Source organism: Xyrauchen texanus, chromosome 31 (assembly GCF_025860055.1).
Source record: "Xyrauchen texanus isolate HMW12.3.18 chromosome 31, RBS_HiC_50CHRs, whole genome shotgun sequence".
Taxonomy (NCBI): domain Eukaryota; kingdom Metazoa; phylum Chordata; class Actinopteri; order Cypriniformes; family Catostomidae; genus Xyrauchen; species Xyrauchen texanus.
In genome coordinates this window covers 12,067,771-12,644,486 of record NC_068306.1, presented here as the reverse complement: position 1 = coordinate 12,644,486, position 576,716 = coordinate 12,067,771, and the positions used below count along the sequence as shown (strand labels likewise).

At 38.4% G+C, this 576,716-nt stretch overlaps 10 protein-coding genes across 22 annotated transcripts; 9 read left to right on the top strand and 1 right to left on the bottom strand.

The window, feature by feature from the left end:
* The first annotated feature begins 14,574 nt into the window (after positions 1–14,574).
* LOC127624765 (matrix metalloproteinase-17-like) lies at positions 14,575–106,234 on the top strand. The gene is made up of 10 exons (XM_052099633.1): positions 14,575–15,128; positions 67,183–67,315; positions 68,108–68,243; positions 82,912–83,198; positions 92,207–92,383; positions 95,534–95,636; positions 96,637–96,719; positions 98,896–99,048; positions 99,565–99,822; positions 104,080–106,234. Exons 1-10 carry the CDS (start codon positions 14,982–14,984, stop codon positions 104,400–104,402), a joined length of 1,800 nt encoding a protein of 599 aa, XP_051955593.1. The 5' UTR covers positions 14,575–14,981; the 3' UTR covers positions 104,403–106,234.
* Positions 106,235–112,573: 6,339 nt separating this feature from the next.
* On the top strand, positions 112,574–141,231 carry LOC127625204 (serine/threonine-protein kinase ULK1-like). Its single transcript, XM_052100339.1, has 28 exons — positions 112,574–113,153; positions 113,623–113,715; positions 113,818–113,859; positions 117,813–117,845; positions 118,648–118,684; positions 119,562–119,735; positions 120,438–120,511; positions 120,598–120,699; positions 121,243–121,301; positions 121,392–121,474; positions 121,696–121,746; positions 122,044–122,132; positions 123,701–123,869; positions 124,019–124,079; positions 126,232–126,321; positions 127,197–127,337; positions 127,499–127,650; positions 127,760–127,837; positions 128,708–128,940; positions 129,063–129,169; positions 129,288–129,403; positions 132,062–132,184; positions 132,316–132,479; positions 132,652–132,830; positions 135,994–136,112; positions 137,468–137,625; positions 137,871–138,006; positions 138,133–141,231. Exons 1-28 carry the CDS (start codon positions 113,064–113,066, stop codon positions 138,186–138,188), a joined length of 3,009 nt encoding a protein of 1,002 aa, XP_051956299.1. The 5' UTR covers positions 112,574–113,063; the 3' UTR covers positions 138,189–141,231.
* A 397-nt stretch (positions 141,232–141,628) lies between these two features.
* On the top strand, positions 141,629–145,535 carry LOC127625305 (pseudouridylate synthase 1 homolog). Of its 2 annotated transcripts, none has more exons than XM_052100513.1 (6): positions 141,629–141,918; positions 142,001–142,233; positions 142,331–142,468; positions 142,538–142,640; positions 143,870–144,555; positions 144,802–145,535. In XM_052100513.1, the coding sequence occupies exons 1-6, from the start codon at positions 141,849–141,851 to the stop codon at positions 144,832–144,834; spliced, it is 1,263 nt and encodes a 420-aa protein (XP_051956473.1). In that variant the 5' UTR covers positions 141,629–141,848; the 3' UTR covers positions 144,835–145,535. The 2 variants fall into 2 exon arrangements, with proteins under 2 accessions (XP_051956473.1, XP_051956474.1); XM_052100514.1 differs by having other exon boundaries at positions 141,983–142,233.
* A 23,999-nt stretch (positions 145,536–169,534) lies between these two features.
* LOC127625229 (glutamine synthetase-like) lies at positions 169,535–177,218 on the top strand. Of its 2 annotated transcripts, XM_052100387.1 has the most exons (8): positions 169,535–169,596; positions 172,127–172,181; positions 172,977–173,174; positions 173,267–173,428; positions 174,556–174,702; positions 174,967–175,094; positions 175,177–175,376; positions 176,811–177,218. In XM_052100387.1, exons 3-8 carry the CDS (start codon positions 173,006–173,008, stop codon positions 177,118–177,120), a joined length of 1,116 nt encoding a protein of 371 aa, XP_051956347.1. In that variant the 5' UTR covers positions 169,535–169,596; positions 172,127–172,181; positions 172,977–173,005; the 3' UTR covers positions 177,121–177,218. The 2 variants fall into 2 exon arrangements, with proteins under 2 accessions (XP_051956347.1, XP_051956348.1); XM_052100388.1 differs by lacking the exon at positions 169,535–169,596 and having other exon boundaries at positions 172,112–172,181.
* An 18,298-nt stretch (positions 177,219–195,516) lies between these two features.
* Positions 195,517–248,488, top strand: LOC127625164 (arrestin domain-containing protein 1-like). 2 transcript variants are annotated; one of them, XM_052100257.1, is made up of 8 exons: positions 195,517–195,738; positions 233,657–233,767; positions 239,680–239,730; positions 240,456–240,610; positions 240,792–240,974; positions 241,095–241,271; positions 243,277–243,745; positions 245,749–248,487. In XM_052100257.1, the coding sequence occupies exons 1-8, from the start codon at positions 195,621–195,623 to the stop codon at positions 245,814–245,816; spliced, it is 1,332 nt and encodes a 443-aa protein (XP_051956217.1). In that variant the 5' UTR covers positions 195,517–195,620; the 3' UTR covers positions 245,817–248,487. The 2 variants fall into 2 exon arrangements, with proteins under 2 accessions (XP_051956217.1, XP_051956218.1); XM_052100258.1 differs by lacking the exon at positions 195,517–195,738 and adding an exon at positions 231,240–231,570 and having other exon boundaries at positions 245,749–248,488.
* Positions 248,489–249,294: 806 nt separating this feature from the next.
* Positions 249,295–292,607, top strand: LOC127625195 (histone-lysine N-methyltransferase EHMT1-like). 8 transcript variants are annotated; one of them, XM_052100322.1, is made up of 28 exons: positions 270,081–270,271; positions 271,461–271,520; positions 272,225–272,312; positions 274,493–274,971; positions 275,193–275,355; positions 276,440–276,576; positions 276,795–276,956; positions 277,119–277,193; positions 277,344–277,476; positions 277,729–277,866; positions 278,488–278,624; positions 278,911–279,054; positions 279,206–279,432; positions 279,531–279,725; positions 279,857–279,939; positions 280,021–280,127; positions 281,282–281,404; positions 281,564–281,665; positions 283,996–284,100; positions 284,356–284,510; positions 285,971–286,138; positions 286,253–286,397; positions 286,602–286,679; positions 288,035–288,150; positions 288,401–288,487; positions 288,654–288,732; positions 288,977–289,152; positions 290,989–292,607. In XM_052100322.1, the coding sequence occupies exons 3-28, from the start codon at positions 272,267–272,269 to the stop codon at positions 291,170–291,172; spliced, it is 3,744 nt and encodes a 1,247-aa protein (XP_051956282.1). In that variant the 5' UTR covers positions 270,081–270,271; positions 271,461–271,520; positions 272,225–272,266; the 3' UTR covers positions 291,173–292,607. The 8 variants fall into 8 exon arrangements, with proteins under 8 accessions (XP_051956276.1, XP_051956280.1, XP_051956277.1 ...); XM_052100316.1 differs by lacking the exons at positions 270,081–270,271; positions 271,461–271,520 and adding an exon at positions 249,295–249,331 and having other exon boundaries at positions 276,443–276,576; XM_052100320.1 differs by lacking the exons at positions 270,081–270,271; positions 271,461–271,520 and adding an exon at positions 249,295–249,331 and having other exon boundaries at positions 276,798–276,956; positions 277,359–277,476.
* Positions 292,608–297,086: 4,479 nt separating this feature from the next.
* Positions 297,087–449,805, top strand: LOC127624941 (probable voltage-dependent N-type calcium channel subunit alpha-1B). The gene is made up of 51 exons (XM_052099873.1): positions 297,087–297,349; positions 300,453–300,558; positions 303,153–303,292; positions 352,917–353,008; positions 353,139–353,291; positions 356,485–356,672; positions 367,767–367,870; positions 379,140–379,255; positions 380,424–380,513; positions 382,356–382,445; positions 383,118–383,336; positions 383,496–383,608; positions 384,663–384,775; positions 385,075–385,206; positions 389,070–389,142; positions 389,257–389,374; positions 390,887–390,954; positions 391,206–391,312; positions 392,491–392,553; positions 394,867–395,551; positions 396,298–396,472; positions 398,728–398,854; positions 399,150–399,279; positions 403,644–403,703; positions 403,837–403,943; positions 406,896–406,907; positions 407,766–407,786; positions 411,490–411,586; positions 413,611–413,771; positions 415,160–415,300; positions 416,823–417,024; positions 418,037–418,201; positions 419,999–420,109; positions 421,919–422,002; positions 422,668–422,670; positions 425,526–425,642; positions 425,906–425,971; positions 429,230–429,321; positions 429,512–429,662; positions 430,990–431,117; positions 432,279–432,375; positions 435,146–435,251; positions 436,805–436,912; positions 437,186–437,295; positions 438,060–438,217; positions 438,398–438,527; positions 439,279–439,389; positions 440,331–440,369; positions 443,044–443,299; positions 444,752–444,969; positions 445,728–449,805. Exons 1-51 carry the CDS (start codon positions 297,087–297,089, stop codon positions 446,274–446,276), a joined length of 7,065 nt encoding a protein of 2,354 aa, XP_051955833.1. The 3' UTR covers positions 446,277–449,805.
* LOC127624942 (GTPase IMAP family member 8-like) lies at positions 371,684–375,524 on the bottom strand. The gene is made up of 7 exons (XM_052099874.1): positions 375,486–375,524; positions 375,178–375,269; positions 374,328–375,035; positions 373,409–374,119; positions 373,199–373,311; positions 372,410–373,061; positions 371,684–372,187 (listed from the first exon to the last, which is right to left on the bottom strand). The coding sequence occupies exons 2-7, from the start codon at positions 375,233–375,235 to the stop codon at positions 371,967–371,969; spliced, it is 2,463 nt and encodes an 820-aa protein (XP_051955834.1). The 5' UTR covers positions 375,236–375,269; positions 375,486–375,524; the 3' UTR covers positions 371,684–371,966.
* Positions 449,806–478,460: 28,655 nt separating the features above from the next.
* On the top strand, positions 478,461–535,147 carry LOC127624544 (collagen alpha-1(I) chain-like). The gene is made up of 67 exons (XM_052099319.1): positions 478,461–478,639; positions 479,861–480,019; positions 481,076–481,271; positions 482,662–482,793; positions 483,021–483,101; positions 492,824–493,474; positions 494,789–494,833; positions 496,809–496,928; positions 500,435–500,455; positions 502,109–502,162; positions 502,311–502,364; positions 507,010–507,117; positions 507,319–507,372; positions 507,834–507,887; positions 508,112–508,156; positions 508,366–508,419; positions 508,609–508,653; positions 508,820–508,873; positions 508,992–509,036; positions 509,244–509,297; positions 509,491–509,535; positions 509,706–509,759; positions 510,026–510,070; positions 510,154–510,207; positions 510,301–510,408; positions 511,811–511,864; positions 511,991–512,044; positions 512,500–512,544; positions 512,665–512,718; positions 513,262–513,306; positions 513,809–513,862; positions 515,575–515,628; positions 515,723–515,776; positions 515,881–515,934; positions 516,085–516,138; positions 516,364–516,408; positions 516,578–516,622; positions 516,713–516,820; positions 516,928–516,981; positions 517,076–517,129; positions 520,007–520,060; positions 520,191–520,298; positions 520,421–520,474; positions 520,581–520,688; positions 520,896–520,949; positions 521,075–521,128; positions 521,213–521,266; positions 521,438–521,491; positions 521,716–521,823; positions 521,936–521,989; positions 522,138–522,191; positions 524,599–524,652; positions 524,831–524,884; positions 525,066–525,119; positions 525,222–525,275; positions 525,368–525,421; positions 525,524–525,577; positions 525,695–525,748; positions 526,567–526,620; positions 526,897–526,914; positions 527,067–527,120; positions 527,271–527,327; positions 528,818–528,983; positions 529,703–529,812; positions 529,985–530,065; positions 532,097–532,279; positions 533,223–535,147. The coding sequence occupies exons 1-67, from the start codon at positions 478,461–478,463 to the stop codon at positions 533,364–533,366; spliced, it is 5,340 nt and encodes a 1,779-aa protein (XP_051955279.1). The 3' UTR covers positions 533,367–535,147.
* Positions 535,148–537,965: 2,818 nt separating this feature from the next.
* LOC127624593 (endoplasmic reticulum mannosyl-oligosaccharide 1,2-alpha-mannosidase-like) lies at positions 537,966–564,153 on the top strand. Of its 3 annotated transcripts, none has more exons than XM_052099378.1 (14): positions 537,966–538,278; positions 539,691–539,814; positions 544,859–544,967; positions 545,717–545,907; positions 546,207–546,343; positions 548,045–548,154; positions 548,470–548,661; positions 548,866–549,014; positions 554,572–554,760; positions 555,000–555,190; positions 557,269–557,389; positions 557,927–558,121; positions 560,132–560,263; positions 560,362–564,153. In XM_052099378.1, the coding sequence occupies exons 2-14, from the start codon at positions 539,719–539,721 to the stop codon at positions 560,566–560,568; spliced, it is 2,019 nt and encodes a 672-aa protein (XP_051955338.1). In that variant the 5' UTR covers positions 537,966–538,278; positions 539,691–539,718; the 3' UTR covers positions 560,569–564,153. The 3 variants fall into 3 exon arrangements, with proteins under 3 accessions (XP_051955338.1, XP_051955340.1, XP_051955339.1); XM_052099379.1 differs by lacking the exon at positions 537,966–538,278 and adding an exon at positions 539,408–539,481; XM_052099380.1 differs by lacking the exons at positions 560,132–560,263; positions 560,362–564,153 and adding an exon at positions 559,691–559,843.
* Positions 564,154–576,716: the final 12,563 nt, after the last annotated feature.

The following is a 576,716-nucleotide window of genomic DNA, read 5'->3' as shown; positions in this document are numbered from 1 at the left end:
ATATATATACACATATGTACCTATATAAGTAGACATATATGTACCTATATGTGCATATATGTACATATAATATAGGACACCGGCCAATTTTATATATGTCACATATATTCTAAACCTATATTAAAACTTATATGTTTATATAGGTTCTATCCACACTCAAAAAAATGATATGTTGGACTAACTCAACTTTTTTATGTCAACAGGATGCACACAACTGGGTTATGTTGCATTTAAGTAACATTATTTATTTCAGTAAACGTAAGTGAATTACTTTAGGTAAATGCAATTTTGTTTAGTTGAATCAACTTAACAGTCTTGGTTTTGTTTTAAACAATAAAGTTCATTAACTACAATTATCCTAAAATTTATATTTTTAAATTCATCCAAAATAAATAATCAATTTTCATTCTGTTCCAGTTTTTTATTGAATCCATTCAATAACAATTCTGAAAATCTGTAATCTCAAAAGACTAACTTTTCTTTTCAAAATGAAAAGAATCTGCTTATTACAAGAAAATAAAAATAAATAAAAGCAAGCTTTTAATTAAAGGATTTATAAAATATTCACATACAAGTGTTATACTTAAAAAATAATAGCGGTCTTCTTTTGCTTCGTGTGCCTCCTTTTAATTGCACAAGAAAAAAAAAACAAAAAAAAAACCGACTCTGTTACTAACGTAACCTCGGTTCCCTGAGAGGAGGGAACGAGTATTGCGTAAGTAGCTTACGCTATGGGAAAACTCCGTTTCTCGAGAAATATTGAAGTCTTTATGTAAAACGCATTGCAGCTGCGTAGCAGACAGCAATGAGCGAGGCAGCTCGGTCATTGGCTGTGCTGCGGCAACTTGCTCAAACCAATGACGGGGCGACTCTGAACGCGCGACCAATGAGCGCTAGCGCCAGCGCTCAGAGCCAGCCAAGATTAGTATGGCTAAGGCTATATATTAGGCGCCCGTCATGAGAGTTCTTTAGGTTCAATCGACTGAAGCGAACTGACCAAGCACAAGCACGGCAGCTTACGCAATACTCGTTCCCTCCTCTCAGGGAACCGAGGTTACGTTAGTAACCGAGTCGTTCCCTATCGAGAGGTCTCTCCTATTAGCGTAAGTAGCTTACGCTATGGGAACACCATGTAAAGCGCCGTGCGTGCTGACTTCAGCTCTATAAAGCCAGAGGCAGATGCCTGAGCCTTAAAGCAAAGTGATTATTCCACGAGCCGACCAACGGCGAGCTACATAATGGGATAGTATAGAGCCCTTCCAAGGTGGTCCATGGTGGGCGCTCATAGTACAAACACAAGCACATATCTTATGTACTGAGTTTTCTATGTACTGATATGCATAAAAATCCTCTAAGTCAGTCAGAGACGGACCTTGTAAGGGAGGAGATAATGCTCAGCATATACATACTCCAGTCCATTCTACAGTCAGGCTGATAGAATGTTGGAATGCATTTTTCTATGTACTGATATGCATAAAAAATCCTCTAAGTCAGTCAGAGACGGACCTTGTAAGGGAGGAGATAATGCTCAGCATATACATTCTCCAGTCCATTCTACAGTCAGGCTGATAGAATGTTGGAATGCAATGAGGGGACCTGTAGGTTATAAAACCTGATAAATGTCGAAGGCGAGGCCCAGCCCGCCACCACACAAATATCTTCAATGGGTATCCCACTCGACCACGCCCACGAGGAGGCCATGCTCCTCGTAGAGTGAGCTCTGACGCCTAAGGGGCATTGAAGGCCCTTGGCTTCATAAGCTAGCACTATAGCATCCACTATCCAGCGCGATATTCTTTGCTTTGAGACTGCGAGACCTTTAGTGCGGCCGCCAAAGCATACGAATAATTGTTCCGTCTGTCTGAACAGGGCAGAACGTTCCAAATATACTCTGAGCGCCCTGACCGGGCAGAGTAAATTAGCGTCGCTTTCGTCTGCTGGGGACGATAAGCTGCCAGAGATATCACCTGTACTCTGAAGGGTGTGGAGAGCACTTTAGGAATATACCCGTGCTTTGGCCTAAGGACAACTCTGCAGTCATTAGGTCCAAATTCCAGGCAAGCAGCGCTTGATGACAGCGCGTGCAGGTCGCCCACTATCTTGACTGAGGCGGCGCCAGCAAGAGCGCAGTTTTGGCGAGAGCTGTTTAAGGTGCACGGTTCGGAGAGGTTTGAGCGGGGCACTCTTGAGTGCGTCCAGGACCGTGGCCAGGTCCCAGATCGGCACCGAGAGGGCGAGGAGGGTTTATCCTCCTAAGCCTCTTAGGAAACGAATGATTAGGTCGTTTTTCCTAATGAGCGTCCTTTATCAGGATTGTGTGGCGCCGCTATGGCAGCCACATAGACTTTGAGCGTGGAGGGTGTGCGGCCCGCCTCCAGCAGCTCTTGCAAAAAGCGAGTACACTTGGTATCTCGCGCGATTTGGGGTTCAAGCTCTTGGTATCACACCAGTCACTGAACACTTTCCACTTTTGGGCATATAAGCGCCTCGTAGAGGGCGCTCGCGCCTCAGTGATGGTTCTCAAAACTCCACTGGGGAGGTTCTCGGGAACCCGTTGAGGGGCCATGCATGGAGGGCCCACAGATCGGGGCGGGGATGAAGAATCATCCCGTTGGCCTGCCTGAGGAGGTCTAGCCTCAACAGAATCGGCCATGGGGCAGATTGCATCATCTGCATCAGTTCTGGAAACCACTTCTGGTTCTTCCAGAGTGGGGCTACCAGGAGCACTGCACATTTCACCTCCCTGATCCGACTGATGACCTGAGGTAGCATCGCGATCGGGAGAAAAGCATACAAGGGACGGCTCGGCCAGACTTGGGCGAGCGCGTCCGTGCTCTTTGAGAAGAAAAGAGGGCAGTGTGCGTTTTCTCTGGAGGTGAAGAGGTCGACCTCTGCCTCGCCAAAGGTTTGCCATAACCACTGAACCGTCAGGGGGTGGAGAGACCATTCTCCTGGGAGAACCTTGTCTCTGGACAGCATGTCCGCTCCCTGGTTCAGGGCGCCTGGCACATGCGCTGCTCTCAGCAAGCGCAGGTGGTGTTGTGACCATAAGATGAGCCCCCTGGCCATAGAGTGCAGGGAGCTCGACCTGAGTCCACCCTGGCGATTTATATACGAAACTACCGTCATGTTGTCCGTTCGGACCAGGACGTGTTAGTTTTTCAGGTACGGAAGCAGGGCTCTGAGAGCCAAGGCGACCGCTTTCATTTCCAGACAGTTTATATGTAGGCGCTTTTCTGGGTTTGACCAAAAGCCGGAGACAGGCCTGCCCTCGTAAAGGGCCCCCCATCCTATTTTGGAGGCATCTGTCGTGATAATTTTTCTCCGTGTTTTCACGCCCAGACTCACGCCGGTTTGATACCAGGCTTTTATACAGCCGTGATTCGCTCTGATTAAAAAGTGGCCCGAGCGCCACGCGTGAGTGGGGACACGGCTCTTGAGCCAGCGCTGGAGAGGACGCATGTGCAACAATCCTAGCTGGAGTACCGCCGATGCCGAGGCCATGAGACCGAGCATTCTTTGAAATCGTTTGACGGGGGCGTGTGCACCCGTTCTGAATGATGTTGCAAGGCGTCGAATAGAGAGCGCGCACTCTGATGAGAGGCGCGCTGTCATCTGCACTGAGTCTAGCACTATTCCCAGAAAAGAGATATTCTGGCTGGGGGATAGCACGCTCTTTGCAAAATTGATTCTCAGACCCAGGCATTCTAGATGGCTGATAATCCATGATCTGTGCGTCGTTAACTGACCCTCTGATTGTGCTATGATTAGCCAATCGTCGAGGTAATTCAGTATTCGCACTCCCCGCTGTCTCAGGGGAAAGTGCCGCGTCCATACATTTCGTGAATGTACGGGGGGCCAATGATACGCCGAATGGTAGTACTGTGTACTGGTATGACTGTCCCTCGAAAGCGAATCTCAGAAAAGGCCTGTGATGAGGCGCTATCGGAATGTGAAAGTGTCTTTCAAATCCACTGATAGAAACCAATCCCCGGGGCGAACTTGCGCGAGCATATGTTTGGTTGTTAACATTCTGAACGAGCGAATCATTAAAGCTTTGTTCAGATGTCTGAGATCTAGGATGGGGCGGAGGCCACCGTCCTTTTTCGGGATGAGAAAATAGCGGCTGTAAAAACCCGCCTCGCTCATAGAGGGAGGAACAGTTTCTATAACGCCCTTCTCTATCAGTTTGAGCACCTCGGTGCGTAGAACATGTGACACATCTTTCCTCACTTTCATCTCGACCACCGCTGAAAAGCGGGGTGGTCTGCGAGCGAATTGAAGTGAGAAACTGTGTTTTATATGTTCAAAACCCATTTCGGCATGTCGGGAATTTTTTCCCAGGATTTTGCTCGCACAGATATGGGCTGAATGCTGGCTGGGGCGTGTCGCAGTGGCGTATGGGCCCCACCGGCAAATTGCCTTGTGCTAACACTGAGTTTACAGCTCTCAGAGGCGCAGGTGCGCGCTGAGCAGCCGTGTTGAGTGCCGAGTGCAGGGGTGCGTGTGAGAGTACAGGCACGCGCTATCTCGAAATGCTTGCAGCATGAGTCGGAGAAATGCTTGAAACTGTATGGACAGAGTTTTCGGGTGGGGGTGCATACATCGTAATAGGCACGCGCGCCACATTCATAAAGCTTCCAGCTCTTAGCGGGGAGTCTCTTGGCTCGCGCATCACATCTGTGATGTTTGCGGCATGAAACAGAGAACTGTTTGAAACTGTATGGGCAGCGCTTATGGGTGGGGGTGCATATACTGTAGTAGGCACGCGTGCCACTTTCATAAAGTCTTCCGCTCGCGGCTGGGGTTTTTTTGGCTATGCATACAGTGTTTGTGTGTAGGGGTGCATGCATGGCAGCAGGCACGCGCGCTACTTTTATAGTATTTCCCGCTTTTACTGGGGAAGTGTTTATGACTGTGGGAACAGTGCTTGTGTGTAGTGGTGCATACATGACAATAGGCACACAATCTACATTTATGGAGCGTCCAGCTGAGCTGGGGAAGTATTCAGCACTGTTTGGACAGTATTGACATGTGGGAATGCGCACTTTAGTGTGGACATGTGACCCCTTAGTGACACAGGCAGAAAATGTGCTAACACTGAGCTTACAGCTCTCAGAGGCGCGGGCGCGCGCTGAGCAGCTGTGTTGAGTGCCGAGTGCAGGGGTGCGTGTGAAATCACAGGCACGCGCGCTATCTCCGTAATGCTCGCAGCATGAGCTGGAGAAATGTTTGAAAACTATATAGACAGTGTTTACGGGTGGGGGTGCATACATTGTAATAGGCACGCGCGCCACTTTCATAAAGCTTCCCACTCTTAGCGGGGAGTTTCTTGGCTCGCGCGTCGCATCTGTGATGCTCGTGGCATGAGCTAGAGAACTGTCTGGAACTGTATGGGCAGTGCTTATGGGTGGGGGTGCATATACTGTAGTAGGCACGCGCGCCACTTTCATAAAGCCTCCCGCTCGTGGCGGGGTTTTTGGCCATGCATACAGTGTTTGTGTGTAGGGGTGCATGCATCACAGCAGGCACGCTCAAACCTTTATAGTATTTCCCGCTTTTACTGGGGAAGTGTGTATAACTGTGGGAACAGTGCTTGTGTGTAGTGGTGCATACATGACAATAATAATAATAATAATAATAATAAATTTTATTTGTAATGCACTTTACACATGAAGGAACATATATCAAAGTGCTACAGGTGCACAGGTAAAAAACAAACAATAAAAATAGATTAAAACACTTAATAACAAAATTAAGAACAATTGGTGACAACAAAACAGGATATGTTTTAAGAAAAAGCATTTAAAAATAAGTGGGTCTTTAATTTATTTTTAAAAACCTCTATAGACTGTGGCGCCCTCAGGTGATTAGGGAGAGCATTCCACATACGAGGCACAGCTACCTGGAAGGCCCTATCTCCCATAGTACGGAGTTTGGACTTAGGAACCTGGAGTTTGTGGCTGTCAGAAGAGCGGAGATGTCGGTGTGGATTATGCAAAGTAATGAGTTCTTTAAGGTACACTGGTGCACTACCGTAGACACACTGATAGGTCAGGAGACAGATCTTATAATCAATCCCGAGTCTAACAGGGAGCCAGTGAAGTTTTTGGAGGATGGGTGTGATGTGCTCAATTTTGCGAACCCCCATCAGGACCCTGGCAGCGCAGTTCTGAATGTACTGCAATCTTTGTATGCTCCTGCCAGGGATCCCAACAAGTAGTGAATTGCAGTAGTCAAGCCTGGAGGAGACAAAGGCATGCACCAGCATCTCTGCATCAGAAAAAGAGAGGGAGGGGCGGAGTTTGGAAATGTTCGGAGATGAAAAAGTGCAGTTTTACAGGTGTGTTGGATGTGAGTGTTAAATGATAGGTGGGCGTCAAATCGAACCCCCAAGTTTATTATAGAGGACGTCAAAGAAATATCATGGCCAGCAAATGAGTAGACTGTCAGGGGGGAAGATCAGAGTTGGTGTGGGGTCCCAATGAGGAGACCTTCAGTTTTGGTGCTGTTTAACTGGAGGAAGTTATCCGTCATCCATGCCCTTGTCTCCTCCAGGCAGGCATTTAAAGTGGAGAGTGAAGGTGTAGATGATATGGGATCCAGCTTGACATAGAGCTGAGTATCATCAGCATAGCAATGGAAGGCAACGCCATGATTGCTGATGATGTGGCCCAGTGGGAGCATATAAATGGAAAAGAGAGTAGGGCCGAGAACAGAGCCCTGGGGCACTCCACAAGTAACTGTGTAGGGCCTCGACCTGGCTCCCCCCAGGGTCACATACTCAACTCTATCAGTCAGGTAGGATCGAAACCATTGAAGTGCTGTATGTGAGATGCCAATGAAGTGTTGCAGACGATGGAGTAAGATGGTGTGGTCAACAGTGTCAAAGGCGGCTGTGAGGTCCAAGAGAATAAGGAGAGATGGAGAGCCCTGGTCAGCAGCCACAAGAAGATCATTTGTGACTCTGACCAGGGCTGACTCTACGCTGTGGCCGGAGCGGAAACCAGACTGAAATTTTTCATAGAGACTATATGAATGAAGATGATTATGAATTTGAGTTGAAACAACTTTTTCAATGACTTTGGAGAGAAAAGGAAGGTTGGAAATGGGCCGATAATTTGAGAAGATATCCGGATCGAGGGATGATTTCTTAAGCCGAGGGTTGATAAGCGCAGTTTTAAGCGAGATTGGAAAATGACCCGATTGCAAGGAAGAGTTAATGATAGTAGTGATGAGAGGACTTAAAGAATTAGTATTTGATTTGATCATGGCAGTGGGAAAAGGGTCCAATGAACACGTTGAGGGTCTCATACTGTGTATGAGAGTCTCAACCTGTCCATGTGTAGGAAGAGTGAAATGAGAGAGTATTGGTACAGAGGTTGGGGTGATGGATGGAATGACATTGCGTTGTATTAGGTTAGCGCGGATGGTAGTTATTTTTGTGGTGAAAAAATCAAGGAATTTGTTACACTGGTCGTCAGTATTGTTTTTATGCATCAGGGCAGGTGGACTGAGAAGATAATTTATTGTTTTAAAGAGCTGTTTTGGATTTCTTGGATTATTGTTAATGATATTGGAATAATATTGTGACCGTGCCTGACTGAGTAATTTGGAATATGATCTTTGGTGCTCTCTATAAGCGATTTTATGCAATAGGCACACGATCTACATTTATGGGGCGTCCAGCTCGAGCTGGGGAAGTATTTGGCACTGTTTGGACAGTATTGATATGTGGGAATGCACACTTTAGTGTGGACACGTGACCCCTTAGTGACACAGGCAGAAAATTTGATTTCTGTGTGTTGCCGTTAAAACGGCGTTTGATTGCAGGTGAGCGAGTTCTGTGACTGGCCCATTGACTGCTGTACAGACATTTCCAGCCACCTGTAACAACGCCTTGAAAAATTACTCTTTTACTCAATCAAAAAGCATCGCAGAGGCGAGCGCTTGCAGTAAAAGGATATAGCGATGCGCGCCGGATGGCGTAGCAGAAGGCTTCGAAGGCGGCTGAAGGCGCCGGCGTCCTCTTAGCGGTCCTGCTGTAGGCTTTTCGACGGCGGGCGAAAGACTCCAACAATCCAGAGGATCCAGCGAAGAGAAGGTCTTTGCTGAAGGAGATTAAATCTAAAGAACTCTCATGACGGGCGCCTAATATATAGCCTTAGCCATGCTAATCTTGGCTGGCTCTGAGCGCTGGCTGGCTAGGCTCATTGGTCGCTGCGTTCAGAGTCGCCCCGTCATTGGTTCGAGCAAGTTGCCGCAGCACAGCCAATGACCGAGCTGCCTCGCTCAATGCTGTCTGCTGTGCAGCTGCAATGCGTTTTACATAAAGACTTCAATATTTCTCGAGAAACTGAGTTTTCCCATAGCGTAAGCTACTTACGCAATAGGAGAGACCTCTCAATAGGGAAACAGTATTATGTACATAAATATATGTACTGCAACAGCCAAACAACAGTGCAACATTATGGAGAAAACATAAGTCCTGGCTCTTGGTCCTGACCTCAAGTTACAGCGTTTCTGAAAGGAGTTTATTTTTCAGGACCTGGACCTTGTTTGACAGCTTGTATGGATCTAGCTCCATAAAAATCTTTTTAAATACTTCAAAAGTGTACTTCAGGTCTTGTGGGTAAGCCAAGTTTAAAGTGTAAATTAGACCAAGCATCACAGAACAAGCATTTGCCACATTGTTCAGGTCTTCAAGTATTTGGACGCCTTCAATGATAATGCCAACATCTTCGTAAGGGTCTGTAGCATCTGCCCCTTCATGTACGACAACATAAATGCCTAGGGTGGTGTTTCGCATTGAAGTTTGGCCTTCATCATGTTCAACGTCCTAAAAAAGTAAAATACAAATAGAAACAATTAATAACAGATCAGGGGTGAAAGTGGGGGTTGGTTTTAAAGAAACATACAATAGGTTTTAAAAAATAATAAGTAAATAATAAATAACTTACCAAGTACTCCTTCATAAGGTTTGAGGGGTCTTCATTCATGTAAACAGTAAGGGCTTTCAAGATGCATTCACGTTTTTTTCGATGGTGTCATTCTGAAAAAGTTGAAATGAGCATTAGTTAGCACTTTGCTTTTTAGACTTGTTACTGTACCTCTAACATTTTATGTAGCATTATACAGATTATCCCACTGTGTTGTTTTCATTCAAGTCAAGATTGTCATTCTTGTGATAACATGAAGAAACAGAAAAACTGAGAAAGATTAAATCCAGAAAAACTGCATCAACATTTCCAAGACACCTGAAGAAACCTTCCTGCAAAGCTACCTGAAAAACTATGCGCAAGTGTACCTGCACCAGGGTTTCCGTTGTCCGGTAATTACCGGACATTGGCCGGTAAAAAAATTAAATGTCCGACAAAATTAAATCTCTCCGGTCAAATTGTCCGATTAAAATTGCCTAATAATCCCGTCCCCCTAACACAATCTGAATTTGAGAATAAGCCTAAAATGTATAAAGCAAAAATACACCGATCTTTTGCTATGTTATAAAGGAACAGGCTCTATCATTTGAAAGTTATGAAACAACATCGCATGCTGCATTTCAAATAAAGCGCACGCCTAAAACGGCTGCAATATAGACCTAAACAACGAACGATTGAGTGAGACATTTCAAATATGGCCAGGCCCAGGCAGACTAGCTTTAAAAGCTTTTTTCAGAGGCCAGACGATGGTGAATCAGGAACATCTCATTATAGATAGCTAGATCAGTGCTTCTAATCCGCGCATACGTGCAGTTTTTTTTCTCTATCATCAAAACTGAATAGCCTATGTTCATCAGTGCATGGTTACAGTCTATATCAAGCAGGGACACGTTTGTGTGCATTTTATTTTGTGATTTCACCGGAATTAATAGAGATTCTCCGCAATGGCGATAGATTGAAACGCGCGTCCTAGTGAAGATTGCACAACTCGCGCAGCGCGTCGTCCATGCAACTGATAGCAGCGGACACGAGCGCTCAGCTTGATTTCAAAAACAACAGATTTTAGCGCTAGATCTCTTATTTAATAACGGACTAAATGAATGATCTGCTAGTTAACTGGAGATGTTTTATTTATTTGTATTAGGTACATCCGTGCCTCAATGTTTCAAAAAGTGAATGTGTGTGAAACCACAGTAAAAAACAATTGGCGTTGATTGACGCCAATCGGACGTTCATGTTTTTTTTTTCGTCTATTTGAAAGTTAAGCTAATAATAATGTGTTGCATTCTATACGGCCTGATTATGTCATTTTTTAAGTTACATAGACTGCCTCCAGTTTTCCTCAACTTGACTAATTAAGAGGCGATATATTTGACCGGCATATCATCAAAATGTCCGTAAAACGAAACCTCTGCCGGTCACTTTGACTGGCACCATTTTTTTCTAGCGGAAACTCTGACCTGCACAAAAGCTTTTTTAAATGCAAAGGCTGGTCACACAGAGTATTGATTTTATGTAGTTAATAGAAGTAAATAAAATCTATTTATGGCATTGTGTTTTAAAGCAGTACAAAAAGTAGCCTACTGTAGCTTCGCAGGAAGGTTTCTTCAGGTGTCTTGGAGATGTTGACGCAGTTCTTCTGGATTTAATCTTTCTCAGTTTTTCTGTTTCTTCATGTAATCACAGACAGACTTGATGATGATGAGATCCAATCTCTGTGTGGATCATACTGGCTATTGTCAGACTCCTTGTGCATATAAAAATGTCACTGGATTATTACAATTAATGGCAAAACAAATGTTTGGAAATGTAAACCGATATTTCGTACTGACACACTGCAGTAAAAGATTTAAATAACTGGCTTAAAACCATTTTTTTGGGTGAAAATATTAACATGCCTAAGACTTTTGCACAGTACTGTATATACCAGACTTTAAAGGGACACTTAACCCAAAAATTAACCCCCTCGATAACATGAGGCTATACATAATGACTGAATTTCCATCTTTGGGTTAAATATTCTTTTAATCTATTATTAATTATTGTCAGATTTAAAATTATGATGAATTTAGAGAACATACCTGATCCATAACTGACAGGATGTTTGTCATCTTCTGTGTTGCCGTTCCTCCTTTCTTTCTGAAGATTCTGAGGAGCTGGGTTGAGAAATGATCCAGCTGACCCATAAATTTGGACACCAAAGGGATAGTTGTAATCCTACTGAATTCTGCAGATACCTAATACAATTTTGAAAGGAAAAATCATGTTGGCTGATAAACTGAAAATGTTTTCGCCTCTTATGTGAATTGAATGTGCTATACACATTTGATTTAAACGAGCAGTCCTTAAAAATACAACTTACTGTCTCATGACTGCACAAATGCTTATTTATGTGGAGAAAGTAATCATTTACTGAAGGAATGTCAGTAACATCACAAACATGACAATTTAGCTTTGTACTTTCGCTAGAATTTTGCTTTTGAGGTTGTTGCTCACTACCATGTGATCTGCATAAGTGGGACCGCAGTGCATTCCAGGTTTTAAAAGCGCAGTGGACAGTAAGAATATGCGCATGGATATGCTTGTCTGCGGCCATAGTGTCCATGTACCAACCTGAAGTATTTTAAAAGCTTTGATCTTGATATGTGAGACGAGCCACAATCTCTGCACAGCCACATGTAGGACTCAGGAACTCCAAAACTCTGTGAGAAAAAAAAGATGTAAGTCACCAAAGAATAATAATAATATAAACAACACTGTAACACTTTATAATAACGTTCAGTTATAAGTGACTTACAGTGAGGAAAATAAGTATTTGAACACCCTGCTATTTTGCAAGTTCTCCCACTTAGAAATCATGGAGGGGTCTGAAATTGTCATCGTAGGTGCATGTCCACTGTGAGAGACATAATCTAAAAAAAAAAATCCAGAAATCACAATGTATGATTTTTTAACTATTTATTTGTATGCTACAAATTTTTATTGTTTTGTTAATTCAGATATAAGTCATTTATAAATTATTAGTTAATAGGTTCATAAATTATTAATAAGTAGTATGCTATACAGTAAAAATCTGTATATATCCATGATAAATAGTTTACACTTTAGATTAGGCCTAACCGCCAAGCTTACATTACTTAGCTAACATCAATGCCATCTTATTCATGTGTCAAATGTGTTTATAGCTGTTATTTGGGTCTTCCAAAGTTTGAGTGTTAACATTTGATATTACATAAAAATGCTCAACACCATTATTTGAGACAGTTATTAAAACTGATAACATTACTAAAATCTGAAAAAGTGCTTCGCTTTATACAGTAACATTACACACAACAATCCGTTAACACATAAATGGAGAAACTCTTTTTAACTCGCAATTTAATAAGTAATTTGTGTCTTTGTGTGGAGAAATTCACATCAAAGTTCAACAAGTAGGCCTATATAAAGATCGAAACACACGAATGTAACGTTACAGGCCTAACTAACAAAAATGCGAAAACCACACGAGGAATGCGGCAACTTCATTAAAATACCATACAAAACACGATATCCGCGATAAACCATCTACTGACAGCCTCTAGCCTATATAAATGCATAAAAAGTAAAATACCTCACCTCTGTGTCCACAAAGACAAAACGTTGGTTGTGAAATGTTTGGCTGCACAAAATGGCGATGAGGGACTTTGAGTGAGCTGAAGGATCAAAGTTGATCGTTGGCTGTGCTTTCCATCTGCGCATGTGCAGATATAGCTCCATCTGCTGACCAAAGTGCGGTACTGCAGAAGCAACACAACTGCATTTCATTCATTTAACACAAGTGAGCTGTGTAAATGGGAAATATCACATTTTCTAATTTTGTCAACACAACTGTTTTAATTTTAATACACAAACGTAAGACCATTATTTAATTTAAACATAATTACATTCTTTGGACCAACAACAACCAATTTTCATTTTTTTGAGTTGGGGCTTATCAGTATAAATAACGTTAAGGAAATAAGACGCAGAGACATTGACATTATCTTCAAATTCATTAACCACAGTGAAATGCTCAGATAGATGTGGGATGATGATGATGATTACTTGAATGTATGTTCTATGCAATTTTTTTTTTTTTTTTTTTTTGCTACATTTAGACTGTAATGACCTTTCAGCCATATTCTTCTAGAAACTGCATTAAGACAATACAGAAAACATTGCATTTTGCATTGCATTTGGTGGATGTAATGGTGAATGTGTGGATGTGTATGAGCTGTAATGTGAATCTGGAAGTGACTTGAAATTGGAAAAAAGGCTTGATTGACAAAATAATAAAAACGACAAACCATTTTATTATTTCCTTCTTTTCCACTATCTTCATACAAGAAAGAACTGACCTTGTAAATGTTTCAGGAAAACATGTAGACATCATAGCTTTCCATCTCCTCTCATTTAATTGCCATAGTTAAATTCCATAACATGCCAATTACATGTGATACCAATTTCATGTGTTCGCATATACATAAGTTCTTGCATAATTTTTTTTTTTAGTTAGTTCTTAGTTATTGCCTTGATAATAGAAAATATGAGCTAGGCATCATGTATGACAATTGCCAAAGTGAGATATGAGCTACAAAATGACCAGATCCTGCCATGAGCTATATAGGAGACATATCTTGTATGCACATATAGGGCTTATATGTGGATATAAAGAAGCAATACAGGAGACCTATATGGCCTGTATATGCACATATATGCACCTCAATGTTGCCTATATGTGGCATATATACGCATATATGCAGCATATATATTATCATATATGTGCATATATGCTATATATGCAGCATGTGCATATAAACTGCATATAGGTTTCATATATGCGCATATATCCTCATATGTTCTTTCCATGTGGGCAGACCTCTAAATCTGCCTAATAAATATAATATCATGTTCCACTGTGTTTTTCTTCTTGCGAAAAAAACAACACCACCACACCGTTCAGTTCTGGTGACTTTGACGTATTTGTTTATTTTTTCACGTATGAGTAGCATTCATGTAACTATTGGCTAATGTATTTCTTCCAGTAAGCCCGTTTGGCCAATTCACTGAAAATAACCGACTCAAAATAATTTTAAAAGCATTGTTAGTTCTTTTAAACAGCCAACAGAAATATGGGGCACATTTCATTATTGGGGAAATATTCTGAGAGTAATAGATCAGTCAGAGCTCTCATGCTGCGCACAGTGCGTAGCCTACGGCCGTACAGCTGCAGGCACCCAACAACCCCTGTTTGGTTGCCACAACATTACTTTAGTCACATTTAGGCAATATTTTGTGACAATTACGTTTTTATTAATTATTTAATGTATTAATTTATTTGTTACCTAAAAACTTGAACTTTAATTTGCACATTGTTGGGTTACCTTAATTTTTGTTATACGAGGGATAGGCTATTCATTGAAGATTCAACAAATATTCAACAAAGAATTAACATTTTCCCAATCAAACCTAGGGGGGTGGAAAGGGCTAGTTATTAATTGTGTGGCAGTCAGTTGTTTTTGAACTGGACGACAGTGCTCCCGCTGCCCCTCCTCCCGTCTGAGAACTATACAAGTTCTCCTCGCGCTTGCCGCGCTTTCAGTCCGTTGTATTCGGCGCGAGGCGCGCGGCAGGTTTTCTCTGACAGCAGACACTCTGATATCAAAGGGGGTTGATTTACCACAGTATGTGATCCTTTTACAACTCAGAACTGAACGCAGACGTTTGAGTTTGGGTCTTTGGAAGTGTATACCACAACGACTCCTCATCAGTCGGAGAGCTTTCAGTTTGGTAAATCGTATTGACCACAATGACTGTCATACTGGACGATGACAGGGATTCCTGAGGATATTTATCGCTCGGTTTTGTCAGCCTTGATATATGTGGCTCAATGTGATATGTGTTTCACGTGTTTGCGCACAACAGTGAGGTAGTTTGACTTTCGAGCTTTCTCGTGGACCGTTAAACGCCCGGGATCTATACGGTGGATGCGGCGGAAGGAAAGAAACCGGGAGCGATGAAAATATGAAGTCTCTCAGTACTCGAAAGTGGAATTGCATCCGGAGCGTTTGGATTATTTACCCAGAGATGATTCTTGTTCCAATTCTCTGGTTTCTATCCCAAACTCGGGCGGCCCCTTCTATTACAGCCGAGCAGATGGATATGGGGGTGGTAGGTGCTCTTTCAAAACCCGTCTTCCGACTAATTTTCGTTTAAGCGGCAATGATGAAAAGACGTGAAAGAAATACCCTTGGCCTGTGGATATAGATAATTATACATATTAGACACGTCTACGAAATCGGAAATTCAGTCACACTTCAAATCCCACACGCCTGAATAGATTCGCATAGGGATTTAGTTCATTTCTGTCTTCGCATATAGATAATTCAACTTTACCCTGTATCAATTCTGTGACTATCAGAAAACCCAAATCGAAAGTCTTAATTATCCAGTCGCTCGGTTATTTTTTACATGCCTTGAACAATTATAAAGTGAATTACATAAACATCTTATCTCATTTACACATGCGTTACACTGATGACCTTCGATATGGGTCGGTTTTCAGACGTGTGGACTGTATTTCTGCAAAACGTATATTGTATGTCCCGTCACGCAGTAAAAATAGGATAATGAGGGAATGTTAAACTTCAGGATCCTAGATAAGGCTGTAGCGCGCATAATACTTTATTTTTGTGTTTGTCTGTATTTAGTCACACTCAACCACTTCTTGGATGCTTTGGTTCTTCATAAAAGTACTTTCATGCTGCGCACGCTCTTGGACATTATCGCGTATATGACATTTTCACGCGCACTGAATTTTGGAGAAAGCACTGTATGACTGCACATCTGTCCCTTTGGGGAGGAAGTGTGTTGGTAGTGAAGAAAGAGAAATTGACCACATGAAATCGTGTTTTTATTGAAATAGATTTTTTGGCTGATAAGCTTGTCAGTTGTTCTGACACTGTACAAAAGTGTCAGCTTTTTTCTTTTTTTTTTTTTTTTGCATTCTTCACAGAAATGGTTAAATGAGGGCAGCAGCAATGAGGTAAGGGTAAAAAAAAAAGCACTGGTGCATTTAATGCATTATACAACTATTTTAAAGTAAACATTACTTTGCATCTTGCTGTCTTAAGAAATAGTTCACCCAAAAATGATAATGCTCTCATTATTTACGCACCTGCATTTCATCCCAGATGTGCATGACTTTTTTTTCTTCAGCTGAACACAAACAAATATTTTTAGAAAACTATCTCTACTATTTAGTTCCATAAAATACAAATCAATGGTGGCCAGATCAAAGCTCCAAATAGCATTTAAAGGCATGGGTGCCAAACAGATCAATATATAAGTCCTTTTACTGTAAATAGCCACTTTTACATTCTTCTTTAGTTTTTGGCAATTCACATTCTGCATGCTTATCACCACCTACTGGACAGGACGGAGAATTTATATAAAAAAAAAAAATACTTAAATATTCATCTGTTCGTCACTCACACCTATCATATCACTTCAGAAGACATGGATTAAACCACTAGAGTCACATGGATTATTTTCATCACTGCCTTTATATCCTTTTTGGAGCTTAAAAGTTCTGGTCACCTTTCACTTGCATTATATGGACCTACAGAGCTGAGATTTTTTATTTTTTTAAATATTAGTTTGTGTTCAGCAGAAGAAAGAAAGTCATACACATCTGGGATGGCATGAGGATGAATAAATGATGAGAAGATTTTAATTTTTGGGTGAACTGATTTTTAAGGCTTTTGGGGGAGGTTTTGTTTAAATATTATAAAGAAAGAAAGTGTTACTTACTTGGTTTATAGTTGCTTTCAAACATAACCTGAGCTATTGTTCTGTAAACCTCAGATTATCATGGAATTGCGTCAGCAAAAGAACCAAATCAATTAATGAAGGCCTCCAGTAATCATTCTGTCATTCTGCAACAGTCATTCTGATTTTTTTCTCCTCAATGAAATTACTTTGTCTAATCAATATCCTTTTATTGTTTGTATCCAATAACCTTCTAAAAAGTATTCATAAAGTATCAGTATTGATCACTAGTCAGATTTTTCTCATAATTCATATCTTGTCCAACCTTGCAAAGCTACACACAAAAACTTAAAATAAGTTTTTGTTTTAGACTTGCAAACAAATGAGAATGATTTGAAGGGCCCTTTAAGAACCACCTTTGGTAATGAAACTCACAAATCTTGTCTGACACTACTGAGCAGTTGGCCCCCACATATAATGAGATACTCTGAATAGGATCTCCACTATGTTACTCTGATGGGTTAGGCAGCCCTCGGTAACAGCAGCTGATACTCGACACTTACATCAAGACACTTCTTTCACAACACATATCTCACAGTGTAGTGTCCGGGCACTCACCCCACCCTTTCTTTATGTGACAAAACCTCAACCAGAAGCACTTTACTGTTATTAGCTTAGTGGCCCATACTACTCATGTTTAAATGAAAGCCTAGGGAGTCCACATTCAGGGGGGCTGGGCTGTTGGCACAGCAGCCCCTGATAGGCGCAAACAATGCTTTTAGAAAGTAAAATCCATGAGTGATGGGACAGATGGCGAGATATCATTGGGCTTGGGTTGACTGGTGTTAAGTAAGGGGAACGTGATCGAGAAGATGGGTGAGTGACATGCTGATTGGGTATAAGGCTGTTGCTTTAACTGCACAGAATGGGCCAAGTCAGGGCAGTAGTAGGTAGTACCAATTATTTTTGTTGTTGTACACAACCAGCAGGTACAGTACATATAAAAAGAAAGATTTGTTGTCTGTTTATTGTCTTTGCATTATTTTGTGACACCCCTTTGTTGTCATCACATTCAATCCAGACAAACTCACAACTCGGCTGAAACAATTTCTTAAGTTATGGAATTGTAGATTTAGAAGTGACAAGAAACAGTGTTTTACAGTATTTTAGTGTGGTCTTCTGTCTGCACTGGTAAGAGAATGCCTAACCCTAGGCAATAGTGCCTACAAGGCTCTGGGATGCAGTGAACCTCTCATTGCATCCAACATAGTTTCATGACAACCCGTAATTATTTGTATGATATGGCGAAATCGCAAGCTAGCATATGACTTGACTTGCCAGAAAATAAACTTTTATTCCCACAGAGACAAACCAATCAACAAACAGAATTTCACATTGATACAATACAGGCATCAAATATTAGGTAGCCTCCTATCCAACATTTAATTTTCAGAAAAGAAATGCCTGTGAATAAATCTGCTTACTCTTTCATATTTATGTAGTATTTATTTGTATCATATAAATAACAGATGTATGTTAATAATGTGTAGTATGCTTCCCTTTCTTGTTCCAAACCCCAATATTGCTCTTTTTCTGTGGTGCACAACAGTCATTTTCCTCTTAAATTCATTGTAAAGTTTAGGTTTTGGGTATAAGGTTAGACTTTATGGTTAGGTTTGGGTTAGGGGTTAAAATTGTGGAAAAGTGGGAAAGCACTGGATATTGTTTTGAAATCTTTGTATTCTTGCAATTTTACATTCTTTTACTATTATAAATTGTCATGGACCAGGTTTGTTACATCTTTCCCCTTGAACCATGCAGCTCAGTAAAACACCAGGAGCCTCAACAGTCATTGAAAAAAGTTCTAATTAGGTGTATGTAGTAAAAAAATAATAAAGGGTAGGCTATACCATAGACTAGTGCTATTATCATTATGATAATTTTGCAACATTCAAATGGAGGCTAAAATTAAACTAGTTCACGAACCATTTCTGGGACTGCACTGGATTATGTACATTAATTATACATGACAATTAATCTGTAGTCCCAATGCCATTGCAAGTTATTGCATATTTAACATTGTAGCGCACGTTGGCGCCAAAGCGCAAATGAACCTCTGAACAAAAAAGCAAACCAGACACGCGCTTTGCCTGTATTTCTTTAGTCTGTTCTTCAGAATATAATCAGGTGTGCATCTTTGTATCTTGTGGTATTTCTTGTCGACAGCCAAGTCAAGTCAAGTCAAGTCAAGTGGTTTTTATTGTCGTTTCAACCATATACAGTTAGTATAGTACACAGCAAAACGAGACAACGTTCCTCCAGGACCATGGTGCTACATAAAAACAACAAAGGACCAACATAGGACCACATGAGACTACACAACGAAATAAAATACCTATATAAACTACCTATATATACCTATATAAAGTGCACGTGCAAACATGTGCAAAAAGTACAGGACAGTACAACAAATTACTGACAATGAACAGGACAATAGACAGTGCAGCGCCGACCAGTACTCAGTAGTGCAAAAAGATGACAGTTTCTAAAAATGTAAACATAACATACTATGAGATAATGTTCTATGCACATAGCAGTTATTGAGGTAGCAGACAGTTATAAAGTGACAGTAATTAAAGTGCAACTCAGGACACGTGTGTGTCAAACCAGTCTCTGAGTATTGAGGAGTCTGATGGCTTGGGGAAGAAGCTGTTACACAGTCTGGCCGTGAGGGCCCGAATGCTTCGGTACCTCTTGCCAGAGGGAGGAGGGTAAAGAGTTTGTGTGAGGGGTGTGTGGGGTCGTCCACAATGCTGGTTGCTTCTATGGATACAGTGTTTTTTGTAAATGTCTTTGATGGAGGGAAGAGAGACCCCAATGATCTTCTCAGCTGTCCTCACTATCCTCTGCAGGGCTTTGCGGTCCGAAACGGTGCAAGTCCCAAACCAGGCAGTGATGCAGCTGCTCAGGATGCTCTCAATAGTCCCTCTATAGAATGTAGTGAGGATGGGGGTTGGGAGATGTGCTTGGATTGATCCAAGATGGCGGCGCGGTAGCACGCAGCGGCCACTCCGGATCCACAATGGTGCTATTTTTGTTAATAAAGCCCGACTTTTGCAACACATGGACATCGGAGCAACCGGTGTTCGTGTCTACCATCACCAGACACTACTGAAATATAAGACTCATGCAAAAACCAAGCTGCATGTTGACCTGCAGGAGGCGCTACGCGTACTTAGCTTGCTGCGGAGACCAGGCCTCCAGCCCTCGGCGTCGCCTGATGCCGGTGGCCGGGGGAGAGGACGTCGTAAGCGGTGTCGCGAAAGCGAAGCGGAAAGAGGGCAGGGGTCCATGCTAGGCTAAAAACAAACCCTAGCCGGCCGGCTCTCCCGTCTATCCTGCTCTCAAATGTTTGCTCCCTGGACAATAAACTGGACTATATCCGACTCCAGCAGGCTACGCAGCGTGAGTTTAGAGACTGCTGCGTCTTTGTTTTCACGGAGACGTGGCTCAGCGACAGAGTTCCGGATGCCGCCATTCAGCTACACGGGCTCGCCTCGTTTCGTGCCGACAGAAATACAGCTCTCTGCGGTAAGACTCGCGGTGGTGGCTTGTGTGTTTACATCAACACGGAATGGTGCAAGAACTCTATGCTAGTCTCTAGTTACTGTTCATCGCTGTTGGAGCTTGTGACTGTTAGATGCAGACCTTTTTATCTACCACGGGAATTCACCACTGTTTGCATAACCGGAGTTTACATTCCCCCCAGTGCTAACGCTAAGGAAGCGCTCTGTGAACTGTATGGGGCTATGAGCGAACTGCAGAACGCTCACCCCGACGGACTGTTTATTGTCGCCGGAGATTTCAACCATGCAAATCTCAAGACAGTGCTCCCTAAATTCCATCAGTATGTGGACTTTGCAACGAGAGGGCTGAACGCGCTTGATCTTGTTTACACAAACATCCCAGGCGCTGCGGGCGGAGCCCCGCCCCACCTCGGCTACTCAGACCACATCTCTGTTATGTTATTTCCAGCATACAGACCGCTCGTCAGGCGCACAAAACCGCTTCAGAAGCAGGTGAAAACCTGGCCAGCAGGAGCCATCTCTGCTCTTCAGGACTGTTTTGAGTGTACTGACTGGCACATGTTCAGGGAGGCTGCAACATATGGCGATTCTACCAACTTGGAGGAATACACAGCATCAGTGACCAGCTACATCAGCAAGTGCATTGATGATGTCACTTTCTCCAAGACCATCACCACACGCTCCAACCAGAAGCCGTGGATGACTGCGGAGGTGCGCACGCTGCTGAGGTCACGAGACTCCGCCTTCAGAGCAGGCAATAAGGCAGCCCTAAGAACAGCTAGGGCCAAACTGTCACGGGCAATCAGAGAGGCAAAGCGCGCACACGCCCAGAGAATCCACAATCACTTCCAGGACAGCGGTGACACGCGGCGCATGTGGCAGGGCATCCAGGCCATCACCAACTACAGGACAACATCAGTTGCCTGTGACAAAGATGCCTCCCTTCCAGATGCGCTGAACGACTTCTACGCTCGGTTTGAAGTGCAGAACGACGTGATGGCGAGGAAGTCCACCCCTCCTCCCAACGACCAGGTGCTCTGTCTTACCACGGCAGATGTGAGGAAAACTCTACGTAGAGTCAACCCACGGAAGGCTGCTGGACCAGACAACATTCCTGGCAGAGTGCTCAGAGGATGTGCAGACCAGCTAGCAGATGTTCTTACCGACATCTTCAACATCTCTCTGAGCAGCGCCGTTGTTCCAACATGCTTCAAGGCCACCACCATCATCCCCATGCCAAAGAAGTCTTCAGTGTCCTGCCTCAACGACTACCGTCCCGTCGCACTTACACCCATCATCATGAAGTGCTTCGAGAGGCTTGTCATGAGGCAGATTAAGACCCAGCTGCCCCCCTCACTAGACCCACTGCAGTTTGCGTATCGTTCAAACCGTTCAACGGATGATGCCATCACCACAACCCTCCATCTGGCCCTCACCCACCAAGACAATAAGGACTCATACGTTCGAACGCTGTTCATAGATTTCAGCTCAGCATTCAACTCAATCATTCCCCAGCACCTGATTGGAAAGCTGAACCTGCTGGGCCTGGACACCTCCCTCTGCAACTGGATCCTGGACTTCCTGACTGGGAGACCTCAGTCAGTCCGGATCGGGAACAGCATCTCCACCACCACCACACTGAGCACTGGGGCCCCCCAGGGCTGTGTGCTCAGTCCACTGCTGTTCACTCTGCTGACTCACAACTGTGCAGCAATGCACAGCTCGAATCACATCATCAAGTTCGCCGATGACACGACCGTGGTGGGTCTCATCAGCAAGAACAACGAGTCAGCATACAGAGAGGAGGTTCAGCGGCTGACGAACTGGTGTAGAGCCAACAACCTGTCCCTGAATGTCAACAAAACAAAAGAGATGGTTGTTGACTTTAGGAGAGCACAAGGTGAACACACTCCGCTGAACATCGACGGCTCCTCTGTGGAGATCGTCAAGAGCACCAAATTCCTTGGTGTTCACCTGGCGGAGAACCTCACCTGGTCCCTCAACACCAGCTCTATCACCAAGAAAGCCCAGCAGCGTCTCTACTTTCTTCGAAGGCTGAGGAAAGCACATCTTTCGCAAAATTTGCAAAATTACCCACCACTGCGCAACATGTCATTTAATAAACCTTTTTACAACTAAATTATTTATTAAAGCAGTGTCAGACATAATCTGCAGAATTACTTCTGACAAATATATACTCTCCAAAACACCTCTCAAATAAAATATTGGATTATGCATAATAATAAGATGAGGATTTTGACATCTGATACTTAACAAACGGTGCTTTGATGGCTGCAACGGCTGTGCATTAAAGGACTAAACATTAAGAATTAAAGACACAAAACTTCTCAGAGAGAAGACCTGTTATGTGGAATTATGCACAAATAGCTTCCTATATTAATCATTGTAGCATTAATATAAATGTTTTATTTTTTTATTATTAACTAAAAAAATTGATTTTTCGTCAGGGAGACAACTTTAAAATTTGGCTCAAGAATTGAGATTTGTAACAGAATAAAAAAAAATTCCTAGCCGTATTATTTAGGCAACTCATCTTTTTCAGTAACATTTTAATTAGTGTGCTTATAATTGCTTTTTACTTCTTTTTATTAGTTTGCAGCAAATGAGCTTTGCCTGTCCTTTTTTGCCAGGGCAATAATGGGGCATTGTCTGCTTTCTTCCTTGAAATCCTGGGAGTTAACATGCTGCAATGTCTTTAGTAAGAGCACCAGCTGGACCTGTCAACAGATGCATGCAGCAATATTTCCTCACAGGTGCCATACTCATTACAGTACATACCACACATTAGCACACAATCCCAGAGTGACACATCTTCGCCAGATCCAAAAAGAGCCAGCATCATGTGCTGTCACGAGCCTGTCCATCATCCAAAATGTCAATTTCACCATTGTACTCACTCACTGGCTCTCAATTCTAATTACCCAGAAAGACTTCAGCGTGAGTTGGGCAGGCTTGCGATTGACATTTGAATGGAGGTAGCCAAGAGCCAGCGCGGGCCCTGAGCAGAGTAATCAAGAGAAAGGGATAAGTAAAAGAGAATAGCAAAAAAATAAAAAGAAGGCCGTCGCCATTTTGAGAACTGGTATGAAATCAATAGCATTTTTTTTTGGCCAGGATAGATCGGTCTGTTTGGAGTAATGTATGTTGCAGCTTCAGCAGATCAAGGGATTTTTCTTCTTTTTTTTTATATCCCATTAATTGTGCCAGACGGTTTGCACTCCCTTGTGCATTTTCTCACTGGTAAGAGAAGAGACATAACCATTTAGCAGGATGTGGTAACTGTTCTAGTGCTGGGTGGGCATATATAGTTTCTGTTGCCATTCTGGATTCTTGTGACCTCCAGTCCATTGACAGACATCTTGGGGTTGTGGATTTAGGATGAGGAGATTATTTCAGGAACAGGGTCTGTGGAGAGGTGGCATTGGTGTGAATGAGAATAGATTTGGCACAGTGAGGATTAATGTACCCACATAATGTTTGTTCTTGCTGAGCATATTCTGTTTCTATTCGGCAGACCTTTGGCAACCTAAGCAGAAACATCCAATGTATCAGTGCAGTGTTTGCTATTACCAAAATACAGAAAGTCAGATTTTTTGTAATCAAATTGTTTATTATGTTTCCAGGAGTGTAGGTTATTCATGTTTTTGAAATGTCAGCATCATCCAGTCACTGCCAACCATGTTAAAATAAAATGTAGTATTATTATTCTGAATCTATGTACTGATTACATTGTACCATGTCTGCAAATCATGCTGAGTGGTCCAAACATTGTCTTCAGCCGGATACTGAACTTTTGATCGGAAGTTTGGAGTGAACGCACATGGCTGCATTGCAAAGCTATAGGATGCTCCCTTGCTCCCTATTTAGTGAATGACGTAACCACCAGTTTGCTGTCTCTCTGCACTGGTCTCAGAACAGTTCAAAATGCATCTTATTTTCATCCTAACTGCATAAAAAGCCTCTGAAAGCAATATTTTGGAGGCTTTGGATGAACCCATTGATTCTCAATGTGATAATGCATATTGAACATAGGATTTCTAAAAAAATAGCCCTATAGTCCACGAACGTGGTCATTGGTCATTGTGCATGCCATTTTGCGATAAATCGATTACGTTTTCAAAATGACATATCAGATGAAACTAGAGACTCAAGTCTTTTGACTCAAACAGGTTTCAATGTAATAACTACATGAGATTCCATGCTAGATGTAGTATTTCTTGGCATTTCTAACAAAGACAAACTTGTGCACAAAGTGTGTCAAAAGTTTAACCTTTTAATGACAGCTCAGAATGTCCTGAACTGAGATAGTTTAAATAAAATTGTGCTTAGTGTTTAGCGAAGACAAAAAACACAGTCCAAGCAAGAGGACAGGGGGTCGTATGGTTAAAAAAATAATAATTAAAGGCATTCTAACATTTTGGTATATTACTAGTTATTGTTAGGTTTTGCATAGGCCATGCATCAATGTTCTGTCATAATAACGAGTGAAAAAATCAAGATAACTTGTTTTGTCAAGATACGTTTTTATGATGTTGCGAAAACAAGGCAGAAAAATAATAATGCATGATCTCTGTGGGCTTCCATGTGTCAGTATGTTTTGTAATTCCAAGTGCTTCTATGAACTTGAACTGTGAGCTCTATAAAATCTCTGTACTGTCCTAAGATTGTTTTATTTAAAAAAAAAAAAAAAAAATTTCATTTGGATTTTGATGGTCATTGCAGCATATTTTTGTAAGAAATTAGTTTTCTTACACCATCGATTAAATGTGTAAAATAAATGGATTCCAGTTGAAACAATGCCCATTCATTAACTTTTGCACATTGCAATTGTTTTTATCTGTGTGGGAGCAACATTCTAAGTGTATGACTACACTTATATAGCTTTGAGTGAACAATGGTGTGAGATGTGTAGAAATATGCACCTGTTTAAACCTGCATTATAAGATTTTTGTGGTTCAGCAGCCTAAACTGAAATTATTTTGAATGCCCTACTACCCATCTCATTGCCTGCGGAATTAAGCAAACATCTGGTTTAAATTTTGGGTGATGAAGGAGCTGTCCAACAACAACTACTGTAAATCATGAGCTTTTGATGCTGTTTCAGGGAAGGATCCGATTCTCGACATCTTATTGGCACCCAGAGAAGCTCCCAGAGGCCAATACCTTGCAGGGCATCTTATTTATCCTGAACCATTAGCTTATCTAGATAACATCAGCAGCAACTTGGTGCATAATCATTACTGATATCTGACTGAGAGAATGCATGAGGTGTATTTCACAAGATAAGTGCTCTGGATTGAGAACCATTCAATGTGGCTTCCATACCTAATACAGATTGTTTTAACATCCCAACCAGTAAAACATAGCAAAATTAGCTCAACCAATGGCGTGAGAAAGTCCCTTTTAAGCATGTCAGTCCTCTCAGTGGCCATTTTGGGAATGCTTATGTTTACAAGTGGAAGAAAAGTACAGCTTCTACCTACTTGAATGTGGAAAGACTGAAATCTTGAATGTGGAAGATTGAAAAAAAAAACAAATGGTCAAGATTATGATCAAAAAACATATTTCAAATCAGCTGAAAAATCTGACAGCAGGGGTCTTAAAATTCTGCTTCTTTAGGCCAGATCAGGCTAAAAACATTTTTCAGGCTGGTCCAAACAGCCATATTGGGTGTTCCAGTTATTCTTATTAAATTTAAAAGGTGTTAGCCACAGTTTGGGTAGTCTCTGGTTTGGGGCATAGTCTTCTGTTTGCTGACCAATGGAAGTTGGGTGGAATATTCAGAAAACCTGTATTAAAACAGTAATTTAGTTTGCAATTCCATTTGGTGGTGCAGAAATTAAACACTTCACCTAAAGTAGATGTAACATAATAGATGAATGGTATGTAGATTACATAATTTACATGTAATAGGAAGTAGATGAAACATGCAGTAGACAGTTTACACCTACAATCTTTACAACACTTGAGCACTTACATATGTTGTATCTATATTGAAGTAACACTGTGCTAGCATTTTGTTTAACATGTACGTTGGCAAAAAAAAAAAAAAAAACACATAGTTAGTTCTCTTTGCACATGATATTTTAATGATAATTATATTTTTGGGAGGCCCTACTTGGTCAGAACATTGCAGACCAAGGTAGTGATTATGCTGTAAACCTCAATGGATAAACCTCAGGAAAACAGTGCCCTGTAATAAGTAAAATGCTTGGGGGAATGAAAAGAGAGGGTCCCTATGCCAGCAGCTAGTTCGCTAGTAGTAACAGATCAAACTGTGTGGTTAAGGAATCAAGAACGTTGTCTCTCCACACTGTAGCTGCATGCAATATTACATGATTTCCATTGGATCACACTGATTTCAGCATTTTTGAACCAATGTTGATCCAGTCCAAGTCCCTCCACAGAAAAGCCCAAATCAACTCCATGTGCACCCTTAGTCTTATTTTAGCTGACGGGTACCCCTGTCCTCCCCAGGCAGCCTGAGATCAAGGGCATCTTTACCATGGCTTGTCCAAACGACCAACAGACTCTTATAATAACTGTGGTTTTGGAATTGGGTTGGTGTGTTCCTTTGCAGCTCAAAATAACTAATGAGGAAAAGAGTATATCTTGTAACAGACAACCATAAAGCACTGCCAAAGAAACCAAAAAAGCAACAACAGAGCTTCTCTTAAATTGCTTTCAAAATTGTTTAAACAGTGGCAGTAAAGTGCATAAGAGAGCTGTTTTCTTTATTTTCTTTATGTCAGCTACCATCACTTTTGTAAATATATCAGCAACAGGCCAAGTGATTTTAAAAACCGCCCTGTAGATTTTGTTGACAACCCCATAATGGCCTCTTATAAGTTCATTTTCTAGGTCTTATAGCAGCACACAGCAGGTGCTTCCATAGTTTGACTCTCATTTGCATTTATCAATTTCTAACAAGATGACAGAGCGAGTCAATGAGAGATTCAAGAAAACCCTTCTTAGATGCAAGGAGTGCCAGATAAATCATTTTGCAGAGTGAAGGTTTTTGATGTGCAGAAAAAATATATTCAAGACTGTAAGTTTAAATGACATGGCTCCTTTTACCATCTGGTCCCTGTGAGAATGGAAGAGAGATGGAAAGGCATGTTTTTAGCAGTGTTGCAATGTTTTCTCTAAAGCATATTTGCTCAATATATTCAGATTTCTAAGTAAAAACTACAGATTTAGACTGAAGGTAATCTCTCCTTTTGACAACAAACTGATGACTTTCAAACTCCGAGTAAATAGGTCCAATATGGATTGATGGCACACTCTGCGTGGAAAACTGCACTGTTTTGTTTATCTTTAAGCAGTGTTTTTCATCCTAAGAAATGAAATGTCAATGTTGGTTGTAATAAATCCCCTTTCACTGAAATTATTTATGTTTCATGGTGAAACTGAGTTAGTTGCTTTTTCTTTGATTAAAAATGTTCTCTTGAGTAAAACTTTTTAACTAAACACAACCCAATGAGTACAATTCAAATAGTCAAAATACTATAATTATCAAATATTAAAATATTTTTTGTCTCGACATGCATCTTACACTTCACGGCCTGTCTTGCACACAACCAATGGGCATGGTGTGTAAAAAGAGAACTACATAAACTGTTTGAAAATAATCTATTGCCATACCTTGAAGTATTGATATGGTGTTTCTTTAATACAAGACAGTTTGGCATTGTATTGGTTTTAAATAGATTTCTCAATTTAAAGAGAGCCAGTCAAATCGATAGGGCAAATTAAGCTCTATTATTTAAACATAACTAGATTTAGTTAAATGTATTACTGGGGTGGCCAGATACCTGCTTGTTGAAAACGTCTAGGTTATTGTTGTAACCTCTGTTCCCTGATGGAGGGAACGAGACTTTGTGTCGAATGAAGCGACAGTAGGGGACTTCTTTGAAGGCCTTGGTTACCTCTGAACTTGAGAAAAGGCCAATGAGAAATTGGCAGACAGAATTTGCATGACTCTCCCCTGGACATACAGGTATAAAAGGAGGGAATCATGCGTCTGTCAATTCATGTTTTGCATGAGGAGCCGAGAATAAGGTTTGGCCATAACAGTGGTTATGGCCAAACCATAACGGTTCAGTGTCGTGGCTGGGGGGACACAACGTCTTATTCCCTCCATCAGGGAACGGAGGTTATAACAGTAACTTAGACATTCCCCGTCTATCGGTCACTTTGACGTGTCGAATTAAGCAACACTAGGGGTCCCACTATGGGAATGGCGCAGTGATAGATCCTACCTGCTGCAAGGGAGGAGTTTCTACAAAAGCGGTGACCGGGGGGCAGGGACTGCCCAAGGGAGACGCGGGTCCGCCGACAGGAGGACCGTATCGTGGAAAATACATCACAGGAAGTTGCCTGAAGAGGGAATTAGGCCTGTGGAGCCCTACTCCAGTACAGATTGTTGAATCTCGCAAAGGTATTGGGTGTTGCCCAGCCCGCTGCTCTGCAGATGTCTGCCAGGGAGGTGCAGTTGGCCAGTGCCCACGAGGATGCCACACTTCTCGTCAAGTGTGCTTGAACCCGCAAGGGGGCGGGCACGGCCTGGGTCTGGTAGGCCAGGGAGATAGCGTCAACGACCCAATGAGCTAACCTCTGTTTGGAGACGGCGTTCCCTTTCCGCCATCCGCCGAAGCAGACAAAGAGCTGCTCAGAACAACTAAAGCTCTGCGTGCGGTACAAATAGATATGCAAAGCACGTACCGGACACAGCAATGGAAAGGTTGGGTCTGCCTCCTCCCGGGCAGCATTTGCAGGTTCACAACCTGGTCCCTGAAGGGGGTCGTAGAAACCTTGGGCACGTAGCAAGGTCGCGGTCTTAGGATGACGTGAGTATCTGCCGGACCGAACTCCAGGCAAGTGTCACTGACAGAGAACGCTTGCAGGTCCCCAACCCTCTTGATGGAAGCTAGCGCTATCAGTGGGGCCATCTTCAAGGAGAGGGCTTTGAGCTCATCTGAGTCAAGTGGCTCGAAGGGGGTCGCTGAGGGTCCGAGAGGACCACTGGAGGGGAACAGGAGGGGAACTTTCCGGGGAGGATTCAGACTCTGGGCACCTCTAAGGAATCTGATAATCAATTCGTGCTTACCCAAGGACTTTCCGTCCACTGCGTCGTGGTGGGCCGCGATAGCGGCTACATACACCTTCAAGGTGGAGGGGGACAGCCTCCCCGCATACCTCTCTTGCAGGGATGAAAGCACTGACCAAACTGCGCATCTCTGCGGGTCTTCCGATCCTGCAGCACATCAGGATCAGGACTACCCAAGTGCAGATCTTTAAGTGCCTTGGCCTGGTGGATTTGCAGGGGGGCCATGGCATGCAGGGCGGAGACAGCTTGGAGCCACTCCGCTAGTGATAGCGGAGAAGCCAGTTTTGGGCAGTAAAAGGTGCCCTCTATGGTTTCGTGAACTCGTCATGCACCTCTGGGAAGAAATCGACCGCATCCAGGAACTACACAGGGGCGGAAGGGCATCTTTAGAAAGACGCGTCCTGAAAAGGACGTTCAACGGCAACTGTCAGCTTTCAGCAGCGCTGTCGAAGCGCCCAGGGGCAAAGCTGCACTGCCGTTCAGAGAAGGAGAAAGCCGCTGATATGCGCCATAGATCCAACAGCGTAGGCTCTGCAGAGGTGAGTGGAACAGTAAGTGATCTCAGCTCGCTGATCGCACAACCACTCGGCTCTGAAGAAGAAATCTGAATGGACAGAAGCATGATTCCCTCCTTTTATACCCGTATGTTTGGGGGAGAGACATGCAAATTCTGTCTGCCAATTTCTCATTGGTCTTTTCTCAAATTCAGAGGTAACCGAGGCCTTCAAAGAAGTCCCCTTGTGTCTCTTCATTGGACACAACGTCGAAGTGAGCGACAGACGGGGAACGGGACAGCACCCTTAGCAAAAATGTAATTGATGTATCCTTACCTAGGCGCAGATCAATGTGAAGTAGAGGGTGCATCCTCATTTGTAACTGTTGTCACCTTGTACTTTTCGCTGGCTGAAATTTTTCTGTGTGCACTTGTCTTTCAAAAGTTTATCGTAAAATGCAGAGCAGTCCAGTCCAAAATTAAAACATACGAAAAGCATTGCCTTCATGACTGTTACACTGTTATATTCATATTGGCATCTTTGCTTTTCTGAGATTGTAATACAGACTGTATTTTCACCATCAAGAGGTTTCAGGCTATTTTCAGGTAAATGGCTGCTACAAAGATCATCTGGAAACATTGCTGAAAAGATAGAATCAGCATATGTCCAAAAGCATTGCTGATGCCCACATCACAGTTGCATCTCCACCTTGATGGTGTTCTGCTGCTGGATAAAGAGACAATACAGAGAAGACAACAAAGATTCAGGAGACCCACTATGTCTGACCCCACTAACCCAAGCTGCGCTTCCATCATACATAATAAAATTGCATGTCTCAGAAGGAATTGTACAACTGCCGAAGTGTTCATCAGTGAACATAAAAATGGAAGGTGGGGTTTCTGAATTTTTTAGACTATCCATATTTGTCATGTTAATTTCTTATATTTACTTAAAAAGGGTATTTTTCTTAATCTTTTCACATGTTAAACACTGATATTAGGGAGACTTTTAGTACTTTTTTTTCTTTACACACTTTCTATGATGAATAGTTGGGCCAGTGACTATTTCTGGTTACTGTTATACAGTAAATATGCTTTTATGCTAATTACTGTTTTAAGCTGCTATGCAGGGAGATTAAGTATAAAGGACCAAATCAAAATGTATGTTAACAGCAGTCAATTCCAAGGTAAATATTTTACCTCCTTGTCTTCTCTATATCTTTCCTCTATCCCTAAGGTTCCAAACATACTTCATACAAATACGCAGATGTACATAAATTATGCGCACTCTTGCATTGCTCTGGCGGTTATAAACCTTGAACCAGAGGGGGAGAGTTTAGGCAACACGAATCCGGATGTGGTGGAGTCAACATGTTGAGGAGTGTGTTCTGTTGTATTTGCTGAAAAGAGGACAGAAAATATGTTTGTATAATCTAACTTGTTGGACAAGACTCTCTTCAAATTGCTGCTCTGTCTTGACAGTTGTTGACTGAAAAAAGGAAATCCGCAATGTTGAGAATACAGCGCATACTTGCATTAGGTTATGACACATTTCATAATGCAACGATGCGTGAAATCGTGCTTGCATAGCAAGATGCATCTGTGTTCATGTACTTACATAGAGTATGTTTGGGCCTTAACTGTAAATGCTTAAATGGGAAATAAGCACGTATTATATACTGTGGTAAGTCAATAAAACCTTAATGGCTCATTCAGTAACTGTTATAAGCTGCATCATCGGTACCTTCCATTTTTTACCATTATTATTTTCAATGTCCAACTTTGATTTGATAGATAGACTTATCACAGTGGACCAGAGAAATGTACCATTTAATAGAATCCATTAACGGTAGGGTGACTTTCCAACAAGTGCAGGAAGTGATGTCACTGCTTTAAGGACATACTATTAAATGCAACTGTAAGTGCTCTAAGAGTCTTGGGCTGGGAGGACAACCTCTCAAGCCAATATTGTTTCCTTCCTATTGTTTGTGTATGTTTACCTAGGAGATACATACATGTGCCGTTGTAACAGTGAAACCATACATTTAATCATCTCTAGCCGTCTCTTTGAACATGACACATATGATCCATAGGGCTGTTGCACTGTCCTCAGTGCTAGTCAGACTGTGCTCCGGGCCTAATAACAATATGCTTCATAACATTAAGATAATTGGTAGGAAGTACCTTATTCTATTCTGTTATCAACTTACCAGGTTAACATATTCTTTTAAAATAACATTCTTCATTCAAAATCCTGTATGCCTCACATGCCTTCTTATCTCAAAACAATAATATATTAATAAGATTCTGCTGTGATAAAATGTCTCAGTTTCAGTAAATTGGCAATATGCAGTGCAATACATAAAAAAGCTGGGAGATATCCAAAAGCCTCATAGAGCATTTTAGGAAATTAAAATAAGCCCTGCATTATTTATTGATTTTTTGTGTTTATTCCAAATGGTTCTTGTGCTTGTTTTTGTTTTATTGGTCAAAAGTATTTTGATTTAAAGCAATTCATGCCATGATTCGTCAGTATTAAATCACCAAAACTTTATTTGGTTGAACTTCATTAGAATATAGTGCTACAATAATACTCATAATAGAGAAATCATTTTGACTATGCTTCAAGAGTGGGCCATGGTCATATTGATTCCATGCCGAGGCAATATCAAAGTGTGTCAGAAGGGGTCTAATCAATGCTTCAGCAGATAGCATCTCTTCTATTCATATATTTTCACTTTGAAGGTCAGAAATCTTCTGCAAGCATTGTGTGGTCAGCGCTCAATGACAGTTCTATTGCTTTTTGTGCCCATTCGGCTTCAGAGATAAGCCTTTGCTTTGTTGATAATTATCGAAGAAAATTGAAGGATATGTCAATGCCGCAATGAGATATAATCTGAACCTGAAGACACAAATTTATACCAGGCCACAAAACGATCAAATTTATTTGAGCTCTTTTCCTTGTTTTGTAGATGCTAATGTATTTTTTTGACATTTAAATGTTGAAATGTTAAATCACAAGCTCCTTCCTCAGTGGTCTGCTCATTTTTTCATTACCAATCAGGACCTTTTGTGGGCTCTTCGTAATTTCACAAAATGATATTTTATTGTATAGTTGACCTTATCTGGTCTAAGCTCATTTGGTTACCAAAAGCAACATAAGAGAGCCTGTAAGAGCCATAAATTACGTGTTTCTTTATATAGATGTGGAACAAATAATTGTGTGCATTAAGCATTGTTAAGTAATTATAAGTAAATAATTTTATATGTGTAATACAATATTTCTAAGCAACAATGACGTCATGTCCGGCAATGACGTTTAATTTTTTGTGATGCAATATGGAAGCGACACAGTTTTTTGACCGTGTAACATTTTTCCAGTTCATTTTGTTATTAAACTATATCTAAAAGAAGTTACTGGACTATTGAATGTTATTCAAGTTCAAATCACGCTCACACAGTAAGTTTGGACGGATTGCTATCACAGAGCCTGTTACATTCTTGTTTGGTTTTCTCATCTGTCACCTCTGATCTGGATATTTGTCTATTTATTGCTTCAAAGAGAGCATCTGTGGTTAGGCTTTTTTGAAGTGTCCTGCAGCATGACCCAATGTTTACATCATAGGACTCTTGAAGCTTCAGAAAAGATGGGATATTTTGAGCTAATTAGCTGCTAATGTGCTGGCCCCGGGATCAATTTAAAATACGAGGAGGGTCGAAACCTTATTGTGGGCTTTATAATTATATAACAGACCTTCCCTGATCACAACAGGCCCATCCAAATGAGTCTTATATGCACTATACAGTGGAAATAGACATATAGTTTAGTCTGAGTAGAAAGAGTTTAATTTTACAAGAGTTGTAATATTTGTGCGTACACCTGGGAATCTACACTTATATTTTAACCAATATTAAGGCCTGAAAAAACACTATATGCAAATATGTGAACATAAATTAAAGCTCCATTTAATGCGTAATTGCATTTCGAAACGTGCCAGGACTCTGGGCGCACTTCATAATGCAACTCAAGTTTGTTCTGCATTCTCAGTGTTGCCACAGGGGACACTGTATAGAGAGCATTAGCAGAAACTTTTTATATGGTCAGATGTTCAGGTCAACTACCGTATACATTGCGTGGTTTGAGGCATAGCTTTTGTTAAACTGTCAACATGTATAGCAATCTACCTAAATAACTCATCAGCTTTAATGACACAGACATTTTGAAGGTAACCATATTGCCCCTTGAGTACTGGAGGTTTGTATGTCTGTACAGTATAATGAGATGGTGTGCTTGCAAAGCGTTTGGCCAAGTATTTAACCAAGCGTTTGTGTACATGGGTAGAAGAGGGACACTTTAATCTATGTCCCAAGCTAATCTTTTCCCATTTTGATTCTCTGGAGCTTTATTAGGAGTGTATTGTAGAGTCTGTCAAGAGAAGGTGTGTGTGTCTCTATGACTTTTACGCTCACTGTGCTTTGAATGTAACATAATAAATATCCCAGTAGGGGCTCTGTTCCAGATGTTTGCTATGCTATCTTTCTGTTCGTGGGGTTTGGATAACTGCCATGTTACACCTGTGGCCAAAAGCGATGCAACTTTAAGTGATTATGGAGGTTAGGGCTCAGTACAGCAGTTAAATTTAACTGCTGTAATAGAAAATTGTTCCTGACGTCAGGACTTGTTTATTTAAAACCTGTGCTGGCTCTTGTTTACCATTCTGGCTTCCCAGTGGGAAAAGCCCCAACCTGAGCACATGAAAAGTGACTGAACTGCTTTGATGTAGGATTTCATCATTCCATTCTGACTAAATATTTGATTGCAAATATGTTCATTTGAAACTCTGTATGCAGGGGATGGAAATACCTTCTTGGTAAATGGTGCCAACAGTAGCACAATGATCAAATGCTATTAAAGTCAGCAGGGATTTTAGCTGGGAAGTCTTGAAACATCTTAGTGAATGTGAGGTGCCCAGGCTTTGTTGAACAGTGAGAGAGGAATCTCACTCACTCTCTCACTCAAAAACAAGGAACAGGAATTAGAGGGAACATTTCAAGAGACTGAGGCAGAACCCATGGTGCAGAATACCAAGGAAAATAAGCCTGGCTCATTTAAATGTTGCTATTCTATTCTGAATGCACCTGGTACTCCGTTGGATATGAATAGTTTTTTTTTCTCACCATACGTGTCTTCATAATGGCATTGTGCTTGATGCACCATTTGAGAAAATTTAAAACCTTTTATGCTGCCATCACGTGCTGTCAGAAGTATCGTAAATGTGAGTGTCCCATTTGGAAGTTGCACATGAATGACCTCTCAAGTTGTAAGTAGGCCTGGGAAACTTAGATCATTTTGATACCTGAGTGTTCGAGTTGCGAGGATATTTAAACTTTCAACATGACGGAGGAGAGTACGGTTTCTGTTGTGAATGATTGGTTCTATACATTCTTCTAAATACAGCTAATTGTTAAAGCTTGGCGTTTCAATCATATTCATGTATGTATATCAGCAACAATTTGATGCACCATTTGATGGAATTTGACCAAAATTCCATTATCGTCAGCAAGCTAACTGGAAAATGTGTATTATGATGTCAAAATTCTGAAGTTCCTCAAGAAATATGTATGAATGAATCTGGTGTCAGCAATGTTTCCTGTTCTTTCCAACAACGAAGCACTCGAACACACTGACTGTATTGGTAGATACCACTTCTTTGGAAGCAGGATAATTCCGAAGGCAGCATTACTTCTTCTATTCTGTTTGGAGTCAAGGCCCTTTTATTAGCTCAAATATTACAATTAGAATAATATTTTAATAATAATAATTTTTGTAAACAAAATTTGTTAACTTAACAAAATGCTTCAGGTTTTCTGATTGGTGTACACTCCTGCCACAGTGTACAACTTTATTTCATAATTGTATTTATATTATTTTTATTATTGTTGTTTTATTTATTTATTATTATAATTTTTTTTGTGCTGGGTTTGACTGACCCCAAACAGACACAATGTTACTAGAAGTGTATCAGTCACATTTCTGAAAAGTGCATCTGTAACTTGTGATACAACAGAGGGTTAGAGCTTCAGTAATATCAGTTTTGAGAAGGTCAGAGGATCATATTAAAGGACTGCTTCAGGGTTTAATACAAGTTAAGCTAAATCAACAGCATTTGTGGTATAATTGTGATTTCCACAAAAATAAATATTGACTTGTCCCTCCTTTTCTTAAAAAAAAAAAAAGCAAAATTCTGGGTTACACTTTGGGCACTAAACCCTGATTTACTAAACACAACTTTCTGTCTAACATCTTTTTGTGTTCCACAGAAGAAAGAACGTCACCCTGGTTTGGAATTACACAAGGGTGCGTAAAAGATGACAGATTTGTCATTTTTGGGTGAACTTTCTGTTTAATTTAAAAATTAGTATAATTGTACATATACATCATTGGGGTCTCTGTGACACTGAACATAAAAACAGTAACATACATTTTAACATAAAGAGGGTTTATTTAGTGTAAAGCCAAAGCTTTGAAACTCCGTTATGCAATTACCTCTGGTGGCCACAGTTTATTGCTGATGACAGACGGTTCTGCTTCCTCAGTTGTAGCACCTCGGCCCGGCAGATCCTGTCTTTGACGTCCTCTCTTGTTCCTATGTAGATTGACCCCTATTGTGCTGCAGGCAGATAAAATTAACACCGGAGGTTAGCCTGACACAGAAGGTGCCTGTTTGAAGGATCTGGCATATTGATCCCCTCAACAGGTTTAATGAATCCGCTTGCATGTGTCCATCAGTGGTTTCCACTCAAATTTAATGGAGTGTGATGGCCATTAGCCTTTGTTCACTGATGATTCACCCTCTTTCATTCATTCTTTCTTTCTTTCTTTCTCTCAGTTCTGTCTCTTTGTTCTCAAATTGTTTGTTTTTCAACCCTCTAACCCTAGATATGTGTGTTATGGACACGAATGATAACTCGTATTACTTGTTGAGAAGAGTTGTGCTAATTAAATTCCAATGACTTGGACTTGGATGGAGGGACCTGATCCGTATCTAGCATTGGCAGGCCATGCATTTAAAGTCTAGGCCTTCAGTGTGATTCATGCCATTAAGAAAACACAGTTTCACAATGAATAAGACACCCTATGTCTTTGGGCATCATATGTTATGTCGCAGCTAACTAATAATACCAATTGACATATAATACCTGGAAAAATCCACAGTAGCTAATAATATTTGTGATTTAAATGTTGCTTGCAATAAATTTCATTTCGTCAGGGTACACGGTTATGCTGCATTCCATTCAAGTTGGATGAGGGATATTCCTACTTGATATCTACGACCATAAATGCATTACATTCCCCGATATTCGGAAGATGACTTTTAAGGAAACAAAACTGCAATGCTCCCTTTTAGCTTAGCAGGGGTTTGACTCTCATTAGAGATGTCTCCTAGCAACCCAACTTATATGCAATGCTGCAGCGCTAGCATTTGTGCTTAAGGAGTATGATTATCAAAAAAGATTATAATGTTTTATACACCTGTTCTGCAGGCATTTGTTAAACAAGTTTTAATATCATGTAGGAAATTAACAAATTTATCGATATTACTTAATAAAGTGAGTGTTTATTACTTTGTATATCTCCCTTAGTGGCGATATATTTGTGTGACATCATGCCCCTGCATCTTGGTGAAATCGGAGTTGAGAATTTCTGCATGAGCCTTCAAGTTGTAATTCTGACTTAAAGATGCATTCAATTGCACTTTTCCCGAGTTGAATGGAACACAGCGCTACTTTTCAAAATTGACACTGAATGCTCAAGCGGCCTAATTTACACATAGAAAACTCCTGATGTTGCTATAACAATGCAAAAAAACACGTACATTTTCTTGAAGTGAAAATCAGTCCTCCTTTCCTGTTTAATAAATTAAGAATCACAGTCATGCAGAACGTCTTGTGTTTTTAAATCCATAAGGATCACTTTCTCAACGGCAATACCAGCAGTGATGACAGCCGACTCGTCAGACAGATCTCACGCTCTTCGCTTTCAAATTACGTACATCACTTAAAGCGTGATTGCATCACTCAAGAAGCTAGAAGGTCTCGATTGGGACATATCCTAAAGATCACACCCACCAATAACAAATGAAAGCAATCTGATTGGCTGATGATTCTGACAATCTGACATTAGATGCCTGTTCACTTGCACTTTTGAGGGATTCTGTAGAAATGCCTAAGGCCTGAGGGGGTGGAGCTCAGACTCAAGTGCTGCTTCGGGCATGCGATTTGTGAAACAGTTGTCATGGTTTGCTTGTAAGCATCAAGGAATAAATTCTGACTGGATAAACTTTTCGTTTTTCACTATTTGTTTGTAGATAAATTAAGAGTGGAAAGTGAATAAAGATACATAGGCAAAAAGGTGATTGAGTATGAAAGGATGAAAAATTATAATATTTGAATAAAATGTATTTATTTGGCATGTTAGGCTTGCAGAGAAGGCTTTGCTGGCCCTGAGAATTCGCCACTGATATCTAGTGTCTTTTGACTTAGCCCATTACGTAAACACCTTGCAACAACCCAGAACACCCTAATGCCCTAGCAATGAGTCAGAACACCCTAGCAACCACATAACAATGCCCTGGCAACCACTCACATCACCCTAGCGGTGACAAGTTTTGCACAGGGAAGCACCCGCTCACATTTTCTTTAGAAAATGTAAAAATCTAGCATTAATCCTTCTGCTGTAAGTATTTGTGACAGACAGTTTCTTTTTTAATCTCAGAGGGGAGGTAGAGAGATACACCCTGTATCTGTACACCCACAGCAAAGCAACGAGTGAAGAATGGGTGTTCAGTTGCAGACAGATATGCTTGCAAATCTCTTGATCTTAAACATTGCAAATATAGATGATTAATATAAGACCTATCAGACTGGCTTAAAATCATATGTGCATATACTATATATGTGTGTGGTACAGATTATCAAAGTCAGAATCTACTGTAAGAGATGTATAGGTTCCTCTATGTTTTCTAAAATAAATCTACCATACATTCACCACTCTCTGCTACACATATAATATAGATGAAGCAAAGAAAAAGAGCACTCATACGGAATCAGTTCTACAACATTTGGACCCCATTTGACCAAACACTAAGAGATATAAACTAGTAACACGCATGACTTTGCTTTCTGTGGAGGCTAAATCAAATGTTTTTGATATGCAGGGTTACCAGTGCACCCCATTAGTCCAACACCTGTGTAATATTGATCAGCTTAAAACCCTCAGACAAAGCAGAAACCCTGCGCATCTGAGCCTTTATACTTTCCGACTAGCCATTTAATTCTCTAAGAGTGTCGTTCAGGCCGCTAAAAAGGTGTCTAACATGTAAATAGTTTGAGATATGGGGCCCTATTGCTAGGGTTAATTGCAGAACTATACCGTAAGTCATACACACAAAGTCAATGGGCATTGCCATGCGTTTTGGTATTTTCAACAAGGTACACCAGTACTTACATTTTTAAAAGCTAAATTCAATCACTTTAAGGACCTTGTGCGAACCCTGTAAATAGTGAAGATAAAAGTGCAGTATGGATAGAAAGATCCATGTTCGACTGGTCATTTCAGGTATGATCACATGGACAGAAAACGTCTCGGTTACTAACGTAACCTCCGTTCCCTGATGGAGGGAACGAGACGTTGTGTCGATGAGTTGACACTAGGGGTCGCTCCTGCGGAGCCCGGACATCTCTGATTTTGAGAAAAGGCCAATGAGAATTGGCATGTGGAATTTGCATGCCACTCCCCCGGACATACGGGTATAAAAGGAGTGACGCTGCAAATACACATCAGGTATCGCACTGAGGAGCCGAGCCAAAGTTCAGTATTGTGGCTGGCGGGACACAACGTCTCGTTCCCTCCATCAGGGAACGGAGGTTACGTCAGTAACCGAGATGTTCCCCGTCTGTCACTCACTCGACGTTGTGTCGATGAGTTGACACTAGGGGTCCCCATGGAAAACGCCACAGAGCTGAACCGAGTTACGCAGACTGGCGGTGCAAGATGGGCAAACCTCTGTGTGCCTTGTAGCCAAGGAAGACGCAGTTTACCGGGAAACCATTTTGTCCGTCCGGAGCAACACATGCTTGTCCCGGATCAATGGCAAAAGCCTCCTCAGAGCAAGTAGTACTGCCAGCAACTCGAGGCAGTTGATGTGCCAATGCAGTCGCGGGCCAGTCCAAGGGCCGGCGACTGAGTGCCCACTGCATACGCCGCCCCAACCCCGTTGGGAGGAATCTGTCATGACCACGACGTGCCTGGAGACCTGGCCTAGGGGAACTCCTGCCCGTAAGAACTCACTGTTCGCTGACTGTGCGCGCTCGCTGGTGAGACGCACCAACATTGAGACTGAGTCCAACTCCATACCAAGAAAAGAGATGCTCTGAACTGGGACGAGCTTGCTCTTTTCCCAGTTGACCCGAAGCCCCAAGCGGCTGAGGTGCCTGAGCACCAGGTCCCTGTGAGCACACAACATGTCTCGTGAGTGAGCTAAGATTAGCCAGTCATCGAGATAGTTGAGGATGCAGATGCCTGCTTCCCTCAGTGGGGCAAGGGCTGCCTCTGCGACCTTCGTGAAGGCGCGAGGGGACAGGAACAGGCCGAAGGGGAGGACTTTGTACTGATATGCCTGACCCTCGAAGGCAAACCAGAGAAAGGGTCTGTGCCGAGGAAGGATCGAGACAGGTCTACAGCCGCGAACCAATCCAGATGCCGGACGCTCGCTAGAATGGGTCGCTGCATGAGCATCTTGAACGGGAGTCTGTGTAGAGCCCGGTACAGAACTTGCAGATCGAGGATTGGCCGCAACACTTTTTTGGTTTCATCGACACAACATCGAGTGAGTGACAGACGGGGAACAATGTTGCAAATTTCTTAATATCAAGTTTGTGCCTTGATATGGTTCGCCATTTTAATTTTTTGGTTTTTCGAATTGTCCCATCCCTAGCTTGCCATTGTGGCCATCTCATTAACACAAGGCTGCCACCATGCCATCAAACCCTTACAAAAAGTTACATTGTACTTTGGAAAGTTTCTTGGGATTAAATGACCATATTCATATAGCCATAATTTAGAGATTGTACTCATGCAGTAGGTACTTCAAAGTACTTTTTTGTGAGAGAATCTTTTGGAGACAGCTCACAATCTTACCAGTCTCAGGTTTTCTTTCTCCTGGTATCTGAAACAGTCTGTGCCAACCAGATGGTGGCAGCTGGTTGCAGTCTTAGGGGAATGTGCAGAACATTCTTTGAGTAATGTGGGATTGGAATTAGGGCCTTAGATTTCTCATCAACACTTTCTGTCATTCAGTCAGAGCATCTGCACACTTGTGCTATCTCATAGGTTCCATTCATTCAAGAGTTGCTCCTGGCCTGAGATGAACGTTGCTCAAAATGCATGGAGGTTGTCTGTAAACATTGTTATAGAGGTTTTTTTTCTGTTTATGTTCACATCTAGAATGTTTCAGTTAGAGAAGGATGCATGTTATTGAATGTAATCTTTGCAAACAGTTTTGAGATTTCCATCTTTCCTCATTCAGGTAGATCTGAGCGGTACGTGCATGACTATAAAATAGCTTTTACCAAGATGCACATATGGAGGCCTAGTTAATTATTCAGATGGACAATTTATTTTAATCTACCAATTACACTGAAGGATTTGAAATAAAATTGATAACATACAGTGTGTTTTTATGTGGTGCATGCTTATGTGGTGCATGCATTTTTTCGGATTTCCAGAGGGCCAAATTTTGCCCCTTAATTAATAAAAAATTAAAGGAGTATTCAAGGTTTAAAACAAGTTAAGTGAATGGGGCAACTTTTGGAAGGTTTAAAAGCCGAAATGTGAAGTTTTTTAATTTAGTAAAAACAATTTAGTTAATTGTTCTGATAAAACCTGTGTTATTTAAGCTTTAAAGTTGTTTAAAACATAATTTTTGCATGATTATTGGTTTTACAGTGTTATGTCGTCATGCAACAAAGTTGTAAAATTGGACATAACTTTACACAGAAAAAGGTTTGTAAGCAATTTTATCACACTGAAATCATGTTAACACACATATTGTTTACATCTTGTGGCCATATAAAAAAACTATGAGTATTTAACATTTGGCCCCCTTTACTTCCTTAGTTTCACTATGTCTCAAATTTATTTTTTCAAATTTTTTAAAGAAAGGAGGGACAAGTCTAAACTCTGCTGTTTGTTGAAACTTTGTTGAAACGCAAATTGTTGAACCCAGAGTATTCCTTTAATTTTTCTCATTCTATCACACTACGCTTAAAATGTCACAAAAATGTCAAAATATTGCTTCCCACACAACTTGAGTCACAGTATATGCAGGATATTGTGACACTCAGCAAATCTCAATCCAAGGGGAAAATATTGAGCCTATTGTGCATACACCTCCTGTTATCCACAAATGCAATACAAATGCTTTTATTTTAAAAATTTTTCCCGGATTGGATATTTATGGATACATTGTGCTGTAGAGATAGTAACACAGGTAGGCTAATAAAGTTTGACATTGTAAAGGGTGTTAATCCATCCTTGCTGCGCTCAAACGAATATATAAGCAACATGGCAGGTTATTGGCACCTGCATGTTTGTGTTCTAGGTGGGCCGTGTCAAAGAGATGATTGATCACCGGTCTGTTGATTGTGTATTAGCACATTTCTGTTCTGAATGCTTTAAGTTGTTACTGTATCGATTTGCATGGCTTGTTTGTTTTGATAGGCCACTGGGCTTCCACTTTAAATATGGATGACCAGGGAAGACTCGACAGCTCAGCTTTATCTCCCTGCCTTTTAATGCCTGTATCTTTCAATCACTTTCTATCTTTCCTAATCGTTCACCTTCTACTTTCCAGCTCATGAAATCAAATGCAGCAAACAGTTCTACAGCCAAGTACAAATTTCTTATCTGGTAAAGCTGTTGTGTCCTTATGTTGTGAAAAACAGCTCATAAGGAGTTTGCATCTACATACTAATTTAAGTAGATAACACCAGCTCAGTACAGAATTCTATGCTTTCTGATGCAATTTCTCTCTCTCTTTTTCTATTCTTCTTGTTTAAAATCTCACCTTCCTCTCTTGGTAGATTGAGCTTGGCAGATTTTGTTTGCTGGATGACTGCATTTCCACTCTCTGCTTCACTTGTGACGATTTCTAAATCCATCCTGAACCCTAACCCTCCAGATTAGAGACTCTCCCTGGTGGTCACCTCATAAATTACATGGTGGTGGGAATTCACTTAACAGTGAATAGTATTTGCGTTGTTGTCAGACAGACAGATGGACAGTCGGACGATTGGTTGGTTAAATGATTGATTGATGTCTGCTGTGGAAAAAACATAAGTCCCATCAGTTAGAGAAGACATAGCACACTATTTCAGAAAAGTCTGAAGGTCTTTTCAGAGTTTGGTCATTTTTAATTGTGTAGTGCTTTTCACAACAAGCAGCGTTTCAAAGCAGCTTTACAGAAAATCGTGAATTAACAGAAAATTAAACTGTAATATCTATAAACTCTTAGAGTCATCATTGTGCAATTGTAAATTGTGTATAAGAATAAATAAAAATTGCATTTAGAACCCCAGTGAGCAAGCCAATGGCGACTGTGGCAAGGAACACAAAACTCCATAAAATGATGGTCAATGGAGAAAAATAACCTTGGAAGAAATCAGACTCACTGTGGGGGCCAGTTCCCTCTGGCTAACAGCATGAATATAATGCCAATATTACTTATTTATTTGCAGTGCAAGTCATGGTTTAAAATGAGAAAACTAAGTAAGTGTAAAGGACCAGTGTTTAAACAAAGATTTTGCATGAACTGTAAGATTAATGACTAATCTCTTTGAAGTGCATTCTGGATTAACTTCAGTAATTTTACATAGATGCATTCTCCTTTGTTTGTTGGCTTATGAAGGCTTTTGTTTGCAATTAATTGATAGTCTATGTATTCCATTTTAGGAGTGTAGTCCATGATTAGATCAAGGTGACTCTGGCTGTGATGTCTGGCTGGCACTGGCAGCATTTAGTCATCATCACTCAGAGACACGTAACAGTAGAGTCTGACACCAAGCAGGAATGGAGCTGGATCTGGCCGGTTCTGGTGACATCAGGATAGGAATCCCAAGGTTGAGACAGGGATACAAATAGAATAACTTTAACGTTGATGCCATTACATTTTTTGCAGAGTTCTAGATCATGATAAATGTTTCTGGTTCTGGCATACCTAACTAAAGCAGCTTATGAGTTGATGGATAAATTAGGTGTATATCTGGCTAAATAGATGATTCTTTAGTCTAGACTTAAACTCTGTCTGAATCCCGAACCGTGTTAAAAGGATCTACTTCCAGGCCAGGATTTTGCGATCGTAATGAATGTGATGGAATATAGCATGGTAGAAGGTCACTTAAGTACTGCAGAGCTAGACCATTCAAAGCTTTGTATGTAGTTAACAAAATCTAAAAATTAATCTGAAATAGGTAGCCAATGTAACGAAGACAAAATGGGGATAATATGATCATATTTCTTGGTTCTAGTCAGTACTCTGACTGCTGCATTTTGAAACAATTGAAGATCATTTATTGAACTTGCTGGACATTCCCCCAGTAATGCATTACAATAATCTAGTCTTGAGGTCATGAACACATTAATAATTTTTTCGGCATCAGCAGCAGAGAGCATGTGTCGTAACTTAGTAATACTTCTGTGTTGGTAGAATGCTGTTCTTCAAACAGTGTAAATGTGATTTTCAATGGACAGATTGGTATCAAATATAAAACCTAAGTTCTTCGCTGTAGAAGACAATGTAACACTACATCCATCAAGAGTCAAATTATATTTTAGCGGCTTATTTTTAGAGGTTTTTGGTCCAATAATTAGTACCTCTGTTTTGTTGGAATTGAGAATTGAAGGAAAATTCTGGCCATCCAATCTTTGATTGTACAATTTTGTCAGGTTTGAAGAAATATAAAGTTGGGTATCGTCGCAAAACAGTGGAATCTTATTCCATGATTCCTGATATCATCTCCCAGGGGAAGCATATATAAGGAGAAAAGCAGAGGGCCTAAAACTGATCCCTGTAGCACTCCATACTTAACTTGTTTGATTTAGCAATTCCTTGTTTACATAGACAAAGTGGTAGTGGTCTGCTAAATAGGACTGAAACCATTCTAATGCAAGTCCACAAATGCCAACATAATTCTCAAGCCTATTCAAGAGAATGTCATGATCTATATGTGATGAGGAGGAGGGCGTGGCCGGGCCTTAACGATGGATGCCTGGCATTGAATCAGTCCAATTAGCGGGAGAGGGATAAAGAGGAGCCGGAGAGGCTAGTTTGAGAGAGAGAGATGCACGTGTTGTGCATCTTTGTTTTATTTATTTTGGAAAGCAGTTTATGTTATGTTTAAGCTCCTTTGTGGCATTGAAAGTTTATGTTGATTGTTCAGCCATTCCCGCCTCCTCCTTGCCAATCCTGTGAATATGTTACATAGATCTATAAGGTAAAAATATCCAGTTATCTCCAGGATCAAGCTGTGGATTCTTAATAAGCAGTTTGATGACTGTCATTTTAAAGTATCTTGGGACATGTCCTAAGGAGTTAATAATATTAAGAAGAGATTCTGAGATTACATGGAATACCTATTTTTAGTGTTGAAACGGTACCACAATTTCAGTAGTCAGTACCGATACAAGTTAAATTTCACTGTTCTCGATACTAATTTTGGTACCACAGCATAAATATGCTAATATTACAATGTGCTATTGAACACACCTGTTTAGCCTATTTAAAAAGTTACTTGTCAATGTAAATAATAAATTAAAAGAAATATAACTTTTCAACATGTAATGGCATTTTTTATGCCAAACTTTTATTCAACAGCTGTCTTGCTTGTGATATATTGCTGTATTATTATTATTATTATTATTATTATCATTAGAGTGAATTTTACATTTTACTATACATTTGTAATATATTTATGTTACAATTTCTTCAATTTCATGGCTCTAGCTTATGAAACATGCTTTTATTTTGATGTGTATTTTTTGCCAGAATCTTCACTTTCCAGATAAACAGTTTGTGACAAAGACTTTTAAGTCCCATCTAAAATCTTACACTGGCCTTTGAGTCTGAAAAATTAAATGTGCTACATAGTTTTTTAGTGTTTGTATTTGAGATTATTGGTGTTTGTGTAAGTGGTGATTTTGAAATGTTATGTTTTAAATGTTATTACTGTGAAGCACTTTGGTAAACTCCTATTTAAATGTGATAAAAATAAAGCTGAGCTGAGATTAAAGTGCAAATGGTGTGATTTTGAAATATATAAATATATATTTTACATGCGCTGCATGATTCACAATGGATAACTGCTTTGCTATCATCTGATACAACGTGAATGATTCTTAATGTCTGGAATTTTTAGTGGATGAGCTGTTGGATTTATTTAAAGTATGCAGCTCATCCACAGTAAGATTGCAGCCTTTAGCGGTTTAATAACTCACACTAAGACATGTCACAATTTTAACTTGATTAATTTTACATTTTAGTGTACAAGGAGTATCATAGCACATGTTCATAATAAGCCAATGAGCATATAAAGCTGTGTTTCAGTCATACTGCTCGCTGGTAGACTCGATACTACCAGCACTGCAGAAACACTGGTATCATTACATCTTTTTTTATTTTAGTATTGACTTGGTACAGAAGTACCGGTACTTTTGACAACACTACCTCGTTTAAGAGCTTAGCTGATATTGGATCAAACATACATGTTGTGATTTTTGATGTTTCGGTAAGTTTTGTTAGCTCTTCATGACCTATGACATTGAAGGACTGAAAACGATGAGACACTGTTTTCTGGTACTCTGAAAGATGATTGCATAATTCCAATTTTATTTCTAATTATTTCAATTTTATCAGCAAAGAAATTCATGAAGTTATTACTATTGTGCTGCAACAGAATATCTGGTTCAGTTGAGGCTTTTATTCCTAACCAATTTAGCCACATTACTGAATAAACATCTAGGATTGTTGTGGTTATTTTCTATGAGTTCGCTAAAATATGCTGACCTGGCAGCTCTTAGTGCCTCTCTGTAGCTACAGACACTATCCTTCCACGCACCGCAAAATACCTCTAATTTTGTATTCTTCCACTTTCACTCAATTTTCCATGCTGCTGTCTTGAGAGCATGTGTGTGATCATTGTGCCATGGTGCAGGGCTTTTTTCTTTAATTTTCTTTAATTGAAGGGTGCGACACTATCAAGATTACTAGAGAAGACAGTATTTACATTTTCTGTTATTACATCAAGTTCTTCTAGACTTTGTGGCTTACTGAGTATATGAGATAGATCTGGAAGTGTATTAGTGATGCTATCTTTAGTGGTATAAAGAATAATTCTACCTGAATGATAGCGTGGTGTAGATTGAGTAACATTAGCTGACAGCAACATAGAAGAGACAAGGTAATGATCTGAGATGTCATCGCTATGCAGCAGAATTTCTATAGTATCAACATCAACTCCATATTACAGAATTAAATCTAGCATATGATTATGGCGATGAGTTGGTCCTGTCACATTTTGTCTGACTTCAAGTGATTTGAGAATATTGATAAATGCTAATCCCAATCTGGAAAGTGGTGTTGCTTTGCTGAGCGAGTATGTCACTGACACGTCACCCAAACGCCCTGCTGCAGGGGCTCTACAGCTGGAACCAAAATGTGTGTGTTGCTTGCCGTATTACCCACATAATGCCTGACTAATTCCTTAATTTTATCACATGGAAATGCCTCACTGCTGATTGAAGAAGCTATAGTAAACATGTGGCATGTAATAGGAAATAAGAACATGAGATCGATGCAATGATCCATGTAACACAGAGGAGAAAATGGGTGCGCATGGTAAAATGCACATAGTTTAATAGCGATAAATGTAGCGATAAAAATAGAAAGTGGATGGACACAGTTGAATCACGATAAGAGAATAATGCGGGGGGAAAACCTGATGCGTGCTGAAAAATGGCAGATATTAAAGATTAAAAGCTGAAAACAGATAGATAAGCGATGCTAAAAAAGCTAGCAGGCTACAAACACAGACTCGAGCTAGGTGCCAGAACCAACAGGAACAGGAAGTCTGTTGTTTGGTGGACTTAATTTAAAAGCTTTACGAGTTAAAGTCAGAAATTTTGGTAATAGTTTTGGGATTTTAGAAAAATAATCAGCTCAAATTGTACAACGGTTGGTTGAATTTTATACCAACACATGGAGAATCTTGTTCAACTGAACTGCGGGTGGTTAGTGAAGAAGACGCAGGTTTTCGCAGTTTATCTGGATTGAGAACAGCTGACAAATCTTCTATTGTGGTTGTCATTGTTGAACCACTTCCCACATCACAGCACATTGCCTCCAAATTGTTCTTATTTGCCATTTAGCAGATGCTTTTTGTCCAAAGTAGGACTCAATACACTAATTGTGCTGCCAAGCTATCTGTCTGGAGCAAAGTGAGGTTAAGTGCCTTGAATTGTGATTGAACAGAAAAGGGGTATCAGAAACTCTCTAGTTCTTGGATGAGCTCTTCTTGGAATTGAACCTCTAACCTTGATGGTAACAGACCACATACCACAAGACTGCCACAACCCTTCTTACCCTTACAAAAAAGCCATGGTGATAACATTGTGCTTCTTTGTAAGTGGATGTTTTGCCAGCAGTTCACAATCTCTCCTCTTGGCATTCAAAATAATCTCTGCCAACCAGATGGTGTCAGCTGGATGGCAGTCATTGGGGATTCTGGCCTTCCTTGAGTAATTTTAGATTTAGATTTTTCTTAGAACTACACTTTCAATAAATTTGTGAATTTGTTTTAGCAGAGAAATTAAGCTGAAATGTAGATAACATTTCCACAAGGATTGGTTCTCACTTTATGATTTTATAATCCTAACTAAATCATATACAGAAAAACAATGGGCCCAGAGAAAAGCAATGTGTCAGCACTCTGTCTCCTATGCATCTGAAAAGCAAACCCAGCCCTCTGAAATCCCTGTATTTTTATAGTTACACATCACTTGGACAGATTTTGTTAATGATTATCTGAACATAAAATTGTTTAGGTCTTTGCACATCTCAAAACCCTATTTTTGATGATTAAATTGAGACTTTTCAGTCTGAAGACTTTGAAAGGGAGTTAACTTAAAAGCTTGATGAGAAACTTAATCTTTGAACTATGAAAGCATTTGAAGCTCTTTAGCAAGACCATGAATCACTATATTTCTGATGAGCTCCCCTTAAGGTATAGGCCATATTTGCTTGTGTGTGTGTGTGTGTGTGTGTGTGTGTGTGTGTGTGTGTGTGTGTGTGTGTGTGTGTTTATGTGGTTTACAAGGACAATTTTTGGAAAAGTCCTCATAATGGTAGGTAGATGTCTATGGAAAGTCCTCATAATGGTAGGTAGACCAACGTGTGTGTGTGTGTGTGTGTGTGTGTGTGTGTGTGTGTGTGTGTGTGTGTGTGTGTGTGTGTGTGTGTGTGTGTGTGTGTGTGAGCGTGTATTTATCACTTTGTGGGGACCAAATGTCCCCATAAGGATAGTAAAACCCGACATTTTTGACCTTGTGGGGACATTTTGTCGGTCCCCATGAGGAAAACAGCTTATAAATCACACTAAATTATGTTTTTTGAAAATGTAAGAATGCAGAATGTTTTCTGTAAGGGTTAGGTTTAGGGGTAGGGTTAGGTTTAGGGGATAGAATATAAAGTTTGTATAGTATAAAAACCATTATGTCTATGGAAAGTCCCCATAAAACATGGAAACACAACAAGTGTGTGTGTGTGTGTGTGTGTGTGTGTGTGTGTGTGTGTGAGCGTGTATTTATCACTTTGTGGGGACCAAATGACCCCATAAGGATAGTAAAACCCGAAATTTTTGACCTTGTGGGGACATTTTGTCGGTCCCCATGAGGAAAACAGCTTATAAATCATACTAAATTATGTTTTTTGAAAATGTAAAAATGCAGAAAGCTTTCTGTGAGGGTTAGGTTTAGGGGTAGGGTTAGGTTTAGGGGATAGAATATAAAGTTTGTACAGTATAAAAACCATTATGTCTATGGAAAGTCCCCATAAAACATGGAAACACTACGTGTGTGTGTGTGTGTGTGTGTGTGTGTGTGTGTGTGTGTGTGTGTGTGTGTGTGTGTGTGTGTGTGTGTGTGTGTGTGTGTGTGAGACTATGTACCATATTTATGCAGTATATAGCTGCTCAAATAGGCAGCATTTAAGGCATCATAGGCATGCTCCCAAAACTGCTTTTCCAAATGGTGAGCATCATAAAGATGCATTCTTCTAAACTAAGAAAAACTCATATGGCAGACGAAGTGAGAAAACTTTTGATTTTTTTTATACAGTATATACTTAAAATTCTCACTTATGAGGATCCATTTAAATTAGGGTGCTGCCTTGAAAGAGGGCACATAAGGCATAGATAAAGTGGGAAGTACAAACATACGTTACGCCTCTATATTATGTGCACAGCAGAACTTTTGTAGGTGTGTTTGTGTGTGTGTGTGTGTGTGTGTGTGTGTGTGTGTGTGTGTGTGTGTGTGTGTGTGTGTGTGTGTGTGTGTGTGTGCGCGTGTGTGGATACAGTGCTCACTGTGATGGAAAGATTCTATATTGAATATGTGGTTCATCATCCACTTTCCCTGACTTTTAGATCTGTAAACAACTTTAATTCTCTTCAACCATGAGTGGACACGACTATAAGCCTGACAGGGATCTCAGTGTTTGGGGAGACCCCATTAATGACTCACTTCCTCTCTGAAAGTGAGATGAAGGGGCTTTGTCAGATGGGTCTGTTGACTGGACACAACAGAATGGGGTGGGCTGCTGTTGTTCTGATGCTGCCAATCAGACAGAGACAATCAGACTCTTCTTAGGAGAGACACAGCTGACTGAACGGTCTGACTCTCTACGGTGGTAACAGAGAGGACAAGGGAAGTGTCCTGCCATTTGACTTTTCTGCTTGACCTTTTGGAGCTCTGTATGAAAGAACCCCCTGTGATGACAGCTCTAACAAATTTAATAATAGATGTCACTCACATCATGATGTGAGTATTTTAACCAGACGTAACAGAGATCGAAAACAGAGCTTCAGTCAGTGTGTTTCTCTCTCTCTCTCTCTCTCTCTCTCTCTCTCTCTCTCTCTATTTCTCTGTTAAATTTTTAATTCAAAGTGCACTTCAAAAATTCAATTTCAATTTTAAAGTGCTTCATTGCATAGCATCAATACAAACAACAAGAACAGGGACAGAAAAAGGTGCCAGTAGTCATAGAAATAAAATTTATTTTAATATATATTTAAAGTTATTAAAATATAAAATATATGTATTAAAATAAAATATAAACTTTCAACAAGAGATTAGAGAACAGCAGGAGTATTCGACAACGCTCTATCAATTTCTCTGTTTTGCTACTGTCTACATCCATATGAATGATGACATCACTGCCGTTTATTAGAGCGTGCTGATTCACATGAAATGTGTGCCCAAAATGCACAGCTGTAAAAGAGCAAAATATCAATCTTTTTTGTTTTTAATTAGTGTTGGTTACTGACGCACGCATCACTATTACTATTGCACTATTACCTTTCAAAACACTGCCTTAATAATACTATTTATATCTTGTAGCTATTCTTTTAAAACAGTGAGTATTTAATGTTTACGGATTGCCCCCATGCACTTTCATTGCAAATGCCTCTCTGTAACCTTTTTTTTGTGGTAATTAACACTATGCCACAAATGCTGTTGATTGAGCTTAACTTGTATTAAACCTGGAATATTCCTTCATGTTAAATGCACTTTTTCATTTAAATACATTTTAACTATGGAACATTAAAATCTAGTAGAAATTACAGAATTTATTGTGACAAGCTTAATTCACAGAAACCAAGATTTTGCTGTAACATAATGATGAAATTTATTTTTACTGTGCAGAATAACGGAATAGCAATCCGCTTGAAATACTCAGAACACCTCAGAACATCTCTGCAACCACCCACAATACCCTAGTATCATGGCAGCAAGTTCTGGAAGTCTGGCAAAAACAACTCACTTTTTTTTATTATTTGTAAACATTTAAAATAGCTTGTTCATTCTACCACTTTCTCTCCATCTCCCTGACTTTCTCCACTTTGTTGTTTTCAATGTACCATGCTTAGTTGCTGTTTTCTGACAATTCAGATTAGAACAGTTTAGATTAGGTTTGTGAAGGAATGAGAGCCAAAATGTTAGCATCCAAATGAAGAAACTTACACACAGTAGAAAAAAGATTTTGTGAACATTGAGGTCATGTCGACTCATGGGTTTAGAGACTATATAGAGAACAATGTTGGCATAAAGATATAGGGATTACAGTATGGATTATTTCGGTTTGATCTGCCCTCTGCTTCTATTCTATTCTACTACAAATGTAACTTTAGGGGTTAAGTCCCATGGCAATCACATCTGTCCAGCACGAGATCAGCCCTTGACCTGTGACCTTTGCCTTCATATGGTTTGATCTGCTGAGGCACAGTAAGAGGATTGGTTGTTCAGTTTAGACTCATGTGCTTCCTTCCTGTGCAGATAAGATTCAAGAGCAGGGATACGTGTTGTACACCAAAGCCATTTAGTTTTTTCTGCCTCTTTAACCTAAACTCTTAACAGAAATTTACCAAATGATCACAATGCAATGACAGAGTTGACATGTTGAATCTGTGACTGCAGAGACATCAGCACACATTAGTTTGTTTAAAATATATAAACAATATGCAACTTACTAGACCATGTGTCCTACTGTTGCATTCACCATGAACAGGAAGTGGGAAAGGGGTATTCAGTGTTATAGCTGACCCTAACATTGTCTGATTTATTCAGGATTATAAAAAAAAAATTGTTGACTCAAAGTGAGGACACTTTTTGATAGGTAGTTTTTCATGTAAAATATTTATACTAAAATACTAATTTATATAATACTAATACTGTGTAAAAGTTTACTTTACTATATGTATTATTTCATATCTTATAAATCCCTACCTTTCATTTTATATTTATGAATTTGTTGTATTTTTCCCCAAAAGAATTTGCCAGTTTAACATTGTGACCTCTTGCTGAGGATAGGTTAAATTACAGTGGAGCATGCTTTGAAAAATTTTTTTAATTATATTATTTAAAAAATATGAGTAACGAATAGGGATGCACCGATACCATACCACTTTTTCTCTTCCGATCTGATATCGGAAATCTCAGTATCGGCCAATCCCGATCCGATACCAGTGTTGTTTTTTTTGCATAATCAGTTTAGAATATCTTTACATAATTGTGAGGAACTAATTGGGTGTACTCTTTAACATGTAAAGAAACACAAACCTTTAACTACACATTATTTCAATATAAATGTATAGCTTATTAAGAAAAACTTTATTGTTAACTCGTATACTGGATAATGGAGCAACAAATTAACAGTAATTCCAGTATAAGTCATAATTTATTTATTTTTTTTGCAAAAATTTTTCAACTTGTATCTGGACTTTTTTGTTCAGTTTAGATTTAAGATATCAGCTCAGTTTTCATTCACACAGTTATTTTTTGGAACCCATTCAACTTAAATATTATTATAATTTGTAAACAAAATTATAATAATTTGTAAACAAATTATAATAATGATAATAATATTATATTATAATAGTAATATTTAAGTAAGATCACACTCACAATCGTTTGAAATGGCCCTACATTAGCACTGCTGTGATTCGGCCCCAGGTAATCATAATAGGTAATCACAGCAGTGCTGATTTAGAGCCATGTCGCATGATTGCGAGTGTGATATTGCTTATATACAACAGTTCAATGAACAAGTACATTTAAAATAAAATAAAATGTAAAAACGCATTTGTGCATGGAACTACTTTCTTACGCGATGTATCAAAATATGCCGTTGCTGGTATAAACTAAATGATGCGTCTATTAAGTAATTCAAAAATGTCACTTCAGAAATAGTGTCACTGCTTGTGCTGTTTCAAACAAGTTATTGGATAAACAAGGATGGGTGTGTGTGTGTGTGTGTGTGTGTGTGTGAGTGTGTGTGTGTGTGTGTGTGTGTGTGTGTGAGTGGGAGAGAGAGAGAGAGAGAGAGAGAGATGGAGTGTGTGTGATCACCTGTTGCCACACCCAAGATGCTGTCAGCTTTCTGAAGATCAGCTTTATCATTGGAAAAATAGCAGTCCAAGCGGGGGTATTCCTCTCTATTTCGCAGTTGCTGGTGCGCAACAGTCGATCACTATAGAAACGTCAATGTCCTCCGCCATTTTAAACGGCACCCATTGTGTAATTAATCAGTCTGTTGTGTCTCTCAGCTGTGATGAGCCTTAATGCTGAAGTTGTTTGTTTAAAGCTATTTCCTAGCAATAGTAATGTAGTATTAATACAAGCAATCACGAAGTGCTGTTGTATTTAAAACACTGGCTGATGCGGATTCACTTCACGTCACCTAACTGGCTCATATTACACAAATTATCTTTTGCCACCACCTGCTTTCTAACATAGAGTGCATCCGGAAAGTATTCAATGCGCTTCACTTTTTCCACATTTTGTTATGTTACAGCCTTATTCCAAAATTGATTTAATTAATTATTTTCCTCAAAATTCTACAAACAATACCCCATAATGACAACGTGAAAGAAGTTTGTTTGAAATCTTTACAAATTTATTAAAATAAAAAAATTAATAAATAAAAATCACATGTACTTTGTCTTGACACTCAAAATTGAACTCAGGTGCATCCTCTTTCCACTGATCATCCTTGAGTTTTTCTAAAAAGAAGCATAAGAAACATTCACACTGCCTGTTTCCTGCATCTTGTTACCCACTGAAGCTAAGCAGGGTTGAGCCTGGCTAGTACCTGGATTGAAGACCTCCTGGGGAAAACTATGGCTGCTAGTGTTAGGGAGGCCAGCAGGGGGTGGTTACTCTGCGGTCTGTGTGCTAATAATGGTGCACAAGATGACTAATTCTAATTCCTTACATTTATATTGTAGTTTTCAGGCTTTATACTGTGCTCTAATCATCCAGGTGGATGCTGCACACTGGTGGTGGTTGAGAAGATTCCCTCAATGTAAAGCACTTTGAGTGCCTAGAAAGGTGTAATATAAATGTAAAGAATTAAAATTAATAATCTTTCAGAAAGATCCAGCAACAAAGCTGACAAAGAAGCAGACAGCCTTAAAGTCAGCATGAAACGAAAGTTGCGACCGACTTCCATATTATGATGTATTTCAGAGTGTAAATGCTCATCGAATAAGAAAAAAATGTAGGCTTGGGATTTGAGTTTATCTATCAGTTGTTGATTGGAATGTGAAAAGTGGTGTTGCATAGCGGAACGGAGGCAGATCTGAATGCGAGTTTGCAGTGGGCACACACACACACCTACCACCGTGCTGCTTGATTTAGAGCCGGTTATCTGTGAAATTGAGCAGTGATCTCAGCACATTTATGATCAAACTGACAAACGCATGAACACATTGTGGTCTTTGCTTACAAAGAGGCTGTAGCCATTGAAAAATTTGTGAGTAAAAGGTAAACATATTTTAACATTTTGAATTACAATACACTAAATATAAAGTAAAAAACACTTACTCATGCTGTGCATCCCAAGATAACTGCATTCAGAAATATAAATAAATATCAGAAGCATCTGAACCGTTGTATTCAGTAGTGATAACCACAGCAATTCAGGCGTGGTCATGTGTCGGTCTGCGGGAGAGAGAGAGCGGTAAGGCTTGTCACCTGGTTTGTAATTCTCTCCACCCCCTGTGTCTTGTGTTTCCTCCCATTCCCCTCACTCCCGCCCAATTCCGGCTCCTCGGAGGTGGGGAGGCCCACCCAGACCACGCCCCCCATGCCACAGTCAGCATAAAAGTAATCCATAATACTACAGTGGTTAAATCAATGTCCTCAGAAACATGATATGATAACTCATAACAAATGATAGGTGTGGGTGAGAAACAGATCACTTTCAGGGATAGTTCACTTTCACATTCTTTTTCTTGTGTTTTTTATGATTCAAACTCTTCATGCATATCTCCCGCTACTGGGCAGGGAGAAGAATTTCTAGCAAAAAATTGCTTAAATAATGATCTGTTTCTCACCCACACCTATCATATCACTTTTGAAGATATGGAATTAAACCAGTCGTTTGGATTACTTTTATGATGCCTTTACTGTATATGCTTTTTGGAATGTTATCATTTTGGCACCCATTTACTTGCATTGTATAGCCCTACAGAAATCATAATTTATGTTCTGCAAAAGAAAGAAAATCATACACATCTGAGATGGAAAGAGGGTTTTCATATTTGGGTGAACTATCCCTTTTAAGACCATGAGGAGAAAACAAGAGAACAAGAGAAAGAGTCATCCTTTAGCATCCTTCGCATTCTTTCCTCTAGTGGCTTTATTTTTCATCATGTATCCTAACGCTTCTCTGACAGATGTCAAAATATGGAAGAAGACAAATAAGTTTCTTGTTTCAGAAATTCCTCAAAGGTCAGATTTACTTACAAAAATAAGTCACAAAGGTGCTCTTACTGTTCCAAGCCTTTAACCACTCAACGAAATCTCTCTATGTAGGGAGCACTTTCATGCATATTGCCATTAATTGATGTCCCAGAATATTAGCCTCTGTACAGCACATTAGTTTGTTAACCTTTCTCTGTGCGGCATAATGATCCGTGACAGGACATAGGGGATGAGGAGGAACATAGAGCGAGAATTGACTGTTAGAACACTTGGGAGAATTATCAGAGTTTAACACAGTCATGTCAGGACTATAAATCTATGTAGGAAACCTCCACTGCATGATCAAGTGGCTCTAACTGTCTTTTGTACACACACACACACACACACACACACACACACACACACACAAAGCTGGGTCTCACTCATTGCGTACGCACTGTTCAAAGCATAAACATCTGTGGTGGCGTTTATTAGGGTCCAAGCACTGAAAGTGTTTGAAAGTGTGTAGCACCCCCTTTTCCACCTACAGTCACCAAACTTGGTAAATATATTGTTCTCATCAAGCTGGACAACTTTCATAAATACAGTCATTAGCTCCACCCAACAGGAAGTCGGCCATTTACATTTTTTTTCAAAATTACAAGCCCTGAACTTTTAAATTCTCCTCCCAGGGAATTTATGTGACTATTACCAAATTTAGACAACATTATGCCAAGACATTGAAGATGCTAAATTGCAAACATATTTTTGATATATTGAATTGTGTTTCCACGGCGAGGCAATAAATGAATGGCAAAAACTGGGAAACAGGAAGTGTCTCATATCTTCTATGTGCATTTTCTGATTTAGATCAAATTTGAGCAGTATGTTTGGTAATTGAGGCTAATCACATGGATGTGGCTATTGTGGGTCACGATCATAGCGCCACCAACTGGCAGCAGACTTTGAAATAGTCCTGTTATTTTTATTTGAAATGCTTCTTGATATCTTACATGCTATTTTCATAGCCACAAGTCAAATAACAATATTCTTTTTTAGACTGTCCAAGGGTATTCAAACACTTGCCAAAATTACACATTTATTGCATTTGCCACACATATTTCAAGGTGATTAATCATTATGCCTGAGCATAAGGTAAGACATGGTATCTTATCTTGTTTAGTCGACCAAAAACATGTGTCCTTCATGCATTGTTTTCATAATGCCACCGGGTGGAAATTGACCTATGGTGCTTGGGCCCATCATCGCTGCTTGCAGCTACTTTTGTGTGTGTGTGTGTTGTTGGTATTCATGGGGTCTATCAGTTCTTTGCTCATATGCTATGAAAGTTTAATATCGCTTTGACTATTCTCATCTCGCTATGCTAAACAAGGAGGCTTTTGGATATTATGTGTAGTAAAGCCTCCACTAACATTTCCACTAGAAACCGCTTCATAGTACAACAGAAATGCTTGAGGATTCCAGGCACTGCTAAGCACTGAACTTGCCCACCAAATACACTCACTTATCATTATCTTTGTACCATCAGGGCTGGTTCTTCTTTTTTGGCCACTTTGGAGAGAGTGAACGTGATGTACTTGAACAAAGTCAGTGACCCTGGCTGAGTTGTTCTTTTGGAAAATAATAGCCTGAAATGGTACAGTCTGTGACATCAATTGAGGTCACCCGTTAAGGTTTTTAAGATGATGGATTTCTTTCAAATTGAGAGCTTTGTTGGACTGACAGATAGTGGACATGCTCCGACACCTTGTGAGGTTGACCTAAGTTTGAATTTTGCTTGTCAGTGCCCCAAACCCATTTTTATCATCTCCTGTCATCTGATCAATACAGAAAGCTCATAAATAAAATGTCATAATGAGGTTACGGCTTACTGTACTATCAGATGATTTTGGCATGAAGATAAAAAGACAATGTGAGTGAAATATGAAAACAAAACTCACAACCACATGCTAGGGTGTTGTGGGTGGTTGCCAGAGTGTTGCTATGCGGTTGCAAGGGTTTTGTGGGCACTTGCGTACTGGACCCAAAAAAGCCCAGCCCAAAGTCTATTTTATAGTCTGGCCCTTAGATCTGGCTCGGGTCACTCCTTCAAAATAACAACAGTCAAAAGTTGCAAGTCTGAAATTAAATACGTAAGGTTAGGGATTTGTTTAAATCTGTAATCCCAAGTATGAGCAATTATGATTTATATTTACTGATGTAAACACCACTAATGATGTAAATTTCTGATAATACAAATGGTAAAATTATGCTTATGTTGTGGGTAGTAGTTACAGTAATCTAATCTTTTTTTATTCAACAGAAGTGTAATATGTTACTTTTAAAATTCTTGTAATCAGATTACAGTTACAGGCTTTCAATTAAGTTAGTACATTTTCAGTATATTACTTGGGTTACACATATTTTTTAAATAACGAGAATATTGTGAGAAACAATATTGTTTACATGCACATTCTTACACTGATTATTCCTGTGTGGTAATGTAAATGCAATGAATGGCATTCCTTTATCGTGTAAGGACATAAACAACGTAAGAATAAACCAATCGACACTGGTAGATTTTCCGCCGATTTAAACTCCACATACGCAGCGGCGGGTCCAGTGGGGGGTGCAATATCGTGAAAAAAGTTTACAAAATTAAAATGTGTTAGAGCGCCACCTATATTTCAGACTTAAGATTTATGACAAGTTTTTTGCAATTAGTCCACAATATGTGTAAATGGTGAGCTTTTAAATTGGAGGCGGCAGCACAAAAATGCATCAGAGTTTAACGAGTTAACCAGCGTTCAGCATTTGTGGAGCTCATGCCTCTTCACGGTTTGACGTCTAAAGCAGAAAATCACCCGATTATTTGAAATATCATGTAAATGCGGATTTCTTGCTTTGTCTGATTTTTGAAATAAGCTGATTTTTGGGAGAAATCAGCATATTGGCGTGCATACAGAACTGCTCATTGTAAGGGAGAAAGGAGCAAATATGACTTGCATGTGACAATAAATAAGGAAATGGGTATTATTTTGAATACATTTTGAAAATAAACTTTTCTGTGAAAAGTGGAGTAGAAAGTAACTTAAAGTAATTAGTAATGTGATCAGAGAAGTAATCAGTTAATTAATTTGATAAAAAAAAATATAAAATAAAATAAAGAAAATTAGAGATACAGTTAGTAACAGGTTGAGTGTTAGAGCAAGTTATTTGTTGTGTGTGTGTGTGTGTGTGTGTGTGTGTGTGTATGTGAGAGTGTGAGTGTGAGCGTGTGTGTCTGTGTGCGTGCGTGTGTGTGTTTGTGCAGATTAGGAGATATGAGATTCTGGGTACACCATGACTATATACCAAGAGAATAATTATTTTCTCCACACGATTACACTGTTGGACTGTTTGCCAACACACACACACACACACACGATGTCAGCGGAATCTCAGAAGGCTGCAGTCAACACAGCATAGCAACACATAGCCACGGTTTATCAACCCACATATCCTGAGTCTATACTGTTTTAATATATTGTTTTGTGCAACATCCGAGTCTGTGAAAAATTGTTTCCTGTCCAATTTTCTAATACTTTTTACAATTAGATTAGCTTTTGCCATGACTTTTGTGAAGCCATCCTTTTCAAGATATAATTGCCATACAGGTTTTTGTACACTTGAGCTTCACTCAAGTGCTTCTGCATCCATCCTCCATCTTTTTGAGTCACTTTGACCTAGAAATACATTTTGAGATTTATTCTCTAAAGTAAAAAGGCAAGATTCATCTTTCTAATAATTGTTCTATTTCTAACCTTTGTATAATCATTGCAATCTCAATTCCTTTCCTTTTTAAATACTCACAATGTGTTTCAGGGTCAAAGTGACTTAAAGGATGGAGCATGTCTCATTATGTCTAGGAAGAATTTGTTCAAATTTTAAAACTTTAAAACACAGAATACAAATGTGAAATTTGGTGTGAGTTTTTTTTTTCTCAATAGACAAAAAAAGCAGAAGACTACAGCAGAAGTCTACATTTGCCCTCTTTTTTTCTCTCGAGTTGAAGCAGATACCAAAGATTCTAAAGAGATTGGGATTTTTCTTTCCTGTGTGAGTGTAGTGTTATTCTTTAAAGGTTAGATCTTTTGAGTACTGGTCTATGTTATAGACCCCTCATGTATGTCCCTTGCATGTCTCTTGTCCCTTAGACACTTACACTTTCCTGCATCATTCAGCTGCAAAGAATATACCACAAGTGCACAGCATGCTTTTACTCTTAACTATATCTCTTTTTTTGTTCCTTCATACTCCAGTGCTGTGTGGCAAAGTTTAGTATCAAGATGTAATCATTTTAACTTTTTAGTTGTTTCGGATTCAAAGTAGGGGTAAATATGCAATACTGATTTACATTTATGCATTTGGCAGACGCTTTTATCCAAAGCGACTTACAGTGCACTTATTACAGGGACAATCCCCCAGAACAACCTGGAGTTGCCTTGCTGAAGGACACAATGGTGGTGGCTGTGTTGTTCGAACCAGGGTCCATTTGATTACCAGATTACCAGCTATGTGCTTTAGCCCACTACACCACCACCACAATCGACATAGGCCTTTTGAGTGCAAAATTTTGATCTTGGCAAATCTGAGTACAATTTAAATTGAGACTGTTGAGATCTCCCCTGAAGCTTTACATTCTTTAAATGATAAACATTATAGGGAATATTTCTCTTGCGATTTGAAAATCTGAGTGAAAGTCTTAATTTGCTCTCCTTTCAATCTTATTGCTGTCTAGGAGGAACAATTAAATGATCAATGATCTTATTTGTTCATTTTCTTCAACTGAAGGTTGTACAAGCCCACTTGACTCTTCTGCAAGTGTATACCACAAGTGCAGAGTTGAGATTGAGATCGAAGCTTCACAATTCTGTACACTTACCTTCTCCTCCACTATTACGAATGTCTCTTTAACCTTGTTTTTTGGAAGTGAGGTCGAAGTCCCGCACCAACCGTGGCAAAGTTTAGTCTCAAAAATAACTTTTCAATTCTTCAGTTTTCTGATTCAAAAACAAGGCATGATGTTCAAGTTTGCTATTCTTTTTCGATTTTTCACTTTGATGTATTTTGCTTGTCAGACATTGCATTTCTTATACTGAAGTAAAGAGGTTTGCTTGTGCACCCCTGTATGGCAAGACCATGTCGTTCTGCAAGTGGGCATGTCAAAGTCCTGCTGAACAGAGCCACAACCTCACTCTTAAATTGGCATTCAAAGGAAATGCAAATGTCATCATAATGCCTTAAGTCAGCCAGTTTTGTCATTTTCAAATCACTCGCTTCTGCACATCTACTTAATGAAGATATTGCTGAGAGGTCGTTGATTTTTAGATGGTGAAGGTGGCATGATTAATCAACCGAGACCCTTTCAAAGATCATATACATTTTAATGAACCAAATGACTGTGGCGTTGTGCTTAGGCACAATTGTTTATGTAATTAAATCAAGACGCAAATTGTTTGCCTGCAGGCCTATGCCGAAGTTTAGATGGGACGACTATGTGCTCTGTAGAAAATGCTGTGTAAGTGCAAAAAACTAATGGAATTTTTGGGAGATTGTCCCGGTTATCGATTGGTCTTATTCATCACACGTGCCATTTGATCAAAACACCATTTAAATTCAACATGGCCTTGCTTAATGCACATCAATGGAAAAAAAGAAGTCTTGAGTGTCTCAGGATCTGAAGTATCTCGCTGAATTTCCAACTGAAATCAATGGCTTGTTCTTTGTCATTCAACGCACTCTGAATAGTCATTGATGTCAAGTGGATGTGCCGCATGTTTGAGTCAGCAAGTGGGTGTTAGTAAGAGCTGATGATTTTCCTCTCGTGGTGGTGGTGGTGGAGATTTCATGAGGCAAATGAGACTAGTGATAGACTGAGATATATTGGCCAAAATTTAATTAAGTGATGTTCCTTCCATTTGAACAATTCAAGCTTGATGTACCACCTTGATGCAGTAGGGGCAGTGTTCCCACGCATCCTGGAAATCCTGGAAAACCTGGAATTTTGCAACGCAGTTTTCCAGTCATGGAAAGTCATGGAAAATTTAAAAAAAATCCCAAAATGTCCTGGAAAATTATTTGTATTGGAAAATATTTTTCTGTAGTGTTAACTACAAAAACATTTGAGTTGTAAACTAAAGACTAAGATGAGGGTTGGTCTGCAATTTGTTTTTTATATACATATATATTTTAATCACCATCCAAGGTATGTAAATACATCTTTCAATAATTCAATGATTGTAGTCCACTTATACCATCATTACCACATGTAGGGCCCTATGATTTCTGCAATGCGGAAAACACTGATGGAAGCACTGAATCTAATCATAAAAGTTGCTTTAGCTATAAAATGTGGAATGTCATGGAATTTGACATATTTGGGATGAAAATATGTGTTTGTATGCTCAAAATATGTTCAAGTGTGATTATTAAACATCAAAATGCTACGATTTAATAAAAGAAATTATAATAATCTGCATGTGTTGCGTATTTCAGAATGAATGTGTGAAGCCAGCTGCTTATGAACTGAAAACACCTCATAATAATACGTCTGTGTAGTAGATGACAGTGAGCAGAACACTTTGAAGCATGCAGCACATACAGACTATACAGTATATTTATTTTAATTACATCACAGTTTTTTTGGAGTTTAATAATCACTCTGGGCCATGTGAAAAATATGCTTACCTGGAGGTGGGAAACTGCCCTCAAAAACAGACAGAAACACCTAAATAAAAGCTTGTTTTAAATAGATGCGTGAAATGGGAAAAATATAATGTTTCATGTCATTAAATTATAATAATAATGTATTAAAGCAATATCTCACTTCTGTGATTTTCTGTTGTTCAACACTTTATTTGACAAAGATATCTCCAGTGTTGTTGCAGATTGTGCATTGATGATATTGTATAAAAGCAATTCATGTGATAAAAATAATGCAATGTTATGATGAAAAATGTAATTAATTAAAATAATTATATTTTCATTTGATTAAAGTTTTAAATTAATTTAATTAGACACCACTTTGATGGTGAAATTAAATTAAACTCTCGAATACAGAATTTTGAAAAAATTACCCTCCAGTTAACCACAATTTTAATGACATCTCATTTGCTTAAATATTACAACCGTATGGCACATGAAATGTCCTGGAAATGACCTGGAAAATTGTGACTTGAAAAGAGTGGCAACCCTGAGGGGGTAGTCAGCACTCCAGCTGCACAAGCAGCACTCCTCGTCTGCAGCAAACCGGCAGCTACAGCCATCCACTGGTGACATCTGGACTCAACACAACAGAATGCAGGCATCTCATGATGGGTTTTTCAAAGTTTCAAACTATGTTTAAATTGACACAGCATCCTATAAACAGTGCTTATGACAAGACGCTGAAAACTAGTGAGAGGCAACCAACGTGAGATGCTCTAAAAGTGACCACCTGACGCATGAGTACATAGACCAACAATTAAAAATAGAGCAGTGGGAAGAAAGTCAATAATTTTGTTGTTCCACAATTAAACAAACAATAATTTCACTTTTAAAGATACTTTTTGAATTGTCTAATGGACCCAAAGTGAGACGCTCCAAAATCGTCCGGCTCACGCATGAACACATAGAGCAATTAAAAATGGAGCAGGTGGAAGAAGGCCAATAATAGGGTTGTGTTCAATGATATGAAAGTAAAACAAGCAATTAAGCAAAAACATTTTTCATTGTCTAAATTCTTTACTTGTCTTTTGTAACAATGTATATATGATGTAATGTATTTACATTACATCATATACTGTATACCCAGCTGCCAGCTGCCCCCCTCACTAGACCCACTGCAGTTTGCGTATCGTTCAAACCGTTCAACGGACGATGCCATCACCACAACCCTCCATCTGGCCCTCACCCACCTAGACAATAAGGACTCATACATTCGAATGCTGTTCATAGATTTCAGCTCAGCATTCAACACAATCATTCCCCAGCACCTGATTGGAAAGCTGAACCTGCTGGGCCTGGACACCTCCCTCTGCAACTGGATCCTGGACTTCCTGACTGGGAGACCTCAGTCAGTCCGGATCGGGAACAGCATCTCCACCACCACCACACTGAGCACTGGGGCCCCCAGGGCTGTGTGCTCAGCCCACTGCTGTTCACTCTGCTGACTCACGACTGTGCAGCAATGCACAGCTCGAATCACATCATCAAGTTCGCCGATGACACGACCGTGGTGGGTCTCATCAGCAAGAACAACGAGTCAGCATACAGAGAGGAGGTGCAGCGGCTGACGAAATGGTGTAGAGCCAACAACCTGTCCCTGAATGTCGACAAAACAAAAGAGATGGTTGTTGACTTTAGGAGAGCACAAGGTGAACACACTCCGCTGAACATCGACGGCTCCTCTGTGGAGATCGTCTAAAGCACCAAATTCCTTGGTGTTCACTTGGCGGAGAACCTCACCTGGTCCCTCAACACCAGCTCTATCACCAAGAAAGCCCGGCAGCGTCTCTACTTTCTTCGAAGGCTGAGGAAAGCACATCTCCCAACCCCCATCCTCACTACATTCTATAGAGGGACTATTGAGAGCATCCTGAGCAGCTGCATCACTGCCTGGTTTGGGACTTGCACCGCTTGGACCGCAAAGCCCTGCAGAGGATAGTGAGGACAGCTGAGAAGATCATTGGGGTCTCTCTTCCCTCCATCAAAGACATTTACAAAAAACACTGTATCCATAAAGCAACCAGCATTGTGGACTGACCCCACACACCCCTCACACAAACTCTTTACCCTCCTCCCGTCTGGCAAGAGGTACCGAAGCATTCGGGCCCTCACGGCCAGACTGTGTAACAGCTTCTTCCCCAAGCCATCAGACTCCTCAATACTCAGAGACTGGTTTGACACACACGTGTCCTGAGTTGCACTTTAATTACTGTCACTTTATAACTGTCTGCTACCTCAATAACTGCTATGTGCATAGAATATTATCTCATAGTATGTTATGTTTACATTTTTAGAAACTGTCATCTTTTTGCACTACTGAGTACTGGTCGGCGCTGCACTGTGTATTGTCCTGTTCATTGTCAGTAATTTGTTGTACTGTCCTGTACTTTTTGCACATGTTTGCACGTGCACTTTATATAGGTATATGTAGGTTTTTTTTTTTGTTTGTTTTTTTTATATAGGTATTTTATTTCGTTGTGTTGTCTCATGTGGTCCTGTGTTGGTCCTTTGTTGTTTTTATGTAGCACCATGGTCCTGGAGGAACGTTGTCTCGTTTTGCTGTGTACTGTACTAACTGTATATGGTTGAAACGACAATAAAAACCACTTGACTTGACACTTGACTTATATGAATTATAATATGTGTTATATATTACAGTACATTATAGGCCTATTTATAATTATTTTAATTACAATATACATCAACTACATCTTAGGTGAGAATCGGCTTGACCATATAAATAACAGTTTAATTAAGAAATAAACCAAAAGACACAAACACACACATAGGACGGACAGCTTGCCCGTAAACGTTCTCTCTCTGTCGCACCACCGTCCGCAGTCGGCCTTTATCCCTCTTTGTGGCTTGATTAGCCTGATAAGGGGCTGGGTGTGTAAGCCCAGCCCTGCCATCCGCCCGGTCATATTCCTCCCTCGTTCTCTCAGGCCGGGGAGCCCCTGGCATGATGTAACCCCCCCCCTTTCCCTGGGGGAGGGCGTGCCTTTCGCCACGTCTGCCGGCGTGCGCCTTCCTGAATTTGGGAGGGGACAGGGGGAGGGAAACAATAATGAAAAATAGGGGGGTACTCCGTGTAACATTGCAGTAACCCCCCGATACACCATAGCTTGGTCCTCGGCCACTCCTCCACCCTCTAACAGACGGATTGGAGGCAGTCCTCCAGCCCCTTGCGGACAGACTGCCCCCGCCGCTTTCTCGGGAACAAAAGGGGTCTCCCCCGCCCCTGGCATTGGCCCTGACAGCTCCAGGCAGTCGGCAGTGAGCCCCTTATCCCCTCGCGGTCGGCGGCCGTTCCTTTGCTTCCAGATGGCCGGGATCCTCCGTCAACCGGCAGATGGCCGCGGCTGCTCCGTTGGGGTGGATGGTAGCAGCGAGAACTCACCTACGTCATAACCCTCCTCCTTCCCGGGTCTTCGGCACCAGTGTAAAGCAGTTCAATGGAAAAGAGGAGGCGAGAACCGGCTTGACAATATAAATAATAGTTTAATGAAGAAATAAACCAAAAGACACCAACAGACACATAGGACGGACAGCTGACCGTAAACATTCTCCCTCTGTCACACCACCGTCCACTGTCGGCCTTTATCTCTCTCGGAGGATTGATCACGACTCGGCCCCGCCCTCCACTCGGTCACAGGGGCCTTTCTCACAAAATATTAATATGCAATTAATTGTGATTAATTGGATTTATTAATCAGCACATCATGTAATTAATTTGATTACAATTAATAAGTTGACAGCCCTTTATATGTATAGTATATACATATAGTATATTGTTCAATCTCTATCCGCGACTCTACTAACTTTGTTGAAATGGACTTTTCTGTGAAAACATTTATGTCATCTTATCTGATTAATCTACAAATGAGAGAATGCTCTACAACAACAGCTGTTGTTTTCTACCACAGGACTGGCTTAGCAAATTTGGATATCTCCCACCCCCTGATCCTGTAAATGGGCAGCTGCAGACTAAAGAAGCACTGACCAAGGCCATCAAAGCCATGCAGAGATTTGGAGGCCTTGAAGAATCTGGAGTTCTTGGTGAGTAGATGGTTTTACTTGAGAAACTAACTTGCGAAGCTAAGTTCTAAATAAACGTTCGAGTGGAGCGTGTTCATTTAATCCTCTCAATCACAACGCAAGGGTATTTAAACAGCCTATGTCTTCCAGTATCCCTCCACCCCAAACCCACTTTATTTCTATTCACTTCTATTATGTTTTTATTATTAAAAGCTGAGCTATGTAATTTTTGCACCACCAAATGGAGTTGCAAAAATAAGCATTGTTTTTAACAGCTTTCCTTAATACTCCCTCCATCTGTCTTTGGTCGAACAAACAGATAGTCCCATCCCCAAACTTCCCCAGGATTTTTGGGATGCTCAAACAAACAGAGCAACAAAGCCACATTGTTTTACACTTCATGAGGTAATCCATCTATGAACACTTTACTTCTGTCTGTTTACTACTATTGCTGTCTCTGCATATTAAGCTTGGATAAGAGAAAGTATTTTAACATTGAAAAAATGACACACAAACTTTTAGTTGTCCGTTGGCCCAAGCCCTCCACCATGCAGAAACTTTGATATTTTTAACTTTATCTCTCTAAATGATTATATGAAAATGTGAACTTGTGAAATAATACTCTGGTCCTTGTTGTCCTTGCATTTTGAGAGATGCTGACTTAATTAAGGCCATTTTATTCTCATGTCCATGTTGTTCACTGCAGCTGGTGGGTTTTCTTTTGCAGTCGATAGGACCAGAAAGGCATTGGCCTATCTGAATTCTACATATGTGTCTGGATCTGTATTTATGCATGTATGTGCTTCTCTGCAGACCAAGCAACCTTGGACTTAATGAAGACTCCACGGTGCTCGCTGCCAGACATGTCAGAACCAGAGATGTCTGCAGGCAGAAGAAAGCGAGCATTGGCCCCTCAAACCAAATGGAACAAGAGGCACCTTTCCTGGAGGTACAGATAGGGCTCTCTCTAGGACTGGGCAGTATTATGCTATATACCATGCAATGAATGAAATGTGTCAACTAGAGAGATTTTGCTATAACATTTTAGGGCTGAAACGATTAGTCAACGTTATCGACAACTTCGACAATATAACATTTTAGAATAGTCATTTGATCTCATTTAACGTAACATGAGATCACATTAAACTGTAATGATGACGCGCGAGAGCAGCACTGCAGTTCGCGCCTGACTGAGGAGAGGAAGAATTACACAGCTCACAGTCCAGATGCACTCCAAACCTTCCAAACAGCTTAAGGGGATGTAGATGGCAAATTATGTGAGAATTACAATTCAAAAATACAAAATAATTTAATACAGAAGCACTCTCATTGTGGAATAAGCGAAGCCAGAGCTGTTATAGCTTTAATAAAGTTCAAATAATACGGAAGGAGGTCATGTAAATAACTACAAACTCTGAAACTGGCATTTCTCTGTGCGGTCAGTGCCACTTCGACGAGTTGCGCAAATGTCCCGATCTGAGGGGAGAGATTGAAACTGCACTTGTGTCTATACTTTTGAAAAGGTGTGTATTTTAATGTTTATGTTCTGGTCCCATTCACTTCCATTGTAAACACAACATTGTAAAATCAATTTAAAAAAATAAAATAAAAACAGGAACAAGTTAAAAATAGTTTCTGTGGGAACAAATGCTGTAGATTGAGCTTAACTTGCATTGAACCCAAAACGTTCCTTGAAGGGATTTTAATAGGCCTAATGCAAATTTTGTTATTTATGGTTGTCAAGCAAACATGTAGCATTAAAGGAGTAGTTTACCTATATGACTTTCTTTCTAATGCGGAACACAATAAAATGTTTTAATGAACATCTCAATACAATGGAAGAAGACAACAGGATCTCACTTTAAAGTTTAAAAAAGGATCCAAATGTATCCTAAAAGTAGTCCATTGCCCCTTTTCCACCAACATGGTTCTGGGCCGGTGCCCATTCTCCTCCTTAGAAAAGGCAGTTGAAAGCCACAACATGGTTCTGCACCCACCCCAAAAGCTTGCTGGTCTGTAACCAATAAAAACGTTATCTTGTGAACTTGTACCACTGTGAACAAGCTTATCTCATGCACTCATAAACAAATATTCTATGTTGTCTCTTAAATAATATGATTTTATAAAAAAAATCCCTAAATAATAATTATACAACAATTGGAAAAATAACTCTTTTCTAAATTATAGCATGTCACACAGTAAGATGCCCCTATCTTTCACCATGTTTTGGGACCAAGTTAGTGACTGAGGGGATCCCTTTCATACAGCTGTGCCCATCAGAGATGTATCTGATACATTTGCGACTGGAATTAAAGCCTCAGTGTTGGTAAGGGCTGATGAAAAGAAACAGGACATTGGGTTTTATCCCAATCTTACAGCTCCGAGCAACAAATAGAAAAGACAACATCTCACAATGCAACTTTTGCTTTAGTTGTACATAAACCTCAGTGTAGCAGGATTGTCAGAGAGCACTGAGCTTTTGCCATTTTCATAATAAAAACATTCCTCAACACCAGTGGTTTGGATCTGAGGCTGTCAGTGCTGAAGAGAGATTGACAATGAAATAGGCAGTGACTGTATCTGTTCTTGAAGTGTGTCTACATGTTGTATGTATGTGTCAATATGAGGTCTGTAATATCAGGTTTTGTTTACATACACTTGTCACAAATATCATACCATGTTTCTCATTACAGAAGCTTGCTGTGATCTCACATTCTCTATGCTGCCAATCATCCCACTCTTACCTAAAGTGTGAAATACACTTGTGCTACTATGTGTTTGTCCTCACACATGCATTGATTGATAAGAATTCAATGTTTACCCATCTCTGTTAGGTGGAAGAAAGAAAATCACACAGGTTTGGGATGACAAGTGGGTACAAAAATGATGACACACTTGGCGTGTGGTCCATTCCCCATCACGCTCTGCTTTTCGATTGCTTTTCTGTTAGCGTAATTTTCACCTGAACCCACCCTCTCTGTGTTAATGAGTTTGGCCAGACCTTGGCAGGTGACCACTGCAGAGCCAGCCAGTGCTGGCTGGGTGAAATTACTTATATAACCGAGCAGTGAGAACTCTATCAGGCTCATACAATCCATGTCAGGCGCTTTGCACCTCAGGCTCAGCTATAATGGCCAAGGTGTGCCAGCACGCTGGGTGAGGTGCCAGCACACTGGATGAGAGGCCAGTTGCTGTAATAAATCTCATAATGGCTTGTTTTAGGAGCAGTGATAAAAAGCCTTGCTTGTGACCAAGGCAATAGAGAAGGGGTGTACCCCCAGGAGGGGGAGGAGAGGAAGGATTAGAGGGAGACAATGATGGATTCTGAGTGATTATAGCAATGCACCATGATCAAGGTTCCTATGAGAAAAGATCTTTTAAAATGGAGTTGGGAAGAGGGAAAAATCAATATACCAACAGTGTAAACACTGAGCTTTGATCAACACAAGCTGACAGTTTGTTGGCTCTTTTTATACACATCAAAATCCTTCAGGGAAGCCACTATTTCTGGTTAAAGGGATAGTTCACCCAAAAATGAAATATCTGCCTTTCTCTCATCAGTGGATCATAAAGAATATGTCAGCCTCAGTCACCATTCACTTTCTTTAAAATTTTTTTCCACACCATGAAAGTGACATCCCTAAACATCCCATTCTGCCCAACATCCCTAAATATGTAAATATGGCCGCCTAGTGGACGCTGATTAATAAATGATTGATTGACCAATGAGAACGCAGCTTTATGAGTCCAGCTTTCTTACAAATGTATTAAGAGCACATGGACCATCAGTCAAAAGGCAAGACAGGCCCTCATCATGACTTCATCAGACCCTCAACACACTCGAGGATCCACTGCCTGCTTGTCATTAATTACCCAAATAGATTGGGAGTGATTGCTTTGAAGACAATGTGTTTTTTTCCCCCCACATTCTTTTGTATTCCACGGAAGAAGGAAAGTCATATGGGATTGGAGGGTGAGTAAATGATGACAGAATTTTCATTTCTATCAGAAAGACACCAGGCTTGAGTGAGGTCATCTTAAAATCCACGATCCCGGATCCGGGATTTAAAATTACGTCAGTAATAATGTACTTCCAATTTTAAATGTATGCGGAGGAGTTATAAGCTCATATCTGGTACCATTTGAAAGCTTAGAATGTCTACTTTCTTGAGATATGCATCACTTTGGCATTTGTTTTACACTAAGTAACTTATTTACAATAAATTACATAGTTCCACCCATCAAAAGTCGTGTCATAATTATGTGCGTTTTTGAATACGCATATTTCTCATATCAGCTCAAATATGACCGTACATGTACAAACCATGTATCAAATGAAAGCTCTCATTGCCAGTAAGAAGTTCCAATAAGTCTTTTTATTGAGGTATAATCACATATCTAATACACTTCGAATGAATCATGAAGTATACAATCAACATTTGTAAACATACAAGTGAAATTATTGAATATTTGCCGTGCTACTCGCACTAGACAGCACAGTTAGCCACAAATGCTACATAATATTTTACCTTAGGTTATTCTCTGCAAAATGAGCCGTTTTTCAGTGTTTTCTGTGGTTGTGTGCCCAAGTAATCCCTCGAGTGCAGAAACACCACAAAGTAATGTTATATGATATTCAACAATCCAGGAAAATATGTAAACATCCGATCCGGATAAAGCATATATTGCCGTAAAGCTTAGACCCTCTGCTTTCCGGCAATGTCTCTCAAGATCAAATAGACCAATCAGGGGCTGTGATATTGTATCCAGACTAGGTAGGTTAGGTGCGCAAAACACACAGACGCGTCTCACCAGACACCAGAGCGCATATTTACCACTTTCAACAGTGTTTTATGTAATGACAAAGGGTTTTCTGTAAAATTACACTGGGATTTTGCATTTATAGCACTGTATATGGGTATGGGAAGACTTTAGATTTGGGTAGGCGGAAAGTACACCAAAAAAAGGTAATATTCCTCCCTTCAAATAAATTGAAATAGATATTAAATAAAACATGATACAGACAAAATTCCTTTTTCAGGTATTTGCTGACATCTAGTGGAAACAGCCAAAACTGTCTGCTTGCTGCTAGGGTTTACAGGGCTTGAGTTATACACTTTCAAAAATGAATTTATATAAAAAAAATCAAAAAGCGCCTCTTTTTTTAGGAGGGTTATTACTGTTCAGACAACATATTTTTAATTTTTTTTTATTTTTAGCAGTGTTTTATGCAACTTCAAAGGGTTTCCTGTAAAATGACACCAAAACTGTGTATTTAGGCCAAAGTATGTGGGAATGGGAAGCTTTTTAATTTGGGTAGGCCAAATCCAGGCGGAAATCCCCAAAAATGGCAAGGATCTTAATTAAGATGCCATTTATTTGATGAATGTAAAACAGAAAAGTTATGTCTCTCTTTGGAGTAGGCCCCGTCTGGCGGTCCGAGGGAGTTGTACTTGGAACCATATCCTGATGAGATAGGAGGCAGGGGCGAGGAGCCTACCCCCGTGCGGGACAGGGCTCAACTGGTGGAGGTGGGGTGGTGGAGGTTGCCGCGTTAGCACACTGAAACAGCAATGTGATAGATTGTGAGCAGACTTATAAAGCAATGGCTTACATGTGATTGGCTGGGAATTACCCAGCTAATGATGTACAGCTGCTAGTCTTCCCCCTAGAACTACACTGCGCTTCCATTTCTGGGTGAACTATCCCTTTAAGGTTACTTGATTATTTCATTGCATTACTGTCAGATTGGCATTTTTATCAACTAATTGCAAGTAGACATTTGCTGATATTCAATAATAAGGTATACCATTATAGTTACATTCACAATATTGTTATCATGCGCACTTTAAAATACTGTGAAATTTTCTAGAGTTTTCTGAATGCACTGTAGCATTTCCATCAATAAATCATCATTCTGACAGTAATAGGAAAAAATACCAAATTTCTAGGAAACTCTAAAATTCATGTTTCTTTTTCAATTAAATGTTTCCCTCAAAATGTTGCCATAGTTGTTACTTGTTCATTTGCAATGAAAATAATCAGTAATACATTAGAAAGAACTAAATGAAAAATAGAAGCATTGGACTGAGACTTTTGAAAGCCACCATGTCTCTTTAAATATGATATGCTTTCTTTGTGATCTTTTAATTAAAAATGTATAAAACAAGCAGCTAAATCTTGTAATTAAGAACAAGAAAGTTTATTTATCTTTCAAACCATTTTGTATTTCAATAGACCATGATAAATCCTTCAGCAATTATCATGATATGACAATTTGATACCATCACATCTTTAATTGCAAGAATAAAATGCAGACCTTGGTAGCTCAGTGGTAAAGATTCTGGCTACCATGCTGGAATTCGCTAGTTCAAATCCCAGGGCTTGCAAAGTGACTCCAGCTAGGTCTCCTAAGCAACCAAATTGGCCCGGTAACTAGGGAGGGTAGAGTCACATGGGTTAACCTCCTCATGGTCACTATAATGTGATTCGTTCTCAATGGGGCACGTGGTGATGCCGCGGAGGATGCCGTGAAGTCTACTGACATTAAAGGATTCCAGTGGTCATGGAAAACATTGAAATATCAGGGAATTTTACATTTTTCAAAGGATTTTTTTATGCTTTCCAGACCTGAAAATGACATGGAAGTTTCCATAGAGAATATGTATTTTTCTAGTCTTTCTCTGCTACAAAATATTTCATGAGCTATTGTCCAAAACAGTATAGTATATTCAATTAAATTCAATATATTGATTTATCGATTATCAAATTATCAATTATATATTTACTTATTTAAAGTAAAACTTGCTCTTAAATCACTGTGATGTCCAGTTTGTCCATGAATTGTTTTTTTGAGTCAGTTCTTATCAGAGAATTAGTCAAAACGGTTCACAAATGATTCACTTTCAAATCTGTCCGATTCAAAATTATATATTAATCACAGATGCCTGGAAAGGTCATGGAAATTCATTGGTCAAGAAGGGTTGGGACCCTGACATTAAGATTAGAAAGTGGGACCTACATCTCAAATAAATTAAATCCATTATGAATCAATATATTGATCAGCTAATGAGTCACTGATACCATGATGAAATCATGTTCATTATGCATTTTAAAGATTATTTTTTCTGATTCAGTCATACAATGACAATCCTGTATTTTTGTCTGTGGAACACAAAGGAAAAGTTTGCCCCAAAAATTACAATTATTTCATTGTTTACTCACCCTCATTCCATCCATGATTTTCTTTCATCTGCTGAACTCAAATGCAGATTTTTAGAACAATTTCTTAGGTCTTTTGGACCAAACAATGCTGCCAAATTTTGAAGCTCCAAAAATCATATAAGTCAACATAAAAGTAATCCATGAAACTCCAGTGGTTAAATCCATATCTTCAGAAGTGATATGATAGGTGTGAGTGAGAAACAGATCACTTTTACATTCCTCTTCTTGTGTTTTTGGTGATTCTTATTTTTCATGCATTGTCACTTACTGGGCAGAGAGACGAATTTCAAGAAGGACTTAATTATTGATCTGTTTCTCACCCACACCTATCATATCACTTCTGAAAATATGGATTAAAACACTGGAGACTTTTATGATGCATTTATGTGCTTTTTGGAGCGTAAACATTTTGTCACCCATTCAATTGCATTGTATGGACTTACAGAGCTGAAATATTCTTCTAAAACTCATCATTTGTGTTCTGCAGAAGAAAGAAAGTCATACACATCTAGGATGGCATGAGGGTGAGTAAATGATGAGAGAATTTAAATTTTTTGATGAACTATCCCTTTAAGCAAATATTGTATTAAGTGATGTCACACTAGGCATTTAGCATGCAACATTGTTTCGTACAACGCAACGGACCAGGATATGATATCACGGCAGGACTTCTGGTGTAAGTAAATAATAGAAATCACAAAAAACAAATAATATTAGATTCAAAATGTTAAAGTATATACTTTCCTGCAACAATACATTTTGCAGCTTTGAAATAAGTATAATTTGAATTGAGCCAAGAGGTGTGTGAAGATTCAGTCTCCTATTGGTCGTGCATCCTCTTGTACAAATTCACGGTTTGGAGTTCACCAAGCTTAAACTTTGGTATGCAGCATAGTATGACATTTCTTCACATCAGCTTGCGTTTCTGCTCTGTTGCATCCGGATACATTTGAATGGGAGTAAATGGAGCACGAAGTGTAGTGTGAACGCCACTTTAGGCAGAATGACGGTAACTTTCAATGTATGAAAAAAAAGCAGCGAAAATGAATGGTGACCGAGGCTGTTACTCTTAACATCTTTTGTGTGTGTGTGTGTGTGTGTGTGTGTGTGTTCCACAGAAAAAAAAGTCACATTGGTTTGGAACAACATGATGATGATTAAATAATTGCAGAATTTCTTTCTTTCTTTTTTTCTTGTGAAGTATGTTTTAAAGTTTCCTTTCAAAGACATCAAAACTTTAGACAACAGAAAAAGATATTGGTCATCCTGTTACAGTTGCCCCCAGCTTTTTTTTCTTTCTTTTTTGGTTGACAAAGTTTACTTCTGCTACAGACAGTAGAATGGCCGCCTAGTGGACGCTGATTAATAAATGATTGATTGACCAATGAGAACGCAGCTTTATGAGTCCAGCTTTCTTACAAATGTATTAAGAGCACATGGACCATAAGTCAAAAGCCAAGACAGGCCCTCATCATGACTTCATCAGACCCTCAACACACTCGAGGGCCACCGCCTGCTTGTTAACAGACTCATTAATTACCCAAATAGATTGGGAGTGATTGCTTTGAAGACAATGTGTTTTTCCCCCAGACTCGCATTGTGTGTTTATGGGGTTGATTTTCCAAGCTACTTATCATGGAGTGGATTGAAATGGCTTATGATAAGCATCTCTTCCTTACCACCCTCCATTACCCCTATCACATGTACGTCTATCAAACCCCATTGACACGCTTAATTCTTTCCGTGCTGCTGGAAAATGGGAACATCTCTCACTTTGGTGGAATACGCTCCAGGCGAGACCCAATGGAAGTGTGTGAAGGAGCTGTTGTGTGATTTCGGTATGGTGGGTATGTGTCTGCTTGAGCATCAAGCCTAAATTTCACTACACAATAGGCATAGAGGTTGTAAATCATCATGCTGTAGTTTAGCCACACAGTCCTATCCATGTCCAAAGGACTGAAATGACGATAATCCGTCATGATTGGATTTCTTTTCATCCCTCACGGCTTGCCTTATTTCATTAGAAGAGATAGTAACTAAGAACCATATGAATGATTGGAGGGACTCAGCTGAGGGATTCATGTTATTGTTATTAAAGGGATAGTTCAGCTACAAAAAGATAATTTTATCATCATTTCCTCACCCTCATGTCTTTCCAAACCCATATAACTTTTTTTTCTTCCATGGAACACAAAAGGAGATATGAAGCAGAATGTTAGGCATTGATAGCTTCAGTCACCATTAGCTTTCATTGTATGAAAAAAACAATGCAATTAAAGTGAATGGTGACTGAGCCACCTAACATTTCCTTTTGTGTCCACCCGTTTTGATCCGTGATCGAATAGCTGAAATTCATACCCCTTATTCTTTCCTTCCTAAAATTTCCCATATGACCTCACATTAGGTCATCAGGCTTTGGGCTCGGGGGTCTGAAACTTGTTTTGACAAGAAATGTCAGTGGTACCAAATAGAAAGCATGAGAAAATAGAAGAACTGCAATAAACAGACCTATTGGAAAAGGCAAGAGCTGTCAAGATGTAATGAAGCTAAATCAGCAATACTGTTGTGGGACACCAACAAAAGTCTAGCCAGTTGTGCCCTCTAAGACACCCTTTGTGAGGAGATTCTCTGGTCATCTTAAATGCATAGTTACACTAGTCTGCATAGGGCACCAACTCCCTAGGGGGGCACCATCTTACCCTAGGAGGGCACCAGAAAGTCCACCGGCTGCCCATACTCGCACGTTATACATTATTCAAGGACCCGAAAGCAGTTGCGGAACACAGATGATTGCTTCATGCTCATGTCACATGAAAATTTATAAATGACTCCATTTAATCAATATATCGAATTATTCTTTACATTTATTGTAGGGATTATGGTGGTGATTCTTGGGGAGTCTTGTGTGTGTCTGATGTAATTAAGTGTAAGGGGACCCCTCATGAGCCTGGACTCAATTCTAACACTGGCTTTGATTAGAACAATATGAGAGATAGTAATGACAGAACCTTCATTTTTGGTTGCACTATCCCTTTTAAATGAAAAATTCATCATTATTTAATCACCCACATCTACTCGTATGACTTTCTAGCTTCAGTGGAACACAAAAAAGGTCTTTAGTCACCATTCACGGCATCTTTTTTCCATACAATGAAAGTAAATGATGACTGAGGCTGTCATTCTTTCTAATATCTTCTTATGTGTTCCACGGAAGAAGTAAGTCTGATACAGTATTGAAACAACATGAGGGTGAATAAAGGATGACACAATTTTAATTTTTGACTGAACTTTCCCTATTAACCACCAGACTGGCTATTTGTCACTCTCAGCATCTAGTTGTGAGTGTTTAGGATTGATATGATGTGCAAATTACACCATACAGTAAATGTCCTATCCGGGCCACTGAGCTGCAGGGGAGAGAATTAGGACGGAAAAGAGGTAATGAGTTCTTTTGATCTTGTTCCACTGATTTCTATTTGACATTTTCTCTCTTTTCATCTTTTTTTGTCTTGCCTGTCTAATCAGTCTTGTATCACATGGAGACAATGGAAGGAGATTGTGAGTGAAAATTAAACCTCAACATTTAAGCTTTTATCTGCTGCTGGGATGGCCAGTCTCTCCAGAGGCACTTTGTCTGGCTTTCAGGTTAGCAGCCACTGCTAGTGCCTGTGTAATAGCCAGACGAGACAGGGAGAGAAAAAACAGCCTTGATTATTCGCCAATTTAGAATGGCGGTCTGTAGAAACCCTGCCAAGGGCACATTATGGGGAAAAACTGATGTAAAATTGGGCTGAAATTCATACCCCTTATTCCTTCCTTAGTAAAATTTCCCATATGACCTCACATTAGGTCATCAGGCTTTGAGCTCGGGGGTCTGAACTTAGTGCTTGCAAACATTTCTGACAAGACATATCAGTAGTACCAAATAGAAAGCATAAGAAAATAGAAGAACTGCAATAAACAGACCTATTGGAAAAGGCAAGAGCTGTCAAACAGCAAAATCAGCAATACTGTTGTGGGACACCAACAAAAGTCTAGCCAGTTGTGCCCACTCAGACACTCTTTGTGAGGAGATTCTCTGGTCCTCTTAAATGCATAGTTACACAAAAATAAAAAATTATGTTATTTACTCACCCTCATGTTGTTCCAAACCTGAATTACTTTCTTGGATATGTTTGGCAGAATGGCATCAAAACAACTTATTTGACTCTTGAGCTGTGCTTTCCTTTTTTTAGCGTCGCGCACAAGAAATTTAAGGGATAGTACTTTTTTTCTTCAGAACACAAACAAAGATTTTTAGAAGAATATTTCAGCTCTGTAGATCCATTCAATGCAAGTGAATGGTGGCCAAAACTTTGATGGTCCAAAAAGCACATTAAGGCAGTAATAATGAAACTCCAGTGTTTTAAACTATTCAGAAGGGACATGATAGGTGTTGTAAGAAACAGATTGATATTTTAATTATTTATTTGTTTTTTGTAAATCTCCATTTTCACATTCTTCTTCTTTTGTTTTTGGTGATTGGTATTCTTGGTGCGTATCACCGCCTACTGGGCAGGGAGGAGAATTTATAGTAAAAGAGGACTCAAATATTGATCTGTTTCTCACAATTATCATATCCCTTCAGAAGACATCCATTAAACCAGTAGAGTTGTATGGATTACTATTATGCTGCCTTTATATACTTTTTGGAGCTTTAAATTTCTGGCCACCATTCACTTACACTGAATGGACCTACAGAGCTGAGATGTATTTCTAAAAATCTTTGTGTATGGCAGAAGAAGGAAAGTCATGAACATCTGGGATGGCATGGGGGTGAGTAAATGATTAGAGAATTTTCATTTTTGCGTGAACTATCCCTTTAAAAGAACGTAAACTTTTACAAATTCATTCTGTTCTACTCATGGCGCTACATATAGGTTTTTTAGCGTAACGATACATTTGGTGTGAACAGCCCCTTTGACAAGTACAGGTAATTTTAAAGTCTGTTACACCTCACAATCATGGTAATTCCTTCCTTCAAGGGCAATTTTTGCCCTCTTTCCAAATACAGAGACAGGTCGATGAGAAATTAATTTCAGAGTGCCTGCTCTATAAGTGCCCAGTAAGAAGTGTGCACTCTGTGCAGAATACACTTAGGCTATCTGTTCTGCTCTAGCACCAGGCACAGGCGTTCCATTACATTTTTACAGCATTGACTCTCCCAATGGAGTTATTAGGACACTTTGGTTCTGGTAGCATAGCAACCTACGGTGTGTTCACTGGTTGCTCAAGGTCATTGTGTAAATTCAGTCCAGTTCTATTGCAGTGAGGGAGACAAAAGCTGGAATTGAGAGGAGTTTACAGTGAGCCGGTGTGAATTGAAAGGCATGATATGCAGAATCGCTTGCCAAGGTCAACCCTGCCCCCAGCTGCATTTCAAATGAGTTAAGTGACCTCTTTGTGTGCTAACATACTTCCTGAGATGTGCTACATGGTTTGTACAAAAAAAAACAAAATCTATTAACTATTTTTATTGATTCACATATATTAGTGCCTCATAATGCAAAACATATATACATAGAATCAAACTTAACCCCAACGATTACCCCTCTCAATCTCACCCTAAACCCAACAACATAACAGTGGTCCCAAATGACATGCACACACACATGCACACAAAAAAACAAAATAAATAGATAAATAAACAAATACAAAAACACAACAACAATAATCACACATTCACAAATGTCAAATAACCACCCCATTTCTCCACGAACACTTTATACCTCCCCATTCCTCTGAATGCTACTTCCTCAAAGGCCGCTACCCTTCCCATCTCCGAGCACCACTCATGAAAACCCACTTGTGCTCCAGCCAACCTCCAGCCCCTTAAAATGATCTGCCTGGTGATCATGGCACTGGTTAAGACCCAACTCTTTATGTATCTACTTTCAATGTCAATGACCATCCCATCACCCAAGATACAGTGTCTGGGGCAAAATGATACCTGAATACATTGCACACCAGACTCTTTGCACCTTTCACCAAAATGTTGTATTTCAACACACACCCAAAAGACATGGGTTAAATCTCTGTCCTCTGATTGGCATCGCCAAGCAGGTGGGTGTGTCTTTAAAACCAAGCCTCTACAATTGAGAGGGAGTCCATTATAACCGATGTAAAGTCTTGAATTGTATAGGGTGCACCCTTGCAAATCTAGATGCATTTTTTTATGTTTTTTAAATCCTAGCCCATTCTCCCTCCTCCAATTCCAAGTTTAAAACTTTCTCCCATAGTCTCTTGAGAGTGGTTGAGACTCCGTCCCCCAGACTATGAATTAATAAGGAGTAATACACTGATGCCTCATGGCCTTTTCCAAAAGCAGAAATCAACTCTCCTAGAGTATCTGCTGCTTTAGGGGCGTGTATGCTATTTCCAAAAATAGTACAGAGCAAGTGGCGTAACTGAAGATACCTAAAAAACTGAGATCTGGTGATCCCAAAATATTTAACCAAATTTTCAAAGGATCTCATCGCACCACCGAGTGTATTAACCCCCCTCGCAATCCACTCTGACCAACAAAAAGGGGACTTATTAATGCAAATGTGACAGGGCAGAGGGCGGGGCCGGGTCGTGATTATACACACCCGGTCCCTTATCAGGCTAATTTAGCCTCTGAGAGGGATAAAGGCCGATTGCGAACGGTGGTGCGACAAGAGAGAGATCGTTTACGCGCATGTTCGTCATGTGTGTGTTTGTCTTTTGTTTAAGTTAATCATTAAAATATTGTTTATATCGCCAGGCCGGTTCTCGCCTCCTCATTTCCATTGAACTGCTTTACAGCATAGTTTGGGGTTTAGCCATAGGCTTGAGGCAACATTTAGATAAATATCTGAATGAAACACTCTGGACACTTTTGTCCATACTGAGAGCAAATGTGAAATAACGGGGTGTGATTTTTCTTCTCTGGTTAGATTTACAGAAATGCTTTGCAATGGTGATATAGAGGGAAGAACTTTTAATTCTAGTTCAGTTCAATGAGGAACCAGGGAGAGGCTCTTTCAGGTGGAAGCGACCAATGAACCAAACACTTAATGCCCTGTTTGGGTACGTGGTTTGTACATTAATTCATTTTACCTAATGGCCCTTTTGCTTGTCTTGTCAGATATGAAGTAAAAAATATAAGTATGACACACAGTGCAATATGAACTTTGAAACACAAAAGGTACCATTTAGCCCTGAATGTCATGGTTTCTAACATGAATATAGCCTCTAACACACAAAAGCAAAGATTCAAGTAGAAATTGAGGGTGAAATTGTGCTCATGTTGACAGTGTTGCCTAGTTGGTAAAGAACTGGACTATTCATTGAAATGTTGCAGGTTTAAACGCTACGAGAAGTGATCATCGCTTATGAATTCTCAAACTAGGAGAGCGTTGCTGATTGGTTAAAACTAGAAATGTCACAAAATATTGATTATTGATCGGCACAGTATTTTCTCAATTATTTGAAGGCATTGATATGTTAAAGGTACACACTGTAATTTTTTGAAAAATGTCGAAGTGGCTTACTATACATTGGCTTGCACTGACATCTAGTGTCCTGGATGCTGCATCATTCAAACACAGTCATTTTCGGTTACCAATGCCATTGTAGAAATTCACTATACACAGGAAGCCAGGATTAATTTAATCCATTAATGAAAGTGTCCAATAACAGGGTAGTTACTGAGATGATGCGAGTAGTATTCAGCTGGTCATGTGATGCTAAAATGGCTGCCCCCATGAGGGCACCCCTGCCCCATGTAGTATAAAAAAGCTTTTATAAGGTTACTGATATGACTGAACTCTTCGTCTCACAGTGGTCATGATTTTATACATATGTTTCAAAATTACTATTAAATTATTTAGAAGTAAAACTTTTATATGAGGGAAAAAATTACTCAGTGAACCTTTAACATTAGCCGACATTTCAATTAGAAGTCTAATTTGTGAGCTTTCCAATTCACAGTCTGTTGGCCTTCCATTTAATGTAGTTTGCATAATAGCTTTGGGGAGACCACAAGGGGGTGATGCCGGTCACAGGTACAAGACACAGGTATCACACACAGGACTCGTCTATGCAGTACAGGTGGCAGTCCAAAGTTGTGATTCTAGTCACCAAACACACAGAAGTTACCAAGAAGAATGAACAAAGTGACACTGATCATCATGAGTGTGGTTTGAACTTGGTTTTGTTCTCCTAGGTTGCTTTAGTTTTAAAAAGGTTTTGCTTCTTCTACTGAATAAATCCTCAGTCACCATTCACTTTCCTTGTATGAAGAAAAAAATGCAATGAAAGTGCAAGTGCATGTTTGTTTATTTTAATTAAGGCAATGTAATCACATATTATATTGTTACTGTTTTTTTCAGGGTACGGACGTTTCCAAAGGAGTCAGCTCTTCTGGGCCGGGACACAGTGCGGGCACTCATGTACTACGCCTTAAAGGTGTGGAGTGACATCGCTCCACTCAACTTTCATGAGGTGGCTGGTAATGAGGCAGACATCCAGATTGATTTCACCAAAGCGGACCACAATGACGGCTACCCCTTTGATGGACCTGGTGGCACTGTGGCTCATGCCTTTTTTCCAGGAGAGCGTTTCACAGCTGGTGACACACACTTTGATGATGATGAAGCCTGGACATTCAGGTCGCCAGGTGAGTGCGTGAATGAGTGAGTTGTTGTTGCATTAATTGTCATCGTCTGGTGTATCTATCTGATGTGGTGTATCTCAACCAGTCCACCAGACATACTGTCTGAAAGCAGCATATGCAGTTGCTCATTCTTCTCTCTTGGGCCATAGCCTGTCTTGAACATCTTTAAGATGCACATCCTTGCAATTTAGAGGTGCAACCGTATGCAGAAGGCCACAAGGGTGATAATTAGCCTCGGGGCAAGTGGGGTCCCATTACACAAACCTGCCCAGCCATTGAACTCCTGTACCACCCAACTTCCCTCTCTTGTGGCTGTGGGCCATATGCTTATGGACAGCAGCTGAGTCTGACCCAATTAGCCCCCCCCCATCATCATACAAGCATCTGTTCACATAGGCCTTTGGCAGGTGCGTGTTTAAAATGAGGGATTGGAGAAAGAGAGAAAGCTGGAGGGTAAAGACCCTCTTGAATATTATGAGCCTTTCACCATCGACTTTGTATTGTTTTGTCCATTGACCGGGAAATGCTATTGCATAGTAACTGTCCCCTGTGAGAAACAAAGGTGTCTTTCTCAAGGAGGCATTTACCAGCCTTTAAAGCTGAGAACTCCATTGGGCTGGTCAAGTCATTTCTTGTCTTACTGGAGACATTTGTTCACAGAAAAAAAAAATCTTTTTGAATATATGAATTCCTAAGATTGGTTTCTGAGATTAAACTGCATTCCGCCCTTGCAATCTTTAGAAGTTGATTAAATAAAATCCCCTAAACTATAATCACAAACAACTGTGACTGGTCCATTTCAGTCCATCTTTGCCAGGGTTGAGAGATGTAACATGTGGCACATGACCTCATACTATGTATTTACATAAGCAGAAATTACCATGTAATTTCAAATTAAATACTTCAAGTAGAGGGAACCTAACTGAATCAAGTAAACCCAACACAATTTGGCATGTCATAATAACTCAAACAAAACCAATTATGCTGTGATATGCTAGCTAGTGACAGTAGATGTTATCATGCTAAATACATGCTGCTTGGAAGCACTTCTGACTGCAACTTGGTCATCATGCTATGGTTAGTTCAGCAATTGCTCAATGAACAAAACTACATATAGTCTACTCAGAATGGATTGGTCCTCAACATAGGCTCAAACTCCATTCTTCAACATGATGTTAATCCAAAACTACAATGTAACAGAAAATTATTGTAAATCTCAACATAACAAATTATTTAACACTAACAAGTTTCCCCTTTATATTTGTCACATAAAATAACTCTTCATTTTAACATTTACTCTCCTCGTCAAGTTCCATGCAAAGCATGCTGGGAACAAGAAATCCTCTGCCCAGTTTCAGTTAACCAAACAAAAAAATATTCGTATTGTCCGAACACAAATCAGTTAAGTAAATCTGACAAGAGACTTTTTTAGGTTAATAAACTCAGTTAATATAAGTAATATGAACAAGGGAGGATTGAGTAAAACCGATGAGGTGTATGTTAAAATTAACACTAACAATAAATGCTGTAAAAGTATTTTTCATTGTTAGTTTATTTTAAATAATCTAGCCACAGCTGAGCATCACAACCCCTCTTTCCTCTTTCAATATTGATGAAGGCTATGGCCTCTTTGTGGTCATCTGACCCTCCGCCATAACACGTCCATTTCCATGTTTTCACTTCATTAACTCTAATGAACACACCATCTGCACCTGGCCCTCCTATATGGCCGCCAAGTGCTCCCCACTCATCATCACCAGCCATTTTTTATTATGGCCCATTGTAACTGGCCCAATACCTTTACATCTGCCATAAATGTCCTTGTCCTGATTCATTCACCTGTTATTGTTGGCTTATCTCCTGTTTTCTCAGATTCCTTCAGGTATTCTGAGACAAATACAGGTGGCATATTTATTTTTCACTGCATACCACTGTAAGAATCTAGGGCTGGATGACATGGCTATATTTACTGTACACTGTGACAGTAGAAGTGTGGTAACCTGTTTAAATTTTGTCAGATCTTTTATGCTACGGTAACTATTTACCCAACTTTCACTGGGCTGGACTGCTTTATGTTACTTAAAGCATATAAAGTGCATGGACTGTTTTGAGAGAAAAAAAATGAGAGGGACAATGACACCTTTATTAAAAGGTGGTTGTGGCAGGGTGGAGGGCGGGGCCGGGTCGTGATCCTACACACCCGGTCCCGTATTAGGCTAATCAAGCCTCCCGAGAGAGATAAAGGTCTACTGCAGAGGATCGTGCGGGAGAGAGAGATCATTAACGGACATGTCCGTCATGTGTGTTTGTGTCCTTGTTTTAAGTTTATCATTAAAACTATTATTTATATCATTAAGCCGGTTCTCGCCTCCTCCTTTCCATTGATCTCTTTAAAGTGGTGTTTGTCACAATGCAGAGTTTAGTAGTTTGACGCATAAATATAGAACGTAATTTATGTTAAAGTAGTGTTAAACTAGATGTTAATGTGCATGAGTCTACTGTACTACAACATTGGCATATCCACAAATTTAGAGTTGTAACTATTTGTTTTAAAACATTCGTTTTACAAGATTTAGTCTTCGGTTTTTAACGGATTACAAAAAAACTGTTAATCTTGCAAGCCACCAAACATTGTGCGTTCAACAGTGTTGATTTTACATTCATCACCATTTTAATTATTAGCTGTTTGTTGCTCGTACCATCCATTTGAGAGCTCGTCCAATCACCATATAGAGAAGCCAGGCTACCAGGCAGGACAAAAATACAGTGAAAGTCCAATAAGCAATCCAGATCAAATGCAATTAGCATTCACAAAGCTTCCATAACCTCCCAGAGGATCTGGGAGGTTATGGAAAAATCTTCAAATGCACAATTAATATGTCATTTATATAGGTTATTTATACATATATTAAACAAGTCATTGCCACATTTATGATATGCCATTACTATGGTATAGAATTACGCATATCGTGAGTAATACTCCTCTTCTAGTTCTGACCCCTGCACGTTAAAACCTTCTTATGATACACTGTCTTTCAGCCAGCTGATAGACTCCAAGGAAGTTGTAAGGTCACAGGGAAAATGCAAACCTTTAAGGCTCAGCACATTTCTCAGTCCTTAATCTACTTAAAATAGAGAGCCCTTATCATGCAAACAAGCGGGTCAATAATTGCATTTTCATTTTCCTCATCTCCTCCTCTCTCCATCCAGCTCAGTCAGGAGAACTGTAAGCATAAAGGACCTTCCCTGTGAAGGAACAGTAAAAAAGAGGAAAAATAAAGTTCTGCGATGTGTACAGTAGATCAACCCTTAATTGAGAGAAGATAGAATCCAAAATGCCTTGTCTGAGATTGTGGGCATCCTTGCGCTTGTTGTGTGGCAGCAGGGGCGTTCCGCATCCCCGTGGGTCAGGTTAGCAGTATTGGAGGTGTGTCTGTGTTGTTATGACAGTGGGCAGATTGCTTTTATTAATTATGCCTCTGTTGGCTGCTTACTAATGCAGATTGATTATTGCGGCCAAAACAAAAGGCTCATTAAGCAGGTGCTTTTCTGATAAACGTTTGCAATTTGGAATTAGCCTGCAATTCGCTGTTGTTTTTTAATATATGTGTCTGTGTGAGACCACTTGTTAGTGTGTATGACAAAATGAGAGTGGAGTGAAAAAAAAAATCATCCTGTTCCATTATCGGCCATTTTTCTGAGCCAAAGGTCATTAGCAATGACTTGCTTTCTCATAACCTTGCAGGAGAGAGTTCTCTCCACTTTCATAAAGAAGGCCATTTTAAGAAATCATCAAATTCATGTCTATGCCTAACTGATGTTAATGTCATTCAGATCTGATAAGCCAAAAAACACAGCTGCCACCCTCACTGGAGCAATCTTTTGAAATCTGAAAAACAGACCGTAAGCATGGACGGACTAAATTATGGTCTTAAACATAGTTTAAACCAGGGTTATTGTTTTTGAATGTATTATTTTATTCCATATTATTTTCATAGTGTCCGTTTCAATTTAGTTTATTTCCAATTTTTGACTTGAATTATGAATTCATTATAAATTATGAATAAAAGTTATTTTATCTTTTACTCACCCTCATGCCATCCCAGATGAGAATGACATTCTTTCTTCAGCAGAAAAATATCTCAGATCTTTAGGTCCATACAATCCAAATGAATGGTGACCAGAATTCACATAAAGGAAACATAAACGTTCATCAGCGATATAATAGGTGTGTGTGAAACAGAACAATATTTAAGTCCTTTTGATGCTAAATCTCCACTTTCAATTTCAGTTGTAAAAGTGAAACTAAACATGCACCACATGACTTTTAGATGTAAAAATGAAAGTTAAAGTGGAGATTTAGAATTAAAAAAGGACATACATTTTTATCTGTTTCTAACCCACACCTATGATATCGCTTCTAACAGTATGGATGAGGCATGAGTGTGAGAAAATGATGAGAAATTTCATCTTTAAGGGAACTATCCCTTTAATTAGCTGTAGATTTTATTTAGTTTTTTGTATAAGAGTCTATTTTGGAGTTGATTTTCCTTTTTTTTCCTTATTTCATGTAGTTTTTCAGTAATGAAAATAACACTGGTTTACACTTATTTACTTAGCTAGGATCTTTGACGGACACCTTCAGTTTGCTGCTTTAGGCCGCTCTGTGCACCATATGTTTTGCAGAGTGTAAAGTCTTAATCAGATTGCTTCAGATCCATCTGTCATCTGCCGTGTCTCCTCCTCTGAACCCTGAGCAGCAGCTCATCTGGATGAATCGCCTGTGCTAAACAAATCAGCCTTTAGCAATTAGAGGCAGTGGTTGCACACCAGGCGCATGGTAAAAACCGAAGCATCTCATCAGTTATGTGTGTCTTCCAAAGAATGTACGTTTTATAGGAGCAGTTCCTTCAAGAGTGAAAATTGTCATCGTACACTCACCCTTACATCATTCCTTGTTGACTTTCTTTCTTCTGTGAAACAAAAAAATAGGTGGCCTGGTGAGACACATCATTGTTTACACCTGATCGCTTAAATGTCTGTTATTTTAGTGGATTCCTTGTATTAACCTGAGCTGCAGATGGTCATGCTTCTCATAAGTGTCCCCCCTGCATGTTGATATCAGACACACTGAAGACGATCCATTACGTTTTTGTATTTGTGTATGTATTAGGGATGTGTACGGTTACTGTTTTAACATTCGGTTAACCGCAAGGTTTCATAAACGATTAATTGGTTTTTCGTCGGACGCAGGAATAAAGAATGTTTATTGCAATGAAATTTCCTTAAGCACTCAAAATAGCAGCAAATAAAGTGCACAGTGAGCTATGAGCCTAAATAGCAAAATACGTAGATCTTCAAATGATAACTCACATTAAACTTAAACAAAAGTAATCAAATTGTCAGTGCATGAAGTAGCCTAAGTGCGCTCTGCCCAGGCAGGCTGACATTTCCGTGAGGCAGTGAACGCAAGTGCGTGGAGTTAACACTGTTGCAGCTTTGATTTTAAGTGGTTTAAACTCAAATGAACTTGTCTAATTATTGTATGTAAATATACACAATAGAGAAAAAGGGAAAGCACTGACTTACCGTTTATAAAGCGCTGAAGCTTTCCTTGGTGAAAAACAACCTAGAATCATGCATATATACACACTGAAAATTTATAAACAACAAAAGTTTGGAATAATGTACAGATTTTGCTGTTTCGGAAGAAAATTGGTACTTTAATTCACCAAGTGTTATTCAACTGATCACAAAGTATAGTCAGGATATTACTGATGTAAAAATCAGCACCATCACTATTTGGAAATTCCTTGAGTAATCATGCTAAATTGCTAATTTGGTACTAGAAAATCACTTGCCATTATATAAAACACAGCTGAAAGCTATTTGGTTCATAAAATGAAGCTTCACATTGTGTTTGATTTTGAGTTGCCACAGTATTGCAATAGACTGGCATGTCTTAAGGTCAAGAATAGGTCAAAAATGGCAAAAACATAAACAGCTTTCTGTAGAATCTCATCAGTCTTGTTTTGAGGAATAAAGGCTATACAATACTTGAAGATTTCATACAAAAGTGTACACGACAGTCTTCAAAGACAAAGAATATCTGACTATAACGAGGACGGAAAGAGATGTGGAAGACCAGATGTACAACTTAACAAGAGGTTAAGTACATCAGAGACTCTAGTTTGAGAAATAGAAGCTTCACATGTCCTCAGCTGACAGCTTCATTGAATTCTACCCGCTCAACACCAGTTTCATGTACAACAGTTAAGAGAAGACTCAGGGGTGCAGGACTTATGGGAAGAATTGCAAAGAAAAAGCAACTTCTGAAACAGAAAAACAAAAAGAAAAGGTTAGAGTGGGAAAAGAAACACAGACTTTGGACAACAGATAATTGGAAAAGAGTGTTATGGATCTTAAACCATTTGAGCTTTTGTGCAGTCAGCTCGACTGTAAGGTGTGTGAGAAGTACCCGACAAGACAGTCACATCTATGGCAAGTGCTACAGGATCTGGACAAACTGACAGCTAGAATGACAAGGATCTGCAAAGCTGTCATTGCTGCATGTGGAGGATTTTTTTTATGAGAACTCTTTGAAGTAGTTTAAGAAGTTCTGAAAAATACATTCAAATTGTAATAGTAATTTTCACGTTATTAATGTCCTGACTATACAATGTGATCAGTTGAATGCCGCTTTGGTGAATAAAAGTACCAATTTCTTTCCATAAGATCAAAATCTGTACATTATTCCAAACTTTTGGCCACCAGTGTATACAGTCACATCAAGTCCTTTTTGCAACCTGAACTTTTTTAGAAAGCAGCATAGCACAACGATTGAAACAACTCAGGTTTTTTATGATACGTTTAGAAATAATAAAATAATTTTTAACTTTACTTGGTGTCTAAAAATGTGGCGATCCTGCACGAGACACTGAAAGAGAAAACAGTGAGATTCGGGGCAACAAAGCCAATACACTATTGGTATTCGAATAGTAGTGTGTCGAGCAGTTAATTGAATGCCAACAATCCGTGCACATTCCTAGTATTTATCCACTTATTTTCATTTTCCGATCGGATGATTATTTCCTTTCAAAGTCACTCATAACCAGCAGTTTACACTCTGTAAGTGTAAGGCGTGGTGCTTTGCTTTTGTCCTTAACGCATTCAGGATGGATTAGTGTTTACACATCAGTTGTAATGCAGTCATATGCATTTTGACCACATTTGTATGTGGTTTTTGTGATCTGATCATAAAATGCTTTAGACCCCATTAAGGCCTGTATTTAGCGTTGACCACATGTGATCGAATCACCAAAAATGTATCTTAATACCAGGAGTAAACAGGGTCATATTGACCAGAGGTTTTCCAAAAAGGACAGAAAAGCACCTCAAAAGATCCAAATCTTCTGAACCCATACACTGAACTTTGTAAGGGACAGACCATAATGCAAGTCACATTTACATATAATCTTATTTACAAGTTCCGCAGTAGATCTCAATGCCATTCTCATTTCCTTGTATTTATTTCCACTTATTTCTGAATTGCGATTGTTCATTTGTCTTGCTAACCCAATAAAAAAAAAATGTGAAAGAACTTAAACTTTTACTAACACACCTCGAGACTTCTGCTTTCGGTTTTGAATGGTGAACAAACTTTTTAAACGCAAGGCATAATTGACGTCAAACCCGCAACGACATGTCTTCACGTGGCATATTTGAACACAAATGAGATGTGAGAGCTGTGGCAGAGGCGAATACATTTTTGCCTTTTCTTCACACAAAGCTATCTTATGGTTTAAGAAGACTTGGAATATTACGCACAAGCGGGATAGATTGCTTTTATGGTAATTTAATTGTTTTTCTTTTTGTTTGTATTGCATGCTTTCGTTTTATGGAAAATCATACTTTAAACATTCTGCAGAATTCTCCTTTTGCATTCCACAAGGGAAAAAATGTCTTAAAGGTTTGGAAGAACACGACAACTCTATCCCTGTAAGATTACAACCTGCATTGTGCCCCTGAAAGCTTGCATGACTGTCTTCACCAAGTGAAAATCCATGAGGTTCTGTGTCTGTTGTTTTCCAATATCTTCAAAGTGCATTATGCTAATGCTAAAGCAGGTACCCACATGGAGGTGCCGAGGCTCCATTAGTGATGCACAGCTCATTTCGAGTCTTAATCTTAATCAACAAGTCACAGGTTTAATCCTCTGTCCTGCTCAGGAGAGCTTGACTAACTGTATTCTGCTTATTCAAACCTGCAGAGCAAGGGAGCTGTCAAGGTTTTGACTTTTATTCACAGCTTCATAGCCTCTATCTACCTCTCTATTTCAGTCTATCTATCTATAGATCTCTCTATCTGTCCCTTTATCTCTATCTATCTCTCTCTCTCTCTCTCTCTCTCTCTCTCTCTCCATTCCAACGATTCCAGTGACACTTTCCTGGCTCTGACTACATTTATGTTGCCATCTCTCTGGGTCATTTAACAGAAAAGTGTGAATGTATTTTTGGCTGGTTGCATCACTCTGTCCATGTACTAAAACGAGTGCAGAGATAATGAAAGATGTAACATTTATCTCACAGTCCTCCTCATCAATCACTAGCTCATTGTGTTTAAAATGACAGTGTAGCTGGACATCTTGAACTATTCCCAATTTAATCACCATGATTTAGAGGACATAATTGCACTAGATGTCTTCACACCGTATGTTAAGCTAGAAAAAAACACAAAAGAGTTTTTCCTAGATAGCGTGGAGAGCAAATGGGGACTTGTGCTGATGTTTCCAAATTCTCAGATTGTTCTCTTGAGAAAAAGACCCCAGTAATCTCAAGTGTTTCCTCCAGAGTTTCAAAACAGAGCTCAACAATGCCTCAAACTAAAATTCAGGGATTTCAATATGAACTCTTGAACATTTATCAAGTTCTCTGAGCTATGAAAGACTCAACATTCTTTGGGAAACATTCTTTTTTCAGATTTTAATTCTTTGTTCAATCCTCTTTCTTCAGATTCCCATGGGATGGATCTGTTCGCAGTGGCAGTGCATGAATTCGGCCATGCCATAGGGCTCGCTCACGCCTCTGCCATTGAGTCCATCATGCGGCCTTACTACCAGGGGCCAGTGGGCGACCCGCTCAAGTACAACCTCCCATATGAGGACAAAGTTCGTGTCTGGCAGCTTTATGGTAAGAACAGCTGCCTTTTGTCACGTCTTGCTTCTTTCCTTCTTTCTTTCTTTCTCTCTTCCTCTGCCCTCATCTCAGTCCTCCCAAACCTCCCCCTCTCCATCAGCCGAAAAAACACACAGTGTCAGACTGACAGACTGTGTGAGCAGAGATCCTCAATCAAATACTGACACCCTGATATCTTGTTGTGAATCTTAGATGACTTGGCATAGTTGCTGAAGAAGCTGGAAGTGACAAGTAGGGACAAATTGAAGGCACAGTTTGCAAGACAAAACAGATTGATGCTGTAATCTGTCAACAGTAAACAGACGGGGACATTCACTAAACAATGGTGGCACTTAAGCGCATAGTATTTCAGAGCAGAAAAGGTCTTATTTGCTAACTACACATAATCCAATTTATGCACTGATATATTACTGCACCAAAGTGTATATGATAGAAGTCAGTGTGATTATTTTCAGCAAAAAACACACCTTGTTTCTATTCAAGGGAATCTAAATATAAAATGCTGTAATTAAAGGCCACGCCCACAAAACTATCAGGTTGGGGAGTAACGAAATACAAGTAACGGGAATACGTATTTAAAATACAAAATATAAGTAACTGTATTCCACTAAAGTTAAAATGTAAATCATTAAAGTGCATTTGAACAGCGGTGAAACACTTTCTTATGATGTGTTACATTCATACGAGCAGACAGAGAAGTAAGTTTGAAGTAAGTTTGGAGCAGAAGAAATATAAATAATCCTTGTGTAAATTGTCATCTTTACACTAAGCTATAATGCTATTTCAAGCCATTTTACATGCACATGTTACCAGACACAATCATATTTTTTATCAAGAAAATTCACGTTTTGGATCATCATTTATTTTTTCTAGTAAGACCTTTGATATTAGGGCAAAAATCTTATTCTTGATAATAATTTTTGTATACTTTTACCTGTAGAAATATCAAAAAAATCCTTAAAACAAGATCAATTTTATTTAACTTGTTTTAGAAACAGCACCGTATAAGATATTTAGGTTTTTCAGAGAATGTATTTTTAACATGTATATTTTGTCTTATAGTCAAAACAAGTGAAAAAATGTACCAGTGCTGAAGAAGTAATCCAAAGTATTAAGAATACGTCACTGAACTTGAGTAATGAGTAATGAAATATGTTACAAATTACATTTTACAGCGTGTATTCTGTAATCTGTATTGGAATACATTTCAAAAGTAACCCCCCAACCCTGACTATGTTTTGGTTTGAAAATGCATTTATTATTCTGCATTTAGGGGCGAGGAGCCTACCCCTGTTCAGGACCGGACTCAACTGGTGGTGGTGGGGTGGTGGAGGTTGCCGTGTTAGCACACTGAAACAGCAATGTGATAGATTGTGAGCAGACTTATAAAACAATGGCTTACATGTGATTGGCTAGGAGTTACCCAGCTAATGGTGCAATGATGTACAGCTGCTAGTCTTCCCACTAGAACTATGCTGCGCATACATTACCTGGACATTTTAGGACGGAATGGCCCTAGCCCTCCCCTCCGATCCAACAGGTCCCAGATGAGCTCAATGGGATTGAGATCCGGGCTATTCACTGTCCATGGCAGAACACTGACATACCTGTGTTACAGGAAATCATGCACAATCATGCATGGCTGGTGGCATTGTCATGCTGGAGGGTCATGTTAATACACAGCATTGAGATTGCCTGCAATGACAAAAAGCTCAGTCCGATAATGCTGTGAAACACCTCCCCAGACCATGACGGACCCTCCACCTCCAAACTGATCCTGCTCCAGAGTACAGTCCTCGGTGTAACGCTCATTTCTTAAACAATAAATGCGAGTCCGACCATCACCACTGGTGAGACAAAACTGTGGCTTGTCAGTGAAGAGCACATTTTACCAGTGCTGTCTGGTCCAGCAAAGGTGGGATTGTGCCCATAGACGACTTTGTTGCCAGTGATGTCTAGTAAAGTCCTGCCTTACAACAGGTCTACAAGCCCTCAGTCCAACCTCTCTCAGCCTATTGCAGACAGTCTGAGCACTGATGGAGGGATTGTGCATTCCTGGTGTAACTTGGGCAGTTGTTGTTGCCATCCTGTACCAGTCCTGCAGGTGTGATATTCGGATGTACCAACCCTGAGCAGGTGTTGTTACATGTGGTCTGCCACTGCGAGGATGATCAGCTGTCCTTCCTGTCTCCCTGTAGCGCTGTCTTAGGAGTCTCACAGTAAGGATGTTGCAATTTATTGCCTTGGCCACATCTGCAGTCCTCATGCCTCCATGCAGCATGCCTAAAGCACCTTTACACAGATGAGCAGGGACCCTGGGCATCTTTCTTCTCTTTAGTGTCCTAAGTTTTTATAACTGTGACATTAATTGCCTACCATCTGTAAGCTGCTAGTGTCTTATGACCGTTCCACAAGTGCATGTTCATTCATTGTTTATGGTTCATTGATCATGCATGGAAAACTTTGTTTAAACCCTTTACAATAAAGATCTGTAAAGTTATTTAGATTTTTGTGTAAAAATACTGAAAAAGGGACATTTCTTTTTTGCTGAGTTTATTTAGGCCTTGTTCAAACAAATAGGTTATCAATTGAAAATGTATTTACAAATTGCATCCACACTGGACCAGTGTTTTCCTCTACCAGAAACGAAATGCTTCAAAAACAATCTCCAGTACCGCAGACTTTGGAAAACGATGACATAAGGAGAATGGAAAATTAGTTTCAACCAAAAACTAATTATTGCTGATGTGGCCTCTCACCTACGCTTAGATTATTTAGATAACAGATATAAAACGGACAAAAAACTTTGAAGCTATTTTTCTCAGTATTCTAGTATTGGCATATTCACTGTGTTTTGCCTATGTATAGGTCAGCATATTTTTTGAGACTTTGGGGTGGGCCTTTTAGACTTGGGCTAGTAAGCAACCACCCAGAACACTCTGTACTAGTTTCGCAAAACTCGTTTTATGAGACCTCGTCATTATCTATCCATCTTTGAGTTATTTCTGGAGTGTAAAAGGGTTTGTCCAAAAGTCAAGATTTTAAAGAGTCTACTTTGTGTGTGTTCCTTGAACCTGATGACCTGATGTTTATGCAAACGTGGTTTTGTGCAAGTTCAACTGGACCCTTATTGTGTTTTGCCAGGTGTTCGGGACTCAGTATCGCACACAGCGCAGCCAGACAACCCCTCTCAAACAGCCGAACCTCCTGTCCTGCTCGACCTACCAGAAAACAGATCCACAGTCCCGTGAGTGAATAATCTCACACCCGCAAAACACACATTCCTCTGGTCAGCGTGTCCTGAATATTGTGAATAGGAGAGGTAGTGATCCATCACTCAAAAAACTTCATAATGTACCCACAACCACACTCAGCCTTTCTGAGGCAAATGCCGGAATTACACAAACTATAGACTTAATTCTTGATTAAGCAAGAATTTATCTGCATCCGAGAGCACCCCACACCTCTCCACTCTCATCTCTTTCCGTCTTCTCAGTGTACATGTGAGACAGGTAGATTTAGTTTGACTTGAGTCAGTAATACAGTATATGCCTCGCCAAGAACTCGGCTAATAAACTGTGAATGAAGATCTTTGTTAATAAAGTGTCAGGGGACTTCCCACTCACAAAAGAAGCTCTGTCGCTGTAATTGCTTCATCATTAGCAACCCAGCCACGTCAAAGTGCCAAGTCAGTCATTAGCCGAGGGGATAATGCATTCAGAAAGACTTCTATTGCAGGAAGGTGATAACATCTCCCTTAATTTGCCTAGTCTTTGAACAGACTGGTTGCACAAATATAGCATGCTAAAAATAATGATACACAGATTTATACCAAGATATACCAAAAAGAATATAGCTCCATATACTTACTGCAAATTTTTACGTGTATATTTTCGAGTTGGGAGTGACATCTGTATTACATTGCATTTGGTTTTATACACACTATGTGAATTTAATGAAAATAGCTTGTTAATTCCTGAATTTTTGGGGAGTTTAGTTGTAGAATGCGGTTGTCACTCCCGTATATACCTATTCTGTGTGTACTGAACTGGATTAAATACTCAGAAGAGGAGGGACAACTATATTTAGCTGCAGTGTGTATGTGGCCAATGATTCACTTGCACAGTGACACAAACACTTAACCATTCTAGTGGTAAAAATACTTTGCTTTACCATCACACTGACTACAAATCCATTCCTTCAATGTTTATTCCTTTGATTTGTATTTTCTTTCTTCTTTCTGTCAGACCAGCCCGTGATGCCCCTGACCGCTGCACTAGCCACTTTGATGCTGTTGCTCAGATTCGCGGGGAGGCCTTCTTTTTCAAAGGTAAGAACACCCAGAAGTACATGGTTGAATCAGTAATTATCCTCAAACTAAAACTCATGTCGAAGGGCATGCTTTTCAATGCCAAATATGATGATTCCCTTGTGAGAGGCCCCCTTCCTGAAATATAAAGGTAGCTAGAGTATATACTGATTTTGATGTATAAAGACCCATTTATACTGCATGAGAAAAATAGTATGCGTGATAAAAATATAAAAATTCTCGCCTTTTCTTCCCAATTTGGGATTCCCAATGCACTCTAAGTCCTCGTGGTGGCGTAGTGACTCACCCTAATCCGGGTGGTGGAGGATGAGCATCTGAAACTGTCAATCCTTGCATCTTATCATTGTTATAATTGGCTTGTTGAGCACGTTACCGCAGAGACATAGCACGTGTGGAGGCCCATGCTTTTGTCTGTGGCATCCACGTACAACTCACCATACCCCCCACCGAGAGCGAGAACCACACATTATAGCAACCACGAGGAGGTTACCCCATGTGACACTACCCTCCCTAGCAACTGGGCCAATTTTGATTCTTAGGAGACCTGGTTGAAGTCACTCAGCATGCCCTGGATTCGAATTTGCGACTCCGGTGGTGATAGTCAGCGTCTTTTATCGCTGAGCTACCCAGGCCCCCGCTCTATGCGTGATATTATTAAAAAAATTAAAGGAACATTCCGGATTCAATACAAGTTAAGCTCAATCGACAGCATTTGTGGCATAATATTGATTACCACAAAAATGTATTTTGGCTCATCCCTCCTTGTCTTTAAAACAAAAACATTTGAATCTGGGTTCCAGTGAGGCACTTACAATGGAATTGAATGTGGGCCAATTTATGAATGTTAAAATACTCACTTTTACAAAATTATAGCCACTAGATATAAACAATATGTGTGTAAACATGATTTAAGTGTGATAAAATGACATACTAACCTTTTCTGTGTAAAGTTATAGCCAATTTTACAACATCGTTGCCATGACGATGTAATGTCAATGAACCTTATGACTGTGAAATTGACAATTTCTACAACTTAAAAGCTCAAATAATACATGAGTTTTAACAGAACAATTCATGTAAGTGCTTTTATAAAATTATAAGATTCACATTTCTGCCTTTAAACCCTCCAAAAATTGGCCCCATTCACTTGCATTGTAAGTGCCATTTTCACTTTTTGAAAGAAAAGGAGGCACAAGTTTTTATTTATTTTTGTTGTAATCAACAGTATGATACAAATGCTTTTGATTAAGCTTATCTTGTATTGAACCTGTAATATTCATTTAAATGCTTTTATTTTGTCATTGTACTAAAGCAAAAACAAATTATACAAATATTATTAGGAAAATGATTAGTTTGTATTAAGTTGACAGCATATATTTTTCTACCCATTATAAACCTGAAGCTAAATATTTTCAGTCAAATTCAAATTAATTTGTATAGCACTTTTTACAATAAATATTGTTCCAAAACTATTTTAGAGAATAATGCCATAAAAACCCCAGTAAGCAATCTAAAGGCAATAATGATGAGGATAAAGTCCTCAGAGAGAAACAACAAAAGAACAAACTATTCTTGAAAGTATGTATGTTGCAAATACTTTTTTCACAAACATATGTAGATTTTGTTCAATTAATTATTACTGTCAAAAGTAATTGTGATTATTGAAATGATGAACTAGTTATCTAGTATTTAGACATAAAACAATTATGTAAAATTTGGTAAATGTCACTTTTTTTCTCTGAAATTTTCAAAAAAGAAAACCCTTGCACCTTTTTGGGAGTCCCTGGGCTCCACTTCTACCCTTGGCAGAAGTGATACGTCTCTCAGCATCTACTTGGATGCAATGAAAGATGGTGTTGAGGGGTCTTGAAACTTGGACTGTTGTGCAATGTTTTCTTTTCCTGCTGTGTCTCTGATGTGAATTACACCACTGTCTGCATTTTGATGCATTCTAAGATCCGGAGTAGAAATACAAATGCTGTGCTGTATATGCTTGGCTGGTTCTGCCAGCTGGGCACTCTGCTACTCACTGCCCATGGGCATGCACACATTCCTCGCTCGTTAAATATTTTTCTCCTATACAACGTATCATGCACTTAAATATATACAGAGGTACACCATATATTACATAAACACACATATACTCACGCAATCTTTCTCTGAATCCTCTCGCCAGGGAAGTATTTCTGGCGTCTAACACGTGAGAAGCACCTGGTGTCATTAAGGCCAGCACAGATTCATCGTTTCTGGAGGGGTCTTCCTGTCAACCTGGACAGTGTGGATGCTGTATACGAGAGGCCTGGAGACCACAAGATAGTGTTCTTTAAAGGTATTTATATATTGCTTCAGAAAAAGTGAAACTTTGTTTTACATTGTTGTCATGGTTACAATCGCACTTGGTAATTTGGGTTAATTATACAGCTAAAGAGATCTAGAACAGCTTTAAAAGGCTCTTATAAGATTTTGTTTGATATTTCAAAAAGACTGTTTGTTTAAAAAAAAAAAATTTTAAGCACAATTCTCCCTGGAGCATAAACATTCTCTTGTAGGAAACGTCTTAAAATGATTAGAATTGAATGCCCTCAAGATATGTAAATGCCATTTTTAGTGTAGACTATAATGCACAAATTGTTCCTGGAAGATATAATGCGAGAGTGTTTGATGTCCTCAAATCCAAATGCACCTCAAAAGCATGAAGGTAAAAAGACTGTGTAATATATTTTAAAGTAGTTAAATGTATTTCTCAGCAGGTGCTTTTTCTAATAAGCTCTCTATTTAGCTGGTAAAAAAGGCTTTAGGGTTGTACGACTTTATAGTAAGAGGTTGAAATGTTTCTCCTCATCAGGAGGGAAATATTGGGTGTTCAAGGACAATAATGTTGAGGAGGGCTACCCACGACCCGTCAGTGACTTTGGCTTGCCCATGGAAGGGGTGGATGCAGTATTTGTCTGGCTGCACAATGAGAAGACCTACTTCTTCAAGGACAGCCGTTACTGGCGCTATGACGACCACCTGCGACGCATGGACCTCGGTTACCCGAAAGACACGGCGCTATGGAAAGGAATCCCACCTCAATTAGATGATGCCATGCGGTGGTCTGACAGTAAGTATTGTAAATCCTGTTACGTTCTTTTATTAACTTGAAATTGTAGTAGCACTCGTAAATGTTATATTTTAGAGGGTTTCCAGTATCCTGTCACTCCTTTTGGAGATAAGTCAGAAGCAAGCCACATCAGAATCATTCATACTTTAGAAATGCACCATAATATCTTTAAACCCAATGTGTGGAGGGATATGCAATAGTGCAACACCATCAGCCGTGGAAGAAATGAAAGGTGATTTTATTTAGATGGAGTGGGTGTTAGCCGATCAGGTGTTTTGATTGGATGGTTGTCATAGCAGCAGTTGTCAGGTCTATGTGAGAGGAATGGAGAAAGGGGCATAATGCCCTGTCATGATTCATGCAGAGCATTGTATCTAATGCACAATGTGGTTCTCGAATTCTCACTCTTAAGAATGAAGAGTAGGCATTTGAAAAGTTGTGTCAAATAGAATCAAAACTGTGCTACAAACTGGGACTAGATTTTAATCAGCCTTTCAACAATGGACTTCTCAGTACTCGAAGGGGCCTCGACGGGGCTTCAAAGGAACCATCATCAATCAAACAGCCATTGTTGCCAAGTAGATTCTAAGTGTTTAATGTAAGAATTAAATCTAGATCAAAATAATCGATGCATGTTTTCCACACTGTACTGTATATCAGGAAGTACACAGTTGGGGGCGGCTGTGGCTCAGGTGGTAGAGCGGGTTGGCCACTAATTGCAGGCTTGGCGGTTCGATTCCTGGCCAACATGACTCCACATGCCGAAGTGTCCTTGGGCAAGACACTGAACCCCATGTTGCCCCCAATGTCAGGCTAGCGCCTTGCATGGCAGCTCTGCCACCATTGGTGTATGAGTGTGAGTGTGTGATTGGGTGAATGGGACACTGTGTACAGCGATTTGGTAACCACTAATATTATTTAAGTGCAGATAATTTACACTGTATTTGACAAAATTTACATGTTGTACAAGACTGAACACAGTATTTAATCCTTTTCTTTTATAGGCTTCAAAACAGCAATAGCCTACTCTAGTACCGTAATAAACAGCGATATTTACCTACATATATGTTTTCTAAAACATTTTAGTATATGAAACATGCTACACAGAGGCTTCCTTGAACATTTTTTGATCAGTGACACCAACGATTTGCTGAAACTAACAGTTTGAGCTGACCAATGGAAATACAGTCGAATTTACCTAATTTTACTGTGTCTTTGCTATAGTTTAAATCAGAGACAATATTAAAACATCTCTGGGTTCAATAGAAGTTAAGCTCGATCTAAAGCCTTTGAGGCATAATGTTGATTTCCACTAAAATGTATTTCGACTCATCCCTCCATTTCTCCAAAAAAAGCAAATAATTGCGGCACTTACAATGGAAGTGAATGGGGCCAATTTTTGGAGAGTTCAAGGCAGAAATGTGGTGCTTACAATTTTATAAAAGCTCTTACATTAATTCTTCTGTTAAAACTCATGTTTTGTTTGAGCTGTAAAGTTAAAGTTAAATCATTGTTTACCGGGATTACATGGTTAAATGTGTTGCATCGTCATGGCAACCAAATAGTAATCTTTTGATATAACTTCACACAGAAAGATTTAGTAAGTGATATTATCATACTTAAATCATGTAAACAATCATATTGTTTACATCTTGTGGCTATAGTTTTGAAACAGTGAGTATTTAAACGTTTACAGATTGGCCCCATTCACTTCCATTGGCACATTGTAACCCAGATTTATGCATTTTAAAGATTGAAAAGGAGGAAATTATTTTTGTTGTAATCAACATCATGCCATAAATGCTGTAAATTAATCTTGATTTGTATCAAACCTGGAATAATCCTTCAGGGCTCATGATCACAACTTTAAGTAACATGTCTTAGTTAATATGATGAACTACACTTTTGGTAGTCTGCTAGGACACCTCTGTGAACTTGGGGGGAACTGACTGCATGCTGCATCAACCAAGAATCCTTGGTGGACCAGTTGGATAATCGTAATTGAAAAATGAAGAAAATCAAGTTCTATCAGGAAGACTCGCAGACTTGAGTGAAATTGAAGATGTCATTTATTTGATGAATATAAAAACAGAAAAGTAATGTCTCTCTTTGGCGAAGGCCCCGTCTGGCGCTCCGAAGTTGTAGTACTCGGAACCGTCATATCCTGCCGGAGATAGGAGGCAGGGGTGAGGAGCCTACCCCCGTGCAGGACGGGACTCAACTGGTGGTGGTGGGGTGGTGGAGGTTGCCGTGTTAGCACACTGTAACAGCAATGTGATAGATTGTGAGCAGACTTATAAAGCAATGGCTTACATGTGATTGGCTGGGAATTACCCAGCTAATGGTGCGATGATGTACAGCTGCTAGTCTTCCCGCTAGAACTACGCTGCACTTCCATTTCTGAAAAAAAATCTAGCATAATTTCTTTTGCAGAATCCACTTGCTTTGATTTTTGTGTATTTAATGCAAAAACACAAGAAATTTGGAGCCACTGTATAGCTTAAAGCATTCATCTAAAAACACAGCTTCACTCTACATTTCTTTTATTCTATGTTGGGAATCTCTCTCTCTCTCTCTCTCTCTCTCTCTCTCTCTCTCTCTCTCTCTCTCTCTCTCTGGTATACACACACACTAACGTAGTTTGACACAGATCTTTTTCCCTGCAGTGGTGTCTCTGTAGGCAGAGAACATCAGCTCATCAAGTGACGTCCTCTGTGGCTTTGCCAACCCCACAGGTTCTGCTCGTAGCTGTTTGAACTGAGAGCAGAAACAGGTCAAACTGTAAAGTGGAAGTCCCTGGCCTCCACAGGGAGGAAGAATTATCTCTGGGGGTTTGGCAACTGGATCCTGTTCAAAAAGACCAATTTCATCCACCAAGAGAAAGAGATTGATAATGGTGCTCGTTCAGATAAAAGCAAGTTTTAGACTGAACAAAAGGAATAGATCTCCTTCAAGTGTCAAAACATGGTGGTCTCCAAAGGTGATTTTAGACCCTCCAACCCCCTAAAAGTCTGTCACCCCTTTTCCATTGAAATGGCGCGGTGCCTTGTATCAGTGCCTGGCCGGGAATCTGTCGATTTTTCACAGAACTGATACAATTTTACACTGACTTCAGAGCCAAACAGTGACCAAATGAGAACAATACTACCTTAGCTGCACTCAAACAAACGTGTTGCATCACAGCTTTTGTGTAGAAGTCTTACACTTTGTTTTAAAGCATATTCTACCACTCAAAGTAATTTAATTCAGCGAGTAATTTAAAGTTCACAGCAATCAAACCACATTTGTAAATAAAATAATGTTATTTTGGAGGAATGCTTCAAAAATCTATTGATTAAAATAAAACCGGCTGTATGTCAACTGAAAGAGTGCCACATTTCAGTACAACTTTCAGTTAAATCACAAAATAAAATATGTATTTTTTTTATTGTTTTATTAAAATTTTTAAGTTATTTGGAAAAGTTTTATTATGGCTTTCAATCATTTTTTATTAATTATTTGATATGCAGATTAATTAATAAAATTAATTGCAACTAATTGCATGTACTAATATTGAAAAAGCCCCAAAACTATTATTGCATAATTATGGTAGACGAGTAAAGCACTGAATAGGAATTACAAACAGTGACTTTAAGGTCTGTTCAAACCAAGTGTGGTTTTGCTTATTTCTGCACTGTTTTTCAATGGTTTTTGTAGGTAAACATGCACTAGATGGACATCTTTTACCATTTTTCTGCATCTTGCACTGGAGCGGCAGATTTTTTAGGTGGCATGTGAAGTTATAAAGAACTGTTAAAAACATGTATCGAGACTCCTGCATTCTGCTGTCTTTGCGATGTTGCATGTAGATTTTTTAGCGTAAGGACATGTTCGAAATGAACTGCAATTTAGTAGTCAATATTTTTTCTATTTTCATATCTTAACATAAACAAGCACAAAAATAAAATGTAATCCGAAACAGTTGCGATTTTGATAGGTTTATTAGAAACAAATAAAAAGTTACCTGGGTGAGTTTTAAACCTGCAACCTTTCATACCCAAAGCAATAACAACAACACATCCTGCAATATTATTGGAGATGAACGGCTGAAATCTAGAATCGCCCCCGGCAACTTAAAACAGGAATTGGAGCTGACAAAAATTTCCCCAGAAGGGAAAAGTGAAACTTTGGTGATGTTTATGACAGATGAAAGCAGGTCAGTACATTTTTTCTGCGTGTCAACGTATTTTATTTCCTTTTTCCATTCTTTCTGTCCAGGTGCGTCATATTTCTTCAAGGGAAAGGAGTACTGGCGGGTGGCGGGTAGCGATATGGAGGTTGAAGCAGGTTATCCACGGCCCATCGGCAAAGACTGGCTTGTGTGCTCAGAAATGCAGTCGGACTCCCCGGAGACGCAGAACAACTCAAACACAAGATTTCACGGGCAGCGCCATGCGGATCATGCAGAGAATGGCTATGAGGTGTGTTCCTGCACTTCGGACTCAGCCTCGCCGTTGGGGACGCGACTCACCCTCTCGCCAGCCTGGGTGTTAGCACCGCTCTGGACACTCGCTCTCACGCTCTCCTCTGCTCCTCTATGATAAGGGCAGAGCCACAGGCCTGTATACTAACAGACTCCAGGACGGGAACCTACAGCAGCCTGTGGATGGAGCAAGCATTGAGATTGAAATCCTTTCACCAGCTGATACTGATGGAAAATCCTCAGAACTTCAATCAATGAAGGGATTGGCTTACATGTTCTTTTTGTTGAACTGGAAATGTTATGTTGTTGTTATTATTATTATTAGAATTATTAGGGCTGTCAATAGCCAATAATCATATATATCAATATTTGATCAGAAAGGCCCCCAAAGGAAGATATTGCAAAGATATTGCATTGTTGTGGCAGACGAGTAAAGCAGTTAGATGCCAATACAAAAAGTTTCTTTATAAGTCAATTTATTTTTAGTTTTTTCGATATCATTAAACTTATGTCAGTCACTAGCCTATAGTCCACAGCAATTCAATAAATGTTTTACTGTGCATGGACTTCATTGGCCAGTGCATCACATGCCATGAACAATGATTTTACTTTTTTTAAGAAACCATGTACTGTTAAAAGTAGTTTAACTTTCAGGAAAAGCATGTGTTGATACCAATGCTTCTCATTTAGATCATTTTTATAGCTTGAATTGCTCTTATGGTGTCACGAAATGTATGGATAGGCGAGGGAAAAAGATAAAGGCCACACTAATCCATTTACGTTTAAAAACATTTTCAGTTTCCAAAGTTTGCATTTATGGAGAGAGGTTTTGAAAATCTTACTTTTGGTGGAGGAAAACGCCATTCCAGTGTGGATGAGAGGTGTAAATGTAGCAAAATCAATGCGTTTTCAAAGGAAAACAAATGGACAAGTGGACATGGCCTAGATGTGTTAAAAAATAAAATTAGGGCATTTAGAAAGAAATGATTGTACTACATTAACATGTAAAATTGACAGCCCTAATTATTATTATTATTACTTGCAACATTTAGATTCATTATTTGCATTTTTAAGTTCATTTAAAAAAAATTATGTGCAAGTTAGTTAACCAACATTTCTAGGCATTCCCATAGATTAAAGACCTAGTAAGAATAATGATCTAAGTAATTAGTAATATCTCTAAAGGGAAGTTGGCAGAAATCTCTTAAATTGAGTTTCCTTCTGGCTGAAGTTTATAGGCATCATGGGATACCATGAGTCACAACTTTAATCTTTCCACACTCCAAGTGCTTTAAGAATCCAGTCACTCGCTTATTATAAGCACTTTTTGGATCTTGTCTTACAGAAAGCATAATCCTTTACTCATTCTACAGTTTTCTCATTGTAACTGTTCTTCCTCGTTCTGATCCAAGTTTATAAAACTTAAATTGATTGTATTGTAAAACAGCCTGCAAGCTGGGGAATTGCTGCGTTCAAATTGCACCCATGACTTATTTTGTTGCCATCGTTACCTGACTTAATTTTTTGTGAATTCTCCCCTTAGTGTCTTTTTCTTGCTCTGCCTTGTTCTAAGCATTTATACTTACTCACCTTCAATACTGTCTGTACTTTGTAATAAACACCACATATGTCACAATTTGTGATACAACAAATGTAATCAAACTCAAAGCAATGTCAGTTATGGCAGTTCAACTGACTGTATTTTTGTTATTATCATCACTGCTAATGAGTTTGTAAAGGGCATGCATGATGCTGGAATCACCACAGCTAAAAACATTTTACAGCTTATTTTTTTCTATATTTTATCTCTTGTTACTGTCTTTCCAACTCATATTATTCACAGTCAGAGAGCAGAGGACATTTTGACAAACACTTCAACATACTGGGAGGATGTTTGACTCATATTCTGGACTGCTGAGGGTGCACTCAATTCATATATGAAAAAATGCCTATATACTATATATATACAAATATAAACATATATATATATATATATATATATATATATATATATATATATATATTTAAATTCAAATCTTCTATAGCAGTTGCAAAAAAATCTATGTAAATTCTGAGCTGTCTTTTATAAGGTGAAATATTTTTGTAGAAAAATAAAGAGGAGTGAGCAAGCCTGCGTGATGAGTACAGTAATTTCATGTCGCACTGAGACCAAATGCGAGCTCCATGAAGCTTTTCCCCAAAGACATGACAGCTGCTGTCAGACACCAGCAGGCATCGTATTCGCACCACTGTTTTTGTACCAGGCTCTCCCACCAATGCCAAAATAATGTGATGTCACCAATCAGAATTGTCTTCCCACCCCAGAACTGTTAGTATCATGTTCCTGTTTGTTTGTGTGGAAACACACGTGTTCTGCCTATAAATCACTATAAATCAAGGACGGGCTTCATATAATACTGGAACACTGAGCCCACACTGAATACATATCTTACAATAGGTATGGAAAGTATCTGTCGCCTTGGTAATATGCCCACTCTGCACTGTGTAGGGAAAATGCAGACATGAGCGAGATGTAGGTACTGTTTGTGTGTGGGTGCAGGTAGAAGATTAGAACAATTGTTGAGAGCAAAACCAATGACTCTGAATGATGTGTCAGATATCTTGCAGCAGTGATAACCAAAGTGCCTTAAGCAGGGCTACTAATTACCATGCATGGCTGCCTGAAGACAGACTGTGCCCGTAGGTAAGCAGAGTGGCCATGTTCCAGTGACTGAAAATACATTTATTGAGCCAAGAGACTATATGCAGGAAAACTCTGAACTACAGCCTAGTTTTTGCTTTTTCTTCAAAGTGCTTCCTTTGAAGGCAAAAACATGGCCAAATTGATTGTACGTCCATGCTCGAGGAAACTTAAGTGGGTGGAACTGGTTCTAGTCGTTCTACCTGGTTTTAGCAAGTGGTGGTGCTGGTGGTGAGCAAGTGGTGGTGGTGTAGTGGTCTAAAGCACATAACTGGTAATCTGGTAATCAGAAGGATGCTGGTTCGAGCCCCACAGCCACCACCATTGTGTCCTTGAGCAAGGCACTTAACTCCAGGTTGCTCCGGGGGGATTGTCCCTGTAATAAGTGCACTGTAAGTCGCTTTGGATAAAAGCGTCTGCCAAATGCATAAATGTAAATGTAGCAACAGTAGACTGTTTTTTATCAGTGGCAGGATTTTATCATGTTGTCTGTGTCGCTTATACCACATGTTCTGTCTGGGATCTTAGAGACCCCTGCAAGGCCCTTAATAAGGGATGGTTCACCCACAAATTTTAATTCTCTCATTTACTCACCTTCATGTTATCATATATGTGACTTACTTTCTTCTGCTGAACACAAAGTAAGATTTGTAGAAGAATATCTCATCTATGTTGGTCCGTCCAATGCAAGTGAATGGTGTCCAGAACTTTGAAGCTCCAAAGCACATAAAGGCAGTATAAAAGCAATCTCTTAGACTCCAGAGATTAAATCCATGTCTTCAGGAGTGATATGATAGGTGTGGGTGAGAAACATCAATATTTGAAGTCTTTTTTACTACGAATCTCCACTTTCTCTTCCACATTCATTGTTTTTGATCGTATCGCTTCAGAAGACATGGATTAAACTACTAGTCATATGGATTACTTTCATGCTGACTTTATATGTCCTTTTTGGAGCTTCAAAGTTCTGGCCACCATTCACTTGCATTGTATGGGCCTACAGAGCTGAGATATTCTTCTAAATATCTTCTTTTGTGTTCAGCAGAAGATAGAAATTCATACACATATGGGATGGCATGAGGGTGAGAAAATGATGAGAGAATTATTTTTTGGGGGGTGAACCATTCCTTTAATATCTTAAAAAAACAAAATTTTCATTGAAGCGTAATGTTGACAACTTTTTCTAATCTTATTAAAAATATTCAACAATGAAAATGAAAATAACATTGAAAAATAAAACAAATTCCATTGAACTTCATAAAATATTTCAAAAAGTCCTCTAAATTAAAAATGTTGCATAATGTCCCATTAATAAAATGAACACATTTCCCCATGCTAATATTGTCTGAATTGCTGTTATTATTTTTTTCACATAGATCATTGGGGTGTCTGGGATGCCAGAAATAGAACAGAACATGAGGAGTAGAGGTGAAGTGTGTAATTTCTGGGCCATTAGCGCCACAGAACATAAATGTAAGGGCAGCATAGTTCTAGTGGGAAGACTAGCAGCTGTACATCATCGCACCATTAGCTGGGTAATTCCTAGCCAATCACCATGTAAGCCATTGCTTTATAAGTCTGCTCACAGTCTATCACATTGCTGTTTCAGTGTGCTAACACAGCAACCTCCACCACCCCACCACCACCAGTTGAGTCCTGTCCTGTACGGGGGTAGGCTCCTCACCCTGCCTCCTATCTCCGGCAGGATATGACTGTTCCGAGTACAACTTCTTCGGACAGCCAGCGGGGCCTACGCCAAGGAGAGACATTACTTTCCTGTTTTATATTCATAAAATAAATGTCATCTTAAATTTCACTCAAGTCTGCAAGTCTTACTGATAGAACTGCATTTCCCGGTCCTGTCCCAAACTCACACCATTGGGTGAGCCAATGTTGTTTTGGGATTCTCAAAAAAAAAACAGATGATAAAATTATGAAAAAATGTACACACTTCACTTTTAACATCGCAAATAAAATGTACTCTGCCAAAACAGCACCAAAACCCTCTGTTTCTGCGGCTAGTGGTTGTAAGCATAGGTTCCTGCTGTTTTGAACACACTGTATAACAGTTATGAGCAACGAAAGTGTAATTCCTCCTTCGCTGATGCTGAAGGGTTTTGAAACAAGCCACAGCAGGGAATCCACCAGATGGTTCAAGCTGAACCAATCCATTCCCTTCTGGGCCATCTCATTTCAGCTCACATCTGCCAAGCTAAACGTACACAGAGCCTAGGGTCTGTGCTGGTATTGATAGTGCTGATTAAGAAGATGGTCTTCAGAGCACCCCACCTGGACCTTTCACTGTCCAACTGGCAGCTTCTGATAACCTTTACCTTTAATACATATGAGGAACAGTTCAGCTCAGTGGCTGTGTGAGTGATGGTTTGTTTGTCATGCGTTAAGCTGGTATGCAGTTCCATTTGAAAAGCTGACAGGTGACTCATGTGAACACCAGGGATTAGCCAGGCAGACCACTTTCAAGTTAGCACACCTTTCCACAACTGTGAAGCAGCAACACTTTGATCTCTATTTTACATCAGTGACATTGCTTCACGCTCTTGCAGCTGTGCACTGCACCCAGGTTAGCTGGCCCCTTTGGTAAAGGTGGTACCTGCATGAGGGTAATTGACAAATTAGGTTGTCTGAGGTGATTAAAAATTAGAAATATTTTAGAAATCTATTTTGAAACACATATTTCAAGTTCCAAATCTCCAAATTGTCTTTTATTTTTTTTTTATTTTGTAAGACATCTTATCATTGTGCGTGTGTGAGTGTGAGTGTGTGTGTGTGTGTGTGCGTGTGTGAGTGTGAGTGTGAGTGTGTGTGTGTGTGTGTGTGTGTGTGTGTGTGTGTGTGTGTGCCCGTATGTTTTTTATGATCTTTTCATTTATTTTTTTGGTCACATAACAACAGAATGGACATCTGCATGTTTGTTACACCACCTGAATTTGGTGGGAAAAGTTTTTCAAATATTAATTATAAATGTAAACAATTATAATAATAATAACAATAATAAAATATTGTTAAATGCATATGACAAATACTTATGTGAGCCTGGAGAATGTCTCACGAGAGTCGCATAAGAAATTCATATATTGTAGGCAATATTGTGTTCATTTGGAGTCCCACGGAAGCCATACACCTACCCCTGAACCCTAACCTAACCTTAGTAACAATGAATTTGACTAGGCCACAAAACTTTCTCTGCCTGACATTTCTCTTGTAGACATAACTACATATCTACTGACTAAGGCCATTACTTTTTTAAAGGTGCACTCAGTAATTTTTTCCTTATTTTAAAAACATATTTGTAATTTTGAAACATAGGCCCTATGTATAGAATCATAAGCACTCATAAGAAATGAAGACATCATTCATATCAATAAACTTATTAAAAGCTGTTTTATTTTACATAGAGAGGGTCCCCTCATGGTAGCTGCCATGTTAGAATCACATGACCAGCCGAATACAACTCACTTAATCTAAGTAACCCATCCTGTTATTACTCAATTTTGATATAGGGTTTAAATTAATCTTGGCTGACAGCGAATAGTTCATTTCTACAATTGAATCCGTAACTAAAAAACTATTGAGTTTTAATGATGCTGCATCCAAGCCCCTAGGTGTCAGTGTAAGTTAAAAACAAATACTGACTGCACCTTTAAAGGGGTCATGAATTGGAAAATCAAGCTTACCATGATATCTTGAAATATAAGAGTTCATAGCACAGTTCATAGCATAGCTCATTTGAGGCATTTTCCTCAGCAGAAAAAGTGACTGATCATGAAAGACCTTAACGTTGAGGCCAACTTTGAATGGACTGGATCCCTCGGGCTGAAGAGAGGGTTGACATCATAAGCTTGAGAGCAGACTTTGAGCAGTAAAAGAGCGAAAAGAGACAGTTTCTGCCATCATAGGTCCTGCCAACACCTGCCTTCACACCCCACTCAGTGGAAGAGGCATGCATATCAGATGCATGTGATGAAAGAATTTTAAGGAACCTTGTTATAGGAAAGAATGGATCATAATACAGGATGCTAAATGCTCTCAGCAGGAGCTTCCAAATGCCTTTTCCCCTGACCAATTTCAGCTGCCAAAATACACTCATGCATCAGAGATGCTGAGTTCGTCAAGGCGCGGGTTCTTTTTTAATCCTGCAGTGCCCTCTTGTGGTAGTTCAAGAAAGTATTTTAAAGACTAATCTTTCTAATCTTGACTACCCTTCAGATGTTGGCATTATACAATGTAACTCGAGTACATTTTCCCAGAAATAAATAGCTGTAAGTGCTATAACAGAGTGCATTCTTTACATCAGATCCACAATATATGCAAGATCATTGTCGATCCCTAATATTTTGCTCTTTTCTCCTCTTTCACCTGGTTTCACAACGGTTCAGGGTCAGAAATTAATCCTTTTACTTTGGGTCAATATTTGCCCCCTGGATCTGATTTTAAGGGCTTTTTTTTATTAATTTAGTTTGTAGTTTGTTGATATAAATTCCAAATTAATTCATTAAGGTTGTTGTCTATCATTTAAATTGGCATTAAATCATAGTTTGTGATTATATGTATTAGGCTTTGAATAAAATGTTAGAAAAAAAATATCGGATGTTAAAGAAGGAATTCATAATGGGGGCATTTTTTTTTTTTTTTTTTTTTTTGCCCCTTCATTTTGCATATCTGAAGTATTTTTGTCACTTTCAGTGGCATTTTTCCCCCCAAGGAAAAATTTTCCCCTCATTCATTTCTGACCCTGGTTCACATATGTTTTGGGTCTGGAAGGGAACCCTAAAAAGTTACCGTGGCGGTAAAATACTGTCATTTTGCTCATAGTAAGAGTGGAATGATGGATCTTTCATTTTGAAGGCTTTTTAAAGGGATCCACAATTAAGAAATGAGCCTTCTGACGAGGCAGATATGAAAAAGCTGATCATTTTAAGAATGTAAAATGCTTCTTTGCCGACATTAGTGTATAACTTGATACCACTGCACCTTGCTTTTGACTATACTGTTATGTCAGCTATGATGTATCTGTACAGAGGCAAAAACCTATATGTTCAGTTCCTTTCTTTATGTTAAATAAATATCTGCCTATCTATCTATCTATCTATCTATCTATCTATCTATCTATCTATCTGTCTGTCTGTCTGTCTGTCTGTCTGTCTGTCTGTCTGTCTATCTATCTATCTATCTATCTATCTATCATATTGCTATTCCAGGCTGTTCCGCAAGATGGCACTTCACATATCCTTCAGAATACTTGTTGCAATCCAAAACATTTTCAGAGCACTTGCACTTTGAAAAATATTTATTAGTAATAATTTGAGTAAAGTTTAAAATTAGTTTTCCACATTAATATACACATAATCCTATTATAAACAGCCTACACGTTGTGCTGGTATCAGCTTGTTTCTTTCTATTTACAGAGGGAGAAAAAATATTAATACGAAATTCTTTCCAACGTTTTAAAAATGATTGCTTCGTGTCCTTTAATATTTTCTATTATCTGTGTCAATGAGTGTGACGTGCTCGCAACAGAGTTCCCCTGACGTCAAACACGGAGCTTACAGGAAACAGTTGCGCGCATGCGCACCGCTGCAGCCCTAGGTTTAAATTGAGGTCTTTGTTGAGACCAATAGACAAATATTGCTCAAGCTTTTCATACACAGGAGAATATAATAAAAAGAAAAAATTACGTTGGATACAGTCGAGACACTGCAAGACTAATGCAACGGCATAAGTAGAGCTGACAACATCGGATGTACACAAACAAACCCAGCGTTCTCGGTTTAAGGAGGTATTGTTTTTGCTTTTAAGCGTAGGTTGCTTTTATTCCGAAATCGCTATAAGTGGTTGATCGACATGGGGAAATATCATATTTAAAAAGAAAATCATGAAAGAGCATAGGGATATTTCTGTGGAAAGGTTGCCCATGGCACACAGAACAAGTGGGGTTCAACTCTCTAGCTGCCTCGTCCAAACAGAGGAGAAGGGGGAACCTAAGAGAAGATACCTGTGGGCCATCTCTATCCCTCATATTTCACATAAATAGTCAACATTTGGGGATCGTGACAGAGGATGGAGACTGTAGGGAAATTCGAGTTCAGCAGAAAGGATCTTGTAGGACATGGTGCCTTCGCAGTGGTGTTCAAAGGCAGGCATCGAGAGGTGAGAATAATATAATTTGACAACTTAAAACGAATCATTTTCATCTATATGCACTTGCTTTATCGTGTATTATTACAACTTGTGATGTTCTTTGCGCACTCAACCGACATACCACCTTAAATATACTGTAGGCCCTGAGCGCAACAGAAAGGCGAGAATAAGAGCTTTAACGCATATTACTATACACAAATTTACGATTTACAATTTTAAGAGAGATGTTGGTTGCATCTGAAGCTCATTACATTTAGACATTTTCCCCCCTGATGTAAACAAGCTTCCCGGTTTACAGCTTTGGGGTGCAAAATCGATTATTTACAATTATTCCGTTAAATATTACACCGCTCCATATAATCATGGGCATGCATGGACATGTTACACTGTAGCCTACATGTACTCACAAACATCATCTATATACAATTGCGCTCAAATGACTAAAATTGGCATTATTTGCATTGCATTTTCTGGACAGAAGCACGATTGGGAGGTTGCAGTCAAATGCATAAACAAGAAGAATTTGGCCAAATCTCAGACTCTCCTCGGGAAAGAAATCAAGATATTGAAGGTAATGCATGGTTGTCTTAGCAATGCAGAACTTGACAGCATTTCCTAAAAACCTAAATACGTGCAATCGCATTCAAATAATGTATTCTTTGTTTTTCTATAGGAACTCAAACATGAAAACATCGTTGCATTACATGACTTCCAGGTAGGTTAAACACGAAATGTAGCAATGGACACTGAGCAATGCCCCAGTTTTTAAGTGCAATGTTTTTAGGAAAGCGATTTTGTTAACCCTCGCTAGTCTAAATGATCTTATACAAATATTTTAACTGTCTTTTTCATACAAGTCGTCAGAGCAAAACTAAAAAAAGGCTCAAAATGAATGTTTCACCTCCCCCAGGGTCTTTAACGGGATTTCCTTTGCTTTGATTGGCTCAAATAGTCACGTGTTCCTGTGTTGACATGACATGTGCGCTTTGGTTTTAATGGTTAACCTGCAGGATCGATGCATTATGGGTATTGAAGTTATGTGTGCCTATTTATCTCCTTATTAAAAATAGACTAATAGAATTATAATACATTTATAAAATATAAACATATAAAAATATATATTATTGTATGTGCATGCTGAGATCATGGGAAAAAATTATGTTTTTTCACTTGAAAACATGGAGAGTCTACAGATATCTCTTTTAATCTATTGTGTGCTAATTCGATTCTGTATTCTGAGTTCATTGGCACTCTGTGAAAGCATATCTTGCAACAGTGCGAGTGAAGCCTGTGTGTCCAGACTGTTGAAATGATTTAATTTTTCTGTCTTGATGCGTTCTTCAAACAGTTTGGTTCTTGCTATTTGCTCTGCCCTCTGGGTCATCAACAGGTTAATGTTTCAGGCATGTGTTTTAATGATGTAGTTTAAAGCCAGTAGAATTACGAAAGACATGTTCAGCACCTGGTTCCTCTAACCAGTCGTAAATCCTTTAATACTTATCTTTTGTTGCAATATGTTTGTTGCTGACTGTGAAACTCGTAGTCATAGAGCTAGATAATCCCCATGTTTCCCTTTCAAAACAAGAAGTGAAAGACCATTATATCTGGAAGGCTGATGAATCTACTAACAGCATTGTCAATAGATAATAGACTCAATTCTTATATTATTTGATTATTGCTGTTTTCAAATTTTTATCAGCACATTTTAAGTAAGTATTGTATGAAATAACTGTTTTCTTTAACTATTGGCAATGCAATTATATTAGCCAATGATACGTATTGGCCGACCCCCACTTAAAAATACTGTGGTGGTACCTTTAACAATGATAGTATCAGAGGGATATACCAAAGTTCTTTGATATTTACACATTGTACCCCAAGATCGCTCAAAGAACACTATGGTACATATCCAAAATCTCATGGTAGTACCATGGTACATTTTTGTATGTGTTTAAGGTTTGGTGTTGCTTTAGTTTCCTTTGTATTCATGAGAGTTTTGCTAGAGAAGGTTCACACTACTCGAAAGACTGACACTCTGGTGTGTGTTTGAAGAGCTACAGCTCAAGTGTCTCAGCACATTTCATCCCCAAGCTTCACTGGTCTGACCTGTTCTCTTCTCACATCTCCTAGAGAGTCACACCACTTTCTGCAGTTTTGTTGACTGTCTGCAAATTGAATGTCATTTGAATGCCTCTGCTTGCTCTCCCCCTGAGGGGAAAGTCTGCATTTGAGCTACTTGGCTTCTTGCCACACATGGCAAACTTGTGTTTTTGTGTGAATGTGAGAAGTAGCCCAGGTTAAGTAAGTGTTTATTTTGGGATCTCTTCCCAAGCAGAGAGATGCCATTTTAAACAGAACTGTATACGCTTACATTTTTGAGAGCACCAAAGCCACTATATCTGAATGCATACTTGAAACTGGAAGATATCCATGGACATAGACATCCTGCTGTCAAGTTTAGAGCATGGATAGTGGGAATAAAGGATGATGGTGTAGATTTGGGATTCTCTACTCCAGATAGCCATTAGTCATTGCTTGTATTGGTTTTCATCCTAAATTAGTCTTGGGTTTCAATAATATTTCACAGGTAAACTCGAGAATGCGTTGCATATAACAAGTGTGAGGCAACCATACTGTAAAGGCCCAAAATGTTGAAAAGATTGCAATACAATTTTTGAATTGAAATGGACTACGCAGGATTTGTGGTTTTCTGTTTTATTACACTTTCTGTTAATACCTCAGACCAGTGTCATATTTTGAGAATCAGATATTAGAACGGAAAAGTTGTCAGATCATTGATTGTGTATTTCTGGCTTCACCACTGGAATATAATAGTTGTGTTAGAAACCGGATGAGCTGCGACAATCTGTTGTTTTGATTAACATAAGTCCAATGCACTTGATGGCAGAACCGGTTTAGTAGGGCCTCTGCTGAGACTGTGGTTATTTGCCCTGCTGTGTTCATAAGCAAAGCTTACTTTATCACTCGGATGAACATCAGTCATCTAGGCACCACACAGTCTGCATGGTCCATGTTGGGTTTTCCCAGCTGAAATCTGCAAGCTCTTTGCTGCTTTATCAAGACTAGTTATTTTCATTTTCTGATTAGTTGTATCAAGCACCACTAATTCAATTTCTTTGAGATAATGTTTTTGAACCTATTGATCTTTGTACAGACAACAATTCTAATGGTAAAAGCAGTAATGTTAGTCTATGGGCTCTAAGGAAATAATTATCATATACTGTATTAACATGTAGACTAACTATTGCTTTGTAGAGAATTGTTCTTGGATTATGTGGATAAAATGAAGAAAACATCGAATGCATGATATCTTCTCTGAAGCATCATAGTGCCTGATTGGCTTCCCTGAAATTCTCAAATTATTATGTATTCAACTATCCACATAATCACTATCAGTCAGTGCAATAGGCCCTGACACATTGTGTTCTGTGAAGGTTGTTTTTACTATCAAGTCAGCTTTTACAACACCATAATCCTGTTATTTTCCAAGCCCAAGGCCGACGGCTCTAAAATAAAAAGGGGGTAGCCCACTTAAAACAACCTTATCACTTAGCAACAGCTGTCCCCCTGCAACCAATCAGCTGAGCCAGATCCACTGATCCGTAATTGCCATATGCTGCTGACTCAGCATTGCCTAACTTTGGCTTTCTGCTATAGTGGAGATAGATCAGTCAGCCATCTGCTCTGTAATTTTTGATGAACCAGTCAGCCTGAAACTTGGGCAAACATTGTGTATTGCTGTTTTTAGTGGTGCATGCTAGGGCAAAAGTCTGGTTCTGGAAGTAAAAATCACATTATTTGATTCCATAGGGGAATGGCTTTTTAAGAATAACTTGTAAACCTTTAAAAACAGACCTATGCATTTTATAGCATAATTCATGCTGAACTACACTACCCATGATCCTGAAGAGAAAGATCCATCAATCAGAGAATCGCAGCTAAGCACACCAAAAGAGCTATGCAGTGACCGGCAACAGTCCCATGCATTGTGAATGACGTCGATCTCCATTTACTCTCAAACTACTTACTGTATATATTTGTATATGTCCTCGTGTTTTGTAAATATTGAAATATATAGGAAATATTTGATTCAGATGTGTTCTACAAATAATGATCCTGTGGTGTAGACCCCCCAATTCACAATTTTATTCAGAAAATGAAAATAAATGTATTTGTTTTATTTTCTGCCATACTTTCTCTGTATCAGCTAAATCAGTAATCCCTTGTTTCATTGAGTTACACTGGTAGGTGCCATGGCTGCTTTGAATATTATCTTGTCATACAACTTCACGGTTCACACATTGAACTATGAAAACAATGAGAATGTTAACGAAGCCTTTGACCTTTGCCCTCCCCTTTTTACTAGCCCATTATGACCCTGTGCAGAGAAAATGCACTCCTCACGCCATATGTGATGCAATCTAAACCAGCCACAGTCAACCAGGATTTTTCAATACACACAAATAAGCTGTTAAAACTGGGTCCAATATCCACTTTAAAGATATCCTCGCAGCGTTCCAACAGTCTCAAACTGATTAATGTGTCATGCACATATTTTTAAAATTGTATTAAAGAAATTATGTACAAATCATGTTGGTCACTGTTTATCCCACTTTTTTGAATCTCATCGCTCATGTTTCTTTCTAGGAAACAGCAAGCTCTGTGTACCTAGTAATGGAGGTAAGGCAGCATGTTTTTCCAGTGTCTTTTGTTGTTTATCTTGTCTGTCTTGTACCTGGTAATGCCTGCAATTAGCCTTGCCCTGGGGTCTGTGGCAGGCAGCTACCAGTGGTTAATAGCACGACACAGTTAGACAGATAATTGTGTAACTTCAGGGTATTTTGTACAATAAGGCTGCACAATTAATCGAAAAAATTATCATGGTTTCAGCTGCCGTGATTAAAGGGATAGTTCGACCAAAAGTGAAAATGCTGTAATCATTTACCCACCATGTTGTTTCAAATCTTTATGATTTTCTTTCCTCTCTGGAACACAAAAGGAGATGTTAGCCAGAATGCTAGCCAAATGTAAATCATATTAACATAAATTAAAATGTGCAATTACAATATGAAGGAAAATAATCAGCATTTTAGTTAACAATTAATATTTCTTCATTTTGTCATAATCATGCAGCCTTGTTAAACAATATGGAGAGGGTTCTTCAAGCATTGTCAATTGCTTTAAATTTTCCTGCAGAGGCCCTGCCAGAATGTCAGTTCCTAGAATAGCCTTTTTGAGTCAAAAAAAGGCAATGGGGCAACAGGGAAGCTTATCCAGCAGTGCACAAAGGGAAATAATGGCCCATCCTTTGTTTTAATATGCATGTGAATCCTCTTTCCACATGCAGTGAGCTAATGCCATTCAGATGCAGGTTTTGTCATACAGCATTGTTAAAATCTAAAAAGGTTTGTTGTGCGAAGAACAAAAAAGTGATTAATGCTCATCCTTTAATGTTCACTGTTCCTTCTTTATTGACCTTTAGTACTGCAATGGAGGAGACCTGGCTGACTACTTGCACTGTAAGTGGGATATCTCATATGCCAAACATGACCTGATTTGTTTCAATATGTAAGTCATTTGTGCATTGATTTTCCCCAAAAAGTATAAACACTGGCTTTCTGGCGCCATCAAAACATTACTTTGGGCATCCTCTGACCAGCCCAACATAGCAATATTTTGTTCAACCAATGGTGTGAGTTTTGGGTGGGACTGTCTGTGGGTGCTCTTGCCTGTTTGAAAACAGTGATTATTTCGTAATCCAACTTGGTGCCACTAGTTGCAAAGAAATTACGCACTTCACCTTTAATAATAACTCTTGAAATGTATTATCTCAGGAACATTTATTAGGGCTGATTCTTACTCTAACATGAATTAATTGCTGTAATTAGTCTCTTTTCAGATTATATTTTGTATTATAAAAGAAATGATACCATTGTATTTCAAAAGCATGCAAAGCCAAACTCGGGAAGTTAGCCCAGAAGGGGAAGTGTGTGTGTGTGTGTGTGTGTGTGTGTGTGTGTGTGTGTGTGTGTGCGTCAGATCTGAGGAAGCACAGCATAACTGTTGAGACTGCACAGTGTGAGCATGTTTTCATAGGAAGCCATTCCACTGAAAACACCAGTAACAAAATTGTTAGTTGCTATGGAATCGTGAAATTTCATTTTGCTCTAGCTTAGGTCAAGTTGCTGACAGAGAGTTTGAAAAAGATAATACAAATGGGTGAATCATGAATTCATAGTGTATTGCTTGTATGTGCAAGGTGTAGAACATGCATTTGCATACATTTTGACCATCAGATTTGTAATGTAACCAGTGGCATTTTGTTAAATGCACTGTGTATATAGTATAAACTTTGAAGTATGAAAATGACTCATCTTTAGTCCAATGCACTTTCAGCTAAGGGCACTTTAAGTGAAGACACCATCCGAGTATTTCTGCAGCAGATAGCAGGGGCCATGAGGGTTCTTCAGGCCAAAGGCATCATCCACAGAGACCTGAAACCCCAGAACATCCTGCTTTCCCACCCTGCAGGCCGCAAGTCCCATTCCAACAACACCTGCATCAAGATAGGTGCGTCATCAAGTGTCTGGTGTATTGGATTTACATTCCCAACTATAAAAGCATTAGAAACCATAGATACCATAACCAATTGTGTATTAGAAAATCTGGCTTTTACAGAGTGAGACTTATCAGTTTGTTTGTAAATTGCTTTTTTATGCTTGAAGACATGAACATGCCTTGCTGCTTGCTATTGCTATTCAGAGGTAGTTTATTGGGTTTGCTATATGGGGAGGGACATTTGCATTCTAGAGAGCATTTTATTGGGAAAAACTAGTGGGTGCAAGATCATCGGTATATTTGGTACATTTTTGCCTATTCAGCACATTGTCTTTAAAATGAATGCACCATTTATCAGACTTTTATGAAATCTAGATGAAAATCAATAGTATAGAGTGTCCCTAGTGTGAGAGCTCTGTACAGTCTTAATATTGTGTGATTTCTGTTAAGTTGAGGCATGTAAAATCTAGTGGAAACTCTCCATGGGCTCATTTTATTAGATAATAAAAGACTTCTCCAAAGATTTGCTGCTCACACTCTCATTACACATGCATCGTTTTCTTTTAAATAGAATTTAAATCCACTTTAAATCAACTTTAAAGATAAAGCATGTTCTTAAATCAATGTACTAAGTCATCGATATAAGTGGTTTGAGGGTTTTTTCCCAGAACGCAGTGCTTCACCAAAATGACTAAGATCTTTCTGTCTCTTCAGCTGACTTTGGCTTTGCACGGCACCTTCAGAATAACATGATGGCCGCCACACTCTGTGGGTCCCCCATGTACATGGTATGTATTATGTGTTTTCTTCCAATTGGACTTTGCATAACACCTTTGTGATTTATTACTCTGTAATGCTTTCATATGTTGAACAGGCACCTGAGGTGATTATGTCGCAGAACTATGATGCAAAGGCTGACCTGTGGAGTATAGGCACCATTGTGTTTCAGTGCCTGACTGGGAAGGCTCCGTTTCAGGTGTGCACTTTCTATCAGAGCTGAATCCCCACATTTACCATATCATATGATGCTGAAAATAGTAGCTGTCAGAGGTGTCCAGATTGCATATTATTACATACATAAACTTCACCAGTGCAGTATATACGTTTCATATTTTTCATGCTAATTGTAGTTGAACCCTAGAGTTAACTATAGACAGTGCAGAAGAACACATCACATTGTGCTTTCTCACATCATCGTTTCTCATGTCTCCATATACTTGCGTTTGCTGTACTTGAATCTAGTAATTATACCTACTGTACTTAGATACTTGCATCTAGTCTGAGTAATAACAGCCAGTAATATGCACGAGGGATATTGATTTGTAAGAAATGCGTTAGTAGTTTTCATATGCCCATATTTATAAAATATCTATTTCCTGGGCTCTCAGCCATTTAAAAAGAATATTTGGAATGCTTTTGCATTTCAAATGTTCGGTCCAGTGTACCATATCAGACTTTTTTTTATATGAGTTACAGTAAAGGCATGCTATTAAGTCTGTTTTGTTTTTCTGTCCAACAGGCCAGCAGTCCGCAGGACCTCCGCTTGTTTTATGAGAAAAATAAAACTCTCTGCCCAAAGTAAGTGTGGCCTTATGCATCTCTGATTGAAATGTGTATGGATGTTCTGCAAAGCCATGTAGAAACCTGTCTTCCCTTCATTTTCTAAAGCATTCCTAGAGAAACTTCCAGCCATCTCAGACACCTGCTGCTCGGCCTCCTGCAGAGGAACCATAAGGACCGGATGGACTTCGGTTAGTGTTCTAAATATCAATTTTCCATATAGTCCATATGACCAACACATACTGGTAAATGAACGCATTAATCTGATTCACCCAGAATGTCCTGAGCTTTTAAAACCAATAGTTTTAATTTATAGATGATTTTGTATTTTTCCTTTTCCAAGTGTAGATTGGGCACTGGCCAAGTCTTTTTCATTGTCTTCCTTTACTGATCATAAAACCTTTTTCTATAGATGAATTTTTCAAACACCCTTTCTTGGAAGCAAGCTCCTCTATGAAGAAGTGTGAGTTACTACCCTTTTACTTTAAATGATGTATCTAGCCTCTCTCAGTTAGATTTAAAGATGATGTGTATAATTTCCATGACTTTAGTGGTAGCAAACGGAATCACACAAATCATTTCTTCCATTTGGTGCCGCTAGTGGTGTGGAAATAACTTACAAACAAACTCTCAAAGAAGTCTTATAAGGTTTTCCTGGCAATCAAGTAGCACTTATTCTATTATATATATATATATATATATATATATATATAAATAATCTTAGGATGTTAATTGTGTGTGTCTGTGTGTGTGTTCACAGCTGCTCCAGTTGCTGTGACATGCTTTCCCAGCTCAGCTTCTGCCAGCTCATGCAGTAGCTCGTCCACTTCACACCTGGCCTCTCCTCCTGTAAGTCTGCGTCTCTGTATTTTAAGTAATATATTTGTAAAACCTTTGAACAAAGTCTTTGTTTCATTTACACTGATAAGTCCTGCTTTGGGTTCCTGCTCCTGCACCCCACTGTCTCATCCAACAAAGACACAATTTCACAACTATATCATAATGTTTTCTAGTGGCTTGTTAGACCAATCTTGGCATCAGAATTCTGTGTTGAGGTCTGTGCTCTAAAAACAAGGAAAGGTGAACAGCCACATCTGTAATCTTGAGCTTTATAAATGGTCAGTGTGATTTAATATTGTGTTAAAGAGTGTCATTAAAGGGATAGTTCCCCCAAAAATGTAAATTCTCTCATCATTTACTCACCCTCATGCCATCCCGGATGTGGATGACTTCCTTTCTTCTGCAGAACACAAACAAAGATTTTAAGAAGAAAATCTCAGCTCTGTTGGTCCATACAATACAAGTGAATGGTGATCAGACCTTTGTAGCTCCAAATATCATGTATAGGAAAGTAATCCATATGACTCCAGTGGTAAAATCCATATCTTCAGAATATGATAGGAGTGGGTGAGAAACATATCAATATTTAAATCCTTTTTTATTCCAAATCTCACTTTCACTTTTACATCTGAAAATCACATGTGATGCCTGTTTAGTTTCACTTTCACATCTGAAAGTGAATGTGAATGTTGAGATTTAGAGTAAAAAAGGACTTAAATATTGATCTGTTTCTCACCCATTCCTATCATATCGCTTCAGAAGTCATGGATTTTACCACTGGAAGCATATGGATTACTTTTATTTTTCCTTTATGTGATTTTTGGAGCTACAAATGTCTGATCATTTTTCACTTGCATTGTAAGGACCTACAGAGCTGGGATATTCTTCTAAAAAAATCTTCATTTGTGTTCTGCAGAAGAAAAAGTTATACACATCTGGGATGGAATGAGGGTGAGTAAATGAGAAAATTGTCATTTTTGGGGGAACTATCCCTTTAGCCAAGCACGGAAATTTGCCGGCCCACCCCGTATAGTGAAATGTCTGCACAATGCAACACAATCGTCAGCAATTAGAAACAAATATTTGTTTTTTAAGATACAGTTTTCTGAAGTGGAATTTGGACCAATGAGATTTCACTGTGGGCATCGCCACTCTGCATGACACCACAGATGTAGAAACTATGTGATAGTCCTGTTGCTTGTCACAAATGTGACCGGCTAGGACAAAAACTTTTATGCTTTTATGACTTGCCGCTTTACCGAGGCATGCCTGGTTAGGTCAAGTCTATACATTTAGAACATGGAAAACCTTGAAATATGAGGGAATTTTGACATTCCGATTCCCACGTGTGGAAAAATCATGGAAATTAAAGACAATCTTAGTTATGGAAAACAGTTCTGGAATAAAATGAAAAATTATTCTTATCCACGAACGACTGAAAAAAATCTTGGAAAAGTCATGGAATTCACAGGTCAAAAGGTGTTGGAACCCTGCTTTTGAAAGAATTCAGAAGAAAGGGTACACCTTCATATGAGCAGTTGTCATAACATGATCTCATCCTCTACCAAATATGGCAGCAATCCCTTGCGGAGATCCAACAGGTCCGTGCAAAGGTGTTAGCCTCCCCGACACAAGACTCTCCAGGCTTCCTGCTGAAGGACTCAGGTGGTGGCGGTGGCGGCAGCAGTAGCAAGAACTCGTCCTGTGACACAGATGACTTTGTCATGGTTCCTGCTCATTTCTCTAGTAAGCCAGCATTTCTCCTGAGAGAACTTCATTTCTTTTCCCTCTGTCTTACTCAGAGAATGATCTGACTTAACTGTAAAAGTTGGATTCAGGGTTTGTTCCCGCACTCGTCCTGTCAATCCTTTATCTCTTTCTGTCTCCTTCTATAGGTGAGCTTACCTGTGAAAGTCCTACAGGAAAGGTTCTCCAGGACAGTCTGATGTATAGTGGGTAAGAACTCCCTTAGAGAGAATATGTTTTCTATGCGTCACCAACAAAGTTGGTCATATACACTTTTTTCAGGGTAATGTGACTCCCATAACACAACAATGTGAATTAATATAACCTACAGTAAACTGCCAGTATGTCAACACAGTGTGTTGAAGCCATTGCCTAGCGGTTAAAGGAATAGATCACCCAAAAATGATAAGTCTCTCATCATTTACTCACCCTTATGCCATCCCAGATGTGTATGACTTTCTTTCATCTGCTGAACTCTAAAGATTTTTTGAAGAATTTCTCAGCTGTTCAATTGAATGGGTGGCAAAATTTTGAAACTCCAAAGTTCAAATAAGTCAGCATAAAAGTAATCCATATGACGCCAGTGTGGTGAGAAACAGATCAACATTTAAGTCCTTTTGTTTTTTTTTCTTTCCTGCTCAGTCAATCTCCACTTTAACTTTTAACTTTCACATTCTTCTTATGCATATCGCCCCCTACTGGGCAATTTCTGGCAAAAAATGACTTTATATTGTTCTGTTTCTCACCCACACATATCATCTCACGTCTGAAGATATGGATTAAAACACTCTTGAGCTCAGAGCTGAGATATTCTTCTAAAAATCTTCATTTGTGTTTTGCTGAATAAAGTCAGTCATACACATCTGGGATGGCATGATGGTGAGTAAATGATGTTTTTCATATTTGGGTGAATATACCTTTTTAACGCTCCTACTGCAACTTATTGGGGCTTATTAATGAAATGCAAACAGAATGAATTTCTGTGAAAAATTATCTTAGGTCTGGGTGAAAAAATAGATTTTCCGATGCATTGCAATCATTTCACTCACCAGTGATTGTGTAATTTAGGGGTGAAGAAGTTTAGCAGCTAGATCTTTTCACTGTGTGCTGAGAGTAAATGTTTGGTTTGTCTCTTTCCTTGTAGTGTGTCTAAAGACGAGATCCACGCAATCCATTTGTCAATAAATAATGTATTTTTTAAAATCCTTTCAGTTCTTTAAAGTCAGTTTTTAATCAAAAACAACAACAAAAAATTAATTGGGTCACTTTATATTAGGTGTTTTTAACTACTATTCATTTAGTATTTGATAAAATGTACTTATGATGTACATACGTGTTGTTGTATTGTACTTGCATTTAAAGTACTTGCATTTCAAAGTTATACTGTGAACCTTACCCCTAAACCTAACTCAACCCTCACCTTAAACGCTAACCCTAACCCCTTATCCTACTCCTAAACCTAACTGCACCTCAACCTCAGTAGCAGCATATGTGAATCTTGTAAGAATTTTGCAGAACAATATGTAGTTACACAATCAATACATTGTATTTTATGTATTTTAAAGTTAGCACATAATAGTTAAAGACACCTAATATAAAGTGTGACCAAAATAAACATTTACTGTAATTCAAATCACACACAGCACGGAAGCTTTCGAGTCATCTATGGTTAACATGCGCTCATATACAGATGCTCTTTACAGAACATTTTGGTTTTTATTTTTTAAAAGCTAAAATTGTATCAAAAGAATAGAAAATAAGATATCATGAGTAAAAACTAATCAAATATAATTAGTAAAATAATTGTTTTCACAATGTACCCCGTTAGAAGGTCCTCTGTATAATAAAACGAATTACCTGGATATTTTTTATATCTAAGCAAAATGGACATTTTAACTGAACTTCACCTGTATGAATTGAAATCTAAATAAATCGAGAGCTTGTGAATCGGAGTCGATTGGAACTGCGAAATCTGTGTTTATACACCTTCGAAAAATCCTCAAGAATGGTTTTACGAGCAATTTACACTGAAATTTATTTTGCTTGTGTTTCATGAATGAGGCCGATTGAGCATTGGTGCATTTAACACTTCCGATGCAAGTTTCAGTCTGGCTTGCAACAAAAGTGGCAAAAAGGGGAAAAGTGATAAACAATAGGGCACAGCCGGGTTTCTCTTGGGCATTGTAGTAAAGCTGATTCTATGTAGAAAACAATCTCAAAGCAGTTGTGTAGACAATATGCAAAATTAATTTCCAGTTTGGTAAGATAAAATTGAATTAAGTTCTCTGCCGCACTGGCATATCTAGAGTGAGGTTTGAGCTTGACTCTACTGCTAATGTTCTCAACCTCTGCCCTGCATTAGGAGTTCCCTTCTGGCTTCTGGAGGTCAATGCAGTCAAGGCAAGACTCCTCCACGCTCCCCCTCCTACAGCAGCTCTCCTGGACCCAGCGGGTAAGAACAAAGCAGGTTGGACACACCGTTGAGAAGCACTGGAGTATGATGTTGGCTTGCATGATGATTATTTCATGTGTGTTTGCTGCAAGCAAGTCTGTTATGAGCAGGAGCTGTGGGTCATTTAAGAGTAGTACATTTTAACATTTATCAGCCAAGACAGAGAATGATATCTTCCTGGTTGATAGTGGCTGCTCCTGTCACTCTTTGGTTTTTGGGTCATTGAAAATGGATCAGGGCCTGGTGCTTTCAGACCTACAGGGGACATTAGTCCAGTGTTGGCTGGAGGATTGCATCTTTGATTGGCTCAGATCGTCCTGTTACCTTCCATTATTAAACACAGCCCTTGAAACCAAAAGTCACGCACAAAACTTAATGAAGACAAGAGCTGCTGATTCAAAAACATGTTCATAAACTGAACTAAAATCATTAACGCAAAGTAAATTAAAAGCTAAAAGCAGATAGAAAATTATTGAAATTAAAACAACAAAAATAACTAGTCATTTTTGTAATTATTGGGTCATCTGACATGTATCTGTGTAGGATAAAATATCTCTTGCCTGTAGAAACATCAACTGGATCATTTTACTGTATATTAAAACAAATTAGGAGAAGCGAAACTATAAAACCATTGGCACAAAAGACACTGACAGAACTCCGACCGTTTTACTGTTTTGCTGTGAAAAGAGTTCTGCGTCTCCAAACATTTCCGATGAGATTTTAATTTTTTAAATTTTATTGATCAGGAACTTGAACATAAACTAATGTCCGTTCTAATCTGTGTTGGCATTTTTGTCTCCCTATCGCTCTCTCTTGTTCTATCATTTTGTTACTCTGGATCTCCCACTCCCACTTTATTTCCGGCTCATTCTCAGCGGGCCGAATGAGTTCTCTGGGAGTATCAATAGCAGTTATGGGCAGTCTGTACCCATTCCAGTCCCCACACAGATACGCAACTACCAGCGCATGGAGCAGAACCTCCATTTCCCGGGTCAAGAGGGCTCTCCATCTCCACGGTGGGTTAATCCACACGCTTGCATTCTTGCACTCCCTTATATAGAGATACATTAGGAATCTGACGAGTTTACGTCTTACTGTATATTGCTCCGTGGAACTTACTCTCTCTCTCTCTCTCTCTCTCTCTCTCTCTCTCTCTCTCTCTCTCTCTCTCTCTCAGGTCTGGCACAGTCCAAAGGTGCGGTAGTGGGAGTTCTCTGACCTGTGGACGAACAGGGCCCTCCCCTCCTCAGCTTGGAGGGCCTGGTTCTGCCCTCACTCCCTGTAGACTGTCTACGGGGGGTGCTAAACACTTCCAGCTCTCTCCACAGTGTGAGTGGCACTTTGGCTTACTAAATTCGTATCTCTGTAGCTAAAAATAATTTGGCAACTGTTTCTGAAAGAACTGGTTTTTTTTCTCCTCCTCCCCTCGTCTTATAAGTTGGCACCATTCCGGAGTTACCAGGCCAAATGTGCACAGCAGGTGCAGAAATGGGTCACAGGGGCTCTCGAGGTGGAGGTAAAAGCACCCTTCCTCTGTTGCCATACTCTTTTGTTGTTTTTTAAAAGGATATCAGCGTTACATAGTGCAATTACTTTCCCTTGTCTTTCTTGGAAGTCAATGAAGTTAATGAAGGGAACTGTTGCTAATCAAATCAATTACTTCCATTTCTGCTCAGAATTTGAATTTTATAAATTAATGGGATATTTCACAGAAAATTTAAAATTCTCTATCATTTACTCACCCTCATGCCATCCCAGATGTGGATGACTTTCTTTCTTCAACAGAACACAGAGTTTTGGAAAAACATCTCCACTCTGTAGGTCCATACAATGCAAGTTAATGGTGACCAGACCTTTGATGGTCCAAAAATCGCATAAAGGAAACCTAAAAGTAATATAATTCCAGTGTTTAAATCCATATTTCAGAAGTAATATAATAGGTGTGGGTGAGAAATGGAACAATATTTAAGTCCTTTTTTTACTCTAAATCTCCAATTAACTTTCACTTTCAGATGTAAAAGTGAAAGTGGAGATTTAAGAGTAAAAAAGGAATTAAGTTTTGATCAGTATCTCACACACACCTATTATATCGCTTCTGAAGATATTGTTTAACCACTGGAGTCTTATGGATTACTTTTTCAGCTACAAAGGTCTGGTCACCATTCACTTGCATTGTGTGGACTTCCAGAGCTGAAATGTTCTTTTAAGAATCTCCATTTGTGTTCTGCATATGAAAGAATGTCATACATGTTTGTGATGAGGGGGGAGTAAATTATGAGGGAATGATGTGAATTGGTGTAGTTGAGGTGATTAGTAAAGGTATGTTCCACTGAATTATTTGCTTTAATATGACATGCCTTGCAACATTCTGGCTGCACATGTTTAGAAACGAAGGCTCGGACCCAGCAGCCACAGAGCCTTGTCACACGGCTCAACAGCGCCCCTTGTTTGCTTGAGGCGACAGGGGGGTGCAGGCAGAAGATCAGAAAGCAGCATTCAGACCCGGTGGTAGTCCCTCAGGGAAATGTGATGCCCTTTAGGACCCTGCACTCCTCTCCCAGGCTTAGTGAACTTATGCAACGCAGCCCCCTGCCAACCATCCTGGGTTCACCTTCCAGAGTAAGATTGAATTCTACCTGTTTGTGTGTACACTATCAAATGACCTCAGTATGCACATGTACTGATTGAATTATAAATGTAAGCAAATAATAATAATATTGAAAAACCTTGATTTTATTTAGTCTCAGGCTATGCCCTCATTTGAGTTTCCCAAGCCCCCCAGTTCCCCAAACATGGTCACGTTTTTGGCCCAGCAGGGACTCAGGCCAGCTCAGGGAGGCTTTGGAAGGTAAAAGCAAAAGCTAGAATATATCGTTCCATTAGGAACTCGTAAATCAAGATAAAATTTAGCTCCCACCACCTGCTTTTCTTCATACCTTATTGTTTCCTTTCCATTGTTGTGGCAGGTCTCAGAGTGCTGGCCGCCTGTCTGATGTGCTACTGATGGCAGCGTTTGGAGGACAGATAGGAGATAGAGACAGCATGGAGAATCTCAATTTTGACAGAGCCATGGACATCACAGGTGAGCTCTTTGATAAGCATGTTAACAAACACATGATTTTCCAATTAAGGTCCATAATCTGTTTAACCCTGATTATGACAAAGATGCTCCTTTCACGATTATGAAATTTGGATGATGATTAATTGTCTGTTTTAGGCTTATGTCAATTAATTGTCTCTTTTAGGGCTTTCACGATTAATTCTCATATAAACGTTCATATTTCTTAAGGTGCATGTGTCCATCATACACTTTAAGGAGTCATTTTGCATATTTATCATCAAATATATAAATCAAATAATATAATAGGGAGACAGTGTAAGATTTCCTTTTAAGGCTTTAAAACTTATGAATGAAAAATAATGTTTTTTAATATCTCTAAATATATTATATTATTATTTCTAAATACTTGTACAGTGTCTCTCTTTTGGTAAACTTTTAGTTTTGGTAAATTATACATTTATACTGTTTTTGATTTGGAACTCATTTATTTTATATTAAAAATGTTTGTATAGAAAAATAAAATATATAGTTATTATATTTACATTATATTATGGAATAGTAAAATATTTCTGTACTGATTTCTTCTATTTTGCACAGAATTTAATGCTCTTTGATTAAACACATGAGCCCTTATTCCTCATGAAGCAAAACCTTTGAGATTTCGTTTCATAATTTTATCTCTACACAGAAATAGAGAAAGCGTATGTCTCTGTGTCACTGCATGTCATTAACACTGCGTGTATGAACCTGCTATGATCGGGAACATTTGCCATTACACGATATCTCTTGGGATCACTATCCCAGAGATATATGATTTGTTACTTGGGTGCTTAGATGAGCTCACTTGGTTGCTAGGCAGTTTCCACTGCAGTGATACTTACAAGGCTGCTCACTGACCTGAGTCATACAAGCCAACAATGAGATCTTCATGATATTCTGATCCGGAGATATTCATTTAATGGGGCTTTTCCACTGCACGGTACAACTTGACTCGACTCTGCTCGCTTTTTAGGGGTTTTCCACTGTGGATGGTACCTGGTACTTTTTTTTTGTATCACCTCGGTCGAGGATCCAAGCGAGCCGAGCTGATACAATATGTGACATCAAAACACTGCAGATCAGTGATTGGTCAGAGAGAATCGTCACTACCAGCGTCACTGGATTTGCGACACAGGACATCAACCCGCAAGTTTTAAAGTTAGCTACAGCGATAGCAGTATCATTTGTTCACACGACTTTCGAATTGTAAAAATAAATGGCTGTGCGCAAAACCACGCGTTCCGCTCGTTATCAACAAGCAAAACGGAAAAGTCTTACAGGAAGTGTCTCGGCTGTTGGCCACACACGGCTACCACCGGACCTACCAACAGTGTAGGGAAAAGTAAAAAAAAAAACGTATGAGTGACTACAGAACCATCAAGGAAAAGTGGAAGTGGTTCAACCAAATGGACACTTTCTACACCGGCAAGCAATGGGAGGGCTATATCATTGGAGGGCACTGGTGGATTCAGAGAAGCTACAACATTTTATTGTAGTCTATACCGTTCCGGAGTTATTAGCAAAAACACAAATTAGCTAATTATAGCGCCATCATGTGGTTGATTGTCACAAACTTTGATATGCTGCTTCGAGTTGACACCCTGCTTGGGTATAGTAATTTCCATAACCCTCACCAATTCCCAATATGATTTATAAGGTGCTGAAATTTGATTTCCTTTGGACTTTTTTGTTAATTCGTCTAATTTTTTTAAGAACATGTTAGCATTTGAACTAAAGAAGATGCATATATTTTCAAAACTTTGTAACTCAAACTGCTGCTAAGTTATAACTTTTGTTTTGTAGCGCCCCCTTGGGCAGAATTGTACTAAACTTTGCTGACATCTAAATGTCCTGTTGACTATGTATATCGAGTTTGGTTATGTTTGGAGTTTGCATGAGTAAATATGGATCAATTACTCAAATCACTTTAAACCGAAGGAATTTTATCGTTAATATCTTTGGAACGAATTGAGGTATCAAAATTATTTTGATACGTTTTTGTTAGAGGGGTCTGTAGATGATGTATACCAAAGTTTGAAAAAGTAGGTTTTTAAAACAATTCCAAATGGCGCAAAAAAATTATAGATGGAAATATAATCAGAGATGTCATGGGCTGACTCAAGGATTCAGAGGAAAGGGGACTTTTGATACAAGCCCTTACAGCTGCAGAGTTGTGGCCCAAAACGTGTTTGCCTTTGTTATAGTGCCACCTATTGGCCCATTGGGGTAAGAACATGTGTATGTCTAAGTTGTGTGAATACTAACATTCCTTAAAGTTTCATGTCTCTAGGCCTTATGGTTTGGTCTACATGATCAGTTTAATGGGAGAATAATAATAATAAATATAGCTGCAAGCAGCAATTATCAGGGAGTCTATCCTCTACCTGTGTGCAAAATTTCATAACTTTCCCCCGAATGGTTCTATGAGCTGCCATAGGAAACTTATACAGAAGAAGAATAATAATAAAAAGAACACTAACAGAAACAATAGCACCTACAGAGCTTGGCCCCTAATAAAAATCCTGCCAAATACAATAGGGTTTGAGCGCTTTGGGCTTGAACCCCTAATAAACAAATTCTGTAAACTAGTTTTTTGCATTCTTCTGAAACTTCTCACATTCTCCCTTCTCTGCTTCACAGCACCCCATGGTAGTGGAGCTTTTTTAGTGGGTTCAGGTAGCCCAGCTCGAGCGGTGTTCACCGTGGGTTCTCCACCCAATGGAGGGACACCTCCACAGAGTTCTCGCATAAGAAAGTACTCCGGTAGAGAATTTTCTCCTTTTTACTTATTATTCTTCATTGATTTATCTGTATTTGTGATGCCTTAATTTAACATGAAACCCTCAGGGTAGTACTGACCTGACCTCTGGCCTGACCTCCTCTGTGTCTCACAGTAGGATCTTCAAGTTCCATTAGTCCGGTGGGGTCCCTCACCAATCGCTACCCACAATGCATGGACGGCTACGAGGGGCCCTCCAGTCCACGCTATGGTTTCACTGACCCCATCTCAGCTGTTACTTTTGAAGCCCCTGAACTACCAGAAGAGACCCTAATGGAGGTAAGCACCAAATTGACTGTTTTTCTATTTTAATCCATACCGTGTCCTGTACAGCACAATCCAATAAAATCACACTAGCAAGCTTGCAGTTGTATGTTTGTAGTGCATGTTTTTGAGAATTATTTGGGTACATGGTGCACATCTGGTACATGGTATCTCTCTACATTTGCAGCAGGAACACACAGAAATTGTGCATAGGCTCCGGTTCATGCTGGACTTTGCTCGCTGTATATTGGAGGTGGCAGAATCTAGGGGTGGAGAGGCTGCCCAGGCAGAACAGTCCTCCATTGGCCTACTACGGCAGCAGAGCCTGGTCGCCGATCAGATCAGCTCTCTGAGCCGAGAGTGGAGGTGAGGAGATTGTGCTGTGTTATTACGGTTATTTACACCAAACATTTCCTAAAAAATTTTTTTAATACATTTAATTAACATTTAACACATTTAATGAACTGCTCAATTGGCAGCCTTTGTGGCATAATGTTGATTACCACAAAAATTATTGCAACTCGCTCCTCATTTTCTTTGAAAAAAAGCACAAATTTTGATCACAGTGATGTACTTACAATGGAAGTGAATGGGGTCAATATTTGGAAGGTTTAAAGGTGCACTCAGCGATTCCTGAGAAACACTGTTGACATTTGAACTCAACTGCCAAAACAAACTATAGATGTCCCAATCGATCGGCCGCCTATCAAATTCAGCCGATTTTCGTCTTAAATCCGTGATCGGCCAATTGTGCCTAGATTTAGGGCCGATCTTTTTTGCTGCATGCAGGCAATCACACATACACTGTTCCTCTAATTAATGAGTGGTTTCTCAGCCCTTGAAGCATGACAGAATGTTGAATTCAGAATGAGACGAATAAGACAGTTTGTTTTTAAAAATGTGTAAGAATTACATATGTACGAATATTAATTTGCCCATTTTCTAGCGTCGTTACGGTAGTTATTCGGACTCGTTGCACGGTGAACAGGAAGAGGATATAGAGGCTGCTAACAGGTTAAAAAACAAATTAAACAACAAATAAACATGCAAATTCATGACATACATTGTGACAATCAGACATTGTGTTGAGTGATAGAGACTTTTGAGCAATCATGAGCACTTTTAGCTTTACTCTTTTTAACATGAGTGCAAGTGTAATTATATATACCACTTTTAAGTGGAATTGCAAAATTTTGAATGAGTTTTTATAGAATACATTTTTTGTTGTGACTATTCAAGTCAAGCTGTTTACAGAATTTGTAAGTGTATGTAAGATTTCTATTCATCCATACAGAACTCTGTGGATTTGTGATTTATTTTTGTACCTGAATATTAAAATTAAAATAATCTATTACACCATTCTTAGTAGAAGTTGATTTTATATGTGAGTTTTATTAAAATGCTTTTAAATGCAGTTAAATGCATTAAGCTGAAGACATCTTTTAGTTACTTTTTTACTTAGTTATTTTTGTAAACAAACAAAAAAAAGTCTGCAGCTCTATTATCTAGCCAAATACATGTATCGGATCAGGACTCGGTATGGGCAGATATATAATATTTAAATATCGGATCGGGGGCCAAAAAAGCTGATCGGGACATCCCTAAAACAAACATACACCTCCCTTCAGTGCTCCTTTGGAAGCTCCGCCCCCAAATTAATGCACATGAGACGGTTTTACACACACCAGCTCCAGACACTCACAACTCTCCTGCTACTAAATCTAACATCACATCAACAGCATATATAGTTTTGTGAAACATAACAAAATTTATGTTACCCACCTATCGAGAAGAAAAAGGGCAACTTGTTCATCCGTCTTCAAGCCTTTTACCTCTCGGAGGTCTGTCCACTGCTGAAAAGCCTTGCCGATGTTGACGTGGCTCCTAGCCCTTGACTTATCATAATCCTCATTTTTTTCATTTATATTCGTCTGATCTTTTTCTCTTGGTCTGTTTCTCAGCCATTTGTCCTCCTTGGAGTTTAGAAAGTTTGCATCAGCCAGATTTGCCATCGATCTTCTAATGAATTTCCCTCTCACTCTGCTCCCATCCTGTGCATGTGCAAGAACATCCCCCTGTTACTGATTGGCTGGAGTAGTGTTGTAGGATTGGTCTGTTCCACTTGTCCCATTTACAGAGCCAGGGCTGTGTACAAATACTAGATTTTTTTTTTTTCAGCCCACCCACAGAACTGACAGTCTGTAAAGGCAGAAATGTGAAGCTTATAATTTTATAAAAGCACTTAAATTAATTCTTCTGTTAAAATGTGTGTATTATTTGAACTGCAAGGTTGTTTAAATCGTTTTTTTAGGGTTTACAGCCTTACGTCATCACGATGCATACACAGAAAAGATTAGTAAGCGATTTTATCACACTAAAATCATGTTAAAGAGATGGTTCATCCAAAAATGAAAATTCTGTCATTATTTACTCACCCTCATGCCATCCCAGAAGAAAATGAATTTCTTTCTTCAGCAGAACACAAAGATTTATAGAAGAATATCTCAGCTTTGTAGGTATATACAATATAAGTGAATGGTGATCAGACCTTTGTAGCTCCAAAAATCACATAAAGGAAACATAAGTAATCCATAAGATTACTTGGTTTAATATATATCTTCAGAAGCAATATAATAGGTGTGGGTGAAAAACAGATCAAAATGTTAGTACATTTGTATTTATTTTTTCACTTTTACATATGAAAGTCACATGTGGTGTCTGTTTAGTTTCACTTTCACTTTCAATGGAGATTTAGAGTAAAACCAAGGACTTAAATATTGTTCTGTTTCTCACCCACATCTATTATATTACTTCTGAAGATATTATGTTTCCTTTATGAGATTCGTGGAGCTACAAAGTTCTGATCACCATTCACTTGCATTGTATGGACCTAAAGAGCTGAGATATTTTTCTAAAAATCTTTTTCCTTCAGCAGAACACAAACATACACATCTGGGATGGCATGACGGTTAGTAAATGATAAGAGAATTTACATTTTTAGGTGAACTATACCTTTTACATGCACATTGTTTACATCTTCTGACTATATATTTTAAACTGAGTATTTTAACGTTTACGGATTGGCCCCATTCACTTCCATTGTAAGTGCATCTCTGTAACCCAGATTTTTGCTTTTTTAAAGAAAAGTCCATATACATTTTTGTGATAATCAACATTATGCCACAAATGGTGTGGACTTAGCTTCACTTGTGTTGAACCCAGAATATTCCTTTAACATGGTATCTAAAAAGGCAGCGCTCCTGCTAAAGATGCTTATAAAACTGCAAGACCTGGTGCAGCAATCCAAGATGTCCATTTAGCGTGCATTTACATGGGTGAAAATTACAAAACCTCTCAAATGGATGCAAAAACGGTCCATTAGGATATATACAATTTGAAATCTGTTTCTAAACACAATTGTTTATTTCTGTACAAATAGATCAATTCATATACTTACTGTAGATCTAGAATCAAATGCTACATAGATTGGTATTGTAAATGTTAAATGTGATTGTTTGTGTTCTGTCAGTTATGCAGAGCAGTTGGTGCTTTTCATGAAGATGGCAGAGCTTCTGTCATCTTCACTACACACAGCCATGGAAGGAATCAAACTGGGGAAGCTCTATCCCTCTACTACGGTCAAACAAGGTCAGCAGTCTAGAAAATCTCTCTTTTCGTCATGACCGTACTCCTTACTTGAAAATGTATGTTGGCTCCAATTACTAAGCAATTACCAAATTTACAACAGCAACTTTAGCTTTCCTGTCAAGTAGATGAGGTTTTGTGTGAATTAGGCATACCGTAATTTCCGGACTATTGAGCTCACCTGAATATAAGCCGCACCCACTGATTTTTAAATAAAATATTATTTTGAACATAAATAAGCCGCACCTGTCTATAAGCCGCAGGTGCCTACCGGTACATTGAAACAAATTAACTTTACTCAGGCTTTAACGAAACACGGTGTGGCAGCGGGGGCGTGGTCAAGCGCCCGTCCGGGAGAGAAAAGCTGTAAGGGCGCTTATACCTGCGCTAAATTATGTCTAACACCGGTGTCTAATTTCAAGTGCCCTGCTTCACGTGTCCTTCTTGGGAAAACTGTCACATGGGCACCAGTATGACAGTTTTCAGCAGGGCACTTGACGTTCCAGGTAAGGCTTTTAATGGCCACAGCAATGTTTACAATCAATTTTATAAAGTTTCTCAATTCTTCTATGCGCCAACACTAGACTGACGTGTGTCACTCTCTCAGCTCTGTGGCTGCTGCCTTTTTATGCCGCTCTCCCCATGCTTACTGAAATTAGACACCGGTGTTAGACATAATTTAGCTCAGGTGTAAGCGCCCTTACCGCTTTTCTCTCCCGGACGGGCGCTTGACCACGCCCCCGCTGCCACACACGGCTTGTAACAAAACATTTGCAGTAAACAGTAGCCTACCAAGAAAGTCACTGGTCACTATCTTCCTCGTCCTGTGCACTGAAACCACTGAAGTCATCTCCTTCGGTGTCGGAGTTGAATAGCCTCAGCTTAGTTGTCTTTTTGCACTGAGTCAATTCATCACGCTGCTGTTTCCAACATCTCCCATGCAGCAGCTCTATTTACTTTTCCAACAGCCAGATCAATCGCCTTCAACTTGAAAGCAGCATCATATGCGTTTCTCCATGTCTTTGCCATGGTGAGGGTGACAAAATTACTACCGTAATCAGAATGATGGGAAGTTTGAGCGCGCTCGATTTAATCTAAACAGTAAACAAAAAAAGTTGTTTTGACCTTAACCCGTTCGGCAATTTCATTGGTCTAATGAAAGCTTCACGCCACCAAAGAACTGAGCACGTCACAGAATGTTTTTTTTTTTATTTTTGATAAAATTTGAAAGCGGGAAAAATCCATATATTAGCCGCGTCATTGTATAAGCCGCGAGTTTCAAAGCGTGGGGAAAAAAGTTGCGGCTTATAGTCCGGAAATTACGGTAATACTGAGTATTTTCACTTGTTATTTTTCAGTGGTCAGAAGGCTGAATGACCTGTATAAGTCCAGTGTCATGTCCTGTCGTTCTCTGAGTGCTCAGCTGGAGCGATTCTTCTCTCGTAAACACAGACTCATGGACCACATCAACAGCATCACAGCTGAAAGGCTCCTCTTCAGCCACACTGTACAGATGGTACAAACTAGTGTTGACTCCAACGTTTCTCTTTCCTTTTCTCTCAGGCATAGAAGCAATGTTATTCTCTAAATATGTTTGTGAGCATAGTTCTCCATTTCTCTTGCCCTTTTATTATTGCTTTTGCAACCATTTGGTGCTTGCATTCCAGTTGTTTGCTGTTAAAGAGATTCATTTTGATGTTACTGTTGTTTGTCAGGTGTATGTATATACAGTAAGAAGCTTTGTATGCGCTGGTGTTATAGGTACAGACCGCTGCTCTGGATGAGATGTTTCATCAGGGATCAGCATCAGTTCAGCGCTACTATAAGGCCTTGCTGCTTATGGAGGGGCTCTCTCTCCTACTAACAGAACAGGCCGATATCCTCAGCATTAGCAAGTGTGAGTAGAAGCACACATTCAAACTACTGAAAGACTCCTGAATGTGTTTTATAGTGTATGTATTGAGAAGTGGAAATCTTTGATCTTGAAGATAATGTCCATAACAATTGTGGTGTTTCCCCACAGGTAAGCAATGCATCGAACGCCGTCTCACCGCCTTGCAATCAGGCATCTGTGTGTAAAGTCTCTCAACCAAGCTGCTGTTAAATGGCCAAGATTCCCATTCTGCCCCCTGCAACTGTTGTATCCATCTTTGTCTAAGTGCTTTAGGGGAGGGAACAGTCCTTGGACTAAGTTAATATGACTGAAAGCTGATGTCATAATACTTGATGGTGGAGAGACTTTAAAAGTTGGCAGTGTTCACCTGGTGCCCCTTTATATCGTCACAGAGCCAGAATGACAGATTGATCCCTTTGTATATTGTCAAGAGGATAGATTTTTCTGTCACTGAGTGGTCACGTCTCCACAGCTTGGTAATCCACCATGTACAAGTGTGTACATACCAATCGCCAGTCAAGTGTGTACTACAAGATGACAAGCCTTGTCACGTGTCCCATGCTTTGTGATCCGTTGGTTCAAACAGGGGTTGAGAATGTGGTTGCGTGTTATAAAATGGGTTGTGCAATTTTAGTTGATTGACAAAGTTTACCCACCCCAATATCCTTATTTTCTCCTTAGTTTGTATTTAATTATCTGCCCATTCACTACATGTTAACTTCCAGAGAGAAGTTATCAAATCATTTTAAGAGAATTATTAGTACATTTGACCTATAGGGGATGCTTCTTGTGTGTGCGAGCATGTCTGTATGTTTTTGTTTCGCTTTGCTTTGTGTTTTTTGGTTTGGTTTTGTTTGAAGTCATTTTGTTTGGTTGGTTTAATTCCAAGTGTCTAGTCAGATGAAGACATAATGACTGGATGAATGTTTTCAGACAAGCAAAATGGCAATTTTGTTCACCATGTGAATTTTATTAGATTTACCAAGGCCCAACTTCGTCTATCCCTCGCTGGAGAATAAGCATCATCCTTACATTAAATTAGTGACCATTATTATAAATTGGCTGACCAAGTAACAGGCTGTTCATGAAACAAATTAGTATGCCAATTACGTAAAAGACATTCCCATTGTTTCACAGAAGGAAATGGTGCAAAGCCAGCAAAAACATTTGTAGCACTTAAGTGAATGTTTACTAAGAACATGGCAAATTCCATTTCCTCTTTAAAATGTCTTAAATGAATGTAGTGTTTGGATAACTCTTATGGCCTGATTGCATTTTCCTTCTTTAAAAAAAAAGCTATTACTCTGTTTTGTCTTTGGCAATCATTTGTATGAATGTAGCTTTACTTTTTAAGTCCATGTGTTGGAACAGATTCAGAACCTAAACTGATTGAGGGGCTAACACAAGTAAAGAGGTCAAACGAAAGAGTCCTAAATTTGTGCATCGTTAATATAATATTAGTTGTTTAAGAGGAATTTTAGTCATGTAGCTGTTAGTAACGCTGCTCTGTAAGATATGCTTTATTTACGGAACGATTCTGTGTTTTCTAGTTAGATAATGGTGGTATTAACAGTGGCAGGATTATTTTTGCCAGTTCAATATTAGGTTTAATTTATTGTTTGCATCAAAGCAGGGCAGAATTAATAAGAAACTCTCGATTTTACCTTTTATTACAATCCTATGTGTTCTTTGGTGATCAGTGCTGGTCCTGATTTCCACAAAGATTCAATTGGGACATTTTAAATACCCATTTTAGTGTTTTGTTTGAGAACAGAATGTACTACTTCTGGGTTGTGCATGCATAGAGATGTGTTGTTATTGTTGTTGATGTGGGCTGTGTATTATCTGAAGCAGGTATTTCAAGGACAGGTCTTAAGATGACAGTCTATTCGAGTTTGCTGCACTGTTTGAGGGCTCTGTTGTAATATTAGCAAAAAGACATTCAAAAGTAACCAGAACATTTGGTTGAATGTCACAACAACATGTCCAGGTCATATTTCATCCTAAATCCAGGAGAAGGAAAAAAAAAACATTAAAAAAAATAATTAAAATGAAGCCTATTTTAAGCCATTTCCCACCAAATTTTTTATCTTCAATCTTTATGGTCTCAGAAATAGATGTATAAGCTATAATTTAGTTTTCTTTATTTTGAATTTGGGGTGATCGATGACCTGGACATGTTCCTGAAAGGTTTCATGAGCTTCACCAATTTAGTAGAAACGCCACCATTTACCACTTTCATCGTAAAGTTCAGAGTCACTGCTCTTTTGCCTTTTATTTCAAATGTGGTATGTTTGTTTGTGTCTGTTGAAGCTATTTAAAACAAATTTAAAAATGTGCCTTTGAAGATAGAGAAAAAAAAAATACTGAAAAATATATTTCTCTAGAGCTTTTTTTTTTTAAATTTTTTTTTTACATATTGTTAGTTAATCTGCAGTGCATTGTTGTTTTTAATTGGTTCAATTTGACCATGCTGTGATGCGGTGAAATGGACATTAGATTTAGATTTACTTCTAGCTAGTGTGTGTGTGTTATAAGAATCATGTGTGCATACTGTACATAGTTTTCTTTGAATAAACTGAAGTGTAGTGTCATTAAGTGGGACATAAGCAGTTAATGTTAGTTCCAAAGGCCAGAGAAACTGTTTCTCTCTCTCTCTCTCTCTCTCTGAATAACATGAGGATCATGCAGCATTAAGATGTGCTTTCCAATAAAGTGTATTTATATTGTGCTTTTAAAATACATCAAATTAATAACACCCGTTTAAGCTCATCCATCAAATGTAAATGTGCGCCAAAATGGACATTGATGCATATTAGCGTTTTCAGTCACTATGAACAGGATGAAGCATTTGTCAGGATGTAGCTGAGGTCATATCTGTTATTGACTGATGTACAGACACTAAAACTTGTTTCTGCATCACTACACTGATGTCCGACAGTCTCTTTCCACTCTACAATAATAATGACATGCATCTGTTTTATTCTCTACTCTTGGTATCAAGTGTAAATGTGGATTATAAATGATTGCTTTAAACTTGTACGCATGAGGATTTGCTTTCTGTTACCATCTCCCCACCAAAGAAAAAATATGAAAGTTTCCAATTTTGACTGTTGATAAACATTTACTTTTGTCTGTTGTGTAAGGAATAAAAGGACCTATACACACCGTTTCATGTCTATAAGTTGTAACTTTCTTTTTGCTTTAAAAAGTACAGCACCAATAAAAGAGGAAAATTTAAAAGATGTCTTGATTGTTTATAGACTAAACTGAATGATGGCCCACCATGTAGACATATAGCCTATAATAATAAATATAGGCTTATACCATAATAAAGGGCTATACAATACAACATACATATAAAGCTAAAAAAAAAAAAATAAGTACATACACTGGGATATAAAACATAAACAGTCTCAGAACAATAGTGAAATGCTTCCATTTTTTAATGTTGAAATTAATCATTTGTAATATAAATTTCTAAGTATTTGCAATGTACTATTTACAGTGTTTTCGTTACATAATATGACGATTTGCGATCATTTTTTGTTAAAAATTTAAACGTTTAATTAAAGTTAATCTGGCAACCCACCTTAGTTCACGCGATATTCGGCGAGATGTTAAAGGTCAATCACTCCACGTGTGTCCATACAGGATTCAGTGGACGTAAATAAGCTATTGCGTTGGAATATATAGTATTACTGAGTTTACGTTGCAATTTTATTTATTTTTTTATTAAAAAATGTCGCCACTTATCGAGTAAAACCAGTGAACGTAATGCACGCAATCGCGCCAGTTTTGCTCAAAAACAGCTGTGATATCCTCATTGAGGAGTTGGTCATGACATGCTGAAATTGTGTCGGATCGTTAATGTTTTATCACGTCAAAAAATTATTCCAGCTCTCAAAAATAAAGGTGAGTTCTATAAACATACGTTATATTATGATGTCATTCCCTAATGTTCATCTAACGTACACAGAGCTGTGACGTTTTTCAGGGTGGCCAGAACCCAAATCGAAGAGTCGTAGATTTAGCATATCCTGCAAAATGAACGAGGATTCAAATAACGCCGAAACCAAAGCTTTGAAAAGACCAGCGGATGATGCACTGATTGACAGTAAGCACGAAGACAAGAAGCTTAAAGCAGAGCAGAATGGTGACAAGAAGTTCCCCAAGAAAAAGGTCGCTTTGCTGATGGCATACTCTGGCAAGGGGTATTATGGGATGCAGGTGAGTTTTCATTGTGTATTTTAGTGATTAACATTGTTGGTACAGTATATTCAAGACATTTAAATCATAGGTTATGTGTGTTTTCTTGTTCCTCTAGAGAAATGCTAAGAACTCTCAGTTCAGGACCATTGAGGATGAACTGGTTACAGCCCTTATCGCAGCAGGTTGTATTCCAGAGGGCCATGGAGATGACATGAAGAAGATGTCTTTTCAGCGATGTGCACGAACTGATAAGGTGGATATTTGATTTTTTTCTTTGAAGGTAGTAGCTCATGCTGATCTCTATTTATTTTTGCTTTAACAGGGTGTTTCTGCTGTGGGTCAAGTTGTCTCGCTGAAATTGTGGATGATTGAAAACGTCCTGGACAAAATAAACGGCCATTTGCCACCACACATTAGAATTTTAGGTATGGCAGACCTTGAGCTTTGCTATGTGAGTAGTTGGTGTTAATTGGATTTTTTTTTAATCAAAATCTGCATTTAAGGTGAACAATAAAACAAGTTAAAAGTACGTCAGTTAAAGTGTTCGGTCCTGTAACTGGTCACCCTTACTGCTATTGGAATAATTTACCCAAAAATGAACATTCTGTCATATATACTCTCCCTCATGTTGTTCGAAACCCATATGGTGTTCTCTTCTGAGGAACACAAAAGGAGAAATTCTGAAGAATGTATTGGTCGCTCTTTTCCTTGCAATTACAATAAATGGGGATTGAAGCTTTAAAGCTTCAGAGAGGACAAAAAAAAGCACCATTAAAATCCCAAAAGTGGCCTATGGATCGAGTGCTACATTCCAAGTTTTCTGAAGACATACTATTGCTTTGTGTGAGATCAAATTTAAAGGGATAGTTCACCCTACAATGACAATGAAGGGATAGTTCTTCATTTACTCAACCTCATGGCATACCTGATGTGTATGACTTTCTATCGCTAAACTTACACACAAAAAATATGTTTCAGCTCTGTAGGTCCTCAAAATGCAAGTGAATGGGTACCAAAATTTTGAAGCTTGAAAATGCACATAAAGGCAGCATAAAGTAATCCGCAAGACTCCAGTGGTTAAATCCATATCTTCAGAAGTGATATTATAGGTGTGGGTGAGGGAAAAGATCAATGTTTAAGTGCTTTTTTTACTATAAATTCTCCTCCTCTCCCAGTAGGTGATGGTATGCATGAAGAATGCAAATCACCAAAAACAAAAGAAGAAAAATGTTCAGGTGAAAGTGGAGATTGATAGTAAAAAAGGACTTAAATATTGATTTGTTTCTCATCCACACTTATCATATGAATTCAGAAGACGTGGATTAAACCACTGGAGTCGTATGGATTACATTTATGCTGCCTTTATGTCCATTTTGGATCTTTACATTTAGGTACCCATTTACTTGCATTGTGAGGACCCAAAGAGCTGAGATATTCTTCTAAAAATCTTTGTGTGCGACAGAAGAACAAGTAATACAGGTTTGGAATGACACAAGGGTGAGTAAAATGATGGCAGAATTTTAATTTTGGGTGACTTATTCCTATTCAACTATATATATATTTGTTTAAAATATTTTAATTGGAGTACAGTCTGGGGTGATGTGTTGAATGACGGAAATCTGTACATCACATAAAAATCTCCTCAAACTTGCAGGTTACAAGAGAGTCACGGGTGGCTTCAATGCCAAAAACAACTGTGATGCCAGAACGTATTCCTACATGCTTCCAACCATGGCGTTTTCCCCAAAAGACAATAATCAGGAGGACATGTCTTTCCGTGTGAGTTCAGAGACCCTTCAGAAGGTCAACTTTTTGTTCAACTTGTACAAAGGCACCCACAACTTCCACAATTTTACCTCACAAAAGGGTCCACGGGACCCTAGCGCCAAGCGCTATATCACTCACATGTCTTGCGGTGAGCCCTTTGTAAAACGGGAAGCTGAGTTTGCTGTCATCACAGTTAGAGGCCAGAGCTTCATGATGCACCAGATCCGGAAGATGATCGGTCTGGTGATCGCTGTGGTTAAAGGTTATGTGGTTGAGGGTGTGATGGAGAGGAGCTGGGGAGAGGATAAAGTTGATGTTCCTAAGGCACCAGGTCTTGGATTAGTGCTGGAGAGAGTGCACTTTGACCGATACAACAAACGTTTTGGAGGAGATGGCATCCATGAGACTCTGGAATGGACTGAGGAGGAGGAGGCTATCTCTGCTTTTAAGGATAAGCACATTTATCCGAGCATTATGGAGACGGAGCTAGTTGAGAAGTCCATGGTGAACTGGATGGCTACTCTATACATCCATGATTTTGAAGCCACCGCAACAGGCAACCAAGAACGCAAAGTTGGTATTGTTTAGCTGATGGATTTTTAGTTATCACATGTTTTTCTTTTAATGAAGCGGTATCAAGCCACCAGTAATGAGCAGATCTGAGTGAATGTAGTGTTTTGAAGTTTGTTTAAACATTTACGTTCTGTACTGATGTATATTTAATCATTAATATTTGTTTTATCATGGATATTATTATATTAACATAAGCAAAAATATTTAAAAAAGCATATTTAAATTTACAATTATCTTGTTTTTCAGGAGGATGAGGACGATGGAAATGCATCTGACTGAATCACCGTTAGAGTTTTTGTTGTTTTTTTTACTGATCCTATAACATTTTGTTCTGAAGTTTCTGAAAAATAAAAAATCTGAAAGAAACTTTTCTTTTATTAAGGCATGTTTTTATTCTCCTTTTGAGTGCTGTTAAACGGTATAAAAATGTAACTCCGTAATTATTTTGTTTGTCATCTTGAACTGATACTGACACCTTGGGGGATGGATGCAGCACTATTCAAACAGATTTCAGTTTCTGACACTATTGTAGAAATGCAGTCACTGTCGGCCATGATTCATTTAATCCATGAGTAAACATGTCCAATAATGGTGGATTACTGGGATTAATTGTGTGTTCTCATATTGTCCTAATTATGAGATGGCAACTGAAGGATCTACTCCGAGCTCAAGTCTTCAGCCCTTTCTATGCCAATATTTATAATGGCAAAATGGCTTTGTTGTTGATAACAGCAAAATGTTTATCACTACATTTATTCACCTCTATATTTTCTTATTTTTTACATGATGTCACGATTGTCAAGTTGGAGCTTTCATTGAATTCTGAGTTTACAACTTGTAATTACCAGTTCTACAAAGACGTGAATGCTTTTTCATGTCGGAATCTCATAATTATGGTAAATACGACATGGGATGAACGCGCCTTATGCTAGTAGTTCGGCTGGTCGTGTGAGTTTAACATGGCAGCCCCCATGAGAGGACCCTCTCCATGTAGAATAAAAAAGCTTTTATAAGGTTGCTGTTGTGACTGGAGTCTTCATCTCATATGAGTGCTCATTGTTTTTAACATGTTTCAAATGTACTATTCCTTTCTTTAGGGGTAAAACCTTTTTAATTCGGAAAATTGCTGAGTGCACCTTTAAAGGTGCCTTATGTAAAATTGACAACAAGCGTTTGATATGGGAACTGCAGTCTAAATTCAAAATATTGGAGTTGTCCGCCCCGCCCCATACTCGAAGCTTATGCGGGTTGCTAGAATGTTGACATGCAAATTAGCCAACTCGGAATCCGTTTTAAAGTCAAACTGGGCTTTAAACTGTCTCCATCTTCCAAAGGCATCTCTGTCATGGTGGTTTTTATACGGATGGCGAGGCTTTTTAGGTCGGGTGGAATCTGTTATCTCTGGTCCAGTTCGTTTGCTGGTTTCCATGGCTGCAGCACGCAGTGTTATTTGCCAGCAATCTTGTTCATATCTGGCAACCCGCTGGTGTCAAAATGTGATTGGTGAGGGGGCAGTGGGCGGGATCACACACGCCCACTGCCGAATGGAAACTTCAAAATAGTAGCATTGTTATCGGATAGTATTTCAGCTTAGTATCCTAATTCTCTGACATTATAGTCATTGTATGATTTAGTACAGTAAAATATTTCATATAGCACCTTAAATGACAAAGATGTAATATTATTGCACAACTTTGGCTTTTTGTGAATCACTCTGGAAAAGAGCTGCTGCTAAATGCTTTAAATGTACAGGATAGATGGTATTTCACTTATGTTAATAGAATGCCTTTGGTTGGCAAATGTGACTAGCTAATAACAAGTTTCCTGTAAGACAGAAATTTGTCTCGGTGAGCTGAATTTGAGTAGCATTCAAATCTGAAGGCGTTTTGTCTCACCTGAGACATTTGTGTGGTTAAAAAAGAAAGTATAATATTTTAATTCTAATAAATGCAATGATTGGTACCTGAAATATAAATCGAAATCCGACTTGTAATCTTTGAAAAATTATTAATAAAGTGCTTTACCCGGTAATTGCAACCGACTGTGATTAGGCCAGCATGACATCGCGGAGAAAAGTAACAGGTTCCGCATGACAGTGGCGTCAGTACTGTATGTTTAGTATCAGTCAATAGCTGGACATTTAAATAAAGGATAAATTCAAATAAAATAAATAGCTAAATAAACATCAGTACTGTATGTTTAGTATCAGTCAATAGCTGGACATTTAAATAAAAGATACATTCAAATAAAATAAATAGCTAAATAAACATCAGTACGGTATGTTTAGTATCAGTCAAATGCTGACCATTAAAATAAAGACACCTCTCAAATCCGGCAGTTAACTCCGCCCTGTCTGCTGAGCCACCATCAGTTCAGAGTCAGCTCTGTAAACAATGGAGTCGGAGCGCGCTCTGCTGGACAAACTACGTAATGACACCAATTCTAAAGCATTGTTTTCTGCATTATATGTTCTGAAAAAAAGTTTTCATATCTTCGCATATCGGTAAACATATAAGCAGAAACCGATATATCGGTGAAAGTCTAATATCGGTATATCGATATATCTGTCGGACACTAGTACACACTTTATATACTGAATGCAGTTATCATTACAAAATGTATTTACCCTGTGGATTAATGACATTCCAGGAATACTGTAAGGCTTAACTTACAGTAATGTAAGTTTTTCAAAAATTTATTTTCCTGGGATCATGCAATGCTAAGAATTTATTTCAATTTTGTTCAAAAAAAAAAAAAATCAGTCTCAAACAATTGAGGTTCAATATACTGTACATTTAATTTACCACAAACTATGAACTATGAAAGCTTCAAAATTCAAATTTTTTATATTTTCCACCAGATGGTGCCATTTTTCTCATGTTTAGCCTATGGAGCAAATACTTTTCATATTTTCTGTTTGCTGTATTATAGAGCACTGCAGGCCAGTTGAATAAATGATGCTGCTAAAATTGTGTGGGTGTGTTGTATGGATGTCAGAGTGTGTTTTGTATGTGTATTGAGAAATGTTTGTGCGTGTGTGTAAAAAACAACAGTGGCATTTAAAGAGTTGTGAAATTCCTGAAAGTCCTGATATTAATGAATATTTGGTAGTTATGATCAGGTCTGATCACTGGTCACTGATGGGATTGTTATTATGTTATAATAACATATTTACTATTTATATTATCTCTCCAGGAGATTTCCCTCTGTGCACTAATAAAGTTTGCTGCCGCAGAAGGCAAAAACCCGCTCCAAAATCTGGACTGGAGAGATCACTACAATTTTCCCAGTGAGCGCATACTGGTTGGTCTTCTTTATAATAATAGACAATTGCCTTTTCTGATTACTGATCACATATGTGAATGAGAAGTTCTCATTGGGGCATCTTGTCTCAGAGAAAGAGGACATGTCCCCCTGATCATCTCCAGGTTTCAGGAGTTCCTTGAGATGGATGACGTGTCATGTCTACTATGTCATGAGCTCAGTATGGGACAATGTAACCAGAGTCATGGACAGAAAGAAAGGGGTGTGTGAAACTGACTAGAAAGAATATATTTTCCATATTTCAGTCCCACCATTCTGTATTTACCTGATAACAGGCTGATTTTACAATACACTGATTTAGTATGTTTCTGCTGTTTGCAGGCTGTGATTCCAGTTTATCAGAACAATGTTTTTATCCTCCTCTCAACCATCAACATACACAGCCAATCAGCAGAAATGACTAGCTTCCTTGTCAGACAAGAGAGTAAGCATGCACTTTAAATGTTGTGTCTCTACAAAGGTAATTTAGATTATAAAGAGGTTTTAAAAGGACATTTTCCTCTTCAAATTAATAGCTAAACAGCGAAGACTGGAAAGCAGCTAGATTAAAGGTAGTCCCGGCTCCTATTGCCTATTATAATTGCGTGCATCTGTATTTCTGACTTCCACAGCTATGAAACATCTCTTCATTTCGCACCCATCATGTTTTATAGGAGCATAAACATGCATTTGAGCAAATGTGGCTGGTGTTTATTAAGGACAAGGTAAAACAACCTCTCTTTTTGTAGAATCTGATAATAGGCTGTTTGTGTATGAAAACATTTCCGTTCATTTAACTGGGTTGTGTGTACTGCAGTTAACTGGCAGCATGTACAAGAAGATCCTGGTCATCCTTCATGAATCCATTCTGCCACAGATGAGTGATCCCACTCTGATGATTGACTTTCTGACCGCTGCATGTGACATTGGTGAATCCAGGGTTTACAAAGGGATCAATGCTTGTACGTAAAGGGATATTTCACCCAAAAATGGTAATTCTCTCATCATTTACTCACCCTCATGCCATCTCAATGTTGAGAATTGTTTTCATGTACTACAGTTGTGTCATTTTGTAACACCGTTCTTTCCAAATTTGAATCAGGTGGAGCAATCAGTTTGCTAGCTCTAAATGTCTTGTTTGTCCGCATACATGAGCATCATTTGTAAGTATTAAACCCTTCATTTACAGTTAATTATGGTTATAACTAAATATCCTATTAAAATGTATATTTTTATATAAATTATAGTATGAATTTACAATAAATTGTGTGTCAAAAATAAGATTATAAAGACTACGTTCACAACATTAGTGCAACAATCAAACCCTGAACCAAACAAACAGAAAAAAGAGTGCACAAAAAAGAAAATGTGCGCATTATCCCCACACACGACAGCGCCAACCTGCGTCAATCCATCTAAACTCAGAAGGTACATGTACACATTTGAAAGTCCTCATGCCATTTTTTTGCCATTGGATTGCTCAAGTCCCAGTGCTTCTGCTCAAATTTTGTAAGGCAAAATTACATAACAGAAAATACTTTTTAAAACAAATCCCAGTCAATAGGCAGAGTAAAGAAAAAGTATGTGTAGATTCATTCACAGAACTGTCTCAAAGGTGCGATCCTCCACAAAACAAATTCCAACAGATATAAAGCCGTTCAGTTTCCTCGGACAGACAAACAAGTGTTCAGTGAGCCGACTGTTTATGAGTGAAGCAGATGACGTAATCATTCCAATGTCCTGCAAATATACTCCACAAAAAAAAACTCCAGCCAACAGGAGGCATAAGCACAAGGAACAAACAGATTCACCCACAACTGTCCTGAAGCAGTGCCATTCCACAAATCAAATTCCAGCCACCAGATGGAACCAGCACAAAAAGAAACAAAACATGCGTCCATTCTCAATCTGGCCGGGAACCCCAGTGCAAAAGCGATCCTCCGTCAATGCAAAAATGTCTTGAAGGAGAAGAGTTATTCCTCAAAACAAACTCCAGCTGCTAGTCGGAACCAACACAAACAGAAACAAAAATGGCACCCAGCTTCCTCAGACAGTCGAGTGTATGTTCAGCGAGTCAATCCACTCACATAAGAATCCCCAAATGGCTTACTCACTCCAATGTATTTATGAAGGAATGTGCCTGTTTGGGACACGTAAATACTTTGCAGCCATCCTTCATTTCTATTCTCCATTTGGATGGAAACATCAGTGTAAAAGCGATCTTCTGTTGATGCAAGAGTTTCTTACACTCCTTGAATTGCGTTTCTCTCTTTTAGAGTTCTGGGAGAAGAAAATATTGCGATTCTCCCAAGAAAGCTTTCCTTTGATCCTTGCTTCGCACAACACAAGATCTTTATCGGATGATCTCAGAAATTTGGCCAGAATTGATCGGGGCCTGTCTCCCTCAGCAGATCTGCGAGCAGGGGCTCTGTGAGCTCGCTCAATTTCCTTCTTATGGCCTGTTATGTCATTGCCTTCTTCATGCTCAGGAATTCGAACAATCCATACATTATTTATTCGGCTCCTATATTGGAGATTTTCCAGTTTTTCCAAAATGTTTCCCAGGTATATTTTGATCGCAAATAGAATAATTCCCTTTCTGATGACTCCAAATAATCAATCAATATCTCACCATCTGCCACTCTTGTAACCAACTCAGAGAATTTGGTTTCCATCACCGTAGTCAATCGACAGATTACAGCGAGATCCTCCAAGTCAGCAACAACCTTCGTCAGCATCACAAACATGTTGGACAGTTGACATTGAATTTCCCCGGCCACGCTATCCAAATCGAGTCCCCGGTCAGGCCCATCAGAGGTTTCAGCTTGAGCACGTAAGTGTCTTTTAGGAGGCTTTCACACTAGCACTTTTGGTGCGCACCCCGGTTCGAATGACGTCAGAGTTCAGTTCGTTTGGATGATGTGAACGCTGTCTTCCGAACTCGGGTGCGCACCCGCGAACCGTACTCGGGTCCGCTTAAAAAGGTGGTCTGGGGTACGGTTCATGTGAACTCCAGTACGGTTCGCTGCTGATATGAACGCAATCGAACCAAACCGCGGAAGTGAACCGCTATTGATGACGTATAATGTGGTCGTCAGTCTCACACGCGTCACTTTCAAAATGAGCGGAAAGAGTTTACTTTCATGCGTGCGTGCGTGCGTGTGTGTGTGTGTGCGTGTATACACCTTGACGAAAAGCGGGATTGACGCACACGCACACGCACTGCAAGCAGAGAGATGATTTCTGCTTGCCTTCGCAAAAATTGTCTTCGGCGGACAGCCCGCTGTCTTTTGAACGATGTACACATCTTTTCAAGTGTACACAATTTAATAAATATTCAAGCTGTTTACATGTTTTCCCTATGTATGATTTATTAGCAAAGCACATTATAGCTCTGTGTATGGCCATAAGTCTGGCTGAAGTGTTCAAAACTTTTTGGAGCTACTGTATTGTATAACCAAATAAGATTGTTCAAATTTATCTGACAAATTTAAGCCTTGTTCATTTAATAGATTTGTCCTAATGTCTCCTTGTTTTCTCTCCCTATCTCTCTTGCTGTTATTTAGCTGTTTTTTGAATCCATGCACTCTGGTTTTGATGGTCAGCTGGATTTGGATAATGAGGCATATGTGTCAGGGTCATGTTCTCTGCCCACTATGTGTTTATCTGAGAGTCAGGCTTGTGGTTGCACCAGTTCTAGAGACAGAAAAGGGTGAGGGAAATGGAGAAAACTTAGGGAGCTTCTCCAAAATTTGAATGCAAGAAATTTAGGTTTAAGATTGATTGATTTCCTCATATCATTTTTGAATATTCCAAGAATGTGTTTGTGTAGCCTCTTTTGAGTGAATGGTACATGGTTTATTACTGCCAGGGCTCTACATGCTGGCCCACAGTGATATAAATGTCCTTCTCCAGGGCAGTGTGATGACCTTGACGTCTCCTTTACGCCGTGGTTTGAGTCAAACTGAATGTGTACACTTCTTGTATCATTCAGGTGGAGATAACCAAGGCAAGAGAACAATATTGTACACCATTATTTATTACAAAGCTCTCTGGAGTACTGGATTGTGATTGGATGATCACAGCATTATGTGGTCAAATATTCTTTATTAATGACAGTTGTCCCATACAACTAATTTCCTGAATATCTGTGCTTGTGTGTCTCTTGTACCACTCTGCGGTGTCATTCTTCTCACTTAATAAAGTAATATTAACTCAGTTTCTCAAAAAAAATAAAAATACTTCAGAGTGAAACAATCTGCTTCACATCCTGATCACCATGTCATGGTTTATTTTGCGATAATGACTGGCTGACTGTGCATTATCCTTTACAAACTGTTAATTGGCAAACATACACCATATTCCCACTCTGGCATGGGGACTGGCAAGTGAGTGGCACATTATAAAGTATGTCACAATATGCTGCCCTAACTTAAAGTTCTGCCCTTATTATGCACAGTAAGAAAGGGCAAAGCTTATGAAATGAAACATATTCGGTTACCTTACAATGCTTAAATGATCGAATCAACGATTATGTGTAAAATTATGTCTGATTTCAAAGAAACTGATGGCAACATTTTGGAAGAAACCGTACAGCACCTAAAAACATCAACCTGCGCCCTTGATGCACTTCCCACATCTTTTTTCAAAAGTGTGTTCAACTGTTTAGAAGCAGATCTCCTAGAAGTGATAAACTCCTCACTTCTCTCTGGGAGTTTTCCAAACTCCCTGAAAACTGCAGTTGTCAAGCCCCTCTTGAAAAAGACCAATCTGGATAAGACCATATTAAGCAACTATAGACCGATCTCAAATCTTCCTTTCATAGGCAAGATCATTGAAAAAGTTGTCTTCAATCAGCTGAACAAATTCTTGAACTCAAATGGATACTTTGACAATTTTCAATCTGGTTTCCGATCGCATCACAGCACTGAGACAGCGCTCATAAAGATAATAAACGATATTCGCTTAAATACTGATACAGGCAAATTATCAGTACTGGTACTACTCGACCTCAGTGCTGCATTTGACACTGTCGATCACAACATACTTCTTGACAGGCTGGAAAACTGGGTGGGGCTTTCTGGGATGGTCCTAAAATGGTTCAAGTCATAATTAGAAGGGAGAGGTTATTATGTGAGTATAGGAGACCATAAGTCTGAGTGGACGTCCATGACATGCGGAGTCCCTCAAGGCTCAATTCTTGCACCACTCCTGTTCAACCTGTATATGCTCCCAATGAGCCAAATAATGAGAAAGAACCAAATTGCTTACCACAGCTATGCAGACGACACACAGATCTACTTAGCCCTATCACCTAACGATTACAGCCCCATTGACTCCCTGTGCCAGTGCATTGATGAAGTAAACAGTTGGATGTGCCAAAACATTCTTCAGTTAAACAAAGACAAAACTGAAGTCATTGTGTTTGGAAACAAAGATGACGTTCTCAAGGTGAATGCATACCTTGACGCTAGGGGTCAAACAACTAAAAATCAAGTCAGGAATCTTGGTGAGTCTCTACAGTCAGACCTTAGTTTCAGTAGTCATGTCAAAGCAATCACTAAATCAGCATACTATCATCTGAAAAATATTGCAAGAATTAGATGCTTTGTTTCCAGTCAAGACCTAGAGACACTTGTGCATGCTTTCATCACCAGCAGGGTGGATTATTGTAATGGACTCCTCACTGGCCTTCCCAAAAAGTCCATAAGACAGTTGCAGCTCATACAGAACGCTGCTGCCAGGATTCTGAGCAGAACCAGAAAACATGAACATATCACACCAGTCCTCAGGTCTTTACACTGGCTCCCAGTTACATTTAGGATTGATTTTAAAGTATTATTACTGGTATATAAATCACTCAATGGGCTTGGACCTCAATATATTGCAGATATGCTCACTGAATATAAACCCAACAGATCACTCAGATCATTAGGATCACATCAGCTAGAAATACCAAGGGTTCACTCTAAGCAAGGAGAGTCTGCTTTTAGCTATTATGCCAGCCGCAGCTGGAACCAGCTTCCAGAAGAGATCAGATGTGCTCCTACAGTAGTCACATTCAAATCCAGACTCAAAACACATCTGTTTAGCTGTGCATTTACTGAATGAGCACTGTGCCACTGTGTGTCCGACTGTTTGTACTGTATTTTATTTTATTCTAAACTGTTTCAATTATTCATATATATATATATTTTTATTCTTATTTTAATCTCTTCTATGTAAAGCACTTTGAATTACTATTGTGTATGAAATGTGCTATATAAATAAACTTGCCTTGCCTTGCCTATGTTTATGCTACATTTTGAGGTGAAAGGAAGAAGGGGGCAAAGAGAGTTTTATTGTCATTGATGACATCACCTACTCAAATAACAGCTGTCCCACAACAGGTTTGTATTATGACAGCCAAGTCATATTTTTAAATGAAAATTACAAGTTCACTAAATCGACAGCATTTGTGTTATAATACTGATAACCACAAAAATGTCTTTCGGATCATTCCTCCTTTTCTTTAAAACAAAAAAGTAAATATTGAGGTTGCAGTGAGACACTTACAATTGGAAGTGAATGGGGACAATTTTTGGAGGGTTTAAAGGCAGAAATGTGAAGCTTATAATTATATAAAATCACTTACATTAATTCTTGTTATACTACAGGGCTGTTGAATGCTTGATTCTGATTGGTTGAGAACGTTCTAAGGTGTGCAATTATTTTCAGGGAAACGCACGGCTAAAGTAGTTCCAGGCAGGTCTTGACCGCATTACAGTTCCATATCACTTCGCGTAGTCAACTGTAATAACGGAAAATAGGATACAATTCATAACAAGAAGTGACAGCGACAAATCCACTTCAACTTCAAGAGGAAAAAAAATTACAGACTATTTTGATTTTCCGGAAGTAAATTTTAATATTTATGGTGAACATAAACATTTTAACAACTGGGCGACCGCAGTATTGGATAGCTCAGATGAAAAAACAAATAAACGGAAGAGGACATCAAAGGCAGCCGGCAACAACAAAAGACATAAAACAATCAGCTAAGAACAGCTAGACCGACTCGAGGGCGAAAAACATGAAGAAAACACCAAAAAAACAACAGCTTGGGCTGTCAATGTGTTTAACGTGCAGTTTAATTTTAATAAATAAATTCGTTCGAATTAACGAATGAATTATAACGTATGAATTAATAAATAAATTAAATAATATGACGCACATGATTTTCTGTCTCATTATTGCAACCTCTGTCTCTCTAATAACTACACTAATAACTGCATTAGTCTGCTGTCAGTGGCTCAAACCTCCGTTACTAACTCTAAAATGACGTTTTGGAATTAGCAACGGAGGCATGGGATTAGATGCGTAAGAAATTAGTCCTACATACAAGAGCGTTTTAATGACAAAAACTTGACAAACGTCTAGAATCACATCATCTGAACAATGTTTCGAGGTGTGGTAACTGTAGTATAAGTGGAATAATTGACTCCGGGCCGTTGAATTATTAGAAAAATAATGCACACCCGAGGTGCAGCATTACCACCCCGGGTGTGCATTATTTTTCTAATAATTCAACGGCCCGTCGTCAATTATTCCTTACTTAAAACACATGTATTGTTTGAGCTGTAAAGTTGTATAAATAGTCATTTTTACAGTCATTTTAGGGTTTTAGAGTTTGTTGACATTTCATCATCATGGCAAAGAAGTTGTAAAATTGGCTATAAATTTACACAGAAACATTTATTAAGGATTTTATCACACTTCAATAATGTTTACACACATAGGTTTTATTGTGGCTATATTTTTGAAAAAGTGAGTATTTTAAAGGTAAACATATTGGCCTCTATTCACTTCCATTGTAAGTGCCTCACTGTCACCTTGATTTTTGCTTTTTTAAAGAAAAGGAGGGGCAAGTCAAAATTTATATTTGTTGTATTCAACATTACGCCACAAATGCTGTCGATTGAGCCAGAGATTATTTAGCAGAGATGGGCCACTTCTATTAAATGAATGAGAGAAATTGGTATGCTCAACCAAAGAGCTCTTAGCTCTAACGGTCAACGGATGAAGAAAACAACTCCCGCCTTACAGTTAAACGTGCCAATCACCTTTTAGATACAGACATAACCTGTCAATCAATCCTACAACAAGCATGCACATTAGCTATATAAACTGGGAAAACTGTTTTTTTAATGTAATCTGAGGTAAAGAATCTAAATTTATGATACATGTATTGTCAGATTTTATTGCTGATTTGAAGTATGTTCTTTGATTGTAATCTTGGCCAACCATTTTTGAGACTTTCTCTATTCAAGTAGATAGCACTGGCTTGACTGAAAATAGCCTCTCGAGAGCGTTCCAAAGATGGCCAACAGTGGACTGACTTGCTAGAAAGACTTTGATTGAGCTGAACTTGTATTGAACCAGATATATTTATTTATTTAAGATAAAGTGGTCATAAAATCAAAATTGTCCCTATTTTCTTTCTTAAGAATTGTTCTTGGTCTTGTTGTGCTATATTCATTTTTGTATGTTAAACCAAAGGCACAAAATGTGTGTCTTTGTAATCTCTTATAAGAATGTAACAACTTGCTCTGCCTCTGAAATGTCTTTCAGCAAGCTCTCTTCTTTTTAAATCTTCCCTTCCATCAACCTGTCATATAGAAACCACTTTTCACCATCCAATCAATTCCAATGGATAAAATCAAGTCCAGCCCAACATTTTTTCTTGAACTTTTTTTATTATCCTGTTTCATGTGTGCTTCAGATAGCATCTGTGATCTAGAGAGAGGACTGTGTGGATGGTCCAACACTCAGAAACCATCACTAGACTGGTTAGACTGTGACCTGACCAGTGCACAAGCTGAGACGTTCTACAGCACACCACCCAATGACAACACACTGCACACAGAGGAAGGAGATTTATGTGCTTAAATAGGCTTACCAATACTGTATGTAAAACTAAGCTGTTAGTAATAATCTAGACCTTCATTCTCAATCACTTTAAACATGAAGAATAATATATAGTCAGAGAAAGTGTTTAATTTTGTCCTTTTTTTGACTATAGGTCATTTCCTGTTTCTTCCTAGCTCTGAGCGTGACACTGTTACCCAGAATGCCTTGCTACTGAGCCCTCACCTGGCACCAACCAAGAAACCTGCCTGATCTTTTGTGTTTATCAGCCAACCCTGCGTACGACCACATATATATCATTGAACAATCTGTTTTAGTTGTCTGTCACCTCAATTATTGAGACCCGCTAAAACCAATTTAGTATGTCCCATCTCATTATATCAAATTAGTATTACTTGTCAGGTCCGAGTGCAGATCAAATGCTTCAGGTTAAACTAGTTTTAAAAGTAGATGGCTGATGGTTATCCAGAAAGACATTATAGTAAGACAAATTGCAATCTTGATGTATGGATAAAGTTCAAACTTAAAGCAGATTAAAGCCTGTTGTGGTTTTGTTTGCAAATACAATTTTTGACACTTGGAATTTGAATTCCAAGTTTCAATGCTGTTTGAACTTCCATTTGTGTAAGTCAATGGCATTTTTCTGATATTTGATCGTTCACTGAGCGAAAACCGTAAATTTGATCAGTGAGAAAATAAATAACATTGTATTCCTGAACAGTCTGACGGTCTGTGCTGAGTTTGGTGGATGTAGCTTGAAAGGTCTAGAAGTTCGTTTTTTTAATTTTGCTCTTGGTATACGGATTTTAAAAAAAAAAACCTAAACCAAGTTGGTAGAAAAACAGTATGTTGGCTGTTTGGAGGGTTCAAACATGAATTGCTGACAATGGATGAAGGGGGTGAAGGCTGGAAATATTTCCGTGTCAATATCACCTCAGAAACAGAGTACCAGGTTTATATTTAAACCTACTGTATTCAACATTCTTACAGATAGTGCATGAAGTTTGGTGTGTGATTATACTGATTGTGTGTGATTTAATGAGATGCAGATTGCATTGGAGGGATTTAAAGAACAGAAGTGTGTTCTTGTCCTGGAGGACATCAATTATATGGTTGGAGTGAACGGTTGGATGTGTTAGAATGTGCCAGGTTAATTAGTTAGAATCCAAAAACTTTAGATTTTAGTGTAGTTATTTTATGATTTGTTTTTTTATTGCAAATTATATTGTTAGCATAAAAAAGTATAATGTCTGAAATGTACCCCTCGACATCCCAAATAGTGCACTCGAACAGCATGAACAAACTGGCATGGATGTTGTGTTAAACCTGATGCTTTTAAATCTACTTATTTGATGAGTAATCTAGAAATAGTGCAGAATCTTAAAATGTTTTCTCTTAAGGATTCATTTTACAGAATGTTTCTTGCCTTGGTTTTAAAATTCTATAAATGTGTGAGAACATTTTACGAAGTTACTCACAACAAACCATGAAAATCTTACCAAAACCCAGTTTTAATAACATATTCTTTATATTCTCAGCAATTGTGGCCTTTGTCATGCTTGTCATTCTGCTCTTGATTGTTCTCTCTGCTTTGCTGGTATTCTACCTGACAACTAAAGAAAGGTCCAATGCTTTAGTACAGGACACATCTAATGTAGCCTGCAGTGGCTTCGGCAATGACCTCTATATATCCGAAAGTACTGTAAGTTACCTGTGTGTAACGTATTCAATGGAAAGGAGGAGGTGAGAACCGGCTTGATGATATTAATAATATTTTAATGAGAAACTTAAAAGACACAAACACACACATGACGGACATGTCCGTAAACGATCTCTCTCTCCTCGCACCACCTTCTGTCATCAGCCTTTATCCCTCTCGGAGGCTTAATTTGCCTGATAAGGGACCGGGTGTGTATGATCACGACCCGGCCCCGCCCTCCACCCTGCCACACTGTGCATCTCTTGTTTTGTGTTACCTGCGCATCTCTTGTTTTGTGTTACCTGCGCATCTCTTGTTTTGTGTTACCTGCGCATCTCTTGTTTTGTCTTACCTGCGCATCTCTTGTTTTGTCTTACCTGCGCATCTCTTGTTTTGTGTTACCTGCGCATCTCTTGTTTTGTGTTACCTGCGCATCTCTTGTTTTGTGTTACCTGCGCATCTCTTGTTTTGTGTTACCTGCGCATCTCTTGTTTTGTCTTACCTGCGCATCTCTTGTTTTGTGTTACCTGCGCATCTCTTGTTTTGTGTTACCTGCGCATCTCTTGTTTTGTGTTACCTGCGCATCTCTTGTTTTGTCTTACCTGCGCATCTCTTGTTTTGTGTTACCAGCGCATCTCTTGTTTTGTCTTACCTGCGCATCTCTTGTTTTGTGTTACCTACGCATCTCTTGTTTTGTCTTACCTACGCATCTCTTGTTTTGTGTTACCTCGCGATCTCTTGTTTTGTGTTACCTGCGCATCTCTTTGTTTTGTCTTACCTGCGCATCTCTTGTTTTGTGTTACCAGCGCATCTCTTGTTTTGTCTTACCTGCGCATCTCTTGTTTTGTGTTACCTGCGCATCTCTTGTTTTGTGTTACCTGCGCATCTCTTGTTTTGTGTTACCTGCGCATCTCTTGTTTTGTCTTACCTGCGCATCTCTTGTTTTGTGTTACCTGCGCATCTCTTGTTTTGTGTTACCTGTGCATCTCTTGTTTTGTGACCTTTCCTTTTTGGAGCACTTTATTACAAAACCTGAATGTTCTGTTGCATGCCTGAACTACACCCATTTTACAGTTTCCCTCAAGTACATAAGGGAAACTAGTACCTGTTCTGCTGCTCTGTCATATTTCAATTTGAATTTTATTCACTATTTTGGTTTGTTTGTAGGAACATGTGGCAGACATGAATGACAATATGAAGTCTGCCTCTCAAGATAATTAATTTGATTGAACTGATGGTATAGTTACTGGATGTTCTGTCACCACCGGATGATTCCTTACAACCATTAAGGAATCTGAGAATCTCAACTCATGAACTGCATTCCAGACAAGCACAGATCCATTTAAGTTGTCCAATCTTAGGCAGTGTTATTAAATGTATATATTGTATACAATGAACAGAACAGCAAAGTACAGGTACTAAGAACGCATACAATTAACAGGCCCTTTTGATGTTAGATGTTATTAACATATATTAGAGGTTACACGTGTTCTAAAGCTTCTTTGTGTGGTCTCAGCGCATGGTTTGAATACTGTAACATGGTGTAAACGATGGCAGTCATTAAGATGGATTTGGCAAGTGAATGGTTGGCCAAATCTTTTGACTGTCTTTATGGATTCACTCTTTTACAGAATAACAGGGGTTCCAGACAGAATGAACCAACAGCACTAAATTGTCATTTTAGGTTTGAAGCAGTGAATGGACAAATCAATCCTGTTGTTCAAGAGATTAAATTATATACTGTATTCCTACTCTGCATATATGAAATGTAAATAAAATTGAGCACATTTTAAGAAAAAAGTTAGTCATTTTTGTTTTAAATAACAGAACTACACATGCAAATATGCAAATGTCAAGCTTAATCTTAATTTTAATAAACACACTGTAAGATTTGATAACCTGCTATTGTTACCATAAAGAGCTATTTCTACCTGATCTAACCCTTAAAATTAGTTTTATTAGTGTATAATGTTTTCAGTTTGATTCAGGGATGTTAAATAATTTTTAGTTGAATAAAAGCAGTTAAGTTAGATGTGACCACATAAAGAATATTTAACATTTTTACAGTGTCTTGTAAATATGTAATGTTTTTAATACACAATAATAATAATAATAATAATAACAACAATAATAATAGTGCGCACAGACGTTTAAATGTTTAAATAGAGGTCTCTTAGCAACGTCGAAGTCTCCACGGCAACAGCATCACGACACGTTTGTCTGCCAGCTCAAAAGGATAATTCGGGCAAAACAATTCTCCGGCAACGTCAGTAGTATAAGATTAATTTAATTTTGTGAGTCAGAATTGAAGCAACCATAACGTTATCAAAGGCGGGAGAAAAAAATATGGTTAAAATATTATTTTCGAATTGCGAGACTGATGAAGAAGGGACTCGTGAAGGGAAAACAGACATGTGCGCGTGAGTGACATGCATTGCTGTGCAAACAAACATGACAAACAGCGAATAGTTGTTCTACTGTCACCGGCAATATGGACCCCGGTGTGCTTATATTTTTACTATACCTCATGATAGCGCACGAGCTGGTGTGTGGACTGATGCAGTACAGAAGAGAAGCAGCTAAGCCACATAAACGCCTGATGCGGTGCACCAGGTAAGATTTAGCCTAGTCAGGTAAGATGTGTATTTGTGTGTAGATAACGTATGTAACCTCGGTTCCCTGCAATGAAGGGAACCTGACAGTTTATGGGAGTATCCTTCTAAGGCAAGCCGTTTTAACTTTTATTCATTTCCAGGATATGAATTCTTGATATCAACAATTCAATTTTCACTAGTTAAAATGATAATTATTGATATCAGGAATTCGATATCTACTAGTAACAATGGCAGTTTTTGATATCAGATATTAAATTTCCACTAGTAACAATGCTAATTCTTGATATCAACAATTACATTTTTACTAGTGAAATGTCACCATAGGCTGCCATTCAAAATCAATTGTTGATATCAAGAATTGATTTCTTACTTGTTGAAATTCCAATTTCACATATCAGAAATACAATCGTACTAGTAAAACCTTTATTTTTGATATCAAGAATTCAATTGTCACTAGTTGAAATGTCTCTTCTTGATATCAACAATTGAATTGCTACTAGTAACAATGTTCATTTTTGATCTCAATAATTCCATTTTCACTAGTGACAATGTTCATTTCTGATATCATGAATGTGATTGTTACTAGTAAGAAAGCCATTTTAGATATCTGAAATTATATTGATATCAGAAATACATTTTCAGATATCAAAAATTAACATTTTTACTAGTAGCAATTCAATTGTTGATATCAAGAATTCACATTTTTACTAGTAACAATGTAATTATTGATATCAAAAATGATATAAATACAAAGCTGATATGTGTATTCGGAATTATAACTAGTAAGAAATCAATTCTTGATATCAACAATTTATTTTGAATGGCAGCCTATGGTGACATTTCACTAGTGAAAATACAATTACAGATATCAAGAATTATAGTTTTTACTAGTTGAAATACAATTCTTGATATCTAGAATAAGCATTTAACTAGTAAAAATGTAATTGTTGATATCAAGAATTAGCATTGTTACTAGTGGAAATTTAATATCTGATATCAAAAATTTCCATTGTTACTAGTAGATATCGAATTCCTGATATCAATAACTATCATTTTAACTAGTGAAAATTGAATTGTTGATATCAAGAATTCATATCCTGGAAATGAATAAAAGTTAAATCGGCTTGCCATAATCCTTCTACACTATGGTTGTGTCTCGTTTCGAAAGCTGTGTGCTAGGTCGGACATGTCCTTTGAAGGCTGGAGTATACCGAGTGTTTCCTTTAAACAAGCCTCGTTTAAACGAGACAGCCTTCGTTGGACAAACGTAACATGGTTGCTATGACAGCACGCCCTCTTTAATGAGCGGGAGCGCTTTGAGTGAGAAGGGAACAAAGTGAATGCATGAGGGACATTTTAGGAGAGTTATAATGATGTAAAGAGAAAAGAAAATAGATTTTACAGGTGTACTTTTAGTCTAATACATTATTTTAATTATATATTAATATATAATTATACATATTATATACTCTGCACCCATCTACTGAGGAACTTCAACTTGGGAATTAACATTCCTTGCGTTTGAACATTATATTTATGGGCAAATTGGCATATATTTTTTTTATATTTCCATTGAAGCAAAGAATTGTGGGTTGTAAGTGACCACGAAGGATACACCTCATGCATCCTCCAAATTCTTGTGAAAGAAGGTTGCATTTGAAGGCTGCATTCAAATTTTCTGAAACGAGACAGCCTCGATGACGAATGCGGCCGACAAATGCGAGCTCCAGAGGACGCAGCCTTCCAAACGAGACACAACCTATGTCCTAGTTGAAACCCTTCTTCAATAATGCAAATTCTAAGTTTGGCTATGGTGTTTAAGCCCCGCCCATTTATGTGCAAATCTGTCAGTTATAAAAGCAGCACACAAACACCATTCTTAAAAATTTTCTGACTGAGGGACAAGAGCGCATTACTCACACCTCAAAAAAGTCTGTAGTGCGGCCAGATTATGCAATATCTCGTTCCTTTCATCGCAGGGAACCGAGGTTACAAATGTAACCGAGAAGTTTCCTTATGATTCAGTTCACTTGCTGACGTTTATGGGAAACAGTACCATCTTGCTGTACTACGTGACATAATCCTCCCAGAGAGGAAACATTACACTGCAGTCCTGCTGGATAGCGACCGTCATGAGTATGCCGCAAGTGAATGACCCTTGTGGTGAGCCAGGAGGGGAACACTCAAAATGGATATATGAACTATAGTCATATAGGCTGGGTTTTATTTATTATGAAAGTGCTTGTGACTTTTGTGAAATACAACAGTCTGGATGCAGGCGGTTGTGTAAAATGACAGGGAGCCTGTAGTTAAAAAGAGGGGCATAAGTATATGTTTGGCAAATGAAATGGGAAGCGCTTGACTTTTTTTCCCCCAATTTGGAATGCCCAATTACCACTACTTACTAGGTCCTCGTGGTGGCACGGTTACTCACCTCCATCCAGGTGGCGGAGGACAAGTTTCAGTTGCCTCCGCTTCTGAGACCGTCAATCTGCGCATCTTATCACGTGACTTGCTGTTCATGACACCACGGAGACTCACAACATGTGGAGGCTCATGCTACACTCCGCGATCCACACACAACGTATCATGCGCCCCATTGAGAGCGAGAACCACTTAATCTTGACCATGAGGAAGTTACCCCATGTGACTCTATACTCCCTAGCAACCAGGCCAATTTGGTTGGCTTCACTCAGCACACCCTGGATTCGAACTCGCGACTCCAGGGTGGTAGTCAGCATCAATACTCGTTGAGCTACCCAGGCCCCATGGCAAGCGCTCTAGACAGAGAGGACTTGTGATGAGAGAGATGTTAAGTCTAAGTTGTAAAACCTGGCGAATGTGTCTTGAGAAGAACATCCTGCTGCAAAACATGTGTCTTGTAAGGACACAGCATTCATCCATTTAGTTGAGTTGAGTTATGCTTTAACACCAATTGGGCAATTCGCATCCTGCAACTCGTAAACCAGGGCGATTGCATCAATGATCCAGTGAGAAAGTCTTTGCTCGGAGATGGACGATCCTTTCATGCATCCTGCATAGCACACAAGCCCTTTGTGGGCTTGACAATCTGGAACAACCTCTATTGCGTTCTTTGCAAGATGATTGTGTATTTTGGCTCGTCTTTGGATGGAACCGTAGAAGACGGTTGAAACGGTGCAGCCGACGTGCGTATGACCATGTTCGATAATTTTTAGCTGTTGGAAATGCCTGTAAGGACTCGCCACGCACCCGCGTAATGGGACAGAGGGCAATTTTGTTTGTTCTTCTTATGATATAATGTGCTGCTCACCATTGGGATGTGGTTGTGCATAAAGTGTGGGTTTTGTATACAGTATATATATATATATATATATATATATACAGTGAGGAAAATAAGTATTTGAACACCCTGCTATTTTGCAAGTTCTCCCACTTGGAAATCATGGAGGGGTCTGAAATTGTCACCGTAGGTGCATGTCCACTGTGAGAGACATAATCTAAAAAAAAAAATCCAGAAATCACAATGTATGATTTTTTAACTATTTATTTGTATGATACAGCTGCAAATAAGTATTTGAACACCTGAGAAAATCAATGTTAATATTTGGTACAGTAGCCTTTGTTTGCAATTACAGAGGTCAAACGTTTGCACACACTGCAGGAGGGATTTTGGCCCACTCCTCCACACAGATCTTTTCTAGATCAGTCAGGTTTCTGGGCTGTCGCTGAGAAACACGGAGTTTGAGCTGCCTCCAAAGATTCTCTATTGGGTTTAGGTCTGGAGACTGGCTAGGCCACGCCAGAACCTTGATATGCTTCTTACAGAGCCACTCCTTGGTTATCCTGGCTGTGTGCTTCCGGTCATTGTCATGTTGGAAGACCCAGCCTCGACCCATCTTCAATGCTCTAACTGAGGGAAGGAGGTTGTTCCCCAAAATCTCGCAATACATGGCCCCGGTCATCCTCTCCTTAATACAGTGCAGTCGCCCTGTCCCATGTGCAGAAAAACACCCCCAAAGCATGATGCTACCACCCCCATGCTTCACAGTAGGGATGGTGTTCTTGGGATGGTACTCATCATTCTTCTTCCTCCAAACACGGTTAGTGGAATTATGACCAAAAAGTTCTATTTTGGTCTCATCTGACCACATGACTTTCTCCCATGACTCCTCTGGATCATCCAAATGGTCATTGGCAAACTTAAGACGGGCCTTGACATGTGCTGGTTTAAGCAGGGGAACCTTCCGTGCCATGCATGATTTCAAACCATGACGTCTTAGTGTATTACCAACAGTAACCTTGGAAACGGTGGTCCCAGCTCTTTTCAGGTCATTGACCAGCTCCTCCCGTGTAGTTCTGGGCTGATTTCTCACCTTTCTTAGGATCATTGAGACCCCACGAGGTGAGATCTTGCATGGAGCCCCAGTCCGAGGGAGACTGACAGTCATGTTTAGCTTCTTCCATTTTCTAATGATTGCTCCAACAGTTGACCTTTTTTCACCAAGCTGCTTGGCAATTTCCCCGTAGCCCTTTCCAGCCTTGTGGAGGTGTACAATTTTGTCTCTAGTGTCTTTGGACAGCTCTTTGGTCTTGGCCATGTTAGTAGTTGGATTCTTACTGATTGTATGGGGTGGACAGGTGTCTTTATGCAGCTAACGACCTCAAACAGGTGCATCTAATTTAGGATAATAAATGGAGTGGAGGTGGACATTTTAAAGGCAGACTAACAGGTCTTTGAGGGTCAGAATTCTAGCTGATAGACAGGTGTTCAAATACTTATTTGCAGCTCTATCATACAAATAAATAGTTAAAAAATCATACATTGTGATTTCTGGATTTTGTTTTTTAGATTATGTCTCTCACAGTGGACATGCACCTACGATGACAATTTCAGACCCTCCATGATTTCTAAGTGGAAGAACTTGCAAAATAGCAGGGTGTTCAAATACTTATTTTCCTCACTGTATATATATATATATATATATATATATATATATATACACACAAAATATAGCAATAGCAATAAAGAATACTCAGGCCGAAGTTCTGCGTGGAGTAGGTGTGTCGCTGAAGAGAGGACCCGTTCACCAACAAAGCGTCAACGGTGAGGTGTAGAATGTCCGGTGTAGAATGTCCACCAGAACATTGCAGAGAGTCTTCTAAGCTTGTGAAGATTCCGTCCGCTGGCTCGTGTATTTCAATGCAGGCGAAGGTAGAGGGCTTCTAAGACAAGAGATGAATCACTGTCTTGAAGGAAGAAAATTCTGAGAAATGGTGTTTGCGTGCCCGCTTTTATACTGGATAGCTTTGCGCCTAAAAGGGTGGAGCTTAAACACTGTAGCCAATTTTAGAATTGCTGTTATTGTGGAAGGGTTTCAATTAGGTCATGTAGAAGGACACTCCCACAACCATTAGCTTACTGACGCAATGTCAATTAAACTGAATCGTAAGGGAACTAGCTAGTTAGTTTCCAGAAGTTTGCTAAGTCTGACAAACAAAGATATGTACTTATTTGGTATATACATATATAAGGCAACTTTTTGCTTTAAAAAAATATTAAGATATATATATATATATACACATATATATATATATATATATATATATATATATATATACACACACACACACACACACACACACACACACACACACGTAATATAATCAACAAAAAATTTTATAGGCAAAAAGGTCTTTATTTAAATATTTTGGTTCTATCTGGTAGCTTGATGATTTAAAACAAATATAAGGACACATACAACTAAAAACCTTAAAGATCGTGAGACACAAATTCAGTAAAGTGTCCAAACTTTTGGTAGTATGTTTGGTTGCCTTCATAACAGTGTGGACTTCACTCTCACCACCAGTGCCCATGTCTGTCATGGAACATGGAGAGTCAGTAGCCAGCCGGTGAGGAACAAAAGACGAGACTTGAAGAAAAGTGGACGTATCATCCGGAAAGCATGACAAGCAGCTGTCGGAGATAATTATTGACCTTGAATTTCTCAATCATCCTTCCAGCACTGTGACAACACACTGAAGCTACTGTATGCTGTGCCACTGCCTCTCACACATGAACTTTAATCAATGCTGGTCCTTCCTATTGACCATTTCAAGGACTGTTCATTGGTTATGTCACGTGGTGTCATTTTTGTTCCATGAACATTTCCTGCTTGTCAAAACAGAGACTATTTAGCAGAGACGGTCCACTTCTATTAAAATAAATGGGAGAAATTGGAATGCCCAACGGCAACAGCAGCCAAGGGTCAACAAATTTAGAAAAGGAAATCCCACCATACAGGTAAAATAGCCAATCACCTTTTAGATACAGACATCACGTGTCAATCAATCGAGAACATGCATGCACATTAGGTGTACAAGACGGCACTCCTCTTCTCGGGAGACCGGTCTCTACCTGCTGGCGTCTTCGCAGGTCCTGGAACGAGTGAGTGTCCGGTGTGAGTTAGATGAATTGCCGGACCAGCACCCCGGCGCGAGTTAGATGCGATGCCGGGATTAGAGCATGCATCACAACCGATGGGCCAGGATGCCGAGCCTCTATTACCATCAAGTGCCAAGGCCCAGGGAAGTTGGGTTGCTTGAGTGAAGCTGCTGCTCCACACGCCTCAGACAAAGGCGTGGAGCGCGTTGCGGATCCAGGACCCCATCCACTATCACATGGACCTTCCCCTGTCTTCTCTACTCTTCCTTCACATAGCCCTTTCCACTGCGAAGGCCCCAGGTTGCCCTTTGTTTTGGGCATTTTAAATAAACACCTCTCCTAGGCCTGTTTTAATATTTTTTTTATCTGCCTTTTAGTCTTGATTTACTCTTGATCATTGTTTAATTGTTCCATTGTTTACAAAAACTTTAACATTACTAGTCTGTAAACTTATCCTATCATTACTTTGCACTGTTACTGTGTTAGGCCATTTTAAATGAAGTGTAAATTGTTGTTGTTTTTGTTTTACATCTGCCTTCTCAAGTTCATCAGTAAGATTAGCAGCACAAGCGCAGAAAACAGTAATGTACAGCTAGTTAAAGCAGGTCCCAGTAAGAGTGCAGAGTGGCCTTATGTTCCTTTTCCTTTTATTAATTGATTAATTAAACTCTGCCAGAACAGTAAGACAAAATACACATGTTAAAAATACATTCTTTGAAAAACCTAAATATCTTATGCAGTGTTGTTTCTAAAACAAGGTTTTAAAAGTTGGCATACAGTGTTCATTATAATGGGGCATAGGTTTTGCAACTCAGTACTCAATACTCACTACTCATGAGTACTTTTAAATGAGCTAATCTTTTACTCTTACTTGAGTAGATTTTGGGACAGTTACTTTTACTCTACTCACACTACATTTGTTGAACTGTGATCAATCTTTTACTCTTACTTGAGTAGATTTTGGGACAGTTACTTGTACTCTACTCACACTATATTTTTTGAACTGTGATCACACAGTTACTTAGTTATCACTGTGCACTTGTACATGGTATTTATTGAATGCTTAAAGTGAATTTAATCTATGCCATATTACTTTGCAAGAAAAGCTTTATCACAATAATGACAAATTACATTTGCAAGATTATTTAATTTTATTTATTTATTTATAATTGTTCAATGTGGTTTTGTATTAATATTTCTGCCTTTTGTTAACGTTTTGTAAAATAATTGCAGTTACTTCTTGTTTTGTATGTTTCAAGTGTGTATGATTTTCATTAAACATGCATTTCATAGACTACTATTGTGTGGTTTGATGTTTTTGGAGCAGAGGTATGTCTCATCTAAGACTGATAACAACATTTTGGAGTTTCATAGTTCAGCAAGCAGTTTCGTGTTCATTTTTGGGCTTGTCTGATCAGAAAGGTTTGACGTCTGTAGTCATTCTTTTAAACGTAAATACCATGTAGGCTAAAAATACAGTACACCTTTTTGGGTGTTCTATTTTACTTTCATTTTTTGTCTCAGAAAACAGATAAGATTTCTCATACCTTCTTATCATAGTATCAAGATAGTACAGCAGTGCAGATGGGTTTGTAGAACTGGTTGCATTTAAAACATTTTATGTTGCATTTCTTCATGTTACTGTTGATCATATTTTCCTTTATTCTGTGCCAGGAAAGGTTGGTTACAATGCCACAGCAATGAAGACAGATTGGAAGAACAGGTTATATGACACTGCATGCCTTTGTGAATATTATCGTTTTTCATTGTATTATAACTCTCTTTATGGTAAGTGGTGACGTGTCAGGTAAGATGCAAACATGCAATTTCTATTTAAGGAATTAAGACTGTGTTTGTTCATTGGATTTTTGCAGTGGCCCGTATATTAATCAGCTTTAGTAATCAGGTAATTTACTGGCTTGTTATGCCCTGTTCAGCAGGTCTCCAACAGAAGACTTGGCTCATCAGATATGAATCGGACTGTAAAGATTCTGGTCCTCTGCGCCTTCTTTGTGCTGATGTTTCTCTTTACAGTGGAAAACAAAATCCTCACATTAACCATAGTGTATACTCTTGTGAGTATGGGAACTGAGGTGAGAAGGATTTATTTGTCATCGAAAAGACTGAACATATTCAAAATCAGCATATTAAATGGATAATTTTCCCAAAAATGAAAATTCTGTCATCATTTACTCTTCTTAATATTGTTCCAAATCTGTATGATTTTTTTTTTTTCACAGAACAGAAAATAATGTTAGGCAGAATGTTAGCCTCAGTCACTATTCACATCTATTTTAAGGAGAGATGCAATGAAAGTGACTGGAGACAGGCTAGCATTCTGCTGAACATTTCCTGTTATATGTCGCATGGCTTTAATTGTATCCCTCTCTATGATCGCACTTCTGTTATTAGAACGGTTGTGCCAAACAAACCAATCATACAAAATTGCCACAACAATGCAGAGTGTTTAGTTGAACAGTCGATTTGGATGTACAGTTGAAGCCAGAAGTTTACATACACCTTAGCCAAATACATTTACAGTCAGTTTTTCACAATTCCTGACAATAAATTGTAGAAAACATTCCCTGCTTTAGGTCAGTTAGGATCACTACTTTATTTTAAGAATGTGAAATGTCCGAATAATAGTAGAGAGATGCTTTATTTCAGCTTTTATATCTTTCATCACATTCCCAGTGGGTCAGAAGTTTACATACAATTTGTTAGTATTTGGTAGAATTTTCTTTAAATTGTTTAACTTGGGTCAAAGTTATTTTGTAGCCTTCCACAAGCATCTCACAATAAGTTGCTGGAATTTTGTCCCGTTCCTCCTGACAGAACTGGTGTAACTGGAGTAACTGGAGTTTGTTCGCACATGCTTTTTCTGTTCTGCCCACATATTTTCTATCGTATTGAGGTCTGGGCTTTGTAATGGCCACACTTTGTTGTCCTTAAGTCATTTTCCCACAACTTTGGAGGTATGCTTTGATTTGGAAGACCCAATTGTGACAGAGCTTTAACCTAATGGCTGATGTCTTGAGATGTTGCTTCTATATATCCACATAATTTTGCCACCCCCATGCTTCAGAGTTCGGATGGGGATCTTCAGATTGCAAGCCTCACCCTTTTTCCTCCAAACATAATGATGGTCATTATGGCCAAAAAGTTTAATTTTTGTTTCATCAGATCAAAAGATCTTTGTCCCCATGTGCACTTGCAAACTGTAGTCTGACTTTTGTATGGCGGTTTTAGAGCATTGGCTTCCATGCTGAGCAATCTTTCAGGTTATGTCGATATGGGACTCGTTTTACTGTAGATATAGATACTCGTCTACCTGTTTCCTCCAGCATCTTCACAAGGTTCTTTGCTATTGTTCTGGGATTCATTTTCACTTTTCACACCAAACTACATTCTACATACAGAATGCTTCTCGTTCCTGAGCGGTATGATGGCTGTGATCCCATGGTGTTTATACTTGCGTACTATTGTTTGTACAGATAAACGTGGTACATTCAGGCATTTGGAAATTGATCCCAAGGATGAACCAGATTTGTGGATGTCCACAAGGGTTTTTTTTCTGAGGTCTTGGCTGATTTCTTTAGATTTTTCCGTGATGTCAAGCATTGAGACACTGAGTTTGAAGGTAGGTCTTAAAATACATCCACAGGTACACCACAAATTCGCACTGGCATTTTTAACACCGAACCTAACGATACAAAGCCAAAGGCATCAGGAAAAAATCACAACCTGAATGGACAGCTTTTATGACGTATATTTTTTACGGAACTTGCCTATCATTCAAAACAATGCTGGCTGCTGGGTGAAATGCGCTCGTGATATTTATGTATATATGGTGGTATTTTTACAAACGAAGACCCAATAAAATGTGTAAATGAGTCAAAACAGCAGCAGGAATTCCTCCGTTGCACACACAAATGAAGATATGTTGCAAGGACGGTGGACAGCGCCTGTTCCGAACTGTAATGGGCAACATAGCTCCTATGATGAGAAGAACGAGGTATGCTTTAGGTCAGAATTAGGCAAATTACTTCTTCAAATTAATTAGTTTTTAGTCTGTTTAGACGTCTTTGGTCCATGTTGCGTTCATATATCAATTGAACCGCACCAGAGTTTGTTTGGAAGCGGATCGATACCCACTTTCAGGCGGTCTCAGTCCGCTTGTTTGGTGCGCACCAAGGTTCGAGTGACAGCATTCACACTTGTTCAAATGAACCGCACTAACAGAGCAATGGCACCAGAGTTCATTTTAATCGAACCAAACCTGCCAAGTGTGAACACACCTTTAGTGAATGTAAACATCTGACCCACTGGAATTGTAATAAAGTCAATGAAATGTGAAACAATCTTTCTGTAAACAATTGTTTGAAAATGTACTTTTGTCATGCCAAAATATAGTTTGCTAATATGAAATTAGTTTTAATAACCAATCTAAGTGTACGTAAACGTCAGACTTCATCTGTATATGACTCAGATGTGGAAGTAATGACAGTTTTGTCACCCAAGGGTGCAATTAGGGTTGGACATCATTCATCAGGCATATTTTACGTCACACGCCACATAAGCATGATTACAGGCTGCTTTTATCTTGACTGATTCATCAAGCAGGTTTCAGTCTTCTTATGAAGTGGAGCCAAGTACAACATCATATAAACTTCTCTGAGTAAGTATTCCTTGTATTAATTGATTTATACTTTACTTTAATACTTTATTCACATTTATACTTTATATACTATACTTTAATTGATTTTTAACATTACTGAACACACATTTAATAATTAAAGCATGACAATTAATACTCTAATGCTATCACTACATCAATACACTATAACTCTTTGAATAGTTTAATATATATATATATATATATATATATATATATATATATATATATATATATATATATATGTCTATTTTTTTATTGTGTAAACTCTAAAAAGTTCACTCTAACCGTTTTCTCTAACAATTGCTGATGGTTGTTTTGTCACTTTAGACTAGAACATTCATTTTCCCTTTCTGTTTCAGGAATGCACAACAAAAGTGCGCCTCTAATTCAGAAATGCAAATTTGCATATAAATAAAAAACAGCATTAAATATTTGAATATCAGATCTAAGCTTGTAATTCCTTGTAAAATTACACCGCAAAAAGTGTTTTATCATTATGTCATAACAACAATCCATTTAATTTATGATAATAATCTCTGAAGAGGTTTCAGAGTTTTTATAAAAGTTTGATAATTAAAATTTAGTTATTTCTGTAAATTTAAAAGTGGTTGAAAAGTCAGTGAACTTAACCACAGGTTGTAACTTTGACAAGATTTTAATTTTACTTTTCTTTAATTGTTTTGTAAAACAAAGACCATAATCAAAGAGAAAAACATCCAATGATTTTTTCATAGATAAGCTATCAGAAGAACACATCATAATTTGGTTTTCATCTTTTTTGTTTCATTTTCCCAGATTTATTGTTTACTGTAAACTGGTCCAGCATGTCTTGCGTATCTGACAGCTCTGGTCTCAACAAGGCCCTGCGCCAGCAATACCTCAATCTGCCTCAGCGAGGCTTCTGTCAGGTCACTTATATCTGGATCGATGGCTCAGGAGAGGGTCTGCGTAATAAGACTCGAACCATGGATTCTGAACCAAAGAGTATCGCTGGTATAGTTTAATCTTGAGTTGACCATTTCATTTCCTCCAGCTGAAATATCTCCAATATGTTGCTTATGCTGGTTTTGCCTGTCCTTTGGCAGATCTGCCAGAATGGAACTTTGATGGTTCCAGCACAGGGCAGGCTAAAGGATCCAACAGCGACATGCTTCTGATTCCAGTCAGCATGTTCAGGGACCCCTTCCTTTTGGACCCTAACAAACTAGTCCTGTGTGAGGTGCTCAAGCACACCCGAGAACCGGCAGGTACTGTATAACAGATATTTGTTTCTGTAGTTCAACTGGTAGAGCATGCACTAACAATAGCAGGTCATGGGTTCCAAACACAGGGTACACATAAAGATAAAATGTACCTTATATGCATTGTAAGTCACTTTGAATAAAAGCCTTTGCCAAATGCATAAATTAATGTATGTATGTAATGTAATTGTGAACATGAATGGATATGGTTTAAGAAACTACTAAAGAAAGGAAAATACATCATATTACTCATGGTGCAGAATATATATATATATATATTTGTTTTTTAAATCCATTCATCAGAGTAGATTTTCAGTATAGACACACACCTAAAAGTCACTATGACAAAAAGTTGCAGAATATTTCTACCATTATTGTTATGGGGAAAAAAAGACATGGTTAAGTGAACAAATGCTGACCTACAGTGAGGTATGTTGTCATACTGTACGGAATAAGTTGTGCCAACTGGAGATTTACTTTTATTTGCATTGATCTAAGAAGAATACCTTTTTTAAAAAATGAAATACTATAAGTAAGAGTCAATCCTCAGTCAGCCGGTCATTATCACAAAATAAACCCAGACAGGGTGATCAGGATGCCGACAGCACTTATAACATGGCTACATGACGGCTACTATGAAATAATTAATTAAATTAACATGGAATAATGATTAGAGTTGAAAGTTATTATGTGAGAAGGAGACTATGTTGCAAAAATGACTGTCTGCCTGCTCATTAAAGACTATTTCCCAAATAAATAAATGAATGGACATTGATTTGGGTTTAATTATTTTAATAGCTTACTTGTAAGGATTTGCAGAGTGATCCGAAAAGTACATTTACATTTTACTTTATCCCCGGATGTGGGGTCAATATTCAGAATTATCAGACCTTTAGAAGACACAAAAAATAATCTTTCGGTTAAAATCTACCTTCATGTGATAGTTGACCCTTCCTTTAATGTATGCCAGTGTGGTTTTACTAATTTCTTTAGTACAATGAAAAAATTGTGTAGGTTGAACTTTGAGTGCCATGATATTGAACAAATCCAATTAGAGAAATCTGTAGCTGTAATGATTTTATAGCAGCAAAACTGCTGAAGATCTCAAGCCTTGTATTTTTTTTTCCTCCTAGAATCAAACCATCGTAACTACTGTAACAAGATCATGGAGAAGGTCAAAGACCTCCACCCTTGGTTTGGCATGGAACAAGAGTATACTCTTTTTGGAGTGGATGGACACCCTTACGGCTGGCCCAGACTTGGCTACCCCAAGCCACAAGGTTAAAGAGAATGTGAATGTTATCATGAGTGGACATTTGTTTTATATTTATTTACCACTTTTTTTTTTTTAATAATGTTAGTCAATGTGTTTTTATTCAACAAAAACAGTTGATGTACATAATGATGATTTTCCACTCTCTTTCTAACTCTTAAATCAGAATTAAACCAGCTGTATTTTGCTCCCTAAGTTTATTTATATTTTATTTTCCTGACATCTGGGACTTTTCAATTCCTTTCTGAATTCTATGTCTCTCTTCTTTCAGGTCCATATTACTGCAGTGTTGGTGCTGAATGGGCCTTTGGCAGAGATATTGTGGAGTGCCATTATAAAGCCTGTCTTTATGCTGGAATCAAAATCTGTGGCACTAATGCAGAGGTCATGCCCTCTCAGGTAACTGCCATTAAGTTAAAATGATCTTGTTGGTATCTCCATGTTCTGGATGCTCAGTCTGAATAGTTTGATCTCTATGCAGTGGGAGTTCCAGGTGGGGCCATGTGAAGGTATTGAGATGGGCGATCAACTGTGGATTGCCCGTTTCCTGCTAAACAGGGTGTGTGAAGATTTTGGGGTGGTGGCCAGTCTGGATCCAAAACCCATGAAAGGAGATTGGAATGGAGCTGGTTGCCACACCAATGTGAGCACTGTGCACACCAGAGAGCAAGGAGGAATTGAGTATGTACTGATGAGCCATGCACACACATATATCAGTGAGATTAGAGAAATTTAAGACATTTTAGCTTAAATGAAACTTTTCACAAGATGTCATTTAAATCTTTGGTGTCCCCAGAATGTGTCCAGCCCTGTATCCAGAATAGGGTAGAGTTTTGACATCTTTACTTCGGATAACTAGACATCATAAGCAATATGACTGACAGCTAAAATAGTGGTGTTTAGCCCTATATGTTTGAACTGGAGTCAGACACTGATGAGGGAGAGACTCCGTCAGAAGTAACAACTTTGAGAATGAACCAGGATGTTTCCGAATGTTTATTTGAATAATTTATTTATTGTAGAGTTTTTTTCAGCAGTTTTACAACGATTGATAAGCAACACACACACACACACACACAAATACTGTTCAGTGTTTGCTATAATGAAACACACACAACAAATATGTTGTATATGTTGCGTAATGTTCACTTATTAATTGGCGTACAGGTGCGGCAGTGTCCGTCAACAGTCGTGGGCAGGGCCTATAAAAAGTGACATCACTTTGCACAGAATTTGTGAATGGCTTGTTCTGAGACAGTGCTTATGATTAATGGGTATTAAAAAAAAAAGGACTGGGTGGATTTTTATCATTATAGGGTGGTTGTGTACACACACTGCCAACACACGTTTATGTTCAAACACTATATAAAAGTTAATTTAGCATAATAGGTCCCCTTTAAGAATTACAATTAGGGCTGTCGATTTAACACAGTGATTAATTATATACTGTATATGAATAGACACGTTAAAAACACAATTAATTATTCCCCCGGACCGTAATAAGAAATGTTCCTACCATTGGCGCAGTTCAAGCTTGAAGTACCACATTTGTGTTTTCAGCAGGGGGCAGTAAGCGCAAATCAGCTATGCAGGCAACAAACCACACCTACTGACAGTAGACAGTACAAGATGAAAATGCGTTCTTGTGTTCAAATACTGCTGGACAGAGCGCAACTCAAAATACAGGTGTCTTGATGTGTGCTGCTCTAAATTTAAAACTAAATTTAATTGACACAGTGTCCAAAAACTCTGTATATATGATGCAACGTAACCAAAGTCAGACAACGTTCCAAAAGCATGCGTAGGACGCATGTGTATATAGATGCGTCCTTAGAAAAGCCATTATAATAAGTCTACCTGGGCTGATTAACAAATTCAATTGCAAAATGGATTGCTGTGAACTGCAAGCCAATGATAGGATTATGTACAATTGTATGGAAAAAATATATATTGCCTTCTACAACACCTTTTTAGTATTGCTTAATCAATGCTGTTCCATGCACAATAATGTAATGTATTTTATTTGTATTAATTATTATATTTATAAATATTGAAAGTGAGATTATTATTGTGCTTTGTCCCCATCTGACCCCATAATCCTTCCCTCTACATTAGACATATCGATAAAGCCATCGAGAAACTGAGAAAGCGCCATGCAGACCACATTCGTGTTTATGACCCACACAATGGTGAGGATAACAAGCGCCGCCTCACAGGTCTCCATGAGACCGCCAGCATCCATGAATTCTCCGCAGGTGTTGCCAACCGAGGGGCCAGCATCCGTATTCCCCGCCAGGTGGGTCAGGACAAATGTGGTTACTTTGAGGATCGCCGTCCTGCTGCCAACTGTGACCCATATGCCGTGACCGGCGCAATCGCTCGCACCTGCATGCTGGAAGAGGAAGATGTCCATGAATTGGAATAATACTTTCTACATTATAAACAGCAATTATTTTAGTATGTCAGGTTGAGAGCAATAAATTATATCTTTTACATTACCCCATTTTTTTGAGGTTTGCATTTTCTGTAAAACATACACTACACAAAATATTAAAATCTTAATTTGAATACCTATTTAATATATCTATATTTTATAAATATTAGGCAAGGCAAGTTTATTTATATAGCACATTTCATACACAATGGTAATTCAAAGTGCTTTACATAGAAGAGATTAAAATAAGAATTAAAAAAAATAAGAATAATTGAAACAGTTTAGAATATAAAATAAAATACAGTACAAACAGTCGGACACACAGTGGCACAGTGCTCATTCAGTAAATGCACAGCTAAACAGATGTGTTTTGAGTCTGGATTTGAATGTGACTACTGTAGGAGCACATCTGATCTCTTCTGGAAGCTGGTTCCAGCTGCGGCTGGCATAAAAGCTAAAAGCAGACTCTCCTTGCTTAGAGTGAACCCTTGGTATTTCTAGCTGATGTGATCCTAATGATCTGAGTGATCTGTTGGGTTTATATTCAGTGAGCATATCTGCAATATATTGAGGTCCTAGCCCATTGAGTGATTTATATACCAGTAATAATACTTTAAAATCAATCCTAAATGTAACTGGGAGCCAGTGTAAAGACCTGAGGACTGGTGTGATATGTTCATATTTTCTGGTTCTGCTCAGAATCCTGGCAGCAGCGTTCTGTATGAGCTGCAACTGTCTTATGGTCTTTTGGGAAGGCCAGTGAGGAGTCCATTACAATAATCCACCCTGCTGGTGATGAAAGCATGCACAAGTGTCTCTAGGTCTTGACTGGAAACAAAGCATCTAATTCTTGCAATATTTTTCAGATGATAGTATGCTGATTTAGTGATTGCTTTGACATGACTACTGAAACTAAGGTCTGACTGTAGAGACACACCAAGATTCCTGACTTGATTTTTAGTTGTTTGACCCTAAGCGTCAAGGTATGCATTCACCTTGAGAACGTCATCTTTGTTTCCAAACACAATGACTTCAGTTTTGTCTTTGTTTAACTGAAGAAAGTTTTGGCACATCCAACTGTTAACTTCATCAGTGCATTGGCACAGGGAGTCAGTGGGGCTGTAATCGTTAGGTGATAGGGCTAAGTAGATCTGTGTGTCGTCTGCATAGCTGTGGTAAGCAATTTGGTTCTTTCTCATTATTTGGCTCATTGGGAGCATATACAGGTTGAACAGGAGTGGTGCAAGAATTGAGCCTTGAGGGACTCCGCATGTCATGGACGTCCACTCAGACTTATGGTCTCCTATACTCACATAATAACCTCTCCCTTCTAAGTATGACCTGAACCATTTTAGGACCATCCCAGAAAGCCCCACCCAGTTTTCCAGCCTGTCAAGAAGTATGTTGTGATCGACAGTGTCAAATGCAGCACTGAGGTCGAGTAGTACCAGTACTGATAATTTGCCTGTATCAGTATTTAAGCTGAATATCGTTTATTATCTTTATGAGCGCTGTCTCTGTGCTGTGATGCGATCGGAAACCATATTGAAAATTGTCAAAGTATCCATTTGAGTTCAAGAATTTGTTCAGCTGATTGAAGACAACTTTTTCAATGATCTTGCCTATGAAAGGAAGATTTGAGATCGGTCTATAGTTGCTTAATATGGTCTTATCCAGATTGGTCTTTTTCAAGAGGGGCTTGACAACTGCAGTTTTCAGGGAGTTTGGAAAACTCCCAGAGAGAAGTGAGGAGTTTATCACTTCTAGGAGATCTGCTTCTAAACAGTTGAACACACTTTTGAAAAAAGATGTGGGAAGTGCATCAAGGGCGCAGGTTGATGTTTTAAGGTGCTGTACGGTTTCTTCCAAAATTTTTCCATCAATTTCTTTGAAATCAGACATAGTAACTACTTTCTCAGGTTGTGGTTTGATTTGTTTGACCCCAGCACAACTCAAGGATGTGCTGATCACCTTTCTGATATTATTGATTTTTTCAGAGAAGAAAGAAGCAAACTCATTGCACTTGCTGTCTGAGAGCAATTCACTTGGAATCTGGCTTGGGGGGGTTGTCAGTCTCTCTACAGTCGCAAAAAGAGTGCGTGTGTTGTTTAAGTTGCTGTTTATAATATTCGAGAAGAAAGTCTGTCTAGCTTTGCCTAGTTCCATATTAAAAGCATGGATGCTGTCTTTGTAGATGTTATAATGGACTACAAGTTTTGTCTTCCGCCACATGCGCTCTGCTTTTCTGCATTGTCTTTTCATATTTATTAGGAATTCAAAATGACATGTTCTTTCGACCGTTAGCAACTCAGTTTACCAACCTGTTGTCTACGCTTGAAAAATTAATGGTTTGGTTGACAGCTTTTGGCAAGCCTAAATATTTAAAAAGTAAAGAATCACCATGTGGTTTTTTTGTATGAATATGATACTCATTTGTCTTGTAATTAACAAAGAAATAGATATTTTATGATATTAAACTTAGATATTAAATAATAAAACATACAATTTATAGAAGTGGAAATATATATGGCAACACTATTACATATGTTACATAGGGTCACTAAAGTCTCTATACTCTTTTGGCACACTTTTTCTAACAATTAATATTTCTTAATAAATAATTAATAAAGTTTGGGATAAATGTACAGATTTTGCTCTTATGGAAAGAAATTAGTTATTCTCCAAAGTGGCATTCAACTGATCACATTGTATAGTCAGGACATTAACAACATGAAAAATTATTATTACAATTGAAAACAATTCTCAAGAACTTCTTAAACTACTTAGAGTTCTTATTAAAAAAAATCCTCCACATGCAGCAAAGCCAGCTTTGCAGATCCTTATCATTCTAGCTGTCAGTTTGTCCAAATACTCAGGTGATTCCACGTTCACTCCACGCTTCCTGTTGCACTTGTCAGAGATGTGTCTTGTCGGGCACTTCTCACACATCTTACAGTTGAGCTGATAACACAAACCTCAATGGGGTTAAGATCCATAACACTCTTTTCCAATTATCTGTTGTCAAATGTCTGTTTATTTGCCCACTCTAACCTTTTCTTTTTGTTTTTCTGATTAAAAAAAAATATGTTATTTTTCTTTGCAATTCTTCCCATAAGGCAAGGATGATTGTCATTGGCAGCTTTTGAGATATATATATATATATATATATAATTTAAAAAAAATCTAAAAGTTACACCAGCTGCATTAAGTACTGCAGTGCATCTCCTCATGGACTGCACCAGATTTACCAGTTCTTGCTGTGTAGATGTTACCCCACTAATCCACCAAGGCTCTTGCAAGTTCCCAGACATTTCTAGGGGGAATGGCCCTAGTCCTCAACCTCCGATACAACAGGTCCCAGACGTGCTCAATGGGATTGAGATCAGGGCTCTTCACTGGCCATGGCAGAACACTGACATTCCTGTCTTGCAGGGAATTATGCACAAAATGAACAGTGTGGCTGGTGGCATTGTCATGCTGGAGGGTCATGTCAGGAAGGGTACCACATAAGGGTGGAGGATAATGCACAGCGTTCAGATTGCCTGCAGTGGCAACAAGCTCAAGACGATAATGCTGTGACACACCGCCCCAGACCATGATGGACCCTCCACCTCCAATTCGATCCCGCGCCACAATACAGGCCTCGGTGTAACGCTCATTCCTTCAGCGATAAACGGGAGTCTGACCATCCCCCCTGGTGAGACAAAACCGTGACTTATCAGTGAAGAGCACTTTTTGTCAGTCCTGGCTTGTTCAGCTAAGGTGGACCAGTTTGTGACCATAGGTGACGTTGTTGCCGGTGATGTCTGGTAAGGGCCTGTTGTAAAGAGGCCAAACAGTTGGGGTGATAAAAGGAAATGACGTGCTGCACAAAACGTTGATGCATAATCCAAAAATGGTGTTTAATTGGAAGGTGCAAAAATATTTACAGTGCAGGAGGAAACAAAAATAAAGAAAACTGTACAAAAAGAAAACAAAAACAGCAACAATGAGATAATTTGGCTAAACCGAATGGCCCAAGTTTGCAACGCTGCTCAATCCACAATCAGAGCTGAATGCGTTCAGCCAGCAAGCCTATTTATAGGCTAAAGTCCCACCTACAGGGCATACCAATTTAACAGAAACAAACTAAAAAGTTTGCAACACTCAAATAAAATAACTTCCCCAAACAGGTAATACCACAACCATTAACAGAAGAATGTTTCTACCCTAAATTCTCCCATGTGACATCACACCAAAATGGTAGCTTCCACAGGAAGTGATGTGGCTGATGCTTTAAAAAGCAGTTTGACCCAGATTATGGGTTTGGTTGTACAGAGTGTGAACTGGGAAGTTTAACTGCTACCAGGTTTGTGGAACGTTTGTGGGAAAATAAAGGTAATTGTCAAATGAATTATTGTATGTTCTGGCATTTTGTTATTTTAGAAAAATAGTGACAAACTTTAAGAAAACAAACTATTAAGAGTTGAAAACTCAACAGTAACAAACTTTAGACTGAACAAAATAATAACTTCATAACACCTCCCTGATGTACACAGATGTTAATTTTGCAGGCAATGTACAGTACAAGTGATATGGGTGTAAGTCCAAGTTTATACAGTCAACAGGTTAACATGTGACACCTGCCTTACAACAGGCCTACAAGCCCTCAGTCCAGCCTCTCTCAGCCTATTGCGGACAGTCTGAGCACTGATGGAGGGATTGTGCAGTCCTGGTGTAACTCTGGTAGTTGTTGTTGTCATCCTGTACCTGTCCCGCAGGTGTGATATTTGGATGTACCGATCCTGTGCAGGTGTTACATGTGGTCTGCCACTGCGAGGATGATCAGCTGTCCTGCCTGTCTCCCTGTAGCGCTGTCTTGGGTGTCTCACAGTATGGACATTGCAATTTATTGACTTGGCCACATCTGCAGTCCTCATGCATAATGCATGTTCACGCAGATGAGCAGGGACCCTGGGCATCTTTCTTTTGGTGTTTTTCAGAGTCAGTAGAAAGGTCTCTTTAGTGTCCTACGTTTTTATAACTATAATATTGCCTACCGTCTGTAACTGTTAGTGTCTTAATGACCGTTCCACAAGTGCATGTGCATTAATTGTTTATGGTTCATTGAACAAGCATGGAAAACATTGTTTAAACCCTTTACAATAAAGATCTGTAAAGTTATTTGGATTGTTACAAAATTTTCTTTAAAATACAGTGTCCTGAAAAAGAGACATTTCTTTTTAGCTTACATCCAAGATGGTTGCCACAAAAATGTATGTTGTCTCAGTCGCCATTCATGGCATTCAATGTAGAAATAGATTGTTTTAAGCATCTATTGATTTATTGCAGCATTCATTGGTCTCCTTTTGTTAGATAATTTTGTCATTCAATGTCTTTAATTTCTTTTTCTTTATCCGCAATCCCCGTCTCGATGCGGCTCAGCTGAGGGAAGAAAGAAATGACACCGAGACCCAATGCTTTCAAATTCTTTAACGTTTATTGTACAGCACTTAATTATATGGTCCAGCAAACCACATTCCATTGGACCCACCAATGAAATAGTTGTTTACCCTATATGGGTGTAACATATATGTTTGAGCTATGTATGGTGCGCGAGAGTACAGTGACAGGAAACGCATTCCTATAGACACATCCTTTGAAAAGGGAACAGCTGCAGCTACACCAACAAAAGAAGTTTAAATGAGACCTTTATTATTCCACACCTTTGTACACGGGAGTGGTTAACATAAAAAAACACAATAAAACAAGCAATAAACAAACAACAACAACAGTAACACCAATAACAACAGCAGCAGCAGTTGGAACAACCATACAGTTTTGATGACAACAGCAATCCAGTGGTGGCAAATAGAATTCGAGGCCTACAGGTGGCAACAAATAATACTGAAGAGGTTCTGTTTTGTCACACAGGGATTGATTTGGGTGTCTCCCACCATGGGATATGGAGAAGCACAGTCTTTCAAACAAAGTCACTAGACATAACATACTAACATATTGGCTTTATTGTTGTTTTGTTTTTTCAGAGTTATGATCTGGTCCAGTGTGTCCTATTTATCTGACAGCTCAATTCTTAGCATGGTCCTGCACCAGCAATACCTCCGTTTTCTAGTGTTTTGACCATCTTTAATGTACTGTAGGACAATATTATGTAGATTCTCTAAATAATGCTTTGAAGATTTTATTATGCTTTGAATTTGGAGTTGGTTGTTGCTAATATGGTTCCCTGTTATTTTTTATTTTTTATTGTTTTGATGGTAGATATGCTAGAACATAATTACTACATATTACCTACTGGCTCCTGACTGCATGTTGTGTGTGTGTGTGTGCGCGCGTGTGTGCGCGTGCGTGCTTGCGAGTGTACGCGCGTGTTCTGCATTGAGGATTTGTTATAGTCCTTACGGGTCTGTGTGTGTGTTCTGCTTTGTTGGCGATTGATTGTTTTTTGTTTGACAAAATAAAAATAAAAAATGCTCTGTTATAGTCTCACACATAAATTTCTTTGTGTGTGCGTGGTTACATGTGTATGTATGTGTGTATGTTCTGCATTGTGGATGTTTTACAGTCTCAGCCCTTCATTTATGTGTGTGTATTTTATGCATTCTGACCTTTTTATTTATTTTTATTTGCCAATTTTAAAATGTGCTCTGTATATAGGCTCGCCAATTTATTTCCTATAGCGTGTTAAATTTGACCTGAACAGGGGACTGTTTGCTAAAACCACCAAGACTCAGAATCTAGTCCGGTTTGTGTGTGTGTGTGTGTGTGTGTGTGTGTTTTCGTGTTTTCAGGTGGTAAATTAAGGAAAATTCACCAAGCTTTGAACCGCTCAGATTAAGGAAACCTATGGTTACACACACACACACACACACACACACACACACACACACACACACACACACACACACACACACACACACACACACACACACACACACACACACACACACACACACACACACACACACACACACACACACACACACACACACACACACACACACACACACACACACACACACAAATGTAACACGCTATAGGAAATAAATTGGTGAGACTATATAACACAGAGCACATTTTAAAATTGTCAAATAAAAATAAATAAAACAGACACAGTGGGTGTGCGTTCAAAGCCTCCGAGACAATATCCAAAAATGAATATGAAAATGTCCAAAAGAGCATATTTTATCCGCCACTCCGGCTCGTCATCGTCGCCCCGCCTCTTAGCCAGGCTCAAGGCGGGAGAGCGAGAAGAGGTGCATAATTAATAAGCCTCGTTTAGTCAGCGGTGAATGAAGCACATCTGATGGGGGCTTCGTTACCGCTGTCTTTAAAACGCAGAGCGCACCCCTTTTCGGGGAACAGGTGTTGGTTTCAAATCTCCATGTGAGCACACACACTGACATCCTCGCACGCCCAGGACCAGAGCTGGGAGGGTTCGGAGATGATGTATCGCCGTGGGAGAATTGCTCACGTTGCAGCCTACGGGCTAGATGCCGGGCCGCCTTCCCCTCACGTTTTCTGCGGACCTGGGAAGACAGGCCGCTAGTGATGCCGCCACCCGTCGCACCGTGGACCTTCGATGGGAGCGTGAGCGGCCGACTGACCCAGCCCGTGCCTGGGCTGTCCTACTGTACACCATGGAGCCCCTTTCCCTGCAAGACTGCCAGATTCCCTCTTGATTATGAACACTATTCCCCCTTGGACACTTTATTACCCCTTTTGGACATTTTTACGTTTGTTATTGTTTCCAATAAATGCCTATACAAGGCTTTGGCGCACACCCACTGTGTCTGTCTCTTGCTCACCCTGCCACATTATATACAGTACTGCACAATTTTTAGGCACTTGTGAAAAATGTTGCATAGTGAGGATGCCCTCAGAAATAATGCCATCAATAGTTTTCAATTAATGTAGCCTACAAAGTCCACAAAAACAGTAAAAATCTAAATCAATGTTTGTTGTGACATCCTCTGCCTTCAAAACAGCACCAATTCTTATAGGTACACCTGATCACATTTTCTTTCTTGGTTGTTGGCAGATGGGATGTGCCAAGCATCTTGGAGAACTTTCCAAAGTTCTTCTATCTATTTCGGCTGTCTCAATTGTTTCTGTCTCCATGTAATGATGTTGAGATCTGGGCTCTGTTGGGACCATACCATCTGTTGTAGGACTATTTTATTTGCAAAAAGGAATGTTTGGAAGTCTAAAATGTGTATTTCCTATTAACACATAAATATGTTTTTGTGAAACTTCTTATGTGCCCAGAGATTGTCCCTTATAAGTGCACTGTAAGTCATTTTGGATAAAAGTGTCTGCCAAATGCATAAAATGTAAGTGTTAAACTTTGGAAAAATTGGCCCGATTCACTTGCATTGTAAATGGTGTGCCATCAAGAATAAGAGATGAGTCACACTGATAACTTTTTGCTTTGCCCCACCACCTCTTAAACAGTTTGTAACATATGCTACTACTGCTTCTCTTCTAGAATCAGAATAAGCTTTATTGCCAAGTGTTCTCACGTACACAATGAAGTTTAAGTTTTTTTTTAATTTTGGTGATAGGAGAACCAAGGTCACACAGAACATTCTAGAGTTGACTGATACATTAAATATAGATCAACAAAATTCTTTGTTTTCAGTTAAAGCAGTAGAATATTGGAATTCTCTTCCGAGAATTATTAGAGAGTGTAGCACATTAAAAGTGTTTAAATTAGGTGTTAAAAAATTGCTGAAAGTCATGTGTTCACGAAATAGAGTCGGTATGATTTTTGAGTTGTTGATTTTTTTATTTATGTTGTTTAAATTATGTTGTAGATGTTTTGTTTCTCATTTTAATTTTTGTTTGTCACTAATTCATCACTAATGAGACATTTTTATTCTCATTTTATTTTTTAAAGAATGTTTGTAATTGGATAGGGTGATTATTGTTATTTTTGATTTATTTGTGAATACACACTGCTTTCTAGCGCAGTATGTATTCAGTATGTATGCAGTATATATGGAGTGGTGGTGGTCGTTTAGTGGTCTAAGCACATAACTGGTAATCTGGTAATCAGAAGGATGCTGGTTTGAGCCCCACTACCATTGTGTCCTTGAGCAAGGCACTTAACTCCAGGTTGCTCTGGGGGGATTGTCCCTGTAATAAGGGCTCTGTAAGTCGCTTTGGATAAAAGCATCTGCCAAATGCATAAATGTAAATTTAGGCACGAGCTGCCATATCACCCTGCAGCTCGTGCCTAGTTGCCCACTATAGCTAAGCAGGGTTGAGCCTGGCCAGTACCTGGATGGGAGACCTCCTGGGGGAAACCAAGGTTGCTGTTGGAAGTGGTATTTGGGAGGCCAGCAGGGGGTGCTCACCCTGTGGTCTGTGTGGGTCCTAATGCCCCTGTATAGTGATGGGGACACTATACTGTAAAAAAAGCACTGTCTTTTGGATGAGACGTTAAACTGAGGTCCTGACTCTCTGTGGTCATTAAAAATCCTAGGGCACTTCTCGTAAAGAGTAGGGGTGTAATCCTGGTGTCCTAGCCAAATTCCCCCCCATTGGCCCCTATATATCATGGCCTCCTAATAATCTCCATCCCTGAATTGGCTACATCAATCTACCATCTCCTCTCTGCCAATAGCTAGCAGGTCATGTTTGTAAATGAGAAGTGGTTCTCAAACAGTTTACCTGGATAAATAAAGGTTAAAAAAATAAATAAATAAAATATGTACTGTAACTACCACCCAGGGACTATTGGGACTTTAAGCCAATACTGTTAAAATATATACAGTATATTGTGAATTATCCCTGAACAAATAAACCTATAACTAATAAAAATCATTATGCAATATTCAGGAGTGAGTCAAAAAATTAATGGCAGAATGTGGCAGAAGAAAATATGGCTCTGATTATATTATCCTACATTATTATATCATCCGATAGTAATAGGAAAGGCTGTAATGTTGGGGGGAAAAAGTGTGTTTAAAAAATATTGCCCACCTTACAGTCTTCAACGTAGTTCACTACATTATGTTAGCAGCTTGATTTCAGTGCAGCTATCTAACTACTTTTTCAAATTAGTACCTTGGCTCTAGTTATACAACATTTGGGCAGCTTATAAATGGTCAAACTTCAGTTTCAAAGTAGCATCTCCAACTCTGCTTTTAGCCTATGCCATACAACGTGACCCCCGTTATCCTCCCCTCTACACCAGGCACAGTGAGAGAGCCATCAAGAAACTGAGAAAGTGACATGAGGAGCATATTCGTAACTTTGTAATGCAGCACTTTTTCGTACCACTGATGAATCACTTCTGATGTATTATCCCTCTTTTGTAAGTCGCTTTGGATAAAAGCATCTGCCAAATGATTAAATGTAAATGTAAGTGTAGAATATTAGAATGAGTCCATGTTTGTTAGAGAAACCCTTTTAGGGGGCAATGTGCAGAGCACATAAAACGTTGGCCTTCTTATCCATTAAGAAGTAGCCAACGATATAGGCTACAGCACAAAGCCTAATTCTCATATTTCTTTAAATTACAAAGTAAACTGCAGGTTACAGTGTTGCCATTCTCCTTATGTTGGCATGAATTGGTATAACTGTTGAGTGTCATAAACATTCAAAGCACTGATTTGCTTTGCTTTGCATTGGCTGCTGTGCTTCTGACTATCCACAGGGGTGAGCCACAAGCAAGCGTTAGAGCTCTGGTCACCCTATGAATAAGTATTTCGATGAGGTTCCTCAGAAAATGGTTTAAAAAAATGGTTCATTAGAAGACTTCCAAGCAAGTGCTTTTAAATTGTAACTACATTCAAATTATGTTTGTTATCACTTTTTTTCTTTTACTGAAAATGTGCATATGGGAAAACTGCACCAAATTGCTTGTTCTATGCATTCATCACTAAATGTATTATTTCTTATTTTCTAGCAGACATTTTTGCAGTATATATGAGTCTTATATCTACGTGAGATGCTGATGTAGACTTTAAAATCGAATTAGTTGACCTTGCAGATTTTTTAAGGCAATCGGTTTGCATGCTTTTCCCCCAGTAAACATACTTATTTGACTCAAGTTAACTGAACTGATTTTTTTTAAGTAATGTTAACAATAAACGTAATTAATCTGTGATGAGTATCATTGTTTTTATTTAAATTGAGTTATATCACGTCTTATACAGTATAAGGGATATTATGACTGGAATCTAGCTGTGGCACATTTAATTCTACTCAGTACTTCTTAGTGCATATAAATTTGCACCTTTGGAAAGTACAATTGAGTAAAGCAGAATGGCTTAAAATTAACAAGGATCCAAGTTTACCAGAAGTAACTAATTACCCTAAAGGTGATGCACAACTATCAACCTACAATAGTCATAAGAAATAAAACTTTATACATTTTTAAAGAACAATGATTATTTTTTGACACAATTTCCCTTGTTTTGATCAAACATACAAAATGTATTGAAGCACAAGGGCTTGTGGGTATTCCACACAGCCACAATTTTGTACTTGATAATTTTAGTGACTCGAACCCAAAGTTTATAGAACGTGTGTCTATTTGAGTTATGATTCCAAAATGTGACATTTTAAGTGCTGTTTAATTAGGACCACTTAAATGTTTTTATGATAACATTAGGGTTTAAAAAATTAAAGGTGCACTAAGTAATTTTTTCACATAAAAAATTGTACTCCTAAAGCTAAAGAAATTAATTGTAATTTTGAAACATATATATAAAATCACGAGCACTCACATGAGATGAGGACTCTAGTCATATCAGTAACCTTATAAAAGCTGTTTTATTCTACATGGGCAGGGGTGCCCTCATGGGGGCTGCCATTTTAGAATCACATGACCAGCTGAATACTACTCGCTTAATCTCAGTATCATCTTGTTATTGGACACTTTCATGCTTAGATTAAATTAATCATGGCAGATTGTGAATTGTGAATTTCTACAATTGCATCTGTAATTGAAAACCATTGATTTTGAATTATGCTAAATCCACACCACTAGGTGTCACTGAAAGTCCAAGATGACACAAACAGAAAGTTACTGTGTGCACCTTTAAAACTAGTAATAGTAACAAATTAAGGTTAAGCTGAGTAAGTTTGAGTAACCATCTCTCCACACACACACATTGGACAGTTTTAAAATGTACAAGAACAAATGCCCATTTGACATTATTAATTTACAGCTTGTGAATTACTTTATTAAATTTGTTATTTTCCTCCACTGGGCATAAATTGAATCTGGACTACACAAAGCAGACCTCTCAGAACATGACAAAGTGCTGATGTCAGCATGCACAGGAGATGGGGAGGGCTTGAATTGAAAGGCTTCTATGACACAGATGAGTGATGTGTGCTGAACACTGGGTTCCTGTGTCTCCAGACCAGGTTCTGAAAAAAGCCAGAAAAAAAAAACAAGCTATAAAAGTAGATATTTACTCAAAATATGTGGGGGCTAAAATTGTCATTGTAATTAAAGCCTTTTTATTATTATTATTATTATTATTATTATTATTATTATTGTTATTTGTAACATTTGATGTATTTCTTAAAATTCTTTAAGGCTTAGTTCATTATTCTTAATATTCAGATGGAGAATTTATTTCAAGTGACTGCTTAAATTGAAGTATTTGTCACAGAAGGGTGACACACTGTGTGGTTTTATATGCTAGAATAAACATGTGTCTTATGAATGTAAAAAAAACCCCCATAAAAATACAATTACGAATTTTGCAACATAAAAAAATTATTTCTGCCACTACTCCAGAAAGACATGGACTTTCATTTCTGCTGTTTGCTCATTTATATGACAAAAATGTGTTTTGCCATAATTGCATGAAATACTGTAGGCCTACAGTCAAGTCCAAAAGAATGAAACCATGTTGAAAATATGAGACCCCCTTAAACCTGGAAATAAACAGACATTTTGGGAATTCTGAGCATTCTAAAACACAGAAACGCTACGATGAAAAACGAGGCCACATAGCTGAAGAAATATCTATTATTTCGAGATCACAAACACATGCAAATTTGTGACAGACCACGTTACCTAATTTTTTACAAGTGCAGGATTTGCATTCTTCCATTAAAGCACACAAGATAATCTTCTGACTTTCTCAGATTATGCTGGGATAACATGGATCATCAGGTTTTGCACAAACTGTGGAGTCCAAGCCTGATCAGTGTTTGCTCTCAGTAAGGCAGAGGACATCCCAAATGCACCAATATATATATATATATATATATATATATATTTTTTTTTCCCAGTTCAACTTTTATCTAAAACTGTAATGCTGATAAGAATATTTAGAAGAAAAATCAAATAAATAAAAAATTTGAATAATGCAATACAGAAGCATTTTCTATAGCGGGTTTAGACACGATAAGTGTTAGGGGGAGAGTGGGGTGATTTGTGCCGGGGGGGAAGTAGATCCACCCCTTGTTTCTGGAAAACCATAGAAGAAATTGGTCATGTGACCACATAATTTTGAAAAGCCATCCATTTTACTCATCCTCCAAAGAAGAAAGACACATGACATGAGAGGTAAGCACATTTTAGCTCAAAAAACTGTTTTTTTTCCTTTCAAAGTAAAATTTTCTATGATTAAGGTTTTTTGATTGTAGCGTCTGAACAATTATAGACAAGTCTGAAAACATTTTACACATGTTTTAGTGCTTTATCAGGCTACAAAATGAGTCTATAGAGTTAGCATGATGTTAGCTCTTAACTGCTGGATCATGCTAGTTTTTACAATTTGTGGGTCTGGGGTGATTTGTGCCAAAGGGCCTGGGTTAAGTTGTGCCAGTGGCCCCCACTTATGATTATTTACCCATACAACAAGGATATCTTCCCAAATGAAGATTATGCCCCATCAGTGGTAACAGACAGGCCAAACCCAGAAGAGCCCTCCACCATTGCTGCTGCTGACCTGCCTGGACAATCACATGAGGAGCCAACCCATGCCACAGGTCCTGAAGCAGGTCCAGACTCAGGGGAGCCACCTGCCACTCTTCCGGAACCAAATCCTGAGCACTCATCAAGTGATGAAACTGGTTCTGGTGCCCATGGGAGTTATGTGTCTCCAAAAGTCATACTTCCCTTGCCAAAAGCCACAGCAAGAAGGCCCAGAATGATGAGAAAGAAAGTAAAAACAAGAATCGTGACCGACACACCTGAGAAGATGGAGCTGGAAAAGGCACACAAAGATAAACAAGATAAAAAGGTTGAAAAGGAAAAGAAAAAGAATGAAAGGCAGAAGAAATGGGCTCTGAAAGGCTCAAATCAAACCAAAATCATAAAGAAAAAGGTTGTGCACAGTAGCTCAGAAGAAAGCACCATGGGCCTTCCACTTGATGACACCACTGACGATGAAGCAGAAGATGACCTGGAGAACACACACAACAAAGAAAATAAAAGGGCTGAAAAACAGAAAATGAATGAAAATAAGAAGAGTGGGGCTCTGAAAATGTCCAAACCAACCAAACCCAAAAAGAAAGTGACAGTCAAAAGTAGCTCAGAAGAGAGTGACATCTCCATTCCACTTAACGACACCACTGATTATGATAGTTCAGATGTCCAGAATGATGATGATGATGATGATGGTGACAAGGATCTGTCTTCTGGTGACTTTGTCATTGTGAGCTTTGCTGGTAAAAACCAAATCCTATAACTACGTTGGATTGGTGGAGAAGGTTGAGGGTGCAGACATCAGTGCAAAGTTTCTAAGGCAAAGTTGTAAGAAGTCTGTGGATGGAAAGCCCATCTTTACATTTAAAGAAAATGATGAAGGAGTCATCCCTAGAGGTGATGTGCTCAAGAAATTACCCACACCCCAAAAACTTGGTGGTACAGCCAGAAGGAAGCAGAAGTTTATATTCCCCTGCAGCATTGGCAAGTGGGATGTTAAGTAGTAGGCCAGATCCAGACCACCTAGACTTACATACTCACTGGGAATAATCTGGAGAAGTGAGGAGATGAGCATGCCTCATCAGTGTTTGACTTAGGCCTACCTGCCATTTGTTTAATTTAGCTAACACTGATTTCAGTTTTGAGTTTGCACTATCAAATCAAATCAAATCAATCAAATCAAATCACTTTATTGTCACACTACCATGTACACAAGTGCAACAGTAGGTGAAATTCTTGTGTGCAGTTCCGAGCAACATAGCAGTCATGACAGTGACGAGACATATAACAATTACAATAAACAACATACTTACACAAAACAATTTACATATCAAATGTACACATACTTACACAAAACAATTTACAAATCAGATGTACACATACTTACACAACACAATAATTATATACAATGCAGAATATAGAACAGAATATACAATACAATACAATAAGTGGGAGTATATGAAATATATATGTGTATATATATATATATAGCAGTTGTATTGAGGAGAATATGTTGACAGTCCAGTGTGAGATTATAGATTAATAAAGTGCAGTGCTAATTATTGATCCTGATAGATCAAGAGTTCAACAGTCTGATTGCTTGGGGAAAAAGCTATCATGTAGTCGGCTGGTGCGGGTCCTGATGCTGCGATACCGCCTGCCTGATGGTAGCAGTGAGAACAGCCCATGACTTGGGTGACTGGAGTCTCTGATGATCCTCCGAGCTTTTTCACACACCGCCTGGTGTATATGTCCTGGAGGGAGGGAAGCTCACCTCCGATGATGTTCCTGGCAGTTCGCACCACCCTTTGCAGGGCTTTGCAGTTGTACGCGGTGCTATTGCCGTACCAGGCGGTGATGCAGCCAGTCAGGATGCTCTCTACAGTGCTGGTGTAGAACCGTGTGAGGATGTGGTGGTTCATTCCAAACTTCCTCAGCCGTCTCAGGAAGAAGAGGCGCTGGTGAGCCTTCTTCACAACGGCCTCAGTGTGGACGGACCATGTGAGTTCCTCAGTAATGTGGACACCGAGGAACTTGAAGCTGCTGACTCTCTCCACCGGTGCTCCATTGATGGTGATGGGGCTGTGTTCTCCGTCTTTCTTCCTGAAGTCCACAACAAGCTCCTTGGTTTTACTGACGTTGAGGGAGAGGTTGTGCTCCTGACACCAGCGTGTCAGAGTGTGCACCTCCTCTCTGTAGGCTCTTTCATCATTGTCAGTGATCAGACCTACCACCGTCGTATCGTCAGCAAACTTAATGATGGCATTGGAGCTATGTGTTGCCACACAGTCATGTGTGTACAGGGAATACAGGAGTGGGCTGAGAACACAGCCCTGCGGGGCTCCAGTGTTGAGGGTCAGTGATGAGGAGGTGTTGCTGCCCATTCTAACCACCTGACGTCTGCCTGACAGGAAATCCAGGATCCAGCTGCACAGCGAGCTGTTTAAGCCCAGAGCCCGGAGTTTCTCATCAAGCTTGGAGGGCACTATGGTGTTGAATGCTGAGCTGTAGTCTACAAACAGCATTCTCACATATGTGTTCCTTTTTCCAGGTGGGAGAGAGCAGTGTGTATTGTAGATGCAATGGCATCATCAGTGGAGCGGTTGTTGCGGTAGGCAAACTGCAATGGGTCCAAAGAGGGGGGCAGAACAGAGCAGATGTGATCTCTGATTAACCTCTCGAAGCATTTGCTGATGATGGGGGTCAGAGCAACAGGACGCCAGTCATTTAAGCATGTGATTATAGCTTGCTTCGGTACAGGCACAATGGTTGATGTTTTGAAGCATGTGGGGACTACAGACAGGGAGAGGGACAGATTGAAAATGTCTGTTATTAAACTAAAATAACTATGTTATTAAAGAGAAGTTTTATTGAGTTTTTAAGAGGCCTAAGTCACAATAGGTTGTTTAGAAATTAGCCTAGTCATTTTATTCTTATATGTTAGATAATTGACAGACAGCGTCTATTGCCAAAGCCTTTTTGCCTGAAATGATTCACAACTATCATATAGGCTATTGTTTATTTTGTTTTCCCAAAAATTACAAAATATGACTTATTCCAACAGTTTAATAGGGTGAAAATGTCTAAATAAACCTTAAATGAGTAATTTTGTATTGAATTTATCTTGCTTTCATATAGCATTACAGCTCATAACATTAAAATGTTCTGTTTTACTTGAGAAATCACTGGCACAATTTACCCCAATGTATTCCCCTAAAGGCACAACTTACCCCGCACCAGGGTCAAGTTGTGCCACGAGACAATTTTTTTTCCCAAAAGCTATATTTCTGAAACACTTTATTTCAGATCCAAAGTTATTGTTCTCAGGGATGCACAACATCCTGAAATAGATGTACATCCTTAAGTTGAAGGCATTACTGTCATGGCCTCACTTTAAAGTCACTTTGAGTAAAAACTGGCACAACTCACCCCACTTTCCCCCTACTGTTTTTTTTGAATTGCTAAAACACATTTCTTAAAACCTTCACCCATTTTCTCACAACTTTAAGCACAAATCCAAATCTTCAAACTACATTCACAAAACCCTTGACTCTTCAAGCAAAATCAAACAATCATACAATCGCCTCAAAACCATTTTATCTGTGCTCAAAATCAAACAATGCTTTCAGATCATACACACAGCAAGTCACTACAAACTATGAACACTACAGAGCGTTCATTAGAAAATTAGACTACATCAGAAAATGGGGAACACAGCGTCCAGGGCATGTAGTTACAGATTTATTTTTTAAATTGTATATAGTTAGCGCATTTTGCAATTACTGTCAAAAAAAGAATAGTACACATCACAACTTACAGTAGTACAGTGAATATATTGTATACTGTAAGTACTGCAAGTAATACAGTATTGAATATCTGCATATGCAACACTTGCATACTGTAAAAATGCAGTAGCCTAATCCACTAACATGCTAAAAGAAAAGCACATTACAGTAAACTCAAAAATTGTGTAAAACATGCTAAATGAAAGTCAATGAGAGATTAATTCTGCCTCAGCATCACGTTTTCACATCACTAGAAACAAGCGTGAACTTATTGTCGAAAGAGTCGTTGTGTGTAAACGATCACAACTGTGTTGTAGTTGTGTTTAACTTTTGATGCCCGTGTTTACCGTTTAGCAACACAAGTGCTCACAGTGTGAAATGTGTTTTAGTGAGAGCCAATGTGTTAAGAGTTTTGCAAAAAAAAAGTGAGACTGATTCGACAAACGGGGTTAGGCCACTGATCACATGGTTCAGAGAATGGGGTTTAGTGTTTTAGCAATTCAGAAAACTGAAATTTCACGAACTCGTGCAATTTTTTTTGTTGCATACTTTTGCATTAAGTCTTGATAGCTAATTAAAATCCAATTAAAAATTAAAAAATTTAATTATATCCAATGCTAACATTATTTCATATGATAATTTGAAACGACCTCGAAGCGCCTTCCCGGATGACGTCAGCGCTCGTTGATGGGTGGAGAGATGCGAGCCTCAGGTGGCACGTGAAACTGGCTGGATTTTGCCCGTTACTTCATAGCGACGACCTCGTCCGCGTTGGAGCGCGTGAGTGGTGCTTTTTGACAGACATGGGGAAGCTTCAGGAATTCGAAATTACTTTCACCAATAACAAAGTGGTCTACAATCCAGGCGAATCCGTATCAGGAACTGTGAGAATTAAAACAAGCCACTCCTTACAGTTGAAAGGTAAGCTGCTCTTTATAGTCTTTTATATAGACTATTACATAAGGTTAGGCTACAATAGGGGGAAATGTTTGCATGGAGTGTAGCACGGCTGTTTAAGCCGCAGGGTTTCTCCCCGTTTAATGTCATATGATGATGGTAGTGCAATGGATATCAACGTGTTCTGCGCACGATGGGCACGTCCCCACATGACTGCGTTGAATGTTGACATTCAGCATTCAATGCCGCGGTTTTTTAAATTGAATGCACTATTGCTTCAATTACCAATAATAATAAAAAACAGGACGCGGGATAACAGGGCAGTGTTACGTTGTCAACCACAATACTTCGACGACTGGACTTCTGTTGTCATGAATGTCAATACACATCCTGTTCCTCATGTGCTTCTTGTTTCTGTTCCGATTGCCCAATCAATCCGAACCGTTTCTCTTTGCACCCGCTATACGTAAGTAACAACTTAGCCTAGTTGTCACAATTTAGTTAGTTAGTTAATTTGTTCCAGTAGGGAAAATGGGTTTGCAGCATAATCACACAGACATCAGAAATCACGATTGGCATAAACAACATACATGGTGTTTGTGTGTGTATGCATGTGTAATATATATATATATATATATAAGAATAATGAATGGAATGAATGAATGACCAGACCAGCTGGTCATCAGTTAACAACTATTAAATGAATAATTTAAAAATGTAATTGCTTGAGGGATAAAAGATCATTTGGACCTGTTTTTCATACAACGGGGAACACAATACCGTTGGCCAGATGGCAGCAATTCAAAAGCCAAGGCCAAAGGATGCCTCTTGTCACTCACAATATTATTTGCCTTATTTAACACTCTCTCTTTATAAATACTTTCTATACTCTGTAACGTAATCCCTAACAATTTACTTGCCATATATACCACTTTCCTTACTGATTTCTTCTGTACCTCGGTAGCATTACCATACCAACACATAATACATATAATAATGTCGTAACACTATAAAAGCACCATAAAACATCAAAAACATTCTGTTGTGGAGATTAAAGGAGAGTAATTTCTTTAGGAAATACATACTCTGTTGTGTCTTCTTTCTTACATAATCAGTCCACATGTTTCATTTAAGCTTGTGGTCAAGCACTACTCTGAGGTATTTATAATTTGTAACTGCTACAAGTTATTTTGCGCGACAGGCAGCAATCATTTCAACATATAGTGTGATGTTGACATTTACATTCGTTTACATTTACGAGAGACAAAAAAAAAATACTTTTTAGCGGCTCTTCAGCATCTAACTGTGCAGTTTTCAGGGTGCGTTGGCCGGGTTCAAGTTTCAACACGTTCAAATATATATATATATATATATATATATGATATTAAAATTAATAAATGTCTATTTTTCCTGCCTATTGTATTAGTATTTGTTTATCACCCCTTACGTATTTTAGATACGTTCCTATAGATTGTTATTTACACAGGGCAAATATACTATTTATCAAATCTATTTTATTACGTATCGTATTTTAATGGGGGATATAATTTATTACATCTGACAGTTGTGTGACCAAACAAGGTTTGAATATCAACCGTAACAAAATCAAACTGATTTTCAACACTTCTGTGTACACATTTGAAGGCTATTATTGGATCAATATGGGTAAACATCATATTACGCGACTACGCATCACTTAACGGAGAGCTTACGACCTAATTGTTCTTGCATTAAGAACAGGTAGTACAACCAAATTAAGCACTGACTTAGTCACAAACTAACTAGTAGGTACTAAGACCTTAGTGTGAACTTTACATCCCAACTTACGTGAGACTTTACAACGTGCAACCCTACCATGGTTCATCAAAGAACGTTGTCTTTAGATCTCCTCGTTGTCGCTATAATGTGGTTCTTGCTCTCGGGGCACGTGGTGAGTTGTGTGTGGATGCCGCTGAGCATAGTGTGAAGTCACCACAATTGCTATGTCTCCGTGGTAACGTGCTCAACAAGCCACGTGATAAGATGCGCGGATTGACAGTCTCAGACGCAGAGGCAACTGAGATTCATCCTCCGCCACCCGGATTGAGGCGAGTCACTACACGACAACGAGGAATTAGAGCGCATTGGAAATTGGGCATTACAAATTGGGGAGAAAAGGGGGGAAAAAACTAATCAAACATGGCACTAGCATGAATAAGGTCTTTAAAAAGGTTTAGTATCCGTCAAGCATTCTGATGTTTGTTATTGTTACCAACTAACATCCTCCAAGAAGTGCAGCACGTGCTTTAACGTTCACTCAGCATGCCTTCATGTGTCTAAAACATATAGAAAGATGCAATGGAATGGTTTAGAGACATATTTTTCAAAGATGAACTACTTGTACAGTATATTTTCCTATTAGATGTACATATCTAATAAGTAGGGCAGTTTTTTTCAGTGGGGCATTTCCAGTGAAAGTGAAGAGGGCCAGTCCATAAACGCATAAGTGCATTACGGACAGGGCCAACAGCATCAGTGCCCAGGGGGGCCCTGGGCTGCAAGGTCTCACAGCCCATCCACTTAAAAAAAAAAGAAACAAATATTTATATACACTTAAATATGTGGGCCCCAATGCCTAGACAAGGCCTGTTCACAAGGGCCCTGTGACTGTGAGGGCCCCAAGACGTCTTATAGGGCTGCTTTGCCTCCCTGTTTCTAATTAACATTTGCACTCAAATCAATGCACTGGATGTCTACTGCCTACTGGTGAAAGTTCCCGTGCTCTTCTGGAAGTAGAAGACCTTGTAATTTCATTTCCAAAATTTCTGCCTTGTGTGTGTGATAAACTTATTGTTTTTGACCTGAAATCTTTTCTGATTTTGATAGAGTAAAAGTAACAATAATGTTAATATTGCTACTGATATTTCGAATTGAGTGTTTACTGAAATGAAACAACGTGCGCTAGCTTTTTTTGTAATAGAAAAATCGTGTCGAAAATGTGTGTTTAAAATGTGATACAACTAGGGCTGCCCCGACCACAGATTTTCCTAGTCGACTAGTAGTCGTTAGTTTATGCCATTAGTCGACTAGTTGTTGGACGTTTATGATATTAATTTAATTACTTAAATTTAGATTGTTTGGTGGGCATCAGAAAACAGTTTGATTAAGTAAGTAATAATTCAGATGAGTAGGAACGGATATAGCAGCGTGAGCCAGAACTGCCTGAACTCTTTGCAGAGTTTGTTGGATGTAGCTTAAAAACGTTAATGTAAGTAATATACAGTTCCATCAAATACCCTTTAAACATAAACACCAAAGCAGCATGAATATTTGAAAGAATTTGATTAGTAGTTTTTTATTTTGATACAACGGTATAATCCATTTATAGTGGTTATGATGGGTATTTTTAAATTAGTTGGCACTGTTACATTTACAATCAATATTTTTAAATGTGTACACTGCATTGCAATACTCTATAGATACATGATTGGAGATCATTTTAATCACATTTTAGCTTTTTAAAAATTTATAAATTCTTAATTCTAGCAATAATATGATGTCAGAAAATTGCTTATGGTATCAAAATGATGCCAATGTGTAAAATAACATGTCAGCTACAGATTTTCAACATAATATTCACAAGACTGGAACCTAAATATGAAAACAGAATTACACATCTAATGATGAAAAAACTGCCTAAGATCATGTCCATTGTGACCTGCATGGTTTACCTCAGTTGGCGTAAAAACACAATTATTACTATTTTATACTAATTCTAGGTTAACATTAGGTTTATGGAGCAGGGCTCTGCATGGGTTTCACCAAACCATCCAATGCTGTAGGAACCTATTTGTAAAATTCTTGATGAACAGCGCCTGCTCAGTGTTTCAGTTGAGCAGTTTTTTTCTTTTACCACATCTGCCCAGTGTGTGATTAGAATTCAGCTGACTGTAAATAACAGAGTATAAAAAGAGACTTAAACCAATTAAAGTGGATTGTGTGGATCTCAACTTTAAAAGATAATTCAATCTTAAAGATAATTGATGTGGGGGGGGCCCTAAAGGTAAATTGGCCCCAGGGCCCTCACTAGTCATAATCCACCCCTGCATAAATATTCAAATACACACAGTTTAAAAAGTATAGTCACAAGGTGTAAATATTAAGCTGTACATGTTAACAAGATTTTAGTATCAGTTGAGCTTAACATGTAGAACCTGAATCATTCCTTTAAAACGCTATGCTCATGATGATGCTAGGTGCTACACAGCGGCCCAAAACAAACAATTAAAAGAATAGTTCACCCAAATATTAAAATTCTCACATAATTTAGTCACTCTCATGCCATCCCAGATGTGCATGAAAGATATCCCAAGATATTTAGAACAATATCTCTGCTCTGTTGGTTCATTCAATGCAAGTTATCAGGGTCCAAATCTTTGAAGCTCAAAAATCATATAAAGGCATCATAAAATTAATCCATACGACTCCAGTGGTTTAATCTATGTCTTCAGAAGTGATATGATAGGTGTGGGTGAGAAACAAATCAATATTTATTTATTTTTTTAGCCCTCCGAAGCACTCTTCTCTATTAAGAGTTCTTCATTTTTTTGGTGATTCGCATTCTTCGTGCATATCACCACCTGGGCAGGAGGAGAATTTATAGTTCTCATTAAAATAGCACAGACCGAATGCAAATACATGTCCTGTGTGAACGACCCCTTCACTGTTTTTAGAGTGTGCTGAAAAAAGTTAAACTAGTTTAGGCCAGTGGTTTGTCCATACTGATGAACATCGGAAAACAAGACACTGTCACTGTGTGTGAAAGGAATCCAATCAAGTTTTAATGAAGTGGCCTAAACACACGTCACTGGGTAAAGAGATAAGAAAGTAGGTTAGACAACGTGCTTTTCAGACTGAGTGAGTGGACACAAAAAATGTATTGTAAGTGTTTTGACAGAACTATCTGTTTATGGTGTGTGGTTGAGTGAGACATACTGACAGACAAACTTGAGAAAGAAAGAGACTACTCTAAAATGCCTCATTGCATTTATATTGTTTTATGGTTTGCATACACAAATGAGACTAACGATGGTGAGGCACTGCTACCCCACTCGAGGACCCTACCCTTATTCTGACACTTTAATGAAAAATGATTTATGTTCCGTTCTGTGACTCTGTTGTTCCGGTCAATAATGAGAAGGGTCTCTTTGCATTTGACAGCACATTTGTGACCTTAACGTGCTGTGAGTTGGCACGCAGCTTTCGCCTGCTGTAATGCTTATCAGTGGATTGCGGGACTGGTGGTGATGCCACTGTTCTAGGGGAGGATGAGTTCATGTGGCTGGTGTGATTATTCATTCTCTGCTGGCACTTTAATTCATTAAGTCTTCCTGCATTTCCCATATTAGTACTTTGTGGATTGGCTTGGGGTGCCATTCACCTTAAATTAATGTGGAAAAAGCTCCTCTAATGCATCTTTGTGGCATTCCCTCCAGCAGACATTGTGCATTAGAAAAACATTGAATTTTCATTTGTGGGAGAGCTTATTAAAACAGCCTAAAAGAACAGCCTTTTAATTTACCTATAAGTACAGCCAGTTCGACAATTTCTATCAAATTTGTTTCATCTGTTATTATAAAACTTTCGTCCACAAAAACCTTGTAGTGCTTACATTTATTGTACTGTAGGAAAATTTTGTGGACAACAGGATGTCTTTGTTCATGGGCCTCAGTTTAGATGCCTTGCTGTTGAAGTGTCTGGAAATGCTCGGAATTGGCAGGTCCAAGTATCCATCACAAAATATGTTCTCTCTGCTATTGTTAAAACTTTTAAAGCTCATTTCTGTTTGGTTACTACTGTAGTTTTACATTTTCTTGAGAGAGGTGTCTTTAAAACGCTCCTGTTACAATGAGTGTCTCGAATAGCAAATGTACTGGATATTGTCTTATTTAACCTCAGACAGCCATCAGTGTGTGTTAGATGACAGGGAGTCATTTCTCTTTTGATGCTGATTAAGTGCACAGCAGCAGCGATCATTCTTGACTGGCTGGCCGCAGGCCCCAAACACCACAAGAGTGTAAAAAAGAAGAATCTGGCAGAATCAATTTCCTCCGCTGTTGTTAATCTGCTTGTAAGTGCTGTGCCTGATGTGCTTACGAACATTATTTTTAGGTTAACATTGCTGTCAGTTTAGATTAAGCTCACACTTGTTTAGCTATACCTTAGGAATAGTTAACTTAAACTAATTCTGCCATCGTTTACTCACCCTATAGTCTTTCTAAACCCGTATGACTTTCTTTCTTTGGAACACAAAAGCAGGTATTTCATTCCTTAAAATAAATGTTAAGGGTGACAATGGCTGTCAAACTTGATTTTCACTGAATAATGACTTAAATTTCCATCAGTTCCTGACTGATCTCACAGTGAAATCGTAAAATGTAGGTTGACTTTTCTTTATCTAAAATAGGTCTGTGCTTACTGAAATTTGAAACATTGCCCCCTGTGGCCAAAGTGGTAAGTGTCCATTTACCGGGTGTAATGTTCATTGAGAGGCACCAAAAGCAATTTGTGAAGCGATTTGTTTTCCGCTGTAAAGCTGTAATACAGTGAAGAATGCATATTTTAATAATTGTACCCCCAACCCAAACCTCAATAGCATTAGTGGAGAAAAAAATGTAATGTTAGAGGGGAAAATTGCAATGTCCGAATCGCGCTTGTGACTGACTATGGAAACGCAATTACTTCCTGGTTTCAATTAGGTCTCCCACACTGCTGATGCAATGCACTTCCGGTCGCACCACAAGGGAAGGTAAACATGTTGGAACCAATGCAAAAATGTTTGACAGGAGATGGTGCTTGTCAGCGTGTCGGCATAATGTGGGCGATCCTACTGGAACTCTCAGAAGCAACATGTCGACTTCCCAAAATATAAAGCATGTTAGTCATATGTTATGCTGCTTTTTTTCCTTTTTGGAACTTGACAACTCCTGGTCCCCATTCACATTCATTTTATGGAAGAACACAGTTTGGAGTTGCTGCAGAACTCTCTTCTCTTTATGTGATCCATGAGAAAAAATACAGGTCATACAGGTTCTGTACTGCATAAGGGTGAGTAAATGATAACATCATTTTAATTTTTATCTGAATTATCCCTTTAATAGAATTGATTACAAAATATCTTAATGCCTGCTTACTGTTTTTTACAAATGATGCTGCCCAACTTAGATCTGGATTTGCCTCAGCGTCTAACTGCAAACAGAATGACATGATGTTGTTAGGCTTAACCAGAGAACAGCTGTTCTCTTTTCAATACACGTTGCTCTGTTGAGGACGTTTTATTAAAAAGCAGCTGACTCATGCTTTGACTATCTTATCAGTCTTTTTTTAAGTCTGGGCGCTTTGATAAAGAGTCCTGTCATGGAGTGGATGGGCATGAGAGACAATTGCATATTGTTTTTTTGTTCAGCTCTGGATTACAGAACTAATTAGACAGAAATGAAGAGCGTGAATGAATATTAAAGTGTGTGTTTCTCCACAGTTTCAGTGCAGTGACACAGCTTTGTTGAAAGAAAGCCTTTTATTTACATCATACCCGTTATTCAGTGCAGAGTTACCCAACAATGTTGGTCTACTGAATGAAGATGACCAGACAGTCTTGGCTTTGGCAGAAGACATTTTTAATCCCTCTTAACTTTAAAAGGGGCTTTAGTTTGTTTTTAATCAGTCAGTTACAGAAATTCCAAAGAAGACATGATTACTTTTATCTCAAATGGTTAGAAACTCTACAGTACTAGTGTCTGGTAACAGTCTAGTCAGTTATTGAGCATAGTTTGTTTCAAACCGGACACACATGAAAAAACGCAACCTAGTCTTATAGAATGAATGTTACTATAACTACATTTTTGCAAACTGACTTTTACGTGCCACGTTCTATGTTTTGCCACAGTTTCCTGGTGAAATTGACTACAATTACAGTGGATTTTATTCACTTGCACACAAATCATGAGTACAATGGCTGATTATGACTTTATAAACATGTTTTTTCGCACTTTTACACACACACACACACTGCTATATTGTAATATTGAAACTCTTTAACTCTAATGCATCATTCGAAAATGCATTTTAACGCTTGTATTACAGACCCACCTACATTTACACACTTATTCCAATGTGATTAGTTTATTGCTCACAGGTGCATATAAATGATCTAATTAAATGCTGTCTTGAATTAGAATGTCCTTTACTACTATTATCAAAAGCCACTGACTTGTAGTGGAAAGTAGCATATCATGGTGATGTAAACTCAAAGCTGTTGGCTGCAAGCCCTTAAATATGTCCTGCCCCAACTTCCTGTTTCAATAGGAAATGCATCAATCCAAAACAAATAATTGTTTGTCAAAATATTTCCTGGGGTCTTGAACAACCTCTCCAGATGAAATTCATAATCTATTTAATAACATATTCTTAAACCTGCAAAGAAATTTTTTTTGTAAGAGAAACACAAATATTGTTATTGGAGTATGATAGCATGTTAATTGCATCAAATTAATTTGATTGTGATAAGCTTGTCTGTAATGCTCTGTAGCATTTCGACTGTGCATCGCAAGAGGCACTCACATAGTCAAGCCCCTCTATTCATTAGCACTGGACATGGGTTGTGTAAGGCAACACCACTGTTACTGAAGCCGGGATCAACATGATGCCATTCAAACTGCTTACACTTTTGGAATAGACTCGCTCTTTATCCCATCATCATATAAGATACATCCACCACTTTTACTTTCAATGTGGCATCTACGCCCTTGTGTGTGTTATGTTTGTGTTAAACATACGTTTAGCCTGAGGCTGTTTGTCCCTCTCCTAACCGGAATCACAGACCTGAAATGAATTATTAATGGAGCAGAGTTTATTTTGGAGGAAGGTAGGTGAGTATTCAGTCAATATAACACCTTAATAGTGTTCCACAGTTTCAAGGATGGGTTTAGAGCATTCACAGGTCAGTTATTGAGCATAAAAGCACATTAGAACCGTCCACAGACAAACGGCTTAATCTGAATCAGAATCAGAATGAACTTAATTGCCAAGTGTTTTGGTGATAGGAGAAACAAGTGCACACAGAACATTACAGTGAGACAAAGAATATAAAACAAGGTAAGAGTATAAATTGACATACAGATAATAGGATTTATAACAGAATGACTTATGTACATGTGCAAGTGGTAATGTATGTGCAAGGTAGGGGTATGTACAATTATTGAATTAAATATGTGAATTTACATATACATGAGATATTTACATTATTACACTATGGGGAGTTCTGAGGCAGTTTATTTGTTGAGGAAAATGGCCCGAGGGAAAAAAAATTATTTTGATTGGATGTCCTGGCACGGGGGGGCTTGTAGCAAATTATACTTCAGTAGCTTGACAGTGGAGGTCTTTTGCAGTGCAGTCATTCATGTACAGGAAGAAGAGCAGTGGAGAGAGAACGCATCCTTTAGGAGCACCAGTGCTAATAGTGAGGGTCACAGATGTGAGTTAACGCAGTCTCACTAGCTGCTGCAATCTGTCAGAAACCTGGTGATCCATCGACAGATTGGGATGGACATGGAGAGCTGGGTCAGTTTGTTTGAGAGAAGATCAGGCATGATGGTATTGAAGGCTGAAGTGAAGTCCACAAATAGGATCCTTGCAAAAGTCCGAAGTCTGTCGAGGTGTTGCAGGAAATCATCCACAGACCTGTTTGCTCAGTAAACAAACTAAAGTGGTCCAACAGGGGTCCAGTGAAGTCCTTCAGTTAGGCCAAAACCAGTCTCTCAAACGACTTCATGACCAAAGACATGAGAGCGACAGGTCTGTAGTCATTATGTCCTGTGATTTTGGGTTCTTTGTGAACCAGAATGATGGTGGAGCGTCTGAAGCAGCAGGGAACTTCACACTGCTCCAGTGATCTATTGAAGATCTGTGTGAAGATGGGGGCCAGTTGGTCATGCAGACTTTCAGACAAGAAGGTAAAACACCATCTGGGCCTGAAGCTTTCTAAGTCTTTTGTTTCCGAAAGACCCGGCACACATCCTCCTCACAGATCATAAGTGCAGATTGAGTAATAGGAGGGGGGGTTCCAAGAGGTGTTGGGGGGTGTGTGTGTGTGTGAAGATCAGATTGGGGAGGGGTGTGAGACTGGGCTTTTCAAACCTGGAGTAAAACTCATTCAGTTCATCAGCCATTAGTTGATTCTGCCAAATATTCAGCAGTTCATCCCTTGTGATTTTGATAGGGAAATAGTGACAAAAAACGTGACAAACAAACAAAAGTAACAAAAGCGCTAGATAGCTCCACAACGAAGCAACCATCTGCTGCGCCATCTTGTATAACCTGTGGCCTAGTTACCTGAAGTTCGGCTAAAGTTAAAGGAAAATTTGTATAAAGGCTGTCAAGGTCCAAAAAGAACAAAAAAAAGCACCACAAATGTAGTGCATAAGATTGGGTGGCGCAAGGGGTTATGGTTAGTCGTTACTCACATGTGCCCATATGCCCAACAACACCTACTGCTTTGAAAAATGGGGGCAGAGTTTCACATTTCGGTATTCACAGATTCTGAATTCAGTGTAAGATCAGTCTGATTGTACACAATGTGCGTTGAACTATGGAAAGTTGAAGGGGACAAAATAGTGTTAGTTTAAATTATATTTTTAAGGACACGTATAATGATAGTTTAAACCTTTTTTATTTTCAGTAATATTTAAAGATTTACTATATACATGACACCTTACAGATGTAACATTAAAACTTCTATTATAAGGTGTAAAATATTCCAATATTTCATCAAAGGATGGTCCCATACGCATCCACAGAGGTCTGGGCTAAGCCCTGAATATCTTTTGACCCAAGAACAGTCCCTGAGCTATTCGATATTCGATATGTTTTTGTATGGAACAGTCATTATTCAGTTTAAGGTAAGGGTTTGGAGTCTGGACTTGTAAGCCATTAATTTGAATAATTTTTTAGGGGTAGCTCATGGTTAGGGTAAAGGGAAGTATAGGGGTAAGGTAATGACAACGGTTCTTTAATATGAATGCTCTTCCAGACCTATCAAAATATGCTGACACAGGAACATGCCAAACTTGCCAGTCACAATATTTATGAATATTTGATTAAATATACAATCTTGTAATTCATCCTGTCTATTCAGCGAGCTTCAATTTCACTTTCAAAATTGATAAGCCTGTTGTTCAACCAAGCCCTTTGTTGACTCATTTTTGATTTTGATCCTTTGAATCCCACTTGTTTGCACTTTAGTGAACAAGCCGCCTAGTGCTCCACACCTGCTTTTCCAGCTGTAAATAGCAAATGCACTGAGTCACAGTGAAACTTGTTCCTTTTGGCATGTGTCTAAAGTTGGGGCATGGTTTTTTAAATAGAATTACCATTTGATTAACACTTTGTACATTTCAATCTTGATGTAATCATGGACAGGAATGTAGTGTCCTTTTGAAAGTATCTTGTTTTGGCCTTCATAAAGAAAGTCGCCTGAATGTTGTTTGGTATTTTTTTTTAAAGACAAAGATGCTGAATTAAATTACTAACATTTTAGATGGAAAACGGGTATATGAGTATAAGCTTGTCTATTGCCTGAAAACTGGACCCTAGAGATATGCTTCTAATAAAGACCTTTCAGTGTTTGTTATAGTAAGATGTCTGGATTGTTGGCCCACTGATGCCAACGGCACCCTTGTTGGTACCTTTAACCTTGCTTTGACTTCTTGATGCCTCCCTGCAGTCCTAACATACCAGCTGCACTTGGTAGGGCATTTTATCACAGCTCCCCAGGCCCAATGAAATGCTCTCTCTCCTCTTTATATCCATATATCTCTTCTCTATCACTTCCTGTCTCTTTCTTGCTCTCTAAAGGCTTCCAGGGCAAGGAAGAGTGAAGATGCCTATTTCTGGCTTGAGATAAGACACATTTGTCCACACTGTCTCGCTGAATGAGGGATGCAGCTGTAGTGTTTGAAGCACAGCTAAGGACAAAAGATGCTGGGACAAATTTACACTCTTTTATGTTTGCAACTAATGACACTCTCAACTCCTCTAATGATTATTTTGAAGTGTACTCTTTCAGATCACTCGTAAGCAGTAATGACTAATGTAGGGCATGCAGTACATCTTGCCTCAAATTCGCTGAATAAATCTGAAATTTTAGAGCATCTGCATTGTCTTATTAGTCTCAAAGGGAACCGACGAATCCTCGTTTTCCATAACGGGGATATTTTGAGTAAATGATCACATGTGAGAACAAAAGCTACGGATATGTCAGCATCCCTTTTTTGTCCAAGTTCCTACTGTTTATATTTCCCCATCTCAGATTTCATATCTCACAATTACATTTTCAGTGTTCCTCTTCATATAATGAATATCAAAGCTCAGAAGAGGTCCCAGAGATGAACATGTCATAGATTTGGGTATGGAAGGTAAAGTCCCTACCAAAGTTACAAGTTTTGTATATTTCTATGTCATGTATTCATTTGTAAAAATGAAAGCATTTTATTTCCCTACATTTACATTTACGTTTATGCATTTGGCAGACGCTTTTATCCAAAGCGACTTACAGTGCACTTATTACAGGGACAATCCCCCCGGAACAACCTGGAGTTAAGTGCCTTACTCAAGGACACAATGGTGGTGGCCGTGGGGTTCGAACCAGCGACCATCTGATTAACAGCCCTGTGCTTTAGCCACTAAAAAGTAAATGAAAATGTACAATTAGGAATAGATAAAAAGTAAATGTACAATTACTGTTTAATATTTGACTGTGCTGCGTTATGCCTGGAACAAACCACCGCAAATGACATGTGCACCTTTTAAAGAACCTGGAGCCACATTCACAAAATGTTCTTAAAAATAAAATATTAGCTTAAAAAAATAAAATAAAATGATAAATATGAATATGAAAAAAACCTTTTTTAAAGTTTGTAGCTAGGTACATTCTCACAAACTTCTTCATAATTGTTTTTAGATCTTTTCGAATCTGGTCCCATGAATCTTTTTAAATAATTAAACCTTCTTTTAAAACAAGAACAACTGATCAGTTTTTGGCCTTGAGGAATCATTTTCACACTGTAGGTGTAAACAAGGTGTGATTCTACAGTATGTTTTTAGTTTTTATTTGACTATAAAACATCCATATGCATGTTAAAACCAAACCTACGTCCCTGCCCCCAGGACATTGAAAAGAATGTTGTCCGATTCTTTTACAGTAAAGACTTGCGGAAATGTCATGCTTAACCTGGATGGCCTTTCTTTGTTCTGCTCTGTTCTTCTTAAAGGTCCTTGACTCAGATGACTGTAAAAGAGAGACCAGATCATGATTCACTCTGTGTGTCGGATGAAGGCCTGATTAATGGCCTTGGTTGAAAGGGGGCTTTGAGGCTGGAATGTAACTCATTCCTCACAGACAGTGTTAAGAGTCTCCTCAAATATTTTTGATCTGGATCCAGTGGTTCAATCAGGTAATCAAATGCCTTTAAGGTGGGCTTTGGAATTTTGGAATTCGTCATTGATTGTTTATTTTCCTTTGAGTGTGTGTATTGTAATAAGTGTCTAAATTTAGAGGAGAGGTTAGCATTTCCCTGGCAGGGAAGGTTTATGGCTGTTACTAGGACTATCTTGTTGGAATGCGGTTGCTATGCCACCTGCATTCAGAAGTCTTGGTCCCAGGAGTAGTATTGGGTTTCCTTACCCCAATGTCCTTTTGTGTGTTGGTGCCCTCTCCCATTCACACTCCCTCAGAGGACAAAGACGCTTTTACCCTCCGAACCAGAGCCAGCTAGATTGATTTTGCAGGAGCTTGAGATAGTCTTGAGAGGACGGTGCATGTACGCAGTTAAATTATTTCTGTGAATAGATAGAGCAGTATTTCTGAATCAGGTGAGTGCAAATTTTAAAAGTGCAAAAAATGAAACTGTGAAGTTTATCATTGTGTTTGTGGGTTTTAAGAGATCAGTTAATTAAATCCCTGTCACATAACCCAAAGTAAATATAATACAATTCAATCACTTTGTAAGAAAAAATAACATTCATGTTTTAAGTAAAGGAATATTTCAGGTTAGATATTAAGACAATATTAAAGTTACAGACAAAACAATGCATTTACAGTATGTGTGTGGGACAACCACACAACAGTTGCTCTATAGACTTCCACTTTAAGTACATTTCAGTCCACCCTTTTTTGATGAACAAGTAAAAATGTATTTTGTGGTAATCGTCAGTGTGCTGTCAATAGAGCTTAACTTATAATTTACCCAGAATGTTTCTTTGAGGATTTATCCATTGTTTTTCTGTCTTACTAGTTTGAAATGAATGATTGATAACTAGTGAAAGTTTTTTTGTCAAGGAAAAGGTAATTTCAGTTGAGATGACTGAAGTTAGAGAACTGTGGTTTGTCTGATGTCATTTCAGTAATACACCCGTATTCAAAACATCTGCATTATTTTAACATGCTGAGACACGCGGTCTCTGTGAAAACTACCAAAACTGTGTGCTAATCTCTTAGGCCCCAAGTAATTTAGTCACACTGCAAAAATGTCTGTTTATTTGATGTTGTGTGAAGTAGTCATTAGACACTTTTATGAGGTGAAAAGATTATTGAAATTAAAGTGGTAAAAGGTATTAAAGGATAAAGCTTCTAAAATCTGATTTTCTGCTGCTGGGAGATGGATATCAATAATAATAATCTAGAGCTACAGTTACTACTAACTCTCTTCATTTATATGTACAACCTTGTAGTAGCTCTGAACACCTGCTAAAGTTCCAGCCTATCTTGAATATCTCAGCTCACCATGTGCAAACGGGTATTATTAAGGAATGTTACCTGTCCTCCCAGCCTTGATGATAAGCGTTATTTGTCATTGTCACTGAGAATTTAATTACAGAATTTAATTACAACCTGCTTCCCATTTTCTCATCTTTCTGCAAACACAGATCACAAGTTTTTCAGTTATCTGTGAGAAAAATTGAAGAGGACTACATGGCCAAATACTGGAGAATACTGAAATGCCCTTTCCTATTGAAATCATGTGTTCCTGAGACAAAACAAGGTTCCAGTGACTGTATAATATACCACAAATATAATTGACAGATGTTTAATGCATGTTACAGACATTGCCAGGCAGGTTGCTGACACAATACGTATTAGTCATTGTAGCGGCAGTTCATTAAAACCTCAAAGGAAGAGGTGTTCTTCCTCTCTTTGTACTGTGTCTACTTGGAAAAAGCGTGGGTGAGATGATTCAGTTATCACACAAGACTGGCTACTAGGCAGAATTGACCCTTTAAAAGGATAGTTCACTCAAAAATGAAAATTCTCTCATCATTTACTCACCCTCGTGTCATCCCAGATGTGTACGACTTTCTTTCTTCTGCAAGAACACAAATGAAGATTTTAGAAGTATATCTCTGCTCTGTTGGTCCATACAATGCAAGTGAATGGTGATCAGAGCTCAGAAGGTACAGAAGGAGGCTTAGAAGTAATCCACGTGACTCCAGTGTTTAAATCCATTTCTTTAGAACTGTTGTGATAGGTGAGAGCGAGAAACAAATCAATATTTTATCCTTTTTTTATTATCAATCTCACCTTTGACCAGCCCCAATCAGTAGGTGGCTGAATGTGAAAGTTAAAGTAAATTCCACACCAGGTTGTGAAAGTGAAACTATAGATTTACAGTTAAAAAAAGGACTCGAATCAGTTCAGAAGATATGGATTTAACCACTGGATCTGCTTTTATACTGCCTTTTGGGCTTTCAAAGTTCTGGTCACCATTCAATTGCATTGTGAGACCAACAGAGCTGAAATGTTCTTTTAAAAACCTTTGTGTTTTGCAGAAGAAAGTAGTACACATCTGAGATGGCATTAGGGTGAGTAAATGATGAACGTTTCCTTTAAATCTGGTTCTCACTGGTTTTGTTTCATGATGCAGATTTTATATTGGATACCAACCAAAAATCATCAACAAAAATGTCAAAATATTGAAATGTTTTAATACATTTACATTTATGCATTTGGCAGACGCTTTTTATCCAAAGTGACTTACAGTGCAATTATTACAGGGACAATCAACCCAGAACAACCTGGAGTTAAGTGCCTTACTCAAGGACACCATGGTTAACAGCCCTGTGCTTTAGCCACTACGCCACCACCACTCCACACCACTTAATGTTATGCTTTTAGAGAATGAAAGTGTGTCTTGCAAACTATCCATGTTGGCATCTGACTCATTTTGCTTAATGTATAACTAGTGACACCAAACTACTGTAGAATTTGATTGTATGCCTTGCCTTTGACAACAAAAGTTATGGGAAGTGTTTTCATATGGCATCATTATCATATGATGCCATCCTACTGCAACAGTACTGTTTTGTAATGGATAGGTATATTGCTGTTGCTTTACATTTTTGTTCTTGCTTTATAATTGTTCAATATGTCACAAATATTGAAATATTTCGTTTTTATATATAACACTTTTCTTTTTTTGACAGCCTAAATTATGGGAAATGATGCCTAAAATTAGGTGGGATCATATCACGGAACTAAACATCTCTGTCATTGAATGAGTGGCTGATGTCGTCTTTGGCCTTGAGGACTCAAAGCCTCGTCAGTTTGCTTAGACTGGCAGAAAAAATGTCTAGGTGTATTTCTGTGAAAAGAAACATTGCAGAGAAGGAAGGCTACGATTGAAGATGCCTCCCTTCTCTGCAATGTTTCTTTTTCACAGAAATACACCCGAAGCTAACAGATACTGATTCATGTGATTCATTCCTGAACTTCCCGATATGCTTCATGCCAAGGAATAAAAATATGGATTACTGATTTCTTTGTCATTTATCTGTCCCTCCCTCTTTTGTTCAGTAGCTCTGTTCCGAAACCTAGTAAGCTGTAGGGATGGGACAGTATATTGAATTTCGATATATCGTGAACCAAAAAAATGACAAACCATATCGAGGCAAAACTAGATATTTCTCGATTTGAAACATTGTTTTTCTGTCCATGTGATCATAAATGAAATGACTCGTCAATCATCATAATCTTTCATCGCATGATTTTACCCCTACTGCACTGTTTTTCTACACTGTATTTAGAGTTCACAGTTCACACAAAGTCCTTGAAGTGCTTAAAGTACCTGAATTTATCTTTTGGAAATTTAAGCACTGGAATACCTGGAAAATCGCCTTTTGTTGAAATGTGCTTGAGAATAAAACAGAGAATTTCATCAATGTAATATGCATCCATCAAAGATGAGATCCCGAACTCCACTTTCATTGAATAATGTGTATTACAATATCCTTTCTCTTCTTTACTGTCAGATAAAAAAGTAAAAAGAAATATACATTTTAACAACAAATAGCACGGATGCACTAAAAAATAATAATGAATATGTTAATAAATGAGCTACAACACCTGTGCGAGTTTGTAAGATGTGGGTTAAACTCTTAAAGTGACAGTACCATTATAGTGCTGGCAATACAAATGAATGTAAACTTAAAGGTGCACTCAGTAATTTTGTACTCATTAAAAATGTTATCTCAAAGACATGAATTGTATTTTTGCAATATATGTTGGAAATCATGACCACTCACATTACAGTGAAGACTCCAATCCTATCAGTAACCTTATAAAAGCAAATTAATTCTACATGGAGAGGGTCCTCACATGGGGGCTGCCATGTTAGAATCACATGACCAGCCAAATACTACTCACTTAATCTCAGTAATAGTCCTGTTATTTCACTACTTAACTTATTAAAGTTATCATGGCTGACTGTAAATACAAAATTTCTACAATGTCTGAAACTGAAAACTACTGATTACATCCAAGCCATTAAGTATCAGTATAAGTACAAGATGACACAAAAGTTACCGAGTGCACCTTTAATGTTATTACTTGTAAATTGTAATTTTTTTTTCAAACATTGACAGCTCATATCATTATTGTATATTAGAGCTGCATGATTCTATATCAATTGAAAAATCACGATTTTTCGAATTATGATTCTCTCATGATTCTGGAAAGAAAAAGATGCTTATTTTAGTGATTTACAAAACCTGGACTTAAGGGTACTAGGGATGTCAACTGGGCTTCAAATAACATTCCTGGCTGTTAAAATAAGAGCATTCCATTTTCAACTAATGTACATAAAAAATAATTAAATGAAAAGTGCAGTGCTTGGCACAAATCCAAAAATGTAATACACAGTTTTATCATTCGAATGTGCATTTTAATTTGACAGCCCTAAAGGGTACTAAACATGTAACTTACTAGAGGTTCTGACAATATGTTCAATCTATGCAAAAATGCAATAAATATATATATATATTCAGTATTTAAATAATAATAAAGCTGTTAAAAAGTGCATAGAAAATACATGAAAATATTTAACCTGCTTCTCACATGCCAAGTAAAAGCAAGACGAGAAGAAAAAAGCTTCATTAACAGTTCTATGTTAACAGTTTTGCAAAAATGCAACGAAACACTGTTATTTTACAAATTAAAACAATGAGGCCTTCTGTGTCTCTTGTAAAAATTGCTTCAAGCTTTTAAATGAATTATTCAAGAGACAGTAATTAAATAGAGAACAGCGTAAATATTGCTTTTTGTTTTTCAGCAATTAAACATTTACAACAACAACAACAACAAGTTACATTTATATAGCGCTTTTCTCAAACTCAAAGCGCTTTACATAGTATAGGGGGAATCTCCTCAACCACCACCAGTGTGCAGCATCCACCTGGATGATGCGACGGCAGCCATAGTGCGCCAGAACGCCCACCACACACCAGCTATTGGTGGAGAGGAGATGGTAGAGTGATGTAGCCAATTCAGGGATTTAAAAATATATAATATAAAAACATAAAGATTATTAGATATATATATTAATACTGATTTTATTAAGAATGCCTAAATGCCTATAACAGACAACATGCAGCTTATATACATTTATGCATCGCACGGATTTAAAAAAAAAAAAAATTCTCCCCTTTTCTCCCCAATTTGGAATGCCCAATTCCCAGTGCGCTTTAGGTCCTCATGGTGGCCTAGGGACTCGCCTCAAACCGGGTGGCGCAGGATGAATCTCAGACAGTTGCCTCCGTGTCTGAGACCATAGCGCGTGTTGAGACTTCACACTATTCTCCTCGGCATCCACGCACAACTCGCCAACCGCCGCACCGAGAGCGAGAACTACATTATAGCGACCACGAGGAGGTTACCCCATGTGACTCTACCCTCCCTAGCAACCGGGCCAATTTGGTTGCTTAGGGGACCTGGCTGGAATCACTCAGCACACCCTGGATACATCGCACAGATTTAAAATTGTAAGAATTTGTCCCGTCTGGTAATACATTAATGGCTGTGCTTGCTTTAATATCTCGTCAAGACAACGCAGATTTAATCCTGTCTGTTTACACACTCATAATTCATTACCAGCGGAGTACTTTGATGTAAAACGACGCAAAGTCCAATATTTCTGAAGGCTTATTAGTTTGTGAAAATTTTCTCAAACTGAAAGGTATATGAGAAACTATTATTCAAATTTTAGCATTCAAATTGTTTATAAAGAACTTTATTTTGATGAGAAATTATGTGTATTTTGCGCAAGCATTTTTCAAAATATTAAACATTTTCTGCCATACTTTGTCATTTTAGTGTTCTCATATTAAATTAAGATAATATCGAATCGTGAACCTCATATTATATATCGAACTGAATCGTGAGATAACCATATCGTCCCATCCCTAGTGAGCTGCCTTGCTGCCTACTGCCTACATAGGCAACTTCTTTCTAAGGCAACATCCTAACAGAGATGGAACCTCTCATTGAATGTGTGGTGATGCTTCATTGAAGATTTCATTGTCCAATTCTGAGAGAACCAACTCAAAGTAAATGTTTATTCTGGCTGTTGGGTTTTGTTTTAGTAAGGTAAGTAAAGCTCACTGAGATGTACAGCACATGATTGAGCAGAGGATCATGGGACAGACTGACCCTGTGCAGTAATTGGTGGGAACGTTTGGGGACAGTGAGATGAGGTAGTGTGTGAGCATAACATGGGCTGAATGTCCACAGCATGTTGCGTAATGCGGCTTGGATAAGCTCCTTATATATAAACACACTGAATAGATATATAAATAATTTCAATCCAGTCTTTTATCTATTTTATATGAATAATTCAATCATTTATGTTCAGAACATTAACAAACATTATAACATTACTGTGTATAATGCTTAAGCACTAGTTAATGTGCATTCAAATATAATTTAAATTCAATGTTTGGAATATATATTTGTTATATACACATACAGTATATACATTTATGTATCTGTATGTGTATATAACAAATATATATATATAAACGGCTCCAAGCGGAATCCCAGAAATAATTTTAGTTGTAGTTGTAGGTCTGACCTTTATTGATCAGTACTGTGAATGGCTGTATTATATGCTGTCTCGTGGGCCACGAAATGAGCTCTAATGATCTATGGTGCCAGTGGACTACATGGTGTAATAAGCTCATAAAAGAAGTCATGATGTAGCCAGGAGTGAGGTGAGAGTGAAGAGGGAGAGCACGTGGATCTAATTGGTCTTGAAATTTTAATGAGGACATGGGAGATGAGTTACTTCAGAGTCTGGAACTTCAAGGATGAGGAGTCTCTTATGTCGACTTTTTTACTTAAGAGAGAAGCTTCAATATTCAGTATGTTGAATTGATTATTGCAAAGGTAAACTGTGTAGTATTACTAAAGTTATACTTGAAGGGATTGTTCTTTTTAAAGGTGATAAGATCACCCAAAACTTTAAGTTCTGTCATTATTATTATTATTTACTAACCCTCATGCCCTCGTTCCAACCGTATGATTTTCCCTCGGTGGAAAACAAGCCATTTTATATTTGTTATAGTGCTTTTTAATTGTTGTGTGTGGTTAAAACAAAGATCAAGAAAAATATATATTTTCAGGCCAGGCAATGTTATATAAGGCAGAGATATGTAATTATTATCTCTTGGGGATGGGACCGTTGCTTGCACCCACGTCTGTGTTGACACTTTGTGTCATTTCAATTGACACAGAGTTTCACAAAGTTGTCCATTGTGTTTGTCAGGAATGTGGAGGATGATGAGGCTCAGGACCCAAGCGAGTTTAAAAATAAAGGAATTTATTAATACAAAAACAAAGGCAAAAACCAACACAAACAAACTTAAACACTCCCGTAGGGGAAAAAGGTAATTCAGGCTGGGGCAGATGTAGGGATGAGGAGAACTGGACCGACCGGACCGAGTGTAGAGAATCAAAGACAGGACCAACATGAACTGACCAACAAACAGACCAACTGAAAACACTCTAGCACTGGCACAAACAAAGCAACATGCTCTCACAAGACAACAATACGCCACAATGGCATGAGTGCACATCACTAAGACAATAAGGCAATATATGCAATGCCAAACAAAGCGATGTCTCGCATTCTCAAATTAAATGAAACCTGAGCGTACATCGTGAGGCAAACGCCATTTGATGCCAGGGTTGGAAGGGTTACTTTTTAAAATTATTCCCCTACAGAAAACATGCTGTAAAATGTAATTTGTAACGCATTCCATTAGATTACTCAAACTACAGTCAGTAACCTAATCTAAATACTTTGGATTACTTTTTCAGTACTGGCAGATTTCTTATCGTGAAGATACATAGAATTGAATATTGGCAATACGCAGCTTTATTAATATATAATAAGAGAGAGTTTGTTTTTTGTGAGTTAAAGATGGATTGAAGTGAACAGGAAGGTGAGAGAGGGTAGACTTCTCCCCATGATACACTGCAACAAAATATGTTTATGATTTGTTTTGGCTTGTTTTCCAATACAAATATATAAAACTCATTTAAAAATATGTACCTTTACTTTAGAAACTATAAAACAGAAGAATTGTTTTTGTCTGAGAATGTTGAATATAATATAAAATATCTAAAAATGCATTCACCTGAGAAGCAGCATATAAGATATTCAGACTTGCTTTTAAAGAATAGATCTTGAATATAGTAGTGTATTACTGCACTCGCAGAAGTATAACTATAGTAAAAAATACACTTATGTACAAAATACACTTACTGTATAAGATACAATCCCTTAACTCTTTCCCCGCCAAACACGGAATTTTCCGGGTTTTATGAAAAAACGCTTCCCCGCCAAACACGGAATTTTCTGGGTATCCGTGTTTTAGGTGGTATACTGATAAGGAAGACCCAGACGCATGTTTTGAAAGAGTACGCAACTCTTTGATCAAAGAAACAGACTGCGATTGTCTCAAACGTGAAGTGGAACATCATACTAATACTAAAGCACTTGTTTGATAAAAATGCCTTTTCTCAGCTTTTTGTCCGAAATGTTGTTTTTGACAAAACCTACCTCTGTTCAAGTGGCAATAAAAAAGAACAAATGAAGATAAAATAAAATAGTTTTTTTTTGCCTAAAAGCAGAGGCTCAGATCTTTATTTTGATATATAGCATCTTCATATATTCATGGAAGAAAATATTCTGCGGGCCATTAAAGTTTAGCGAAAATCGTCAAAAACCCTGGCGGTGGCTGGCAACTTTTTTAAAAAACGCTGGCGGGGAAAGAGTTAAAGCAAGTCTAAATATCTTATATGTTGCTTCTCTAGTAAATGTTTCTTGTTTTAAGGATTTTTAGACTATTTTTAATGGAAAACAAGACAAACACTTGATAACAATATATATATATATTTTGCAGTGACTTTCTTTACTGAATTAAACGTAATAAAAAGTACTTTTTCCCTTTAATTCAGTGAATGTCATTTAGAGGTATTTTTAAAAGATGATTTTGTCCTCTTTATTGTTAGTAAGCATGTTTAATACAACCTTTTAAGTCGGGGCACAAGCTGAATAATCGGTTAAGAGCTAACGATTAATCGTTGCAATAATCGCCCGAATAGTCGAATGATCATTCTGATAATTGTTAGATTAATCGATTATCAAAATAATCGTTAATTGCAGCCCTATTCTATATATACTTTATATTCTATAAACATTTGATTATTTATATTTTAATGACATTTTTTTTAATAATTTTTTAATATTAGTTATGTCTTGTTGCTGTTTTGCATTGTTGTACACTGGAAGCTCCTGTCAGCAAGACCAAATTCCTTGTATGTGTAAAGCATACTTGGCAATAAAGCTGATTCTGATAATATCACAAGTTTGCTCCAATGTGAATTTATGGCTCATAGAATACATTATAAAATATAATCGAGTCTGGTAAGAGATGCATGTAAAGGCAAGAATTAGCATTTCATCAAACTTCAAAGCCCAACAGAGTGTACACAACTACGTTCTTTTTCTGATCGTATGTGGATTCTGTTCCTAGAATGAGGCAGAAAATGCAGTATATTATTTGTAGCTTTCTATATGATGTTAAAGGCTATATTAGTTAGCAATTCCTCTAAAAATACCATAACTGCATAAAAAATGTGGACAAGGCATGTAATTGTGTATTTACTGGTTTTATGTTTCATCTGTCAAAGCGTTTCTAACTGGGTTTTTTTCAAGCTGTAGAAACATCGTGTAGCTATTCTATTGAACTATTAAGAGAAAGTTCCTCAATGATGTCATGTTTCCCTCACAACAGATTGCATTAGATGTATATGTATAATTGCATAATGTATATGTATAATTAGATTGTATAATGTATATGTATAATTGTTTTACAACTCAATAGTCTAAATATTAAATGAAACAAATGACAATAAAATGCTAAATTTTCTCTTCAGTAATCTATTCTGATCACCAACCATTTAAATTGTAACATTAGTGGAATAAAGTTACTCAAATTTCGTTACTCCACAACCCTGCGTGATGCATGTAACTGGTGACAAAAACAAGACAGGTCACCTGTGCGACACCTGTGCCACACACACACACACACCCAACACCTTAGACCGAAGTGACAAATCTCAGCACAACATGAAGACAGCTCGCGTCACAGGCCAGACAAAATATTAACGCGAGTGCATACTGCCAAGATGACATAAGTACGATGCACCCACGTCAGTAACAGACAGACATGGAGCATGAGTGTCTGGATCCCGACACAGACAGAAACCAAACCAGACAGGAAGTCAGGATCTAGATAGACACCGTGCTCCCGGCATGAAACAAGACTGACCGAAAACACAAGACAGACATTGGACGATAAAGCCACAGTCCTGTCAGACAAAAACCCAGACTGACAGAGTGACAGGACCATGACAGTGTTTGCATGCAGTTGTTGTAGTAAGTGTATATAGCACAATATCTCATGTGAGATAAAGTAGGTCATTGTTCACACTTTGCTGCTAACCTTTGGTTGAAACAAAATAATTACCAAGTCTGAACTCAAACAGTCTTTTGAAGGGTTACATTTGTAGCGAAGTCATAGAAACACTGTGCTAATGTGCACTGCGTCTTCTCTCTGCTAAAGAAAGCACTTTTAATACCCCATTAAATTGAATTGTTTTTAGTCAATTTTTATATATTTTTAGGTCATTTAAATCCTTGTCATGGACTAAGTGTTTTTTTTTTTTGTTTTTTTACAAATTTACAGTCTTCTCTTCAGGGAAAATTTACCAAAAAATGTATGATGACACCTTGCACTATGAAGATTTTGTCCAATCCAATGTGCTCTAGAATGAGAGTGTCCCTCCTCCTGAAACCACCTGCAACCGACTAGCAAGTAGCAAATCATGGTTCATTGCTGTAACGTAACTAAAATAAATGGGCTATTATAAAACAAAGGGACAATCCCTTCGATATGTCTTGCCCAAACGTCCTCTTCTAATATGTCAACACAGGACAGAAAACTCCTCAAGCGGTTTCATGGTATCTTTTAAAGGAACATTCATCTCTCTACCAATTCTTTCATTGATTTTATCTCATTAATAATAGGCTACTCTTCACAGGTGGAAACTTAACCACAGTCTCTGCTGTGGTACAGTCATCCTTTTGTGTGTTTGACCTAGGGATCAAGAATTTCTTCTGTTTGCATTGTAAAGATTAAACCCTGATAAACACTAGCTCTTTTGTATGTCTCTATACAAGCTGAACTGTATCTAGCACTCCAGTAAACAAGGAAAGATCAGTCTCTCCTCAAAACTCAGCTGTCCATTTCTATGTCAGTGCAGTCAGGCCCTTAATGCGTGCTGACTCATTGTTGCATCGCCATGATGTCACAGAGTTAAATTCTCTCTGAATGGCATAAAAGTTCAGAGCTGATTAATTGTAAGGCTGGCAGTTACTGAGAAGATTTTTGGAGTTCCTTGGAAATGTACATTCAGAATTTATGCCTCATAGACTTTTGAGGCCCTATGGAGCTACCAAAACCATAGGGCCCAGAATATCATTGAGACCGGGTGGGGGAACACCTTTGTGTTTGGCATGGTTTTGCATTGGCAAGCACCACTCACATTTTCTTCAGAACTTCTTATGCATTCTTATTAAATTTTCAGTTTTAATGTATTGTTAATCCGTGTTTTACGTTAAAATAGGGAAACATAACAACAGTTCAACAAAGAATCCCCTATGGTTGCCTTGTAGCAAAAGCTTTTTGGTGTTCTTAAAAGGGTTCATGAAATGAGGAATCAAACTTTCCTCGATCTTTTGACATATAAGAGTTTCAGAACTGAAAACTTCCTCCTTAATAGAAAAAGAGCATTGAAGAGCACAGGCTATTGAAACGGCTTGTTTGGAAGTTGTGGAACTTGTGACGTCACATAAATGACTGCCTCTTCAGCAAGACATCAATTCCTATTTTTCATCATTGCACTCTTGGCCCCGCCCACTGGCGCTCAGTCAGTCACAGGTGAAGAGGAGAGAGGGCCTGTCATGGGAAATTAATCTACACTTTACAAAAGACACCTTCATGCACCTATCTGGATTTAAATGTTTTTCTACCTAAATATGCACTAGATGAATGTCTTTGACTGCTATTGTGCTTCTCGTGCAGCTTTTAAAAGACTAGTTAGAACAGCTGAGCTGTTTCTTGCTGTTTTGAAGGCATCCTGGACCATTTTTGCACCCATCTGTACTTTTTATTTGTTAGTCTTTTGTAAACATGCACTAGATGGAAGTTTTTGATCATTTTGATGCGTTTCCAAAACGGTACAAACGCAACTTTTAAAACGTGTCTCATTTTGCTGCTCCCACTGACTGGGAGAAACACATGCTGTTCTGTGTGTAACACAGAAGATGTGAGATGTGAAGACTGGCATCTCTGCTTTGGCCTGTTGCAGCCAGTTGAAGCACCCAACATCACCATGGATTGCATTACGTTTGCGTTTTCAGAACATTTCAGTGTGGATTGCATGCGTTTTCGACTGATATCAGCATGGATTGCTTGTGAACAAGTTAATAGATTATTTAAGCTTTAAATTAACTGTTATTGAATGAGCATTGTTAAAGATGGGGCAATTAAAAACTCTATTAGACCTCTATTGGAATTGCAAGTATTTATTTGCAATTTTATTTGCAATTGCAAGAATTACAGTAGATAATAAACCTTTCTGTTAGACCTAAGAATTTTAGGAGAAATCCTTTTGTTAAAGATTTAATAGAATCTTAACAGTATCAGGTTCATGTTTAGAACAGGATGTAATTGAACACTGTTGGTTTTATTTACAAATCAGTCTTTTATGTTGTACCCTTGGGCCCCATTTACATCTGGCATAAAAATTCGGAGTTTGTCAGGGAAGGATTCTGACTACATTCAAATAAGGTGGAAAGAGGTATCTATACTTGGTAACTTCAAGCATTTTTCCTGATCTGATTGCTATCCGATTGAAAAAGCACTTTCCATTTACACTTTCAGATGAGAAGCATATTTACTGCTCACATATCGCAGAACGTGAGATGAATATCACAACATTTTATTTGGTGACCCGAAACTTTGCCTCGGCGACCACCAAATTTTTTTCATTGCAGGAAAAACCCTGAACTGTCGAAGTGAATTAATTATCCATGAGTGTTTTTTACATTTGCTGAGAGATTGTAACTGTCATTGGATCTCTACCTGATCAGACATATTTAACTCCAAGGTGTAAATGCAATCTTAGATGTCAACTCATTGATAATAGATGGGACTGGAGTTTCTCACAGTTATCTGGCAACAGTGTTGCTTACGCTGTATGTGTTAGGAAGCAGGTCCAGCCCACGCAGTCTTCCCATGTGGAAGGGTTGTGATAATCACAGAAGACGCTCTGGACGCCCACTGCGGTGTTTCTCTGACACGTGTGATGTACCATGTAGGCAGCCAAGAGGCCTGGACCAATGCCATTCTCCCCTCTGTGGAATCAGATCCCAGCATACACTCAAAACATGCATTCGCTGTCCCGCACTCTGAAGATCTGAAAAGTGCAGTCCTGTGTTGACGTTTTCTATTGAAACAGGAAGTTTAGTTGGGACATTTCAGAGTTTCAAACCAATAATAGCCAAACAATATTGATTCTATTTTAAAACCAATACAGATAGATCATTTATTGGTAAAGAAAAGTAAAAAAAAAAATAAGAATCTGTAAAACCGGTCGATCTAAAAAATTTTAAATGTGTATGTCTGCTAAAAGTACATTTTGGTTAATTTCTAGGAATACACTAGCATTCAGATGGCTTCAAAACTAATAGACATGGACTAACAACTACAAAAAAATGTCATTTTGATTTTAGGTGGTTTTAAAAAAACTCAGTTAGTTCTTAATTTTGGGAAAACATATTGACTTGGGTTCTCCACAACAATTCTTTGACAAACATTCACACCACTGATGCTTTGGGAGAGGGTGGAGAACTGTCCTCCCTGATGGTAAAATTAGCATCATGTTGATGACAGAGTGCTTGTGAAATGTCAATTGCCCTACAGGGCTGCTGAGTTCAGTCCAGAATGTCCAGAATCACTGCATGACATGGAGACGAAATATACAGCATGGATGTTAACAGCACACACACATGCTGCAATCTCACTTTATAATCACTCACTATCTGTGTGGCTTGAATCTATTTCATGAAAGGTTCATTTCCATTTTGCTCTTTTGTCTGTATGGAGTGGCGAGGCCCACAATGGAGCCAGCTGGCCGCACCATATTGCACAAGCTTTTTTATTTTATTTTACTGTCAGTGTGACTGTTTACCATACACTTCGAAAGAGAAGTGTATACTTTTACCTGTAGTGCTACAATAACCAGTCTCTACATCCTTTTTTTTATTTTATTTCCCTCAATAGCTGAGTGTTTCAATCATGGCTAATATAGTAAGTCAAGTCAGGTCATTTTTATTTGTATAGCGCCTTTCACAACACGCATTGTTTCAAAGCAGCTTTACAGAAGATCATGCATTAACAGAAGATACAAATATAATATCTATAATGTCTTAGAGTCATCATTGTGTAGTTTGATAAAATATGATTGTGAATTGTGTTTAAAAATAAGTAATTAAATAATAATTGTATTTATAACCCCAGTGAGCAAGCTGAAGGCGACTGTGGCAAGGAACACAAAACTCCATAAGATGTTGTTTAATGGAGAAAAATAGCCTTGGGAGAAACCAGGCTCACTGTGGGGGCCAGTTCCCCTCTGGCTAACATCATGAATATCATGCCATTATTACTTATGTATGCAATTCTTAGTTTAAAATGATTAAACAAAGTAAGTGTTAAGGGTCAGTGTTTAAACAAAGATTTTTTATGAACTGTAAGATTAATGACTAATGTCATTGAAGTTCATCCTAGAATAACTGCAGAAGTTCACATAGATGCAATTGTCCTTGTTGGTTGGCTGATGAAGGGTAACTCTTGTCATATTGTGTAAGTAAGCAAATCCTTGCTCTATACCTTCAATATCTCCCTCCCCCAGTTTTATAAGAACTTAAAATCCCATTTGTTACAAAAAAACAGCAAAAACTTATGAACTGTAATTATAGATTTAAATATTCTCACTGGACAGATCTCTATTCTAAAGGATCTATATATTAACACTTTATTTAATAATGTACAATATAATGTACAGTAAGCCTGTTACAGTATATTGCAAAATAAACCCCAGATTAGGGTGAATGTGTATAATCTAGGGATGCGCCGAAATTTCGGCCGCTGAAAATTTTCGGCTGAAAATGGCCGAAAGAGAAAAAAGGCCGAAAATATGAGCCGAAAATACCTCCTCGCCCCGCCCCTCAGTGCGCAGATTTCACTCTGGATCGATCTAGCCCTTATCACGGCGCTACCAAGCAAAGGCCGATCATGTCAGCGGTGTGGAAATTCTTCAAAGTTTCTGATAAGGACATCAAATTTGCGATCTGCAGTGTTTATTCAGCAGAAATGTCAAGATATATATAAATATACAGAGTACAGCAAGAGATTCTACAGGAAAGTGTCACAACTAGCGCAGCTACACCACAACTTGAGACGTATCTAGCTGAACTACCAGAAGCGACAATCCCCTTGACTACGGGCGCATAAACAAAGACGGCTTTCCATTGCTTGCGCGGATTGCGCACAGGTATTTATCTGCCCAAGCACCAGCACAGAGAGTGAGAGACTGTTCAGTGCAGCATCTCATGTTCTTGATGAGCTTTCTGACAATAGAGACTGTCAGAAAGTTTAGCAATTTTTGTTCTTGAAGAGAATCCTGTCACTTGTACTTAAATAGAAAGCGGTCCAATTTGATGTGCATAGCAATTACATTACTCTTGTTCTTCACTTGAGGATACATCTGTCTTTTACAGTTGCCTTTGGATTTAGTTCAATTACTGCTGTTTTGCACTGTTGTTTTGCACAATAATGTTCACTTAAAGTGTGTATACGTTTACATAAACAGAATAGAGCACTGATCTATATATATAATTATATATTATAGTTATATATAGATCAGTGGAATAGAGACCATTCTGTGTTCTGCCTGTTGTTTTAATTAAAATTACTGTTGCATATTTAAACTTTTTGAAAGATGCTAGCTAAATTCATTTCTTGACTCTTGTTTTTCATATAATAGTTTTCTAAAACTTTACATTATTTGGATAATTGTTAATAAAATCTGTAAAATTAGATTTTTACAGAACTGAAAGAAGAATAATATTTAATATAGTTTTAATATATTTTTTGTCCAATTTTGGTGTGCTACTTTCAATAAGTGTGATTTATTTTATTGGTTTGTAGTTTTTCAATTCAGATTCATTAAATTCATGAAATTAATGAAAAAGTATAAAATTAATTCAATTATACACACCATTTTTTTTTTCTTTTTTTCGGTTTCGGTTTTCGGCCAAGTGCATCCTGGATTTTCGGTTTCGGCCCAGAATTTTCATTTCGGTGCATCCCTAGTATAATCCCATTAATTACACTAGTCTCTGGAACAGTGGATTCTGATTGACCAATGGCACCATCTAGCGGACTGATATTTCCGAGTAACAACCGCACATCTGGGGATTAATACATATCAGACTGGTCATCCTGGTATTACGAGTCATCTTCCTACTTCTCAGATACAAGTAAGCTAATAAAATAATTTCAAATGTATTTCAAATAAATAATTTATGTTCATGTATTTATTTATTTGGTTAGTAGCTGTGTAATAAGTGGTATAATGTACAGTCATCCGATTGCTTTTGCAAAATAAACCCATGCAGGGTGATGCAAGACCTCTCCGCATCGCATTGTGGTCCTAATATTAACTTTATTTTGCGTTACATAACCGTCTGTGTATGGCCACACAACAAGCTTGACAACAAACAAATCCCTGCCTGTGTGATACACCTGCTCAAAACCCCTGAAAATTGAAATTGGCTTGTCTTTTTCAGTGAAAGTGATGCCCTGTACCCTCTGCTTTTCATCTCAAAGGTTTTCATACAGACATGATTCTTATAACATGTCCAAAAATGGCCCTCCATTTCCATGATGGGTGTACCGGGGCCTTTCTTGCCCCTAAGTGTTATGAACCCTGAGAACGCCTCCCCCTCCAGTCATCGGAGATCCGATTCACCGGAGTTTTGACCGCTTAGACTACATTTCCCATAAGCCCGCATACCTAGGTCTGATTACACCACAGCTGTTCCCTGTTTCCCACGCTCTATTTATATCCATTCACTCTTTCATTCATTGCGAAGTCTTGTTTGCTCCGGCGACTCTACTAAGCAAGTGTATTCCCAGTTTATATTCCAGTCTCTCTGTGTACCGATCCAGCCTGTTGTTTAGACTCTGTTAGTTTGCTGCCTGCCTTATTTACCCCTTGCCTGCCCAAGTTCTTCGATTGTTTGCTGCCTGCCCTGACCTCTGCCTGCTCTTGTTATTCTTCTGCCTGCCTACTACATTCTCTGTTTGCCTGCCATTTACCCTGCCTGTACGACTTGAGTGCTGTGTTTCAATAAATACCGCAGATGGATCCCAACTTGCCTGTGGCTTCATTACAGAAGACTTCGCCACACCATGATCCAGCGGTGATTTCACGCATGACGGAGGAACTCACAGCCCAAGCGAATCAGCTGTCAGCGCAACAACAACAACTCGTCCGGCTTACGGCAGCCGTTGAAGAGATGATGCGCTCCATGCAGGTACTTCTTCAGCCGGCACCCGCACCGGCGCCCGCTGTAACTCAAGCCAGCTCGGCGGCCACGCCCCCCCCGTAGTAACCTCCGCGAGCCCGTGGCTCGCGCGCTGCCCGAGAAGTTTGACGGCTCTCCGTCGAAATGCAAGGGGTTCGTCATGCAATGTTCTTTGTTCCTCTCTCAGCAGCCAGCACTTTACCCCACAGATGAAAGCAAAATTCTGCTTATGAACTCTGTTCTCACAGGCAGAGCGCTCGATTGGGCAACCGCATTGTGGACCAACCACGGTTTCGCCCAATTTACCTTTGAATCCTTCCGACAGAGTCTGATTGATGTCTTTGATCACCCTGAGGGCGGCAAGGACGCTGGTGAACAACTTCTGGCTCTCCGCCAAGGAACACGGACGGCCGCAGATTACGCACTCTCCTTTCGAACCCTCGCAGCCCAAACGGGCTGGCTCGAATCCACCCACAAACTTCTCTTCCGGCAGGGCCTCGATGCAGATCTCCAGTCCGAGCTAGCTTGCCGTGACGAAGGTATTTCTCTTGAACAGTTCATCACCTTGGCAATCCGCATAGACAACCTCATTCGTTCCAGACGTCCAGCTCGTTGGTCGACCCCTCTCTCTGCTGTAGTGCCCAAACCCCCCAACACTTCCGAACCTATGCAGGTCGACCGGTTGCACATCTCACCCGAGGAACGGGAGCGCCGTTACGCCAACCGCCTCTGCCTCTACTGCGGTCAGGCTGGACATCAACGCGTCAGCTGCCCGACGCGCCCATCACAAGCTTCACACCCAGGGGTGAGTCTGCTCGTTTCCTCTACCTTGCCTGGGACCAGTCTAGAGGTACCCATTAAAATAACCTTCCGGTCAACCATCTTTGACACCCAAGCCTTGATTGATTCTGGGGCGGCGGGGAGTTTTATCGATGAATCGTTCTGTAAACAGTATCAAATTCCCCTGATGGCGTGTAATCCTCCTTTGACAGTGGCGGCGCTAGATGGTCGTCCCCTGGGATCCGGTAAAGTGCGTTACACCACCTGTGACCTCCTCCTGCAGGTGGGAGCACTGCACACAGAAACCCTTTGCTTCTACGTCACCCAATCTCCTCGCAATCCAGTTCTCCTTGGCTTTCCCTGGCTCCGACTGCACGACCCACAAATTTCCTGGCGGAACAATCAACTTACTCAGTGGGGCCCCACTTGCTTTAAGAAATGCCTACGTTCCATTCGTGCTGTCTCCGTGGGGGCCGCCCACGTCACAAAAGACTCCGACACCGTTCCTGACATTCCCCCGGCATACGCTGATCTCAGTGAGGCCTTCAGCAAGGCCAAAGCGTCGCAACTCCCACCACATCGTTCCAGCGACTGCGCTATCGAGCTCCTTCCCGGAGCCTCACCGCCCCGTGGCAGAATCTACCCCCTGTCAGAACCTGAATCTCTCGCCATGAAATCCTACATAGAGGAGGAGCTAGCCAAGGGTTTCATCAGACACTCCACCTCTCCAGCCGCAGCCGGCTTCTTCTTCGTGGGTAAAAAGGATGGCTCGTTACGCCCCTGCATCGACTACCGTGGTCTTAACGACATCACAGTAAAGTTCCGATACCCATTGCCCCTGGTTCCCTCTGCTCTGGAGCAACTACGGTCAGCCAAGTTCTACACTAAACTGGATCTCCGAAGTGCCTATAATCTGATCCGCGATCCGGAGGGGGACGAGTGGAAGACTGCCTTCTCTACCACCAGCGGCCACTATGAATACCGGGTCATGCCGTTCGGCCTGTCCAATAGCCCTTCTGTTTTCCAGTCCTACGTCAACGATGTCTTCAGGGACATGCTTAATAGGTGCCTGATCGTTTACATCGACGACATCTTGATTTACTCCGATTCCCTCGAGGAGCACATCTCCCAGGTGAGAGCGGTTCTGAAGCGACTGATCCTGCACCAGTTATATGCCAAGGCCGAGAAATGTGAGTTTCACCTAAGATCGGTAGCCTTCCTGGGATACATCATTAGCCCCGAGGGAGTGGCCATGGACGACAACAAGGTCCAAGCCATACTGAACTGGCCCCAACCTACCACGGTGAAAGAACTCCAACGCTTTCTGGGATTTTCTAACTTCTACCGTAGATTCATCAGAAACTTCAGCACTGTCGCCTCACCTCTCACTAACTTGATCAAGGAGGGTCAACACAAGCTCCACTGGACCCCGACTCCCTCCGGCCTTCGGCTCAACTAAAGGAGCGCTTCACCTCGGCACCCATTCTGCACCACCCAGACCCTGATATACCGTTTGTCGTGGAGGTGGACGCCTCGAACACGGGCATTGGAGCGATCCTCTCCCAACGTCAAGGTAACCCCCCTAAGCTGTTTCCCTGCGCCTTCTACTCATGCAAACTCTCTTCAGCCGAGCGGAATTATGACGTCGGCAACCGTGAACTCCTGGCTATGAAAGCCGCGCTGGAGGAGTGGCGACACTGGTTGGAGGGGTCCAGACATCCATTCCAAGTTTTCACGGATCATCGCAATCTTGAGTACCTTCGCTCTGCCAAGAGACTCAACCCCAGACAAGCCAGATGGGCTCTATTCTTTACTCGCTTTGATTTCACCATTTCCTACCTTCCCGGGTCCAAGAATGTCAAGGCCGATTCCCTATCTCGACAACACGAAGCCACACCTCCACGTTGCAGCTCCGAACCTATAGTTCCGTCCGAGTTGTTTCTGGCTCCCATCCAGTGGGACCTCATGGCAGACATCACCCAGGCCCATGCCTCAACGGCATCACCACCAGAATGTCCACCCGACCGGACCTTTGTACCTCCCAGTCTGCGGGACAGGACCATGCGCTGGGTACATGATGCACTGCACTCCGGTCATCCGGGCATCACAGCCACCACCCGTCTGCTACGGAACCGCTTCTGGTGGGAGACACTGTCGGACGACGTGGCGGATTTCGTCAACAAGTGCCAAGCCTGTAATGTCGCCAAAACCCCCAAGCAACTGCCAGCCGGCCTGCTTCAACCACTTCCCATACCCCGATGTCCTTGGTCGCACATCGCTGTGGACTTTATCACAGACCTTCCCAACTCTCAACACCATACCACCATTCTTACAGTAATTGACCGTTTCTCCAAGGCCTGCCGTCTCATCCCGCTGCCCAAACTGCCCTCTGCCCTGGAAACCGCCGAACACTTGTTCCAATATGTCTTTCGGTACTACGGCCTTCCTGAGGACATCGTCTCCGACCGGGGCCCACAATTCACGTCCCGGGTATGGAGAGCTTTCTTCCAACGTCTGAACATCAACGTCAGCCTCACTTCTGGGTATCATCCACAGTCCAATGGTCAGACGGAACGCCTGAACCAAGAAATAACAAGATTCCTTCGAACATACTGCCACCACAATCAGGCGGATTGGAGTCGCTACCTTCCGTGGGCCGAGTATGCCCAGAACTCCCTCCTCAAACCCTCGACCAACCTGACCCCATTCCAGTGCATCCTGGGTTATCAACCCCCTCTCTTCCCATGGTCCGGTGAACCCTCCGAAGTCCCCGCAGTCAACGACTGGCTGCAACGCAGTGAGGCAGTGTGGGACCAGGCCCACGTCCACCTTCAACGGGCAGTTGATCACTCCAGGGAACAAGCCAACCGGCACCGTCGTCCCAGCCCCAGTTTCTTTCCTGGCCAGTGGGTTTGGCTCTCAACTCGGGACATCCGCATGCGTCTACCATGCAAAAACTCAGTCCTAGGTATGTGGGCCCCTTCAAAATTCTTAGACAGATCAATCCAGTTTCTTTCCGTTTGCAACTCCCTACTAATTACCGTATTTCCCCTACTTTTCATGTCTCCCTGCTCAAACCGGCTGATGCTCCGAGGACTGAGGAGGGGGCGCCTCCCGGGCCCCTCCCCATGATTGTGGGCGGTGAGGAAGCCTTCCTGGTGCGCACCCTGCTCCACTCCCAGCGTCACCGAGGTCAGATCCAGTACCTGGTGGATTGGGAGGGGTACGGCCCGGAAGAAAGATCCTGGGTCAACACCAATGACATCCTGGACCCCAACCTCATTACGGAGTTCCACCAGATCTACCCGGAAAGACCGGCCCCTCGACCTCGGGGGAGACCTCGACGCAGGTCGCATCCTCGCGTCCGGAGCCGCTCACAGGGGGGGGGCTCTGTTATGAACCCTGAGAACGCCTCCCCCTCCAGTCATCGGAGATCCGATTCACCGGAGTTTTGACCGCTTAGACTACATTTCCCATAAGCCCGCATACCTAGGTCTGATTACACCACAGCTGTTCCCTGTTTCCCACGCTCTATTTATATCCATTCACTCTTTCATTCATTGCGAAGTCTTGTTTGCTCCGGCGACTCTACTAAGCAAGTGTATTCCCAGTTTATATTCCAGTCTCTCTGTGTACTGATCCAGCCTGTTGTTTAGACTCTGTTAGTTTGCTGCCTGCCTTATTTACCCCTTGCCTGCCCAAGTTCTTCGATTGTTTGCTGCCTGCCCTGACCTCTGCCTGCTCTTGTTATTCTTCTGCCTGCCTACTACATTCTCTGTTTGCCTGCCATTTACCCTGCCTGTACGTCTTGAGTGCTGTGTTTCAATAAATACCGCAGATGGATCCCAACTTGCCTGTGGCTTCATTACACTAAGCAGTTTATCATTCTGGGATGCTGAGCTCTTTGTCTTGCATACTAAAAAGTGTCACTGACATCTGTTAATTTTTTTTAATCTCCTGCATCACGCTCTGCCTTAACGCTCTCTCTCTCTCTCTCTCTCTCTCTCTCTCTCTCTCTCGCCAGTTTCTTTCTATTGCTTTTTAAATGCAAAACAGGTTTACAATCATACACGTACAATATAAATGTAAGCAACATCTTGAATATTGCAATGATTCTAATTCACTTTTAAGTTGTCCAGGAAGACCATAGACTCATTTTGCTATCCCTGATTTTGCAATCACACTTTTAAGCAGTTTTAGAGCAAATGCATAAATATAAAAATATACATTGAATATTAATATTTTAATCCGATATTTATATCAATATCGGATTAAAATATCTAGCTTTTTTTTTTTTTTATACCACCCAGCCCTAGTTCTGTACAGATTGTTTAAATGTTGAGTGAAGATTGCTTCCTGCCATTGTGTGAGACCAATGAATTTGATGTCATCCAGAGAGTGAAGCCATAATGATTGAGTTTTCTCTGCCCTGCTGTTTTGGGTCAATCCAATTGAGATTCTTTGGGCTTTACCAACCACTGGTCCATTACATAAGCAGATCAGCATGTGGTCACATGGCTTAAATTCAGATTTAAGCAAACAGCTTGAAATGGTCATGTAAATTGTCACACAAGTTATTTGTGTTTGTCTGACTCTGAGCTTTAATCTTGACCTGAGGCTGCTCAAAGCCCTGCTCACATATTAAAGGTATGTTCCAGGTTCAAAACCAGTTAAGCTCAATCAACAGAAAACATTATTTCAGCTCGTCCCTCCTTTTCTTTAAAAAAGCAAAAATTGAGGGTACAATGGAAGTGAATGGAACCCATTTTTGGAGGGTTTAAAGGCATAAATGTGACTGCAAGTCTAAATAAACTTATGCCACAAACTTGTTTTGAACCCGGAACATACCTTTTTAAGTGTGTAAATGTACTGGAACTGGTACGCTTTTAGTGACACTACAATGACACATGCCTTTTAGCGGTAACATCTCAGTATTTTGATTACATTTACGCTTCAGACCCCACCCAAATGTTGTCAAACATGTTGCTAAAGTATGCCTGTTTCTGTTAGATGCACCAGACAAAAGGGCAGCGTTTCTGTCTGAGTGAACCTTTAATTCGTACGGATTGTCTGTTCCATGGTTCGATAGAAATTGGACCGGTTGTTCGAAGAAAATTATTTGAATTCAACGTGTCCTTTTATACTCAACCATCAAGAATATGAGATCAGATCTGTTTATTATGGAAAAAAGTGATAACCAGTCATTCTCAAGTTACCTTTATTTTGCTTATTAGACCTGTGCTTATGCCACATCTTTTCTTGACTGGTGGCGTGTGGTGTTAAAAAACCTAATGTATGTTTGTTTGGATAGTGGTTTTCCAACATTGCAAACAGTTTTATTGGAAGTCAAACAGGTATGATGAGGTGGCAGAAAGATAAATATAGTTTGCCTCCTATGGTTTTGTTTCATCAGAAATAAAACCTCTTTGTGAAAATTTTTTATTTGCACATGACATACAGTTTATAGAATACCCATTACATCATTTTAGGAAATACAAAGAAAAAAGAAGAATTCTAAGAAGTGCTCTGGATTTTGAAGAAGCTGAAATGTAATTGTTGTGTCTCTGACTCTTTTGTAGCCATCAAAGTGAACTGCGTTGGGTCTTGTGGCATTTCCTCCAAGCTGAATGATGCATCATGGATGTTGGAGGAGCGATACTTGAGCAGCACACTGTCTGTGGCCGACAAAGGTAAGAAGGTCAACATCTATTCATCAGCTCACTCAATTTCAGGTTTACTTAACCCTTAAATCCATGGGAATTTCACCCAACACTCTTCACACTTCACCTAGCACATATATTTATCACAAATGGATCTACAAAATGCCCAGATAGGGTAAAATGACCAAAATATTGCAAGAAATTTAGAAAATAATAGAATAAAATATATTGTGATATACTCTGTTTATTTCATATATCATGAAATGATATCATGCCATATATCAATTATATATATAGTGCATTCAGAAAGTATTCAGACCCCTTATGTTTGCCTTGTGTAAAATGTAATATTACAGTGACATAATTATTCAGACCCTTTGCTATGACACTTGATATTTAACTCAGGTGCATCCCCATTTTTCTGGATCATCTTTGAGATATTTCTACACTTTGATTGGAATCCACCTGTGGCAAATTCAATTGATTGGACATGATTTGGAAAGGCACACACCTGTCTATATAATGTCTCATAGCTGAAAATGCATATCAGAGCAAAAACCAAGCCATGAGGTCAAAGGAACGGCCTGCAGAGCTCAGAGACAGGATTGTGTTGAGGCACATATCTGGGAAAGGGTACAAAAACATTTGGCTGCATTGAAGGTTCCCAAGAGCACAGTGGCCTCCATAATTCTTAAATGGAAGACGTTTGGATCAACCAGGACTCTTCTTAGAGCTGGCCGCCCGGCCAAACTGAGTAATCGGGGGAGAAGGGCCTTGGTAAGAGAGGTGACCAAAAACCCGATGGTCACACTGGTTGAGCTCCAGAGATCATGTGTGGAAATGGGAGAAACTTGCAGAAGGACTACCATCACTGAAACACTCCACCATTTTGGGCTTCATAGCAGAGTGGCCAAATGGAAGCATCTCCTCAGTGCAAGACACATGAAAGCCAGCTTGGATTTTGCAAAAAAGCACCTAAAGTACTCTTGGACTGTGAGAAACAAAATTCTCTGGTCTGATGAACTGAAGATTGAACATTTGGCCTCAGTTCCAAGCGCCATGTCTGGAGGAAACCAGGCACCGCTTATCACCTTAGCAATACCATTCCAACAGTGAAGCATGGTGATGGTAGCATCAAGCTGTAAGAGTGTTTTTCAGAGGCAGGGACTGTGGGTCTGGTCAGGGTTGAAAGAAAATCTGAATACAGCAAAATACAGAGATATCCTTAAATAAAACCAGGTCCAGAGCACTCAGGACCTCAGACTGGGCAGAATGTTCATCTTCCAACAGGACAACAATGCTAAGCACACAGCCAAGACAACACAAGAGTGGCCTAGGGACAACTCTGTGAATGTCCTTGAGTGGCCCAGCCAGAGCCCAGACTTGAACCCTATCAAAATTCTCTGGAGAGACCTGAAAATGGCTGTCCACCGACAGTCCCCATCAATCCTGACAGAGCTTGAGAGGATCTGCAGAGAAGAATGGCAGAAAATCCCCAAATACAGGTGTGCAAAGCTTGTAGTATCTTACACAAAAAGACTTGGGCTGTAATTGCTGCCAAAGGTGCTTCAACTTAGTACTGAGTTAACGGTCTGAATACTCGTGTCAATGTGATATTTCAGTTTTTCTTTTTAATAAATTAGCTAATTTATTAAAAAATCTGGTTTTTGCTTTGATATTATAAGGTATAGAGTGTAGATTGATGTGAACAAAATAATAATTTAAAGCATTTTAGCATAAGGCTGCAACATAACAAAATGTGGGAAAAAATGAAGGTGTCTGAATACTTTCTGAACACTTATATACCTAGGATCTCTAATGACCCTATACACTTTTGTTACTTAAGCCATTAAGTTAAAATAAAAAATAATCATAATTGTTGCACTTTTTGCCATTTTTTTTATGTGTTACACAATTTATAAGAGAAAGATTGAGAATACTAAAGAGGTGAGGGCGCAACTCCAAAAAAATTGATGCAGTTCAGGGGTTGGAATGAGGTCCTGGGTCACTAAAGACACACTGTATGCATATAAGAGTTAAAGGGATAGTTCATTCAAAAATACATTTCTGTCATCATTTACTCACCCATCTGTCGGAACACAAAAGGATACTTTGGTGCAACACAAGGATGAGTAAATGATGACCGATGACTGTTTTGGGTGAATTATCCCTTTCGCTTCAATGGCTGTACCCTAAAACAAAAATCTTGCTCACTTAGCTGGCTTTGTTGTGTTCCTTCTTTAATTCATATTGCTCAGTCAGCTGTTTGTGTCTGAGAGATTTCCTGTTCTGAGTACATGTCTCACTGTTCGTTTTCTTCCTGTCTGTCTGAATGTGTCAGATATCACATAACCTTTTAAGTAGGTAAGATTTGAGTTTTCCCGTTAAACAAGAAACCTCTCATTTGTTTAATTTTATAGTCCATAATGAAGAATGTGGTAAAAATGTGTGTGTGTGTGTGCATAAAAATAAATGTTAAATAGCATGTGTGGGCTGTTATTTCTGATGAAACGGATGGTTGTGATGTCAAAACAGTGTCAAAATGGTACCAATTAAATTGTACAATTCTCAAAACTTTCAAAACCACTGTAAAAATAGCTAATATGCAATAGGCTCCTTTATTTAAATATTTACATAAAAAAATAATGGCATGTTGCCTTAGTGTTCATCAGTTGTTAAAATTATAATGTATAAAAAGTTAAGTATAAAATGCTGTTTTTTTATACATGTGGTGCAAAAATTACATGCATACCTTTGAGAAAATAGTAATTATTAATTACTGGAATTTCTCCTACAAGTTATTGTATTCTCAGAATTTAAGTTCAGGGGAAAATGTGATTCTATTGTTTGTGCCATTTTGTAAGAAACAATAAAGTCTCACAAATTTTAATCCATGATTTCATTTAGCCAAAGTTCTGCAATGTTCCGTGAATTCTGTTGACAGGTATCTCTATAAAAAGAGGCTGAATTTAAAGAATTTTGACTTTTAGAATTTTCTCTCCCCTTCTCTCTACAGTATCGCTGTCTCTCTCTCGCTCTCTCTCTCTCTCGCTCTCCCTTTCCCCCTTGTTCAGGTGACACAGTCATTGTGTTCTGCCTTGAGGTGAAGTGTGAGCTCATGGCAAATGTGTCCTGGCTGATCTTTCCCTGTCAGAGTGCTTGTTCACATGCTCAGTCTTGTCTTACGACCCTTTCCCCCTAAGAACCTTTCAGCGGCCCGGCCATCTGAATCAACAGAGGCACGAATGTGCTGGGTAACCATTCTCATCCTAGCCCACAGGGCAACAGACACTGAACGACTCTCTCTGCTCACTGCCAAAAGCTAATGCTGTCTGCCCATTAAGAGTTCGAGTTCCGCTCTTCAAAGCTCAGCAATCCTGATGCACAGTGTTGTGGCGGTATAGATTTAGATGCTTCTAATACTCCAGATATTGAAAATTGGGCGTTGTAATGTGTGTGTGAGGTCACTGTGTTTTAAAGTAAATAATATAATAGTTGAATGCGTTTCATAGCATTCTAATTAGGGCATGTGAGAACTGCCACACTGGCAAGGTGCAGTTCTGGGAAATGTAACAGGGTTCTTTCTTTGTATGATTCTGCTTCATTGCATCTATTATGTACACACAGTTTACCACAGCCTTAAAAGTTGTTAACACTTTGATTTCCAAGCAATGAAATGGAGAGTCTGAGTGGTTGAACAGTAATGTGGTATATCAGCACTTGGGCTGATGCTGCCACAATTGAGTGTTCTGATTGGACTGTGACCCCCTATTCAAAGAGTTTACATTTGCACCAGTGCCAGAACAGATGATTATTTTTTGAATTTTAGGGGCTGTATTATCCACCTGGGGTAAAGGAGGGTAATATGAAATATTTTGTAATTTTTATATTATATATATTATTACCAAAATATATTACACAATTATTTTGCAATTATTTTTATTGCATTTTTGTGCATAAAAAAGCACAAATGCATTTTTATGACCGTACTCCATTTTTCAAAATTTTTTAAGATGTACCTATTCATTGGACTGTTGTATATAAGCAATATCACACTCACAATCGTGTATATGGCCCTAAATTAAAACTGCTGTGATTTGGCTGCATATATGTATATATACATATACATATAATGTAATATTGTAAAGATAATATATATTATTACAAAATATATTTTCATAAATCATGTCATATATAAATAATAATATATTAAATAAATGTATTTATTAAATACAATTACACATGTGTTTAAATCATTTTGTATACTTTATATATTATATAAGATTATATTTTATATATTATTAAATACACACATTTATTTATATATATATATATTTTGAAAATATTCACATATATATAATATTTTGAATATATATAATACATTAAATAAATGATAAATCTATCAATTATGGCTGTTACTTAAAATTATTCAATACAAATGTTTTTGTAAATAATTCACAAGATCATTCTTGGGCCTAGAATAAAATATCTAAAATATCTGGTTCACTTTTGTCATTTTTGGTGACATTTTTGCCCTGGGTCCTGGTAATTTCTGACTCTAATTGCACCCATTCCTGTCCATTTAGTTCCCCCATTTCTATTCGCTCTTTTCTAAAACGATTTAGTGCCCACAGCTCTTCAGGTCAAGTTAAGCAGATCATCATAGCGATACTGATCATCTCCACCTCCTCCAATTCAGTTTGACAGCATGCACTTAATGAAAGATCTCCAGCAGTAAAACATTACCCCATGTGATCTCCTCTGCTGATGACACTGAGATCTCTATCTCTGGAGCTCTGTTAACAATATGAAGACATATTGAAGTGTTTGCACAATCTGTCTGATGTGTTGTAGACACAAGACTGTCATGTCTCTTCACACCCGACTGGTCAAACACATTAATTTGACTTGTCACAAACATTCAAGGCTTGTTTTAGAAATATATCAGGACTAGGGATGCACCGATACCGGTATCTGGTATCGGCCTCGATACCACATTTTCTAAAGTACTCGTACTCGTTAAAAGTCCCCCGATACCGGGGACCGATACCACGGTGTTGTCCAAAGCAGCAGAGTTTACAACAAACTGAAAAAAATACTTGAGTTGCACTGTTACTGTTTACATTTTTTTTAATAATTATTTATTCTGTAATATGTTGCATACAACATGCTTTTCATTTTAAATAAATGTTCTTAATTCCAAACTAGTCCCTTGTTTTTTTGTTAAATTATATGACTAAAGCTGTTACCTGTAAATTTAAATCATGTTTTTTTTATTAAGCACTCGGTATCGGTATCGGCGAGTACTGAAATGCAAGTACTCGTACTCGTACTTGTTTTCCAAAAAAGTGGTATCGGTGCATCCCTAATCAGGACTGGTTAATATATATCAGGTATGTGTCAATATCCATAAATTACTGTAGGTGAAGTGGCTTTTAGATATTACAAATAGAATAAGGGAAAATAGAATAATGCAAGAATCAACCATTGAAAACCCCAAATTGGTTGACTATCTATTTTCTTGTGTTTACAACCCTGGTTAGTCCTATAGTAATGAGATTTCTTCAACCACACCGGTTTATAGATATATAGATAACTCTTTTATAGTGGTGTTGTAACAACCAAATCAATTCACTCAAGGATTGTTAACTGATCAAACAAAAGGTGGCAAGTTTGAAAGGTTTGCAAAGTTAAGTCATTTTTCTTTGGAACATTGAGACACGTTGAGCCGAGTTTTCATATAGACCAAACGGATTCGAGTGTGACTGGCAATATTTCCCACACTTGTTTCCCTCTTCTCCCCCCATCATTTCTTGTCCTTTTTCTTCTATACTATGAAAAAGTCCTGAATAATATGTTAAACGGCAAGAAAATGCCTGCTAAGCACATAGGTTTTAATGTAAATGAAAAGACAAATGACATTTTTCTCTCTGCCACTGCAGGTACTCTGCCATCTGGTGAGCACAGCTTTCCCTTTCAGTTTCTCATTCCAGGTGATTCTCTTTCATTCTAAGTTTAGCATTTAAATACCATTTTCACTGTGAAAAACTTAATGTTAGCCATTAACTGAGGACACTTTCACTTTAGACCTCAGAGTGGTTAAGCAGAGTGCACTCGGGTGTGAGGTTAAACTATGCCGTGTGTTTTTGAAGTGTGATGATAGGGCATAAGAAGTTTAATTTTAACTTTCATCTTTCAGCAGCTGTATAAAGTCTTTTTGTTGCTACCCCACCTCTTCCAGCATAAACACATGCCTCATCATGTGATATTAAGATAGATGTGACAGTAAAATTCCTGACCGCTTAATTAATGCAGTCCTGCAGCTTGCAGCTGCGCCCCCTGCTGGTGGATTGTATTAACAGCTGTCCATTTAGGGATTTTGCTGTCCAATTTTCAGGATTGCTTTGGGCATTATTCACCATGCAAATACTGATAGGTGCTGAGAGGGATATAAGTGATAAAAATGTAATGTTTTTTTTTTTTTTCATTTTGGTTTGAATTTTGCAGCAGATGCTTTTAATTTTAATACAATAGCAGAACTCTGTATATATTATATTGAATAATTTGAGGCCTAATGCCATGATATCAGACATTCTGGTCCTTGAACAATATTCATACTATGCAAAATACATATTTGTTGTTATTATTGCTTCTTGCATAGGAAAGCTTTTGACCACTTCCAAAATAACTTACTCTTCTCAATTTATATCCTCTTTAGTATCTGTTCCAACCTCGTTTGAAGGCCCGTTTGGGAAAATTCTGTACAAAATTAGGGCTTTAATTGACACACCACGTTTCTCAAAGGACTACAAGACACAGCGACCCTTCTACCTGCTTAATGTACTCAACCTCAATGAGTTGCCAGATATAGAGGTTAGAATCCACTATCATTTATTGATGGTAAAGGATCGTGCCAGTCTAACTTAATTTCTTAATTTTTTTCATAAAAAAATGGATGATTGTGTTTTTTTAGTTATGGTACCACATTATCCTGCCACAATTTGGTGCCATTACTAACAATTACAATTCCTAATATCCTCCCTTCTTTCCCCAGCAACCCAGCTGTGCTGTGACAACAAAAAAGTTTAACTACTTCCTGGTAAAAACAGGCACGCTTTTGCTGAGGGCTTGGAGTGATCTGAGAGGATACACTCCTGGTCAGGTCATCAAACTGTCTGCTGAGATCCACAACAAGTCTGGTAAAGACACTGGCTGTGTGCTGGCTAGCCTCATACAGGTGAGTAGACAATAAAAGTATGACCCCCTACTAGTTTACTCTAGTTTTTTCAAAATAAATGAATGAAAGTGAAAGATTTATCTGTTGAATAACTGTCTTTCTCCTTACTTCCCTGTGCAGAGAGTGACGTATAGGACAAAGCGGCCAGTGTTTGACCTACGGCCCATAGCGGAGGTCGAGGGTGCCGGGGTGAAGGCGGGCAGACATGCAGAGTGGAGAGAACAGATCATTGTCCCTCCTCTTCCCCAGTCAGGCCTCACTGGCTGCAGCCTCATAAGCACAGAGTATTTTATCCAGGTATGGGACACTATTTTGGGACCAAATGAAATTTAGGAACTTTCTTTTTTTAAACTTGCTGGAGAAAAAATATATGCTGATTATCAACATTGTTTTGATTTCTTCAGAAATTAATCAAAGGTGTTGAGTAAAAAAGCTGTTATCTCTTAAGAGGATAGCATCCTATGTTTTTACCAACCTGATCTCATAGAATTACATTAAACTTTTACGTGGATTGTTGTACGTATCAAAGACATTTAATAGTAAAATAAACACTAGAAGCACTACAACAGCTACTTTTATTCAGTTTCATAAAAATTAGGAGTACAATGGAAGATCATCTGTTCATAAACACTTTTTATCCTGTTTGTTACACAATGCTATCTTCAAGACATCAAAACACTTTTAATATAGTGCATGACTTAAGCGATACATTTGAATGCTTGCATTACAAAAGAACAGCACACATGTAGACATATGAGCTGAAAGTGTCATGGAAGCACCACAAAATGGCATGATTGCATCCTGAGGTTACCAGAGCCAGCACCCGTCCTGCCTGATGTCCAAATCCCAGTGCTACATGTCTCTGAGTGATGACGGCTATCTGCAGCCTGTGCCAGCCAGACTTCACGTCAGTCTACTATGATGGACTTCACAGAGGATGAACTGATGCCAACTCCAAAATATGGGATACTTTATGTGCCATTGCCTGAACCTTGGACTCAGGATGGACAGGATGGACTTGGGGGTACTGGCCTTCAATGTGAGCCTTGATGCTCCCAGGGTTGATTTCTCCAATAACCAACATCTTTTTTGTTGGCTTGCTCACTTGAGGGTCCAAAAACAAATATTATTTACGTATTAAAGCACAATCGACAATCACATGTTTTTTTTAATTATTTGATTTAAAACTAGATTGAGCATTAATCTTAAAAAATCTCATTTGTTTGGGAGAACATTTAAAGGAATAGTTCACCAAAAAATGATAATTGTCTCATGATTTACTCACCCTCCTGGCATAGCAGATGCGTATGATTTTCTTTATTCTGCAGAACACAAATAAAGATTTTTAGAAGAATATCTCAGCTCTTGAGGTCAATACAATGCAAGTGAATGGGTGGCAAAACTTTGAAGCTCCACAATCCACACAAAGGGAGCATAAAAGTAATCTATATGACTCCAGTGGTTAAATCCATGTTTTCCAACATGATATGATAAAAGTATAAATAATATAAATATTATACATTTTGATCTGGTTCTCATCCACACCTATCATATTGCTTCAGAAGACAATGGTTTAAACAACAGAGTCATCTGGAGAACTTTTATGTTGGATTTTGGAGCTTACAATTTTTGGCACCCATTCACTTGCATTTAATGGCCCTAAAGAGCTGAAATATTAATCTAAAAATCTACGTTTGTGTTCAGCAGGTGAAAGAATGTCAGACACAACTGGGATAGCATAAGGATGAGTTATGAGGAGAGAATTTAAATTTTTGGGTGAACTAACCCTTTAACTCTCTGTTTCTGCCACGCATTCACCTCGGAATTGCCATGATGCATGTAATGAACCAAGTGATGTCATTTTGCAAAAATGTTGCTAAACTCAAGTAATTTTCATGAGATCAGACTGGTTATCAATAAAATGTTGCTTTCAAGTGTCACTTTTCAATCAGGGGGGAAAATAACACCCTCCACCAGCCAAATCAGAGTTATTTTTTGGTAACTGGTGACTAATATTGCCTTATCGATCAGCCACTGTGGCAGGCGAATTAGAAAACACGTATTTCCCTTTGACAAAAAAATAGACCAAAAGATCCAATCCCACTTTTAAGGCCAGGAACAAATGGAAATATGAAAAGAAAAAGTTAATTTCCCATCCTGGCCAAGATGGATTAAGGTTCATTTGAATACTCTAATTGAAGTATTTCAATTGAAGGTTTATCTAAAAAGAGACTGTCAATCAGTGTCTTTTCATGCATGTACTGTGTGCAGATACTCTGTATGTTGGTCTCCTTTCTCACAGGTTTCACTCAAATCTCCCGAGGCTGTGGTCACGTTACCCATCTACATTGGGAACATTGCCATAAACACTGCCATTCCACACCCCATTGCTCATGGTGCTCCAATGCCTGCCAGGCCAAGACTCAGCCCTGCATCCGTGGTCCCCAGTGCCCCTCCTGCTGAGGAGGAGCTGGAGGGTGATCTGGGAGCCGGAGGAGTAGCCAACGAGGAGATCCCCACCAAGAGTCATTCTCAGCAGGACCCATCTGGCGTGACACTCTCCATGTCTCCCAGTGCATTCGGTCACACGTCTGGTCCAGTACCACTGCAGAGCCAACAGCTCGCCCAGTCCTCAGATGGCTCTGCACCTTTGTTCTGTGTGTCCACAGGAGCCACCATACCTTTCTTTACAGAGGGTAATGCTACCCCGGTACCCACTTCCTGTCCTCTGATCCTGCCACCCGAATATAGTACCTGGGAATATCCACATGGTGGGTGATCTACACTGTACAAAAAAATATTAAAAAAATAAATTCTGTACAATTTATGGTGCCAGAAATTCACCATAAATAATACAGTGACCATGTTTCAGCTTCGGCATTGCACCTTTAACTGTACTGTTAACCACCATAGTAACACAGTTGGTTAAATATAAGGGCATAAGATGACTTAATTAAATATTTTATATTACTATTTATTGTTACAATTTGTAAATAGCATTTTTATTGTTACTATTTATTATATTCAATAATTATGTATTGGCAGTGCAGTTTTACTCAAACAAACACAGAACAACATTAGGGTAACACATATCATACTAAAATTGTGCAATAAACATTAATGAAACAACATAAAATGTAACATAAAACACCCCAATGTACATAACTATAATGTACATAAAAGTACATGTATTGTCTTGTTAATTATATTTTGACTGTTAACTATTAAATAAATCATACTTTTTACTATTTTTAATAAGCAGCTGTATATATTTAACATATTTTACAGTACTTTGCCATAAAATTACATGTATTGTCTTGTTCAATAAATATGTTGAATATTTTTTTTACTGTAGCATTTACTGTAGAACATTTTTACAGTGTAGTCTAAAATTAGTGTCCCATTAAAATGTGTTAAATCAATTTGTTTATGAAAATGAGAGGGGGGGTTGGGAAACCTGTTAGAAAACAGTCCTTTTTGCAGTTCTGTTCGGTGACACAAGTTGTGCAGAATTACACACTTCATCTTTAAATAAAACATTATCAGTGCTGGGTAGTAACAGATTGCATGTAATCTGAATTATGTAATCAGATTACAAACATCAGGCTACTGTTACTTTTTTATAGATTACATGATTACACATTTACAAGGCAATGGCAGTACATTTTTTTATAATTTATTGATCATCCTAATTGTTCTCCTTTTTCAATCTTTTACATTTTCCATTGTAAATAAGCACACGACTGAAATATGTTTGTTAAGCCTTCGAGTGTTTTTGGAAGAGAGGGGGAGGGTTGTGTTTATTGCATATTTAGAGCTGATACTCACTACTAGCCAGCCAGGTAAAGATGAAGCGATCTACCTCTGCATTTAACCTCTGGATCTATAGGGACACAGGGCAAAAACATCACTGTGCTATGTAAACTCTGTCTTCCAAAAGTTAATATCCTGCCAACTGCGAAGGATTCTATGTAAAATCTAAAGAAGCATTTGGATGTATGTTTGAATGTTTTTTTTTTTATTTTATTTTTTATATTACATCGCAAATCTAACCAACTCAAGCACATTTTTCGAATTATGATTTGAATGATCACTGTGTGTGTGATATAACCATATGTCGCAATGTCTTTCTAAGGGTTTTGTCCATCAAACACATCAAAATGCACAAATACAGTGTACAGGATTAGCGCACTAAAGTTACTTTTAGTTTCTTAAATACATTTTTGTTGTCAGCTTCGCAAATGTATAAATGCACTTTTTTTGTGTAGTGATATCTTTTGGACATTTTTGTGATGCGGATTCACAAAAATAACTGGTCTGATATATTACCAAACGTGGATCGCGTTTTAAAATGGCGAAATTGCATAACCACATTTGTTTTAACGTGCCCCCTGGGAACATTTCCATAATTTTAGAAAGTCCAATAAGAAATGCCTCTTAAACTCTAACATATTTGAGTGTATTATTGATGGAGGACCTATACCTCTATCAGCACCACGGGGGAAAACATGAAAATATGCATAGTTTTACATATGCTATAGTTTTTCAGAATTTGTGAACATAAGCACCACTCAAACATTTAATCATGCAGAATTAGGTTGAAAGTAGTCCAAAATTAATTCAAAAGTAATTGGATTATAGTACCCCATAAATGTAATCTGAGATTACATTTCTGATTGCATTTTTTGCCATGCAATTTTTAATCAGTACCTGATTACAATTCACAAGTAATCTGCAAGTAATACATTTTTATGTTTGTCTCTCTAATTTTCAGAGCCGCCTCCCACTTACGAGGAAAGCTGCAGTAGCAACAATTCCAGCTTCAACAGTAGCACGAGGTAGACCAGTCAGAGGTCTCATTGATTTTTCCATGCAATTCCTTGAGTGCCCACTATTGGACAGTATAGACACAGCCGCCAGACCCCAAATCTGACTATTCCCTTCCATGGGCCAAATATCTTTAATACTTAAAAGGATAATTTCTATATCTCACCCTGTTTCTAAGTTGATCCCCTCAAATGATCATGTCAACCATGGAACTGAAAAAGGAGAGAGTTTATTCAGTGCCTAAGAAGACGTAGCACTCTTGAGCAATCACTAGATATGCTCGTGTGTTTTTATGAAAGAAATACCTGCATCTGAACCTTGTAAGTTACATTGAGTTTACTTGTTTTTCATTCATCCAAAGCTGGCCTTATGGGAAGCTCAGTAAAATCTGAAAAAACCTACAACCTGTAATTTCTTGCCTGTCTGACAAGACTCTTTCCTTGTGCTGATATGGGAATCTTGAGGAACTCCATGCTTATGCTAGCAGGAATGGCTCTTGACAAAGACATGGGCCGCAGAGAACGTTGCTCTGGAAAGAACAAGTTATATGTATTGATCATAGTTGATGTTGGAAGTAGAATTTTCATCAGACTTTATACAGTCCAACTCATCACCAAGCAGACATGGACCCCTTGTGGAGGCAGCTTTGGAATATCAATGTAATCAGCCATCATGGACACATTTCTAACTTGGCCAAATGGTAGCCGCTATGTCTTGGATGCTTAAGGGAACAACAAATCGCATGTCATTTTGAATGCACTTCATTGCATATGATTTTGAAAACTTACACTTTCTCTGTTTTAACTGGCTGTCAAGAGATATTTGGAGGACACTACCGACTCCTTACTCCCATCTTAAAGCCTCACTGTTTTGAAAAATTATGTTGGTATTTTTGTTACCTTGTATAACGTAAAAAACAAACAAACTAAATAATCATACTATTCTTTTCCGAGGGTTCATCATTTCTCCTTAGAATTATTTGATAGGGATTCTAGCTAGTTCATGGGACTGTGATTGGTTCAAACAGTTCTTGATTTAAGAATATTAGGTAATATGTGCGATGTTGGACAAACCAGATGTGTTTTTACCCTTCTTGCAGCACTTTTTCGGAAAGTGAAAATACATTTCTTATATGCATCATTTGAAATGTAATGCAAACTATACATGCACGTGTGTTTTGTATTTGAATTGTTTGCTCATATGATTTCATATTTCTCTTTGTCTTCATCATATTATGGCTTTCCAGTGAGGCCTTAGGCTGTACTAGGATTGTTGTGTACAATTTTGTGCACAATAGTCCTTTAATACGTCATACATTTTTCCCTTATTACTTGTTCCGAACCTTGAACAGTTTTGAAGAATTTGGAAGCACAAAAAGGCACTTTTATAGACTTTATCTTTGTGTGTATGTGTGTTTGTGAATTTCAGGGGGGATTTCTCCAACCTCATCCTCCCAAAAATAAAATAAAAAGTTGTTGTTAGCTTAGTGCGTGATTAAGAAGCTCACAGGTTCTCTTGAAATTTGAAAATCAGCTACAGAACTGATGAAAGACATTCCATATTCTGATTGTATCAAGCTAAATTAAAAGATTCAGTACAGACTATATCATAGTTTCACTCCATCTCCTCTTTTAAGTGACAATAATATATATTTTTATATTATATAGAACTATGTACCATTTAAAGAGCTTATAGAGCATAATCAGTCTTGAAGATTTGAAGAATCAAATCAAACATTGTCTTTGCTGATTGCATAACAGCAGGCCACTGTGACTTTTAACAGTGCAGCTGAATTTAAATGTCAGACTTTCTCTCCACTGTGAGCAGCACTGTGTTGTAATCTCAGTTGAATATTTAAACTCACAATTTTTAACAATTAAGATCATCACAGACACCTGATCCGTATTCTCAACTACATATTGCCTTAAAAGTGAATACGATTAATCACTGGTCTCCTTGTAATTGTAGCAAAGACAAAAAAACTGTTGTACTTTTCGTGATAATGCAGCATGTTTACGGTTTTCTTCCTTGAGACCGTTTCTGTTGGCTTCAAGGGATAGTTTTAAACATTAAAATTATTTGACCGACAATTGTTTCAAACCCATATGACGTACTTTCCTCCGTTGAACGCAAATAGAGATTTTAGGGAGAATGTTAGTGACTGACAGCCTCATTCACTTATATTGTATATATTTATATATGGAATATAAATAAAAATAAATTGGAAAAGAAATAAAATGTCAATGAATCAGGTCGTAAAGGGGAGCCATCTCTTTTTATGCTGAAGTTGCAGCTTGGACAAACACTTTTCTTGTTTGATTTGAATGTGCAAATGTTTTATATGTTCTGTCTCTTTCTCTTCACCAAAGGTTCAACGGCTTTATCAAGTTGCATTTTGTCATTTGTGTGGTACCTTTCTCCCTCTGCATTTTCAGCAGGTTTTAAAACAAAGTAGCACGATTGTGGATAAATGTTATTTGTAAAGACATGACAGAATCAAACAGCTTAAATTCTCTCTCTCTCTCTCTCCTTATCTTCTGTCTGTTATGAAGATGTTACTCATTTAAATATCTCCATTTAAAATACTTGTCATGTACTCATTTACTAAAAGTCTTGCCCTACATTGTTTTCTCATTGAAAATGTAGTTTCAGCCAGACATTTTACATTATAGAAGTAAATTGGGTTGCAAATGCTGTTTCATGTTGAGTACATTTGTCTTTAGTACATGTGAACAATGGAGAAAACATGAAGATAACAGTGGAGAAATAGTCATGTTCACCGTATTTTTATTGTAAATATTGAAAAGACAAAAGTATATAAGTATGGTTATCAACCAATTTGGTGTACAGCACATAGGAAACTGGTAAACATACTTAAATGAACATAATTGAGATTAGCCACAGAGCTTTATATGTTAGTTTAGATGTTCTGGTTAACAATATTTCATGGACCGTTTGTTTGTTGGCAACAGAAGCAAAGTGGGGTGGGGGTAAAAGATCAAGGCGACTGGCTTCACCCAGCTTTGCCTGCTGCTTCTTTCTTGTTGCCATGGAAACTGAGCCCCAATCCATCATTATCACAGTGCCATGCAAGGACATGGACATCAGTGTATTGACTCTGAATGCCTGGTCCACACACTTTGAAGGCCTGAGAAAAAAAAGATGAAATGAGATCATGCGTGGAGTATGTTAATGGAGGATCATAATTTGTTATTAATTATAAACTATTCTAAAAACCACAAAAACTGCACTTCTCATTTCCCTTATCTTATTTTTTTGTTAACGGCACAGATACTCGTGTGGTCAGGACTGGTTGAAAAACTAAGGCAATCGCTTAAAATAAACACGGCAAAAAGAATACGAAGGTTTGGACAGAAGTCAGTCCCCTTTTTGTCCCTTCGTATGAGTGAATAATAAGCTCAGTGCCAATTTTTACACCACCAAATAACTTGAAAGAAAGTGAATCAGTGACGTAACACGTAAGGGGTGGAGTCTCGGGCTGAGGAGCCATGGCTTCAATGAAAACTAAGGTAAGAGCCGAGAAGCGTTTTCACGTTGTAAATGGTTTATCATAGTAATTCGGCTGTTTGGAACACTTTGACTCAATGACTGATTGACAGACCATCGTGAGTAGCCGGTCAAAGCTTTGAACGACTGGCCTCGGGCTCGTTTAGTCACGGCTTTTTCAAAGAGCCCGCCTGACGGTCCGTTTCAATATAAAAACTCGCTGCTTTTTGAGCGCGTGAAGCTTTGTGAGGGAAAATAATGTGGCGGCCTCCCCCTGCTTTGGGCACCGCTGGAACCCGGAAAGCTGAATAAGTTAGCCTGTGCTGTTTGTGTACGACAAGGTGATTGGTCTTATGCTGGTTCCAGGGCCACTGTACTATCCGGCTTCTGATGCTGCGGCTGTTTATCTATTGTAAATACAGTGGCAAAAGCGATTATGCATCTTTGTCTATAAACGCTTGGGCCAAAACCATCAAACTGCTTTCTACTGATGATTAAGAATATTTCAGCAGTATCTGTAGTTTGTAGGTTTTTACATGCAGGAAGCTATGGCCAAGAGCTAGTTGTTGTCAACAGTAGTGTTGTGCGATGAATATAAAGTTATTTGCACTGTTAGCGTGATGATATCAGACCCACTTATACTCTGTCCATTTTGCTGTGCCAGTATGTTATGCTAACCTGTGAGGTCATTCTCAGCTCCTGGAATAGTTGGTGTTCCTGAGGAATGCTATGGTGTGTGTGTGTGTGTGTGTGTGTGTGTGTGTGTGAGAGAGAGAGACAGACATATTGAATATATCATATAGGATTAAATGTATTGCAGTATTGGTTTGGGCTGAGTAGATTCAAGGCTTTTTTAATGATGCCTATTATATGGAACACTATGAAGATATTTATCCATAGGAAAGAACCTGCACTGTATCACCGACAGGGGGAGCCCTGCGATTGTTTTTTTATTTTATTTATTTTTTAACTACAACACAGGCAGGTATGAGGAAAAGTCCATACTAGTAAATGACAGCATTGGCTGTGTTTATGTGACCCATCAAACCCATTGGCTGCTCATCAAAATGATGATCCTTGTAGTGTTGTTGTTAATGAGTGCAAAATCAAGCCATACTTGGATGTGGAAATTCCAGACTCCAAACATACACTACATTAGGGTTGCTCCGATACCAAAATGTTGGCTTCGGTATGATACCAACTCGATACTTAGGCAACAAATAAAAAAACCCTCAGATCTTTTATGAAATTACACCGAAATTTACTTCCAAAAATGAAATCTAAAAGAACTGCATAAAGTCTTATTATGCCTTTTCTGTTGAAATTTTTCTGAATTCCTTGTTAAATGTTTTAATTAAATGTTATGATCAAATTGTGTTTCATCAAATACATACTGTACAGCTTTTAATCAAATGAAAATATAATACTTTTCAACAATATATACACTGGTGTCCAAAAGTTTGCAATGATGTACAGATTTTGCTGTTTTGGGAGGAAATTGGTACTTTAATTCACCAAAGTGGCATTCAACTGATCACAAAGTAAAGTCAGGACATTACTGATGTAAAAAAGCAGCACCATCACTATTTGAAAAAAGTCATTATTGATTAAATCTAGACAGACCCCATTTCCAGCAGCCATCACTCCAACACCTTATCCTTGAGTACTTATGCTAAACTGCTAATTTGGTACTACAAAATCACTTGCTGTTATTTTAAACACAGTTGAAAGCTATTTGGATCATTAAAGGAAGCTTAACATTGTCTTTGTGTTTGTTTTTGAGTTGAGGTCAATATTAAGTGAAAAATGGCAAAAAAGCAACAGCTTTCTCTAGAAACTAGTCAGCCAATAATTGTTTTGAGGAATGAAGGCTATGCAATGCTTGGAATTGCCAAAATAAGTACATCAGAGTCTCTAGTTTGAGAAATAGATGCATCCCATGTCTTCAGCTGAGAGCTTCATTGAATTCTACCCGCTCAACACCATTTTATATACAACAGTAAAGAGCAGACCCAGGGGTGCAGGCCTTCTGGGCAGAATTGCTAAGAAAAAGCCACGTTTGAAACAGGAAAAAAAAAAAAAAAAGGTTGGAGTGGGCAAAGAAGTAGACACTGGACAACAGGTAATAGGAAAGAGTGTTATGGATCTTAACCCCACTGAGCTTTTGTTGGATCAGCTAGACTGTAAGATGTGTGGGAAGTGCCCGACAAGACAGCCACATCTATGGCAAGTGCTAGAGGAAGCGTGGGGTGAAATGTCACCTGAGTATCTGGACAAATTGATAGATGGAATGCCAAGGAACTGTAAAGCTGTCATTGCTGCACATGGAGGATTTTGTTTTGGGGGTCTCCCCCAATTCGTTCTAGGTCCTCATGGTGGTGTAGTGACTCGCCTCAATCCGGGTGGCGGAGGACGAATCTCAGTTGCCTCCACGTCTGACACAGTCAATCCACTCATCTTATCACGTGGCTTGTTGAGCGCATTTCCACGGAGACCTAGCATGTGTGGAGGCTTCATGCTATTCTCTGCGGCATCCAAGCACAACTCACTACGTGCCCCACAGAGAGCGAGAACCATATTATAGCGACCACGAGGAGGTTAACCCAACGTGACTCAGCACACTCTGGATTCGAACTTGCGACTCCAGGTGTGGTAGTCAGCATCTTTACTTGCTGAGCTACCCAGGCCCCACATGGTTTTTTGATGAGAACTCTTTGAAGTACACGGAATAAAAATATAAAACGCAACATGTATATTGTTGGTCCCATGTTTCATGAGCTGAAATAAAAGATCCCAGAAATTTCCCATATGCACAAAAAGCTTATTTCTCTCAAATTTTGTGCACAAATTTGTTTACATCCCTGTTAGTGAGCATTTCTCCTTTGCCAAGATAATCCATTCACCTGACAGGTGTGGCATATCAAGAAGCTGATTAAACCGTGTGATCATTACACAGGTGCTGGGGACAATAAAAGGCCACTAAAAAATTTACAGTTTTGTCACGCAACAAAATGCCACAGATGCCTCAGGTTTTGAGGGAGCGTGCAATTGGCATGCTGACTGCAGGAATGCCCACCAGAACTGTTGCCAGAGAATTGAATGTTAATTTCTCTACCATAAGCCGCCTCCAAAGTTATTTGATAGAATTTGGCAGTACATCAAACCGGCCTCACAACCGCAGACCACGTGCTACCACGCCAGCCCAGGACCTCCACATCCGGCTTCTTCACCTGCGGGATCGCCTGAGACCAGCCACTCGGACAGCTGATGAAACTGTGGGTTTGCACAACTGAAGATTTCTGCACAAACTGTCAGAAACCGACTCCGGGAAGCTCATCTGCGTGTTCGTCTTCCTCACCAGGGTCTTGACCTGACTGCGGTTTGGCGTCATAACCAACTTCAATGGCCAAATGCTCACCTTCGATGGCCACTGGCACGCTGGAGAAGTGTGTTCTTCATGGATGAATCCCGGTTTCAGCTGTACCGGGCAGATGGCAGACAGCGTGTATGGCGTCGTGTGGGCGAGTGGTTTGCTGTTGTGAACAGAGTGCCCCATGGTGGCGGTGGGGTTATGGAATGGGCAGGCATAAGCTACGGACAACGAAAGTTGTTGGCAATTTGGATGCACAAAGATACCATGACGAGATCCTGAGGCCCGTTGTCGTGCCATTCATCTGCCGCCATCACCTCATGTTTCAGCATGATAATGCATGGCTCCATGTTACAGGGATCTGTACACAATTCCAGGAAGCTGAAAATGTCCCAGTTCTTCCATGGTCTGCATACTCACCAGACATGTCACCCATTGAGCATGCATTGGATGCTCTGGATCGACGTGTACGACAGCGTGTTCCAGTTCCTGCCAATATCCAGCAACTTCGCACAACCATTGAAGAGGAGTGGGACAACATTCCACAGGCTACAATCAACAGCCTTATCAACTCTATGAGAAGGAGATGTGTCGTGCTGCATGAAGCAAATGGTGGTCACACCAGATACTGACTGGATTTTTGATCCATGCCTCTACCTTTTTTATTTTTGGTTACTGTGACCAAGAGATGCTGTATCTGTATTCCCAGTCATGTGAAAATCCATAGATTAGGGCCTAATGAATTTATTTCAATTAACTGATTTCCTTAAATGAAATTAACTCCGTAAGATCTTTGAAATTGTTGCATGTTGCATTTATATTTTTGTTCAGTGTAGTTTAAGAAGTTCTAAACATTTATTTCAAATTGTAATAGTAATTTTTCATGTTATTAATAACCCAATGATACATTGTGATCAGTTGAATGCCACTTTGGTGAATAAAAGTACCAATTTCTTTCCATAAGAGCAAAATCTGTACATTATTGCTTACAGATAATAATACTAATAATATAACAATTTAATATTATATTAGTGTTATTATGAGTATTATTGCAACTGTTTTGAATATTACACTTAATGTTTAAAACATGGAATGTGGCATCTTTTAAGCTATCGTAATTTAGCTCTTACATCGTTCCTAATGGAATGACTCCATCCAGTGACTGATTCAAGAATGATGTTTTATCTAAATTTTTCCTGTCTTGTGTAAGTAATCTAGTTAGCGCACATTTGCTGCTTTGTCTGATGACAAAATCAACATTTGCTGCTTTTGCCTTAGGACAAAATCAAGATGGGTATGGTGAGAACTACGAGGGGATTTAGTGACAATCTAATGTAGGCCTAAATATTGCAAAAAATAAATACATTTTGTAAAGGGTTGCAGCTAGAAAGCTTAAATGGTTATACTGAAACCTCATGCTAAGAAACATATGATTGCAGATCAACAACATATGACTGCAGAACAAGTCATCTATCTGTTTGCCATCTCCTCATGGTATGTTGTTTGCCTGTTTCTAAAGGCTAAATTATATTTTGGTTTTCCTCTTTGTAAGTAAATGTAATCATCAGCACATTCTGTTTGGACTATCCATGTGCGGCCTAGATTTTCTCAACATGCGGACAGTCCTTGCCAGTGTGCATCCTTGATGCGTATGCCTGAACAATAAGAGTATCACAACATATTTAGTATGTGCATGCATCACTCGTGGTTAAGAGTATACTTTGAAAGGCAATGCGGTCGACCGGGCGCGATCTGATCCTGAACGCAGAAAGATTAAGTAGCTTTACCAGGGCCTTAACTTGGCTGTACTTTGAATGCTCTTTTATCTGATGTATCTTATTGAATGTGATTGTTCTTGAATGTTTCCTGCAAAACTTTCATGTTCATAATACAGCGTTTCCTTCCCTTGTGCCTGACTACTTTTCTAGAAGGTCATTGTTCATGACTTGTCAACAGTGAAGAGAAGTATATGAAATCTTATGTTTAAATTAGCAAATTATTATAGAAGATTAAACATCTATATGACTACGATCTGGCTGTTTGTTCAACATGTTCACACAGGAAGTCGGCATGTTGCTCCCGAATGTTCCAGTACCCTAATTCGGCCTCATTATGCATGTTATGCAGAGTTATTGATAAGCGCCATCTCCCATCGGGCATTTTGTATCTATTCAAGAGTGTTTACCTTCTCCTGTGGCATGGCCGATCGTGTGTTGTTTCAACAGTGTGGGAAATAAGGAAGTAACCCCTTTGCATAATCAGTGACGAGTGGGAATTGAAGGATCCATTTTCCTTCTAAGATGGCATTTTTTACTCCACTGATGTTTCGGTTTAGGGTCCTCTTCACTGGATTATATAATTTACATCTACAAACAACTTGCTTTTGGTGACCCTCTGGCCACTGTGGGCAGTGCTTCAATTACTTCTCTTCACTTGCTTTATTGCACAGTAAATGCCACTGATTTGGTTAGGCCTCACAATTAAGATGGCAGATCAGATCAGTCTTACTGTCATGAAGACAAATAAGTTGCCTATGATATATTGAGATGGGTTGAGTTGTTAGGAGGGAAGAAAAGTTGTGGAGTGTTATATGGATATTGGAAAAGCTTTGCACCTTCCAAGGCACAATTTTTATTAGTCAACCATTTATTGTAACCAAATGGAAAACCCAGACACCAATAAGATCTGGCTGTCCTTCCAAATTAGCAACCATAGAAGTTCTCAAGAAGAGGCTCAGGATCAAAGCTCTTTGGCTTAAATGGAAGAATCTGTCCATACTTCAACAATTTCTTCTGAACTCCACAGATTCCTCCTCTCTGTAACGGTGGCTAAAAGGAAGCCAATTCTGGAAAAGGCTAGCAATCAGTCATGCCTTATGACAGTTTTGTGGTTGGTTGAGTCTGAAGTTGAACTCGTTGACCTGAATGGAATATGCTCTATTTGGTGCAAACTAACATTGCTGGCCCTACATTTTTCTGGGCAAGAGCGGCACATGGGTCTGTTTCTTTATGATGTAGTAAATCTAAAAACAATGATACAATAGACTGGCTTGCAACAAAGTGGTAGCTCATTCAAGTAATGCCCCAAAGAAATTAGTCCAGTGGAAAATGAGCATTGACTTTCCATTCCTCCAAACATGCCAATTATTTGACAGAGTTAACTCTAAAAAGTAGCAGAAGTATGCTTTTGAGAAATTCGTCAATTAAGAGCATAAACAACATTTCAATAAGTTCTAATATATTTTTTCAAAAATTCAATGCTGTGAACCTTGCAAACTTTGGTAAATAATTTGGTTGTAAATAAAACTTTTTCCCAGCAGACATATTAAAAACTTGAATTCCTGCTAGTTGCATAGTGGCCAGCCAATTGTTCCAATTAAATTGGAACTGGCAGATTCCAACATTCCTTGCCATTTTAATGTACAATATGCCAATCTGTGAATGGCCTGTGGTGATCTGGTTTGTGTGCTCTTGCGTTTGCGATTGGAATTTTTTTTATTGGCTATGATAATTTGTTCTTCAGACTGAATTAAAGTTCAGTTCTCATCATGGCAAAAATTAAAGTTCAGTATTCATCACTAAAAAGGGCAAGGCCAGGAAAGTAGGGCTGAAATGATTAGTCGACATTATCGACAACGTCGACAATAAAAAATTCTCGACAAAATTTCGTTGTCGAATAGTTGTCTGATTTCATTTAACACAACATGAGATCTTTTGAAACGCCAATGATAATGCGGGAGAGCAGCACTTCAGCTCGCATTTGATTGAAGAGAGGAAGAAAGAACAGCTCACAGTCCAGACGCACAGATTAAGGTGATGCAGATCGCAGAGTATTATAATAGAAAAATTTAAAATAAGTAAATTCAGAAGCAGTGTCGTCGTGAAATAAAGCGGAGCCGTACCTGATTTTCCGCTTGAGCAAAACTTGCCTGTCAGAGAGTCAAAAAAGGAAACACTACACCGTTATATACTGTATTTAATGCATCCTTTATTAAAGTTCAAATAATAAGGAAGTGGACTGTATAAATAAGCATAAACTCCGAAACTGGCATTTGTCTGTGCGGATAGCGCCGCTTATACGAGTCGTGTGAAAAACAGTGCGAGAGAGCTTCAAACTTCTCCCGGCTGATGCACTGTCTCACGCAGAGATGCTCATCACTTGCGTGCACTTGCTGGGGCTAGATTTTGTTTATAGTGATTCCTCGCGACATGGTGAATTATAATATGAGTGTCACGTGTGTATCTTATGGTGAAGAAAATCGGCGACACGCAGATCTATAAAGAAGAAAGAGTTTGTTTTTGTGAGTTAAAGATGGATCGAAATCATGTGAACAAAAATGTGAGACGTGTAGTCTTGGCCCATTATACAATGACATTTATTTTTTTGTTTGTTTTCTAATATAAATATCTAAAACTCCTTATGAACATTTACTTTAGCAGCTATAATGCAGAAGAAAAAACAATTATCGGAGAATTTTGAATATAATATTTAATACATTTTTATATTTAAATATAGAAAAATCCTTAAAACCAGATACATTTACCTGATAAGCAACATAAAAGATATTTTATTTAGACTGACTTTTAGAGCAAATATGTTGAATATGAGTGTATTTTTTCTGTACTGCACTGGCAGAAGTATGAACAAGTGAAAAGAATACACTTATATTTAAGGTTCAAATATCTTATCAGTCTAAATATCATATATGTTGCTTCTCAAGTAAATGCATCTTGTTTTAAGGATTTTTCTATAATGTTAAATGGAAAACAAGACAAAAACACTTAATAACAATAGGATTTTTTGCAGTGAAAGTTTTTATTAATTAAACTAAAAATCCAAGTAGTTTTCCCCCTTTAATTCAGTGAATAGCATTTAGAGATATATTTAAAAGATGATTTTGTCCTTTTTATTGTTAGTAAGCATGTTTAATACAACCTTTTAAGTCGGGCACAAGCTGAATAGTCTGTTAAGAGCTAACGATTAATCGTTGCAATAATCGCCCGAATAGTCTAATAATCATTAGATTAGTCGATTATCAAAATAATCATTAGTTGCAGCCCTTCAAGAAAGCCTACTTCACCAACTTCTAACATGTATGGGGTTTTCTGAAAGTTGGTATGGCAGGACCATTAACTCTGCAGTGAATTGAACTACTGGGACTGTTAATGGTTATGCTGAGAGACACGGCCTCATACACTCACTCCAAAATTTTACTGACAATACTTGCAACTGCCTAAACTTACAACTAAAACTAAAGAATTTATAGAATCTTAGTTTTTTCTTACTATGATGGGCTCTGATATAGGCTAGACGTTACAAGAGTCCAGAATGAATAAAATCCCAGATGCAGTTTTTTGTTCAACCAAAATCTCTATAAGAACCAGAAAATAATGAAGATTTGATGCAAAATGCACAACTTTAAAGTATAAAAAAGCCCAAAACACACCAGGAAGGTGTGTGTGTGTGCTATAATGAAGACACTTTATAGTTTTTATAGTTATAGTAGTGGCTATTTACCAGATTAAGCTTTTCATAGCCTAAGTATTCACCAGATGAAGGGTTTTGTATATAGGCCTATCCAATCAAAATAACAAAATATGCATTAAAGTGAGGAAATAAATTATTAATATGGTCAGTGATGACATATGTAGATATATCAAATCCCTACGAGGTGTCAGTGATTATTTTTATTTCACCTCTATATGCCGCTGTTATACTATAGAATCCTCTAGTGCCAGTCACACATGAACACGGGGTAGTAAAAAAATTTAAATGCGACTATTGCCATTGATTTTTGTATATTACCAAAATCAGATTATTGGCAAAGATTAATTTGATAAACCGATATATCATTTTACCCCTAGATTGAAATAACCATTACTTGCCATATAATGGAGTTTGTCACAACCACGATAGAACAATATTTGAAAATGTATACTTGTTTCAACCATTATATCCTCTTATTTGTGCTGTAGATTCTGTAAATTCTTTGTTTACTCCATGTCTTATTCTGCAGAAATCAAAGGTCACTACGTTTTGCCTTGTTATAGAAGTCACCATGACCTAACTGGTTCCATTTTGTGACTATTTAATGTCAAAATGATCTTGGGGGTATTTACAGTTGTTGACACTGACAATGAGCCCAGCTGACGCGCATGACACAACGCTACGACTAGAGTGCGCACATGGACAGATACCCGCACATTGGGCACAATCACTTGGAATCTAATAATAAATTACATCTTTTAAATTCACTGTCAGGAATTATCTTTATTACGGAAGTGAACACTGTTTTAATTGTATATAGCATGGGAATTAAAGATCCGTTTTGTGGAGACACATTGAATTGGCCAAGTGTAACTGGAATGTGCCTATTCAATTGGATAGCAATCCGATCAGTAAAAACGCATTAAAGGGGTCATGACATGGTTTTTTTTATTGTATTATTATGTTCCCTTAGGTGCAATTATAGTATTAATATATTTTTTTTTTAAGAAAAACTTTTAAAATCTAGTGATTTATGACCTTTTCCCACCCTGTTTCTCATCCTCTGATTCAAACAGTCTGTTTTGGGGGCGTTTCCATTGAAGACTTCAGTGTTAACGCCCACTGTTATGATTGGCTAACGTCAGTGCCTATGTATCAATTATTGACGCCCCAGCCAGAACAATATGCAAGTAAACTAAGTAAAAACACTGTGATTATTCATAATGAATGAAATTGCGCTTTAAAAAGTAGTTTAAAGTTTAAAATAGATTACTTACAGTTTAGCGCCGTCGTTGTTCCCAGAATAGTCGGCACGGACTTATCTTTGAGCAACAGTTTTCTGGCAAAGCCAGCATCATATTGAGATTTGTTCTCAAAACAGTCATCCTTAAAATGTACAGAACAAACGCTTAAGTTAACACTGCCGTGACTGGGACGTCCGCAAAAAATAAACTGCATCCATTTTTCCCTGACGCCTGGATCTTTCGGCAGCTTATTCAGAGGTTTTGTTTGACCACAGCCAGGAACAGCACATCTGTGTGGCATCGTAATTTTCCTGTGCACAAGTAGTCTCTGTCAGAGCTCGCTGTCCATCGACTGAACACTTGTGAGGCGACGGCGATACTGAAATGAGCGTAGTTGTCTTTGCGCTTAAAGCGTAGTTATCTTGTGCTGGAGGCGGTCATATGCAAACGCTGTTACGTCACTTCTAACCGACACGTCACTTCTAACCATGAATCCAGAACGAGCTGTATTTTGAGCTTGATTAAATAAATGATTCGTTTAGAATGGGGAGGACGTCTTAAAATATTAAACTTGCAGGACGTTTTAATGACACAAAGACCTCTTATATACCAAAAGATCAAGGCAAATTTGGTTTCTCATGTCATGACCCCTTTAAATGACCAAGCGTAAATACCCCCATAATAACCCATCTACCAATTCTTGACATTTTAAGCATCCCTGATTTCTAAAATTCTTTTGACATTAAACAATGCAGAGCCAGTACATATTAGACACTAAATATGTCAAATGTGGGTAGCCTGTTGCGATAGACATATAGCCATATACCACCCATTTGTTTTACATTTTCAGTTATTGATTTCTATTTATTTATTTTATTTAATTTTTCAAGAAACTTATTGGCAAAGCCGTGGCACAGAATTCATTTCAAGGAGTTGAATTCTAATATTCAAAATTGACAAGCCAACATGTATGGATTGAAATTGATCTATTGTGTGTTTTGCGAAAATGCACAGCTTTGACTTTTTAAAACCCTATGAAATATTGGCCAGTCAGAGCTTTTGATCCAGTCAGAAACCTTTGAAAAATAATAAGCTGAGAGGTTATGCAACAGGAAAAGATTTAAAAGAGACCAAAAGAGGCCATTGATTATAGCCAGAGCCCGTTCCATGAAATGGCTGCAGTGTTGTTTTTTTCTGCTCTTCCTTCTTCATGAAGATCAGTAGAGCTCCATCTGAGCATGCTCAGTGTGGGCCATGTCAGAGCTTTTTACAGAGAGCTGGTCATGTGACCTGTGTGCAGGGACTGTGCATGTGTAGGAAGATTGCTATTTGTTGGAGAATGTACATTTGTTTTCTCCTCCCCCATAAATGAAGACCACTGCTTAAGTCAGGTACAACCATGTTTGTTGGGGGGTTTACCCTCGATAAATCAGATTATTTCCATCTCTGTTTTTGCTTCTGTGGCCAGAGAACAAGCATTGCCATAAATATGGCTGGTTCCTCTGGTTCTGCTTGTAGGTGTTCTAAAATAAGTGGATTCTGTGCTCTTTGTTTGCTGTTTTGCAACTTGGAAAATAGACAAGGTTTTTTGTTCTGGCATATAGGAGATGATCTGATTCACTATATCATCTTAATGGCATACTGATTAAGTCCCAGGATTTGAAGAGAAGGCCTGCTGGAAAATGAACAGAAGCTGCAAATTACATGCACCGCACGCTCTGTGGTCACCCCAAATCTGCCAGACAGAGGCATATTCCTGGATTATTATTAGTATTGCTGTTTTTTCAGGATTCTGGGTGTGGCTAAAACCTTAAAATCCAAAGTGGTGTACCTTTGTCTAGATTGTATTGTCAAGGTTTTTATGTCAGAATTCACAAAAATTGGACGGGTACAATTTCAGTTGGATTGAAGCATTTTAAAATGAATGCATGACAATCAAGAAATATGAGGTATTGTTGTAGTTCGACTGAAATTGATCTTTTAAAATGCTTTCAATAGAACTGACTGTCAGCTACTAGAATAAACCTTTAGCTCTGAATCTCTTCACTTCGCAAATGAAACAGCCTCAGTGTTTATGTGTCGAGCAAGTTCTTCTCCTGTCCAGTCTTAGGCAAGGTTATGTATTAATAAGTAATTTTTTGGAATAGTGTTTAGTGGCAGGAAAGAAGAACTTGTAAGGGTGTCTTTGGGCAGCCTAGCAGAGCAGATTATGCAGGCTTGATGCTTTTCCCTGACATCGTCTGTCTATAATCAGCTCTGATGCATGACTGCTGTTCCTGTAGTTGGAACTGAACACATGGGGTTGTGTTGTAGATTCCATTGAAGTGAATGCTAGGATAATACACTGCATTTGTAGGAATCTCCTTTGCCTGGAGCCATCTGGATTCATTTTCTTAAAACGTGATTGTGTGTGTGTGTGTGTGTGTGAGCGTGTATTTATCACTTTGTGGGGACCAAATGTCCCCATAAGGATAGTAAAACCCAAAATTTTTGACCTTGTGGGGACATTTTGTCGGTCCCCATGAGGAAAACAGCTTATAAATCATACTAAATTATGTTTTTTGAAAATGTAAAAATGCAGAATGTTTTCTGTGAGGGTTAGGTTTAGGGGTAGGGTTAGGTTTAGGGGATAGAATATAAAGTTTGTACAGTATAAAAACCATTATGTCTATGGAAAGTCCCCATAAAACATGGAAACCAAACATGTGTGTGTGTGTGTGTTAGTGTATGGCTATTTGTAGCTTCTTAATGGAATGATTAAAAACTAAGATGTTTAAACAGACCTATAGAGAACGGATAGGCCATCCAGACATTAGACAAGGCCTCAGCGAGACATTCGAAAAATAGTTCAAAACCAAAAAGTATTCTATATCTTATATATTAAGATCTCTTTCATGGCATTAAAATGATTTTTCTCAGTGTTTAAAGTCTTCTGATGAAATTTTATCATAACATCACACTCCAATTATTCATGGAAAAAATCTGTTAGGTTTGTGGAAGAATTTGAAGGCCATAGAGTGAAGTTGAAAGACACGTGTATACTAATCTCATTAGAGCTATGGAATATACCCAAGGATTTTGTTCTCAATATCAGTACTGTTGAACACTTGAGTGTATTCTGAGAGCAAATCTAAGGCTGGAGAGTGGCATCATATGAACTGATTTAGCCCTCCAGATTTGTATTGCTCTGTAGAATGGAAATATGGATTAATGTTCTAAAATATAAGGTTATTCAAGTAGTTTTTTTCCTTTTTATGTTTTTGCAATTTAGTAATAGACATGGCTCCCAATACTTTTTGTTGGAGACTCAACCTAATCCAGCCTTATACTACAGATTCAAATAGACTAAATGGCATTTGTATTAGAACAAGATAAATGTTATGGCCATAATTTATATAGTTTAGTCTCAGGCTAGTGTGTTTTTATTATATTGCTACAAATGGCAGATTGTGCTCTTGAAACTATTGGGTTGGGTAATATCTATTGGGGAATATTGCCATTTCGCAAGTATCTTTTCATAAGCAGTCATTTTACTTTTAATAATGTGATTTGAGTTTAATTTTATTCATGCTCAAGTGCAACGGCCATTGTTGAATGTCATGAGCTTTACTAGGATTAAAATTTTTAATGCAGGGAAATTGAAGTTGATTCTTGAAGATTGTATACAATCTTCAGACTTTGTATTAGCTTGTACTTGTTTCTTCCATTTGCTACTTCCTTTAAAGGAATATTTCGGGTTCTATACAAGTTATGATTAATCTACAGCATTTATGGAATAATGTTTATTACCTCAAAACATTTTTAGACTTGTACCTCCTTTACTTTAAAAAAGTAAAAAATCTGGGTTACAGTGAGACTCTCAATGGAAGTGAATGGGGCCAATCCGTAAACGTTAAAATACTCACCGTTTCAAAAGTATAGCTACAAGACATAAACAATATGCACGTTAACATGATTTAGTTTAGTAAAAAATTGCTTACTATCCTTTTCTTCTTTGCCATGATAACATAACGCAGTAAACCAATTAATTTCCTAAAATGACTGTAAAAATTACAACTTAAACTACTTTACAGCTCAAATGATACACAAGTTTAACAGAAGGATTAATGTAACTACTTTTTTTTAAATTATAAGCTTCATATTTCTGCCTTTTAACCCTCCAAAACTTGCCGCCAATCATTTCCATTGTAAGTGCCTCACTGTAACTTCCTTTTCTTCTATTTATTTAATATATATATATATATATATATATATATATATATATATATATATATTTATTTTGCAGTAATCTGTATTGTGTCATAAATGCTATCGATTGAGTTTAACTTTTATTGAACCCGGAATGTTTTAAGAATCATGAAGATTTGTGCATCTAAATGTAATGTTGGATTAAAATCTGTAATTGTATATAAATATATCAAATAGCTTGGATTTGTCAGTCTATTTATGCCGCCAATATTAGGAAATGCTTTGATCAAAGAAACTGGATTACCCCTGGCTTCTCTGGGTCTTGTGTCTCTGATGACAGCCCTGCCCTACTAAGGGGCTCAATGGAGACAAAGACCCCCAGAGACTAAGGATAGCACACAGTCTTGCTCCTGGTTCCTGTGGTAGAAAGCAAAGCCTCAAGTTCCTAGAGCATCCCCATACCTTCCTTTTCCGCAGCAATGAAATGGCAGCCTGAATTAATTGGTGCCCTGCTCTAAGGAAGAAAAAATAAATTTGAACTGACTGAGCATGCTCAGTGTGAGGTTTAGCAAGATCGACCAACAGAGGGAGCCTTTAGGTCACATTATCAACAAGCCGGTTGAATACTTGCATGCGGGAAGAAAAGAGAAAAGAGGAGCAGTTAGCTTGAAGCTCTTTCTCCCTCAACAGAGGCCATCATTTGAAAGCAGGTATGATACCGATGCCAGAGCATCATTTATAGGGAGAACCTTCTCACATTTTCATGCTGATTCTGAATATACGTCATTCAAGGCTCATCGTCTTGATATTTTTGTCATCACTTTCTCATCTAGCCATTCACGTTCAGCCCATTGAGGGTCACTTGCTCTGCTGATGTTCTGAGGCGAGGAATGCTTTTAAAAATTACTGAAAAAGGGTACCCAATCTGCATCTTTAGCTTTGACCCAATGCTGTAGTCAACAGCCTGAGATCAAGCCCTCTCAGCTGAATCAAGAGCATTTATCTGTTTGAGCTGAAGCCCTCATCATTTGCTGTCCTTCCTTCAAAGAGGACTGAGCCAAAATTGAAAAACATGAGGCATGAATGTCGAAAGCGGCCTCGTCTTTGTAAGAATCCAGAGGATTATTAGTGTCAGTGGTTGGATGGTTGTTTCTTGCGCCTGTCACTGGCATTTTGAGAAAACTAAGACCAGGAAAGCGGAGTGGTCTCTGAATTCTGGACCGCAAACAAGTAGTGGTGCATTTTTGAATGCTCACATCTCATTTTGTATGGTCTCATTTTCCATCCTATTCCTCTAGACCTTTTTTAATACTTATTAAATCGGCATGATTCATTTTCTTGATGACCCTTGATTGGAAGAATCTTAGAGGCCTCTATAAAGAGAGGTGACTTAGCAAATATCTCAACACTAGATTGGAGTGGACTAGCATTCAGCTTACTGCATACTAGGGCTGCAACGGTAAAACATTCCACACCGAACCGAAAGGATACAGGGCCTTCGGTATGGTACAAGCAGTCACACAAATGATTACATATCTTAGCATGCGTGAAACCAATATTAAAACAACATATAACGAACAACACAAACACCATAGAACTAAAATGAAAAAAGATTGTGGAGCAACATGGGACCGCACGGAATCAAAACTTAACAGGCCAGAGCGCTACATGGTACACGAGAAACTGCAAATCATTTATGCGGACAGTTCTTTCATCATTGTGCGATCTCTGCCCCGGCGTCTTTAGTGTGCTGTCTCCGTGTTTATTTCCACGTCTCCCGCTGGATGCACTTAGATGCGATAATACAATATACAATATGGAACAGCATCCCCCCTCCCTCCAGTCGTCGAGAACACAGGATTTAAACATTTGATTAATGTGCTTAAGCCCCTTTATAAAGTTCCTACAAGAACACATTTCAGCAATTCTGTAGTGCTCGCTCTACACCGATCAGACCTCTCTCATCAACAAGGCGTTTCCATCCACAGAACTGCCGCTCACTGGATGTTTTTTTATTTTGGCACCATTCGGTGTAAATTCTAGAGACTGTGTGTGAAAATCCCAGGAGATCAGCTGTTACAGAAATACTCAGACCAGCCCATCTGGCACCAACAATCATCCATGGGATTATCTAATCAGCCAATTATATGGCAGCAGTGCATAAAATCATGCAGATACGGGTCAGGAGCTTCAGATAACGTTCACATCAACCATCAAAATGTGGAAAAATGTGATCTCAGTAATTTGGACCATGGCATTATTGTTGGTGCCAGATGGACTGTTTGAGTATTTCTGTAACTGCTGATCTCCTGGGATTTTCACACATAACAGTTTCTAGAATTTACTCCAATTTATACCAAAAACAAAAAACATTCAATGAGTGGCAGTTCTGTGGACGGAAACGCCTTGTTGAAGAGCGAGGTCAACAGAGAATGGCCAGACTGGTTTGAACTGACATAGTCTACGGTAACTCGGATAACCACTCTGTACAATTGTGGTGAGAAGAATATAATCTCAGAATGCTATTCTGAGATGTGAGTTGCTGCTGCTTGGGGGCATGAGGGGGACCTACAGAATATTAGGCAGGTGGTTTTAATGTTGTGGCTGATCTGTGTTTATGTAAACAAGCACATGCTTTTATTGTCCAGCAGGGGACATTGTCAATGCTAACAGACCTGCCCTTTCCTCTGATAATGTGGATTATCTGATATTCCCAGAAAAAAAAAACTTGAAAAAATTGCATACTTTGTAGCATTTACTGTACTTACTGTACTGCCTACTAATTAAAAAAAATTGTATGTGAAAAATATATACTAATATACTTTAGTCGACAGCATGTAAGGTCATAAATGGTTTAATTAACTAATAGGCACACTATTTTTGCCCATTACCCAATTGCATGTTAACACCTTTACCAGCATTCTTACTAGCTTATTCAATGTGTGCAAGTATTTTGCACAATATTTTAACATCAAACAAACACTGCATTCTAATGTCAATGCATCCATACTGTATAGTGTGCCAATGGAGTAGTATGTCAGAATCCTCAGTATTCATAAAACATTAAGCAAGCAATGCTGTGTTCACATTATTTCTGGAGAGATTCTGAGGTTTAGATGGACTAGTCACCTTACTATCCCATAATGCCATGGGAGCTAAAGAGACATCACGTTCAAAATGCTGGATGTTCGCAGTTGTTGTTATTATGTCATATATATATATGTGGGACAGTGCCCACATTCCCAGATGAAGTATGTCCGAAATCTATTCATACTACTCTCAGACATACCAAAAGTGCGTTCTGTTTTACCCAGCCAAGAAGTGCTTCCTAAAATCTAATTTAGTACATGCATACAGTATGCAATTTTGGACACAGCTACAGAATAACTATGCATTGCGATGTTGAAGGTCATCTTGGTTTCTTTGTAAACAGAAAATTTGCATACTATGTGTAGTATACATACTATTTGTTGCAGCTGCAGGAATAGTAGTATGCTAGTTTGCTATCCTGAACATAGCCATAGTGTTCAGAACCATACAAGTTTGCAGGTATGGGCCTGTTGAGATATTGTAGGATGCCAATGACAGGAGGCTGGATAAAAATACAAATCCTGAAAATGGAAACGAATCACGTGTTTTGATGAGTTCTCATTCAAAGCTTTTTGAAACTATCCAGTTGAAGAGAGGCTTTAACAAGAAACAGGTTCTTTACTAAAGCTAATTACATAGTTTGTTGGTTTGTTACTGCTTCTAGCCCTACGTAGATCACTAAAACAATATGGCCTGTGATTTTTCTTTCTTTTCTTGGTCCTGCTTCAAATATTTCTTTGGTTTGACCTGGCATTTAAATTTCTCCATATTTGGATGATGACTAAGAATAATGTTTGGTGCAAGACATACTTTAATGTGATTTTGCTTTAGAATATCTTTGAATTGTTTTGAATTGCTGTGTGTTTTTTTTCTCGCATATTTGGCTTGGGCCTATGTCATTCTTTGTTTGTTTTGATTATTTATTTAGTTGGATTGGAGACAGGCTGTTATTGGTCACATTGGTCTGTGCTCAAGCTTGTATTTTGGTTTCTTCATTGATTGCCATTCATGCGTGCGTCACGGCTACATCTGACTCACAGTTCTGCGCTAATGGTTTCCTGCAAATGTAATCAGATATTGAACTCAAAAGATTTAAATCATGTCCAGCACGCTCATATTTCACATATCCTCATTACATCACCTTAACATTATGAATTCACTGTGCAATGTGTATAGAATCTAAAAACACAAATTCATGTTATTAGGAAAGTTAGGTGCAACCTAGCTGTCCACAAATACCTTATGGGGTTTTGTTGTTTTGGAATTTGCCTTTGACTGCACTTTGATCTCTGCTGCCAATCCATATGACACAAACCCCCATCGTTATGTACCTCTGAATCTACATTTGAGATTATCAACGGTGTCTGCTGGTGGTTTGCTGGTTAATTCTTAGCTGATTCCAGAGAATGGAAAGATTTGTTTAGAACTGTAGTATTTAAAATGTAATTGCACATTTGTGGTCTCTGTGGAAATAGGATTTTAGTGGAAAACTATATCCCACCTTTGGATAAAATGGCAAGCTTCTTTAGACTTCTGTATTGTGGCAGGTATTTATTTATTATACAAAATCAAAAGCAACTTTGAATAGTTAAACTAACGTGCTCATACATTGACCAAGAATGCATGTTTATTATACTAATGAAGGCCCATCTAATGTCATGTATATCAATGTGTGTGCACATATAACCATAAAAATAAATTGTTATTTCATGTAGTTATTATAGTGTATTTCATTACTTAAATCTATTCTTAAAGAGCAGATTGGTGCAGATAGATGTTTGTCTCTTATCACCAATCCACCCAAATCCCAACCCAGTGCCCCCTTACCTAGTGGAAAAGATTCTCTACTTGGCTCATTGTATCAGTTTTGTTACAACATGGTGGAAAGGAGCAGGAGGCCCTCCTCTTCCCTGTACTGAGCATGCTCCCTGTTTGGCCTGTAGGGGGAGGGCCAGGCCATCCACAGTCAAATACGTTTCTCTAAATGAGAGGAACATGGGAGTTGATATCTCTTTGTAATATCCAAGCTCCACCTTAGCTGGTCTACTTGGAAGGTGTTTTGGTAGAAAAATTATCACTGGAGATTGTTTTAAATGGAGATTTCTTATGCCTCTACCAAGCACTCTGTCCTGTGCAATTGTGTACTGCAGCATTAAAAGCCTTTCAGACACTCATGCTGGATATGGCAATAGATCAGGTTGTGCGAACTGTGGATATTGTGCAACACAGAGATGGTGCTATGAAATTAGAGTTTGTGTTTCTTTGAACCAGTTCTAGACTTTTATATTCATTCGTATTCTTGTATCCATATATGTGTTTGACTACTACACCAAACTCTGGACTGGCTTCCTAAAGTCTGTTTGGCCTTGTAGTGGCAAAATTCTGTGCCTCTATTAGTTCTTTATCTGAAAGTCTGAAGCTAGTTGAGAGCATTAATTAATGACCAGACAATAGTGTGTTGGTGCATGTTTAATGGACTTTAGTAAAAGTAACCATAGTGAGATTTTAAACATAAGCCATTACAAAAAAAAATTCCTCGACTGTTCTGTCTTCATAACTAGAAGTGTTTATCATGACATTTTGAGTGTGTTTTGTGGGACCATACAATTTTTGTTTTTTTTGAGATTGCATATCTTTTGAGTTTTTCAGTTCCTCTCCATTTCTCAAGATCATTTCTCTAAAATCAGGAAATCAATGATCTAAACTAATTTCTGATGAACTTCAGGCAAGCAAACTGGATGGCAAACTGATCTGTTTAGATAAAATAATAATAATAATAATAAAAAAAAATGAACTGACATCAGCATTTTTTTATATTTAACATACCCGTCTTCCTAAACAGAAGAGTTTAGAATTAAAGGTTTTGAGATATTTTGTGTCTTGTGTAAACACAAAAGTCACAAGTTTTTTTTCCGTTAGTTCCTCTCCATTTCTCAAGGTTTCTCTCTAACATCAATAAAACTATGATCTAATTTCCGAAGAACTCAAGACAAGCATTAACTGGTTTGGCAAACCAGGGATTGCTTATGATCTTTGTTTTTAGATCAAATTATTTTATAAGAAAATCATTACACATCGAATGCATGCAACTAAAATATGTTTGGTAATCACCAAGGTCTGACTACCTTGTATTGAGTGAATTCAGCTCTATCTCTGGTAGACAGAACTTCCTTAATGAAAGGTCAGTAGTAGACCTCAAAGTTAAACCACAAGGGCTAATTTGATGTGCTGTGATACAGTCTTTGTGGTTTTGGTGGGGCAGATCTTGCCAGGTTTGGTAAGGGAAAGGGGGGACTCTTATTATGAAGTGGCTCCCCTGGTGGTGAGAGGGAGAAACAGAAAGACAGGCAACCTCCTTTGTTGCAAGAGTAGCTCCAACGAGTGGCAGACATTTTCTGAGAATTCAGCAGAAGGCAGCCGGTGCGTCTGCCAATCAGATGAGGTCTGGGGATCGAGGCTGCGTGGGGGAGGGAATGAACTGTAGGGGAAGAAAGCTTGGATTTGCTTGTAATTACTGCACCTTCTGACCTACCTCTTTAGTGCCTGGCTGCAGAGAATCACTCCAGTAGTTCTAAGGCTGGCATGTGAGTGAGAGAGTCTTTTGCTATGACTTGATGTACCACTTCAGTTGCATAGCTTGAAGACATCCGTCTTTGCTTCCTAGAGGAAAAAGTCAACAGATCTATCTCATCAACTCATGCCTTACTGTTTGCTTTCTGTCAGTATTTATTCTAAATGCGCATTGCTTTGATGAGGGTTTGGGGTCAAGCAGGAATGCTTGATGTTGCAATCACCTGGCTTGGTTGCAGTTTGCATGGAGGTTTCTCTTGGCTACCTGGGTTTCGATGGATGTGGTAGTAAATTGAGTAACTAAAAGGATTATGTAGGATCTCAGGCTACACTTCTCAGGCCAAAGTGAGCTTGATCTACTCTTGTCTGTCTGTAGGTGCTACAGTGAATCTCAGAGCTGGATTAGGACTGTTCACTGTCACTCTCTTTCCCTTCACATTCCATTTGAGGAAGAGTGATCTGAGCATCGAAGGCTCTTTCTAGAGTTTTGTTTGCTTGTGGTCTCACTAGATCTCAAAGATTAGGAGCATCTGCTGATATCAGCATGATTTTGTTGGTTTTAAAGGATTGTTTGGCTGTGCATGGTTGCCACAGACTTGGAAAACTTGGAAGTTTTCTAGGTACGCTTTAAAAGCTTTAAAATATATTTAGAAATTGCACCGTTTGACTGCAGCTTCTAAAAAAAATACAAATAAATTCCTAATCATGTAATCACTCTGGAAATGTCATGGAAGAAGTTCACATGAGATTTGTAATCAATGAGTTATTCTCTACTTTTGACATACAAAAAATACGTACAACACTTGCACACATTCGATAACCCGGTAAGAATCCCGGTAAAGGTGTTTCCATACAAATTAAACCAGGTTAATAGACAAAAATCTTCCTTTTGTCATTCGGTTTGTGGCTAAACTGTTTATGATGTTACCGCTTTAAAGGAACACCGTTGAAGGCGTTTACATGACCACACACATTGTCGACTTATTTTGAATAATCGTGTTACATGCAAACGTACTCCTTCACTGATGTAAATGTGTGGTTGCACTGTTGGTTTTGTCTGGCCCACTGTGACCTGTTTTGTAGGATTGTGCAAACATGGGCAGAGACTTTTTTGCTTAATGTCTCTCATTTCCTTTGCAAAAGAAACTTCTTGCTGAAACAAGGATTTCTTGTGATTGGTGTGTTGTGCTTTACTTACCTTAGCAGGAGAGAATCTCCACACTGGCTTCTACAGGCTCTGAATCATCCCAGGGGAGAGAACAGGTGGGACGGTCTACTTCTAATGGACCACTAGACAAGAAAGAAAGTAGCAGATTCAACTAAAAGACAGACAAAGAAAAAGAGAGGGAAACTCAACATAAAAGGGAAAATTAGGAAGGGAAAGCACCACCATGCTGAGTTTAGGCATTACTGTATTCAATCTTCTTGTTTATTCTCATTTGGTATTCACTATATTATCAATGCTTATGTCTCAGTTAATTTCAGGATGGGACAGCATAAACTGGTATGTTTTCCTTGTGAGGGCTTTTTAGGTCAAAGTTAACAATAGATAGTGTGTTATAGTCCACTTGTACGACTATAATATTACCTTGTCTCAAGAAAGAGTGGCAGCTCAGAGCTCTCTCAATAGCCATTCAAAGTCCTTATTATTCAGATGCTGTTTTGACTGAACATTTGGGGCTGTGGTTAATTCTTTCACATTCCCAAGGGATGACTCCATGTTTTGTTTTCCATCGCTTGCCAGCAATCTTTTTACTCTCAGACAAATCTAGGTGTTACTCCCTTTCATTCGCAGTACAATCTTTAATTGTTGTAGACAGGTTATTCTTGCTTGGACTTATCTTCATGCATTCTCCATTGTCTTTGTCCAGAATGAGTTCTTTTAATTCTCTAAAATTCATAGTTTGCGTCACACTCTAAGGAATGGAAACCTAATGAAATAATTGTTGTGTTCATGTTTTTTTCAGCCCTCCACTTTGGCCAATGGGAGTTCGGGCCAGAGGGAATCCATGAAGTCTGAGGGCATGAAAGAGTCTCGAAGTGATCAAGATGAGGGTAAATGTTAATGTTATTTTAATACATCTGAGTCAGAAAACATAAATTTTTTAGCTTCTCGTGTTGTTCAGGGAAGGGTTAAGGGGTAAGACCAAATGCTGAGACAGACGTAACTTCACATTGCGTAACACTTGAGTGAAAATATTTTTCTCATATTAAGTGTTGCTGTAGTTACTGTATTTTGCATATGTAGGGCAATATAATTTTCTGCTCTGATTTTTTTATTTTGCATTGAATATACTGTTAAATCACATCATCATAAAACCAGTTTACCTTGAAAACTTTTTTCACCTAAGATCTGATTAAGCTCAACCATGCCCCCCTATTGCAAGAAATTAAAAACACCTTGGAAAGATTACAATTACCCATGTCTCTAATTGGCCGTATATCATCTATAAAAATAAATATACTTCCAAACATCAATTACCCTTTTTCAATGATCCTGGTCACCCCACCCCGGCTGGTTATCCTCTGTAAATAGTGTAATATCTAAGTTGTTTTGGAAGAATAAATAACACAGAATAAAATTGCCCAAAACATTTGGAGTATTAGGAGCCCCAAATTTATAAATGTACTTCTCAAAAGTTAATTTATGCCTATCACTGGATTCATACCTCAAACCTGCCCTGGCTAGATATCGAAAATGATCTGGTTTAACATTTAGATATAAAGCATCTTCCATTAATAGACAAATCTATAAAAAACCCTGACATCGGTACGGACCATGATATCAATTTGCAAGCAGTTTGCAATATATAACATATATTCCATGTCCTGCAATACCAAAATTAAAATGATGCAATACAAGATTATCCATAGAACACACATCACAATGTACAAACTACACCGCATGGTTTAGATACAAATTAACAACTGTCCACATTGTCCAAATTCTACTGATGTTTATTTTTATGGACTCTGGCTTTGTCCACATTTATACCACTTCTGGTCAGAGGTCATGAGCAGGCTGTCAGAGTTTCTTGAACTCAGCTTCCCAGTTTGTCCCATAATAGATTTACTTGGAGATATGTCTACATTAAAGATTTCTAAACAACTCAATCCATTCTTATTAATCTCATTGACTGTTGCTAAAATACACATTTTACTCAACTGGAAAGACAGAACAAAAGTTTCAATTAATCACTGGCTCAATTTATCATCAGTCCACTCTGATATCCACGATGACAAAGAATCCTTCACACAGACCTGGTCCTCATTTTTTCAATACATAGAGAACTGATTCCTCCTTCCCACATGTTATAATAAACCCATGACTACATCAATGCTGTGGTCCTTTATATCAATTGAAACAGTGTATCAGCTCATGGTGCCCCCCCCCTTATTGTTTTTGTTTGTTTAGTTGTATTGTTTATAGATATTTCAATTTCATTGACTTATACACACCCACATCTTATCCATTCACCTACATAACACACATTCTTATGCACCAAACGCAAATAACAACAGTCTAATCAGCAGTTTAAGGAGATCAGCAGTTGCAGAAATACTTAAACCAGCCCATCTGGCATCAATAACCATGGTCCAAATCATTGAGATTAAATTTTCCCCCATTCTGATGGTTAAAGTGTACATTAACTGAAGCTCCTGACCTGTATCTGCATGATTTTACGCACCACACTGCTGCCAAATGATTGGCTGATTAGATAATCGCATGGATGTTTGTTGGTGCCAGATGGGCTGGTTTGAGTATTTCTGTAACTGCTGATGACTTTCCTGGGACTTTCATGCACAACAGCCTCTAGAATTTACTCCGAATGGTGCCAAAAACAAAAAACATCCAGTGAGGGGCAGGTCTGCAGATGGAAATGCCTTGTTGATGAGAGGGGTCAACAGAGAATGGTCAGACTGTTTCAAACTCAAACTGACATAGTCTACGGTAACTCAATAACCGCTATGTACAATTGTGGTGAGAAGAAGAGCATCAAAGAATGCTATTCTGAGATGCGGGTTGGTGCTGTTTTAGTGGTGGTTTTAATGTTGTGGCTGATGTATGTTTGCAATAAAAAAGAAAAAGTATATACTGTTAAAAGTTATAGCATAATCTTTACTGTTTGACACACCGCACTGTTGTTCTGTACTATATACCAGCATACCACCTTGCCCTAGTTTACTGTTATGTTTATGAAATCAGTCGATTTCATCTGTAATTTTTTTGTTAGGAGGAGATGAAGATCACTCTGATGGGCAGGCAGACCCTCCCAGAGAGGCCATAGAGCTGAATGGGACCCATGAAAATTCAGACACAAATAGAACTGAACAGAACCTCTCCATACAAGGGTCACCAGCCTCAACCATGGAGAATGGACTATTAGAGACTGAGCCGCCACATGGCTCCACATTTGGCAGCAATGGATATATTCTAAGCAAACAGAAGGAAGACACACCATCTGCCCCACACAGGACTAACTGGTCCCCTATGGGGGGTTCCACATTGGGGCCTGGGACTAAAAACTCATCATCTACATTGCAATCATCAGACAAAGGCTCTCCGAACACAGACGTAAGGTCAGGACCGAGCCTGAAAGAGAGACGAGTGGAACCGGAGACTAAAAACAGCATAGAATCAAACACGCCGCCTGTGACGATACATCGGGCACGCAAGACTATGTCATGGCCAGCCTCAAGCCCAATCCTAAAGGTAATGAATGAAAACTTCCTAAAAATAATGTGTCATGTGTCCTGAGAAGTCTAGATTACAACAGCTGCCCAGTTAGTTATGCCTGTGTATTCAGCATTGTAGATCAATTCCTTTGCATGAGTCTAAAATGCAAAAAAAAAAGAAAACATATTTCTGATCTTATTTTGAGCCTTCTCATGAATCAGGGTAATAAATTATGTTGTTTTTTGTGCCGCATCCAGTTTTTAAATAGGGAAAATAAGGAGCCAATTGTGGTGAAAGATGACAGCATGGCCAGACCAGAGGCAGGGCCGCCTCAGCCATCTCCACTTCAGAATCACCTACCTCAAAGCCAAACTGATGCCACAACAGTACTGACCACAACAACAGCCAAGCCACAAACAGGTTACAGATAATATTCCACTACTTATGACCCCAATATAGCTTTGGTGTGGCATATTGACATTCTATACATAATACAAAGAAATATCTGTTCTAAATGTCTATAGTACAATTAAGTAGTGGTAGACATATATTGGTTTTACCAATTAATGTGTGCCGATAGTTGCTTTTTAGAACTATCAGTTATCAAAAATCCATGCAGATAGTTTTTTCATCATTTAGTCATTTCAAAATAAGAGTCTGTGGTGTGTCTTGGGCTTGTTTAAACTTAAAAGTACCAAGTTATGCACCGAATCTTATTTTCTGGTTATTAGTGGAATTTTGGTTGAATAATAAACTGCATCTGGGATTTTGTTCATTTTATACTCTTTGTCTGTGCTCGCCATAGTAAGGAAAGTATACAAATATTTTTTTGACTTTCTAAAAATTAATTTTTGAAACTATCAGCCATTAATCGGTTATCGGTCTTTCACACAACCTTAGTTATAGGAATCGCAAAATCCACTATCGGTTGACCTCTACAATCAAGTGTACAGTATACATGCAGTATACATATTTTCAGAACCTATTTGAGAGTTGCATGATATATTTTCTAAAATGTACACAGCTTGCTAGCTCAGCTACTGTTGCCCACCTCCAGTGCCTGTCTCCAAACTTATTTTGGCCTTTTAAACAGCGAACAAATTGCAAAAGATGGTAAAAAACAAAAAAGGGTGTAAGAGCAGACAGGTTTTATTTTATTTTTTCATTTTTAAGATGTTTAAGTTTTATATATTGGATTCCCAGGCATTGAAATCTCTTTACTCATCTCAGGTTCCAAAACTTTTTATTTGGTTTTTGAATTGCATTATAAATAGCTGACAAACATTGACAGGCCTGTTTGGAAATGCAGTTTTAATTGACTTTATTGCAAACTTTAAAGTTTCTCTCATTCAGATTGAAATGTAGAAAATCCAACAGGCACGTTACAACTTTAGATTGTTACTTTGCCTTTACAGAGAAAAAGAAGTACTTATAATAGGCTTTATATGCCAGAAATTTGCTCTCTCTATAAGTTGGCAGCTAAGTCCAGATCTCTCTTTTTCAGCAGCATTCATGTCAAGAAAGAAAAAGAGGAAGATGGGGACATACAGCCTTGTCCCCAAGAAGAAAAACAAAGTCTTGAAACAACGCACAGTTCTAGAGATGTTTCAGCCAGTCTCCCAGTCTTCACCTAACCGTCAGGTTGAGCTCAAAGCCTAAATCAAGAACATACTTTTTGAAAGAGTAACCCATGACCTAAAGAGAAAGAACTTGACCATGAATAATATTTTCTTTATGCGTTGAACTGTATTGATTTTGGACCTTTAAACCATTCCAGTACCTCTCAGTTGTAACTCTTGAAGCCATGTTCAAGACCTGTTGCCCTTTGATGCCAATCTTTTTATTCCTTTGCTTCACAGCAGCCAAAGGAAGCAGTACACATGAATGGAGAGAAAATGGAGAATGAATCCGATGAAGAGGAGTCAGAGGAAGGAGAAGACACAGAGGATGATGAGGAACAGCCCACAGAGGATGGAGCCAAATCTTCTCAGGAGGAAACCAGAATAGCTTCAGTCTCTCAGGTGAGATTATACTCAGCCAATCTTGTCCTTCATGCTGTAATTCCTGTCCAATCTAATTCCTGGAGCTATTTTTTTTAAATATCTACATTGCAATAGAGTAGCTTAGCCAGCCATTGCATTTCCCAAAGATAAATTTTATTCATTTTATTTTTAAATCACAAGCCTCTTGTTGAAGAACAGGAGTCTGAGGAGTCACCAGATGGTGAGGGTGAAGAGGAAGGGGACGAGTCAGACTTGGTGAGTTCCCAAACATTCTCTAATATCATTGAATATTGGAAGACATAATGTAACAGAATCATTCATGGGCAACCAATTAGTTCATCAAGCCTGATTTGTCAACACTTTAAATATGCTGTTTTAAAGGCCTGAGGATGGTTCCTATGTTAGTTTTGTCCTCCTCAGAGTTCAGAGTCTAGCTTGAAGAAGAAATGGAAGAAGAAAGTCAAGGGAGACTACGCTTGGCTCAGACCATCCAGGAAACGCAAGAGGAAATTAAAAGCAAAGACAGAAGCACTCTCTGGTACATAAATTCCAGTTTTCAAAAAGTCTCATAAATTAGACAATGGGTCATTTTAGCACTCCTGGGAATATATCAGGGAAATATCTCAGAAAGCTTGTCCTGATGAGATAACTTTTATATTGTTGTTATTCCTTTGGTCCAAAGGGTTTGAGAATACATCCTTTCTTTAAACCTGAAATGTGTGCTGTAAAGCAACACCTCAGCTAGTCATTACTTATAACACTCGGTACGTCTGCCCTATCAAAATTTCAGGAATGGTGTCCCAGTCTCAATCAGAAAGCCAGAGCTCACCATCAGCCCCTGCTGAGCACATGAAAGAGTATAAAGAGGTCCCACTAGACTCCCTCAATCTGGCGGCACAGGAAGCCTTACTGACATCTCCGAGCACAGGTGACCTAACAAAGATATTTGTGTTATTTAACTTGGGAAAAGCAGTGAAAGATCTTGTAGACAGTAGCAAGCATTTTGCCTATATTTATTTCAAAATACTGCTTCTGCTTCTAGTTAAATGCACCAGAAGCAGTGGGGTTCATGTCTTGAATGCATTTTCTACCATGCAAATAAATGGTTACTACTTCTCACACTGATTACAATTCACATTTTTGTATCCCAGACGTGTCCATCTGATTGTTTTCAAGCTCAGCCTCTTGAGAAAGGAATTTTGTTTAAAATTCATAGGATGATTATTGTCAGGCTAACATGGTGGACTTGGCTGCCATGTTGTCTACAATGAGTCATCACTGATTGAAACGCTTAACCAATGTGGTGCCCCCTGGTGGTAAAACATCTGTTGTAGCGTAATCCAAACAGAAGAAGCATTTAATGCCACTTTATAACTATTTCTCAAACTGTTTCAATTAAATGGACCTGACTTTGAAGTAATTGGCCACCTACTAACTGTACATCCAAACTAATGGTCTTTCAGTAACTTTATGGGTTTAAATGCATGTCTATCTGGTGTCAGTTCATAATTATTAGACTCTTATGGGTAGTGTTGCTTGGCTGTTTCAGGGCCAATGGAGAGCATAGTTGCTGACATGGTGCAAGAACTTCCCCTTTGTAGCTGCCGAATGGAGACACCCAAGAGCAGAGAGATCCTCACCCTGGCGGACAGGAAGTGCATGGCAACTGAGAGCATTGACGGCCAGGTGAGATGGTGTTACTGAAAAATATGACAGTGTATTTTTGCAGCAATGCTGACTTTTTTTCACTATACAATTTGAATATGGTTTGGGTGCAAGATTTGGACATAAATTGAGGTTAAGTGTCCATACTGGAGGTCCTAGGATTCATCTAACTGCTCCACAATTCGGCATGTGGCGTCTTCGAGTTTTGCAACATCGTGTTTCATGTTACAGTGTAAGTTTTTAGCTCTTTCTTAAAGCGTAGGTTTTGATCTCTATTCTGATTGGTTCCTTGTTGTTCTGGGGGTAGCTGAGCCGATGTCAGAGCGCAGTTCTAAAGCACGAGATGATGAGGCCTTCAAACATTGTCCAACTGCTGGTTCTGTGTGAGGACCATCGCACAGGCATGGTCAAACATCAGTGCTGCCCAGGCTGTGGCTTCTTTTGCAGAGCCGTGAGTCTTTGGCTTTACCAAAGAGCAGGTTTTAGGTCTTTGAATTTGATTCAATGAGAGCATGATCAAGTCAATGGTCAAGTCTGGAAATTAAAGGTCTGCGGAGCAAGGAATCAAAACCTTATCAGTATTTCCTTTGGCCATCATGTAGGGTACCTTCATGGAGTGTCAGCCAGAGTTGAATATCTCCCACCGTTTTCATCGGGCCTGTGCTTCGGTTCTGAATGGTCAGAACTTTTGTCCACACTGTGGAGAGGAGGTCAGCAAGGCCAAGGAGGTCACCATTGCCAAGGCTGATACGACCTCAACTGTACCTCTCACCCAAGGCCCCTGCACCCCCAGCACCTCAGAGGGCAAAGCGGACACCACCACTGGAGGGTCTGTGCCAAGTGTTGAATGTCCTGTTCATTATCCTAGTCTTAGGATATACTTCCTCTTTGCAATTAATGTTTAGTATTTAAAATAACTTGGTACAGGTCCACTCGTCTCTCAGTGATTGGGGAGGGCAAAGCTGACAGCACCTTGCCCAAATCTGCAGAATCACAGGACACATTTGTGTCCCCTGTTGACTCCAAAGCAAGAACAGCGGGAGCAGGAACTGCTACTGTAACTCCACCAGGACCACCTAAAGAGACTCTGGAAAGTGTCCTGCTGGCTCTAGATGCAGAAAAGTAAGAAAACAAACTATTATGACCTTTTGATTGCACAATATTGTCCATACTGACATGGGTTCCATTTAATGAAAACATTTTAACCTGTTTTAATCACTCCTACTGATTCATATCCAATGGTTTTCTCAAAGACCCAAGAAGCTTCGGTTCCACCCAAAACAACTGTACATTTCTGCCAAACAAGGGGAGCTGCAGAAGGTTTTGCTGATGTTGGGTAAGAGACTCCTAATCTACTTAGTGTTTTGTTTTTGTCATGTTGTCTGCTTTGTGCTGGAAATGTTTTCTCTTTTGTCAGTGGATGGGATCGACCCCAACTTTAAGATGGAGAGTCAAAATAAACGCACACCGCTCCATGTAGCAGCCGAGGCTGGTCATCAAGAGGTCTGCCACATGCTGGTACAGGTGTGTCCTAACTGCTAATGCTGGTGAATTCATTTAAAAAAAATAAAATTATGTCATAATATACTCACCCTTATGTTGTTCCAAAACTGTATGACTTTACATTTATTTTGGAGATGTTTTAATAAATACAGCAGACTGTATTTTCTATACAAAGGCAGTGAAAAGTGCCTCACTTTAAACCTTGAAAAGCAACCAAAACTATTATTGTTTTTTTTTTTTTTTTTGTGATGTATGTCCTGTTGTTGGGCCTAGAGCCTGTAATAAAGTTTAAAGTATTAAAAAATTAGTCCATGCGGCTTAAGGCTCGGCCACACTTTCCTTTGCACGGCGCAGTTTCATGGGCAAAATACAGTCATCTCAATGAGAATCCACACGATCATGAATTTTACAAGAATTTCCTTGCGCTGATTTCGCCTCGAGTTCAAGTTTGGTGAAATTTGACAGGTGAAATCGCTGTGTTGAGCAATAGCAAGTTGCTTGGTTTGGTGGTGACCTCTGTGAGGGCGGTGCTTCATAAACATCTACACTGAGGGTGAATTCCAATCGAAAGTGATCATTCCTATGCCTACTCACCACGAAGGACATAGCTCTTGATATGTGCACTCTGAAGGGATCATGGCATTACAGTTTGAATGTACCCTTCACTAAAATTCTTGTGAAAGGGCCCTTTGTGTTGAAAATAACTTTCTTACTATATTTGCAATGGCCTTTCTAGTGGCGTCCCCTACCCGAAGTGCCCTTCAAAGATGCAAAAATGCAGTTTTTAACTTAAATTTTTTTTAATGTAAGTCTCACTGAGTATAAATTGCAGCATTAAAAAAGGCTGTTTGACTATTATATTTTTGCTGGTTTCACACACGCTCAATGTCCGCCCACGCCATCTTCACCCGCAGAATTTTGCGGTGAGAAGGTATGTGTGACTGCACCTTTATGAATCATATTCCAAGTCTTCTGAATACATACGATTTTAGTTTTGTTGAGAAACATCCTGAAATTTAAGTTCTTTTCATTGATAATATTGGCATCCATTGCATGTTCAAATTTGAAGAACTAAAAAGTACAGACTGTTTCTGATATTTTCACAAATTTTTGGACCCTTTAAATTTGAGTTTTCTGTGGTGCTTGTCTGTAAAATTAGTAATCTTATTCCATAGGCTGGCGCAAACCTTGACATGTGTGATGAAGACCAGCGGACGCCCCTGATGGAGGCCTGTGAGAACAACCACCTGGACACAGTGCGCTACCTGCTGCGGGCTGGGGCCATTGTCTCTCATAAGGTTAGCATGTGTAAAGGGTTCATCAGCCAATCTGTTTAGTTAAAAAAAATGGTGTAATCAAATGCTTTTGGAGAAAATTTTGTTTGAATGTGATATGCAACTTCCATTTCCTGTGAGACCTCCAAAACCACTGTTGACATTGTTTCCTTTACTTTCCAGGATGTTGAAGGCTCAACGTGTCTTCATCTTGCTGCTAAGGCTGGGCATTTTGACATTGTACAACATCTGCTGTCTACAGGCCTTATAGATGTTAATTTTCAGGTAAAGGACTTTCTGTTGCCTTAAGCTTATGTCTTGGGAAACTGAGACCGGAGTCGTTGGGGTTTCAACGTATCAGTAGTTACACTTTGCCAAAATTATCTTAGCAACTTATCCTGTTTTAAAAGATTACTGCGCAATACTTAAATCTAATCTAGTAATCTAAAGATACTGTACCTCCTTTGTCTCAATAAAAACCCTGATCACATTCTCCAGACATACAGCTGTGGCTAAAAGTATTGGCAGTGACATAAATTTTGTGTTTTGCAAAGTTTGCTGCTTCAGTATTTGTAGATAATTTTTTCACATGTTTCTATGGTATACAGGAAAACAATGATAAGCATTTCATAAGTTTTAAAGGCTTTTATTGGCAAAAACATTCAATATATACAAAGAGTCAATATTTACAGTGTTGACCCTTGTTCTTCATAACCTCTGCAATTCGCTCTGGCATACTGGATATCAGCTTCTGGGCCAAATCCTGACTGATGGCGATCCATTCTTGCCTTATTAGTGCTCATAGTTGATCGCAATTTGTGGGTTTCTGCTTGTCCACTCGACTTTTGAGGATTGACCACAGGTTCTCTATGGGATTAAGATCCGGGGAGTTGCCTGGCCACGGATCCAATGTTCAAATTTCAAAAGAGCCACTTCATTATTACTCTTGCCTTGTGACATGGTGCTCCATCATGCTGGAAAATGCACGGATCATCACCAAATTGCTCCTGGATCATTGGGAGAAGTTGTTCTTGCAATAGGTTTTGATACCATTCTTTATTCATGGCAGTGTTTTTGGGCAGATTCGTGAGAGAGCCAACTCCCTTGGATGAAAAGAAACCCCACACATGGATTCATTCATTCACACATCCACGTTCACCTTTTCTTCTGCAGACTATCGATGTTCCAGATGTCCCAAACAGTCGGAACGGGGCTTCATCAGAGAAAATATCTTACCACTAGTCTTCTGCTGTCCAATCCTTGTACTTCCTGTGGAATTTCAGTCTGTCCTTGATGTTTTTCTTGGAGAGAAGTAGCTTCTTTGCTGCCCTTCTTGACACCAGGCCATTGTCCAAAAGTCTTTGCCTCACTGTGCGTGCAGATGCTGCCAATATTGAGAAAGCTCTACACTGGCGTTGACACGATTCCATAGCTGACTTCTCAGGAAGAGACGGTCCTGGTGCTTGCTGGACACTCTGGGACATCCTGAAACCTTTTTCACTGCAGTTGAACCTCTCCTTGAAGTTCTTGATCCGGTAAATGGTTATTTCAGGGGCAATATTCTTTGCAGTAATTTCCTTGCATGTGAGTTTATTTTGATGTAACGCTATGATGGCTGCACGTCTTTCTTTAGAGGTAAACATGGCTAACAAGAACACAATGATTGGAAGCACTTCTTCCCTCCTTTTATAGCAATCATTCTGCTCTATTAATCCAATCAGAATGATAGAGTGATTTCACCTGACTAGTACTCGTTCACACTTTCCCAAGTGCTGCTGATATGATTAGTGAAATGATGTTAGCTGGTCATTTTGTGCCAGGGCCAAAAAACAGTGAATTTTTTTTGCTTTTAATTTTTTAATTTGCTTTAATTGCTTTTTGCAATTATTTAAAATGCATCTGATCACTCTGCACAATAATCTAGAAACAATATGAATCAACACCACAACAACTGAAGCAGAAAACTTTGCGAAACACAAAATTTATGTCACTGCCAATACTTTTGGCCAAGGCTGTACTTATTTCTCCATCTTTGGAATAAGTTTATCAATGCAAAATTGAGCTCTTTGTCTGGGTAATAAGTCAATAATTGTTGGGGTTTTGATGGCATAACAAAGATCACCAACAATTAAAAACAGTTGTCCTAAAGGTGCTGCCAGCAATTTGTTTCCATGGAAAGTATGACATTTTTTGTACTACTCCATGAAAGATATGAATGAAATAAGTGTCCTGAGATATCGCACTGGTCTCTGTGACAGCTCTAGACTCTGTAATAATTTTGCGTGTTGGGAGCAGGCGGTCGGAGATGAGCCCAAAAAATCAGATGTGGGTATCTATTTTTATATTATTATCTCAACAACAACAACAACAAAAATACAAACAATTATTTTATTTACAATTAATTTATTTTTGATAACAATAAACAGAAAAGAGAGCGGTGAACATGGAGTAAAATTCAGCTGGAGCGCTTGGGTGTGGGATAGAAACTTGCTGGAACAGGATGGAAAAAACAGTCCTGTGCAGAGTCTATAGACCTCTACTGTTACATTTCAGAAGCAACTGTCCTGCAGCTAGAGGTTGAGAGAGTTGTAATGTAGTTGTGTTTCCTGTCGCAGGATGATGGAGGTTGGACAGCCATGATTTGGGCCACAGAGTACAAGCATGTAGACCAAGTGAAACTCTTACTCTCCAAAGGGGCTGATATCAACATCAGAGACAAGGTCAGTATGCCATTTTGGATGCCATTGTGTTTAAGATTCTTGGTGACAAGATTGAGGGTCAGTTTTGTATCTAAACCTGTAATCTTCATGTAAGAACATCAAGTGTTCTTTAATTGGTTGGTAGGTTGGAGTTTTCTTAATTGGGGCAGGAGAAACGGTTCAGCGTCGAAGAAATGACACACATCACCTGTGTTACGAATTACGACTGCTTGAAATGCAGTGCTTTCAACCTGTTGCAACTGTAATCTTTTCAAGGAGGAAAATATCTGTCTGCACTGGGCGGCATTCTCCGGCTGTGTTGAGATAGCCCAGACCCTGATGGCTGCCAAGTGTGACCTCAACGCAGTCAATATGCACGGAGACTCGCCTTTGCACATAGCATCGCGAGAGAACCGGCTCGAATGTGTCAAGTGAGTAAACCTCCTTTGGACTGTATTGATCCACATGGATTTATTTGCAAATTAGCCTTCAATCACACAGGTTCATATTTAGTGAGCCAGACCTCACCAGGCTCATATTACAACTTGGGGAAGTCTGATGACACTTCTTCCTAGAGGAGAACTGTACTGCAGGATTATATCCGTATCTGATGTCTTAATCAGGTGTTTGTGTAGATGCTAATAAGCTTAAAGCTACATTTTTAGTGGGGATTGGATCAATGTGAATCCAGATTCATTGGAGCTGGACACCAGCAATAAAGGGTTACTCTCATTTTTTGGATGATATTTTTTTTATTGATCTTTTGTGGCAGGCAGTTATAGTGATTGGTTGGAGCCCAGAATGTAATATTGCCACAGAAATGGATGCATACACATGCATAATGTCCTCTTTGAAGCATTGATACATACAAGAAATGTTATTCATAAAAATAAGAAAATACCGTTGCCATTTATTCTTAAAGGCCTATTTACACCAAGATACACCAAGGCTGTTTGCTTTGAATTTTCACCTTGAACAAGACTTGAATTGAGTAGTAAAATTTTGAAAACTCAACCAATTAGGTATGAGATATTGGATCATGTGTCTGAAACAAGTATTTTAGATAGACAGATATTTTTGTTTTTTTGAGTACAAGCAACTTAAATAAAGGTCATGGGTAAATAAAGGGTGCTTTCACACTAGCATTTTTGGTGTCACCCGCGTTATAATGACATTAGAGTTTGAATTGATTGGGTGGTGTGAACACTGTTTTCTGTACTCTAGTGCACACCCACGAACCACACCCATGTCCGCTTGAAAAGGTGGTCTGGGGAACGATTCAAGTGAGCTCCGGTGTGGTTCGCTGCTGATGTGAATGTTTTCGTACCAAATCGCAGAAGTGAACCGCTATTGATGGCGGATATTGCAATTATTCTGGTTTCATTAATTTCTCATACCAGCTTGTGTCCAAATAAATCACCTTTAGAGAGCAGCTCACATTCTTCACATCTCTTGCAATGCATCCGCGGGCTCGCAGTAGACAAACCTTAACATTCATCACATCATTGTACACTCAATGCATCCGTGGCAGACAAACAATTGTTGTTTTGTGCATGTAAAGTTTTGGTGGTAATTCTACAGAGATGAATACTTGAATAACACAGCAAAGCTGATGGCTTCTTGAGTTTTTGCCTAGTTACAGTGCTAAACAGCTGCCGCTTGTATTCATGTTGATGACGTAATCTGACAGAGGTTCGGACCCATAAAATATAATGTGAACAGATACCAGCAGGGGATGGGGGAGGTTCCAAGCAATTAAACCAAGTGTGAAAGCACTCTTAATAGATTTATGAAGGTCATGGAAACTCATTGATCAAAAATATTTGGAACCATGTTCTTTGAGGAGAACATGGAATAGACCTGAAACATTTCTCTCTTGCTTCTCATGTAGTTTGTTTCTGTCACGGGGGGCTGATGCAACCCAGAAGAATAAAGAGGGAGAGATGCCCATGCAGTGCTGCAGCCAGAACTCGAAGGTTTGGAGCGCTCTGCAAGCTAGCAAGAAGCAGAGAGAAGCTAACATCAACCTGAAGGCCCCTGCAGAGAAGCTGCTCAACAGGTACAACTGCTTCATACTTATCTCAGTATTCTCCAGCTCACAGTATAGACATCCTTAACTCTTCAACAATTAAGACTTAAATGGGCCCATAATTCACTGTATAACTGTGTTTAGGGACATTGCCAGAGGCTATGAGAAAGTCCCCGTCCCGTGCGTGAACGCGGTGGACAATGAACCCTGTCCTGACAACTACAAATATGTCCCTGATAGCTGTGTGACTTCCCCAATGAACATTGACAAAAACATTACTCACTTGCAGGTAAACAAGGTCAAGACTCTCTTTTTATCATTTTTATTACAGCTCTTTTCTATTCTCTACAGTGTTTATTAATGTTAGGACAAGAATACCTCATCTTGGCTCTCTAGAAAGTGAAGAGTTGATCGCTTGGCTAAGTCAGAGCACTGCATTGATGATAAAGCTCAGAATAAAGACTGTCTTAAATGGTGTTTCTCCACTTCACAGTACTGTGTTTGTAAGGACGACTGCTCTTCAGCTAGCTGCATGTGTGGCCAACTCAGCTTACGGTGCTGGTATGATCAAGTAAGTTAATTTGTGATCATGAATCTGTAAATTGTTGAGACACTTGGAGAACGAGAATTAATTCAAAAACACACAGTTCCATGAATTACAATTCCTGTGTCTGTTGATGTTGTTTAACTTGACAGACATCTCCACCTAGAGGTTGAACTAGCTAAGTACAAGTCAGTTTGCTATAGTCTGGTCATAATTGTGGACATTTTTTACCATGCAAGTTGTCTCCTATCTGTGTAATGGACATTAATTATTTCTCAAAACATGCAACGGTTTTGGACAGGTGTGCCGTTACTCTTCTATCCAATCAGACCAACAATTTTTGGCTTAAAGTAATAGTTCACCCAAAAATGAAAATTCTCTCATTTACTCACCCTTATGCCATCCCAGATGTTTATGACTTTCTTTCTTCTGCTGAACACAAATGCAGGTTTTTAAAAGAATATTTCAGCTCTGTAGGTCCATACAATGTAAGTAAATGGGTGCCAAAATCTTGACACTCCAAAAAGCTCATAAAGGTATCATAAAAGTAATCCATACTCCAGTGTTTTAATCCATATCTTCAGAAGTGTTATGATAAGTGTGTGAGAAACAGATCAATATTTAAAGGGATAGTTCACCCAAAAATGAAACTTTTCTCATCATTGCATTTTAAGGACCTACTTAAGAAGAGCAGAGATATTTTTCTATTTTTCTTCAAATGTGTCCTGGTTAAGAAATGAAGTCCTACACACCTGGGATATCACGGGGGTGCGTAAATAATGAGAGAATTTTCATTTTTGGGTGAACTTTTAAGTCCTTTTTTGCTAGAAATTCTTCTCCCTGCACAGTGGGACCGATATGCATGAAGAATGTGAAAGTAAATGTTAAAGTGGAGATTGACTGAGAAGGGAGGAGAATTTACAGTAAAAAGGACTCAAATACTAATCTGTTTCTCACCCACACCTATCATATCACTTTTGAAAACTTTGATTTAACCACTGGAGTCTTATTGATTACTTTTATGCTGACTTATGTAATATTTGGAGCTTCAAAATATTGGCACCCATTCACTTGCGTTGTGAGGACCAAAAGAGCTAAAAAAAAACTCTTTGAAATCTCCATTTGAGTTCAGCATTTGAAAGAAACTCATACACATCTTGGATGGCATAAGAGTGAGTAAATGATGAGAAAATCTTCATTTTTGGGTGAACTATTCCTTTAACATGCAATAAACTGGCAAAAAAAAAAAAAAATATATCTATATATATAATTCCCATAGACCTGCATTAAAGGAGGTCTATAAAATATAAAAGTCAAGTTAAAAGTTGTTCAGGTATACTTATCAGTGTTAGAGATTAAATGTTTTGTGTTTGTGTCTTCAGGAGAACCGTCTGTTACCTGAGTTCTGCAGTGAGGAACCGCCCCTTATCTTTGAGTGTAACCATGCCTGCTCCTGCTGGAGAACCTGCAAGAACCGTGTAGTACAGAACGGACTGAGGTACATCCACTTACATTCTGGATAATCAAATCCAAAGAATTACTTTTGTCAAAAGTTGTCTGGTTAAACCGTTTTCAACCTTCATGTCTGAAAGTGTGGTCCCAAAGCAAATGTATTATGTCAATGCGGTTGACAAATATGTATTTTTAACTGCGTGGCCATTGGCCAATGTCTCCGTATTCACATATGGTGAAGTTTAACTGTAATATATGATACAAAATGAACTGTTTCCTGCTAAATGACATCTTAGGATAAGACTGCAGCTGTTCAGGACAAAGAAGATGGGATGGGGTGTCAAGACGTTACAAGATATCCCACAAGGAACCTTTGTTTGCGAGTGAGTCTCTTAACTACATCCCTTTCATGTTCCTACAAGTTTATGTAGTCTGTATTATATGCGCCTGATTCCTGTGTGGAGTTAATGCAGATGTTTTTTTAGGTGTGTCAGTATGGATATGAATGTGTGATTACAGAGTTTGCGCACTAATATCTTCTTTCACCAGATACGTGGGTGAGATCATCTCTGACACTGAGGCAGATGTCAGAGAGAATGACTCCTATCTTTTCAGTCTGGACAGCAAGGTATAGGCATCCTTAAAATGTCTTCCTTACAAAATCACATTACCACCCCTGTCTGCTCCCTTAAATAGCAGACTATCTGCACTCCTTCCTCCCATAAACAAAATCTGGATGTATTGTAATTTTTGTATTCTGCTCTTTTGCCTTCTTCATACAAGTTTAGAACACAAGGGTGACTAAATGATCAGAGAATTTTCACTTTGGGTGAACTGTCTCTTTAAGTTACTGTCTTTCACATCTGTTACAGGTGGGTGATATGTACTGTGTTGATGCCCGATTCTACGGTAACATCAGCCGCTTCATAAACCATCACTGTGAGCCCAATCTGTTCGCCTGTCGAGTGTTCACCTCTCACCAGGACCTCAGGTTTCCTCACATCGCGTTCTTCGCCAGCAAGAACATCACCGCTGGAGACGAACTTGGGTCTGATTCAAACACTTGTGTTGTTTTTGTTCATTTTCTTGTTAAAACTGAGGAGAAATTATCACTTCATTTGAAATCATGATGACATGTGTTGGTAGATTTTTTTTTCCAAGTGTTTTTCCTTTTCTATTTAAGGGTGTTTCTTCTACTTGCAATTTAATGTCCCGGGGTTAATTTTTATTAAGAAGAACAGATTTCTCCTTTATCACCAGACCTTCATTATTTATTTTTGATACTTTTCAAATGCATTTTTATTCATAGATCTTACCGTTTTAACCTAGTCCCAGACTCAGACGTTCAGTATTAAACTATGAAAATCCATTATAAAAATTGAAATGACTACATGTTTAAAACTATGATAATCAAAGAGTAAATAAACATAAAACATTTCAATGTTTGTGTGAAAATTACTTCTACCAATTTGTTAAAAATTGTGTTCCACAGTTGTGGCATCATTCCACAAATACCAAAAACTTTTGCCCATAATATTTTTTATATATATATTTATTTATGTATTTATATTTTTCTTTTTTTTTCCAAACGTTTATGTTCTTAGAGTCAACAAAAGTGTCAATGAAGAGCATGCATAACATAAAAAATGTGAAACAAGTGATGTTTGAAGAACAAAAGTTCAAGGTTAATATCACTTTTAAGCAAAAACAAACAAATTGTTCCAAATTGCAAAAAAAAAAAAAAAAAGATGTATTGTCTGTATTAAGAATACATAAAATATTAGCTGTAGCAATACAAAACAGTAGGCCATTTTATTTCAGAAACACATAAAATGTAATTTCCATCATCATTTCCACTACGGAATTCCATTAAACACCATATAGAATTTAAGATGTAGTGAGAATTCTTTTCAGTTGACATAAATTGCTTAAATCGACAGTGATGCATGTACATACAAAACTGCCCATTGTCATTGACAAATTAAAAAAATTGGTGAGAGTGTGAAAAATCTTTTAACCAGGGAGTAAAAACGTATAATTTTTTATTTCGGTACGTTATGAGCAAAAACAGTATTTTTTCGTTCTGGTTCGGAAGTTCTGCAGCTTCTTTTCCAAATGGTAACCAGTTAGAACGAAATAAAACAATGGTTAATTACATTCTTTTTTTAAATTACATTACTCTGTGCTAAGGGGTGGGTGAAATACCAATTGCAACGTTGCTAGTTTTTGCAAGAGAAACCTGGACCTGGGCCCGTATTCACAACAATCGTAAGGTTAAAAGTAGCTCCTAAAGGGGAAATTTAGGAGCAACTCTTAAAAATTAGGGGCGTGCCACTCCTAATTTTATGACTCGTAAAATTGTCATCTAAGTGTAATTCATGATGCATTTTTTTAAACTTTTTCCCCTTTTCTCCCCAATTTGGAATGCTCAATTCCCAATGCACTCTTAAGGTCCTCATGGTGGCTTAGTGACTCGCCTCAATCCGGGTCCAGGAGGACGAATCTCAGTTGCCTCCGCTTCTGAGACGTCAGTCCGCGCATCACGTGGCTTGTTGAGCGCGTTACCGTGGAGGCGTAGCACATGTGGAGGTCCACGCTATTCTCCGCGCTATTCTCCGCATTTAAAAATACAATTTTCACTCCAGAACAAATGGAAACGACTTAGTTCCCGTTTACGTCGGTTACATTCCGCTAAATGTTTTGTACATTTTCGGCTTTCTTTCTTTGAACTGTTTTTAATCCCTGCTTTTAAAAAGACTTTACTTTATAGAAGTCCACAGTGCTAAAATTTCGAAGTTTAAGAAACACAGTATGTGAATGAAATTTCTTACATTAAACCTCTTTATGTATTAGTACTCATTTGCAAACATTATTCTCTCCCCAGGTTTGATTATGGTGATCACTTTTGGGACGTAAAGGGGAAGCAGTTCAGCTGCCAGTGTGGGTCCTCCAAATGTAAACACTCTGCAGCAGCCATCGCCCAGAGACAGGCGGACAGCACGCCGGGTCACCAGCAGCCCAGCACCCTGCCCGATACCAGCTCCTCCACCCCATCCAGCCCCAGCTAAACTCCCAACAGCCACGTCTCTGCCATAAAACATCTGGTTCTCCACCATCTGTCTGCCTGTCACCTCTTTTATCACCAGCACCGGCAAACCTCCTGGACCTTCTACCCACCTGGGGCACTTGATGCTACATCCACAGTGCCATGTTTGTAGCGTAGTCTTGTGGTTAGCCAACCTGATTGGTTGACGCTTCGGTTTGGGGGCTAAAAATACAAGGTGCACAGTTGGACTGGCGTTAGAGATATTCAGTCCTAACTTGTTTTGTATATTTTTCCTTAATTTTCAGCTCCACCACTGATATCGCTATACTTCTTCCAATGTAATAAAAATGATTTCTTTATAGATTTCTGTTCTCTTGAGTATAAGATAATGTTTGGACCAGTTAAGGGATTATGTATTAGTCTGGTACGTTACCATTAAATACTACCTTACTCTTGTCAACAAGCAGTCCACGCACATCTTTAAAAAAAACAAAAGATAATTTAACACTTCAGTTTTTAGTTTGATAAATTTACAGAATATGCAGCAAATCATTTTATGATATTGAAAACTGACCTTGTGTTTCTTGATACAGACTTTTCCCATTGCAATCCGTTTTGTGCTCAGGAGTGTGCCGTATTAATGTCAAATGAACTATAGACTCACGTATGAGCTCTCTTCTGTGTGTAGCTTCTCTCAGTTGGACATGAGCTCTGATGCAAAGCGTCAAGTCAGTGCTACCAACATGAAGAATCTAATCTGCACATTCTTTACCTATTTTCCTTGACTAAAAATGCTTTTTAATGGCGAATCGCCATTGAAAGTACCAATTAATCCAGGACTAGGCTAAATAAGAGTCTAAAAACCAGCCCTATGGGTTACTTTTGTGCATGAAACAGGCCTGAATTGACATGTCTGTTCTTTTACGCATATTTCGGGCAGCCAGTCACTGCAACAGAAAACGGTAAAATGGTTTGAACATTTCTGTACGTACTTTCAGTTAGAATGATGGAACACATTAGCATGCTTTTGAGGCACGTGCTTTAGGAATAGGACCAGAATGTTTAGCTCTGGTGGATGAAGTGAGGTATATGAAAATTCAAATGGTGCTGAAAAATGGTTTTTGTTTTATTTTTGTATTACTCACTAAGTGAATATAAGTTGTAAAATACTATAAAGCAAGTGTTTCATTTTTTTAATTTTTTTTTTTCATTTGTATTTTTACATTTACCTTTTCTAACAGTAGTTGACATATTTAGCCTGTATTGATTTTGTTTCATAAGTTCATGTGTATAGTGAAGCTATTACTGTCTTTTTAAATGTTGATAATGTAGTCATGTTCTTAGTGATAATCCAGACATTTAGACACAAAACGGGGATTAAAAAGGAAAAAACCTGTAACATATTTCTGAACATGCAGGACAAGTTGCACACGTTTTTTTTTTCCCCCCAATAAAGTTAGTACTAATAAAAATTTTAAATATCTGTCATTATAATGTACTGATATTATGCAAATCTAAACTCCAGTTTTGGGAGCCTGAAACATGTAATATATGTCACTGGATCTTTAATGTTTTGTGACTTGGTGTTTCACTTTTAACCCAAAAATGAACATTCAGTCATCATTTACTCATTTACATAATTTTGTTCCAAACCCAAATGACTCTTCCGTAGACTACAAAAGGAGATGTTTGGTGGAATGTTAGCCTCAGCCACCATTCACCTCTGTTGCATCCTGTTTCCATACAATGGAAGTGAATGATGAATGAGACGCCCCTAACATATTTTGAATATTATGGAAGAAAGGAAGTCATTTTGGTTTGGAACAACATGTAGGTGAGTAAATGTTGATTGAATTTTCATTTTTGGGTGAACTATCCCTTTAAGCAGTCCAAAGTAAGTGTCCACAAACAAGACCAAAAGGTTTTTTTAATATAAACTGAATAATTGTTTTCTTCCTGATTACAGAGAGAAAGAAGTGCTGTAATTGATCCAATGAAATGCAAGCTGTTGATAGTGGACAAAAGGCTGATGATAAAGGCTTTTAACTAACGAGACAGGAAACCGCCTTTCCGCATTCCACAGTGACTAACTTTAAGACTTGAGTATGCCTCACTCTTATAGTGGTTAGCACATTCATGAGGATTGTGGTTTGTGAATGCACTACATTAGAGCTGAGAAATTGGATCCTGAAAATTCATAGAGCTTTATAAGATTAAGCAATAAGCAATGAGGAGATCAACACAGTATAACTCTGACTGGGAGGAGAGAAAGTCTACTGTGATCTATGGTAGGAGATGCATTGGGTGTGAATTAGTTTGTTTGATGATAATGATTGATATCCACCTGTATCACAATGCTTTGCACTTTCGTAAGAATGGGTGGTGGTGTGAATAACTTGTGACCTGATTTGCCAAAATGGAATAGGCCTATGTACTGTATGTGGGTGAATCTCAGTAAAACATATTCAGGTCACATTTCACCTCAGAATGGAAATAAGATTTTATTTTGAGTAAAGAAAACCAGGCAAAATTTTGGACCATTAGAATATTTTGCATTTTGACATTAAACATTAAATTAACATTAGAGATTAAAATGACTCTGAAATAACAAATTATCATTACTGTATTTCTTCTGTGCTTTTTAAATATTGGTCATATAAAGTCACAATGCAAAAGACACAATGGTCCAAAAAATGCTTTATTTTCTTTAAGAATGGGTTTTTATTTGTCTTTTATTTATTTTGGGGTGACGAATGATCCAGAACAGGTTTTGTTTGATTCTCTTTTGTATTCATTTTTTGGCCCATTTCAAACATGCACCTGTCTCACTCCTTTAATCTCACTATAATTTAAACATTTATTTCAGTTAATCTGTTTATCATCTCTCATCTTATTTCAATAATAAAGCCGTCCGATTGGCCACATTTAGAACATGGCGGATGTTGACTCAGGGGGCAGAGTTTAGTTCCTGGGCTCAATGTCCTGAACTACCTGACAAGCAGAGGAACAGAGAAGCAGCTTTTACTGAACTATCAAGTAAAAACAGTCTGTATGGGGGAACTCAGGCTGCAAGAGATGACCGGAACACTCTAGAAAACATCAAATACGACTCTGTTATTGAGCTGGAGAGGCCCAGTGACCTGAAGGATACAGATATCATCAATGCCCATGAAATGTGTCATGACAGGGTCACACCATGGGAGGACAGGTGAGCCAGAAGCAATAAAAGATGTTTGTAAGGTAATCTAATTAATTTCTTGAATGTGAGCTCTAAATTGTAATGTTTCAGAAAACACTGGTGAATTAAGATGAATTTTCCAGCAACTAAGTGGAATTTGACAACTTGTAATTCATTATATTAGTCACTAGGGGGCTTAAGGTTCCAGAGGGGGGAAAGAAAAATCTACACAGAGATGTTGGCACCAATTAATCCAAGTGCATTTCAGCTGTAATGCTGATTGCATTTTCCTGTCGATAGCAACAATAGAAAGACATCAAAGAACTGTCCCGAGATCAGAATTGCACATCTGGCTCCAACTCCGTTAAAACTGGTTTCCCTCATAAAATGTTAGTATTTGTAATTTGGCAGTGTCTTTAACTCCTTTCCACTGCAATGCCCCAGAGTGTTGTAGGATGAAGCTCTGGCATGGGGTACAAAATCGCCACACATCCAGAAATTTGTTAAACAGCCTGGAGTCACTCATGAGAATGTTACGCCTCTAGGTCTGCACTGGCTGCATACACACAGAAAAACCTTCATACTTACTGATTTTAATGCCATGAGCTAAAGCATCTGGACATACTGGAAAAATTATATATATATGTATTGAGAATCTTTGCTGCCTTGGAGAAGTGAAGAAGGCCTTTATGGAGGGTGGGTCTGGTTTAGCTATCATGGTGGGGACCAAATGTCCCCATGAGGAATAATAAAATGACTAAATATTATCTTTTTAAGCTAAAATGAAATCTAAAACATGCAAAAAGGGTTCTTCTGAAGAACATAAAGATTTTTAGAAGAATGTTTTAGCTCTGTAGGTCCATACAATGCAAGTAAATGGTGTCCAGATCTCTAAAGAGTTCTAAACTCTGTTAGAGTTCTAGTCAAGGAGCACAAAGGCAACATAAAAGTAATCCTTGTGACTCCAGTGGCTAAATCCACATTCTTTGTGCATATCACCACCTACTGGTTGGGGTTGGTCAAAGGTGAAGATTTATAATAAAAAAAAAAAAGAACTTGAGGGACTTAAGAGGCTGAGTAAATGACAAAAATTTCATTTTTGGGTGAACCCAAAAATAATAATAATAATTAAGGTTGGATTAGATTTAGGTAAGTATTGTATTGTATTTTTTTAATTAAAATGTTTTCCACAATATGTAGGGTTATTTTGGATTAGTCTGTCCATCCATCCATCCATCCATCCATCGTCAACCGCTTATCCTGTGTACAGGGTCGCGGGGGGCTGGAGCCTATCCCAGCTAACATTGGGCGAAAGGCGGGGGACACCCTGGACAGGTCGCCAGTCCATCGCAGGGCTGGATTAGTCTGTAGTGACCATAATTGGCTTATATCCACCGATCAGCCACAACATTAAAACCACCTGCCTATTATTGTGTAGGCCCCCCTCGCGCCACCAAAACAGCGCCAACCCGCATCTCAGAGTAGCATTCTTAGATGCTATTCTTCTCAACACAATTATACAGAGCGGTTATCTTAGTTATCACAGACTTTGTCAGTTCGAACCAGTCTGATCATTCTCTGTTGACCTCTCTCATCAGCAAGGCTTTTCGTCCACAGAACTGCCAACCACTGGATGTTTTTGGCACCATTCGGAGTAAATTCTAGAGGCTATTGTGCATGAAAATCCCAGGAGATCAGCAGTTACAGAAATACTCAAACCAGCCCGTCTGGCACCAACAATCATCCATGTGATTATCTAATCAGCCAATAGTATGGCAGCAGTGCAGAGCATAAAATCAAGCAGATATGGGTCAGGAGCATCAGTTAATGTTCACATCAACTATCAGAATTGGGAAAAAAATTTGATCTCAGTGATTTGGACCACGCATTATTGTTGGTGCCAGATTGATTGTTTGCTTTTTTTTTTTTTTTTTTTTAAAGATACATATATATATATATATATGTTTGTTGTTTTAATCAGCATTATGACACAAATGCAGTCGATTGAGTTTAACTTGTATTGAACCCGGAATATTCCTTTAAGTCTCCAATATACATTTGGAAATTAAACAATGAGACATAAGCAGTTTTAATGTTATAAATAACATTTAGTGATGATCAATTAAGACTCCCTCCTCCCCCACGTGCTCTCCAGCAGGTGGTCCTGCCTATTGGGCCGTTTGGGTCACATGTGAGGAACCTCGCGCACCAGCGTACTCTCATTTGGCACCATTCGTAACGTGCTCGTCTCCAAGTGGAAGGAGGTGGAATTGTGTTTTGCACGCCAAAAAAGCATAATTCCTGAAAATATAGCACGTGTCTTACTGAATACGGAATACATTTTGATGGGTTTCTTCGCGCTTTTGACATGCCTGTAACTGTCAATGTATTTTTTCGTCTAGTATGAAGGGCAAGTGATGGCGTGCGTTTTGGTTTCGTGACCTGTCAGCGTGGATCAGGTTGTGATAGATGGATGTGGCATGAATTGGATGGTTACACATTCTCCATTGTTTGAAATTCGCTTTACGGGGATTCCATTCATATGACAGGTTTCCAGTTTTATGCCATTTCCAGAGCAATGGAGTGAGGCGAAGGCGCACAGGGAGCTGGATAAAAAGGAGAGACTTTTTGTTCTTATTTTACTTGACAGAGACACACACTAATGGGGACTCCAAGTGGTAACAGAGGTCTTTACTGTAATGTTCACTCGGCGTCTACTGTTTAATGCCAGTTTGGATTTTACCTGTTGGATATCTGCATGTCTAGGATGGCTCGCTTTGGAGACGATCTGCCCACCCGCTATGGAGGTCCAGCGGGCGCCGGGAGAGGGGGAGCCCGGGCGGGAGGTCCTCCTGCCGGGCAAAGAATGTACAAACAGTCGATGGCTCAGAGAGCCAGGACAATGGCTTTATACAATCCTAAGCAAACCAAACAGAATTGTTTTACTGTCAACCGGTCCTTGTTCATCTTCAGCGAGGACAATGTCATAAGGAAATACGCCAAGAGAATAACGGAATGGCCATATCCTTAATATTTCAGTTTTACGCAAAACGCATGCCTTTGACATCACCTTTTTTTTTCTACATCATTGAGTGCCATTCATTTTTAGGAGCAAATTCACGCACAGTTTTAGATTTGACAGCAGCCAAATGAACTGGTGTGCTTACATGCGTGGTGTAATTGTGATTGCGTGCTGTAATTGTGATTGACACTAAGACATCTTTTGTCTTCCCATGTGTGCGCGCACTTTATGGCATTTGGCAGCCGGTGGTCGTGTCAGGGTGTTGGCTGACGCGCCGTTTTTATTTTCTAATTGGAGCGTACGAAAGTCGTGCACTCACTCAGTTGTTTGGCAGTTCAAGTAAATATTTGCATTGAGACGCCGGACAACTGGTTCAAACCACTCGTGTTTCAGTTGTGATTAGCTACTCTTTGCACGGAATGTCACGTCCACCACAAATTTTTTTTAAATTATTTTTTATTTATTTTTTTTTTTTATTGGAACGAATTGTCCACGCTAGTGTTGAAATATTTTCATGATCATAAATTTTTTTTTAAATAAATAAAAATCCATCTTAAGTTACTTTTACGTGTAAATGGAAAGATACATTTCTAAAAAATGTGTGTGGAGGTCGATTTCTCCACAGATAAGGGGCCGTTCACACCGAACGCGTGTGTGCGTCCGTCCGCGCTGTTTTCTAATCGTTTTATTCGATATACCGACGTATTTGGCCATTTTGCCAAATTTGCCAATTTTTTATTTTTTGCATTTCAGCGTCTCGTGCACGAGCGCCGCGTAGACGCCTTGACAGGTTTAAAAGAATGTAAACTTTAATAAACGTCTCAAGACATCTACGTATGCGTTGCGCTGCGCTTTATTTATCGCAAGAACTCGTTCAGTCTGATGCTACGCCAAGTGCCTAAAACCCCCTTTACCCCCTGTAAAATCACTGTAACGCACGGCCTTGAATGCTCATTGCTTTGATTAAACGACGGCAACATCAATGTGATAAAATACCCCAATGTGCATGAAACAGTTTTAATTAACGATAATAATTAAAAATTCTTCCGCTAACAATTATAGTTCTTTGGCCTATCTGTATTCCGCTAACATTGCCAAGCAACTTGGCGAATTAATACTGTGGTCAAAGTGTGCTCATGTCGCTGTTTTACAACGGCTTCAAACGCAGCTCATCCAGTCATGATTTAAAAAATCATTTTGTAATATTTATTTCGATAGATTTCGTGAAACTAGAGTCGTTGTTCAGTATATAAAAAAGGTAATAACCCAAGTTCTTTCAGTTTGGATAGCACAGTGGTTCTGAAGAACTGGAGCGCTCTCCAGGGTCCTGAAATCTCGCCACAAACGTTTCAGCCATCCAACATTTACAATAATTACATAACGCACAGTGCTATCAGATATTCTCCCTTTATTTTGTTATATACATCGTATTTTATCTTTAAGGATTTGCTAAAAATGCAGGATTTTCCTTTGGTTTCCACTCCATTAGGCCATGTAGTGTCCCCCAAGGGGGTAACAAGAATGAGATTGAAGTGACCATTGGACCTTTCCTTTCTTCCACAAATAGCAATTCCATAAAGACTAAAGCCGCAGGGAGCAAACACGGAAAATGAATCAGAAAAAAAGGATCCTGTTCTAAAATGAAGTCCAATGGCTGACCACCCATAAAGATGTCAGCAGCCCCACCATCCTTTCAGGATTTCATTTTAAAAGGTCTTAAGATGTCAAAGATTTTAATAATGACAACACCTATGGGCTTTTACAAACAATTTGTAGATGCAATAAGGTGGGGAGCACAAATAGAACTGCACTGAGATTATAATCCATATTGCCAACCTCATGGGGAATTGTGATCTCTGCTAGAGCAGCACCTCATCGGAGATCTTGAAAGCACGATTCCCTCATTTTTCACATCCATACCTTTTTATGTCATTTCAGACATAAAGGGAAGTGGGGTGGATAAATTCAGGTTCTGCTAGCATTATTAATGGGTTTGAAAATGGTCGTCTAGGGATGCCAAGGACACAAAGGGATGTTGCATGTCAATTGTTTGTAAGGTATGTGAGTTGGCTTCTGTTAGGGTTGGTCTTATTTTTGTGGTAATGAGTTAATGATTTAGGGTTTAAATGAAACAACCCTCTTGTCCTTGGTGTAATGTTTGGGGAAATTTACAAGCAAATACCTCTGAGCAGGCTCGTAAGCCATTCCTTAAACATTATGATTGTGTATACTTAAGTACAGATACTCAATACAACATTATGAGCATTAAAGGTGCTATTTGGATATTGCTATGTTTGCTTGAGCACAAGCCCGGCATAGCCAAACTGGCTCAACCAATGGTGTGAGATTGGGGTTGGACAATGTTTGGGTGACCAATATCAGATGGTGGGAGTGTTTGGGAAACCTGTTTGAAATCATTGCTTTTGCAGGCATGGAAATTAAACATTTCAGTTTAAAGCTTTAAAGGGATAGGTCACCCAAAAATTAAAATTCATAATTTACTTACACATCTGGGATGCCATCCCAGATGTGTATGATTTTCTTCTATTGAACACAGAGATTTTTAGAAGAATATTTCAGCTCTGTAGATCCTCACAAAGTGAATTGGTACCAACATTTTGAAACACCAAAAGCACATAAAGGCAGCATAAATGTATTCCCATACCACTCCAGTGGTTTAATCCATATCTTCAGAAGTGATTTGATACAGTAAGTGTGGGTGAGGTGTGGGTTATTCACATTCTTTTAGCATATCGCCACCTACTGAGCAGGGAGGAGAATTGATAGTAAAAAAAGGATTTAAATATTGTTCTGTTTCTCACCTACACCTATCATATATCTTCAGAAGCCATGGATTAATCAACTGGAGTTGTATGGATTAATTTCATGCTGTCTTTATGTTCTTTTTGGAGCTTTACATTTCTGGCCACCATTCAGTTGCAATAAATCTCAGTACAGAGCTGAGATATTCTTCTAAAAATCTTTGTTTGTGTTCAGCAGAAGAACAATATCAACACTGTTCCTGTCCAGTGCACATCAGATGATTTGTCATAGTATTAACAGCTTTTTCATCATACTGATGTTTTTCCTTGACTTGTCCACTCCATTTGAGTACCTGATCCTCGCCACAATCATTGCCAACTGCATCGTACTGGCCCTCGAGCAGCATCTGCCAGCCATGGACAAGACCCCAATGTCTGAACGTCTGGTAAGTATCAACAGATCTGATTCTTTGTTTTCTGTTCTTTCGTCTTTGTTTTTCTGTTCCCCTTGAATATGACTTCTGCCTGTAAACTCTTAAAGGGATAGTTCACCCCAAAATGAAAACTCTGTCCCTTTAAGAGAGAGAAAAAGCAATGCAATGCTTTCAGTGAAAAGCATAGAGAGACAGAGTGTGAGAGATCAGTGTGTATTTGGCTTGTCTTTTCTTTCCACCCACACACCCGACATCCCTGATGGAGTATATTGATTGATCATTTTTATTGGTCTTGCACTGGTAGTGTGGGTGACCAGTGAGCCTGCCAGAGCAGAGGATGTTATTCTGCTCTCAGAGCACCAATCTAGGTCCATAGAGGACCACCCAAGCACTCCACACAGGAGCCATGTCTCTTGTCTCATTAAAACCCATCCTGCTGGGAACCATTGACGAATGTGTGCATAACTACTGCTTCTCCATGATCCGACCTTAACCCCTGCAGAGCAGAGCTTTGATCTTCTTGAATTGTGTCTGTGTGTCAAATGATACAACATTGCTGCTTCAAAGCATGCTGTTGCGCAATTAAAGCCAGCACTGGACTGGCTGGCGGATTAAGGCAGTAATAGTCTCTTTGTGAGGCTGAATATGCAGGCCGTGATGTTGGATTTCCAGGCTTCCTCGAGGAGCACTACGATCACAGAGAGGGAAGACAGCATGAGCAGATAAGGTCAATGACACACTCTCATATGCAACCACCCAATACTGCTTCAAGTTAACAGAGAGATTGCACCAAACCAACTTTGAATGTAAATATGAACACACCAAAGGCATCAAAGTAGGCCTGATGATTGAAGGAATAGTTCATCCAAAAATGTTGCCATTGATGTCAAACCTTTGAAAATCCACACATGCAAATTAGATTTTTTTGGGGGAGTGAACTGTTTTGAAACCTTTAAGGACTTGGGTTGAAACACATATATTGCAGGTTTGATCTCACATTGAGGCAGGTCTTAACTGGAGAGTTATTGCGATCTTCACTGTCCTTGTGGCAGGCCTCTCAACCCCAGGTTGCCCCAGGAAAAATGCAACCTGTCAAACCCATCAACAATCGGTTTGGTTAACACTGAGACACAACCAGTTTCCTACCTGTTGTCAAACTAAACTGTTCCCCTGATACACTAACACTACTGACAGGATGTTCATTATTCATAAACTCTTTGGTTCTATACATAATAGATTGAAATATGATGTCTGCAGCCGCGCTCACTCATTTCCCAGCTCCCATAAATCATCCGTTATGCACAGCCTCACATCTGCTCCAACAAGCATATTTTTGCCAAGTGATTTCAGAAAGAAAAACACTATAGGTGCTGTCTATCCCCACGAAGTTAACTAGAGTATTATTAAGATAAAATATAAACACCAATAAAGCATCATTTAGCCCTAGACACCTTATGGGAGTATTCAACACAAATCCGTTGTATGTTTCTTTAATAATAATTTTTGATTTGCAAGTGGAAGGTTATATAATTGATTGCCAAAGGCACAATTAATTTACAGACAGTATAAAGGTTAAAATCTTTATGCTATCTGTAAATTAATTGTGCCGTACTTTCTACTTTATTCCACTTTGCACCCATGCTGCACCAAGCTATAATCATAAAACAGCACCATGCTGTTGGTTTCCAAAGACTGCCATATATTGCTAGGAAAAGTTTTCCATCAAAAAGAGGCTCATAAGAAGCGGGGTTGATAATTGCACTCATAAAGAGGGAGGGATTTCTGAAAGCAGAGCAATGGAGAGGTTAGTCTGGTGTAAGTGCCTGTACAGCCGCAGGGCTCTGGTGACATTAATGGGGATGAGTTCAAAAGCAATGCGACATGCTGCAGCCAGGACTGAATCTCTTTAGAAGAGGTTTAAGACATAAAGTACATTCTTCTAACAGATTCCATAAGTAATACTTGGTATACGCCTTCCAGTTTCACTTGGAGGAATTTAAACCTATGATGTTGGACATAAGCTCTATCGACAGCATCTGGGGCATCACAGAGAATTATTTTAAAAGCAAACGAAAAAAAAAGCTCTTGCAATGAAGTCTAATGGAATTCTCAGCTTGTGTATTTATTAAACGTGGGGTTTTTTAGACTGTAAAGTGGTCTATTGTTATTATTATTAGAACTTTATGAATCCCCGCAATTAATATAGGGCTGTAGCAGTGCTTCACACAACAACACAATATCTAAACAAGAATACAGCATACAAGATCACACATTGAGAATAAATAGTAAAGATACATAAAAATACAATAACAATGATAAGAAACGTTGATATCACCCATTACATAATTGAATGGCCACAGGCACAAATGTACATTTATATCAATTTTCATGGCACCTTACACCACATAGGTCCCGTTTCCACCCTCCCCATCAATTAAGTCCATACATCTTGACCTCTTCTATATGAGCCATGGAAAAGATTCAACCCATATTCTTTCATTTGCTTTCTCTCTTTCTCCTGCCATGCTTCATTAGACGCTCTCTGCTTTTGGACAAAAAAAAAAAAAAAAAGAGTTATCCTTCTTATTTGCTCTCTCTTCTTGCAGGACGACACAGAGCCCTACTTTATCGGAATATTCTGTTTCGAGGCCGGCATTAAGATCATTGCCCTGGGCTTCGTGTTTCACAAAGACTCCTACCTACGCAATGGCTGGAACGTAATGGACTTTGTGGTCGTTCTGACAGGGTAAGTCCACAGCCTGCAAGCTGGGGAGGCTGAAGCAGTTTAAAATGACTGCATATAGACCTTGTGTGTGTGTGTGTGTGTGTGTGTGTGTGTGTGTGTGTGTGTGTGTGTGTGTGTGCTCTATATCTTCTTGAAAGTAAGGGATCGGTTTTATTTTTGCAAAAGTGCCTGTTACAAAGTGTTCTAGTCTGGTTCCCTTCTGTATTACTGTAAACATTGCCTTATGGCTCATCCTGTACTCTGAGGAAAGTTGAGAGTTTTCAGATTTTGCAAGATTTTGGATTCTACCAGCTTTAAAATAGACTTCTGTCATTTGAGATCAGCTGTTAAGCCTGCTAATTACAGTAAACAACTAACTTCATGACTTGAAGCAGAGCTCTGGGACAGTTTGTGAATGCTCTCTGATCAGGAGGCTTGGGATGCTGGCGTGCAGTTTTTTATATATATATATATATATATATATATATATATATATAAAACTGTATGATTTAAACAACTTAAATATATATATATATATATATATATATATATATATATATATATAATTTTTTATTTTTTTTAAATTAATAATATTAAGTGGAACACGAAAAAAGTGATAAGTAGAATGACAGCCTCATTCACCAATGACTTTTATTGTATGGAAAAAAGTCAATTGTGACTGAGACTTTCATTCTGCTTAATAAGTAATATTGTGTTCCACAGAAGAAAGTCATGCAGGTGTGGATTAAAACAGCATGAAATTGAGTAAATGCTGACAGAGTTTTTGTTTTTGATATCCCTTTGAGTAGACTCACTGCTCATGCCAACCGCATAGGTGTGCAAATGTTATCACATCTAAATCTTACCCCCCCCCCCTCCCCAAACCTTTGGGGTCAGTGCTTTTCTCACTGCCAGACAGTGCTCTGTTGTTACCATTGACTATTTTGACCTTGACAACAGCAGTCTGGCTCCATGTTGTCCTTAGGCAACCTGTTTGGCCTTGAGACAATGGCATGTTCTGTTCCTTAATCTCAATTTTCTTCCTTTCACCGTAATCTTCCTCATCTAATGCCCACTGTTGTCAAAGTATTATTTGAGCTTTAAAGTTGTTTAAATCATACATTTTTACAGTCATTTTAGTGTTTTAGAGTTTGTTGACATTACATCGTCATGACAACAAAGTTGTAAAATTGGCTATAACTTTATACACAAAGGCTAGTTATTTTATCACTTGAAAATCATGTTAGCACACATATTGTTTACATCTTGTGACTATACTTTTGTAGTTTTACTTGTAGGGGCAAGTGGTAATTAACATAATGCCACTAATGATGTCGACTGAGCATAACGTGTATTGAACCCGGAATATTCCTATAACATCTCCTTTTGTGTTCAACGGATGAAGTAAAATCATGTGAAAATTTGGTCATAATTCACTCATCCTCATTTCTTTCCAAATCTATAACTTTCTATCTTTTGTGAAACACAAAAGGAAATTTGTGGGATTGGGAATAACTTCAAAGCTTAAAAAAGGACCCAAAAGTATCATTAAAGTAGTCCATGCAAGTTAGCACTGTTTACAGTCAAACCGCCTTTCTTATGTACTTATGAACACACAATGGACGTCAAGATTTTCACTGAAAATTACTTAAATTTTGGGTATGCCTTTGTCATGTTCCGTTAGAAGACTTGGAAAATGATGGAGGAGTTGCAAGGACTAATTTGACAGTTTAGAAACATTGCATTGAAAACATTAACTTTGAAAAGAAAGTCATATTGGGTTAAAACAACACAAGGGGAAATTAGTAAAGGTGAACTAGTGATAACTGTAGCTTACATGTGGGCCATGAAACTAATCAGATCCAAAAGATGCTTTTGATGTTTCATAAGATGACATGAGATGCACTCATACCCTCCCAAGAACCCACCAATCCCATCTTTTTACTTGCTTTTTTTCCTTTAATCTTTTTTTCTGTCCAGCTTTATTCCTCTCATCATCTTTCTACGTGCTGTGAAGGTTCTTGTTAATTGAAAGATATCTTTGCTGAAGGTGAAATCTCAGTAGTGTGTGTTGCCCTGTCTTCTCATATTCATCCTAAATGATTATTTAGCTCCTGGTGGAATCACTGTCGTCATCGTGAGGCTGAATTTTAATGGGCGACACACAGAGACGTGAGGCACAGTAGAGGTGACAGAGAGGGCATCATTGTAAGGGCAGCTTCAAAACCAAAGACATTTTCAGGGCTAAACTTAATTGGAAATGAAGCCAGTGTGATGAAAGCGGAAGAACATAAACAGGAGATCACCATCACCATCAAGCAAACCTAAAGTAAAGACTTTTACATTTTCTGAAGAAGTGTGGTGCCAGGAGATGTTTCTGTCAAAGAGTTGACTGGCTCTTTTAACTGTAAGGCGGAAATTTGATTCAAAGCACATTGTTGTTGCTTGGGTGATCTGGGTGGTTGCTAGGGTATGGCTTACTGCCCCAAGTCAAAAGAGCCACCCTGAAGTCTCAATGATGTTCTGGTTCCTATGTCTTTCCTCTGTTTCTTAGTACATTTTAGCCAAGCTGGCCTAACTTTGACCTAACTCAATATTCAGTTGTTTAATGAATAGGTCGGTGTACTGTGTTGCTCTGGGCAGCAGCAGACCTTTAATCTAAAGCTATCAGACACCAAGAGTGTCTAATAGGAGAATAAATCTCCCCCTCTGATGTTCAGATCAATTGTACAGAGTCCAGCAGAAACAACGTGAACAGGGCAGGGAGGTGAGGGAGAGAAAGATGGAGTGGTCTTTTAAAAAAGGAATAACAGTAGGGCATTTATAATGGTTATTGAGGTCTATGGTCATTTAAGCAACCACAAATTCTGGTTGACTTTCCAGGGGAACATGTCCAGGGTCCAAATAACACTTTCAACCTGGTCTCATAGTATCACTATACCTATATTTTTGAAAACCGATTTTTAACTTTTGCCATAGACTGGACATTTTGATGATCAAATATGGGTAGGAGTAGTTGTGCTACTCTAGTAATTCATTGTATGGTGTTTTTGTTGAGCATCTCTTTGTCTCCGGGTGTCACTATATCATGTAGAATTCAATGGATGTTCTTGCTAAATGCTGTTCTCTTGCTACATATGTTATGATTTCTTATTTGACTATTATTAGATTACTTATTTGGCTTTTGTTAGAGCAGTGGCCTAGTGGTTGGTGCACATGCTGCAGGCATGTTGCGTTGTGATGCCCATGTGTCTGACACAGGTTCCAATCTGGTTTTTGACAAGTCCAGATTTCTCATACTAAATTGTTTAAACAATTCTAACAAAATCTAACATAAAACAAATGTAATCTGAGTAAACACAAAATACAGTTTTTAAATGATAATGTTTTTTATTGAAGCAAAAAAGTTATCCAATACCAACTGGGCCTGGATGGAAAAAGTATTTGCCCCCTTAGTTACTAAATCCCCAAATCTATGAAACCGCATTCATAATGGGGTTAGGCTGGACTAGACACACCCAGCCCTGTTCAATCAAGTCAACACCTAAACTTTTTCAGCAGCATGAAGTTGGCTAAAAATCTCACCCAGTATCACACTATGCCAAGGTGGAAAGAAATTCCAGAAATGATGAGGAATAAGGTGATTGAAGTACATCAGTCTGGGAAGGGTTATAAAGCTACTTTATAAAGGCTCTGGGACTCCAAAGAACCACAGTGAGAGCCATTATCTCCAAATGGAGAACATTTGGCACAGTAATGAACCTTCCCAGAAGTGGCCGACCTTCCAAAATTCCTCCAAGAGCACAGCGACGACTCATCTAGGAAGTAACAAAAAAGCCAAGGACAACATCCAAGAAACTGCAGGCCTCTCTCGCATCAATAAAGTTCACTATCAGAAAGACACTGGCCAAAAATGGCATACATGAAAGAGTGGCGAGGCAAAAACCACTGCTAACCCAGAAGAACATTAAGGCTTGTCTGAATCTTGCCAAAACACATGATTGATCCTCAAAGCCTTTGGGAGAATGTTCTGTGATCTGATGAGTCAAAAGTGGAACTGTTTGGAAGACAGGGGTCCGGTTACATCTGGTTTAAAACAAACTCAGAATTCCTCAAAAAGAAAATCATAACTACGGTCAAGCATGGTGGTGGTAATGTGACTGTGTGGGGATACTTTGCTGCTTCAGGGCCAGGGCAACTTACAATAATTGAGGGAAACATTAATTCTGCTCTCTACCAGAAAATCCTAAAGGAGAACATCCGGCCATCAGTCCGTGTGTTGAAGCTCAAGCACAACTGGATTATGCAGCAAGACAGTGATCCAAAGCTTAAGTAAGTCCACCTCTGAATGGCTAAAAAGAAGCTAAATTTAAGTTTTGGAGTTGCCTAGTCAAAGTCCTGACTTGAACCCGATTGAGATGCTGTGGCAGGACCTTAAACAGGCAGATCATGCTCGAAAACCCTCCAATGTGGCTGAACTAAAGCAGTTCTGCAAAGAAGAGTGGGACAAAATTCCAACACAGCGTTGTGAAAGACTGATCTCTGGTTATTGGAAGCGTTTAGTTGCATTTGTTGCTGCTAAAGGTGGCACAACCAGTTATTAAGTTTAAGGGGGCAGTTAGTTTTTCACATGGGTGATATAGGTGTTGAATAACTTTTTTACTAAAAAACAATATATATATATATATATATTACTTTATTTATATTTCTATGTATTTTGTGTTTACTCAGGTTGAGTTTTTTATGTTATGTAACAATTTAGAAGGAAAAATACACAAAAATAGATGAAAATAAAATTATTTTTCACATCACTATACATATGTGTGCAGTATGATCCATCGGATCAGTTTCAGTTGCTTCACTTTTTACCTGTTGGATTTTGCAGCACTGAGAAATTACAGTTTCAGAGTTTGCACGTTTTTGGTTGAAAAATCAGTTTTGCATTTCCCAACGTCAACATTTTCCGAAGTATGTGATACTAGAGAGGGTTTTCAAAAGTTTTCATTTTCGCTGGAGGAAAATGCCGATCCGGTGTGGATGAGAGGCGTAACCACCTCTTTGTAACCACATTTCAGCCAAAACATATTTTGGCTAAAATGTACTGGTACTCACAAGTAGGTGAACGCAGACGCTTCTAGCTTTGCAAACGCGATTCCGTGCGATGTTGCATTCTGGAATGAATCAGACCGCAATTCATAACAAAGGCTCAATGTTGCATTCTCAGCATTAGCACAAGTGGAGATATAGTGGACATTAGTGTGAACTATCCACTTCTACAGTGAGTTTTCTCTTTCATTTCAATTACTGTCTTGATGGGGCAACAGTTTCAGGAGTATATTGCTGTGCAAGTTAGTTAAAGTCAATATATTTATAGCAATTTACCTGAATAATAACACATACAGTTTAATGGGACAGACTTATAAAAGTAACTCTATCACCCCTTTGATTATTGAGGTTTGTTACAGCCACATTAACACAAGAACATGGTGCAAATTACAGAGTCTCAGACACCCTGGATGCAACAGGAGACCCACTGGAAAGCTACTTGGCGCATTCATGGGGTTTCATTAGAATTCATGCAATTAGTTAAATACAACATTATATTTTAATGGTGTAGTAATGCATATTTTCAATTAGACATCAAAATGTTTACTCCGGAAATCTGAGCTCACCAAGCTCCCTCCCTCTCTCTCGACCTCTGGCTCTCTCAGTGTCATTTGCACTCTTTGTTTTGTGGAATTTTAGAATCATCGAAGCTCAACAAGATCACCCACAAGAGATACAATGGCATGAAAAGCGAACACCAGCGGAGTTGTAGATCTACAGCATCTAAACAGTTGAAAGTTTTTAGAAACTTGCCAAAAGTCAGTCAGTCACTTGTGGATGCGCGAGACAAACAGTGTGTCGAATATAAATCTGTATGTTGTGTGAAAATATGCAAAGAGCATAGAGGTGTAGGCTTAAAACAGTACAAGTGAACAAGGTGACAGTTTTTTTTTTTTTTCCTGACTTACAATTATTATTATTAATATTTTTGCACCAAAACAGTATAATTATTATTTTAATATATTATTAAAATATTTTATATATTATTAGTTTTTGTTTTTCCTTCGTTCATAAGTTCCAGCCAATGGGGAAAAACCTGAAAAATAATGTACATTTTAATATAGGCCTATGCATTACATTTTATAATATTGCCTGTGTTTCAAAAGACCCCCAAAAGTCAATGTGTAATTCGCATCCTGCACAAGAACACACATTAATCATATCATTCCTTAATAAAATGTAAATATAATAGACCTCTGCTATCTATTGGCATATATTTGTGCTCTAATGTACATTGTTTCAAATGTTTCTGGTTACCAAGTCTTGAAATGGAATGTTGCTCCCAAGGCTAAAAAATCTTACTGGCCATGAAAAGGTTATTTGAAAAACGAGCCCTCAGGTCAAAAGAGGTCCTCTCCAGTTCTGTTCAAAAACCTGGTCATCCATAGACGATGCTTTGCCTTAGCTTGTTACCATGGTTACTAGCCCACCTCCCTCTTCTGTGATTACATGCATCAAAACATTTACCCAGTAAGTAACAACCAAAGCCGCGATTGACCTGATCTGACCTTTAACACTGCGTGATGTCTTTATGGAAGTCATTTAAGAATGCCATTAATCACCCTGACAGCACTCAAGGCTTGAGTCACACACTAGAGCTATTAGCTACCTTGGCCTTAATGCTTATTGTGCTGCTTCTTTAATTAGCATAGTTTAGAGCTCCAGGGCCTGTTAGAGATGTTTCCATGTTATCTCTGTCCGTCTCACATCTGTCTATGTTGACGTCAATGTTCTCTCTTTGGCTGGTGCTGAGCATTTCAGATCGTTGTTGGCATCATCTGTGCTTGGTCAGTGTTTGGTTCTTCATTCCACTCTGAATATTCAGGGCTTCAGGTCACCATTAAACAGCCTTGTTTTAAGGTTGTTTATGTTGGAACACGAAGCGCTGACTTCAAAGAGTGGTGTTCAGTTCTGGTGTCTTTCATGTGTTTTGGTACAGCGAGTGGCTTCAAAGTGGTAGGGACCTGGCTGGTCTTGCTTTGTTTGCCAAAGTCAAAGAGATTCATAATGGAGTACCATTTGAATGCGTGCCAATGTCTCTCTCTGTGCAGACAAACAACAGCAGGTTATCCTCAAGTTTTTGAGGTTATTAAAGGAACAGTTCACCCAAAAAATGAAAAGTCTGCCACTATTTGCTCACCCTCGTGTTGTTCTAAATTTGCATGCTGTTATTTTGTATGTGACGCATGAAATGAGAATTCTTTAAGAATTGTCTCAGTTTTATTTATTTTTTTACATACAGTGACAATTCGTGGTGACCATATCGGTCAATCTCCAAAATGGACAACAAACAACATAAAAGTTGTTCATGTGACTTGTGTTGTATATTCCAGTTGTTGTGAAAGCATACGATAGCTTTATGTGTGGAACAGGTGGAAATGTAAATCATTATGTAAGGGATAATGTACAGTCTGCTCCGTGTCAGAGTCCTGAACATCTTGTTGGGGTTTAGACTATTTTGCAATAAAGACCGGCTGATTGTAGTTTATCCCACTTATTGAACTGCTACTTACCAAATAAATAAATAAATGGACATGAAAAATTTATTTTGTTTGAAATTGTTATTTCGTTAGAAGAAAGAGACTGCAGAGTCTGCTAAACTCAACCTCCGGTTTGATGTATTTTTGGTGTTTATATTGCAAAAATGACCATCTGACTGGTCATTATATTGCTTATTACACAACAACTTGCCAGATAAGTAAATAAATGGACATGAAATTGAGTTCAAATTATTTTATTAGCTTACTTGTAAAGATCGCAGTGTGATATCACTATCTCCGGAAATGCGGACATTATTCAGAAATATCAGACCGCTGGATGGCAGATTGACCAATCAGAATCGATTGTTTTTCTCATATCTAATAACCGAATGTGACTCTCCAATGCAAATAGTGGAACAGGGAATGAGATTTGAGAGCTACAGCGGAGGGCAACATTTTCTGTGAATAATTACTTCGGTCTGTGGTTACACAAACAATATAGCACATGGGTCATATGAACCATTTTTTTTCACCAGTGAACTGTCGATAAATCACTGTATGGAAAAAAGATTTGTGAAGATTGTACAGAAATTCTCCTTTTGTGCTCCTCAGGAAAATAACAGCATACAGCAACGGTTCTCAACCTGTGGCCCGTTGCTCGCATAGAAGTGCGTCCTGCGTCGTGCCATCTGCTTTTAAATAACATTGTTTCAACATATTATTTTTATTAGTATTTTTATAAATTAAAAAATTTTCATTATCAAACAAATAAAAAAGAATCTATAACATTTCCTCATCACATAAAACCTTTTCTAGTTTTATTTTCAGACATGCTTTTTCACACATGCCTATGTGAGCTCGTACTTAACCTACACAATTACAGCACGTGCACGCACCGCGCTTCATCAGAAATCGAGCCGTCAACAAGCGGTAAAACAATAGATTAAAAGGGACAAATTTGGTATAGGGAGGAAATCGAAGTGAAGAAAATGCCAATCAAAGACCACATGCAAGCAAAAAGAGTCGAAGCATCAGCAGAGACGGTAGGAGAGTGCTGGAAGAATGGAAGAGCCAGTAAAAAAAAAAACCTTTCATTATTTACTCATCCTCCTCATGCTGGAGGATGATAAATTATGACAACAGTTTTTATTTTTTGGTGAGCTTTTCCTTTAAAATGCTGTGTGTGTGTGTGAGACACATAATGCTGTGTTTGACTTCCTCTCTGTGTGTTGTATATGAGATCAGTGATGCAGAGTGTGGATATTCAAACTGTTGCAGGACGGTACCAGCCGTTTCTCTTTATCAGCTGGAGCCCTCAGGGAATGTCTCTCTCTCTCTTTTTTTTGTCTCTCTCTGACTCTACTTCTCTCCTATTGTATTCTTTTATCCTCACTAGACTTCATATCTCTCTCTTGCCTGATGCATAAGCTCGAGCCTGCTGTATGTTTCCAGCTGTGAATCCAGATAGCGTGACTGTTATGACACTCAGTGAAAAGAGCACATTGTAAAATTCCACATTGTAAAAGAGGAGCACAGTAACTGTTAGCGAAAAGAAAAGTACAGTACAATTTTGTCATCTTGTAATGCCCCTCAACATGTTTCCTTTTGAAAGCACAAGGCTGTCAGGCCATGAAAGAAGCAGTTTTGACTGGCACTTCATATGGCGGGTGACCGCAGGTGCGGTGCACGTTCCTTTTCTTTGCCTCTCCACAGCAGGGTGCAGAAGGGATTTCGGCAACACTAAATAAGCTGAGTTTGTCTCTTTTTGCTTTAAAGGGATAGTTAACCTAAAATTGATAATTAGTTTATAATCACTTTCTTCCATGGAACACAAAAGATGTTGTGCAGAATGTTCAGCCTCAGTCACCATTCACTTTCATTGTATGCAAGTTCCATCTCATATAGGAGCAAAGCCAATCACGCACAATCATTTAAACACAGCCTCCATCCGTCTTTCTCATTTATATCATTTATAATACTGTCCAGATGGCACGCCTGCCCTTATGTTCTCCAGAACAGCAGTGCTTTGTCACTCATTCTCCATTCTAGTCATGAGTGCAGATGTTTGGGTGGTAATTCATTCAGTGGCTGTCCACTTTATATTATTTTCAGAATGTGAAAAATGTCTTAAAGTTTAGGTCACCAAAAACTGAATCACATTTATGTTCTGGGGCTGGAGGGATGGGTGCTGTGGAGTAACAAAAGAAGATGTTAGGCATGATGACAATCACATTTTATGGAAACAAAAATGTGCAGTGATATACAGTGACAGTTCATAGTGACCACATCTGTCAAGCTTCAAAAATAGACAACAAACAACATAGAAGATGTTCATGTGACTTGTGTTGTATATTCCAATTGTTGTGAAACCATACGATAGCTTTATGTGTGGAACAGGTAGAAATTTAAATCATTATGTAAGTGATAATGCACAGTCTGCTCCGGGTAGGAGTCCTGACCACCTTTTCAGGGTTTAGGCTAGGGATGGGCATTTTGGTCATTTTGTCTACGCGAGTACTTGGACTAATTACTTGATTACATGTACAGAACTGTATATATAATAGCATGTCTGACAAATGTCTTTGACTGCTGCCTTGCGTCTTGTTGTTCCAGAGTATCGTCTATTCATTATTATAGGCTGTTATAAAATAGTATGTTACAAAATGTTCAAAAGATTGCATAATCAAAATATAATGCATCATATTTTGTCATTATGTAAAGATTTGCTGCCCAACTCTGAAAGAATGTGCACAACGCACGTCTCTGTCTGTTCTTCCTTCAGGTTACCATAGTAATCTTATTAAGTGCGCACCAGTTTTTTTAGCGACTGTCTGAACAGTATATTTTCAAATAACAGGAGATGCCATAACCATTGTGTTTTAATATGCGTGTTAAGTTGAAGTTCAGTTTTGAAGATGCTGGATTGTGTTCCTGGTGTGTATGTGTAAGTGTGTGTGTGTGTGTGTCCAAATGTTCGCTCTTGTGAGGAAAGCCGCTATGCTCTGTATTGTTGTTGCTGTGATTCATGAAGTGTTCCTGTAGTGTACTTCAATGGAAAGGAGGAGGCGAGAACCGGCTTGGCAATGTAAATAATAGTTTAATATAAAACTGAAGCAAAAGACAAACACACACACATGACGGAGATGTCCGTAAACTATCTCTCTCTCGTCGCACCACCGTCTGCCATCGGCCTTTATACCTCTAGGAGGCTTAATTAGCCTGATAAGGGACCGGGTGTGTATAATCACAACCCGGCCCCGCCCTCCGCCCTGCCACATTCCTCCCTCGTTCTCTCAGGCTGGGGAGCGCCCGGCCTGACGTACACCCCTCTTTCCCTGGGGGAGGGTGTGCTTTAAGCCTGGTCTGCCGGCAGGTCATCCCCATCTACCTGGACGAGGGAGGGGACAAGGGGAGGGGAACAGAAATAATAAAAATGGGGGCGTACTTCCTGTAACAGTGTAGTACCCCCCCAAAAAAACACTGTAAAATTTAAACGAGGGGAAAAGGCCAGCGCAGAGTGGCAGTGAGAGAGAGAGAGAGAGAGAGAGAGATGAAGAAAAAAAAACCTACTTGCCGGTTCTCCGATACACCGTCGCATGGTGCACGATCACTTCTTCACCCTCTCAGGCGGACGACAGCCGCTTCTCCCCGGGCGGACCGGCGTCAGACTCACGACCCCCGGCTGTCAGAACACCCCTCCGTGTTCTCGGCAACTCGTGGGGACACTCCTCCGCCCCTGGCAGTGGCCCTACCGGTCCAGGCGGTCAGGGAGACACTTCCCTCCTCCCCTCGCGGACGGCGGTCTTCCTTCGACCTCTCCGCGTTTCTGGGGGATGGCAGGGCTCTCCTCCGCCCCGGTTTCTAAGGACATTTTTTTAGGTTACAAACTGGTAATTATAAAGGTATTATGGTATAAATGTGGTTTATGAGAATATTTCTAGTGTCCGCATAATTCAAATCGCTTATAAAAACATACTAAACTATGTTTTATTGAAAATGTAAAAATGCAGAAGGTTAGGTTTAGGGTTAGGGTTACATTTATTCATTTGGCAGACAAGTGTAAAAATCATTGTCTATCAAGAGTCCACATAATGATAGCTGCACCAACATGTGTGTGTGTGTGTGAGACACATAATGCTGTGTTTGACTTCCTCTCTGTGTGTTGTATATGAGATCAGTGATGCAGAGTGTGGATATTCAAACTGTTGCAGGACGGTACCAGCCGTTTCTCTTTATCAGCTGGAGCCCTCAGGGAATGTCTCTCTCTTTCTCTTTTTTTGTCTCTCTCTGACTCTACTTCTCTCCTATTGTATTCTTTTATCCTCACTAGACTTCATATCTCTCTCTTGCCTGATGCATAAGCGCGAGCCTGCTGTATGTTTCCAGCTGTGAATCCAGATAGCGTGACTGTTATGACACTCAGTGAAAAGAGCACATTGTAAAATTCCAAATAGTAAAAGAGGAGCATAGTAACTGTTAGCGAAAAGAAAAGTACAGTACAATTTTGACTGGCACTTCATATGGCGGGTGACCGCAGGTGAGGTGCACGTTCCTTTTCTTTGCCTCTCCACAGCAGGGTGCAGAAGGGATTTCGGCCACACTAAATAAGCTGAGTTTGTCTCTTTATGCTTTAAAGGGATAGTTAACCTAAAATTGATAATTAGTTTATAATCACTTTCTTCCATGGAACACAAAAGATGTTGTGCAGAATGTTCAGCCTCAGTCACCATTCACTTTCATTGTATGGAAAAAAGGTGCAATGAAAGTGAATGGTGACTTAGACTAATATGCTTTTCCTTTTGTGCTCCATGAAAGAGAGAAAGTCATATGGGTCTCTAGTTAATATAATCTGTCACATCTCACGTTTATTGGTGTCCTTTTGTGCAGGCCTGTTGATCTTTTGTGAAACCCCAGTTCACCCAGCCACACTTTTTTTATTTGAGTAAAAGGACTGTATAGCGAGTTAAAAATCTAAAGTGTGTGTTCCATCTCATATAGGAGCAAAGCCAACCACGCACAATCATTTAAACACAGCCTCCATCCGTCTTTCTCATTTATATCATTTATAATACTGTCCAGATGGCACGCCTGCCCTTATGTTCTCCAGAACAGCAGTGCTTTGTCACTCATTCTCCATTCTAGTCATGAGTGCAGATGTTTGGGTGGTAATTCATTCAGTGGCTGTCCACTTTATATTATTTTCAGAATGTGAAAAATGTCTTAAAGTTTAGGTCACCAAAAACTGAACGTTTTTAAATAATTTAATCACATTTATGTTCTGGGGCTGGAGGGAGGGGTGCTGTGGAGTAACAAAAGAAGATGTTAGGCATGATATATAAAACATGCAATGAAAGTAAATGTTGACTGAGGCAAGTCCATAACATTCTGTGTTCTATGAAGAACTTCATACAGGTTTGAAACATAGGGTGAATAAATAATGACAGGATTTTTAGAATTGCTGCTCTTCACTGCAGATTCAGCAAATAGTAGATGACTGTGCACATTTACATACTATAATATACTGTATATCATACAGAACTAGTTGGAGTGGTAGAGTAGAATGCTATTAGCCTCGTTACTTATTGCATCACTAGCACAATATTTGAAATTAAATACTGGATAGCTGTTTAAAATGATATAACATCATAATAGTATCTGCTCCTAAATGTTTTCCAGAACTAAAATGACTGCAAATTTGTTGTGAAAAAGGCAATTAAAAAAAAACAATAAAACAAAAACAATAAATGTCCCTTGTATTTCATTTTAGCACATGTTTGCGTCCCTTTTCATTTTAGCATTGTCTTTGGGCTGATATTTCATTTAAGCACGAGCTTGTTTCTTTTTATTTTCAGGGTCACAGCAAGGCACTCAATGACAGTGTTTTTTTTTTTGTTGCAATTTTGTTACATTTGAATGTATTTATTTTAATATTTAAATATTAAGTAAAGGATTAAATTATGATTAATTTGGCCCTCCATACCTATTTTCAGTGATTGCATAAATTATATTTTAATCAAACAATTTTATGTTAAGATTAAGGCTGGGTATTGATACAGATTTCCTGATTCACAAGCTCTCAATTCCATTTCGATTTGATATAGATTCATAAGGGTATCTTTCAGTTACAATGTCCACTTTGCTTACATGTGAAAGACATTTTCTCCCAAATAATGATGTTAATTATACATGGATTTTTTTCTTTTTTAATTTTGGTCACATTTTAGCTTTTTAAAGGAACAAATCAATGTATTCCATCAACGAATATGATATTATACTGCATATATTATATTTTGTTACATGACTAGTTTTTACATGCATATTTTTTTTCTAAAAGCTGGTACAGTCTCTTTAAGAAAACTGGCTTTTCTATTAAGAGCATCTGTTTTTCATAATCAATAACTGACTGTAAAGAATAGAAAGGGTATTAAAAGAGACTTTATAAAATTACAAATGGATTGCATGGATCTTGTGGTTGGACACACACACACACACACACGGAACGACTCAAACCAAACTTTTACTCTCAACACACAGTGAAAGGATCTCACCGCTGAAGTTTTCCCCACTATACTACACGATCACTGGATAGTAAAATCTGAACATTACCAGCCAGTGGCTAATCATAGACATAGTTTAGTCGCATAGACTTTATATTAGCAACTTTGGTTGCTAATATAATTATTTCCTCTCATTGTAATGTACAGGGTTGCACATAGAGTAAAAGATCGATCTTGGGATTTAAGAATCGTTATCGTTCAAATGAATATCGTGATGCATCAAAAAAAAATCTATATTTTCCAGTCCTATGAAATAAACAATATCTAAAAATAAAATGAATAATAATTTGCCTATTTACTTAGGTTGTGCTGTTAAAATCAGAGCAGATTGAGATTCAAATCCTCAGCTGGTCAGCACCTGCTCAAGTCAAAGTGAAGATTAATATCCACTATGTAAACAGAGAGGGTCAACAGTCACCTACGTCACTGCATAACAACTGAGCAAGCAACAGCTGGCACAAACACAGTTTACTATGTCATTTCACATAAAATAATCTAGAACACTTTTGTGTTCGTTCTATTGAACATCAAATGATTATCTCAGAACAAATGATCACATTCACCACTTTTATTGTATAGAAAAAAGATGCAAAGGAAGTGAATGGTGACTGAGACTGACATGCTGCTTTACATCTCCTTTTGAGTTTTATGGAAGAAAGTCATATGGGTTTGGAACAACATGAGGGTGAGTAAATGATGACAGAATTACAGTTTTTTGAGTGAACTGTCCCTGTAATGGGCAGCGTGTTTTCAGATGGCAACAGCAGTTCTACACTACCATGACATTATTTCTGGCACATCGCACAGGTTCTATTGTTTTTGTCATGTGGGCCATCTTGGAGCTGAGGATCCTGTTGTGTATCATTGTGTTTGTGTGCATAAATGTGCATGAGAGAAAGAGAGAGGGCAGTACTTTGTAGAAGAAATTGTGACATTTGCGTCAGCTCCTTACCAGAGCCCTGCAGTTTATCTCTCTTCCTGAGGGAGTGGGTTACCTTTCAGCTTCACTGTGCACATGACATGACCCTCCCTGCCCCCCTGTATGTCTCTATGTCGGTAAAACAGACTTTTTGAAGTACACTTAAAGGAGAGTCATGTAAGATGGGTGACACCTCATACATCAAACACAAGTTTGTCTAGTCGATTCAATGATGCTCTGCAAACAACAACAAGTGCTTTTGAGCATTTATCACCTCAATCATAATGTGCCAACGGTAATTCACCACTCTTGTTGTTTTTATCGATTGCATAATTATCATCATCTGGTCTGCAGTGATTTTTATGGTTGCTTGACATCTAATCATATAAGGACAGCATATGGTCAGCTCTTCAACAGATAAAACTATTAACTATTAACTTTCCAGTGCAACACCTGACCCTTCTAAAAATGCAAAATACCAGTTTTTATTTCCGAGATTAAACATGTAAAGAGGTCATGAGACAACAATTCTTTTTAAAATGTATATTGTTGCATAATATGTACTGTTTGACATAAATGTATATATTTAAATTGAGGCAGTATTCAGTATATACTGCACAGTATGCATTAATGGAATAGTTCACAGAAAAATTAAAATTCTCTCATTTACTCACCCTCCCATTACAGACATGTATGACTTTCTTTCTTCTGCTGATTTAAGAAGAATATCTCAGCTCTGTAGGTTTTCACAATGCAAGTGAATGGGTGCCAAGATTTTGTAGCTTCGAATGCACATAAAGGCAGCATAAAAGTAATCCATAAGACTCCAGTGGTTAAATCCATGTCTTTAGAAGGGATATGATAAGTGTGGATGAGAAACAGATACATATATAAGCCCTTTTTGTTTCACTTTTACATCAAATTTGGTAATATGTACGTTTGGTAATTTGCATTATTCCTGCATCTTGCCACCTACTGGGCATGGAGGGGAATTGATAGTTTAGACTTACATATTCATCTTTTTGCACATTAGTTTCAAAGCTTAAAAATTCTGGCCACCATTCACTTGCATTTTGAGGACCTACATTTTTTTTTTTGTGTCATACACACCTGGGATGGCATGTAGGCGAGTAAATGATGAGAGGTTTTGGGTGAACTATTCTGTTTAGTAGTGCACTAGTATTCCTTCCCAAACTATGAATTCAGAATCATTCCTAAGATCGTTTTTAGTGACTTGTGGGTTGAACTGGGGCGTGTGAAGATTTTTAGTAATCCATGTCATTGTAGATTGTCTGGAGAGTTATTCTGGTCAACTGGATGGGTTTCTCTGTTGCTTTAAAAAGGGGAATACAGGAGAGAGGGGGGAAAAGGCTTCACAAGCCTTATATATTCTCTCTCTGAACTCTGTTTGTGTGAAGCTTCAAACAAACCACTCTCTGCTTATCTGTCTCTCAGTCAACACACAAGCAGGAAAACAATCTGCCTCTGTCTGTCTGCAAAAGCTTGCCTGGGCTCTTTTCTGCCTGCTGTTGTGGCTCACGGCTTATTGTTGTCTATCCTTCTTTCATAATTAGATAAACAGACCAAAGTTTGGAGATTGACAGAGAAGGCAGAATGTCAAACCACGCATTGCATTTCAAACATGCTCTTTCTTTACTAAAGGAGAAGATGATGAGGCATAAAGAAGTAAATGGGATTAGAGATAGACAGGAAATTGATGAACTTTTAACAAAGAGTGCAATAAAAGGGCTTAAGGGGGCATACCGAGTGTATAAAAAATAACTATAATCGGAGCGATTCGGGACACCATGTCCTGTTTTCTTGTCTGGTTTTGGGACTTCTTTTTCTCCCCTTTTCTCCCAAATTTGGAATGCCGAATTCCCAATGTGCTCTAAGTCCTCGAGGTGGCGTAGTGACTCGTCTCAATCCAGGTGACGAATCTCGTCATTGCCTCTGCATCTAAGACTGTCAATCCACGCATCTTATCACATGGCTTGTTGTGTGCGTTACCACGGAGACATAGTGCGTGTGGAGTCTTCACGCTATTCTCTGCGGCATCCATGCATCTCACTACGTGCCCCACTGAGAGCGAGAACTACATTATAGCGACCACGAGGAGGTTACCCCATGTGACTCTATCCTACCTAGCAACCGGGCCAATTTGACCTGGCTGGAGCTACATTTTGGGACTTTTGCATTACAATATACTCTTTATTGATCCAGAGAAGTGGCTTCTATTGATCTGACCCACCCCCACCCCAAAAACACACAATAACTAGTTATTCCCACCCTGGGAAGGGCATCCTTTCGCCACTTTGGCACTTTGGTAATCCAGTGTGCTGACAGGCTGAGGAATATATAATATTTATATTGTGACAAGGTCCAAATGTTCTTTGCCGTTGTTACTATATTAGGGGAAGATGTTCCTTATCCATCCAATGTGCAATGCCAAAAGTCTGTGTACAAACTTACATGTATACTACCTAATAGCTAATAAGTACGGCTCCAGTTCCTATTATTTCATTTTTAAAAGCTCTTTAATTCACATAAATGCACAGTACGAAAACTGTTTCTCATTTTCCTGGCTTTGGTATTCAAAATTAACTGTACAATAATATTAAGGCCATGTCAAAACGAATACGTTTTGGGGTTGAAAACGCATGCATTTTGTAAGGTTTGTCTCTCTCGTACACACTGAAACTGCATTTTCCTCCATCAAAAACTGAGACTAGTGAAGAAGTGCCGAGTATCCAATCGAAACCGTATTAGTGTGGATGTGACCTATGTTATCTACAACTATATACATTAAAAGCACAAAATAATACAATCAGTAACACAGTTGAAATGCATGTTGAATTGGCTCTTACATATACTGTACATTATTTTGATTATGAAGGTTAGTCTATATAGAATCTCTTATTTAAGTGAATTCAAAGCTCTAACTGACATGCTTGTTTTTTCCTTTTACTCTGGTATGTTGTCATTCAAAGCTGTGCAGACAATGAATTACACTGAAAACTTCACAGCTGATTTAGAGACGTGGTGTAACGTCTTAAAAATTTTAATTCCATAGCATTTTATATTCTATGTGCTCACAACAATGCACACTGTCACAAAGCACTTTAATGTAATTTCGAGGCTGGCTGCAGGCCCTGGAGGCAGTGAGACAGGAAAAAACACATTTCATACGTGACTCTGGTCCTTTATTAGTCGCTCGGGTGTCATTAGGGTTCAGACATCTTTGTCTGTTTGTTGGTAAAGTAAAGACACACTTTGGCAGATTAATGTGAGGGTTCATGCTGCTCGCAGCACAGATACAAGTCTTGGCTGACTTCCAGCTGTGGCATTTATATGGTGCCGCTCACGTTGTTTCTTGTCACCTTTGTTTAAATGGCCAGTCAGCATTCTTACAGTAACTTTCATGATAGTCCTGAGCTCTGAGAATCAACTGCTGCCAGGTTGGAGTTTGTCCTTATTAACTGTTAGAGAGAGAGCGAGAGAGTGAGAGTGAGAGAGAGTGAGAGTGAGAGAGAGAGAGAGCGAGAGAGAGAGTGAGTATTTAATACTTCTAAGATGTCTTTCATTAGGACTTTTATCATCTTACCATCCCATGAAATCATAATTGGAGTCTTCTGGCTTGTAGTCCATGTCTAGTAGCTTTGAGGACATCTGTATGCTAATGTACTCCTGAAAGTTAACATTTATCAAATATATGCTAGAGATATATTGGATTTACAGATTCATTGGTGCAGATAGTTTCTTTTTTATTCCTCTGTGTCTGGCACTGGAGGATTCTACAGTAAGAGCATCTATTCTTCTACAGTATTACAGTGGCATCTAGAGGTGAAATAAAAACAATCACTGACTGACAATATTCTTCCATATTTATTCCCACTCAAATGCAAATTCTGTTATTTTGATTAGATAAATCAAGTGTTCTAAATTCAAGTGAGGGCATGAGAAGAAAAATTGTACTATATTAAAATATGCCCCATCAGCACATACATTGTGTCGCTAACTTGGAAGTAAAGGATTGCAGGGTAAACCTCAATAGTGATGAGTTTTTGCTTATCCATTTGCTCCAGCATCAAAAGAAAAATGCCACTATTGCATTTCCACAACTTTTCAAATGAAGAAACATTTCTTTTAACGTTTTTCGTGTTTCAATACATACATGTAATTTCTAAAGCAAAACTAATAAAACCAATATATTGACAGATCCCTCAGCCGGGTGGTTGGCGATGTAATTGGATATGGAGTTGTTTGTTTCAAAAAATAGCATGTATATATTTATTTCATATCGCCCAGCCCTATTGTGCAATTGTAGCCTTACTGCCATTATGCAGCATGCAATTTGTGACTGCCATGTAAACAGATTAAGACTATTTGAGTCATCCATTGGAGGGAGGAAGAAGAGGAGGAAGTAAGAAAATTAATCGCTCATTGCACACTCACCCTAATCTCATTTGTTAACCATATTTTAATTATTTATTTTGGCCTATTTAAGTTCTACTGCAGGGTCGCATTACTCAAAAATGTCTTCTAAACAAATCTGTTCAATCAGAACATATCTTTCTGTTGCCATGACAATTATGCTTATCAAAGTAGCCCAATAAAATATTATACTGTATTATATGTCATGTAAATTTAGATCTATCTTTAGACCTAATTTTCACCTCTCACATTGCATGCACAGGCCGCGGAGACTCCCTTTTGATTTTAATGCGATTTTTCTGAACACTTTTTTTATCCACTGAAACCATGTTAAATGGCTTTTCAATGATCAAAATATATTAATATAATTTATTAAATGTCTCTTTGTATCTGATAAACTGTGAAAGATGGGCGAACAGTACATGTGGTAATTGGTAGACTTAAGAGCGGTTAATAGCTATAGTTAATTTGCGAGGGTTTTTACGTGCTACTTTGATATTGATGCTTTTGGGAAACATACTGTAGTAAGTACAATTTAAGTGCTACTAACGTTCAGCTTAGAGCTTCGGGAAACCCAGCCCAAGCATCACCCACGCCCAGCGGGACTGTGCAAAAGTCTGTCTGGTTCTTTCTTCTGAATAAATTCAATTCCTACATAACCGCTGCAGTATCCGGAACCCAATAATAACTTTGTGATTTAACTAAATCATCCACATCCATTTCTTGCAATGATTAAGCTGCTGGCTCGGCGTTCAGTCATTAAGATAATGACACATTGTGATAATGACTCGCTGTTTCTGGTCATTTTGGCTTTATTCTCAAAATATTCTGACATTAATCTCACTATGCTATGACTTTATTCTTGGAATTCTGACTTTATTCTCGAAATATTAAAACTTTGATCTCGTAGTGCTATTACTTTATTCTCATTATTTTTACTTTATTCTCGAAATCTTTGAATTAATTGTTTTTCCCCCATGACACTAAAACACCATCGTATACTATAAAGTGCATTTGTGATTTTATTCATTTTGGACAAAGGGTCTTTTCCAAAACATAGTGATACTCCTAAGGCAGAATCCTTAATGAAATGTTGCCTCATATGAGAGCAATTTTGAATGCTCTACATAGACAGCAGCTCCGTGCATCATTCAAATAACGCTCCTCACGTGCAAAGCACGGGACACTCGACTCGCAACTGATTTCTATACAGGTGACGCGAGGGAAACAATGTGATCCTATAAATGATCTTAAATACGCACAGCTCACAAACATTTTGGGTAAAATATTCAGTTTTGAGTCATTATAAACTTTTATTTATCGATACTTTTCAGTATTGAAAGGATTATGCATATATTTATAATCTAAATTTCTCTCGCTTCTTCCACCATCTTGGATTTATTTTTCCACCTAGCTCATCACGGAGCATTCTGGGATCGCCTACCCAGTGAAGGACACATTTAATGGTACCTTATAGTTTGGCCAAAACAAGATATCTTCAGAAGCAGCATAATGAAGATATCTACCTTTTTGAACAGCCTTGCATCCGGAGCGCACCAATGATGTCTTAAAATGCTGCCTCCGGAGGATGCTAACTACAATTTGCAACAGAGCCCATGCCTTTCAAATTAAGGAAAGTCTAAGAAAGTGTTTTAACATTCAACAAATCGATTTTAGAAAAATATCGGCAGATTAATCGTTATCAGCCTTTTCTACCACCTTAGTTATTGGTATCTGCAAAATTCACTAACGGTCGACCTCTAATATACTTGAAAAGGAAAATGGACCAAAAATATTTATGACTCATCTTACACTACTTTTTGTCCAATCAGATGTTCTCTAGTTTGAGAATGTCCCTCCACATAGTGCCGCCTGCAACCGACTAGTAAGTAACAAATCATGGTTTAAGGGTTAGTTCACCCAAAAATGAATATTCTGTCATCACTCTCAGAGATGGTTTATAGTGAAAAACTTAAATATTGATCTTTTTCGCTTCCAAAGAGATTGTATCACTTTAGAAGACATTAAATTAACTACTGGAGTCATATGAAGGATAATGCTGACTGTCTGTGATTTTTGGAACTTCAAAAGTCTGATCGCTATCCACTTCCATTTTAAGGACCTACTGAGTATATTTTTCTATTTTTCTTCAAATGTGTCCTGCTGAAGAAAGTATATCAGAGGGTGAGTAAATGATGAGAGAATTTTCATTTTTGGGTGAACTATACCATGAATGGCTGTGACATAAACTATAGGCTATAGGCGATAGGCTATTTAAAAAATAATTTAAGGGCTGAGGATGTATCAAGTGACAGAACATGTTAGCTCCACTGTACCGACTCCCATTGGTAGCCACCACATTGCATGGTCACTCATTTGCATCTTGATAGTGTCATCCCAAAATTACCAACTCTTATTGAAAATGAATGACTTCCAGGGGTTTTGTCATTGCAAATCTCTAAAAGTTTGAACACTACATTATTTAGACAAATGTCAATGTGTATCATGTTTACTAATTATATTATGCCGGCAGTGACACAGCATGCTAATAGTTAGTCTAATAGGCAAATTAGTTGTTGTAGGTCATGGCTCATTACTCGCCTACATGGCATTAGTCTCACTTTAAGTATGCTCCCCCGTTCACTTGTGTAATAACAGTAATTTATGCAAGGCTTGGCTGACATTGTGTCCTGCGGAGAGTCTCTGGTGAACAGACTTGAGATGTACCATTTGATGACGCTCGCGGGGGTGGTCTCAGGGGAGACCCTCTCATCTGAAGGTGAGAATGGAAGTGCTCCTTTTCTGGTCTTTCTCATTCAGGGGGAAACTTGTTTATGTCCTTTTCCCTTAATTTAAAAGAAAAAAAAGCAGTCTCCGAACAGTTTTTTCTTTTTTTTGATGATCGTGTTTGATTATAATATATTATTTCTGGATGCTGACATTCCAGTAAATGTTAAAGGGATAATTCTGTGTACCCAAAATTTCAGGGTACCCAAAAAAGTGGATTGTCAACATTCTTAAAAATGTCTCCTCTTGTATTTCACAGAAGAATGAAAGTAATAGGGGTACGATTTGACATGAGGGTGAATAAATTACGTTCTCTATCTGTCACTCACTCGACGTTGTGTCGATGTAGTGACACTAGGGGTCGCTCTTGGGAGCCTCGAACACCTCTGATCTTTGAGAAAAGACCAATGGGAATTTGCGAGTGGAATTTGCGTGCCACGCCCCCGGACATACGGGTATAAAAGGAGCTGGCTCACAACCACTCATTCAGATTTTTTTTCGGAGCTGAGCGGTTGTGTTTCAGCAAGCTGAATTCCTCTGCCGGTCCATTCACCTCTGCATGCTGTTGGATTTACAGCACATTACAGTGGCTTCTCCCCCTAGTGCACCGTGGCACTGGCACACATCCCCCCAGTGAGCCTAATTGCACAGACCCTATGCAAGGTCAGGGAGGACAAGGAGCAGGTCATCTTAGTAGCACTTTACTGGCCCACCCAGACTTGGTTCTCAGACCTCACACTCCTCATGGCAGCCCCCTTGGGGAATCCCCCTGAGGAAGGATCTCCTCTCTCAGGAACGGGGAACCATCTGGCACCCGCGACCAGACCTCTGGAATCTCCATGTCTGGCCCTTGGAAGGGATGCAGAGGACCTAAGTGGTTTACCACCCGCGGTGGTAGACACGATCACTCAGTCTAGGGCGCCTGTATGCCTTGAAGTGGCATCTGTTCGCTAAGTGGTGTTCTTCTTGACGTGAAGACCCCCAGAGATGCAGAGTCGGGTCGGTGCTTCCCTTCCTGCAGGAGAGGCTGGAGGGGCGGCTGTCCCCTCCACATTGTAGGTGGATGTGGCCACTGTAGCGGCACACCACAATGCAGTTGACTGTAAGTATCTTGGGAAGCACTACCTGATCATCAGGTTCCTTAGAGACGTGAGGAGGTTGAATCCTCCCAGACCACACCTCATTCCCTCATGGGATCTCTCCATGGTCCTGCGGGGAGCCGCGTTTAAGCCCCTGGAGTCAGTTGAGCTGAAGGCGGTCTCTTTAAAGACTGCCCTCCTGACTGCACTCATGTCCATTAAGAGGGTAGGGGACCTGCGGACGTTCTCTGTCTGCGACACATGCCTGGAGTTCGGTCCAAAATACTCTCATGTGGTCCTGAGGCCCCGACCGAGCTATATGCCCATGGTTCCCATGACCCCGTTTAGGAATCAAGTGTTGAACCTGCAAGCGAAGCTGCCCCAGGAGGAGGCAGATTCAGCCTTCTCGTTGCTGTGTCCAGTGCTTGCTTTGTGCATCTACTTGGATGGTATGCAGAAATTTAGATGCTCTGAGCAGCTCTTTGTCTGCTTCGGAGGACAGCGGAATGTAAACAGGTAAGTTTGCGGGACAACTGGCCTGGTGTACTGCTTGCCTATAGTGCCTTTCCCCTCCTGGATGGGGAGACATGCGTTTTTTTTGCCTTGTTCACAAAGTCGTGGACCCTGGAAGTCCTAGAACTCCATGTTTGTTGAACTCCATTCCCTCTGGGTAGGACCTACCATGGTGACTTCTCCACATGCGACACTGCAGACAAACTCGGTAAGACCATGTGACGTATTTCCACACAATTACCTCCCCTTCGGGTAGGGTGTGATCTCTATGATGTCTTACCCTTGGGAGGGGACACCTCCCAGACGTGGACACTTATGGCCCCCAGCTGAATGATTTCTGTTCTTTTTTGGGGAGAAAAATGCCACGGCTGGGGCAACCTGTCCCCATTTTGGGCAGTCAACTTGTCCCCGAGGTGAGGGGGACCGTACAATGCTTGTAGGGGCATTGGGGTAGGTTATGTGATGGCCGGGTGCACTGGCTACGAGGCACAAAATAGTTTGCCCGTCTTGCACTGCCAGTCCAAGTAACACAGTTCAGCTAGTTGTGGCATTTCTTATAGGGACACCAGTGTCACTACATCAACACAACGTTGAGTGAGTGACAGATAGGGAACATCCTATTTACTTTCGTAACCTCTGTTCCCTGATGGAGGGAACAAGACTTTGAGTCCCTCCTGCCACAACACTGAACTACCTGCTGAAATGACCAGGACCTTGTCTCGCCTCCTCAGCACAAAACCTGAATGAGTGGTTGCGAGCCAGCTCCTTTTATACCCGGATGCCCGGGGGATTGGCAAGCAAATTCCACTCACTAATTCCCATTGGCCTTTTCTTCAAAGATCAGAGGTGTTTGGGGCTCCCAATGGTGACCCCTAGTGTCCATCAGGGAATGGAGGTTATAAGTAACCATGATGATTTTTATTTAAAATTTTCTTTTTAAAATAGAAATTGTAGGTTGAAATTATACTGTTACCCTTTTTATGATTTTTGAACCATAGGAACCAGTGCTTCTAATACTATAACAATTAATTCTTGCAATTTCAACACTTATTTGGTGACACTTTTAAATCAGCAAAATTCAAAGCATAAAAACAAATACTTGATCAATGAACACAAGAGGTAGTGACAACGCATCACTTGTCCGATATAGTGGCAACTGGCCTGAAACTCTGTTTCACTGTGGACATCCTTATAGTTTAGCCCTGAAATTATGTTATGGTACTCTCAATGTATCCCATAACAATGAATAACAACTCAAACATCACGCATTAACAGTAATTCTAGTTAACCAGCCCTTTAAACAAAATACGCTCTGATTAATTCTTTACTGAGAGTGACTCATATGATGAACTGCTCTCATTATCATGCCATTTTTTTAAAGACAGGGCTCGGAGCACCGGGAGGCCTTTTAGTCGCCATGGCAATTGATTTACCACTGTTCCTTCATGCTGTGTGTAGAAGAGTGAAAGGGAGGAAAACTGAAGGCCTGATAAATATCTACTTGTGATGATTCTGCTGCGAGACATGACGATTACGGCCTTGATGGGGTTTAACCACGTTTCAAGGATGTGTCGTGGTGCCTCGGATTGAATTTGTGGCATTGGCAAACTTACAAGTATGTACCATGGTAATAACATGGTTGTTTGCATGCACCTTTGTAATATTATGGTGTCTTAAGTAGTGGTACACTGATATATTGCTTTTACTGATTAATCGGTGCCGATAGTTGCTTTTTGGAACTATCAGTTATTGGCAAAAATCTATGCCGATTGTTGCCAATATTTTTAATCTAGTGAATGTAGGCAATAAAAAGTTTAATTTGGTAAATACTTAAATATAGAAGATTGTAACAGAGCCAAATATTCATAATTTCAAATTAAGTAAGTGTACTCTTAAAAGTCCCACGTTATGCACCAAATCTTTTTTTCTTTTTCTGTTTATTATTGGGATTCTGATCAGCCCGATACAGCAACTTTGGCTCAGTCTATGTTAAGTGGGGCTACCACTTTGTTCACCCAATGGCAGATGGGGGAACAATTTTAAAATCTAGCATTATTTTTGCAATTCCGCTTGGTGATACTAGTGGTGCAGAAATGACACGCTTCATTGCACGCCTTTAACATCGAACAGGATGTTGCAATGCAGTAAATTGTTTATACTGGTAAATCAAAAGCTGCTTTATTAGTATTCGTTTTCTGCCTTTTCTGAAAATCTTTAATATGGATGGTGAGAGCAGGTTGATGTTGCTGCATGAACAGGCCTCTCTGCCTGCTCCCTCTCCCTCTCTCTCTCTTGTTCTTTTTTTGTTTGTTTTTTAGCCTCTGGCTTTTATGCCAACAAGTCCTTCCATCTCCTCACCTGACATTTAAATGTTAGCGCCAGCTCGGATCTAAATAAAACACCCGTGATGCTCTGTGGCAGTCCTAGTCCCATTGGCTTTGTCCTTGTATCTCCATTCAAGGGTCTTCGAGTTTACCTGTCCCTTCAAAGCACAATTTTAGGGATTAATGTCCCATTGATGCTGGGCTTAATGTAGCACACATCCTATAATACATGATAAAAACATATCAGAAACGGTTTGCTATATGATTTGAGGTAATTTGCATTGTATTTGCAGTTCTTCCCATAGTTTAGTTTTATAGTTATGATTAGCAAACCCACTCAGAATCATTGACCACTGAACCAAAAATTGGAATGGCCAACATGTACTATATAATTCTACATATCCTTTGTTGTTTGTGTGCACATTTAAAAAAAAAGTGGCTAATTTGATGGTGCGTTCTGCGACCAATAGAGTGAAGAACCCTAAGTTCAACTTTAACACATTTTAATGATGTTTAAGGGCGTTCTCACACCTGGCTTATTTGGAGCATTTGTTTTAGAACTTGGTGCGTTTTGTCCCTTAGTTTGGTTCATTTAGGCATAGCTGAACTAGGCAATCGCACTTGGATCCCCACCAAAACAATCGTCTTGGTGGTCTCAGACCCTTTGCAAACTAACCCTGGAGCAGTGCGCTTGTGGTGAGAATGCAACTTGACCCAAAATCATGAACATACCTGATGGATCTTTGGAGAAGAAATCTGTAGGTCAGCTCATCGCTGTAATTCATAATCAAAATGTGCATATAGCAGTTTGTTATATCTATATTTTGAAAAACAAAGGACCATATTTTTATGTTCCATTTTCAAAATGAAAGTCAGCATATGATTCATCTATCGTGCCCTCTTTCTCATCCCCCTGATTCCTCTCTGTCTCTCTGCTGCTGTGCTCCAATAAGCCTGATGGAATCATTGTCATGTTTCCTTCTTGTTTCTATGGTGACAAAGAATGGGCTGTATCCAGTGTGGTTTATGTTTCACCACTATCACTCACTGACACATTCAAACACACAAATACACTCACACATACACACACACACACACACACACACACGCACGCGTGCACGCACATACAATCTTACTGTGACAAATCCCCAAAATATGAAATGTGAAAATTGTGAGTCTGTAGCTACTGTCTTCTGCCTGCCAGCCAGAGCAGACATAAACATATACTACATGTTCACACAAACGAATGAGATGTAGTGCTATGGATGTGCATTTCTTATCCCAGCAGACCCCAAACAAATGCTTCAGTTTTAAACCTGACTTTACGTTCATATCTATTTCCCAAGCCATTAAACAGTAACCTACAGTAAGCTGACATCAGTGCACAGCTAGGAACATAGAAAGGGGTTTTCTGAAGGTCTGAAGAAGCAATTCATGGAAATCAGTGTGCTGGCTGTCACGGCTCAGGCCACATCTATTCGTCCAAATGTGAGAATGATTGTTCCTCCCTGTTTGCCTTGTTTTTACTGAAACATGGTGGATTGTGCGCAATTCTCTGGCTGCCACCTGTGTCAATTCCTTTGAGCCACTGTCTATGGCTACTTTCACACAGCAGCAGAATACTGTTAGTCTTGTTTTAGAGTTCTAAATAACGTCAGTTGTGATAAGTGTTCCTGGTGTTAGGCAAAACTTTGTTTTTTACTTACAGGCATTACAAGCAACATATTTTGGATATTATGCAGTTTTTGAGCCTCTATTGTTAGCTGTTGCATTAACTTACACCTGTAAGTTAATACTGTTGACAATCCCAAACACTGACTTTGTGAACATAGCCTATGTGACTGCTCTTTTATGCTGTTGGATATGATTTTCATCCTGTTCAGTCCGCGTCTACTTTTGTAGTCCCAGAAAAGTTAATTAGAGCCTTCCATCCACCGTATGCTCTTATGTAAATAAATTAAACAACTCGCTTAGAGGTTTTATTTGTGACACATTCTGCTCAGGTTTTTCTCTTAAACTAATTTTTCTTAAATGTACTCTCTTGTTTCTGTGTTTTTGTTTTTTTGTGGTGGCTTTCAAGGATTTTATACTGCTTTTAAAGACAGCTCAGTGGTTTCAACTATAACATTAAAACAAAAGTCTCCCTCCAGCTACCTTTCACCATAGACAGAGAACTGAAGGCTATTGGTACCCATAACCTAAATTATTCAGTCCATGGTGTTTTCTGAGGACAGAGAGTAATATTTTGACATTAAAGTAAACATGAAATCAAAATGTACCATTTATTTTAACACGCATTTCTGGTCTTGCTGAATTCGAATTAGCAGTGCAGATTATTTCAAAGAAAGAAAAATTAATATGTAATAATGGCAAACACTGTAGTAAGCAGTAAATGTAACATATTATTAACTGGTTCCACACAAAGTAGCCATGAGGCATTTCCTCCATTGACTGCCATTTAAACATTTCTCCTTGTTGATATATCCAGATCAGCTGAATGCAGCATCTATGTATTCATTTCTGTGGTGAGAGAGCTTAGCTTTTGTTTACTGGCTGTAAGGCTGTCGGCCTGTTTTGTATCTTAATGCGACATTTATGCCTGAAGAGAAAATATGTGATATTGTTTAAAGAATTTGGAGTGGCATCATCTTAAATGTTCTTATGCTGCAGATCTCAGACAGTTCTGTGCAATCTAATAATTGTCAAAATAATTGGATTTGTGCCAGCAAAGCAAAGCCATGATCAGCCCAGTGGGCAAAGGTTTAAAAATTTCAGAATTTAAAATTCACACCCATCACCTGAAGGAACAAAATAAGTTTAGCTTTCCTCAGATACAGTACAGGCTGGACATGTGTACATCAATGCAGGGACATAAACCATAAAAAAAATCCTCTAAATAGGTTTTTCCAATATAATTATTTATTTTGCATTTTTCCAATTGGATGTGCAATTTTCCAATTGCAGTTTTTCGACACTTGTTTTTCGGCACTTTCTTGTTTTAGAGAAGAGAACATACGTTGTGCTCCTGGTTTTGTTCATCGGTTGAGAATCCTTGGGTAAATATCACATTTTACACAAAATGCTCATAATTTGCTTTAAATATGTGTTCAGAAGAGTTGTTAAAATTGTGTTTTTATGGATAATTTTTGAAGGATGCATATGGATTGCATGTGTGGAGTTTGACCACGTTTTGTGCTCACACGAGGACTGGGTACATACATTTTAGAATTAGTCATATCTCATTTAATAAGTTATAGTCCAGGGTATGTTTAATGAGAATTTGCCAACACACTTTGGGGAAGATCAGGGATGGACTGCTCATTGGGAGAACCGGGTGGGCCAGTGGGCCGGCCGTGAAATGGGGCGCATGGGCCACGATAAGCTGAAATGAGCCGCTGCGTTATGCAGAACGGGCCACAAAACGATGCTGAGATATGTCGATTGGGTAGCGATACGTAGAGATCCTGGCACTTCTCGTCTGATGTGTGATCGGCTTCTGTATTAGGTACAGTAAATGTTATATCACCTCCTTGTGGTCTCCCAAAGCTATTACACCAGACTGCATTAAACGGTCAATTATTCTGACAGTGAATTGGAAAGCACACAAGTTCGGTTCCTAATTTAAAAGATGACTAATGTTAATATATTGATACCTCATAAACATATCGAGAAAATAACATGCTAATCAATAATAATTGTATCGATGTTTTATGACCTTCCTAGTCCCCACCAATCTTGAACGTTTGGTTGAGTTCTTGCATGTTGTGGTAAAATTTACTATTAGTGTATTTGTCTCTAAAATATGTTGCCCCATCTGTGTGTTTGAGCGAAAGTGTGTGCGCGTGTGCGCGTGTTTGTGTGTGTGTGTTTGTGTGTGGGTTAATTACCTGGCAACTTTGACCCACTGCATTAGGTGCCTTTGGCAAGAGATGATGATTTTTTTCAGGTCCAGTTGCTCCAGAGAATAGACACTCACAGAGATTAAGAAGACAAAGGGACAGAGGAAAGCTGTGCGTATATATGTGTTTGTATGTGTGTCAGAAAAATAGGAACACATGAAATCATACATGGTACAGGAAGAAATGTTATATGCTTTAAGCCACAGATGGAAGGTTTTATGAGCAAAAATAATGAGACATAATATTTTCAAATGTTAAGTGCCAGTTGTTTTATTATTCAGGTAGTTAGCTGTAAATATATCAACAGTTTAACTAACTTCCTCGGTATGATTCTCTTCAAACTGTTGCTTTGCACATTAGTTGATGTGAAAGATAAAATGGGTCACAGTTGAAGACAATTTACACTAATGCCCGTTAAAGTACCAAGTACAAGACACATGCTTGCATTGCGCTATGAATTGCATTCGGACACATTTAGAAATGAAACGATATGTGAAAATTGAGATTGGATAACTAGAAACGTTTGCATCCACATACTTATTTAGAATATGGTTCAAAGAATGATTGACAGATAATTGGTAAAATGTGTTTGGCATGGTTGGCATGACATTAGAGTGAATGAGCATGTGCAAATGTGTTTATGTACATGAGAGAGATGATAAATGTTAATGGAAGTTGTGTTGATGATAGCGTGTGTTTGTTAAAGTGAGTCCGTGTCGGGCTAGCAGCTGGAGAGAAGTTCTGCAGCTGTAGCAATGTGAATGAACACAGCCTTCCAAGCAGATTCTGGTGTTTTTCTACCTCATTTACTGCTGCTATGAGCCATTAAAACACACGTCTGCTGTGATGATTGAGGATCTGTTCCGTCTACCTACAACACACCACCATTATCAGTAACAATCAAAAGAAAACGACTTCCTTATCTTCCCCATACAAACTTCAATTCACTCTCCACGGATCAGCTTCCAGGGATAAATTGTGCTGGAATCACACTGGGATTTGACACCTGTCGGTGGTGATACGTGGCTGTTCGATTGTGAAATGGTCAGTAGGGCATGATCACATACACTGAGAAACAGCATGAAACTTGGAACGTGGTTGACCCAGATAAGCACTGACGTGCACAGAATGGGGGCAGCAGGGCACAAGCCCTTCTGGTTGTCCAGAAAAAGTGAAGATATTTTTATAATTAAAATAGTAAAATAAAACAAAATTTAAATCACGTCATAATCTCAAAATAACAGTAATAATGTGTTATCATGAGATTTCTTTGTAATTCGTGGCCGTATTAAATAAAATTAAGTGGCGGTGCCTTTAAGAGCATGCGCTACAGCAGACTGGGGGCAGATTCCAATCGCAAATGATCCTCCCTATGCCCTATACTCACTCCGAACTGCAGTGCCCTTGAAGTGGGACCTTTCGCTTAGTCTTGTGGAAGGGCCCTCCGAGAAAAGATTAATTCTGTCTCTTTTGTTTTTGAACAAGCTTGCGAGTGGCATGCCTTCCACAGGATTGCCCTTCAAGGAAGCAAAAAATGTCATTTTGAATTCGCAACGGAACGTCGAATTGCCGTTACCTAAGACGAGTAACAGGTCAGATACAAGGCCACTCCATGTATTGTGTTGTATGTTCTTTAAAAGAATAATACACTATTACTACCACATTTCCGACATCGCCTACGATTAGTGTAGACAGATTTATTAATTATAAAGGGACCGGTTGCGTTGCATTCAGTGATATAAATTAAATGTATCTTTTATAGAATATCGACAAAACTAAATGAGCTGTCAGGTTTGGTTTTGTTGAAACTAATAAGCCATTAGACTAATACCATTAGGCTACCACAGTACCACAGCTCCCTATATGCATATTACACAGTCTGGGTAGGGCACCAACTCTCTAGGGGGGTATCAGAAACTCCACTGGCTGCCCATACTCGCATGTTATACGTTATTCAAGGACCTTGTAGCATTCACAGAACACAGTCAATTGCCTTGTGCTCGCACTTTCTCACGTTACCAGGGTAACGCCATGGTACTGAATGCTTGATCATGTTCATATTTCATGATACTGTCATGGTACTCTAATGTACTTTAAAAAATACCATGGTTTTACTATGACATGTCATAAACATAGGGTTATCACAGACCATGTCTGAAAATAAATAACTAAAAAGGTGTATTACCATGGTCCTTTTTGTGAGAAATATAATAGAATAGGCTATTATTTGTGATAAGGAAAAATTATTAAAAAAAAATATGTACAGTATATACTGTATATACAAGAAAATGGTTAAATACTCAAAAAGCATAGAAATTAATAAGTATCCTTTTGCCCCGGTCCTTGCTAAGGTCTATGCAATTCACTGCAGATAAGAAGGATCAGTTGAAATAATCCCATCCAATCAACATGCTGAATTTTCACCGTGGAATGGAATGGAATCTTTCCAAGTACAATTACGGATTGTAGTTTTGCATTTATCCATTAAGGACATTCGTTGATATCAACATTCTCTACGTAAACAAGCAAGCATTTATATACTAAATGTGATATGCTTTCATGAATATTACATGTGTAAGTAACAAAACATGAAAATACCTGGTTATAAATCATACTGGTTAATTCATTGGTTTTACAACATGTATAATACATTACACATTATGAGAAACCTGATTGTCGGTGTATATTATCAAGTTAAGCCTTGAATAGTTACCATACAAGATTACAGATTATAATCATCGATTTGTTAGTTAGAAGTAATTACAAATCACTGCACATATTTTAAAAGGTAAATCAGGCAGGTTATAATCATTAATTCGTCATTTATACGAGTGATCACAGGTCATAGAATCATTTTCAAATTTATCTAGCAAGGCTAGGTATGGTGTATATTTTATAGGGTTAAATCATGGATATGCCCAGTATAATAAAGTACTTTTAGCTGCTGTTTGCAGAATAATGAGGATCTCATGAGGATCTCACAAAGAAAACCTGCTTTAGCTCTGTGTGGAAGTTCAGAAGGTCATGCTGAGGGTTTAAGTTTGTGGAACAAAGATATCTTTATTGGTCAGCTCTGTCATTACAAACCCAAGTTTGAGATTAAGCAGGCATGGGAGAGACGGTCTCCTTCAGCAATTTAGGTGCCATGGATTCATTTTAGTCTAAATGCTCGGTGGGCAATCTCTCTGATCTGTGGAATGTGGTGTTGTGTTCATTTGATGGCTTTGTTTGTGGATAATCCTACATTGTGGTGACGTTATTACTCACCTCAATCCGGACGGAGGAGGACAAATCTCAGTTGCCTCTGCTTCTGAGGCAATCAATCCACAAACTTATCATGTGGCTCGCTGTGCATGACACCGCAGAGACTCCACATGTGGAGGCTCATGCTAATCTCCGCGATCCACGCACAACTTACCACACACTCCATTGAGAGCGAGAAACCCTGATCATGACCACAAGGAGGTTACCTCATCATTTATACCCTCCCTAGCAACCGGGCCAATTTGGTTGCTTAGGAGACCTGGCAGGAGCCATTCAGCACACCCTGGATTCGAACTCATGACGCCAGGGGTGTGAGTCAGTTTCAATGCTCGCTGAGCTACCCAGGCACCCAATGATTTAAATAACTTAAAACAATATAAAACTTAAATTAACACATACACACATGCAGCACGGAACTGGAACTGGTGCCTCCTGCTCCCCTTTATCTCGCTCTCCCGCTGATCAGCTGATTCGTCTTCCTTCTCATCATATATATATATACAGTATCTCAAAAAAGTGAGTACACCCCTCACATTTTTGTAAATATTTGATTATATCTTTTCATGTGACAACACTGAAGAAATGACACTTTGCTACAATGTAAAGTAGTGAGTGTACAGCTTGTATAACAGTGTCAATTTGCTGTCCCCTCAAAATAACTCAACAGCCATTAATGTCTAAACCGCTGGCAACAAAAGTGAGTACACCCCTAAGTGAAAATTTCCAAATTGGGTCCAATTAGCCATTTTCCCTCCCCCGGTGTCATGTGACTCGTTAGTGTTACAAGGTTTCAGGTGTGAATGGGGAGCAGGTGTGTTAAATTAGGTGTCATCGCTCTCACACTCCCTCATACTGGTCACTGGAAGTTCAACATGGCACCTCATGGCAAAGAACTCTCTGAGGATCTGAAAAAAGAATTGTTGCTCTACTTAAAGATGGCCTAGGCTATAAGGAGATTGCCAAGACCCTGACGCTGAGCTGCAACACGGTGGCCAAGACCATACTGCGGTTTAACAGGACAGGTTCAACTCAGAACAGGCCTCGCCATGGTCGACCAAAGAAGTTGAGTGCATGTGCTCGGTGTCACATCCAGAGGTTGTCTTTGGGAAATATAGGTATGAGTGCTGCCAGCATTGCTGCAGAGGTTGAAGGAGTGGGGGGGTCAGCCTGTCAGTTCTCAGACCATACGCCGCACACTGCATCAAATTGGTCTGCATGGCTGTCGTCCCAGAAGGAAGATGATGCACAAGAAAGCCCGCAAACAGTTTGCTGAAGACAAGCAGACTAAGGACATGGATTTCTGGAACCATGTCCTGTGGTCTGATGAGACAAAGATAAACCTATTTGGTTCAGATGGTGTCAAGCGTGTGTGGCGGCAACCAGGTGAGGAGTACAAAGCCAAGTGTGTCTTGCCTACAGTCAAGCATGGTGGTGGGAGTGTCATGGTCTGGGGCTGCATGAGTGCTGCCGGCACTGGGGAGCTACAGTTCATTGAGGGAACCATGAATGCCAATATGTACTGTGACATACTGAAGCAGAGCATGATCCCCTCCCTTCGGAGACTGGGCCGCAGGGCAGTATTCCATTATGATAACAACCCCAAACACCGCTCCAAGACGACCACTGCCTTGCTAAAGAAGCTGAGGGTGAAGGTGATGGACTGGCCAAGCATGTCTCCAGACCTAAACCCTATTGAGCATCTGTGGGGCATCCTCAAATGGAAGGTGGAGGAGCACAAGGTCTCTAAAATCCACCAGCTTCGTGATGTCGTCATGGAGGAGTGGAAGAGGACTCCAGTGGCAACCTGTGAAGCTCTGGTGAACTCCATGCCCAAGAGGGTTAAAGCAGTGCTAGAAAATAATGGTGGCCACACAAAATATTGACACTTTGGGCCCAATTTGGACATTTTCAATTAGGGGTGTACTCATTTTTGTTACCAGCGGTTTAGACATTAATGGCTGTGTGTTGAGTTATTTTGAGGGGACAGCAAATTGACACTGTTATACAAGCTGTACACTCACTACTTTACATTGTAGCAAAGTGTCATTTCTTCAGTGTTGTCACATGAAAAGATACAATCAAATATATATATATATATATATATATATATATATATATATATATATATATATATATATATATATATATATATATATGCCCCCATTGACCACTATTTGTTTCTTCTTCTTTTTTTTTTTGACAGCCATCAAATTAAACCTAAATGGAATGTCAACACAATTTCTGGGGTCATTTGAAAAGCTAATTACTTTATCATTAGCTATAAATTTGTTGAAGAATGTCTCATCTAGTTACCCTAAAACAGTGCACAATAATTATGAATATATTGTATAAATTATTAAATAATAATTGTAATTTTCTCAAGTGAGATTTGGAGCGGTACCACTGAGAATTGATGGCACATTAAAAAGCTAAGCCAAGCTAAGCCATCATATCCAGCTCTCCCCACAGCCATGTCTTTAAGTGCAATTAAACAGCTTCTAATTCCTCATCCCATCAGCGTGTTGATGAGCAGGTGGCTCTCCCTTTAGCTTAGAACGGCGGAGAGGTATCCATTAACTGCTAAGATGCCTGTTCCACTCAAATTTCTCCGACTGCCTTTATCATCCTTATAAGTAAATAATGATCTGCCCATTTCAGAGAATAATAATTGACATTATGCTTAAATTTGTTTTCTCAAACGTAGGGCTCAGGGGCCTCTCAGCACAGTTAATGCATCATTGACCTGAGACCTGACTGAGTGCAGAGCGTCATTGAGGTGGAATAGAAATGGAAACTCAAAAAAGATTTAGGCACCCTGAATGGACAAGGTTTTAAATTAATCTCTCTGCTGCCTCTGCTCCTTCACATTCAGAGGAAACTGGGAAAATTATACCCAGGGGGAGGATTTTTTTTACAAACGTTTTACACTTTAAGACTTGTTATAAAAACAACCATTTTTATACATTCTGCAAATGAATCAAGTACTGTACTATGAAATATGCAGCTCACCTGCATTATTCCTTGTAATCACCCATAAAGCAAAATGGTAGCCATTTTGTTCGCTAACTGTTTTGCAAACTTGTGCTGAATGGCCTCATCACCGACTCCTAGTAATGCATTTATCTGTTGGATCACACAGGAAATGGCCCTTAGCAGACAAGATTTTCCTCTAAAAATGCAGTTAAACTGATGAAGTAATAAAAATATTCCACTTCTGTGGAAAGACTAGGCTTTGTAGTGCTTAGTGAGTGTCATTTTTCCAGGTATTATTCACCTGTTGTGTACATTTGTTGTTGAGGAAGACGAAAATGCTTGATAGGAAGATAGAGTGAGTCATATGTTTGGCCTTGCTGTTTACAAAGTCTACAGCTGTCACAGAGACCGGTGAGATATCTCAGGACACTTATTTCATCAATATCTTTAAGGAAGTAGGACACATTTTGCATAATTTTCCATGAAAACAAATCATTTACAGCACCTTTAATGCTCTATTGAGTTTGAAATCAACAAAATCTACCTCCTAGCTTAAACCTAAACCTGACCGATTGTGCCATAAAAAGTAAATCCATCCATCCATCTTCAACCGCTTATCCGAAGTCGGGTCGCGGGGGCAGCTGCTCCAGCAGGGGGCCCCAAACTTCCCTATCCCGAGCCACATTAACCAACTCTGACTGGGGGACCCCGAGGCGTTCCCAGGCCAGTGTGGAGATGTAATCTCTCCACCTAGTCCTGGGTCTTCCCCGAGGCCTCCTCCCAGCTGGACGTGCCTGAAACACCTCCCTAGGGAGGCGGCCAGGGGGCATCCTTACCAGATGCCCAAACCACCTCAACTGACTCCTTTCAACGCAAAGGAGCAGCGGCTCTACTCCGAGCTCCTCGCGGATGACTGAGCTCCTTACCCTATCTCTAAGGGAGAAGCCCGCCACCCTTCTGAGGAAGCCCATTTCGGCTGCTTGTACTCGCGACCTAGTTCTTTCGGTCATGACCCAACCTTCATGACCATAGGTGAGGGTAGGAACAAAAATTGATGATCTGTAAAAGCGATGAGGTTTTCAAGGTTAATACTCTATTGAGTTTTAAATAAACAAAACTGACCTCCCAGACTGACCACACTGCGAATTCGGTGACAGAAGGCCGAAAGTTCTGCTGCTGAAATTAGTCTGTGGGCTCAAATTTGAACCACTGCCCCCAATGTCAAAAGCTGGAAGTGTTGTTAATATGGGCTCATACAAGCTCTAGTTTCTGATTGAAATATCCACAGGGTGGCTCCAAAAGTGAGTTGTAGTTTCAGTTGTAAATAATGTAATACAGTCAACAGGAATGCATATTTTATTACCTATGCAGCCTAACCCAAACTCCAACCCTAAACATAATCATCAGTGGAGTAAATGTAATTTAAATTTAAAAATGTAATTTTAGTGTGAAAATGCAACTTTCAAATTGCACTCATCATTGTTTATGTGAATGCGATTACTTGTTTTCATGGGACCAGAACCCATGCTTTGGTGATTGCTTTTGCAGTGCGCTATCAGTAGTGCCACAGGAAGAGCGGGTAAACACGTTTTAGGGTACATAAATATTTGAGCATCATGGCAAGTTTCTGTGTGTTCATATTGTACTGTAGTAAAATGGAAACAGCTATGTAAATATTCTTCAAAGTGCTTCAGAGAACAAATAAAGTATATTCCTGTAGTAAATGGGCTGTTATCAGATAATGTGTTGTAAAAAGTGCACACAGGCTATCAAAGATGTAAGCAAGTGATCTTAATTTACACTCGTCAGCAGGGCTGGGAACAAAATAGGCCCTGGAGAAAAGTTGTTTAAGGAGGGGTTTGTGCGCAATGTCAAGCCAGTCCGCCTCTGCTCATCCGTATCTTGACCAGATTTTGCCGGTCAGATTTTTGAGCTTGAGGAAACGGTTGCTCTTGTGTTAGTGTAGATTGCTTCTCTAAATGGCTGTGCAGGAATAGGACCCAGTTGTCTTGCCAGTGCAAATAATGAGGTATACTTTGTCTTGTTGACTGAGGGTTTATTTGGTGACTTTTTCTCAAAGTGTTTTCTCAGTCTCAGTGCTGAACTTTTGTCCTAGCCACCATATAGCTGCCACCTTTTTGTTTTGCCTCTTTATTTCATTCCAGATCAAGTGCTTTTTTATTTGAATGCATACATTTTTAACATTTCCTTCTAAAGACTGGAGTTGCCTATCCAGATTCTTAGACATCATGAGCATCTTTTCTGTGGCTGTTTTTAAGTGTTCAGAAAAACTGAGTTCCAAATGAAAACAGCTCTGAGGAGCACAGCTGGGGGAACACATCCGTCCTGGATTCTGGCTGTAACATATGCTTGCCCGATTCAGTGTATGTTTGTGTGTATAGCCCTCTCTAATGGCAGCATGTTTTATTTCTCATTAGATTGAAGATGAAGAGTATTGTGATATTAGAATGTAAAAATGTCTTAAATAAATGGTTTAACCACCAAAAATTGACCTTCACCTTCATGTCATCCAAAAATAATGACATTTTTCAAACAGATTGCCTGAACACGCCCCCCTGTTTTCCATTGGTGTGACAAAACAGATATTCCCACCCCAAACTCATGTTATTGGTTGAGCCACCATAGAGCCACAGCCACTTTTTCAGGGAAATCATCATACGGATAGTTTACTTATAGTTGTCTCTGCAAATTAAGCAGGGATTGGAGATTGTATTTGAACGTAAACAAAATTACATACGTCGCCTTTAAAACATGGTGAATTATTTCCTGACATGAGATTATGAACCTTTAACGCATTATTCACACAATGAAGCAGTAATGTAGCGATCTTGGACCAAAAGAGAACATAGATGCTCTGAATTTCAAAACAAATGCTCTTCGCTCCAGGCAAAATCATGCAACTCCACTTCCCATGCCACACAACTCACATATTCTGCTCTAGTTTGGTTCCGTAGCTTAGCAATGGGCCATTGCTTTGTAGACTTACATGGTCAGCCAATCCTTTTAATTTGCTCTCATCCTCTCCTGTTTGCCTGAGCACTGGGGCCTGTAATAAGTTTATGACGCTTCCTGAGCCTCCCCCAAGGCCACAGATTCGCTCCATCACGAATGTGCTTCATGTCATTAGGACCAGCTAGAAGAGAACAAACTGACTTTTTTCAAAAATACCAGCTCTTCGCCTAGCACTATATCTGGGCAATTAAGAGTTTAGGGTTTTTAAAACCACTCAGGGTTTGCACATTAATGTGACATAGATGAACCAGCCTGATCTCATGGAAACTGTAACTATGGTGACATGTTTGCATAATAATATTACGTGATAATGTATAATGTCCACAGTGTCCCTAAAAATTAGTTGAGGGGTCAAGCCAACTTTTTTCCTTGAGGTTTGCTTATAATGTTAATAACGTTTTTTGCTCAAAAAACTGTCATAATATAATGTAGTATTAAATGGCCTTTTTCCACCATGTCTCTGGGTCTTTGTCTTAAATGCTTTGTTTAAAGTGCTGTCCACTTTAAGACTTTAAACAAAGACGATTTACACACCCAATGTGTTATGATTGGCTAACATCTTTGGTGTTCACCTCTGTAGTTTGGCACGTAATGGGAAAAGCAACATTTTTGCCTGGTAGGTGAAAAGTAAGTGTTTATGAACTGGTAATCTGCTATTTTACTCGTGATTTGTATAAAGGGCAATCAAAAACATTTGTTGTGTAGCCACGGGTATCACCCAAATTAGACCCATAATATTAGAGATAATGTTTTTACTTCAAATACATATTTATATAATAGAAAAAAATTCTTAAATTCTGCTTTTTTAAAAGTTTGAATGTGCCACATTTCTGTTGCTAAGGAAAATTATATAAAAACAAATTTGGGTAAATATTTTACACATTCATTTTTATTGAGGCCACCCAAAAGTAATTTCCTGGCTATGCCCGAGGTGCCCCTAGTGTACATTTTACAGAGAAAGTGTCGCGATATGTACAAATAGTCATTTAGCAAAAAATGTAGGTTTAGTAGCATGATTCTATGAAACAAGGTTGAAATGTAGCTAATTTTATTGGTGACCTAGGGCCATATTTACACTTGATCATTTCATGCGTTTTTCTGATTGGGTTGCTATCTAATTGAAAAACCACATTTAATTTACACTGGGCCACATCAATGTGTCTCCGCCAAATGGACGTAAATATGATCTTCAATTCACCTTTGTGATTATGCTATTGCTGGGCAGAACATTTCTAAGATGTGATTTATCATTTGATTCCAATTTGCTATGAACAGTGTGCGCCTGTCTCTGTTTGTGTGTGCACAATATTTTCCTCCCTCGGGGCTTCTCGTAGAAAAGATGCTTCATGCGCGTCAGCTGCGCTCAATGTAGCCAAGGGTGGGCCATTAGACCCAGGCCCACCCAGAATATTACATCTGCGTCAAATAAATAAAAGATCAAAAGTTCTGTCTTTCCTACAACGTGCATCCGTGTCTTAATTTGTTATACTTTTATTGCGCAATGCGAGTCCTCTGCAAATAATCGCTAGCAGCTGTTATATTTTGTGTTTCCCTATGCTGACATAGCGCTGTTTGGATGGAGTAAAGTTTACATATGTGGCTTGAACGGCCAGATTCATATACATTTGACAGTGATACGAATGTAATGCATCTCAAACCACCTCCTGAAGTGGTCTGAGCGATCGGATTACAATCCGTCTCGAATGCATTTCGGAGGGGATTTACATCAGGTCTGTTCATGTGATCGAAAAGCATGAAGTGTCCAACTGAATTTAGGCCCCTAGAAATATTAAAGAATCTTAAAGTTACACTATGTATCTTTGTGCTCTCAAGAGACATCTGTGGTTGAAACTTAAAACTGCAAGCAATTTGCGGAAGAATACATTACATCAGTTGTGTTCTGGCACTGTTCATCTAGCAGATGAATCTCCCAATTTGAGCTTACCTGGACATCACCTGTGTGTGATCATGACTGGTGCCGGAGTCATAACATGCTATTTTCATTTTTAATGTTATGTTATATGATTAAACATTTGAAACGGAAATATTACTTGCTTTAATGAAGATAAACAACACTCTTATTTACATATTTGAATTATTTTTACACTTAAATCCCTTTTCTGACACTACACTCAAAGCACTTTTAAATAGAGAACAGGGGACTCTTCTCAGCCACCACCAGTATATCCTAATATGATTATTCAAGTGTTTTATTTCTGTATATATTTCTTTCTTTCTTTCTTTACCCAGATTTCTAATGTGGTCTCAGACTTTTGGTGCCTAATGTAAATGTAGCTAAATCTTAAGGTTTTATCCAGGCTGCTTCATGGTCACGACTAACAGTGTAACCGGATTAACACAGACGTATAAGCCAGGCTTGACGTTTCTGTGCATCCATACACTTCATTATTCACAAGGCTAATGGACTGACTGAAGCATGAGGGTCAAGGCCCAGTGACAGTCCTTTCTTCATATATGACATTGCCGTGTCCTCTACGTCCAGTTTATTCCAGTTTTGGCTGCCATGTTTGTCTCCTTTTGTTGTTGTTCCTTTCATACAAGTTGGATGTGACTAATGGATGGAGAGAGACACAAACAAGGTGGAGGGGAGAGATGAGTTTTTCTTTATGCATTTTTTTGCCTCATACACAGTTAGTAGAGTTGACTCAGGGGATGCATTAAAGGGTCAGCGTTAATTAAAGCAATTTTTTGCAATAATGGAAGGTGAAGAGGATAACAGGAGTGAATGATCACGTAACACACTTTTAGTTTGCCATTTCTTTTCGCTGCAATTCGTTTCACATGGTAGATTTTAGTGGCAGCCGGTACCGAAGTGCTGGAAAGACATCTCCACTGAGATGTTTCTGTGGCCTGCTGTTTGGGCTGTCTTTTTCTACAGTGGAAACAAACAGCAGCTTAGGAGGCCTCTGAGGATATTCCAACACATCTGTCAGCCATTTAGGGATGGATAAAAGCATTGATGTGTTTAAAGGAATAGTGCACCCAAACATGAAACTTCTGTCATTATTTTCTGGCTGTTGTTCCAAACCTGTATGATTTTTCTTTCTTCTGTGGAATGTAAAAGGAGGATGTTGCTCTTGTCTATAAAGTGTAAGTGAATGGGAACTGGTCTGTCGTGCTCCAAAAATGACTTGAGTACCATAAAAGTGGTGTTCTCATTCACTGAAACTCAATTTCATTAGTGTTTGCGTAAATTCTAATATGATGTGTCACACCAGTTTTTATGTTACTGGTCTATTCAAGAACCAATGACCTGGGGCAACTTGTCTGGGCACATCATATTTGAATGTATGCAAACACGAGTTAGATTTAAGAGGTACAACAGAGTGAAATGTTTTCAGAAAAAACAACTTACATTTCTGTCTAATTCTCAAAAAAATCTTCTGTAAAGCTTCAGAAGATTTGGAATATAGCACTTCACTGTAGTTCAATCGTCAATTGAACTACATTTATGATGCTATGTTGTCATTTTAGGGCTTGACAGCATCCATACTAGGGCTGGGATAAACGATTATTTTTTAAACGATGAATCTAGCGATTATTTTTTCGATGCATCGATTAATCTAACGATTCATTTTTTCAGTCCGATTCGATTTCGATTTCGATTAATCGATTTGTGACAACACCGGTAATACCAGTTTCATCGGGGGTGGGGGTGTATAAAATGTAAAAAAAAAAAAAAACATTTGCCGGGAGTTTGATTGACTGGCGATCTGATCAATAAAGTAGTCGGGAGAGAGAAGATTAATGTCGGTGTATTTGAATTTGAATAATGGATTGTAGGCTACTGTACTGACATCTTTCCGTGGTTAAAACAACAGTCCTTCTGATGTAGGCTACATTCATGTTTAGCCTATTTGATGTTATAAATTAACCAAGGAAAAGATGATCGGTTCACGAGCAGCTTTAACTGAGGCAATCTGTCACGACACATTAAAGAGCCACAAAATAGTAGGCCTATTTATGGTTTAATTTTCTTTGAATGACCAAATTTGAAAGTTGAGACTTTATTAAATGTTACCTGCTTGGTCCTGTCTGTCAGCACGTTGTCAGTGTCCTCTATGTATTTTTCACGACATTCATAGCTATAAGCGCATTATTAATAGCTATAAGCGAAAACTTTAGGTGTCGACAACGTATTATAGCCTACTCCAACATCGAGTGCAAAGTGGGGAGTTGAAAAAAACTTACGGTGCTCTGTCATCTGCAGCTGCTCCCGGGTGGCGCCTCTTAAGGTGCTGGTGCATTGCCGTGGTGCTAGAATGGAAGGCCATCTCCATTTTGCAAAGACGACATATCACGGAATTGTTTCCTTTTAAATGAAAGAATTCCCATACTTTAGAGGAACGAGTGCATGCCGCCTTGCACTTCTGATAGTCTGAGGAGCCACTCGTGTTACTACTATGCTCCGGCGCCGCCATCTTTGTTTTGGGTCTGACGAATCGACGCGCATATTTTGCGTCGACGTATTTTTTGTTGTCGCAGCCCTAATCCATACCCATTCACTTTCATTATATGGAAAAAGAGCTGCCAGGACATTCTGCAAAATAACTCAAACGAGTCATAAGAAAAGTCATACAGGTTTGGAAACAACATGAGGAGTTAATGATGACAGAATTTTCATTTTTGGGTGAACAATCCCTTTAAGATGACTTTTGTTATGTTTGTGCTTGTGTCTTAGGTTAGTGCTTGTGTATTTTGTGTGGAATGTGAAAGGTTGTGGGTGATATTTAATGTGTGTGTGCATGTGTGTAGATGTGTATATTTGTTTCACACATGAGTGGATAGAGTGCATCTCTATATGAGTGTAATTGGTGCAGTGTGACATGCTGCAGTTTTTTGTGTGTAAGTGTGTGTCTCTATTACCTGGGAATCATTAAAGCTCTCTGTAAGATGCTGGTGCCTTGTGGCAGACAAGATGACTTCATTAGCACTCCCTTCATGGGCATCGTGACAATGCACCCCCAGTTGGTCGTTGTGGGTCATGTGATTCCAGACAGCTCCAAATCAATGCTCTCAAATTGTGACCTTTTGACCTCTGCTATTCTGCTCGAGTATGATGCTGAGACATCTTAATTACCATCTTAGACTCCACCGCTGACTCAGAAAATTATCTATAACTAATTGATAGCAGAAGGCTTATGTGACTGCACTCATTTCTCTACATTAGAGAAATCAATTGGAGTTGAAATTCTAAAATATATATATATATATATATATATATATATATATATATATATATATATATATATATATATATATATATATATATATATATATATTTTTTTTTTAAGCTGAAACTTGAGCACTGAATATACAGATTGCTTTGTCTTTCCTAAAGGAGACATGGAGTTCTCAGGTCTCCTTTAAAGGGATATTCAGAGTTCAGTACATTAAGATCAACATTTCGACAGCATTTGTTGCTTAATGTTGATTTCCACATAGAAGAATTTGCAGATTGATTTCACTGTGAATTTTCATTACTATCTCATTTGTCATTTTTCTTTACTACTGGTTCTTTTGAATCAATGAAAAATGTGTTTGGTTCATAAAATCACAATATCCTGACAGTGCTCATGCGTGTAACATCTCTCTATATTCAGCTCAGTCTAGTTCTCTGATCCCAGTGTTGAGGTCTTAGTTGCTCTATTGAGGCCATGAGGTGACTCTGTGCCTGAGGCTGACTGACGGCTCTCCTCTGACACAGGATGATCATCTGAGAGGGATCAGTCTCTTTCTGGGATGTGTGAAAAACTCAATTCCAGCACTGTGTGTGAGTGCAACAGTAATTACAGCATAGCACTCCCACTGAGGTTGACAACTCTCCCTCATGCTCTCCTTCTTTCTTGTCACCTCTCTTTCGGGTTGTAGCACTGGTTTCACTGTGACTTTGGCAGCTCATTCAATGGAGTGCCACAGAATTAGCTGCCTTTCACCTTGAAAATCAGCAGCTGTCAATCACTCTCATATAGTCCAGCGTTCACTGACTCTCTGAATGTGATTTACTTAAGAACTGCAGCCACAGTTCAGCTCAAAGACACCATTATAAACAATAAACCTGTATCTATCTGTCTGTCTGTCTGTCTGTCTGTCTGTCATTTTCTTTTTTATTAAGGAAGGGGTATGGAACAGTAATTAACAAGGAGAGTAAGAAATGTCACTATGTCAGACCCCTGCTGTAGATTATTTAATGATTATTTCAATAGCTTTGCAATATGAACATCAAAAAGTATGTACATACAATAATATGTAACCTACCATACACATTTTATAGGCATAAAACGCAACACTCATTTATATACAATATGTAACTGTGGTCCCGGCTCCGTCTCTCGACCCACAAGGGGGTCCTATGTCTCAAAATGGTTGAAGACCCCTGTGATAATGTAAAGATTTCTCATAGTTGAGAGGAATATCAATAAATCAGGTGATGTGTCTTTTTTTCTTCTGCAAAATGAAAATGATTACTTTGTTTTATTTTGCAATGACATTTAGTGATGCTAGTGCCACAAATTGCAGGGAAAGATGAAAGGGTAAAGGTAAAGTTAAGGTGCTGTGAATAAAAACAGGTTATGCAGCATCTGTTTTTGTATATATACATGCGAGCATGTTTCTTTTTGACCAATTCTAGATATCGTTCCCAGCCATATTTCCTGTGTTCGAGCGTGGTGCCCTCGTGTTGAGATATATACTGTCATCGATAAGCTGGATATTAAAAAACTCTCTTTTTTGTTGGCAGCCAACAAATGGTACATTCAGAATAATAATGGTCTGTTCCCTGCTGAAGTTTCACTCTCATAAGCATAGGCAACCAGACTCTTATCTTACTCTAAGAACCCCTTTAAAATATGAGTATTAGCATATTGAATGTTTATATTATCTATAATCTTATAAGTCGTATATGCGCCTTGTGTAAATGTTATACCATATAATTGCTTTCATAGTAAGAACTTCTGGTGCTTTCATGTCCCAAGGGTTGAGTTTTAGTAAAACAAACAGATTCCCATTTTTTTTCTTTTTGAAGGTCTCATTATAACTGAATTGGAAAAATGTTACGGGATATTTAGCATTTTATTTTTGGTACAATTTTCAAATGACTTTTATAGTTTTACTGTTTTTGTCTTGTCCCATACCCTTTCTATCTATATGAATCTACGAATACTTTAAAAAATACTTCATTATAAAAATACAAATTATTAAATGTTTGAGACTATGATGATCTAAACAGACTGAAATAGTATATACCATTTCAATATTATTGTGTGACAATAATCTCTATAATTATTTCAAAGATTACAACCGTCCCACAGTTGTGCAATCATTTCCACACAAATCTATATTTTTTATATATTTAAAGATAACTATGTATAATTATTTCATCATTATATATTGAATTATTGTTATATGAGGGGCTTTCTCAGCAAATATTTGTATATGCGATTAAATGCAATTAATCGCGATTAAATAATTGGGACATCATGTAATTAATTTTATAAAAAATGAATCGATTAACAGCCCTAATATATATATATATATATATATATATATATATATATATATATATATATATATATATATAATTTATTTATTTATTTATTTAAAATGTGTGTCCTTGTTGAACAATTCAAAGTTTGAAGAAAACAAATGAAAATCAAGGTAAATATCACTGTGTTTTTATTGGCCGTCATTGCCAGTCAAGCTGTAATTCTTCCAAATAACACAAAAAGTGTGAAAATATTATTTAAATTGTGTGTTTTGAGGATACATAAAATATTAGCTATGAAATTAGCCTTAGCAAGACAAAGGAGTCAGCCGTTTTATTTCAGAAACGTTACAAATGTCATTTCCATCACGGAATTCTATTAAACACAACACAGAATTTGAGATGGGTTGGAAATGACACAGGTGGGAATTTGTAAGTCATTCAGAAAAAAAAAAGAGACATAAATCTCCTGTGTTGCATGTACATACACTGTTGGACATTGTTAGAAGACAAATTTGGAAGAAGAAGAAAAAGTCAGAGTGTTAAATATATTTTAAGTCCACAGGGCTAAAAGTGCCCAAAGTTGAATAAAACACACATGTATGAATCATACATATTATCAGAAAAATCTATGTAATGTAATATAATGTAATCAAAAAGCCTTTCCTTTGTAATAAGCATTCACACATTCAACAATAAATTGGTCAGAATCTTCCATGAATACCCCATGATTTTTTTTAAGTTCATTTATCACAACATATATATTTTTACACACTTCAGGTGGAAGTATCTTGTTCAGTTTGAATGTATCTTTTCCATATGTGAATGAACATAATACTGAAATGTTTCAGTTGCTTTTTCAACAGAGCAGTGAAAATATTTCCTGCGGTATGTTGATTATGAAGCAATAAATAACTTTAAAGTTCACTTATACTGTGAAGACAGTCACTTGTGTGTTTGTGTTGCTCCTTATAATATGCTGTAGCCTTGCATATTGCTGTTAGATGTACTGTAGAGTTCAGTTGATATTTATTTTCCTTTTTATTTTGTAGGAGCAACAGGAAATGTTAGGGAGTGCAACGCAACATTATGCAACACGTTAGAGCACATGCATTACTTGCCATGCCATGTCTCTGTCTGTTCACTTTATTTTTGCTTTCAATTTTGCTCGAGTTCAGACTCACATTACCACTTCTAATTCTCTTCACCAGCAGAGGGCGCTTTTGTGGAGAAAAAGAATGCTTTAGAACACTTAACCAGAATTCTTTACAAGCAAACAAGAATACTTTATCTGGAAAAGTTCAAAATTATAAATAAAAAAGAAGTTTTGAAAATTCTTCCTGTTTCTCCTTGTCTGACTTTCTTTGTCTCACCCTCCTCCTGTCTCTCTCTTTGGGTAGCAGGAATAGATAGTTTACGGGGGTGTTGCGGCAGCTCTGTCATATTTAATGGGGCATGTCTGCTAAGTCTTATAGCACTCTGCATGATCCTTCCACCCCAATCCTGCTTCTATCCTCTCTTCCCTTCTTTTTTCAAATTCTTCTCTGACGTTCAGAAGCTTCTTGCCCGTTCAAAGCCTTTTGAGCCAAGTGGATTTTAAATGCAACTTAAATGCAAAAATAAAAGTAAATTCAATTATTTGTATATTAAAGGGATAGTACACCCAAAAATGAATATTCTGTCATCATTTACTTACCCTTATGTTGTTCCAAACCTGTATATTATGTATATACCACTAGGCATGACTCAGACTTTATTTAAGGAACTTTAAGGAAGTTATTAGATGGATGGATGAATGGATGGATAATAAAGTACATGACCTTTCCATCAACCTCCATCTTTCGTTCAATCTCTCTTCCTTTTATTCTTTCTCGTCTTATGAGCTCTGTTGTAAATCAAATCAGATGCCAGTAAAGAATAATGATCTTCTGCCCAGCAAAGGAACTGTAACTTTTATATAAGCTTTCTCAGTTTTCCCGATGAGTTGATAAATGTGATGTAACAGAAGATCACATACGCATCCATATTTACACACTACACACTCACACATACAGTGTGCGGCTGGTTCCACTCCAATGCTCCTGAGGACACACAGGCTCATGTGCAGCATGTCAGCCAGCCGCATCGCCTTGGCAACGTCTAATGGCCGTCATCTCGGCAGTCCCACTGTGATGATGGGATTAGATTAGATTAGGTTATGCTGATTTCCCAGAACTAACACACACACACACACACACACACACACACACACACACTGGAAGCTGACGGTGTCATGTGTTGGGTCTGCTTCAGAAGATGTTTTCATGAAGACTAGTGGTCTTAAGTTATTGTCCTTGCATGAGACACTGACCTGAAGCCTGATAAAGCTATTTGATGCAGCGTGAGATAGGATTACAGAAATGGTTGTCCTTGTTCCATTTTTTTTGTAATGTGTGTGTTTAAGAGAAATAAAAGAACAGCGTGAGAGTTTTAAATGAAGAGTTCCAAAACTGTATGCCTTACTTTCTTCTGTGGAACACAAAAGCGGAAGTTAGGCAGAATGTTAGCATCTTTTTCCCCCATACAATTAAAGTGAATGTTGGCGAACATTCTGCTTAACATCTCTTTTTGAATTTTACAAAAGAAAGAATGTCCCACAGGTTTGAAACAACATGACAGTGAGTAAATTATGAAAGAATTGTCATTTATTTATGACTTGTAACTGAAATGCTGTACAGATGATAAAATATACGATTGCCTTTATTGACGACTTTTGCATGTGTTTATGTTATAGGATTTTAACCACAGTGGGTTCAGAGTTTGACTTAAGGACATTGCGAGCTGTTCGAGTGCTGAGACCCCTCAAACTGGTGTCAGGAATTCCAAGTAAGTGTTGGATTGTTCAGGACACTTCAGCTGGATGGTGTTGGTTTAGCTATCAAACATTAGATACAGTAATGATATAGTGATACTGTGAATAAGAAAATGGAAGTGTTTTATTTCTCTCTCGTTTCAGGTCTTCAGGTAGTATTAAAGTCCATAATGAAGGCTATGGTTCCTCTTCTTCAGATTGGATTGTTGCTCTTCTTTGCCATTGTCATGTTTGCCATCATTGGCGTAGAGTTCTACATGGGAAAGTTCCACTTCACCTGCTTTAAGCTGGAAACAGGTTAGTCTCTTTCAGTAATGGCAAAATAACACTGTACATATTAGTACTCTATTAGCAGTCTTCTTCTAATGTTAGGCCTACAACATATAATAGTACAGATAAACTAACTGTACAAATATTATTCCTGTTAAGATTTGGGTTTATGTGGTTTGTAGCATTTAGCCACAACATGTGGCTAAGAGGCACAACTAGCCACCCATTCAAACACATTGAACCACACATACACATATACATACAGTATACATGTGCATACTAATACGCAATGATGCCACTATATAAGAATCATTATATATATATTTTTAAAAAGCACATTTTTTCTGATCAGAGGACTTCTCTGTCTCCTTTTGTTTTTAAAAATGGCCTCCGTCCACTTTGCTGACTGATATTCACTTATAAACCACTGCTGTTTCCTGTTGAGTGTAGCTAGAGCATTAATTTGAAAATATATTTGACAGATATTTGAATTCTCTCTCTCTCTCTCTCTCACTCACTCTCTCTCTCTCGCTCTCTCTCTCTCTCACTCTCTCTCTCTCTCTCTCTCTCTCTCTCTCTCTCCTGTAATGAAAACAATAATTGCAGATGTTCATTTGTATTTCATTGTGCTGTGATGTGTACACTCTCCATAAACAATGGCAGATATTGGAATGATCATTAAACTCACGTGACACACTTGAATGCATCCTAGTGTGCCACACGATTACAGACAAATTTAATTACATTTCCTAAAATAATAATTCTGAAGCAGAATATCATTGATTGTAATTGGGTAGTTCACCTAAAACATTTGGAAGGTGATGCAGTGATGCATAATTTAAACAACATTTTGCATTTTTTTAAATTAATTATTATATTATTAATAAAGAAACTACATTAAATATTTATATATATTTTTTAATTAATTTGTCAATTAATTAATTATTTCAAATGAACTAGTGAAGACAAAACTTGAGAAATGGTGACCAGTTCTCTTATATTAACTGGTAACACTTTACAATAAGGTTAATTTATTTAAAGGGATAGTTCACCCAAAACGTTTTTTTTTCTCATCATTTACTCACCCTCATGCCATCCCAGATGTGTGTGCATTTCTTTCTTCTGCTGAACACAACTGTAGTTTTTTAGAAAAAAATATTTCAGCTATGTAGGTCCATACAATACAAGTGAATGGATACCAAACCTCAGAATCTCCAAAAAAAAAAGGCAGCATAAAATTAATCCATATGACGCCAGTGGTATAATACATGTCTTCTGAAGTGATATGATAAGTGTGGGTGAGAAACAGATCTATATTTAAATCCTTTTTTACTATAATTTCTACTCCCTGCTAGTAGGTTGCAATTTGCACAAAGAATGTGAATCACCAAAAACAAAAGAAGAAGAATGTGAAAGTGGAGATTGTTAGTAAAAACATTTTAAAATGGATCTGTTTCTCATCCACACCTATCATATCGCTTCTGAAGATATTAATTTAACCTCTGGATCACTTTTAAGCTGCCTTTATGCTCTTTTGGAGCTTCAATATTTTGGAACACATTCACTTATTCTTCGGAGATATTCTTCTTAAAATCTTCATTTGAGTTCAGCAGAAGGCATAAAGTCATACACACCTGGGATGGTATGAGGGTGCGTAAATGTTGAGAGAATTACATTTTTGGGGGAACTATTCCTTTAACATTAGCTTCCTATATTTGTTGACATGATCTAACAATAAACAATAATTTTATAGCATTTACTAATCTTGATTTATGTTCATTTCTAATACAAATACTATTAATTTCATATTATATGTTGTTATTATTATATTAATAATATTAATATGAATATTCTGTTAAAATATGTTATAACATTAGTTAATGCAATATTATTTAACATGAATGAAAAATGATATTTTGACAAATAATATTAACCAAGATTAATAAATACATTAAAAAGTCATTGTTCATTTTGAGTTCATGATACATAATGCATTAACTAATGGTAACAAAAACTAATGGTAACAAATAGAAGTGCTACCTTAACCTAAAAAATTATGATTCAATGGACATGTTATATATCAACAGGGTTGGGAAGTAACTAAATACATGTAACAGGATTACATATTTAAAATGCTAAATATAAGTAACAGTATACCACTACAGTTACAATTTAAATCATTGGTAATTAGAATACTGTTACATTCAAAAAGTATTTTGATTACTTTGCATTTTATTGTCATTTGTTTCATTTAATATTTAGTCCTTTCAGATGGAAAACATTTATACATATAAATGATGCGATCCAAAGTGCATAAAAACAGTTTTGTTAGTAAAAACTGAATTATTATTAGTAATTTGTGCTACTGTACAGGCAGAGATTTTATAGTCAAAACAAGTGAAAAAGATCTACCTGTGCTGAAGAAGTAATCCAAAGTATTTAGATTACGTTACTGACCTTGAGTAATCTAATAGAATACATTACAAATGACATTTTACAGCATGTATTCTGTAATCTATAGTGGAAAACATTTCAAAAGTAACCCTCACAACCCTGTATATCAACTACCCAATTACAAAGCAGATGATTTCATGAGGCAAGAAAAGCGCACTGACTCCTTTAGAGCGATTTTTAAGGAGTGATTTTCAAAAGCAATCTCTTGCAATCCTTGAGAGAGATACAAGGAGAAGAACTGTTTCTTGCAAGTGCTCAGGGTGCAAATGTTTTTTTCTTGTGTCCGCACAGCATGGTTCTTTCAGATGAGGACACAAGCTATGCTTTGCAAGCTGGAGGCTGTATATATGTGCATGTTTGTGTATTTATGTACTGAATTTGTGTGACCATGGTGTGAGGGATCTTGACAGGCCGTTAATGTAAATGTGTGTGTATGTGTGTTTGAGAGAGAGAGAGAGAGAGAGAGAGTTATTTCACAAAGCAAGTGCATGTAATTAGTCCATGTTGGTATAATGAGGTTTTCGATAAAGAGCGGCTGAGCTGCTAACATGTGCTCAGCTGCAGCCTCCTTCACCCCTCAATCAGCAACATCAGCAGGTGCTATGCCTCAGAGAGAAAGAGGGAGAGAGTGTGTGTGAGTGTGTGACTTGTTTGGCGGGGGCATTTACACTAATTTCCTTTCTAAATCCGTATTTAGTGTTGTTACATTGTTTGCTTTGTCTCCCACTCTTTTTTGAGTAGATTTCATTTGTTTGTTTGTGTGTAGGAGAACAGGTTGATGATTACCCGTGCGGTTCAGAGTCACCCTCGAGACTGTGTCCCAATGGAACAGAGTGTAAAGACAACTGGAAAGGACCCAATTTTGGCATCACAAACTTCGATAACATCCTCTTCGCCATACTCACAGTCTTCCAGTGCATCACCATGGAAGGATGGACTGATGTACTATACCATGTGAGTTGCCATCAAAATCACAAGTTTTTTTCCCCACTATATTAGTATTAGTGGACATCTAAAAAAACGCAATGGCTTTTATACAGATGTAAAGGATGATGTTTGCTATACCCCAAATCTAAGCCTAACCCACTCAGAAACCTATATTTGTTGTTTTAAAGGATTAAAACATGATTTGGCCCATTTATGAGTCTTTTTAGCTAATGAGGACCACTTAAAACTTTATCCTGTTTCACTATATTAGTTTAGGCAAAGCTGTATAAGCACACACATACTTGTGGGCACTTTCATAGACTTCTATTTGTTTTTATACTGAGCTAATAATATTTTCTGTCCCCTCACCCTTCCCCACCCCTAAACCTAACCCTCACAGAAATAATTATTTAGAATTTTTATTAAGCTGTTTTAATCATGTGGATCGCTGGCTTGTCCCTGTTGCATTCAGAATCAACTTGGCTGAAAAATCTGAGGAGGCATATGCAGTATGAATGGGGTTGAAGCTTCTGCATGCATACACAGTCTGGAATACCAATGCGTGTAATCTCAAAGGCTTCTTTTTGTTTCTGAATCTTGCATTGTTTTAGAACATCTGACAGAGTTCTGCTTGTCTGAGTGTTGAACTCAGGAGACTCCTAAAACCACTCCATGTGTGAAGACAAACTGAAAGAGTTCAAAGAACTTTGCTCGATTTAATTACAGATGGTTTAACATGCAAAAGAGCTTGTTCACATTTGGGATATGTCACCTGGGTAAATGTAGCACCTTTTGACAGAACTCTGGCACCTCATTCCTAAATGAACATATGTTAAAACTACAGGTCAGTCATTATAAAGACATCACATTGACAAGAAATGCAGGCATGTACGGTATTGTGTGTGCTTCCCCTACACTCAGCAATGCTTCCAGGGAGTGTAGTATAAACCCTGCTGTGTGACAGAAGAGACTACTGTTGTAGTTTCACCTGCTCCCCTTCTTCTCATGGTTTACAAATATGTGCAGCGTCTGGCTGCTAAAACATACTGTGAGCAGCATATGCCACCATGTTCCTGTAGTGCTTTCCCGCCACTGTCTAAACTCAAACTGTACACTGCCAAACTTTTCCTATCATTCTGTATGTGGAGGGCTGTTGGTTGTACTGAGACACCCCGTCCCCAATGACGACTTAATCCTTGGACTGAACCTCACACAAACTTATCTTATGGCTTCTGAAGACTTCAGAATATAAACAGTAAGTCATATGGACCTTTATGATACTATACCTTTATGGTGCTTCTTTGGTATTTTTTCATTTTTTTGGAGCTTGACCGCTGTGTTCACCATGAACTGACATTGTATAGCAAGAGCTGCATAATGGCCTCATTTACACCTGTTATTTTGTTTTGCTTTTGGATTTTCTCCCCAATATGGAATGCCAAATTCCCAATGCCCTCTAAGTCCTCATGGTGGCTTAGTGACTCGCATCTATCCGGGTGGCGGAGGATGAATCTCAGTTGCCTCTGCGTCTGAGACCCCCAATCTGTGCATCTTATCACGTGGCTTGTTAAGCGTATTACCCTGGAGATCTAGCGCGTGTGGAGGCCCACGCATTTTTCCGCGGCATCCACGCACAACTCACCACGCTCCCCACTGAGAGCGAGAACCACACATTATGGTGACCACGAGGAGGTTACCCCATGTTACTTTACACTCCATAGCAACTGGGCCTATTTGGTTGCTTATGAGACCTTGCTGGAGTCACTCAGCACGCTGCACCTGGTTTTAAGATGTGTTTTTGGTGATTGGATCACATGTGGTTAGTGCTATATACAGGTGTAAACGGGGTCTAATACGTTTTGTGATGGGATCAACATGCCTGATGTGTCTGAAATCAACATGCACTGACACTTATGAGAAGCACAGTAAAATAATGGAAAATTGAATTATTGAATTTGCATTTGAATTAAATTTCAGCTGTATCATGAAGAAATAACGCGCCATTTTTTTCATGTTTTCTTTGACTTTTTTGACTTTGTTGTGGTGTATTATCATGCAGTAAAATGCTGACATAGTGACTGATGTATGTCATCATGAAACAGAGTTCCTTCCCCACAAATCCAATCACAAGTGGTCACAGGAGACTCATTTGACCAGGCGTAAACAGCGATGTGTCTCACCTGACCACATTTGATCAAATTACCTGAGATGCATCTTAATACCTGTTGTAAACAGGGTCAATGATTCTTTATTTATCCTTTTGTGTTCTACTGGAAAAAAAAAAAAAATAAGGTCTCTACAAAACAAGAGCCAATTTGTAACTACTGGAGCTTGTATTTTAAACATGAATTCTAGCCCAAAAGCTTCAATCCCTATTCATAGAGACTCATTTGTAATGTGTGGCTCGCTACAGTTATAAACCATTTTGCATTGACAAGCAAAGATAATTGGTGACAAATAGAGAGTAAATCAATATATGTTGTTTATCATATTCATAAGTCTCAAAGCTGTCCCAGATGCAGCTGTCTAGCAACCATCTGAAAAAGGCAAGCAGTTACCTTATATTTACATATACTAAAGTATTTTTTAAAGTACATTTCTCAGGACTCCTTTTCAGTGTTTAGCTTAATTCTATTCCATTTTTGGGGAAGATTTTGGTGAATCCACATTTCACAACGGTTCTAATAATTGCTGTTTTTGTAAGTGGCTGCATATGATTTTACAGCAAAACAGCTGATTTAATGTAATACAAAGCACAAGGTATGTGATCATTCTTCTTTGTCTTCATTTACACCTGGTATTAAGATATGTATCGGGTGATCCAGTCACATGTGGTCAGGTGAGACACATCGCTGATTACACCTGGTCGCTTAAATGCGTCTCCTGTGACTACCTGTGAACGTATTTGGAGGGGAGATTCTCTGTTTCATGACGAAATACATCAAGCACTTTGTCAGAGTTTTACTGCATGATAATAAACTGCAACAAAGTCAGAAAAGATAACGAAAGCGGGAAAAAAAAACGTGCGCTGTTTCTCCCAGATGCAACTGAAATTTAATCTATGCACAAAAGCATCATTTTGAGCTGAATTGTCTGTTATATTAGTGGATTAGTTGTAGTTACCTGAGCTGCAGATGTTCGTGCTTCTCTTAGGTATCCCTGCATGTTGATTTCAGACACACTAATAAAGATCAGTGAAGTTCTCGTGTTTGTGTTTTTTTCCTTTTAGCCGCTCTTAACCGATAAAATTTAAACACTTGTTTTAGCGCGACAGTTGATTGACAGATGAATGATGGTGCTTTGCTGCTGCTGGGACGGATACAGGATGGATTACCTTTTATACTTCAAATATGATGCAGTCATATGTGTTTTTGACAACCTTTGTAGGTGATTCTTTTGATCCAATCACAAAACGTTTCAGACCTGTATGTAGGGCTGACCACATGTTATAGGATCACTAAAAACGCATCTTAATTCCAGGTGTAAATGGGGTCTTTGCAAATTGAGTCTGATCTGAATACTCTTGCAAGGCACTATCATGTACACATTGAAGCGACTGCGTAAAATGCTGCTCTGAGATGCTGCTCATGATTTGAATGCAGGGTGGACCAACATCATGAATTAAGAATGATGGCGGCACTCCATTTTCTTGATTGCTTCTCTGTGTTGCTGGGATGTGACTCTTTGGATTGATGTCTTTATGGCACTGTATGAGCACAAAGGAATCAGGGGATTGTCTTTGATGGATTATTGGCATTATTCTTTGAATGCCCATGCTACTGAAATTCATTATTAAGCATAACAGTGTGTCTCTGTAAATGACAGACAATCAGAGTTCAGAGGTTAGTGTAAGTTTCTCAACACTGGAACAATATCTCAGACTCAAACCATAACAAGCACCTGCACAGACAAGCCAGCGGGGGAGCTAATGACATGGCAGTCCTCATTTCATGCCTGTTAGTTTTATTACACTCTCGCTGTGCTAGAGATTAATCGCTTTTTGCCTAATTACCACTGCTGTGTCATGCTTGTTCAGGGTTCCGGTCAGATCTCCTGAGGTGAAGCAGCATTGTCTATTGGACAGAGGCAGTGAAAGAAATGCTGAAAAGTTAGTTTTTATCCACAGTATAGTATTCTTGTGCAAGAGTAATATTTATGGAACAGATGTTCTGGTCTTTTTTGTCTATTTATTTTTGTCCATTTGCAGCCTGCAAAAAGTGAGGTCCAACCAATGGCAGTACATGGTAAAATTATTGAGTAGACAAAACAGCCTTTGTGGAAGGTCTTGTGTAAAACCTTACATTTTAAGGAAAGTTCACCCAAAAATAAATAATGTGATTGTTTTCTCTCCCTTGTGTTCTTTCAAATCCTTGTGCTTATTTGTTTTTTAAATGATCTCATAGGTCTTTTTTTTATACAATAATAGTTCAAACCACCATTGAAGTGATCCATATGACTTGTGCACTAAGTTCTAAGTCTTCTGAAGCCATCAAATAGCTTTGTGCGATGAACACACAGATATTTCAGGAATATAAAAGTTTGCCCACCGCCATAGCTCTCAAATCAATATTGAACATTTAGGTGCGTAATGCCAGGTTTGACAGAATTTGCATTTAGCACAATTTTGACATGCTGTTTTGTTATTTCATACAACTTTTATAGTCCATTCCATTGCTTTAGTGTAGATTATCAGTGAATAATGAAAACTGTATGATCTTAAGGGTACTGTATGGTCACATTGTGCAGATTACAGCCCTGAGTGTAACCATTATTTAGTTGGTGTTAATGTTTACGTTACACTGAAGCATGTTGAGTCAACGTCAACCGTGCTATTCCTGTGGCCAGTGTGTGTCAGTGTATTCACTTTATTTCAGTCTTGTTAATGCAGGCTGAGTCACCAGGTCTTAATGTACCTTGACCTTGTCACACTGTCATCCTGGGATGTCAGGCCTATCGCTTAGCTCATTAAACATCTTTAAAAATAGTCTGTTGGAAGCTGGACAAAGTAGAATCATATTTGGATTTATGCAGCTGTGAATCATTTCTATTTTTTTCACTCACTGTCTCTGGCTCTCCTCTGCTTACTTTTTGGATAAAACTAATTAGAGTGGTAATGAAAGGATGTGTGAATAGAGGTGCAAAGTGGTCAGCACTTCTGGAATAATAAAAAAACAACAAAGCACTTTGTCTTTATTATTTCACTGGCTTGGCATGGGAGACAGAGAGATGTGTGATTACTGCAGCAAAGGACCCATAAAATTCATAGTTTGTCTCCCTGCAAGGAATTGTAGACAAAATATTGCACTTTATAAACTGAACTTTATTCAGTTTATAAAGGTTTATAATGATCTGTTAGCTTTTAGAGATCAAGAAGATCCTGACCGATATGTGATTTTAGAGACAGTACCGATTTTAGATGGGGAAAATTCACCGATTACCAATATGGTGGCCAATATAGTTAATTTTTTAGCTGGAATGAAAATAAATAAAAAAAAATTAAAATGGTCTGCAATTATATATGCCTTTTTAAAACCTTAGAGGTTACCAAAACGCTTTACACTGTGTCCCATTCAACCATTCACACACACTCATACACCAATGGCGGATTAGCTGCCATGCAAGGCGCTAGCCTGACATTGGGAGCAACTTGGGGTTCAGTGTCTTGCCCAAGGACACTTCGTCATGTGGAGTCATTTGGGCTGAGAATCAAACCGCCAACCCTGCGATTAGCGGCCGACCTGCTCCAGCCACAGACCTTTTCAATGTGGATTGTTCACCGATATTGCACCGATATGACTATGCAAAGGTACTCAGAAGTCTGCTTTCTTAAACAAATATTTTTATCAAAGAATATTTGACATTATTATTGTACATTGTCAACAAATGCTAGAAATGAACACTGATAAAATAAAGAATAAATAAAAATACAATAAATTGCTTAAAAACATCAGTACTGTATGTTTAGTATCGGTCACTAGCTGACCATTTAAATAAGGAATAAATTCTAATAAAATAAATAGCTAAATAAACATCAGTACTATTTAGTGTCAGTCAAATGCTCAATCAGTGTTACACTGTATTCTGCTATACAAGTTCAGGGAAAACATTCAACGGTGGAAAACCAGACTTTTAAATATTAAATTGTATAAATGCAATGACTGGAATTGTTTGGTTGAAGGAGGTACCAAACTGTGAAACCTTAACAAAACAGTTTGGTGAATACATGGTTACACATTAGCTTCCACTCAGCTGACAAGCAATGAAAGTAGCTACATGGTTAGCTAGTTAGCTATAAGCTCATTGTCATGGAGAGTAAAAGATGGACCCGCATTGCGTCTCACCAACTATGTAACAGCTTAGCGTGAAATCAACACTCATCATACACAATCCACCACCGCACCATTGTCTGCTGAGCTGCAAAAAGATGCTCTGATGTTTACCTTTCAATCAGCTACATTACTTACTGCACTGACAAACCATAGCTGGCTAACAGCAAACAGACATGAGTGACATGGTTGTCAGGGACAGTGTTAACATTATATTAGTTATATTGAAAAGGGAAAATGATGGGGTCATTTTTTATTAACTTTCCTGTATGTATTTTACAAACTAGTTAGCAACTTACAGAGAAGAGACCGCTCAACTCAAACTGTCAGTTCAGAGTCAGCTCAATGGAGTCGGAGTGTGCTCTGCTGGACAAACTACGTAATGACACCAATTCTAAAGCATTGTTTTCGGCATTATATGTTTTGAAAAAAGTTTTCATATCTGCGCATATCGGTAGACATATATGGCAATACCGATATATCGGTGATAGGCTAATATTGACCGATATATCGGTATAACAAGAACAGGTCTTACAAAAGCTTTAAAAAGTTTCAGAAAGGCTAGATCAAAGAAGATAAATTAGAAGAAAAGTGTTGTTGTATTTCAAACTGTAGTACAATGTCATGGTGAAACAGATTAAGGGAAATATGATAAATGTGCTACTTCTTTTGCTCCCATTTTGGAGCAATAGCAGTAGTTGCTTCAAAAGTCAAACACCCATATTAAATAATAACAAAAATCTTTTTTTGTACCTTTGCATTTGTTTTAAGAATAAATGTATGTGCAAAATGCTAAATCTTTTTTTATGCATGTGAGTGACCATGTTGATTGTTTATCCTTGCCTGATTTTGTTGAGATAAACAGAAAGCAAGCAGCCTTTGGATTAAGACAAAGAAAATCATGCGAGACCTGCTTTACTAAATTTTCTTCCTGTATGTTAAATGGACTATTAACATGTGTCATGACTTGATTTTCTCAGATTCTTAGTTGACGTGAGTTTGCAAAAGTGCCTGAGCCTGGGTAAATTCAGCAAAAGATGTCTCATTCACAACAGAAAAGACCCTTTGAGCTTTCTATTCCTTATTTATCTGCAAAGCTCCAACTTAACCAGGTGAAATATCTGTCTACAAGGGAAGAATATTTTGTTTTGCCATTTGGGTTGCTGGTAAAGATAATTATAAACTAGCTTAGAGACAGACAATGACAGCTCAGATCTACAGTGTGATGCACTACTAGATTTCATGTTCTGTTTCCTTTAAAAGATTAAACTTATTTGAACTAAAGACAGTGATGTAACACAAACCAAAGCAACTCCTCTCCAATGTGGTCTTGCAGACCTTATTGACCGATTGGTTGGTCCTTTCATCTCATTGTATAGTGAATAATCATATTATACAGTATATACAGCAGCTCTTTCTGATTGTGACAGTTTATTACATAGTAATATAAAGAAAACACCAGATAAATATTCTGATTCTCATGCGTCATGTGTAGATATCGAGTCACTGAAATTATGCATTATATCTCTCTGCATTGATAAATTGCTGTGGCTTTCTAGAGGAATATAATTACCTAAGTAATTCCCTCATCAGCATATTAGGGAGTAAAGATGGTCTCCTCTGGGAACTGAACAGTGAACAGTGACTGAGATAGTGTTTCACAGGACAGGTCAGTCTTCCCTTCCTCCCTCACAGGAGCTTGTACCTCCTGCTCCTCACACTGTTGATTAATAAGGAGTGAAATTCCTGCGTGTAGACTCCTTAGAGTCAGCATGCAGAATTATTGAGACACATTCATTTTGGAGGAAAACAATGTATACTGTTTCAACAATAGATATTCTCCATCTGGTTCTCCTTTTTCATTAAGGTTAAAGCAGTGCTGATTGTCTTTCCAAAAAGCTGCTGCCCTACCTACCGAATTATGATGACGATGATGCACGGTTCAACATTTTTCACCTTTAGTTTTATATTTATCCCTTGTTTTTGCAGGAATTAATTTTAGGTGGAAGTGCATGTGCTTTATGAGTAAGACACTGTGGGTGAGGAAGTGGATCGAGATATATATAAAATATTGTGACATATAATAGAGGTCACTGGCTAGTTTCCCTGGTTGAAATTTGAAGGAAGTTCTTCTATTTTGTCTTTTAGGCATGTGACATGTAAAATGTGATATGGCTCCATTTGCTTGCTTGTATTAGCCTACTACTACTCATGTAAACGTAATTGTGCAATAAGTGAATTGTGTATTTTTCTGTAATATAGTGTGCTGCCTTTCTACAAATCTCTTGAAAAAGTCACTTCAGATAAAAGCATCTGCCAAATGCATAAATAAATAATATAATAAATAAAAAATAGAGTATATGTTTTTGTTCAGTAGTCAAACTATTGAGGGGAAAAAAACACAGTTTTCAAACTTTTTTCAATATGTCTGACTGACACTACAATTTACCAATTTTTTTTTAAGAATTTCATTCTTAAATTTCATTTTCAATACCTCAGCTTACCTGTGGGGCTTGTTTTATGTGATACACAATCAATTGCATTGGCAACCCCAGAGAAATTCTGGAGGGGGCAAGATTGATCCACAAGACATTGATATACGAAAGCTCCTGTGAGGACATGATTTAAGAGTGCAAGAACCACTGAAGGGTTTCAAAGCAATGGCACACTGTTTTGTCTATTTTGGCTACACTGTTCTTTAGCTGAACATGGTAGTGGCCTGATAATGGATTAGGCAAGCACAGAAATTAAAAACACATAGAGTGTATCAATTCATATAATAGTGAAAGGAACCTACAATATGACATGTAAATATACAAATAAGTTTTGCTGGTCAATAATTGGTTTAATATGGTAACAAGAATTATTTGCAATATTTAAAAACGTACATATTTAAATGAATTACGTTTTATTTTGTATTTTTGTTTATGGTACAAGGGGAATTCTTTTAAGAATTCTAATGTTACTGAATTGAATTGCTGTTTGGTGTACAACAAGTGGCACCCAGCTGTTGCATGTGCCTGCTGTAGCAGGGAGCTAGCACTAGCGAGAAGCTTAATCCAAGTATACAGTAGCTTCTCCCTGTTGCTCTGACAGTCTCTGCAGGCACACCATCAGTCTGTCTTCAGAGCTGGAGCTGAACCATCTGCCTTGGCCTCTCATTGAGAACAGCAGGGGGCTGAAAAAAATCTCCCTAATTATAATGATTTTTCCTTTTCTTATAAACTTAGCAAAAAAATAAACATCCTTTCACTTTCAACTGATTTTATTTTCAGCAAAATTAACGTGTGTAAAAAATATCACCAGATTTGCCAGTTCTTGCTGTGAGATGTTACCACTCTCTCCCACCAAGGCACTTGCAAGTTTCCAGACATTTCTGGGGGGAATGGCCCTAGCCCTCACCCTCCAATCCTACAGGTCCCAGACTTGCTCAATGGGATTGAGATCCGGACTCTTCGCTGACCTTGGCAGAACACCCTGTCTTGCAGGAAATCACGCACAGAACGAGCAGTATGGCTGGTGGTATTGTCATGCTGGAGGGTCATGTCAGGATGAGACTGCAGGAAGGGTACCACATGAGGGAGGAGGATGTATTCCCTGTAACGCACAGCATTCAGATTGCCTGCAATGACAACAAGCTCAGTCCGATGATGATGTGACACACCGTCCCAGACCATGACAGACCCTCCACCTCCAGATCAATCCCGCTCCAGAGTACAGGCCTCGATGTAATGCTCATTCCTTTGACGATAAACGCGAGTCCGACCATCACCCCTGGTGAGACAAAACCACGAGTCATCAGTGAAGAGCACTTTTTGTCAGTTCTGTCTGGTCTGAAGGTGGGATTGGGCCCATTGGCGATGATGTCTGGTAAGGACCTGCCTTACAACAGGACTACAAGCCCTCAGTCCAGCCTCTCTCAACCTATTGCGGACAGTCTGAGCACTGATGGAGGGATTGTGCAGTCCTGGTGTAACTTGGGGAGTTGTTGTTGCCATCCTGTACCTGTCCAGCAGTTGTGATATTCGGATGTACCAATCCTATGCATGTGTTGTTACACCTGGTCTGCCACTGCGAGGATGATCAGCTGTCCTTCCTGTCTCCCTGTAGCGCTGTCTTAGGCATCGCACAGTACAGACATTGCAATTTATTGCCCTGGCCACATCTGCAGCCCTTATGCCTCCATGCAGAATGCCTAATGCATGTTCACGTAGATGAGCAGGGACCCTGGGCATCTTTCTTTTGGTGTTTTTCAGAGTCAGTAGAAAGGTCTCTTTAGTGTCCTAAGTTTTTATAACTGTGACATTAATTGCCTGCCGTCTGTAACTGTTAGTATCTTAATAACCGTTCCACAAGTGCATGTTCATTAATTGTTTATGGTTCATTGAACAAGCATGGACAACATTGTTTAAACCCTTTACAATAAAGATCTGTAAAATTATTTGGATTTTTTTAAAAATTTGCTTTAAAATACAGTGTCCTGAAAAAGGGACGTTTCTTTTTTTGTTAAGTTTACTTATTGCATTATGCTGTGGTTCTAATGTGAGCCTGAGGCTTTGTCGGTGCTTAGAGAACGTCAGCCATATTTCCTCAGTGGAGGCATGTGGGAGCAGATTTGTAATTCATTATTTAGCATTAGATTCTCATATTATGAGAGTGAGTGACGGAATTAGTCTCAAATTGCTTTGTACAGTTGCTTTCTAAAATGTGAGATTTGTTTATTATAGTGTTGTCATTCAAGTGAGAGTTTACTAAGAGCTATTGCAGTAAAACACTGTCATTTGTTTTTGTGCAGGCCAATGATGCCTCTGGGAACACCTGGAACTGGCTGTACTTCATCCCACTCATCATCATCGGCTCCTTCTTCATGCTCAACCTTGTCTTGGGTGTCTTATCAGGGTAAGTCCTCCAAAGCTTGCCCTACTTTCTCTCTCCCCATTTCTCTTTTTCACAAACTTCCTTTGCTAATCCATGATGATAATGTTTGAATGTTTTTTCTTAATGTATATGTATGCATTTGGATAAAGTGCTAATTGAATACATGTGTGCATAGCATACCACAATAAGCTGAAGCTAATAAAGCATAAACTATTTATGCTTATATAATGAAGATGCTGCTTCTGAAATTATGCTAGTTTTGCTGTGATATAATCTTACTACTATAGGAATGAATCTACTGAAAATACCTGCATTGACTTAGCCTTTAAAAAGAAGAATATGTTGATTATGATTTTATTAGTTTTTATTTATTTATTTATTTTTCTCCCCAATTTGGTATGCCCAATTCCCAATGCACTCTAAGTCCTCGTGGTGGCGTAGTGACTCGCCTAAATCCGGGTGGCGGAGGACGATTCTCAGATACATTATTTATTTTGAGATTTTGTGGATTTGTTTTCGTATGGGGATACGGTATTAATAAAATTTTTTCATGTCTCGAAAAGGTCATAAAAAGTCTTAAACTTCAGGACAGAAATGTAAAAGGCGAGTATTGATGCTGACTACCATCACTGGAGTCGCAAGTTCGTATTATTTATGCTTCTTTAATGTCAAATTGGAGGTTGATAGAAACCATCATGACACAGAATCTCAAAACATTTTGGTCGTCGAAATTTCAGTGTATCCAAGTACTGCTGTGTTACTTGATATATGATTTCCAATTTTATATATACCATTGTATTTATATGGCACTTCAAGATAATTAAAAGAATACCATGGTACATTCCCAAAAACATGGTAATGCCAAGGTACTTTTTGTACTCTATATGTTTTCATGTTGGCAACTAAGTGTTTTGAAAAATATCTTAACCTGCAGTTGGTCGGTCATTCACAAGCTGCACATTTGTTAATAAAAACCTTTATCATCATCATTGGCAAACAATAGGACTGCAGGTTTCATTTCCATTGATTATTAAATAACCACTGCAACCAGCTTTCTATTTGTTCTCTGTTTTAAAGTTTCTATTAGTGTGTTGTTATATAAGAAACCGCTCCAAATGATTCAATGTTTTAAATCATGAATCAATTCAGATAATTTTGCATCCCATGTGTCATAGTAAAGAACTGACTCAAAAGAGTGATTCATTTGTGAATCGGGTGGCTTGATGTAAAAAGCGGCATTGTAGCATTTGTCAAAGCAACCCGCTTCCTACTGTAAGGACCACACCACTAGTCCAATGACGGTTTCCAATAGAGTGGCTGAAGGCTTCTGCATGTACGTCATTTCGGGCATGTGTGGTTTAGTGTCTTAAACTGTTTGATTTAGTTAACCCTTGTGCATCCTTGTGGACATTTTTGGCTTTTTCAGTTTTGTTTTTTTGATAACTTTGTCTGTGTTAATGCTAACTGCATAAAATTTTCCACAGGTGTGAATTTTTATTGGAATTTTAATATTTCACCCTATTTTCTTTAAAAAAATATTTTTTGCACTAGTTACACAAAATACTCCCTCTTAGCGTCGTTTTGGACAAAAATGGCACATTGAAACCCATTAAAACTGCGATTTTTAATCCCAGTGCCATTTAACTATAAAATTATGCAATCTTGTTTAACATGCTTTCATTATGTTGGCAAGGCTTCAAAATTTACATTTTAAATATTTTTTACCAGATCGTGCCATTTTTTCAGGTTTGGCATATCATCGCTTTTGTTGTTGTTTTCTGCTGTTTTTGGCTTATGCATATTATAGAGCCAATTAGATACATTATGAATATATAATTGTGTGAGTGTGTTGGTATGGAGTTCAGAGTGTGGTTTGTATGTGTCTGAGGCTCTAATAATAAAAATAAAAAAAATTCTGTTTAGCATTTATTAAATTGAAAATAATTATAATTATTATATTTTTTATAAAAAACAACAGTGGCATTATGTAAACAAACCGGCGTTTAAAGTGTTAAAATTCTGAAAATAAATTAATGTTTGGTAATTATGATTAGAACTGATGCTGGTTAAAATATAAGTCAGTGAAAGTAGAAAAAAATATTATTCTATAATATTTTTATGACACTTTTTGTGACATGGCCATTTTTGTCCATTATGGATCTGAGTGGTAGCTTTTTTTTAAATCTGATACTGCATAAAAAATATGAAAGCATCAAAATGAATGTTGTTGTTAATCATTGACATATCCGAGGCTCTAATAATCAAAGAAAAAAAATTCTGCTTAGCATCTATTAAATTGAAAATAATTACTATTTTTCATTTTTTCCTAAAAAAACAACAGTGGCATTATGTAAACAAACCAGCGTTTAAAGGGTTAAAATTCTAAAAATGAATGAATGTTTGGTCATTATGATTAGAGCTGATGCTGGTTAAAAAAATTATGTCAGTGAAAGTGGAAAAAAATATAAATCTATAATATTTTTATGACAGTTTTTGGACATGGACATTTTTGTCCATAATGAACCTATGTGTAACTTTTTTTAATTGATGCACAAGGGTTAAGATCGAATCTGACTCCAATTGTATTAGACCTCAAATTTAGGTTGAGTTTCCATTTATTATTGATCATTATTATTTGTATTTATCTAAATTTTACTTGGTTATTAGACAAAAGACACTTGGCTATTAAAATTAATTCTGTATTTTTAAATTGCACTCGTTCATTCGTATTCATGTTACTTGAGTTTACACACTAGTCAGTTTTGGATCATTATCCAGGGGTAATTGACTAATTCTGTTAAGACAAGTCGCTAGCTGCATACTTTTATCTGAATAGTCATTTTGTTTAGTCCACCTAGATCTGCATTGACTTAATTAAAGTAACTCTTTTCTCAGCCAGAGGGAGTGACTAATACTATCTGGTTAAGCGACCAATGCTACTGTATCCAGATAGTACTTTTGATTAGTCCCCATAGTTTCCTATGAACCCTTAACTGGAATAATATTTCAGTAGTAAGAGGTAATGACTAATGCTATTTATTCAGGTTGTTCAAAATTGTGTTGTTCTAAATAATGATTATATTTAGTCCCTACATTCTTGGTACACTTAGTTAATGCCAGATAGTTAGTCAGAAAGCTAAGGCTCCAGAAAACGTGCCCTATGCTCCATTAACGCTGGGCCATTAGTGTGTACTTACGCTGATCGCAAGTTTGTGGCAACTAGGACTTATCATAATCTGCTAAAGGCAAGAATTTCAGAATAAAACCAAGTTTAACAATTTATTAGTCAGGTAAATATGCATCATGCCTATTTAATAATTAATCGATTCAGAAATAATCAACACAAAACATACAATGCTCAAAGATTAATCTTAAGAATAAGAGATGCCTGACTTCAGCAAAGTATGTAGTGGTGGCACTACGGGGATTTCTGGCTACAGAAAATTCTGCTGATCAATGTGCTACATTTCCTGAAATACACAGACAAGGGTAAACATCAAAACCAAATGGTAAAAAAAAAAGAAAAGGAATTTGGGAATGAATGGTTTTAGTAACTCAGGAGGTGGTAATTTACATTGAGGATCCGTGACAGACACACCTCCACAGCAGAGACATTATTATTCTAAATACCAAATCTTTGTTATGACCAAATCTACTGCTGTATGATTTAGACTAAAGTACCAGTCACACTAAGACCTATAAATGTGTGGTCACACTAAGACCACACTAAGATCTATAAATGATATATATTATCATTAAAAAATATTCAAACATGAATATTAGAGTCCCTTGCATTCACAAAGAACATTATATTTTTATGCAGTCATTCTGAGTTATTTAGTCTAAAGAGAATGGAGTGGAGGAGAGGGGGTAAGGAATAGATGTAGATGAACAAAAATGAAGAAATTTATATTCAGTAAGGTGTGATGCTTGAGATAGAGATTCTAACTTTGTAAAATACTTCTTATGTTGATTTTCTCATGTGGCACCACCTTACACTACTCAATAGAAATGATTCACTACTGAAGATATACTTGAACTAGCAAAGGTACCACATTGCTTTGGAGAAATGTAGGTAAGCTAATAGCTTCGCTACTTGTAGAGAAACTGTTGTCCATCACTGGTCACTAGTTTGATTTGGTTTGGTTTCTGGGCTTTGGGATACATCTTTGTCACCTTCCATCTTTGGAACTTTAAGGCTTGTTATGCTTATGGAGTCATATCCAGATGATGCAGCATGATATTTTGAATGCCAGAGCCATTGAGATACTTTGAAGTCAGGATGTGGTAAGTCAGCTTTAAATAAACTGTTGCAATCAGACATTGCATCTCCACCGACTGAAAATACAATTTATATTTATTTACATATATTGCTATTATAAGGCAAAGGTGTAAACATTTTGATAAGAAAGATATGTGTGTTAAATACTGAATGCTTTGCTCTCTCTCTCTCTCTCTCTCTCTCTCTCTCTCTCTCTCTCTCTCTCGCTCTCTCTCAGTCACACACACATACACATACACACAAATATGAAAGCATGCTTTAGACAAACAGAAACTTACAACTAGGGATTGTATTGGTAATGCTTTGCTTTCGTGACTGCTTTAATTCTTCTGGATCCAGATCCACCACCGCTGCCTCCAACATCCTCTCTATGAGTTCATCCTCACGTTTATTCCACTCCTCTTCAGTCAGAGTCTTTGACTCACTAAGTGGCTTTCTTTCTTTGTTTTCTAGAGTGAAGTATTTACCTCTGTTTCTTGCCACCATCACTTCAATCATCTTAAGCAGTTTTATGACTTGAGATCTATTACCCCAGTTGTTAACAAGGACATGATATCTGTTTCCACACTTTCTTACCAACTCTTGCAAGGCTTCTCCTTCACACGCAATGTACTCTTCAACCGATCTGTCCTTTAGCCAGTGTCCATAAGTGAATAAAATCAGAGTATGTTGCCAGACACTTTCCCCCAAAAGCTTCATAACATCCTCCACTGTTTGTTGAGCTCTCTTTGTAAAAGACTTTCGCACAGGCAACACAAGCAGGAATGCATGTGGACCTGGTGAGCAAACTGTCACACTGCGCAAAATTTCTTTAGCATTTTTCACTGTTAATTTGGAGCAGTTTGGTGTGTCAACCACAGAGACCTGCCATCTATCCACTGTCCTCTGGTGCATCACACATTGCCTTGTTATTGTATATTTTTTACACTCCTAAATAGAACAACAATGATGTTATAATAATAACGACAGTAGATATAAGATGACAAACTACTTTAATATTTAAATTACAATACAGGAAGTAATATTACTGGTTGTAAAGGTGAACACTTCCTTGTGGAATGAAATACCTCTTCTGTCATATCCTCAAAACAATGTCCTTGCAGAATGATGTTCCCTAACATATTCTTTCCAGCCCCTACTCCTCCAAGAAGCACGATTCTCACATCCGAAATTTTCTCATCTATTGTTAAGAAAGAAGTGGCTGAATGTGTATTATCTGCAATTAATAACTTAAATAGGAAACTTATGTCTCAGTAAGCAATATAAAGGGTACCTACCCTTAAGTAACTCTTTAAGGATATCTCTTTTCTTGCTTACTTTCTTCATGTTTATTTTGGCAGTTTTCAGATTCAGTTCAAGCTCAATAGATGGATCTCTCTCCTTTTCTGGTAGATAATGACTTCGGTTATTCTCCATCACCATTTCCTCAATTTTCTCAAGGAGTTCTTTGACTTGAGTGCTGTCAGTGGGATTCTTACAGTTGATAACATGGTATCTGTTTCCACATTGTTCCATCAGCCACTGAAGATGCTCTCCTTCTATTTCAATTCGTTCCTCCATGCTTGTTTCCCCAAGCCAATCTCCTCTTGTGAACAGCACGATTGTATGGCTCCAGATCTTTTCCCCCAAAAGACCCATATGTTCCTCCACAGCAGTTTGATACAATTTGTTAAATGCTATGGCAATGGGAACAGTTAACAAAATGGCATGTGGACCAGGTGGACATAGATACACACTGCGTCTAATCTCCAGTTTGTCCATTTCTGGTGTTTTTTCAAGTGGACTGTGACAGTACCAGCCTGGAGTGTCGACCACTGTCAACAGCTTTCCATGTACATCAGCATGACTGACTGCACAACGGACTGTTGTTCTTGAATCGTCAACTTCAAAAACTTCTTCACCGAGAATAACATTGCCTACAGAGCTCCTCGCAGCCCATGATGCTCCAAGTATCACAATGCGTATATCAGTTAGATGTTGCTCCTTATCTAAAAAGGCAAATATTTTTTCGTATTGCTTATTCTGTACTTGCAAATATTTTGGCTGTATAAAACAGGGATAGCTTGATAACACTTTTGTTACATTTCCCAGCACTAAATGATTGCATAAAATATCAGTCAATTAAATATTAAACCAAAACTTCCTATCAGCTAATTTTTATTTTATTTAGGTGTTACTGGTGTAATAATTTCTTACCTCTTGTGCAGTCTTTTGGTTCAGACTTTTGTCTTCTCACAGCAAGAATTCTTGGTTTCACTCTTTCATCTCTTATTATCTCTCTCTTGTCTCCCACAGAGACACTTTCAAAATAATGTCCATTGTTTTGGGCTACCATTTTCTCAATTTTTTCCAGCAGTGTAAATACCTGAGTGCTGTCATCCCTGTTGTTAATATTAAGAACATGAAATCTTTTCTGACACTTTCTTAGAATCCATAGGAAGTCTGGCCATTTTCTTAGACATTCTTTAAAAGTTGTATCATCATATGGAACAATAGAGGTAAACAACACTATAGTGTATCCCCAGAGCTTTTCTGACAAAAACATAAGCTGTTTCTGCAATGCCAGTCTATAGATTTTTGGAAAAGCAGAATCTACAGGAATGACCAGAAGGAAGACGTGAGGTCCAGGAGGACACTGTGTTGGACATCTCATGATTTCCAGTCTATCAAACATTGGAGTGTCTTCCACAGAGTAATGCCACCACCAGCCTGGAGTATCAACCACAGTAACATGTCTTCCATGTATTTCTCCTTCAGCTTGAACAGACCGTGCAGTTCTTCTTTCAACGTCAAAAGCATTTCTTCCCAGAATTATGTTTCCTGTTGAACTTTTCCCACTTGCTTCAATTCCAAATAACTCCCTGCCCCCAATCAATACGATTCTTATCTCTGTGAGTCTTTTGTCTTTAAAAATAGTTAAACATTTAATTAGATTTTTTTGACTAGACCGCTGTCATAATGTTCCTTTAAAAACACAGTATTTCTTAGGTGTAATTGTAGACATGATATAGAGTATATAAAAGGAACATGTTATAAAAAACCTTACCAGAAATTGATGAGTGGCAACTTTCCAACACCACTGTTTCTTGTCCTTGTCCAGACATTTTTCCCCTTTTCCAGACCTTTAGTTTTTATTCCCTAAATTGAATTAGTGGTGATCTTACAAGTGATCTTGTCTGGTTCATAAATAGATGTTACAGTGTGTAAGCTGATCAAAATGTTTTGTTAGATATTAGTTGTTTGCTTTTGACATAGAACTTAGAACAAAATAGCAACATTTATTGATCTGTAAATTATCTTGTGAGTACTATCTGAGACTTTTAACTATTTTTTTTTCTTCTAGTCAAAACATACCTCTCGTCTCATCTGGTGTGTCACATCTGATTGTTGTTGTTTAACCGCTGAAATGGAAGTAAAACAGAAAATGCATCATGTTTGTATTCCTCATTTTTTTGTCTAGATTTGCAGTCTACAGGTTGAAGGTCATGTGAAATGGAGAAACTTTGACATTTAGTTCTCAGTGTTTAGAAAAATTAAAAGAACAATTAATCCTGAATACTACCCCACAGTATTTATTGCATGGCTCTGTTCTATGAATTGTTCTTTGATGCAAAGTAAATTTGTCTTTCTTTGAAACAAATTTTACAAACAATATACAGTATAAATATGTATATTGCTGGCTAGGTGCAGCCAGTAATTCAGATTTTCTTGACCTGCCGAAGTTTTCACTGTCCCCACCACAAAGCGCACACACACACACACACACACACACACACACACACACACACACACACATGTTGTGTTTCCATGTTTTATGGGGACTTTCCATAGACATAATGGTTTTTATACTGTACAAACTTTATATTCTATCCCCTAAACCTAACCCTACCCCTAAACCTAACCCTCACAGAAAACATTCTGCATTTTTAAATTTTCAAAAAACATAATTTAGTATGATTTATAAGCTGTTTTCCTCATGGGGACCGACAAAATGTCCCCACAAGGTCAAAAATTTCGGGTTTTACTATCCTTATGGGGACATTTGGTCCCCACAAAGTGATAAATACACGCTCACACACACACACACACACACACACACACACACACACACACACACACACACACACACACACACACCAAATAATAAAAAAAATATTATTTGGTTTAAGTCCCTCTCCACTGCCCCTCCCCGAGACCCCTACAAAAATGCCAAATAGCTGCCCTGCTTTCTATCAAACAACTCCCGGTTGCCTAGCCTTATAAACGACACCTCCTCAAATGCCGCCTCCCTGCCCATCTCTGTGCACCACTCCTGAAATGAGGGTGCTCCAGCCGACTCCCATCCCCTAACGATGACCTGTCTGCTGGCTAGGACCCAATTTTTTTTTATAAAAAATATTTTTCTCCTCCTTTCTCCCCAATTTGGAATGCCCAATTCCCAATGCACTCTTAATCCTCGTGGTGGCGTAGTGACTCTCAGCTGATGAATCTCAGCTGCCTCCGTGTCTGAGAGCATCAATCTGCACATCTTATCACCTGGCTTGCTAAGCATGTTAAAGTAAAGACATAGGGTATGTTGAGGCATCACGCTATTCTCCACGGCATCCACGCACAACTCACCATGCGCCCCACCGAGAGCAAGAACCACATTATAGAGACCATGAGGAGGTTACCACATGTGACTATACCCTCCTAAGCAACCGGGCCAATTTGGTTACTTAGGAGACCTGGCTGGATTCACTCATTGCTCACTGGATTCAAACTCTTCATAATCTCTTGAGAGAAGTTGAAGCTCCGTCCCCCAGACTCTGAATTAGCAGGGAGTAATACACTGATGCCTCATGACCTTTTCCAAAAGCAGTAAGCACCACTACCAGATCTGCCGCTTTAGGGGGGTGTATGCTACTCCCAAAAATAAGGTGGCACATCTGTAAATACCTAAAGAATTGAGACCTGGGAATCCCAAAATGCTGAACCATATTTTCAAAAGATCTCAACACTCCACTCTCATATAGGTCACTGAGCATATTAACCTCCCACACAATCCATTCTGTCCAACAGAAAGGGGACTTATTAATACATAACTTTGGATTCAGCAATATGCTCAAAGTAACATTTAAATAAGTGTCCGAAATAAAAACAATCTTTCCGTACTGCATGCAAATGCGAGATAATGGGGTGTAACTTAACTTTTCTGGATAGTTTGATAGAAAGGCTTTGCAATGGGAAAATGGGGCAAGAACTTCCAGTTCAATACAAAACCAGTGAGGGGCTCTCTCATGTGGAAGTGACCAATGAGCGAAATGTCTGAGACCGAATGCATAAAAATAAAACAAAATCTTGGGTTGGCCTAGTTTACTGAAATGTAATCTGGGACGTTTACCCTTCCAAATGAAGGACTTTGCTATGCTATCAAATTACCTGAAATAAGAGAGGGGGACATCTATAAGGAGAGATTGTAGCAGGTAGTTGAATTTTGGAATACAATTCATTTTAATAACATTAACCTTCCCAATCATCGATTTAGACTAATTGACATTGTATCCTGAGAACTAAAGGAATTAATAATTCTGTGGAGGCAAGTCATAGATCTAGTAGGGTCAGAGATGAATAATAAAATATCATCTGTGTAAAGCTATAGCTCTGAGCCACACCTCCCGCCACCAACCCTGGAAAATCATCCTCCCTTCTTATCGCAGCTGCTAATGGTAGACAGAACAAAAATGGGGAAATAGGGCAACCCTGCCGGGTGCCCCTATCCAGAGTAAAATAATCCACTTGTTTATACCACCGGGTATCTATAAAGTAACTTAATCAATAAAATAAAAGTATTCCCGAACCTGTACATTTCCAAAATCTTGAAAAGATAATCCCATTCTACCATATCAAACGCCTTATTGGCATCAAGTGAGATGGCAGCGACTGGAGTCTGATCATTTGCCACTGATCACATGATATTGTTGAAACGCCTAAAGTTATCAGAAGAGCTATGGCCCCAAATAAACCTCACCTGATCTATATGTATAAGAGATGTCATAACTTTACTTAATCGGTTAGCCAATATTTTTTTACAATATTTTAACATCTAGCTGGATCAGGGAAATTGGACGTTAACTCTTACACTCACTTGGACCTTTGTCCTTTTTAAGAATTAGACTGATCTGGGCTTTCATCATGGTTGGCGGAAGCTTTCCATTCTTTAATGATTCTGTATAAACTTCTAGCAAAAGTGCAGCCAGTTCTGTAGCATAAGATCTAAAAAACATTAAGTGGCAAAGCCCTCTGACCCCGGAGCCTTGCCTGTAGGCATGGCCTTAATTACCTTGCCAAGCTCCTCCAAGGTTATCAAGTGAATTGTTTTGCTCAGTCGTCTATTTAGGAAGTTCTAATGGTTCCACCATTACATTGTTTATTAAAAGATTTATGTTTCTTCAGAATTTAGGCTACTTATCTCTGTGTCGATTGCTCTTATTTTTCCAATTACAGAAATGAATTATTGTCTATAAAGGCTACTGTATGCTGGGCCGTAACCCCAATATACTTTGAGGGGGACATGTCCTGACACTGTCTAATTGTCATAATGTCATTGCAGCGAATGGTTTTAAAAAAGTATGCATGCTCAGTGGTCTAACATCGCTCGTCAGTGTCATTTGAGATTTGAGCCAATAAAATCTAAGAATGCAGGACTCATAGAAGCTAAGCATGAATGTAGTTTTTCCAGCACGATGCATCTGAATTGTCAACAGTTCAGGTTATGCTAGTGCCATGTAAGATGCAAGGAACTAACTAAACATGCAATGTGTGCCCACTACTTTACGGTTGAAATCATTCAAAAATGTATTCCTGAAATTTTTGCATTCAGCTCCTTTAGTATTTTAAAGGACAATATAGAACCATTATATTTGTGACCTCAACACCCACAACCTCCCCATCCCCAAAATGGTTCAGTCCCCCAAAATGTTCAAGACATGGTTATGGCCTTGACTGTATGTGTGTGTTTGAACTTAGGGAGTTTGCCAAAGAGAGAGAGCGTGTGGAGAAGAGGCAGGAGTTTCTGAAACTCCGCAGACAGCAGCAGATTGAGAGAGAGCTCACTGGCTACCTGGAGTGGATCTGCAAGGCGGGTTAGTCCAAAAATCCTTCTTTGCATGTCACTTTTTACAATATCTTGTAGATTCTATTCAACACTTGTTTCTTAAAGATGCACTACGGAACTTTGTGCTCTCTAGCGACATCTGTGTTTTAAACTTAAATTGCAAGCAATTTGCTGAAGAGCACATTATGTGAATTGTGTTTTGGCACTGCTCTCCTGCATGGATTAATCTAATGATTTGAGTTTACCTGTGTGATAATGACTTGGAGATATCCAGAGCCGAAGTCATAACATGCTATTTTCATGATGATATTATGTAATTCTATTAAACATTTAAAACCAAAGTATTACTTGCTTTGATAAAGATAAACAACACTTGTATTTACACATTTTGAATTAATTTGCTGACACTACACTCAAAGAACTTTAGATTGATAATAAACCACCACCAGTTACCAGTATATTTTAATACTGTATGATCATTCAACTGTTTTATCTGCTGTTAATGTTTGATAGTCTGAAGTCATGGATATTAGTAAATATGTTACAGTAACTTCACCTGACAATGTAGATACATCACGATTGGTTAACACATGAGTAATGTTCGATTAATTCGAGCATGACAAGCAATATAAGCTTCAACAACCATACCAGACAACATGTCCAAGCATTATAGCAAGTAAAGAGCTTTGCCAAACAGTTAACAGATAAGCATTCATCCAGACTGCTGCGATGTTGTCCTGAATAGTGTAACTGTGACTGACTGAACTGTACTGTGTAGTTTCCCCAGCTGGAACACGTGACAGCAGATACTTCTTTTCTGTGTTTACGGACATGACGTATTGACATAAAGGTGAATGACATAAGCCTGCAATTTCACGACAATTCTGACTCGAAAGCTCAAAATACAAATAATTTTTATAGGCTTACCATAGTGAATTGGTGGTAGGTAAGGACATTGTTTTCAACCCTGTTTTTTATGTACTCAATAATAATCAGTAATGGCATTTTGGCACTAATTAAAAAAACAACAACCGTAGTGCAGCTTTAACTAATATTCATTTCACATACTGGGTTTAGAAAATATCATTATTTTTAGAACTACTGAAAATGCATAATGTGTTTTAAAATTGGTATGATTTGGTTGATTGAAATGTTTGAATGTTTTACTGATAGTCTTTGATATTTGTTTGTTACAGAGGAGGTGTTGCTGGCAGAAGAGGACCAGAATGCGGAGGAGAAATCCCCTCTGGATGGTGCGTGGTACAAGAGGAAACAGAACAACCCAGGTGAAAAGAGGGCAAGGGTCCATAGGGCTGGTTTACCATAGTATATTCTATGATAAACCAGGCCAGTGGAAGGTATGACCACTCATTTCATGAGCCCTCTTATTTGACCATTATTTTGGACAGTTAAGGGGCAAAAATGGCTTTTGGATGGGTTAAGTTGTGTTTGAAGTTTGATCTTTTCACCTGGGCACAGTTGCTGGATTGGTGAATTGAATGCTTGTGTTTTACAAATTATTATACATATATTTTTTTCATAAATGCAAGTTGTGTGGCTTTCAGTCCATATCTGTTACTTTGAGGCCATCTATGTGCTAGTATACTCCTAAAAGGAGTACAAAGTTTAAAACGAAATTTGTCCAATAAAATGCTCTCTAGAGTATGAATGTCCCCTCCTACCACTTGCCACCTGACTAGCAATAGCAAGTAGCAATTGTTCATGGCTGTGAAACAAACTAAAGGCTATTGGCTTTGATATGTTCCATCCCAACTTCCTGTTTCAGTAGGAAATGTGTGTCAACACAGCAAAGGAACCTGAAGTGGTCAAGCAATTTCATGAAGTCTTTGTCTATGTTCAGTTCTGTTATTTAGTGTAGCTATTAGTCAAAAGTACTTTGTGAAGTTTGTTGGAGTTCCTAAAAGTGAGCTGCTGCTTTTTTGCTCCATTGTGAAATTGACATAATTTGTGTTTTTCTTAAATTCCCACTTTTTTCTATCACCTGTTCAACTCAATTTGTTCTTCTGTTTTTCCTTATTAAAAACAATTTTCTTTCTCTCTTTCCTGCAATCTCACTCTTTCCCCAATGTCTCTTTCTTCAAGACCTGTAATCTCTCTCGATTAGGGATGTCGTAGAATCCAGAAGTAATTGTAGGGATTAGGACAACCGGGATAACTGGATTAGAGTAGTTGCATTCACAAATACTACACAAGAGAATGGTTGCACTCATTTTAGTTGCCACTTTTATGCAACTTTTAAAGCATAGTGTCCTAACAGACAAAAAAAATGTATTGCTTGGTTTATGCCATTTAAAGGTCGGCTAACTTGCTGTGATTTTAGATGACATTGTTACAAGAAAGTTACATTTGGTGAAGCAGAAATTGTCCATATCTCATGTTATAACCGAATGTCTTTAATTGTGTTATATATATATATATATATATATATATATCTCCACTATCAGGCTCAGGGCAGGTAATTAATCTGTGGTTACCAGCAATTCCTTCTCAAGCTGTAATAAGTGGAGGTGGGGAGAGAAATAAAGAGATAAAAGGGAAAGTGAGAGAGGGGGCGGAAAGGATAACCCAGGATTGGTGCGCAGTCACACTTGTGCATTGTTAGTCAGCTTCCTGTTACTGCACATGACTGATGAGTCACAGTATGATCAGTCTTGTAGTATGCACAAATCACTTACTGTAGCCAGAGATTCAAAGATGTAGACTATACTGCTTATGTTATGAAATGGCCTCAAATAGATTTAATGTAAAGAATGATTGCACGGCAACCAATTGCTCCGTATTTGAGTTTATTATAAAAAGCATCACAGGGTTGTAAAAATTGATTCTTGTTTTATTTCATGAAGACGTTATATGCCATTTTGCTTTGCCCTTAAATGGTTGATTGTTTTGAGATTTCCCAAATAGATTGCACCCATTTGTTTTCTTCATCCCGTAATCTCATATCAGTTTTCAGTTCCCACTAAAACGCAAACCCACTACCAAATATATAGCATGTGCTAATGGTATGATCTCACTATTGACACATACAATATTTAGTATTATCGTGAACTTTGTTTCTCTGAACATTGTGTGATTTGTGTGTGTGATTTATACATTTACATGTTCAGTCCTGAAAAGAGCAAAGACCAGAAAGGGTAGAAACGACCTTATCAGTGCTGAGGAGGGAGAGGAACATTTCACAGACATCTCCTCTGTTGGTAAGATTTGACCTTTGACCTGGCCCCTAACACAAACTGATCGATCAACATTTGACAACTATGCATTGTTAATATTACTTCCAAAATTGTCATCAAACATAAATATACTTTTCACCATACAGCAAATACAGAATTTGTATTGAACCATATCGTCACGAGCTATCAGCAAAAAAAGGAATCATATTGCTGCCTGTGGTAAATAGTGAACTGAAAGCCTCCACAGAGACTCTCAAAATATGTGTCAAGTGTCAAGATTAGCGTGAATGTGCCCATTAGCTGAAGTGTGCGAAAACGAGAGGGGGAAGCAAAGGATCAGGGAGCTTATCAGGGAAAACAGCTGTGTGTTATTTCTGCCTTGATGAATACTTAAAATCATTAATGCTTGAGTAGATGCTCTCTTCTTATTTAGATTTATGAGGCCGATAGAATAATTAATATTCTTAAACAGTCGCCTTTCTCTGCCCAGCATAATGATACCTGATCTGTGAAGAAAAGGCGCTTGCACATGCGCTTTTTAATTGATGTTGTGCTTTCCTGAGCTGATTACTGCTAAATTAGATTCCATGTGGGCCTGGTTGTAGGTGAAGGTAGCAGCTCTGAGACATGAGTTTAAATGAGACTTTTGGAGACTTTACTCCCCAATGTCCTAAATTAATTTGTTCATCTCTCTAGCACCCCCTGGATCACCCTTTGCCAGAGCTAGCCTGAAGAGCAGTAAGAACGATAGCTCGTCGTACTTCCGCCGTAAGGAAAAAAGGGTACGCTTTTTCATTCGACGGATGGTGAAGGCACAAAGTTTCTACTGGATTGTTCTGTGTTTGGTGGGACTGAACACGCTGTGTGTGGCCATCGTCCACTATGACCAGCCAGAATGGCTCACCAAAGCCCTGTGTAAGTAGGGTTGCTTTCTGTCTAGCAGCAAATATCAACTCCAGAGCTGCACACTGGAGCCTATGGTTTCCTAAGCATTCGTTTTGTAAGGCTTGTGTGGGAAAAGCTTGGGTGTTGATGGATAACCTAATCTCTTCTTTTATTTCTACTGGCTATTAGACCTAGCAGAGTTTGTGTTCCTGGGTATGTTTCTGACAGAGATGACTCTGAAGATGTATGGCCTCGGGCCCAGGAACTACTTTCACTCCTCATTCAACTGTTTTGACTTTGGGGTGAGTCACTGTGTGCTTATAATTCATATGGGCCTGCGAGGTCAGGTCCAGTCATTATCAGCTACTGTGATACTTATGGCCATGTTGAATAGCTAAAGGGTTATTCAGGGATTATGGTTTTGCTAGTTTACTTCATTTCAAGCATCCTTTTTTTTTTTGAGTTGTGAAAGTATTAAATTCTTTTAAGTAGTGGTCGACTGATTTATTGATTTGCTGATTAATCAGCACTTATAGCTTCTTTTGGAATTACTTATCTGCAAAAATGACCAATAATAGTTAAATAGTTTTCCCCATGGATGGTTCTGGAGGGTTCTAGACTGCAACCGCAGCCTCTGGAGGTGAAATATAAATAACCACTGACCTCTCCTGGGAATTTGCTGTATCTATATCTATCATAATTTAACAATATTCATCTGTATTTTATATCCTCACTTGAATGCATCTTTTGATTAGATAATCATCAAGTGTTCTACATTAAAGTGAGGGCATGCAAAGAAAAATACAACTACTGTATATGGAAGCAGGCCCGTCAGCTGATACATTATGTCTCCAACTTTATATCTTGTAAATAATAATAATAATAATAATAATAATAATAATAAACTAGTAAAAACATCTGGTGAAATATATATTCAAAACAGTTCATCAAAAAAGCTGAATGTGGTGAATTATATATGCAAGTAGAGCCGAAGACTCCTTCACATCACTGTTTATGGACTAATACACAATTATTTATACAACAAATTTCTTATGGGTATATTTGCATTTTGTTTGCACACTAAACTGCATCTTCATTCATTTTGGACTCTTCTTGACTCTGTTTTTTGCCCATCACAGTAAGGAAAGACTAAGATTTTTTTTTTAACATTTAGTAAGTAATTTCTTTTAAATTGGCCAATTATCAGTTATAGTCCTTTTCCACCACCATAGTTATTGTATCGGCAAAATCCGATATCAATCGACCTCTAATTTTATAATAGCCAACTGCTCATTAAATGAGAAGCTATTTAAAATGAACACATTTGACTGAGATAGACTTGATTTATACTCTCAGGTAATTGTGGGGAGTATATTTGAGGTGGTGTGGGCAGCAATCCAGCCTGGTGCATCTTTTGGGATCAGTGTTCTGAGAGCCCTTCGTCTGCTCCGAATCTTTAAAGTAACCAAGTAAGTAGATGAACACAGATGCATACTCAGTGTACTTTCTGCTTTGAAGATGACTTCAAAGTAATATATTAATATAGTAATTTAATTATTATTATTTATTTTTCATGATAGTAAATGAAAGAGTGCATAATTCCCCATTGTGTATCAGCATATCACGGTCACTGTAATCATGGGTCTCCTCTTTGGGATTAGAAGTTTAACATTGGTTCACAAACAGAATGACCAGATGATCAGATGTCTTGTTACTTTCACACTGTCATTTATTGTCATCCACTGTCTCCCCTGTTCTTTTACTACAGATATTGGAACTCTCTCAGGAATCTTGTGGTTTCTCTGTTGAACTCAATGAAGTCCATTATCAGCTTGCTTTTCCTCCTCTTCCTCTTCATCGTGGTGTTCGCCCTGTTGGGCATGCAGCTCTTCGGGGGCCAGTAAGTGAACTCTGAAATGACTTTGATTTAAGCCCATTAAATCACTCATGTTTCATACTCTACATTCAAGGAATGTGTGTCAGGCTGGAGCAGATGCTGTTGTCAGTGCTGTTTTTTAGTTAATCTAATGCCTTACAGCATGTGTCTTTCCCAGACTGAGATCAGTCTAAGGCAACATCTGCTGAGGTTAGGGACACTTTATATGATTTCTTTTTTTATATGAACAAAATCTGTCAAGTTGAATCATCAGTTAAACTGCACAATCTCATTTGTATAATAGGCTTGTAAAAAGTATCCTGCTGTCAATTGCAGTTTTGATTATACATTTTGATTGTCAGTCTTAAGCCTGAGCTGTTATTGAGTAGAGAAGCTCCAGAGAGATTCTAATTTTCTTAAGCCTTCCTGGATGTTGATTGGACAGGCAATGAAACAGTTGTTTCATTTGGATTTGTTTCCATTTTACATTTACATTTAGTCATTTAGCAGATGCTTTTATCCGAAGGAACTTAAGGGGGTCTCGCACCAGACGCCTCTGGTGGATGACGTGGCGTGTTCTGAAAAACCATGTTAGCACACTGAAACAGCAATGTGATAGATTGTGAGCAGACTTATAAAGCAATGGCTTACATGTGATTGGCTAGGAATTACCCAGCTAATGATGTACAGCTGCTAGTCTTCCTGCTAGAACTATGCTGCGCTTACATTGATTGTGAAATAGACTTTGTGCCTCTTTGTGACCGGATCACCTGTCGCCGCTCGCAGCTCGTTCATGGACCACAGAGAGCGAGTTGGAACCTAGACCTGGAGGATACATTGAGGTAAGAGGGGGCTGTCTTGAGGCCCAGAGTCAAAACATTGAATTTGTTGCGGGCAGCTAAATGTAGCCAGTGGAGTGAAATCAAAAGAGTCTTCTTTGGCTGATTGAAGACCAGACATGCTGCAGCATTTTGGACCATCTGCATTGGCTTTATCATGCTAGCTGGAAGGCTTGCCAATACGGCATTACACTAGTCCAGTCTTGAAATGACCAGAATTTGGACCAGGAGCTATGTAACATATTCAGGCAGGAAATATCTGATTTTCCTGATGTTGTAAAGCATGAACATGAAAGACTGGGCTGTTGATGACATGTTGGCACCACCACTCCTAGGTTCCGAGTTGTCCTTGTTGGCGTTATAATAGGTTTTTAGTTTCTCAATCTTTTTCAGATGAAAACATGACAATAAGCTTCTATTTACCTGTTTATTTTTAGTTTGCCTCTGGAGCCATCACACATCACTTAAATGACACAAATGCATATTCTGTCAGAATTTCCATCCATCCATCCATCAATCCTTTATTTTGTAATCCCTCTGCCCATGTGCCAAATCTGGTGAGCAGAACGAGTGATAAGGCATGCCAACAGGGATTTAGATCTCTACGCTCTGAGAATTACTGAGCTGATTATTCAGTGTGTCTGCTTGCTTTAACGAATGGCACCACACTGACAACAAGCTTGATGAATTAAAGCTTTAGTCATCCCTGTGTCTCTCTCTCTCTCTCTCTCTCTCTCACTCACACTACGGTCTTGTGTTATTGTGCTCCACAGAGCCAATACTATGCAGCCGGCAGTTAGTTATGAACTGGGTCTTAATACATCCAGTTAAAAGAATGAAACTCATTAACTCTGCACAGATGAGCAACGACTTATTTAGCAGGAGTCAATAAGCCCCAGTAATAAGAGCAAATAACCCCCCATAGTGACGTCATCTAGTGTCGACCACTTTTCTCCTGATGCTATTTGCATGTGCAGTTTAATAGCAACAACAGCAACAAAATCAATAAAATAGATGAGGAGGATGCCAGGATCGGAGCTACACATTCGTTAGGGCTATTTTACACAAACTGTGGCTGTATCTGAAAACGTGAGTAGCTGCCTTGTTGCCTAATCAGTTAATGGCTTAAACGATTGCATTTTTGAAAGAATGGAAATCTTCAATGGGCTCTTCAACGACTTTCTTGCGGGGGCCAGAATTTTTAACTGGGGCTAAACTTTTTTCCATATTTATGTTACCCAACACTTTTATTGTAACTAACAGGTAAACATGAAAAACTAAATAATATACGTACTGTATATTTACATTAAACTAGTATTAAATTACATTAAAAGATGTATTTAATTAAACTTTTTTAAGGCCTGGCCATAAATTCCTTCTTAATATCTGGCTCACACCCTCAACTAACAAATGGAGGAACAAACATGACCTCACACCCTCAACTAACAAATAGGTTTTGATTCACTTTACTTTGAAAATAAAAACATAATGATAATTTTTAACAATGAAAAAAAAAGTTGTTAAAAAAAGTTGCCTAAAATTGCTTCATGATTCAGGTAAGAGTGCAACTTAACTATGCCTAAGACAAGCTTAAACATGTGCGTTCCCATCCGGAACTGGACCACGGATCACTTGATGACCACTGATGCTGTTGCACGTGTTGAGTGTTGTTAAACTCACCGCGAGTTTTGCGCATGCAACACTGTCCTCATGTAAATTAGACTTGAGGGTTTAGTTTATAATAGATTTCATTAATCCACTCTCGATAAACATCTTATTATTTATGTCCATAATCCCAGTAAATAAAAACAATGTAGTAAGCCAGAAAGCACTTTATTTTCTGTATAATCACAGATACAGATGCGATGAAAACACCAAGTGTCTCCTTTTGAAGTCACGCAGCAGCTCTGCTCACCCCTCACACACATGTGTGAAACTGGTGATACTCTTTGGATGCTTTGTTGGTTTTATGTTATTTCTGTGAAGGGAATTGGAAAATGAGTGCAGTGCTCTAAGTAGAAGTGCCTGCCCTGGAGTAGAAGAGAAAAAGTCAGTCTTAAGTCCCTCTTAACGGCTAAGAGGAACTTTAGTTCCTCATTTGTGAAAATGACAAAAAGTACTAGTTCTGGAGAAAAGTACCTAAAACAGGCTTTAGTTCCTGCAGGGAAAGGGCCTATTTTGTGCTCACATTTTTGTGCTAATTTAATGTTAAATAAATTTGTATAAGCAGGGTTAGTAAAATACATGAGTGAACAGTGTCTTTTTTTGTGCAAGTATGAAATAAGAGAGCTTTTTTCAGCTTTCATTGGAAACCTTTATTTTTTAACAGTGAAAAGCCTGTACAGTCCACACATCACACAACAAGCTAGGACTGCGTGTTACATACCTTCCACAATAATGCAGTGGTGAAAGCAAGCTTGTGCTATGATTCTCTTTTATGAATAGATGACTCACCGTTGAGTTCTTGTGTTTCCCTTAAAGGCTGGACTCTGAAAGGGGATCTGGAGAGAGTAATAGATGGAAGGAGTGAGAGAAAGTGAGCTGAAGTCTAAAAATAAAATGCTAGAAAGAGGAAGAAAGGTAGAATGAAATAAATGGATTGTAAGTAAGAAACCAATCCTCCCGTTCGGCTGTTTGCCATGAAGATATTAAAAAGCTTTAGAGATGGATGTCACAAAGACTTTAAAAGAACATTACATTTCCTATGGAGACAATTTTAGGGTTTGGAAAATCCTTTTATTCTTGCATCTTGATGTGTTTGCTCAGGTTATAGAAAGAAACAATCAAGAAATAGATAAAAAAAAAAAAAAAACATCTCTTGTTTCAGTAAAGATTGTGTATTGCTGCCTATTCCCTTCTTTCTGATTTATTCTTTTCAACCAAAAAATCCATCTCCACAAATAGCTGATGTTAAGTGTTTTGCTCACTTTGATCCCATTTTACGCAGTCATTTTTGTTTTGAAAGCCCTGGTTCTGGTTAAAACCAAAACCATATCAAAACAACTAGTTTATATCTCCGGTGTGATCAAGCTTTCTCTTTCCAACTAGGTTTAATTTTGAAGATGAAACACCCACGACAAACTTTGACAGCTTCCCTGCAGCCATAATGACAGTCTTCCAGGTACACTTGATTTTAAATTTGTCTCAAGAAACATTAAAACATAACTGTATTTATGTAAAGAGTGTTATATTCTGGTTTTGTTTCATGTACCTGACTTGTTTATGCATCTTGAAGATTTTGACAGGAGAGGATTGGAATGCAGTGATGTATCATGGAATCGAGTCTCAGGGTGGCGTTCGAAGTGGAATGTTCTCCTCTGTCTACTTCATTGTTCTTACACTTTTTGGAAACTGTATCCTTCCCTGCAGTTGTTTGGATTTTCAATACAGGGATGGAAAGGCTTGAAGTTATTCACTGAACAGAGAAAATATAGTACAATAAATATTTGTAAACTCCCAAACTTACACCGATAATCTATTTTCGTGGACGCACAATGCACAGCGCTACGTGCAACCACCGTGTGTAGCATCTTATCCAATTTTCATGTGAGCGCTAATTCTAAGCACAGTTTGCCAGCGCAAAGCGCAAGTGGATGTGGATGGGAGTGTTTGCGCTTGCTGTAGGTGAATGCGTGCAAACTTTGAGTGTATTGTATGTTAATGAGGTGACACAAAGCACGATTTGCTAATTTCTTGAGAAATAGGTCATTGCGCTAAGACGTTTCAAAGCACGTCTGTTTTCAGTGCAAAGTCTAAACTCAGATCCTGCATTTGTGATATTCGACTTCCAGGTGGTAATAAATTCATGTCCAAACTCGGAAAATGTAGTGGAAAATCTAATTATGTCCCTGACGATTTGTTGTACCCGACGAGTTGTAGCTGTCTTAGGAAGTCAAAATTTATGAGATTTGTGTTAAACCTTCAAGAGGTCATGGTTTATTTTTCAATTATTTTTGTTATGTTTATATTTACAATAGTATTTATGTGATATGTAATTTGTATTAGTAATTTTCCACCTGTTGTCATATAGTGATTTTTAAGTCACTCCAAAAGGTGTCGATAAAGAAACTTGAGAGGGTATTTTTTTTTTTTTTTTATCAATTAGTTATTTTAATTATATTTTTGTTTTGTTTGAAGTGTAATTTGAATTTAGAAATATTTTTGGTTTAAATTTTTTGAGTTTCAATAAATTAATTGAAATCGAAAATTTACATGAAATTAAACTGACCCATAGAAGGGAAGTGCAAAAAAATTAAATCCCTCGATCCACATCCTAACCTGGAAGGCTGATACAATCACTGTTAATACTGGCATAATTTGTGTGTCACTTGATCAATATGATTAATAATACTTAGAGAATGTAAGAGACCCTACATCCAAATCCTGGACCACATTTTCCATGCCTATAAAAGGAGCTTGTCATTGTCATAAAAATATGCCTGACATTCAACAAGGGCACAGTTAATGCATAAAATTCATTAGTCCATATTTCTATTCTTCTTATTCACTGCATACAGTCCATTTACACTTCCAACTTTTTATGAAGGTGATGTCTTTGTTTATATCGCTGGTGCTTGACCAGTAATGGACTATATAATAGGACACAGATGGTGCAATAACCGGAGAAGAACCACAGAACTAATTTGCACCAAACCCACTTGTGCCTAGATGTACAAAAATACCAAAATTTCATGCCCATTCCCACTAACTTTGCACATATAACTTAAAGCATAGCACTGCGCTTAGTGCTAGTGCTCTTCATAAATCTTAATGTCTTAATAAGTCTTAATGCAGAGCAAATGAATGTTAAATGTGATGCAATTTGTAATGTAAAACAGACATTTCTTTAACCTGACAATAACCAGACACGCTTCTCAATGTATTCTTGGCCATTGCTGTGGATAACCTTGCCAATGCACAGGAGCTGACAAAGGTAACAGTCTCAACAGTCCTAACCTTAATAAAGCACCCTAGATTTTCATGTCATCTGCTTTGGTGACATTCACCAGGTGTTGTTGAACTTATGAAGCTTATTACTTTTAGAATGATTCTTCTTTAGATTTATAACAATATATTACACCTGCATTGGCACAAGTCACCCTGAACAGGAAGTAACTTGCCCTTGTTTTTTAAAATCCTATTTCTCATTGGCTTTTGAACTTTATGCAATGCCCACATGTTCAGGATGAAGAACAGCAGGAAGAGGCTGCGAAGAAGAGCATGGCTCTTCAGAAGGCAATGGAGGTGAAGGAGGTCAGCCCCATGTCTGCAGCCAACATCTCTATAGCAGCGTAAGTATTAAAGTCATACATGCTGCTCCCTCTGTCCTTTTGCTCTATCCATTTCTACCTCTCAGTGTTTGGTCATGTTCTCAAATCTTTTCAGAACTTATCCAACCTTGAGCTATAGGATTCCATCCTCCTTTCCTGTTTTGTGCACAGAAGGGATTTGTTTCATTTTGTTTTTGTGATTAATTTATTGTTTGTCCAGTCAATGTGAGTTGTTGTGTGACCCTGGCTTTCCCCTAAACCTGCACTGTGTAGTCTGTTCTTCATAACTTTTTTGCTTTAGGGTAAGATTTGATGGCATGGCTGCTTTATATATTTCTCTGGCACTTCTAGGCATCTCTATTCTGACTATTCTATTACTTTACATGTTTTACATGTAGTTATACATTCCACTTTAATTAGAAAGCATCTGCTACTGTACGTAATGACACATTGAAATAATATTGATGCATTTTATTATTAAGCATGTTATTTATCAGTTCAGTGAATTTGTAATCTTTTTTTGAAATCTTTCTGGTTGTGCCATTTTCATTTGCATTGTTGTTTCACGGTGCATTATTATTTGTTTTCATATGCGTGTAACCATTTCTTCTTGTCTGAGCACTGAGCAAATGAACTTTACAAATTGTACTGAATGTTTTTATTTATTGAAAATTAAGTGTACTCTACCATGTTGTCCCATATTCAAAACATATTCAAAAATGCCTTTAGATTCAAGTTCTGTACATTTCATTTGATCACATGAAATCACAATGCATTGTTTACAAAACTGTGAACTGTAGACTTTTGTTGAGTAAAACAGTCTGGTTATTGTTTTTTCAAGATTTAGATCTTTCATTTCATTTTTGTTTACAACACATTTATTGTTAGCTTGTATCTTTTATACTGTAAGTTTTGGTGACACTGAAGTAAAGTGCCAGAAATGTAAACTGTAATATATGTCTGTATTGTCAGTTGTTCACATGTTAAAATCAAATCATTCTCTATGGCCACAGTCTGTGCAGTGTTTAAAGTTTCCTTTACTAAAGTGTTACCAATGTATGTGTCTTGTATTGAAACACATAGGGGACAGGTGGACAGACAGAGTGACATCACCCTGACTGCCACCTGCTTCCTCTGCACCTTTTTTCATTTGCGTTTGTGTCTCATTCTTTTTGTTTTGTTTTGTTTCGCATGTGCAGTTTTGTATTGCAAAATCGAGATGAAATCTCTCGCAGGTCTTCAGTCTGCAGCGTTCACTCACCGTGAGTTCTGCTCTCACTTACAATATTCTCCTCCTCTCCTCACCTCTCCTCACCTCTCCTCACCTCACCTCTCCCCTAACATCTCCTTGTTTTCCCTATCTATCTTTTTGTTCATAATCTAATCTGTTTGGGAGTGAATTGCAGCATCAATTTTGGAATTTCAATGGTAAACAAAAAGATTCATAAAGAATCCACTTAATAAATACTGTCATTTTGGCCATTACCAGCACCTCCAACTTATTACCATGCATTTCTAAACATGGGTGGTTGTATGGATTGTGATTCACTTTTTCAGACCTAATTTTTGCAATTAGTGTTTTTAAAAGAAAAGAAAAAAAAAGAGTACCAAAGTTAGAATGACTAAAACTGAAAGAAGGCAACATTTACAGATTATGAGAGGGCAACAGTGCAACCCTTTCTCTGGTCTTGGTTCCTGAAGTATTTTCTCTATTTATTCTGTCTAGAGGGATTTTTAGAAAAGTTATTTAAAAAATAATTGTAAGAAAGAAAAAGGTGCAAAACTGTGTACATACTTAATGTCTTTTATGAGTGAATTAAACTCGATTCTGAAACATGATTAACAAGTAGTTGAAATCACATTGACTTGTGGCTTCTGTACATCGATTAAGGACTTCGGAGGTCATGGTAGGTCTTTCTTGAAAGATTTATATATTAAAAATTTGTATCGCCATAGAACTCAACAGTCTGGTTCAGGAAAAAAAATCTCTTTAATTTTCTCCATAGGTGAATTCATTTTTAACGATGACTTATAAACCTTTAAAGACAGACCAACCATGAGCTCTGAGGTTATTAACCAATGGTATACTGTATGTTTCTGTTGAAGAAGACATCAGAGATTCGCGACAAAGTGCATGAAACGAGCTCAGCAGCGACCACCCAATTCCATGACGCCATGTACATGATGCTACTATGTCGGTCTCCCTAAACTCTTAAACTACTGTATAAATATATTATTTATATACTGTATATTTGTATATTTTATTATATTTTGCAATAAACTTAAAGTATTGTTTCTATACTTATAAGCAATACATTTATATCATTATTTTTATATTGTTTTTAATTCGATTGCATCATTTGCAGTGTTTCATGGGATGAAGTAGTTCATCCCCTTTTTAAAGATGGCAAGTCTTGTATCTTTGCCTTTTGTCTGATTTTCAAATACTTTATTATTAAGTATTATTATCAAAGTTTGTGATGTTGTGATTAACCTCAGATTTGGTTGGTTTGCACTTAAATCTCTTATGAAAGATTTTATGAAATCCCTATGGAAACATTTATGGGAAAACCATTCCTGAACTAAGATGGCTGAAAAAGTAAGCGAGCACTGTTGCACCCTATAGAGATAATGAATGGAAATTTTACTTCTTGTGCTCTATAGGGTTTTGTGAGACACTACTATCATAATACTTTAAATATGGAAGTTTTTATATAATTGCACTATGCCAAGTGAGGACAGAAATCTCATTATTGTAATCCATGACTAGGGTTACAGTACTATTAGTAAAAACATATAGTTTTGTAAAACCATTAGATTTGAAGTTTCAAACTATTTCTGGGCAGACATGGAGCTTGTTATTCCTTCTTTACATGTCTCTTTCTACCCAGATAGATGTATTATAGATTTGAAGCCTCCAAGAGGCCTCCCTTGCTTTGATTTTCTCCTTTTGATAGTGGATCTTTTTCAATATGAATGAAGGCCAAGCTAAACAGAGCAGTCTGGATGTGCTGTCTGCAAGCTTCAGTGATCATTTGGATCAACAGTTTTGGTAGTGTTTGGGTATGTTGTATGTGTTTGTGTGCATGAGAGGGATAGAATGGGACCAGTATGTTTTTTATAAATCACCATCATCTTTTGATACTTTTGAAGTTCCATTTAAACCAATGAGTTCACATTGTTGGTGTGCTCTATAACAGTGACCATCACCAAGTATGTTTGTCTGTCTCTGTGTGTCTATGTTTTGTCTTTATCTCACTTTTTATCTCTCTACTTACCATGTTCTCTAAACTTTAGTACTTATAATGTGTCTGTTTGTCTTTAACATGTGTGTCGTTTTTGTGTTGTGCATCCCTGAATGTGTCTCTAAGGAGTTATGTCTACTATACTCCATGTCGTCGCTTTGTAAGGTATAGTGACACGACTCGGGATATTGTTGTTCGATTTTAGTGCCTGTGATCATTAGCACACACTTATAGCACATCATGAGTGCCTCCTCTACAGTACACAAGTGTGCACAGTAAGTACAGTGCATTTGTGTGTAATTCAAATGAATTTTATCATCTCCCTCTCAGTAAAGAGCAGCAGAGGTCCCTGCAGAAGATGTCCATATGGGAGCAGCGCACCACGCAACTGCGCAGACACAACCTGCGCAGCAGCAGTGAGGCCCTTTACAATGAACTAGAGCCTGAAGAGCGTCTGCGCATGTCTTCTGCACTGCACCTTCGACCTGACATGAAAACCCACCATGACCGCCCACTGGTAGTGGAGCAACGAGATGGCACTACAGACAATCCCAGACCCCTAGAATGGAGGAGAAGTGATGGAGATGGGGAGACCCCAGATATTCAACTGTCCTCCTCCCACCAACAGAAACATCATCGATGTCGAGGTGAAAATGGAGATGCAGGGGAGGGGTGGCACCACAGACACCACAGCCGAAATAGAGAGAACCAGGGGGGTCTGGAGCGGTCTGTCAGCCAGGACGGAGGACATAGGCACCACCAGCACATGACTGGATCTCCGGAGGAGGGTGTGGGATTGGAGGAGGGAGAACACAGACACCATCATAGTCGAAGACCTAAAGAGGCCAGTGGGAATGGCAATGGTGCGATTGGAAACGGAGGCAGGGGGGAAAGCAGGGTACGAGGACACAGAGAAGGGGAGGAAGGGAACGGAGAGAGGCGGAGACATCGACCACGTGTTAAAGCCCAGTCCACGCTGGATGGAGAGGATTGCAGGGAGAATGGGGGGAGAGAGGGATCAAAAGCCTCAGGACACGGGTGAGATCTCAGATCGTTCAGTACAGCGGCCTCAAAAAGCACTCGGACAACTAAAGCCACATTAAAAAAAAATGTTTCAATGTCATTGCAATAGATAAAAAAATGTCAAACCAAGTGCCTCCTGGAAATAAATGATGCTGGACCTTTTCAGAGAATTAACTGCATTTGCTATTTTTGCAATGACTTTGCCAGCTGGACATTATATTGGATGTACAGTATGAAGCATCCCACAGGCTCACACAGGTTTTCTCTTAAAAGAGTAACCACAGGTGTAGTTAATCGCATTAACTATGGACATGGATGATGACGTTTGATAACCATAAAGTGTTCAAACATATAAAAAACTATTGTTTATCATTTATAACTTAGCAAAAGTATATTTGTATAGAAAAATATATTGCTTGAAAAGTGTACTTATGCTATCTTTCTTTGAAATAAACACCACTTGGTTTAATATTTTGTATATCTAATGTACTGACATTCATACATTTTTAAGTGTAGTACTGTATAAGTGTCCCTATATTTATTGGGGTCAAAGTATCCATCCTGAATGGACTTCTGTTGAGTTTATGATCAGAAATGGCACTTTTTGCTCCAATTTTATGGTTGTTTTGATGTGCATGTTATGCTTTACATGGCTTTGGAGGGCTACTTTGAGATCCGTTTCTCAAAGTGTTGTTGTTGTATATGTTTTATTCTGATCTATAGCTTTGTTCTCATTACAGGGGCAGACCAAAAGAAAGGGGGGACAGTGTAGCCACCAGCCCTCTCTATTCTCCTACCAAAGAGAAGCCAGAAGACACAGATAATCTAAAGAACAGCACCAGAGCCGGCCCAACTGGAGTCAACATCCCTGTGACCATAACTGCCCCACCAAGAGATACCACACTCATTCCCAGTCAGTATAAATTTACCATCTGTGCGGTATCGCCATACCTTGCCAATGGACCAGTGTACAGTATCAACTTGATCATTAGACTAGTGAAGTTTTTTTATATACAGTATAGAATATTTGATGATTGGTTGATTTTCATGGCTGAGGACAGCTTTTAACGTTTCATTTTTGCAAACATCCTGTATTAAAGTTGCTCTCAGTAACATTTGTGTTTATGCTGTGAGAGCACCACAAAATAACAACAACAACATTCTCAGTTACAGATATAATTGTAAAAATGTGCCATATTAAATACGTCAAGTCTTGTATCTTTGCCTTTTGTCCGATTTTCAAATAATTTTTACTTAAAATAAAAATTTGTAATGATGTGATTTACCTTTGCATTTAGATATGGTAAATGGTCTGCACTTATATAGCACCTTTTTAAGCCTTAACGGTATTCAAAGCGCTTTACACTGTGACTCATTCACCCATTCACACACACATTCATACACCAATGGCAGCAGATCTGCTATGTAAGGTGCTAGCCTGCCATTGGGAGCAACTTGGGGTTCAGTGTCTTGCCCAAGGACACTTCGGCATGTGGAGTTGGTGGGCCGGGATTCGAACCACCAAGAGCACCTCAAAAACAACAACACTCTCAGTTTCTGATATAATTGTAAACATGTGCCATGATTAATTTATCCCACAAGTGATATTGTCCATTTACAGGTTATTATCAAGAAAAGCGAGTAATATTCGGTATAAACTTGTGAGCTTAACATGGTGATGCTCATGAATTTTTTGCCCAGCACCCTATGTACTGTCAAATAAATCAGGTTTTTCTCTAACTCATCTCCCGAGTGTACTAGACATCTGCCTATATTGGATTTTGCAGATACCTATAACTAAGCTGGTGAAAATGGCCAATAATTCAGTTTTATCGTCCAATAGTTTTTAAATGTTACACAATATAAAGACAAAAATGTTGTTAAAAAAATGTTGGAAAGAATGTTGTCTTTCCTTACTGTGATGGGTGCAGACATAGAGGCAACAACAGTTCAACATGAATAAAATCCCAGATGCAGTTTATTGTGCAGCTAAATCCCCAATTATAGCCAGAAAAAATATGATATATTTTATAACACAGGACTTTTAACAATAAACAAGACCGAAACAAAGGGACACGATTTTTATTGTGAAGTGTCTGTGATCCCAACTAACACAAAAACATAATGGAAATAAAACATGCACTCTTACATTAATACAGTGCAAACACTATAAAGTGACCATTGTCATAGAAGCTAAAAAAATTATGTTTTAACCAGGAATTCATTAACAATAGATCATGATTCATCAACAGTACATTATCAACAATCGCTTGAAAAACTGGACGCTTAATGTGGTATTAAAAAAAATATATTTTTACTTTTCTGTGAATTTAATCTCAGTCAAAATCAACATGAACGTTAACATTAAATCTTAATATATTTATATCTACTTAACAAAACCTATTCAGAATGCATATTATTATAAATTATATACTATTTATATACATATTATTATATACTATTAACAATTTGTATGCCCCCCCCCCCCCAACCTAATATTTCGTTAGGCCTTCTGAAGTTGAGGAAGAGGTAAATTTACAATTTCAAAGTCTTATTTTCTTCTTAAAAGATAATTATCTTTCATCCATGTTATCCATATAAGGGAAACAATCTTTTAAATATTCATTTTTAGAAAAATATAAAAAACACACTAATTTGCATATTCATTTTTTCATTTATGTTATTGATCTTTCATAATAAGACTACATTTTCATATCTACACTGAAAATGCTAGAAAGTGTCATATATACAGTGATGTTGCTGTTTACTACCAGCTGCATTTAAAAGTGCAACTTTGTAATTGTGTTGCTGATTATTGAGTCATAAGTGTCCCAAAGTTCAGTGGATCATTACCCTTGCCAGTGCCAGAATTCATGTTCACAATATACTGACTCACGACATAGGGAGTTGGGGAGCTGATTGAAACACACTGATAAATTAGTCAACATTTAGAGTGTACTTCATTTTAGACATATTTATCAAAATACTATTCTTTTATGTTGTTATTATAATACTAAATTCTATTCTGCTACAAATTCTACTATTACTATAAAAAACATGTATGGAGTTCACCTTAAATAAAGTATTAGTTACTAACTAGAATTATTCTTGAAAACCTTTACTGTTCATTTGACATTCCCTCAATCCTAATGAGTACCTGTTTGGCAGTGAACAACATTGATGGTGACAGCCAACTACTGAATGAGGAAAAGAAAGATCTGGATGATCTGAATCCAGATGCACCAAAACACATCCTGCCATACAGCTCCATGTTTGTGTTTGGTACAGCTAACCCGTGAGTTGTTCACAAGTTTTACATATATTTGTATTTAATATGGATGAATGGATATCATTTGGTAATCCAACAGTACCAAAATTATTTATCGTACTAAGTAAACAGTAATGTGATATTCATCAATTGATTTATCAATTGTTTCTTGAATTTTGATAGTTAATGCTCTTGGCAGTCATTAATTCACTGCATTCACTGCTCATCTTCTCTGCCTAATCTGCCTACTTAAATTTTATTTTTTTAATATAGCTACTGTATTGTGTTAATTAGTGCCCTTTGTTGCCCTTTCTCTCTGTAGAGTGCGGCGACTATGCCATTATGTGGTCAACCTACGTTACTTTGAGATGTGTATTCTCACGGTCATCACCATGAGCAGCATTGCGCTTGCTGCTGAAGACCCTGTGCAGGCCAATGCCCCCCGCAACAACGTGAGACACAAACACACACACTCACACATCTATTAACATGGGACTTATAATGCTCTGAGGGGTGTATTTTTAGGAATGACATGAAGTGTAATGAATGAATAGTTTTTTTAACAAAAGCAGTTGGTTTATCAATGTGTTTAATCATCAGTCATCAATCAGTCGTCTAATTGTCACTGTCCATCACTGCAAGGGAGATTTATAAAAATCAGTGGTGTACTTGAGTTTACATAACTCAAGTACAGTCCTGTAGGGCTGTATGGCAGCCCTTGTCTGAACTGTCACACAGAGGGTTGTCACTAGCCCCACTGGCTGGCTTCAGCACTATATCGTCCTCTGGGAGAGTCTGTAAGCATACTTATCCAGCCATTGTGGACACATCAGGCCATAAGCAGAACTGATTAACACACAATGTATCCTGCTTTTCCCTATCTTTTCTTCCAATTGACTGGCTGATGTATTAAGAATGATCGGCTTATCAGATTAATCATGTTGTACTGTTTGTGGGACTGCAGAAATACATTACTGTGCAAAAGTTTTAAGCACTTCTAAAAAAATTGTATAGTTAGAATAGCTTCAAAAATAATGCCATAAATAGTTTTCATTTATCAACTAATGTCATACCGTAATGCATGTGGAGACACGAGACAAACGGGCTTTAGTGAAAAAGCGTAAGAGCAGCTTTAGTGAAACTAAACAAAACAAACACAAGAAACACTGTAAACCAAAAATATGAATTCAAAAACCAGGAACACAAACATTAGAGCCTATAAAAGGACAAAAAATTACAATGGCAGAGAGCAAATAAGGGCAATATATATACACAGGAGCAACAAGGCTAACAAGACACAGGTGGCAAACAATCAAGGAAGGAACCAGGAACAGAACTAAGACAAGAGACCAAAATTCTATTTCTAAACAAAAGTACAAAGACATAGACACTACAGAACATGTTACAGATATTTCCCTTTAAGGGTGGCACCTGACACCCTAAACAAGAAACAAAAATTATCTGGGGAATCGAGAGTGGACGGGGACCAGGGCGGAGCCGGCAGACAGCAGGGAGACTAAGGTGGATCAGGAGACCAGGGAGAAGCAGGCAACCAGGAGATCAGGGCAGAGCAGGCGGAGGGCATGGAGACCAGGGCAGAGCAGGTGGTCCAGACGACCAGGGCGGAGCTGTCAGATACCCAGGTGACCAGAGTGGAGCTGGCGGGGACCCAGAGACCAGGGCAGTCCAGACAACCAGGGTGGAGGTCCCAGAAACCAGGGCTGTCCAGGTGACCAGCATGAAGCTGGTAGAGGACCTGGAGATCAGGGTGGTCTAGGCGATCAGGGCAGAGCTGGCAGAGGACCCAGAGACCAGGGTGGTCCAGGCGACCAGGGGGACCAGCTGGATGCGGAGACTCATAGGGCGGAGCCTCTGGAGGTAGAGACTCAGAGTATGGAGCTGATGGGGACTCAAAGGCGTATCCGTTGGGGATTCGGAGGTCAAGGCAGCCAAGGACTAAGGCAGTGAGGTCAAGGGTGGCCAGGGACACACGCAGTGAGGTCAAGACGGCCGGGGACACAGAGGTCAAGGCAGCTGGGGACACAGAGGTTAAGGTAGCTGGGGACGTATAGGGCTCAGTGGTCAAGGCAGCTGGGGATGACTTCCGGTTTTACGATGTATTGAGAGGTCGCAGTGTCTGTGCTCAGACTTTTTTGCTTAATTAGTGCTTATTGCTCCTCTCCTTTCTTACAATTTGCACATGATAACAAGTCTTTAGTGAATAGGGAGCAGAGCAAATTCAGAAATGGGCAAAAATACTAAACCTGGCAGTGCTAGAAACCAAGACCAGCAAACCTCAGGTAAAGACAACGAGGCTTCTGACATGGCGGCGGCACCTGTTCCTTTAACAACGGAGGTACTCGTGTTAGAGTTTGAGAAGTCAAGGTGAAGTTGGTCAGAGGAATTTACAGCTTTGCTGAACTCTTCTCTATCCCCTTTACAAACATCTTTGGAGAGCATTCACAGCACTCTGGCTTCTCATACTGCCATTATTTCGGAGATGGAGACGGCTCTCACCGATCACAGCGGTAGGATTACGGAGCTGGATAATGAAGTCACTTCTTTAAAGGCCAAATTAATGACAGCGTCACTTGGTTCTGCTGTGAATGATTTGGTGTCTCGATGGAAGCGGCAGAATCTATGGGTGGTAGGCTTTCCAGAGGGGATTGAGAGCAGAAATGCAAGAGAATTCATGACTGACTTTTTCTTTAAAACTATGGGAGACTTTCTGTCAACCCCTCCTGAAATTGATTTCTCTCATCGGAGTATGGCGCCTAAGCCCCATCAAGGCGATAGACCACTGCCGTTCATAGTCAGATTCCACAGGTTTCTGGACAAAGATTTGGTCCTGTGCTGGGCCAAGGAACATAAAGAGATCTAATGTCAAGGTCATACCATAAAGGTCTATGAGGACTTCAGTGAGGGTATCGACAAGAAGCATGCAGCCATTAGCAAAGTGAAATCAAGTCTCTACAAGTAGGGAATACGCTTCGGGATGATTTGCCCTGCCCGACTGCACATCACTCGTAACGGTGAGCATGTTTTTGACGCCCCGGAGGCCCCCGTTATGTTATAGTTGTTGGCAATCTCTTTTATACACCAGTTGTGCTTGTGAATAGTTATACCCCAAACTGGGATATTCCTGCATTTTTCACTTCCCTTTTTTCATCTATTCCAAATTTGATCTCCCATCACCATATATTAGGAGGCAATTTTAATTGTGTTATGGACCCAAGATACGTTCGGTCAAATCCTAAAACTATAGCGCTAACAGCTATGGCTAATGCAGTGTCTGCATTCATGGATCAAATTGGATGCATTGACACATGGTGCTTTCATCACCCGTCAAAAAAGTATATTTTTTTTTTTAAGATTAATTAATTAATTCCTCTAAATATTCAGCTATAGTTATATCTGATCATGCTCCACTCTCCCTTAAGCTGATTTTCACTTGTAATAGAGGTATTGAAAATCAATGGAGGTTTCATTCAGGATTATTATCGGATAAACAGTTTTGTGAATATATCAGTACCAATATTGATGTGTTTATTAAGACCAATAAGTCAGAATCTGTGTCTCCCTCTTTGCTATGGGAAACTTTCAAAGTGGTAATCCGAGGACACATTATTTCATTCACTGGTTATAAAAACAAGCAAAGAAAACAAAAGTTACAAGACCTAATTCACCATCATTGAGATTGATAAACAGTATCTTAATAATCCTACCCCTGAGCTGCGGGCTAAGAAATTGGAGCTAAAATCAGCATTTGATATGCTCAGTACAAAGAATGCTGAATTTATGCTGCGAAGAACTAAAGATACTTATTATGAGTATGGAGACAAAGCTGTTTGGCTACTGGCATCCCAGGGACTCGATGCCTCTCTAATTACTCTGGTGTATGATTTGTCTGGTTCTTTAACTAAAAATCCATCTGATATCAATGATGTGTTTTCCTTTTACTACTCTGACCTTTATAAATCACAACCACCTGAAGATGATTCCATCATGGAACATTTCTTAGACAATCTAGAAATTCCTTGTATTGATACAGCTGTAGCAGATGATCTTGATTAGCCTCTAGAGTTAGAGGAAATTATTAAAATTCTTTGGTCACCTGACAAAAAAATGGCAACCTACAAAAATGTTTTACTACTTTTTTTTTAAAGTAAATAATAAAAAAATATTATTCTGCACTACTCATGCCAAAAACAATTTTTTTCAAGAATTTCATCTTTTGATTCTTTTTTTTTTTTTTTTTTACTGTCTCTGGACGGTTGTACCAAATTGCATTTTTGACCTTAAGCACCACTGAACTCTGAAAATGTCATATGTTCATCATGGAAAAAGTTTATTAATTTCAAGTCATTATTTTGTGTGAATTGCATTTGTAATGTATTTGTAAAGTATTTTTAAAATACTTAATACATCCAGACAAAAAATGAACATCACGTCATTAACTTGGGTAGCTGAATCAGTTATAAAAATGTCCTGTCATGTGACATGCTATTACAAGCTATGTACATCTATTTTAAACTACTGAATGGTTGTTTAGATGCAGCTGCATTGTTTAAATGCAGTTTTTGTGACCTCATTAATTGAGAAAGGCATTTCTCACACTGCTGCACCATTTGAAATGAACTTGTGAAAGCAAAATGTGATTAAAAATGGCAACCAGTCACAGGATCTAAGATATACATTTTCCCTTGTAAATTCTAACTTATATTACTGATGTTAAAGAATAAAAAAATTTGCCAGACAAGTCAAAGCCAACTACCTTTGTGTTTCCAGTACTCACGTGAGTTTGTGGTTTTCTCAGGTCCTGAAATACTTAGACTACGTCTTCACTGGTGTGTTCACATTTGAGATGGTTATAAAGGTAAATTAAACCTCATTTCCATTATGTTATCGAGTCTTTGCCTAAATATGTAATTTCTTCCTTTGCAATATTAAAGTATCAAAGGGATCAATATGTTTTCATTCACCACTTTTGTTGATCTCATCCCATTTAGATGATCGATCTCGGGCTGCTCTTGCATCCTGGGTCATATTTCCGGGACCTATGGAACATACTGGACTTCATCGTTGTCAGCGGTGCTCTGGTGGCCTTTGCCTGCTCGTGAGTGGTTATTTACTTTTTTATTCTGTTAGAGCAGAGGAAGTCTTGACTGTCAGTTCAAATCCAGCAAGAGAGCATTCATTCGAAAATGACGGAAACAGGATGTGACTGTCTGCTGTTTAGTATCTTGTGAGAGATGGAGCTCTGTCATGAGGGGAAGTGTGGCATCTGTGTGCAGTTTTCTTGGGAACTGATCGGTTTAATGCGCATCTGTTTTTTAGCTCATAATGGGATCATATGCAGTGGCCCACACCTGTGCTGCTGGTATGGGTTTACCATTTCCCACAGGAGCTGAGCCAAACATAGCTGCAGTGCTTACGCTGCTCTGCAACTTTCATGTGAGAGGCAACATTTCCGTACAGTTTAGCCTTTAAATCTCACAGGTGCTTTTCTTAGGCAAGCAAGTACAAAATGATGTTGCTCATACTGCACAGATTTTGCATTCAAATGCGTGTCATTTCAAATTTTAGGCCACATCCACACTAATCCGTTTAAGTTTGAAACATCCATTTCCAGTTTTATAACATTGTTGTTTTCTTAAGTATGTAGTTCTGGAGAGCGTTTTTAAAAGTCTCCATTTTCCATGGATGAAAACGTCATTCTAGTGTGAATGTGAGGTGCATACATAGCTAAATGAATACGTTTTCAAACAAAAATATCTACCTCCTAGAACACACTAACAATGCTGTAGCAACCACCTAGAACACTCTAGCAATATGCGGTGAGGTTTGCACAGGCATGCACTCACAATGTATATTGTAAAATATAGTTTATGAAGTGAGTTTGGGAAAGTTTCCTCCAGCTTGATCTCATGAACATTACTTGACCATGGCAAGATTTTTGTAAATCGAAATGTCATGCCTTATTACACGTTTTGCTGCAGTTTCCTAGTAAAATTTCCAGCAGGGGCGCCAAAAGCGAGTGAAATGGTGCTGTAATCACACTAGGTTTTTAAGGTGAATATTAGATGGAGGTTTTAATGAGTTAAACATACCTCCTTAAACTTTAATCGAAACTTAACCGATAGTGTTGTAAAAGTAAAGCAAATTTTCTGAAGATACCACATCATCTTGTGTCAATACTTTGACACTCAAGTCTCAGAAGTCAGCTTGCATGCTTGACTGGTCTCAAACTGGTCTCAAACTGCATACTTTTGAGTCCAAAGTCCAACACTATCAGGTGAGCTACTGGGGAAGCTCATCAAGCTGGAATAAGGGTGTAAATGTAGGTGGGATTGTAATACAAGCTTTAAAATGTATCGTTTTTCAAACGATGTGTTATAGTAAGTGTTCCAATATCATTACATAGCAGTGTGTGACTGACAAAAAATAAGTGTTTATAAAGTCATAATCAGCCATTTAAGTCATGATTTGTGTGAAAGTGAATAAAACAGTTGTTGTAGCTTCTCTAGTGTTAATTTCACCAGAAAACTGAGACGAAACATAGAATTCAGCACATAAAACCAATTTGTGAAAATGTAGGTGTAGTAACATTCATTCTGTGAGATTGGTTTCCTCTGCAGGACATACATAGATGCACATGTACATTTTGTGTAATTCTCATAAAGTCTAGTTTGAGTGTGGCTGAATCCTCTCAGTTGTCATGTGCAGATGCTCAGCTGTCTCTCTCCACCTCAGCAGTTGACAGAAAGACCCTTAGGTGCTTTAAAATAGCTGAAAAAGAGGTGATTGAAAAATGCTCTGCTTTTGTGACCAATGTAATGCATGTGTTTGCAGCTGTAACAATTCAACAGCCCAGAAATTCTTCACCAGCACTATCTGACACCTGTGTCTCAGTTGGTGACAGTAAAGCATATTTATGTGGTATTTGAAGTGTGAAATGTGTAGTTTCAGCAACACCAAATTAATTTCAAAAACTGACTTTTCAAATAGGTTTCCCCAAACACTTCCACTGTCTTCTATTGGTTGGACAAACAGATAGTCCTGCCCCAAACTCACACCATTGGTCGATCCAATATTGCTGTGTCGGACTGACCAAACAAATAGAGTAATGTTTTGAAAGTGAGCCACCGTGCTTACGCTTTTATGGGGAATCAATGTACAACAAGCTTACTTAGGCTACGTCAACATTAATCCAGATACATTTCAAAATGGCGTTTTCGCCACTGCCGTTTTCAAATGTTTTCCATAAGTTGCTTGTCCACACTGAAGGAAACGTATGAGATGCTTAAATCCTTTTACTGCGCATGCGAAAACAATGCAATAAGCTATGCGTAATTTCTGTGTACTGTCTGAAACGTAGTTGTCCTTGTGTTACACCGCCTGACAGCAATTCCGTGTACACTTCCCGTCGCCTTTAAAGGAATGTAATGTAAAGGTTGTACAAAGTAACATTTACCTTTAACAAATTTCTCAAAGTAAGTAGCAGACACATCGACACCGCTACAATGTAGGGCCACCATCTTGATTGTTTTGGATTGGATGGATCACATGACTGCTCCATTATTCCACTTGGGTGAGCATTATTGGGAAGCTCAGTTTGCACTGGACAAAAAAGTTGTCTCTGTGGACGGAAGGCAAAAAAGATGCATTTTCAAATGAAAACGTATTAGTGTGGACTTAGCCTTACAGCATAGTTATCTCTGCACATTAAGCTGGGATAGGAGAATGTATTTAAACAGAAAAAATACACACTTTACTTTTTACTCTGGTTTGATTAACTGCACTAACTGTTAGTGCACTTATTTGAAATTGATCTCATACTGTGTTCTGTCTCAGTTCTCTCGAGCTATCTTTTTAAAACTGTGCTGTAATCTTCTCTTCTCTTCTGTTCTGTTTTTCAGTGGTTGATAGCAAGCTTATGTGTTCAGTCTTGTGGGCGTTAATGTTTCTCATTTAGTTCTCTCTTTCTCCATCCAAATATTTGTTTCTCTCTCTGTCCTTCTCTTGCTTTATCTGCCCTGTCATTCCCTCTCGCTTGCCTTGCTTTCAGGAGCTTCATGGGGTACGCAATTGTTATTACCTGCTTCCTGTTTATCTGACTGGATGCATGTGTGTGTTTGTGTGGATATAAGGAAGTAGTCACTAGACATGTAAAGACATTAGATTTGTGAAAATGCATGTCCGTATCATTTCCCCCTAATCTTTACTCAGCATTTGCTGTATTTAAAGATGCTAATCTCGGTAACCTGCAACCTCACATTAATGTTAAACTACATTACAGAATCATGACTAGTTTTAAGATTTTCCTTTCAGTTCTTGTGTGTAGACTGCCATTTGGATATGAATAAAATATTAAAGAGACGTTTACAGATGTTTTCACAGAAAGTGCACTAAAATAACTCCTTTTACTTTGCACAATCAGCATCCATATTTATGGCTGGCATGAATATCTAGCCCTCGTGCATGGATTTTTTTTTGTGTGGCTGTATACGTGGGGTTGTGTGTGCGCGTGTGTGCCTCTGTGACCTTTTCACAAATGTTATTTGGCGCAGGTCCATGTATTGACACCTCTACCGTATTTTTACTGCTTAATGTGATATATCTTGTAGAGTATTTTACAAACAGTAACTAGTAACCCTTCACTGCTACATGTCTTTGACTTACTAAAACACATTTGATTATGCATTAGAGTTGCTTCTATGTTTTTTAATTGTTTTTGCTGTGTGTACTTCTACAGTGTCAGTTCAATGAAAGCTTTCTTCTGCTCTGTTATAGCCAGTTTCAACTCTCATTTACTCTTTTCATGCTGATATTTATATCCTGCTTATTTCTATGTCTGTGAAGTGGCTTATTATGTGTGTGTTTCTGTATTTGTATTTGTGCATATGTGCATGGTTTTATCATCGGTATTCCTCGTCAGATCGCAGCAAAGCGTTACCAGGTGGGGACAGTCTAAATATATATAACTACCTACCCCCACTTCCGACCTACCCACTGACTACTCCAAACATACCACCCTTCAACTTCCCCTCGATCAGCCTTTGTAGAAGGGGAATGACCCAGTTTTACCCAGTGACATGACCTCTGACTTTGCAAGGGCTTTTGGAAACAACTACTCTTACTGCTTACAGAGGACGGCCACCTCTTACACTAGAGGTCAAATCAAATCTGAATTAGTTATGATTATTACTGTGAAATTATAGTGATGAAAAATGGAGAACTTTAGAAAAATACCTATATTGTAAGAGTTGGAGTTTTTGTTGTATTTGGGGAATTAAAATGGTTTTACAGACAGAATGTCAGTTATTTAGGTGTTTCATGTTGTTGTTCGAAAATACACCATAAACACTTAGTTGAGGGTGAATCTCACAAAATATGTCATGAAATGTCCTGGTCATATTACACTCCAAAACCAAAAGGAAGAAACCATTAAGTATATATTGCTTAAAGACAATTAAGGATATTTTTTAGTGCTATTAAGATTTGTTACAATGATTTGTAAACAGCAATTCCCCCCTAATTATAATGAATGTGAAATATCTCTTCTCGTTATATAATATTTAAATTATTAGTTAGTACGCTTGTAAGTATACTGTACATAATAGTAGTATTTGGATATTACCATATCATTTATGCTCAATAAAATAAATAAATAATAACAATAATAATTAATTGTGTCCAAACAGGATGTATTTAATTACTGTATTGCAGAATACAGGTAACTGTATTTTTTTTAATGGAATGAAAATATCATGAGAATTTGGAGGGAAACTGTGCTTAATTGTCATTACAATAATGTTGCAATGCCGAAAGTCAATGGTCCTAAAAATAGCCTTTGTTTTCTTGCATTATTTCTTCATTCACAAGTGTAAAATAAATACTTTTGATTTTGGATAAAATATAACATTGACATTTCTTTGTAAGATTCACTCAATGCAACTGGGTGCATCTCATGTCCTTATCGCAAACACCAGGCAGAGGAAGTTTAGCTCTGGACCTCCTGTGTCACGAGCCCGATGAGTCCTCTGAAATCTATGGGAGTATAGTTGATCTCAGTTTGCTCTGATCCACATCCATCCATGTTCATGAGGTGTTTGTGAGATTGATGGACATTGCATGAATTTTTGCACGTCAGTTTCATAGTTGCAAGTCCTCATGAGAGAGAAAAAGTAAGCAAACCAGTCACAGTGCTAAGCTATGCCACCCAAAACATGTTTTCTCTTCAAGTATTCTGCTTATTCAGTATCAGTTAGTGCAGTGAACACAATATGCTGATTTGCAATTTTTTACTTTTTAAAAGACGCACGCACGCACGCACGCACACACACACTCAAAAGCTTATCTCTGTTAAACTTGGCAGCTTAATTCGACTGTCATGGAAACATCCCTCCATTCAGAATAAACTTTCTGGATTTAAAAAAAGGGAATGAGGTCGTTTACCAGTGCAGAGATTTTTCTGCTGATGTTTAAAGCAAAAGATCTTTAATGTTGCCGTCTTCTTTTCAGATTAGTTCCATTCTGATGAACTGTATAATTTTACCTTTCATTCAGTATGAATGTGCATCACAACTGCTATCTGCAAAATTCAGGTTTATCAACTGAGAAATAATCGTTAAAGGAATGTTCTGGGTTCAACACAAGTTAAGGTCAGTCAACAGCATTTGTGGCATAATGTTGATTACCACAGAAATGTATTTAGACTTCTTTAAATAAAGCAAAAATCAAGGTTACCGTGAGGTAATACAATGGAAGTGAATGAGGCCAATTAATGGAGGGTTTAAATGCAGAAATGTGAAGCTTATAATTTTATAAAAGTGCTTACATTAATTCTTCTGTTAAAACTTGTGTATTATTTGAGCTATAGAGTTCTTTAAATCATAATTTTTACAGTGTTTTTAGGATTTTAGGGTTTATCGACATTACATCGTCATGGCAACAATGAAAAATTAGCGTTTAGGGATTTTATGACACTAAAATCAAGCTAACTGTAAAACAGTTAAAGGATGGGCAAGGAGGAGGCGAGAACCGGCTTGTCAATATAAATAATAATTTAATGAAAACTCAAAAACACAAACACACATGACGGACATGCCCGTAATTCTCTCTCTCTCTCTCGAACAATCGTCACCGGCCGCCTTTATCCCTTGGGGACCGGGCGCGCGATATTCCGACCCGGCCCCGCCCCCCCTTCGCTCCACACTAACACATATTGTTTAAAACAGTGATTATTTTAACATAAACAATTGGCCCCATTCACTTCCATTGTAAGTTCCTCACTGTAACCCAGATTTTGGCTTTTTTTTCTGCACTGATGTGTCCAAAGCCCTGGAGAAAGACTGCAGGTATGGGGATGGATGGATGGATGATGGATGGATGGAAAAATAATGGAGAGAGAAGAGTGGAAGGAAAGAAGATATAAAAGATTTTTGTAAGTGTGTGTAAAGAAAAGAAGTGAAGATAAGAATGAAGAGAAAGGATGCATGAAAGAAGGTAGAGTAAGGAAGTAACAAAAATTTTTTTGTGGTAATCAATATTACGCTACAAATGCTGTCGATTGAGCTTGACTTGTATTGAACCCGTAATATTCCTTTAAGCCCATCAGTGATGTCGACTGTCGCCAGTGACTTTATTAAACTTTCAATCAAATCTGAAAACACAACATGTTTCTAACAAATCATTTGGAACTAAAAATATATGAATAATTTTTTCATAATTTTAAAGAATTATTTTCCATTTTGTTCAATTCAGTTCATATTTGGTGCTTGCTTATTAAGCATCACTAGTACCGTCATACTATACATACCTTAAGTGTTAAAATTTGGCATGTAACGTGCCGCATAGTTTTTGCTACAGACATGAAGACAATACCTCAGTTCGTGTGGCTTGTTGAAGAAAAATGTGCCATTTTCTTAGTGATCAGACGTATGATTTCCGCATACTGGACAATAAAACAGGCAACAACAAAAAAAACAGCAACAATAAATGCTTAGTCTAATATTGAAGTAGAGCCCGAGCCATATCTAGGGACCAAAATATCATACAGTAAGAGACTTGGCATGGGCTTTTTTGACTTGGGCCAGAAAGCAACCACCTAGCAACACCCTAGAGACCGCATGGCAACATGTTAAAGAGCAATTTATAAAACACCTTAGCAACAGCATATAAAAACCCTGCCAACCACCTACAATACCCAAGCATTGCATTTGCATGGACAAGCATCACTCACATTGCCTTCAGAAAATATAGAAACCTAGTGTTGCTTCATCTTCTCCGCAGTTATCAGAATATGGCTTAGCCAACAGTGGCTTCACAAAGAGACAGTCCGTGTGTAATGGGTTGTTTCTTTGTATCTTTTTCTGTTTTAAAAAAGTGTTATTCTACTGAAATATATATTTATATTTTTTAATATTTATCGTCGGCCTCAGAGGTAGGTATGTTTCTGTTGAATACATCTCCCTTGAAGGCATGCTTTCTACTAACCAAATAACCTTTAGCTAATGTAATTCTGAATTACATGATGGGCTGGAGGAAGTAATTAACTTATTAAAATTTAATTGAATTGAGCCTTGGCTATGTGCATGTTTGTGTGTGAGAGCAAGTGTGTTTAAATTTCAGATGTTTAACTCATTTTTGTCTCCACACAGAGGGACTAAAGGCAAGGACATCAATACCATCAAGTCCCTCAGGGTCCTTCGAGTCCTGAGACCCTTGAAGACCATCAAACGTTTACCCAAACTCAAGGTAGCATTCCACTGCCTGATTTTGAGCCTGCTTACTGTAGCTCTTATGTTCCTCCTTTGAGAGCTTGCAAGTGGATTCAAGTGTGTTTGGTTGTAAGATTATTTAATCAAATCCAGCGAAGTGGAATTTTATTGTTCATAAGAGCTCATAATGGATCTATCATCAGGTGAGTTGTGTACGGTCAAGGTGGTTATGAAAAGATGCTGATGCTTTTGCTTTCTGTGCAGTTAAAGGTCTGTATAAACATTTAGCAGCAGCTCTCATCTACCCATAATGAAGAGACAGAAGAAAACTGATATTGATAGATGAACTAACATACTTCTTAATGCATACAGCACAGTGTACACTGAATACTGCCTACTACATTTTTTTTTAAGAACTTTATTATGCAATGGTAATCATTTCAAACGGTAGTGTTCTACATAATATACATAGTATTTTAATTGACCCAACGCTAAGCTCTGACCCATTGGCTACCATTGCTTGCTCTGACAAGCTTTGCAGAACTTCCCATAGGATTGAACGGGAGATTGCCGTGAACTACAATTTGTTTCTGCAAAATATTCTCAGAAATGGAACTTATAATGTTCTTATATGGGCTGGAATGATGAGTGACATTTTAAAGCATATTTATCAGAACTTTTTTGTAAATAAATGATTAAATTACACAGTAATTTGATTGAAAACTGTGGAGACTGTAAATCAGAATTGAGGCAAACTATTATCACAGTCACTTGAAAAGACAAAATTGTCATTTGATAGCAATTACACACCCACTATGATGCTGTAAAATCTGTATTTACTATCACCTTTACTAAGACCTGAATTAAAACATAAATAATTCATGTAAAGTTATTAGCTTTCATTTAACTTGGAGCAAGTGTAGGTGTCCTTGCTGTTGTTATTCATGTTCATATGGACATGATGGCTAACACAGGTTAATCCATAGCATGCTCTTCTCAAGATTTATTTAAAGATTTTAAAATGAAGAAAAAAAACACTTTTACAAGTGACCCAGCAACAGCGTTTTTTTATTTTTATTTTTTTGGATCAATCCTATAAAATGTTGCATAAAATGACTCAAACACACATTACTCCCATGGAATATAATTGGAAAAAGCATACACTTGAAAAACAAAAAAAAATGCTGGACGGCAACAGTTGCTAAGATAGGATTGGTCAGAAATGCTTTTAAGGAGGGGCTTTGAGAAGGGTCAATTCCACAAGTAGCATTGTCTCAAAAATGATGCCATTTTGATTACATTTTGTCATAAAACATCATAACTCTAACTGCAGTGACCACATAATGAGTCAAAAATAAGATGTTAAAAGTCCTATAGTGTACATACTCCATACTGCAGAATTAGGAGTAATAGTATGCTTTTCCGAACATAGCCTATGATAAGGACAGTTAGTTTTCAGCACAGATAGTTTATTGCTTAAGATGAACATTTAAAAAAATCATAAGCATTTGTTTCCTATCATTGTGTGAATGTTTCCCTATGTTTACAGTGTGTGACAAGGACAAGGGCATTAACCTTGTGTAAATCTCAACATTAACAGTCTCCATGCATCATTCTCTCTAATCAAATCACACACTTAGCCACACAAACAAATCGTTTTAGAGACACACACTTATCTCATTACATGGCCAAATTGTGCATTTAAACTTACATTTCATTCCATTATTTATTAATTTAGCTGAAGATTTGTCACCAACGAACCTAGCACAAATAATAGACTTGTAAATAAAATAAGATTTACACATTGCCCCACTACCATTTATTTCTTCTGCCTAAGTGTGATCATGTGATCTAGAGCGAAGGAAGCTGTTATCAATTAAGATTCTGCCACAACCTACACTTAGCAAAGTTGTGTGTTTTCACAAGTGCTTTGTGACATTAATACGAGGTGACACATTCTACTCAGATGGATTTAATGAATGTGCGCATTACTGCATGGGATAGCGGGGCCTTCTGCTGCGTGTGCGGGGGATCTGATTTGTGCTGTTTGTGTGACCCTAGGCTGTGTTTGACTGCGTGGTGAACTCGCTGAAGAATGTGCTCAACATCCTTATAGTTTACATCCTCTTCATGTTCATCTTCGCGGTCATTGCTGTGCAGCTTTTCAAGGGGAAGTTTTTTCACTGCTCTGATGAGTCCAAAGCCCTGGAGAAAGACTGCAGGTATAGCGATGGATGGATGGATGGATGAATGAATGGATGATTGATGGATGGATGGAAAAAGAAGGGAGAGAGAAGAGTGGAAGAAAAGAAGATATAAAAGAGATTTGGAAATGTGAAAAGAAAAGAAGTGAAGATAAGAAGGAAGAGAATGGATGCATGGAAAGAAGGTAGAGTAAGGAAGTAACAAAAGGAAGTAAAGTGGGAAAAGACAAGTTATGTAAGTAAGGAAGGAAGGATAGAAGCACTGCACTGATGTGTCCAAAGCCCTGGAGAAATTCTGCAGGTATAGGGATGGATAGATGGATGGATGGATGGATGGATGGATGGATGGATGATGGAAAAGAAGGGAGAGAGAAGAGTGGAAGGAAAGAAGATATAAATGAGTTTTGTAAGTGTGAAAAGAAAATAAATGAAGGAAAGAATGAAGAGAAAGGATGCATGAAAGAAGGTAGAGTAAGGAAGTAACAAAAGGAATTAAAGTGGGAAAAGACAAGTTAAGTAAGGAAGGAAGGATAGAAGCACTGCACTGATGTGTCCAAAGCCCTGGAGAAATTCTGCAGGTATAGGGATGGATAGATGGATGGATGGATGGATGATGGAAAAAGAAGGGAGAGAGAAGAGTGGAAGAAAAGAAGATATAAAAGAGATTTGGAAATGTGAAAAGAAAAGAATTGAAGATAAGAAGGAAGAGAAAGGATGCATGGAAAGAAGGTAAAGTAATGAAGTAACAAAAGGAAGTAAAGTGGGAAAAGACAAGTTATGTAAGTAAGGAAGGAAGGAAACACTGCACTGATGTGTCCAAAGCCCTGGAGAAAGACTGCAGGTATAGGGATGGATGGATGGATGCATGAAAAAAGAAGGTTGGGCAAGGAATGAAAGAAGGAAGGAAGTGAATAAAGAAAGGAATTATATGAAAAAGGAAGGAAGAGAAAGGATGCATGGAAGGAACGGAAAGTATCGAAGGAATGAATGAATGAAATTTCAGTAAAGATACATTTTAAACAGTAAAGCTGGAAGGAAGGGAGAGATATAAGGAAGCATAAAATGAAGTAAAGGAAGAGGAAGGAATTAAGGATAAATGGATGGAAAAAAGCAAGAATGAATGAAGAAAGAAAAGAAAGAAGGAAATAAAGCAAGAAAGAAAGGAGTAAAAGGAAAAAAGAAGGAAAGATGGAAGGAAGGACAGGAGGCAGGAAAAAGGAAGGAAGGAAGGATGGTAGAGTAAGGACGGAAAGAACGAAAAGGAAAAGAAAGAAGTAAAGAAAGAAAAAACAAGAAAGAGGAAGTAGAAGTGAGGAAGAATAACGCAAATAAAGAAAGAAGATAAAGTAAACATGGAACAAATAAATAAATGGAATGAGATACAAATTTGTTTCATCTGTTCTCAGGGGTCAGTTCCTGGAGTATGGCAATGATGGAGTTGCCATTACAAAGGCACGGGATTGGAAGAAGTATGATTTTAATTATGACAACGTCCTTTGGGCCTTCCTGACACTTTTCACAGTCTCCACAGGAGAGGGCTGGCCAACGTGAGTCTTCCTCATCCCTCACAACGCAACAAGAAAAGCCAAAACTTCTTCAGAACTTAAATCGCTCTTTAACTGAGTTTAAGATCTGCTTCTGGTTCTTTGTGATATCGCTGCATTTCTGACTTGACGTGTTATGCTTAAGAAATACTATAAACACTGTTTCCCTCTCTGAGGGCTTGAGTCTGTATTTTTGGTCTCTTTTGCTATGCATATATCTTTTCTTTTGGGGTTATTACCATTTTATTTACAGGTCCTGTAGGAGAGGGGGCAGGAAAAAAACATGAAACCAAAATGGACCCTTTTTACTTTAGAAATTCATGTTTCTGGTCTTATAGTGCACAATTCATCAGCTCATGTAATTCCAAAGAAAAACGTTTTAAGTGTTTTATATACTATTCATATTTGCATTGTTCTAAACATATTAATTTAAGAGGTGAAATTCGTGATATGACTATCTGAGTTCAATGAATGGCTTTATTATTTACGATTATATTGTATAGCCTCAGTTGATAATGCAAGTAAAACCGTAATACTACAAAAGTATGTCTGCACTGCACACAATAACACTGTAAACTAAAAGCATAAAATGAGGATTCAATAATGATGGGGATGAAATAAACTTTATTAAACATGAAAATTATTTGCAGAATAAAACATTGAATTAATCATTTCTTTAACATAAAGTTATAATAAATAGACTGTTACACACTAAACAAATTAATATGTGCATTACTGTGCTATGAAATCGGTACATTTTATATAACTTATATCCAACAGCTTAGATTGCTTTTGCTTTTGACATGAATGGAATGGCAGTGGAATACATAGAAACCACTTGGCTCTGAAGAACAAATCTAAATGAGTGGTTGAAAGCGAGCTCCTTTTATACCCGTATGTCCTGGGGAGTGGCATGCAAATTCCACTTGCCAATTTTTAGCCTTTTCTCAAATCAGAGGTGTTTGGGGCTCCCAAGGGTGACCCCTAGTGTTACTACATCGACACAACATAGAGTGAGTGACAGATAGGGAACATAAGCCTACAATCTTTTGCCAAATCCGACCAGGCAGCTCAAAATACAAATACTTTTACCATAGAGAAACAGGGTAAGGTAAGGACATTATTTTGAGCCCTGTCCTTTTATTTTCTCAATAATGGCCTTTTTTATTTTTAAACAAAAATGCAATAAAGGTTACAATAATAGGAAAGAATTATACATTTAAAAACAAAGCGTTACCAAAGTCCTCCTCAAATGGGTGTTCTGGAGAGGAGCAGTTCTCCATAATGGACTGCAATCTGGTATTCAGGTCTTGATTTTGGTATGAAATGCCCACTGTTCACAATCCAATTTAATTCCCAATGGATAAAATCCCATCTTAACTTATTTCTTGTTGAATTCTGTATTACTTCGAAAAATACATCACATTATTTAAATACAATGGATTGCAAATATAATTTCATGTTGGCTTTCAATTAACAAAACAATTTAATGGTGATCTTTCTTATATTCTCTCTGTTTCTCTAGAGTGTTGAAACACTCAGTGGATGCCACATATGAGGACCAGGGTCCCAGCCCGGGTTACAGAATGGAAACCTCCATCTTCTACGTGGTCTACTTCATCGTCTTCCCCTTTTTCTTCGTCAACATATTTGTGGCCTTGATTATCATCACTTTCCAAGAGCAAGGAGATAAAGCAATGTCAGACTGCAGCTTAGAAAAGAACGAGGTACTCAGAAAGAATGGGTCAGATTGGAAGCCTACTTAGTCGGTTAAGTTAAACAGTGAGCAAATTAGTAAATTGGATGACAGCAAACTGTAGGTGCCAATCTAAGTAGCTTGAAGGGAGTTTCATGTTCATATATGCATGGACTGTTGTGAGATGCCTAGAAGTGAAGGGCTCCAAGAGAACTCCTCTCACCTGTGTGAGGCCAATGCACCTGTCCATCTACATCTCCACCTCCTTGATTTTTAGCATCTATGACAGACACATGCTCACAGACAAACACACACACACACACACACACACACACACACACACACACACACACACACACACACAGAGCACAGAGCACAGAATTAAGCCCCAAGAGGAGCTATCAAACCAGTCAAGCAGAACTCGTTCAGCACTCTGCCTCTGTTCCAATACCTAGTGAGTTGCCTTGCTGTCTACTGCCTACTTAAGGAGAGCCTAATAAGGCAGCATCCTAACCTTTATGAAACCTCATAACTAAATGTTTTGGAACTATATAGGACAGAAACTCCTTGTACAACAAAAACAGTGCCCCTCATGGGTGAAGTCAGTTATGATGCCTTAAAATACTGTCGTGATATGCAGCTCACTAGATTTATGAACATAAAAATATGTTTCTTCTTTTCTCTTTCCCTGTTGATTTCTCTCCTTTCTGATGATTTTTTCTCTATATCGCTGTCTGTCTTTCTTTTTTCTCTCTCAGAGGAGATTAGTTTCAGTGTTAAAATATTTAGCTGTGCTATAACTCTGATCTGATTTGTTTCAGCACTGGTTTGATCTTTGTCTTCTATCACTCTGCCTTTCATTCATTTGATTTAGAGAGCTCTGGGAATACCAAAGCTTGCTTCTAATAATTAAACATGGAAAGATCAAATATCAGCTTTGATCAGAATGATGGCTAGTTATCAGCTTATAGATCTGCTCTGCAAATTTTTTTGCTGAAGACTTTGTGATGAGATAACTAAGTGTGCATTGATTTCATCTATAGCGAGCTTGTATCGACTTTGCCATCAACGCCAAGCCTTTGACCCGCTACATGCCCGAGGACAAGCAGTCTTACCAGTATAAGATGTGGAAGTTTGTGGTGTCCACTCCATTTGAGTACTCCATTCTGACCATGATCGCCGTCAACACGGTGGTCCTCATGATGAAGGTAAAATAGCAACTGTGTTGTGCAGTGGTTTTCTGATATCACACTTGTTGGACAGTGATTTTCATTTATGGAAACCAATGAGCTTTCTGCCTAGCTTTCAATCCATGTTTACATTGAAGTACTATCGGTGACATCTTAAGATCTCATTGGTTTGTTCTGATGGTCCTTGGTCAGAGAAATAGTTCAAATCCTTCAGGTATCTATGACGTATGTAGCCTATTTTAGCAAAACTGTCCTTGTTGAAACTGAGTGCCTTGCAATCTACAACAGTTGTCAGTTTGAAGTCTGAATTGGATGTGATAAAACAACAAAGACTGGGTACTGCAAAATAAATAGAGGTCGACCGATAGTGGATTTTGCCGATATATATATATATATATATATATATATAAAAGTGGTAGAAAAGGCTGATAACTGATTAATTGGCCGTGCGTTCCTGAAATCGATTTTCTTTTCCCTTAATTTGATGGGCACAGACTGCAATTAATGATTCAACCCAAATTTCAATAAAAACCAGGGGAAAAAATGTGGTGCATATCAGTCTTTTAACCGTAAACAAGCTTAAAACAGACTGGGGACTTTGAAATGATAGAGACTTTGCACAGATATAATGCTCTATGTAAATATTTACCAAATTAAAGGCTTTTTATAGACTTTATATTTACCAGATGAAGGGTTTTGTATACATTTCAGATGAGGTTTAATGAGTAATAAGGTTTATTTTTATTTACAAGACATAAAGTTGGAGACACAATGTATGTGTTGACAGGACACGCTTCTGTATAGTCCCATTTTACTTTGCATGCCCTTGCTTCAATTTAGAACACTGGCTTTATCTAATGAAAATATGCATTGAAGTTAGAAAAAGCAACTATCTGCACTGATTAAACAGTACAACCGATATATTGGTCTACTTCTAAAAATAATACAACAATATATGGAAAATATGTCTTTCTATGGTGTTGTCTTTGCTGGCTGCTCACAAAAAATACATACAGCACAACACTGTGTTCTGAACCATGAATGAATGACTTGTGAATTATTGATTTTAATCAATTCAGTGAATTACTCACTGAATCCATAAGAGAAGCTACTGTATTAATATCTGACTCACTAATGGTTTTTCTTGTATTAAATTATATTTGAATTAAAAAACACATATTCATTTTGTTTAATTTTGTAGTTTAGTTGTTTAGTATTATTATATTTAGTTGTTCCTTCTGAAGGAAACACTGGATTAATTACTAATAACCATTTATTGATGTCTCAGATCATGTTTGGAGTAGAGCTTAATTGTTGAGACAGCCTCACATGGATACAAAATCCTTTTTTTTTATTTATTTTTTTAGATTAAATCAGTGCATACAGTACAAGCATAATGCTGTGTTCCTTGGGGAACAGTCTGGTGCAACCCAGAGTTCATCATTCAATTGTCTGTTTGGATAGCTGCCAACCCTTTAGTCTTTTATCTGTATTTGAGAGCATTAAGACATTGCAGAGGTTGTAGACGCATGCTGAGAAACTCCAACACACTTATTGGGTTCAAGATTTCAAGATTCAGCAGTGCTGATTATTGCATTTAAAATGCATTTAGAAATTCAGTTATGAATAAGTCAGTTCTAATTTTGGATTCCTGAAAGTCTATTTAACAGCTCTTTTGAATATTTGAGTATGTGCAGAGTGAGTCATTATTGCTGTGTGTGTGTGTGTGTGTGTGTGTGTGTGTGTGTGTGTGTGTGTGTGTGTGTGTGTGTGCGTGCGTGTGCGTGTGCATGTTTTTTTTCTTCTTTTCTGCAGTTCCACGACGCTCCTAAACCATATGAGGATATGTTGAAGTGGCTGAACATCATCTTTACGGCTCTCTTCACTCTGGAGTGCATTCTCAAGATCATTGCCTTCGGTCCTTTGGTGAGAGTGGAGAGACTCTACTATTTCTAAGCTTTTATCATTATGGTTGAAAGGTGAAGTGTGATTTTAAAATAATTTCTCCTAACCCAGCTCAATATGTAGAGGCAATATAAGTAAGCCATTTCTAGGTTCATCCCACCAAAAAGTGTAATTACTGTGGCCATGTGCCACTGCGCCACTAACATCACCAAACAGAATGGCAAAAATAAGGATTGTTTTCGATATGTTTCCTAATCGTTCCCCAGTTGGTTGAAACAAGCAAACAAAAAACAGATAGTCCCGCCCTAAACTCATGCCATTTTTTGAGCCAGTGTGTGTGTGTCAGGCTGGTCGTGATGCTGATTATCATAGTCTCTGCATTTTAAGCTGGGGATAGGACATTGTATTAGAATTGCAAAATAAAATGCGTACTTAATGTCACAACTTGCTAATTGACACAAAATTGAGCTTAAAAATTAAGATTTTTATAATCAGTGTCTTCCTATACACCTTTAAGGAGGGGGAAAACAATCAGTGTCAATTCTTGAGTCTCTGAGGGTTAACATTGAAAGAAACTACACACTTCAACTTTAAAGATTTTAGAGATTTGTTTGAGGCATTTAGTAACAAGTAAATGGGTTATTCTTGAGCACAATTGTGTGTATATTCCAGTTTGTTTTCAAAGAAGTGTATGTGAATTCATTGGTACTTATTACTTTTAGATGGTCAAAAATTCTGACACAAAGTCTATTTACATTTTCCACTAATTTCTTTGTTGTTGCTGTCTGTACAACAGTTATGTCTATGTAGGCTACTCATATAAATGATCTGTGATTATTTGAATGAGATTTTATGTGCGATGGTTGGTTAAAAACTACGGTTGGTCTGTTTACATCTCGGTTAGATGACCCTTTCCTAATTGTGTTCTTGTTAAGAATAAACTTGCAAAGTGGGCCAGACTTTAAGCTCATAGTAAACTCTGGCTCTGGGAGGCTAGTTTAGTCCAAAGTTGAAAGGGGAAGAAAAAGAAAGTGATAGTAAGAATGGTTGATTTCAGTTTGACCAGCTTACTGGGCTGTCAGTGGCGCAAGAACTGTGAAATCTGTGAGAGGGTAATGATGGCCCTGTGGGTGGGAAGATTGTGCAAGGATGAGTACAGTATGTGAGGTGTGTGTGGTGCTACATAAATCACTTCTCAGCGCCGGCTGGTCTGACCCGCAGCAGAAGGTCTCATCTCAAGCTCCATTTCCATTTATGAGACTCATTATTTAGAGGCTTTTCTGGTGCATGACACGTACTTTTACCTCCACCTGTTCGGAGCTCGGGGCTGATGAATGGGTCTCGCTTATGTTGTTCTGACCGGCATCCGTGTCTAGCAGCACTCAACAAATCTCAGTGGCATTGAGGAGAGACATGGACACAAGGCTAAGACATCTGACAGACCAGCCTACCGTAAAAGATCTATTACACGACTCCCCAATGTCTGCTTATGAGTCTGTCCATGAGGTGTGTGTATGTACTTTGTAGTTTAGCAAACATCACTATAATTACTAATCATATTTAGGGCAAGGGGTTTGTTCTAAATTTAGGTACGTATCTCGTCATGCTCCATTGGTGCTATAACCATTATTGATACTTCATATCTTCTATTACTTTTCTAAGCAATCAGACTTATGATTTTCACTTGAACAGCTAATGAATTACATTATATTAGCTAATTGAACATTAGCTAATAGAATGCTATTAACATTTTTTGTAACATCTGCAATAATTCTAGCTTTTTTGAGAACATCTTTTTGTTGAAATTTTGTGTATTGTGAATGTGTGCAGAATTACCTGAAGGAGGCATGGAACATTTTTGACTTTGTTACTGTGCTGGGGAGCATCACAGACATTCTGGTCACAGAGATCAAGGTGAGTCTTTAAAGATGTACATCAAAGCTTTTAAGAACCAAATTTAAAACTGTTATTTACATATACTGTACATATAAATCAATCAAAGATCCTATGAGATTTCCCATTTGATTTCCCATAAGATAAGGCATTTGTTATTAAGAAAAATGACTGTTAGTGCAGTTTAACTGCATTTACTAAGGACCTCACTGTGTGAGCTTTCAGTGTTTATTTTTGTGTCACATTTTTGTCACTTTTGTAGTCTGCTTTCAGTTTGTCTACATTTCTCTTGTCTATGTCTAAAAATACAGGGACAGTTTAGGAACTTTCCCATTGTACATCAGACTACAAACATGCAAGTGGACTGTATTCACTTGTATAGTAAATACGTGAATCAAAAAAGGGCACTTTCAAACATATTTTAACTGCTTCACCCAAAGCAAACTTTGCCCCAGTTTATTCCAAATGAATTCTATTTAGTTTTTAATCATTCATCTTGTTATAAGACCAATCATGTACTGAAGTGCAGCTGACAGTCCAGAGATCTCGCCAATGAGTGTTGACAGCCGTGTCTCCGTGTGTCGGAGACAGACTTCGGCCTCTCCTAATGATTTCACTGTGACTCTATTTCCATGCTAAATCTCTGTTGGCACCTGTCTGCTTCCTTTCCCCAATGGACTGCACAGACGGTAAGTGCTTCATCGGCCCTGCACTGCCTGTGTCTCTCCAAACCTCTCTTCCTGTCAAACATCTTTATGCTAGTTCGGCTGCTCACCTTTATACCTTCTGAGTTCAGTCTTCACTATTGTCGAGCATGTTCAAGCCAGCACAAGACTGAGATGTGAAGGCCTTTTTACAGGTCTATTCACAGTGATGGATGGATCTCTTTATTTCTTTCCCCTTTTCTTTTCCAGTATTAAATGAAATTAGGGCTGGGCAGTATGACAATACATATTGTGTTATGATAAAAATGCTATTTATACCATGGTAGATATAAATGCATGGCAAATAGGAGTAGTTTGAAAATAAAAATATAGAGTGGGACATGTCCCAAACAAGTGAATATGAGGAAGAATTTGTTATCAAAGGGGTTTTGTTTGGCACATATATACATCTGTACACCTGAGCTGTCACAGGTGTATAACAGCTATTTTATGACAATTTTGAATTGGCTTATCCAATCAGATTTTAAGGTTGGAACTCTGTTTTATAATGTTACTTTTACTGTTTTGCAACTTTTGTTATAGTTTTTTTTTTTTTACTCAACTTGCACTGATGCCAAACCAGTGTTGGGTGTAATCTGATTACAAAGAAGTTGTAACTGTAATCTACCGTAATTACTTAAAGTAAAAAAAAAATTGTTTAACTCATTTATATATGTATTATGTATAATTTATGTAATCACAAATTTCAACCAAGGCAATTACATTTAAGTACATTACTTGGATTACACATATTCCTAAAATAAAATCATTCATATGGAATAGATTTCAAACATGAATATTCATATTGTTCATATTGTATGTCTGTTTGTGTTTTTGTGAGAGATGACGCATCAGCAGTAATGAACAAGAAGGAAATAATGACATAAATATATTCCTGGGGCCGGTTGCATAAAACTGTTTTAGACTAGTCTTACTAGTTAGTCGTCTAAAATGTTGGTCTTAATTTTTTCATTCAGTTGCATAAAAACTTAGATCAGTCTAATTAAAGACCAAAATGTAAGACAGCACACCTCAGGCTAACTTTTGTTTACATTCCATTTTGCCATTGAAACTGTCTAAGCTGAGCCAGTGGGGGCTGAAAGGGGCTTGAGTTGAGACTTGGTTGAAGACTTTGACTTCAAAAATGGTAACAAAATGTTGTGTTTTTAATTATTTGGGTTAAATCACTAAGTGTGTTCATTAAAATACATTTTGAAGCACTGTAGTCCTCTAATAAGCAAATATTCTCAGCGAATAAAAAATGTATTGAGCATCCACTGTCGGCTATTTTTTTTAAGCTGTTCAGGTGTCTTATTTTTCCCACAATGCAATGCAAATTAGACTGTCTTACTAAAGACAACTGTGAACTTGTTTTGTGCAACAGGCTTTCTATGGCGTCTTTAGCTAGTCAAACTAATTGTTAGATTCAGTCTTAAGTTAATGGCTATGTTTATGCAACCGGCCTCTGGTTTTAGAAAGTAACTTAAAAGTAATGTAATTTGTAATATTATTGTTTGTCTGTGAAGCAATCAGTAAAGTAATCTGATTAGAGAAGTAAATTAGGGCTGCAACTAAAGATTATTTTGATAATCGATTAATTTTTCAATTATTTCTTCAATTAAACCGATTAATCGTATTTGGGGGAAAAACATTTTGTTAAAATGTGTTTTTTTTTAAAAAACAGAAACGATAAGGCGCATAAGGATTTGGTTCAATTTACTGTATTGATTTCACAATTCTTTACTCTCACAAAACCTTAAACAAACACTGAATCATGAAAAGTTAAGTTTTTAGTTTTTTTTTTTATTATTATTGCCATCATTATTAGGACATTTGCAAAACAGTTCCTTTCCTTGTAAAACTTAACAAAAAGTACTGTTCATTAAAGTTTTTAATGATCAATCGGGAATGGAACGGAACTAAAAATCAGCCCAGCAGAGGGCAATGTCACACTGGAATAGAAATATTAATAATTCTGCCCAGCTGAAAAATACATAATTATGTTAAATACATACACTTGTGCACTGTCACTGATTACGTACATTTTAAGTATTTTAAATTAACATTGTATGTTTCAAAATATCATTGTCTCTGATTAATTTTTTCTAAACAATTATTTTCAAAATCCTTTATGGAAGTGTTTACTATCCAGTAAAATCATGTTTGTCATAGTATAAATTTGCAGGTGAAATCAGACATTGCATTTGGTATTATCAGGACTAACAATTATCAGGACCTTTAGCGTTATTATTATACTGTACATGAGATTCACCATTATACAGTTTAGTATAATACAATCATCTGTAAACACAGTGAAGATTCAATCTTGCGCTGAAAAGTAGCATCGTTGCTCATTGTATTGCGCTTACATGATGAGGGGAAACCATCTAAAACACTACCGACACACTTTGACCTCTGAGACATCAGTGTGACATTCATGAAAGCTGAGGTGATCTGTCTTTCATTTGGAAAGGATTTAAAGTAATTAACTGGATTATCCAAAATTACCACATCTAAACCAATTTTATTACAATACCGCTATTGTGATAAAAAATTACTCATTCTGTTATATAAGATTTTGGTCATACTAACCACCCCTAATAGATGTGTTTATTTTGATTTAAAAGCATGTTCATGCAAAGCTATTCATACATGATTAAGACTAATCATGATAAGACTAGTGATCAACACCAATGTCCTGCATGAGACTCAATTAACCTAACAGATCTAACAGATCATTGCTGACAAGTTTGACTGAATGAAGGTGCAACCTCATCTTAGATTTTGAGATTGAGCCAGTGATTTGACTGTGATCTCTCTTTCTGTCTGTATGTCTCCAGGACAAGAGGATTAATCTGAGTTTCTTGAGACTTTTTCGGGCCGCTCGTCTCATTAAACTCCTCCGGCAGGGCTATACCATCCGTATCCTGCTCTGGACCTTCGTTCAGTCCTTTAAGGTCAGACTTAATCATTTGACCTTGATAATAGAACATACTGTAAGCAATTTGCTATTGTGTTTTCTAATCTATGTTGTACAAGTCAACATAGATTAGAAAACACAATAGCAAATTGCTTACATTATGTTCTATTAAGTCTGAATTAATTAATAAATGGTTTGCTGTGCACTCTCTGTGCCAACTGCCAGGCTCATTGCATGTTCTGATTTGCTTTAAAAAAAACATTCTGCTTGCGTGTAAAACAACTGTATTTTCACCTTCAGGCTCTGCCGTATGTGTGTCTCCTCATCGCCATGCTCTTCTTCATCTATGCCATCATTGGGATGCAGGTGAGATCCAGAGAGGTCCATAGGTTTGAAGCATAATTAGCAAGCCCCCTGCTTGCTTTCAACATTACCCTTCATGCAACCTTTCTAAATAAGACCAGTGGATCTCATCTTTAGAGCTGCTATATGGATCTGGCTTCATGTTTACAGCTTCAATGTGATAAATGGATTATTGATCCAGAGCTTGTTGAGAATGACCATAACAATGTGTGTAAAAATGACAGTGATACATCTTCAACTATGAGCATTGTTACAGAGTTCTTGCACATGCAATAAAGCTTCTGAATAACTAATGCTGCATTGAGCACACATGAACGCCACCAAAATATCATGATAAATGCAAGATTTTCTAAAGGTGAAGTGTACAATTTTTTTGTCCATTTTAAAATTTGTACAATATGCTGGCTTATTTTGCAGAGCCAACTATAAGTAAGCCATAAGTAGACCAATTTTTCTGTCAAGTATTAACAATGTTGCTGGATCACAAGTTTGGTCTCTTTGCTTGAAAGAGCAACATTGGCTCAACAAATGGCATGAGTTTTGGGAAGAACTATCTGTTTGTTTGACCAATGGAAGACCAAGGGTGTGCTCTGGAACCTGTTTGAAAACAATGGGTGGCCACGTTCACACAGCGGCAGAATTTGGTTGTCAGTCCTGTTTTGAGTGCTTAATACGGTTACATTCACACACAGTTTGTTTTTTTTACAAGAGTGACAACAGCATTCTACATTTACATTTACATTTATGCATTTGGCAGATGCTTTTTATCCAGAGTGACTTACAGAGCACTTATTACAGGGACAATCCCCCTGGAGCAACCTGGAGTTAAGTGCCTTGCTCAAGGACACAATGGTAGTGGCTGTGGGGATCGAACCGAAAACCTTCTACTTAACAGTTTAGTGCTTTAGCCCACTAAACGACCACAACTCCTATTACTGAATTCTATTCTATTCTATTCTGAATTCATTCTATTACTGAACTGACACCCGCAAATGTTCAGGTCTCACAACTGCATTCTCTGCGAACCTGTGCTGTTTGAATGGAACCGTACTGGATTACTAGTTGTTAGATACGTCATTTAAAGTGATAGACAAGCTGCATTATACACGCTTGTGTTTCATGTGTTTCATCTTCATTTAATTACATGACGGCAGTTGTGATAAGACATCGCCATCTTTTAGTCACTGTCACTATGGTTACAGCTTTAGAATATGGTTGTGATTTCTTTTCTTCGTCCATAAAGACAGTATTCAAACTGCTACTGTAAGCTGTTTTGTGAACAGAACATTTCAAGACTCACACCTGTAAGTAAATACGGTTGTCAATCCCAAACACTGACTGTGTGAACGTAGCCATCATTTTTGCAATTTTGTTTGGTTACACTAGTGGTGTAGAAATTACATGCTTCACCTTTAAGACCAGACTTTACAAGTTGGGGTATAAGAAACATGGCTGAAGCAAATTTGGCAATTGAATTTAAAAGAGTACAATTTAGTTTGTTCATGTTTTGCATTCAATAAATGAATAACAGTAATAAAGCTTGCCAGAAACACTATTTAAAATCGATTATGAGGGGACAGTCTAGTCCAACCAAAGTATATCGCCCATCATTCTCTGTGGTGGCACGAGAATACTAAAATACAGATAGATAAAGCATCAATTACAATCCTAATGCACATCTTTTGCTCTCAGTTTTGTTGCAGTAGCACTTAAAATGCTCTCTTTGTTATTTCAGTAACTGAAAAAGTAAGAAGGAAATCTGAAATTGCCCAATACTTTTATTTGTTTCCGGCCAAAATCACTTGAACGCATATCACAACATAATTACACCTTCTGAGCTCATGCAGTAAGTACAAACTTCCCAGGAAGATTTGAACATAAAAATAGTCTTAATGAAAAGGTGGCCATCGTTCCACCCTAAAGGATGGATCTAATCTTTACATTTGATTGCTCATATAGAGATGCACAGTCAATCTCTCCAATTGTGTTGGAAATGTTGGTGTCTGCCATCCAGTAGATTAGGGCCGCATTGTAAATGCTAATTGTATCCTGTGGGATGGGGGAAATGGCATCATCAGTAAGCCATGTAATCAGCTGTATGCATGGAACTCCTATTGCCAATACAGTGCTCTCTTCTCCATCTTGCCTAAAAAGGTATTTTTGAAAAAAAAATTGCACTCTTTTTAGTACGATATACATTATCAGATTGAAAGTGTTTGTCAAATGAAACATCTTGCTGATATATTTGTTAGTATCTAAGGGATTAAAGAATTGTTACGGGTTCAAAGCAAGTTAAGGATGTATATGTGGCATGCTATCGAAATTATATTTTTAATTGTCTCTTGTTTTGTGTTAGCATTAATGTAGAATGTTTAAGTCTTATGGCTCTACTTTTGAAATGTTTGTATTTTAATGTCCTGATGATCCTGGTGCAATGCCCCATAGATATACACTGTTGGGGAATTACTATAAACACAATTTTTTGTTTGCCTTTGCAAAATGGGGAAAGAGTCAAAATAATTTTCAGTAGTAATCCCTGTGTAATGGTAGTTAACTGGGATGTGATAGCTGTGAAGTGTGTAAACCTCACACTCCTGGCCTTAATAAATGCATTTGCGACCGAGCCCATGGCTTTTCTAGCCTCCTTGCTAACGCGTCCGCCTATGATGCTGAGGGTTATCCCGGTCGGACGGGTCAGTAGGACTGTTGACACATGCCAAGGATTAAACCTGGAACAAAGTGTAATTTTGACCAGTTATCGAAAGCTTGTCTACTCACATAGTGGGTTTCATATGCACTCTTCATTGCAGAAATGTAGACAAGTATATTACTAGACACAGCACTTTAGCACATATGCCATATTAAGAGATTGGCCTTCCATGCTCACATGTAAACCTGTTATATATTCGGCTGACAGATTATTTTGATTCCCTGTCTGTCAGTGCATTACAGCTTTGTAGATTTGAGTGAGTCAATGTGCTATGCTGTCTGACTTAAAGAAAATGTATATGCTTGAGTCGCAGTTTGTGCAGAATGGTGTGTTCGCTTGTTAAAACTGCAGATGCTTACTGTAACATACCCTCTAGGCAGTCTGAATTATTGACACACTCTATGCAGGTATGTTGATGCAGTCTCAATAGGGAAACACGCATTGTGTTGTTTAATTCTCCAGAACGCTCTGCCCCAATTTACCAGAACTGCTCGCTCTCTCTGTAATTGATCAAAAATGAGATAACTGATGTTCTTTTCTCTCTCTGTCAGGTGTTTGGTAACATTGAGTTGACTGAAGACTCGGCCATCAACCATCACAATAATTTCCGCACCTTTTTTCAGGCCCTCATGCTGTTGTTCAGGTAAAGCCTTAACTGGAGTGAAAAAAAAAAACTTGATTCTTATAAATTAGTGCAAAGAAAACCAGTGTTAAAACTTTAGTTTGTGATTTTAAGCAGATTTTAAAAGTTTATCACTTAAGCGGATTAATCATTTTTGTGTGTGTGTGTGTGTGTGTGTGTGTGTGTCTATGTGTGTGTCTAAATGTTATAGGAGTGCTACAGGGGAAGCCTGGCATGAGATTATGCTGGCATGTTTGAGCAACAGGCCATGTGACCAGCTCTCTGGCTCCAGTGGGAATGAGTGTGGCAGTGATTTTGCTTACTTCTACTTTGTCTCTTTCATCTTTCTCTGTTCCTTTCTGGTTAGTGAGAGCACATTTATTTCAGTAAGACTTGCAGGGTTTCCAACAGTGTTCATTTTCACACAGGTTTTTATGTAAGTCATATTTTTTGTCTTTGGGCGAAAATGTCCTTCAGATTTATATTATTAAATCATATTAATTAATTTTAGTACATTTTATTCTGACTAAAGTGGCATATCATTTTAGTCGACAAAAATAACACATTTAGTTGTCGATAATGTGCAACATGACAAAAATGTGTTTCAAACATGTATCAAACTGCAACAGACTAAATTTGAACCAAATATAAAAAAAATTTGAAAAACAAAATATAAAAAGATTTAAAAAGATTGAAACATGTATCAAAAATATTAAATATTAATAAAGTATATACAGTATTTAATATGTAAGATTAAATATGAGAAAACATCCTGGTTACTTTCGTAACCTCCATTCCCTGATGGAGGGAACGAGATGTTGTGTCGATGTAGTAACACTAGGGGTCGCTCTTGGGAATTTGCATGCCACTCACCCGGACATATGGGTATAAAAGGAGCTGGCTCACAACTCATTCAGGTTCTGTGCTGAGGAGCAGGAATTTTATCATTGTGATTTTCAGGCCAGGAGAATCATGGCAATTAATAAAATCTTAAAAAGCCATAGAAATAATGCTCAGCTTTAAAATATTTTTTTTGGCTAGAAAATACTCACTGTGAGTGCATACTCTTGATAATAATGTTTTTTAAATCATTATACAGTAATCACGAACAACTGGAAAATCAAAGAAATTAATTGGTTAAAAGGTGTGGGAACCCTTAAGCGACACAATGCAGCAAAGTTGAGTAGAGTTCAATTTGACTAACAATGGGAGTGAAGACAGTGCGGCTCACATGATACAACACCTAAAATCATTGGATACAGTCTCTTCAAGGGAAAGTTCACCCAAAAATGAAAATTCTCTTATTATTTACTCACCCTCATGATATCTATATATAGAAGACATTAATTTAACAGCTGGTGTTGTATCGATTACATTTATGTTGACTGTCTGTGATTTTTGGAGCTTCAAATTAGAAAGCTCCATTCACTTCATTTTAAGGACCTACTGAGCTAAGATATTTTTCTATTATCCTTCAAATGTGTTCTGGTGAAGAAAGAAATTCAAACACACCTGGGATATAATTTTTGGGTGAACAATCCCTTTAACTAACAGTACGGCGACTTGGCGACCTCCAGCGATTTAATAGCCAACAAGACACCTCATGCAACATCAAATGCACAATTCTCATTATATTTTCCATCATGCTGACAACACATCATAATTCTTTATCTGTCCCACAACCATCAGATGCTGAACCTGTTCGTCGCTGTCATCATGGATAACTTTGAGTACCTGACACGTGACGCTTCTATTCTTGGACCTCATCACCTTGATGAGTTCATTCGCATCTGGGCGGAGTACGACCCTGCTGCCTGGTGCGTATCGCTTCTCTGTTGTGTCACTGACAGTTATAGCCATTTTAAAGCAAGGTGATAGCTTGAGACTAAGTGGTTGAAAGATGTCGTCTTAAGAGGGTGCGACACTGGCGCCGTGTCAGATCTACTCATTGCCTTAAGTCACAAGAATCCCATTTTGCTGTGGCCATGGCTAATGTTGAATCCTCAAGCTTTGTCTATGCTGAGGAATGCAAATCTTTTCCTTTGCATGGCATCCACTTTTAGTCTATCTTGAGCAGAACGGATTTTAAGCCTATCCTCTCTGTCAGTGTAATCCATTTTGAAAACACACAGTTGAGCATAGTCATCTCAATAAGCATGAATTCTTTTGGCAAATTGAAGATATGTAAATTTAGACTGGATACAAATATTATTAAACTGTATTAAAATGTGTCTTTTTTTAACCCATATCTATTTTTTGCAGCGGAAGAATACGCTATATGGATATGTACAATTTGTTGCGTGTAATCTCTCCGCCCCTTGGCTTAGGAAAGAAGTGCCCTAATAGGGTGGCATACAAGGTTTGAAAACCTACACACCTTCCCTCTAGAGGGCAGTGCTGTATACACTTATGCCCATAAAATGCCTGATTGGATTACACTCCCCCCTCTTTCCTTACTAATTTTAATACGGGTAACCATGGAAACTACAGGAAACAAAGCCAAATGCTTAATCCCTCGTCCTAAACTAATCCCATATGATCACAATGCACATTTCCGCCTTGCTTATTGTAAATATTGATATACTAGAGCAGATTTTATTTGCTTTATTAATGCCATGCTCAAAATTAGGCTTTTATGTCTAAATATTAGCTTTGTTCCTGGGTATCTGATTGGTTAGCCGTGGTGGCGTGCTAGCATGCAAGGACGAAAGCTCCTGGCCGCTGCCACCCCAAACCAAAAGTTCATGCCACATTCTTCATCCTTGGATCACAAGCAGCCTGTAGATATGAAAGCAGGCATGATCCATCCGTCCTTTTGAGGCAGGATGGTATCTAATACCCTTCCTTCAGAATCCTTGATAACAATGCTATTGTTTTGTTCCTTTCTTTCATTCACATCACATCTTTCTCCATCACTCCTTGCCTCTCCTTTTCTTGTCTGTGTGACCTTTGAACCTCTCGGTGTCACCCCTGTGAAGTGGTCGCATGTCCTACCTCGATATGTATGAGATGCTTCGACACATGTCCCCTCCGCTAGGTTTGGGAAAGAAATGTCCACTACGAATCGCCTACAAGGTAGATCCCCTCCCCTATAACGCCTGACTCTTCCTTGGCTCCTCCTCTGTCCTCTCATTGGCTGATGTGGCTATCAGCCAGTGCTCTAACTTTGGTCGTTTTTGTCATGTGTGTTTCTTGTTGTGCACTTTGTTCATTGCGCTTTGTTCATTGTGCCGATTTCTTCCTGAAAAAAAGCTCAGTTCCAATTGCTTTGTTCCAAATTATAGTACGTTGCCTAGCTGGCTACTGCCTACACAGACAGCTGCCTTCTAAAGCAACTGAAATGTACCTCATATGTGACTGATTGCACTCGAGCACTCGCTGACTAGACTCCCATAGAGTTTGATGTTAGCATCTTGCTAAGCTAAAATGCTGCTAAACTAACTAAGTTGTATTTTAGTAAACATAAAAATAAATGGCACGCATAAAATATTAGGTAATATTTTTAATGAAATAATCACTTCACTTTACTGTTTTTGTTCTTGCTCTTCACAATGCATTCTGTGTCTTGTAAAAATCTACAGACATCTGCTTTCTGTTATATTTTTGTGCTAGGTCTAGTTGTTTTAGGGCAAGAACCCATTCAGTCTGAACAGTCCCTTAGAATGCTAAGGTAGGCAGCTCAATTTTTTTTAGTAGAGAACGGAAGTAGAAAGTATAATAAATAGACATGAGGCACTGCTAAACGCAGAATTTCCTTAGGTATCATCTCTGCCTTACCCCATATAAGAGAAACTAAGGAAGTAAAGAATGCTGTATTGAAAGAAATGTGAAAACCTGAATATCAAAAAAACATTTTGAAAGTTGCCTCACTGGTACAGCACTGCCTGTTTTATTCGCAGTCCATTCTGCCAGTTTGAGAGCTGCCTGTGAGTCAGTAAGTTTACACACTCTGTTCCAGCTGTCTGAATGGGTAACGTTCAAGAGACACGCGTCCGTGTCTGTCTGCTGGGCTACTCTCTGAGGTCACACAGCGTGATTGTGTGTGTGTGTGTGTGTAGGCTTGAAGAAGCAATATTCTCCAGTGAGCTCTAAATAGAACACCCCCCCCCCCACCCATCCTCCCTCCCTCCTTACTTTCGAGCATTGAATCAACAGGGAGGAAAGAAAGAGAGCTTGCTGTGGATTTGTGCTCACTGGAGCGTCCTTTTGCCTTGCTGGCTGACGCTCTGTAATGAAGGCAGTTTCTGTACTGTCCCTGTGCGTGCCCCAACACTTTTCCACAGAAATCTATCTAAATAGTAATTTTCTATTCACCTTCTGTTCAACACTGCTGGGTGTGCTAATGTGTGAAATGTCTGCTCTGACTTTAGCTTGTGTGATCTATTTATGTGTGTGTTGTGTGGCGGGTGCTGTCATGTTTTTTTTACCTTGATTTTGGTAGATCTGCATGCTTCGATACAGTCTCATACTTCTCGCTCTCTGGTCTTCATTACTGGCTATGTGAGAGCCGTCATAGCCAACACCTCACATTTGAGTGCCCACTTACAACTGGTGTGTAATGTGCGTTCTCTACATAGATGCTAGTCATTGCTGCCCGCATGCAGTCTCACATTAATTAAAGTAGTAACAAGGTCTTATAAACAAACAACTTAAAAGATGGAAAAAGAGGGTGAATCTCAAAAAACCTGATGAGAAATGGTCAAATTTCACACCCAAAATTGATATAAACAATTATTATTATTAATAGTAATAATACTATTATAATCTTGTTTGTTTTTCTTATTGTGAGCTTTCTTTAGTGTGCCGATTTCATCCCAAAGCTTTGTTACAATATATTTTTATATGATATAATATTAAAATGTATATTATTATTAAAAACAGATATTTTTATTATTAGCAACTAACTATGTTTTGAGAAAACAAGGTTATTTTTACAGTAAGAGCATTAAGATTATTTGTATTGTGATATTATTATTTGGTACTATAAAGCACATATTTTCCCCAAATTCTCATTGGTGTAATGCAACAAAATATTGTTCTTATCACTGTATTGCAACCCTAATTTAAATTGTAAAGTATTTATGCATCATGGTTGTATGGTAATTTTACTAAATGTATCGAATTTATGCCATTGTTAAAGAACAAAAAATCTTGGGTTCGGACCGGGTGATTCTCAATTACGTATTCTGGTAATTATTATTATTATTATTATTATTATTATTATTATTATTATTTGTATTACAGTGTTGGATGTGCCAAAGACCAAAAAAATGGTCCGAATGGTCCTAAATGTATGCGTTGGTTACTTCATGCAATACTGCTTATAATTCCTTATAATTTTGATTTCTGTGTGAAATATGTGAGATTCACCCAAGTCATTATAAGATGGCATATATCAGACAATATCCACTTGTTAATTTTTATATTTCTTGATTTCACTCCAGAGTTTTTGGTCACTGAGAAACCTGTAAACCTCATAAAATGGCTAAATCTCAAACAATTCAGAGTATGACACCTATTTTATCGCAGTTCTACTGTCTGCCAACTGGGGCAATGCAACAAACATATTTCATTTCCAACATCCTCTGCATCCATCTGCATGAAATGTAAACACTCTCTCTCTCTCTCTCTCTTTCTCCTTCCTCTCATCATTGTGATTTCCTGAAGAGACAATTTGTGTGCTGAGATGAGGATACAGAAATGACAATTGATGAAAGTGAAATTACGAAGCCCGAGTCGTTACTCTGTTCAGCACACAAATTTTCATTTTCATTTATTATGGTTATTTCCGTATCCCGAGATCATATTTGAAATTAATCATATGTTTGTGTTGATAACTCCACAGCGGTTGGTGAGGATGAACATGCCCATAGCCGAAGACAACACTGTTCACTTTACCTCCACTCTAATGGCTCTCATTCGGACCGCCCTGGAGATTAAGCTGGCATCCGGTGAGTGCCCACTTAAACCCCCCTCGGTGCCCACATTTAGGGCGAGTCACCCAACATTTGTCAAATGCATCTCTCCTACCTGTCATTGGTCTGCTATTTCAGCGTGATTTGATAAACATTCTTACCATCTTGGAATACATTAAAGGGATAGTTCAATCAGAACTAAAAATTCAGTAATCACTTACTTACCCTCATGTCATCCCAAACCTGTATCTTTCTGTACCTCTTTCGCCCATGGAACACAATAGGATATGTAAGGCAGAATGTTATGGACTAACGGTGACTGAGGTGGTCAGTTCCTAACATCTCCTTTTGTATTCAAAGAAGAAAGTCATATGGGTTTGGAACAACATGTGGGCGAGTCATTAATGAGAGAATTTTCAGTTTGGGGGAACTATCCTTAAGTCTGGGGTTATTTATGCTGGATCATTTTATGGGTTTGTACTGATCGGAATTCTATCTGATTGAATAAGCACATTCCATTTACACTTGGCCACATTAATGTGTCTAAGTCTAACAGATATAAAAACAAACGTCGATTCCCTCACTATATGCAAATAAAAAAGGGTTCACTTCCGTAATTCTGCTAATGCTGGTCAGTGAATTTAAAAGATGTGAATTATTATTTTATTCCAAGTGACTGACCGTTGCACGTGTGTGTTTGATGGTTGTGTGTAGGCTTCTCGTAGGTAAGATACATCATGCACACCGGCTGCCCTCATTGTTAGTGTTTAGTTTAAGTTTTGTCAGCTATCTGCATGAAATAAATGAAGAAAAAAGTTCTGTTCCTTCTACAACGTGAATCCGTTTCTTTCTTTGTTATTATTTACTGTGCAACACGAGCACTAAGAAAATACTGCAGCCGTTACTGTATATTTTGCATTTTCCAGATGCTGACATATTTACTCTGCACTGTTTGGGCAGAGTAAAACTGACATATTTGGCTTAAATAGTCAGATGTATTTACACTTGACCGGTTTTGTCTGGAATGCATCTTAGTTGCCATTGTGATGTAATGTCAACAAACCCTAAAACTCTAAAACGACTGTAAAAATGACGATTTAAACAACTTTACAGCTCCAGTAATACTTGAGTTTTAATAGAATAATTAATGTAAGTGCTTTTGTGAAATTATAAGCTTCACATTTCTGCCTTTAAAGCCTCCAAATATTGACCCCATTCACTTCCATTGTAAGTGCCTCACTGTAATCTCAATTTGTGTTTTTGTTTTTTAAATAAAATACATTTTTGTGGTAATCAACATGCCACAAATGCTGTCGATTGAGCTAAACTTGTACTGAACTCTGAATATTCCTTTAATTTAATTATTTTCCCCCCAGTGACTTTAAAAAGCTTTTATTTCACATTTTAAAACTCAAAACTCCCATTTGGGAATTATCATAGTCTCCGGAATTAACAACATCGCCAACAGTTTTTGTTCAGTTCTGTTTGCATGACTCCATTTTCTGTCTAGCCAAATATAAACAGAACTGTTAGATTCTATTGAATAGGCAATGGTATAATAACATACTTCAATTCTTGTTGTTTCCCAGGGGTTCTGGCTCAGCGGCTTTGTGATGCTGAATTAAGAAAGGAAATAAACAAAATTTGGCCGAACTTATCTTCAAAAACCGTGGATCTGCTGGTGACACCTCATAAACGTAAGCTCTGCATTAAGACCCTCCACATTAAATAATGGCAATTTCTGCTTGAAATAAAGCTGCAGCCAATTAACATTCCTTTGACATTATAATTAAAGGCTTAGGGAACTATTTGAAGAAAAAAGGGAGCAGTTAATTTAAAAAATATATATATTAATGGCATTTCCTGCTTGAGTGGTTCAGCATTTTTGCTGAGTATTTGGTTCCACCTACTGGACATACATTTTCTCACTACATTTTTGTCTTTATAATTCACTCGTAACCCTCTCTTAGATAATGAGTTGACAGTGGGGAAGGTCTATGCTGCTCTGATGATCTTTGACTACTATAAGCAGAACCGAGCCAAGAGGCTTCAACAGCAGCAGACTGCTGCAGGCACACAGGTAGAGCCTCTTTGCATGGGGTCTACATATAACTGCATATAATTACAGTATGTAGTTCACATCTGTTGCATTACTGTCAATTTGTGGCTAGATAATTCGTTCAATTGCTAAACTTTTCATTTTACTCACGGAGGGGTTTTATTGAATATTGCATTCCATCTTTTCAATACAAAGTTAGTGAATAGTGCCTCAATTTCTAGCTTAAAAAAAGGACCCAAATTTATCACGAAAGTAGTCCATGCTACTCATGCGCCATATTCCAAGTCTTCTGAAGGCATACGATGTTTTTTGGTGAATAATCAAAATCCAAAATATAAGTATTTTTTTTATTGAAAATCTTGGCATGAGCGTGCAACAGACATCAATGAATAATATTAATAAAAAATTACTTAAAATTCTGTTTTTTTCATTTCAACCTATGATAACATATGCCTTCGCATGGACTTGCATGAGTCGCATGGACTCCTTTTATGATACTTTTAAGTCATTTTTAAGCATTAAAGTGAGCTGCTATCAACTGCCACTGCATTGAATAGACGGGCTGGGATATTCATAAAAAATCCTTTTGTGTTCTGCATAACAAAGAAAGTCATAGAGGTTTGAAACACCACATGAGCTTTCATTTTTGGGTGATCTATTCCTTTAATGTTGGCTCTTTATGAGTAATTGCTTGTTTAATAAAAATTCCTACAAGTTATGAATGTGTGATAAATATACAAATTCAGGCATCTTTCATTATATTTTGTTTTGTTTTTCCCCTGCAGAGTAAAGTAGGAGTTCTCTTCAGACAAATGCTTCCTCTCACACACTTACATGAACAAGAGCCACTAGTTCCAAAATCCCCGCCCTCCTGTCAGTTAGATACGACACCACAGCCAGAGCCCCCACAAACATCCTTTCACCTAACCAATGGAAATGCAGTGTAAGTGCATTACATCCTGCATTATAACTCATTGTACTATTGTTTGCTTTGAGGAATTCTCAATTCGTTAAAAAAAACTTCAACAAAAGATGGTTATTGCAATTACTGGTGAGAGCTGATGTTTATTGTAGTGTTTGGTGAAGTGCTAATGGAAACTGATTGTTGTGTATGTGATTACAGACAAAGCCAGAACGGTGCCATGAAAAAGTCTTCTTCGGGAGACACACCTCAGGAAGTCGCACAAGAAATGAACAGAAAGACTGTCCAACGTGTCCATTCAGATCACGTGCCATACACATACAAATCTCAGGTAATGAAGCAGTCATCCAATCAAAGTGATCATAATGATTTTACCACCTCTTGTGATTCATAGCAGGACTCAAATTAGTTCCACTTTAGTGACATTTACTTGTGTTCGCTCAACCAATTGGACATTAACAACAGACATTGCCAAACACAACCTCTATAGCTGCTGAAAGACACTTACTACTCTTGCTTACTGTATATTTAAAAGCGAACTCAGTACTTTTTTACCTCATTAATAAGTTTTACTCCTAAAGAAATTGTTTTTACTTTTGAAACATGAGGATAAAATCATGAGCCCTCACATGAGATGAAGACCCCAGTCATATCAGTAACACCACAAAAACTGTTTTATTCTACATGGAAAGCGTCCCCTCATGGGGGCTGCCATTTTCAGATCACAAGACCAGCCGAATAATCTCAGTAACTGCCATGTATTTGGACACTTTCACCCATGGATTTAGTTTATCATGGCTGACACTATATAGTGAATTTCTACAATGGCGTCGGTAAGTGAAAACTACTGAGTTTACATTATGCTGCTTCCACACCACTAGGTGTCAGTCTAAGTCCCAAATCATATAAACACAAAAATTCACCTTTACTTTAAATGGTCAAAATCTCAGCGGTCTTTACGACTGTAACATTTGCGCCTTCACTTTTTCATTTTTGTTTGTACAATGGAGTTGCACCTCTTTGTAATCCATTTCATCATGACTTTTGTGTTTGTATTCTGATTGGGTGTACGTACATTACAGGAATTAGTAGAGATGTCTGACATAGAGAATGACTCTGATATTGGTGGGTACCCTGTGCTGGAGGGTCACGGCAGAGCTGCCTCTATGCCCAGACTCAATGCTGGCTTTCAGGTAAACATCTCCCACACAACATATGACCCAAAAGGTCTTTTTCCATTTCTTTTGCCAGTATGAGTGAGGCTGTAAAGGTACAGGGTAGAAGAATTAATGGATATCAAGAGCAGAATGAGAGAATGGATGTTATGATGAAAGTGTATAAATGAAATAGTGAAGAAGTGTGACATAAGAAGTGAGCCAATGCAAAGTCTACATACTGTATTTGCTCTTGGTCTCAAATTTCAGAACTCATGAGAAAAATGTTATTCCTTTTGTTCTTTATTTGTTATTTAATCTTTATTTGAATCTATACATTCTGATGATTATACTGTACAATGTAGTCTTTTCTCAGATTTTGCAATTAATTTTGTTTTGTTCAATTTGTTTTGTGTTTCACGTTCAGTTTTGTCTCACTACAGAGCGTCTGATGTCGCTTTTTAACCGTACATTTATTTGTGTTCATACTTAGATTCTTAAAGTTATGATTTTTATTTGGTGTCTTGCCACATTGCTCAAGGACTCACATGGTGTCCAGCATCCTTGTAAATGTAATGCCTTGTCTTGAGTCTTCTCCTGTCCTGTCTTGTCTTTCTTTCTCTTCTGTCTCTCAAACTGCCTCAGGACTAGCAAACTCATTCTTCAACTCTATTCTTCACTTTACACCTTACGTTCATTCATATGGTTTCCATTTTCCATTCACTTTTTATCCTCCAAATCCCTGTTAATTACCCATTGTTTGCCTTATTTTAATACAAACCATCTCTACTACACCATCCCTACATTTGTATATTTTCAAATCATGCTCGACCTTGTTATTCGAGCATTTCATTGACATCACTCATTTTTTTCTCCCAACTTTCTCTGTCCTTCTATCTCACTCTGTTACTGTGTCCACGAGTGTGTCACAGCTGTGTTCCCTGCTCTCCTCACCTATGTGTCCTCTTCCTGTCCAACAGCGGAGCCACTTACGCCACACCGCTGGAACGTACCTAGCAGTATGTACAAGTGTTCCACCTGCAATCTCCTTCTCTCCTTCTCTGTCTCTCTCTTCTTTTGACAGCCACTCCATTTCTATGTTGGCTTGTGTGTGCTTTGTCCATTCCAACTCTTTCAGAGTCCACACTTTTTTAGTCAGGCCAATAAACTTATACAGGCACACTTTCTTTAAGATTAGCCACCTGAACACAAAACTAACATTAACAGAAAAGCTTTATATGGCAGTTTATCTCTGTGGGTAGCTGTTTTACAAGTAATAGAATCACCACAGTTCACGATGACCATCACTATACAACTGTAACATCTTGGATGTTGTAAGATTAACATGATTGTGTTTGTGGACAGTATGTTAGAGTGTGTGTCATTCTGATTTGTAGAAGTGCAGTCCTCTGTTCACACATCTTTCAGCCATAAACACTTTCTACTGTGGATGTACTCAGCGGTACTCCTTCAAGTCAACATGAAATCAAAATTGACCCTTTTTACGTTGTTAAAACAGGTTTAAAACGGGTGCACAATTCATCAGTGCATGTTATTCCAAAGAAAAAAAGTTTGCATTTGTAATCTTTCATCATAATTTAATATTTTAAATGGATATCTGAAATGAAATTTATTTTCGGCTGATGCCAGCAATCCCTCTTATTTTTCAACTCCTCCACTCCACCCGTCTCGCTTAATTTGTCCACAAGTCCACATTTCACGATCAAATCAATTCCTGATGGCAGTCAATTTCTGCCCATGTTTTTTTGTCTGACAATCCTGTTTCACCCAGAAATGTGTCACATTATGGAAGTAAATTGGATTTCAAATTTAGCTTCATGTTAAATTGGGTTAAAGGAATATTCCAGAATTGATACAAATTAAGCTCTGTAGACAGGCATTTGCGACAATGTTGATTACCACAAAAAATATTTACATTTATTAAAAATAGTGGTTACTGTAAAGTATTTATAATGGAAGTGAATGGGGCCAGTCCATTAACGTTAAAATATACACTGCCTGAAAAGCATAGCCATAAGAGGTAAACATATTATATGTGTTTAAATTATTTAGTGTGATCACTTACTAACATGATCTGTGTAAAGTTACACTCACCAAGCTCTTTATAAGGAACAGTATGGTCCTAATAAAGTGCCCAACGAGGCCTTCTGCTCTTGTAGCCCATTTGCTTCAAGGTTCGACATTTTGTGCATTCTGAGATGCTATTCTGCTCACCACAATTTACAGAGATGTTATCTGAGTTACCGTAGCCTTTCTACCAGATTTTTTTTTTGGTTTTTGGTACCATTCTGAGTAAAATCTAGATACTTTTGTGCATGAAAATCCCAGGAGATCAGCAGTTACAGAAATACTCAAACCAGCCTGTCTGGCACTAACAATCGTGCTACGGCCGAAATCACAGAGATCCAATTTTTTCCCCATTCTGTTAGTTGATGTGAATAATAACTGAAGCTTCTGACTCATATCTGGATGATTTCATGCACTGCTGCCAAAAGATTGGCTGATTAGATAATCACATGAATAAGTAGGTGTAGGTGTTGCTAATAATGTGCTTGGTGAGTGTACATACAATATAACTACTTTGTTTTCATGACGATGTAACAGCGGTAAACCCTGTAATCTGGTAACCGCCGTAACGCCGGTGAATACCTCATTTTATCACATTAAAATCATGTTTGCAAGTACAATGTTTATGTCTTGTTGTATACTTTTTAAACAGTGTATTTTAACGTTTATGGACTGGTCCCATTCACTTCCATTGAAAGTTCCTTACTGTAACAGTGGTTTTTGCTGTTTTTCTAAATAAACGAGGGGAGTCAAAATAATTTTTGTGCTAATCCACATTATGCCTCAAATGCTGATTTTGCTTAACTTGTATTGAACCTGAACTTTTCTTTAAAGTAGCTATTCGATTTGGGATAAAAATTCAGTCATAAAGGCATGGAACAAAAAGGAAATATCATAAACTTGAACATGATTATTAATTTTTAGGATGTGGGAAGAGGGGATGCACTGCTTTTTAGAGTTGACACTGGGTGGCGCTAGTGAGTAAGTTCATAACATTTCTGGATGCTCTGAGTTAGCTATTCCAGTCATCACCAAGCAGTGGCCATGGATTCTATCAAAGAGTCTGGCCTAAAACAAATTGTGCTGATTTAACATGTAACTTATATCTACAGTAGTGAATGTAAAGTACACATACTGTAATCTGTATACATGGACCATGTTTGGAGATTTATTCCAACTGTCCATTCAAAATTCTTAATGAAAGGTACAAAAAAAACTTTTAAAATTGCCTTTGACACTTCATTGATCAGTGACTGCTGCTTGGCAGTGGATAGTTTGCATAGCAACTATTCCAGCTATCTAGTTCGTAAGTGTGTGAGAGACAATTCGATGACAGCATTCAAACAGTAGAGTGTTTGCATCGGACCATGACGGTGTTCCACAAAGCGTGCGTGTCTCCCAGCTAGAGGATTGGGCTGAACGTCGCTCTTCAGTGGAAGTGTGTTTTCATGCTCTGCTGGTGTTGTACGTCTATTGTGACAGGTCTAGTGCTCTGAGATTCTTGTAATTCTAGTGCTGTGCTAGATATGTGTCCTGTATCTCCTTCATCTCCTCCATTTACCCTTCACACATTCACCATTTATTTCAACTCTGTCCGTCAAACAGCCTATCGCTGACGTGAGCCCCATACGGCGTTCTACGTCCTCGTTAACTCCTCAAAGAGGGATGCAGGAGGTCAGTTTGAGCGATTATGACTTGGAGAGGCCCAAGCTGTCCGTGGGCCAGACACCCACCCAGGAGAGAGACAGGGAGAGAGCCCATCATCATCATCACCATCATCATCACCGCTGTCAGAGACGTAGAGACAAGAAGCACAAATCACTAGATCGAGCCATCAGTGAGGAGCAGCCACCAACGGCAGGTAGAGTTGATTTTAAATCAAGTCATTTTTATTTGTATAGTGCTTTCACAAAACACATCTCAAAGCAGCTTTACAGAAAATGATACTGTAACAGAAAATGAATCTGCAATGTCTTTAATGTGTTTTAGTGTTCTTTGTGCTGTTTGATCAAAAACGTGATTGTAGATTATGCCTTAAAATATGATTTATCTTTAGATTTTCCTTTCTCGTTCACTCTTCTACACTCTCAAGCACATCCATGTGAGATATAATGGTGATAAATTGATTAATCTAGCCATATTAATTGTTTTATGCATCTAACTGCATCTGCACTTGGCCTATACTGTTGAGCACTCTAAATTTTTTTGGATAGGATTGACAGATGGCCAGACTTGTGCCACTACATTGACCATTATTGTGTGTGTGTCACAGTCTTTATTGACTGAAAGAAAAGTCATATGGAAAGGAAAATATGAAGTACTGTTTTAAAAGCTCAGCTTTTCTTGCTTAGCACAACGATGGAAATGTATAATAGGATTAGAGCGATCAGGTTATCGTGGAAATAGTCTTTATTGCTCTCTAAAGCGGTTTGCTTTTGGATTTACCGTGTCAACTTCTCCCTTTGTTTGAGAGAGGGACTTACGGACCACTGCGAGAAAATGTTTGATTTGTGTTTCCAGCCGCTTTGTTGGATGACTGGGAAAGTGAGCAGCCAGTGAGAGATATATTATCAGCTCAGCTCTTAGTAGCTCATGGGAAGAAAACTTTCACAATATGGAGTGATGCACATGTTGTTTTACTACTACTACAAGGCACCTTCTCTCTTTTTGTCCTCCGCTCCTCTCATTCTGGAACGTAAACACGTTTCAGCTGAGCACAGCTGGAGTCTGGGCCTGCTGTAAATAGCTCAGTCAGCTTTGACTGAGTTGAAACGGGGCAATACATCAGTCCACTGAAAGTGGGGGGTGCAGCGTGAAGCATCTATATGTTTGGGGTTGTACTTGCTTATTTTGATTCTTGGGGGGTTATCGTTTTTTTAAGAAAAGGAAGCACAAGTTGAAATCAATTTTTGTGGTAATCAACATTACACTACAAATGCTGTCGATTTTGCTTAACTTGTACTGAACCTGGAACACTCCTTTAAAAGGCCACAGTGCAAGTAGAGAACAATTGTATTTTTACTGTAAGAAGTGCTTGATTAAAAAGTTATGCATTAGTCAAAGACCTTCTTCTGGCATTTTTGGGAATTCTTTTGAAAATGATATTATAGTGTGTGTGAATTTTTTTTTTCTTCTTTTTTGTTTTGAGTAATAAATATACACTAATTTATTATATTACTATATTTCTTTATTGCAGTTTAGTAATTTGTAAAATAGTATATAGTACATCATTTCTTAATTATCCATAAAATATTAATATTAATGTAGGATATGGTTAGTTAATATATTTATTATATTTTCTATACATCTGCAGATCCAAATACGGAGTCATTGCCAAGGGAGCGAGCATGGGAAAGAGATCGTGGGCGCTCTCACGAGAGGAAGAACAATTCGTCTTCAGCAGTGGAAAAGAAACAAAGATACTATTCTTGCGATCGTTACGGCAACAATGAACCAGGCCACAGCATGTCAGCTGGACCCAGCAGATCCACATCGCCTGGAGGACCACACGACCCAAACAGACTTAAACAGGTCAGGAAGATAAGTGTCTCTTATAGTCTCATGCTGTCTGCAATATTCCTAAAAAAAAATCTTAATCATTATTTTGGTATTTTTTTCCAGAAAAAAAAACATCCTTAAAACAATGTTATTTTTCTTACCCCATTTGCAGCTTTTTTCTTGTGTAAAGCAAAAATCTAACAAGATTTAGTGAGGTTTATGTCATGGGCAATGCCTCAGTATAAAGTAAATATTTATTCCATCGTTACCAACATAGTTCAATGATTTGGGGTTTCACAAAACCGTGGTTCCAACGAACATTCGCAAACAGCATGTACGTATGTGCTCAATTGCGTCGAGGGAACCCTGCAGTCTGCTGTAGAGGGAAACCCCACTATAGCAGTGCAATCAGTCGCATTACACAGTGCACACCTTTTTCGTGTCTTAACCAGCTTTCGAGCATTATATGGCTTTGTAGTGTACATGTAAATGAGCCATTATATTGCTATTTATTTTTCCACCCCCTGCATAACATCATTAACAACAGCTCTATATTTTTTGTCCAACTTGGTTTGAATGATGGATCTGAAATGTTGTTACTATGGTTTCGGGAAACAGTTGTGTCTAGTTAGATATTTGATGCATCGTACTATGGTGGTTAAGCAATGAGTTACATGTTTGTATGGGGAAACACACCTCAGGGTATCTGTTCCAAACCCTATTAAAAAAGGTTTTGTGTTTTGGCAGTGGTTAATTTTCTTTGTGCCTTCTCTTTTGTCATTGTGTTTCAGGGAAGTGGCACAGCTAAAGGAAGTTCAATTGTTCATACCTCAGGCACCAGCACACCCTGCCGTAGCCGCAGACAGCTCCCCCAGACGCCCCTCACCCCCCGGCCTGCTGTTGCCTACAAGACTGCCAACTCCTCCCCGGTCCAGCTCAACACTGCCCTGTCTACCGGGCCCTGCCCCACTCGCCTTAGTCGTGGCCTATCAGAGCACGATGCCCTACTCAGCGGCAATGCCCACCACCAATCCCCCGTGCCTGTCACTCGAATCTGTTCTGATCCCAACTTAGGTCCCCTCCAGCAGGACTCGCACTTCTCAGAAGCAGACGACTTCCAGGATGCCTTGAGCACGTACGGTGCAGGCCGCTCACCCAGGACTGCAGCCTCCGTTGTCCACACATCATCAGGTGTGGCCCCCACTTCCATGCTGCTCTCGCGCAGCCAGAGTGGGGTGCCCAATGGGTATCACTATTCCCTTGGAGTATGTGCGGCCAATGGGGCAAGCGGCAGAGCTTCTGAAAGCTACAAAGAGACAGAGAGAGATGACTGGTGTTAGCATGATAGTATGCGGCATTTCATCTAGCATGAGTATTGTCTTTGACCTAAAATGTTGAGACCTACAAGAGGAATTTTTCGCCCGTTTACCATCAAATAGAGACTGTATGGCTTTAAAATGGTGTATAATTCCTCTTGTTTTGGAAGAAGCGGACTTCCCTGTCACTGTTTATGAAAGATGGAAGGCTTTACAAATTAATATGGAGTATTTGATACATTAAAACAGTGTTGAAGGGAATGAAGAGTTTAGCCACAAGTGACACGTCCCCACCTCTTTTAATGTCATCAGGGCTGTTTCCGCTAGGGCCAATTGCAGGGAGATGGTCACATGAGCTGTGCCTGTTATTAAGACCTCAGACCTTGGAGGAGCATGCCCAAAAACACAAGCTATGATGAAAACACAGGCCTGCAAACTCTGATTCACATGTCTGAAATGTGATCTGCTCTACACATTTAGTTGTTGAGAATTGAGAGGCTGTTTGGATTCTTTGCACATGATGACTGAAAAGTTATTTCTAGGAATTTAAGGTTGTGCTGCTGTTAAATTCAAGGGGCCGTTCACAGCGAACATGTTTTTCGTCAGTCTGCGCTGTTTTTCAATTGTTTTTCTATGTAAACATGCACTAGATGGATGTCTTTGACCATTGCACCGTGTTTCCCTGTTTTTTCAGCATTTTGTGCTGGAGCGCCATGTCTTTTTAGATGCTTTTTAGCTGAACGTCAACTTTTAAAAATGTATCTCAAGACACTTGCGTTCTGTTTAATTTGTTGGGCTGTTTCTAGGTTTTTTTTAATACACAAAAACATGTTCGATGTAAACTACCTCTTTGTCTTTCTCTGGTGTGAGTGGAATAGACAGTCTGCTCCAACCAACGGGAAAAAGGCCAAATTATGCTCACTTTTCTATCAGACTGCCATAGATCGAATATCTTTTCACAGTGTTCCATTTTGTACCTGGTAAATGATCCGAGTGTTGCTGGACATTATGTAAGGTCTAATCCTTTTCTTACTCTCGAGAGGTAAGATACCAAGTGCCTAAACTTTGTGATTTCTTGCCACATTGTTGCAATGCATTATGAAGCATTATAACCTATGACAGGCAATGAACAGATGCTGTACGCTGTAGGTAAATGTTACTGATATATGTTTTTTTTAATGTACTTTAGCATGTATTTGATGAAAGACATTTTGGCATTGCACAAAATAAGAGACTGTAGCGTTATAAAAATATTAGATGTATATCGATCATGATTAGGTTTAGGTGGAGGTTGACGATGGTAGTCTTTTCAAAGTATTTGATTATTAAAATAATGCAAGGGAAAATAGATAGATCATCATATAGTTAAAATGCAAAATTGATTTATACAGGACTGAATATGTTTAAAGAATGTTTGAGGGTTGTACTTCTTGGCTGCTGTTGGTGTCAGTGTTGTGTCCAGACAGCTTATTGTGAGCTCATGCCTTTCTCTTTTAGCATTTGAAGGCGTAAGAAGATGAGAAGGATAGACTTCTTTTTAGGATAATTCATAGAGGTGCACTGTACTCTATACATTATTTTCCACAAAAACATAGAGCGACCTCTTTTAAATAAAGAGTATGTTGTATCCTCTTAATTAGTGATAGTAATGCTTTTTGGCGATAGTTATTAAAATTGAACGAGGATTTCGTTCTGTAGATCTGTGGATTTTACCTACGTTTTCATAGTTACATGTCTTTCAGAGTCAAGGCGTTTTATTAGATAGGGTGGTTTCTGTACAGTTTAGGGTGAGTCTGCAATTCACCCTTCCCTAAGCCCCACCTCAAAAACATTACTTACAAATCCAACCTTAGCAGCTGTTGTCATTTGCTATAATATCAGACAGGCTGTTGCTCTATTCTAAAGCACGTTTAGGGATGTCTTGTGAATTTGGATGGTTTAAAACTGAATTTTACTGAAATTATCCAACAAATATGATAAAATATTGTACTTGGGTTACTTGTAATAGTGACACAAGAAACCTAAAGAGGATAAATCTATATTTTTTCTTAAAATAGAGGTGCATGCTATGGACTGGCTGTCAACTGTGCTTGCCATCATTCACAAAAGAACACATGTTATATCAGTAAGGACACCTACATGTGCTCTGAGGTTAATTCATGTCACATATTTGATATTTAAATTAATTTAAAGTAAATTTTTGTATTAATTCAGGTCACAGTTGAGGTGATGGTTTCTAAAGAGTAAAAGTAACAGTGAGATGTTAGGAACAGTTCGGTTCACTTACAATAATGTTATGTATTGTAATCGAGATTTGACTGTGGTAAGTGTTTGCATCGATTCTAATTTGGAGTCTTGGGTGATTTTAAACACTTTACTACATAATTGAATAATTCCTAAAAACAGCAGATAAAAGTGTTTTGCAATGTCAAACTTCATCCCAGGCCATGTAAGGATATAATTTTTTACCATTTTAAGAACACATCATAACGGAACATCTTGTTGTTTATAGAAATGCCCAATGCATTCCTGGGTGATTCTGTAAAGCTTGTCTAAGCGGACAACAGTAACCAAATTGGGCGGGGCTTAGTGAAGGTTCAGTTTCTGTACTGGAAATGCAGGGAAATACTGACTGTTGACATACAGTAGGGCTATGCAACAAAATGACACTTTAGGACTGCTCCTCATCCTGTAGCTTTACCTGCACTCTGCAGACTCCAGCTTTAGCACCATTGGGACCAATTCTTTGCTTCGCAGAGATCTTGATATACAGGATGTGCTGGTCGCGAAAAAACTAAAACATACAGCAGGGTCAAATAACCCAACAGATGTTTTGCTGATTAAGCTACTGATCTGCCCACAAAAAGTATAAAAAATATGTAGTGGTATTCCTTATGGTTGTATTAGGAGGTGAACTGGTGTTGTTACTTGAAGTGTACGCAACCTGTCACAAAAAAGAGGTTTATTGTAAAGGCATTTCATTATTTTTTTATTTATTTAATTGATGTCACAGTGAACTGCCTTTGGCCAACTTTTCCTTATTTTGGGGTGGATGGAGTGTTGTGAACCCAATAGATCTTTGACTGCCACTTAATGAAGACATCACCTTTCCTCTTGAAAAAGTAAAAAAAAAAAAAACATGCCACGTGCCAAAATTATTACAGCACTAGTTTGTCTCCTCGTGCTGTTCTTTGTCCAACTGCTTGGATGATGTCATGTTTGCATGTTATGATGACATACAGTATGTGCATGTAGGAAATTGTGTACCTTCATCCAAGTTTTTCTATGAGGAGTTCATTGGCTGTTGAGTTTTTTTTAGAAACAATCTTTGATACACTTACCCCCAGATTTCTGGGAGAAAATTAAAGACCCTACTCTTCTGAATATGTTGTTTAAGAAATGTTAAACACAATGGAGCGATGCAACGAGGCCACAGACGAGTGCAACTGCCACACTTCTGTGATTTGATGACCGGTCTATGATGCCATATTTCTGCTCATTGACTCTCAGTCTTATCATCAATTCTACCATTTACATTTTGTATGAAGAAAAAAAAAACACACCACTGAACTGAAAGATATATGGAAATAAAACTTTAAAACTAATGTAGCATTTGGGATGTTTTTTTTTTTTTTTCTGTGTGATTTCCATTTGGTAAAGAGATTTTTGTCATGTACAATCTTAAATTAGCCTATTATATGAAATGCAAATGCTCCCACAGGAACATTAACCACTTATCATTACTTTTATTTACTTTACTTAAATTTAAAACAGCACCACTGAACTAAAACACACACTGGTGTGAATTTAATAACACACACACACACACACACACACACACACACACACACACACACACACGTTTGGTTTCCATGTTTTATGGGGACTTTCCATAGACATAATGGTTTTTATACTGTACAAACTTTATATTCTATCCCCTAAACTTAACCCTACCCCTAAACCTAACCCTCACAGAAAATTTTCTGCATTTTTACATTTTCAAAAAACATAATTTAGTATGATTTATAAGCTGTTTTCCTCATGGTGGCCGACAAAATGTCCCCACAAGGTCAAAAATTTCGGGTTTTACTATCCTTATGGGGACATTTGGTCCTCACAAAGTGATAAATACACGCTCACACACACACACACACACACACATTATTGTCTAATATATAATGTTATAATATTATATTGTAGCCTAATGTTTTGTAATATGTCATTAAATTTAAATGTAATAAGAATTGTGCAAATTAATTGGGAACTTTTATATTTATTTATTGGTGTTTATTTTAGTCATTGTAATCATTGTTTTTCATGTATTTATTTATTCGATTTAATTTCGAGTAATGAAATGTTAACGAGCTTTGGGATGCTACTTCTCATTGGCCTGCGTCTAGTGCGTGGGCGGAGTCCCTCGCGCAAATACAGTCCACATGAAGGTGTCTGGCGGTAAGTGCGCGCTGTGTACAAGGTGTTTACAGTGACGCACAAAGATTAACTGTAAATTTAAGAGAACTGAGAAGAAACTAATGTACCTTTCATATATCATCCTTAGACCCATCTCATCGTCTTCTGGCTCCATTAATTAAAGTCGGACTTTTGATGGAAATGCGATGACTGCAGGTTTTGGCAACGAAAACTGCGTTAAAAAAAATCTCAGTGCGCGTCTCCCGGCTTTTTAATTTAGTCAAACATGTTGTTCGCGTCTGTCCTGTGGACAGTTGTTTTATTTACTTTGACAAAAGCCGGCATCCATGAAACTGGTCCAACTGAAGCAACAGGCATGGAAAGCGGTTCAGGGATGTTGCTGACAGGTAAGACGTCGAAATTCAATTGTTTTGTGTATTAACTACACTGCATAGGCTATATTATGGTCTATTTGTTTACATTTACCTAGAATAGGTCTGTTCAAGTTGCTTGACTGGCCAGATTTAATTTGTGCATGTTTTAATACCAGGTTATAGGTAAATGTTGTCTTGTATTTTCTTTTCTATTAAGACATTTTTATTTTACATGACATTTCAAGTAGTGACAACAGTGTCATTACAGTGTGACATTTAACGTAAAACCTGATTAAAAACATTTTATATAATGTCTATTTTATTAAACATGCTATATGTAACCTCATATTAATTGGGAAGCTACATGGAATACTTGTAATTTTAAAAATGACCAAAACAAAAACATGTTTTAATAACCTCCAAGTTGAAAAAATAAATCTTAAAAATATTGAGCAGCAATAGCATCCGAATTGTAGACTCCCCCCCCCACACACACACACACACATGTGCGTGTGTTGGTGCAACTCTCTATAGACATAATGATTTTTAGACCGTACCCTACCCCTAAACCTAACCCTCACAAAAACACACACACCAGCACCAGCACTATAGAGAGCATCCTGACTGGCTGCATCACTGCCTGGTATGGCAACAGCCCTACCCTCAGTCGCAAAGCCCCTGCAAAGGGTGGTGCGAACTGCCAGACACATCATTGGAGTTGAGCTTCCTTCCCTCCAGGACATCTATACCAGGCGGTGTGTGAAAAAAGCTCGGAGGATCATCAGAGACTCCAGCCACCCTGAGCATGGGCTGCTCTCACTGCTACCATCAGGCAGACATCAGACTTTTGAACTCTTGATCGATCATGATACATATATCAGCAACACACTTCTCTTAATAACACATACTACATACAATAAAAAAAAAAAATGTTATTGTATGTAGTCTGCTTATTTTGTTTATACTGTATATTTTATATTATTAGTTGTATATTGTGTTGTATAACAGATGTGTAAACTGCGTTATGTGTAAATCAGATGTTTATTGTAATTGTCATACTGATATGTTGCTTGGAACTGCACCCAAGACTCCACTGTTGCACTTGTGTATATGGTTGAGTGACAATAAAGGGATTTGATTTTTATTTGATTTCACACACACACATTTATCGCATAATTCCCTTGTAATTACCAGTTTGTAACCTAAAAAATTGACCTCATAAACCACATAAACATGCCCACACACACACATACCTAACACTTTTATGTTTATTGGGGGAAAATAGGTTAATGGACATATTATTTGTCATCCACCCCTATATGTTTGACATTTAGAGTTTCCCTCTTGAAGCCGCTGTTGTGTAAATTTTTAGATGATAGGAGCAGGTGCAGGTACTTCAGCAATGAAGTATTTTGCCACCCCGCCTATTTAAATCACATTATAACATTTCCATGTTTCCAGGCATAAAGAGTTATTATCTGCGCTGTGGTATTACTAAGATTAACAAGTGTGATCGCACCCACATGTTAAACACTACACAATGATTGCAGCATAAAGCACCTCACCCGCTAATGCTGTTTTTGGCCAAACACATGTCTCAGATTTGTGACAGATGTGAGGAATATTAGGATCAGGATTACTGATGAAAGTTTAAGGATGCCATCATGACCTCCACAAACATATGTATCATGGTTACTTTCTTTATGAATCATTTTATTTTATTTATTTGACAATGTTTTAAAAAATGTTAAAGAATTATAATATATACACCATCCCATACAACTTAAAAAATGCAATTAAGTCAAAGGCTTATTTCCATTGCAGTCCTCAATGCATTTAAAAAAATAGGGGTAAAAGTGAAAGAGGCTAACAATAACATTCTAAGCTAAAATTCAAAAATATTTAAAAACTAAAATCTCACAAAAAAACTTCAGTCATTAAATATTCTTGATTATTCTAAATTGGTTCATTTCACACTTTTGGTTCTACACAAATCCACATCAATAATTTTGCAAAGTTTGGAAATACATAGAGTTGTGTTAAGGTCTTTGTGGCAGGGCGGAGGGCGGGGCCGGGTCGTGAACCTACAAACCCGGTCCCGTATTAGGCTAATTAAGCCTCCGTAAACGATCTCTCTCTCCCGCACGATCCTCTGCAGTCGACCTTTATCCCTCACAGAGGCTTAATTAGCCTAATACGGGACCGGGTGTGTAGGATCACGACCCAGCCCCGCCCTCCGTCTAGTCTGCCGGCAGGTCATCCCCATCTACCTGGATGAGGGAGGGGACAAGGGGAGGGAAACAGAAATAATTCAAATGGGGGGGTACTTCCTGTAACAGTGTAGTACCCCCCCAAAAAAACACTATAAAATTTAAAAGAGAGGGAAAAGGCCAACGCAGAGCGACAGTGAGAGAGCGAGAGGAGAGAGAGATGAAAAAAAAAAACTCTTACTCGCCAGTTCTCCGATATGCCGCAGCTTGTTCCTCGGCCACTCCTCCACCCTCTATCGGACGACAGCCGCGCCTCTCCGGGCGGATCAGCCCCTGGTGGACGGAACGCCCCGCCATGTTCTCGGGGAACAGAAGGGGTCTCCCCCGCCCCTGGCAGCGGTTCTCTCGCTCCAGGCGGTCAGCAGTGAGCCCCTCCCCGCTCGCCGTTGCCGGTCTTAAACCCCGCCGCGTTTCAGCAGCCGGTAGGTGACTCCTGCGGCCCTGGCAGCGGTCCTGACAGCTCCAGGTGGTCGGTTAGGAGCCCCTCCTCCCCTCGCGTTCGGCGTTGGGGTGGACGATAGTGGCGAGAACTCTACTACGTCGTATCCCTCCTCCTTCCCGGGTTTTCGGCACCAGTGTAACGGGGTTAAGATGGGCAAGGAGGAGGCAAGAACCGGCTTTTCAATATAAATAATAATTTAATGAGAACTTAAACCAAAAGCAAAAACATAAACACACACATGACGGACATGTCCGTAAACGATCTCTCTCTCCCACACGATACTCTGCAGTCGACCTTTATCCCTCACGGAGGCTTAATTAGCCTAATATGGGACCGGGTGTGTAGGATCACGACCCGGCCCGCCCTCCGCCCTGCCACAGTCTTGAATAAAGGATGTGAAATAGTGTAAATGAACCGTCCACTTCTTTTGTTCGATTGCTGGCTATCCTTTGTTCTAAGTTGCTGATTTGTTAGGGGTTGGATCGACAGTGTTACTCTCTGAATCATCAACTAATTGCCATCTTCACAAAGATTACGCTTTTGCTGGCAAAACCAGCAATTCAACATGAATTTCAATTTCAAGAGTCCTTTGTGTGCATTATGCACATGTATAGATGGATCTGAGAAATAATTTAACCTGTTTGCTTTTTGACTTAAAGGGATTTCTGTGCTAAATGGTGTTTAAGCTTGTTTTGTAATACAGACACAAATTCTGGCATGCAGAGAGTAATCTTTCTTTTGGGTATGTTCCCAGGCCTTGCAGTGTCGTCCTAGGCTTTGTCAACAAACGTGACTAATTAATCAGCTTTTTGCTCCCTGTGGTACCACTACCAGCAATTTGGCTACCGTTTACAGTTTGACTATGATAAACCCAACTTTCCAATTTTCCAAAAGTTTGAGATCGTTTACGGACATGTCCGTTATGTGTGTGTTTATGTTTGCTTGTGTTTCTTCAATCATTTAAAAGGGAACCGAGACTCATTAAAAGTCTTTATTAGTTTTAGCTTATTCTTCTTTTCAATTGTTTTAATGAACATTCTGTGGTCTCAGCAAACAATGTACAAAAAGGTAAGCTTGAGTTTATGAGCTCATATTTTATGGTCGGGCTGACAGATGTACGAGATTATTAAATCCAGACCCCAGCTGAAGAGTGATTGTCATTGTGGTACAGAGTAGCATGAAAAGCCCCTTTTAAAGATCTACAAGTTCAGACTGAAAAGGCCTGTAATTATTATTGCAATGTTTCTCCAGGGAGCTTTATAACCAGTACTTGTCGTTATGAAGTGAGCACAAAGGTATTAAACATTTTGTAGCTTTTATGCCCATGTAGTAAAACGGGCCATGCTCGTTCTGTTGTTTTTCAAAACATACTGGGTAAGGTGATGAAAATATTAGAGCAACTGCCAGTGATTCTGAAAGATGACCTCATTTGATTGGTGCCCACCATGAAGGTGTTGAAAAGCTGTGTATTTCACAGCTTTTCACATGGCATAACTTGTTAACTTGCTTGACACTGGTTCTTGGTGCTTTGATGTGATAGCATGGTATTAAAAGGGGTATTTGTGGTGGGGTTTGAAGAAGAGTAGCATTTGATGGTATATTTTCCATTCTGTCTTCCCTTTAGCCATTTAAAGCTGCTTTTCAAAGTCTGTACTTCAAATACTGCAATGCTTGTACTTGCAATCTTCATAAATTGCATTCTTTTGAGTCTTTTGAATCTATGTAGTTTTTGGATCAGATTAATTTGTTTGGATTGGACAAGGTCTTCATACAGTAAAGTTTCTTCAAACCAACTCTTAAAACAAAAGAGTCATAACGTCACCTATAAAAACTCTTGGTCTTTAGAGTATGCAATTATAAATAAATGTCCTTTAAATTAAACTCATGAGGTTATTTAATCACATACAGAGCATGAAAACAAGTATGCATTATCACATTGTTTTTATGAACATATTGACTTTCAAATTATGTTTTTAATTATTCAGCTCCATAGGAGATAATAATTGGCTAATGCTCTTTTTTCTATAAAATTAAGGGTTACCATGTGCTGGTCTGAATAACAGAGAACAATAAAAACTCCAAAATATATTTTGATCTTGTGATGTTTATTAAATGGCTTTGCATTCAGTATTACGCTTTGACTGGAGATAAAAGAAAATAGGACCATATGTTTATTAAAATGAATAACATGATAATGGGATGAAGGATTGTGCTTATTCAGCAGGCAAAATTTTATTATTTCTTTAAGTCAGCGTGAATCCCCATTCGCACCCCTTTTTACATAATACAATTTTCAGGTTTCCAAGTGATATACATGATGTAAAACGGGACTTGATTTGATCCATCAGGAGTTGACTGGGTCATGAAGGGTATTCCATACTTGCTAAAACAGTGTCTAAATTAGGGATGAAACGATTCGACACCTGGATCGGTATCAACTCCAATACTGAGAATCCGACGAGCCCGATCCAAATCTGATACTGTTGGTCATAGTCGTTACTGTGGAGTTCTAAAAATGACATAAAAAGAACCATAAAAGCACCAGTTGATGCTCATTGAACCCACTATGGGCTTAAATTAATTCACATTTACTATATAGTGTGCTGTTCAAAATCTGTATTTGACTAGACTATATAGTAAAGGTGAACTAATTTAAGTTTGTACTTTGCATGTCAACAAAGTCCATTTGACGCATGCATTTTATTCAAAGTCTCTTGAAGACAAATGATAGCTTTGTGAATTGCAAAAGGTTGTGTTAATCATTTAATAAATAGTCTGCAGATCAGCATGCTATAGTAAAGATGCTCTGTTCTCTTGACACACTCATAGCATGTGCTGCTGTTTTTAGCTCTCAGAGTGGCACTCAATTGTTAATGCTCCACACAGACAACATCTCAGATATAGTTGCTAAATAGTTCACTACTGTGAACTAAGCTACATACACACATGTCTGCAATGGTGCAAATTTTGAACAGGATTATTTGTGTATATTAGAGTAAATTTTGTGTTATGTAGCTTTTGAAGGGCAGTACTATATAAAATATGATCTTTTATATCTTATATACATTGTCAGATTTACCTCAGTGCTCATTGGGAAATGAACATCTTCGCTCAAATTGTTCCGTGTTACGCAAAGAAATGGATTGACTTCTTTCAGCTTGTTGTTGAAAATTAATTTTTATTTGGGCATTTCGAACATATGCTGAATGACTGGATGACAAAGTGTGCAAGTGCCAAACACATGACGTCATTGTCATGGTAACCAGATACATTTCAGCTGATATGCTGAAGACTAGAATGAAAGTATCATCAAATCAACGTGCATCGCAATGAAATTCCCTCTCTTCTCGGCAAACAATTCCAGAGACAATAGCAAGAAGGACAATGTAATATAAGTATGTTGTTTTGATATTAGTTTCATGCAAGCTAAGATATGTAATCATTCGTGTAACTGAGTGTATCCATTTGGTTTGGCGCAGATACATGTAGGCCTACTGTTGCAGCCCTAACACACACTCAAAGGACTTCCTGGAGTGTTCCGCCAAAATAAAAGCCATATGGTTTTAAAGTTAAGATGGCATGGCTAAATATACTGAATTCATCTATTGTATAATACAATCCTAAAAGATAATAAATTATATTTGTATTATTATTATTTATTATTATTATTATTATTATTATTATTATTATTATTATTATTATTCGTTTAGGAATTACAACAATATTTAAAGGTGCATTTAAAGATACTTTTTTGAAGTATATCGAAGTATTACACTGACACTTAGTGGCCTGTTTGCATTTTATTTTCATTTTTTTCATTTAATATTTAGTGCTTTCAGATGGAAAACATTTATACATGTGCATTTGAACAGCGGTGAAACACTTTCTTTTGATATATATGAGCAGACAGAGAAGTAAGTTTGAAGTAAGTTTGGAGCAGAAGAAATAGAAATAAACCTTGTGTAAATTGTCAGCTTTACACTAAGCTAAAATGCTATTTATAGCCATTTTACATGCACATATTATCAGGCATGATCATATTTTTTATCAAGAAAATTCACGTTGGGTCAGAATTTAAGAATTTAAGGTAAGACCTTTGATATTAGGGCAAAAATCATATTTATGATGATCATTTTTGTAGTTTTCCTGTAAATATATCTAAAAATCCTTAAAACAAGATCAGTTAGATTTATCTTGATTTAGAAGCAACACTGCATAGGATATTTAGGTTTTTCAGAGAAAATATTTTTAACATGTATATTTTGTCTTACTGTACTGGCAGAGTTTTTATAGTCCAAACAATTAAAAAAGTAGTAATCAAAAGTATTTAGAATACGTTACTGACCTTGAGATATCTAACAGAATACATTACAAATGACATTTTACAGCATGTATTCTGTAATCTGTAGTGGAATACATGTCAAAAGTAACCCTCCAACCCTGTTTGGGAGTAAGCTGAACAGCTCATGCAGATCCTCGTGAACTGGGAAATCTTTGCACTGATAATTTAAACATTAAAGTGCTAGATAACACACGGTGAAGTGCTGATTTACTCCAAAGAAGTGATTAAACGGCTGATGTTTACTGCCAGGTGTATCCAAGTTGGCTTCATTTATTTAGAAAAACTGCGATCGTCCATAGACAGATAGATGGGCTGACGTTTGGTTACGCTACTATTCAGAGCTGGATGTGACGACACTTGGACTGTGATAAAGGCTTATATAGGATTAAGCCTCCTTTTACATTCTCCATCTTGTGACACACCTGGATTTGAATGATTAACATCAGTTTCTAGGCGCCACATCTCTTCTTACTGCTTAGCTAAAGATTTCACGCATCGGTTTCTCAGAAAATCACAGGTGTCCTTCAAGGACCTGCTCTGTTTGAACAATGGCAATGATTTCAGTGGTTTGTTTTCATTGAAATGAAAGCGAACCTATCAAGTTCTGTCCTTGCCATCTTGAATGGAGGTTGGCACCATTTACCTCAGAGGCCCCTTTAGTGCTTGTCTGAGAGTCAGATAATTTATTACGCCTTAACCACTCAACCACTGCTGCAATATACACGGCAGTAAAATACAACTCCAGTCTCAGACAGGCAGACATCTTAGGGAAAAACCATAAATCATGAAAATAATCATCAAATCAGGTTCATTGGTGTTCTAATGTCAAGAAAGTTAGGGGCCTTTTCTAGTCATATGATTCAGATGAGACTCCTTGTTGATGCCTAGATATTAACATGCCACAATTATGATCATGACTGTCTTGTTGATGCCTATTCAGCTTGTAAACAAAGCATAGTTACCTGTAATGACATAGCATGGTATACTTTGTTTCCTCAAATGGCTGCTGTTCTACACAGTGAAGCAGCAACCATGGCAATATCATGTTCACAAGACAGGAAAAAAACGGTTGCACCTGGTATTAATATGAGTTATTTTCCTCTACTAATTATAAAGGGACAGTTGGTAGACCTTGATATCTTCACTTGATATTTTCTTTCTCTATGGCCACGTATACACTGCAAAGTCTTGGGCGTGACAACTAATGTACATTTAAATGCAGGATAGAATACAACAATCAATTCTATAGTTTGCTAAATGTATTTTTACATGGTTCACTGTATGTATTGCAGCATTTTCCTGGTGAAATAAACACTTAAGGCACTAAAACAACAATTACTTTTATTCCCTTTCACACAAATCACAATTAAAGGGGGATTTTATTAGTTCATAAACACATACTTTTCTCCCTGTTTCTCACAATGCTGTCTTCAAAAAATGTGTTAAGACCCTGATTATCTGCAGTACGCACATGGACTAGGATTCCCCATAAATGTGGCTCTTATATAATAATGTTCTCAATTCAAAGTAGAATTGAAAGCTTCAATGGCATACAAGGAAAGCCCTGGCAGTAAGTTAGAAGTAGTGTCTCTCTGCTGGTTACTGACAGGGACAGACCTTATGTAGATTTGGACCTAATGGTGGTCTCTGTCTTGACTTGGTGATAAAATGCCTTAAGGGGAAATCTTAAAACTATCATGAAATTGTAATTTATCTTAAAAAAAGATTTGGGTTGGTGGACTCATTTCAAGTGGAGCAGTCGAGACTGGAATAACAGCCCCAACATTTCTGCTTGTATTTCACAATGAAACATGCCAAATTACATCATGTTATTCATGGGTACTTAAACTCACACTCGTGTATTGGGCTGTTCAGCTGACAATACAACCGACTTCTACTGGCACACAGTGGGGGCTCACTGACCTGTGAGCCCAATGTAAGTTATGCATAGATGACATCACCACAAGCTAATTTAGGGAAATAAACATCTTGTCCTACTAGAAATGTGAGCAAAAAATGGCCCTTTCCTGTTCAAGGAACCTCTGATTTTGCTATCAATGTAGAGCCAATAGTGGATGTAATTACCACAGCACAGAATAAGTGGTGGGTAATTTATCATGCATGTTTTTACAATAGACATATTTATCAAATTGTCTAGGAAAGGTGTGATAGTATTTTTTCTAAGTGATCAGACTAGACATTTCCTCCTGGTAGATGATAAAACAGGTAAAAATAAAATAAAAATGGCGGGCTCTTTTGACTTGGGCCAGTGAGCATCTATCTAGCAACTACCCAGAACACCTTAGCCATGTGGTGGCAAATTTTGCACGTGCAAGCACCACTAAAAGTGTAGTATGTTAGAACTGTTTTTGAATTGTTACTATATTATTTGTTGTATATTTACTATAGATAATGGCAAATTAGAATAGCAAGATGCCTGGTATCTTTGTGAGATTTATGAAAAATTATTTCTGTTCTTGTTATGACCAGCGTGATGAATGCTATCATCAAAAAATGATAACAAAACCATTTTGGTTGCTCGGCATGTCCACCTTTTTTTGTGTCCCATCTTTAGACCTTATATGCCTTTTTCTGACCTGTCAGATTTCTTCTCAAACTTCTTTATTTGGCTAGTCTTGATTAATGGCAGACTTTCTACTGGGTAAAACTTAAGCTTTCATCTCAAGCCAAGTCGGATTTAAAGGTTGGTTCTGCAGCTCTGACAGAAATTTGTCACAGGAATCATACAAAATTTGTTTTCTTTTTTCTCCGTTCTGCTTTTTTACTTTTTACATCTAAAACATGCAGAAAGTGATGTTAGCCAGAATGTTCCATTAGGGCTGGGCGATATCTAAAAAATTATAATCGCGATATCTAAAAATTGATAATCGCCTTAAAAATATCCTAATATACATTTCTATCATCAACCCCCCCTGCTGAGTGTCGGGAATATTTTTGCTTGATTGATTTTGCTTTAAAAATTCAGCCTCGTCACATTTGGCAGGTGATGGCTAGTTTCACACCATGGGCTACTGTTAAATATATTTGCTATCCGATTACATGAACCATGTATCACCCAGCCATATATTCCATTCACGTTCAGTGTATGGAAAAAAGAAGCAATGAAGCAATGAAAGTGAATAGTGACAGAGACTAAAATTCTGCCAAAGATCGCCTTTTGTGTTCCAACAACAACATGAAGAAGGTGAGCGAATAATGTTTCAAGGAGACACACTTATGACCTCACATACTCACAGGGGGGCCTGGATAGCTTAGCGAGTAAAGACACCACACCTGGAGTTGCTAGTTCGAAGCCAGGGTGTGCTGAGTGACTCCAGCCAGGTCTCCTAAGCAACCAAATTGGCACGGTTGCTAGCGAGGGTAGAGTCACATGGGGTAACCTCCTCGTGGTCGCTATAATGCGGTTCTCACTCTAGGTGGGGCATGTGATGAGTTGTGAATGAATGCCGCGGAGAATAGCATGAAGCCTCCGCACACGCTATGTCTCCGTGGTAACACGCTCAACAAACCATGTGATAAGATGCACGGATTGATGGTTTGAGGCAAGTCACTACGCCACCATGAGGACTTATAGCACATTGGGAATTGGGTATTCCAAACTGGGGAGAAAAGGGTAGAAAATCCCAAAAATAAAAAATAAAAGCACCCAGACGCACTCTTTTTTTTTCTTCTCAACTCAACCATTAAAACAGTGCTAGTCTTGATATATGATCTCAAGGTCATGTTTGAGGAGTTAGTGTGGTGGGGGTAATTTTGACCTTCGATGGATTGGGCAGGTGTATTGTTGGCTAAGGTTTCTTTTATATCCATGAGTCCCCTCTTTGTATTATGGACTGATTTCATCTTAAGCTTGGCGAAGTGATTACAGTTGATCAAGGCCTGCAAAATTACAGTCCTGCCAAGAGTTTGGCTGCTAAAATGTATTTTACAGTCACTGTGGCATGAAGGTTAGGTGTTGTGAAGGAGAAGAAAAAATTAATTCTTTGGTTGGGTTGACTTGGGGTGACTCAGATCTGTTGGAATGACTTAGTATAAATGTGCTACAGGGATTTTAGCCAATTATAAAATACTTATAATGTCTTTTTTTGTGTTTCTCTGTCTCTTCCAGTACCCGTAATAAAATGTAATGCCAGCCAAATGTCCTTTTAAGGCCTAAAACCACTGTTAAAATTGATCTATGTTGTTTAAAGTCACATTCTGCCCTCTATTTCTGCACAGCTGTCATACCCACAACCAAACTAACCAGGTGAATTTTTAAATACACAAGAAATTTGAGTCTGATTATTCATGCAACAAGATGTTTGTTGTGTTGACCAGCAAGACCCCATTACCATTAAAGTTGAAGGTTTGCATGCACTTGACTAATCAATGTACACATGTTTTAATGAGTTCTTAAGTAAGAAAATATGCATAAGCTTTTGTTGTAAAACTGGAGACAAAGACATAATTATATAGTATATGTTATGTTACAGTAGAATAATCTTAAATGTATTACACCTGTTTCATTTAATTGCCTACTAAATGATTCCATTGTGTGAATGCCCATATCATACATTAAAATTAGATGAGAATATGTGTTATTTTAGTCATAACACTGCAGTTCATTTAGTTTCATTATGGTATTCTAGTGTGACCATGATGCAATGTTTCTGACCAGTTTAAAGCCTGTCAGTGCACAGATACTGTGACCGAGAGAGACGCTCGCCTCCCAGCTAGTTATGTCTCATGCCTGTTTTTTTTTCGGTCTCTGAAGGTTAACACTGAACTTTGATTTGGGGGGGGGTCAGACCAGCCTGTAGGGTGCACGGTAAAATAGATTTTTACAAGGCTCTAAACGGCCAGGTTGGAGCAATTTCTGGTGTTGTCTTGCCTTTTTGCTGGCCTTTAACACAATAAGCATCAACTTGATGTAACAGAAACATCACAGAAATGCTTATCTGCAGTCAAATCCAGAGAGGCCAACAGACTTTGTGTGTTAATGCTAAACTTGAGGTTTTCATGAAGTCTTGGTTACCTGATCTTTACAGTCTGGCTGGGAGATGTTTGCACATATGATGCATAATACAATATCATATTTATGAACTGGAATGACATAATGTTTCCGAATTTACTACTTTATTCACCCTTGAATCAGATAACTTTGAGATGGAGATGAACTTTAAAGTCTTACCTGAATGGGATGTGCTTATTTGCTTTTCTTCCTAAAATTGTAACTCTAGTATTCTGTTACTTTTCCACCAATTCTCTCTGCCTTAAAGCTTTTTGCATGTTCACACATATACCCCATCAATTGAAATGTTTTTCTTGGGCTTTCCAACATCCCGTGGTTATGCCATATTCAATAAAAGTAAAGCAAATCTCCCATCTTCACTGTAGAATGCTGATGAGTATGTCCACAGCTGTATATTTTTCCAGCTGAAACGGATCATACTTTTTATCAAAAATAAGCATCTTTCACAATTTTCCAAGCCTGCCCACCAAACCTCAACAAAGGTCTTGGGCGAATATGTAATGAAAAACATAAACCATCTGATATGTAACACTAAGTTTCGCAATATATTTCATGTTAGGATCTGCACTGTTTTCCAAAAGCGTCATATAGCTGTAAATGTTAAGCTATGCAAATATTCCTTAAATTACTTTTTAGGGGAAAAAATATTAGTTGGCTCATGTCCAAAAGAGTGGCACGGGCTTGTCCTCTTAATGATGGTTCTCTTTAATGATTCCAAAAGTAGCTGTCAGTCTATTTTAGATTTATGCAAGATTCAAACAAGTTCTGTAGTTTGTGTTAAACCCAATCCCATCTTGGAGTGAATACAGGTAAAGTGGGGCACTTTATGTTGTTTTTAATGTAGCTACCTGTATAAATTAAGCTGAAGTTTCCCACTGAATCCGTTATCCCACCTTACCTTTGTTCCCCCTATAGCATACTGCTGATTTATATATGAAAATGCACCAAATCTGACCATTTATTCTGAAACATACGTACATACATCCATACAAATTAAACAGTCTTTTGTGTTAGATTTAAATTACAGGTCCCAAAACTAAGCCATCTGATGAATGTGATATTCGCTTCTGTGGTGTGAAAGCTGGCATTCTGTAATGTTTTCTGTGCAATATGTGCTGGCATAGTTCAAATGCTTAATGTTTTTGCTCGGCTTGTCGTCTCTAGCATCAGGGGTTTGTCGCGAGCTAGTGTTCTCTGTTTTTCTCATCTGGTGCAGAACAAACGTTACAAGCAGTCACCTCCTGACCTGTTGATAAAAACTGCTCCCCCTCATGTGCATGCACACACTTACACAGGGTGGCTTCCATTTTCGTGCCCAAGGCTTGTAACCTCCAGCACAACACAAGCCAAACTTTCAGGACCATTCGACACAAACTTTGCTAAATATGAGAATTAAATTGCCCTAGAACATACAACTTAGGGACGGGTCACAATAGTTTAGTCGTCTCACAACTGACTGTGTCTTTAAACCTGTACTGTTAAAAATTAAATTTTCAATGTACACTTCTTGAGACCCCAGCTTTCTGTTCTATTCCAAATGTGCTCCATTCAGCTTTTTTGGAAACTAGCATAGTCCTCAAAGAAGACCTACATTTTAGTATTCTCCACATGTCGTTTCACCTTGGTGCATGCTAACAGGGCATAGTTACATATTTGTGTTTTGGATCATGTCTGTCATTATTAATAAGTATTTGCTGTTGTGTTGTGTCTTTGAACAGTGAGATGGTTGGTTGAAGCAGAGCTGTATACTCTTTGTTTTGTTGTGGCAGTTTGAGAAAGGTTGGCCTGATGGCTGATGCAGGAGACTTCTACGCGGTAAAAGCAGGCTATTAATTTTACGGTTGGCATAGTGCTGACTGCAAGTAAGATGGATGTTTGACAACCAGCTAAAATATATTCCTATGCCAGACAAAGATGTCTGCCCTCATCCATAGTCCAAATTTACCTTGTGATTACCTAGATTCAGGTTTGCAATAAACCATGGAAAATTTGACCAGAAGCTATTTAATTTGCCTGTCTCTTGTTATTGTCAGAAGGTAAGTATTCCGATGTGTTCTTTTTGAGACAGGCATGTGCTGACTGGCTTTACATATATCCTTTTTCTGACACAATGCAGTTGTGTGTTCAGTGCATAAACCATATTTCACATTTTAAATCTAATTTTGTGTACAAATATCTTGATTTTGGGTAGTCCAATTATATTTTGATTCAAGAAGAATATTCTGAGAGAAGAGATACAGTATCTGCACTCTATTTCAGATAGAGTTTACTATCTTTCACATTTTAGGAAAAGAAAGCTCTTTTATTTAAGGAGTTCTGATCTTTTAAGCTCTTGGCAGATGAACAGTTATTACAAGAAAAGTGTCCATGCCTGCAGTGGGTCTTTTGAGGATTTGTGCCGCAGTATACCTTATGGAACATCCCTTATTCCCTGCAGTAAAATGCTGCCAAGCGCTGTCAATTCAAACAAATCTGAGAAGGTTAAACAGAACTGTAGGCATGCTTGACTGAACTCCTAAGATTTAACAAGTCTTTCTGTGTTTTTAAAGGCCTGCCCCCCAAAAATGCTATGGCCTTTGATAACATATTCCTGCAATTCCTGATTTTATGGCAGGAAAGCAGTAAAGTAGGAAAACCCCCACAAATAGCCACCAGTATCATACATTGAGGTATACAGTATGGTGGTTAATGTTATTGAATCATAGAACTAAAGTATTCAGTCTCATTTATGCCATAATGACATAATATATGATATTAAAAATGTTGTTACACAATTTTATTGGTTTTTTTTTTGTTTTGTCATTTGTTATATATCATGGTGTGTGTCTTCTTGTATTTGTTTGTTTTGCACAAACATAAATATAATTACACACCCAAAACAAAGAAAGATCAGAATTATCTTTCATTACTTGATCGCTGTATGTACAGTACATATATTGTGAAGTGTTTTAATACAGCAGTACCTACACCTAATTACATCTAATATAAAATAGTACTAATATTAATTGTGATTCATGAATTGAAGTGGAAATGAAGCCTGGTAATGCATTTTGACAGAATTACTGTAGTGCAGAGGCAGAGGCGTTTGGATCCATTTGCAGTAGTTTATTAACACAAGTGATCAAACAGAGAGAAGCAGACATAAACAGAAACAGGCTCTGATGAAGGGACAATGCAGTACTCGTAATCAGACACAGGCAAGGGTCAGGGCAGGCGGCAAGGGTCAGGGCAGGCAGCAAGGGTTCACAGAGTCGAGAGTCCAGGCAGAGATATAAGGTCCAGATAGTAACAGGGATAAGGGAATAACGCTTGGTAATGTTAGCTGAGCAAAACAACACTTCGCAAAGTGACAATGAACGGGGCAGTCCAGATATAGGGGAGATAATGATGAACAGGTGACGGTGATGAGGATAATCAGGTAAACCAGGCAGGGATGGAGATAGATAATGGCCAGAGGGAAAGATGGGAAGTGCAGTTCTAAAACTCCGGGGAGAGGGAGCGGATGAAACCAGCAGGAGGCGTAGCTGAGCGCTCCGTGACAATTACACATCATTGAAAAAAACAAAGCACTTTTCTTAATTGTTTTTCCAGAATCTTCAAAAGTGCCACAAGAAAATATAGTATAGTAAGTGGAAGATCACATTGGTATTTAGTGAATCTCTTTCCTTTTCCTCTCCCTTGTGCCCCCCCCCCCATGCTACTTAAGGCCTGTATCTTTCATTTCATTCACTTGACAGTCCTAATGAGTATCCCTGTGCATTTCGTATTAAGAGAATATTTATGTGATACAGCCAAAAGAGCAGGTTGCCACAAAAATTAATAAAACTTCAGACTAATGGCACTTGTACAATACTCCTCAGATCTTTAATATATGGAGAAAGTTAGCATTTCCATTCTCAATGCCATTTGCTTTTCTGGTGCTGGTAGCTATTAGCTTAAACTCTCAAAATGCGCTAGGCTGAGGTAGATTGCATAAGTCAGAATGTGCATATAGGTGATGGAAACAGCTTATTCGCAAAACAATGTTGTGTTTTGACCATTTGTGCAACAAAGCAATTCTTCAAACATACCCCTTGACATACATAAGTGGTTAACACACAGCTTGTTGTTAAAGTGGGTCCTCACAATCCGGCAGAACATTTATGAGCGCGGGCGCTACCAGGTATGCGAAGGCTGGTGGCGTATAGGCATAGCAGCCATTTCGGCCCTCATTATGAGATATTACACTCATTCTGCAGCCTCTCCTGGCAGCATTTAATAAAATGAAGTACAGTACAATTGCTTCAATACTGCAAATACAACTCTCCCCCAAAGAAAGGAGGTCATTCAGTTGCTCCATCATGACAAGGCGGGGTCTCTCAAGATGATGCACATGATGTAGTGGATGGAAACATGCAATGGTGTGCATTTTCTTTAGTCAAGTTTTTAGAAATGTGCTTAAAATGTGTGAAACATTTGCTTGGAATCCCAGCTAATGCTGATTGGCTGATGGCATCACAAGAATTTGTAGTCGCAAGCCCTTCAATAGTCACTGTCCTTAGCTATGATGTGAAAAGCCCATTTCTTACTTTTTAGAATTCCCCCCAAAAATCGTCCACTGGTTAAGTATTTGCATCTACCAGCAGGGCTAACTGGGCCATGCTAACCATCTTAAACCCGACCCCTTGGTTTTACTCAAACCTGACCACATGTTGGGTTGTCATTAAGCCATGCTCTTCCCCTATGGTGGTTCAATTTGTTATGTGGAAGTCTTTAATCATTTGATTATTAGTGCCATCCAACTGCAATCTCTTCAGGCTGCCCTACATAATTGGGGTACAGTAATTTAGATATCCTCTGGCCCTTCCCATGCAATTAGCATAATTTGATCTAGACGAAAAGGGCCTAGGGCAGACACCTCAACTGATAGCATTTATTACTCTTGGACATCAGCCATTTGGTTTAGATAGTGAGGGCCTTTTCGCCAAGGACAGAGCCTGATATGACCTCTCATATGCAGTGTTGGGCAAGCTACTCAAAAAATTTAGTTAGCTAAGCTACCAACTACTCAACATGCAAATTTGTTAAGCTAAGGTAAAAGCTACACTTCAGAGAAAGTAGCAAGTTATGCTACAACCTACACGCCAAAAGTAGCTTGCTACATTTGAGCTACTTTATATTTTTTTACATCTTATTTATATCCGCAGATGCACGGAGCATACCGTAATAGACAAAGCATCTAAAAGATTTATTCAAATAATGTTTATAAAGCCATGGTACAGTATACTACAGTTTAGTGCAATACAGTATACAAGTATGCAGTATGGTACAACACATATGTGCACATAAAAAACATAACATTTAAATTCATATTTAAACACGCTACCTATACAAACCAATGTGTTCAACATGTAAAATCACTATTTTTACATTTTATTTTTCATATTTATACTAGTACCTCTACAAACCTATACTCATTTAAAAATTATTACTTTTTCACATTACTGTAAAAAACTGCATACATAAAGTATACTATTCATCTTATCCTGTAATTCTGTGTTTAGCTGTTGTATTTCTGTATGTATTGGAAGCTTTTGATAAGAGGCCAAATTCCTTGTGTATGTGAGCACATCTGGGCAATAACAATGTTATTTCTTATGGTATTAGATGGTAATGCCATGGTACTTTGAAATACATCTACCATATTTATGTACCATTCTGTATTTGCATGGTGCTTCAAAGTACTTCAAAGAATACAATGTTATTACCATGGTACTTCGTTATATGATTACCATGTTTATATAGTATTGAATTAACACGGTGCTCTCAGGTAATGGTACATGTCCAAAAAACATGGTGATGCCATGGTGATTTTTTATGTGTTTTAGTGATTAAGTGTTAAGTGTTTTTATAATCTTTTGGTTGGAAATTTAGTTTACCTGTATAAGTCGTTTACAAGCTGCACACGTGTTGAACATTATAAAGGTCTACTTCACCACTGGCAAACAATAGGACACATTTACAGGTTTGGTTTCCATTGATTGTAGATCCACTGCAACTAGTGTTCTCTTTATTTTCAGTATTTTTTGTAGCGAAGCTACTGCGCATCACCGCTTATAATGTGGTTCAGGCTAAATAATCGAGTAGGGTGGCTTCTGTATGGAAGTGTTCTTCAGGAATTGCAGGGGAAATACTGTATAGCTCTGACTTGGGAAATAGGTTATGTATTTTTCTTGCTACAGTAAGGCATCAGTATCTGTTGACTTTTTTCTAGACTATTGTTTTTTTTATGCACTAACTAACTCCAGGTCCATTAGCACTTTATATAGATGCCGTTCGTGCATACTATAGAAAGACAATCTGCTTTGGATTATATTTTGTGTTCTCGGATAAGCCGAAGAGCCTTTAAAGAGGCCCTATTATGCTTTTTGGGATTTTACCTTTCCTTTAGTGCGTAATGTAGCTTTTTGTGCACTGCAAAGTTACAAAGCTCAAAGTCCACGCAAAAGGGAGTTATTCTCTCCCACAGACAACACAGCTCAAGAACTACAATAAACGGGAGTGGTGGTGGCGTAGTGGTCTAAGCACATAACTTAGACCACTAAGTTATGTGCTTAGACGGTCTAAGTGGTCTAAGCACATAACTGGTAATCTGGTAATCAGAAGGATGCTGGTTCGAGCCCCACAGCCACCACCATTGTGTCCTTGAGCAAGGCACTTAACTCCAGGTTGCTCCAGGGGAATTGTCCCTGTAATAAGTGCACTGTAAGTCGCTTTGGATAAAAGCGTCTGCCAAATGCATAAATGTAAATGTAAATGTAGTCCAGCCATTTCTTCCGTAAAGTATCTACTTCACTATGTAACACGTATAATGGCCGCCTAAAGGCTACTTTGACCCGCCCTTTAACAAAGGTAGTTATAGCCAAGGCCAGGATGAGCTGGGTTAGTGCTTTCGCCATGTCGAGAAGACATTGTTTTCTTCACTGCAAAAGCAAAACCTCTTTATTTGGACTTCCAAATGCAGACGAATTGAAGAATCGGTGGTTGAAATTTATTTATATCACTATTCCTCAGCAGTACAAACAATGCCAGATTTTCAAGATGGTTACTCCTGAAAGATGGTTCAGTTTCCACTTTGTTGGGACAATCTGGGGCTTCAGGATCACAACCTATAAGTATGTTTGATTATTTGTGGATTTATTTGCTACCAGTTCAAATTTGGAGTTTTGTGTTGTAGCTACAGTGTACACCCAGTGCACAGCTATATAACTCCGCTAACCTGCTAGCTGATGTTAATGTGTTTAAATAGATTTGCTAATCAGCTGCGGGCCCACTTTTACCTACAATTGTGCAGAATTATTCAGATTGTTTGTTGTTCTTGTCATGAATAGTGATCAAGTGTGGAGATAGATACATTTTTTTGGTAAGGGTTTACGATTCATCTGTGGGCTGGCTTTTACCTAAAACCGTGTAATAAAATATATAATTATATAATTACAAGCTGTAATGTTACGGCCACTATCCTCAGTAGTCCACGGCTAACTTGCTCACTAACTCTCTAATACCCCCAGTAATGTCCAACCGGGAGTAAGCCTCGGTTATCCTTTCAAAGCTCGGGTGAAAAAAGTTTGGCTACTCCCATTCCAGCAAAAGATGACTAACTTTACTTGAAGCTTTGTTCGGTTCACAATAATCAACAGTGTACTTGTAAGAAAGCTACAAAATTAAAATTTACCACTGTGAAACAAACTGCTCAAGTCGTGCTTGCGAAGTTAGTTCGGGTCGATCAGCTTGTTCTTACAAACTTTCAGTTACTGGCTCAAACTGGTACGGCAAAAACCGACGCCACTGTTACCATATTTACAATAGCGTTTACAGCTGCTCAGGAAGCCTTAAACCCGGTTATGGTAAGTGGCATTAGATTTCCGACTCAAGCTTTAAGCGGTTGACCAATCCCAGGGCCAGCTAACCAATCAGAGCAGACTGGGCATTTCGGAAAAGGGGGCTTTAAAGAGACAGGAGCTACAACAGAGCGTTTCAGCCAGAGGTTGAAAATAAGGTCTGCAGCAATGTAAAGAATTAGAAAAATAGTGTGTTGTTTGAACATTTAAGCATGTAAAGCTATTCTAGTAGACCCTCAAAATAAATGTATGAACCTGTAAATTAGCATAATATGGGCTCTTTATATTATTTATAGAAAAATCTCTTGCATAAACTGTTGGACTGTGTCGCATAATCGAAAACATACAGTTCCTTTCAAGTTCTCTAAAATCATTTGAATGACACATGGTTTTCATATGCGATTTGAATAGGCCGTTTTCACGATGATCAAGGGTGTGATGTCCCTCTTGCTCAAGTGCAATGTATTGGGTAAAATATTGTGTATTCATGTAAATGGACTGAAATACCCTTCAAGGCAGATGTTTTTCACATTGAAATGTGTGAAGTTGCGAGAGCTGAACATTTTGAGAATTTTCTACTAACTCTCTTCAGTCATCACAGCAAAGCTTAGTTGTGTCAAATGGGATCAATATGACATATGACCTCTCACCCGCCTCTCAGAACATGAGCTGTATGTCTGGATTCTCCTCTCCATATCTCCTGTGAGAGCTTCTAAGGAGTCTGAATCACAGCCCATCAATCCAATCTTGCTGAGGCAGTTTTAACCCTCTCTCAGCCATCTGGCAAGTCGAGAGGAGACCTCTTTCAGCTTCTCATTTGCACCTCAATGTCTGCTTGGATGCTTCAAAAACCAGAAGTTCTCATTCAAAGGAACACCAAACTGAATTGTTTTCAAGAGACTCCATTTTCAACTCAGGGGCTAGCTCTCAAAAATATATTTTTCCTCAATATTCTTTTCTCAGTTGTCTCTATACTGATGCCCTTAATCAAGAGTTAAAATTGTGCCTATTACTTGCAGCTCACAGGAAAGAGGAAATAACTGTCCGTATGACCATTTTAATACAAAGTGAATACATGTATTGTACATACACAAGAACTTAAGAGAACTTCTTCAGTATGCTGATATCAACATGAAAGGGCACGAGAGGCACCCACATTTGAAGGTCTGTTAATACAGGTAGTCCACTAAAATAACTCAGAATTCTGCTCTAAACGTGATGTTTTCACTAAGATTATATACAAGTATAATTAAGAGAAACAATGTGCCATATTTTAGTGCTTTCGTATCTTCCTTGACTTTTTTGCAACTCGTTATCATGCAGTAATACACTGGCAAAACATTTGATGTATGTCATTGTAACGGCCTTTCTATTATATATGGGAAGGAGGTAGCAGGAGTCCGCTTCAGCGAACCATTTGAGTGAGTTTATTTACACTGAATGTAATAACAATAGCGTCTTATGAAACTGCTGCTTTTCAGCCTAGCAGTGAAGCTTCCAACACACACACTGCACTCTATGTGCCTCCTCTCCTCTGGCGTCTGGCTCCCTCTTATACTCCTCAAGCTCTCACTGCAAAATTGGAAAAAGCTGTTAGATATAGAGTAATTCCCTTCAGGTAAAAATCATTGCCGCTTTCATCCCCTGAACTCGTTCTCTATTCACAAACCAGTGCTAGGCCATGCCCCCATCACCACAGTCATGAAATCAGAGACCCTGAATCAAGTGCTCAAAAGAGATGCATATTATGACCTGGTGTAAATGCTGATGTCTTGCTTGTGCAGGTGTGATTGGATCAGCTGAAACACATCTCAAAACCAGATGTAAACAGGGTCTATGTCTGTGACAGTGAGCAGCCCATATGTACACACTTTTCACTTATTTTAAAAATGTCCATAGGCATTTCAGAATATTCTTCAAAAAAGTGTTATAGGCCTTAAATCAAACCAACCAGATCCGAGATTAATCATAACATTGAATTTAACCAGAAGCAAAAAAAATATTGTTGTGATGAATGATCTCTAGATGAATAATCTAGATCTCGGTTCTAACATAATGTGAATGTTTTCAGACACAAGAGTGGCTCTAGTACTAGTACATTTTGAGCTGTGACATTACATTTGAGCAACATGCATGTACGAAATGTGACATGATGCAACTTGAGGCCAATTCTGGATTTTATTTCTGCACTGCAGTGTCTGAAACCACCTCCCACGTGATGCAGACATCCACATCTGGCACTGTTTTGTAGGTTCACCTAACAATGAACTTTCTGCCATATTTTGCTCACCGTTCTGTTATGATTTTCTTCCTTCCATGGAACACAAAATGCAAATTAAAATAATAGTTAAGTAGTAAAATAGTTAATATTAATGAGGGAATGAAGACTGGGGCTGTGAAGCTCCAAAATGTCGTAAAAGTGGTCCATATGACTCCATAATTCTCCTGTAGTGATACAATAGCTTTGTGTGAGGAACAGACTGGAATTAAAATTTTGATTTACTTTTTATTTTCACTGATTTACTGGTAAGATGTTATTTCTGCATCTCACCTCAATTGAGTCTCCTACCCACACCACAAAGCATTATGGAAGCATTATAAGAGAGAAAGACTTTACTACCAGGGGCCGAGCAATCAATTCTTCTGCCTTCAAATTATATATCTTACTGTCTCTACCACATTCTTTCCACAATCATTTTAGTGTAATTTTTTGTTGTATTTTATTGTCATGCACTCAGTCTCTTTTATTCTTGTTCTACCTTTCACCCCCTCTCCAAATGATTCATCCACTTCTGTTTTGTAGAAAAGTGCTTGCACATTTGGCCACAAATGTTGTTTTTCTCAAAAGAGAAGCATTCCGATTGGCAGACCACCTGTGAGTGATCAGGAGGGTCTTTGCTGGAGGGCACAGGCAATGATGAATTGGGCTTCACTTAGGTTGTTGTTTATGGCTTTTTTATGGCTGCTGGGAAGCCATAGAGAAGTTATTCTCAAATGGTGAAATTACTTACAGATCTTAAAATTCTAAACAATCCTCATTGCAATAGTTCTTATAAATGTGATAATTGATTGCTTTTTATATCAGTATTTTATCTCACAGAGGTGCTGACAGGGCTGTACTGCAGATAAAGCAGTAGAATGTAAAACAATCTATTTACTTTCAGTTACCTTAAGTCTATTCAAATGAACAAGATTTTCCTGAAAATGTGAGTGTTGCTTGCTGTCCAAAAGTTGTCACCACAGTGTTGTGGGTTAGGGCTGGGTTAATAAAAAAAATCTACTTTTCAATTAGTCGTGTTTTCATTTCAATGATCCTAATATTTATTTTTTAAATCAGGAGATTGATCTTTTACTCTATGCCAGGGGTTCTCATTACATCCATCACGGTTGACCAGTTGATAGTAATAGAATCAATGGTTGATCTTGTTAACAGGCCAAAGGGAAGAGTAGAGATAAACAAATATTAGTATAGCCGAAATATACCCAAATTAATCAGAATTTAAACAAATCAAGAGCTAGTGAATCTGAATCTAATTGGTAAAACTGTATCAATAACCAGCTTTTGGGTTGTGTGCAGGATGTTGCTAAGGTGTTCTGAGTAGTTGCTAGATGGTTGCTTACAAAGTCGAAAGAGCCCAACCCCAAGTCTCTATGATATTCTGATCCCTATGTATGGATCGGGTCCCTCTGATCACCAAGTAAAGTAATCAAAGTGTTGGTTTAACCCAGCTACGCCCCTGCCCCCCTCCCTTGTTATCCCCTGTGTTGCACGTCCATGTTGTAGACATGATGTGTTAGAGTGGAATGCTCTCTTTGGCATAGTACATGCTTTGCCATACACGGCCACTAGAGTAGGAGAGTACCAAGAGTCTTCAGACAGTATACTTTGTCTGAACCCAAGATCAATCACCCATGTCATAACCATGCAGCTTTGAACATGAGCTGTGTTTTGAAAACCGGACACCATGGTGCCCTCAGGATATGGCAGTAGTTCATGAGCAGACACTTTTCAAGTAAGACGATTTCAGGAGTCTGGTTTATGTTTTTTGGGTTGTCTTAAAGGGGTCATGACATGAGAAACCAAATTTGCCTTGATCGTTTGGTATATAAGAGGTCTTTGTATCATTAAAACGTCCTGCAAGTTTAATATTTTAAGACGTCCTCCCCATTCTAAACGAATCATTTATTTAATCAAGCTCAAAATACAGCTCGTTCTGGATTCATGGTTAGAAGTGACGTGTCGGTTAGAAGTGACGTAACAGCGTTTGCATATGACCGCCTCCAGCACAAGATAACTACGATTTAAGCGCAAGACAACTACGCTCATTTCAGTATCGCCGTGCACCTCACAAGTGTTCAGTCGATGGACAGCGAGCTCTGACAGAGACTACTTGTGCACAGGAAAATTACGATGCCACACAGATGTGCTGTTCCTGGCTGTGGTCAAACAAAACCTCTGAATAAGCTGCCGAAAGATCCAGACGTCAGGGAAAAATGGATGCAGTTTATTTTTTGCGGACGTCCCAGTCACGGCAGTGTTAACTTAAGCGTTTGTTCTGTACATTTTAAGGATGACTGTTTTGAGAACACATCTCAATATGATGCTGGCTTTGCCAGAAAACTGTTGCTCAAAGATAAGTCCGTGCCGACTATTCTGGGAACAACGACGACGCAAACTGTAAGTAATCTATTTTAAACTTTAAACTACTTTTTAAAGTGCAATTTCATTCATTATGAATAATCACAGTGTTTTTACTTAGTTTACTTGCATATTGTTCTGGCTGGGGGCGTCAATAATTGATACATAGGCACTGACGTTAGCCAATCATAACAGTGGGCGTTAACACTGAAGTCTTAAATGGAAAACGCCCCCAAAACAGACTGTTTGAATCAGAGGATGAGAAACAGGGTGGGAAAAGGTCATAAATCACTAGATTTTAAAAGTTTTTCTTAAAAAAAAATATATTAATACTATAATTGCACCTAAGGGAACATAATAATACAATAAAAAAAACCATGTCATGACCCCTTTAAATTGAGGGAAAGTGCATCAGCCATTTTGTTAGAGTGAACCTGGTTAAGAGCAGTTTGACCTTAACCTTTCCTGAAGGCGAGGAGTGTGTCCTTTCTTTAGTTTCTTTATCCATTTTTCTTTGTCTCCTTCTCTTTCCCTTCCTGCCTTTTTTTCTCTTTTCAGCATTTTCTGATAAATGATACCATATTGCCATGATGCTTCATAACCAAATGTCTCCAACCAACCTTCTATATTTTAATCTAATTGAGTATAAAATCTTTTATTCAATGAAATTTAAGATGACAGAATCTTCACATCTGGGCTGAAGTAATCTTTGCTTTGATGTGAATGTGAGGTCATATCCTCAGCATTTATGGATCTTTTTGTTGGTTTTAACCTGTAAATCACATCTTTTGTTTTGCAGACTTTCAGCCAGCAGAGTCCATTTGTTGATATATCTTTGTAAGGACAGGAAGTAAGCCAAATTTAAATATAATTACATATTAATTTAGTTGGCTGGCTGTTAGGTAATGGTTCAGATTCAATCATTCTGATGAACAAAAACAGCTTAAACCATATTTCAGATGATTTTCTGATCGTAGCTGGCATTTCAGCCTGGTCTGTTTTTGTTTTAGATGGGTTTGGGGCACTTAAACAAAGTAAATAAAGCATCTAAGGGGGATGTGATATCACTGAAAGTAAACACGGTGTTCTCGTCATGATCAAGGGGCTCACAAAAGGTTGAGCAGTGCAGAGAATGGAGTGGACAGGTGCACGCACTTCTGGAACGCATGGTTGGCAGCTTTTTCCAGTGGCTTGGCATCTCACAGGCCGGCAGAAAGCAAGGGTCATGGTGGTGACTTGGTTACCCATGACACAGTATTTTACAAAAATTCTGAAGAAAATTTTTTAAATAAAATAGGGCTCCATGATACCCAGCCAATTGTTTTTTTTTTAGATGCAGACCTTTTGATGAAGTCATGTGACAATGTTGCATACTTCTGTTTGAAATGTTTTTTGTTGTCAAAATTGAAAACAGTTTAGTCAGTCCAAAGTGTGTGTGCATGTTTGATTCTTGGTCTGTTGAGTTTGTCTGTAAATGAAGCCTGCTCTCCAAGCCAAATTTTTCTCAGGTTTAAAGACTGTGGTGATGCATCAGTTCTTGTAGTGTAAACTGGCTGAAAAACCTAAATATCTTATGCAGTGTTGCTTCTAAAACAAGATCAATCAAAATAATGTTTTCGTTTTTGTGCTTTTATGTTGAAATTCTTGTTTAGTTCCCACTTTCCTGTTTCCTGTTTGTTTTGTAGTCCTTTTGTAGTTTTATTTCATGATTGGTTCTCCCTGATTGTTTCCCCAGATGTTCCTTGTTTTCCCTTGTATATTTAAGCCCTTGTTTCCTCTGGTTTGTTTGTAGTTTTTGCATGTATTGTTGGATGCTCTGTGCCTGGTTCCCTGTGTTTTGTTTTCATTATGAGTTAGTTTGTTTATTCTTTTGTATAAAAAGTGGTATTTAGATCCTCCTTCTTCACCTGCCTTGTCACACAAATTGTTTTAAGGGTTTTTTTATATTTTTTTACAGGAAAACAATACAAAAATTATGATCAAGAATAAGATTTTTGCCCTAGTATCACAGTGAACTGATTTCCTGAGTGACTGATCTCACATAGACCTCTACAGAACTAATGATTATTACTGGAAAAATGCTAAATGTTTAAGTGTCCTTTGTTTACGGTCTCAGCTTTCATCTGTACCTGCTGTTTTATCTAAAACAGATGTTTCTGGGATCCATTATGCAATCTAGGTTACACTTTATAAAGTGGAAATGTGCAATTGTTACCTTAATGATCTATTTCTACCTGATCTAAATCTTAAAAATTACTTTTGATTCATATATAATATATTACTTAAGTAAAATTTTGCTTTTAGATTAATGTAGTCAAGTTTATTCAGCCATATTTGTTTTTACGTTTCACTAAGAAAACCCATTTTTGACCAAGTTGCGGTCACACTAGACACTATTTCAGATCCTGTAATGAATATGGGAAGCAGGATATAACGTCACACATTAGGGCTTCTGTTTTTAATAAATGATCATCTATCTAATATTAGCTATTAGGTCTTCTTTGGGTAAACATCCTTCTGCTAGATAAATTTGTAGGTCAGAATTCACCATGCATAAACATCAAAAGACAAAACTTGTACAAATGATTGCGTTCCCACTCTCCTGTATTTGCAAGTATTTGAATGGAAATGAATGAAACACAAGTGTGAACACCTAAAATTTAATTAAATTAATTAAAATTCTGTCATCATTTATTCAGCATCATCCATCATTTCGGTCTCATATTACTTTCTTTCTTCTGTGAAACATAATAGGAGATGTTAGGCAGGATGTTAGATATCAGTCACCATTCACTATCATAGCTTCTTTTTTCCTTACAATGGAACTAACTTTTTTTTTCAATCACTTGGCAGAAGAAATAGACGTTCTTGCTTATCTGTGGCAGGTGGCAAACCACAGCAACGCATCAGTAATTCAGGAAATCCAAAGTTGTCCAATACTGCAAGTTGGCCAGTACTCCACCCTCTCTATGCCGTTACGCAAGGTGTTTGGATACAGGTACGCACAGTGACTATCAACTAACAGGATAATCTTATGCAAAACGTTTTTTTAACTCCCATCTAATTTTTGGAAATGTATGTACCACAGTGGAAGCATACACCATGCACTTACCAAGCATGACACAACCAAGCATCAAGAATAAATCACTTCTCTTCGTTATAACTCACGTAACTTCGAATATTTTGTCAGTCGCTTAGTTTCTGTTTCTGTTGCATCTCACTCACTGTGAAATCTCAATGTTTATAAATCCTGCTCCACATCATTATAGAGTATATTCGCATGAAACAGTTGCTGGGTTCCATCCAAAATGTTTCGCATTTTTAAGTGCATTTCTAAAAATTCGTCTTAAGAAATTTGAATTGTTGCACGTTTCTATCCACTACGAAATGCGCATTATCATGAGGGAGCCACCTCGTCATGATGGAGCAGCTGAATGACCTCTCCCTGTTTTGGGGACAGTTTTATTTGCAAGATTAGAGCAAGTATCTAATTTTATTGAATGCATCCACGAGACACCGCAGAATGAGTGTAATATCTGATATAATGTGGGCTGAAATAGCTGCGATGCCCACCCACTGCCGGTCTTCGCATACCTGGGAGCGCCCGCTCTCAAATCTGTGCTGGCAGATTGAGAGGACCCACTTTACCAACCAGCTGAGGGTTAAACACTTCCGAATGACAAGTGTTTAACAAAGAATTGTGTGCCAAAGTCAGACCTTTCGGTGGGCTAGTCACATCAAGTTATCGCACACTATAACACATGCACAAATGGTCAAAACACGGCATCGTTTTAGGAATAAACCATTTCCATCACCTTAATGCGCATTTTAACTAATGCTAAACTCTAGAAAATCCACCTCCTCCTAGCGCATTACATTTTAAGCAAATTTTGAAAGTTTATTTCAAATTTAAATTTCAAAATACGCATAAAAATAGTTGGATGGAAACCCACCTATTAAGTATGTTCTGATTGGCTATGATTTTGTTGCTTGCAAGAAAATCATAAAACTTTCATTTTAGACACAAAGAATCTTTTCATGTCATGCCTGGTTAGGACACATTCTAGGACTGATACATATAGCATATGCATACACAACTTTTTGCTAGCACTTTATAAGTAATATGGTATGAAATTTGTTCTTTTCATACTATGATTTTCTTTTTTAAATTGCACCAATTAAACAATTAAAAATTAATTCTCTCTCATCTCTGTTTCAGATTTGGTGATGAGTTCAGTTTGCTGTTGTATCTGCGCAGCTCCCAGCCTGATGACCACAGTGTGCTAACCTTCCTATGCCCAGATGGACACATTCTACTGCAGATCCGCATCAGTGCCTACACCTTCACGTTCATTAGCACCCAACAACGGCACTATGAGTAAATGTCCATTGTGATCTGTGCTGTTTTAACTGCAATGTGTGGAGTATAGTGCTGTAAATGTTTTTTTTATTTTGTTGCTGGATTGAACAGCTCTTTGATTTATTAATTCTATCATTGTGTGACTTAAGCCAAGCCTTACAGCTTAAATTTACAATGAAGCATGGGATGTAACTCATGGCCTTTCAAAACGTCATGGTTACTGTTGTAAACTTGTTCCCCGAGGGACGGAACGAGACATTGTGTCGAATGAAGTGACACAAGGGGTCTTCCTGGGACGCCAATCATACCCCTTGTGTCACTTAATTCGACACAACGTCGAGTGAGTGACAGAAGGAGAACGTCATGGCTACTGTTGTAAACTCCGTTCCCCGAAGTAAGGAACGAGACTAATATTTAGTTCTCCCGGTTAATTACCCACCTGCAGGATAAAATAAATTGAATTTTTGCTGTTTGTGATTTACATTCATCATTAGGGTGACATTACTATGTCATAATGTTCTTACCATGGTCTCATGTGGGTTTCTGTTTAGTTTAAGCTTGCATATAAAAAATAAATAAAAAATCACTTGTCATTACATAGATAGGAAGTGTCTCTTAATGTTTTGTCTGGGAATCGTATGGTTTATGATATCCATGGGTTCTCCTGGCTCCTGAGTGCACTCTGAGTGCACATTTGATGCTTTATCATATGGTTTGTTTAGCCCAATTTGTTGAGAATACAAAATGTATAATATTTTGCTTGATCTGTCTTGGGTTATTATAGTTAAATTAGTTAGTTATTTATCTCTAACATATTTAGACTTTTTATCATTTCAATGTTTTTTTCATTTGTTTTCATTCATTCTTTTAATATTAGTTTATTTCATTGAAGTCTGGTAAATCAAATGTATCAAAAACTAAACTGAAACTTAATTTGTGGTAATTTTTATTTTCTTTTAGTTCCATTAGTCATGGTTTTATTTTATTTTTTTATTTCATTTAATAAAAATGTTTCCATTTAGTTTTTGTTTTAGTCTGTGTAATGATAATAACACTGGAGTTGTTAATTCCTAGATTCCCTGTTGGAGGACTATCCGATGGGGGTTGGCATCGCGTGGCAGTCAGTGTCTCCACAGGCCGGTTGGCATTGTATGTGGATTGTTCCATGGTTGAGAGTGTGGACTGGGTTTACAGTGATGGTCTGGGAATCTCCACCGATGGCTTGGTGATGGTGGGAGGAATTATTGAGGGATCTGAGACCCCTTTTGAAGTGAGAATTCAATTTGTTTATGGTCCAAACATACAGGCATCCAGCACCTATACACCTCCTGTGGAATCAGAACAGTCTATAATCCTTCATTCTCTCACCATCTCTCAGCACATGTAAATACATCTCGAGAACAGTCCCCTTTGGCATTTAAACCCAAAGTTAATTACAGTTAGAATTAATTACAAAGAATTAAGTTTATGGAGGATGAGTGTCTCTCAGCGTATAGGAGTTACTATGCCCAAGCCTAACATCTGCGTTTATATTCATCAATGTTACCTGATGGTTTGTCCATTGTCTTGCTGTCAAGTGGATAGAGATTTTAGATTTTTATGTACACAAATCTTTTACAATAATATATGATGCACAGAGTTAAATAGTTGACCAAGAGTATTATTTATTGGTTTACAAAATAGAAATAAATTAAAAAAAAATACTTTTTTTTTTTTACAACTGTATTTAGCTGTAGCTTGTATGTGATTATAGATGATCACATGCAAGAACAAGAGACCCATCTTAAAGTTGGAGGAAAATGGCACTTTAGAGGATTATGTTGGCTTTTAAAATGTATAAAAAAAATTATAATTCCTAGTTCTGGCTGAAGGACATATTTTATTGGTGGTAGGAGTAGAGTTTAAACAGCTGCAGAGAAGTTAAATGTCCTTTTTTTAGTTGTGTTAGGGGGGAAAGTAAATACAGCATGAAGTCTAGGCAGAATTTTAGACCATGACATCATAGAGTCCCAGAATCCTATTTACATACTCACACTCCACTCAGTCTTGGGGTGCTTTTAAAACAAGGGGCTAATGGGTAACACTTCTTATTTCATAGCTCACTTGAGTGCTTGAACCTGATTGGGCAATTGCAGCATTCTGCTAGTTTGTTATGCATTATATAATGGTTGCTTAATGATTTGCTAATGAAAGTTAATGATACTGATCAGTGTTTGTTTGGCACAAATAAAGTAATAAAGATATCTTAGAACTGTAAAATATCACTCTGTGTGTGTGCCTTTGCAAAAAATGTTATTCATAATTCAATAATAAGTCTTAAGTCATAATTTATCGGACCTCATGTTTTTCCAAGCACATAAGCCTTTTTTTCTTAACATCTTTTTTTATGTGCCATGGATTAAAGAAAGTCATATGGGTTTGGGACAACATGAGGTTGAATACATTATGACAGAATTTTCATTTTTGGGTGACCTTTCCCGTTAATACTATTGATCTAGTAGAGATCGTGTTATAGCAATGCAAATACATAGTTATTTATTCTACCTTGCATATAATTATCTGTTTATCATTTATGCATGTGTCATGTAACCATACAGGTTGTATGCATGTGTGTACTTCTGTATAGGTGTAATGTTTTATCATTTGTCACATGTCTGCAGGGTGATCTGATGCAGGTGACATTTCTAATGGGAGAACCAGATGCAGCTCGAGATCAGTGTGGTGTTTTCCAGCTTCATTGTGGTGGGTCAGGCCACAAACCTCCCCGTTCCGCTCGCACACAGACTCAAGAGGTGAGCGAGCCATATTGTATTGTACATTTCCCCCTCAGTGAAGTAAGTCTTGGAATAAATCATGATGAATTTTGCACACCTGTATTCATTAAAAAATGGACTCAACAAAGACAATACAACAAAGATGGATTTTATACTACTAAAATTAATTAAATTCCTCTATGCATCAATATAAATCTATTCAAGAGTTCTATATGTAGTATTTTTTACTTTATTTCTCTAACCAGGAACTCCTGCTGTCCTCAAATGACCTGGAGGATTTATTAGAGGCGGCACAAGACAGTGACTCTATTCATGCAAAACTGCTTGTGAGTAGCTAGACTGTGCCACTATGCACCATTCTGTTTTACTTCTCATCATTACATATTAATATGAAACAAAATACTTAAAGGAATAATTTACCAAAAAATAAAAATTCTGTCATCATTTAGTTGTCCTCGTGTTGCTCCAAACTTCCAGAGAAAACAGTGTTGCAGAATGTCCAGAGTGCTGTTCAATACATCGAAAATAAATGAGGACTAGGGCTATTGAGATCTAAAAATGACAAAAAAGCACCTTAAAAGTAGTCCACACAACTCTTCAGCTATATTATAAGTATTTGGAATCCAGACAACACCATTGTTTTAGGAAAAGATCGTAATTTAAATTATTTAAATAGTCCCCTCTGATGTAATTCTCAAATCTGCATTTGTGCTCACATGTATTTCAAATAGAGCATGACAAGAGGCATCACGCCAAGTTTGACGTAATTATGTCAAAAGTCATTATTTCCTTTAAGTCTCATTATTATGCCAACTGTTTGAATTGAATGAGATTTGAGAGCTTCGACAGAGTTGAAGATTTTCAAAAAATAAAGACTTCTATTTTGGTCTTTTCCCATACATCAAACATTAAGCATCAAACAACATAAAGATACCTTCAATATATTAATATTGGTATTGCCAAAATTAAGGTTTAATAAATCCATTGGATTGGGGTTTGCTCAATCCCATGTTGTGTGAACATCATGACTTGCTCTCTTGTAACTCAAAGATTACACATATTGGCATGTTCAGGGGTCGATTCACATAGTGTAAAGGTTTGTTTCTGCTGACAATAAAAAAAATGCATTCTTGTCAGTGAAACAATTAGGAATCATCACCTGAAGCATCACACATGATCTATTATATTATCGCTTAAAATACCTTATACCTCATAAACTGCTTTCACCTGGATAATTTATATCTGCTTGTTATTATAAAAACCTCTCTGGTTTTGATAGTTGTTTAAATGTGCTGTATGTATGATTGACAACAAGCCTTTGAAATGGGTACTGCAGTCCAAATTAAAAATATTGGAGAGTTGTCTGCCCCGCCCCAGACTCGAAGCTCATGTGGGTTGTCAGAATGTTGACATGCAAATTAGCCAACTCAGCATCCATTTTAAAGGATTTTGGGGCTTTAAGCTGTCTTCATTTTCCAAAGGCATCTCCAATATTTATCCTTGTTTCACTACGCCTCTTGTCATGGTGGTTTTTAGACAGATGGCGAGGCTTTTTAGGTTAGGTGGAATCTGTTATCTCTGATCCAGTTTGTTTGCTGGCTTCCATGGCTGCAGCATGCAGTGTTGTTTGCCTGCAAACTTGTTTAAATCTGGCAACCCGGTGGTATCAAAATACCAATATGGATCCAGTATCAACTATTGGTGAGTGGGCAGTGGGCGGGATCACACAGGCCAAAACATAAACAGATATTCTGGCCTGGAATGGAAACTTCAAAGTAGAATATACTGGCTGTAGCATTGTTAACGGAGAAGCCAGTATTTCAACTTAGCATGTTCCCTAATTCTCTAATGACATATTATGGTCATTTTATGATTTAGTATAGTGAAAATATTACATATAGCACCTTTAATTTTTTGCTGTCTGCAGTCTTTGTCTGTGTACAAAATCAAAAGCATTCCTGATGACTGGAAGAAAGAACAAAACTTCAACCAAACATAAACCTGTAAACACATACCAAGTCCATATGAGCTTATGTGGCACCATGTGTATTAGGAAGCTGTGACCTGTTTGGTCCATGGATTCAGGGTCATTGCAGGCTTTGGAAACTGGAGCTATGAATATCGATGGACTCCATATTCCATCAGATTAAAAAACGAATGTTTCTTTCACTGACAAATTACTATAGCATGTTTAAAACATCTAGTACCTCTATGTGCCACATTACCTGGACTCCAATATGGTATATCATAAAGGTGGTGCCTTTCAAAGACTAAACAGCGGCAGCATTTAAAAAAAAAAGTCTGTTTTATTTCTGCTTTTTCAGTCTCTCTTGTGGCGTAACTTCTTGACTGAACTTTGTATTGTGGTGTTTCATTTTGATGTCTCTGCCATTTTTGGTTTGCCAATTTCCTGTTCACATGTTCCCAGGGGAACGGATTAATGAGAAACTTCTAGCTTTCTTAAAGCTGTTTAGCACTACAGGAGATCAAAGTCATTAATTGTTTAATTAGTTCTTCACTCATTTCCAGTGTCATCCAGGTCATGAATTGTTAGTTGGATATGTGAATGTATGCATATCCATATTTTGGAGTCAGAATTGTTGTAGTTGTATCTGTGTTATTTAGTGGTATTTGCCAAAACAAGCATCACTAATATTATTGCTCATGCTTTCAATGATTTGTACAAAACATAACTCCAAGTATAACCAGAAGACCCTTCCTGGGCTCTTTGACTTGGTCAAGTCAAGTAAAAAAAATGTATTGCACTTTTCATCATTCGGATTGCTTCAAAAAATTATTGGGACATGATGTGGACCAGAATCGAACAACCAGTTTGAATTAGAGCACCATGACTCAAAAGATGGTATGTATTTACTCGACCCTCTGGGAATGTGTGAATTTGTTTGTTTGCGTCTGTGTATCTCGTATTATTTGTTTTGGTATGATGGAGTTCTTTTCTGGCTTTATCATATTTGTATTAATAATTTTTTATGTTGTGTGTATGTGTGTTTAGAAATAACATCACTTTCCCCTTGGGTTTAGTTTGGTAGAGGTGGGCACAAGCCTGTAATTGATTTACTCTTCATTAAAATTAGGTTTGTGTTGGACTGTGTTCCCTCTAGGAAAGTGTCAGAATTCCACAGACAGGCTGTGAAGTATTCAACAGCTTCAGGCGTTCCTTTGAACTCAGCCTTTCTTTGAATGTACAGCAACAAAGTTAGATCTGATTTTCAGATATTTGTTTAAAGGTAATTTATGTGTTCATGGGCAATGACATGCATGAGACATTGCCAGCGGTCCTTAAAATAAACACCTCAGAAGGGTTGCTTACACTAGCATTTTTAAAAGATCCTGAGTTGCTAATTTCCTCACCTCTTTCTCCTTATAAATGGACAAAGGTCAGGATAGGTTTGAGTACATCATTATGATGGGGAAAAAAAATATTTTTCCATTGATGGTCGTTCAAGAGTAGCTGTCTATTCTGACTAATTTAACTGCAAGACAAACTACATTTAAACTGCAAAAAAAAAAAATAGATGCATGAGTAAGTATGACATTTTTTTCTCTCTCTGCTGTATGATGTTCAAAGTATGCTGTAAGTCTGGTATAATTGGGCTGGATTTGAGTTCAACTGACCCCGATCAGATGCACATTTCTCAGGGGCCCTTAACATAACACGCCCTTGTGTTCAAAATCACATAGTGCAACGGAATGGAACCAAAGTCTTGAGAGAGGGATCTCGTTTTTAAAAGGGACTCTAGATTTAATTTAGCTGAAAACTAAAGCAAAATGATCAAAATGCAGCACAAGATGTGTTGCAATGGACAAAGTCTGCATGTGTGGCTGTAGCAGCGGTACTATAAAGGGGATTAATTTAAAGACGCAACTTTTCCTTTTCCTGAAACTGTCTAATAGATACAGCATGCTGATTATAGCGCCACCACTAAATAAATAAAAGCTTTTATGGTAGTATTTCATCTGGAAAGTGTGCCACCTATATGTCAGTAGTGTTACTATTATTTTATGATAGATATACCAGACTGATCTCACAGTGAAATCGAAAACAGTAGGTTGAATTTTCTTAACTTAAATCGGTCTGTGCTTACCAAAATGCAAAACACTGCCCCCGATGGCCAAAGTGGTAATTGTTGTTAGGTGTATGGGCACGTGTGAGCTAAATTGTTTCGATGTATCGTCCACAGAGGGGTGCCAAAATCAAGTTGTTTTCAGCTGTTCAGGCTGTAACACAGTGAGGAGGAATGCATATTTTATAAACTGTGCCCCCCAACCCAAACACCAAATCTAATCCTAACCATCAGTGGAGTAAAACATTTATGTTAGAGGGTAAAATGCAACCCCAGAATTGCACTCATCACTGATTATGTGATGTACACTGGTCTCCAATGCTGCTAATGCAATGCACTAATGCAAGGGGAAGGTAAAGTGGTGTCGTGTAGACTTCCATTTAAAAGGACCCTTCACATATCCAGGGATCAGGATATTATAGTGCCTTGGGAATGGTCTCTTCTGACTTGGACCCTAGCTATCCCTAGTAACCACCAAAAACACCCTGACTGTGCATAAATGGAAACAAGTATCTTAAAAATGTAATGCAAAGAGTATAGTTTACATTTTTCGTTTAGTTTTAGATTCGTTTTTCAATTTTAACTCTTAATCGGATTAAAAATTAACCCAAACATAACAGGAGGGTTATTAAGAAATAATCTTAAACCATTTTACTTCACTAATTGACTTATCAGTTGTTAGACAACACTAATATATACAGTATAACAGTATTTTTCTATAGGTTATTGCATATCTACCTTGGAAAGCATGTAATTACTTGTATCTGGACACTACAAGCATTCTATCCACTTTCAAAGACAAGAATACGCACCCTCACACACACCAGCTCAATTTGCCCTGAGGCCACTCAGTCATACAGGTGTCTCATTGTGTGAAGTAGAATATATGTGTTTTTGCATGTGTTTGGGTAGATCGAGAGTTTGTGGGTATTTTAATGTGCACATAATATTTGGCTTGTCTTACCTTCTTGTGTGCATGTGTGTGTGTGTGCTATGATGAAGATCTGGATGTTTTTGCTGGGACTGATTATGTTGGATTTAATGAGATTTGGAGTGCAAGGACAAAGGAATCGTATTCCAAAGGTATAGCCTCATTTAGGCAACCATTCCTAAATGTGCTTGTTTGTCAAAATTGTTTGTACAAATCCATGCATTGCTCGAAGTGTTCACTACTCAGATCTATTAATGTCAGGGGTTGTTTTGTGCAACAGTCAAGCATTGCATTAATATATTGAAGAGGACCACTTTGCTTCAAAAAGGATTTTAGTACATAAAGATACATATTTGTGTGCAGACATATGTCATATGTAACCAAGTGTGAGTTCAGTCTCTCCTTATGACTGGCTGTGGTTTGGCTGGAGATGTGAGAGGTTACAGTTGTTTGGGTTTTATGGGCAGAATAGTTTCACTGAGCTGGTTTGTCCCAGATTACCACAGACTCTGGGTTTATGTCCAATGTCAAGGTGCAGATTTTGAATATATTTAACATTTATGGGTTTGCAATAATTTGCACAATTACAGTTGATTTTTACATTTAAAAGTAATACAAAATTTTGTATTGTTTTTAGTGCAATACAACCATTGTTAGAGCTAAATTGAATTCCCAGCCTAGTGTAATATTTAAAAACCCATTGTGGCAGGAGGCAACATCTGTGGCAACAGTTTTATGACAAGACCATAATAACAAAATGGATTAGACAGATTAATGAACTTATTTATTTAATTATTTATTATGTCATATTTTTATCGAAGTGCACAATGATGACACTAAGACTCTATAGATATTACAGCTTCATTTTCTATTAAAGCATGATTTTCTGTAAAGCGGTGTGTTTGGGGAAAAAATGTGTGTTGGGAAAAGCACTATACAAATTAAAATGACTTGACATGACTTTGGTTTTCATTTTTTTAAATTCTATATTCCTGTACATTTTAAAGTCCAGGGCCTGGTTGCAACTAACCATTTTTAACTCAAGTGGTTAACTCAAGGGTTTTGTTGCACCCGGCTGCAGGACATTGTTCTATGAGAACATGAGCAGCATTGTACAGGAAACTGTTTGTGCATCAGTCAGAATGCAAGACATGGCTGGTTTGACATTGCCAATAGAAATACCTGTGTCTTAATGATAGATTTACAGAGAGTTGCTTTCTTTCGTTGACTTATTTTTGTGTGTGGCTTTGTATGTTCTGTGAAATAAACCTCCTTATCTAGTCTTTACACATACATATTTTCTACAGACCAAGACACAGGATGCAAATCTGTACCTAGAAAAATTGAAATATGATAACAGGCAAGTTATTTTTTTTTTCAAGCAGTTTTGCTCATGAGTCTACACTAGAACTAGTGGTGGTTACCTGGCATGTAGACGCATGTGTAAATAATGTCCCTTATGCCTCAAGGCACATCTCTTGTTTTTTTAGGAAACATTCCACCTCTTCCAGAGATCTGCTTTTCACTGATCAGTCTAAACTGTGTTCAATCAGGAAATGTTCAGAATTGTAATGTTTCTGAAACAGTATAGATAATTGCACATCTTGTGAGTATCACAGCTCTGAGATCATTCAGTCTTAATTTAATTAAGTGATTGTTTATGCTCAATCTGGTCGATGTCACAGCAATCATGCTCTACAGAAAGGTTTTAGCTTATTAGCTAATTATTGTATTGCAGTGTGGTTGCTATGGTGTTCAGGGTGGTTGCTAGGTTGTCGTTAGATGGTTGCTATGATGTTGTGAGTGATTTGACTTGGCTGTTTTATTGCCCGCAAGATGAAAATTGTAAATCTGATTTACAAATCCCTGACCTTAAGGCATAGAATTGTAATGGGATGGATTATATCAACACTGTTGCCTCTTATAGACTCCTATTTAGAATCAGACTCGATCAAGTATGTTTATGTATATTTTATATCTCAGTGTCTCTTTTGTTTTTTGTTCTGATCAGATAAAGCCGCTCTTCTCCAAACTTTGTGCAAATGGAAAAACAACAATGTTTCTGATCAATTAAGGACAATGTCTTAGAGCAATGATGTTATGTGCATGTTTGCATGGTGGTCCCTGTAAAAGGAAGCCCTCTGGTGGATGGAAGGTTTTATTACCAGAGCTGGAGTGGAATCTGTTCTGGAGAGCTTTTCACCTGGTTTCTTACTTCCTAAGCCTTTTCAATCTTACCTTAGCACACTAAAGTCTGATATCTATACCTTAAGAACTGATCTGCAGGCTACTTGGTAAAAATTTTCAAAGCTTGCTGAAATATTTTATAATAGAGAGTGAAATTGACCAACCTGGAAAATGAGTATAGTTTAGTGCTAAATAAATGTATGCCTAACTCTCTACTTCTGACAAACTATGGTATTGGCACAAAGAGAACTGTAAATACTTATATTGTCCTGCTAAAGTTAAATTCAACATTTACGATACATATTATTCCAAAGCAGCTTTTAAAAACAGTAATACCTTACAAAATTAAAATTGTCAAGTCAAGTCAAGTCAGTTTTATTTGAATAGCGCCTTTCACAACACACATCGTTTCAAAGCAGCTTTACAAATATCAGGGATTAACAGACGATAAAACTAATGTCTATAATGTCGATTAATCATCATTGGGTAATTAGATAAAATACTATTGTTTATCGTGTTTAAAAACAAGTAATTAAATAGTAATTGTATTAATAACCCCCAGTGAGCAAGCTGAAAGCGACTGTGGCAAGGAACACTAAACTCCATAATATGTTGATTAATGGAGGAAAAATAAACTTGGGAGAAACCAGGCTCACTGTGGGGGCCAGTTCCCCTCTGGCTAACATCATGAATATAATGTAAATATTACTTATGTATAGTTAAAGTCATAAAATTATTAAACTAAGTAAGTGTTAAGGGTCAGTGTTTAAACATTGATTTTGTATGAACTGTAAGATTTCTGTCTAATGTCTTTGAAGTCCATCCTAGATTAACTGCAGAAGTTCACATAGGTGCAATTGTCCTTGTTAATTGGCTGATGAAGGCTTTTGTTGACAATTGTTATTCCATTTCAAGATCGTAGTCCATCAATAGACCGTGGTGATGCAGGCAGAGATCAGGGATGTGAAACGCAGTTCAACCTGGCCGGTAATTTCGGTGAGGTACGGTGTGGTCCATCCTAAATCCAAGGTTCAGACAATGGCATATGAAGTATCCCATGTCTTATGGTTAGAGTTCGCATCAGTTAATCCTCTGAAGCCCATCATAATAGTGATGTTGTCTGTCATTTACAGAATTTATTGAACATTGATTGATAGTTCAAAATGTTAATTTGGACAGTTATACAATCAGTTTTATTTGCTAAAATGTAGATGCTAAAAGGGATAAAAATTGAATACTAAGGGAGTAAATCACATTTGAAATCCCCCATCAAAAATGGACCGAAAGAGACATGAGTGTGTCACAGTCTAAAAGTTAGGGTAACAAAAACACCTGCCTTAGACTCTTTTGCATATGAAGCAAAAAAGACAGGAACACAGCTGTTTTTGAAGAGACACATGTTTCAATTTGTATGTTGTCATTTTGATATACAACAACAATCTTTAGACACCATAGTGTGAGTGTTTTATTACAGAATGAGGCAGTTTTCCATTTCCCATCTCCTCATTCAGAACCCAGCAAGATCATCTGCATCCCATACCGTGTTCCTCTCTCAATGATTTACAGTAGATATAATTTCTGGCATCATAGACATGTTCAAATGTTTGATTTGAATTGGTTGTCTTAGAAATGTTTTGTGCCACTGTCAATCCAGTTGTGGCAGGTGTGATGAGGGAACACGGACGGATGCCTTGTTTTGTTTAGGAGAGGCACAGATATGTGAGCTGTGATTGTAACTTATCTTGAATTATGTACAGTGCCTCTGATCTTTACATGATATCAAATTTGAGATCTCAGTAAATCATTATTGATTGTTACAAAATGGCCGATTGTAAAATTGTTGTTTATCTGTTTGGGATTATTGCACTCTTGGATTTACCTTAACAGTGACTGTTAGCAGCAGCAACATCACAACCATATGTTAAACAGCCATTCTCAGGATGGCACCATTTCAATTTCAGTAAAGCCTTTATAAACGTATCTACTGATTTAATGATTGTTTTGTTTGTTTGATTTATTAATTTATTTTATCATTACATTTTAAAATGGTTACTTCTGAACTTTTAAGAAACCATTTTCCCATCTCAACCTCGACCCCCATTATTTAGATCATATACATGTGGTTACAGCCTTGCAAAATACATACATTTATGTAAGGGATAATGTACAGTCAGTTAATAAGCTGTTTAATATGCGGGATACAGTCAGCCAGTTGTTATGGCAAAATAAACCCGACAGTAAGCGGAGAGGTCTTGTATCAACCTGAAGGGGTTTATTTTGTGATAACAACTGGCTGTACATTATCATGCTTATTACACAGCTACTAACCAAATAAATAAATAAATGGACATGAAATATGGATTTGAGTTGAAATTAGGTAGATAAGAAAGAGATCGCTGAATAACAGAATTCCACCTCCGGTTTGAGTCATGGTTCTGTTGGTGTTTATTTTGTGAAAATGACTGTCTGCCTCCTCATTATCCAGCCAAGAAAACTTGCCAAATTAATAAATAAAAGGACATGGAAATCATTATATTTGCTTACTTGTAGAGATCGCACAGTGATCCAAGAATTAGAAAAGATGACTCACATTACCCGGATGACCAATCTGATAAGAAAGTGTGCGGTTGTTATTCAGAAATGTAATGTACATTCATGTAATAAACAGATTTAAATCGTAGCTTAGAAGCTGTTGTTGACTCAAATGGAAAGATATGGAAAATGTACAGTAATATTAATTAATTTTTTTATTGATCAATCAGAGCTATAAAAGCAATGCCTTTTTGTAATATATGACATTTTATGCTGACTTTTAATTGAGCAAGTAATTTCTTTATATTCTCAGGGTCTTCGGAGACGTGGCATCATCCGTGGTGATGGTACCCTGCCCACCGGATCCAAACGTCCTGCTGTTCATGAGCGTGGTGATGTGTTTGAGGCTGATGAGGACACTGACCTTCTGAACCACAACATATTGTCCAAAAATGGTGGTTCCCCTTCTAAGACCCTCCCAACTGATACCACTGGCAGCCGGGGTGGAAAACCAGAATTCACATCTAAACGTCTGGATGAAAACATCACCACTGACAAGCAAAAACCTGACAAACTTTTACCAAAGAAACCAGGGGATACAATCATCAACCTGGATGTTAGGGTACCCATTACATCACCACAGAAACCAACTGGAAGTACTGTCCCTAATGGAGAAATCCATCTGGAAATCACATCCAGTTCTGACGATGAAGAATCCAACTTGTTAAAGGAGGACCTGGATCGTGGATTCACCACACAGGCTCCTCATAGCACAACTTTCTGGAAGGGTATCTCTCAGGGCAGTGAAACGACAACTCCTAGAGGATCTGGAAAGGGTTCTAAGGAGCACCCATCTACTGTCATACTTACAGGCTGGCACAGAGACCTTGTGCGAGGCTCTGATGGGAGGGTGTATCACATCCAAAAGGGCTACATGGGGCCCATGGGCCCCCCTGGTAAGCCTGTGAGTATACATTTAGTATACATCTTGCACAAACCTGGTCAGTTGTTTTGGCCTTATATCACATCCTATTATAACTCTGAAGAATGTAATGAAACCAGTCTGCATTCAACAAGGATACAGGCCGAATGGCTGAAACCAATTGTCTTAGCTGATATGGCGCACGTTGTATACATTAAACATCAGTCATGGGTAGCTTTGTAGACATTAAATAGGAATAGGAAACTTCTGGATAATCTGCAAACACAGAAGAATCAGGTCTGGTGCATAAAGCATGCAAAAGCTCAAGAAGAAAAAATTACAGAAAATTGGACTGATCCATTCTCAGATCCTCTCAGATCACAGAATTCTTAAGGCCTTTGATGTTACTCTTCGTGTATGTACAGTATATATTTCAGCTGTTTTAAGCTACACAACATACCCCATATGTCAGCATGTCTCGTCGCAATCTTTCGTGGTCATCACGATTTGTCCAGCTTTCTACTCTAGGCTGCAGCCAGGTTTTGTTCACCTGGTTTTACAAGTGCCTGGGCACAACAGAATCAAACCCAGATGTGGTGCCATCTGGAAGCATCTGGATTAGCTCTAGGGGCTAGGGTGCTGTAAAAGGCCTCCATTATTCCTCATGAAGGCCTGATTCATACCAGTTGGTTGAAAACACTAAGGGGAGATGCTGAGATGTTGGGGTACAAAAGGCAGTAGACATGCGGTAATTAAAGCTCACTCATGTTCCCATTTCTAGTTGTCACACTCACATCCTGCATTTCTATCTTGTTGGGGATTGAGCTTTTAGCAGTGTGTTGATGTAGGGTCTGATTTGATCAGACCAGAGAGTTGTCTGAAATATTGTATTGCATTGATCTGTAACTGTTGTTCATTCATAGGCTAGGCTTTAGATTTTTGCATTGCTCTGATGCCAAAAACAATTCATCAACCGTTTAATGCCATGAATTGAGAATTATGAACATTTGTACTTTTCATTTCATTTCTGCCTGTTCCATTTTTTGTGAACTGGTTGTGATAGATAAGAGGTTAGGTTTAAGTTTATTGATGTACTCGTATTACCCTAGTGAGAGTGCCACTTAAGGTAATGTCTCATATTTGCTCATCTGACCTTTGAATGATTCATCTGTGAGTGATTGTTTTGTTTGTCCAGATTAACACAACTGTGCAAACAGCATCATTGTCAGTGTTTTAAATATGTCTACTTGCTCTAAACCTTCAATTTTATCTCATCAATTAAAGATGCCGTTCTGTTGAAAATGAAAGCTGTATGTTTAATTTTGTTCTTACTATATTTTTCCTTGTTCATTTTAGGGATGTCCTGGGAGTTTTGGCTATCCAGGGGTCAAAGGTGATAAGGTATGAAAGTCAGTGATCAGTGTGTTTACTAATGAGAAATGGATATAATTACTCTGTTACTCTGAACGAAGATAGGCTGAGGTCAAATTGCTTTCATCACTGAAGTTCATGAAAAGTTATCATGCCTGTGGTCATTCACCCCTTGTGAACTTTTATGACCTTTTTCTCTTCAGGTGGCAGCTCTCATATTTAAAATCTCCAAACTAAAGTCCAAATGCCAACAGAACAGCTTGTGCAGTTAGAGTTCTTGAACATGTGGCCTCCTATGTGTCTTTAAACCACTAATAAATGGTTGTGAATTCCTTTCAACTTCACAAATAATAAAAAGTGATGTATTAACTCTGTTTGCAAGGCATTCTGTTTGCCTTAACCTACTTCTTCTCTATCTCCACAATTTTCTGCGATTAGACATTATTTAATGTTATAGTTGTTTTGATTTTTATAAATTTATGCTTTAACATTTAAGGTTTAAAGCTTGAAAATCTCCCATTGACTTCTTCATTCTTCCATTCATTGTTCATAATTTTAATGTCTAAAATCCAAATGACAGAGATGATGTCACTGCAATATATGATTGGTCTGAATAGTGATTGGTCTTTTTTTATTTTTATATAATTACATTAAATACATTAATTACATTTGCATACATTTTAGAAGCTGTGATGTTTTGACTTTTGTACACTGCTGACAGAAAACATGCTTATGTGTTATGATGGCAAAGTTTAGGGCGGCTCTGATGTGGCCATTTTCTGTCTATGCCGAACCAAAGGCTTAAACTTAACTTTACCTGAAACTTCAACAAAGTTTTTTGTTCTACCTTGCAAACACTAGTATTTCCCTAAGCTTATACAAGTCTAGATATACACTGATCAGCCACAACATTAAAACCACCTGCCTAATATTGTGTAGGTCCTCCTCGGTGTGCCAAAATAGTGCCAAACCTCATCTCGGAATAGCATTCTGAGATTTTATTCTTTTCACAACAGTTGTACAGAGTGGTTATCTGAGTTACCATGGAATTTGTCAGTTCGAACCAGGCAGCCCATTTTCTGTAGACCTCTCTCATCAACAAGGCATTTCTGTCTGCAGAACTGCCTCTCACTGGATACCTTTTGTTTTTGTCACAATTCTGAGTAAACTGTTGTGTGTGGAAATCCCAGTAGATCAGCTGTTACAGAAATACTCAAACCAGCCTGTCTGGCACCAACAAACATCCATGCGATTATCTAATCAGCCAATAGTATGGCAGCAGTGCAGTGCTTAAAATCATGCAGGCATGGGTCAGGAGCTTCAGTTAATGTTCATATCAACCATCATAATGGGTAAAAATGTGATCTCATTGATTTGGAGCGTGGCATGATTGTTGGTGCCAGATGGGCCGGTTTGAGTATTTCTGTAACTGATGATATCCTGGGATTTTCAAGCACAACAGTCTCTAGAATTTACTCTGAATTGCACCAAAAACAAAAAAGCATCCAGTGAGCTGCAGTTCTGTGGATGGAATTGCCTTGTTGATGAGAGAGGTCAACAGAGAATGGTCAGACTGGTTCAAACTGACAGTGTAACTCAGATATCCACTCTCTGCAATTGTGGTTAGAATGCTATTCTGAGATGTGGTTGTCGCTGATTTGGTGGCATGAGGGGGAACTAGACAATATTAGGCATGTGGTTTTAATGTTGTGGCTGATCAGTGTAAATTAATACTCAAAAGTCATATAATAATTTATCATTCATGTTGTGATATCTCAACTGTTCTGATCTGTTGTGTACAGTATTGTTTTACAACATGTGTCATTCATATGCCTATGTAATGCAGATGTGTATTGGAATTTCTTCCCTACAGTTGAGCTTTCATCAGTTTATTATTTGCTCATGATTGTAAGCATACAGTATGTTTAAACATGCACTGGAATGGGACTGATTTGTTTCTGAGAGTTTGTTGATGCCGCCCTTCTTAATATTATGATGTTCCTAGGGTGCCATTGGGCCAAAGGGCCATCCAGGTCACCGGGGATTTCCAGGACCCCCTGGGTCACCGGGACTGCCCACCCTCTATCTTTGGAGAAACACACCAGAGGAATGGGCTGCTTTTCAAGTGAGTTTTCTCTTCAGCTCTGTCTCTTTGTTTCTCCATCTCCATGAAGGAATATTTCATAACACATTATCATCCACCTAGAAATTAGTTTCACCTCAAAGGAACTTTACAGCTCAAGTAACATATTTTACAGAAGAATTCATAGAAAATTTATTTTTTAATTTTTGCTTTATCAAATTCATGCTGTTAAACTTTCAACCCACCAAACCGCCCGTGAACAAGCTGGGTCAGACTGATGTCACAGTGAAATCGGAAATAGTAGGTTCACCTTTCTTTAGCTGAAATCGGTCTGTCCTTACTGAAATGTGAAACACTACCCCAGTGGACAAAGCGATAAGTGTTGTTGAGTGTAGGGGCGCATGTGTGCTCTATTTCTGGGTGAAATGTCCATGGAGGAATGCCAAAATTGAGTTGTTTTCAGCTGTACAGGCTGCAATACAGTTTAAAGAAATGCACATTTTATAAGCTGTACCCCCCAAACTAACCCCCAAAATTAAACCTAACCGTCTGCGGTGTAAACGTTTTATGTTATGGAAAATGCAACCTCCCAATCACAAACAGTATACAGTCAGGTCCATAAATATTGGGACATCGACACAATTATAATCTTTTTGGCTCTATGCACCACGACGATGGATTTGAAATTAAACGAAAAATATGTGCTTTAACTGCAGACTTTCAGCTTTAATTTGAGGGTATTTACATCCAAATCAGGTGAACGGTGTAGGAATTACAACAGTTTGAATGTGTGCCTCCCACTTTTTAAGGAACCAAAAGTAATGGGACAATTGGCTGCTCAGCTGTTCCATGGCCAGGTGTGTGTTATTCCCTCATTATCCCATTTACAAGGAGCAGATAAAAGGTCCAGATTTCATTTAATGTGCTATTTGCATTGGGAATCTGTTGCTGTCAACTCTCAATATGAGATCCAAAGAGCTGTCACTATCAGTGAAGCAAGCCATCATTAGGCTGAAAAATCAAAACAAACCCATCAGAGAGATAGCAAAAACATTAGGTGTGGCCAAATCAACTGTTTGGAACATTCTTAAAAAGAAAGAACGCACCGTGAGCTCAGCAACACCAAAAGACCCGGAAGACCACGGAAAACAACTGTGGTGAATGACCGAAGAATTCTTTCCCTGGTGAAGAAAATCACCCTTCACAACAGTTGGCCAGATCAAGAACACTCTCCAGGAGGTAGGTGTATGTGTGTCAAAGTCAACAATCAAGAGAAGACTTCACCAGAGTGAATACAGAGGGTTCACCACAAGATGTAAACCATTGGTGAGCCTCAAAAACAGGAAGGCAAGATTAGAGTTTGCCAAACAACATCTAAAAAAGCCTTCACAGTTCTGGAATCACAGTTCATCCTATGGACAGATGAGACAAAGATCAACTTGTACCAGAGTGATGGGAAGAGAAGAGTATGGAGAAGGAAAGGAACTGCTCATGATCCAAAGCATACCACCTAATCAGTGAAGCGTGGTGGTGGTAGTGTCATGGCGTGGGCATGTATGGCTGCCAATGGAACTGGTTCTCTTGTATATATTGATGATGTGACTGTTGACAAAAGCAGCAGGATGAATTCTGAAGTGTTTCGGGCAATATTATCTGCTCATATTCAGCCAAATGCTTCAGAACTCATTGGACGGTGCTTCACAGTACAGATGGACAATGACCCGAAGCATACTGCGAAAGCAACCAAAGAGTTTTTAAGGGAAAGAAGTGTAATGTTATGCAATGGCCAAGTCAATCACCTGACCTGAATCCGATTGAGCATGCATTTCACTTGCTGAAGACAAAACTGAAGGGAAAATGCCCCAAGAACAAGCAGGAACTGAAGACAGTTGCAGTAGAGGCCTGGCAGAGCATCACCAGGGATGAAACCCAGCGTCTGGTGATGTCTATGTGTTCCAGACTTCAGGCTGTAATTGACTGCAAAGGATTTGCAACCAAGTATTAAAAAGTGAAAGTTTGATTTATGATTGTTAATCTGTCCCATTACTTTTGGTCCCTTAAAAAGTGGGAGGCACATATACAAACTGTTGTAATTCCTACACCGTTCACCTGATTTGGATGTAAATACAGTTTAAAGATGAAAGTATGCAGTTAAAGCACATCTTGTTCGTTTAATTTCAAATCCATTGTGGTGGTGTATAAAGCCAAAAATATTATAATTGTGTCGCTTTCCCAATATTTATGGACCTGACTGTATGAACCCAGGCCTTCCATGCTGCTAACGCAATTCGTATAATGTGGCAGATCCTAGGGTAACAGAACTATCGGAAACAACATGCCAACTTTCTGTGTTGGCTGGGTAGCCACTGTAAAGTTTCATTGGTCCAAAATCCCACTTGTTTATTCAACATCAAATATACTGATCTGTTTGTCATGTCATGCAACAGTTTTGTGTTCAGTATGGACAGACAAATTGATTCTCTCTGGAAACTTGTTGCAACGCATCTGGATAGGATTTGGTGTAAGTGTAAGCAGGTTTTTTTTTTTTTTTGGGACAAATTGAGGGATGAGATAAAATTACTTTTTGTGGTAATCAACATCATGCCACAAATGCTTTCAACCTTGTAAATTGGATTTAATCCGGAATCATCCTTGACCTTTCCTGTCACTCTTCACCACTTATTTCTTTTTTATCTTGTGTCCCTGCTGATCAAATGCTTTGTGTCTTTCTGATCTCCTTGTCCACAAAATTAAACTCCATCCACCATCCCTTTAAAGTCGCTGTCAATGCACAGATGTATCTTGTGTAATAGCTCAGAGAATTACCACAGACATGATTGAATAAAGATGCCCACAGAGAAAGAAAGAAAGAGAGAGAAAATAATTATCTCTTGTTGCTGTAATGGGATATTTGTTTCTTACAGCCTTTGAACTGCCCTGCACTGTATATTCAGACATTCTTTAGCAATCCAGTTGAGGAAGAGAGTGTGACTTTTGAAATATATGAGGTCAGATGTTGTTTCTAATACTGAAGTTAAAAGGTGGAGTGATATCCCCTTTGCTCAAGCCCAAAACAAGGTCGCCTTAACCCAATCAATCAGTCTTGCCCCTCATGTCTGTTTCCAGCCTTGCACTGTATCTCTGAGTGGATCTCTTCTATGATAACCAAATCTCTGTCGAGCATGCTCTAATTGAAAGCAGCCCTTGACCTCTTTGTTCAGGATCAGTGTTCTGTGTGCAATACGCTGCCTTTGTGAATGACCCAGAGTTCTTTGTAGTTTATAGTTACAGAGCAGCTTTTAAATCTCTAGTCTGGTCAATGGAGGCACGGTTATGGCTTTTGCCTTCATTAAAACGACTGCTCTAATTGTACTGAAGGAAAAAGCAGTACAATTTTGCTCTGTAGCTTTAACAACAGACAGTTGTGTTATAGATGGGGTGAGACACATGGAGAGTCAAGTGATGGTTCAGTTGTATAATTGTATAATTTTTCTGCCCCTCTCTCAATCTCTTTCTCTTACCTCCTCTGGAAAACAATGTTCTTCCAGCTTCTCCATGCAGGCTGGCCTGTAAGTATACATTGCATATTTTGTTGTTATGAGAATGTGAACAGTTTCTTGATACAGTGAGGAAAATAAGTATTTGAACACCCTGCTATTTTGCAAGTTCTCCCACTTGGAAATCATGGAGGGGTCTGAAATTGTCATCGTAGGTGCATGTCCACTGTGAGAGACATAATCTAAAAAACAAAATCCAGAAATCACAATGTATGATTTTTTAACTATTTATTTGTATGATACAGCTGCAAATAAGTATTTGAACACCTGTCTATCAGCTAGAATTCTGACCCTCAAAGACCTGTTAGTCTGCTTTTAAAATGTCCACCTCCACTCCATTTATTATCCTAAATTAGATGCACCTTTTGAGGTCGTTAGCTGCATAAAGACACCTGTCCACCCCATACAATCAGTAAGAATCCAACTACTAACATGGCCAGGACCAAAGAGCTGTCCAAAGACACTAGAGACAAAATTGTACACCTCCACAAGGCTGGAAAGGGCTACGGGGAAATTGCCAAGCAGCTTGGTGAAAAAAGGTCCACTGTTGGAGCAATCATTAGAAAATGGAAGAAGCTAAACATGACTGTCAATCTCCCTCGGACTGGGGCTCCATGCAAGATCTCACCTCGTGGGGTCTCAATGATCCTAAGAAAGGTGAGAAATCAGCCCAGAACTACACGGGAGGAGCTGGTCAATGACCTGAAAAGAGCTGGGACCACTGTTTCCAAGGTTACTGTTGGTAATACACTAAGACGTCATGGTTTGAAATCATGCATGGCACGGAAGGTTCCCCTGCTTAAACCAGCACATGTCAAGGCCCGTCTTAAGTTTGCCAATGACCATTTGGATGATCCAGAGGAGTCATGGGAGAAAGTCATGTGGTCAGATGAGACCAAAATAGAACTTTTTGGTCATAATTCCACTAACCGTGTTTGGAGGAAGAAGAATGATGAGTACCATCCCAAGAACACCATCCCTACTGTGAAGCATGGGGGTGGTAGCATCATGCTTTGGGGGTGTTTTTCTGCACATGGGACAGGGCGACTGCACTGTATTAAGGAGAGGATGACCGGGGCCATGTATAGCGAGATTTTGGGGAACAACCTCCTTCCCTCAGTTAGAGCATTGAAGATGGGTCGAGGCTGGGTCTTCCAACATGACAGTGACCCGAAGCACACAGCCAGGATAACCAAGGAGTGGCTTATTAGTAGAGAATCTTTGGAGGGAGCTCAAACTCCGTGTTTCTCAGCGACAGCCCAGAAACCTGACTGATCTAGAGAAGATCTGTGTGGAGGAGTGGGCCAAAATCCCTCCTGCAGTGTGTGCAAACCTGGTGAAAAACTACAGGAAACGTTTGACCTCTGTAATTGCAAACAAAGGCTACTGTACCAAATATTAACATTGATTTTCTCAGGTGTTCAAATACTTATTTGCAGCTGTATCATACAAATAAATAGTTTAAAAATCATACATTGTGATTTCTGGATTTTTTTTTTTTAGATTATGTCTCTCACAGTGGACATGCACCTACGATGACAATTTCAGACCCCTCCATGATTTCTAAGTGGGAGAACTTGCAAAATAGCAGGGTGTTCAAATACTTATTTTCCTCACTGTATATGGAATATCCCTGACTGTGTTCTGTTTCCTGTGAGCTTGTAGAGAGCTCAGGGTCTGCCAGGGCCAGACGGGGAGATGGGGAAACTTGGGATGCAGGTGAGGCAGATCTTGTCTATGTAACACCTGGTTTAATTAGAATTTGATGCCTCACCTATTACATACCTCAATACTTCTTGAGCTCAGGTAACAACACCTGATCAGCTCAGTCATGATCACTCTCTATATCCACCTCTTCTTCCACTAGGGGCCACCTGGGGAACCAGGTGATCAGGGACGTCCAGGACGTATGGGAGACATGGTAATGTCCCGTTTCTCAATCCCTCTCATTATTTGTCAACTATGTGATGTAAAAACAAAATTAAATGAGATCGATAGCATTGGCAAGAATGTGTTTTGTTGACTCTTTCTAATGAATCAGACATAAATATAAGATTGACCGAATTCCTTAAAGTTGATATGCAATCGACATAGACAACTAATTACTTAAGGGAATATTTCTCCCAAAAATAAATATTCTGTCATCATTTACTCACCATCATATTGTTCCAAACCTGTACGACTTTCTTTTGTGGGACTCAAAAGAGGATATAGGGCAAACTGTTAATCTCAGTCACCATTCACTTTCATTGTGTAGAGAAAACAAAAAAGATGCAATAAAAGTTAATGTTGACTGAGGCTAGATTCTACCTAAAATCTCCAAGTGTTTTCAAATCAAAGTCAGCTTTATTGACATTGTTTTCACATCGCATGGCAATGGATAAAAAAGAAAGACAGTTCCTTCCGGAAACTACAGTGTAACATGTAGTAGACATTTTCGAGGACTTAAGACAGCAATAAATACGGACAATAAATACAGAAAATAATACCACAACAAGAACACAGAATGAAACAAGTCCGATATAAATAGGAAATATATATAAAGTGTAGCAGCAGTGGGAAGATGATGATGATGAGAGTTTGGAACAAATTGAGAGTGAGTAAATGATGACAGAATTTTCATTAATGGGTGAACTATCCCTTTAATTACGTTCCTGGTGTTATTGTGCATGATTCATCAATGCATGTTGTTACAAAGAGAAAAAAATTATTTGTAATATTTCATAAAAATGTTAAAACTTGCTCCACCGCTAAAATGTCTTTCCTTTTTGGCTATAAGCACCTAGGCCATGTAGGCTATTGAATAATGTTAACCAATAGCCAAATAGCTCTTTAGAATAATTTTTTTATCATCTCATTATTTACTTACATTTAAGCCATCCTAGATGTGTATGACTTTCCTTCTTCAGCTGAACCAAAGTGAAAATTTTTGTAAGCAGATTTCAGCTCAGTTTGTCCATACAGTGTATGTAAATGGGTGCCATCAGGCTGCTGGCTGACTTATGTGCCAGAAGTCATATTTAGGCAGCATAAAAGTTATCCACACGACTCCAGTCGATCAATTAATGTCTTCTGAAGCAAATCGATAGGTTTGTTTAAAAAATAAATGGATAAACTTTATTAACTTAAAAAATTGCTTCCTGCCAGCAGTTGAAACATCAGTGATGGCACGTTCAAGAAGCCGGAAGCGCGCGCGTTGTTTACAACAGAGGAATGAATGTCACGCGAGTGTTAGTTCCTTTGAAACAGTAATACAGCGCTGGATGGAATGAATGATTTAAAGTTAAAAACTTTTAAATTATCGAATTGTTTCTTATACCAACCTATCAGTTGCTACAGAAGACATTAGTTGATTGACTGGAGTCGTTTGGATTACTTTCATGCTGCCTAAATATGACTTTTGGACCGTCAAAGCCAGCAGACTGACGGCACACATTTACATGCATTGTACAGTATGTACGAACTGAGCTGAAATCTGCTTACAAAAATTTTCACTTCAGTTCTGCTGAAGAAGGAAAGTCATACACATCTGGGATGGCTTAAAGGTATGTAAATCATGAGAGAATTTTCAGTTTTATCCCTTTAAGGCCTTGCTCCATTGTGGGATGAAATGCCCATTTTGTACAATTGCTTAGAATAAAATTCTCATCCTGTATTTTGTTTTGTCATTGAATATACTGTTTTACTCTAAAATATTTCACATTATGGAGGTAAAATGATGAGAGAAAATGTGACTTTCTGCCAAATGATTCCTCTTTAAAGCCCCCATAGTTATAATACCAGTATTTGATGTTTTTCTGTTTTATATTTTTGTCAGTCAGGAGATCATTTCACCTAAAAGTATAGGCAATTCATTAGAAGCGATCTTTGTATTAAATTGCATGGGGGAGTGAAAAATTATTAGACACCATGCCCCACATGTCATTGCTGAGATTTCTCCATTATGTTTTTTGGGATTTAATGTGACAGTGTCAAGTCACGTCTGTGTTTCCCAAAGACCTCACATGAATGCCTGTTCAATATTCTTTTTCCCTGTGGGTGTTTAATCTTGAGTCAAGTCAAGTCAAGTCAAGTCAAGTGGTTTTTATTATCGTTTCAACCATATACAGTTAGTACAGTACACAGCAAAACGAGACAACGTTCCTCCAGGACCATGGTGCTACATAAAAACAACAAAGGACCAACACAGGACCACATGAGACAACACAACGAAATAAAATACCTATATAAAAAAACCTATATATACCTATATAAAGTGCACGTGCAAACATGTGCAAAAAGTACAGGACAGTACAACAAATTTCTGACAATGAACAGGACAATAGACAGTGCAGCGCCGACCAGTACTCAGTAGTGCAAAAAGATGACAGTTTCTAAAATGTAAACATAACATACTATGAGATAATGTTCTATGCACATAGCAGTTATTGAGGTAGCAGACAGTTATAAAGTGACAGTAATTAAAGTGCAACTCAGGACACGTGTGTGTCAAACCAGTCTCTGAGTATTGAGGAGTCTTATGGCTTGGGGAAGAAGCTGTTACACAGTCTGGCCGTGAGGGCCCGAATGCTTCGGTACCTCTTGCCAGACGGGAGGAGGGTAAAGAGTTTGTGTGAGGGGTGTGTGGGGTCGTCCACAATGCTGGTTGCTTTGAGGATACAGTGTTTTTGTAAATGTCTTTGATGGAGGGAAGAGAGACCCCAATGATCTTCTCAGCTGTCCTCACTATCCTCTGCAGGGCTTTGCGGTCCGAAACGGTGCAAGTCCCAAACCAGGCAGTAATGCAGCTGCTCAGGATGCTCTCAATAGTCCCTCTATAGAATGTAGTGAGGATGGGGGTTGGGAGATGTGCTTTCCTCAGCCTTCGAAGAAAGTAGAGACGCTGCTGGGCTTTCTTGGTGATAGAGCTGGTGTTGAGGGACCAGGTGAGGTTCTCCGCCAAGTGAACACCAAGGAATTTGGTGCTTTTGACGATCTCCACAGAGGAGCCGTCGATGTTCAGCGGAGTGTGTTCACCTTGTGCTCTCCTAAAGTCAACAACCATCTCTTTTGTTTTGTCGACATTCAGGGACAGGTTGTTGGCTCTACACCAGTTCGTCAGCCGCTGCACCTCCTCTCTGTATGCTGACTCGTTGTTCTTGCTGATGAGACCCACCACGGTCGTGTCATCGGCGAACTTGATGATGTGGTTCGAGCTGTGCATTGCTGCACAGTCGTGAGTCAGCAGAGTGAACAGCAGTGGGCTGAGCACACGGCCCTGGGTGGCCCCAGTGCTCAGTGTGGTGGTGGTGGAGATGCTGTTCCCGATCCGGACTGACTGAGGTCTCCCAGTCAGGAAGTCCAGGATCCAGTTGCAGAGGGAGGTGTCCAGGCCCAGCAGGTTCAGCTTTCCAATCAGGTGCAGGGGAATGATTGTGTTGAATGCTGAGCTGAAATCTATGAACAGCATTCAAACGTATGAGTCCTTATTGTCTAGGTGGGTGAGGGCCAGATGGAGGGTTGTGGTGATGGCATCGTCCGTTGAACGGTTTGAACGATACACAAACTGCAGTGGGTCTAGTGAGGGGGGCAGCTGGGTCTTAATCTGCCTCATGACGAGCCTCTCGAAGCACTTCATTATGATGGGTGTAAGTGCGACGGGACGGTAGTCGTTGAGGCAGGACACTGAAGACTTCTTTGGCATGGGGATGATGGTGGTGGCCTTGAAGCACGTTGGAACGACGGTGCTGCTCAGAGAGATGTTGAAGATGTCGGTAAGAACATCTGCTAGCTGGTCTGCACATCCTCTGAGCACTCTGCCAGGAATGTTGTCTAGTCCAGCAGCCTTCCGTGGGTTGACTCTACGTAGAGGTTTCCTCACATCTGCCGTGGTAAGACAGAGCACCTGGTCGTTGGGAGGAGGGGTGGACTTCCTCGCCATCACGTCGTTCTGCACTTCAAACCGAGCGTAGAAGTCGTTCAGCGCATCTGGAATGGAGGCATCTTTGTCACAGGCAACTGATGTTGTCCTGTAGTTGGTGATGGCCTGGATGCCCTGCCACATGCGCCGCGTGTCACCGCTGTCCTGGAAGTGACTGTGGATTCTCTGGGCGTGTGCGCGCTTTGCCTCTCTGATTGCCCGTGACAGTTTGGCCCTAGCTGTTCTTAGGGCTGCCTTATGAGTGTGTTTATGGTTAATACTAACTTGAGTATGTCTGTTTGTTTGTGTTCAGTGTTGACACTTATGAGCATACTTCAGTTTCTGGGTTCAGTGTGACCTATGAGAAATTACATAACAGTCTATCTTTCTGTCTGTCCGTCCATCGGTCCGTCCATCCGTAAAGATGGAAACATCAGTTTCTCACTTTCTCTCCTCCTGCTTTCATTTCAGCTGTTTTTATGTTCAATCTAAAAGCATCTTCTGTATATCAATTTGTGAAACATGAGCACATCATGTTTGTTTCTCCAAAAGCCTCCTGCAAACCCAGAAGAGGGATGTTTTTTTTCACATAATTTTAAATTACCTGCAGCCAAAATGCAATGCCTCTTCCTTTCATTTCTGTTTTTTAATCTGTACTAATCTGCAGGGTGACCCTGGCCCAAAAGGTGCGGTGGGCAGAGCAGGAGTCCATGGAAAGGATGGAGAGAACGGACTGGATGGACCTCAAGGCCCTCCAGGAATTCCAGGATCAAAGGTCAAACCATGTTCAATATATTTGCATAATTTTTTGATACATGTTATACAACACACATGTGACTTTTGTGACTCTGTGGTCTAGTCTGCTTCATTTTGGCAGAGATAAGCTCTTTATCTTAGTGTCCTGGCCTGGAAGTAGTTTATTGTGATGAGTTTCATGATGCTTTGGGTTTATCAACAGTTTTACTTTGAAATACAGGGTCCTCTGGGCTATAAAGGAGAATCAGGCTCACCTGGAGAGAAAGGAGAGGAGGTAAGATAGTTATTGGTAGTGTGGTGTGGTGTATTGGTGAAAGTTTGGTTGTAACCTTGTAATCTAAAAGATTGTAGGTTCAAACCCCTCAATGGAAACTATCATTTTCATAAACTATCATCATTGTGCCCTCAAACGTGACTCACAAGCTATGTTCAGAACTGAATACCAGCTTATAACTTATGTAAATATACTGCACAGGATACACTGAATATTGCTTATTATTTATTAACAGTAAGTGAAACCGTAGGCACTATGTAACAACTAAAGTTTCAAACATTATTATGCTACACTGTCATGACCTGAATAATTATGTTTATTCTGGGAGTGGTGTCCATTTATCATCTCTGAAATAAAAGCTATTGTGTACTTCGATATTTGCTTTGGTTAGAAGTGTCCACTGAAAGACTAATAAGTAATTCGTTTTTTGAGGACTTTTTGAGACACTGTTCTTGTGGCAGGGCCTTATTGGAGCAGAGGGTCCATGTGGAGATATAGGGAAAGCTGGTGAGAAAGTAAGCCACGATTAAACAGTCAATAAATGCAACACCTTGTGTTTAGGGTGCAATGTTAAGATAATTGTATCTATTGCCACCATGGTCGGGCAAAGGACTATTACATGTTGTCTTGATTTACAATTTTATGCATTTATATCATCTTAGTTTGCATCATCCTCGGAAGACTGTTAAGTAATTGTGAGTGTGTTTGGAATTATGCAACCTGTGGTTCATATTTGCAGGGTTCAAAAGGAGCATCTGGCCCTCCTGGTCCTGTCGGCCTTGCTGTAAGTCTTAAAGTTACATCTAGCTATAATTACACCATTAATGATAGAAGCTGTGAGTGATTAGAATACATAATGACAATTACTTCATAATTACATCTGGCTTTGTATGTGCTTTTAATGTACACAGTTAGTTTTATAATTTATCATAACAATAATAGCCTAATATTAATTTTCAGCAAATTGTCTGATGTATTTTAATTCTTCTTCAGGGACCACATGGCATCAGAGGGATTGAGGGCACTGAAGGGCCTCCCGGGCCAGATGTAAATGAAGCCATAATATCTAACTACAAAACACTATATACTTACAATTATTTATTAAATGCACAGGTATACTGTGGAGCGGAGGGGGGGCGGGGCCGGGTCGGAATATCGCGCGCCCTCCACTCCACATATACATATTGCTTAGCATATAGGATAAACATGACTATCTGTTACTGTTAACATTTACAGGGGGATGATGGAATGGATGGACCACCTGGTCCTCTAGGTGTACCAGTAAGTAAAACAGAATGTTACGTTAGAGCCAGGTCAAGGAAATCTCTCATTCACACAATATTTTAAGCTTGCTTGGTCCAATGCATTTCTTTGGTAGTATACTGTAGTTTGTTACTTTCAAATATTATTTTGTCCATGTTCTCTAATGTGTCTAACATTTTTGCAGGGAGCTCCAGGTTGGACCGGTGTGGTTGGTGTCCAGGGCACTAACGGATCTCGTGTGAGTATTAAGCATTTCTCTTTGTACTGTCCATGTTCTGTAAAGCATCACACTCTGTCATCACACTAGACAGTCCACTCAAGTGGTTCATGACAACAGTTTCTTTGTTTCTTTTCAGGGGGAGTCTGGACCTGCAGGAGCTATTGGCCCCCCGGGCCCACTGGTGTGTTATTTGGGGCACCTCAAAGTTACTTGTTACTTAAAGTATTTAAAACATTTTACTCTTGTTTGTAATGTGACATATTTGAAAAAGTGAATTCAAAAAGTAATATGTTACTCATTACTTCCACAAAGTATTCTGAGCAAATGTGCTACTTGTAACATGTTACTGCCAACACTGGCCTCTATTAAACATATATGTCATTATTAGGGTCCTCAGGGATTGGAGGGACAGATTGGACCTTCAGGGCCCAGGGGCCCACAGGTGAGAGTCTTCTTCTTAATTAATAGAACCTATAATGATTCGGGATAACCAGGCAAATAAAATGACCTCATGAATTGCAATTTTGTCAGTGAACTCTTTAGTATTTTTATAACATTTAATAGTCGAAGATTAGAACAGTGACTTATGATTTGAACGTGACCTATATTATTGTATTTCTATGACTCTCCACTAGGGGCTGCCAGGCAGGGAGGGTTTACTTGGCCCAAAAGGAGAGCCTGTAAGCACATGCACACTTCCCTTAGTCTGAAATATAATTCTTTTAAATTACTTTGATCATCAAAACTGAGAATGACTAACACTGCCAATTGTTGAAGCCAGTCTATGTACCTGAACACAAACCTGTTACATGTCCCTTTACATTTATACCTTACATTACCCTATTCTCAGGGATCTGCAGGGCCATTTGGCCTCCGAGGCGAGCCGGGATTTGAAGGACTAATGGTAAAAGCCAAATTCAGTCTAAAATCTGATGTTTCAAGTGCAGTTTTTATCAGTCCACACTTTAAGGGGTCAGCCAACATAAGCTGTTTTGGCCACAACCTGGTATATGACATGTTAGACCAAAATGCATAGATTCAGTTTTTAGCAATTTTATCTCTCAAGCAATCTTTATCAAGGAATCCATCCTCACATTATTTGTTACCAATGTTCTGATTGTTGTTGTTTTTGTCTGTGTTATCCTGATTATTGTATGTTTTATATTTTAGGGTGCATTAGGAACACAAGGTCCTAAAGGTTTTACTGCTATCAAAGTAAGCTCATGGTATATCCATGTTTACATGTCTTGACTACACATCTTTTTTACTTGGCTTTTATGACTTTACTATCTTGTTAGGGTAACAGAGGAACTGATGGAGACCAGGGAGACAGTGGACCTAAAGGAAACAAAGTAAATATTCCATATTTTTTATGCCATAAATTAAGATGATTTAATAGATTGATACCCACTTGATAGTAGACAATAATTTTATCTTCCTCCCAGGGTGTTAGAGGGGCCCTAGGTGTACAGGGCATTCAAGGTGAGCAGGGGCCAATAGGTTTTCCTGGTTTCCCAGGCATCAGAGGTCAGCCAGGACTACAAGGAATTAAGGTATGAGATTATTATGATATTAATATTCCTTTTTAAAATTAAAGGTGTATTTCATAAAAGAGTCTATTTAATATTTGTTATTCAGAATTCAGAGTTTTGTGGCTTTTAGTCCATGTGCATTACTTCCATATTGCCATCTATATTGTACACCTAAATGTTGACAACATTTTTATTTGAGCAGATATGCATATGTCTTCATATCCCATGAATAAAGATGAAAAATATTGATGAATCAATCATATTGCACTACACAGATATTTATCCAATCAAATGATCTATAGAATGAAAATGTCCCTCCCTATAATACCACCTGCAACTGACTAGGAAATAGCAAACGGTTCATGGTTATAAGATAACCAAATTCTATTGGCTATTAAAAAATATTTATATAATATATATACAGTACTGTGCAAAATCTTAGACACATAAGATGTTTCACAAAAGCATTTGTCTTAAGATGGTTATTTATATTTTCAGCTTTAGTGTGTCAATAGGAAATATAAATGTTAGACTCCCAAACATTACTTTTTCAAATAGAAAAGATTAGAATAGAAGGACAGGGTGCTCTGCAAGAGATGGCATTGCCCCCACAGAGCCGTCCACTGAACATCAAATCAGTCAGGGATTACATGAAGAGACAGAAGCAACTGAGACAGCCTAAAGAGATAGAACTGAATTATCCAAGAAACTTGGTAAATCATATCTGCTACCAACAAAGAAAAACTAAACTAAAGACAAAGGTGGTCACATCAAATATTGATTTTGCTTTTTTATGTTTACTGGACATTGTTGTCACAGAGGAGGCTCCCGTACCACCTCCTCTCTGCCACCAGAGGGAGCCTTCTCCGGAATATTAACTATTGGCTCTGAACTCAAATTCCCATAATACCTCTTACCTGGGACTGATTGCGCTTCACACCTGCACTGCATTTACACACACACATATAAGACACTCTCACTCACCACTTCTCTGCGAAGTCTTGATTTGCCTTGGTTATCAATTCTGAGCGTTTATCCCGTGTTTTGTTTATCTGGTTTTGATCTTGGACTGTTCTTGTACTTATGATTATTGCTGCCTGCCCTGAATTCTGCCTGTTGTCTGGATTACCCCTGCTGTTTCTTCTGCCTTGCTCTGTCTGCCCTGTTTGACCCAGCCTGTACGACCTTCCTTATTAAAAGCTGCAAATGGATCCTACTGAGTCTAGTGAATCATTACAATTGTATGATGTTTATTGATAATTTAAAACGATTTATGTATTATTTTTGAAGACATCCTCACTATACAACTTTTTCACAAGTGCCTAAAACTTATGCACAGTATTGTATAATACCCTTTTACTCTTTTAAATATTTAATGTAACACTTTTTCTTAAGAGTCATAACACTAGTTCCTCACACACAGGGAGAAGATGGAGAGGCGGGTCCACATGGCAAAGTGGGCAAAGAGGGGTCAAAGGTCAGGCTTGTGCTTTACTACTGAGATTTAAAATGACAGTGTCTCAAATTATGAAATCTTTAGAAGATTATAATTTAAGATTTCTTTACCAAAATCACTCATGTGAAATGTTACATTTTACTGAAGGGGAGCAGAGGATTTGAAGCCCCCCCTGGAAAGCCTGGTCCCAGAGGCCTAAAGGTAACACACTTCTATTTATCATATTTTATCATAGTAGTTATGCTGTTATATATTGACAGCAGTATCTGTGTTTTTTGAAGGATAATGACCACAAGGCTGTGAGGGAATGACATACAGTATAGTCTCTTCAATTGGCTGTACTGAAGTTTAAAGTGTTTTTGGATCATTCTGCAGACAAAACTTTGAAAAAAAAAAAAATCTTTCCAACAACATGATTTGTGGAAAATCGAATGGTATCTTGGAGCTTTATAAAGCTTTATACTGTATGTGTCATTGAAGAGATGGCAAGTCTATCCCTCACAGCTTCGTTTTCATTCCTGTTAAAAAGATTTAAAGATGGTGCTACTGTGCGCTGCTGTGAATGAGGTCTATTAGCTTTATTGTATTACAATCAAAGTGCATGCCTAGCTGAGCATTGTGATTTTGTTTAGTCTAAACGCATGTCTCATTTTTAGGGTCGAACAGGGCAGAGAGGTCACACTGGCATGCCTGGACCTCCTGTAAGTGTTCATTACTAATAAATACACACAAACAGTTGGGAGAATCCTTACCACTTCAGATTAAATTAGCTTTTTTGTGTAGAATGTTGATGATGTCAGTATTGATGGTGTTTATTGCAGGGTTTGCCTGGCCCAACAGGACCTGTCGGAGCTGAAGGAAAGCCTGGTACACAGGTTCCCATTCTATATTCTAATACCATGAAAACTGTAAAAACATAATTTTTATAATTCTGCATGTACAGTGCTGTAAATTTTAGACAGAGGCTGTTGTGAGAGGACATGATAATGTTACGTGATTAGCTTTTCTATTCTAATTTTACATTTTTATATTCACTTTTCAACATTCATTACCCCTTTAATTAATAGTAATGGTCTCTTTTGTAAAAGCATGTCATCTCAAATGAAGGATGTGTTCCAGTTAACTCATGTGTTTAAAAGATGAAACTACTAGAATATCAGTTTTAAAATAGAGTATTATACAGTTTATGTTGTGAATGCCAAAAGTTTAAATAATTTAAAAAATAGTCATCCAGGTGTCCCAGTAAAACAGAATGGTTAAAATAGTTCTAATAGTACAAAAAGTTCAGTGACTTACCATGGTACTTTTTGTTAGTGTTTCTTCTGGATATTATTTTAACCATCATTTCATGTTGCATGTGCCAGTAAAAAAGTTAAGATCTGTAATAAAAAATTCTCATAGTTTTTTCTTGTGTCCAGGGACTGCAAGGCCTTCTCGGTAATGCAGGAAGTAAAGGACCAATGGTGGGTTCAGCACTCTTTGCAGAGCAGCCCACCAACCAATGGTTTTAAAGTTTATAATGTTATATATAGTTTGTAGTGCATTCTTTAGCTACTGGGCTGAAAATATTTAGACATCATTGATAAGCTTTTATTTTGAACACCTCAAACAAACTTTTTTAACATACTATTTACCTTAGTCGTTTTTGACAGTGAAATGAGGCACAGAGTGCAGACTGAATTCAGCAGACTGAACTCCTGATGGAGATCAAATAAAAACCAAGATCACATCTTATAGAATATGGGCTATGCCTTTTATGAATCATAAAGCATTTATCCAAATAAAGGAAGCCTTTTGGAGTTAAACTGGAGTTTAGTGGGCAGCAGTGTTATGTGCTGCTTATCAGTGCACTAGGCAGTGAGAGTGATGGTCAATGGTGGCAGCACAAAAATATACTTCACACTCTGCTATACTTGAACAAGTCTTTTGAGGTTACTCAATTTTGGTTGATTTCTCAAACCTTAGGGATTGCAAGGTATTCCTGGAGAACCTGGTCAGGAAGGACCACCAGGGTCTATGGTGAGTTTTCTTCCCTATTCCCTCTCAATGCCACATGCATGTCTTTAAAATTACTTTAGAGTTTATTAGCAAATAATGACTTCAAATCAAACGGATTCTCCAAGTGGATGGAATAATACAAATTAAAAAACTCTAAGTGGAAATCACACTAAGAATGGCTGGTGCAGCAATAATCCACTAGGACTTAATACTGTCTTTGGGGGGCAGTATGATTGAAACAGAATGCTGTATCCCCTTCCTGCTGGAAAATGTTTGGGTGCTTCTCAATACCCTTATCGATGCCTCCGTCCTCGAGCCAATGACCTGGAAACCGAACAAAGTCTGCCATCATTAAGGAAATATAACTTCTCTTAATGCACCACAAGGAGGCAAGGACAGAGGAAGCATATCGTGGAGGCTTGAGCGGGCATGCACAGGTGGATCCTGTCCGGAAGTCTTTTTTGTTGAAGCACTTGATGCACGCATAAATTCTTTCACATCTGACACAAATGTTTTAATTAATATTTCACCTTTGCAGTTCAAATAAACCAAAGATCATCACATACTTCAACAGTGCATCTTTTATTTTAAAGATGAATGTATTAATGAATCAATTTTCAACAACATAACTGCAAGCATTCCGAGGTAATGCAGCTGCATAAAAGCGGCACTCTGAAGTGACGCTTGAGGTTGAGGTTGCTTCGATTCCTCTGTCCTCATTTCTTAAGGATGCAAGGTGGATGGAGCTAGGATGCAAGGAATGGAAGCAAGGAAAAGAAAAGAGGATGCACATTTAAGAGAATGCACATTTGAAGCACACACTGCCTCCTCAAACAAAGCACTATGCATTTTCAAGACTAATCTGTGATTACTTTCACCTCAAAAATCATCTTTTATTCGCACAAATACATTTATGCACACATATACTGAATGCATGACAACACTCACACTCTCGTACAAACAGAGGAGCACAGACAAAATAATGATCAAAGCATATTTAGGTCTTTGAATCAGCCATTGTTTGTGTAACTTGCCTTGTAACTAGACTCTTGACCTTTTAAGCAGTCTTGCATTCTCAAAAGAAAAGGTTATAAGCTTGTGGGATGCTTAAGAAACTGTACAGACCACAAGGCTTATTTACAAACATAGATCAGCTTAGCAGCTACTGTTGTGTCTGAGCCATTTAACAACTCAACTTTTGACCCTGTAAAAGTACAAAACTTTGTATACTTTTTCAGTCACTGAAAAGAGTAAGGTTAGATCTGCATCTGTATTTACAGTATCTGATAGAAAATGTACACAAAAGAAAACAAAGACATCTTAAGTGTAATTACTAGTAGCACTATCATTTAACTTAACCATATACCATACAACATAAGTTTCAAATATATCAATTAGACATGGTGTACTGTATGTGCTGTATGGCAACTGTAAAATGTATAGACTTACTTCTAAATATGTCTTTTTAAATGTTTTTTACCCACGTCATAGTCATTGTGTCATTCAAATAAATATGATCTTAACAGATATTGACCAAAAATGGCTTCACGTTACGCCACTATTTGCTTGTTTTTAGTCTTCATTTGCAATTTCTGTGTGATACATTTTGCTTATTCATGGTGGATATTTCGAGGAATTTTTTAAGTTAAGTCATTAGGCCAACACATTAGTTTAATCGATTCATTACAAGAACAAATGTTATCTCTAGTGATTACTATTTGTTTCAATGACAGGGTCCTCCTGGACTAGAAGGGCCCATGGGTAGCCCAGGACCACAGGGAGAGAGGGTATGGTTCTTATTTGTTTATTTGTGTTCAGGCTGTTCATGTAATTATTCTGATGAAATTTCATGATGTGTTTGTTTGTGTTTATCTCTCACAGGGTTTCACTGGAAAGACAGGAGCCGAGGGACCACAGGGCCCTGTTGGCATGTATGTAAGTAACTCTTCTACAGGGCTCTTATAGAGACAAAGAGGAGACTGATGCATGAGATTGATGTTTTGATATGGCCAGCTTACTCTGTGCATGTTCTCTCAAAGGGTTTCCCAGGAAACATGGGCATTAGAGGAAGACCAGGCCACACTGGAGAGAGAGTAAAAACAAATCACTTCCTTTAACTTATCCATCACACAAAAACAACAATATGTGATTGTATTATGCAAATCCAGTCACCTAAAAAAGATTATCATGAGTAGTATCTTCAGATACAGTGCAGTAAATTAAGAAATATGTCTTTCTCATAGGGAAACCTAGGTCAAAGAGGGCCTCATGGATGTATTGGCAAGCCTGGAACCCCAGTAAGTGTCTAAGGGATCTGTTGCAACCACCGGGATCTTAAATCAAGCAGAGCATCATATATATATATATATATATAATTTATTTGTAACATCATTAAGATCAGTTAGGGTTAGATTTCAGGAACTATGTTCAGGAAAAAATTTGTTCATGTGCCACTGCTGTAGTAATGTTTCATTTGTGTGTTGTGATGACTAATTTTCACAACCTTTACGTGGATAATTTAGGGTCTCCCTGGTCCAATAGGGGAAAAAGGCCTGCCAGGACCGCAGGTAAATTTACCACTGTTGAAAAAAATACAAATAAAATATAAAGTGTCAAAAAAGAATATCTTGTTGTGACCTTTCTCGTTCAGCGGAGTTTGATTTCTCATAAAATGTTACAATCTAAAGTGCTTTATTTATTCCCTTAAATTGTGAACAATGTATTACATCTTTGTAGGGCCGTCGGGGAGATCCCGGGCCTCAGGGAACAGATGGACCATGTGTGAGCACACAATCAGCTCTTTCATTTTACTAATATCTTTATTTCACTGTTAATTTTAAATGATTTGATATGATTAATTGTCTACTATAGGGTCCTCCAGGACTTCAAGGAGTCAATGGGGTCATTGGAAAACCAGGACTCCGTGGAAGTAAAGGACCCCCAGGAGAGACTGGACCAAATGGGCCCCCAGGGATTCCAGTAAGTGATAACTCTCCCTTCTGTTCATGATGATTGATTTTAAGAGGTTCAATACATGAAGGACATTGAAAGACATGAGATTAAAATAGCTTAATTTCTTTCTTCAGGGTCCTCAGGGGGCAGATGGGATGCCAGGTGCAGTTGGGGAGAAAGGAGAGAAGGTGATTAGAGTAATGAAAGATTGAGACTTTAAGAGAATCGTGCTTGCATAAAAGCTTAATTATGAAATGACAAAAAATGTCTTTAAATGTACAGGGAATTATTGGCCCCCCTGGAGATGATGGGCCTCTCGGATTGGAAGCACCACAGGTTAGATTGGCACAGATAAATTCACCATTATATCCTTAGAATAACATTTATGTTTTTGGGCATTTAATCTGTGCTTTAAGGCCACGTATTTGCTTAAAGTAAAAAATATAGCAAATATACACATTTAGTTTACGGCATCTTTCCTCTGGGATAACGGACCAAAAATATTACTGGTAATGACAATTGATATTAATGGTCTTGCACTTGCCATGTGGAAGGGTTTGGTCTATCAAATGCTCTCTTGAATAAGAATATTGTCGCATCATTCCTGTTTTCCCCCAAGAGACTAGTTTGAAGTTGTTCCTCTGTTATGTCTGTCTTCCTGTACTTTGCCCTAATTGTATCACAGGTGTTCCTCATCATCTTGTTAGCCCTTGTGTGCAAATATGCCCTATATACAAAGCAAGCATACTGCTGTTGAGTTTATGTTTACCTTCTTTGTTGAGTTACCTCCTGACACATACCCTGACAAATATCCCACCCACTAATACCATTGTCTTTGATATGTCTCGCCCCAACATATGAAAGAATTGTCCGAAAATTCTAATTTGTTTAGTACCATTAGACAAACTATAAAAAGAAATTGGGTAATATATATATATATATATATATATATATATATATATATATATATATATATATATATATATATAGTTCATGTTTTTGTTGTTGTTTTTTATGTATCATTATTGATACATTAAGATTTAAAGGTCATTATACTTCTGAGGCCCAGCCATTCTTTTTTGTGTAGAATATTTTTTATTTAAGTTTCTCTTTGCCCATACATGCTACAGTGGTAAATCTCCCTGGGCTTTTCAGAGAGACCAAATGTTTGATAGTTTGGCCATGACAACTTCCTCTCCTTCGTCTATAAATATGGATTGAAATGTATCACAGTTCAATACAGCACATCAAATAAAATATGAATACAATATTTTTTTTTTCAATAAAGTATTTTTATCATATTTATTTTATGCACCAAACACTATATTGACATTTAAAAAAGGGAAATTGTAAAACTTTTTTCGCTGGGTCTCAGGAACTGATGGTAAGATAACATCATATTAGATTGTAATGTAAATACACTTTATAATGACTGAGCAGACTGCATATATGACAATAGAAAATATTAGTTCACACTTTAAATATATCTTATTAAAAGTATATGCCAGAATTTTCAAAGCTCTGTTTTTTTTTGTGTGTGTGTGTGGTGGCATGAATAGAATGTAATGGTGATTGAGAGATATATACCTCAAAAGCCTGTTGTATCATATTTGATACATATTGATTTCAACTGGCTTCTCCAATAAAACAATATACACATTATTATCAAGCACAAGTTGCTCATATTCAGCAAATACTCATTTTAAAATATCAGTAACAATATAATCATTATTACTGTCATTTTTACTTTATTAAAATAAGCTGTCATTTATCCAAACATAATAGTCACTTTTCGCACAAGTCCGCCATCATTTTAAATAGATTGATATAAACACTGAAACAAATTTATTTTTACAAATAACCACTAGATGATGCCATAAACATGTAAAACTGACATATCATAGGTGTTTTGGCTTGACAGCTTGAACAGAGAGTGAAGAAGGAGCTGTCAAACGTTGTGTATCATATTTGATACACACGTTGTTATAGGGTAAATAGGAAATAGCACTTGTCAAGCCATTTGGGTCTTTAATAACATCTAGGGCTCTAGGGACAAAGCACAGTACTAGGTGCAATGTCTGTGCGCAACGTCTTATCCAATTTTCATGAGAGTGTATTAAATGTTAATGAAGTGGGGAAAAGCGCAATTTGCTAATATCCTGAGAAATAGGTAGTTGCGCTAAGACGTTTGAAAACCACCTCTTAACTCAGAGCTTGCATTTGCAGTTTTGATATCCAAGTTCATGTCTAAACTCTGAATATACAGTGGAATAACTGTTGTGGCCTGTTTATGATTTATGATTTATGAAATTTGGTCATGGTTTATTTTTTTCAATGATAACAATAATAATTATTATTATGTTTATATTTACAATTGTATTTATGATCTCATTTGTATTGGCATTTTTCCACTTGTTATCACAGAGTGATTTTTATGTCGCTGCAAAAGAAGTTGAAGAAGATAAAATGTTTGGATTTGGGAAGGTCATTATACACTTCGTGAATTGGATTATATTTTCATTTAGTTTGAAGTGTAATTTGAATTTAGACATTTTTATTTATTTTTTAGTTTAATTTTTCATATTTGAATACATTTTCATTGAATTTGTTTATGATTTAAAAAAAAATATATATATATATATATATATAATCAACGGGTAGAAGTGAAGTGCATCCTGAATCCCGATACAATTACTGTTAATACTAGTCATGATTTGAGTGTCATTTGATGAAAATGATTAATAATTCTCTATAATTTAACGAAGCGTACATCCAAATACTGAAGTAAATCACATTTTCTATGTGTATAAAAAGTCATAGAAATATAGTCAATATAATAAAGTCATAGTCACTGTCATAGAAATATGCATGACATTCGTCAAGAACGCAGTTAATGCACAAAAGAACGTAAATTACATTTACCAATTACATTACCAACTTCTTATGAATGTGCTGTCTTTGTTTATGTTGCTGGTACTTGACCATTTATGGACTTTATAATAGGATGCAGATGGTGGAAAACCCAGAGAAGAACATCTGAATTAAATTGCGCTTGATCCAGCCCATTTGTGCATTGCACACGTGATTTGGCCAAACCCACTTGCGCATAGACTTAGCGCATGTTTGCACGAAAATACCAAAACTTCATGCAGATGCCCACTGACTTTGCGCTTATAACTTATGATTACATGTTTTTTCCCCCCTCAATTTCAGGGTCCACCTGGCCCAGCAGGTATAGAGGGTTTTTCTGGAAGGAAAGGTGATAAGGTTAGGTGACAGCATTTTTTAATGGTTAAGAACATTGTTATTAATAATGGTTGCTTGGCAAAATTAACAATTATGTTTATCCTAACCTTTCGATAAAGGTTATATTACTTTGTTATTTTTGGCCTGTCAGGGGGACAATGGTCACAGCGGAATGCTTGGTGTTCAGGGACAAAAAGGAGTCATTGGCCCTTCTGGTGCTAAAGGTCTAATGGGTCCACCTGGCCCAGCAGGCAGTGAGGTGAGGAAAATTAATATTTGTATTATTTAATGTCTGCACATTTTTCCTAAACAAAGTCCATCTGTCTTGTGTAATATGCCATTTTATAAAAGAGTAATTTTGGTGTTCTACTTTTGATAAAGGGTTACACTGGTCTAGTTGGTGTTGCTGGTGACCCCGGCCCTAAAGGAGAAAAGGTAATTCACCTTTTATACCCATAGTTTGAATTTAGAAAACTGAATTGAATACATCACCAGTAAACTAAATTCATGCAGCAGTAATTGTTGTTTTGTTTTTTCTCAGGGTAATATTGGGCCACTGGGCTTTACTGGTTTAGAGGGGCCATGGGGAGATGTAGGGAAACAGGGAGAAAAGGGGCTCAAGGGAGCCAAGGGCCAGACAGGACTGCAGGTGAGTACAGATAAGCATTTCACCATACTATTTTTCTATTTATGCTATATTGCATAATTTTTTTTAATAAATGTTGAAATACATTTTATTGAAAAAAGAATCTGAAGTTTATGTTTTTAGGTTTCAGTTGAAATATGTTGTTTTTATTGTTACATTGTAATTTTTGCTCCAATATTTATCGATTGTGTTTGATCTGTTTTGTGTCAGGGGGAGCCTGGTTTCATGGGTGGGGTTGGAAATGCTGGTCTGAAAGGTGTAGAGGTGAGTCAGTTTTCTTGTATTAGAGTTAAACATCATACTCAATGATCTGATCGACATATGAGTATTTCACAAGAGAATGATTTAAATAATGTCAAGTGTGATGATAAAATATCTGTTTTTTTCAGGGTGGACCAGGTCATGTAGGACTGGTGGGGCTAGATGGACCTCCTGGAAGCAAGGTGCCATGTTTGTATGCACTTATCAAGTGTATTGGGAAATTGTTAAAAATGTTGTCTTGGTCTAACACTTAGCTTCTCTTTTAGGGAGAAGTTGGGCCCAATGGTTTACCTGGGGAGCCAGGAAATGCTGGACCAAAGGTTCTTATCCACTTAAAAACACGTTTATACCTGTTAACACATTCTGAAAAAAATCACATAATATGAACAATTTCTTTGTTATATTGTAATGGATTTCTTTGGATGTGTACACTTATGAATATGTTTTTAACATTTTGCTTATCTTCATTCTGTGTTTGTGCTCTAAATTAGGGACATCCAGGTCCAAAAGGTGTGAGAGGTGACACAGGCAAAGGTGGGACACAGGTAAAGCTCTTCTGGATTTACCTTCCTCCCTTTGCTTAGCTTTACATTTATTGCCCAAATAATTGAACAATTTACAATTAAATGTAAAGTTGTTCAGTACTATGAGCCAATTAAATTATCATTTAACAAAGCAGTGGAGTCTGTCAGAAACATCAGGAACAATGGCGAACAACAAATATTTTTTATCTACCGTAGCTTATATATGTTCTTATCTTGGCCCATAGGGTGGAGTTGGCCCGGTTGGTCTAGATGGGGCTTTGGGCCCTAAAGGTTTTCCTGGACCTGGAGGGGAGAAAGGAGATCCAGGAGATAAAGGAGAACCAGGGGTGGAGGTAAATATGTAATGGACCTTTCTGTGATGATCATCTGAGATGATTGCTTCTTCTTAAAAAAACTAACTTTAAACCCACTACATGTTAAAAATAAAGTAATCTCTTTCTTTAGGGTCCAAATGGGCTTCAAGGCATACAGGGACCACCGGGACTGCCTGGTTTAGAGGTACAGACAATTATGATTCAGAATTTTATTTAAAGAAATTGTTCAATCAGACCTTTGGGATTTTGCTACATATACATATATACTGTGGTACAGTTAGTTTGCAATGATTGATTAACAATATTATATCAATTGGAATCTAAAACCCCAGGGCACAGCAGGTGAGGCAGGGGCAAGGGGCTTACCAGGTCTACCAGGAGCTGAGGTCAGTGCTTACTGAAGGAATGGATCATCTAGAAATCGAAATGTTGTCATTGTTTACTCACTCTAATGTCATTCCAAACCTGTATTTTCTTTCTTCAGTGGAACATGATGTGTGAGGTTTGACCTTATTGTCAAACATCATCAGTTCTTCTGTGTGATCGTGATGTGTTTGAAAGTTTTGATTGATACGGAGTTAATATGACTCAGTTTCAGTTTATTCTTCACACAAAGCTGTTTTATGTCTTCAGAAGACTTAGAATATAGTGCACAAGTTGTATGGACCACTTTTATGGAGCCTTTTTGTAAGCTAGGGATAGATACCTTTTTCACACATCGTTAATCAGAAATATTTCCTGTTGATTATTGATTTATCATCATTTTTATTATATCGTTGGATTATAGGGTTACTCGTTGCAAAATAGTCTTTGTCTCTTCATACATATTTATAAAGACAACTTTGGTAAAGTGTGAGCAGCAGGGCTATTTAGGGCGCTTACACACTAGAGTTTATGCTGAGTTATAGAATGCAGCGAATGCAATGATTTTAATGGTGATGATGTGTCGGAAGGATGGAGAGGGAAAACGCAAGGATTTGTGACCAAAGTTGAAAGCATTTCAAATTTTGCTGCAACACACTCTGATGTAGGCATGCATTTACAGGACAACATAGCACATTCTAGAATGTACGCACACCTCCGCCATCTCTTGGCATCTAACAGCAGCGCCCAGCTACGACTTCAGATGTTGCTCAAAATTCTGCAGTGCCACCATTAAATTCCACCGAAATCATTATCAAAGGACATAGATTATTTACTCTAGCAATCACTGGATGATATACACTCACCTAAAGGATTATTAGGAACACCTGTTCAATTTCTCATTAATGCAATTATCTAGACAACCAATCACATGGCAGTTGCTTCAATGCATTTAGGGGTGTGGTCCTGGTCAAGACAATCTCCTGAACTCCAAACTGAATGTCAGAATGGGAAAGAAAGGTGATTTAAGCAATTTTGAGCGTGGCATGGTTGTTGGTGCCAGACGGGCCGGTCTGAGTATTTCACAATCTGCTCAGTTACTGGGATTTTCATGCACAACCATTTCTAGGGTTTACAAAGAATGGTGTGAAAAGGGAAAAACATCCAGTATGCGGCAGTCCTGTGGACGAAAATGCCTTGTTGATGCTAGAGGTCAGAGGAGAATGGGCCGACTGATTCAAGCTGATAGAAGAGCAACTTTGCCTGAAATAACCACTCGTTACAACCGAGGTATGCAGCAAAGCATTTGTGAAGCCACAACACGCACAACCTTGAGGCGGATGGGCTACAACAGCAGAAGACCCCACCGGGTACCACTCATCTCCACTACAAATAGGAAAAAGAGGCTACAATTTGCAAGAGCTCACAAAAATTGTTGAAGACTGATCTCATCCCAATAGAGCATCTTTGGGATGTGGTGGAACGGGAGCTTCGTGCCCTGGATGTGCATCTCACAAATCTCCATCAACTGTAAGATGCTATCCTATCAATATGGGCCAACATTTCTAAAGAATGCTTTCAGCACCTTGTTGAATCAATGCCACGTAGAATTAAGGCAGTTCTGAAGGCGAATGGGGGTCAAACACAGTATTAGTATGGTGTTCCTAATAATCCTTTAGGTGAGTGTATTGTGTAGATGTATCTTTGAAATAGCCTACACAGTGTCTTTTTTTGGTTTGACAACTTGAATGAAACCTAGTCAAGGCTACATACAGAGAAATTGCATAATAAACGTCTCCATTTCTAATCTTTCAGTTTGCGCAGTTACACCATTTTTATACATTAACCTGCAAACTCATCAACACACTCTGTTCATTCTTTAAAAAGTACAAATCCTTCATAACTTTTGTATGTATGGTGACTAGATTCACAATGTTGGACTGCCACTTGCACCGCATTGACTCGTCTTTCAGTATTAAGTACAGTAAATGTTATATTACCCCGTTGTGGTCTTCCAAAGCTATTACGCAAGATGCTTATTTTAATATATAGATGCCATAATAACGTATCTAGAAAATAAGGTGTCAGTCATTAATCAATAAAGCAATATTTTATGACATTCCTACTTTTTTGTCTTTTTTGGAGCTCAACCATTTGAGTCACAATCTATCTTCATCGTATGTTAAAGAGGAGCTTGGCCATTCTTCAAAATAACTCCTTTTGTTTCCCTTAGAAGAAACAAGATGGTATAACGTGAAGAAGATTGGTTGAACAAGGCAAAAGTACATGTTTACAACAATGACAGCAGTGTATCATTGTCGAATAGACACTTCCTAATTTTATTGTGCTTTATTGTAATTCTGCCTTTATGTTTCAACTTGGCAGTGCAGCTTGATCATCAGGCCCTTAAATGAGTTTTGATTGTTACAGGGTCGCATGGGTAAGCCAGGACTTAAAGGAAAGGAAGGCATGAAAGGAGAGAAGGTAAGGTTGTGATGTCCTTAATCCCTCTCTGGTTTAAAAAAATAAAACTTCTTCTATTCCAATGTCCTTGCTGTCAGATGTGAGGACGCTGTCAGGTGTTTGAGGCCATTCAGAATACAGATTTACTTATCTGCACTTTCCTTTTGAAAATGAATTGGCTAATTGATGTATTTTTTAGGGAGATGATGGCGGAAATGGAGCGCCAGGAAAAATGGGTCACATTGGACGGAGGGTAAAATAGTGATATTTCCTCAAAACCTTTGCTTTTTCTCAGAGATTTGGAACCATAGTTTAATAAAATCTATGTAATGAGTAAAGCCTCATAACGGTATATACTTTATTGGAAACATATATGGAGAATTGTGGTTAGTGTGATTGCTAAACTTTTTTTATTTGTATTTTCTTATCTAAAGGGTAAAAGAGGCAAGGCAGGGATGAGGGCGATCAGAGGACAAAGAGGGGAAAAGGTCTTTTACAAACAGCCCTTACATTACACAAACACATGATGTTTAATTTTTGAATGCCATGGCATGAATTGTATTAAGGATTTTCTTCTTGATTGTCAATAGGGAGAGAGAGGAGTTGAAGGAGAAAAGGGACTTCCTGGATGGGGAGGAAGTATGGTAAATTTGCTACATATGTTCAGAGCTGAAAGGTTCAAATTGTCTTTATAATCATGAACTGTGAACTAAGCATGATGCCTTCTGCTTAACAGGGAATGCCAGGGCTGAGAGGAGAGCCCGGTGGCCAAGGTGTCAAAGGAGCAGAGGTATGTTTTAGCATGTGCACTGACAGGATGATTTATTTTTGTGTTTATTTTGTTCCTTAAAAATGAATGAATTATATTAATACCTTAACTGCCCTATTATAGGGTGAGAAAGGGGATCAGGGGACACTTGGTCCACCAGGAAAAGATGGCTTAAAGGTAAAAACATTTTTCACATGAGACCCAATAAGTCCACTGTGGAGTCCACTGCCCATTCAGTTTTCAGATATTCTACTCCATGTTAGTCGCTCTTATCAGAGTGTTTGTACTCTTTAGGGGAGCGCGGGTCCTCTTGGGCCTCCTGGACCTCCAGGACTAAAGGGGGAGCAGGTAAGAGACAAAAATAAAATAAAAAAAATCCCTGTTTTATTGCACCTGTCAAAAGAATCTGCAATATCTCATTAAACATTATTTTGTTTTTAATATCATTTTTCACATCTAACAGTGATACTTTAACCTGCTGTGGATAAAAGTGTCTGCTAAATTAATAAATGTATACTGTACACCATTGATACCTTATTGCTACCTGATCTTAACCTTAAAGGGTAACTAAACACCTGCTCAGAGTCTGACTCCACCCACTAGAAATATTTGAAAATGCTGGAAAAGTGGGCAGACCCCGGCGGGGATAGAGGGAACGAACCGAGTGCGGGGCTGAGCGGGGGATACCTGAGACTCGTAGTGACGGATTAATTGACAGCTGCTGTCAGACTCTTATGTTATTATTATTCCTCACACGGTCGCAAGACGACATGTACATGAATCTGGCGTGGTGAGCTGGAACCTGCTTACGTCAGCTGTCACCGCTTACGTCACGAAGTACCGCAACAGCCAATAGGAAAATTCAACTGCAGTAGCCACCGTTCAACCTGAAGAGGGCAGCACTCAGACGTTTTTACACCATATATTGTAGAATTAAAACACTTTATACACAAATGTCAAAAAAATTACTTGAATCAATGACCAGTACTAATAAAGCCCCATGCTTACAGATCATTAACTAAAAAAAGTTGGTTTAGGGTTTAGTTACCCTTTAAAAACGACTTTTGTTTATGTGACTTAATGTGTCATTTTTTATTAAACTAGTTAATCTACTGTGGATGTTACAACACGACATATATTTTACAGTAAATGTTATTTTCCTTAAGGGGAATATCGGCCCTGCTGGACCCAGAGGGACATCAGGAATTCCTGGACTACCGGTGAATATGAATGTTTTTTCTTCACTTTTCAAATTAAGTGCAAACAAATTATTTTTGAATCCATAGCTCAATTTGTTTTAACTTTACAGTTCCACAGCAGATTATTTTACATGCTCAATGTTCATTCAAGATACGAAAGCATTTTAATGATGCAATGATAGCAATGATAGTGAAATGCTTTATTGCAGCCACAGAGTTTTTTGGTGTTGTTTTTTTTTTTAATGAGCATGAAGACTTCATAATTCTTGTCTTTTTCTTATCTCCTCCACCCTGCAGGGCTTGTTTGGATACAAGGTATTGAGTGTGAAAATATTGTACTAGTAAAACTGCATGCAGATTAAGGTCAAAGCAAGCAGATTAAATCACATTTAATGGAAGAAAAAAAACAACAACAAATAAAGTTGTTACATTTTGTACATTAATTACATATCTCATGTTAATCTTAGGGACTTAAGGGATATCAAGGGCCTCATGGACCCCCTGGAAGGAGGGGCTTCCCAGTAAGCAGTTTTTCTAGCATTATTGATAAAGGAAATTAATGACACACCTCATCAGACTTTAAAAGTGAACCAGCACAGATTCTACTGTGAGACCAGGTTGGATTTTTGCTTTCAACCTTTTCTGTTTGTTTGTTTGTTTGTCTGTGATAGGGCCCACCGGGGCCAGCTGGGCCTCCAGGTCTTTCTGTGAACCTGACCCAGATCAAGGTAATTTGTCTTAAACACGTGTAAAGGGCCTTGTCACTTTGCATTGCTGATATCTTTATACAGTTACTTTATGTTATCTTGTTCCTTTTATGTTTTTAGTCATTTCTGTTTTTACATTCCTGATTTAGGCATTTATTTAAAAATATGTGCTATTTACAGTATCTTCAGCAATTGCAATGACACAATGTTACAGACAGAATGATACTCCCTTATTCTTAGGGCTGCGCCTAACGATTATTTTTTTATCGATTAATCTAGCGATTATTTTTTCGATTAGTCGATTAATTAACGACTAATTTGCAGATTTTTCTAAAGATTTTTTATTATTATTTCTTTAATAATATAACAATTAATTAATCCAAAATAAATATATAAAACTTGTCTCATTAATATTTCAATATTTTAATAAATTATCTTCTCTTAAACACAAACAAATGTACAAGAAACAAAGTGTGCACTGCAGGGTATTATTCTGCAACAAAAATAGCCCTGTTTTTACTGGTAATCTCCATTTTACAGTCCAACATTAATTTTATTTTGTTCATTATTATTAATTTATGTTAGACTGCTAAACCCGAGGTTGCACAATGTTTTGATATTCCTCCTGAAAGTGACTTGAATTTTACATTTGTTTCATTTATTTTGTTGTTGGATTGCTAAATGTAGATTACTTCAATTTTATATTGGAGTGATTTTAAGTAAGAACTTGTTCAATTCGAGTAAAAGGAAAGTGCAATCTACATTTAGCATTCAACAACAAAATAAATTAAACAAAATGTAAAATTCAAGTCACTTTCAGGAGGAATATCAAAACATTGTGTAACCTCGAGGAGAAGTGGTTCATCTTCACACATTCTCAAGAGAGCTGCTCTTGTGACGTACGCGGTGCGGTTCCCTGAGATGTTTGGAGTTCAAGTGAATGAGACACAAGTGCTTGTTAAATTTTACTTGCCAGTGGCTAATAACAGAATTTTTTGGTAGCATAGTGCGAAATTTACTCGCATATGCCATATGCATGGCCGTTAAAGTAAACAGAAAATATAACAGAAACACATGTTGTAATACTATATCATGTTTGGGTGGGGACAAAAAGTAAACAGGACTTACGGTGCTGCCGTCTTGACAAGCGCTCTGGTATGCTTTCGCTTCAAGTGTTCGTTCATGGCGGTTGTACGGCTGAGATAAGCCATTTCCAATTTGCATATCTTACACAGCACCACTTCGTTGGGTCTCCGGCTAAAATACTCCCATGCTTTAGATCACCATGGGGAAGTTTTTTTTAGCTGCAGTTTGTTCTTCGGGAAATCCATCCTTAAACCGCGTGATGCATTTTAATTATACCATTGCGACGCACCGACGCATGTCGATACAAATCGATGTATTTCTGTAATCGATTACGTCGATGAATCATCCCAACCCTACTTATTCTTGAACCCTTTGTAGCAATGCATATTAATTGACTATGTCTTCATTTTTTTCTGCTCCAAAAGGACCTGATATATAATTTAGACAAGCCCAATTACCCTCTGATTCAGACACTGCTGGACTCTCTGTACCATGACATCCGCCTGCTTGTGGACCCTCCAGACGGCAGTAAGCAGAGCCCAGCCTCCACCTGTCTAGAGCTATGGCTGAGCCATCCCAACTACACAAGTGGTTAGAGCCTAATCTTTCATCAGAGAAATCCCAAGTGCTCATAGACTCATATAAGCATATGTATGTTTGTTTGTTCTAGCCCATGATCCCATTTGTGCTGTCTGAGAAAAAATACCTTATCTCAGGCAAAGCAGTTTTATTTTTGCTCTGGAATGTAAAATGGTTGTTTTTAGGAGTTTAGACCTCATGCAATCAGAATTAGAGTTTTGTGGCTGAATGTCCATGTGTGTTTGTTTTGAGGCCATGTTAGTGTACTTTAAACATTCACTTTTAGCAAATGGATGCATTTAAAATGTATAGTCTTTCTCTTCTGGGAAACAAACACTTAGAAACATAGTTACAGACTTATCTTGCACTTCACAGATTTTTGTCTAATCAGATGCTTTCTAAAATTAAAATGTTCCTCCCCCTAATACCATCTTCAACCAATCAAGTAGCAAATCATGGTTCATGGCAATGATGTAACTACAGCCTATTGGGTATTTTAAAAGTCCTTTGAGCCCTTTGGGATGTCCAAACAATGTTAGTACAAACTTCCTGTTTCAATAGGAAATACCTCAACAAATGACTGAAAATTCAGCTCATCAAGCTATTAAATATTTTTTAAAACACATACATACACACATAAAGAAATACTTCTCAATACATCAAGCACCTACTGTGAGTGGCTTTGTATAAAAGCATCTGCTAAATGAATACTTATGTAATTTGCGTTACAGGTTTCTACTACATTGACCCAAACCAAGGCAGTCCTTTAGATGCTCTTTTGGTCTACTGTAACTTTTCCGAGTCAGGAGCAGAGACCTGCCTTCACCCCAGAGATGCACATGTAATGTCCTACCAAACTCTTGTGTCTCTTTAAAAGATACAATATATATATATATATATATATATATATATATATATATATATATATAATTATTATTATTATTATATTTTTTTTTTTTTTTTTTTTCAAAAGAACCAAAATGTAATTCTTGTCCTCTTTTTATTTTCCACAGCTGCCTACAAGGGCTTGGCTGAATGATTCAGGGAATAACAGCAAGTTCTTCTGGTTAAGTTCACTGGAGGGAGGCTTTAAAGTGAGTTATTCAAATGTTCTATAGAGCTTTTAACTTCCTGTTGAGTTTCTTATTTTGGACCTTGACAACCCGAGTTATCCACGTTTGTGTAAGGAAAAAGAATAGCCTGGACATTCTGCTAAATAACTACTTACAGTGAGGAAAATAAGTATTTGAACACCCTGCTATTTTGCAAGTTCTCCCACTTGGAAATCATGGAGGGGTCTGAAATTGTCATCGTAGGTGCATGTCCACTGTGAGAGACATAATCTAAAAAAAAACAATCCAGAAATCACAATATATGATTTTTTAACTATTTATTTGTATGATACAGCTGCAAATAAGTATTTGAACACCTGTCTATCAGCTAGAATTCTGACCCTCAAAGACCTGTTAGTCTGCCTTTAAAATGTCCACCTCCACTCCATTTATTATCCTAAATTAGATGCACCTATTTGAGGTCATTAGGTGCATAAAGACACCTGTCCACCCCATACAATCAGTAAGAATCCAACTACTAACATGGCCAAGACCAAAGAGCTGTCCAAAGACACTAGAGACAAAATTGTACACCTCCACAAGGCTGGAAAGGGCTACGGGGAAATTGCCAAGCAGCTTGGTGAAAAAAGGTCCACTGTTGGAGCAATCATTAGAAAATGGAAGAAGCTAAACATGACTGTCAATCTCCCTCGGACTGGGGCTCCATGCAAGATCTCACCTCGTGGGGTCTCAATGATCCTAAGAAAGGTGAGAAATCAGCCCAGAACTACGCGGGAGGAGCTGGTCAATGACCTGAAAAGAGCTTCCAAGGTTACTGTTGGTAATACACTAAGACTTCATGGTTTGAAATCATACATGGCACGGAAGGTTCCCCTGCTTAAACCAGCACATGTCAAGGCCCGTCTTAAGTTTGCCAATGACCATTTGGATGATCCAGAGGAGTCATGGGAGAAAGTCATGTGGTCAGATGAGACCAAAATATAACTTTTTGGTCATAATTCCACTAACCGTGTTTGGAGGAAGAAGAATGATGAGTACCATCCCAAGAACACCATCCCTACTGTGAAGCATGGGGGTGGTAGCATCATGCTTTGGGGGTGTTTTTCTGCACATGGGACAGGGCGACTGCACTGTATTAAGGAGAGGATGACCGGGGCCATGTATTGCGAGATTTTGGGGAACAAAATCTACTCCTTCCCTCAGTTAGAGCATTGAAGATGGGTCGAGGCTGGGTCTTCCAACATGACAATGACCCGAAGCACACAGCCAGGATAACCAAGGAGTGGCTCTGTAAGAAGCATATCAAGGTTCTGGCATGACCTAGCCAGTCTCCAGACCTAAACCCAATAGAGAATCTTTGGAGGGAGCTCAAACTCCGTGTTTCTCAGCGACAGCCCAGAAACCTGACTGATCTAGAGAACATCTGTGTGGAGGAGTGGGCCAAAATCCCTCTTGCAGTGTGTGCAAACCTGGTGAAAAACTACAGGAAACGTTTGACCTCTGTAATTGCAAACAAAGGCTACTGTACCAAATATTAACATTGATTTTCTCAGGTGTTCAAATACTTATTTGCAGCTGTATCATACAAATAAATAGTTAAAAAATCATACATTGTGATTTCTGGATTTTTTTTTTTTGGATTATGTCTCTCACAGTGGACATGCATCTACGATGACAGTTTCAGACCCCTCCATGATTTCCAAGTGGGAGAACTTGCAAAATAGCAGGGTGTTCAAATACTTATTTTCCTCACTGTATGTGTTTAATCTAAATTAAAAAAATATATATAATTTATATGGGTTTTGAGCTACATGAGGGTGTGTAGATTATTGTAGACACAATAATTTTTTTGGGGGTGAACTTTTGGATTTCTTGAATACCTTTGTAATTTTGCACATCTTAGTGTCCAGGTTCATAACATTGTTTTTATTATCCATAAAAATGATTGCCCATCATTGTTAAATGTTCAGTTTTATGAAGTCCTATCATTGCACACAGTAAAGTATATCCTCCGATTTGACCATCTAAACTCTTCTGTCTGTCCTTGGTCAGTTTGAGTATCCAGCCCTCAGTGTGGTGCAGCTGCGGTTTCTAAGACTTCAGAGCAACAGAGCAGAACAGAGAGTGACATACTCCTGTTACCCTGGTCACAGACTAGGCCAGACACAGCGACAGGTCCAGTTCCTCACTGTTACTGAAAAGCAGAGCTATTTAGGAGCACTACAGGATTGTGTGGTATGTGGTGTCTTACATAATAACAGATTATTTTATTCAGATTCTGTTAGGAGAAAGTTACGAAAAAATGCTGACATCATATTTCACCAAGAAATCAAAAGAACAAAGCAAATTATTACATTTATTATTATATTTTGAATTAACAAAATTAATCATCTTTTTATTACTATTGTTATTATTTTCTATTGTGACATTTTCATGGCACTTAAGCACATTTTACCTTCAAATTCCCTTTACTGCAATACGAGAAAATCTCATTTTCATTATCATAATACAATAATGAATCTAATTCTATAAAGACACAATGATTTTTTTCCCCAATTAAAATCAGCATAAATTATATTTAGAACAACAAATACTATCATGATGTATAAATAGAATTTAAATAATTCTATTTAAAAAAAAATAATTCCCCACATTACAGCAATGACAATGTGATTTCTTCCCCCCGCATTACAGTAATGACATTTGTGGAAAATCTTAATGGTCCTAAATATGCAAATATGCTTCAGAAATGTTGTTTATAGATTTGTTGTTCGAATCAACTGTGAATTGATTCAATTTGATATTGATTTTTAAGTATTATAAGTTTACAATCAGTTTAAAACACTATTGCTGGTGTAGTTGAAACAGTCATTATGGGTGGGTTTGGGTGGTTTACGAGGATTATATTTTTAGGTTACAAACTGGTAATTACAAGAGTATTATGCTATAAATGTGGTTTATGAGGACATTTCTAGTGTCCCCATAATTCAATTTGCATAAAAAACATACTATACAATGTTTTTAAAAAATGTAAAAATGCTGAATGTTTTTTGTGAGGGTTAGGTTTAGGGTTAGGGGATAGAATCTATAGTTCGTAAAGTATAAAAATCATTATGTCTATGGAGAGTCCTCATAAAGATAGCTGCACCAACATGTGTGTTTGTGTCTGGTGTACCAGTCTGCAAAGGAAGTGGATCCTGGACCACGGGAGTCTGTGTTTCAGTTTGAGGACATGGACCTGCTTCCTCTACATGACATAGGAATCTTTGGCAACAGCGGTCACGAGTTTGGGTTCACCATTGGCCCTGTGTGCTTCAACTAGAGACACAAAAAGCGATAAGGGTAAATCCTTAGTGTTTTAACCTTAAATGCAAGCTGCCTGAGGAAACAGGACACTCTGAAGACATATGTAGCATCTGTGGCTTACATTTAAGAAAATATCCTACAAAGTTATTAAGACAGAGGCTCCACATAAGTCCCCTGTGGATCTTGGTGCTGCCAGACAAATGGACAATACGCTTTATATTGTTTGCAGAGACTTTGTAAAGGATGTACTGTTTTATACATAATGTTATATGTTTAATCACTAGCTGGTCTTGTAATAACATTGTATATGGATGGTATCATGTGTGATTAAGTGTGATTTTGCCTTAACAAACTATTGTAATGACAGGGGTTTAATGTAACCACTATGTGGTTGCATGATCCAAGTTTCAACTGTATTCAACTTATATTAAAATTAGGTACAAACTGTGATAATGGATTAACCAATTTATAGGACTACAGAACATAGGCAGGCTGCATACATTAAGTGTCTATATTACACTTTTCTTTAATCTACAGTACATGTCTAACTTGAATTGTAGGCCTAACAAAGACCAAAGCATGCTAATAAGGCTTATCTTCTCATAAGATTGCCTTCAAACCTGGGACTAGGGTGTGCTGAGTGACTCCAGCCAGGTCTCCTAAGCAACCAAATTGGCCCGGTTGCTAGGTAGGGCAGAGTCATATGGGGTAACCTCCTCGTGGTCATGATTAGGGGCTCTCGCTCTCAAAGGGGCACGTGGTAAGTTGCGTGTGGATTGCGGAGAGTAGCATGAGTCTCCACATGCTGTGAGTCTCAGCAGTGTCATACACAATAAGCCATGTGATAAAATGCTCAGACTGACTGTCTCAGAAGTGGAGGCAACTGAGGCTTGTCCTCCACCACCCGGATTGAGGTGAGTAACCGTGCCACCACGAGGACCTACTAAGTAGTGGGAATTGGGCATTCCAAATTGGGAGAAAAGGGGATAAAAAAACCCAAACAAACAAAAAACTAAACCTGGGACTAAATATCAGGAAATCTGTGCTACCTTTCTATTTTGCATGACTTGTCAATCTCTTGATAGTGGATAGCGGTTGGGAAATTAATGGTGTGTTTGGGGTTTGTGTATGAGTGCCAGTGCTGATTAGCCAACAGGGATGGTCCACTCCCTCACATCCTGTGATGTTAGTCTAACAGTGGTCATGTCACCTAAATATTGTTTAAATATCAGTTTTGAATTATTTAGCGGTGCTATTCACAACAGACATTAGCTTATTTAAAGCAACAGTTGTTTAAAAAAAATTGTACAATAATACTAACTGTTGCCGAGCTGATATCACACCATATTCTGTGCAACCTGTTATTTAAAATGCACATTATGATTATGAGACTGAAATTAAAAATACTGTAACACACAGTACAAGCAGGAATACAAGACACACTGAAGATGTGTAGTTCATTTTGCATTTACTGTACTGTATGCAGGTCTCAGGGAGCACTTATGTTAAAACAGGTTACTTTCTTGGAATTTGTTGCGATTAATCATCCTATACCAACACAATACCAATAAAGTGTCTTTCTCACAATTTTTTTAATATTTGTTTATTATTACTTGACATTAATTATCATCAATATCATTCTAATCTAATTTTAAACTGCTTTGAATTCAGGCACATGTGCTATCACTTGCCTGCCTTTGTAAACTATATTTTGTTCATTTACAGTTTGTAATGTATATTGTGTTTTCTGTGTATTTGTAGTTACATTGAAAATCATATGCTGGTCATCTGTGTGAGTATCAGCTCTATAAAAAGTGCATTAAAAATGTATTGTTTCATTCGTGCTGAACAATTTTGTATCATTGCTCGGAACACAAACTTTTCCTAAAAAATGCTTTGTAAAGTCGTTTTTCCCCTTTACCTCATATTGGTATGATAAGGGGCAGGTTTCACAAAACATTCTGAAGAATACAATTCTTCTTAACTACTATGTTTTATGTGTAATTTATGATATTTTGCTTCTTATAATTTATTTTATGAAATTTCTAAAGATTTTTGTGAATCTGGCCTCAGATCAGAGAGCATTGTGCATTTCATTAGTTTTTGCATGATACAGTATATGATTATGCACCAGGCACAGAGTGTGAACAAATGACCCATTTGGGCTGAGGAGTAAGAACATTTGTGAACTGTGTATAATATTTCTACACATTCTTTTTGAAGAAAGTGGAAGGCGAAAAGGTGGGTACTCTCCAGCTTTATTTGTAACTGTGATTAACTTATCTCTCAAAGTTCAATTCATTGTTCATGTGGTGTTTCCATTCATTTTAGTTCAGCCCTCTGTATTTCCCTGAAAGCATCACCTCATCCAGTCCTTCACGCAAGTAATCAGAACTATCCAAAATCCCAGGCTCACACTGTAAACAAAAACAATCCTGTTCAATTTATGGTAAAACAAAAAAAGGCAGCTATGGTTGCTAGAAATTCACTGAAAAAAATACGATAAATATAAGCACAGCGTAGTTCTAGCGGGAAGACTAGCAGCTGTACATCATCATACCATTAGCTAGGTAACTTCTAGCCAATCACATGTAAGCCATTGCTTTATAAATTTGCTCACAATCTATCACATTGCTGTTTCAGTGTGCTAACACAGCAACCTCCACCACCCCACCACCACCAGTTGAGTCCTAAGACTCTGCATGGGGGTAGGCTCCTCGCCCCTGGCTCCTATCTCCGGCAGGATTTGACGGTTCCGAGTAGACGGGGGCCTAAGAGAGACATTACATTTCTGTTTTATATTCATCAAATAAATGTCATCTTAAATTTCACTTAAGTCTGCGAGTCTACCTGATCGAACCACATTTCAGGCTTTATGGGATGTAATTTTGATGCTTGTATATTTTACGGTGCATTACCATCATTTATATTATTAAATAATAAACTTGATATATGTTTTACAGTTATTATTAATCACTGTAGTAATTACAGAAGGGCACATGATGACATGAAGTGATCAATAGTGGCCCTTCCAATGACCAATAAACATGTAATGCTCAGTGTCACTCACACAAACACAACACCATCAGGATAACACATGTGAAATTTAAATAATGTAATAAACATTAACTAAACTACATAAAATATATCGCAGAACACCCCAATTCATGTAACTGATATTAAAAATAAGAAACATAACTATTCCCATAAAATATAATGAAATTAACTGGGTCATTCAGGGAATGCCTGATTATTGTTTTTTTACAATAACTTTACCAATAATTTAAACAATTAAAAGTATACGTACTCTCTTGTTAAACATATAAACCTTTATTGTTAATGATGCAGAAAATCATACTTTTTGCCTAAAAAATGATTTGTACAATATTTTACCGTAAAACTAAATTTATTATCTTTTTAAATATATTTTAAAAGTTTTACCAAAAGTTAACCAATTAACAATTTTTTTACTGTAGCATTTTTACAGTCTTTTACAGTGTAATGCACTTTGAGGCTGTAATATGCACTGCAGTGTTAATAGAATGCATTGTAAAATTTTAATAAGACAAATTTAATTAGTTAAGATTTAGATTTAGATTTAGTATTCTATTAATAGTGCTCAATAGTTTAAAATAGTATACACTGTAAACATAAATCGTAAAATAAGAATACATAAATATAAATGTGTATAGTATTATTTTAAATAACAGTATTCTTGCATAATTGTTTTACTGGATTGTCATATGTATCACATAACCCATATCAGATAGTTTAAAATGCAATTGTTATTTTTATTTGTGATTCACGTGTTTGCACTTTTAAGAGTAAATAGGCTAAGTTTGTCTAAATATTATGAATAAATAGGTAAAATTATTACGACAAAATGTACGATAGATAGATAGACAGACAGACAGGCAGACAGATAGATAGAACAACGGGTGGACAGACACAGATAGATAGATAGATAGATAGATAGATAGATAGATAGATAGATAGATAGATAGATAGACAGGCAGACAGACAGATAGATAGATAGAACAACGGGTGGACAGACAGACAGATAGATAGATAGACAGACAGACAGACAGATAGATAGAACAACGGGTGGACAGACAGGCAGATAGATAGATAGATAGATAGATAGATAGATAGATAGATAGATAGATAGATAGATAGATAGATAGATAGATAGAACAACGGGTGGACAGACAGACAGCTAGATAGATAGATAGACAGACAGACAGATAGATAGAACAACGGGTGGACAGACAGACAGACAGACAGACAGACAGATAGATAGATAGATAGATAGATAGATAGATAGATAGATAGATAGATAGATAGATAGATAGATAGATAGATAGATGTTACTTCAGTTTTCTTTAAGTCGAAATGATTTGGATATTTTGAGTTTTAATAGTCTGGCTTTGTCTAGAGTAGACAATATGATTAAAGATGAGCTTTAGAGATATGTGGCAAACTATACAATTGTCATGTGTTTATGGATATGGTGAAGTGTGTTAACAGTCCTAAGGTGATGAATGGGTTAACGAAAGAGGGCGGATCCGGCAGTTGTGACGCGTGTGTGTGTGCTGATCACGTGGTACAACACGGATCTGTCACATAAACCTTGCCTTGTGCACAGCTGTTTGGCTATCGACCAGAATTAATGCGGAGTATTTTTGTGTATACAAACTGACAATATTTGGATAGACAGCATAAAGCGTTTTATCGGAGGAGATACAGAGATGATGCTGTGCAGCCTGATAGCCACTCTTGCTTTCTCACCTACACACTAAAGGCTCTGGACTGACATCTCAACATAAATACTGCTCAAATAGTGGATGTGTTGCATTGGCTGTGATCTCCCCCTATTCGTGCTTATAGATCTTCGTCCTGATAAGGATCAGCAAGCTGTACAGATAAAGGTAAAACATATGTGCGTTTGGAGGCCAGTTATTCACTTACCTGAGCAGACATTATGTAGGAAAAATAGTGAATGCAGAATGAATGCATTGTTTACAATTCAAAGGATTTTTACTGTTAGCATGATTGTTGTTGTACACACATTATTACCAAAGCAGCTATACAAATAGCAACAACGAAACCGTAAAAGAAAAATGTTCTATAAATGGCAATAATGATGTCAGTTTACAATTAAGTAAGATTAGAATACTTTTACATTTATGCATTTGGAGACGCATTTATTCTAAGTCAACATTGAATTCATTTTATCCCTGGAAATCGAACCCATGACCTTGGCGTTGCAATCTCCATGCTCTACAGGATAAAATAAACATTCAACAAGACATTGTTTTCTCACTCTCTTGTTCAACCTCACACCCTGTAATTTATATTTAGGAAAATCTACTGTTCAATTAAAGGGATAGTTCAGCCCAAAAATAAAATACAATTATAATTTACTCACCATCATCCCATCCCAGATGTTTATAACATTATTTCCTGCTGAACTCAAATAAAAAAAAAAACAATATCTCATCTCTGTTGGACCATTCATTGCAAGTGAATGTTGACCAGAACTTGGATGCACCATAAAGTGCATAAAGGCAGCCATTGGACTTAAATATTGATCTTTTTCTAACTCACACCTATTATATAGCTTCTGAAGACATGGATTAAACCACTGGAGTCGTATGGATTACTTTTGTGATGCATTTTTGTGCTTTTTGGTGCGTCAAAGTTTGAGACCCATTTATTTGCATTGAATGGACCAATGGAGCTTAGATATACTTCTAAAAATCTTTTTGTTCAGCAGAATAAAAAAAGTACATATCTGGGATGGCATGAGGGTGAGTAAATGATGAGAATGTTTTCATGTTTAAGTGAACTATCGCCTTAACACTCCTACTACTGTCTGCTGCTGCATACATATATGTGTGTCATCTTGACAGGCCAGTGTCTTTAAATCTATTACATCCAATAAGCTCAGGTTGGTATGAAAGTAAATAGAGGGATTAACGCTAATGTTCCTAATCCCCTTTTATATAGCACTTGTTGCCCTGGAACAATGTGCTGAGCAGCTCTGTCCCACGACATTGTTCTCAGATCCGATGGACACCAGTGTACCACTTGGACTCCCAGGCCTGTTTTGCTCCAGACTTAGACTGGTGGTAATTAATATTGTAAACGTAACTGTCTTTTATGCCTTTGGCTGTCTTTAGGGACCTACAAAGAACAACATTGCTGGGACAACAGTGCTTCATATGCCCGTCTAACGTTACTAATGGTGTATTTATGAGATTTGTGGGAAAAATAACTTGAGATCTGTGTATCACTTTCTTACTATGTGTTTTATCCCACTCTCTCCTATATAATACAGGCTTTTTGAGTGGTGGGCAGTATTTAATATGTACCCACCGCAGAGGAAGGACTTTGTCTCTTTGACACTGGGAGACCAGCATAGCTACACCAACGGCAAGCACCGCAGACAGTCCTGCTGGAGGGTTAGTCTTGTGCCATGTATACATTTGGGCAATTTAAATATTGTTATCTATTTCTGTCATCATTTACTCTCCTGCATGTTGTTCCAAACCTATATGAATTTCTTTTTTCCGTGGAAAACAAAAGGAGATCATAGGCAGAATGTAAGCCTCAGTTGCCATTCACTTTCATGGCATCTTGTTTCCATACAACGAAAGAGAATGGTGACTGAGGTTTACATTGTATTCCACAGACGAAAGAGAATCATATGGGTTTTGAACATCATGATGGTAAATGATGACAGAATTTTCATTGTTGGGGGAACCTCTCTAAGATGCCATCTGATCTTATTAACTTGTAACTTGGGATATATATGGAGCATTATGCATATTTTTATTAATTAAATCTTTGATTAACTTTGTTGGAAGGCTGATGGATGATTTATTTTTGTTTGTGTAAATGAGTGCCATTTTCCTGCTGGCTTGCCATCTAGGTATCTGTTTAATATTCTGAGAATGCCATGCAGAAACAGCTGATACCTTTTATTTTTGTATTTAATTGAATTTTGACTTCTCTGGTCTGGATAAAGGTACATAAAGCCACAGTGGCAGATTTCAGTGTTTTTCCTCACATTTAATCTATATTTTTGTATATACAGTTGATGTCAGAAGTTTACATACACTGAGGTTGAAGTCATTAAAACAAATTTTTTAACCACTCCACTGCTTTCATATTAGCAAACTACACTCACCTAAAGGATTATTAGGAACACCTATTCAATTTCTCATTAATGCAATTATCTAATCAACCAATCACATGGCAGTTGCTTCAATGCATTTAGGGGTGTGGTCCTGGTCAAGACAATCTCCTGAACTCCAAACTGAATGTCAGAATGGGAAAGAAAGGTGATTTAAGCAATTTTGAGCGTGGCATGATTGTTGGTGCCAGACGGGCCGGTCTGAGTATTTCACAATCTGCTCAGTTACTGGGATTTTCATGCACAACCATTTCTAGGGTTTACAAAGAATGGTGTGAAAAGGAAAAACATCCAGTATGCGGCAGTCCTGTGGGCTGAAAATGCCTTGTTGATGCTAGAGGTCAGAGGAGAATGGGCCGACTGATTCAAGCTGATAGAAGAGCAACTTTGCCTGAAATAACCACTCGTTACAACCGAGGTATGCAGCAAAGCATTTGTGAAGCCACAACACGTAAAACCTTGAGGCGGATGGGCTACAACAGCAGAAGACCCCACCGGTACCACTCATCTCCACTACAAATAGGAAAAAGAGGCTACAATTTGCAAGAGCTCACCAAAATTGGACAGTTGAAAACTGGAAAAATGTTGCCTGGTCATGATGAGTCTCGATTTCTGTTGAGACATTCAGATGGTAGAGTCAGAATTTGGCGTAAACAGAATGAGAACATGGATCCATCATGCCTTGTTACCACTGTGCAGGCTGGTGGTGGTGGTGGTGTAATGGTGTGGGGATGTTTTCTTGGCACACCTTAGGCCCCTTAGTGCCAATTGGGCATCGTTTAAATGCCACGGCCTACCTGAGCATTGTTTCTGACCATGTCCATCCCTTTATGGCCACCATGTACCCATCCTCTGATGGCTACTTCCAGCAGGATAATGCACCATGTCACAAAGCTCGAATCATTTCAAATTGGTTTCTTGAACATGACAATGAGTTCACTGTACTAAAATGGCCCCCACAGTCACCAGATCTCAACCCAATAGAGCATCTTAGGGATGTAGTGGAACGGGAGCTTCGTGCCCTGGATGTGCATCCCACAAATCTCCATCAACTGTAAGATGCTATCCTGTCAATATGGGCCAACATTTCTAAAGAATGCTTTCAGCACCTTGTTGAATCAATGCCACGTAGAATTAAGGCAGTTCTGAAGGCGAAAGGGGGTCAAACACAGTATTAGTATGGTGTTCCTAATAATCCTTTAGGTGAGTGTATAGTTTTGGCAAGTCATTTAGGACATCTACTTTGTGCATGACACAAGTAATTTTTCCAACAATTGTTTACAGACAGATTTTTTCACTTTTAATTGACTACATCACAATTCCAGTGGGTCAGAAGTTTACATGCACTAAGTTAACTGTGCCTTTTAAGCAGCTTGGAAAATTCTAGAAAATTATGTCAAGCCTTTAGGCAATAAGCCAGTTAGCTTCTGATAGGTTAATTGGAGTCAATTGGAAGTGTACCTGTGGATGTATTTTAAGGCCTACCTTCAAACTCAATGCCTCTTTGCTTGACATCATGGAAAGAAAATACCTCAGAAAAAAGATTGTGGACCTCCACAAGTATGGTTCATTCTTGGGAGCAATTTCCAAATGCCTGAAGGTACCACGTTCATCTGTAAAACTATATTACGCAAGTGTAAACACCATGGGACCACACAGCCATCATTCCACTCAGGAAGGAGACACATTCTGTCTCCTAGAGATGAACATAGTTTGGTGCATAGTTTAACATAGTTTAAATGAATCCCAAAACAACAGCCAAGTCTTGTGAAGATGCTGGAGGAAACAGGTAGACAAGTATCTATATCCACAGTAAAAGGAGTCCTATATCAACATAACCCGAAAGGCTGCTCAGCAAGGAAGAAGCCACTGCTCCAAAACAACCATAAAAAAGACAGACTAAGTTTGCAAGTGCACATCGGGACAAAGATTTACTTTTTGTAGAAATGTCCTCCGGTCTAATGAAACAAAAATGTAACTGTTTGGCCATAATGACCATTGTTGTGTTTGGAGGAAAAAGGGTGAGGATTGCAATCCGAAGAACACCATCCCAACCATGAAGCATGGGGGTGGCAGCATCATGTTGTGGGGGTTCTTTGCTGCAGGAGGGACTGGTGCACTTCACAAAATAGATGGCATTATGAAGAAGGAAAATTATGTGGATGTATTGAAGCAACAAGTCATCAGCCAGGAAGTTAAAGCTATGTCACAAATGGGACTTCCAAATGGACAATGACCATAAGCATACTTCAAGTTGTGGCAAAATGGCTTAAGGACAACAAAGTCAAGGTATTGGAGTGGCGATCACAAAGCCCTGACCACAATCTGAAGCAGAACTGAAAAAGCATGTGCGAGCAAGGAGGCCTACAAACCTGACTCCGTTACACTAGTTCTGTCTGGAGGAATGAGCCAAAAATCTACTTTTTGTGAGAAGCTTGTGGAAGGCTACCCAAAACGATTGATCTAAGTTAAGCAATTTAAGGCAATGCTACCAAATACTAACAAAGTGTATATAAACTTCTGACCCACTGGGAATGTGATGAAAGAACTGACCTAAGACAGGGAATGTTTCTACAATTAAATGTCAGGAATTGTGAAAAACTGAGTTTAAATACACTCACCTAAAGGATTATTAGGAACACCATACTAATACTGTGTTTGACCCCCTTTCGCCTTCAGAACTGCCTTAATTCTATGTGGCATTGATTCAACAAGGTGCTGAAAGCATTCTTTAGAAATGTTGGCCCATATTGATAGGATAGCATCTTGCAGTTGATGGAGATTTGTGGGATGCACATCCAGGGCACGAAGCTCCCGTTCCACCACATCCCAAAGATGCTCTATTGGGTTGAGATCTGGTGACTGTGGGGGCCATTTTAGTACAGTGAACTCATTGTCATGTTCAAGAAACCAATTTGAAATGATTCGAGCTTTGTGACATGGTGCATTATCCTGCTGGAAGTAGCCATCAGAGGATGGGTACATGGTGGCCATAAAGGGATGGACATGGTCAGAAACAATGCTCAGGTAGGCCATGGCATTTAAACGATGCCCAATTGGCACTAAGGGGCCTAAAGTGTGCCAAGAAAACATCCCCCACACCATTACACCACCACCACCAGCCTGCACAGTGGTAACAAGGCATGATGGATCCATGTTCTCATTCTGTTTACGCCAAATTCTGACTCTACCATCTGAGTGTCTCGACAGAAATCGAGACTCATCAGACCAGGCAACATTTTTTCAGTCTTCAACTGTCCAATTTTGGTGAGCTCTTGCAAATTGTAGCCTCTTTTTCCTATTTGTAGTGGAGATGAGTGGTACCCGGTGGGGTCTTCTGCTGTTGTAGCCCATCCGCCTCAAGGTTGTGCGTGTTGTGGCTTCACAAATGCTTTGCTGCATACCTCGGTTGTAACGAGTGGTTATTTCAGGCAAAGTTGCTCTTCTATCAGCTTAAATCAGTCGGCCCATTCTCTTCTGACCTCTAGCATCAACAAGGCATTTTCGCCCACAGGACTGCCGCATACTGGATGTTTTTCCCTTTTCACACCATTCTTTGTAAACCCTAGAAATGGTTGTGCGTGAAAATCGTTCGAAAATTCGATTGTGAAATACTCAGACCGGTCCGTCTGGCACCAACAACCATGCCACGCTCAAAATTGCTTAAATCACCTTTCTTTCCCATTCTGACATTCAGTTTGGAGTTCAGGAGATTGTCTTGACCAGGACCACACCCCTAAATGCATTGAAGCAACTGCCATGTGATTGGTTGATTAGATAATTGCATTAATGATAAATTGAACTAATAATATCTCCTAATAATCCTTTAGGTGAGTGTATATTTGGCTAAGGTGTATGTAAACGTCTGACTTCAACTGTAGGTAGCGGAGCACATAATGTTTCCATGGCCCTTTTTCTATATTAACAAGAATTTGGGTTAGAAATTATTAAATCTTAGGAAAGTGTAAATCTTAGGTCATATATCTGGTTTTGGTTCTTTTAACTTATTATTTATTTATTTATTACCATTTTTAGTCACCTCTTTGCCTTCACTAGTTTATTTTAAATGGTCCTTACAAATATGTGACTAATTATTTTTTTAAAGTACAAATAATTAGTATTTCAATTAATATGATGTCATTAACTTTGTGTGCATAATAATCATAGAAAAACTGACAAATTTCTGTTTAAAATAGTATTAAAAGATGAAGTATAGCATGTCGTACCGCATGACAAATTTTTTGGGGGTTGGGGGTCAAACATAAAACTGCAGCAATTTCCTTTGATTCTCTTTCACTTGTTTGTGTCAGAAATGGAAGCAGCTGTCTCGACTTCAGCGCAGTCTCGTTCTTTTCCTGCTGGCCTTCCTCTTCATCTGTGGGATTCTGTCGTACCCCAGTCTTATGGAGCAGTGGAGAGGTACTGCACACAATCCACTTTGTATTTCACAGGAAATGAAAGGTACAGACTGATTCCACATCAGCTGTTACATCAATAGATGACGCGTTGGTACAATATGTTTCTGTTGACCTTAAAAACCTTTTGATCTAAAGACTTATGCTTAAATGCTTGTAATAATTTTTTATAGACAACAAATATAAATTGTGCCTGCATATGATTTTCCTTACAAAACTATTTTACAATTCATAAAATCAGAAATCAGCCACTAAAGGATCCAGTGTACATATGAACCCTTGAAGTTGGTTGAGAGAGTCTACAGAGCTGTAATCTAGGCGACTTTGAAGAAGCTACAATATAAGAGTTTTAATCAAATAAAATAAAAATTGATCACAACATAATGCCCATAATGCCATTTGTTATTTTGATAGTTGATAGATTTGATGTCTTTGCTGTTATTTTAAAAGGTTTCATTTAGATTTTTCTTTAGAATTCAAGTTTTTGAACTAGTTGAAACGATGAACAAACAAACAAACAAAAAAACTTTTTTGCAATTGGACCTTTTACTTTAAATCTTATTGTTACTGAGATATAGCCATTGCACAACTTCCCTGAGTAAAAACTAACCCCGGTCTTCCATTAGTTGCCAGGAAGGTAATTTGATTAAATGCTACACATAAGTTTCCCATCAATTCTACAGATGAGATGTCTTTCTCAAAAATAATGCCCCATTTATTCTAGTCTTTTTAACTTGGCTGTTTGTTTCCCAGGTTTCTCTGATAGATCAGTGAAGGAGTACTGGGTAGATATGGATAACAGAGGTCTCAGGCCCATCCCGCCTGGGCTCGTCCCAAAACTCCCAGTGGTGCCTGTCCCTGAGGTCATCCAGGATATCCCACTGGAAGTACTGCCGGAGCTTCAAAGACCAAGTGTTCCAATCCTCCCCAAACCTCCAGCCATGGTTAGTGACATAATGTTCTTCAGAGAGTTATTTAGGACATTTATGATGCCATATTGGTTACTTTTGTCTCAGTTCAGACATTTGCAAGGGTTGTTACAGACCTTGCTGAAAAACAGGGCCTGCAAATGTGTTAGTCACTTTTAACCCATTCTAATTCACACATTCTCACAAGTCATTCTCGTCATCTGTATCATTGAGCCCTAAAAGCTGGTGACCAACCTGATTGTTAGTTTCATTGATTAATCTTCCTTCTAAGATAAGATTCTTGATCTACTCTTTTCGGTGGTTTGAATCTTCAGAGGAAGCCCCCCAGCAAACGTGGCCCTCCAGCCCTACAGAAGCGAGGGAACGTGACAGACTGGCAGGTGAAAGACAAAGAAGAGCCTGTGGCCAAGAAAGACGAAGAGGAAGGAAAAGAAGCGAAAACAGTTATTAGGTTTGGACATTACATTAGAAAGATCAGGACATTTTTACCTGAGAATTTTAATAATAACAATTGCTTAAAGGCATAGGAAAGACAGATTGAAATATATTAATTTGTTGGCTGAGTATTTGACCTTTTGAGTAAGTTGGGGTATTCAAATTGAGACCGTATTATGAGTTTTATTTCAATTTATTCATTATTAGGTGCCCTCATATTCTATGAGCGCCTAAGGCCTTTACCTACTGCACCAAACAAATGTGATTTCTTCAGATATATCTCACTTTATTTAGACATAAATTTAAAACAAATTCCTTAGAAAGGGAAGAGATGTAATGAAATGCTTGGGAAATCATGGATTAAAAACAAAATTTTTCGGTTCAGAAGTCCCATCAGCCACTTTCCAAATGGTATCCATTTTTTTTTTTTTTAATGACCGTATTCTGCGCTAAGGGGAGAGTGAAATACCAATTGCTGTGTTGCCAGATCTTGCAAGAGAAACAAGCAACCTGGTCTGGAAAAACAAGCCCAAAATAAGCCACTTGCCTCACCAAAAGAGGCAAAAATAAGCAGTTAAATATTTTCCTTTGTGGTGGATTTATCAGCATAGAAAAGCAGATAATTAAAAGTTAAGTATAATTTTATGTACAGATCTGCTTCTCTGTCAAAGCCGGCGGCATCAATTCTGTATTAATGCATCGTATCTAACAATAATTCAGTCAAGACTTTAAAACAACTGAGAAATGTACTTTTTAACTCTAATGATGTTTTCATTGGATTAGCCATGCGTAGACAGATTACATAGTAATTATACATACAGTAGTTTTTAAAAGATCTTCATTCAGAGGGGGCCTGGGTAGATCAGCGAGTATTGCTGCAGACTACCACCCCTGGAGTCACGAGTTCGAATCTAGGGCATGCTGAGTGACTTCAGCCAGGTCTCCTAAGCAACCAAATTGGTCCGGTTGCTAGGTAGGGTAGAGTCACATGGGGTAACCTCCTCGTGGTCGTGATTAGGGCTTCTCGCTCTCAATGGGGCACATGGTAAGTTGTGTGTGGATCGCGGAGAGTAGCATGAGTCTCCACATGCTGTGAGTCTCTGCAGTGTCATGCACAGCGAGCCATGTGATAAAATGCGTGGATTGACTGTTTCAGAAGCGGAGGCAACTGAGACTTGTCCTCAGCCACCCGGATTGAGGGGAGTAACCGTGCCACCATGAGCACCTATTAAGTAGTGGGAATCAGGAATTCCAATTTAGGAGAAAAGAAAAAAAGATCTTGATTCAGATAATGTGACAACCACAATGGGCAATTAGGCAAAGAATGTGTGATGCAGCAGTTTCCTTCAGAATCAAAGCTCAGGTTTCATTTTCTTGGGCAACATGAAGTGGTGTAATTCCACAAATTTACTGTGATAAATCCTTTGGGCTTTTGTTTCATAAAAAAATAATCAGAACCAAATATACCAGTTTTAACTGGTTACCTACATTTAAAAATATGGTTTTCACTCCGGAACAATGGAAAATCACTTTGTTCCGGTTTTCAGTTACGTTCTGCAGAAGTAAAATTTCGTTTTTGGTTTCTGTTCCTTGAACCGTTTTTAGTCCCTGTGGGAAATATCCTATTTCTTACACATGGCATGCCTTTTCTACCTTTGTGTAATCTAGTGCAGTATGTCAGTTGCATCAGATTATTTTTTTTGTCATTGTGCTCTAGCTGGCGTGGGGCGATGATAGAGGAAGAGCAGGGGACAGAGCTTCAGCCCACTGCTCATGGAAAAGAGGCAGAAACACCAGCTGATTCCGAGGGGGCTACCCCAAAACCAGGTATCCGAAACAAGCTGCATGATTTGAGGTATTATTCATACATGTAACACAAATGGTGTGAGCAGTAATAATAGCGATGCTCCCCTAACACCACTAATGATGATAATTTCTAAGTGGAAATATATACTGAATTATACAGTTGTTTACATCAAATTGTCAGGTAATCGTCCCATAGCAGACAGATCAAGAAAACAAAAAGTGGTTTGATTCCTTCAAATGAAGGGCTGCATGGTCTTGTAGCTTTTTGCTAAATAATGACGATCGTAGACATACTGTAGCTACGGTTTTAAAACGTCACTTATTTGTTGTATTCAGTTACAGTTAAAAATGTGGATCGTGTAGAGGCAGTGCGAGAGGCTTTCAGGCATGCGTGGAAAGGCTATAAGGCATTTGCATGGGGTCATGATGAACTGAAGCCCATCTCTAAGACTCATGGAGAGTGGTTCGGCTTGGGTCTCACTCTGATAGACGCACTGGACACTATGTGGATACTGGGCCTGAAGGACGGTGAGTCTCGTAACCACAGCTTCTATCTGCTTATCTGTTTTAAGAGCCCGGTGGATTCTTTTAAAATCTATTCCTCATCCTTTTTTTCTATATTCTTTTTTTTTTTATTGTCAATATGAAAGAAACCATATTGAGTAATAAAGACATGGCATAGTGTTGCCCTCTGTTTATCTCTTGCTGTTTGTCTGATTCTTCCTGTATTAGAGTTTGAAGAAGCAAGAAAATGGGTCGAGACAGAATTATCCTTTTCCAAGAATGTGGATGTAAATCTTTTTGAAAGTACCATCCGTATTTTAGGGGGTCTCTTGAGCACATACAACCTGACTGGTGACACTCTGTTTCTGGACAAAGCTGTAAGTACTTAATTTATTATATATGTTATATATCACATATACATATACATATACACACACACAATCAAAATGATTCAACCCCCCCCCAAGACCGTAAGGATTTACAAAGGTAAGCTTTTTTGATGACCCAGAATTTTACATCTACATCAGTTGAGTGATGATATAACCTAATATTTGTAAATACCAGTATTTTAAAAAATACAGCCATGTAATAATTATTCAACCACTATTGCATGTAGCTGTTTCTTAAATATGTAAGGCTACACAAGTAATTGTTTAAAACAACAACAAAAAACATCACTCTATAATGGCACTTCATTAAGTTTGAAAATTGAATTTTAGCTTTGTAAGCCAAAATGTATTTCTATTCAAAAAATGTAATTGAAAATAAGATGTCTCAGATTATTTCAAGAATTGTCATGGCTAAAAGTACGTTTCAAAGACACTTCAATTTCCAAAAGACAAAGTTGGCAGCACCATTCATATGTTTTTAAAAATGGTACAACAGCAACCTTCTTGGGGTGTGGAAGAAAGCAAAACTTCACCAAGGAAAATGTTGACTGAATATTCAAGAAGTAAATAGGAAAGACCTTTGGAGTCCTGGAAGAAGGTTTTATAGACGTATTACACTAAACTGAAAATGAGTTTTATACCTATGGGTCAGCAGTACGTCTGGAGTAAGATGACAAGAACGACACCATCCCCACAGTCAAGCATGGAGGTGGGTCGGGCCTGTTAACGGGCTGTTTTGCTGCAGTAGGAAACTGCTTTCCTGACTATGTGACTGAAACCATGGATTCTTTCAGGTATCAGGCCATTTTGGCATGAAAAATGTGATGCCTTCAGTGTGTAAATTTAAGCTCATGATCACTGGACTTTCCTCCAAGACAATAACACTAAGGATACATCCAAGTTGTCCAAAATCTGGTTCAGGGATAGTTTGTGGAATGTCATTAAATGGCCCTTTCAGTCCATCATTAAAATCCCATTGCAAACCTTTGTTGGGATTTCAAGAAAGCAGTGGCAGCACAGAAACCAAAGAATGTCAACGAGCTGGAAGATTTTTCTCATGAGAAATGTGTAAAAATTCTAATAGAGAGGTGTCCGAAGCCCGAAACATATATTCATTTTCATGTGGATTTCATGAAGAAATCCTGGTTAGTAAGTCCTGGTGTTCACTACAAAGATATTGAATAAAAGTTGTGTTTTGTAAGGGTTAAAATGACTGTACATTTCTGAAATCCTACTAAATTGAATCAAGATTCTCACATTGAAGAAACAATTTGATTATTAGCAAGAGAAACATAATATCTGCAGATAATTTATCACTTAACTCCCAAGTTGCCGTAAAATGGCAATGGCTGCCAATTTGAAAAGAAGGTCTGTGCTCTGTTAGCCACACCCCCACAACTGTGGCATCACTAGAAAGCCCAGGATGTCCTCTTGACAGTGATGTAGGACTCAAATAGATTGCATAAATTGTGCTTGACTTATAAGTCTCAGACTCATGTCCCCCACAGAGGGCAAAAATTAATTGCTCGGTCTTAGGAGGAAATATGTGTGTGTGTGTGTGTGTGTGTGAATATATACAGTACTGTGAAAAAGTATTTGCCCCCTCCTGATTTCTATTTTTCATACTAAAAACAAGATATAACATAAAGCAAAGAAAACCGGAGTAGACACAAAATGCAGTTTTCAAATATATATATATATTTTTATTGAAGCAAAAAAGTATCCAACACCTATATCACCCATGTGAAAAAGTACTAACTGCCCCCTTAAATCTTAAATAGCTGGTTGTGCCACCTTTAGCAGCAACAACTGTAACGAAACGCTCCCGATAACCAGAGATCAGTCTTTCAAAACACTGGGGTGGAATATTTCAGAACTGCTTTATTTCAGCCACGTTGGAGGGTTTTCAAGCATAGACTGAACATTTAAGGTCCTGCCACAGCATCTCAATCGGGTTCAAGTCAGGACTTTGACTAGGCAACTCCAAAACCTTAATTTAGCTTATTTTGGGCCATTCAGAGGTGGACTTACTCCTATGCTTTGGATCATTGAATTGCTGGATAATCCAGTTGTTCTTGAGCTCCAACTCACGGACTGATGACCGGACGTTCTCCTTTAGGATTTTCAGTTAGAGAGCAGAATTCATGTTTCCCTCAATTATTGCAAGTCGCCCTGGATCTGAAGCAGTAAAATAGGTATGAGGTTATTTTTGTGAAATTCTGTTTGACACACACCAGATGTAACCGGACCCCTGTCTTCCAAACAGTTCCACTTTCGACTCATCAGTCCACAGAACATTCTCCCAAAAGGTTTGAGGATCATCAAGGTGTGTTTTGGCAAGGAGCCTTAATGTTCTTGTGTGTGAGCTGTGGGTTTCGCCTCACCACTCTTCCATGGATTGCATTTCTGGCCAGTGTCTTTCTGAAAGTGGAGTCATGAACCATGACCGTTATTGATGTGAGAGAGGGCTAAAGTTCCTTGGATGTTGTCCTTTGCTTTTTTTGTAACTTCCTGGTTGAGTCATCGCTGTGCTCGTGGAGGAATTTTGGAAGGTCGGCCACTTATTGGAAGGTTTACTACTGTGCCAAGTTTTCTCCATTTGGAGATAATGGCCCTCACTGTGGTTCTTTGGAGTCCCAGAGCTTCCTAGACTGATGTACTTCAATCACCTTTTTCCACATCATTTCTGGAATTTTTTTCAATCTTGGCATAGTGTGCTAATGGGTGAGACCTTTTAGCCAACTTCATGCTGCTGAAAAAGATCCATTTAGGTGTTGATTTGATTGAACAGGGCTGGCAGTAATAAGGCCCGGGTGTGTCTAGTCCAGCTGAACCCCATTATGAATGCAGTTTCATAGATTTGGGGATTTAGTAACTAATAGTTTTGTTGGAATTGGAAAAATGTTTTGCTTCATACATACATGCATTGTTAGGAGGTTTACATTTTAAATACAGATTACAGAATACATGCTGTAAAATGTAATTTATAACATATTTCATTAGATTACACAAGGTCAGTAACGTATTCTAAATACTTTGGATTACTTCTTCAGCACTGGTAGATTTTTTTTCACTTGTTTTGACTATAAAAACTCGGCCAGTACAGTAAGACATAATACACATGTTAAAAATACATTCTCTGAAAAACCTAAATATCTAATACTGTTACTTATATTTTGTATTTTAAATACATGTATCCCTGTTACATGCATTCCATTACTCCCCAACCATATATATATATATATATATATATATATATATATATATATATATATACAGTATATATATATATATATACAGTATATATATATTTATAGTACAGTGCAAAGTTTTAGGCACTTGTGAAAAATGTTGCATAGTGAGAATGTCTTCAAAAATAATGCCATAAATCCATCATTTAACATCATACAATGTCCAGTAAACATAAAAAAAAGCTAAATCAATATTTTATGTGACCACCTTTGCCTTTAAAACAGCCCCAATTCTCCTAGGTACACCTGCATGCAGTTTTTCTTTGTTGTTAGCAGATAGGATTTACCAAGTTTCTTGGATAATTCAGTTCTATCTCTTTAGACTGTCTCAATTGCTTCTGTCTCTTTGTGTAATCCCAGACTGACTCGATGTTCAGAGGACGGCTCTGTGGGGGCAATGCCATCTCTTGCAGAGCACCCTGTCCTTCTATTCTAATCTTTTCTATTTGGAAAAACTAATGGTTGGGAGTCTAAAATGTATTTTTCCTATTGACACTAAAGCTGAAGCTAAGACCATCATAAAACAAATGTTTTTGTGAAACATCTTAAGTGCCTAAAACATTTGCACAGTACTGTGTGCATGTGCTCTGTGTGCGGGGTGTGTGTGTGTGTGTGTGTGTGTGTGTGTGTGTGTGTGTGTGTGTGTGTGTGTGTGTGTGTGTGTGTATACACATACCCACATCTGAGAATAGCATTCTGAGATATATTCTTCTCACCACAATTGCACAGAATTAGTATCCATCTATGCATCTATCCATCTATCCTGGCTTCCAAAAGTTTGGAAAAATGTACAGATTTTGCTTTTTCGGTAGGAAATGTTTTACTTTAATTCACCAAAGTGGCATTCAGCAGATCACAAAGTATAGTCAGGATATTACTGATAAAACATCACTATTATTATTTGAAAAAAGTCAATTTTGATCAAATCTAGACTTAGATAAGCCCCATTTCCAGCAGCCATCACTCCAACACCTTATCCTTGAGTAATTATGATAAATTGCTAATTTAGTTTTAGAAAATCACTTGCCATTATATCAAACACAGCTGAAAGCTATTTGGTTTGTTAAATGTAGCTTAACATTGTCTTTGTTTTTGAGTTGCCACAGTATGCAATAGACTGGCATGTCTTAAAGGCAATATTAGTTAAAACATGGCAAAAAAGAAACCACTTTCTCTAGAAACTCCTCAGTCAATCATTGTTTTGAGGAATGAAGGATATACAATGCTTGAAATTGCCAAAACACTGAAGATTTCACCCAAAGGTGTACACTGCAGTCTTAAAAGACAAAGCACAACTGGCTCTAACAAGGACAGAAAGAGATGTACTAAAACATGAGGTACATCAGAGACTCTAGTTTGAGAAATAGATGCTTCACATGTCCTCAGCTGACAGCTTCATTGAATTCTACCTGCTCAACACCAGTTTCATGTACAACAGTAAAGAGAAGACTCAAGTGTGCAGGCCTTATGGGAAGAATTGCAAAGAAAAAGCCACTTTTGAAACGTTCGAATGGGAAAAGAAACACGGACATTGGACAACAGATAATTGGAAAAGACTGTTGTGGATCTTAACCCCATTGAGCTTTTGTGGGATCAGCTCGACTGTAAGAGAACTGTCAAGACAGCCACAGCTATGTCATGTGCTACAGGAAGCGTGGGGAATGCCAAGGATCTGCAAAGCTGTCATTGCTGCACATGGAGGATATTTTGATGAGAACTCGCTGAAGTAGTTTAAGAAGTTCTGAATAATTTTTTCAAATTGTAATAGTAATTTTTATCCTGAAAATATATTGTGATCAGTTGAATGCCACTTTGGTGAATAAAAGTGCATATTTCTTTCAATAAGAGCAAAATCTGTAAATTATTCAAAATCTTTGCCCACCAGTATATACTGTATATATGCTGTAAATCTTAGACCAGCCTAAGCTAGTTTGCTTGTCTCAGCCTGGTCAAGCTGGTATGTTTGCAGGTTTTAGGGGGGTTTGGGCTGAACTGTTAAACCAGCTGAACACCAGTATGGTCAAGCTGGGAGACCAACTAGACCAGCTTAAATCAGCATGGCCCATCTTAGAGAACAGCAAAGACCAACAAACTAGCTTACATTTGTTTTTAAGATTTTTTTTTCTTCCATGCAGGGTAGTATATCCTCTTGTTTTCTACAAGACCTATGTATTGCCTTTCATTTCTTTCTAGTAAGGGCAAAATATATCTGCAATTTTTAATCATGTCATCAAACTATTTTCAATGACTATTAAAAAATGTATAATCTTATACAGTATGTCTCTGTTCTTTAGAAAGACATTGGCTCCAGATTAATGCCTGCCTTTAAGACCCCATCAAAAATCCCCTTCTCTGACGTGAACATTGGTAAAGGAACGGCTCACCCTCCACGCTGGACCACAGACAGCACTGTCGCAGAAGTGACCAGCATTCAGCTTGAATTCAGAGAGCTCAGCAGACTTACTCATGACCCACAGTACCAGGTAAAATCACCTTGTTTCTTTTCCCATATATTGTAAGCCATTTCCTGTCACCTCTACTGTCAAGAAATTCACAAAAATAAAATCCATACAGTTAAAGTTATTCTATTTGCAAACATCATAATAACACCAAAACAAACAATCAGCTAAGATGTTTAAATTGTAACAGGATCTAAATTGTAGAATATAGCACCTTACCTTGCTATAATCATGAATTCAAACACTTTCTTTCTCATGCTTAGACAGCAGTGGAGGAGGTGACAAGACAGGTACACAAGTTGGAAGGAAAGCATGATGGTCTGGTGCCCATGTTCATCAACACCAACAGTGGGAAGTTCACACGTCGAGGGGCCTTCACGCTGGGGGCCCGTGCCGACAGTTACTATGAGTACCTGCTGAAACAGTGGCTACAGGGTGGCAAGAAAGAGACTGAGTGAGTTACACTAACAAACAACAGATAAAAATGCAGCTTGGGCTGAAGAGTTCATGAATTCGGTGGTTAGACCTGGTGTCAATAGCCCACTGGTGCTTTTAGCTAATGGGTTTCAGGGATTCTCACTGAGCCTAATGGACTGAGGTTATGATGCTGGTCACAGATGGGGTGGTATGATTGATTCACATTTCCATTCGCTGGTAGGGTAAACTGGGCAGGAAATAAACATGAGAGAGCACATTTGAATCAATGCATTAAGATGGTTTAAAGAGGACTGAGCTTGTTCTTCTAAGTCTCGGAGGTCTCTTGAGTGCATCTTAGAATTACATGATTTTATTTTGATGTTTTAAGTAATTTCATAGTATATATTTGGTCATTTCAAGTTATGTCAATTACAGATGCTTAAAATTGAACAACAGCTAAAGGTTCTGTTCACCCCAAAATGAAAAGTTTGTCGTAATTTACTTTTTCTTTTTTCTTTTTTCTTATGCAGAACACATAAGATGTTTAACCGTCTTTTCAGTGCAATGGCAGTGGATAGAGATTCACTTTTAAAGCTTAAATAAAGTCCCAAAATTATCATAAAAGTAGTTTCACCCCCTTCCTAAGATGTGAAGGCCTAATTCATCACCCTTCCCATTATAGCATGACTGCCATCTTCAGATTTGAAGAATCCTTTTCTTACTGAAATCAAATGAGAAGTTTACTGTGTTTTTCAGGCTGTTATTCTGTCTGTCTCTCCTGCTGGTGTGTTGATGATTGAATATGATGGCTCATTATGATTCATTTTAATGCATCTCTTCACACCTGAGTCTGGTTAGCCTCCCGCTGGTGTTACATCACATACGCTTACTCCTCGCTGCTTCTGTTTTGAATAATTCAATAAAAAAGATGTTAGCTGGGGTTCAGTAGACACAGATTGTTAATGAGTTTGATAAATATCTCTGGTCTGGAATATCAGATCACCTCAAGACCTGGTCAGTGATTATGGATGTGGTGTTATTCAGTGAACGGCAAGGTGGTCTGCGGATTTAAACGGCCTCTGTATCCTGCCTGTGTTATTTGTGAGATCTGTCTGTAAGACCTTATAGATGGGGTCAGATCTCAGGGTTGATTTAATACCTTGCAGAGACACGTAAGTGCATATATTATAAATTGAATTTTCTCTTTAATTGAATTTTCCAATTGAGGTGCAGTAGCTTATTTTTGCCTCTTGAGGGCAAAAAAGTTTAATTTAATGTAAGTTTATAATGATGAACAATACTTGCTTACTACTTAAAGAATACTGTGCAGTATACACTGTATGGTGCCCACTAATTAAAAAAAATAAAAAATAGTGTAACAGTAGGCATTGATTCCTCGATAAACTTTTCAAACAGTTGTATTCTTCAGTATTCTCACATGACCTTATAGGTGATGCTTGGGAGTGGCGTCCAGTTTTCAATTTGGAAAAGTGAAATTTATTTGCTCTTATTTTATCGGACTGACAAAAAAAAATAATAAATGTATAATGTTATTACTAATATTTATTTATATATGAATTGTATCATAAAAAAAATATTCAATATATAAAACTATGATAGGAATATTCCGGGTTCAATATTAGCTAAGCTCAATTGACAGCATTTGTGGAATATTTTACTTAACTTTTATTTAACAGAAGAATTAATGTAAGTTCTTTTTATAAACTTATAAGCTTCATATTTTTGCCTTTTTAAACCCTCCAAAAATTGGCCCCATTCACTTTCATTGTAAGTGCCTCACTGTAACCAGATTTGTTTTTATTTTTTTTGTATGTCGAGATTTATTTTTGTGGTAATTAACATAATGCCACAAATGCAAATACAGAATATTCCATCAATAAAAAAAAATAAAGAACTATAATGTAAAAAAAAATATATATATAAAGGGAAATTAGCTGACTGTTCTATGCATACAGAAATTTCACGTACTGTACTTGCATATTATACATACTTTTCACTTAAGTAATATTATGAATTGTATGTTAGCATGGTACTCTGAACATAACCTGTCTGTTTGTTTGCAGGTAAATAACAAATATTTCTGTCTCTTTTCAGGCTGCTCGAGGACTATATTCAGGCTATAGAGGGTGTCAAAAAGAATCTCTTGAGACAAACGTCTCTTAGTAAACTGACCTTCATAGGGGAGCTTTCCAATGGCCGTCTCAGCCCCAAGATGGTGAGAGGTCAAATCCTTCATTTCAGCTGCCAAGTTTCATTCTTAAGCATTTTTAAGTCTTTAGCCTATAATATATTTAATCTATAAACTGCAGCATCTGTTGCTATAATCGACAGTCTTTAATCTAGTGAATTTAATGAAATTGGCTCCCGCACATGGATAGAAATAAGCCATTCTAATAGAATGGAGATCTGATACCTTACCTTTAAAAAGGCAAAACTGCCTTTGAAAAACCTCCTGAAAACGCTTCACAAGACCATTTTGTTTCCAGTGTAGATGTATTTCCTATTTGAGTGGGACATATTGAAGGGTTCATCCCATTTGTTTTTAAATAGCCATTAGGTTTTTCTGTCACGAACAGGCTAGTCGGTTGCAGAGAAAGACTGCTTTAGATCTACAAAAGATTAATTTTGTCAACTTTTAGGAGAACACTATGGCTTCAAAGCTAATAGACATGGACTTAAACTCCATTCCATTACTATTTTGATTTAATATGGTCTTGGCTTATGGTCGTAACATTCTGTCTCCTTCATCAAGGATCATTTAGTGTGTTTTCTGCCTGGCACGCTGGCTCTCGGTGCTCATAACGGTCTGCCTGCTGATCACATGGATCTGGCCCTGCAGTTGATTGAGACTTGTCATCAGATGTATGTGCAGATGGAGACAGGCTTAAGCCCTGAGATCGCTCACTTTAACTTGCAGTACCACAACGGACGAGATATAGATGTAAAGGTAGATTGATGTTGATTTACTTTTGTATTTCCCAAATGAGTGAATTCACACATAGACACTGCACTTTGGATATAACATTATAGTCACATCACGTGCTGGAAAAAAAAACACTACTTGAAATCTGATCTGATTTCTCAGACTAAAACATGCTTTTAATCAGATGTTAAACCACATGGATGTGGTAATAATGCAGAGACTGTGCAGTGAAGGTTTTTATGATATCCCAATTGTAAGAACAAGCATATTTCTGTACTCAGCACTGATGAGAGTGACTTTTAAGATGGTTGTTGCTGTTTGTATTAGCAGCAATTTTTTCTTAAAGGGATAGTTCACTCAAAAATGAAAATTCTCTTAGCATTTACTCCAACTCAGATATGTATGACTTTCTTCTGCTGAACACAAATGAAGATTTTTAGAAGAATATCTCAACTCTGTAGGTCCAAACGATGCAAGTGAACGGTGACCAGAACTCTGAAGGTCCAAAAATCACATAAAGCCAGCATAAAGGTAATCCACAAGACTCCAGTGGTTAAATCCATATCTTCAGAAGAGATATGATTTAGTATGTGTGAGAAACAGATAAATATTTATGTGTTTTTACTTTAAATATCTACTTTCACTTTCACATACTTCTTTTGTTTTTGGCGATTCGCATTCTTCGTGCATATCGCCACCCACTGGGCAGGGAAATGTTATTGTTAGAAAGGACTCCAATATTGATCTGTTTCTCACCCACATCTATCATATCGCTTCAGAACACATGGATTTACCCACTGCAGTTGGATGGATTGCTTTTATGCTACGTATTTGCTTTTTGGAACATTTTCAAATTTCTGGTCACCATTCACTTGCATTGTGTGGGTTTACAGAGCTGAGATATTCTTCTAAAAATCTTCTTTTGTGTTCAGCAGAAGAAAGAATGTCACACACATCTGGGATGGCATGAGGGATAGTAAATGATAAGAGAATTTTCAGTTTTAGGTGAACTAACCCTTTAATATGAAAATGTATGTAATTTCAAGCAGTTTCAGTGTCCTGTTGTATGGCATGCTGTACTATAGGAAACATACAGCCTGATGTTACCTATGGAATATTAGTTTTTACAATACATTTTTAAAAATCATTTAGAATTAACTAGTAAAGACAAAAGTGAAATTAAAGATTTTCGCTTATACAGTACACAGTATATGCATTTAGATGTACATTTTAATCTTAAATCTGTATGTTGAATTAAATAGAAGTTCATCAGAAAAACTTGACAACAAAGTTCTATTTGTTAACATTAGTAATTGTATTATGTATCAATGATCAATATACAGTGTTTTTGTAGCATTTTTAAAGGGGCCATGACATGCCTTTTTTATTTTTATGTTACTTGAGGTCCAATTATAATATTTATTTATTTTTTGCACACACAAACACATAAAAAAAAGATATATTTTTAAATCATGATAATTTTGCACCCTCATCCTGATGCTCTGTCAGAAATGCTTGGTTTTGGTGCTGCTTCTCCTTTAAGATTTTGACAGTAAATGCCTACTGTTATGATTGGCTCTCTGCTCTTCTCAGTCAGGTGCAAATGTCTACCATGGTGTGGCATCACAATAGAGGAAGGTTTCATCAAATGCTCTTTTTACATTGAGGAGGACATTTTGAGTTCTGAAACCGAAGAGGGTATTGTACTATAAAAACATACTATGTTAAAAGATCAAGGAAACTTTTTTTATTCCTCATGTCATGACCCCTTTAAATCTTTGCTAAAGTTAAATAATTTAAAAAGATAAAATTGTTCATTGTTAGTTCATGTTCGTTCATAATGCCTAAAAATATGCTAACATATACATATGTTGAAATTACCATTAACCAAGAATAATTGAGTGCTGGAAAATTATTGTTCATTGTTAATTCATGTTAACTAATGTTAACAAATAAAACTTTTTTAGTAAAGTTTTACCAGTTCATCTTATATGGACATGTTGTACTGTATGTCACCTACCAATGTGCATTTAGCCTGCAGACAGACACAACTTACTAAGGCCCGAGACTGTGGAGAGTCTATTCTACATGTACAGATTCACCAAGGACAGCAAATACAGGGACTGGGGCTGGGACATCCTGCAGAGTTTTAACAAGCACACTAGAGTGAGTGAAAACTAATTAAATCTTTACATGTCATAAAGTCACACATATATCCATCATGTTGTAGAATCTTCTAAAACTTCACTTGGTTCCTCTCTCAGGTCCCCAGTGGGGGCTACACCTCCATAGGTAACGTCCGCGACCCATTGAACCCCGCACCTAGAGATAAGATGGAGAGCTTCTTCCTTGGAGAGACGTTGAAGTATCTCTTCCTCCTGTTCTCTGATGACAGAGAGTTGATCAGTCTGGACAAGTATGTGTTTAACACTGAGGCCCATCCACTCCCTATATGGCCCTCTACATCCTGACGAGAGAGACTGGACTCATAATGGTCTTGATGAAGACCTTAACAAGGAATGATGCTAGTTTGCAAAGAGAGAGACTCCACTGAGGTTTTGTATTAGAAGCTCTGCGGAGTTTATTCTGTTGTGAATAGACGTGGTGAGTTATGAACTGACCTTTAACTGTCCACTGAGATTTTTTAGAAAATGGTGAGACTTTTTTTCTCATCTAGAGGGGTTGCACAAGAACAGATTTGGTGGCGGTGTCACTGACTTTTGGTGGAGAAAAGCTCGGGGTGTCAAGAAATCATGTTCTTTAAAGACAACTTGAATAATCTCAAACAGTTTGTCAATATTCATTTTCCACTTTGTACAAGAATTCACTTATTTATGAACTCACGGGACGACTGCAAAGATACTTTTGCATGTTGGACAAGTTATTCAGATTCTCAAAACACTTGGAGGATGCATCAGTTTTAGAGGTCTTATCTTCCATATATGGGACGGAAACATAAGCGTCACAGCTTCGTATCACAATGCAGATTGCTGAATTCACACATTTCACAGTGAAAAATGCCAAGCATTTTGTAAAATGAAGACTTTTATTTAATTTTACATTTAGCTTTCTGTATGAGTAGATGGATGCTCTTGATTCAAATGCCTTGCTTTTATGTTTGCAAGCTGTTATGAAGGGACACTGTAAATCAATTTCTGTTGCCCTTTTGCAAGAGACAAGATGCATTTGGGACCGGTTTGAGCTCTTCTAGTTCTTCTATGGATGTATTTGTGTTTTTGTGGCTTGTTTGAAGACCTGCGGGATTGTGTATTTTTCTGTTATTTAAGTTAACTTTAGTGAAAGTTCTGAAGACTACCTGAAGCTTTGCTTGAATTGCTGTGTTGTAGATTTGTCATCATCAACAGATTTTGGAGGCTGTTTCACAGCACTGGATGCTCTGACGCTGCATTTAGTTCAAACTGAGATTAAATGTGTATATATGTTCTTGTCCTAATTCAAATTTCACAAATTATTAAAAGCTCAACTAATTGAAAATGTTGCTTGAATGATAAACTTCCAGATGTCATATCAGAGCATAGTGTTGATCTATATCCACACACTGCCATCTGTTGCAAAAATGTAAGACGATTGTAAAAAGGTTTGCAGATTTTGAGTTGTATGACAAATGGTTATTTTTTTGAGTGGTCAGACTTTTTGGTAACATTTTACAGTAAGGTTAAAGGTTAAGATTAACAATGAATAATACTGAACAATACTTTAAGAGCATGTTTTAATCTTAGTTCATGCTTATTTCTACATGTGCTATTACATTTTTAACATTCAAAGTTGTATACATTAACATTAGTTAAAGGAATAGTTCACCCCAAACTGAAAATAATCATCATTTACTCACCCTCATCCCATCCCAGATGTGTATGACTTTCTTTCATCTGCTTGACACAAAAGAAGAATTTTAGTAGAAGTTTTCTGCTCTTTTGGTCCATACAATGCAAGTGAATGGGTGCCAACATTTTTATGCACCAAAAAGACAATAAAAGCATCATAAAAGTATTACATATGACTCCAGTGGTTTAATCCATATTTTCAGAAGTGATATGATTGGTGTGGGTGAGAAAAATATAAATATTTAAGTAATTTTTTTCTTGAAATTCTTCTCTGTGCCCAGTAGGGGGCGATATGCATGAAGCCCGTGAATCACCAAAAATACAAGAAGAATGTACAAGTGATCTGTTTCACACCCACACCTATCATATCGCTTCTGAAGATATTGATGTAACCACTCTAGTCTTATGGATTGTTTTTGCGCTGACTTATATGATTTTTGGAGCTTAAAAATGTTGGCACCCATTCATTTGCATTATATAGACCTACAGAGCTGAGAAATTCTTCTAAAAATCTTCATTTAGAAAGTCATACACATCTGTGATGGCATGAGGGTGAGTAAATGATGAGAGAATTTTCATTTTCGGGTGAACTATCACTTTAATGCACAATGAACTACTAAAATAAACTAATAATGAACAATAGTGTATTTTATAAATTAACATTAACCAGGATTAATAAATACTGTTTAAAAAAAAAAGTATTGTAGTTTGGTTAGTTCATATAATGTACCTAATGCATTTACTAATGTTAACAAAACCTTATTGTAAAGTTTCACCAATGTTTTATTTTCCAATAAGAAAACGGCACTTGGAAACTATTTTCTTGTCAATTGTCTGCCACCTAGACAAGTTGAGTTTATTTGTGCTGTAATTTTTGTGTTGCTCCTATCATTTCAACTGTCTGGCCAAACAACAGTTATCCAAGCATGATATTCGAACCTTCTAAATCTGTCAGACTAGAGCAAAATGATCCTTCAGCTGAAACAATTCATTTTCAGGGTGATTGACATTTGCATTACAATATGTCTGTTCCATGACACAACCCTCTTGCAGCTTTTATTGATATGTTGTAAGAATCTGCATCACTTGTGCCTTTCGATTTACAGGAATCTGGAATGATCAGTGTGGTAATGACATATTTCTGACTGATTGCTTCTCTCGGCACTTTGCTGCAATCAGCAGTTTGTGATTACCGCTTGTGCTCGCTAGCAAGTGTTAAATGAAGGAGCCCAGAGTGGGCACAGATCTTATGAGGGTTTGTGATGGTCAATGTGTGTTACATTTATTAATATCCAAGACAATTGTATTTAAAACATTTTGATAACATAGATGCTACCAAACAGGAGCAGGTCTCTGGGCTTGTTGACATTTGTTAAGTAAAAAAGATGCTGATGATATGTAAATGTAATAAGTTAAGGAATTATTAATAGCAATTGGAATTCATTTGGTTTTGGTTTGATGGGGGATGGGGTGGGGGGCTTTAATTGTGTTGTATTTTATTGTTAGAATATATAGTTGTGCTGGGAAAAAAAGGAAAATGAAGTCACAGGCTTATCACGCTTAAATCCAAATGCTTTTGAGATTTGATATTACCCAATGAGTTACATGCTATGAAAAAGAACAACATCGGCTTGTCAAATGTGTGTGCTGACCTGCCTGCATCCTTTATGGAAGTAGACCAGAAATGTATATTTTACTGTATCTGACTTAAAGGTATAGTTTGCCCCAAAATGAAAGTTGTGTCATCATTTACACACCCTCATGTTGTTCCAAACCAGTATGCTTTTCTGTCTTCTGTGGAACACAAAAATAGATGTTAGGAATGTTAGCCTCGTTCATCATTCACTTTTACTCTCTTTTTTCTTTACATTGAAATTGAATGGTGATTGAGCCTGTCAGTCCATAAAATTCTGCCTTTTGTGTTGCATGTAAGAAATATGGGGTCAATTGTTTTTAAAATTAAATTACAATAAATTATGACAATTTTCATTTTCAGGTGAACTATTGCTTTAAATCCCTCATTCCATCATTGTAAATAGTCTACTGATTAAATCCCATGTCTTGCTGTTGTGGGGTTGCTATAAGCTCTACAGTATGTTTATTTTGTATTTGCACTTTACAGTTACACTTCATATACAGTAGTAACTACTTTTCTGTACATTCTTATTGGTTTAACAGCGTTCACTATGTCACCAAATAAAATAAAGTGGACAAACAGCAGATGAAGTTATTGCAATATATTCTTTTTAATGACTGCAGTATTTCTTTACCCCCCTGGCATATTTCAAATCACAGTAAGCTTCAATACACCGCCTGACACCCAGTAAGATATATAGCCTGGCTATGCACTTGTTATCTCTGATCCCACTCGGAAGCCCATCTCAACCAGGACAGAAACAGCACTGTGAGGATTTCCAATTTCCTCTGTGAAAATATTCTGATGCAGGCTTGTCTGAGGGTTTCAGTTGTTCAGTTTCATAGTTGCTGATGAGGGTTTCGGTCAGATTGCCCTAACCTGACAGCACAATGTGTCATGTTCGAATATGCATTTATTATAAAGGGCTCAGACACTCCTGCAGAGATGGATTGTAATTTTGAGTATAAAATGAACTTCTGTTACAAAGGTAACAACACTATCAACAATAAAAATGGTGTAAATAATCTTGCAAACTGTGAAACCATGCAAGCTCATTAATTATTTAAGCCCTGTGCATGCTGGGAACACCAGTTTTGAAAAAAAGTTATTTACTAAAATTAGCAAATAAATACGACAAGTTGTTCATATTTAGGATTGACACATGATGACGCATTGTAAAGAAAACAATCAATCATAAACAACCTTTACTTATAAGCTAGAGCTTTAATTTTTACATGTTTGAATTGAGTACAAATGTGGAATGTATTTAATGTTTTTCAGTTCACGCTTTACCCTTTTCAATGTAGAAAGTGTGTTATATTTTGTGCTATATTCACTTCAACCAAAATATATATATACACTCACCTAAAGGATTATTAGGAACACCATACTAATACTGTGTTTGACCCCCTTTCGCCTTCAGAACTGCCTTAATTCTACGTGGCATTGATTCAACAAGGTGCTGAAAGCATTCTTTAGAAATGTTGGCCCATATTGATAGGATAGCATCTTGCAGTTGATGGAGATTTGTGGGATGCACATCCAGGGCAAGAAGCTCCCGTTCCACCACATCCCAAAGATGCTCTATTGGGTTGAGATCTGGTGACTGTGGGGGCCATTTTAGTACAGTGAACTCATTGTCATGTTCAAGAAACCAATTTGAAATGATTCGAGCTTTGTGACATGGTGCATTATCCTGCTGGAAGTAGCCATCAGAGGATGGGTACATGGTGGCCATAAAGGGATGGACATGGTCAGAAACAATGCTCAGGTAGGCCGTGGCATTTAAACGATGCCCAATTGGCACTAAGGGCCTAAAGTGTGCCAAGAAAACATCCCCCACACCATTACACCACCACCACCAGCATGCACAGTGGTAACAAGGCATGATGGATCCATGTTCTCATTCTGTTTACGCCAAATTCTGACTCTACCATCTGAATGTCTCAACAGAAATCGAGACTCATCAGACCAGGCAACATTTTTCCAGTTTTCAACTGTCCAATTTTGGTGAGCTCTTGCAAATTGTAGCCTCTTTTTCCTATTTGTAGTGGAGATGAGTGGTACCCGGTGGGGTCTTCTGCTGTTGTAGCCCATCCGCCTCAAGGTTGTGCGTGTTGTGGCTTCACAAATGCTTTGCTGCATACCTCGGTTGTAACAAGTGGTTATTTCAGGCAAAGTTGCTCTTCTATCAGCTTGAATCAGTTGGCCCATTCTCCTCTGACCTCTAGCATCAACAAGGCATTTTCACCCACAGGACTGCCGCATACTGGATGTTTTTCCCTTTTCACACCATTCTTTGTAAACCCTAGAAATGGTTGTGCGTGAAAATCCCAGTAACTGAGCAGATTGTGAAATACTCAGACCGGCCCGTCTGGCACCAACAACCATGCCACGCTCAAAATTGCTTAAATCACCTTTCTCTCCCATTCTGACATTCAGTTTGGAGTTCAGGAGATTGTCTTGACCAGGACCACACCCCTAAATGCATTGAAGCAACTGCCATGTGATTGGTTGATTAGATAATTGCATTAATGAGAAATTGAACAGGTGTTCCTAATAATCCTTTAGGTGAGTGTATATATATACCCTGATCAGCCACAATATTAAATCCACCTGCCTAATATCGTGTAAGTCCCACTCGTGCCACCTAAACAGCACTGACCTGTCAAGGCATGGACTCCACAAGACCTCTGAAGGTGTCCTGTGGTATCGGGCACCAAGACATTAGCAGCAGATCCTTTAAGTCCTATAAGTTGTGAGGTGGGTCTTCATGGATCAGACTTGTTGGTCTAGCACATTCCATAGATGCTCAATCGGATTGAAATCTGCTGAATTTGGAGGCCAAGTCAACACCATGAACTCTTTGTCATGTTCCTCAAACCATACCTGAACAATTTTGCAGTATGGCAGGGCGTATTATCTTGCTGAAAGAGGCTACTGCCATCAGGGAATACTGTTGTCATGAACTGGTGTCTGCAACAATTTTTAGGTAGGTGGTACATGCCAAACTAATATCCACATGAATGCCAGGACCCAAGGTTTCCCAGCAGAAAATTGCCCAGAGCATCACACTACCTCTGCCACCCTGCCTTCTTCCTACAGTGCATCCTGCTGCCATCTGTTCCCCTGGTAAATGACACACATGCAGTTTATGAATTATATTGCATTAAAAAGTAAAAACTAATTAAACCGCTTTAAAGGAATTTTCTGGGTTCAAAGTTCAACTCAATCGGCAGCATATGTAGCCACAAAAATCATTTAAACTCATCTCTTGTTTATTAAAAAAAGCAAATATTGTGGTTACAGAAATGTACTTACAATGGAAGTGAATGGGGCCAGTCCATAAACATTGAAATACACACTTTACGTTTTAAAATATAGCCGCAAGACATGAACATAATATATGTTAACGTGATTTTACTGTTATAAAATCAGGGATTTGTTAGCAATACAATGTTTGCCAGATTACAGGGTGTGCCGGCGTTACACCGTCATGACAACAAAGTTGTAATATTGGATATATATACTGTATATATATCACACACACATTCACTTTATTTAGACTTTAATTTTATATATACAGTATGGGCCAATCCATAAACAGTAAAATACACAGTGTTTTTAGAGTTAGCCACAAGGTGTAAACATATTACATGTTAACATGATTTTAATTTGATAAAATCGCTTACCAAATCATATATGTATATAAATATATTATACATGTATGTATACTGTATATATTATATATGTCACTTGGTTTGATATTTTGTTACAGTATATAAAACAATGACATATGGCTTGAGTATGTTCTCATAATTGAGATTTAACTGTTAGACTTAGATGTTAGCCATTGGATTGAGATTCCTAGTGGCTTGTATCCAGAGCACAGCTTGAGAACTAAAACTAAAAATTATCAACCTGTTTGGCTACAACGCAGCTGTGGATTGCCGGACCTGATACGGTTCCTTGAGTTAAATTTGTTCCAGAGTTCACAGCTTGAGCAGAGCCAATTTTCTGCATGACGCTGAGGTATGACAGGCACAGGACCGCTACCTCGCCAGCATTGAAAAAAACTGCTCTGTAATTGCCTCTGCTCTCATCAGCACCGCACAGTTCCTGCCTCTTCATGCAGCACAGTCTCACATTAGCTCCATTGATAAAAGGGCACCAAATTAAAGTATGATGACATTTGTCTTAAACTCAGCAGGATGAATTGAGTGACTGCTGGAGCATTAATTGATTGTAGTTGTTTTTATTTTAGATTTGCCCTTTGGATGTGAGCTATTCCATGTCTAGACTTTGCTGATGGTTTTAGTCACATCAACTCTCAACTTTTAAGGCATACATGGTTAACTTTCAGTGATTGTACTTGATCTCATTTATTTGTTCCGCATGAAAGTACTTTCACTGTGAATTCGGCCACATTAAGTCAAAAGTTCTCTTCAGGAATGGTTTAATACAAGTTAAGATTCCTTTTTTGATGGATGGATGCGCTTTTTTGGGCTTCAAAATCTAAGGTACCATTCATTCCGATTATAAAGCTTGGAAGAGCCAGTATATTTTTTTATATAACTCCGACTGTGTTTGGCTGAAAGAAGAAAGTCATACACATCTAGGATGGATTGAGGGTGAGTAAATTATGGGATAATCTTCATTTTTGGGTGAACTAACCCTTTAAGGCTGTGTCCTAAACCTAAAACCTAGCCTTTGTTATGCATTCTACAGAGATACAAATATATAAAAATCCTTTAAACAAAAGAAAAGCTTTTTTGTTCTTGAGATGGAAAATTGACATTTTTTCAGGGCGTGTATCTTGAATTTGTGAGTTTACTTTTCATACTACATTTCTAAGCATAACTCTAACAAAATTTGTTCAGTTTTGTTATTTATGAGGAATTAAAAATTATATGTATTACTGATGAATTTTGGTGTCCTTCTGTGACTGGCTCGCAAATGGGCAACTCGTAACATGGACTAAACACGACTCACGATTTTGAAATGGGAGTCTTCCAGACAGAGGAAGTAAAAGCTTTGCTTTAGGACCAAAGAATTCAAGGTGAATGGAGGGCACTACAGAATGAGAGTAGGAGACTGGCAGCAAATCAGAGAGAGATGTTCCTTCCTGTCAAATGAGGAACTGGAAAATGACTCAAAAATCAGTTCACTCATGCCATGAAATACCAGCTGCCTCCTGCTTGTACAGGTATGGTGAGAGTAACTGCGTTTTGAGTCTGAGGAGGCCCTTTGATGCGTGGGCTGCACGCATCACTTAGCCATAGTTCCGGGTGGTCTGACAGCAGCTTCTGACAGCAGATCCGTAGGGACAGCCTGTTGGACTGATGATAATCAACAAAGGATAAACACCACCTGACAGGTGCGTGCGACACCTACACCAAAGTTGGCTCCATGTGCCTTTGAAAGAGCCAGACTCATAAGACAGGCAGGTGATGCAGAATGACATCAATTATAAAAGGGAAGTTTGGTATCAAATAAGAAATGCTCTGACAATACAATGAGCAGCATCAGTAGGCTCAGGGTACTTTGTTTAGGTATAGCACTGAATTGTCAATAAAAGGTCATTATGTTACTCTGTAAATACAGAAATCTATTAGTTTGGACTGTTTGACGTGGCAAAATAAATAAACATCCTCAAATAATCTTCTCTTTCTAAATTACGTTTTAAATGCTGTAATATTATGCCACACACTGTCTGAGAGTAGCAATGGCAGTCAGTTAGAGAATCTTTCAGGGAGGTTGATGTGAAATTAATATTAATCAAACCTGCTGTCCTTACTTTAATATTAAATTAAGTTTGTAGTGGGTGTAGCCTATCATTATATATTTTTTGCTGACAATTATACTCCTGCAAACAGGTGATAACTCCCTATAGCCTATTTGAATAGCCTTGATAATTTATGATCCGGATTAAATACTAGTTAGGCTAAAGCGACATAATTTGAGGCATATTATTGAGTACAAATAATATAATAATATTTTCGAATCATCCCCCGTTAACAAAAATAATAATAATTAAAAAAAAATGTGGGTTATAGTTAGGCACTTTCAATGGAAGTGAATGGGGCCAGCCCATAAACAAAAACATTTCAAAATAATAGCCTTATGACTGAAACATTATACATGTTAACAAGATTTTTGTATAATGAAATAGCTTTCAAGCCTTGTGTAAAGTTATATCCAATATTACAACTTTGTTGCCATGACGCCAAAACGCTGTAAGCAATTTTATCATACTAAAATCATGTAGAACAGAGATTTTATCGCACTACAATCATATTAGCATTATTAATGTTTATGTCTTGTGGCTATTCTTTTGAAACAGTGTGTACCTATCCCTAACCCAAGAGCAGAGCCTGGTTAGAATGGTAAATATACTTCTATCGGGAAGACACGCAGGCTTGAGTGAAATTTGAGATGCCATTTATTTGATAGATGTAAAACGGGAGGTGATGTCTCTCTCTTTGGCGTAGGCCCCGTCCGGCAGTCCAAGGTAGTTGTACCCGGAACCGTCATGTCCTGCCGGAGATAGGAGGCAGGGGAGAGGAGCCTACCCCCCTGCGGGACAGGGCTCAACTGGTGGTGGTGGGGAGGTGGAGGTTGCAGTGTTAGCACACCGAAACAGCAATGTGATAGATTGTGAGCAGACTTATAAAGCATTGGCTTACGTGCGATTGGCTAGGAGTTACCCAGCTAATGATGTGCTGATGTGCACCTGCTGGTCTTCCCGCTAGAACTACGCTCCACTTCCATTTCAAGGACATTTCCATGATCTTTAAAAAAGGATTATTACATACATTTTGATAATTCCAACAGGTACCAAATTCACACATATTTTGGGGCCTCGTTTGAGTCTGCAGGCAGGAATTTACTTTGCTAAATGTGTACGTGCAGCTTTTAGTGAACGCTTTCTTAAATACAAAGTGTGCTGATTTTCACACGGGACTCATTAATTATTGCCTTGTGCATAACAGAAATCGGCAATAAGTGCAGTGTGTGCCAGTGAGTTCCAACAAGTCAGTTTTTGTCCCAATTAATTTTATGCCATGAGGCAAGTTCTGAATTATGCATCTTAACTATTTTATTCATTAAAATGGCAGCTTTTAAAAGGGAGCAAACAAAGGTCACTTGAAAACCAGTAGGGATAGGTTGACTGCAACCGAAGCTGTTTGCAGAAGAGCCAGTAGCTGAGACAAGAGAGGTTTATATGTGCAGGTAACAGCCCTACAGCTGTAAATAAGGCTGTGCATTTATAAATACTTAGAGCACTGGCTCTTAATGTACAGAATGTATGTGTTAAAGTCCAACCCACGCTAATGGAGCCCTATTTAAGAACTTAAAGGTCCGGCCACTTGCCGATGTTTCTATATGGCTCTTGCTGGAGAGCACAGAGCATGGGAAATTGGATGGTGTCTCCTCTTAACCTGCACCTATGAAATGGAAAAAATGACTCAGAAGATAGTCAGAGAGCAACTCTGGTTGAACTATAACCTTATGGAGTTATAAACTTATAACCTTTAAACTGGTTTCCCACCCTAGCCAAGCTGGATTTCTGATAAATTTAGTTTTGCTGGTCTCCCAGTCTGACCAGCTTAAAAGTGTCCGATCCCCTCTAAAATGAGCCAAAATGCCAGCCTGACCAGGTCGGCAGACCTAGCAAAGACCAGCAAACCAAGTGTCCAAGTTTGGTTAAAGACGGCTAGAATGGAATTTACCATAACACCTCAAACTATTGTACTTGGTCTTTTTACAGGTAGTTTGCTTGTGATAAATACCATTTTATTAATGGGGAAAGTGTTTATTTTTAAAACAAAAGTATCATCATGCTTGTGTTTAGGTTACTTTAAGAATGTTATAAGGTCGCATCTTCTTTTAGAAAAGATAATAGCAGAAAGTAACAATAAATTAGATGAATATAACAAATAATTGAATAATATTCTATGTTTATTATAACCTTTTCTCATGTATGTTGTTGGGGTATGAATGTGAGGATGAATGTATAAGCATGCTGTGTCTCTGTAGATTTGGGTCTGTAAATTGTATTTCTTATTAAATAAAGATAAAAAAAAAAAAAAGACCAGCAAACCAGCTTAGGCTGGTTTTAGCATTTTTTTTTTTTTCAGGTTACATTAAAGGCCAATGCATTCTCAATGCATTCTTTTTGTGTCATAGACCTGCATTCTTTAAGATGGAGTCATGGGAATTACTGTATCTTGGTGTGTAAAAGCTTTAAAGCACCTTGGGAGATGGGCCACTCAATTAAATGGTAACAGAAATGGTCCAGACAGTCAGAATGCAGCATTAGACTGAAGCGAACCAGTACAGGTCAAGAGTGTGCAGGCAAAAGCTGTCACTGCTTAGTTGCTGAGGGTTTTTAGTGAAATCATCCTTGCCCATTTCCTAATGAGAATTAGACATGCAGAGTAACCCTTTCCAGAGGGCACATTGGTATCCTGCCATTTTTGTGATGCAGATCACTTGGACTACAAAGAAATAATGTTTATTTCCCATGATATGGTGATGGTTTAAAGCTATTAAATAGAGCTGATTATAGCTTTTCGGCACAAACATGAAGACACAGTAGAAACGATCAATTTTTGTCATTATATCTTCCATTTTATTTATTACCAAAAAATGTGAAATCAACAGAACTAAAGAGAATTTCTGATATTACATCAGATATTACATCAATCCTTCATGTGAAATAGGCCTGTTTCCACTGCAAGGATTAACTCCAATGCAGTAAGAGAAGACATTTTCTTGTTTGTGAGTACAGGATTATTTACTAGATTATTTAAGATTAAGATTATCTGAGAATAATTTTGTTATTTGAAGGATTTTACCGTAGGTTAACCGCTGACACCCTCTGTGTTTTTATGACTGTATTATTCATCTGATCCATACCAGGCCATCTGAAGCCAATGGATAAATAAGTTTAGTAGTCATATGAAAGCCTAAAAATGAAATGTAGTTCCAACCAGGGTGCTACATATAACAGTGAGAATGACGATGGCAGCTGGGAACAGTGGCAGGTGGCTTTAGAGACCACAATAAATAATATACAATAAATACACGCAGTGTACAGTATATTCAATTTTATTCTTGAAACATGGATAACACTGGATACCTAGACCTCTCAAATTTATTGAAGTGTACTCTAAACTGAGTGATGCAGCATATTAATATTTGGACTTTTAACACTGGATATCAAAAAGTATGCTGTTTATCCTAAACTGCCCAGAGGACAAATATACAACACTTGAAAATGAGAGAAACTGTCAAAGGAATAGAACAGTATATTTGAACCCATCCATCTCTCTATAAGCCCAACGAATGCAGACTAATTTACGTTAGCAATAAAAGGAGGAACTTCAACGTTCCTTTCCCAACACCACCAGTTTCAAAGATCGGCAGTGGATGTATATTGCCCTTGTAATTCAATGACATTACCTGAGGTGCTTGAGCAAGTGAGTATGACCAGCAGACAAATGAGATCCAAACGGAGACACCATTTCTCGCCATCTGATAGATACATATTTACAGCCTACTGCATAAAAGTTCATTAAACAGAACTTTATCTTAAAGTCCTCCCTTCTTTTAGAGCGGTAGTTGTATTCAGTTGTTTTCTGACTGGACATTTACTCTTTAATCGACTGATCATTGGATTGTATTGTGTTAAATTGTTGTTGAGTTTCTACCAAATGGGGGCAGTTGTGTCCAATGTTTTTTGGTCAGAATTATAGTCATTCTTCTTAACATACATTTACATTTATGCATTTGGCAGACGCTTTTATCCAAATGGTTATTACAGGGACAATCCCCCGGAGCAACCTGGAGTTAAGTGTGATTTTGAATTATGTCATCTCATCACGGAGCCGGTCTCATATCTGATCAGTGAGAGCTGTTATGAACTTACACTGGCCACAATACAATACATTATGTACAGTACATAATGTATTATTGCAAAATGGATTATTAGAAATGCCAATATACAAATTCCCTTTCAAAGAAACACTGGATAAGGTACCTGTTTCATAAAATCTGGCTTTCTTTGGGGTTTTGAATGGTGTTTGTGTCAGAGTTGTTGAAAGGCTGAATCCATTTCACGCTCTTCACCGATACCTACAGGTAGCTCTGAGTCACTCTTTCCTAAGCCTATTATATAAAGTACTTACGGTCTTTTTCTCAAAACAGAGAGATTAATACATTTGGCCAGCGCCGAGATAAATCTCTCAAACCCCAGCTCACCCTCGATTGAGTATATAAACAAATTCACATCACAATCTCACAACAGTCCACGCAATTTTTGTTGACATGCCTCTTTTTTAGTCATGTCAAACTCACTATAGTGTTATCGAATGGTGCTTTATTCCAAAGGACATCTTTCAGCTTTGGCAAGTGCAATAAGGTGCAGTCTGCACTATAAATTGAAAATCAAACAGATAGACAAAGTCATTAGCCGTGCTGATGTAGGCAGGGGGACTGGGAGAGTTAATTAGTTATCTCCTCTGGTGCCTACCAGGCTGGAATTCAGCTCATTGTTACTCTGTCTATGTCCAAATCGGAGGCACAGCTGAAAAATCGTGTTTACCTTGCCATCTTGTCGCTTGTACTTATAATTTTGCCCATCAATCATTCACTGTATTTCCCTTCCTCCCTAACTGTGTGTTGCCACAGTTCTGAAAACAAAATTACTAGACACCTAATTATCCAATACAGGTGGACTGGGAAATAACTGATTAGAGCTCCTTGGGAATTACACCATCATTGTTTGTGTGTCCAAAGCTTAGAGGCTGACAGGTGAGTGAGAAGTATATAGGTGTTTCTTTAACTATGGGTGCTTTTGGCCCTATGGACTCTTTGAAAACAAACTCTCTTAAAACACACTCTGATGAAGATTGATGATGAATGAAGCCATGAAGCATTTCCACCACAATGTCATTTTCACCACACATTACAGTAAATGATGTAATGTGTTTAAAACCATTCTATGGTGAAAATGGCACACTTATTTGTTTTGCTTAGGGTAATTTCAATCCTAGCACACAATTAAATATTATTTCCACACTTTATGCATAATTTGATGAAACTAGAGCTTGTTTGAAAACCATTCTGTGCAAGTGATATTTACTTTTTCTTTTAAAATATTCACCAATACATTTCAAAATATTTCAATATTCATAATATAAATATTTAAATTGATTGTTTATTTAACTTTTGGCAATTGTTTAGATTATCATAGTTGGTGAGAATTCATATTTTTACTATGGATTGTCTAGAATTGGGACAAGGGTTAAATAAAATAAAAAAAATCTATAAATATAGCATAAAAGGCATTTTAAATTCAAAGAAGGCAACGTTTCAAGACAGATTTAATGTGAGTTTCCTGTAGCAAAAAAACAAAAAGGTTAATCTTAATTGAAATCAACCTCTGGAATATTAAAGTGCCCAAACCCCCAAATCCAGCTGTCAACAAGGACAGCAGAGCTTTTGATATGCATCTTCAAGTATACCTGTCCCAGTGCAAGCCAGAAACCCTTTAGATTTAAATGTGTAAATGCTGACTCAGATTTGTGACAGGATTTCAGGGTCCTGCAGGGTAATGGGTCCAATTCTGAAAAGCTGTTAAAGATTTTGATTTATAGTCTTTCCTTCATGTACTCCTGTAAAGTGAACTGTTACTGTACTAATGTGGTCAGAGCTGTAAAGGTTTATAGAGGTGTAAAATGTGATTGAGGAGGCAGCTAAACCCCTAAGACTGACATGAGGAGGTATATGTTGAGTGATGTGCACATTAGAGTATTAGCCTGGCTTCTTGATTTACTAGTAGGCTGTTTTTATGTTTTATGTTTTTATTATTACTAAAAATGTACTTGATTCTCACACACACTCTCAGTTATTTTAAGATGTATATCTTTTTTTATGTTGTCATATGTTTCATGATAAACTCCAAAGATTACAATTTAATCAATATCAACAATTGAATCATTGTCTTACTATAACAGAAAATATTTGTATTTTTGTATTAAATAGAAATATGACTATCTTATTATTTGACTAGGTGCATAATATGATAGTATGATACAGTACATGATAAATATGATATGATACTGTACATAAATATGATCTAATGTACAAAGCATCCATAGATAATTTGTTCCATGTCACAGGCCCCTTTCGGACATTTGGGGGCCAATTTTTTCCTCAAGACAAACAAAACGTATATCTCTGATTTTATTTCCGTCTTAAAACATTTTCACAAATTGTGCTTTTTTGGAAAACCTACTTTTGCAAACTAGTCATAGACCGTATGTATGATTTGCACGTATGATCTAGGGACAGTTCTGACAAATCCGTGCTTGATTTGTCAAACTTTTTCGAGGAAAATAGCCAGTTAATTATTTGGCCGTGGCCTTAATTTACTCAATGGGCTATATCTTCTGAATGCAATGTCCAAACTTTACACAACTTTTGTATGCAAAATTTTGAGAATGCATCCAAAGATTAGGATGTGCATCAATCAGATAGACCTGTTTCACCATCTTGGTTTTTGAACGCGGAAGTAAAAGATTGCATAGCAAATTTCGACAGCAGTGAATGGGAGACCACAGCAAATATCAGAAAGAAACATTGCATTCTCAAAATGTTCGGATATCAAAATATTCAAAGTTTTGTAAAGTTTGGACATTGCATTCAGAAGATATACCCCATTGAGTAAATTCGAAATGCACAAGATCATACGTGCAAATCGAAAGGTCTAGGACTAGTTTGCAATTGGAAGTGTACCTGTGGATGTATTTTAAGGCCTACCTTAAAACTCAGTGCCTCTTTGCTTGACATCATGGGAAAATCAAAAGAAATCAGCCAAGACTTCAGAAAAAGAATTGTGGACCTCCACAAGTATGGTTCATCCTTGAGAGCAATTTCCAAATGCTTGAAGGTACCACGTTCATCTATGCAAACAACAGTACACATGTATAAACACCGTGGGACCATGCCACCATCATACCGCTTAGGAAGGAGACGCATTCTGTGTCCTAGAGATGAACGTAGTTTGGTGCGAAAAGTGCAAATCAATCTCAGAACAACAGCAAAGGACCTTGTGAAGGTGCTGGAGGAA

Bases quoted from the DNA above. Each gene is read 5' to 3' on its own strand.
- LOC127624765 (XM_052099633.1), top strand. From the start codon at position 14,982: ATGAAGTCTCTCAGTACTCGAAAGTGGAATTGCATCCGGAGCGTTTGG. The intron at 68,244-82,911 runs GTACAGATAGGG...TGTTTTTTTCAG, and splicing joins AAGAGGCACCTTTCCTGGAG to GGTACGGACGTTTCCAAAGG. The intron at 95,637-96,636 runs GTGAGTGAATAA...TCTTTCTGTCAG, and splicing joins GAAAACAGATCCACAGTCCC to ACCAGCCCGTGATGCCCCTG.
- LOC127625204 (XM_052100339.1), top strand. From the start codon at position 113,064: ATGGAGACTGTAGGGAAATTCGAGTTCAGCAGAAAGGATCTTGTAGGA. The intron at 117,846-118,647 runs GTAAGGCAGCAT...ATTGACCTTTAG, and splicing joins CTGTGTACCTAGTAATGGAG to TACTGCAATGGAGGAGACCT. The intron at 126,322-127,196 runs GTAAGAACAAAG...GCTCATTCTCAG, and splicing joins AGCTCTCCTGGACCCAGCGG to CGGGCCGAATGAGTTCTCTG.
- LOC127625305 (XM_052100513.1), top strand. From the start codon at position 141,849: ATGCTGAAATTGTGTCGGATCGTTAATGTTTTATCACGTCAAAAAATT. The intron at 142,234-142,330 runs GTGAGTTTTCAT...TTGTTCCTCTAG, and splicing joins AGGGGTATTATGGGATGCAG to AGAAATGCTAAGAACTCTCA. The intron at 142,641-143,869 runs GTATGGCAGACC...TCAAACTTGCAG, and splicing joins ACCACACATTAGAATTTTAG to GTTACAAGAGAGTCACGGGT.
- LOC127625229 (XM_052100387.1), top strand. From the start codon at position 173,006: ATGTCTTGCGTATCTGACAGCTCTGGTCTCAACAAGGCCCTGCGCCAG. The intron at 173,175-173,266 runs GTATAGTTTAAT...GTCCTTTGGCAG, and splicing joins TGAACCAAAGAGTATCGCTG to ATCTGCCAGAATGGAACTTT. The intron at 175,095-175,176 runs GTAACTGCCATT...ATCTCTATGCAG, and splicing joins CAGAGGTCATGCCCTCTCAG to TGGGAGTTCCAGGTGGGGCC.
- LOC127625164 (XM_052100257.1), top strand. From the start codon at position 195,621: ATGGGGAAGCTTCAGGAATTCGAAATTACTTTCACCAATAACAAAGTG. The intron at 195,739-233,656 runs GTAAGCTGCTCT...ACTCTTTTGTAG, and splicing joins CCACTCCTTACAGTTGAAAG to CCATCAAAGTGAACTGCGTT. The intron at 240,975-241,094 runs GTGAGTAGACAA...TTCCCTGTGCAG, and splicing joins TGCTGGCTAGCCTCATACAG to AGAGTGACGTATAGGACAAA.
- LOC127625195 (XM_052100315.1), top strand. From the start codon at position 249,311: ATGGCTTCAATGAAAACTAAG. The intron at 276,957-277,118 runs GTGAGATTATAC...TTAAATCACAAG, and splicing joins GAATAGCTTCAGTCTCTCAG to CCTCTTGTTGAAGAACAGGA. The intron at 280,128-281,281 runs GTGTGTCCTAAC...CTTATTCCATAG, and splicing joins TCTGCCACATGCTGGTACAG to GCTGGCGCAAACCTTGACAT.
- LOC127624941 (XM_052099873.1), top strand. From the start codon at position 297,087: ATGTCTAGGATGGCTCGCTTTGGAGACGATCTGCCCACCCGCTATGGA. The intron at 390,955-391,205 runs GTAACAGTCTCA...CCACATGTTCAG, and splicing joins ATGCACAGGAGCTGACAAAG to GATGAAGAACAGCAGGAAGA. The intron at 420,110-421,918 runs GTGAGAGTGGAG...GAATGTGTGCAG, and splicing joins TCATTGCCTTCGGTCCTTTG to AATTACCTGAAGGAGGCATG.
- LOC127624942 (XM_052099874.1), bottom strand. From the start codon at position 375,235: ATGTCTGGACAAGGACAAGAAACAGTGGTGTTGGAAAGTTGCCACTCA. The intron at 375,036-375,177 runs GTAAGGTTTTTT...CTATTTTTAAAG, and splicing joins TTGCCACTCATCAATTTCTG to ACAAAAGACTCACAGAGATA. The intron at 374,120-374,327 runs GTAAGAAATTAT...TTGCCTTTTTAG, and splicing joins ACCAAAAGACTGCACAAGAG to ATAAGGAGCAACATCTAACT.
- LOC127624544 (XM_052099319.1), top strand. From the start codon at position 478,461: ATGGAACTAACTTTTTTTTTCAATCACTTGGCAGAAGAAATAGACGTT. The intron at 516,409-516,577 runs GTAAATTTACCA...ACATCTTTGTAG, and splicing joins AAGGCCTGCCAGGACCGCAG to GGCCGTCGGGGAGATCCCGG. The intron at 525,578-525,694 runs GTAAAAACATTT...TGTACTCTTTAG, and splicing joins CAGGAAAAGATGGCTTAAAG to GGGAGCGCGGGTCCTCTTGG.
- LOC127624593 (XM_052099378.1), top strand. From the start codon at position 539,719: ATGTACCCACCGCAGAGGAAGGACTTTGTCTCTTTGACACTGGGAGAC. The intron at 546,344-548,044 runs GTTTGGACATTA...ATTGTGCTCTAG, and splicing joins GAAGCGAAAACAGTTATTAG to CTGGCGTGGGGCGATGATAG. The intron at 557,390-557,926 runs GTGAGAGGTCAA...TCCTTCATCAAG, and splicing joins GCCGTCTCAGCCCCAAGATG to GATCATTTAGTGTGTTTTCT.